This window comes from Dendrobates tinctorius, unplaced genomic scaffold (assembly GCF_039654945.1).
Source record: "Dendrobates tinctorius isolate UK_male_01 unplaced genomic scaffold, ASM3965494v1 ptg000046l, whole genome shotgun sequence".
In the NCBI taxonomy this organism is placed as follows: Eukaryota; Metazoa; Chordata; class Amphibia; order Anura; family Dendrobatidae; genus Dendrobates; species Dendrobates tinctorius.
In genome coordinates this window covers 64,599,174-65,087,476 of record NW_027361714.1, presented here as the reverse complement: position 1 = coordinate 65,087,476, position 488,303 = coordinate 64,599,174, and the positions used below count along the sequence as shown (strand labels likewise).

Genomic DNA, 488,303 nt, shown 5'->3' with positions numbered 1-488,303 from the left:
CGATTTGGCTATCTTAGGAGGATATCTGTTTGTGGAGATAACTATTACTCTGCAGAAATATTAGGCAACTTAATAAAAAACAAATATATACCCATCTCACTTGTTTATTTTCAACATTTCTGCCATTCCAAACCAAAAAAAAAAAGGGACCAACATAGCCACCTTTCTTTATTATGACACTTAAAAGGCTTCCATCCATATATTCTGTCAGTTGCTTGATCTGTTTGCGATCAACATTGCGTGTAGCAGCCACCACAGCCTCCCTGACACTGTTCCGAGAGGTGTAATGTTTTCACTCCCTAAAGATCTCACATTTTATGAGGGACCACAGCTTCTCTATGGGGTTCAGATCAGGTGAACAAGGGGGCCATGTCATTATTTTTTCTTCTTTTAGACTTTTACTGGGCAGCCACGCTGTGGAGTATTTGGATGCATGTGATGGAGCATTGTCCTGGCTGAAAATCATGTTTTTCTTGAACGATACCGACTTTTTCCTGTACCACTGCTTGAAGAAGGTGTCTTCCAGAAACTGGCCGTAGGTCTGGGAGTTGAGCTTCACTCCATCCTCAACCCGAAAAGGTCCCACAAGTTCATCTTTGATACCAGCCCATACCAGTACCCCACCTCCACCTTGCTGGCGTCTGAGTCAGAGTGGAGCTCTCTGGCCTTTACTGATCCAGCCTTGGGCCCATCCATCTGGACCATCAAGAGTCAATCTCATTTCATCAGTCCATAAAACATTACAAAAATCTGTCTTAACATATTTCTTGGCCCAGTCTTGACATTTTATCTTATGTTTCTTGTTCAAAGGTGGTCGTTTTCCAGCTTTCCTTATCTTGGCCATGTCCCTGAGTATGGCACACCTTGTGCTTTTTGATACTCCAGTAACGTTGCAGCTCTGAAATATGGAAAAACTGGTTTCAAATGGCATCTTGGCAGCTTCACGCTTGATTTTCCTCATTTCATGGGCAGTTATTTTGAGCCTTTTTTTTATCAACACGCTTCTTGCGACCCTGTTGGCTATTCCATGAAACGCTTGATTGTTCAGTGGTCACGCTTCAAAAGTTTGGCAATTTTAAGACTGCTGCATCCCTCTGCAAGACAGCTCACAATTTTTGACTTTTCAGAGTCCGTCAAATCTCTCTTCTGACCCATTTTGCCAAAGGAAAGGAATTTTCCTAATAATTAAGCACACCTTATATAGGGTGTTAATGTCATTAGACCACACCCCTCCTCATTATAGAGATGCAAATCACCTGATTTACATAATTGGCAGTTGGCTTTCAAGCCTATACAGCTTGGAGTAGGACAACATGTATAAAAAGGATAATGTGATCAAAATACTCATTTGCCTTATAATTCTGCACACAGTGTATAGGTTCATCATACACTGGATTATCATCATATGGAGCCCATTATATATGGAGCATTATATAGGCCCATCATAGAATGGAGCATCATCCATGGGGCCCATCATATACTGGAGCATCATATGGGGCCCATCATATACTGGAGCATCATATGGGGCCCATCATATACTGGAGCATCATATGGGGCCCATCATATACTAGAGCATCATATGGGGCCCATCATACAATGGAGCATCATCCATGGGGCCCACCATATACTGGAGCATCATATGAGGCCCATCATATACTAGAGCATCATATGGAGCATTATATAGGCCCATCATACAATGGAGCATCATCCATGGGGCCCATCATATACTGGAGCATCATATGGGGTTCATTACTTATGCGCCATCATATAGGGTATGGAGCACATATGGGGCCTATTCTGTATGGAGCATTATATGGAGCCCATTGTGTATGGAGCAATATATGGGGCTCATTATTATGTATGGTGCACTATGTGGTGGACATAATACTGTATGGAGGAATATACTGTTCGGTTTTTGAGCTATTGTAGAATTTGAAATAGATATCAGTCATGTAATGTAAGAAGTGAAGTATTTGTTATTGCACTATACCAATATTTCTCTGACGTACCAGAGCATCATGAATTGTGGCATGTGTTAAAGCACTGACACTCTTTCGCCCGGGGCACACGAAAACCTGGAGCCAACCCTACCCCCCCCCCACAACTTTAGCCAAATAACCCCCAGTTTTCAATGCGTAACTATTATTATAACGTAAATTAAGGTTGACAAGCTTAAGTAATATGAATTGATGTCGTTGGCATTGAAATGGGCACTGTATGTGTGTTTCCTGCCCTCCACTCCCTGTCGACTTTGCTTCCCCTTTGACTTGCATTGGGTATCGTGTTTCAGTCAGACCTCCGACTTTTCCCGATAGTTGGACGATTTCGTTCGACTCTACCCTAAAAAAGGCAAAGTCGCTCATCTCTACTCCTTAGTGCTGACAGTGTATTTTACAGATAAATAAAGTGTGTTATCGCTTAACCATTCACACTAAGCCGACGTGAAGGAGTGCGCAGGCCCTGCAGTAAGTTCCAGCTACCTGTTTGCGGAGGTTGGCACCCTGAAATGGCGAAAGATGGTGCTCCCACTCGTGCGTTGACTGTCTCTATAGTCCTGCACCAGACCATAGAGCAGACGTATAGTAAGAAACAGAGGGCCTGTTGGCCTGTATTAACTCATGTCAATCTTTTTGACTACCAAACAGGGTTACTAGATGATACAGGGGGTACATAGTATCATATAAACAGGAGGGGAATAGGGGTATATGTGCTTAAGTGACAGATTTAGAGAGCAGCACACCTACTGTATAAGCACACTGTAAAGGCTGTCAGAGCCGATTATGCAAGTAAGGCTGGGGTCACACTTGTGAGAAACTCGCATGAGTCTCGCGCCTTAATTCCCGCACTGCTGCTGGCATCCAAGACCGGAGTGTGCAGCTGTATGTATTTCTATGCAGCTGAGCGCGCCGCTCCTGAGTGCTGGCGGCAGTGTTGGGTATTGATACACGAGACTCGTGAGAGTTTCTCGCACGTGACCCCGGCCTTAAACCTGATACACAGCAGTAAAATATAGGTTTTAACCTTGGCATTATAGACATATGGCAAAATAACTGAGCTCCTCATAAATTATTATGCATGCGCTCTTAAATATGTTAAGAACATACACAAATAAGTCATAAGGCATGCCATGGGCAGGAAATGGATACCAACAATACAAAGTCAGAAGTGATAGTTTATCTCTTCAGATGTGTTGCTCCAGGCTTGAGTAGTGCCAAAAAGAATTTCGAGGCATTTCTCCCATGACTGGGTTCATGAGGAGAAGTAAAGGTATGGGCGCATGGCAGAGGATGAATGTCCTATGGTTATACAGTTCATGTCTATTGAGCCTAAGGCCATAACCTAGTGTACTCACATTCTAAACAAGTCACATTATTCTGACTAAGCAATTCATGTTTAGCACATGATTATATTGCAAAGCTTCATAATTATTTTTATCTGTACAATAAAGTTTATTTAAAAAATGCTTCCTTTTAGAATAAAATTTGGCAACATGCTTTTCTTAAAAAAAAAAAAGTGAAACAGAAACATTTGCTCACCATGTAAAAATTAACTCCAAGTAGGTTGCCATGCTTGGCAGTCTCAGCCCAGTTCCTGAGTGAGAAAGGAGAAAAATACCAGCAACCGCAAAAATAAGTAAATTAAAACATCAAATTTATTATAGTATGTAAAAATTCAAAGGGGAGATTAAAATTACATACAAAAGATAAGACACCAGATCTATGCATTGTGAGATGACTATCTCTTAGTCTTGGCAAGGTGTAAGGCTGGTTTCACATAAGCGTTTTCTCACGCAGCGCATCGTGCGCTATCGGCGCATGCGCCCCTATGTTTAACATGGCGAGCACATGGTCTAGTGCTTGCACGTGTTCATCAGTGCTTTCGTGCGCATGTGCTTTTTCAAGGTGTGTGCCTAGATGCGTTAGACGCAACATGTTGCATTTTTTGTTACGCCCAACCTTGTTAAAAAAACGCATGCACTCGCGTGCGCACGGAATGCACCAAAATAGCACAATACAGTCTATGGGGTCGCATGCGTGCGCATAGACATGTGCACGCCTGCGTTTTTGAGCTCATGCGATTTTTGAGTAAATATGTCTAGACACTGGTTTAAACCATCTCCTACACAAAGAAACATTGTTTGGGGGGTAGTGTAGATAAAAGAAGGTGTTTGCACTGGCAGACCACTACTCTACAGATACAGACAGCAATAGACACAAGAGGATCCAGTCATTTTGAGACAAGCAGGAACTTCAAGAATGTGAGTGTTAGCGTGGCTGGTCGGGAGCTGGAATCTCTAGGAGTGAACCCTCTGGGCCGTAGCACCGAGGGGCCCCAGGCGAGCTGCCAGGTGGAACCGACCCTTATACAGGGACCGTTAGGAGCAGGCCCACGGGTTCGAGTACCACTGTAGCCGGTACCGAGAGGGGCGGCTCAGGATGGACTGGAGTAGGATAGTGGGACTGAAGAGTAGATGACAGAACAGAGCTGGAACACGGGACAGGAGTGGAGTAAGACTGTAGACTGGAACATGGATGGATGACAGGAGACAGGATTAGAGGAGGACAGAAGGGCTGGAGCAGGATGGAACTGGAACACCGGAGACAGGACTGGAGTAGGACAGGAGGACTGGAACAGGAACACCGGAGGCAGGACTGGAGTAGGACGGCAGGACTAGAGCAGGATGGAACAGGAACACTGGAGGCAGCACTGGAGCAGGATGGAGCAGGAACACTGCAGGCAGGACTGGAGAAGGACGGAGGGAGCACCAGAGGCAGGACTGCGGAATACAGCAGGGAATTCGGATAACAGGACTGAGAGGCTGCTGCAGGGAGCAGACGAGAACGGGACTGCAGAGAGCACACGATGAAGCGAGGCCCAGTGTGCTAGGAAGCACAATGATCAGGCGCCTCCCTCAGGGGGAAGCGGCCTGATATGCCCCTGTCTGGTCTGCCATTGGTCAGGGGGTGCTTCCGGGTCAGGGCATAGCCGGAGCACAAGAAGCAGAAGGGAGGCGCGGCTGCGGCTTATGACGCATGCGCATTGCATGCAAAGACGCCGTCGGCCACGTGCCTGTCAGAGGTGACCGCCGTGGCTGTCGGGCGGCGAGGGCCTGCAGCGTCGGAGCGATGGCCGGGTGAGTATGCAGAGACAGCGTGACAGTGAGTATTCTAAGCTAATGTCTGCCTGTCCTTTTTTACATTTATTATGTACTAATGTATTTTTTTTATTGCAGCATGTCTTCAGGAGAGGAGTATACACTGGCCCGGGGTGAACTGGCCCAAGCAGAGCGTGAAGTGAGTATCTTCCTGCCCTACATTTTGGGTAAGTATTCGCTGCTGCAGCTTCACATGTGGCAAATTAATTTTTGTTCTTTTTCAGACCTCATCGGCTACGGCAAGTGCGGATGACCAGCAGGAGCAGCCAAGCCATGTGCGGGCAGGGAGACGGCCTGTAAGTATAGACTGACTGCGAATGTCCTTTTTTTTTAATAAATGTCAAAACCTGTTTTCCCCTAATACTGTTTGATTAATGTTTTTTTCGCCGCCTACACACACTGCGCTGTACACACACTGCACCGTACACTTTGTGTTTTTGCCACCACATAGCTCCATTAATAACACATGTCTCTTGTGTCAGTTCTGGAGATATGTGTTGTCAAAAACACATGTATATGACTTGTATTTTCACCACCAGTCTCTTCAGTCTGCTAATATTGCACAGACTGAATAGAGGATGGTGTTGAGTGCAAGCCATATCTAATGTTACCTTGCCAGGTATCATAAAGAGTGATTTGAGGATGGTTTGTTTTTACCATCATCATTTCACTCTTTGTGACACAAGGCCAGGGGATTCTAGATATACCTATTCAGTGTGTGGTGAATAAACTGAAGAGATGATGGAGACAATACATGTCATATGTACAAAACCCTGACCTCGTATCATAACTCTTTATCACACCTGGGCAGGTGAATCCACATATGAGTTAACCTGCAGCGTCGCTTCAGTCTGCATTATCTATTCCACGCAGACTGGAGTGATGCTGGAGTTTAACTCATATGTGTATTCACCTGCCCAGGTGTGATAACGTCACCATGACACCAGGCCTGGGGATTGTAGAAGTTGTATAAACTTTATCATCTCCCCATTCTGCGTTCATACTGAAGCCACAGTGGAGATCCTAAAAATAATATTTATACTCACATGGTCAGGTGTCATAAAGAGTAAAGGATGGTATTGCATCCCAAAATTTGTAACATCAGGCCATGTGATACAAATATTAGTTGTATTATCTCCACCATCGCTGCACATTGAACACAAAATGTAGAGATGATAAAGGTCATACAACTTGTGTGTATGTAGTCACCTGGCCAGGAGTCCTAGTAAATTCAAGATGCACAAAACACAGCATCCTGATTTCACTGGGACACCTGGGCAGGTGATTATTGTTTTGGAATGTATAAAAACAGAGTGCACTTGGTACAGGTATCAAAACAGGTTTTTTATTAACCTACACACAAGAAAACAATTTTACAACATTTGATCTTGCCATTCCGCACATCATACATCAGAGATAAAGTAGGCCGCAAATTGGTCCCTCATTTGGCCACCTTCAACTGATGACCTGAGAGGGTGCTGAGTGAATTCAGGCAATGGGTATGAAGATGGTTCATCTAGTTCAAAGTTTGGGTGCTCTTTAGCCATAACAAAATTATGAAGAACCACACACGCCTTCACCACCTCATCCACTGTTTCCAGTTTAAGATTAATGGTTGTGCCGAGAATGCGGCATCTGGAGACAAGAATATCAAAAGCTCACTGTCACGCCTGCCATGCCTGTCATGCTGCTTTGCCCCCAGTGCCGGGGCCCTGCGGGCGCCCTGGAGGTCTCTCATGTCTTATGCTGCAAGATCCCTGGAGCAGTGTGCACATGCACCTCGTGACTGTTGTGCTGCAAGATGCCTGGAGCAGTGTGCATGCGCACCTCACCTCATGGCTGCATGCCGTGGCTGTGTAACCAGCTGTCTCTGCTCTGCCTGCAGAAATCCTCTGTGTTCCTGAAGACCCTGATCATTTGACCTTTCCAGCACTGTCTGATGCAGCAGTCCTCTCTGCGTTTCTAGAGCCCCTGATCATGTGACCTTTCCTATGTTCCAGCACTGTCTGACCCAGCTAACCTCTCAGTGTTTCTGGAGCTCCTGATCATGTGACCTTCTCTATGTTCCAGCCCAGTCTGATCTAGCAATGCTCTCTATGATCCTGGAGGATCCCCACCTGGTCCTGACCCGGAAGTGCAGGTGCTAATGCCCTATATCAGACCACCCCTTCCTATGGTCGGGGCCTGATTACCGTGTTGCTTCCCTGCATGGCTGCTTTGTCTGCTCGGTCGCTCCCCGTATTCTGTGCCCCTGCACTCTGCCCTGTCGTGCGTCTCTGCACATGCTCTGTGCTTGTATTCTGCCTCTTGTCCTGTGCCATGTCTTGTGTTGTCCTTTATGCCATGTTTTGTCTCTGTCATGCTTTGACTTGTAGTCCTTCCTGTGTTCTCTGCCTTGCCTGTTTTGTCATGTCTTGCCTTTGCTATGCTTTGACTTGTAGTCCTTCCTAGGTTCTCTGCCTTTGTCTGCTTTGCCATGTCTTGCCTTTGCTCTGCTTGGTGTTCTGTTGTGCCTCCTGGCACACGCACCATTCCTGCTCTGACCTATGGTGCTTCTCAAGCACATTTCCAGGCTAGTCTCAAGGTTCTTTCTTGACCCGGCTCTGGGCTTCAGCCTACGCTCTGCTGCTAGCCCTGTTATCTGCCTGGTGCTCTGTTGTGCCTCCTGGCACATGCGCCATTTCTGCTCTCTGTGACCTATGGTGCTTCTCTGCTGCTAGCTATGTATTTTGCCTTGCTTTGTGGTGCCTCCTGGCACACTCTCCTTACCTGTACTCTCTCTGACCCCGCTCTGTGCTTCTGCCTAGGTTTCGCTCCTTGCTTTGTCTTTTCCTTGCCCTGTCTGGTTTTCCCTTCCCCTTGTCTTGTTGTTTCAGTACCAACCTGTTGGTCGCATCACACAGGACAGTGTCACGTGTCAGTCTTGTTGTTTTAGTTACTGGCCTTCAGGTCGTGTCACACAGGACAGGCATACGTGACAGATTGCCCCTTGCCCGCCTCCTGTGCCTTAGTCATGCCGCTTGCTTGTGTCTCAGCCGTGTGCACTGGTCAGTGAGGCGTGTCTCCTGCCTTGAACCCTGGCATGGCTCCTAGCACGCACCCTGCCTCGAACCCTGGCGTGGCTCCAAGCACGCACCCTGCCTCGAACCCTGGCGTGGCTCCTAGCACGCACCCTGCCTCGAACCCTGGCGTGGCTCCTAGCACGCACCCTGCCTTGAACCCTGGCTTGCCTGCCGGATTCCCGAAACCTGACGACCGCTGCCAGAGGTCCGGAACCAGATGACTGAGGCATGATGTCCGGAGCTGATTTCCACAGCCTGATGCCTGGATCCTGTCCAGTAGTCTGGAGTCCAATGCCATTGCACCCTGCCTTGGACCCTGGCGTGTCTTCTAGCACGCACCCTGCCTTGGACCCTGGCGTGTCTCCTAGCACGCACCCTGTCTTGGACTCTGGCGTGTCTCCTAGCATGCATCCTTTCTTGAACTCTGGCGTGTCCCCTAGCACGCATCCTCTCTTGAACTCTGGCGTGTCTCCTAGCAGGCCTCCTGCCTTGAAACCCTGGTGTGTTTCCAAGCACGTACCCTGCCTTGGACCCTGGTATGTTTTCTAGCACGTGTTATGCCTTGAACATTTGGCGTGCCCCTGCACGCACTTTGCTGTGTTTCACTGTTTATGCCTTGCACCTGATTAAAACTTGAAACTATGTTTATTGAAGAAACCCAATGACCTCGCTTTATGTTTTGCATCCTGCTCGTTCCTGTTGTTAGACACTCACTAGTGTCCCCCTGAGCCGGCCGTCTGGTCCCAGAAGTCATGGTGGCTCACCCCCTTAGTCTTGCCCCTGACACTCCCTGTATAGGGGGTGGTTCCTCACAAGGTCAGCTCGCCCTCGGTGGGTGGGTGCCATGACCCAGAGGGTCCACTCAAAAAATCGGCTCAGCAGAAGCTGAGTCCGTCACACACACTCTACAGTTCTTCTGGCCCTGGTCAGTCTGTAATGAAATATTTTTTTGGTGTGATCCAAGTCCCGGCTGGAGTAGAGTTTCAGCAGGTTTGAAAAGCTTCATCCCCAACCATTACAAATGGCTGTGGTGGGTCTTCAGTGTGGGGAAGAGGCTGTGGCATGGGGAAATTGAAATGGTTGCCAAAAAACCTCCTGCCCATGTCAGAGTTCTCAAATGCCTGTGAGTCATTCCCACGGCCAAATGCCCCAATGTTCACTGCAACAAATAGACAGTCTGCATCCGCAATGCCCATGATTACTGTAGAAAAGTACTTTTTGTAGCTATAAAACTACGGTCCACTTCTTTTGGGCTTTATCCGGTTGTGTTTCCCATTCACCGCTCCCAAACAGTTGGGGAAATTGCAGACTGTCCAGAATTTTTCAGTGATTTCCATCCACTTTTCCGCAGTGGGCAGGGGCATAAATTCTGGACAGAGAAAGTCCCACAAAGCCCGGCAGGTGTCCGCAACTATGCCCGACAAGGTTGAAATTCCAGTCCGGTACTGGAAGTGGAGTGATGATAGGGTCCAGTAGCCAGGAATCTGCCAAACAGAGAAAGAAAAAAAAAAATAATATTTATGTTTAGGGTTTTTTAAAACACTAACATAAAAAAATATCAGTACATGGCATAACAATAATTCTGCAGGCTTTTGTTTACGACATGGCAGAACAATAATGCTGCATGCTGTGGAATAGTACATGGCAGAACAAAGAAAATTATGCAGGCATTGGTTTGTAAAGATTACGTACCGTAATGTGACTAGGAGCTGTTCCTCAGGAGGAATCGCTCGATGGAGCTGTGTCCTGTCTCCGGAAGGGTTCTTGAACACGAGCAAGCAAATCCCTGAAGCTTTCTTAGGACATCAGGGTATAGTCAGTAAATTTTGCCGGGTTTCCCTGGAGCTCGCTGTAGAGGGTGTTGTACGCTCCACGGCTCTCCCGGAGTTCAATAATCGGATGTATCCACAAACGCCCCCGGTGCCGAATTCAGCTGTAAACAGGGTCTATATATAAAGAATTCCCATGACACACACCCACTGGTGTCCCATTGGTGGAGTCTGTTTTAAGAATTTTTCAAGGATTTTCCTCCTGTGAAATGTAACACCTAGACAACGCATGCGCATAAAAAACACAAACGCATGCAAAAACGCATACAAACGCTGCATTTTTATGTCGTCATGCGCACGCTGATGCGTCAAAAAATCGCAGTGTTTACATGCGTTTGCAAGCATTTATTGCTTGCGGTTTATGTGCGCACAAAATGCTGCGCAAAATGGTGCAAATGTGAAAGTAGCTTAAGTGAGGACATAAGACATAATGTTTTTTATAGCACACACACATAGTTAATATAAATGAAAAGGTAAAATCACAAATATCATATAAAATACAAAAGAAATAGTCTTTACATTTTATATATCGTCATTGCACATAAAAAATACATGATTTATCAAACACATCTGATAGTGATGTGATTCTCAGTTACTATACTTATACCTTAAATTAATTATTAATTAAATATATTTCTGCTACTTTCAATCTTTCCTAGATAGAGTTAATTGTTTAAATTAACTATGAATGCGATCTCATGTCCGCCGTTCATGTTCAATGCTATAAAATTTGTTTCCTCACTTACACCTTGTCAAGACTAAGAGATAGTTATCTCGCAACGTGTAGACCCGATGTCTCATCTTTTCTATGTTTTTTTATTTTTTACCTACTATACTAAATGTGATATTTTAATTTACTTATTTGTGCGGTTGCTGGCATTTTATCTCCTTTCTCATCCTTTTTTAAAACCGTATTGAAAAGTGACATGATAATTTTCAATAAAGGGAAACTTGAACAAAAATAAATTATACATCATAGTAATTTTAATTTTTTTTGCACTTGGTGTCAGTGAGCTACATGCTGTCGTGTAGTACTATAGTACTGCAGGTGGTATACCTGTAATCCTAAAACAGGTAAGAAAAGTAAATAATAAATCTAATTAATTGCCATGTGCAACGTGTTAAAATATTTTTTTTCCTTAAGAACACATACCAATGAATGGTCCATATACTGTATGTCTTGTATTTTGTTTAATTTTTTTAGTCTTTCTCTTTATTTTTAATCTGAACAACACTTTATATTTAATATTACCTTAATAGTAAATTAGGCAATAAAGTTATAAAACTGGTATACAATGGCAAGTTTGGTGTCAGTGAGCTACATGCTGTCGTGTAGTACTATAGTACTGCATGTGGTATACCTGTAACTAGAGATGCGCGAATATTTCAATGATCGGTTCAGATTACGATCGCCGAATATGAAATATTCGCCATTTAATTTGTCGAATATTAGACCAACATAACCGAACGCCATTCATGCCAATTGGAGGCAAAAACATACGCATGCACAGCACCTTATAATGGCCCCAAATGCTGCCAAAACACATCAAATTGGGGACAGACACCAGGAAAGTGGCCTCAATTCACCCACAGTAAAAATTGTAGCATGGCCCTACAGCAGTCAGCCAGGCGTGAGGTATCAGGGTCTGGGACAGCATTTACAGCTTTCAATTGAACATCACAGTAAGAAGAGGTGGATGAAGGCTCGGTGTAGGCCTCTTTTGCTGGGAGCCCTGATACTACATGCAACACCTCTACCTGCTTTCATGCTGAGCCACACTCAGGTGGCACAAATATCAGTTTTGTAGACTATCATTGTCAGAAAAATTTAAGGATAGTAACACGGGTAGTTGAGTCAAAGGAAGTGGAGGCCTGACGATATCAGAGGCCTACTGCTACAGGCAACAAGCATGAAGGAGACCCAACCATGAGTCTACACATTTACAAAAATTAGTGGCAGACACCTACAAAGTGCCATAAATTGCAATAGAGTAGAACTAGCATACCGGGTAACAACACCTCTTCCACTAAAGCCAACTCAGCAGATGAAGCATGTAACTGGCAAGGTGGTGGAACCACTGTGCTGTGTCCCTTTTAAAGCCTGGAGGGGTGTAACTAGGTGGCTTACCAAAACCGCAACTCGTACAAGTGGCAGTAGGTGAAAACTATGACCCAAGGAGGGACAGAGAGTTGGCACCAGGTGCTATTCTGTGGCTGACCTACAGAAGGTGGCAGCTGACACCCTACAATGGGTAAGCTGCTACGGCCCAAAGGAGGGATGAAGAATGCAGACAGGCACTGTAGGGACTCTAGAACCATGGGTGCAGATGGGACCGGCTGAGGAGCAGAAAAGCGCTGGCAGGTGCGGGCTGGACCGGGTGTAAGACAGATGGGCACTGGCAGGTGTGATCTGTATCGGCTGATGGAAAGAAGTGTAGAGACAGATAAGAGCAGACAGGTACAGTGTACTGTAGATAACCAGACAGTCGTAACCTGGGGAGCCTAACAACTAGCAAGCATGCAAGACAAACTAACAATGTAGCTCCGGCACCTCCATATTGAAGGAGAAGCCTTAAATAGAAGGTGTCGACCAGCTATAGCCTGGGAATACCTTAGGTTGATGCAGACAGTCCCTTTAAGAGGGAGGAAGCGACCCCTAAGCATAATGCCTGATCCTACAACTGAACCTTGGTGGACACTGACACATAGGGGGTGAGATGAGGAGCTGGTAGCTGGTGTGTGAGTGTGTATGGTATAAGGGATCAGAAGTCGGTTTGTTTTGGTGCAGTGTGCAATTGCCAAGCATTTTTACAACTTCTGTTACTGGACGGGCTACTCCACTCCCTTTCTTTGGCAGCCATACAACACTACGCTTTGTACAGTAGATGAGGGCCAGAACATGTACTCCAATAGATGGCAAGCGCTGCATCAAGAGGCCTCTGCTCCTCTTCCTCCACCTTAACATCACACACAGTACAGTTCTCAGTGATGGAACCTCAATTACATATGTTTTCCGCCACATCACAACTCTCCGAGCGCCCAACTGACTGTTGAAAACCATAGATGGCTGAGTCTGTAGATCTCTTCACACGTTGTATGTCATGGGCATAGGAAGTATACTTTAAATATTCACAGGGTCAAGAGGAGGAAATCATCTGCACCAATTTCCAATTTTTTTCTCAGTTTGATCCATGACCAGACAAAGTTGGGTCCGAGCATAAACCAAACCCTCGTCAACAGACATTAACCCCGTTGGGTGAAGGTGATCTATTCATGAAGAGACTCAGATACTTGAGGCGCCCGTTGACTGTACTGTGCTTTCAAGGCAGGAAGAGGAGAAGGGTGACTCTCAGGGCAAGGAGTGGGAGAACAGAGAGGATGACGATGATGTAGTAGATCACACTTGGTGTAAACCCACAGGCATGCAGCTGTGTAGCTCAGCAGAGGAGGAGGAGGAAGAAGATAAGGAGGTTATATAGGCACAGACTTATGCAACCATGGCAAGCAATGAATCCTGAGCCCCAACTCTGGCAGTGGACATAAGCTTTCACGGTTCTGTAGTGGCCTATCTTGGGTCTTTTTTTCAGACCGGCAAAAATCTAAAAAAAACATGTTAGCTGTCAAATTTTTAAGAAAAGACCTGGTTAGAGAAAAAAATGAAATAATTTCAGTACTACATACATGAACTGGCACTTGCGAGATCAACCTGCGTTAATCTCGGAGTGTCTTTGTGCTAAAATGAAGACTAGTGGGCCATGCCAGCGACCGTCCACCCCACCAGCCACCTTTCTAAGATGCGCCAATTCTGGCACTTAGCCTCCCTCTTCCCACTTGCCCTGTAGTGGTGGCAAGTGGGGTGATAGTATTGGTGGTTGATGTCACCCTTGTATTGTCAGTTGACATCAATTGCCGAGGTTAGTAATGGAGAGGCGTCAATATGATGCCCCCATTACTAACCCCATAGTCACATTGTATAAACACACACTAAGAATAAAGTCCTTTAATTGAAAAATTAAATTAAATTTACCACAGTGAAAATCTCCCCGTGAGCTCGCCTCTGCACCGTGGATTGCTCATGTGGCACCCTAGGAGTCCAGTTGCCACAATGGCCTTGCCTCCCTCCAGGGGGGAGTGATGTCATGCCTGGAAGCAAAGAAGGTATCCCCTTACCAGGTAGTTCCAGCATACAACACAGTTCCTGCTCTAGGCCAGCAGAGGGAGCTCTAAACCCGACTTCAGGGGAGCTGCTCTCTTTGGTCAGGAGGAGGAAGTTAGTGAAGGGAGTTAGACCCTGAACAAGGTTGAGAGAGGACATGTGGAGAGGTCCTGGGAGCAGAGCTGTAGCTAAGCTCACCCCAGGCTTGAGCGTCAGTGACCGGGCTCTGGAGCCCGAGGCTGTGTGGGTAGAAAAGCCCTGGCAGAAGAATCTGAAGGGGAGAAGACAGCAGTGTCACGTGGACCCGTCCTGTGTGATGTGACCAGCAGGCTGGTAACTGAAACAACAAGACACGGCACGTGAAACTGTCCTGTGTGACACGGCCCGCAGGCCGGTAACTAAAACAAGACACACGGGGAAAGGGGAAAACGGTTACAATGGTGGGCCCTGCGATAGGGAGCGGGGACGTGGAGACCTGCACTCCCCTGAGTCAGTGTCCCTCACACTCCTAACGTTCCCTAGGCCGGTTCTGCACCGGGCGCCAATGAGGATACCTGTCACCCTAACACACCCTACACCTATCCCTTGCTAGGGAGCTGGTTGATGCAGGCACTGGCCCCACCGCTGTACTAATACACACCAGGGAAAAATACAGACAGGGAAACACCACTTAGCTTTGCTCTGTTGCTCTTGCTCCCAGCAACAGAGTCCACCACCAGAATGCAGCTATCCTCCTGAATAGCTGCCACCAAGTTCTGTCAGAGCTGCAAGGAAATCCCCTCTGACTCCGTCCACAACAGGGCTCTGACTGAGCTGCCAGGACCTCTTTCTAGATCCTTCCTCCACCAAGGATGGTTGAAATGAACACTATCACCAACAGTGATTGCAACACCTGACACTCTTCCACAGGTAAGAGCCAGCAATCACACCTGCTTTATAATCACATGCACTAAACTAAAGAAACCAGAGTGCAATGACGCTCACCACCACCGGGGGTAAACTAGAACAAAAGACACCACTGTGTAATAATCCTAATGGCCACCGGGGGCAAAACCAAACCTAAGAACACAGCTTAAGAAAAAGAAAGGTTACATGTGCTTTTATACGTCATGATCCAGCATGGATCATGACATGCAGATCCTCTGTCCCCTACTGATACCAGATGGCACAGTAGCACATGTGAGCCAGAGATGCCAGACAGGAGCGACCCCTGAAGCAGGCTACAGCTGCCTGTCGTGCGAGTGGAGTTCTACCTAAGCATCTGACAGAAAGAGGGATGTGAACAGAGTATACAGCAGCAAGTACCTCAGAGAATAGTGCTAGAAAGGAGGCCTCACAACCCACCTGATTAATGAAATTCCCAAATTGCTACCAGACTGACCGGCTCCAGAACCATCTGTAACCTGAGCCCTGGACTGTACCTGCATTGCTCAGTAAAAGGTAAAGGAAACAGCACCCTGCTGTGTCTTCTGAATCACCTGCCGTGCACCACATTCACCATCCTCACTGTAACGCCGGAGGCAGCAAGTACCAAGAGTGAACCCACTGGACCGTGATTCCGAACCTCCCCTGAGCGAGCACACCAGGTTTGACCAACCCCTATACAGGGATTATTTGGGAGCAGGCTCACGAACCTCAAGAACCACGGAGGCCAGGACCATGGGTTGGCTCAGGGAACCAACACGTAGCACATGGAGAGATGACTAGGAGGGCAGGAGCAGGGAAGACCAGGAGAGTGCAAAGGAGGTACAGAGACAGAGGGAAGGCAAATGGAGAGACAGTAGGGCAGAGAGGAGAGAGGGTGAAAATCGGTAGCTGACATGGGAGAGCAGAGGATGAAACAGTAGCTGGACGGAATTGAGCGGAGATGCAAACGGAGCAGGGCTTGAAGAGAAATGGTAGGCAGAAACCAAAGGGAACACAGAGCAGGAGCAGTTCCTGGAAGAGAGGAAGGAGAACAGGGATTAAGTTCCTTGCTGTGCAAGGTAAATGCAGCAGCAGCAAGGTGGCCTACAACGTGGCATATAGGACACGATATTCAGGCACCTCCACCAAGGGAGGGCAGCCTGAAATACCCGGCGCCTATCCACTATTGGACAGGCAGCACAGCCGGGTCAGGTCACTGCAGGGCATTAGAGTGGGGAGAGCCCTAGAGAGCATGCGCGAACTGCGGGAGTGCACGACCGGCAGCAGAAGGAGAGCGCGCTGGAGCACCCATGCAGGTGCCCGGCGGGAAGTGCGGGCACGAGACAGGACAGAAGGAGGTGAAGCGTCATGGCTGGTGACGGGCCCAGCGGCGGTAAGCAGGCAGCGGGGAGCAGTAACACTCACCTTTAGCCTCTACATCCAAACTGCCCTGGGATACAGCTCTACCTGTGGAGAGCTCAACAATCTCTGCTGCCCTGTCACCATCCCAGAGGACCTGCTTAGCAGTGTCGGTCCCCTGACCAAATACCAAAGGTGGCGTCACAAACATTTTAATACAAACTTTATTATCCCTTTTTCACGATCCCTTTTATTGGATGCCCAGGACCATGGACCAAGTCACCGCTGCTCTGACACTTCCCCTTTAAGAAGCAGCCTGATATCGAGTATCCCCACTGCCCTGGCAGGCAATCCATTTTGGCGTCTCAAACAGGATCTGTATCCCAGTATTGCTGGGTACTCTGTGACATAGTCTTTGTTGTGACTGGGTGAATTGCCACCATTACAGCGCCACACGGCGTGTGGGAAGCAGAAGGGGCATGCCATCGTGGGCGGAGCCTAAGAGAGAAAGCGCAAAAAGAGAATTGCTGCGAGCGCTTAGACATCAGCTGGCAGAGAGCAGGGAACTGAGGCCTGGTACCTCTGTGCACACAGTTCATCCTGCCGACAGAGCAACAGCCTGATAAGCCAGCGGAAACTCAGAGCCTGGCTAAGATTCACTAGGGGGAAAGAAAATGTCCAGCACAGGGGGAGATCTAGCGGCGGACGCAGACGCAGCCCCCATAGGTCCACAAGATTCAGTGGCAGGGGCAGCTGCAGCCCCCATAGTACAGTATAATCCGGGGTCCGTCGCAGCCACAGCCCCCAGAGCGCAGCAGGTTCTGGCAACCGCCGTTGCAGTCCCTACAATGCCGCTATCAATGCCATATATACCGGGAGCGGCCTGGCTACCGCGGTACTCAGGGGAGTCACATACCCTGAGCGATTTCAAGGAGATATTGTGTAGTTTGTTTGACATGTTCCACCTTTCTGAAAGCCAAAAAGTCAGCATTCTCTTTGGACAGTTAACTGGTACAGCACAAAGGGAAATAAAGTACTGGCAGGACACTGACAAAGGAACTGTTAAGAAAATTCTGGCCAAGCTGAAGGGCATCTTTGACACCCGCACTGCAGCAGAAATAAAAAGGAGTTTCTTTGGGTGCAAACAAAGGGTGCAGGACAGTATACGGGACTATGCCCTTAATCTTCAGGATGCACTGCGGGCCATAAACCAGATTGACCCAGACAGCATGCAGGATGGAGACAGATTGTTAAACGAGCAATTTATTGAGGGACTCCTGTCCAGCTCCCACAGGACACAGCTGCTCATCATGGCCCTAACTAAAAAATCCTGACCTGAACTTTGCAGACTTAAAAGATAGGGCTATCCGGGTGCTGCACGTACCAAATGTCAGCAAGCCAGCACCCCCTAGGTGTCCAGCAATTACATACCACCAGGAGGCGGCATCCTACCCTCAGGCCCCTGTTGAGGGCACAGACCCTGGATATCGATACATCTGCAAAACTACGTCTTCAGGTCCAGGAGCTGACCAAAAGTGTGGCTGCCCTAGCCAAAACCAAGCAATCCATGCAAGTGCCCCCCAAGGAGAAGATCCAGTTGGCTTCCAGTGAAGATGATAATGGGGACGGCGGAAGAGGATCCCACCGACCAGAGGGAGAGACAACGATTGCTACGACAAGGACAGATGACCCATTTGCCGCCGCTGCAGCAAAGCGCGGCACATCGCAAGATTTTGCAATTTAAACGAGCAACCCCTGGGGCAAAGGGCCAACCCCCAGGAGTAGGATGACCAGGCCCACAAAGCAGGCAAGCGAAGTATGTCGGAGGACGGCCGGTCCTCCCAGTTGTCATTGACAGCATCCCAATGATCGCTTTACTGGACACTGGCTCTCAGGTGACGACTATGCCACATATTCTTTACAAATGGTACTGAACTGACTCTGATATTACTCGTGGCCCAGATAATGAGCTGACAGTAGTTACCAGCAATGGTTAGCCTTTGCCACAAGTGGGGTATAGGGAAGTGACTAGAGATGAGCGACTTTGCCTTTTTTTCGGGTCGAGTCGGGTTTCATGAAACCCGACTTTCTAAAAAGTTGGGTCGAACGAAATTGACCGACTATAGGGAAAAGTTGGGGTCCAACTGAAACAAGAAACCCAATGCAAATCAATGGGGAAGCAAAGTCGGCAGGGAGTGTATGACAGTAAACAAACCTACAGTGCCCATTTCAATGCCAACGACATCAATTCGTATTACTTTAGCTTGTCAACCTTAATTTACTTTATAATAATAGTTACGCATTGAAAACTGGGGGTTATTTGGCTAAAGTTGTGGGGGGGGGTAGGGCTGGCGCCAGGTTTTCGTGTGCCCTGGGCCAAAGAGTGTCAGTGCGCCCTTTTAACACATACCACAATTCATAATGCTCCGATACGGCACAGAAATATAGGTATAGTACAATGAAAAATACTTCACTGCTTACATGACATGACTGATATATATTTTAAATTCTACAATAGCTCAAAAAACGGACAGTATATTACTCCATACAGTATTATGGCCACCACCTAGTGCGCCATACAGAATAATGAGCCCCATATATTTCTCCATACAGAAAAATTGGTCCCAAATAATATTCCATACAGTATATGATGAGCTCCACATAATGCTACAGTATATGATGGTCCCCATGGATGATGCTCCAGTGTCTTATGGGCCTAAATAATGCTCCATATATAATGGGCCCCATTTAAAATGCTCCAGCGTATAATGGGCCCCGTAAATGCAGCTCCAGTGTCTGATATCCCCCATTTGGAATGCTCCAGTATATGATAGGCCAAATGGATGATGCTCCAGTGTATGTTTGGTCCCATATATCATTCTCCAATTTATATTGCTCCCCAAAAAATGCTCCCAACATTTAAAAAAATTAAATACCTCTCCTCGCTGGGCACTGCTCTACTCTGGACTCCTCAGCATTGCCATCTTCAAGCTCTCTGCACTTGTACTGTTTCGGTAGAGGGCATACAGATGTGATGTCATCGCACTCTGTAACCTGAATGTCACTGTCAGGAATGGCGGAAGACGTCACGGCAGTGGAGCAGGGAGAGGTAAGTATTGCAAGTGCTGTGGCCCTGAGCAAGCATGGGGGGCCCACTCGTGGGCAACGGCACTGGCACAGGGCCCCTCATAGTATGACGGTATGCCTGATGGCGAGTGGGCCCTCCCACTGGCAGAGACACTTTTGCGTAGTATGAGGGGCCCTGTGCCACTGCCGTCGCCCACGAGTAGGACCCCCCACCTGCTCAGGGAACCGGCACTTTCATGTGCACCTTCCTCTGTGTCACTGTGTAAGGTGGTATAGTATGCGGGAAGGGGCACCTGAGTTTCATCAGTGTCACATTCTGGCTCTGTAGAGTGTGAGGGGAATGTAGTGCTGTGGGTCAATGTACCAGCAGAATCATCTAGCAGTGGCTGTGCATCAGGGCACTCCATCTCCGATTCATGTTGGACTGGAGAATTCAGAATTTCACTTGATAACACAGGCATGGCATGTGAAAAGAGCTCCATGAAGTAATCTGAAGTGTGGGCTGCCGCATCCTTCACTTTTAGGGGGGGTGAAGGAGACAAGGAAAGGGGTGGTTCCTGACCAGAAGCCTGCACTGATGACTCAGTGCTTGCATTTTTTTAAACTTCAGAAGAGGAGGCAATAGAGCTGGAGGCTTTTTCGGCAATGTAAGGCAAAACCAGTTCCTGATGCTCCGGTGTTATGATTGGGTCACCGAGGAGGAGAGCAAGACTAAACTAAGCCACAGAAAACCAGAGAGGTTGGTAACTAAGCGGATTGCAGACCTCTGATTCTATCCACACACCTAGCAGTAGCCGTGGAGCATACCTACGATGGTCCTAGATGCCTCGACACAGCTGGAGAGCTAAATAAGCCTAATGCAAGAAAGGGGAAATCTAATCTGCCCCAGAGAAGACCCCAAAGGAATAGATAGCCCCCAAACATATATTGTCGGTGAGACAAGATGAAAACACAAGCGCAGGTAGGAAAATACACTGAGCAAACGATGGGGCCCACACTAACTAGACCGGAAAGGAAAGACACTGTCTGCAATCACGCAAAAAACTCTGCAAAAAATGTCCAAGACATCTGATAGAAAAATACTGAAGTCGCATGACTTCACCCACTATATCAGCACTCTGGTATATTCTGAAAGCAGAGCAAAAAGAGGCCAATCTAATAAGGGACAAAAACAAACTGGCACAAGCAGTAACATATGGATGGAGATTCAGCACAGCCCCAGTCGGAGCTGGCTGACCACACAAAACTGAAATAGACAAAACCAGATCAAATGTGAACAATAGCAAAAGAACACTTAGCTGAGCATGCAGGGACTGAGCTAGAAACTAAGACCTCAGGAGGCAGGAAAAAAATCACCAGCAGGGATAGAGGGAGTCGTGTTATGAACGGGTAGCCGAGGAGGAAAAAAAAACAACACAAGCTAAGTCTCAGAAAACCAAAGAGGTTGGTAACTATGCAGACTGCAGACCCCTGATCCTAACACGCAACAAGCAGCAGTCGTGGAGCGTTCCTACGGTGGTCCTAGATGCCTCGTCACAACCGGAGAAACTAAATAAGCCTAAAGCAGGAAAAGGGGAAAACTAACTGCCCCAGAGCAGACCCCAAAGGAGAGACAGCCCCCCACATGTATTGACGGTGAAAAATGATGAAAACACAAACAAAGGCAGGAAAATAGGCTGAGCAATCGATGGGGCCAGACTAACTAGAAAGGACAGGAAAGGAAAGACACTGTCTGCAGTCTGCCAAAAAACCCTACAAAATGTCCAACACAACTGATAGCAAAATTAACCCTGAAGTCACTAGACTTCTCCCACTATATCAGCACTCTGAAATATTCTGAGACAGCAAAAAGAGGCCAATCTAATAAGGGACGAAAAAAAGGCAATTTGGCAAATAAGAGTGGAAATTCAGCACAGCCCAGCTGGGCTGGCTGACCACACAAAAAACTGAAAAGACCAACAAGAGCAAGTGTGAACATTAGCAAAAACCAAACTTATCTTTAGAAGACTGGAACAGAGCTGAGTCCTAGACCTGAGAAGCAGACTGAATCACCAGCAACAGGATAGGGCATCGGCTGTCTTATATTCAGTCTGATACTCCAGAGATCCAATCACTATCTTCCTCACCAGGTGGCAGATCACTACCACTCAAACCAACCTCACCACCTCCCGTCACCACCAGAGGGAGAACGGAAGGGAAACTCTCAACTGGTGGAGCAGAAAATGAGCTCATAACAGTACCCCCCTTGAGGAGGGGTCACCGAACCCTCATCCATGCCACTAGGCCGATCAGGATGGGCCCAGTGAAAAGCACGAACCAATTTATTGGCATGAATATCAGAGGCAGAGACCCAAGAATTATCCTCCTGGCCATAACCCTTCCATTTGACCAAATACTGGAGTCGCCGTCTAACCAAACGAGAATCCAATATTTTCTCTTCCTCATATTCCATATTGCCTTTAACCAACACAGGGTCAGGAGGTGCCGCCACAGGAACTACTGGCTCAACAAACCTCTTCAACAGTGATTTGTGAAATACGTTATGGATTTTGAACTTAACTGGAAGAGCCAATTGAAAAGAAACAGGATTAAGAATCTCCAAAATCCTATAAGGTCCAATAAATCTTGGCTTAAATTTTGGAGATGCAACCTTCATAGGAATATTCTTAGACGACAACCAAACCATATCACCCACTTTAAACCGGGGACCAATGGTCCTATGCCGGTTGAAAAAACGCTGGGCCTTTTCCTGAGAGAGAGACAATTTATCCACCACTTGGTCCCATATCTGCTGCATTCTCACAACCACAGTGTCCACACCTGGGCAGGACGAAGATTCTACTTGCCCTGAAGAGAATCGAGGATGAAACCCAAAATTACAGAAAAAGGGTGACATCAAGGTGTCAGAACTAGCTCTATTGTTCAGCGCAAATTCGGCCATGGGCAAAAACGAGACCCAATCATCTTGATCAGCAGATACAAAACATCTTAAATAAGACTCCAAGGTCTGGTTTGTCCTCTCAGTCTGCCCATTGGTCTGGGGATGAAACACGGAGGAGAAGGATAACTGAATTTCCAGATTGGAACAAAAGGCTTTTCAAAATCTGGAAACAAACTGGATCCCTCTATCGGACACAATGTTCTCAGGAATCCCGTGTAACCGAACCACCTGTTGTAAAAACAAGGGTACCAACTCAGCGGAAGATGGCAACTTTGGGAGTGGTACAAGATGGACCATCTTCGAAAATCTATCACAAATCACCCAGATAACAGTCATTCTCTGAGAGACAGGAAGATCAGAAATAAAATCCATTGAGATATGGGTCCATGGCCTCTTGGGCACCGGCAGGGGCATCAGCAACCCACTAGAACGAGAACAGGGTTTAGACCGAGAACAAGTCCCACAGGACTGTACAAAATTCCAGACATCACGAGATAAGGCAGGCCACCAAAACGACCGACTCACCAAATCTCTGGTACCAAAAATACCTGGATGACCAGCCAATGCGGAGCAATGGACTTCAGACATCACTCTCTTTCTCCACTGGTCCGGAACATACAATATTCCCATAGGGCAACGCTCAGGTTTATCCTCCTGAAATTCCTCCAGGGCGCTTCTCAAATCGGGCGAAATGGCAGAAAGAACTACCCCCTCACCTAGGATAGTAGTAGGCTCGGTCACATTAAGAGAATCAGCAAAGAAATTCCTAGAAAGGGCGTCTGCCTTAACATTCTTAGTGCCCGGAAGAAAAGAGACCACAAAATGAAAATGCGTGAAAAACAAGGCCCATCTAGCCTGTCTAGGATTCAAGCATTTAGCCGACTCCAGATAAGTCAGATTGTTGTGATCGGTGAGGACCACAAATTGATGTCTAGCTCCCTCCAACCAATGTCTCCACTCCTCAAATGCCCATTTCATGGCGAACAATTCCCGATTCCCTACGTCATAGTTGCGTTCAGATGGGGAGCAGTTTCGAGAAAAGAAGGCACAGGGATTCATCTTAGAAGTCACATGGTCTTTTTGGGACAAAACAGCTTCTGCACCAATCTCAGAAGCGTCTACCTCCACTTGAAATGGAAGTGAGACATCAGGTTGCCGTAAAACTGGAGCTGAAGTAAACCTCCGCTCCTGAAATGCTGAGACAGCCTCAGGAGACCAATTCAGCACATCAGCTCCCTTCTTGGTCAGATCAGTCAGTGGTTTGACAATACTAGAAAAATTACCTATAAATTTACGATAGAAATTAGCAAAACCCAAAAACTTCTGAAGAGCCTTCAAAGAAGTAGGCTGAACCCAATCATAAATGGCCTGTACCTTGGCCAGGTCCATTTCAATAGTGGATGGAGATAAGATAAATCCCAAAAATGAAATCCTCTGTACACCAAAGAGACATTTCGTTCCCATAACAAACAGGGAATTCTCCCTCAAAATCCGAAACACAGTCCGGACATGTTCCACATGGGAATCCCAATCATTAGAAAAGATCAAAATATCTCGGAAAATATCATTCATAAAGGACTGGAAGACAGAAGGGGCATTGGAGAGCCCAAAAGGCATCACCAGGTACTCAAAATGTCCCTCTGGAGTATTAAACGCCGTCTTCCATTCATCCCCGTGCTTGATGCGAATAAGATTATACGCCCCCCTGAGGTCAAGCTTAGTAAACCAGCAGGCACTCTTAACTCTGGAGAATAAATTAGACATCAGAGGTAACGGGTACTGATATTTAACCGTCATCTTGTTAAGGGAACGATAATCAATACACGGTCTTAATGAACCATCTTTCTTGGCCACAAGAAAAATCCCAGCACCTAAAGGTGACGAGGATGGTCTAATATGACCCTTCTCCAATGACACCTTAATATAGGATCGCATAGCATCATGTTCGGGTACAGATAAGTTAAAAAGCCGACCCTTGGGAAATTTACACCAGGCATCAACTCAATTGCACAGTCATAACTCCTATGAGGGGGCAAAGAAGCAGACTTACTCTCACTAAATACATCAGAGAATTCAGCCAGATAATCAGGAACATCATGAGACTGAGGAGAGGTGGAGAAAACAGGAACATCCCTAAGAACACACTGACAACCCCAACTCACCACAGACACAGATTTCCAATCCAAAACTGGATTATGAGTTTGCAACCAAGGAAAATCCAGAACAATAGTATCATGCAAAATGTGCAGCACCAAAAATGTACAATTTTCTTGGTGGTCTGGGGCAACTCGCATTATCACCTGGGTTCAAAACTGAGGTTTTTTCTCTGCCAACGGAGTGGCATCAATACCCCTCAAATGATTAGGTGTCTGCAGAGGCGTCATGGACAAACCACAATGTTTAGCAAAGTCCAAATCCATCAGATTCAGAGCTGCTCCTGAATCCACAAAAGCCTTAGTGGAAAATGTGGACAAGGAGCAGATCAGAGTAATTGCCAAAAGGAACTTAGGTTGTATACTGCCCACAGCAAATGTGTGTGCAAAACGTTTCTCTCGTTTAGGGCAGACAGAAATAGTATGAGAGGCGTCTCCACAGAAAAAACACAGCTTATTACGCCTTCTAGACTCCCGACGTTGCGCCCTAGAGAAAACCCTTCACATTGCATAGGTTCAGACATTTGTTCAAAAGGTGACAGCGCCTCCTGTGTATTTTTACGTTCACGTCTATCAACTTGAATGGCTAATGCCATAGAGCCATCCAGACCAGAGGGAACAGGAAATCCCACCATAACATATTTTACGGTCTCTGATAAACCTTTCCGAAAGAGGGCTGCAATACACTATCATTCCATGTAGTAAGGACCGCCCACTTTCAGAATTTTTGACAATATAACTCTGCAGGATCCTGACCCTGATTTAATGCCAACAGGGTTCTCTCAGCTTGATCAACGGAATTAGGTTCATCATACAACAACCCCAAGGCCTGAAAAAATGTATCCACATTAGTCAGAATAGGATTTTCAGGTGTCAGAGAAAACACCCAATCCTGGGGATCGCCGCGCAGGAAGGAGATGTCAATTTTAAACTGCTGTGCAGAGCTTCCTGATGAGTTAGGCTTCAAGGCAAGAAATAATTTACAATTATTCTTAAAATTCTAAAATTTAGACTGATACCCAGAAAACACATCAGGAGTGGGGATTTTAGGTTTAACAGCATGTGATTCAGCGAGATAGGCGGAAATTCCCTGCACTTCAGCAGTGAGCTGCTCCACACAATCAGACAATTACTTAATCTCCATTAAGGAAAAAATCCTCCTACGGCCCCAGAGAAAAAGAGGAAAAAATGCATATAAAAAAAAAAAATTCTGACACTTTTTTTTTCCTGCTTTTGAGTACCCTAGAATCTGCGGTATGGCTGGTGATTCTGTTGTGAACGGGTAGCCGAGGAGGAAATAAAAAACAACACAAGCTAAGTCTCAGAAAACCAAAGATGTTGGTAACTATGCAGACTGCAGACCCCTGATCCTAACACGCAACTAGCAGCAGTCGTGGAGGTTACCTACGGTGGTCCTAGACGCCTTGTCACAACCGGAGAAACTAAATAAGCCTAAATCAGGAAAAGGGGAAAACTAACTGCCCCAGAGCAGACCCCAAAGGCGAGACAGCCCCCCACATGTATTGACGGTGAAAAAAGATGAAAACACAAACAAAGGCAGGAAAATAGGCTGAGCAAACGATGGGGCCAGACTAACTAGAAAGGACAGGAAAGGAAAGACACTGTCTGCAGTCTGCCAAAAAACCCTACAAAATGTCCAACACAACTGATAGCAAAATTAACCCTGAAGTCACTAGACTTCTCCCACTATATCAGCACTCTGAAATATTCTGAGACAGAGGAAAAAGAGGCCAATCTAATAAGGGACAAAAAAATGGCAATTTGGCAAATAAGAGTGGAAATTCAGCACAGCCCAGCCGGGCTGGCTGGCCACACAAAAAACTGAAAAGACCAACAGGAGCAAGTGTGAACATTAGCAAAAAACAAACTTATCTTTAGAAGACTGGAACAGAGCTGAGTCCTAGACCTGAGAAGCAGACTGAATCACCAGCAACAAGATAGGGCGTCGGCTGTCTTATATCCAGTCTGATACTCCAGAGATCCAATCACTATCTTCCTCTCCAGTTGGCAGATCACTACCACTCAAACCAACCTCACCACCTCCCTTCACCACCAGAGGGAGAACGGAAGGGGAACTCTCAACTGGTGGAGCGGAAAATGAGCTCATAGCAGAGTCGGCTGTCTTAAATCCAGTCAGAAACTCCAGATCTCCAATCGTCCTCCTCATTATCAGGTGGCAAGCCTCTGTTAATCAGATTAGGTGCATTACCTCCAGTAACCTCCAGAGGGAGCCCAGAAAGACAACTCGTGACCCCTCTGTCAATATAACCAGCTCCACTACCTTCACTAGTAACCAGAGGTAGGCCAGAAAGCGAATTCACAACACTCCGGCTTTAAAAGCAGTTTACCTACTCCCAGAAAAGGGAGTCTTAAAGGCTTTCTTGTGCCAGATGATGACACAGGCTCAATACCCCCTGCCGCTGCTATTGTGCTTTTGGCAATACCAGCAGATGCACCACCACCACCATCAGTACCAGCTGGCCCCCCCACACCCATGTCCGTGGCCTCTTCCACCATACTTAATAATTTTTTGTGAAAATGGACTCAAAATACCATCAGATATATGGTACTGTTTCAGAAGCGGACAGCTCTATACAGTCTAGGGATAATTGTAAATCTCCGTATATATTTCATGAGTCAGACACAGATGGTCACAGGCTCTGTATGGATTAGACAATAATATAAAAATTTGCAAAAAGGGTACAGTATCACTAGATACAAGGTATATAAAGTATAGTTTAAACATACTGAATCTCCGTATACATTTCAGGAGGCAAACACGGACGCTCTCTGGCCCAGTATGGATCCGACGACAATATACACTCACTGGCCACTTTATTAGGTACACCATGCTAGTAACGGGTTGGACCCCCTTTTGCCTTCAGAACTGCCTCAATTCTTCGTGGCAGAGATTCAACAAGGTGCTGGAAGCATTCCTCAGAGATTTTGGACCATATTGACATGATGGCATCACACAGTTGGCGCAGATTTGTCGGCTGCACATCCCTGATGCGAATCTCCCGTTCCACCACATCCCAAAGATGCTCTATTGGATTGAGATCTGGTGACTGAGGAGGCCATTTGAGTACAGTAAACTCATTGTCATGTTCAAGAAACCAATCTGAGATGATTCGAGCTTTATGACATGGCGCATTATCCTGCTGAAAGTAGCCATCAGATGTTGGGTACATTGTGGTCATAAAGGGATGGACATGGTCAGCAACAATACTCAGGTAGGCTGTGGCGTTGCAACGATGCTCAATTGGTACCAAGGGGCCCAAAGAGTGCCCAGAAAAAATTCCCCACACCATGACACCACCACCACCAGCCTGAACCGTTGATACAAGGCAGGATGGATCCATGCTTTCATGTTGTTTACGCCAAATTCTGACCCTACCATCCGAATGTCGCAGCAGAAATCGAGACTCATCAGACCAGGCAACGTTTTTCCAATCTTCTACTGTCCAATTTCGATGAGCTTGTGCAAATTGTAGCCTCAGTTTCCTGTTCTTAGCTGAGAGGAGTGGTACCCAGTGTGGTCTTCTGCTGCTGTAGCCCATCTGCCTCAAAGTTCGACGCACTGTGCGTTCAGAGATGCTCTTCTGCCTACCTTGGTTGTAACGGGTGGCAATTTGAGTCACTGTTGCCTTTCTATCAGCTCGAACCAGTCTGCCCATTCTCCTCTGACCTCTGGCATCAACATGGCATTTCCGGCCACAGAACTGCCGCTCACTGGATTTTTTTTCTTTTTCGGACCATTCTCTGTAAACCCTAGAGATGGTTGTGCGTGAAAATCCCAGTAGATCAGCAGTTTCTGAAATACTCAGACCAGCCCTTCTGGCACCAACAATCATGCCACGTTCAAAGGCACTCAAATCACCTTTCTTCCCCATACTGATGCTCGGTTTGAACTGCAGGAGATTGTCTTGACCATGTCTACATGCCTAAATGCACTGAGTTGCCGCCATGTGATTGGCTGATTAGAAATTAAGTCTTAACACACAGTTGGACAGGTGTACCTAATAAAGTGGCCAGTGAGTGTAGATAGTTAAGAAAGGGTACTATGGCGCCCCGAGGGTACGGTTGCCACAGAGGTACTGCACCTCATCCAAAGGTGTGATATCCCACCCTCAGGTAAGGAGGGATCACCACTCAGGACTCCCAACCCTGCACTCAACACACACACTAGTTAGTCAGTGCTTTCAAGCGTGTACCCGGTAGGAGGATGGCCTCATCCCAGACTGACCAGGAAAGGGTGTTGGGGCTTAGTGTGGAAGGTAGGTACAGTGGGAGGAGCTTAGGTAGTGGAGTGATTGTGGGCATCCAATCAGAGACAGCAAGGTGACTGTTGGTGGGTGGAGCTAGTCTGAGGTAAATGGATCTTTCTAGAGAGTTGTCAGTCGGTGACAGGACAGAGTAAGAGCAGGATTGCTGTGAGAGGGCTGAGGGTCAGAGAAGAGAGAAAAATCTTGTCCAAGCTCCTAGACTGGAAGGAAGGGGTCCTTGGAGCATGAGAAGTGCAATAACCACCTGTAAAGGCCATTTCTGGAGAAGGAAGGACCAGGCCTGGTTGGGGAAGGTGGCTCCTGAAGGTAGTGGAGAAATACAGGGCTCAGCTAGAAAGACGGAGGCTGAGGTAACTTTAAGTGGCTCAGTCGCAGCCGCATTCAATACTCAAAAAGGCAGCAGTTGGAATAAAGGACCCCGAAGCCTGACCCACGTCGCCCGGTGTGATACGTGTCTGCCTGCTTGAGACACTGTTTGCGAAGGCTCACAGCAGGAATGAAGGGAGAGATCAGCGCAGAGACACGGCCTAGAAAGGATACACAAGGAGGAGTCTTGAACAGGTGTTCCTGATCTACCTTAGAGTTTGCCGGACCCCTCTCTCGGATGACACAGTACCAATCGGGTCATCTTGTGCACAAAACTTTTGAGGCAAAACTCAGAAACTGCACCCAACTGTGTCCTTGGTGTCTTTCACAACTCGACTGCTACACACGCTACACTCACCATCACTGTCAACGGCTCACAAACACCATCTCAACTGCCCTGGGATACAGCTCTGCCCGTGGAGAGCTTCATCATCTTGGCTGCTTTAACACCAGCCCAGAGGATCTGCATTGCAGCGTCGGCTACCCTAGCCGAGTACCATGGGTGGTGTCACGATCCCCCTTTTCCAAATTAATTATTATACCATCTTCCCCCTCATCTGAACTGTCATCTTCTTTATTGGACACCCAGGGCACGGACCAGTTCCCAATCACCACCGTGACATACTTCCCCCTTAAAAGAGCCTGAAAGGCCCGTTACTGAGTAACCCCAGGCCCTGCATGGCATTTCATTTTAACACCAGATAACAGGGATATATTGTATAGTTTCAACACTATAAAGCTACGTATATATTTGAGGAGGCAGACACAGACGCTGTCATGGCCAGTATAGATGCGACAACAATCTAGAAAGTAGAAAAAGGGTACAGTATCACAAGATACAAGGTATATATAGTATAGTTTCAACATCCAAAATCTCCGTATTTATTTCAGGAGGCAGGCACAGACGCTCTGAAGCCCAGTATGGATTACACAACAATATAAAAAGCAGTAAAAGGGGAATGGATCCCAAGCGTGCTGCTGTTTACAGTGTTGGGGTCATTTGGCGATCTACATATATATTTCAAGAGTAACACACAGCCTCTTACAGGCTCAGTATGGATCACACCATAATATAAAAAAGAAGATCCCCAAGAAATAATCACACATGTGAGCCAATGTTCCAGGTGTCAATGATGCACTTTGAGTGGTGGGTGGAGGATGAATTTCGGGCACAAAGGGTACTGGATCAACAGATATAAGGTATATATAGTATACTTAAAATACCAAAAATCTCTGTATGTATTTCAGGAGGCAGACACATATGCTCACACGCTCAGTATAGATTTGACAATAATGTAAAAAGTTGAAAAAGGGTACAGTATCACCAGATACAAGGTATATATAGTATAGTTTAAACATTATAAATCTCTGTAGACATTTCATGAGGCAGACACAGACGCCCTCAGTCCCAGTATGCATTAGCCAAGAATATAAAAAGGTTACTGTATCACCAGATACAAGGTACATATAGTATTGTTTAAACATTATAAATCACCTTATTTTTTTCAGGAGGCAGACACAGACGCTCTCAGGGTCATTATGGATTGCACAATATAAAAAGCAGTAAAAGGGTAATGGATCAGAAGCGTACATCTGTATACAGTGTAGGGGTCATTGTAAATCTTGGTATATATTTCCAGAGTCAGAAACAGACTCTCACTGGCTCAGTCTAGATTAGATTTCTTTATAAAAAGCAGTAAATAGGTAAGGTATCACAAGCGTTAAGCTGTATAAAGTGTTGGGGTAATCTTAAATCTACAAATATATTTCTGGAGTTACAGACAGACGATTACAGGCTCAGTATGGATTACACCAAAATCTAAATAGCAAAAAAGGGTGCTGTATCATTAGCGTACAGCTTTTTCCAGTGTTGGGCAAATTTTACATCTTGGGATCTATTTCCGTAGTCACCCTCGGGCGCTCACTCACTATGGATTTGACCGTAATACAAAATGTCGATCAAAGGTACTGTATCACAAGATAGGAGGTGTATATAGTATAGGGTAAACTTTTTATCTACGTATGTATTGAAGGCCTAAACCACACATGCTCACTCACTATGGATTATACCGTAATAAAAAATTTAGAACAAAGGTACTGTATCATCAGATACCAGGTGTATACAGTATAAGTGAAAATGTAAATCACCCTATATATTTCCGGAGTCACATACAGATAGTCTAATTGGGAGAGTAGAAACAGAAGCACAGAAAACAGTGCACACACAAGTCAAATATGTGTATAAAAAGGCTTTATTTAACACCAATACCTGACAGACAGAAAATATATTTTAAAACACCATAAAATCACAAAGAACATGGACAATTCAAGCCTGACAAGGTATACCAAAAGGACTTCCCTGACGAAGCTGTTGTGGGGACAGCGACACGCGTTGGACTGGACAGACCTGATGGTGTAACTTGGGCTCTGGGTAATTATGTGATTGCAGTGTGTGTCTATCTGTTACTCTTATGCATGTAATTGTATGTCCAACCAGGAATTAATCCGCACAGCAATAAAATGCATTCATTGTGCACATGTCTGTGTGAACTGCTGCCTAAGAGTGCATGTAGTATAAGAAGTTCTCCATAGACCGGGGTGCCACTCCAAAACAATAGGCACAACAACTTCACCAAAAAAGAAATACAGATGGCACTCACCGGTTAAAATCTTCTTTATTCTATTTCTTTAAAACATCAGCATAGGGAGGATGGGAGCATGAGTGGAGATGACGACAGCTGCTTCGCGCTGCAGTGGCGCTTCTACTGGTCTCCTAGTGAACATTTTTAGTGAACATGTATTTGTATGTACCCCATGGCCACTGCTGTGAGAACTCTGGATATAGCATTGTTATTGTTCTGGCACTATTTTAAAGTGATAACATTTCATTAATTATCTACCATACCAGCCTTTCTGGTTTTGAGCAATTTTTTACATGACTTTTGGCTTTGTGCATAAATTATTTATCTGTATATTGCATTCACCAGAGCAATAGTGGTGCATAGTGTCCAAGCTTTGGCTAGTTTGTGAGTTATTTTTTGATCTTTATAACACAGTTGCATGGAGTGCGCTCAGTCTATAATGTTTTTATATATGCTCTTCTCTGCTCACGGCTTGAATTGTCCATGTTCTTTGTGATTTTATGGTGTTTTTAAATATATTTTCTGTCTATCAGGCATTGGTGCTAAATAAAGCCTTTTTCTACACATATTTGACTTGTGTGTGCACTGTTTTCTGCTCTTCTGTTTCTACTCTCCCAATTTACAGTGTTTTTGGTGCATAGCAGCACCCGGTTTATTCACTGTGTAATACTAAGTGTGGTGCCCACATTTTCTTTCATCATCACATACAGATAGTCCGCATGTATTTCTCCGTGATACCAGCCAGGACACAGTACTGTGTTAGGAGCGTACAGCTGTATATGGTGTGGGAAATAATGAACGTTCGTTCACTGTGCAGAAAATAAGAATAAAAGTATTAGTGCTGTGTAAAAAGCTGTCTGCACAGTAGTTTACCTACAGCAATACTGCTATAAGGCAGGCTAATATTTGGCGCTGCTGCACACAAGAAAATCCTTCCCTGTGACTGCACCCTAACTGTACCCAACAATTGCGTTCAGCACAAGCACATAAGAACTTCTGTTTACAGGCCTAAGTGTCTCCCTAAAGACAGGGGCCAGAGTGAGCCAAACCCCCCCTCCACAGAGGCATAAGAGGAGGCCCACATGACAGTGGGTTGGAGGGAGGGGGTTAACTGTCCCTGGGGGGTGGAGTATGGAAATAAGGTGGTGTATTTTAAGTTGACTTTTGGGGCGGTTACCACAGTTCCCACTACATAGCCACAGAGACTGTCCCATGCCCAGACGGCATGGAGTTCATATCAGCTGGATTGGAGAGGCTGCGCACTGCAGCGTAGTTGCAGCCTGCTGGCGTGCATCGAGGAGCAGGTCGCAGGGATCATCGGTGGACGCAGCGGGTCGGCCGCTGGTGTCTCTTCCCGTGCGAGGCGGCGGTCAAGGGCCACAGAGCCTTTCTCCCCCGATGCAGATCCAAGGACCCTGCGCTGGTGACGGAGCCCCTTCCAGGGACCCTCCGGGTCGGATGCCTGCTGGTAAGCGTGTGGGCAGGCCCAGGGCTGGGAGGAATCCATGAGCCATGCTGGGTCCAGTGGCAGTTGCAAATCCTTCTCCCCGAGCAGAGCGGGAGGCAGGGCCTGCACTCGCTGGGTCGGCGATGAACAATGACTTCACGGCAGGCCGTCATGGAGCCGGGAGATCAGCCTCCTCTTCTTGGGGCGGTGGTGGGAGTTACCCGGAGGGGGGGTCGTTGGGCAGCAGCCCTCGTCGCCCGAGGCTGTCAGCTATGCCCAGTACCTCGGTCACCCTGACAGGAACAACGGCGGTGGATCAGCATGGATGGTGCGTCAGACAGTCGGTGGGGGTTGCGGGGGGTGGGTGTCTGCAGGCAGAAGCCCCCATGGCTGTGCAGCTCGCTTGCCTTAGCGGGGGCCGGAGAAGCAAACAGCCCTGAACGTAGCTCCCCGTGAGGGCGTCGTCGTCGAGAAAGCCTGTTTCACAAGGTGGCGGACCTCTGGGGACAGTGGGTCTGAGGGGAAGCTCTGTTGTCGACGCCCAGCGGGATACGGGATTGGCAGCTGGAGGAGTAACAGCATCATCGCAGCCCAGTGAGTATGGTTCCGTGTCTTGTTTGTCCTCATCTCTAGTCAGGTCCCCTGCAGTCGGGAGTGGGTTGGCGTGCGGGCCGGTGGCGTTAGGTCAGGGAGTTGTGGACCAAGTTCCTTCATGGATTTGGGGGCTGGGGGAGATGTTGACTTCCATGCTGGATTTGTTGTCTCAGATGGAGTGATTTGGAGCGCACCCGGCGCATTAAGCCGCTTGGGTGGGGTCGCAGGAGCGAGGGACCAGTTTGTCGGGGGCGGTTACCGGGGTGTCAGTTGGCCGAGCTGACTCTGTGTCTGTTTCGGTTCAGACTGAGAAGGAAAAGGAATGACGGATCAATTTAGATGACAGGGCGCATGGTGAGGTATATGTATGCTTTGAGGGCCCACTGGGTGCTCATCGTAAGAAGGAGGTTCGGGAAAAGATATAGAAGGATGAATATGTCGCGATTTTGTCACTGCTTCCTTTGGAAAAGTTGAACTTGGACAAAGGGAGGAAGGATGAAAGCCAAAAAGAGGAGGAGGAAAAATGGAGATGGCGATTGATTCCGCACAGATTATCTAATTGGCTACAGGCATTTGATATTTTGGCTAGCGTGTTTGGAATGAAGGTGCCTGAGAATTGTTCTCCTCTTTTTTGTTTTTTGGATTCGATTGGGGAGGCTTATAGGGTGTAGGGGGTTCAGGCTTGGCTCCGTTATGACAAACAGTTTAGGCATAGGAAGACATTTCGTCCGGCAATTCGGTGGGAAAAGAAAGACATGCATTTGTGGTTGAAGGTTATGACGCCGACTAAGTTCGTCCATTCCTTTCCTGGGGGTGCCGGTTCGTGAAATGCACAAAGCAGTGGACAAGGGGCAAGGGGGTAAGTCGGGGCAATCGGTCAGCCAGAAACAGGACCTCTGCTGGCAATTGAATGATGGCCAGTGTAAATTTGGGGCTACATTGCTGCAAATTCAAGCACCTTTCATCCCATTGCAAAGGAACCTCGCATGGTGCTTCCAGATGCTTTAGGAAGCAGAAAGGAGAAGCAGAGTGAGAGTGCTAAATCAAAAGGGGTATCCGCCATTGAACCTGGCCGCGACGGTCCCTTATGTAAGTTGGTTTCTGGATGGGGTTAAGTCGGAACTGTTGTTGTCCATTTTCAGTGATGGGTTTAACCTTCCCGCCCCTCCTTTTGAGATACCACGGGTGATTAACAATCTGAGGTCAGCTGACCAATATGCTGAGGTGGTGTCGTAACAGTTGGGGAAGGAGGTTAAGTTGGGAAGGAGGTCTGTGTCGTTTAGGGATCTTCCGTTTTATGATTTGGTAGTCTCGCCCCTGGGTGCAGTGCCTAAGAAACAGCAGCATAAGTTCAGGCTCATTCATCTTCTGTCTTTCCTTTGTGGTAGGTCGTTGACTGATGGAATTGACCCGGAGCTGTGCTCTTTGTTTTATAAGTCATTTGAGGAAGCGGCAAAGTTTGTTCGGAAATGTTGGAAGGGGGCTCTTTTGCCTAAAACGGATATTGAGTCGGCGTTTATGTTGATCCCTGTTCATCCTGATAGTGTTAAGTTGTTGGCGTGTTACTGGGGTGGTGTTTTTTGTGCTGATAGGTGTTTGACAATGGGTTGATCAGTGTCTTGTGCATTTTTTGAGGCATTCAGTTCTTTTCTCAAATGGGTTGTCCGTGAAGTATCAGCTTTTGATTCCTTGATTCATTACCTGGATGATTGTTTGTGTATCGGTCAGGCTAATTCTGGTTGTTGGGAGAGGTTACTTAGAGCGGCGGAATGGGTGGCGGAGTGTTTTGTTGTACCGCTTGCTCCTGTTAAAACAGAGGTGCCTTGTACGTGCCTAGCTTTATTGTGAATCGTGATTGATTCGTTAAAATGTGAGTTCCGTTTGACGGAGGATAAGGTAAAGGCGTTGCGGGATGCGGTGTCTGGAGCAAGACGGTTGAAGAAATTGTCGTTGACATAGGTGCAGTCACTACTTGTGAATTTGACTTTTGGTTGTTGCATTATTACAATGGGTCGGGTCTTTTCTCGGCAGTTGGCGAGCGCTACGGCGGGAGTTCGGGCTCCGCATCACTTTGTTTGGCTTTACAGTGAACATAAGGCTGATTTGGAATTCTGGGACTATTTTTTGCAGCAATACAATGGACGTTTTTGGCTCATGGAGGAGGCAGTTGTAAATGTTGACATGGAGTTGTTCACAGATGCGTGTGATGGAGTGTGTTTTTGGTCATATTTTCGGGGCCTGTGGTGCGCGGCTGCGTGGCCTGAGGAGTGGTTTCAGCTGGGTCTTGTTAGGAATATTGCTTGGTTGAATATTTTGCCTATACTCGTGGCTGTGAACCTATGGAAGGAGGAGTTTCGGGACAGAAGGATCTGTTTTAATTAAGATAACATGGGAGTTGGGTGTTCCATTAACAGCTTGACGGCGTCCTCTCCTCCAGTGATTCGAGTCCTGCGGCACTTAATTTTGACTTGTTTAATGCTTAATGCTCATGTGATGGCTTCTTAGGTGGCAGGTATTAGGAATTCCATTGCTGATTCTTGATCTCGTTCACAGTGGTAGCGTTTTCGGTAATTGTCCCCGGATGCGGAAGAAGCTGGTTTCTTTGAGTCCAGTCGGGCTTTGGAAGGTGGTCTCAGGGCTGCAGAACCTATCATACGGGCATCTCTGTCTTCTATTACTTGGTCGATCTATCAGTCAGTATGGATTTAACCGTAATACAAAATGTTGGACAAAGTGACTGTATCAGTAGATCACAGGTGTTTCCAGTCTAGGGTTAATTGTAAATCTCCATCTATACTTCAGGCTTCAGACAAAGACAATCACAGGCTCAGTATGGATTACACAAGAATATAAAAACTTGAAAAAGGGTAATGTTTTACAAGCATTCAGCTGCATACAGTGTTGGTGTCATTTTAAATCTCCTTATATATTACCAGAGTAAGACACAAACTCTCACAGGCTCAGTACGGATTACACCAGAATATAAAAATGAGAAAAAGGGAAATGTATTCGAAATGTACACCAGTATACAGTGTTGGAGTACTTTGAAATCTTTGTTTATATTTCAGTGTCAGTCAGCCAGTCAAGACTCACCACTAGAGGAAGCTAGATGGATAAAAGTAGAGACGTAAAGTCGAGTGATTTCAGAAGTGTGGGAACTACTAATCACGGGAAAAACTCCCGGGAGAGTTCCCAGAGGTGATGCGGACCCTCAATAACTTTTACAGTGGATACAGCTAAAATGCAAATTATTCATGAAATGGTTGCTGTATCGCAGTAGCGTCGATCCTATCACCGCTACTCGTCTCCATCAAGTTGTGATCACAGGGAGAGATCAAGACATGGTCCTCAATGCCTATCATGATGTGTCTGGTCACTTTGGAGTGCAAAAGACAGAAGCCACAAGCTGTAGGCAATTCTATTGGATTGGCATGAGAGGAGACATTGAAAAATGGTGGCAGGAATGTCACATGTCTGTGACTAGGAAAACTGTGAAAGCTGCTCATAAAGCACCACTGCATCCGATTGTGAGTTGACGTCCATTACAAATGGTAGCCATTGATCATCTGAAGGTAGAAGCCAGCAGGACAGGCCATAGCTACATCTTAACCCTCATCGATCAGTTCACCAAATTTGTAGTGGCCATCCCTGTGAAGGATTTAACTGCCCAGACTACACAGCGGTGGAGCAGGGAGAGGTAAGTATTGCAACTTGCAAGTGCTGTGCCATGTGCAAGCAGGGGGGGCACACTCGTGGGCGATGGTACTGGCACAGTACGCCGATGTGTCTGACGGCGAGTGGGCCCTCCCACCGTCAGAGACACTTTAATGTACTATGAGAGGCCCTGTGCCAGTGCCGTTGCCCAAGGGTGGGGCCACACACCTGTTCAGGGCAACAGCACTTGCCCGGGTGCAGCAGGTGGTGACCCCGGTCCTGGTGTGGGGGGGGCAGCCCATTTAGGGAGGTTTAAAAAATGGCTTATGTTGATGTGTAGGCTGGACTTTCAGCTGCTGCAAATGAAGGAATTGGAGAAGTCAGAGGAAGAGGAGGACAAAAGCGAGCCTTTTTTCTGGCAACCTATGTGTTATCAGGGGAGGGTGGGACAAAATCTTTTGAAACCCATGGATGGTTCATTTTTATGAAGGTTAGATCATCAACATTTTGGGTCGACAGACGGGTCTTTTTTCTGTCAGGATTGATCCAGCAGCACTGAAGAAGACTCTTTCAGATAGCACACTACCAGCAGGACAAGCGAGCTCTTGTAAGGCATATTGTGCCAATTCAGGCCATGTGTCCAGTTTTGAGGCCCAATAATCAAAGGGGAATGTCCTGTGAGGGAGAACCTCAATATGGGAGGAGTAGTTTGTAACCATAGTTGACAACTGCTGTCTCCTGTCACTTGCAATCGATTCTGTATTAGCTGTCGTGTGCGCGGGACTTGAGAAATCAGACCACAACATGATCAGGAAACCACTGTCTCCAGCGCCAGTTCGGCTGTGTTCACCACGAACACCTCTTCCATTTTGCCCACTACGGCTCGTGGGAGAACCAGCTCCATTGCTGTTTGCTGGGAATGCCTCAAACAACCGGTTTACCAGAGTTGCTTGTTAGCCAATATTAGCTCTAGGTTCTCCTGTGGCATGATGTTGTGTAATTTGCCATTATAGCGTGGATCGAGGATGCTGGCCAACTAGTAGTCATCATCCCTCATCATTTTTGCAATGCGGGGTCCCTTTTTAGGATCCACAAGGCATAGTCACACGTGGGCCAATGTTCCAGGTGTCAATGCTGCACTGCCAGTGGTGGGTGGAGGAGCACTTTCTGTCAAATTCACATCCCTCCAGTCACGCACAAACCCTGTACCTGACCTTGGCACGCCCACAGTTTCTCTTGCCCCATGAGAAGCATCCTCTTCCCCAAAATAATCATACCCCCATCCTCCTCCTCATCTTCCTCTTCTTCCTACACCACGTCCACACCAGTTCCCTGACTAGACAATGGCTGACTGTCATCAAGGCTTCCCTCCTCCTCCTCCTGTTGCTCCTCAGCTGCAGATGCCTGATCCTTAATGTGCGTCAAAGTTTGCATGAGCAGACGCATAAGTGGTATGCTCATGCTTATGATGGCGTCGTCAAAGCTTACCAGCCGTGTGCATTCCTCAAAACACTGAAGGATTTTACAGAGGTCTTTCAGCTTTGACCACTGCACACTCGACAATTTCATGTCTGCCCTCAAACTGCTTGCCCGTGTATCCTCCCACAAATGCATTACAGCCTGCCTCTGTTCGCACAGCCTCTCAACCATGTGCATGGTGGAGTTTAATCTTGCAGCAAAGTCTATGATTAGGCGGTGCTTGGGGAGGTTGAGTGATTGCTGCAGCTTCTGCATACGAGTGGAGTGGACGCTCGAGCAACGGATGTGCGAGCACAGTCTTCGCACCTTATGGAGCAGGGCTGTTAACTCCAGATAATTTTTTAGGAAGCACTGCACCACCAGGTTCAAAGTGTGAGCCAGGCAAGTTATGTGTGTGAGTTTTGAAAAGGCTATGGCTGCCACAAAATTCTGCCCATTATCACTGACTACCTTGCCTGGCTCAAGATGTAGACTGCCCAGCCATGACTCAGTTTGTCGATGCAAGTAGTCGGAGAGTACCTCCGCATTGTGTCTGCTGTCGCCCAAAGACATCATTTTTAAAACAGCCTGCTGCCGCTTACCACTAGCTGTTCGATAGTGGGACACCTCATGTGCAACACTGACAGATGTGGATGGAGTGCTCGAGCGACTGCACTCTGTCGATGAGCTTTCGCTTCTGGAGGAGGAGGAGGAGGGTCTTATGCCTACAGCCAACTGTTTCCTATACCGTGGGCTAGGCAGCACTGTTCCACCGCCGCTGTCCCCTATGGAGCCTGCATCCACCACATTAACCCAATGAGCAGTGAAGGACATGTAATGGCCCTGGCCATGCTTACTGGCCCATGCATCTGTTGTGAGGTGCACCTTTCCACTCCCTGATTGTTTTAGTGCATGGACAATGCAGTCTTTCACATGCCCGTGGAGGGCAGGGATGGCTTATCGAGAAAAGAAGTGCCGACTGGGTAGGTCATAGCGTGGGACAGCGTAGGCCATGAGCTCTCGGAAAGCTTTGCTTTCTATCAAATGGAAGGGCATCATCTCTAATGAGATCAGTTTGGCAATGTAGGCATTCAAAGCCAGTGTATGCGGATGAGAGGATGAGTGCTTTCTTGTCCTACTCAGAGTGTCTGGTAGGGTGAGCTGGACTTGAGAGCTGCATATGGGGGAATTAGCATTGGACATGACGGACTGAGAAGGGGTTGGTGATGGTGAGGGTGTTGATTGCCTAGATTCAGTGTTTCCTCGCGAAAATATTGTGACTGCCTAACTGCTTTGCGTTGGCCTTACAGTGGGGGAAGCGATGGAGCGTTGCCGGCTAACTTCAGCCGGAGCAGGTGCACATGTGCTACCTGAGGTTTTGTAGTCCATCCACGCTTGCAAGTGCATGTTGATTAAATGTCTAAGCATGCAACTGGTATTCAAATTTCGTAGATTTTTCCCTCTGCTAAAGGTCCTTTGGCACTTATTACAGATAATCTTTGCGTCATCAGTAGGATTTTGTTCAAAAAAGTGGCACACTGCACTCTTCCTACTATGGTGCAAATTTTCAGGGCTTGCACACTGTGCTTATTTGACCGACTGACCAAGCTGTCCTGCAACTCTTTTAGTTTTCTTGCCAAGTTTTCTGACAGAAACAGGCCTGTCGGATAACCGCTGCTGCGATGACGATGCCTGCTGTGGATCCTTCTCCTGTTCTGACCTATTGTCACCAGCACCCTCTTCCCCCAATGGATGACAATCCGGGTCAACAACTGGGTCATCAATGGCCTCGTCTTCAATGTCATCTGCACCTTCCTCTGTACCTTCCTCTGTGTCACCGTGTAAGTTGGTATAGTATGCGGGAAGGGGCACCTGAGTTTCATCAGGGTCTGATTCGGGCTCAGTAAACTCTGAGGGCAATGTACTGCTGTGGGTGAATGTACCAGCAGATTCATCTAGCAGTGGCTGTGCATCAGTGCACTCCATGTCCGATTCATCTTGGACTGGGTAATTCAGGATTTGACTTGATAACCCAGGAATGGTATGTGAAAATAGCTCCATGGAGTAATCTGAAGTGTTTGCTGCAGCATCCTTAACTTTTGGTGTGGGTGAAGGACACAAGGAAAGGTGCTGTTCCTGACCAGGAGCCTGCACTGACGACTCAGTGCTTGCAGTTTTTGGAACTTCAGAAGAGGAGGCAATAGAGCTGGAGGCTGTTTCGGCAATGTAAGCCAAAACCTGTTCCTGATGCTCCTGCTTTAAAAGCGGTTTACCTACTCCCAGAAAAGGGAACCTTAAAGGCCTTCTTGTGCCAGACGATGACGCAGGCTTAACACCTCCTGCCTTAGCTGCTATTGTGCTTTTGCCAGAACCAACCGATGCACCACCACCACCATCAGTACCGGATGCGCCGCCCCATCCACGTCTGCGGCCTCTTCCACTAGACTTCCTCATATTTGGGAAAATGTACCAAAAATACCAGCAGAGAAATGGTACTGTATGAGTAGCGTACAGCTGTGTAAGGTGTATGTAAGAAGTGAAATCTCCGTATATATTTTTTGAGTCACAGACGCTCACCCAGTATGTATTTCCCCATAATCCAGCAAGCAGAAATACGGTACTGTATCAGAGGTGTACAGCTGTATACATTGTTGGTGAAACTGTCAATCTCCGTGTATGTATTTACGGAATGTCACACACACGCTGACTCTTTGTAGATGTGACTAGAGTTGAGCGAAATGGGTCAAAAAAATTGAAAAGTCGCCGACTTTCGCCAAAGTCGGGTTTCATGAAATGAAACCCGACCTTAGCGTGAGGTCGGCCACGAGGTCGGCGACTTTAGCGCCAAAGTCGCTTTTCAAAAGATGCTTGAGCGCCCTTTTTGCAGCCAATCAGGAAGAACGGACACTGTGGGCAACGTGATGACGTAGGCAGCGGTCACCACCATCTTGGAGAAGGGCATGCAAGTGATTGGCTTGCTTTGTGGGGCATCACAGGGGGTATAAAAGGGCGGGGAGGCCGGCCGCCATGTTACTCATGCTGATCTCAGAATAGGGAGATCTGCTGCTGATTCTGTAGGGAGAGTGTTAGGCAGGGAAGAAGATACCAAAAACTGATTCTGCTGCTAGCGATTTTGCCTGTACAACACACCAGTCACTGTGCACTGCAAGGGGAGGCTACATTTTGGTGCATCAGCTCTGTTGGTTATTAGGCTGCCTTTTAAGGCTACCTGGTAGCTGCATTGCTGTGTGCCCACTGCTGAGCAAACTGCTTTTTTCAAAGCAATCCAGATTTTATTGTTTTGTCCTTGTGAGTTACTGAGAGTTCATTTTTTACACACCGTACAGCGGTGTACGCTACTCTCTCAGTACCATGTAGTGGCTGTTATCACTGCCACAGTGAAGCTATCTGTGTGTGACTCTGTAAGGATAAGTCGAGGAGTTGTTCCATTCTTACAGACCTCCACCTTATAGTTTTGTCTGGTTTTCAAACAGTTTGTATATTTGCTGTTTGATTATATTCAAAACTATAGAGAGACAGTGTGTGTCAGTGCGTATACTAAAACACGGAGCTTGACAATTTTACATACACTGGACAGCGATGTACGTTCATGCTCCTCTCTCAGTACCGTGTAACGGCTGTTATCACGGCCACAGTGAAGCTATCTGTGTGTGACTCTGTAAGGATAAGTCAAGGAGTTGTTCCGTTCTTACAGACCTCCACCTTATAGTTTTGTCTGGTTTTTAAGCAGTATAGTATATTTGCTGTTTGATTACATTCAAAACTATAGAGAGACAGTGTGTGTCAGTCCGTATACTAAAACACGGAGCTTGACAATTTTACATACACTGGACAGCGGTGTGCATGCACGCTCCTCTCTCAGTAATGTGTAACGGCTGTTATCACGGCCACAGTGAAGCTATCTGTGTGTGACTCTGTAAGGATAAGTCGAGGTGTTGTTCCGTTCTTACAGACCTACATTGTAGGGAGATTCCAGTTCTGCCCAATTCTATATACACCTTGTAGTTTGTCATACACTAGGCAATTTCTGCCCGTCACAATGCGGTGTTAAATAAACAGGACCTGACTGAATCCCACAGTATCCTGAAGTGTAGAGACATTCCAATTCTCCACAGTCCTCTATACACCCTTCTAACAGCATAGAGAATCTGCCTGTCATATTGCGGTGTTAAATAAACAGGGCCTGACTGAATCCCACTGTGTCCTGAAGTGTAGAGCCATTCCAATTCTCCACAGTCCTCTATACACCCTTCTAACAGCATAGAGAATCTGCCTGTCATATTGCGGTGTTAAATAAACAGGGCCTGACTGAATCCCACTGTGTCCTGAAGTGCAGAGACATTCCAATTCTACACAGTCCTCTATACACCCTTCTAACAGCATAGAGAATCTGCCTGTCATATTGCGGTGTTAAATAAACAGGGCCTGACTGAATCCCACAGTGTCCTGAAGTGTAGAGACATTCCAATTCCACACAGTCCTCTTTACACCCTTCTAACAGCATAGAGAATCTGCCTGTCATATTGCGGTGTTAAATAAACAGGGCCTGATTGAATCCCACAGTGTCCTGAAGTGTAGAGAAATTCCAATTCTACACAGTCCTCTATACACCCTTCTAACAGCATAGCGAATCTTCCTGTCATATTGCGGTGTTAAATAAACAGGGCCTGACTGAATCCCACAGTGTCCTGAAGTGTAGAGAAATTCCAATTCTACACAGTCCTCTATACACCTTTCTAACAGCATAGAGAATCTGCCTGTCATATTGCGGTGATAAATAAACAGAGCCTGACTGAATCCCACAGTGTCCTGAAGTGTAGAGACATTCCAATTCTACACAGTCCTCTATACACCCTTCTAACAGCATAAAGAATCTGCCTGTCATATTGCGGTGTTAAATAAACAGGGCCTGACTGAATCCCACAGTGTCCTGAAGTGTAGAGACATTCCAATTCTACACAGTCCTCTATACACCCTTCTCACAGCATAGAGAATCTTCCTGTCATATTGCGGTGTTAAATAAACAGGGCCTGACTGAATCCCACAGTGTCCTGAAGTGTAGAGAAATTCCAATTCTACGCAGTCCTCTATACACCCTTTTAACAGCATAGAGAATCTGCCTGTCATATTGCGGTGTTAAATAAACAGGGCCTGACTGAATCCCACAGTGTCCTGAAGTGTAGAGAAATTCCAATTCTACACAGTCCTCTATACACCCTTCTAACAGCATAGAGAATCTGCCTGTCATATAGCGGTGATAAATAAACAGGGCCTGACTGAATCCCACTGTGTCCTGAAGTGTAGAGACATTCCAATTCTACACAGTCATCTATACACCCTTCTAACAGCATAGAGAACCTGCCTGTCATATTGCGGTGTTAAATAAACAGGGCCTGACTGAATCCCACAGTGTCCTGAAGTGTAGAGACATTCGAATTCTACACAGTCCTCTATACACCCTTCTAACAGCATAGAGAATCTGCCTGTCATATTGCGGTGTTAAATAAACAGGGCCTGACTGAATCCCACAGTGTCCTGAAGTGTAGAGACATTCCAATTCTACACAGTCCTCTATACACCTTTCTAACAGCATAGAGAATCTTTCTGTCATATTGCGGTGTTAAATAAACAGGGCCTGACTGAATCCCACAGTGTCCTGAAGTGTAGAGACAATCCAATTCTACACAGTCCTCTATACACCCTTCTAACAGCATAGAGAATCTGCCTGTCATATTGCAGTGTTAAATAAACAGGGCCTGACTTAATCCCACAGTGTCCTGAAGTGTAGAGACATTCCAATTCCACACAGTCCTCTTTACACCCTTCTAACAGTATAGAGAATCTGCCTGTCATATTGCGGTGTTAAATAAACAGGGCCTGACAGAATCCCACAGAGTCCTGAAGTGTAGAGAAATTCCAATTCTACACAGTCCTCTATAAACCCTTCTAACAGCATAGAGAATCTGCCTGTCATATTGCGGTGTTAAATAAACAGGGCCTGACTGAATCCCACAGTGTCCTGAAGTGTAGAGACATTCGAATTCTACACAGTCCTCTATAGACCCTTCTAACAGCATAGAGAATCTGCCTGTCATATTGCGGTGATAAATAAACAGGGCCTGACTGAATCCCACAGTGTCCTGAAGTGTAGAGACATTCCAACTCTACACAGTCCTCTATACACTTTTCTAACAGCATAGAGAATCTGCCTGTCATATTGCGGTGTTAAATAAACAGGGCCTGACTGAATCCCACAGTGTCCTGAAGTGTAGAGACATTCGAATTCTACACAGTCCTCTATACACCCTTCTAGCAGCATAGAGAATCTGCCTGTCATATTGCGGTGTTAAATAAACAGGGCCTGACTGAATCCCACAGTGTCCTGAAGTGTAGAGACATTCCAATTCTACACAGTCCTCTATACACCCTTCTAACAGCATAGAGAATCTGCCTGTCATATTGCGGTGTTAAATAACAAGGCCTGACTGAATCCCACAGTGTCCTGAAGTGTAGAGACATTCGAATTCTACACAGTCCTCTATACACCCTTCTAACAGCATAGAGAATCTGCCTGTCATATTGCGGTGTTAAATAAACAGGGCCTGACTGAATCCCACAGTGTCCTGAAGTGTAGAGACATTCCAATTCCACACAGTCCTCTTTACACCCTTCTAACAGCATAGAGAATCTGCCTGTCATATTGCGGTGTTAAATAAACAGGGCCTGACTGAATCCCACAGTGTCCTGAAGTGTAGAGACATTCCAATTCTACACAGTCCTCTATACACCCTTCTAACAGCATAGAGAATCTGCCTGTCATATTTTGGTGCATCAGCTCTGTTGGTTATTAGGCTGCCTTTTAAGGCTACCTGGTAGCTGCATTGCTGTGTGCCCACTGCTGAGCAAACTGCTTTTTTCAAAGCAATCCAGATTTTATTGTTTTGTCCTTGTGAGTTACTGAGAGTTCATTTTTCACACACCGTACAGCGGTGTACGCTCCTCTCTCAGTACCATGTAATGGCTGTTATCACTGCCACAGTGAAGCTATCTGTGTGTGACTCTGTAAGGATAAGTCGAGGAGTTGTTCCATTCTTACAGACCTCCACCTTATAGTTTTGTCTGGTTTTCAAACAGTTTGTATATTTGCTGTTTGATTATATTCAAAACTATAGAGAGACAGTGTGTGTCAGTCCGTATACTAAAACACGGAGCTTGACAATTTTACATACACTGGACAGCGATGTACGTTCATTCTCCTCTCTCAGTACCGTGTAACGGCTGTTATCACGTCCACAGTGAAGCTATCTGTGTGTGACTCTGTAAGGATAAGTCAAGGAGTTGTTCCGTTCTTACAGACCTCCACCTTATAGTTTTGTCTGGTTTTTAAGCAGTTTAGTATATTTGCTGGTTGATTACATTCAAAACTATAGAGAGACAGTGTGTGTCAGTCCGTATACTAAAACACGGAGCTTGACAATTTTACATACACTGGACAGCGGTGTGCGTGCACGCTCCTCTCTCAGTACTGTGTAACGGCTGTTATCACGGCCACAGTGAAGCTATCTGTGTGTGACTCCGTAAGGATAAGTCGAGGTGTTGTTCCGTTCTTACAGACCTACACTGTAGGGAGATTCCAGTTCTGCCCAATTCTATATACACCTTGTAGTTTGTCATACACTAGGCAATTTCTGCCGGTCACAATGCGGTGTTAAATAAACAGGACCTGACTGAATCCCACAGTATCCTGAAGTGTAGAGACATTCCAATTCTCCTCAGTCCTCTATACACCCTTCTAACAGCATAGAGAATCTGCCTGCCATATTGCGGTGTTAAATAAACAGGGCCTGACTGAATCCCACTGTGTCCTGAAGTGTAGAGACATTCCAATTCTCCACAGTCCTCTATACACCCTTCTAACAGCATAGAGAATCTGCCTGTCATATTGCGGTGTTAAATAAACAGGGCCTGACTGAATCCCACTGTGTTCTGAAGTGTAGAGACATTCCAATTCTACACAGTCCTCTATACAACCTTCTAACAGCATAGAGAATCTGCCTGTCATATTGCGGTGTTAAATAAACAGGGCCTGACTGAATCCCACAGTGTCCTGAAGTGTAGAGACATTCCAATTCCACACAGTCCTCTTTACACCCTTCTAAAAGCATAGAGAATCTGCCTGTCATATTGCGGTGTTAAATAAACAGGGCCTGACTGAATCCCACAGTGTCCTGAAGTGTAGAGAAATTCCAATTCTACACAGTCCTCTATACACCCTTCCAACAGCATAGCGAATCTTCCTGTCATATTGCGGTGTTAAATAAACAGGGCCTGACTGAATCCCACAGTGTCCTGAAGTGTAGAGAAATTCCAATTCTACACAGTCCTCTATACACCTTTCTAACAGCATAGAGAATCTGCCTGTCATATTGCGGTGATAAATAAACAGGGCCTGACTGAATCCCACAGTGTCCTGAAGTGTAGAGACATTCCAATTCTACACAGTCCTCTATACACCCTTCTAACAGCATAGAGAATCTGCCTGTCATATTGCGGTGTTAAATAAACAGGGCCTGACTGAATCCCACAGTGTCCTGAAGTGTAGAGAAATTCCAATTCTACACAGTCCTCTATACACCCTTCTAACAGCATAGAGAATCTGCCTGTCATATTGCGGTGATAAATAAACAGGGCCTGACTGAATCACACTGTGTCCTGAAGTGTAGAGACATTCCAATTCTCCACAGTCCTCTGTACACCCTTCTAACAGCATAGAGAATCTTCCTGTCATATTGCGGTGTTAAATAAACAAGGCCTGACTGAATCCCACAGTGTCCTGAAGTGTAGAGACATTCGAATTCTACACAGTCCTCTATACACCCTTCTAACAGCATAGAGAATCTGCCTGTCATATTGCGGTGTTAAATAAACAGGGCCTGACTGAATCCCACAGTGTACTGAAGTGTAGAGACATTCGAATTCTACACAGTCCTCTATACACCCTTCTAACAGCATAGAGAATCTGCCTGTCATATTGCGTTGTTAAATAAACAGGGCCTGACTGAATCCCACAGTGTCCTGAAGTGTAGAGACATTCGAATTCTACACAGTCCTCTATACACCCTTCTAACAGCATAGAGAATCTGCCTGTCATATTGCGGTGTTAAATAAACAGGGCCTGACTGAATCCCACAGTGTCCTGAAGTGTAGAGACATTCCAATTCTACACAGTCCTCTATACACCTTTCTAACAGCATAGAGAACCTTCCTGTCATATTGCGGTGTTAAATAAACAGGGCCTGACTGAATCCCACAGTGTACTGAAGTGTAGAGACATTCGAATTCTACACAGTCCTCTATACACCCTTCTAACAGCATAGAGAATCTGCCTGTCATATTGCGGTGTTAAATAAACAGGGCCTGTCTGAATCCCACAGTGTCCTGAAGTGTAGAGAAATTCCAATTCTACACAGTCCTCTATACACCCTTCTAACAGCATAGAGAATCTGCCTGTCATATTGCGGTGTTAAATAAACAGGGCCTGTCTGAATCCCACAGTGTCCTGAAGTGTAGAGAAATTCCAATTCTACACAGTCCTCTATACACCCTTCTAACAGCATAGAGAATCTGCCTGTCATATTGCGGTGTTAAATAAACAGGGCCTGTCTGAATCCCACAGTGTCCTGAAGTGTAGAGAAATTCCAATTCTACACAGTCCTCTATACACCTTTCTAACAGCATAGAGAATCTTCCTGTCATATTGCGGTGTTAAATAAACAGGGCCTGACTGAATCCCACAGTGTCCTGAAGTGTAGAGACTTTCCAATTCTACACAGTCCTCTATATACCCTTCTAACAGCATAGAGAATCTGCCTGTCATATTGAGGTGTTAAATAAACAGGGCCTGACTGAATCCTACAGTGTACTGAAGTGTAGAGACATTCCAATTCTCCCCAGTACTATATACACTTTGTACCTTGTTTTACAGTACCAGAGAGTTGGTGTAAATTTGGGTACATTTTTCCAAAATATGAGGAAGTGTGGTGGAAGAGTCCGTGGAAGTGGGCGGGGGTTGGCAGCTGGTAATGATTGTGTTGGTGGTGGATCTGCTAGTAGTGGCAAAAGCAAAATAGCACCTAATACTGGAGGGGTTGAGGCTGCGTCATCGTCTGGCTCCACAAGGCCTCGAAGGCTCCCTTTTCTGGGAGTAGGTAAACCGCTTCTAAAGCCGGAGCTTCAAGAACAAGTTTTGGCTTACATTGCTGACTCAGCCTCCAGCTCTATCGCCTCCTCTTCTGAAGTTTTAAAAAATAAAAGCACTAAGTCGTCATTGGAGGCTCATAGTCATGAACCACACCTTTCCTTTTGTCCTTCACCCTACCAAAATTGAAGGATGTGGTAGGCCACACTACAGATTACTCCATGGAGCTGTTTTCACATACCATGCCTGGGTTATCAAGTCAAATCGTGAATTACCCAGGCCAAGATGAATCTGACATGGAGTGCACTGATGCACAGCCACTGCTAGTTTTATCTGTTGGTACATTCACTCAGAGCACTACATTGTCCTCGCAGTGTACTGAGCCAGAATCTGACCCTGATGAAACTCAGTTGCCCCCTCCCGCATAGTATACCACCATACATGGTGACACAGAGGAAGGTGCACATGACATTGAATAGGAGGTGATGGATGACCCAGTTGTTGACCCAGATTGGCATCCATTGGGGGTAGAGTGTGCAGCTGCCAATAGCTAAGAAGAGGAGGAGGAGCATCCGCAGCGGGCATCGACATCGCAACAGTTGTTATCTGGCAGGCCCTGAGCAGTCCAAAAACGGGTTACAAAAACCCAAAAAATTGCAGGACAGCTTGGCCAGACGGTCAAAAAAGCACAGCATGCAAGGCCTCAAACTGTCTTCCCTAGTAGGAAGAGTGCAGTGTGGCACTTTTTTGAACAAAATCCTAATGATCAGGCAAAGGTAATCTGTAAGAAGTGCGCAAAGACCTTTAGCCGAGGGAAAAATCTGAGAAATTTGAATACCAGTTGCATGCTAAGACATTTAACCACCATGCACTTGCAAGTGTGGATGGACTACCAAAACTCACGTACCACATGTGCTACTGCTCCCAAAGAAGGTAGTCAGCAACGCAACATTGTTTCCCCCACTGTAAGTCCACCAGTTAGCACACCACCAGCAGCAAATGTTGAGTTGTCGTTGCAAGGGCAAATCATTCAAGGAATCACACTGTTATTGCAACAAAAGACTGAATCTAGGCCATCAGAAAGAACACCAACTCCATCACCATCATCAACCCTCTCTCAGTCCGCCATGTCCACCGCTACTTCCACCATATCCAGCTCTCAAGTCCAGCTCACCCTACCAGAGACTATGAGTAGGACAAAAAAGTACTCATCCTCTCATCCGCGTACACTGGCTTTGAACACCCACATTGCCAAACTAATCTCATTAGAGATGATGCCCTATCGGTTGGTTGAAAGCGCAGCTTTCCGCGAACTAATGGCCTACGCAGTTCCACGCTATGAACTACCCAGTCGCCACTTCTTTTCTCGCAAAGCCATCCCAGCCCTCCACCTTCATGTGAAAGACCGCATTGTCCATGCACTCAAGCGGTCAGTGAGTGGAAAGGTGCACCTCACAACTGATGCATGGTCCAGTAGGCATGGCCAGGGCCGTTACGTGTCCATCACTGCGCACTGGGTTAATGTGGTGGATGCAGGGTCCACAGGGGACAGCGGTGGTGGCACAGTGCTGCCTAGTCCATGGTATAGGAAACAGTTGGCTGTAGGCGTTCGACCCTCCTCCTCCTCCTCCAGAAGCGAAAGCTGGTCCACAGAGCGCAGTCGCACGAGCACTGCATCCGCAGTTGACAGTGTTGCAAACGAGGTGTCCCCCTATCAATCAGCTAGTGGAAAGCGTCAGAAGGCTGTGTTGCAGATGATGTGTTTGGGCGACAGACACACCGCAGAGGTACTGGCTGACTACTTGCAGCGACAAACTGAGTCATGGCTGGGCAGTCTACATCTTGAGGCAGGCAAGGTAGTTAGTGATAACGGCCGGAATTTTGTGGCAGCCATAGCCCTTTCAAAACTCAGACACATACCTTGCTTGGCTCACAACTTGAACCTGGTGGTGCATTGCTTCCTCACTAATTATCCGGATTTAACAGGCCTGCTCCTTAAGGTTTGAAGACTGTGCTCGCACATCCGCCGGTCGCCGGTAAACTCCAGTCGTATGCAAAAGCTGCAGCGATTGCTCCACCTTCCCAAGCACCGCCTAATTATCGACGCTGCAACAAGGTGGAACTCCACCCTGCACATGGTTGAGCGGCTGTGCGAACAAAGGCAGGCCATAATGCATTTGTGGGAGGATACACGGGCAGGCACTTTGAGGGCAGACATGGAGTTGACAGGTGTGCAGTGGTCGAAGCTGAAAGACCTCTGCAAAGTCCTTCAATGTTTTGAGGAATGTACACGGCTGGTAAGCGCAGATGACGCCATCATAAGCATGAGCATCCCACTTATGCGTCTGCTCATGCAAACTTTGATTCACATTAAGGAGCAGGTGTCTGCAGCTGAGGTTGATGAGGAGGAAGAGGAGGAGGGAAGCCTTGATGACAGTCAGCCATTTTCTGGTCAGGGAACTGTCGTGGACGAGGTGGAGGAAGAAGAGGAAGAGGAGGAGGATGATGATGGGGATGATTAATTAGGGGAGGAGGATGCTTCTCGTGAGGCAAGAGAAAATGTTGGCTTTGCAAGGTCTGGTACAGGGTTTGTGCGTGACTGGAGGGATGTGGATTTGCCAGAAAGTGCTCCTCCACCCAGCACTCGCAGTGCATCATTGACACCGGGAACATTGGCCCACATGTCAGATTATGCCTTGCAGATCCTAAAAAGGGACCCCGCATTGCCCAATTGATGAACGATGATGACTACTGGTTGGCCAGCATCCTGTATCCACACTATAAATGCAAATTCCAAAACATCATGCCACAGGGGAACCTTGACCTAATATTGGCTAACAAACAAGCTACTCTGGTAAACCAGTTGTTTGAGGCATACCCAGCACACAGCAGCGGTGATGGTTCTCACACGAGCCGTTGGGGCCGGGGGCAACTTGGAAGCGGTGTTGGTGGTGGACACATCAGAAGTGGCGTTGGAGACAGGGGTTTCATGACCATGTTGTGGACTGATTTTTCAAGTCCCGCTCACACGACTGGTAATACTGCATCGATTGAAAGTGACAGGAGACAGCACTTGTCAAGTATGGTTACAAACTACTTTTCCTCCCATATCGATGTTCTCCCTCAGAGGTCATTCCCATTTGACTATTGGGCAGCTAAACTGGACACCTGGCCTGAATTGGCACAATATGCCTTACAGGAGCTTGCATGCCCAGCTGCAAGTGTGCTATCGGAAAGAGTCTTCAGTGCTGCTGGATCAATACTGACAGAAAAAAGGACCCGTCTGTCGACCCAAAATGTGGATTATCTAACCTTCATTAAAATGAACCATGCATGGGTTTCCAAGGATTTTGTCCCACCTTACCCTGATGACACATAGGTTGCCAAAAAAATTGTTCTCTTTGGTCCGCCTGTTACTGGGACTTGACCAATTTCGCCTTTAGCAGCAGGTGAATGTCCCACATCAACATATGCCATTTTGTAAACCTCCCTAACTGGGCAGCCTCCTCCCCCCAATGGCCGGGGTCACCACCGAGCGCACGCAACCGTGCAAGTGCCATTGCCCTGGACAGGTGGGTGGGCCGAATCGTGGGCGCGGGCACTGGCACAGGGTCCCTCATAGTGCAATCAAGTGTCTCTGACGGTGGTGGTGCACACCCGCCGTCAGACACACCGCCGTACTATAAGGGACCCAGTGCCAGTGCCGACGCCCACGAGTGGGCCCCCCTTGCTTGGGCAGGGCCCCAGCATTTGCAATGTTTACCTCTCCCTGCTCCTCCGCTGTGTAGTCTGGGCTGTCAAATCCATCACTGGGACTGGCACTTCAAATTTGGTGAACTGATAGAAGATGATGGTTAAGACGTAGCTATGCCCTGTCCCGCTGGCCGGGATCCAGCTTCAGATCATCAATTGCTTCCATTTCTTATGGACGGCGACTCACAGTGAGATGCAGTGGTGGTTTCTCATCAGCTTTAACAGTTTTTCTACCCACAGATGTGTGACATTCCAGCGCACATTTTTAAATGTGCCATCCTTCTCATGCCAATCCAAATGAATCGCCTACGGCCTGTGGCTTCTGTGTTTTGCACTCCAAAGTTACGTGACAGATCATGATAGGCAGTGAGCACCATGTTTACATCTCTCCCTGTGATCAAAATTGGATGGATATGAGTAACGGCGATGGGATCAACGGTACTGTGATACAGCAACACTTTCTTCACAAAGAAAGGTTTTTGCTGTGTCCACACACTAATTAAATGAGGGTCAGCATCGCCTCTGAGAATTGTGACGGAAGTTGTTCCCGTGAATAGTAATTCGTAGATTTCTGCAATCACTAGACTTTAGGTAAATAATTGTATGCATCTAATTTCCTATTGCAGAGAGTCTGGGCTGTTTTACTGAGACAGAAATATAAATGAAGATTTAAAAATACCACCAAAAGTGTATCATGGTGTTCGCTTGAAATACATTTCCTTTTTTCTAGTTTTTAGATTGTTGTGTAATCCATGCAGAGAACACGGAGATTTTAAATGTTTAAACTATGCTCTATATACCTGCTATCCAGTGATAATGTACCCTATCTCAACTTTGTACAATCTTGTCTAATCCATACTGGGCCTGAGACAGTCTGAGCCTGCCTCCTGGTCAATACACATAGGTTTTTAATGTGTAAACTATGCAACATATATACATGTTATCCGGTGAAACTGTACTCTTTATCAACTTTCTCGAATCTTGTAGAATCCATACTGGGCCTGAGAACGGCTGCAGAGCTGTTAAGCAAGCTACAGCACCTGTGGTTTGGACACGTAATGTTTTGCATTTTTTCTGGAATGGCGGTTAGGCCGAAATCAGGAATTGCTGTTGACCTGCACTTACTGGGAAATCATCGTTCATGGCGAATTATTGGAATCCCAGATCCCTATCACTAACGGTGTTCAGCGGGTTATCTGCACCTTTAAGCGACAAAAGATGGTCCTTTCAGTGTAGTGCGCATGTAGCCCCGGACATGGAAGGCCATGATAGCCCTGTTATTGCTCGATCGCGCGTGCCAGAGCATTGCGTATCCCTCTAGTAAGCTGTACGCGTACCGCATGGGCATGCCGGAGTCTCGTTCGTTAACGGAATAAAGCTGACAAATCGCTAGCACAACTACAAACGGACATACCACACCACACACACACAATCGACAAAGTTTTCAATGTGTGCATTTTTTTCTTAAGGTGGCATGGTTGTGGTTTCCCGGGTGGAGTCCAATTAAGCCGCAGGCTCCGCTCCTGGTGGTGCCCTTTTGGACATTTCTTTAAGGTTTAGCTTTGCAATCATACTGCCCCCGGAAAGCAAACACTTTGGCTTCATGGACGCTGTTTGGAGGTTCATGGGAATAACGCCGCCCAATGGCCATTTGCCATAATTTATTGGTGGGAAGTACGACGGTATATGATCTTGTTCGTTTTCAGATTTTATTTCTTTGGGTTTGGTTTGTACATTTTTAGTCCAGACTTTCTTGACTTCATAAGGGCATGACAAGCCTAGATCTGTGTCTCCTCCACCTCCTCCTTTTACTACTCCACCTCTTTTGTAAACGTAGTTGCCATTTTCCATATGTTATTTTTGACTTCTGAGCATTTTGTCGGCTTTGGGACACCTTTTAAGGTGTTTTGTAATTGTTTTGTATGTGTTAGTATGTGTTTGCGTTTGCCTGCCATTGTTTTCAGTGTGGTTTGACGAACATTCGACGAACTTGCCTCCTGTGCGACGAACCAAAACACTAGCGGGGTGGCTCAACACTACTCATGATATATAGACGTACATTGTTAATGTTTAAACTATGCTATATATACCTGCTATCTGATGATACTGTACACTTTGTCTACTTTTTATATTCTTGTCTAATGCATACTGAGCCTGGGAGTGTCTCTGTGTGACTGATGGAATATATATGGAGATTGACAATTATCCTTTGACTGAATAGAGCTGTACGCTTCTGATACAGTACCATATATGTGATGTTATTTTGTGTCTATTTCGTGCTAAATTTGGAAGTTTGGTGGAAGAGGCCGCGGACGTGGGCGTGGGGGGGCCAGCTGGTGCTGATGGTGGCGGTGCATCTGCTGGTAGTGGCAAAAGCATAATAGCAGCTAAGGCAGGAGGTGTTGAGCCTGCGTTATGGTCTGTCTACGGAACGCCTGGAAGGCTACCTTTTCTGGGAGTAGGTTAACCGTTTTTAAAGCCGGAGCATGAGGAACTGGTTTGGGCTTACATTGCTGAAACAGACTCCAGCAAATATGCCCTCCTCTTCTGAAGTTTCAAAAAAATGCAAGCACTGAGTCGTCAAGTGCTGGCTCCTGGTCAGGAAGAACCCCTTTCCTTGTCTCCTGCACCCCCACCCAAAGTGAATGATGCAGCAGGCCACACTTCACATTAGTCCATGTAGCTCTTTCTATCATACCATGCATGGGTTATCAAGTCAAATCGTGAATTCCCCAGTCCAAGATGAATCTGACATGGAGTGTGGGTGGCCAGGCAGGGCAGTGGGGTTAATCGGTACCGGCACGGTGTCTCCCTGGGATGTGTCACAGTGGTGGTGACCCCTTCCGTGGCCCTGGGTGTCCATGCAAAGGGGTGAATTACGTTTAGAGGTGAATGATACGTGACGCCACCTGTGGTTTCTGAGGAGATTGACCAGCGCTGCAGTGGCGCTTCTCTGGGACAGAAGTTGTGGTGCAGCTAAGATGTAGAAGCCCTGCACAGGTATGGCCTTTGTCGCAGGGCACATGAAAGAGTTGGTAGATGGTGTGCAGTGCAGGATGTAGCAGAGCCGTGCGCCAGGCGCAGGAGAAAGAGGACAGACACAGTCGTGCAGTTCCTTTACCTGTACTTGGTAAGTGCCGTCCAGGACCCAGAGTACAGATGGAGAAGGAGTTGGTCAGCCTGGAAGCCAATTTGAAATTCTGTCTCTGCAGATAGGTAGTGTGGCCTCCGTTCTAGCGCTTATCTGAGGTACTCGCAGTGCTGAGTTCAATGAAGTTCACCCTGTTGACTCTCTCTTAGAACTTTCTCATATGGCAGGCAGCCGTAGCCTTTTCCTTCTGGCTCCCACACATCGCTGCTGAGGCCTCCGGGCCTTAGTTCAGTACAGAGCATTTACAGCTGCTACTTCCTCCGGTTTCTGCTGCAGGAACGTCAGTGTCCCTACTAACTCGGAGACCGGAATCCGGACCATGCGCTCAAGCTAGGAGTGAGCCTTAACTCTGCTCATCCTCCAGCTCCCCTTCTCACGTCCACACACTTCCCCTTCCCTTCACAGACTGCCCTAACTTACCTCCTTCCAACCACAGACAGCAGCTCCTCAGCAGTCAGGTTCAGAGGTCTCCGTGCTGGCCTGGAGTGGGAAATGTTTTGTGTGTTGGTTTAACTGCTAGAGAGATCCTTCATTGCTCCCAAGCATGACATCACACTCCCTAGGAGGAAGGTAATGCCACTGTGGCGACCGTACTCCTGGGGGCGCCACAAGTGCACTTAGGCCCAGCCACTGCTAGATGATTCTGCTGGTACATTGACCCAGACCACTACATTCCCCTCACACTCTACACAGCCTGAATGTGACCCAGATGAAACTCAGGTTACCCTTCCCATATACTGAACCATCTTACACGGTGACAAAAAGGAAGGTGCAGCTGAAAGTACTGGTTAGGCCCACTCGCCGTCAGACACACCGCCGTACTATGAGGGGCCCTCTGCCAGTGCCGTCGCCAACGAGTGGGCCCCCCCTGCTTGCTCTGGATCACAACACTTGCAAAGTTGAAATACTTACCTCTCCCTGCTCCACCGCCATGTCGTCTTCCGCGTTTCCTGACAGTGATATTCTGATCAGAGAGCACAATGACATCACATCTGTACACCCAGACTAGTACAGGGATTCCCTAGCGAGGAGACTTATTTGAGGAGACTTATTTAATTGTTTTCAATGTTGGGACAGCAATTTTTGGGGAGCACTGTACTCTGGAGAATGATATATGGGGCCCACCATACACTGGAGCATTCCAAAGGTGGACATCAGACACTGGAGCAGCATTTACAGGGCCCATTATACACTAGAGCATTAGAAATGGGGCCCATTATATATAGAGCATTATTTGGGCCCATAAGACAGTGCAGCTTCATCCATGGGGACCAACATATACTGTAGCATTATGTGGAGCTCATCATATACTGTTTCAAACATTGTATGGGACCAATGATTCTGTATGGTGAAATATATGGGCCTTATTACTCTGTATAGCGCACTATGCGGTGGCCATAATACTGTATGGAGTAAGATACTGTCCATTTTTGGAGCTATTGGAGAATTTAAAATGGATATCAGTCATGAGATGTAAAAAGTGAAGTATTTCATTGTACTATACCGCTATTTCTCTGCCGTATCGGAGCATCATGAGTTGTGATATGTGTTAAAGGGGCGCTCTTTGGCCCAGGGCACATGAAAACCTGGAGCCAGCCCTACCCCCCCACAAATTTTGCCAAATAACCCCCATTTTTCAGTGCGTAACTAGTATTATGAAGTAAATTAAGGTTGAAAAGCTTCAGTAATAAGATTTGATGTTTTTGGCATTCAAAAGGGCACTGTAGGTGTGTTTCCTGGCCTCCACTCCCTGCCGACTTTGCTTCCCCATTGACTTGGATTGGGTTTCGTGTTTCAGTCGGCCTTCGACTTTTCACAAAAATCGGCCGATTTCGTTCCATCCGACTTTTGTGAAAGTCGGGTTTCATGAAACCCGACTCGACCCAAAAAAAGGCAAAGTCGCTCAACTCTAGATGTGACCATAATAAGAACACCAAATATCTGATACTGTTTGAGAATCGGACAGCTCAATACAGTGTATAGAGAAATGGAAATGTCCGCATATGTATTTACGGAGTGTCACACACACACTGACTCTGTGTAGATGTGACCATAATAAGAACACCAGATATCCGATACTGTTTGATAATCGGACAGCTCAATTCGGTGTATGGAGAAATGGAAATGTCTGTATATGTATTTACAGACTGCTCAATAAGGTGTATGGAGAAATGGAAATGTCCGTATATGTATTTATGGAGTGTAACACACACACACTGACTCTGTGTAGATGTGACCGTAATAAGAACACCAGATATGCGATATTGTTTGATAATCGGACAGCAGCTCAATACGGTGTATGGAGAAATGGAAATGTCCGTATATGTATTTACAGAGTCTCACAGACACACTCTGACTCTGTGTAGATGTGACCATAAAAAGAACACCAGATATCCGATACCGTTTGAGAATCGGACTGCTCAATATGGTGTATGGAGAAATGGAAATGTCCGTATATGTATTTATGGAGTGTCTCACACACACATGCTGACTCTGTGTAGATGTGACCATAATAAGAACACCAGATATCCGATATTGTTTGATAATCGGACAGCAGCTCAATACGGTGTATGGAGAAATGGAAATGTCAGTATATGTATTTACAGAGTCTCACAGACACACGCTGACTCTGTGTAAATGTGACCGTAATAATAACACCAGATATCCGATACTGTTTGAGAATCGGACTGCTCAATACGGTGTATGGAGAAATGGAAATGTCCGTATATGTATTTATGGAGTGTCACACACACACACTGACTCTGTGTAGATGTGACCGTAATAAGAACACCAGATATCTGATACTGTTTGATAATCGGACAGCTCAATACAGTGTATGGAGAAATGGAAATGTCCGTATATGTATTTACAAAGTCTCACAGACACACGCTGACTCTGTGTAGATGTGACCGTAATAAGAACACCAGATTTCCGATACTGTTTGATAACACTGGTCAACAGCATTTTTGGTGCCAAAGATATTTCATCGAATTTAGGGTATTTTTGGGGTGCTGATTCTGAATATGTCATCAGTTTTGCCAGATTGGCTCAAGTTTTTGAGATTTTTGGTATCTTATTTATAGCACTTGTTGGTAAATGCGACGCATCATCTCATTAATTTCTTTGGATTAGTACTTGAACTGAGCAGTTCTCAATATAGTTTTGTGTTAATTAGTGTTCTAAAAGTTTGTTCATAGCTTGATTTTTGCACTAACTTTATGTTGTTGTCTGTTTTCCAGTGAAAAGCATGAACTCATCATGAAGAAGTTGTCTTAACGATCCAGACTCATTCTGTTACATTTGTGGTGAATATACACTGCCAAAACATAGAAGAAACATAACAGACTTCGTAAAAAAAGTGTATTTTGCCTATTTTGGGGTTATGCTTGGGGACCAAGACAAGTTTTGGGCACCACACATAGTGTGCAAAGCATGTATCGAATTATTACGAAAATGGAGCAAAGGACAAAGAAAAAGCTTCAAATTTGGTGTTCCAATGGTGTGGAGAGAGCCAAAAAATCATCATGATGACTGTTATTTATGGTAAACACAGGTACAGGCACATCTTCACAATGAGGGACAGGCCTTCTTGCAGATTCCATGTTACTCCCATTTTCGTTTCTTATGCTTATTGAATCCTTGCACTTGCACTGCACAGAAATAACAGTCATCATGATGATTTTTTGGCTCTCTCCACACCATTGGAACACCAAATTTGAAGCTTTTTCTTTGTCCTTTGCTCCATTTTCGTAATAATTCGATACATGCTTTGCACACTATGTGTGGTGCCCAAACTTGTCTTGGTCCCCAAGCATAACCCCAAAATAGGCAAAATACACTTTTTTTACGAAGTGTGTTATGTTTCTTCTATGTTTTGGCAGTGTATATTCACCACAAATGTAACAGAATGAGTCTGGATCGTTAAGACAACTTCTTCATGATGAGTTCATGCTTTTCACTGGAAAACAGACAACAACATAAAGTTAGTGCAAAAATCAAGCTATGAACAAACTTTTAGAACACTAATTAACACAAAACTATATTGAGAACTGCTCAGTTCAAGTACTAATCCAAAGAAATTAATGAGATGATGCGTCGCATTTACCAACAAGTGCTATAAATAAGATACCAAAAATCTCAAAAACTTGAGCCAATCTGGCAAAACTGATGACATATTCAGAATCAGCACCCCAAAAATACCCCAAATTCATTAAAATATTTTGGACACCAGAAAAAAAAATTTTTTTCGTTGACCTGTGTAATCAGACACCTCTATACGGTGTATGAATGCAAAAAAGTTAATCTCCGTGTATTTTTTTTAACGGAGTCACACACATATAGCATGTATTTGTCCGTGATACCAGCCAGTACACGGTAGTGTGTGAGGAGCGTACACCTCTATACAGTGTATAAAAAAATATACACTCAGTATCTACTGTGCAGAAAAAAAGGAAAAAAAGGAATAAAAGGGAGCCTTATAAGGCAGCCTAATTACCAACAGAGCTGCTGCACAAAAAAGTGTGAAAGAATGAACGATTGGTAACTGTGCAGAAAAAAGGAATAAAAATATTTTTGCTTTTAAAAAAGCAGTCTGCACAGCAGTGTGCTAACAGCAATGCAGCTATCAGGGAGCCTTATAAGGCAGCCTAATAACCAACAGAGCTGCTGCACACAAATATATCCTCCCCTGTCACTGCACACTATACTGTTGTGTTGTACAGTGACATTCGCTATCAGCAGAATCAATTTTTTTTTTTTGGCCTGCCTAAACACTCTTCCTATTGAGAACGAGCAGCAGCAACCTCTCCCTATGCTAAGATCGGCAGAATTAAGATGGTGGTCGGCGGTCACGGCCTTTTATAGGCACTGTGATGCCACACAAAGCCAGCTAATCACTTCAATGCCCTTCTCTAACATGGTGGGGGCTGCTGCCTATGTAATCGCGTTGCCCACAGTGTGCGTCCTTGATGATTGGATGAGAAAAGGTGCTGGAAGCATTGTGGGTAATGCGACTTTGGCGCTCATGTTGGCAAGCTCATGGCCGACCTCACGCTATGGTCGGGTTTCGATCGGTGAAACCCGACTTTAGCCAAAGTCGGCGGATTCTGAATTTGGCCGACCCATTTCACTCAACTCTAGAGGTGACCATTAAGGTGGGGTGAGTAGAATTAAAAGCCCAAGGCCTGATAATTGTAGACATTGATCGATGAGAATGTAACCCAATAATGACCTTAGGTACTAATGTGATAAAAAATTGTCTTGCCGAGATTATTGTTTTGTTGCAACAGGTAGCCAAAACTGCTGGTTCCAGCAAGCAACTGGTCCTACAAAAGTAGATCAAGTCCCTGATACAAAGACAGCAGGTAGAGCTATCTGGCGGAGAAGTAGGTAGTGTCAGAGTGAACAATTCATTCCCCATTGCAATACCCCCAAGAAGTGAAATGTTAATTTGGTGTCGGGCAGCCATAGGCCTCAAGGGAAGAGATTACCAGGTCCTGGTAGAACCAGTGTACTCTGATAGTAGGCCCACTGTTCTGACAGCCAGAGGGGTAGTCGATGTTCGCAAGGGGAGGGTACCTGTACGCATCTTAAATTGTGGGGAGCAGGAGGTAAAACTACCCCGGTATGCCACCATTGCTAAGCTGTTCGCTATCAATAACAACACTATCCAGGCAGCAGAACCCTTGGTCTCGTCCGACCATGCAGAGGACAATGGCTCTGCAGAACAGCTAGAGGACTGGTGTCAGAAGCTGCACGTAGGTACTGACTCCACCCCTTCACAGCAAAGGAATGGGGTTTACCGGGTGGTTCAAGAGTATGAACGGTTTACTCAGCAAACAACCTTTAGACTTTTGGCAGGCAAAAGGGGTCCAACTTTATATCCCCACTGGAAATCATCCACTCATTAAAGAGAGATGCTGGCCTGTACCCCCAGCTCACTATCAATGTGCCAAGAGTATGTTGTGGGAGATGAAGGCGGCTCGGATGATTAGAGACAGTTGTAGCCCCTGGGCAGTTCCATTAGCCCTCGTTAGAAAGAAAGATGGCACAATGAGGATGTGTGTTGACTACAGGCGAATTAACAGCATTACCCACAAGGATGCCTATCCATTACCTAGGATAGAGGAATCACTCGCTGCACTGAGAACCGCTAACTATTTCTCTACCTTGGATCTCACCAGTGGGAATTGGCAGGTTCCCGTGGCAGAGGCAGACAAAGAGAAGACTGCATTCGAGACACCGATAGGCCTCTCAGAATTCAACTATATGCCATTCAGGCTTTGCAACGTGCCAGGAACGTTCCAGAGTTTGATGGAGTGTTGCCTTGGACTCAAGAACTTTGAGACAGCTCTGTTGTACCTAGATGAAGTCATTGTCTTCTCCAAGACCTACGAAGACCACGTATACTGATGCCAGCAACGTGGGATTGGGCGCAGTGCTGTCCCAAGTGCAGAAAGGCAGAGAAAGAGTATCCGCCTACGCCAGCATGAAGCTTCGTCCCACTGAAAGGAACCCTGACAACTACAGCTCCTTTAAACTGGAGTTTTTTGCAATAGTCTGGGCTGTGACCGAGCGATTCAAACACTACCTGGCTTTGGCGAAGTTTACCATTTTCATGGACAACAATCCGCTGACTCACTTGGAAACCACAAAGTTAGGTGCGCTGGAGCAGTGATAGATGGCCTGGCTTTCCGACTATGAGTTTACCATCAAGTACCGGGCGGGGCATAAGAATGGAATGCCCAACTTACCAGATGGGGTAGAAGACCAGGAAGAGATAGAAGAAATTGAGTTACCCGCCTTTCACCGGCCAGTTGCGGCCCAACGTGCCCAAGGGGTAAAAAAACAGCACTACATCATACAAGAGGCCACGTTAAACCCATTGCCCCACCATGAGTGGGCAGAGATACGGGAGAGCGACCCAACAGTCCACCTGGTAAAGGAGATACTGACGCAAGCTGACTCGCGCCCTGCTTCAGATGCTCCACAAGAGACCCAACAGTTGTGGAAGGAAAAAAGTAGGCTGTTTATCTATGAGGGAAAGCTGTGTCGGAGGAGTGTCAACGCCTGAACTCACGAACTGGTCTGGCAGGTGGTAGTCCCGAAGCGAGATGCACCAATGGTCCTAGAAGCGTACCAGGATGGAACAGGACACTTCAGATGGAGGAAGTTGGAGGTCCTACTTCGTGAGAGATTCTACTGGGCTGGTATGTGGAAGGCCATTGAAGAGTGGTGCGGAGAGTGTGAACCATGCAACCTGCGCAGGAAGGACCGTAACAGCCAGCGAGCCCCATTACAGCCAATAATCACCAAACAGCCACTTGAACTGATAGCCTTGGACCAAATGAAGCTGACCCCAATCCGTTCAGGCTATGTCTACGCCCTCACCATCGTTGACCATTACTCAAGGTTCCTGGTAGTAGTGCCAAGTGGTTATTGACCTATTGAAGACCTCACCCCTGGAAGAGAGACACCTGTGGCCAGAGAAGTTGCCACATCTGGTAGATCTCTACAGTCATATCCCTGTAAACTCCACCCACAGTACTCCAGCCTACTTGATGAGAGCAAGACCTGACAACTTACCCATTGACTTGGACATGGGAGTCTTAACACCTGAAGTGACATCAGCAGATGCAGATTTGGATATAGAGCTGCAGCAGCAGTACTGCAAAGTGCAAGAATGCGTAAAGAAGAGTCTGGCCCAGGCAAGACAAGCAAGAAAGAAATTATAATCAGCACACCCCCGCAGTTCCCTTGTCACCTGGAGAATGCGTACTCAAAAGGAAGAGACGAGTGCACAAACTAGACCACCAATGGGAGGCTGAGCCCTATGTTGTTTTACCTTCAGACTTCAATAACACCAAGGTGTGCCTCATCAGCAAAGATGGAGAAGAAACCTCAGCAGCAGTATCGAGGGATCATCTGAAACCATGCCCTGACCAACTGAAGGAAGAGATTGAAGACCAAGACATTCTTCAGCCAGTAGAAGTGGAGGAAAAGATCAGCACTGTACTCGGCGAGTTCCCTTCAAATTGGACAAGATTGAACCAGGTCATAGCCGTGCCTGTCCTAACCTTTCCCCAGCTGGAAGTGCCAGAAAGAGAAGCGATGCAAGACCAACCTGAAAACCAGCGGGCTCAAGCAGCAGATGCCACACCAGCAGCGGAGCAAGAGAGTCCACCCCCTGCCAATGGTGAATCTGTCATGCCCACAGGGAGCAGGAGTAGTCATAAAATATCAGGTATACCTGTGCTACGTAGAGTCACCCACAGCGTAGCCAATAGAGAAAGCAATACACCAGTTGTAGCAAGCATAGTGAATCTGGTCAGGTCACTGTCAATACCAGTAATGCGTAGATCCTCTCATAGTACTAGAGGTCAGGTCCCTGCCAGGTATAAGGACCAAGATGCCACTGTATTAGCACAGTAAATAAGTTAATAATGTTTATAATTGAAACCATTAAGTATATGAACCTATAGAGACTTACTGTATGGACTTTTGAGCACTCTTGTTTTCTTGATTATTCGGATGATTGGGTCACTGGACTCGTAGTGACCAGGACAATGAATATAAATAGTTAGCACCAGTGACTACAGAACAAAAACTGTCTGGCGTGACCGATGAAGTAGTCCAACCTGGTGACTACTAATGCCCTGTAGTCATGTCCAGGGCCTACGTTGGGGGTGTGAGACGGGTTCACTCATATTGTACTTTGTTAGGTAAAAAGGACACTCCATTTCAGGACTTCCCCAAATTTATGGATCTGTTGTTAAAATCTTGTAAAAAGTTATGTTTTATTTCTTTTGTATTTCCTCAGTCCGGGAGTCCTGAATTGTACTAGGGGGGAATGCGGCACCCCAGGGGTCCGGTTGCCACAATGGCCTTGCCTCCCTCCAGTAGGGAGTGATGTCATGCCTGGAAGCAAAGAAGGAATCCCCTTACCAGGTAGTTCCAGCATACAACACAGTTCCTGCTTCAGACCAGCAAGGGGAGCTCTAAACTCGAGTTCAGGTCAGCTGCTCTCTCTGGTCAGGAGGAGGAAGTTAGTGAAGGTAGTTAGAGCCTGAACAAGGTTGAGAGAGGATGTGTGGAGAGGTCCTGGGAGGAGAGCTATAGCTGAGCTCACCCCAGGCTTGAGCGTCAGTGACCAGGCACCGGAGCCCAAGGCTGTGTGGGTACTAAAGCCCCGGCAGCAGAATCTGGAAGGCAGAAGACTGCAGATCCTCTGTCCCCTACTGATACTTGATGACACAGCAGCATGAGTGAGCTGGAGATGCCAGACAGGAGCGACCCCTGAAGCAGGCTGAAGCTGCCTGTCATGAGAGTGGAGTTCTACCTAAGCATCCAACAGAAAGAGGAAAGTGAATAGAATATATAGCAGCAAGTACCTCAGAGAATAGCGCTAGAAAGGAGGCCTCACAACCCACCTGATGAAGGAAATTCCCAAATTGCTTCCAGGCTGACCGGCTCCAGAACTATCTATAACCTGAACACCGGACTGTACCTGCATTGCTCTGTAAAAGGTAAAGGAAACTGCACCCTGCTGTGTCTTTTGAATCATTCCTGCATTACCTGTCCTGGACCACATTCACCATCTTCACCTTTAACATCTACATTCAAACTGCCCTGGCATACAGCTCTACCTGTGGAGAGCTCAACCATCTCTGCTGCTCTGTCACCATCCCAGAGGACCTGTATAGCAGTGTCGGTCCCCTGACCGAATACCACAGGTGGCGTCACGAGCACTTTATTACAAACTTTATTATCCCTTTTTCACAATCCCTTTTATTGGACACCCAGGGCCATGGACTGGGTCCTTGCTGGTGTGACACTTCCCCTTTCAGAAGGGCCCAGTACCGAGTATCCCTACTGCCCCAGTGAGCGATCCACTCACAAATCCATATGTGCCATATTTGTGCCGAATTTATGTTTGTCGATTGTTTTCCAAACAAATTCGCTCATCACTACCTGTAACCCTAAAACAGGTAGGAAAAGAAAAAAATAAATCTAATTATTTGCTTTGTACAATGTGTTAGAATAATTTTTTTCTTAAGAAGAACACATACCATTTGATGGCCCAAACACTGTATATCAGGTATTTTATTTATTTTTTTAAGTCTTTGTCTTCAATTTTTAATCTGAACATTGCTTTATATTTAATACTAGCTGAAGAGCCCGATGTTGCCCAGGCATAGTAACTAACTGTGGTTAGTTATAACAAATTATAATGATTATATTGCACATAAAAAGATTCACATTATATATTCAACACTACAGATTTGCAACACAAATTAACTAAATGATTACCTAAATATTGATAGTATTTTATTTTCAGCTCATTCAAGAGACTTTTGATAAACAACATTTTTTATTTTTCCTTTCGGTGCAAAGATGAACAGATTTTTGGCATTTAGAACTCTTGAACAGGCCACGTAAAGTTGACCATGAGAAAAGCATGGAGATTGCAAATCGATAACCACTACTTTCAAGGACTGTCCATGAGCCTTGTGAATGGACATTGCAAATTCCAGTCAAAGTGGAAACTGGAGGCATTTAACACTAGAAGTCCCAGAGAGGGGTCATTTAACATTTCTACCTTTGGAACTCAGAGATGGGTCGAATGACCTGAAGGATTTTATCTAACATCCTATAATCACCGTCTTTTGTTCTGTAACTATGGCGGCTAGTCGCACCACAGGAGGTTGTTGTTTTCCATTGAGTTTAGCCTTTTAGTTTCTAGTTAGTTCTATTCAGTTTATGGTATTTGATAATATAAAGACTATACATATTGTATTTAGTTTAGTTTTATTTGAGCAAAAAAGCACTGAAACAATGAATCATTTTTTATATATTTTAAATAGAGAATTAGAAATTTTAGAGCAAGGTACAGCTGTGAGTAATGACCAGAAGCATTTGTGTCTAAGTCAAGAGGACTGAAATGTCAGTGTGAAAAATATACAATAGAACAACTGTTATTTGTCTCCATGCTTTTTATTTTTGATATAAAAGTAGTAAAAAAATACAAGTAATAAAAAAATACAAGGAATAAAACAATTCCACACATATTTACAATAGGCTGCAGTGGGGGCTGCATGTGTGTGTGAGTGGCATGTCTGGTTGAAGGACTATGTCTTCTCCATCTGAGTCACAAGGGTTGGTGCTGCTCAGGATCAGTTCCAATGCCAGTTGAGTGGTGAGCCTTCTCTGCATTTTGTTTTTTGTGAACATAATAGGTGAAGCTGTCACCTATTTATCCCCCACAGCACAAAAGGCTGCATGCAAATTTGCTAAGGTGTTAGCAACCTTATGCATATCCCTGCACAACAATGCAGCTGGGGAGTGGGCAGACACACTCAGGAGCAGCTTACATTCTTTTGCCCTTTTATAAGACCTTTGTTGAGGTGGATCAACACAATTAATTTGTTTTGTTTTTTGTCTGTCATTTTTAACCCACGTCTTTCACATCTTTTTTTAAAAGAAAAACATAACTAAATTCTTTTAGAAAAACTTGAAAAATTGAAACAGATTGTATGTTTTGCAAACTATATGTACATTTGGCAAAATGACCATGACCAGCACAACATCACGGATCAGCAGTAAAAGGTCACATCTCTCCCAAAACACTTCATGTGTGCTTCAAAACAAAATATGTGGTTTATACAAATTGTCAGTTCCCTCAAAATGCAAAGTCTCTTGACCTGTGTTTCACACAGTGTTTTGAGGATGAATTTAGCTATACTCCCCCCTGCAGATTCCTCAGACAATGGCCACATTTACAAATGAAAGGATGCTAATTGGAGCCATCAGAGTCGTCAGTTCGGACTAAGGGTCATTTGACCCTCTTTCGGGACTTCAGGGGGAGCTCGAAATTTCTGGGACTTCTAGTGTTAAAATCAAAAGGCAAATCAGATGGAATGAGTGGAATTTTTGGAATGAAAATGTCCTCTCCTTTGGCACATCCTGTTGCTAAGCTGTGTATCTAATCCTATCCTGTGTGACACTATCTGCTGAGCTGTGTAACTAATCCTATCCTGTGTGATACTTTCTGCTGAGCCATGCATCTAATCCTATCCTGTGTGACACTGTCTGCTGAGCTGTGTATCCAATCCTATCCTGTGTGTTACTGTCTGCTGAGCTGTGTATCTAATACTATCCTGTGTGATACTGTCTGCTGAGCCATGTATCTAATCCTGTCTTGCGTGATATTGTCTGCTGAGCCATGTATCTAATCCTATCCTGTGTGATACTGACTGCTGAGCCATGTATCTAATCCTATCTTGTGTGATACAGTCTGCTGAGCCGTGTATCTAATCCTATCCTGTGTGATACTGTCTGCTGAGCTGTGTGTCTAATCCTTTCCTGTGTGATACAGTCTGCTGAGCTGTGTATCTAACCCTATCCTGTGTGACACTGCGTGCTGAGCCATGTATCTAATCCTATCCTGTGTGATACTGTCTGCTGAGTCGTGTATCTAATCCTCTCCTGTGTGTTATTGTCTGCTGAGCCATGTATCTAATCATATATTGCATGATACTGTCTGCTGAACCGAGTATCTAATCCTATCCTGAGTGTTACTGTCTGCTGAACCATGTATCGAATCCTATTCTGTTAGATACTGTCTGCTGAGCCATGTATCTAATCCTATCCTGTGTGATAATGTCTGCTGAGCCGTGTATCTAATCCTGTCCTGTGTGTTACTGTTTGCTGAGCCATGTATCTAATCCTAGCCAGTGTGATACTGTCTGCTGAGCCGTGTATCTAATCCTATCCTGTGTGATACTGTCTGCTGAGCCGTGTATCTAATCCTATCCTGTGTTTTACTATCTGCTGAGCCTTGTATCTAATTCTATCCTGTGTTACTGATTGCTGAGCTGTATATCTAACCCTATGCTGTGTGATGCTGAATGCTGAACCATGTATCGAATACTATCCTGTTAGATACTGTCTGATGAGCCATGTATCTAATCCTATCCTGTGTGATACTGTCTGCTGAGCCATGTATCTAATCCTATCCTGTGTGATACTGGGCTCCCCCTGGGCTCCCCCTCCAGTCTGTGTCAGAGGGTGGTCTGTTTCGGAACGGTAATAAATTGTGTTATTTCCAGCTTTACAGAAGGACGATAACACCATAGAAATGATAAGAATAATAAGCCTCAGTTACCACAACTGTCTACAAGGAAAACTGTTACTCATGACAACCAAACACAGCTCAGCTTCTTTTAAACAGCTTTGGTGAAATGAAAGATGCTTAGTTATTGGTTGTTATGCGGCGTGGGCATGGCTGATATGGTGCACCCCACAGGGCCGTGGGGTACTCGGTACTGGGCCGGTCCTTCAGGGAATGTAATGATCCGGTCAGTAGCCCTGGGCATCCATTAAAATAAATGAGGAGGAAAGTGTGTAGGGTAATAATTTGTGATGCCACCCGTGGTGTTCAGCAATAAGGGCATGGTTGATGCTGCCTACGGAGACTGCTGGTAGAGCTAGGCTCCAGGGCAGTTATAGTTCTCATAAGGGATAGTGACGTTGGGGTGCAGTACTGAGGGAATAATGAATAATTGCAGACACATGAACTATAGTTTCCTTTACCTTTACTTGATGGTTTGGAATGCTGACTAGAGCACTGCTAACAGATGGAAATGGAGTTCCGGACAGCCTGGAAGCAATCTAGGATCCCCTAACACAGATGGAGTTGGAGACCTCCTTGCTGCACTGTCCTCTGAGGTCCTTGCTGCTCAAAGCTATGCTCCAGCCTCTGTTCCTTATGGTCCCTGTACTTGCCCGTATGGCAAGCAGCTTGAACCTATTGCAGGTGTCTCTCCTTTGTGGTGGCTCCAGGGTCTGATATGCTGCTGTGCCCTGAGTGTCTGATGGGTCAGGGTACCTGCAGTTCTCTTCCCTCCGGATTTAGCTGGTGGGACTGTCGTACCTGTGCAGCCACGGACTCCGGCATCTGGTTCTAGCGCTCTGTTCTGGGGTGAGCTTGGTCACAGCTCCACCCCCCAGCTTTTCCTGGACTTCTCTCTTCCTCTATAACTCTTGTCTGACTCAGACTGAAACACTCATCCTCGGATGAGCTCCTTGTTGCACAGCTTGTTGTATAGCTCTGGATACCCACAGTTGCAGTAGAAAACTTCACAGAGCAGATTACATGGGATAACAAGCTTTTACTTGTCAGAACATGAGGTAAAAGGAAAAATGCACAGTCATACAGTGGTGCATCATCAGGAAGTAGTAAAAGCAAAACTGAAAGTAACAAGAGAAACCTTTTCTCATACAATACATTAAGCAAGGAAACTTTACACAACATCGCCATCTATTGTCAGATAAGCATAAAGTCCTCCTTTACACAAACAAAGAAGTCCACAACTGTTGCATATGCCAACACCCTTTCTCAACAGTAAGGACTTATTCAGTTAAGCATATTTTCTCCATTAGTCTCTGATGATTTTCAGCATTCAATGCCTTTGTGAAAATGTCTGCTGTCATATCTTCAGTAGGACAATATTCTAATTTCAGGATTCCTTGTTCCTGATGATCCCTGAAGAAATGACACTTCATATCAATGTGCTTGGCTCTTGGGTTAACTCTTTCCATCTGAGCAAGAACAAGACATGCTTGTCTTCATTTATTTTTGTTGGTTCCAACTGTGGTTGTCCCAGGTCTGTTAGCAATTGTCCTAACCGTAGAACTTCTTGACTTGCATGTCCTACTGCAACATATTCTGCTTCTGTTGACGGCAGCGTTACTATTGATTGTTTTTTACTAGTCCAACTAATTGGTCTGCCTGAGAGAAAGAAAAGATAGCCACTGGTAGATTTTCTGTCAGTTGGATCTCCAGCCCAATCTGCATCAAAGTATCCAGTTAAGATGCATTTTTCACTTGTAGGCAGTTTCAGCTTAACATTGCTACTTCCTTTCAAATAGCGCATTACTCTCTTCATGGCATTCCAATCCGCTTTATTTGGCATAGATACTTTTCTACTCAGAATTCCTACTGCTGCTGAGATGTCTGATCCTGTAACAGTCGCTAGATACAGTAATTTTCCTATTGCCATTCTGTACTCTTCATTATTTTTTAACATATTTTTCTCACTATTCATCTCTTTAAGATAATTAGTTTCCATTGGAGACTTTGCTATTTTTGCATCCTTCAATCAAAATGTTTCGGCTATGTCTTGAATCATGTGATTTTGATTAAGTAGGAAACTTCCATTTTCTTCTCTTTCTATCTGTATTCCTAGGTACTGTTTCACATTTCCCAAGTTTTTGTTCTCGAAATGTTGATACAGGATTTTTAGTATGTCTTCTTTATCCCTTTCTTTTTCAAAACAAACTAAAATGTCATCAATAGAGTTGAGCGATACCGTCCGATACTTCAAAGTATCGTATCGGATGGTATCGGCCGATCTTTAAAAAAAGTATCGGTATCGCCGATTCCGATACCGGAAGTCCCATTCAAGTCTATGGGACTTCCGGTATCGGAATAAGAAAAACCCTTTCCTGCCCTTGTACAGCCTCTCTGGGGTCTGTACGGGCCTTTCGGGGGGCTGTGCCGGCCTGCCAGGGGGTCTGTGCAGGCTCCGGTGGTCTGTGCCGGCCTGCCGGTGGTCTGTGCCGGCTCCGGGGGGCTGTGCCGGCCTGCCGGGGGGCTGTGCCGGCCTGCCGGGGGGCTGTGCAGGCTCCGGGGGGCTGTGCCGGCCTGCCGGGGGGCTGTGCCGGCCTGCCGGTGGTCTGTGCAGGCTCCGGGGGTCTGTGCAGGCATCGTCCGATGGGACTACAAGTCCCATCGGGCGATGCCTGCTACCATGACAGTGATTGACACATTAGCCAATGATGGGACAGTAGTAGTCCCATCATCCGGCTAATGTGTTAAATGTAAAAAAAAAAAAAAAAAATTACATGCTACATACATACAACATGCATACTACATACATACTACATACATGCTACATTCATACTACATGCAACATACATACTACATATATACTACATGCATGCTACATACATACTGCATGCTACATACATACCACATACATACTACATACATACTACATGCATGCTACATGCTACATACATAACACATATATACTACATGCATGCTACATACATACTACATGCTACATACTACATATATACTACATGCATGCTACATACATACTACATGCTACATACTACATACATACTACATGCATGCTACATACATACTACATGCTACATACTACATACATACTACATGCATGCTACATACATACTACATGCTACATACTACATGCTACATACATACTACATATATACTACATGCATGCTACATACATACTGCATGCTACATGCATGCTACATACATACTACATACATACTACATGCTACATACATACTACATATATACTACATGCATGCTACATACATACCACATACATAACACATATATACTACATGCATGCTACATACATACTACATGCTACATACATACCATATACATACTACATGCATGCTACATACATACTACATGCATGCTACATACATACTACATGCTACATACATACTACATATATACTACATGCATGCTACATACATACTACATGCTACATACATACTACATATATACTACATGCATGCTACATACTACATGCTACATACATACTACATATATACTACATGCATGCTACATACATACTACATGCTACATACATACCACATACATACTACATATATACTACATGCATGCTACATACATACTACATATATACTACATGCATGCTACATACATACTACATGCATGCTACATACATACTACATGCTACATACATACTACATATATACTACATGCATGCTACATACATACTACATATATACTACATGCATGCTACATACATACTACATGCATGCTACATACATACTACATGCTACATACATACTACATATATACTACATGCATGCTACATACATACTACATATATACTACATGCATGCTACATACATACTACATGCTACATGCATGCTACATACATACTACATACATACTACATGCTACATACATACCACATATATACTACATACATACAATACATTCATACAATACATACATAGACATACAGTACATATAACATAGAGTAACATACTTACCAATACTTGTCACATTGTTCCCCGAAGCCATTGTCGTCTACGGAATAAATATTAACATAACAAACCACAAAAATACTCACCCACGATCCGAAGCAGTCCACGAGTGTGTCCCACGACGATCTTGGGTAGAGAACTGCAGCATCAGCTGTTGCTGCCGTTCTCTACGGGCTGCAGGAATCCAATGACGGAAGGTAGGTATCCTTCCGCACTGTATTCCTCCGCCACTTAAAAAAAAAAAGTCCCTAGTCTCACTTTATGCCATTGCTGTGTGGGAAATTCCCACGTAGTCCCATCGGACGATGCTTGCACAGACCCCCGGACATCAGCACAGCCCCCCGGCAGGCCGGCACAGCCCCCCGGCAGGCGTGCACAGACCACCGGCAGGCCGGCACAGCCCCCCGGCAGGCCGGTACAGACCCCGGGCAGTCCACACAGCCCCCCGGCAGGCCGGCACAGCCCCCCGGCAGGCCGGCAGAGACCCCCCGGAAGGCCCGAAATGACGGCGCATCATGATGCGCACACACCGCGCATCATGATGACGTCAGGCCGTCAATCAACTGAACTTCCGATTCCGATGCCGAATTCCGATATTGAAAAAATATCGGAAGTCGGTATCGGAATTCCGATACAGCAAGTATCGGCCGATACCCGATACTTGCGGTATCGGAATGCTCAACACTAGTCATCAACATATATAAGTACATAAATCCATCTGTCCATTAGTCTTTTTGTGTACAGGCAAGGATCAGCTTTGCTTCTTTGAAATTTTTCATTTGTGAGCACTTTCGTAATTCTTCATTCCACGCTTTAGCAGCTTGTTTAAAACCGTATATACTTTTCTGTAATTTGCAAAAAATGTTTGGTTTACTTTCATCTTTGAATCATTGAGGTTGTTCCATGTAAATATCTTCTGTTAAATGTCCATTCAAAAATGCTGTCTTAACACCAAGATGTTTCAGTTCCATTTGTTTCATTGCTGCAACTGCAAACAAAGTTCTTATTGTTGTATGTTTGACAACTGGAGCAAATGTTTCATCATAATCTTCTCTATATTTTTGAGAATAACCTTTAGCTACAAGTCTTGCTCGGTATAGTTCAGTTGTGCCATCAGTTTGGTATTTTACTTTAAAAACCCATTTACATCCTATAGCTTCTCTTCCTTCTGGTAATTCTGTTAGTGTCCATGTCTTTGAGTCATGCATGGATTGTATTTCTATTTCTGCTGCTTCTATCCATTTATTAGCTTCTTCAGGAAGTTGGGATATGTCTTCAAGAGGTAGAGTAAGTTCATAAATTTTACTTGTACTTGCCTTGTATGAGAGACGTATTGGTGGTTTTCCTTTGTTTTCTATTGTTGAATGTCTTGGTTCTGTGTCTGTTTGTAGTTGTATCTCTTCACTTTCAGTATTCTGTTTTTTATTAATTTCAACTTCTTTTTCATCAGATATTGCTTCAGCTATATCACTGCTGTTTTTCTCATTTTTTGTTTCCAGAGAAATCATGTCTTCATTTAGATCCTTAATGAATGTCACACTGTTACTCACCGTAACTTTGTCTGTTTTGGGATCTAGGATTCTATATCCATTGCAATTTTCACTATATCCAACAAATAATCCTTCTATGGACCTGTTTTGAAGTTTGGAACGTTTTTCTGATGGAACTAGATTATGGCCCGATGCTATCGCATCGGGAGGATGCGATAGCATCACACCTCTTGCCATGTTTACCCTCAACACACACACTCCTCTCACCTTTCACCATGAACATGTCGCCGGCGTGGAGGACGTCAGGATCCAGGATGGCGCCGGCGGAAGAAGATGTCGGGGATCGTGGATCAGCGGCGATGACGGCGTGAGTATGAGAGACGGAGTGAGAGAAGGGGTCGTATGTGGAGTGAAAGAGTGAGTGGAGATGGTGAAAGGTGAGAGCAGTGTGTATGTTGAGGGTTAACATGGAAAGAGGTGTGCGGTGACGTCACCGGTTACAACTGGACGGAAGTTGTTACAACCGGAAGTTGCTTAGGGCATTTTCTGATGGAATGAATACAAAAACTTTACAACCAAAAACTCTTAAATGATTCACACTTGGTTTCATACCTTGCCACAGTTCATATGGAGTATTTTTCAATTTTCTGGAAAAAAGTCGGGTTTGTAGATATGTAGCTGTCATTGCTGCTTCACCCCAATATTTCTCTGGTAGTTTGGACTCTGTCAGTATACACCTTATCATTTCAGTCAGAGCTCTGTTTTTCCTTTCTGCTACTCCATTTTATTATTACTATTATTATTATCACTTCTAATGACAATTGGCTTTCTCTGAAACTTGTTATTCGATTTTGTCACATGGCCTACTAGTTTATTGAAAACTTCGCTTTTGTTCTTGATCAAGTATGTGACTGTGTATCTTGAGTAGTCATCTATAAAACTCACCATATAGCTATTGCCTCCTGATGTAGTCACTTTCACGCGTCCACATACATCAGTATGCACCAAATCAAGTGGTCTTGTGTTTTTCATTTCACTCTCTTTAGGAATAGATATCCTTGTGGCTTTAGATTTTATATAACATTCACATCTTACGGTAATTGAGCAATGAGATATCAATAGACCCTTTGTCAATTCATTCCTTTGTAGCTCCATTATACTTTCAGGATGCCAGATGTCTATGCCACATGTGAATACAATTCTTTTGATCATGTGTACACAACTTCATCTGTTCCTTTAATGTGTCTAGATGATATAATTCTTCATCTGCCTTGACATTGATTATTACCTTATTTCCTGCTAGGATTGTACATTCATCATCTTTGAATTTTACAGTAAGGCTGGTTTCACATTTGCGTTTTTTTGTGCTGCGTTTTTGCGCATACGTGCGCATGCGCTTTTTTCCCCTATATTTAACATGGGTGCGCATACGTGCGCGTTGGCATGCGCACGTATGCATTTTTCGTGCGCTGCGTTTTTTTAAGGTGTGCGTCCATAAAGTCCAGACGCTACATGTTGCATTTTTTGGTCCACCCCACTGCTTAAAAAAACGCATGCGCACGTATGCGCACGTTTTTGCTGAAAAATTAACATTACAGTCTATGGGTGCACATACGTGCGCGCTGGCATGCGCACGTATGCGTTTTTTTAAGCATGCGTTTTTTAAGTCAACATTAGGGATGTGCTTTACTATATTGACTACTAACCCAAAACCAAAACCCTAACCCTACTAACCCTAACCCTAACCATGCGTTTTTTAAGTCAACATTAGGGATGAGCTTTACTGTATTGACTACTAACCCTAAACCATAACCCTAACCCTACTAAACATAACCATAACCCCTAACCCTACTAACCCTAACCCTAACCCTACCACTAACCCTAACCCTAACCCTACTAACCCTAACCCTAACCCTACTATCCCTAACCCTACCCCTAACCCTACTAACCCTAACACTAACCCTACTAACTCTAAGCATAACCCTAACCCTACTAACCCTAACCCTACTAAACATAACCATAACTCCTACCCTAATCCTAACCCTACCCCTAACCCTACCCATAACCCTTACCCTAGTAACCCTAACCCTATTCCTAACTCTACCCCTAAACCTAACCCTAACCTTTACCCTACTAACCCTAACCCTACCCCTTACCATAACCCTACCCCTAACCCTTACCCTACTAACCCTAACCCTTACCCTAACCCTACCCCTAACCCTTACCCTAGTAACCATAAACCCTAACCCTACCCCAAATCCTTTTTTGGGTGACGACAAACAATATGGAAAAAACGCAAACGCAGTAAAAACGCATAAAAACGCTGCGTTTTTTTCCTGCATGCGCATAAAAATGCTTGAAAAAAATGCAGCGTTTGTTTGCGTTTGTATGCGTTTTTTCCATGCGTTTTTTGAACAAAAAACGAGCTGCAAAAAAAGCAAGTGTGAAAGTAGCCTTAGTCCTTTAGCTGTTATACATTTTACAGATAACAATCCACCTTCTAATCCTGGAACATATAACACATCCTGTTCAAGTATTTTTGAATCATGCCCAAATTTGTTAGAACAGTTTAGCATTCGTTGTCCAACACCTTCTGCAGTTATCTTGCTTCCATCTGTAAGATAAATGGCTTCCTTCTTATTTAAATTAAGTTCAGTTAAGAAATTTGTATTACTTGTCATGTGACTTGTTGCTCCTGAGTCAATAAACCAACCCAATGATGGTTTCTTATCAGTTACTTTAAATGAGCCATTCCAATTATTTTCACATGAATCAGAAATTGTGTTTTTCACCTTCTGTGTATTCTCCTTATGGTGTAATTTCTATTGTTCTGCTTTCCATATAGTACAGTCTTTCTTTAAATGTCCTTTTTTCTTACACTGAAACATTCTCTTGTCTCTTTATTATGGGATATTTTTGATTATGTAGCTTTAAGAGCATGTCCATTATCTTTTTCAGTAGAAGAATCATTTGGTTTTTCCTTCCTTATTTGATATTCATCTATGAGTCTGGTCTTCACAAATTCTAATGTTATATTTGTTTCAGGTCTTGTCTCTAGTGCATTTATTAAAGCAGTATATGAATCCGGTAAACTGCACAATAATATTGCTACTACAAGGCTTTCCTTAATATCTTCACCAATTGATCTCAGCTGTGATAGCAATTCCATAATAGAGAATATGTGCTTGTGCACGTCATTGTCTGCACTTAGTCTCATACTGTAAAGATTTCTTAGCAGAAATAACTTGTGATTTAAGCTGGGTCTTTCATGTAGCTTTCTCAGTGCCTCCCACATTCCCTTTGCTGTATCCTCATTCCTTATGTGAATTAATTGATCGTCATCCACTAATAGGCTGATAGTAGATGTGCTTGCCTATTTTTTTCTATCTAATGTCTGATTATCTTCATCAGGTCTATCTGTAGTAATTACTTCCCATAAATCATCTTTAGACAATAACATCTATACTTTGAACTTCCATAACTGATAGTTCTCATTATTCAGCTTAGCTACTGTGAGTTTTAGCTCTGTGCTACTCATTATCTTTAATTTGTCTTACTTGTTTGTAGAGAATTGTACTGAAGAATTCTGCATTCACCAGGGTCTTGCTGAGAGTTCTGGTGTCCTGGGTGTCTGGGGTCCTTGGTGTCTGGGATTCTTAGTGTCTGGAATTCTCTGTGCCTGGGATTCTCTGTGCCTGGGCCCATAACCTGTTGCACAGCTTGTTGTATAGCTCCTGGATACCCACAGTTGCAGTAGAAAACTTCACAGAGCAGATTACATGGGATAAAAAGCTTTTACTTGTCAGAAAATGAAGTAAAAGAAAAATTGCACAGTCATACAGTGATGCATCATCAGGAAGTAGTAAAAACAAAACTTAAAGTAACAAGAGAGACCTTTTCTCATACAATACATTAAGCAAGGAAACTTTACACAACATCGCCATCTATTGTCAGATCAGCATAACGTCCTCCTTTACACAAATGAAGAAGTCCACAACTGTTGCATATTCCAAGATTCCTCGCTCTTCCAGTCCCCACCACTCACTGCCTAACCCTGCCTCCAGGCCAGAACTAATAGGGAAGCTCCCCTAAAACTGGGTTTTGAGCCCTTCTGGTCTGGAGCCAGGAAAAGTGTTGAATGCTGAAGTTACCTGACCAGGGAACTCCTCCTTGCTTCCAGGCATGACATTATCCCCTGTGAGGTAGGCAATGCCACAGTGGCAACCAAACTCCTGAGGTGCCACAGATACACACACACATACACACACACATACATACACTCATTTTTATAAATATAGATTACCATAATAGTAAATTAGGCAATAAAGTTATATCAATCAATCAATCAATCAAATTTATTATCGCCTTATATATACAAGGAATTCTTTGTGGCAAAGAGGCAACATAATATATAACAACAGATACAACAAGTAACATCTAACAAGACAGATACAGTATATAGTCTACACATGACAATTTAATTGTTGAACAGAGAGTGGATAGAAGCTGTTCATATGGCGGTTGGTGCTGCATTTGGGGACTCAGAAGCGACGTCCTGAAGGGAGTAGTTGGAATGAGGAGTGTCCCAGGTGAGAGGGATCGGATGAAATTTTCAATGCGTGGGATCGAATACTCTTATCATAAAGATCCTGGAGTTTAGGCAGTGGGGAACCTATAATTCTCTCTGCTGTTCTGAAAGTCCTTTGTAAGCGGAGTTTGTCATGCGCAGTGGCTCCCCCATACCAGACTATCAGAGAGGAACAAATCACAGATCTGATGACAGCATTAAAGAATAAGATCAGCAGATTCTTAGACAAACCATATCTTTTCAGCTGACGCAGGAAGAACATCCTCTGTTGTGCTTTTCTTATAACAGCATCCACGTTTTTCCCCCATTTAAGATCATGAGAGATGATAACACCAAGGAATTTGGTCTCTGTGACCCTAAGAACCACTTCGTCATGGATGTAGATTGGAAGTATCTCATGTTGATCTTTCCTAAAATCCACAACCATCTCAGCAGCTTTTTTAGTGTTGAGTACAAGATTATTGGCTTTACACCAGTCACATATTCTTTTCACCTCACTCCGATACAAGTCTTCAGCATTTCCCCTGATGAGACCAATCAGTGTCATATCATCGGCAAATTTCAAGATTTTTACTGAGTCTGCTGAAGAGATGCAATCATTTGTATAGAGAGAAAACAGTAATGGGGACAAAACACACCCCTGAGGTGCCCCGATGTTTGTGACCAAGGTGTCCGAAGTGAATGGTCCAACTTTTACACTCTGTATCCTGGCTGTCAGGAAGTTATAAATCCACAAGCATAAGCTGAGAGGGACTCCAAGAGCTACCATTTTCTTATGAAGTAAATTCGGATCAATGGTATTGAACGCTGAGCTAAAGTCCATGAAAAGAATCCGGACATGTGAGTGCAGTTCATCTGTATGATCCAAAATGTACTGCAGTGCCAGATTGACAGTGTCGTTTGCTGAACGATTCTCCTTATAGGCAAACTGAAGCGGGTCCCATAGCTTCTGCATGAATTTAACAGGTGGGACATCATAATTCTTTCGAAGACTTTCATAGCTACAGATGTGAGTGCTACTGGTCTATAGTCGTTCAACTCAGAGGATCCCACTTTCTTGGGGACAGGGATAATTGTGGAACTTTTCCAACACTGAGGTACAACGCACTCTTTCAGTGACACATTGTATATATTTGTCAGTATAGGGGCAAGCTGGGTAGCACATACTTTCAGACACATTGGAGATACACCATCAGGGCCAGGTGCCTTTTTGACCTTAAGTCCCTTCAGGATGCGTATCACCTCTGCCTCGGAGATCACTACTTGGGTGTTGCACAATGAATGATCTTTATATGAACAGACTGAGGAGCTTAGAGATGAATAGCCACTGTGTGTAGAGCTTGCCTCAAATCTGCAGTAGAATTCATTTAACTCTGCTGCCAGACTTCTGCTTGGGTTCACTATAGTGGGGTGGCTTTTATAACTGGTGACCTCTCTTAATCCTCTCCATGCAGATCTAGTATCTTTTGATGAGAACCTTTCCTCCAGAATCTTTGCATTATATCATTGGTATACAGTGACAAATTTTCACACCTACAAAGAATAGAGAGGTCTGTATTTTTTTTTATAATAGATACAATTCAACCGTGAGAGACAAAATTTAAAAAATAAATCCAGAAAATCACATTATATGAATTTGCATTACGTTGCATGAAATAAATATTTAATACAATAGAAAAACAGAATTAATATTTGGTACAGAAAACTTTGTGTGCAATCAGGGCTGCTATCAGCACCCGATAAACCTGAGAAGTGCCGGGGCCCTGGGCAGACAGGGGGCCCACTCGCTGTCAGGGACACTGATACGCTATGACGGCCTGGTGCCTGTGCCAGAGCCTATGAGTGGGCCCCCACCACATGCTCAAGGCCCCTGTACTTGCGATGTTCACCTCTCCCTGTTCCTACACTGTGGTGTCTTCCATCCTTTGACTGTGATTCTCAGGTCAGAGGGCACAATGATGTCAGTACTGTTTGCCCTCTGTCTGAGCAGTCACAGCACAGAGAGCCGGAAGATCCTGAGGAGTCTGGAGCAGAGCAGCGGCCAGAGACGAGCGTGAGTATTTCATTTTTTTAATGTTTGGAGCAATATATGGAGCCAAATACATATGGAACAGCATATGGGGCCAATTATATATGCAGCAGAATATGTGGGCCAATTACATATAGAGCAGTATAGGGGCCAATTACATATGGAGCATTATATGAGGTCAATAATATATGGAGCAGTATGTGGGGGCAAATTACATATGGAGAAGTATTTGGGGCCAATTATATATGGAGCACTATATGGAACCAATTATATATGGAGCAGTGTATGGGGCCAATTACATGTGGAGCAGTAAATGGGGCCAATTATATGTGGAGCATCTTATGGGGTCAATTATATATAGAGCATATTTTGAAGACAATTGTATATAGGGCCAATTATATATGGAGCAGTATATGGGCCAATTATTAATGGATCAGTATATGGGGCCAATTATATATGAAGCATCTTATGGGACCAATTGTTTATGGAGCCAATTATATATGGAGCAGTATATGGGGCAATTATATATGGAGCAGTATATGGGGCCAATTATATATGGAACAGTATATGGGGCCAATTATATGTGGAGCATCCTATGGGGCCAATTATATATGGAGCATCTTTTGGAGACAATTGTATATAGGGCCAATTATATATGGAGCATTATATGGGCCCAATTATTAATGGAACAGTATATGGGGCCAATCATGTATGAAGCATCTTATGGGGCCAATTGTTTATGGAGCCAATTACATATGGAGCAGTATATGAGCCAATTATATATGGAGCAGTATATAGGGCAAGTTATACATGGAGCAATTTATGGGGCCAGTTACATATGGACCAGTTTATGGGGCCATTTACATATGGAGCATCTTATGGGGCCAATTCCATATGGAGCAACATATGGGACCCATTATATATGGAGCATCTTATGGGGACACTTACATATGGAGCATTATATGGAGCCCATTCTGTTTGTAGAATTTTTGGGGCCAATCATATAATGGATCATACTGTATGAAGCATTATATGGGGCCCATTATACTGTATGGTGCAATATATGGGGCCCATCCTGTATGGAGCATTATATGGGGCCCATTATACTGTATGGAGCATAGTTTGGGGTTCATTATACTATATGAAGCATTACATGTGGTCCATTATTCTGTATGGAACAATATATGAGGCTCATTATTCTGTATGAAGGACTATGTGGTGCCCATAATACTGTATGGAGCAATAAATTGGGCTAATTATTCTATATGGAGCATTACATGGGGTCCATTATTCTGTATCAAACATTATATGGGACTTATTGATGTGTATGGAGCAATATATGGAGCTCATTATTCTGTATGGAGAATATATGGAGTCCATTATTCTGTATGGAACAATTTATGGGGCTCATTATTCTGTAAGGAGCACTATGTGGTACCCATAATACTGTATGGAGTAATATATGGGGCTAATTATTTTGTATGGAGCATTATGTGGTCTCCATAAAACTATATGCAACAATATATAGGGCTCATTATTCTGTATGGTGCACTATGCGGTGCCCATAATACTGTATAGAGCAATATATGGGGCTCATTATTCTGTATGGAGCACTATGTGGTGTGAAAAATACTGTATGGAGAAATATATGGGGCTCATTATTCTGTATAGAGCACTATGTGGGGCCCATAATACTGTATGATGTATGGAGGACTAAACTGTCTGGTTTCTGAGCTATTGGTATTACTCATGTAATGTTAGAAGTGAAATCTTTGGCAATATACTATACCTGTATTTCTCTGCCATATCTGTGCATCATGAATTGTGGTATGTGTTAAAGTAGCCCACTGAGATGCTTTCGCCCGGGGCCCACGAAAACCTGTTTGCAGTTACAGAGGTCAGACATTTCCTGTAGTTCTTGTCCAAGTATGCACACACTGCAGCAGGAATTTTGGTCCACGCCTCATACTGATCTTCTCTAGAACTATCAGGTTTCAGGGCTGTCACTGGGCAACAATTGAGTTTCAGCTCACTTCAAAGATTTTCTATTGGGTACAGGTCTGACTAGGCCACTCCAGGCCTTTGAAATGCTTTTTAGTTAGCCTCACTGTGTTTTTCAGGTCATTGTCATGCTCAGGTGCGGGGACTGAGGCTGAAATTCAGTCCTAGCATTTAAAATCACACAGGTCCATGTTGTTCCTGTCCCCATGAACCAGATGGGATATATTACTAATATTGCCCTAAATGGAGGAAAGCAAGATTTACTACAAGACCAATATTTCTAATGATACCCGTGGCCTGATGGGGTAAGTGATGGAGTCAGCGACTATGCGCCATCACAACTCTTAACAGTTTGGGTGTCTTGAGAACACTGATTCTATTAACAACGTAGCAGACAAGGCAGCCCATTAACAGAGAGGCCCTTCTGGCATTTGCCAGAATTGCCAGATGGCCAGTCCGGCCCTGGCCTCTAAGAAGAATCTGTTACCACCCATGTGATTAAAGAGAAAATTTACATATAAACTTCATAAGCTCATATCTAGGGAACAAGTGGACTATGCAAAACAGAAAAAAAAACTGTCTCTCAGCGCTTCAGCCCTTATCTCAAGATGTATCCAGCTTAAAACACAAAAAAATGAAAGGTTCACTTTACAGTATAAATTTTTTAGCAGAAATGTTTGGATCAATTTAGACTAAAACACAAAACATTGACTCGAAGGTTTTTGTGAAAATAACAGAACTCTAGGATGTAGTTTCTTCATTGATCTCCCACATAATCTTAATCGGCAGATCTTCCATCTTCTCTTTGTACACGTTATCAAACATCTCACTCTGTGCCACCGTCATTATAGTTTTCCAGTCACCAACAATCCCTGGTAAAAAGAAGAGAAAATGCTGAGCCACTATCTTTATGGACTTTACATTTGTGGCTTCTTTTTTCAACTCCAATAACCCCTTTTGCTTATACTTTACCTTTACGTAAAAAACTTCCTTTATTCTTGTCTAAAATTTCATTTGAAAGGAATGTATAATTAGAAAGAGGATCCTGTATCATGTTCTTAAAAGTTGCTTTTTCCACCACGATGTCTACTGCTTCATCATCAAGGTTTATGCTGACAAATTTGCAGATTTTCAGCACAGTAGATCGAAGGTCCTGAAACAGACACAACCCCCACAATATTGTAATATAAATATTAAGCCATCAAGTAATCTGGTTCTATATGTATGTCATCTATACATTCAATAACATTTTTCCAGTTTACAGGAATAAGGTGCAAGTAGCAAGTCACAATCGCGCTCTTGCACAAGCGTACTTCTCTCTGCCCTGTCGAGGGCAGAGCAAAGTATTGCAGTGTGCATGTGCAAAAAAAGCAAAAAAGCATCGGCGCATGTGCACTGCAGTACTTGACTCTGCCCTTGAAAGGGCAGAAAGAAGAACGCTTGCGCAGAAGCTCGTTGCTAGACACTGTGTGGATGATGTATTGGTAATACTCGGATATCATTTGACTTTCTGGATGTCCATATAATTGGCACTCAGCGAGCATTAGTCGGTGCTCGAATCTGAAGCTTGAATCCCCACTCTGCATGTTTTGCGCCTGTTACACAGTCAATAAACATTCAGAGATTGCCTGCCAGTCACTGTAATGCCATAGATCAACAGATATATCGTGGCACTACTGCGTTGGTGCACAAAAGAAGGTTCCCACACCAGTATAGATAATGTAATAAATTTTTGGCACTCAACTTGTTGCAAAGTGAAGAATTTTATTTGCAGTCTCAATAATTTAGACGTTTCGGCTTGCACACATAAGCCTTCATCAGTAGGCCAGACTGCTCTCTTGAATAGGTCTGCAATGTGTTTAATAGTAAGGTACCACTATATTGGTGGTATAAATGGTCAGATTCGTGTTGAGAATGATTCTCATTTATCGATAACGTTTCGTGACAGAAATGATCTGTAACAATACTATACAGTATCATATATGAGGGGTTTAATGTCAGTTTGAGGAGTCAACTGTAAGATTCAATTACACAAGGAGCCCATACAGCGCTGTGTGATGTAGCGTTGGTGGGTGGCGGCGTGTTGTATCAGGTAGAACGCGGTGACCCTGGCTACAAGCGGTGGATACCGCGTTCTACCTGATACAACACTGTATAGTATCGTTACAGATCATTTCTGTCACGAAACGTTATCGATAAATGAGAATCATTCTCAACACGAATCTGACCATTTATACCACCAATATAGTGGTACCTTACTATTAAACACATTGCAGACCTATTCAAGAGAGCAGTCTGGCCTACTGATGAAGGCTTATGTGTGCAAGCCGAAACGTCTAAATTATTGAGACTGCAAATAAAATTCTTCACTTTGCAACAAGTTGAGTGCCAAAAATGTATTACATTAACTGTAATGCCATAGTCATCTTGGTAGTGGCATTACTGTGATTGGTTGGCTGTATTACGTCATCAGGGGTTATTAAAGGAAAGACACCGCCATGCATGGCACATTGACACCATTGCACAACTCAGGGACATTTCTTATTGGTGGTAGAGAGTGGTTGTCCATGCCTGTGTATGCACAGTTTACGAATCAGAGTCCTCCAGTGTTGATACTGGAGCTGATGTTGAAACATCATACTGACAGTCCTTCTATGAGCTAAACTTGTGCTTTGCTGTTTGTATCAGATATATTCTGCATTTAGCTTAGAGACAGTTATAGGAGCAAGGAGAATAGAATGAAACCACCTCTAGGCAGTCCTTAGGACTTTGCCGTCTGCTGCTAAATATATATTTGCTGCACATGACTACATTATTTTTGGGAGTGAAAAAATTGACTATATTGTCATCCATAGAGTATTACATGCTTTGTGTTAAAATGCGGTGGTATATAACATTCCAAAAAAATGTTCAAAAATGTTTCTGGATTCACTTAGTCATCCATTGAGTATTTGGTGCTTTCTGTTAAATTTCAGTTTCGGTGGTATATAACATTTCAAAAAACTGTTGAAAAGGTTTTCTGGATTGAATTTGACATCCATACACTTTTCGTGCTTTGTGCTACATTACGGTGCTATTAAACTCCTAGAAACAGTTTGCTGCAGGTGACCAATTTTTATTTATTTTTTATTAAAAATGAACTTGGTCTCAAGAGACCCAGCAACTAGAAAATGTGTAAGGCATGTGGTAAGGGGTGGGGAAGTGTAAATGCTGAAAATGGTGCACTCAGATGCTGAGGAAGTAGAGCAGGTGCGACTACACCTGTTGCTGGAGAACAAGAAACATACTCATCAATGACACATAGGTTACTGTCCAGTACACCACTTCTGAAGCCAGAGCAGTCCATATAGATCATCACTTGGATAGCAGAAAATGCTTCCATCATACTCGGCAGCACCACGCAGGCTTCCACGTGGTCCAATTTCTCTAGACAACAGTCTGGATTACTTAATTCGCACCCTGATCCTCTTTTCTCCCACCATATTGAGTCCCAGGAGACTAGAGATCTCACATTAGAAAACTCCGAGGGCCAGGTTGTGGCGGTAGGAGACTCGATGGTGGATGAGGAAGTCATGGACCCAACCTAGGAAGTTGGCATGCAGAGCAAGGCTAGCAGCGTTGAGGGGGAGGGAGCAGTAGCACTGAAACACGTATGAATAGGTAGTGGGGTGACCAGAGTGAGAAGGCAGGCAACCATTACACAGTGCTCCAACACTCCTGAATTTCAATATAAGCCAGGGCCTGAGCAATAAGAGCCTAACCACCACTAGCATGATCAGGCACATGTCATTGAAGCACCCAACTCTGTGGGCCGAAAGCCCAGGTCCACGATTTGTGCCAGCAGGTGACACCACTGCCTTTTCCCCTGTGTTAGGTGCTTCCCAATACCCCTGTCCATGACATTGGCACAGATGCCATCACAGGCCTTACACTGGCAAAGATGCCATCACAGGACTTGGAATGAAAGAAAATGATTCCAACCACCCACCCACATTCCCAATCACTAAACAGGCACATTTCCAGGCTGATTGCCGTGGAAATGTTGCCTTATAGGTTTGTTGACACAGAGGATTTTAACTGACTCATTGTGGTAGCTGTCTCTTGGTACTCCACCCCCAGCCACCACTTTTTCTCCCTGTGGGCATCAATGCCTTGTACCAACACATGTCCAGGAACATGACCCATGCCCTTACCAATGCACTTATTGTGATTGTCCTCTGACCTACACGTTGACAATCGCTTGTGGCCAGGGATGCTATATTTCCCTGATGGCACACTGGGCTGAGTTCCAACTTGGCACATTACATGCGCTCCAGTTGGTGCCTTGAAGGATGTACGGATAACCCTGCTTGTAATTTTTGGTAGGCCTTTGCAAGGTGTGCAGAGCTCTTATGAGTGTAGCAGTACCACAACTACGCTTGGTTCACAATTTTTAAATGAGGTACTACAGTTGGTGCCTTCAAGGGTTTGTGACTTACCCTGCTTGTAATTTTTGCCAGGCTTTATACTGTGTACAGACCTTTTATGAGTGTAGAAGTAACACAACTACTTTTTGTTCACAATATTTGAATGTGGTACTACAGTTGATGCCTTGAAGGGTGTATGGATGACCTGGCTTGTAATTTGTTCAGACTTTGCACTGTGTGCATAGCTTCTATGAATGTAGTAGTATCACAACTACACTTTATTCACAATATTTGAATTAGGAACTACAGTTTATGAATTCAAAGGTGTGTGGATGACCCTGCTTGTTTTTGTTTTGCAAGCTTTGCAGTTAGTGCATAGCTTTTATGAGTCTAGAATTACTATAATAATTATAATTTTATTTCTATAGCGCCAACATATTCAACAGCACTTTACATTAAAGAGGGGACTTCTACAGACAAAATACATTACAGCATAACATAACAATAAACACATAGATCAAAACAGATACCAAAAGGAATGAGGGCTCTGCTCGCAAGCTTACAATCTACTTACTATACATGACAATCGGAACATAATGCTTATGAGTCACTCTTTTCTCTCTAATACAGGGTGTATCTGAGTCTCTACTTATACGTCCAAACCAGAAGACAGTGACACTAGTGGTGATAGGCCGCAGGGCTCACGTGTCATAGCAACGACAGGCGAGCACTGGGAATGCAAGTGCCGAAACTGCTGGAATGCTACAGACACTGGAGACAAGTATAGCTGTTTTTATGTTATTGGGGGTAAACCTGGGGAATGTGAAGCAGTTGTCCTAGTAGTGGACAACTCCTTTAAACTTGATACTGTCTGGGGGTTGGACCCGCACGCTTGGGGTTAGTGTCTGGAACCAGTGCTGGTGGACCTGTACTTCTGGGGTTAAATGTTATGATCTCAGTGCAGGCTCTTACCTGCACACCTGGGGCTTATTATTGTGGCCTCTCCTTGGTTCTGGGAAATCTTTTTATAGCCTCAGGAAGCTCCAATCCCCATCAGTTATACTTTTGCCCTTGGCAGAGTGTGTTGACCCCTGAGTGTGTTTGTGCTGTGTTCTTGTTTGCCTGATACTTTGGTTTTGACTTGGTCTTTTGTCTGGATACTGCTTGTTGGATTCTGCTTGGTACCTTCTATGTCTGTTTGGCTTTGACCGCTGCCTGGCTCCAACTATCCGTTCTGTCTCATCCCTGGTACTGTACTGCTATCTCTGTGTATGACCCGCATTTGTCTGACCTGAGCATTCCTGTAGTTGTGTCCTGCTGATCTCTGGCAGCAGGATGCTAAGCCCCGCCCCTTACAGTCACATGACAGTAGGTCCTTCACTGCTTGCTAACTTCAGCATCTCCAGGTCCTGTTTGACTGGAGCTTCCCGGCCTTATCTGACCCCGGGCCCCCCTGCAGTGTGGGTGAGTCCCTGCTCAGCGGTGGCTGCACGCCAGTGCTGACAGGACCGTGACATTATAACTGACCATTACGTTTTTGGGGGGTTTTTGTGCAGAGAATTATGGATCCCATACAGTCTCTGGCTGAACAAATGAAAAATCTGAGTCAGATGTTTCAGGGTTTATCTCTGGAGCAGCAAGCTCTTGCTTGTTCTCAGCAGCAGGTTTCTGAGACAGTGCAGGGGGCTTTATCTGCTGGGTCTCTGGGGGCTGGGGCGAGTTATGTGGTTCTGGTGTCCCCGGATCCACCTGTTAAACTGCCTGACTTCTTTTCTGGGAACAAAAAGGAGTTCAGGATCTTCATCTTTTTAGTTTGAGACCACATTCCTCTGGGGATGAAAGCCATAAGGTGGGGGTCATTATGTCCTTACTAAGAGGGTCCCCACAAGCTTGGGCTTTTTCCCTTCCTCCTACTGCCCCTGAGAGAGTGTCAGTGAATGCATTTTTTGAGGCCCTCAGGCACATATATGATGAGCCGGACCGAGTACGATTGGCAGAGGACATGGTGATGAGTGTCTGTCAGGGGAAACACTCGGCTGAGTGGTTTTGTACTGAATTCTGCCGCTGGGCCGCAGAGGTCTCTTGGGACAACGCTGCGCTTCAAGGACTCTCGCAGAGGCTTGTCCGAGCGGCTGCAGGATGCCTTGGCATTACATCCCCCACCTAACTCTCTCGAGGACCTCCATGACCCAGGCCGTCCGGATGGATCGCAGGTTGCGGGCCAGGGGGGGTGATGCAGGTGGAGACTCCATTGTTCCCCAGTGGAAAAGAGACTGTCTCGGAGCTCATGGACGTAGGCGCTCTCTCCCTGAAGGATAAGGAGAGAAATCGCCGGAGGGAAAAGCAGTTATGCTTCTACTGCGGTAAAACGGGACATGGGAAAAGGGAGTGTCCTGATTGCCCATCCTCGACCCGGTCGGCGGGAAACGACTAGGTCTGGGTAGACAGCGGGGAGACTACTCAGACCCTCAGGTACCCTTTTCCTCGTTTTCTAAAGTTTTGCTTCATGTGGAACTGTTAGTGGATGGTTGTGCTTTTTCCTCTACAGCCTTCATGGACTGGGGATCATCCATCAATCTTATTGACTCCCAATTGGTCACACACTGAAAGATAGAGACAGCTAGGCTCAAGATTCCGATCAAGGTGGTGGCCATTGACTCCTCCCCCCTCACTAAAGAGGGAATTCTCTTTATGTCTGATTTGTTTTCGCTCAGTGTAGGTGCTACTCATGTGGAAAACTTAAGTTGTTTGGTTCTGGACAATCTACCAGCAGGGTTGGTGTTGGGCATGCCCTGGTTACAACGCCATAACCCAGTTATTAACTGGAAAATGAGGGAGATAGATTCATTAAACCCCCATTGAACAAAGTTATGTGATAAATCTGCACTGCTGGTTGAAGTTGAACCTGTTAAATCTGTGTCTGTGTCATCTGTCGAGCTGGAAGGTATTCCGGAGTACCTGAAAGACTTCAAAGATGTATTCTCTGAAAGTGAGGCCGAGACGTTGCCGCCACATAGACCCTTTGACCGAGCTAGTCCCGTGGGCTAAATTGCCTAAAGCCCATCTGTTTAATTTATCTGGCATTGAGCGCTTAGCTATGAAGGATTACATTGCTGAGAGTCTTCGCAAGGGACACATACATCCTTCAGTCTCACCTGTGGCGGCAGGTTTTTTTTTGTAAAGAAAAAAGATGACGGTTTACGTCCCTGTCTTGATTTTCACGAGCTTAATAAGATTAGTGTACGGAATACGTACCCTGTTATGATTGAGTCACCGTAGGAGGCAAAAACAGAAATGCTAGCTAAGTCCAGAAAACCAGAGAAGTTGGCAGCTATCGGATTGCAGACCCCTGAACCTATCAACACAACTAGCAGTAGCCGTGGGGGGTTCCTACGATGCCCTAGACCCCTCGATCACAGCCGGAGAATTAAATAGGCCTAAAGAAAGAAAAGGGAAATCTAAACTGCCCCAGAGCAGACCCCAAAGCAATAGGCAGCCCCCAACATATAATGACGGTGAAGCAAGATGAAAATACTAACACAGACAGAAAGATAGACTGAGCAAAGACGAGGCCCAAGCTAGCTAGATAGAAAAGGACAGGAAGGCTGCTGTCTGCAATCCGTGAAAAACCCTATGAAAATAAGAGCCAACAGATTGACAGAGAAAAAGGCCCTGAAGACGCTAGGCTTCAAAAAAGCTAAGTCAGTACTCAGGAATATTCTGAAGACAGAGCTACAGGCAAAAAGAAAACTTAGCTTTAGAGGAGCAGGAATCAGACTGGTGTCCTAGAAGTCCACAGAGAAATCACCCGCAGGGCAGAAGGGCGTCGGCAGCCTTATATCCAGTCCGTGACTCCACTCAGCCAATCATCCTCATTAGGCTCAGGTGCCTGATAATCAGGCTCACTACCTTCCTTCACCAGAATAGGGAGTTCACCAGACCTCAGTGACGAAGGGGAAAATGAATTCACAACAGTACCCCCTTCCGTTGATTCCTGATTTGTGTATCCAACTATCAGGGGCAAAATGGTTTTCTTTTAACTGGATCTTCGGGGGGCATATAATTTGATAAGGGTCCAGGAGGGGGATGAATGGAAAACGGCGTTCCTCACATCCGAGGGACTGTTTAAAAATTTAGTCATGCTTTTTTGGCCTTACCAATGTCCCCACCATATTTCAGAATTTCATCAACGTAGTTGTCAGAGACACCGCACTGCACTTGCTCATAGAGCCAGTGCACGTGTCCTGAGTACAGAAGCAGTGCTAAGAGTTACCTGGGGAGCAGGGCAGCAGAGGTGACCAGGCGTGCTTCAGGCTAATAGTGTCAGGGTCCAGTCAGTGCTGGAAAGTAAAGAAGCATAGGACCTGCGGACACTGAAACTGAATAGTCTGCACGGGACCTATGGTCATGTGACTGCAAGGGGGCGGGGCTTAGCATCCTGTATTCAGATAGGACAGGACACCATACAACAACTCAGAGTCAGGCAAAACAGAGGTCACAGCAGTACGGGCAAACAAGGCACAGGAGCGACAAACAGACGGGTAGTCAGACAGAGCCAAAGGTCATACACAAGAGGGCGACGTGGTACCAAGGGGACGAGCAGAGAGGAGTCGGGTCACAAGCAGAGAGTCATACACGAGAGGTAGCGCAGTACAAGAGGGTCAGGCAGAACTCGTAACAGGGACAGAACCAGATCACAACCGAACAAGCAAGCAAGATATCAGGCACAAGGCACACGTATACAAGAGGTCACTTAACTCAGCCGAAGGCAGGAGTATAACTGACACCGGACCCAGGTCCAGTGAGCACTAAATAACCTCCTGCTGCCAGAGAGAGGCAGCACAATTAACCCATAGTCTAACCAGGACGGGTCAAAGCGAAATCCCGTCCTGGATCATGACAGTACCCTCCTCTCAATGGGGGGCCACCGGACCCCCAGGTCTCTCAGGGTACTTGGCGTGAAAGGCTCGGATCAACCGATCCGCATGAACTGATCGAGCAGGAACCCACGAGCGTTCCTCAGGACCATAGTACTTCCAATGTATCAGATACTGAAGGGCGCGACGGACCAACCTGGAGTCGACAATTCGTTCCACCTCGTACTCAGCCTGCCCATCTACCAGAACCGGTGTCGGGGAAGATGATGATCCCTCCCCACTGGACCTCACAGGTTTCAAAAGGGCCTTATGGAAAACATTAGGGATCCTTAGAGATGGCGGAAGACTCAACCGAAAAGCCACCGGGTTAACTGCTTCGGTAATTACATAGGGACCTATAAACTTGGGTCCAAGCTTCGCAGAGGGGACCTTGAGCCTTATATTTTTGGTGGATAACCATACCTTATCTCCGACCTGAAACACTGGACCCACGGATCGTTTTTTGTCCGCAAAAAATTTAAATTTGTCCTGGACCTTCGTAATGTTATTCTGGACCTCCCGCCATACCTCCCCCAACCACTGGATCGTCTCGTCCGCCCCAGGACACCCAGAATTCAAGCGGGAAAATTCTCCAAAATGAGGATGAAACCCATAATTGCAAAAAAAAGGAGATGTACCCGTAGACTGGTTAGTGCGGTTGTGAAATGCAAACTCAGCCAATGGTAACACAGAACACCAATCATCCTGTCGGGCTGAGGTCAAACAACGCAGAATTTGCTCCAGAGACTGATTGGTCCGCTCAGTCTGCCCATTAGTCTCTGGATGGTAGGCGGATGAAAAGGACAGACCAATACCCAACCTCCTACAAAAAGCTCTCCAAAATCTGGACACAAATTGCACTCCCCTATCAGACACCACATTCAGGGGTACCCCATGCAACCGCACCACATGCTCCACAAACAATCTGGACAATGTTTCCGCATTAGGTAGAGCTGCCAAAGGTACAAAATGTTCCTGCTTACTAAACCTGTCCACTACGACCCAGACCACGGTATTACCCTTGGAAGGGGGAAGGTTGGTGATGAAATCCATGGACAGATGAGTCCATGGTCTCTCAGGAATTGGCAGTGGTACCAATTCCCCGGCCGGCCGGTTATGGGGAGTTTTCGCACAGGCACAAACCTCACACGCAGACACATACTCCCCAACATCAGAGGCTAAAGAAGACCACCAGAATATTCTAGCAATGGCCTTCCGGGTCGCTGAGATCCCTGGATGTCCACCCAGAACTGAGTCATGTAACTCCTGGAGGACCTTGAGACGAAACTGAGCTGGCACAAAAAGTTTATCCAACGGTTTAGCTGGAGGTGCAAGAGCCTGGGCTTCTCGAATCTCCCATTCCAACACATTAGAAACCTCTGCCACTACCACCCCAGGCTGAAGAATGGAGGATGGAGGTTCCGGGGGGGGGACACCGGATCAAGACTGCGTGACAATGCATCCGCTCTGATATTCTTGGATCCTGGTCGAAAAGTGATCGAGAAGTTGAATCGGGAAAAAAAAAGTGACCATCTAGCCTGTCTGGGAGTCAACCTTTTAGCTGACTCAATGTAAGCTAGGTTTTTGTGGTCTGTGATTACCGTTATAGGATGAACAGCCCCCTCCAAAAAATGCCTCCATTCTGCAAAAGCCAATTTTACGGCCAGAAGGTCCCGATTCCCCACATCATAGTTTCTCTCCGCAGGGGAGAACTTCTTTGAGAAAAAGGCGCAAGGTCTTAAATTTGTGAAAGTGGTGGGTCCCTGGGACAATACCGCCCCCACCCCCACCTCTGAGGCGTCTACCTCAACAATAAATGGTTCAGAGGGGTCCGGTTGGATAAGAACCGGGGCCGACATGAAACATTTTTTTCAAAAACTGAAATGCCGCTACCGCTGCGGTTGACCAATTCTTGATATCGGCCCCCTTTTGAGTCATGTCTGTGAGGGGTTTAACCACCTGTGAGAACTCCCTTATAAATTTCCGATAATAATTAGCGAACCCTAGGAAACGTTGCAGACCCTTCAAATCACACGGTTGAACCCACTCGAGAATGGCCTGCACCTTATTAGGATCCATGCGATACCCTTCAGCAGACACGATGAACCCCAGAAAGGACAGTTCCTGAACAAAAAATAAACATTTTTCAAGTTTAGCAAACAGACAGTTCTCCCTGAGCCTTTGGAGAACTGCCCGAACATGACCAATGTGAGTCTGTTTATCAGGCGAGTAGATTAAAATGTCATCCAAATACACCACCATAAAACGTCCAATCAAATCGGAGAACACATGATTTATGAAATTTTGGAAGACCGCTGGAGCGTTGGTCAGGCCGAAGGGCATGACCAAATTTTCAAACAACCCTTCAGTAGTGAGAAAAGCGGTCTTCCATTCATCTCCGTCCCGGACTCGGCTAAGGTTATACGCTCCCCGTAGATCTAATTTCGAATACCACTTAGCTCCGGACAACTGATTGTATAAATCAGGAATAAGTGGAAGGTGATAAGTATTCCTCACAGTTATTTTATTTAACTCACGAAAATCGAGGCATGGGCGCAAACCACCGTCTTTTTTTTTTTACAAAAAAGAACCCTGCCGCCACAGGAGAAACAGAAGGACGAATATGTCCCTTATGGAGGCTCTCGGAAATATATTCCTTCATCGCAGCCCGTTCCGGACCCGAGAGGTTATACAGGCGGGCTTTGGGCAATTTAGCACCTGGAACCAGGTCAATGGCACAATCAAATGGGCGGTGTGGTGGTAAAACCTCAGCCTCTTTTTCGGAGAAAACGTCAGTATAATCTATCAGGCACTCCGGAATGCCTTCTAGACCCACGGACGACACAGACACAGAAACAAGACATTTCTCAGAGCAATAGGGACCCCATTTAACAATGTCCCGAGATTCCCAATTAATCACAGGATTATGCAGCTGTAACCAGGGGAACCCCAACACCAGTCCCGCAGGCAGGTTGTTCATTACAAAACATGAAATACGTTCCTGGTGTAAGGAACTCACTTTAAGGAGAAACTCTTCAGTACAAAACACAATGTCATTCTTAACCAGTGGTGTTTTGTCAATAGCAACAAGGTGAATAGGAGTTTCCAACCTAACTGTCCCTAACTTACACCTGGCCACCAAGTCAGAGTCAATAAAGTTCAATGATGAACTGCAATCCACGAAGGCAGAAGTGGATGTGGAGACACCCCCACAACAAAGTTCCACTTGAAATGACATTTTAGAAAATGCAGAAAAGGGTACCTGAGAGCCTGGGTGATCTCCACGATAATCACCCGGGCTCAGTTGCTTGCTGGTTAGTGGCCGGGAGGGGCAATCCTTTTTCCAATGTCCAGACTCGCCACTGTGAACACAGCATTTTCTCACGTGCCGTTGTCTCCTTTCTTCCTCCTTACGGTTGATGGTTCCCATCGCCGTGATTTTCAATGAAGAACTGGCTCCCCTTCCTTGGGAGAATAATGATGTCTCGGTTTGTATCACTCCCCTTGCCCGTAACCCGCGATCCATTCGGACGGCCTGTGTCATAGCTTCCTCCAGGGCATCAGGTGGGGGGTGGAGAGCCAAGGCGTCTTTCAGATGCTCAGACAGGCCTCTACGGAACAACCCCCGGAGAGCGGTGTCGTTCCAGCAGACCTCAGCAGCCCAGCGTCTGAACTCTGAGCAAAACCACTCGGCTGAGTGTTTCCCCTGACAAACTTTCATCAGCCTGTCCTCAGCCATACGCACCCAATCAGGCTCATCATAAATATGCCCCAGGGCCTCAAAAAATGCATCCACAGTCAAACGCTCAGGGGCCGTGGTAGGAAGGGAGAAAGCCCAAGCTTGGGGGGCTCCCCTTAACAGAGACATAATGACCCCCACTCTCTGACTTTCATCCCCAGAAGAGTGTGGTCTTAAGGAAAAAAAAAGCTTACAGCCCTCCTTGAAAACTCGGAAGTCATTTTTATCTCCAGAAAAGGTATCTGGTAACTTCACTGGAAACTCAGGGGAAATTAATGTAACATCCCGAGCCTCCAATGAAAGAACCCCCTGCACAGTGTCAGTGATCAGCTGCTGAGACTGAGCCAGGACTCTTTGTTCTCCAAAGAGTTTCTGAGACATCTGCGTCAGATGCTTAACCTGCTCAGAAAGAGTGTGCACAGGATCCATCACACACACAGGTGAATGGGAGCAGAGAAAAAAAAATGGTATGGGTCAGTTATAATGTCAGAGACACCGCACTGCACTTGCTCATAGAGCCAGTGCACGTGTCCTGAGTACAGAAGCAGTGCTAAGAGTTACCTGGGGAGCAGGGCAGCAGAGGTGACCAGGCGTGCTTCAGGCTAATAGTGTCAGGGTCCAGTCAGTGCTGGAAAGTAAAGAAGCACGGGACCTGTGGACACTGAAACTGAATAGTCTGCACGGGACCTATGGTCATGTGACTGCAAGGGGGCGGGGCTTAGCGTCCTGTATTCAGATAGGACAGGACACCATACAACAACTCAGAGTCAGGCAAAACAGAGGTCACAGCAGTACGGGCAAACAAGGCACAGGAGCGACAAACAGACGGGTAGTCAGACAGAGCCAAAGGTCATACACAAGAGGGCGACGTGGTACCAAGGGGACGAGCAGAGAGGAGTCGGGTCACAAGCAGAGAGTCATACACGAGAGGTAGCGCAGTACAAGAGGGTCAGGCAGAACTCGAAACAGGGACAGAACCAGATCACAACCGAACAAGCAAGCAAGATATCAGGCACAAGGCACACGTATACAAGAGGTCACTTAACTCAGCCGAGGGCAGGAGTATAACTGACACCGGACCCAGGTCCAGTGAGCACTAAATAACCTCCTGCTGCCAGAGAGAGGCAGCACAATTAACCCATAGTCTAACCAGGACGGGTCAAAGCGAAATCCCGTCCTGGATCATGACAGTAGTATTCTCGGATCTCATTGGTCATTTTGTTGTTATCTACTTAGATTATAGTTTGATATACTCCTCCGACAGTCATTCTCATCTGAAACATGTACGAACTGTTCTCCAAAGAATGAGGGAAAATCATCTGTTTGTCAAATTGGAGAAATCTGTGTTTTTTGTTCAAGAATTGTCTTTTTTGGGATTAATTGTGTCGTGTGAGGGTTTTCGCATGGACCCCAAGAAGGTGCAGGCCATTGCGGATTGGGTGCAACCCTGAGATCTTAAGGGTCTTCAGCGCTTCTTGGGGTTCACCAATTATTACCGCAAATTTATTCGGGGGGGTTTTACAGGTGGTCAAACCACTCACAGATCTAACATGCAAAGGTGCGGATGTGAGAAATTGGTCCTCGCTCGCAAAAGAGGCCTTTGCGACTCTGAAAAAATGCTTTATGTCTGCTCCTGTGTTAGTACAGCCTGATCTGTCCAAACCATTTGTTGTGGAAGTGGACACCTCCGAGGTGGGGTGGGGCAGTGTTGTCCCAAGGGCCTGCCACTCTAGCCAACCTCAGGCCATGTGCTTTCTTTTCCAGGAAGTTCTCTGCTGCTGAAAGAAATTATGATGTAGGCAATTTTGAGCTTCTTGCGGTCAAATTGGCGTTGAAGAATGGAGGCACTTTTTGGAGGGGGCCAGTCACCCGGTTACTGTGATCACCGATCACAAAAATGTGTCATACATTGAGTCTGCTAAATGACTAACGCCCAGACAGGCCCGTTGGTCGCTTTTTTTTTTTCCTGTTTTCAGTTTACTATTACATTTCGTCCAGGGTCAAAGAATGTCAAGGCTGACGCCTTATCTCGCAGTTTTCATCCTGTGTCTTCCCCTGAGCCACCGTCCTCCATTCTTCACCCTGGGGTTGTGTTAGCAGGGATCTCGTCTGAATTGGAATGGGAGATTGAGGGGGCACAGTCACTGGCTCCTGCGGCCAAGCCTGTGGGCAAGTTGATTGTCCCAGAGCAACTTCGCCTTAAACTCTTGCAGGAGTTCCATGAATCCAAGCTGAGTGCTCACCCTGGTATATCAGCCACGCGTCTGGCAGTGGCTAGGATATTTTGGTGGCCTACCCTTGGTTCTGACATAAAAAAATTAATTTCTGGTTGTGGGTTCTGCGCTTCTTTCTAAAAGCTCTCATAGCTGGCCGGCGGGGGATCTGATGCCCTTGGCAGATCCTGAAAGACCATGGACCCACCTGTCCATGGATTTTGTTACCAATCTTCCTTCATCCAGGGGTAATACGGTGGTATGGGTAGTGGTGGACAGATTTTCAAAGAAGGCTCATTTTGTACCCCTGTCAGCACTACCTTCAACTGAGACTTTATCCAGATTGTTTGTGCAGCATGTGGTCCGGTTGCATGGGGTACCCCTGAAAGTGGTGTCTTATCATGGTGTGCAGTTTGTGGCTAAGTTTTGGCGTGCTTTCTGCAAAAAATTAGGGCTGTCTCTGTCCTTTTCGTCTGCATACCATCCTGAGAGCAATGGTCAGATGGAACGCACTAATCAGTCTCTGGAACAGATCCTCAGATGTCTGACTTCTGCTAGACAGAATGACTGGTGTGATGTACTGCCGTTGGCAGAATTTGCCTTCAATAATCGGGTGAGTCAATCCACGGGTATGTCTCCTTTCTTCATCAACTATGGGTTCAGTCCTCATTTTGGTGAGTTTTCTCCTCTGGATTCGGGGTGTCCCAGGGCTGAGGGCTCTGTTCAGCGATTAAAAAGTATGTGGGCGGAAGTCCAGCGGAATATATCTAGGTCTCAAGGCAGGTATAAGTTTTTCGCGGACAGGAAACGAACACCTGGTCCCACGTTTCAGGTTGGAGAGAAAGTTTGGCTCTCCACACAAAACATTAAGTTGAAAATTTCTTCAGCCAAATTGGGCCCCAAATTCATTGGCCCATACAAGATTGTGAAAAAAATCAATCCAGTGGCGTACAGGCTGTGCCTTCCATCCTCTTTCAAGATCCCTAACATCTTCCATACAGCTGTGGCCAAAAGTATTGACACCCTTGCAATTCTGTTAGATAATATTCAGTTTCTTCCTGAAAATGATTGCAAACACAAATTCTTTGGTATTATTATCTTCATTTAATTTGTCTTAAATGAAAAAACACAAAAGAGAATGAAGCAAAAAGCAAAACATTGATCATTTCACACAAAACTCCAAAAATGGGCCAGACAAAAGTATTGGCACACTCAGCCTAATACTTGGTTGCACAACCCTTAGCCAAAATAACTGCGACCAACCGCTTTCGGTAACCATCATTGAGTTTCTTACAATGCTCTGCTGGAATTTTAGACCATTCTTCTTTGGTAAACTGCTCCAGGTCCCAGATATTTGAAGGGTGCCTTCTCCAAACTGCCATTTTTAGATCTCTCCACAGGTGTTCTATTTGATTCAGGTCTGGACTCATTGCTGGCCACCTTAGAAGTCTCCAGTGCTTTCTCTCAAACCATTTTCTAGTGCTTTTTGAAGTGTGTTTTGGGTCATTGTCCTGCTGGAAGACCCGTGACCTCTGAGGGAGACCCATCTTTCTCACACTGGGCCCTACATTATGCTGCAAAATTTGTTGGTAGTCTTCATACTTCATAATGCCATGCACACGGTCAAGCAGTCCAGTGCCAGAGGCAGCAAAGCAACCCCAAAACATCAGGGAACCTCCGCCATGTTTGACTGTAGGGACCGTGTTCTTTTCTTTGAATGCCTCTTTTTTTCTCCTGTAAACTCTATGTTGATGCCTTTGCCCAAAAAGCTCTACTTTTTTCTCATCTGACCAGAGAACATTCTTCCAAAACGTTTTAGGCTTTTTCAGGTAAGTTTTGGCAAACTCCAGCCTGGCTTTTTTATGTCTCGGGGTAAGAAGTGGGGTCTTCCAGGGTCTCCTACCATACAGTCCCTTTTCATTCAGATGCCGACGGATAGTATGGGTTGACACTGTTGTACCCTCGGACTGCAGGGCAGCTTGAACTTGTTTGGATGTTAGTCGAGGTTCTTTATCGAGCATTCGCACAATCTTGCGTTGAAATCTCTTGTCAATTTTTCTTTTCCATCCACATCTAGGGAGGTTAGCCACAGTGCCATGGGCTTTAAAGTTCTTGATGACACTGCGCACGGTAGACACAGGAACATTCTGGTCTTTGGAGATGGACTTGTAGCCTTGAGATTGCTCATGCTTCCTCACAATTTGGTTTCTCAAGTCCTCATACAGTTCTTTGGTCTTCTTTCTTTTCTCCATGCTCAATGTGGTACACACAAGGACACAGGACAGAGGTTGAGTCAACTTTAATCCTTGTCAACTGGCTGCAAGTGTGATTTAGTTATTGCCAACACCTGTTAGGTGCCACAGGTAAGTTACAGGTGCTATTAATTACACAAATTAGAGAAGCATCACATGATTTTTCGAACAGTGCCAATACTTTTGTCCACCCTCTTTTTTATGTTTGGTGTGGAATTATATCCAATTTGGCTTTAGGACAATTCTTTTTGTGTTTTTTCATTTAAGACAAATTAAATGAAGATAATAATACCAAAGAATTTGTGTTTGCAATCATTTTCAGGAAGAAACTGAGTATTATCTGACAGAATTGCACGGGTGTCAATACTTTTGGCCACAACTGTAGATCTCTACTGAAACCTTTTGAAGCAGTCCGGGGAGAGTCCGAGTCCGCTACTCCTCCGGTTTTGGTTGAGGGACATGTGGAATATGAGATTGATTATATCGTAGATTTCAGGTTGGTACGGCGGTCTGTACAGTACCTGGTTCATTGGAAGGGGTATGGGCTGGAGGACAGGTCCTGGGTGCCGGCCCGGTTGATGCATGCACCTGGTTCGGGCTTTCCATGCTAGGTACCTGGGCAAGCCTGGGGGTCCAGAGGCCCCCCGTTGAGAGGGGGGTACTGTCATGATCCCAGTGCGGGTTGGACCTGCACGCTTGGGGTTAATGTCTGGAACCAGTGCTGGTGGACCTGCACTTCTGGGGTTAAATGTTATGATCGCAGTGCAAGCTCTTACCTGCACACCTGGGGCTTATTATTGTGGCCTCTCCTTGGTTCTGGGAAAGCTTTTTATAGCCTCAGGAAGCTCCAATCCCCGCCAGTTATACTTTTGCCCTTGGCAGAGTGTGTTGACCCCTGAGTGTGTTTGTGCTGTGTTCTGTTTGCCTGATACTTTGGTTTCGACTCAGTCTGTTCTCTGGATACTGCTTGTTAGATTCTGCTTGGTACCTTCTATGTCTGTTTGGCTTTGACCGCTGCCTGACCCTGACAATCTGTTCTGTCTCATCCCTGGTACTGTACTGCTATCTCTGTGTATGACCCCCGTTTGTCTGACCTGAGTATTCCTGTAGTTGTCCTGCCGATCTCTGGCATCAGGACGCTAAGCCCCGTCCTTTGCCATCACATGACTGTGACTTCACTACTTGCTAACTTCAGCATCTCCAGGTCCTGTTTGCCTGAGCTTCCCGGCCGTACATGACCCCGGGCCCCCCTGCTGTGTGGGTGAATCCCTGCTCAGCGGTGGCTGCACACCGGCGCTGACAGGACTATGACAGATACTTGTTTTACAGCTTGTGAGCATGGATGACAACAGCCATACAATGAATGAGTTGCTCCTCTGCATCAAGCAGGAAATTTCATACTAGATACAGTTGTGCTCAAAAGTTTACATACCCCGTCAGAATTTTTGCTTTCTTGGCCTTTATTCAGAGAATATGAATGATAAGTCCAAAACATTTTCTCCACTCATGGATTGTGGTTGTTTGAAGCTATTTATTGTCAATCTACTGTGTTTCCTCTTTTTAAATCATAATAACAGCCCAAAACATCCAAATGACCCTGATCAAAAGTTTACATACCCCATTTGTTAATACTATGTATTGCCCCATCTAACATCTATGACAGCTTAAAGTCTTTTGTGGTAGTTGTGGATAAGGTTCTTTATTTTCTCAGATGGCAAAGCTGCCCATTCTTCTTGGCAAAAAAACTCCAGTTCCTGTAAATTCCTGGGTTGTCTAGTATGAACTGCGCACTTGAGATTTCCCCAGAGTGGCTCAATGATATTGAGGTCAGGAGACTGAGATGGCCACTCTAGAACCTTCACTTTGTTCTGCTGTAGCCAATGACAGGTCGACTTGGCTTTGTCCTTTGCATCGTTGTCATGTTGGAACGTCTAAGTACGTCCCATGCGCAGCTTCCTGGCTGATTGCAAATGTGCCTCAAGTATTTGCTGATAACGTCAGAAGAGTCATAAGCAACAATGCCCAGAACATTTCTAACCTTCTACATTAGGGCAATGTAATAATTATATGGGCACTATAGAATCTGATTGCGTGGGATAAAATGAATCTGAAACCAAAGCTGAGGCAAACGAGTGTATTTAACAAAGTACTGTAAGAAGCAGAAACAAAACTAAACAGAGATCTTCCTGCAATTGTAACGAAGTGCACAGCACAATATAGAAATGTTCAAACTAAATAGCGGGGTGTGACTGCTAATACGAACCAGTCCAGCAGTAATATGATGCAGGAGTGCACACGGCACTTAAACATGGAAGTCCAGCAATAATATGAATGTGAATTTACCCAGTACTTAAACATGGAAATCCAGCAATACAGTAATATGAGTGAGAATGCACACAGCAATTAAACATGGAAGTCAAGCAATACACAGGTGGAGCGTTAGCAGGAGAAGGTCTCTAAATGTACCTTTTGGGCTGAAAAGTCCCAATCAAGTACAGCAACCGCAGCCCGATAGACACAGTCCACGAAGGAATAATGGTGTCAGAATCTCTTACTGACCACAGCAGTTCCAGAGGTGAGTAGCTCCACACCAGAAGTCCAGACAATATGTAATCCTGGTCAGGATCAAGGACAGCACAGAGGACTGAAGGCAGCAGAACGTGGGTGGAGAGGTAGAGCACTGAGTAAGGAGCAGCAACAGCAAGGAGTCCAGAAGAGAATCATAGAATCATAGAATCGTAGAGTTGGAAGGGACCTCCTGGGCCATCTGGTCCAACCCCCTGCTCAAAGCAGGATTCGCTAAATCATCCCAGTCAGATGTCTGTCCAGCCTCTGTTTGAAGACTTCCATTGAAGGAGAACTCACCACTTCTCGTGGCAGCCTGTTCCACTCATTGATCACTCTAACTGTCAAAAAGTTTTTTCTAATATCTAATCTGTGTCTCTTCCCATTCAGTTTCATCCCATTGCTTCTAGTCTTTCCTTGTGCAAATGAGAATAAAGTTGATCCTTCTACAATGTGACAGCCCTTTAGATATTTGTAGACAGCTATTAAGTCTCCTCTCAGTCTTCTCTTTTGCAAACTAAACATTCCCAAATCCTGCAACCTTTCCTCATAAGACAGGGTTTGCAGACCGGTCACCATTCTGGTCGCTCTTTTCTGAACTTGCTCCAGTTTGTTGATGTCTTTTTTAAAATGTGGTGCCCAAAACTGGACACAATATTCCAGATGAGGTCTGACCAAAGAGGAGTAGAGGGAAATAATGACTTCACGTGATCTAGACTGTATGCTTCTGTTAATACATCCTAGAATTGCATTTGCCTTTTTTGCTGCTGCATCACACTGTTGACTCATATTCAGTCTGTGATCTATTAGTATACCCAAGTCTTTTTCACATGTGCTGTCACTTAGCCCTATTCCTCCCATTCTATATATGCTTTTTTCATTTTTATTGCCCAGATGTAGTACTTTGCATTTCTCCCTGTTAAAAACCATTCTGTTAGTTGCTGCCCACTTCTCCAGTTTATTTAAATCTTTTTGAATCCTCTCTCTCTCTTCTCTAGTATTAGCTATCCCTCCTAGCTTTGTGTCATCAGCAAATTTAATCAGTTTACCCTCAATTCCTTCATCTAAATCGTTGATAAAGATGTTGAACAATACAGGGCCCAGGACAGAGCCCTGTGGTACCCCACTTGAGACATTCTTCCAACTGGATGTGCAGCCATTTACGACCACTCTTTGGGTCCGATCACTAAGCCAGCTATGAATCCACCTAACAGTTGCCTTGTCCATTCCATACTTAGTCATTTTTTCAATAAGGATTGTATGAGAGACTTTGTCAAATGCTTTGCTGAAGTCAAGATATACTATATCTACAGCATTTCCTTGATCCACCCAATCAGTGATACCGTCATAGAAGGAAATTAAGTTAGTCTGACATGACTTATTAGTTAGAAACCCATGCTGACTCTGTTTAATCACTTCATTCTTATCCAGGTATTGACATACATGTTGTTTAATAATTTGTTCAAAGATCTTTCCTGGTATAGAAGTCAGACTCACCGGCCTATAGTTGCCTGGGTCCACCTTCTTCCCCTAGATAGGAACAACATTTGCTCTTCTCCAGTCTTCTGGCACTTCTCCTGTTCTCCAAGAATTTTCAAAGATTATGGAGAGGGGTTCAAAAATTTCTTCTGCTATCTCCTTCAGTACTCTGGGGTGTAATTCATCTGGACCTGGAGACTTGAATTCATTTAGGTTAGCTAAGTGTTTCCTCACTATCTTTCTGTTTATAGATATCCTGGATTCTTCTATTCCCTTAATAGGACAGTGAATAACAGTTGATGTTGCATTTCCTTTCTGAGAGAAAACAGATGCAAAATAGGAATTTAAAAGTTCAGCCTTCTCAACATCCTGTCTTACCATTTCATCATTTTCATCCTGTAAAAATCCTATAGCATCTTTGACTTTTCTTTTACTTTTGACATATCCCCAAAATCCTTTATTATTGCTTTTGACATCTCTTGCAAGCCTCAGTTCATTTTCAGCTTTAGATAATCTGATTTGTGCCCTGCAGGTTCTGCAGACAGCATTATATTCTTCTTTAGATATGCCTCCCTCTTTCCATTTTATAAACATTTTTTTCTTCCTTTTTAGCATGTGCTTAAGTTCTGTGTTCATCCATCCTGGTTTCCTTAAATGCTTCCTATTCTTCCCTCTTTTCGGAATTGTTAACAACTGTGCTTTGAGAATTTCATTTTTCAAGATTTCCCATCCTTCCTGGACATTTTTGTCTTTAAGGATATCCAGCCATTGGATCCCTCCAATTCTCTTTCTGAATCCCTTAAAATCTGCCTTTCTGAAATCTATATATAGCAGGGGTATCTCAAACCAATGTCAGATATTTGGAGGTAGCAAATTGGTTTATCATGAACTATAAAACATAACCTTTAATGATTCCTTAAAAAACCATACATCAAATCAAGACAAACATGTGCCAAAGTGCAATTGTGTAGTGCTCTATTTAAAAACAAACCGTTATGTACTTTATGAGGTACCATATGGCCCTAGACATTACCGTATTTCTTGTCCAAATATTTGTAAACCTGGACTCTCGGACCTTATGGGCCTTATATATATATATTCGTATGCCAAAGGGCCTTTATGTCATCAAAATTATTACTTGTTAGACATATACTCAGCCCGTATACAAATAGCATAGCGTGTGTACAGCACCGGTCAAATGCATAATCACCTCATCAGCAATTTACCACTAAAGAAACTAAAACCGCTGTACTTATCTTTGGACGCTTCTATAAATAACGGATGATCAGGTAGGGTCCATCTGAAAACCCCAGAATCATGACCCGATCTCCAGATTTGTCACCCAACGCGTTTCATCAATGTCTGACTCATCAGGGGTATTGTGACATCTTTTTCTAGCGCATAGCTCGGCTATTGTGAGATAGCTGCCTTTTATAAATCGCGGCATACCGCGGCTTATTGCCGTTTCCGGTTGCCCCGTTCAGTACTTCCGGTTTGCGCATGACGCCGGCATCTGCTCAGGTAACTTGCCCCACTTCCTGGGTTTTCCTACGCAGGCGCCGCGCGTCATGTTGGGACAGGAACCGACCCTACCCTGCCCCACTTCCTGGGCGTAACCGGGCCTGTCGGTCTGCATATCAAAATATTGCGTGATTGGTCTAAGCAGTCACCTGACCATCACGTACCATTAGGAGCCGCTCACTTTGTTTTACTACATCAATCTAATAGTGCGGCTTCATTTACTCAATCATAAAATGTTGATTACGTCCCCCTATCATTATTTATACGGGATCTGAATTATTAGGTCATTTTATGATTGCATAGGCGTTATGAATCAGTACAAAACGCCAACACCCATATTATGGACATTGTCAAGGATTATCTTGTGAAAAAAACAAATTCTTAACACCCCATCGTAGGGAAAGAAACAAAAAAAAGGAAAAAGAAATATAATCAGGGTACCATCTGCAAATTATGTATAATGTGGAATTTGTTCAATTATTTTGTTGCATGCCTAATAGGGGATACCACCAACCTCCATGTATCTGTAGGAATTATAGAAAGGGTGCCCACTAAATCTGGCCCTAAATGTCCCTAACTGACTGTTCCCTACCTCACGCGGAGGTTGGCACCCTAAATTCCTGCGCAATGGCGCCCCCACTCCTCGTCGGCTCTCCCTGAACTAAAAAGCCCTATTGAAACTCCCTACAAGAAGGAAGAAAAAGATAGTGTCTCGTTCAGTCCTTTGGGATATACAGATTGTAATGAGAAAATCCAATATGCTTCTCTTTGGAGTATACGTTTATCCCAATCACCTCCTCTTGGATTTTGGGGAACCTTTTCTATGCCCATGAAACTGACCGCCTTCACATCACCCTTATGTCTTTGATTGACATGAGTGGCTACCGGTGTATCACGTTTAAGAATTATATCTCTATGGTGTTCACCTACCCTCACCCTCAGCTCCCTCTTGGTCTTGCCGATGTATTCAAGGCCACAGCTACAGGTGATTTTATATACCACACCTATTGATCTGCAGTTAATGAATTGACCAATACGGTAGATCTTTCCTGTGACATTGCTCTGAAATTCTTTACTTTGGTGAATAGAGGTACAATATTTACAGCTACCACATCTGTAACACCCTTTCGGCTGTGTACCTAACCATGTTGGGCTGTATGAGGTTTTCTGGGTATGATGGCTGCGGACCAACCTATCCCTCAAGGAGCGGCCCCTCCTAAATGTAATTTGTGGATTATCAGAGATCAAGCCTCCAAGATCTTTGTCCATACATAGAATTGGCCAATGTCGGTTCATAATGGCTCTCAGCTCATTTGCCCCATTGGAAAAAGTGGTGATGAACCTTATGATATTGTCTTCATTGGTTTGCTGTTTGGGTATAAGTAGTTCTTTTCTTTCCTTCTCTACCGTAGATTTATAAGCCCCTTTAAGAATGTCATCTGGGTATCCTCGTTCATGAAAACGAGATCTAAGGTCATCTGCTTGTCTCTTAAAGTCTCTCTGATCAGTACAGTTCCTTTTCATGCGTAGGTACTGGCCTTTAGGAATACCTTTTTTCAAGGGAACTGGATGGCTGGATTCCCATCTTAGAAGGGAGTTCGTAGAGGTAGGTTTCCTGTATGTTTCTGTAACTATACGGCCATTTTCTCCCCTCTTAATGACTATGTCCAGGAAGGGTAGTCTATTCACACTAACCTCACATGTGAAGCTAAGACCAATATCATTTATATTAAGATCTTTCACAAAGGTTCTAAAACTGTTCTCATCACCTCTCCAAATAACAAATACGTCGTCGATGTAGCGGAGCCATAGCACTATTTTATCCTCCGCCACATCAACCTGCTCACCAAAAACGACATTTTCCTCCCACCAGCCCAGGAGCAAATTAGCGTACGATGGCGCACAGGGATTGCCCATCGCAGTGCCCCTGAGCTGATGGAAGAACCTGCCATCAAAAAGAAAAAAATTTTTTGTGAGACAAAATTCTAAGGCTTGCATAACAAACAGGTTATGTCTCTTACATTGGACGCCCCTTGTCTTAAGGAAATAGTCCGCAGCCATCAGACCTTTATCATGGGGAATGGATGAGTACAAGGCTTCTACATCTATTGAACCCAATATCATATCGGTGTCCAATTCGATGTGGTCAAGTTTCAATAAAAGGTCGGTGGTATCCCTTGTATAGGAACTAAGTGATGTAACAAATGGTCTTAAAATTTTGTCTACATATATACCCAGATTTTGGGTTAGACTTCCTATACCCGATATAATCGGTCGGCCTTTCAAAGGCGAAAGGCCTTTATGAATCTTCGGCAGAGCATAGAATGTTGCCACAGTCGGGTGTTGTGGAATCAAAAATTCTTTCTCATTTTTATCAATGAGTTTTGCTTGGAGGGCCCCATTCACCAACTTCTTAAGATCATTCAAGAAAGTGTTAGTGGGGTTATGTTCCATTCTTTCATATCCCATAGATCTATCTAACAATGAGTAGCACATGGTTTTATATTGTGCTACATCCATCAATACTATATTTCCCCCTTTATCTGCGGGCTTCACTATTATAGTATCGTCTCTCTCTAGCTCCAGAAGCCCATCCATCTCAGACTTGGTAAGGTTATGGAATCGTCTTTTTTTCCCCTTATCCAGTTCCTTGATATCTCTAGATACCAAGTTGGCAAATATGTCAAGGGCCCCTATATCGTTGCTAATAGGTGGCATTTGTTTGCTCTTATTTTTTAATTGTGTGAATGGTCCCTCACCCAAATCGTTGGGATTCCTATCCCCCAAATTGAACAAAAATCTCACATCATTAAGTAGGTCTCCCTCTATACCCAATTCAGTGCAGCTTTTTTTATCCATATTGATAAAATGTTTTTTCCACTTAAGTTTACGAATGAAGAGCTGTAAATCCTTAATCGTTTCAAAACATTCAAGATCTGATGTTGGGACAAAAGACATCCCCTTACTGAGAACCACCATCTGTTCCTTACTTAGGGATTTCGAGGAAAGGTTAATTATATGATTGTCTATACGGGGTTCCTGCCGTTGAACCTGTTTCTTAATGGGTAGCTTGTGTCTAAAAAATGATCCCTCTGTGGGGAACCTCGACCAGATCCTCTCCCCGCACGTAAACTCCCCCTTCCCCTTACTCTCCCTCTTCCAGGTTTGTACCTCGTTTCTGAATCAGAAAACTCAGCCTCTGAAGATGATAAATCTGTCTCCTGCGATCTGTTGGTTTTTCCGTAATACACTGAATATGCTTTATTATCCCTGAATTCTTGTAAATCCCGGATAAAATATCTATGCTTCCTTTCTTTCAGATGATATTGAAATTTTTCTATAATGTTTTGTAGACTAGATTCTTTCACCGTAAATTCGGCCTCTGCAGAAAATTTCTTCGTAACCTCTATCTGCTCTCTCAAACGTTCATTAATGTTATTTAACATACACTTCTCCTCAAGGAGTATTTTCATAAGTTTCAATGAGCTATCGGTTGCTTCTTTCTCTAATTTGGCCAATAGTGTTGTATTCTTATATCTATAACCAAAGTTAATTGATATTCTAAGATGGCGGGGAACTATTCCTGCTTTTATATAACTTTCCAAGCTCTGTACCTCCCACCACGAAGTGACCTGTTCTTTATAAACCTTGGTCAACTCTTTAAAAGCAGCACTGAACGAGGGTATGTACTTTTTCTGTGTATAGGTACCATCTGAAAATACATCTTTCGCTTCATTGATCCACTGATTGGTGTCTATTCCTGTAACAAGAAATCCTGCCATGTCCAACTATTACAAATATATAGCAGGGGTATCTCAAACCAATGTCAGATATTTGGAGGTAGCAAATTGGTTTATCATGAACTATAAAACATAACCTTTAATGATTCCTTAAAAAACCATACATCAAATCAAGACAAACATGTGCCAAAGTGCAATTGTGTAGTGCTCTATTTAAAAACAAACCGTTATGTACTTTATGAGGTACCATATGGCCCTAGACATTACCGTATTTCTTGTCCAAATATTTGTAAACCTGGACTCTCGGACCTTATGGATTTACAAGAATTCAGGGATAATAAAGCATATTCAGTGTATTACGGAAAAACCAACAGATCGCAGGAGACAGATTTATCATCTTCAGAGGCTGAGTTTTCTGATTCAGAAACGAGGTACAAACCTGGAAGAGGGAGAGTAAGGGGAAGGGGGAGTTTACGTGCGGGGAGAGGATCTGGTCGAGGTTCCCCACAGAGGGATCATTTTTTAGACACAAGCTACCCATTAAGAAACAGGTTCAACGGCAGGAACCCCGTATAGACAATCATATAATTAACCTTTCCTCGAAATCCCTAAGTAAGGAACAGATGGTGGTTCTCAGTAAGGGGATGTCTTTTGTCCCAACATCAGATCTTGAATGTTTTGAAACGATTAAGGATTTACAGCTCTTCATTCGTAAACTTAAGTGGAAAAAACATTTTATCAATATGGATAAAAAAAGCTGCACTGAATTGGGTATAGAGGGAGACCTACTTAATGATGTGAGATTTTTGTTCAATTTGGGGGATAGGAATCCCAACGATTTGGGTGAGGGACCATTCACACAATTAAAAAATAAGAGCAAACAAATGCCACCTATTAGCAACGATATAGGGGCCCTTGACATATTTGCCAACTTGGTATCTAGAGATATCAAGGAACTGGATAAGGGGAAAAAAAGACGATTCCATAACCTTACCAAGTCTGAGATGGATGGGCTTCTGGAGCTAGAGAGAGACGATACTATAATAGTGAAGCCCGCAGATAAAGGGGGAAATATAGTATTGATGGATGTAGCACAATATAAAACCATGTGCTACTCATTGTTAGATAGATCTATGGGATATGAAAGAATGGAACATAACCCCACTAACACTTTCTTGAATGATCTTAAGAAGTTGGTGAATGGGGCCCTCCAAGCAAAACTCATTGATAAAAATGAGAAAGAATTTTTGATTCCACAACACCCGACTGTGGCAACATTCTATGCTCTGCCGAAGATTCATAAAGGCCTTTCGCCTTTGAAAGGCCGACCGATTATATCGGGTATAGGAAGTCTAACCCAAAATCTGGGTATATATGTAGACAAAATTTTAAGACCATTTGTTACATCACTTAGTTCCTATACAAGGGATACCACCGACCTTTTATTGAAACTTGACCACATCGAATTGGACACCGATATGATATTGGGTTCAATAGATGTAGAAGCCTTGTACTCATCCATTCCCCATGATAAAGGTCTGATGGCTGCGGACTATTTCCTTAAGACAAGGGGCGTCCAATGTAAGAGACATAACCTGTTTGTTATGCAAGCCTTAGAATTTTGTCTCACAAAAAATTTTTTTCTTTTTGATGGCAGGTTCTTCCATCAGCTCAGGGGCACTGCGATGGGCAATCCCTGTGCGCCATCGTACGCTAATTTGCTCCTGGGCTGGTGGGAGGAAAATGTCGTTTTTGGTGAGCAGGTTGATGTGGCGGAGGATAAAATAGTGCTATGGCTCCGCTACATCGACGACGTATTTGTTATTTGGAGAGGTGATGAGAACAGTTTTAGAACCTTTGTGAAAGATCTTAATATAAATGATATTGGTCTTAGCTTCACATGTGAGGTTAGTGTGAATAGACTACCCTTCCTGGACATAGTCATTAAGAGGGGAGAAAATGGCCGTATAGTTACAGAAACATACAGGAAACCTACCTCTACGAACTCCCTTCTAAGATGGGAATCCAGCCATCCAGTTCCCTTGAAAAAAGGTATTCCTAAAGGCCAGTACCTACGCATGAAAAGGAACTGTACTGATCAGAGAGACTTTAAGAGACAAGCAGATGACCTTAGATCTCGTTTTCATGAACGAGGATACCCAGATGACATTCTTAAAGGGGCTTATAAATCTACGGTAGAGAAGGAAAGAAAAGAACTACTTATACCCAAACAGCAAACCAATGAAGACAATATCATAAGGTTCATCACCACTTTTTCCAATGGGGCAAATGAGCTGAGAGCCATTATGAACCGACATTGGCCAATTCTATGTATGGACAAAGATCTTGGAGGCTTGATCTCTGATAATCCACAAATTACATTTAGGAGGGGCCGCTCCTTGAGGGATAGGTTGGTCCGCAGCCATCATACCCAGAAAACCTCATACAGCCCAACATGGTTAGGTACACAGCCGAAAGGGTGTTACAGATGTGGTAGCTGTAAATATTGTACCTCTATTCACCAAAGTAAAGAATTTCAGAGCAATGTCACAGGAAAGATCTACCGTATTGGTCAATTCATTAACTGCAGATCAATAGGTGTGGTATATAAAATCACCTGTAGCTGTGGCCTTGAATACATCGGCAAGACCAAGAGGGAGCTGAGGGTGAGGGTAGGTGAACACCATAGAGATATAATTCTTAAACGTGATACACCGGTAGCCACTCATGTCAATCAAAGACATAAGGGTGATGTGAAGGCGGTCAGTTTCATGGGCATAGAAAAGGTTCCCCAAAATCCAAGAGGAGGTGATTGGGATAAACGTATACTCCAAAGAGAAGCATATTGGATTTTCTCATTACAATCTGTATATCCCAAAGGACTGAACGAGACACTATCTTTTTCTTCCTTCTTGTAGGGAGTTTCAATAGGGCTTTTTAGTTCAGGGAGAGCCGACGAGGAGTGGGGGCGCCATTGCGCAGGAATTTAGGGTGCCAACCTCCGCGTGAGGTAGGGAACAGTCAGTTAGGGACATTTAGGGCCAGATTTAGTGGGCACCCTTTCTATAATTCCTACAGATACATGGAGGTTGGTGGTATCCCCTATTAGGCATGCAACAAAATAATTGAACAAATTCCACATTATACATAATTTGCAGATGGTACCCTGATTATATTTCTTTTTCCTTTTCTTTCCCTACGATGGGGTGTTAAGAATTTGTTTTTTTCACAAGATAATCCTTGACAATGTCCATAATATGGGTGTTGGCGTTTTGTACTGATTCATAACGCCTATGCAATCATAAAATGACCTAATAATTCAGATCCCGTATAAATAATGATAGGGGGACGTAATCAACATTTTATGATTGAGTAAATGAAGCCGCACTATTAGATTGATGTAGTAAAACAAAGTGAGCGGCTCCTAATGGTACGTGATGGTCAGGTGACTGCTTAGACCAATCACGCAATATTTTGATATGCAGACCGACAGGCCCGGTTACGCCCAGGAAGTGGGGCAGGGTAGGGTCGGTTCCTGTCCCAACATGACGCGCGGCGCCTGCGTAGGAAAACCCAGGAAGTGGGGCAAGTTACCTGAGCAGATGCCGGCGTCATGCGCAAACCGGAAGTACTGAACGGGGCAACCGGAAACGGCAATAAGCCGCGGTATGCCGCGATTTATAAAAGGCAGCTATCTCACAATAGCCGAGCTATGCGCTAGAAAAAGATGTCACAATACCCCTGATGAGTCAGACATTGATGAAACGCGTTGGGTGACAAATCTGGAGATCGGGTCATGATTCTGGGGTTTTCAGATGGACCCTACCTGATCATCCGTTATTTATAGAAGCGTCCAAAGATAAGTACAGCGGTTTTAGTTTCTTTAGTGGTAAATTGCTGATGAGGTGATTATGCATTTGACCGGTGCTGTACACACGCTATGCTATTTGTATACGGGCTGAGTATATGTCTAACAAGTAATAATTTTGATGACATAAAGGCCCTTTGGCATACGAATATATATATATAAGGCCCATAAGGTCCGAGAGTCCAGGTTTACAAATATTTGGACAAGAAATACGGTAATGTCTAGGGCCATATGGTACCTCATAAAGTACATAACGGTTTGTTTTTAAATAGAGCACTACACAATTGCACTTTGGCACATGTTTGTCTTGATTTGATGTATGGTTTTTTAAGGAATCATTAAAGGTTATGTTTTATAGTTCATGATAAACCAATTTGCTACCTCCAAACTTTCTGAAATCTAACCTTGACGTCTGAGTCTTCACAGGTCTTCCACCTCTAGTAATCCAAAATTCTAAAATAGCATGGTCGCTACCTCCTAGGGTCCCAGCCACTTTTACCTCCTCAACCATTTCCTCCCTGTTTATAAGGATTAGATCCAAGGTAGCAGTTCCCCTTGTTTTCTCCCTTACCTTTTGGAAGATAAAGTTGTCAGCAAGAGAGGATAAGAATTTCCTTGACCTGTTAGTTTTGCCTGAGAGAGATTCCCAACAAATGTCTGGATAGTTGAAATCTCCCATGACAACTATGTCATATTTTTTGGAGAACTTGGCCATCTGATGCATAAAGAGTTCATCTATATCTTCGGCTTGCACAGGCGGCCTGTAGTAAATGCCTACAATGGTGTCCTTTCCATTGTTCTGTCCTTGTATTCTTACCCAAACAGTTTCCACAGAACTCCCAGTCTCTGAAGCTTCAATCTCTGTGCAGATATACGCTTTTCGAACATACAATGCGACACCCCCTCCTCGTTTATCAAGTCTGTTTCTTGCAAATAAGTTGTATCCTTCTAGTCTTGTATTTCAATCATGTGTATTGTCCCACCAAGTTTCAGTGATTCCAATTACATCATATTTCTGTTCCTGTGTTAGTAGTTCCAATTCTCCTTGTTTGTTGTCCATGCTTTGTGCATTAGTATAGAAACATTTTAGTTTGTGATTGGTTTCTCTTTCTCCAATATTTTTATTAATTAGATTCTTTCGTCTTTGTTCTTCGTTTCCACTTCTAATAGCAGAGTTCTCAATAGCATTTGTCAGGTGTATGGCTTTTTCTGGTCTTTTGCTTCCCTTCCCATGTTGTTCTAGTTTAAAGCTCTCCTTACAAGTGTAGCAAGGCGACTTCCAAATACATGCTTTCCAGTCTTCGTAAGGTGCACCCCATCTCTAGCAAGTAGTCCATTGTATAAGTAGTTCACTCCGTGATCCAGAAATCCAAATCGTTGCTGACGGCACCATCGACGTAGCCAGTTGTTCACCTGCAGAATCTTATTCCACCTCCTTGTTCCATGGCTATCCACTGGGAGGATGGAAGAGAAGACCACCTGCGCTCCCAGTTCTTTCACTTTCTTGCCTAAGTCTTCAAAGTCTCTGCAGATGGTTTCCAGGTCGTTTCTTGCGGTGTCATTTGTCCCCACATGTAGTAGCAGGAATGGGTAGTCATCTGTAGGTCTGAAGAGTCCTGATATCCTGTCAGACACATCTTTAATTTTTGCACCTGGAAGACAGCACATTTCTCTTGTAGTTATATCCGGTCTGCAGATAGCGGCCTCTGTTCCTCTCAGCAGGGAATCCCCCATGACCACCACTCTCCGTTTCTTCTTCACAACATTTTTCTTTCTCCATCCAGGAGGACTCTGAGGGCGTACAAGGTTGCTGTTTGTTGGCAAAGTCTTATCCTGATGTATTTCTTCATCGTTTTCCTGCGTGAGTGCCTGGTACTGGTTCCTGAGCAGTATGGGTGCTGACTGCCTCCTGATCCTCCTGCTTCTCTGGGTCACATGTCTCCATTCCTCTGTTTCTTCAGGTGCACTTCGAATTTCTTCTCTTTCTGTAACATGAAGAGATAATTGTGCTCTGTCCAAGAACTCTTCACCTTCCTTAATGATCTTCAACGTAGCTAACCTCTCTTCGAGATTTTGCAACTTTTCCTCCAACAGGGACACAAGCTTGCATTTGTGGCATGTGAAGTTTGGCTTTTCCACTGGTAAATCTGTGAACATGTAGCAAGAAATGCAGCTCACCAAATGGCTCCTGGCCTCTTCCATCTTGAGATTTCTTAAAAACGATGAAAGATGAGCCAAATTTCGCGCGCCGATAGGCGCGCGGTTTTTCCAATTTCCTCTTTTCAGCTGCAACGGCCAAAACCCAGTGATCGTTGAGCTCGCGGAGACTCTTCACTTATCCCAGAAGGCACTGGGAATATGCAAATGATCTCCTCAAGACTCTTCCCCTGGTTTTTGAAATGGGCAGAAGCTCAGGAGCCAAAAACAACAAAATACTCAGGTAAGGAGAATATCCTGACCCGGACTAAAATAGCAGGACAGACAGGAAATTCAAGGTCAGGGCGAAGTACCAGACTCCATCTTGGACAAGGGCAAAACAGGCTCCAAGGAACATCTGGAATCCTTACAGGCAAATAAACTCATGCTCTCTTTGTGGTGCACATCTTAAATTTAATTATGATTTTTTTAAAGGCATAATAAACGCTTAAAGAAGGTGGTGGCCATGACCAGGAATGTGTCTGAGAATTTCAACTTTTTATATATAACAAAGAATGCCCTCCAGGCTTTGCAAAAATAAAATAGTCTACCTGACTGACTCCTGACTAGCAACATTACGATGCGATACAATTCAACTTTGCATACGTTTAAATGTCTGTACATCATGGTGATGGCGAGTCATACATGTGAGCATACTGTGTGTGTAAGTTTTATTTCACTTTGCCAGCCAACTAATCTTTTGCAGGCTGCAGGTTCTCCCGGAGGAAAATTAGCCATGGACATCTCAGTTCAAAGACACTAAAAACTATAGCTCTTCATCAGCACATGGAGCAGTATTACCTGCTCAAGTAGGAACACCAAGCTCCCTAGCATGCAAGCAAGGATCAAGCTGAAATCACAACCCTTTTCTTCATGCTCATCTATGGGGGCCAAGCCACATCCTCTAGTATTACCTAGTCACTGTCTTCATCATCATCCAAAACTACTGCTTGTCAAATGCCGACAACTCCTCCTCCTTTGTCATACTGTCTGGATGTGACATGGCCAGGAAACACATATATGCTCCCAGTTGTCCACTTGTGTATCAACTCAGTGTTGGACTGAGACTGAAATTAAACCCTGACATTTGAGAGTACACAGGCTCACTTATACTGTCCTCATACACGTTTACTTGGATAATGGCGGACTCCGTATCTTCAGACCTTTTGAGCTTGTTCTCAGCAGTTGTTTAACTATACTTTCCTCATACACATTAGCACGGTGTGTAATGAGACATGTAGCTAAACCCCCTGTCTTCTTTTAGAAAACGAAGCTGTAAGTTGTAACCTTCTATTATTGATTGCAGATGTCACAGGAAAGGGTGAAACTATAGGATGCAATAACAGGAGCATTTCAGAATATATAACTGCACAGAGCATAAAACACAAATAGTCTGCAATACAGAGTGATATGAGGTAATGCATAGGTAACATGAGGTAATACAGTAACATGAGGTAATACATAGGTGATGATTACCTACTAAGTAGAGCAAACGTATTGATAAACACAGGACTGTAACACATAGATAGTGCTTATCAACTATGCTTAGAGCAGGCTGTTTACGGAGCATGAAGGAAACGAATGGTGAGGTTTCTCCTCAGATGCATGGAGGAACAATGGCTGCTGTTCCCTTCACAGTGTCATAATAAGACCACAATGCAACAGGAACAATCCCACAATGCCCTAGAAACTTCCCATAGTATATTGCAAATTAAACTAGAATCTATACATTAAACCGCCAGAAGATGGTGCTGTTACCTTACAATTAGAGATGAGCGACTTTGCCTTTTTTTGGGTCGAGTCGGGTTTCATGAAATCCGACTTTCGCAAAAGTCGGGTCGAACGCAATTGGCCGATTATCGTGAAAAGTCGAAGGCTGACTGAAACACGAAACCCAATGCAAGTCAATGGGGAAGAAAAGTCGGCAGTGAGTGGAGGACAGGAAACACACCTACAGTGCCCATTTTAATGCCAAAAACATCAATTCTTATTACTTAAGCTTGTCAATCTTAATTTACTTTAAAATAATAGTTAGGCATTGAAAACTGGGGGTTATTTGGCTAAAGTTGTGGGGGGGGTAGGGCTAAAGAGTGTCAATGGGCTCCTTTAACACATGCCCCAATTCATGATCCTCTGATACGGCAGAGAAATAGCGGTATAGTACAATGAAAAATACTTACATCTCATGACTGATATCCATTTTAAAATGTCCAATAACTCCAAAAACGGACAGTATATTACTCCATACAGTATTATGGCAACCGCATAGTGCGCTATGCAGAGTAATGAGGCCCATATATTTCTCCATACAGAATCATTGGTCCCATATAATGTTTGATACAGTATATGATGAGCTACACATAATGCTACAGTATATGTTGGTCCCCATGGATGAAGCTCCACTGTGTTATGGGCCCAAATAATGCTCCATATATAATGGGCCCCATTTCTAATGCTCCAGTGTATAATGGGCCCTGTAAATGCTGTTCCAGTGTCTGATGTCCACCTTTGGAATGCTCCAGTGTATGGTGGGCCCCATATATCATTCTCCAGAGTATAGTGTTCCCCTAAAATTGCTCCCAATCTTTGAAACAATTAAATAAGTCTCCTCGCTAGGGAATCCCTGTACTAGTGTGGACTCCTCGTCGTCCCCATCTTCCATCTCTCTGCACTTGGCCTGTTTAGGAAGAGGGCGTACAGACGTGATGTCATCACGCTCTCTGACCAGAATGTCACTGTCAGGAAACGTGGAAGACATCACGGCGGTGGAGCAGGGAGAGGTAAGTATATCAACTTTGCAAGTGCTGTGATCCTGAGCAAGCATGGGGGGCCCACTCGTTGGCAACGGAAAAGGCACAGGGCCCCTCATAGTACGGCGGTGTGTCTGACGGCGGGTGGGCCCTGGGCCCTCCCACCGGCAGAGACACTTTTGCATACTATGAGGGGCCCTGTGCCAGTGCCATCGCCCATGAGTATGCCCCCCCACCTGCTCAAGGAACCTGCACTTTCATCTGCACCTTCCTCTTTGTCACTGTGTAAGGTGGTATAGTATGTGGGAAGGGGAACATGAGTTTCATCAGGGTCAGATTCTGGCTGTGTAGAGTGCGAGGGGAATGTAGTGGTCTGGGTCAATGTACCAGCAGAATCATCTAGCAGTGGCTGGGCATCAGTGCACCTTTGGCACCCCCAGGAGTACGGTCGCCACAGTGGCATTACCTTCCTCCTAGGGAGTGTGATGTCATGCTTGGGAGCAACGAAGGATCTCTCTAGCAGTTAAACCAACACACAACACAGTTCCCACTCCAGGCCAGCAGGGAGATCTCTGAACCTGACTGCTGAGGAGCTGCTCTCTGTGGTCGGGAGGAGGGAAGTTAGGGCAGTCTGTGAAGGGAAGGGGAAGTGTGTGGACATGAGAAGGGGAGCTGGAGGATGAGCAGAGTTAACGCTCACTCCTAGCTTGAGCGCATGGTCGGGATTCCAGTCTCCGAGTTTGTAGGGACACTGACGGTCCTGCAGCAGAAACCGGAGGAAGTAGCAGCTGTAAATGCTCTGTTCCCAACTAAGGTTCGGAGGCCCCAGCAGCGACTTGTGAGAGCCAGAAGGAAAAGGCTATGGCTGCCTGCCATACAAGAAAGTTCCAAAAGAGAGTCAACAGGGGGAACTTCAGTGAACTCAGCAATGCGAATACCTCAGAAAAGCGCTAGAACGGAGGCCACACTACCTATCTGCAGAGAGAGAATTCCTAATTTGCTTCCAGGCTGACCAACTCCTTCTCCATCTGTACTCTCGGTCCTGGACGGCACTTACCAAGTACAGGTAAAGGAACTGCACGACTGTGTCTGTCACCTTTTCCTGCACCTGTCGCATGGCTCTGCTACATCCTGCACTGCACACCATCTACCAACTCTTTCATCTGCCCTGCGACTACGGCCCTACCTGTGCAGGGCTTCTACATCTTAGCTGCACCACAATATCTGTCCCAGAGAAGCGACACTGCAGCGATGGTCAATCTAAACAGACACCACAGGTGGCGTCACGTATCATTCACCTATAAATGTTATTCACCCCTTTGCATGGACAGGGCCATGGACCGGGTCACCACCACCGCCGTGACACATCCCTCTGAGACACCGGCCCGGTACTGATTAACCCCACTGCCCTGGCTGGCCACCCACTCCATGTCCGATTCATCTTGGACTGGGGAATTCACGATTTGACTTGATAACACAGGCATAGTATGTGAGAAAGAGCTACATGGACTAATGTGAAGTGTGGCCTGCTGCATCATTCACTTTTGGTGGGGGTGAAGGACACAAGGGAAGGGGTTCTTCCTGACCAGGAGCCAGCACTTGACGACTCAGTGCTTGCATTTTTTGAAACTTCAGAAGAGGAGGGCATATTTGCTGGAGTCTGTTTCGGCAATGTAAGCCAAAACCAGTTCCTGATGCTCCGGCTTTTAAAAGCGGTTAACCTACTCCCAGAAAAGGTAGCCTTCCAGGCGTTCCGGAGCCCGACCATGATGCTGGCTCAACACCTCCTGCCTTAGCTGCTATTGTGCTTTTGCCATTACCAGCAGATGCACCACCACCATCAGTACCAGCTGGCCCCCTCACGCCCATGTCTGCGGCCTCTTCCACCATACTTCAAAATTTTGGAGAAAATGTACCCAAAATAACATCAGATATATGGTACTGTATCAGAAGCGTACAGCTCTATACAGTCAAAGGATAATTGTCAATCTCTCTACATGTTTCATGAGTCTCACAGAGACGCTCACAGGCTCAGTATGGATTACACAAGAATATAAAAAGTTTAAACATTCTAAATCTCAGTATATATTTCAGGAGGCAGACATAGACACTCTCAGGCTCAGTATGGATTACAACGCAATATAAAAAGCCGTAAAACGGTAATGGATCTGAAGCGTACAGCTGTACACAGTGTAGGGGTCATTGTCAATCTCAGTATTTATTTCCACAGTCAGAAACAGACTCTCACTTGGTCAGTTTGGATTAGACCAGAATATAAAAAGCAGTAAATGGGTAATGTATCACAAGCGTAGAGCTGTATACAGTGTTGGGGTAATTTTTAAATCTACATATAAATTGCAGGAGTAACCCACAGACTCTCACACGCTCAGGATGGATCACACCACAATATAAAAAAAGATCCACAAGAAATAATCACACATCTGGGCCAATGTTCCAGGTGTCAATGATACACTTAGAGTGGTGGGTGGAGGAGGACTTCCTGGCAGAAAGGGTACAGTATCAACAGATACCAGGTATATATAGCATAGTTTAAACATTAAAAATGTACATCTATATATCAGGAGTAGTGTTGAGCCACCCCACTAGTGTTCGAGTTCGGTTTGGTTCGTCGAACAGGAGGCAAGTTCTTCGACGAACACCGTCGAACCCCATTGAAAACAATGGCAGGCAAACACAAGCACATAAAAACACACAGAAAACAATTACAAAACACCTTAGAAGGTGTCCCAAAGCAGACAAAATGCTCAGAAGACACAAATAACATATGGAAAAGGGCAACTACATATAGAAAAGAGGTGGAGAAGTAAAAGGAGGAGGAGGAGACACAGATATAGGCATGTCATGCCCTTATAAAGTCAAGAAAGGCTGGAATAAAAATCTAAAATAAAAAAAGGTCTAAAATTCTAAAATCGAAGACGATCATATACCGTAGGACTTCCCACCATAAATTATGCCAACTGCCGATCGGGCGGCGTTATTCCCACGACCCTCCGAACAGCATCCATGAAGGCAGTGTTTGGTTTCCGGGGGCAGTATGGTTGCAAAGCTGAACCTTAAAGGAATGTCCAGAAGGGCACCACCAGGAGTGGAGCCTGCGGCTTAATTGGACTTCACATGGGCATCCTCAACCATGCCAGCCACGGAAAGGATTGACAGATTGCAAGCTTTGTCGATTCTGTGGGTGGTGGTGCATGGCCGTTTTTAGTTGTGCTAGCAATTTGTCAGCTTAATTCCGTTAACGAATGAGACTCTGGCATGCCCCCGCGGCCCGCATCCAGCTTACTAAAGGGACAAATGAGGCTCTGGCACGCGAGATTGAGCAATAACAGGTCTGTCATGCCCTTACATGTCTGGGGCTGCATGCGCACTACACTGAAAAGACCAGCGTGTGTCGCTTACAGGTGAGGATAACCCGCTGAACGCCGTTAGTGATGGGGATCAGGGATTCCATTTCTTCCCCGCGAACTTGGATTTACCAGTAAGTGCAGGTCAACCGGAATTCCGAAATTAGGCCTAACCAGCATTCCAGAAAAAATGTGAAAAAATTAAGTGTCCAAACCACAGGTGCGGTAGCTTGCTTAACAGCTGGGCTCCTCTGCTGAGTAGCACGCAGTTCTTACATAAACAGGCAGCATAGCTTGGTTCACGGGTGGGCAACTCTGCTGAGTAGCAGACAGTGCTTACATAAACAGGCAGCATAGCTAGGTTCACAGGTGGGCTCCTCTGCTGAGCAGTAGACACAGGTACTAGGCCCAAAGTATTCACTGGGCTAAATGGGGTTAAAAAATGGTTCTTACATAATCAGGCGGAATAGCTAGGTACACGGGTGGGCTCCTCTGCTGAGTAGCAGACAGTGCTACAAGGCCCAAAAGGATTTTCTGGACAAGATGCGGTAAAAAATTATTAGAAACGCACACGGTGTAGCTCCTTGACAGGTGTACTACACCGCTGGCTACCAGACACCGCTACTATGTCATGAAACTGTCTATTAACAATGAAAACCATTATTAATGTGAAAATGAAGTTACACTTTTGGTGAACGAACCGTTCTCGAACGGTACCTTGAACAGCCGAATTTTAAGCAAAGTGTTCGAGTTCGATGAACGGCTCGAACACCACCCAAAACAGCTCGAATTTGAACTTGGCGAACAGGTCGACTCGAACACCGCTCATCTCTAATCAGGAGGCAGACTCAGACAGTCTCAGGCCCAGTATGGATTCGACAAAATTGTAGAAAGTTGAGAAAGGGTACAGTATCACCGGATAACAGGTATATATGTAGCATAGTTTACACATTAAAAATCTATGTCTATATATCAGGAGGCAGACTCAGATGGTCTCAGGCCCAGTATGGATTCGACAAGATTGTAGAAAGTTGAGAAAGGGTACAGTATCACTGGATAACAGGTATATATAGCATAGTTTAAACATTAAAAATCTCTGTGTATATTTCCGGAGTCTGACAAAGACACTCACAACCTCAGTATGGATTAGACAAGAATCTAAAAAGTAGAAAAAGGGTAATGTATTCGAAGCATACACCAGTATACACTGTTGGGGTATTTTTCAATCTTCATATATATTTCAGTCTCAGTCCAGACTCTCCGCAAGGGGAAACGAGATAGATACAAGTACAGACGGAAAGTCGAGTGATTGCAGAAATTTTGGAATTACTAATGACGGGAAAAACTCCCGGGAGAATTCTCAGAGGTGATGCTGACCCTCAATTACTTTGTCTGTGGAGACAGCGAAAACAGTTCTTGTGAAGAAAGGTTTGCTGTATCGCAGTACCGTGGATCCCATCACCGATAATCATCTCCATCAAATTGTGATCACAGGGAGAGATGTAGACATTGTCCTCACTGCCTATCATGATCTGTCAGGTAACTTTGGAGTGCAAAAAACAGAAGCCACAGGTCGTAGGCGATTCTATTGGATTGGCATGAAAGGACACATTTAAAAATGTGGGCAGGAATGTCACACGTCTGTGAGTAGGAAAACGGTGAAAGCTGATGATAAACCACCAATGCATCTCATTGTGAGTCGACATCCATAACAAATGGAAGCCATTGATCATCTGAAGATAGAGCCCAGCAGGACAGGGCATAGCTACGTCTTAACCATCATCTATCAGTTCACCAAATTTGTATTGGCAGTCCCAATGAAGGATTTAACAGCCTGGACTACACGGCAGTGGAGCAGGGAGAGGTAAGTATTGCAAATGCTGGGGCCCGGAGCAAGCAGGGGGGCACACTCGTGGGCGGCAGTACTGGCACAGGGCCCCTCATAGTACGGCGGTGTGTCTGACAGCGGGTGTGCACCCCCACCATCAGAGACACTTGTTTGTACTATGAGGGACCCTGTGCCATTGCCGTCACCGAAGAGGGGGTCCACCCACCTGTCCAGGGCAATGGCACTTGCACGGGTGCATGCGCCAGGTGGTGACCCCAGCCCTGGGGGGGAGGCAGCCCAGTTAGGGAGATTGAAAAAATGGCATATGTTGATGTTGGACATTCAGCAGCTGCAATTGGAGGAATTGAAGAAGTCCGAGGAAGAGGAGGACAAAAGTGAGCCATTTTTACGTGTCAGCAGGGGAAGGTGGGACAAAATCCTTTGAAACCCATGCATGGTTCATTATAATGAAGGCTAGATCATCAACATTTTGGGACGACAGACGGGTCCTTTTTTCTGTCAGGATTGATCCAGCAGCACTGAAGACTCTTTCGGATAGCACACTAGCAGCAGGGCAAGTGAGCTCCTGTAAGGCAAATTGTGGTAATTCAGGCCAGGTGTCCAGTTTACAGGCCCAATAGTCAAAGGGGAATGACCTGTGAGGGAGAACATTGACATTGGAGGAGAAGTAGTTTGTAACCATAGTTGACAACTGCTGTCTCCTGTCACTTTCAATCGATGCAGTATTACCAGTCGTGTGAGCGGTACTTGAAAAATCAGTCCACAACATGGTCATGAAACCCCTGTGTCCAACGCCACTTCGGCTGTGTGCACCACGAACACCTCTTCCATGTTGCCCAGTACGGCTCGTGGTAGAACCTGCACCGCTGCTGTGCTGGGAATGCCTCTAACAAACGGTTTACCAGAGTTGCTTGTCTGTTAGCCAATATTAGCTCTAGGTTCTCCTGTGGCATGATGTTTTTGAATTTGCCTTTATAGCGTGGATCCAGGATACTGGCCAACCAGTAGTATTCATCGATCATCATTTTGGCAATGTGGGGGTCCCTTTTTAGGATCTGCAAGACATAATCACACATGTGGGCCAATGTTCCAGGTGTCAATGATGCACTGCGAGTGCTGGGTGGAGGAGCACTTTCTGGCAAATCACCATCCCTCCAGTCACGCACAAACCCTGTACCTGGGTTTCTAACTAATAAGTCATGTCAGACTAACTTAATTTCCTTCTATGACGGTATCACTGATTGGGTGGATCAAGGAAATGCTGTAGATATAGTATATCTTGACTTCAGCAAAGCATTTGACAAAGTCTCTCATACATTCCTTATTGAAAAAATGACTAAGTATGGAATGGACAAGGCAACTGTTAGGTGGATTCATAACTGGCTTAGTGATCGGACCCAAAGAGTGGTCGTAAATGGCTGCACATCCAGTTGGAAGAATGTCTCAAGTGGGGTACCACAGGGCTCTGTCCTGGGCCCTGTATTGTTCAACATCTTTATCAATGATTTAGATGAAGGAATTGAGGGTAAACTGATTAAATTTGCTGATAACACAAAGCTAGGAGGGATAGCTAATACTAGAGAAGAGAGAGAGAGGATTCAAAAAGATTTAAATAAACTGGAGAAGTGGGCAGCAACTAACAGAATGGTTTTTAACAGGGAGAAATGCAAAGTACTACATCTGGGCAATAAAAATGAAAAAAGCATATATAGAATGGGAGGAATAGGGCTAAGTGACAGCACATGTGAAAAAGACTTGGGTATACTAATAGATCACAGACTGAATATGAGTCAACAGTGTGATGCAGCAGCAAAAAAGGCAAATGCAATTCTAGGATGTATTAACAGAAGCATACAGTCTAGATCACGTGAAGTCATTATTTCCCTCTACTCCTCTTTGGTCAGACCTCATCTGGAATATTGTGTCCAGTTTTGGGCACCACATTTTAAAAAAGACATCAACAAACTGGAGCAAGTTCAGAAAAGAGCGACCAGAATGGTGACCGGTCTGCAAACCCTGTCTTATGAGGAAAGGTTGCAGGATTTGGGAATGTTTAGTTTGCAAAAGAGAAGACTGAGAGGAGACTTAATAGCTGTCTACAAATATCTAAAGGGCTGTCACATTGTAGAAGGATCAACTTTATTCTCATTTGCACAAGGAAAGACTAGAAGCAATGGGATGAAACTGAATGGGAAGAGACACAGATTAGATATTAGAAAAAACTTTTTGACAGTTAGAGTGATCAATGAGTGGAACAGGCTGCCACGAGAAGTGGTGAGTTCTCCTTCAATGGAAGTCTTCAAACAGAGGCTGGACAGACATCTGACTGGGATGATTTAGCGAATCCTGCTTTGAGCAGGGGGTTGGACCAGATGGCCCAGGAGGTCCCTTCCAACTCTACGATTCTATGATTCTATGACCTTTCCACGACAAAATTTTCTCTTGCCCCTGAGAAGCATCCTCCTCCCCTAAATAATCATCCCTATAATCCTCCTCCTCCTCCTCCTCTTCCTCGTCTTCCTCCACCTCGTCCAGGACAGTTCCCTGAGCAGACAATGGCTGACTGTCATCAAGGCTTCCCTCCTCCTCTTCCTCCTCGGCTGCAGATGCCTGCTCCTTAATGTGCGTCAAAGTTTGCATGAGCAGACGCATAAGTGGGTTGCTAATGCTTATGATGGTGTCATCTGTGCTTACCAGCTGTGTGCATTCCTCAAAACACTGAAGGACTTTACAGAGGTCTTTCAGCTTCAACCACTGCACACCAGACAACTCCATGTCTGCCCTCAAACTGCCTGCCCGTGTATCCTCCCACAAATGAATTACAGCCTGCCTCTGTTCGCACAGCCTCTGAACCATGTGCAGGGTGGAGTTCCACCTTGTTGCAACATCGATAATTAGGCGGTGCTTGGGAAGGTGGAGCAATTGCTGCAGCTTCTGCGTACGACTGGAGTGTTACGGGTGACCGGCGGATGTGCGAGCACAGTCTTCGCACCTTATAGAGCAGGGCTGTTAACTCCGGATAATTATTGAGGAAGCACTGCACCACCAAGTTATGGAGGAGGAGAAGGGTCGATCGCCTAGAGCCAACTGTTTCCTATACTGTGGGCTAGGCAGCACTGTCCCACCGCCGCTGTCCCCTGTGGAGCCTGCATCCACCACATTAACCCAGTGCGCAGTGATGGACATGTACTGTAACTGCCCTGGCCATGCCTACTGGACCATGCATCTCTTGCGAGGTGCACCTTTCCACTCATTGATTGCTTGAGTGCATGGACAATGCGGTCTTTCTCATGCAGGTGGAGGGCTGGGATGGCTTTTCAAGAAAAGAAGTGCCGACTGGGTAGGTCATAGCGTGGTACTGCATAGGCCATGAGCTCGCGGAAAGCTTTGTTTTCAACCAACCGGTAGGGCATCATCTCTAACGAGATTAGTTCGGCAATGTGGGCATTCAAACACAGTGTACGCGGATGAGAGGATGAGTACTTTCTTGTCCTACTCAGAGTCTCTGGTAGGGTGAGCTGGACTTGAGAGCTGCATATGGTGGAACTAGCGGTGGACATGGCGGACTGAGAGAGGGTTGGTGATGGTGATGGTGTTGGTGGTCTTGCTGAAGGCCTAGATTCAGTCTTTCATAGCAATAACATTGTGATTCCCTGACTGCTTTAGCCTTGCGACTACACCTCAACATTTGCTGCTGGTGGTGTGCTAACCGGTGGGCTTACAGTGGGGGAAGCGATGTAGCATTGCTGACTACCTTCATTCAGAGCAGGTGCACATGTGGTACGTGAGGTTTGGTAGTCCGTCCACGCTTGCAAGTGCATGGTGGTTAAATGTCTAAGCATGCAACAGGTATTCAAATTTCTCAGATTTTTCCCTTGGCTAAAGGTCTTTGCGCACTTCGTACAGATATCCTTTGCCTGATCTTTAGGATTTTGTTCAAAAAAGTGCCACACTGCACTCTTCTTACTATGGAAGACATTTTGAGGCCTTGCACGCTGCGGTAATTTAACCGTCTGGCCAAGCTGTCCTGCAACTCTTTTGGTTTTTGTAAACCGTTTTTGGACTGCTACGCGCCTGCCAGATAACAGCTGTTGTGATGTCGATGCCTGCTGTGGATCCTCCTCCTCCTCTTCTGAGCTATTGGCAGCGGCACCCTCTTCCCCCAATGGAAGCCAATCTGGGTCAACAACTGGGTCATCCATCACCTCCTCTTCAATTTCATGTGCACCTTCCTCTGTGTCACCATGTAAGGTGGTATAGTATGCGGGAAGGGGCACCTGAGTTTCATCAGGGTCAGATTCTGGCTCAGTACACTGCGAAGACAATGTAGTGCTCTGAGTGAATGTACCAGCAGAAAAATCTAGCAGTGGCTGTGCATCAGTGCGCTCCATGTCAGATTCATCTTGGACAGGGGAATTCACGATTTGATTTGATAACCCAGGCATGGTATGTGAAAAGAGCTACATGGAGTAATCTGTAGTGTGGCCTGCCGCATCCTTCACTTTTGGTAGGTGTGAAGGACCCAAGGAAAGGTGTTGTTCCTGACCAGGAGCCTCCACTGAAGACTCAGTGCTTTTATTTTTTGAAACTTCAGAAGAGGAGGCGATAGAGCTGGAGGCTGTGTCAGCAATGTAAGCCAAAACTTGTTCCTGAAGCTCCGGCTTTAAAAGCGGTTTACCTACTCCCAGAAAAGGGAGCCTTCAAGGCCTTGCGGAGCCAGATGATGACGCAGGCACAACACCTCCTGCCTTAGGTGCTATTGTGCTCTTGCCACTACCAGCAGATGCACCACCACCACCATCAGTACCAGCTGGCAACCCCCGCCCACTTCCACATACTTCCTCATTTTTGGAAGGAAAAATGTACCCAAAATACCACCAGCTATATGGTACTCTAAAGCAATGTACAAGGTGTATATAGTATTGGGGAGAATTGGAAGCTCCCTAGAGATTTTAGGAGGCTGAACTATTATCTCAGGCCTGTAATGTATAATAATTAGATCTGTCTCTTTAAGCAAGCCAGACTATGGGACTTGGAGGGTGGAGACAAGAGGGATGAGAAGGAAAGTTTCAGTTTCACTTCTGGTAGCATGGGAATGCAAGTGTTATGCTGTGTGCTGGAGGACGAAGAATAAAACATATTTAAAGTTTAATACCTTGAATTCTTCATAACGTGTGGATATTACAACTGGCGACGAGGATGGGATATAATCACCTACTGCTGTGAGTACGGACTCTATTTTACCGCTTCACACGCCAGCATCACTGAGAGACTCTATCATGGCTGAGTACTTGCACACATTCCCACAGTTTGATATGACTGATGTCATTAATCTCTCCCATAACTGGAGAAAATGGCTAAACAGATTTGAGAATTTCGTAGAAGCCATGGACATAAAGGAGGAGAAAAGAAAGAGAGCTTTGCTCCTGCATTGTGCAGGCACAGGAGTCTATGACATATACAGTACGTTACCTGCAGCAGAAACAGACACATACAGCAACTGCACTAAAGCTCTCACTGGCTATTTCAACCCCAAACAGAACATCAGATATGAAAGATATAAATTCAGGATTGCCAAACAGCTTCCAGAAGAGTCCATAGACACTTATGTCACACGGCTGAAAGAGTTAGCACATGGATGTGCCTTTACAGATGTAGATGATGAAATCCTAACTCAAATAATTGTCACCTGCTCGTCTAATAACTTAAGTCGTAAGGCTCTGCAGCAGGATATCTCTCTACATGATTTGCTCAAAATGGCCCGTGCTATAGAAATAGCAGATCATCAGGCTACCATAATGGAGAATGGGGATAAATTACATGTGCATAATCTCAAACAGAAAAATTTACCAGACAAACAAGCCCAGAAACAGAAGAAATGTTATAGATGTGGACAGGATTTCCCTCACCACCAGAACAAATGTCCAGCTATGGGACAAACCTGCAGTAAATGTGGAAAAGGGAATCATTTTGCAGCTGTTTGCAAATCAGCGCACTACAAGTCTCCGCTGCCTATGACAAAATCTGCAGATGTAAAGGTGATAAATCAGGACACAGAAGAAATGTCTGCGACTGAGAACTATGTGTTCACTACCTCTGTCACTGGTTCAGTACAGTCTCCCTGTGTTACACTCTCAATCTGCAACACTGACATTACCTTTACAATAGATACAGGAGCTTCAGTGGATATCATAGATGGCACTACATATGAACAATTGAAAACAAGGCCAGTCTTACAACAAGTGCAGACTAAAATCTTTCCTTATGGATCTAAAACACCTCTAGCTATAATGGGACAATTTGATGCTGAAATTAGATATAAAGAAAACAGGCAGAAAACCACTTTCCACACATTACAAGGATCGGGAGGCTGTCTTCTCAGCTATCACACTGCCTTGGAGCTAGGGCTCATCCAGGTTATTCATACCATAACTGACCCTGCGGATATGGATGTACAAACTATGGTGAACAGCTTTCCCTCCCTATTTAGTGGTTTGGGAAAACTAAAGGACTCTCAAGTACACCTTCATGTGGATGACAATGTTCGTCCAGTAGCCCAGCCTCACAGGCATATTCCATTTCACCTGAGACAGAAGGTAGAAAAGGAACTCCAATTGCTCATGGATGAGGACGTTATTGAAACTGTTACTGGTCCCACTCCGTGGGTCTCTCCACTTGTGGTAGTTCCAAAACCAAAGACTCCTGATCAAGTGAGACTGTGTGTTGACATGCGCCTGCCCAACACCGCTATCCAGAGGGAAAGACATATCTCACCTACGATTGATGACATTATTCATTTATTAAATGGGGCCACCGTCTTTTCAAAGCTCGACTTCAATAAGGGATATCATCAATTAGAACTGAGTCCAGAATCCCGATATTTGACCACATTTTCCACCCATGTGGGCCTCAGAAGATACAAAAGATTGACTTTTGGAGTCTGCTCAGCAGCAGAAATTTTTCAGGATGCAATAAGGAGTGTCATTCAACACATCCCAAATGCCTTTAATTACAGTGATGACATATTGGTTTTTGGTAAAACTCAAGCTGAGCATAATCGTGCTCTATATGCTATCTTTGAATGCCTGCTTTCTGCTGGACTCACTTTAAACAAAGAGAAGTGCGAGTTTGACAAGGGTTCATTAGAATTCTATGGTCACATCTTCTCGGCAAAAGGAGTACAACCCCACCCCAAGAAAGTGGAAGCTATCAGAACAGCCTCAATTCCACAGGATGCTAGTGAAGTGCGTTCTTTCCTTGGAGTGGCAAGATACTGTGCTAGATATATTCCGAATTTTTCAACAATCAGCAATCCACTACGGGAACTTACAAAACAAAGTTGTATTTTTCAATGGTCTCAAGGCTGTCAGGCCTCTTTTGAAACAATTAAAAATGAACTCTGCTCGACAACCACTATGGCTTATTTTGATCCAGCTCTTCGAACTGAACTGATTGTGGACGCCAGTCCCGTGGGACTGGGTGCTATTCTAGCGCAATACAAGGATAACAATCAAAATCCTCACATCATTTCTTATGCAAGTAAGAGCTTAATAAACACTGAAAGAAAATATTCTCAACCTGAAAAAGAAAGCTTGGCAGTTGTCTGGGGATGTGAACACTTTCACTTATTTCTCTATGGAGCTCCCTTCACCATTGTCACAGATCATCAAGCACTTCTTACAATTTTTGGAAATCCCAGAGCTAAAATGCCTGCACGAATTGAACGATGGGGCCTACGTCTACAGGACTACAACTATAAAATTGTTCACAAACCTGGAAAATACAGCAATCCGGCTGATTATCTTTCAAGACATCCTACTAATGATGATATACCTGTGCATTCCTCCATTGAAGAATACCTACTTTTGTTACAGATCATGCCATGCCAAAAGCACTTTCTCTTGATCAATTTATAAATGAAACAACAAAAGACAAGACACTCTGTGCCCTAATACAAATCATCCAAAATCGAAGGTGGCATGAAATTCAAAAAGAAAAATTTCCTGATTCTGAGATTAATCTGAAAGAGTTAAAACTATTCTCAAATGTACGTGAGGAATTATCAGTCACTGAAGAACACCTCATTCTTCGAGGTACCAAACTAGTTGTACCTAAGACTTTGCGTAACTTAGTCATACAGATAGCACATGAAGGTCATTTAGGAATTGTTGGCACAAAGAAGTTACTCAGAGAAAAAGTGTGGTTCCCAAATATGGATCACTTGGTGGAAGAAAAGATTAGACGCTGTTCTACTTGTCAATTAATTACTCCATCATCAAACTTAGAGCCATTACAAATGACTCCGTTACCCACTGCTGTCTGGGAGGAAGTGGCAGTCGATATATATGGACCATTGCCAAATGGCAAATACATTCTCGTAACAATTGATGAATATTCTCGATACCCTGTTATTTCATTTATCTCTTCAACATCTGCTAATAATGTCATACCAGAGCTGGACGACATTTTCTCGGCATATGGTATTCCAAAAGTGGTCAAAACAGACAATGGACCTCCATTCAATGGACATGTGTTTACACAATTTTCTGAATACTTGGGATTCAATCACAGGAAAATCACACCTTGCTGGCCGCAAGCCAATGGAATTGTGGAACGTTTTATGCGCACTCTGGGGAAACGTATCAAGGCAGCGAGTCTGGAGCACATCCCACTGAAACAGTCATTATACAAATTCATGCGTAATTACCGCAATACGCCACACTCCACTACTAATGCTGCTCCAGCTCATTTAATGTTCAGCAGAACCCTGCGTATACGTCTCCCTGATGTGACCAGCCATCCCCGACCGAGTGACTCCTCAGTGAGATGCACAGATTTCTCCAACAAACACGCCATGAAACGTTATGCAGACAGACGGCGAAGGACACAGTCAAGTGCCATCGAAAGAGGGGATGTCGTGGTGGTACGTCAAAGACCAACCAACAAGACCTCACCTGTATATGGTCCTGCAAAATATTATGTTACCAAAAGAAAAGGCAGCATGATCACGGCTGAACGAGATGGACACTCCATAACGCAAAATTCTTCATATTTTAAAGTCATACCGCAGAATGATGACAATGAACTCTCTCAATGAGCCCAGACGTTATCCTACACGATAGAGAAGAGCTCCATCGAGGCTTATTGAAGAAGTGTAACTACAGTTTTGTTTGTTTTTTTTTTTCTTTGTAGTTTGTTTCTCTGGTTTTAGAATTGAACAAATAAGACAAAATGGACATATGATTTCTTTGGACGTTTTCATGTTGTTGCATTTATCAGTAATATAGATTATTTAAAAAAAAAAAAAAAAAAAAAAACAGGGGATGATGTAATGTATAATAATTAGATCTGTCTCTTTAAGCAAGCCAGACTTATGGGACTTGGGGGGTGGAGACAAGAGGGATGAGAAGGAAAGTTTCAGTTTCACTTCTGGTAGCATGGGAATGCAAGTGTTATGCTGTGTGCTGGAGGACGAAGAATAAAACATATTTAAAGTTTAATACCTTGAATTCTTCATAACGTGTGGATATTACAAGGCCCACTAGAGATTACACCTCAATTTAACTGGCTGAAATAGGCAGGTGTATGACCAGGCACAAGGTGTATATAGTACTGTGGAGAATTGAAAGCTCCCTAGAGATTTTAGGAGGCTGAACTATTATTGCAGGCCGACTATAGATTACACCTAAATTTAACTGGCTGAAATAAGGCAGGTGTATGACCAGGCACAAGTTGTGTATATAGTATTGAGGAGAACTGGAAGCTCCCTAGAGATTTTAGGAGGCTGAATTATTATCTCAGGCCCACTACAGATTACACCTCAATTTAACAGGCTGAAATAGGCTGGTGTATGACCAGGCGCAAGGTGTGTATATAGTATTGGTGAGAATTTGGATCTCACTAGAGTTTTTAGGAGGCTGACAATGATGCTCTCAGTCCAAGTATGGCAGCAGGCAGCCTAATAAGCAGGACTGCTGCACACAAAAGTGTGGAAAAATGAATGCTTGGTAACTGTGCAGAAAAGAGGAAGAAAAGTATTTTTGCTTTTAAAAAAGCAGTTTGCACAGCAGTGTGCAAACAGCAATGCAGCTATCAGGGAGCCTTATAAGGCAGCCTAATAACCAGCAGAGCTGATGCACAAAAATATATCCTCCCCTGTCACTGCACACAAACTGTTGTGTTGTACAGTGGAAATCGCTAAGGCCTCTTTCACACTTCCGTTTTTTACAATCAGTCACAATCCGCCAGGTTTTGAAAAAAAACGGATCCTCAATTTTTTTTTGAGGATCCGTTTTTTCCCCATTGACTTGCATTAATGGCGGATTGTGACGGATTGCTGTCCGTTGCATCCGTTTTTTGTGAGGATCCGCTAAAAGTTGCTGTCCGTCACCATCCTCAAAGATTTCAAAACGGAGCTTGTAACGTTTTTTCTGTGGCGGATCCTCCAGACACTCATTTAACCCAAAATTCTTTCTGGGTGCCGGACAAAAAAAAAAACTCTCTCTCTCTCTCTCTCTCTCTCTCTCTCTCTCTCTCTCTCTCTTTCTCAAATTCAAATTCAAATAGGCTTTATTGGCAGGACCAAAATACAATTAGTGTTGCCAAAGCAAGAAGAGAAGTGTGGCAGGGGAGTGGATTAGGGTAGTGGGGATGGGGAGTGATTGTCCATTTGGAGGTCTTTAGTTCCTCTCATCTTATGACATGTGGTGACATATTGGGCGGCGACCTCCACCATTGATTCTTCTTCCCCCAGCAGGATGCAGAGTTTCCTCTCCTCGTCCATGGATGGGAAGTCTGGGGTATGGGTGGTAAGTTTCTGGAAGTGGGAGTCCCTCACTGCTGAGTATTTGTTGCAGTGCAGCAGGAAATGCACCTCATCTTCCAGAGCCCCCTGCTGGCAGTGCTGGCACAGTCTGTTCTCTCGTGGCTTGTATGTCTGTCGGTGCCGCCCTGTTTCCACCTCTAGGTTGTGGGCGCTTAATCTGTATATACTCAGGGTCTGCCTGTCTTTGGGGTGGCGTAGCCTTTCCAGGTATGGAGCCAGTGTGTAGTCCCTCCGCAGTGACCGGTAGATGGTGAGTTTCTGGGAGTTCTCCAATTCACTCTTCCAACCCTCTATGTATTGCATCTTGCAGCTCTCTGAGATCTCTTTTATTTGGGCTTTAGTTAGGGTGTGTTGCTGACTTTGGTTGAGCTGGCTGCCGAGGTTCCTGGCTTGCTCTTGGCTCTGGCTCAGCAGGGCTTTATGATGGTAGGAGCTGGGGTTGCTGTTCTGTATATGCGCCTGGTGTGATAGCGCCCTCTTGTGTATAGTGAGCCATAAGGGGAATCGGCCCAGCTCTGCCCGACAGGCTATGTTTGAGGTGCTGCGATGTACCTGGAGGAGATATTTGCAGAACTCCAGATGGAAGACTTCGGTTGGGCTGGAATCCCACTTTTTCTGGTCTGGATAGGTTGCTGGACCCCATACCTCGCTGTCATATAGCAGTATAGGTGTGATGACGCTGTTGAATATCTTGAGCCAGACTCTCACCGGTGGTTTGAGGTGGTACATTTGTCTTCTGATGGCATAGAAGGTTCTGCATGCTTTCCCTTTCAGGGTCTCTGCTGCTTGCTTGAGGCTCCCGGTTTGGCTTAGCTCCAGACCGAGGTAGGTATAGCTGCTTGTCTTCTCTAGCGTGGCACCATTTAGTGTGAGGGAGGAAGTGGAGGTTTCTTTAGAACTCCTCTTTTGAAACACCATGACTTTGGTCTTCTTTTGGTTGATGGGCAGCGCCCATGTGGTGCTGAATGTTTCCAGCACGGCCAAGCTATCTTGGAGGCCTCTCTCGGTTGGGGAAAGCAGCAGGAGGTCATCTGCATACAGCAGGATCTTCACCTCTCGGTCGTGTAGGCTGAGACCTGGGGCAGAGGAGGATTCCAGGGCCGCTGCCAGTCCATTTATGTAGATGTTAAATAGAGTTGGGCTCAGGCTGCAGCCCTGTCTTACCCCACGGCACTGCCGGAAGAAGGCCGTCCTCTTTCCATTCACCTTCACGCTGCACCGATTCTCAGTGTATGAGCTCTTGATGACGTCGTAGGTTCTGCCACCTATTCCGCTCTCCAGGAGTTTCAGGAACAGACCTGGGTGCCACACTGAGTCAAAGGCCTTCTTGAAGTCCACAAAACATGCAAATATTTTCCCCTGTTTTTTTCTATGGATGTGGGTCTTGATGAGGCTTTGCAGGGTGTAGATGTGATCCGTGGTGCGATGGTTTGGCATGAACCCAGCTTGGCTTCTGCTGAGGGTGTCCCGCTGGGTGAGGAAGGTGATGATCCTTTTGTTAATAATGCTGTTAAATAGTTTTCCCAGAACGCTGTTAACACATATTCCTCTGTAGTTTGCTGGATCATATCTGTCTCCATTCTTGTAGATGGGTGTTATGAGACCTTGATTCCAGCTTTTTGGGAAGTAGCCAGCACTCAGGATGTGGGTGAATAGTTTTGCCAGTGCTGCATGTATATCTGGGGAACTGAATTTGATCATCTCTGGAAGGATGCCGTCACTGCCCGCGGCCTTCTTGCATTTCATAAATTTGATACTGTCTTTTATTTCCATCACACTGATTGGTATGTCCAGAGGATTTTGGAAGTCTTTGATTGTCTCCTCCATGTCTCTGAGTTTAGTGGTTAGGTGCTTCTGTTCTGGGGTTAGGTCTTCTTCTCGTATGTTCTTGTAGAGGCCTTTGAAGTAGCTGTGCCAGATGTTGCCATTTTGGATGTGGAGAGGGCTCTGCTTGGGCTTTGTGCCGATATGATTCCAGGTCTCCCAGAATGAGTTGTCCTGGAGGGAGTCCTCAAGCTTCTGTAGTTCTTGGCAGATATGCCTCTGTTTTTTCTCCCTGAGAGTGCGTTTGTATTGCCTCTGTAGGATGTCATGGGCCGCTCTTAGGTCCCTGTTGTTTGGATCTCTGTGCTTTTGGTTTGAGGCTACCCTTAGGGAGTTGCGTAGTGACTTACATTCTTTGTCAAACCATTTTTGGCCTTGTTTATTTGTTGGTTTCTTGGGGTTGGTTCTTCTGATGCCTGCTAGCTCTGCCATGGTGTATAGGATGTTGTTAAAGTCATTCACTGCCCAGTTGACTCCTTGCTGGTTTGATGCGTAACTACTTGTGTTGAAATTTACAAGTAGCTCTTGGATCTCGGTTCTGTTAGTCATGTTGGTGTATTCAGTGGATAATTGTTTGGGCCACTTGTAGGATGGTGGCAGGTTGTGTAAACTGGTCAGGTGTGGCTTTTCTATGGGTTGTTTGTCCGTGGATCTCATGTACAGCAGTGTCTGGTTGTGGTCTGACAGGTGGGTTTCAGGGGTGACTATGAAGGCATTTATGTTTGCTGGGTCTATGTCCGTTATTGCGTAATCCACCACACTGCTGCCCAAGTGGGAATTTAGTGTAAATCTCCCTAGTCCGTCCCCCCTGATGCGTCCATTCACTATATACAGCCCCAAGCTCCGGCACAGGTTCAGCAAGGTTCTGCCGCTTTTATTCACCACTCTGTCATAGCTGTTTCTTGCGGTCTGTACTGAGTCATTATAGAAGGATCCATCTCCCATTACATATGTGTTTCCGTCAGGTGACATGTAGTCCTTCTCTGTACCCGTCCTGGCATTGAGGTCTCCGCAGAGGAGCACTCTGCCCATGGACTGGAATTGGGCTGCCTCTCTCTGTATGACCTCATAGATGTCCGGCTTATAGTATGGGGATTCTGATGGAGGGATGTAGGCTGCGCAGAGGTAGATGTCCTGCTGAGAGGTGAGGATGGCGCTGCTTATCCTCATCCAGATATGGCTTTCTCCTCTTTTTACTGCCTTGATGTGCTCTTTGATTTCCTCCTTGTACCATATTAGTATGCCCCCTGAACAACGGCCCTGTTTGATGTTCTTGTTTTTCTGGGCAGAGAGAGAAAATTCCCTGTATCCCATGGGTGTCAGGGATTCCTCCTCTGCCCGGGCCCATGTCTCCAGAAGGATCTGGATGTCAATGTTCTTTAGCTTTTGCTTGAAGTCTGGCTCATTTGTCTTGGACCCAAAGGCTGAGGCATTCAGTCCTTGAATGTTCCAGCTGCTGATAACTAAGGATGTCATATTTGGTCGATATACCTTATAATGAAGAAAGATTTTCATAGGACGTAACACGTTCTTGTAGTGGGTTTGGGTGGCATATTTTAAGGGTGTCCCATGAGTTGGCTGCATAGTGTGCTGAGCAATGTCCTTATTTCAGCCATGTTGCTGTTCTCTGTTGCTCTGTGTTGCCATTGTGGGGCATGTTGTCTCCTGTGCCCTGTCTGTGGACTCTCATTGGGGTTTGCTGTGCGTTGCCATTGTGGGGCATGTTGTCTCCTTTGCCCTCTCTGTGGATTCTCTCCAGGGATCGCTGTGGTTTGCCATCTGTTTGGTGGGCGTCTTGCTTGTAGTCTCGGAGGTCTGTTTAGAACCATGTCCTTTAGCTCTTTTGCTAGATTGCTGACCCCTTGTTTATTGAGGTGTTTGTCGTCGTATAGGTGATGGAGCGTTATTCTGGGGTAGCTTGCCAGCTGTATATTTGGTGTTGAGGCGATACTGGCAGCCAGCTCTGAGTTGATTTGCTGGATTACCTCTTGGTTTATTTCTTTCCTTGGAAGCAGGGCAGACAGGATTATTTTGGTTCTGGGGAATTTTTGCTGGGCTGCTATTGCGAGTTTTGTTAGGTCCGGAGTGACTGTCTCTTGTTGGATATCGTTTGTCCCGGTGTGTAGTATGAGGTGTGTGGGCTCTGTGAAGTATGGATTACTGATCACCTTCTCTGCTTGTGGGATTGTTGAACAGCGGATTTTTGTGACTTGTGCCCCTGGGAACAGTCTCTTAGTGTCCAGGTATTTTCCATTAGAGTCTATTATTAGGACGATGTCGGGGATCGGTGTTCTATTTGGGTCATTTGCTGTTTGTGCATCGTTTGGTCCTTGGGTGATGGTTGTCTTTGACTGCTGTGGTGTTGGGGCTGTATTTTTGTTGCAGGGAATGAGGGCACAGTTTTCCTCTGTAGGATTGTTGGTTGCTCTGGTTTGCTGTATGGAAGTCTGCTGTATTTTTATTGCTGAGGTTGTTTCGGTCTGGTCGGGGCTGTCGCCGGTCTGTGATATGTCAGGCATCGGGGTAGTTGCTGCATGCGTGGGTTCTGGGGTGTTCATTATACTTTGAGGTGCTATGTCCATGTTTTGTTGCAGATTTGATGATTTTAGCAGGGATATTTCTTCTTTGAGAGTTGAGTTTTCTTCCTGCAGTTTTTTAAGTGACATTTGCATTTCACACAAGTCTATTTTCAACCTCAGTAGTTCGTCCTTCAGTTGTTCATTTGCATTTTTCTCACCTTGGCTTCTTTGTAAATCCTCTTTGAATTGAGTAAACTCACTTTCTAATCTGGACAGGCAGTCTCTGAGAATATCCATGGGGGGTTGTGATGTAGATGTGGTGGGTGCACAGCTTGGGACCTTGTCTGCTGTAATCTGAGATGGAATGGTTATGCCTCTTCTCAAGGTTTGTACCTGGGTCCTAATGTGACTGAATTGTTGTAAAAATTCCTCCAGTTTTTGTTTTGTTCCTTGCACCATGATAGTTCCATTATTATAAATGTTTATGGAGAGATTAAAAGTCTTGGGGTCCTCCTCATCCTGTACTCTAATTTGTTTGCCCCTGCTAATGCCCCGTGTTTTGACATTCTTGTAATGGTTTCTGAGAGTCTGGTCCCAGGCTTCATGGTGCCCTGAGTAGAATAACACATTTGTTTTTTCTCCCTGTTCATTAACGTCTATTAGTACTGTCTCTGGAGTTTTTTTGATGTTGGCCAGTTTTATTGCCTTACTGGCTGCCTTGGATCTAGCATTCTCAGGGAAGCTTATCACTAATGTGTCAGGCCCCCTGCTGGGTCCTGGCTCCATGTCTCTCTCCATGCTTACAGTGCAATTCATATATTGTTTCAATTTAAAAGTCTTTTATATTTTCCAATATTTTCTAATGCTTAATATACAGTCTATTGTTCTCTTAGCAGTGTATTGGCGTGAAGCCCTTACCTTGGGGATGCACTGAGCATTGGTGGTTTTCTGCTTGCTTGATTTCCAGTGGCTGAGCTGTTCCTGCTTTTTATCCTTGTATCTTGTATCCTGATTTTTCTTGTCTTGGCTTAAAATCCTTAAAATCTTTTTCCGGTGTGCTTAGTATGTCATCATGTCTGTGAATTTCTGGGGTATGTCCTCCAATCTTCTCATTATAAGGTATATAACTTGGATTTGATCAGGAGCGCATCTTTACAGTGTCCTGCTCCTGCCTTCTCTACATCTCTCTCTCTCTCTCTCTCTCTCTCTCTCTCTCTCTCCCGGCACGCGATTCCTTAAAATTTCTTCATTTTCAGGATCCGTCTGAAAACGGATCCTGTGCCATCCGTTCACATCAGTTAAGAACGGATCCGCTTGTCCGCCTTTTTGGCGGATTATAACTGATGCAAAAAACTGAAGTGTGAAAGAGGCCTAACAGCAGAAGCAATTTTTTTTTTCTTCTTCCCTGCCTAACGCTCTCCCTTATTCTGAATCAGCAGCAGCAACCTCTCCCTAATGCTAATATCGGCAGAAGTAAGATGGCGGTCGGCGTGCACGCCCTTTTATAGCCCCTGTGATGCCACACAAAGCAAGCCAATCACTTGCATGCCCTTCTCAAAGATGGTTGTGAGCGATGCCCATGTCATCGCATTGCCCACAGTGTGCGTCCTCCATCACTGGCTGAAAAAGGGCGCTGGAAGCATCATTTGAAACGTGACTTTGGCGCTCTGGTCGCCGACCTCGTGGCCGACCTCACGCTATGGTCGGGTTTCGTTTCATGAAACCAGACTTCAGCGAAAGTCGGAGACTTATGAATTTGACCGACCTGTTTCGCTCAACTCTACTTACAATATAAAATACTGGAAGGATTAATACACACACAATATACAATGTCTGTAATAACTGAGACATAAAAATATGACTAAACTTTCTAGACAGAAATTATATGGCTAGACAGAACACCACTTGCTGTGCAGATAATATTACATGTTTGTGCTTTTGTGGGTTATGACAGATTGGGTGTATATTACATTTAGGCCTCATTCAGACATCCATATGTTGCATGTACGTGTTCCATTTGTTTTTCTTTTTCACCAAATATAACTTATAGTGTTATTCACATATCTGCCTTTTTGATGGACCATGTGTCTATATGAAACGCCCAAAGACATATCCATTTTACTTTCCAGTATCAGGAATGAAAAGGGCCAAAATAAGTCTATGCATCTGTGAAAAACACATACTGGCAGCTGCTCCAGCAGTCTTATGGAGTTTATGCACTGCTTAGGGTGGGTAGTCTGGGAATTCTGCTACTCTAGCTGCCTGTTAGTGAGATAATACATATTTATTTAAAATGGTTATCCAGCCAAAATTACATGATTGCAAAGAAGTAGATTAATTGTCTTTTAAGATTATGTTGGCGCTGCCTCTATTGCCTCTGCTTAATATACACACCAGAAAGTGTATGTTTATTAGATGCTTGAAAAGCGATACAGTAGTCGGCATCATTCATAGGTTCCATTGGAAAAAAAAAACCTTATATGTTGTGACAGAGTCATTGAAGAAGTGATGGAGGAATGGAGGGGAGATACAGATGGTACAGAAAGTATTCAGACCCCTTTACATTTTTCACTCTTTGTTTCTTTGCAGCCATTTGGTAAATTCAAAAAAGTTCATTTTCTCATTAATGTACACTCTGCACCCCATCTTGAATGAAAAAAACAGAAATGTAGAAAGTTTTGCAAATTTATTAAAAAAGAAAAACTGAAATATCACATCGTCATAAGTATTCAGACCCTTTGCTCAGACACTCATATTTAAGTCACATGCTGCCCATTTCCTTGTGATCCTTGTTGAGATGGTTCTACTCCTTCATTGCAGTCCAGCAGTGTTTAATTAAAATGATAGGACTTGATTTGTAAAGGCACATGTAGGAAGATGGACCGGGACATTGGTGCCTCTCTTGTGCCGGTCCCGGAGCCAATGGGACTGTCACCGTTGTTAAAGGGGGAAAGCATTTAGACCTGGACCAACTTTTGCCCTGGACTGAAGGGGGTGTGATGGAGATAAAAGGAGCTATGCGCGGAAACAGGGCACACTTGGCGGGAAGACAGAGTACGCAGTAGGAGACAGTTAACTCTCTCTCCATGAGATTTCTCTTCAACACCGTCCCTCACTGTGGTACGCTGCCGCGCACTTCCCCTGACCGTGAGGGAATTGACTGCGTGCTTTCTCTTACCTCGGAGACTGAATTGACTGCGTGTGGTGTTCCTCAGACTAATGTGGGTGCGTGGCCTACCCCTGAACAGCCTTATCAGGTGGAGCCTGCTGACTTGCAACCCGCTTCCGCCACTGAACTCTGCAAAACTCCGGCGGAACCAGAGACTGCTTCGCGACCCGCACGTTGCTCTGCCTTCCCAGGACCTCGCCCAAGGGAACCCGGACACACCGATTTTGTCAGGAAACAGTGCCTTGATTATCTTCAGGACCAAGCCAGAGATTTCATGTGCTTCCTTCGGTGCCACTGTGGAAGAACATGCTCGCATTGCCCTGAGACTGATAAGTTTGCCAATTACTTTGATAACTTTATTGTTCCCTTGTTTTATGCATTTTGCCTTCACCCCCCCCCTTATCACCAATACTCTCCCTGCGTGGAGTATCCCCTGTAATAAACCCCCTTCTAATTCTTGGTCTGCCTCCTGCTCATCACTGCATCCCGCGTCCCTGCGATTTCTACACACACTCCTGTCTATATAAGACCTCACAGCTTACAGTGCAGGTCAGACAAAATGAGAATCATGAGGTCAAAGGAACTGGCCAAAGAGCTCAGAGACAGAATTGTGGCAAGGAGCACATCCGGCCAAGGTTACAAAAGAATTGCTGCAGTACTCAAGGTTCCTAAGAGCACACTGGCCTCCATAATCCTTAAATAGAAGAAGTTTGGTATCACCAGAAGTCTTCCTAGACCTGGTCATCCAGCCAAACTGAGATATCATGGGAGAAGAGCCTTGGTGAGAGAGTTAAAGAAGAACCCCAAGATCACTGTGGTTGAGCTCCACAGATACAGTAGGGAGATGGGAGAAAGTTTGAAAAGTCAATTATCACTGCAACCCTCCGCCAGTCGGGCTTTTATGGCAGAGTGGCCCAACGGAAGCCTCTCCTCAGCGCTAGACATATGAAAGCCCAAATAGAGTTTGCTAAAAAACACATGAAGGACTTCCAGACTATGAGAAATAAGATTCTGTGGTCTGATGAGATGAAGATAGAACATTTTGGTGATAATTCTAAGTGGCATGTGTGGAGAAAACCAGGCACTGCTCAACACCTGCCCAATACAATCCCAACAGTGAAACATGGTGGTGGCAGCGTCATGCTATGGAGGTGTTTTTCAGCTGAAGGGACAGGACAACTGGTTGCAGTTGAACGAAATATAAATGAAGCCAAGTACAGAGACATCCTGGATGAAAACATCTTCCAGAGTCCCCTTGACCTCAGGCTTGGCCGAAGGTTTACCTTCCAACAAGACAATGAACCTAAGCACACAGGTAAAATAACAAAGGATTGGCTTCAGAACAACTCTGTGACCATTCTTGACTGGCCCAGCCAGATCCCTGACCTAAAGCCAATGGAGCGTCTCTGGAGACCTGAAAATGGTTATCCACCAATGTTCACCATCCATCCTGATGGAACTGGAGAGGATCTGTAAGGAAGAATGGCAGAGGATTCCCAAATCCAGGTGTGAAAAACTTGTTGCATCATTCCCAAGAAGACTCATGGCTGTACTAGCTCAAAAGGATGCTTCTGGGTCGCCCTCCCAGGGCCGTGGGGTACTCGGTACCGGGCTGGTATCAGCGGGTGGTGTGTCACAGCAGCGGTGACCCGGTCCGTGGCCCTGGGCGACCAAGTAATGGCGGGGAATGCGACTGGTGGAATGTAGTTAATGGAACAGCTCGTGACGCCACCTGTGGTGTTCGGCAAGTGGGATTTTAGGCCGACCCTGCATGCAGATCCTCTGGGGCTGGTGGAGTGTTGCAGCCAAGATGGTGAAGCTCCCCACAGGTGGAGCTGTAGCCCCAGGGCAAAATAGGTGAAGTAACACTTAGATAGTGTAGTGTTTGGCGCAGGGGATGCAGCAGTGCCTGGCAGACGGACGCAGGAAGGAATGGAGGACACCAGGGCATGTAGTTCCAAATCTTTACTCACAGTCTATAGTGCCCGCTTCTGTGCCGTGTCCTCCGGGTCAGGGACTCAGTCAACCTCCAGGCAAGATGGAATGCTCCCTTCCAACACTACGGCAACTTATGTACCTTTTCTGAACGTCTCCTCTATAGCGCCTTTTAGTGTGAAGATCTCCTAGTACTGAGTTACACTGGAGTTCCTCTTATCCGATGTTCCCAAGAACTCTACTTGTACGGCAGACAGCTGTAGCCTGCTTCGGGGACTCCTTACTCCTGAGTCCCAGCTCTCTATTCGTGTTGCTGTTGTGCCCTCAAGTCTTAGATGGGAGTAGTGCATTTACAGCCCACTACTCCACCGGTGTCTGCTGCAGAACCATTAGTGTCCATACAACCTCGGGGACCAGGCCCCGGCCTTGCGCTGAGAACTTCTAGGCAGGGTTCTTCCTCTAACCCACGTCCTCTGTGTTCCCTTATTCTCCTACGTTCCGTACTTGTCTTTCTTTCTTATGGAAGCTCAGGCTTAAGCTCAATGTCTTTCTCCTTTCCTTTCCCGTGCCAGCAGACCTGGGTCACTCAGGTCTGCTGCAGCACTCCTTCCTCCATCCCTCTTCCAGGGATCTCCTTCCCTCACTCCTCTCCGAGTGACTCTCTCTCACTGACTCTCTGACTGACTGACTGACCTGTAATCCTAAACCTTCCCACTCTTATGTATTCTCAACTCCACCCACCACCCAGCACGTTTAGTGTTCCAAGCAGGGAGCCACCAAAGGTGCTCTGCTTCTCTCTAAGCAAAGAGCCGTAATGTGGCTTTGCTGAACTACTCTATTGTGTGGGGTGCGAGTGTTGGAGCGTGGTCAGGAGTTCCCACATTACCTGGATGGTGGGGCACCACACCTTAGGAGAAGGTGCAGTACCTCTGTGGTGACTGAGCCTCAGGGGCACCACATACCACCCGTTAAACACAGCACGTCCGCGAGCTGCAAGGCAAACAAAGTTGACAACACAGGAACATACAAAATTTTTGTAATGCTGAATAAACATTTCTTATACTAAACTTCCCAATGTGGGAGGTACTCATTCTTGAACGTTGCAACAATTCTTAATTAACTTTCTAAAATCCTACGTCAAAAGTAAAATTTTCTATACAATACATAATTCAAAGTGCTATTGTCAGTTACTCACTATCACTTCAGTGTTGCCGCTTGGTTGAGGCAGTGCTGCAGTGCTTCCAGCTTCTGACTCATGTGTTCATGTCAGAGATGGAGGCTGAAGAGGAGGAGGAGGAGGTACAGGAGCTGTAGACTGTGGGGGCAACCCTGATTGACGTAGAGCCCGCAATCCTCGGCGTGGGGAGGATGTGTTCCATCCCAAGATCCGATTGGGTCCCGGCTTCCACTATGTCAACCCAGTGTGCCGTCAGTGAGATGTACTGTCCCTGCCCACATGCACTTGTCCTCATGTCCGTGGTTAGGTGGACTTTCCCAGTAACAGCCTAGTTGAGGGCACGGGTAATGTTGTGGGACACATGCTGGTGTAATGCCGATACAGCACAATGGGAGAAACAGTGGCGACTGGGGAGTGAGTACCATGGGATGGTCATCAGGTTGCAGAAAGCTTCCATCTCTACAAGCCTAAATGGCAACATTTCGAGCGCAAGCAGATGAGAAATGTTTGAATTAAGTACTGTGGCCTGTGGGGCATTGGCTGGGTATTTCCGCTTGCATTCCAATGACTGGAGTATAGACAACTGAAGGCTGGGCTGTTACAAGGATGTGGATGGGCTTGATGATGGTGCTGGTTGACTGTGGGCAACAACAGGTGCAGGGCCAGAGGCATCTTCACTGGCACGGTGACCTGGGGATTAGCTTGTACGCAAAACAGTGGAAGAAGCAGTGTTGTCACCTGCAGACTGTGTTCCTGGAGCCTGGGGTTTGGCCCACAAAGTCGGGTGCTTTGCTGCCATGTGCTTAATCATGCTGGTGTTGGTCAGGCTGGTAGTTTTGCTACCCCTGCTGATGAGGGCATGGCAAGTGCTGCAAATGGCCTATTTGGGGTTATCGGCAGAGTCTTTAAAAAATAACCAGACTCGGGAAGATCTAATAGTTGGAATGGCAACTTTCGTCATGTTGGTGTTATGGGGAACAGATGCACGCATTCTGTCTGCCGCCACCACACTGCTTCTTCCTGCCTGTTGGGGTGATATGCCTCCTTCCCCATGTGTGCTGCTGTCATCACTCTGCATGTCCTCACTCTGCATGTCCTCTTGCCAGGTTGGGTCAGTCACTATGTCATTCACCACTTCATCTTCCACATCCACACCCTGCTCCTCCTCCTGATTTTCCAACAATTGTGTCTCATCATCATCCACTTCTTGTGACAGTGGCTGCTCAATTATTTGTGCATCGCTACATGGAACATCAAGTGGACCGGGCGAGAGGCACGAATCTCAAAATGGAAAACTGAACAGCTCTTCGGAGTGTCCGAGTGTGGGATCAGTTGTCTCAGAGCACTCGGCATGGTGGGAGGAAGGAGGATTAGGGTGCGTAATATCCAGTCCACACTCACGGCTACTCAGAATTGACAATGTGGAAGTGAAGCGATGGCCGGGGAACCACCACAGTGCAGGGTGACTATGGTACACAAGATGAGGTGCAAACAACCAGGAAGGTGCAAACAGGGGTATACAGTGGCAAAATGTAATTTACAAAAGTTTGTATTCTTTAGCTGGGCCGTCAAATAGAACAGTGCTCCAACTATTACAGGATCAATATATTTCACACAGGCAAATCCAAACAATAAACAAAGAATGATGCTACTCTACATATAACCTCCCTGGCCTCTACCAAACAGGCCACACGGCTGCCATGTTCTGTCTGTTGAAGCCTACACTAGGCTCTGACATGTGCACAAACGGGAACAAACTCACGGTAGTGTTGGGGACTCAGGTCCAGTCCCAGGGGCCCCCCTGTCCTGTATGGTGGTCTTCTCCTTGCTTCAGGGTCCTGGAGGTGCTCCTGGGAATTGTAAATCCCTTTCTCGGTCTCTTTGTGGCTTCTCAAAATAGCACAGGACAGCCACCTTTGCTACACCCGAAGGGTCTGTTCAATTTCACAAATCCACTACGTCCCAGGCTGTGAGATCTTTTACACAGCTACATGCACAGCTGTTCTCAGCAGCAGCTTCCTTCTCACACCCGTTCACAGGCTCAACTCCTCCCCTCTTCAGTCTTGGGCAGTTCATAGCACAGTCTTTTGCAGGGGGAGCAGAACATTCCATCACACCAAACAAGGGGGTGCTGTCTGTAAAAGTGGCAGTGCGTCTCTTACTGTCCATAACAGCACCACTCCCCTTTACAGAAGACATGGTGGTGGCTAAGTGACTGGAAGCATTATCCGTTATCCAACCAACAATCGTTTCACACTGCTCTGGCTTCAATAGTGGTATGCTGTGTTCCACTAGAAACTGGGACAGGAAGGTCGAGCGCGAAGATGTGGGTCTTTGCTGGGGCCCACTTTCAGCTTGGCCACGGCCTCGTCCTTTGCATGTACCATCAGCATCACATCCACTTCCCCGTCCCTTGCCCCTTGCCTTGCCAATTTTAAATGGACTGCTGAAATATTTGAAAAGCACAATACAAATGGATTTATTTGGAGAAAAATTAGATGTGATCAGTATGCCTGCAAAGCAAAGATTTTTCCACCACAGATACACCAGGCCTCAGCCTGAGATAACTGACTGTATTCATTTTTTTTAGGTTTTGTGTTAATTTTTGAAGACACAAAATAATAATGAGTGGAACAAGGCTAGCAGACAGAACTATGCAACGTATGCCTGCGAAGCAAAGATTTTTCCACCACAGATACACCAGGCCTTAGCCTGAGATAACAGACTGTATAATTTTTTGGATAAAAAAGACTGCTGGATATAACGAGAGTGACAGACTGCCCAAAAAAGGGAAGTTAGACCTAAAATGCCTCAATTTTTGGCACATGGATGTATGAGGCGTGTCACAGATAGACCCCACTGTAAAATGTGGCCTCTTTTTTTTTTAAATGATAATGCAACATAGTGCTGTACATAATGTAAGTACTGTGGCACACAGGCCAAAAAAAGAAAATGCCGTAAACTGGCCAAACTTTGAGCATGCACAGATATGAGCTGACACGGAGATACCACTACAACAAATGTGTTTTTATTTTTGGGCTAACTAGTGCTGTATATAAGTACAGTTTCACCCAGGACAAAAAAAGAAAACCACCGTAAACTGGCCAAACTTTGAGCACATACAGATATGAGCTGCACGGAGATACCACTATGACAGATGTGTGCCCTGTTTTTTTTTTATTTTTGGCTAAATACTGCTGTATTTAACTACAGTGACAGCTAGTCCAAAAAAAGGAAACTGCTGTAAACTGGCCAAACTTTGAACACACACAGATATGAGCTGCCACAGAGATACCACTACGACAAATATTTGACTTGTTTTTTTTTAAATTTCGGGCAGTACAGTTTCACCCTGGACAAAAAAAGAAAACCTTCATAAACTGGCAAAACTTTGAGCATGCACAGATATTAGCTGGCACGGAGATACCACACTTAAAAATGTGCGGTCTGTATTCCAATTGCACCTGGGGCTAGCTATATGCTACCAATATATCCTACAGGTAGCAGCAGCACCAGAACACAGGAAGGGAATGGACCCTCTTGATGTATGCAATGATCTATATACACACATACAGTGCCTGCAGGCCTTGCACTGATGTGTATAGAGCGACGTACACTACCCTGCCTACCTAACACTGGAACCTATATACTCCAGAATTAGTCCTTAGAAGGACTGTTGCTTTAGCTGGATGTGAGTAGTTTAGGATTGTAGACCCCACACTAACTAATAAATCCCCAATTCTGACCCCAGCTCTCCCTACACTATCTCAATCTGGAGCTGAATGCGCCAAGCAGGACAGTGTCCGGTTTCTTATACTACTGACGATGCTGTGCAGCCAGCCAATCACTGTATGACCACAACAAAGATGGCTGCGGCGTTTCATTGCCTGGCAGACAATCCCTGCAGCATGATTGGGTCCGCCAAAAAAGCTGGGTGGAGACCCGAGTTCCCGCCGAGTAATACAGGAAATGCTCAGTGCTCGCCGAGTACCGTGATACTCGGGCGAGTAACGAGTAGTGGGTAGCACGTTCTCTCATCACTAATGACCATGTGATATATCAGTTGTTATTTTTTAATAAATTTCTACATTTCTGTTTTTTTCAGTCAAAATGGGGTGAAGAGTGTACATTAATGAGAAAAAAAAATTAACTTTTTTGAATTTACCAAATGGCTGCAATGAAACAAAGAGTGAAAAATTTAAAGGGGTCTGAATACTTTCCATACTCACTGTACGTGTCACTACGCATGATGGCGTCAGTGATGTAAAACCAGAATCGTTTCCTCCAGCACACTATGTGTTGGGTCGGTTTATTGAAAATTATATTATGCGCTGGTTATAGTGGATCTCCATAGAGCGGGAGGGAGGGGGTCCACGTATCCCCACCTGCAGTGCCCTTACAGGACCTGTGTGATGTCAGGATCATGTGATAAAGTCACATGATGGAGAGCCACATGGTCTAGCTTTAAATAGCTGAACTCCAGGGTTAGTCAGGGCTGTTGATGGCTTGGAGAGGAAGACTCTAGGAGAGTGTTTCTGCACATAGTGCTTGTGAAAGGAGATTGTTAACCATGAGTGTGCAGTCGTTGCACTAGTGGGGGTCAGCTCAAAGTGCTACCATTTTGTTTTGCTGTTTGCCCAAAGGGGCATGTTTATTTTTGTGCTTAAAACCTTGGTTTATGCAGTATTAATAATCCAAATGCATCCATAAAGGCGCAGTGTTCCATTGATTACCTCTGTGTGCAGCCGAGTGAGCCGATCTACCACAGGTGGTGGAGAATGCGGGCAGCATTTCCAGCAAACATGTGTGATGGCCACAAGCCAGCGTATGACATCAGGCAAAATCAGTACCTGCTCATGCATCTACTATAAGCACAGCAGCAACAGCAGCTACATCAGCAGCAGCAACAGATGGCACAATAAGAGACAAGCAAGCTGCTTATACAGTAAATGCAGCAGCAGCACCAGCAACACAAGCAGCAGATTGACTTGCTTACAGAGGCAATTTGTGGAAGGTCGGCAGCCCCTCCCCCAAGTCCAAGTGACAACACGTACGTCCGGAAGACAGATGAGCCATGCAAAAAATGACCCCTGGTGATAACAAGAGGCATTTTTGACTGTGTTCGAGTGGGTAGCGGAGCATTAGAAGGTACCACCAGAGCAGTGGGTGGAGGTGCTGACCCCCTTTTTAGTGACCCCAGAAGGCCTATTATGATTTGGCATTACAGGATGCACAGGAGTACAGTAAGTCAAGTTAAAGACTGAAATTTTGGCATGCACAGGAATGACTCTTTCGGTCAGATCACAGTGGGTGGAACAATTGGAATATTATGGGGACAAACCGCCTTGGTTTCCAAATATTTCACCTACTGCATCTGATGCAAAAATGGCTGCAGCCGGAATCCTCCACTCCAGCCTAGATGGTCGAGCGCATTGTCATGGACAGATTCGTGCACTTCCTTTCTAGGCCGGTGTGGAACAGTTTGAGGTGATTGAGAGGTCCCTAAGAAAGCCAGGAGGTGGTGTATCCTCATATTGGGCTACTCAGCAATAACCCGAGCCACCACTGGGGGGAGTCCTAGATCCCAAGGGGTCACTGAGGGGTTGTCATTGTTAAAGACTTGCTTTGCTGGAGATGTTGCGGCCCTGGACATATAGCCGCCCATTGTCCATTGTACTCCAAGGAGATGGACTGTAGCCTAGGGAGGCGCTACTACTACTATGCCTACCCTGCCTGCATTGTAGACTATCAGCTCGGTGAGGGGCAGCAGGCATGTCCCGTGTCAATAAATAGGGTGCTGGTGACAGGCTCTTAGAGTCAGGGAACTTGGTAACCCTGGTAAGGGCCAAACTTCCCCATCAGTTAATCCCAGGGAAACAGGTGGGTATACGCTGTATCCATGGGCACACCAAGGACTATCCTATCGCCAGAGTGTCGGTTAAAAAAAGCCAGGTTACGGAGTCCAATGAGGTCGGGGAGGTCGAAGGTTTGCTGCACCCCGTGTTAATTGGGAGGGACTTCAGCCTTTTCTGGAACTTGTGGGGAAAGACAGAGGTATCAACAGACACAGACAGGAACCAGCCCAACCCTGTCAAAACCCCATCACAGTTAGAGAAGAATGAGTTCACCTTGTGTGTCCTGGCTGGTGACGAGGGTGAGATGGTCACCAGTGAGACCGAAATTCCTGAACTAGGGGTTCTGGTGTTAATTTTGGGACTTCACACATGCAGGACTTGACTTTGAAAAGTGCACGGGAAAATTTGACTGTGATAAATGGGGTTGCCAAGAGCCTGGGGCCGGCACCAGATTCCCATACATTGCAGTTAATGGGGAGCTGCTATATCTGGTCACTAAACAGAAAGAGGAAGTATCAGAGCTGCTATTAGTCTCGGGACCCTATAGATATAGGGTACTAGATCTGGCCCATGCTCATATCTTGGGGGGGCACCTAGTTGCAGATAAGACCCAAGAATGAATCCTTCAGAGGTTTTACTGGCCTGGGTGTCACTGTGACATTGTTAATTTCTAACGCTCCTGCCCTACCTATCAGCTAACTGGTCCTGTATCCCACTTCTGTAGTCCCCTCTTTCTGTTACCAATAGTGATGAGCTAGTATACTCGTTGCTCGGGTTTTCCCGAGCATGCTCGGGTGTCCTCCGAGTATTTTGGCATGCTCGGAGATTAAGTTTGTGTCAATGCAGCTGCATGATTTGCGGCTGCTGGACAGGTTGAATACATGTGAGGAATGCTTGTTTGTTAGGGTATCGTCACATGTATTCAGGCTGTCTAGCAGCCACAAATCATGCAGATGTTTCGACACACACTAAATCTCCGAGCACGCCAAAATACTCGGAGGACACCTGAGCATGCTCGGGAAAACCCGAGCAATGAGTATTCTCGCTCATCACTACGTACTTACAAATAATCGAAGTCCTGTTCGACCGGATTGCCATGGACCTGGTCAGGCCCTTAGTTAAGTCTGCCAGAGGTCATCAATACATCCTTGTGGTAATGGACTATGCTACGTGGTACCCAGAAGTGGTACGTCTGAGAAACTCCTCTGCCCCGACTATAGCACGAGAGCTAGTCCATATTTTCTCCAAGACTGGCCTGCCAAAATAGATCCTGATGGACCTGGGGATACCGTTTATGTCCAAAGTACTGAGGGAGTTGTGCAAGACCCTCCAGATTACCAAACTTAGGATGCCGGTGTACAATCCGCAAACATACGGCCTGCTGGAGAGGCTCAATAAGACCTTGAAGTCCATGCTGAATACGATCGTGGAGAAGGATGGCCTCCTGTCATACCTACTATTCTCCATCATGAAAGTCTCACAGACCTGTACGGGCTTCTCACTGTTTGAGCTGTTATACGGATGGCACCCTAGAGACTTCTAGATGTTGCAAAGGAGTTGGGAAGCAGAAGTTACACCTCACTGGAGCGTCATCGAGCATGTGTCCCAAATACAGGACTAAATCGCAAGGGTGATGCCGATGGTGAAGGAGAGTCTCCTTCAAGCACAAGAAACCCAGGTAAGGGTCTACAAGGCTGAGACAGTTTAGCCAGGGGGACCAGGTGCTCGTGTTTATCCCCACCGTGGAAAGCAAATTCCTGGCCAAGTGGCAAGGGCCATACGAGGTGGTCGAGAAGTTGAGTAATGTCAACTATAAGGTCCACCAACCAGGGAGAAGGAAGTCTTACCAAGTGTACCACATTAACCTGCTGAAACCGTTGGCAAGATAAGGATCCGGTAGAAGCACCATGCCTAGGGGCCCATCCTGAAGCCAAGGTTGAGGATGTCAAAGTGGCAGTGTCACTGTCGCTGGCACAGAATCAACAGTGCAGTGAGCTGCTTCAGCAGAACCGAGACCTGTTTTTGGAGTTACCAGGATGTGTACACAGGTGGTGGAGCACAAGATCCTGACGGAACCACATGTGAGGGTGAACCAAAGGCCATATCGGATTCCTAAACCTCATCGCGAGGTGATCTCCCAGGAGGTGAAGAGAATGTTGAGCCTGGGTTTCATCGAGAAGTCAAAGAGCGGCTGGTCCAGCCCTATAGTCCTGGTGCTGAAGACAAGTGGAGAGTGGCAGATACATCACCTCCCTGGATCTAACAAAGGGGTACTGGCAACTGTCTCCAAGTGCCAAGGAGAAGACGGCATTCTCTACATCTGATGGGTGCTTTCAATATACCCAGATGCCAGTCGGACTGCAAGGAGCTCCAGCCACCTTCCCGAGGGCTATGGAATAGATTCTAGGCCCTCACAAGAATTATGGTGCTGCTTATTTGGACAACATTGTGATTTTCAGCCCGAATTGGGGAGGTCACCTGCAGAAGGTAAAGGTGGTACTCGATGCACTAAGAAAAGCAGTGTTTAGCATAAACCCAAAGAAGTGTGCTCTCGGGAAAGAGGAGGCAAACTATTTGGGCTATATTGTTAGAAGAGGCGAGATAAAGCCTCACGTAGACAAAGTGAAGGCAATCTAGAAGTGGCCACAGCCGGTATCCAAAAAGCAGCTCGGGGCGTTCCTCAGGATTGTGAGATATTATCGGCGATTTATCCTGAAATTCGCCATGATAGCTGCCCCCTGACTGATCTTCTCAAGGGCACAAAATCGACGATGGTCAAATGGTCCTCTTAAGCGGAGATGGCATTCCAGGAGTTGAAGCTCATCCTGTGCTAACAGCCAGTCTTGGTCGCACCAGACTTCACAAAGGAGTTTGTGCTCTAGACGTATGCCTCCAAGGCTGGATTAGGAGCTGTGCTGTCCCAGGTAATCGGTGGCGATGAACACCCATTCCTATACCTGAGTAGGAAACTCTCCTCCTGTGAGAATAACCATGCCATCGCAGAAAGGGTGCTTGGCCATCAAGTGGGCAATCGACACTCTGAGATATTACCTGTTCGGCTAGCTTCACACTAGCGCATTTTACATGCAGCGCACGGTGCTGCTAAGCCCCGCTCCATGCCCGCCCTGTACGGTCATCTCCTCCTACTATCACACACGGCCGCATGCGATCTGCGCACCCTGTCTTTAGCATAGGGTGCGCAGACTGTGCGCTGGCCGTGTGCTAGTAGGATTTGTGCGTGCGCTGCGCACTTTTGAAGGTGCAATGGTGTGCGCCGAACGCACCATGCTGCATTTTGGCGCGCTCTGCGCACCTTCAAAAGTGCGCAGCGCACGCAAAAATCCTACCAGCGCACGGTCTGTGCACCTTATGCTAAAGATAGGGTGCGCAGATCGCATGTGGCCGTGTGCGATAGTAGGAGGCGATGACAGGATGGGGCGGGCAGGGAGCGGGAAGGAGGCAGGGCTTAGCAGCGCCATGCACTGCATGTAAAATACGCTAGTGTAAAACTAAAACTAGCCTAAGGCAGAAAGTTCAGTCTAATATCTGATCATGCACCCCTGAAATGGGTAAGGGAAAAGAAGGGGATGAATGGTGGTTTCTGGCACTCCAGGTCTTCACTTTCCATGTGGAGCACAAGCCAGGGAGATTGCATGGGAACTCAAATGCCCTGTCCATAGTCCCCTGTTTAGCGAGTGAAGGTGCCAAAACCCCCGGCTTTGGGCAGAGGGAGAGAATATGTGACAGAGTCACTGGTGAAGTGATGGAGGGGAGATACATGTCACTGCGCATGATGGCGTCAGTGATGTAAAACCAGAATCGTTTCGTCCAGCACACTATGTGTTGGGTTGGTGTATTGAAAGTTATATGGGCTGGTTTTAGTGGATCTCCATAGAGTTGGAGGGAGTGGGTCCAAGCATTTAAACCTATAGTGTCCTTACAGGACCTGTGTGATGTCAGGATCATGTGATCAGTAGTGTACCGCAAGTATCGGGTATCGGCCGATATTAGCGGTATCGGAATTCCGATACTTAATTCCGATACTTTTTTCATATCGGATTCCGGGATCGGAATCGGAATCGGAAGTTCCCATCATGCTATGAGCCTGCTTGCTTTGATTAAGCCAATGGGAATCCTCCGAAGTGTGGGCACATCCTGTTAGGCATGTAGGCATGTTAACTATTGGCATGGCTGTGATTGGCTGCCGAAATGATGTCATGATGCACTATAAAAGCCACCGCAGCCGCCATTTCTGGTCACTCTGCTGTGAATTCAGTTAGGGACAGGCTGCTGTAGAAGACTGTGAGGGACAGTTAGAAATAGCGATTCCACCAAACATCTAGTGCTTTACCCAGGCTACATAAACCACCACTGTAGCGTTCTTTGCCCTAGCAGCAGTGTTCACAGCTGTCTGCAAGGGCTGTGTGAGTGCAGCTCACGCTGTGGAGTGGGTCCTGCAGCCACGTCAGGCTGTAGGCCACCCAGTGTGATCACTGCTGCCTCATACATCTTTTATTTTTTGAGCTGCATTTTTTACATAATTTCAATCTAGTGTGCTTCCATCCGTATCCATATACGTTGGTTGCAAACACTAGTAGTAGACAGCGGAGCCTTTCTGCAGCCTTTCAGTGCTAGTGTCCACTTTGCTGCACTGTTCACGGCTGTCTGAGAGGTCTCTGACTGTGTGTGAGTGCAGCTCACGCTGAGTAGTGTGTCCTGCAGCTACGTCTGGCTGTAGGACGCTCAGCGTGCGTCACTGCCTCACACATATTTTTATTTGAGTGCAGCTCATTTTTTCTTCTATTAGTGTGCATCCATCCGTCTCCATCTACGGTGGTTGCAAACACTATATAGGAGTACACAGCGGAGCCTTTCTGCAGCCTGTCAGTGCCAGTGCCCACTTAGCTGCACTGTTGACGGCTGTCTGAGAGGTCTCTGACTGTGTGTGAGTGCAGCTCACGCTGAGTAGAGTGTCCTGCAGCTACGTCTGGTTGTAGGACGCTCAACGTGCGTCACTGCCTCACACATATTTGTCTTTGAGTGCAGCTCATTTTTTCTTCTCCTATTAGTGTGCATCCATCCGTATCCATCAACATTGGTTGGTTGCAAACACTATATAGCAGTAGATAGAGGAGCCTTTTTTTCTGGCTTGTGCCCTGCCGGCGCAGCCAGATTAGTATTACCCAATTTTTTGGGAGCCTCATCTTTTGCATTGTAGGTTACCTGCCTGCATTGTAATAGCTCCAAAAAGTTGGTGATACTATCAGTTTCAATTCTTTGTTCACATACTTTGAGTTTGTTTCAAACAAAGAAACCACATAAAAAGTTCACCAAACACTACATTTTGAACTTGTGTAGGCCACATCAGCTCCTATTAAAGTCTAGTCCACACACACACACTTCATAAAATTAGTGTTTCTTGTACCTGTAACCAGCTGTTCAGGAATAAGCACACTAAGGCCCCCCTTTGTACTTTTTTGCCTATCTTAAGCAGTCTTGCAAGATGAAGAAGGCAGGGAGTAAGGCGCGGGGGCGTGGGCGTGGGCGTGGAGTTTCAGCAGGGAGAGGACGTGGGGATTCTGCAGGGAGAGGACGTGGGGATTCTACAGGTAGAGGACGTGGGGATTCTGGGCCTGCTGCGGGCACCAGTGGATCAGCATCCCCCAGTTTTAGCAGGCAACAGTCCTTTATGCGCAGCTTTGTAGGACCTCAACGTACCCCACTGCTGCGGGAGGAACAAATTGAAGCCGTTGTCGGATGGATGGCAGCTAACGCATCGACTTCAATTACTTCCGCATCCTCTCAGGGTCAGAGCACCGAAGAGCAACCATCTGTCTCTTCACCACCTGCCAAAGTGCCCAGGCAGTCAGAGAGACATGGACAGGAGCCATCACAGTCTCTACTTCTGTTCTCGGAATCTGTTGGCTTGGAAAGAGGGGGCCAGCCAAGCAGCATTCCTGAATGTGAAGAAGAGGGAGTATGCAGTGATGCGCAACTTCTTTGTCCCTCTGAATCTGAAGAGGTGAGTGGGCCAGTGCCTATGGTCAGCACACCTCAGTACGCATCAGATGATGACGAGACTCAGTTGCCACTTTCTGGTGCGTACGGTGCTGGCGAGACAACCCCGGAGAAGCAGCTGTTTGAAGAGGGGAGGGAAGATGATGAGGTCCTTGACCCATCATGGCGTGAGCAACAGGAAGGTGGTGGGAGCAGCTCGGAGGAAGAGATTCCCCTACCGGCCAAAACAGGAGGCAGAGGGAGGGGGAAGACTTGGTTGCCTGTACCCTCCACTTCGGCACCCGTTAGGAGCATTCCTCCTTCCAAAGGCAAACCGGGCGCTCACAAGAGTTGCAGTGCGTGGTCCTTTTTTGACACAGTTGCAGATGACATTTGCTTTGTCAAATGCAAGCTGTGTCATCAGAGAGTCAAAAGAGGGAGAAATGTCAGCAACCTCAATACCACAAATATGTGGAAACATGTGCGCACCAAGCACGAGTTGGAGTTGCAGAGACACCCTGAAGACGTAGGCCAACGTACAGCACCACCTACCACCTCTTCAGTTCGTGTTGGGCCCTCTTCCTCCAGCTCACACACTGCTGGTTCGGCTTCCTCACAGGATCGCCAAGGAAGAACCTCTGCCACTGTTGTCCGGAGACCCTGTCAGATTACACCCATAGCAGCACGTTCCCATCCATCACAGCCATCGGTAGCACAGGCATGGGATAAAAGGCGCCCTTACTCGGCAAACCATCCCCGAGCACAGTCTCTGAATGCTGGCATTGCCAAACTTCTGGCAGTTGAAATGCTGTCATTCAGGCTGGTGGACACTGACACCTTCCGGGACTTAATGGCATTGGCAGTCCCCCAATACAACGTGCCCAGCCGCTTTTATTTCAGCAGGCGAGCCGTCCCTGCCCTGCAGAAACATGTTGAGGGCAAAATAAAACATGCGCTACTAAACGCCGTTAGTAGCAAGGTCCACCTGACCACCGATGCGTGGACCAGTAACCATGGACAGGGACGATACCTTTCCCTCACTGCCCACTGGGTCAATGTTGTGGAGCCGGGTACGGATCTGGAGAGTGGCGCTGTACGTGTTCTTCCAATGCCACGGATTGCAGGACTCCAGTCTGTACACATAGACTCCTCCTCCTACTCAAGTTCCTCAGAAACAGCAGAGCAGGAGCCTGTTACGACCGATATGAGCACAGCCGTGGCCAAACGTCAACAGGCTGTACTCAAATTAATTTCTTTGGGGAATCGAAGCCACACAGCGCAGGAGCTCTGGAATGCTATCAAGCTGGAGAGCGATGTGTGGTTTGGGCCAGCGAATCTCCAGCCGGGCTTGGTAGTGTGTGACAATGGCCGAAATCTGGTGGCAGCTCTTGGCCTAGGCAACCTCACACACATCCCATGTCTGGCACATGTTCTTAACTTGGTCGTGCAGAGCTTTCTGAGGGACTATCCGGATCTTGCTGCACTGTTGCACAAGGTCCGCATAGAGTGCGCTCACTTGCGACGTTCCAGCACGGCAAGATCGCGCCTCGCTGCTCTGCAGCGACGATTTGGCCTTCCGGAACATCGCATCATATGTGACCTACCCACCCGGTGGAATTCAACGTTACATATGTTGGAGCGGTTGTGTGAGCAGCAGGCAGCAGTCATGGAGTACCAGCTGCATCAGGCGCAAACAAGTCGCACTGTGCGCCGTTCACACTTCAGCACCATTGAGTGGGCCTCTATGAAGGACATCTGCCTCGTTTTGCGTGCCTTCGATGAATCCACGCGGATGGCGAGTGCAGATGATGCACTAGTCAGCATGACTGTCCCCCTTATCTGCCTGCTTCAACAAACACTGCAAGCACTAAGGGATGAGGTTTCAGAAGAGGTGGAGGATGAGGAGTCCCAAATGCCATCTGCTTCTGGACAGTCTGCGCTACGTGTTTCCTCACAAAGGCCTAGGCAGGGGACACTTTGTGAGGAGGATGAGGAGGAGTCGATGGAGGAGGAAGACATCTCTCCAGAGGAGGGAGGTACACAAACCTCTACTCAGTATGTACAGCGAGGGTGGGGTGATGCAGAGCAGGCCGAGGTCACGCCTCAAACAGGGGACAGCGGTTCTTTGGCAGTTGGGAGTCTGCAGCACATGGTTGATTTCATGCTGCAGTGCCTGAGAAACGACCGCCGCATCGCCCACATTCTCGTCTCGGCTGATTATTGGGTGTACACCCTCCTAGATCCTCGCTACCGGGACAGCGTACAAAGGCTCATACCAACGTTGAACCGGGAGCGTAAAATGCGGGAGTACGAAGAGTCACTGGTGCAGTCCATAATGTTTTCCATTCCACCCGACAGCATTGTTGCTAGTGCTTTACAAAGCAGCTCTGTGCGTCGAGGCAGTGGAGGAAACTCTGCACAAAGAGGGAGCAGAGGCAGTGCCGCAGCACAAGGCAAGACCACTATGGCCCAAATGTGGCAAAGTTTTGTGTGTCCACCACAATTGTCTACACCATCAGCGACGCCTCGAGTCAGCAGGAGGCAACGCTTCCGTCAGATGGTGTCAGACTACATGTCTTGCCCTGTCGCTGTACTCCCAGATGGCTCTTCCCCCTTCAAGTTTTGGGTCTCTAAGCTGGATACATGGCCAGAGCTTAGCCAGTATGCATTGGAGGTGCTGGCTTGCCCTGCTGCCAGTGTATTATCGGAACGTGTCTTTAGTGCCGCAGGTGGTGTACTAACAGACCGTCGCACGCGACTATCTTCCGATAATGTTGACCGGCTGACTTTTCTGAAAATGAACAAGGCCTGGATCTCCAAAGACTTTGCCATTCCTCTTACAGACTAAATTAGTGGTTGGCAACTGTATCCAGGTCTGCTGGTGTGTTCATTTTTCTACCACCTGAACTATAATCCCTGTGCTTCAACACAGCCAGTTGTCGCTCAGATGTGTCGTCTGCACAGAGAAACACACTAGCTCCTGTGTTAGTGGGGTTCAGTAATGCCAGCTGATCCCCTGCTGTGTGGACGGCAGAGTCACCAGCTCCATCAACATTCAAACCACTACTGATTTTTAACCGTGCCCAACTTAGGTCTCTGGCTCCACTGTCTCTACTATTTCCCCTGACCTCCAACCCCGCCATCTACATCTCTGAAGTGGCGTCAGCACAATCTACACTTGTTCCTGTGTTCCTGTGGCTCAGTCCCATCAGTTTATCCCCTGATGTGTGTCCGGCAAGGTCTCCTGCTCTGTCCACATTCCCATAACCAGTAGTGGGAATGAGGACAGAGCTGGCGAACTTGCCGGACAAACATCAGGGGATCAACTGATGGGACTGAGCACCAGTAACACAGGAACAAGTGTAGATTGTGCTGACGCCACTTCAGAGATGTAGCTGGCGGGGTTGGAGGCCAGGGTAAATAGTAGAGACAGTGGAGCCAGAGGCCTAAGTGGAGCATGGTTAGAATCAGTAGTAGTCCACAACCTCCATAAAAACCGATGCCCATTGGCCTCTGCATGCGGCATGCGTAATCCTGGGCTCCAACAGCGTCAGTTGGTTTTCAGAAGTGTCGTCTCCACAGAGCCAAACACATTCGTTCAAGTGTTAGTGGGTTTCAGCACTGCCAGCTGTTCCCCTGCTGTGGAGATGGCAAGTCTCCTGCTGCCTTCACCTGCCAAAATCCAGTAGGCCCCAGCCTGCTCCTCGCCTAATCCTGGGCTCCAACAGCGTCAGTTGGTGTTCAGAAGTGTCGTCTCCACAGAGCCAAACACATTCGTTCAAGTGTTAGTGGTGTTCAGCACTGCCAGCTGTTCCCCTGCTGTGGAGATGGCAAGTCTCCTGCTGCCTTCACCTGCCAAAATCCAGTAGGCCCCAGCCTGCTCCTCGCCTAATCCTGGGCTCCAACAGCGTCAGTTGGTGTTCAGAAGTGTCGTCTCCACAGAGCCAAACACATTCGTTCAAGTGTTAGTGGGGTTCAGCACTGCCAGCTGTTCCCCTGCTGTGGAGATGGCAAGTCTCCTGCTGCCTTCACCTGCCAAAATCCAGTAGGCCCCAGCCTGCTCCTCGTCTAATCCTGGGCTCCAACAGCGTCAGTTGGTGTTCAGAAGTGTCGTCTCCACAGAGCCAAACACATTCGTTCAAGTGTTAGTGGGGTTCAGCACTGCCAGCTGTTCCCCTGCTGTGGAGATGGCAAGTCTCCTGCTGCCTTCACCTGCCAAAATCCAGTAGGCCCCAGCCTGCTCCTCGCCTAATCCTGGGTTCCAACAGCGTCAGTTGGTGTTCAGAAGTGTCGTCTCCACAGAGCCAAACACATTCGTTCAAGTGTTAGTGGGGTTCAGCACTGCCAGCTGTTCCCCTGCTGTGGAGATGGCAAGTCTCCTGCTGCCTTCACCTGCCAAAATCCAGTAGGCCCCAGCCTGCTCCTCGCCTAATCCTGGGCTCCAACAGCGTCAGTTGGTGTTCAGAAGTGTCGTCTCCACAGAGCCAAACACATTCGTTCAAGTGTTAGTGGTGTTCAGCACTGCCAGCTGTTCCCCTGCTGTGGAGATGGCAAGTCTCCTGCTGCCTTCACCTGCCAAAATCCAGTAGGCCCCAGCCTGCTCCTCGCCTAATCCTGGGCTCCAACAGCGTCAGTTGGTGTTCAGAAGTGTCGTCTCCACAGAGCCAAACACATTCGTTCAAGTGTTAGTGGGGTTCAGCACTGCCAGCTGTTCCCCTGCTGTGGAGATGGCAAGTCTCCTGCTGCCTTCACCTGCCAAAATCCAGTAGGCCCCAGCCTGCTCCTCGCCTAATCCTGGGCTCCAACAGCGTCAGTTGGTGTTCAGAAGTGTCGTCTCCACAGAGCCAAACACATTCGTTCAAGTGTTAGTGGTGTTCAGCACTGCCAGCTGTTCCCCTGCTGTGGAGATGGCAAGTCTCCTGCTGCCTTCACCTGCCAAAATCCAGTAGGCCCCAGCCTGCTCCTCGCCTAATCCTGGGCTCCAACAGCGTCAGTTGGTGTTCAGAAGTGTCGTCTCCACAGAGCCAAACACATTCGTTCAAGTGTTAGTGGGGTTCAGCACTGCCAGCTGTTCCCCTGCTGTGGAGATGGCAGTCTCTCCTGCTGTCTCCGCATTACAAAGACAGTAGGCCTCTGCCTACACCCTCCTATTTCCTGGGCTTCAACACAGCCAGTTGTAGTTCGGAAGTGCTGTCCACACGGAAAGAGACACTTGCTCCCGTGTCTCAGTGGGGTTCAGTAACGTCAGCTGATCCCCTGCTTTGTGGATGGCAGTCTCTCCTGCTGTCACCTCATTCAAAATACAGTAGGCCTCTGCCTACACCCTCCTATTTCCTGGGCTTCAACACAGCCAGTTGTAGTTCGGAAGTGCCGTCCACACGGAAAGAGATACTTGCTCCCGTGTCTCAGTGGGGTTCAGTAACGTCAGCTGATCCCCTGCTGTGTGGATGGCAGTCTCTCCTGCTGTCACCTCATTCAAAATACAGTAGGCCTCTGCCTACACCCTCCTATTTCCTGGGCTTCAACACAGCCAGTTGTAGCTCGGAAGTGCCGTCCACACGGAAAGAGATACTTGCTCCCGTGTCTCAGTGGGGTTCAGTAACGTCAGCTGATCCCCTGCTGTGTGGATGGCAGTCTCTCCTGCTGTCACCTCATTCAAAATACAGTAGGCCTCTGCCTACACCCTCCTATTTCCTGGGCTTCAACACAGCCAGTTGTAGTTCGGAAGTGCCGTCCACACAGAAAGAGACACTTGCTCCCGTGTCTCAGTGGGGTTCAGTAACGTCAGCTGATCCCCTGCTTTGTGGATGGCAGTCTCTCCTGCTGTCACCTCATTCAAAATACAGTAGGCCTCTGCCTACACCCTCCTATTTCCTGGGCTTCAACACAGCCAGTTGTAGTTCGGAAGTGCCGTCCACACGGAAAGAGACACTTGCTCCCGTGTCTCAGTGGGGTTCAGTAACGTCAGCTGATCCCCTGCTTTGTGGATGGCAGTCTCTCCTGCTGTCACCTCATTCAAAATACAGTAGGCCTCTGCCTACACCCTCCTATTTCCTGGGCTTCAACACAGCCAGTTGTAGTTCGGAAGTGCCGTCCACACGGAAAGAGATACTTGCTCCCGTGTCTCAGTGGGGTTCAGTAACGTCAGCTGATCCCCTGCTGTGTGGATGGCAGTCTCTCCTGCTGTCACCTCATTCAAAATACAGTAGGCCTCTGCCTACACCCTCCTATTTCCTGGGCTTCAACACAGCCAGTTGTAGTTCGGAAGTGCCGTCCACACGGAAAGAGATACTTGCTCCCGTGTCTCAGTGGGGTTCAGTAACGTCAGCTGATCCCCTGCTGTGTGGATGGCAGTCTCTCCTGCTGTCACCTCATTCAAAATACAGTAGGCCTCTGCCTACACCCTCCTATTTCCTGGGCTTCAACACAGCCAGTTGTAGTTCGGAAGTGCCGTCCACACGGAAAGAGACACTTGCTCCCGTGTCTCAGTGGGGTTCAGTAACGTCAGCTGATCCCCTGCTTTGTGGATGGCAGTCTCTCCTGCTGTCACCTCATTCAAAATACAGTAGGCCTCTGCCTACACCCTCCTATTTCCTGGGCTTCAACACAGCCAGTTGTAGTTCGGAAGTGCCGTCCACACGGAAAGAGACACTTGCTCCCGTGTCTCAGTGGGGTTCAGTAACGTCAGCTGATCCCCTGCTTTGTGGATGGCAGTCTCTCCTGCTGTCACCTCATTCAAAATACAGTAGGCCTCTGCCTACACCCTCCTATTTCCTGGGCTTCAACACAGCCAGTTGTAGTTCGGAAGTGCCGTCCACACGGAAAGAGACACTTGCTCCCGTGTCTCAGTGGGGTTCAGTAACGTCAGCTGATCCCCTGCTTTGTGGATGGCAGTCTCTCCTGCTGTCACCTCATTCAAAATACAGTAGGCCTCTGCCTACACCCTCCTATTTCCTGGGCTTCAACACAGCCAGTTGTAGTTCGGAAGTGCCGTCCACACGGAAAGAGATACTTGCTCCCGTGTCTCAGTGGGGTTCAGTAACGTCAGCTGATCCCCTGCTGTGTGGATGGCAGTCTCTCCTGCTGTCACCTCATTCAAAATACAGTAGGCCTCTGCCTACACCCTCCTATTTCCTGGGCTTCAACACAGCCAGTTGTAGTTCGGAAGTGCCGTCCACACGGAAAGAGATACTTGCTCCCGTGTCTCAGTGGGGTTCAGTAACGTCAGCTGATCCCCTGCTGTGTGGATGGCAGTCTCTCCTGCTGTCACCTCATTCAAAATACAGTAGGCCTCTGCCTACACCCTCCTATTTCCTGGGCTTCAACACAGCCAGTTGTAGTTCGGAAGTGCCGTCCACACGGAAAGAGACACTTGCTCCCGTGTCTCAGTGGGGTTCAGTAACGTCAGCTGATCCCCTGCTGTGTAGATGGCAAAGTCTCCTGCTGCCTACACAGTCATACCACTACTGATTTTTAACCGTGCTCCAATTAGGCCTGTGGCTCCACTGTCTCTCGTATTTCCCCTGTCCTCCAACCCTGCCAGTTACAGCTCCGAAGTGGCGTCAGCACAATCCACACTTGTTCCTGTGTTACAGGTGTTCAGTCCGGTCAGTTAATCCCCTGATGTGTGTCCGGCAATGTCGCCTGCTCTGTCCACATTCCCATTATGGGAATGTGGACAGAGCAGGCGACATTGCCGGACACACATCAGGGGATTAACTGACCGGACTGAACACCTGTAACACAGGAACAAGTGTGGATTGTGCAGACGCCACTTCGGAGCTGTAACTGGCGGGGTTGGAGGACAGGGGAAATACGAAAATCAGTGAAGCCACAGGCCTAAGTGGAGCTTGGTTCAAATTAGTAGTCTACAACCGATCTTAAAATTTCTTCAATGCAGCCTCAGCCTGCTCCGTGCTTGTCCCTGGGCTTCAACACAGCCAGTTGTTGCTCGGAAGTGCCGTCTTCACAGAGTAAAACACTAGCTCCTGTGTTTGTGGGGTTCAGTAACGTCAGCTGTTCCCCTGCTGTTTTGATGGCAATCTGTCCTGCTGCCTCCCAATTGACAGCACATCAGGCCTCAGCCTGCTAAGTGCTTGTCCTGGGCTCCAACATCGCCAGTTGCTGCTCATAACTGACTTTGGCACGGGTACTCCCTCCTGCCCAGCTTGGTTCCAGCCCTGCCTGCTGTTTCCGGGAAGTGTCAATGTCAGTTTGCCACCCAAAGTTGCCATGTCGTGTTGCGGTTGGGTTAGCCGAGGCTAGGGTGCCAGCAGTTTAGGTGCTTCCTATGTGGACTGCGGGTTCTGGTAAGAAAGGCTTGTTCCATAGTGCCAGTAGGACAAGCACCCCCTGTAGGACTGTGTGATTCGGTAACTGCGGCCAGCTTGCGGCATGCCAACTTTGCTTTTCAGGGGTAACTTCTGATACCCCTCCGTGTTCCAGCACCGTCAGCTGGTTCTCGTCAGAGCCTTTGGCCTAGGTGCCTCCATCTCGGTATCCGAGTTCCGGCAACGTCTGCTGGTCCTTGGTAGTGCTTTGTAGCACAGGTACCTCCTGCTTAGTAACCGGGTTCCAGCACCGTCAGCTGGTCCTCGGTTGTGCCATTGGCTCTTATTCCTTCTGCTGCCCCTCCGGGTGCCAGCACTGTCAGCTGGTCCTCGCTATTTCCATTTGCTCTTGCAGCTTATGCTACCCCTCCGGGTTCCTGCACCGTCAGCTGGTTCTCGTCAGAGCCTTTGGCCTAGGTGCCTCCATCTCGGTATCCGAGTTCCGGCAACGTCTGCTGGTCCTTGGTAGTGCTTTGTAGCACAGGTACCTCCTGCTTAGTAACCGGGTTCCAGCACCGTCAGCTGGTCCTCGGTTGTGCCATTGGCTCTTATTCCTTCTGCTGCCCCTCCGGGTGCCAGCACTGTCAGCTGGTCCTCGCTATTTCCATTTGCTCTTGCAGCTTATGCTACCCCTCCGGGTTCCTGCACCGTCAGCTGGTTCTCGTCAGAGCCTTTGGCCTAGGTGCCTCCATCTCGGTATCCGAGTTCCGGCAACGTCTGCTGGTCCTTGGTAGTGCTTTGTAGCACAGGTACCTCCTGCTTAGTAACCGGGTTCCAGCACCGTCAGCTGGTCCTTGGTTGTGCCATTGGCTCTTATTCCTTCTGCTGCCCCTCCGGGTGCCAGCACTGTCAGCTGGTCCTCGCTATTTCCATTTGCTCTTGCAGCTTATGCTACCCCTCCGGGTTCCAGCACCGTCAGCTGGTTCTCGTCAGAGCCTTTGGCCTAGGTGCCTCCATCTCGGTATCCGAGTTCCGGCAACGTCTGCTGGTCCTTGGTAGTGCTTTGTAGCACAGGTACCTCCTGCTTAGTAACCGGGTTCCAGCACCGTCAGCTGGTCCTCGGTAGTGCCATTGGCTCTTGTTCCTTCTGCTGCCCCTCCCGGTGCCAGTACCGTCAGCTGGTTCAAGAGGACAAAGAACAGGAAGACAACCACCAAGATGCAGAACAACAAGAGAGAGAAGACAAAGAAGCATAAAAAAAACAAAGCAGAAGAACATTAAGCATAAGACTAATACTCTGAGCAAATGATATTATCTTATTTATAAGCAGAAGAAGACTAAGCAGTGTATGGGGGTGAGTCCGTTCCTCCTCGTGGTGCCCCTGGAAAAGGCCTGCTGCTGCAGGCCAAACTGAACGCGGACAAATCCTGTTGTAAATCTTTTGTGACAGGCAGAACGGAAGGTGTAAACTTCTAACTTTTCCAGATAACAACTACAGGAATGCCTGACACAAACAAGAATATGATGAAGAAGAATAGGAAGAAGATGAAGAAGTTGAATATGTAGAATAATAATTGTTGAATAAGAAGAATATGAAGAATGTAAGAAAAGGAAGAAGAAGAAGAAGAATGTAAAAAAAGGAAGTAGAAGAATTTAAAAAAGGAAGAAGAAGAAGAATGTAAAAAAAGGAATAAGAAGAAGAATGTAAAAAAAGGAAGAAGAAGAATGTAAAAAAAGGAAGTAGAAGAATGTAAAAAAAGGAGGAAGAAGAAGAAGAAGAATGTAAAAAAAGGAATAAGAAGAAGGTAAAAAAAAGGAAGAAGAATAAGAAAGAAGAAGAAAGAAGAAGAAGACATACATGTCTGGCAAAATATAAATGAGGCTAACATAGTCAATATCTTTGTAACTCCTAACATCTTTAAAAAAAAAGTTTAATTCCTGCTATTCCATTTGATTGGGCTAAACCTCTATGGCTTTAATGTCTCCTCCACCTCCCACAATACATTCTACATTATTCTTAGTTGTTTTTCTTCATGTAGAATTAACCTACAAGGAAAGAAAGGGTTTTTTTTAATTCCGATATTTTGGCCCCATTGACTTGCATTGGTTGCCGTATCGGAATCGGCGATACCGATACTTTTTTTTAAGATCGGCCGATCCATTCCGATCCGATATTTTCAAGTATCGGCTGGTATCGCTCAACTCTAGTGATCAGTCACATGATGGAGAGTCACATGGTTTGACTTTAAATAGGTGAACTCCAGGGTTAGTCTGGGCTGTTGCGGGCCTGGAGAGGAAGACTCCAGGAGAGAGTTCATGCACATAGGACATTGTTAACCCTGAGTAGGCTGACCCCCACTAGTGCAACGACTGCACAAAGTACTACCGTCATGTTTTGCTGTTTTGTCCAAAGGGCCGTTTATTTTTATGCTTAAAACCTTGGATTATGCTGTACTAATAAACCAAGTGCATCCTTAAAGGCGGATTGTTCCATTGACTACTAGAGTTGAGCGAAACAGGTCGGCCAGATTCATAAGTTGCCGACTTTTACCAAAGTCTGGTTTCGCTGACCGAAACCCGACCATGGCGTGAGTTTCGCCAACAGAAACCTGACCATAACGTGAAGTCGGCCATGCGGTCGGAAAAACCAGCGCCAAAGTCAGATTTCCCAGAATGCTTGCAGGTGCCTTTTTTTCAGCCAATGAGCAAGGACGTACACTGTGGGCAACGAGATGACATGTGACGCGTCCACCAACATCGTAGAGAAGGGCATTGCAGTAATTGGCTTGCTTTGGGGGGCATCATAGTGTCTATGAAAGCCCTGAACGGCGACCTCCATTTAACTTCTGCCGATCTTAACAATAGAGAGAGGTTTCTGTTTATCAGTAGGGAGAGAGTTAGGGCTGTGAAGATAGAAGAAGTTAGTGTGCAGTGACAGGGGAGGATTTTATTGTATGTAGCAGCGCTGGTTATTAGGCTGCCTGATAGCTGCTTTGTTGTGTGTACACTGCTGTGCAGACTGCTTTTTACAGAGCACTAATACTTTTATTCTTTTTTTCTGCACAGTTACTGACTGTTCATTTTTTCCCACACCGTATAGAGCTGTACGCTCCTCACACACTACTGTGTATCGGCTGGTATCACGGCCAAATACATGCTGACTATCTGTGTGTGACTCCAGAAATAAATACGGAGATTTAAATATTCCCCTACACCATATACAGCTGTACGTTTCTGATACAGTACTGTATATCTGCTGTTTGTATTACGGTCAAATCCATACTGAGTGAGCGTCTGTGTGTGACTACGGAAATATATTCGGAGATTTAAATTTTTCCTTGCAGAGTATACCGCTGTACGCTCCTCATACAGTACCATATATCTGCAGGTATTTTTGGTACATTTTCCCAAACATGAGGAAGTATGGTGGAAGAGGCCGTGGACGTGGGCGGGGGGGGCGAGGTGGTACTGACGCATCCCACTTATGCTCATGTAAACTTTGACACACATTAAGGATCAGGCGTCTGCGGAGGAGGAGGAGGGAAGCCTTGATGACAGTCAGGCAGTGTCTGCTCAGGGAACTGTCCTGGACGAGGTGGAGGAAGAAGAGGAAGAGGAGGAGGAGGGGGATGATTATTTTGGGGAGGAGGATGCTTCTCAGGGGGGCAAGAGAAAATGTTGGCTTGCCATGGTCAGGTACAGGGTTTGTGCGTGACTGTAGGGATGTGGATTTGGCAGAAAGTGCTCCTCCACCCACCACTGGCAGTGTATCATCGATACCTGGAACATTGGCCCGCATGTGTGATTATCTCTTGCGGATCCTAAAAAGGGACCCCCGCATTGCCAAAATTATGAAGGATGACGACTACTGGTTGCCCAGCAACCTCGATCCACGCTATATAGTCAAATTACAGAACATCATGCCACAGGAGAACCTAGAGCTAATATTGGCGAACAAACAAGCAACTCTGGTAAACCGTTTGTTAGAGGCATTCCCAGCACACAGCAGCAGTGCAGGTTCTACCACGAGCCGTACTGGGCAACATGGAAGAGGTGTTCGTGGGGCACACAGCTGAACAGGCATTGGAGACAGGGGTTTCATGACCATGTTGTGGACTGATTTCTCGAGTACCACTCACACGACTGGTAATACTGAATCGATTGCAACAGACAGGAGACAGCAGTTGTCAACTATGGTTCAAAATTACCTCACCTCCCCTATCGATGTTCTCCCTCACAGTACATTCCCCTTTGACTACTGGGCCTCTAAACTGTCGATCCAAAATGTTGGTGATCTCACCTTCATTAAAATGAACCATGCCTGGGTTTCAAAGGATTTTGTACCACCTTCCCCTGATGACACATAGGTTGCCAGCAAAATGGCTCGCTTTGTCCTCCTCTTCCTCCGACTTCTGCAATTCCTCCATTTGCAGCTGCTGAACGTCCAGCCTACACCTCAACATATGCCAGTTTTTCCACCTCCCTAACTGGGCTGTACCCTTCCCCCACAACTTTAGCCAAATAACCCCCAGTTTTCAATGCGTTACTATTATTATAAAGTACATTAAGGTTGACAAGCTTAAGTAATAAGAATTGATGTCGTTGCATTGAAATGGGCAATGTAGGTGTGTTTACTGTCCTCCACTCACTGCCGACTTTTATTCCCCATTGACTTGCATTGAGGTCGGGTCGGGTTTCGGTCGAAACTCCGTCTTTTTCCTATAGTCGGTCGATTTCGTTCGACTCGACTTTTGGTAAAGTCGGGTGGTCCGAAACCCAACTCGACCCTCCTGAAGGCAAAATCACTCATCTCTGTTGACTACATGTGCAGTCGAGTGAGCCGATCTACCATAATGTATAACATATACATTTATTTACAGATTACTGTTGTATGTAATTGCATAGTTTCCTACTTCGCTTCTCCAGATTGTTTTTTTACCAGTGTACTGATGTAGAGTTGAGCGAAATGGGTCGGTCATATTCAAAAGTCGCTGACTTTCGCAGAAGTCGGGTTTCATGAAACGAAACCCGACCATAGCATGAGGTCGGCAACGAGGTCGGCGACCAGAGCGCCAAAGTCGCGTTTCAAAAGATGCTTCCAGAGCCCTTTTTCAGCCAATGATGGAGGACGCACACTGTGGGCAACGCGATGACATAGGCATCGGTCAACACCATCTTTGAGAAGGGCATGCAAGTGATTGGCTGGCTTTGTATGGCGTCACAGGGGCTATAAAAGAGCGTGAACGCCGACCGCCATCTTACTTATGCCGATCTTAGCATAGGAAGAACTGCTGCTTCTGCTGATTCTGTAGGGAGAGCGTTAGGCAAGGAAGAAGAACCAAAAAACTGCTTCTGCTGTTAGCGATTTCCACTTACAACACAACACTTTGTGTGCAGTGACAGGGGAGGCTCTATTTTTGTGCATCAGCTCTGTTGGTTATTAGGCTGCCTTATAAGGCTCCCTGATAGCTGCATTGCTGTTTGCACACGGCTGTGCAAACTGCTTTTTTAAAAGCAAAAATACTTTTCTTCCTCTTTTCTGCACAGTTACCAAGGGTTCATTTTTCCACGCTTTTGTGTGTGCACTGTGCAGTAGTCCTGCTTATTAGGCTGCCTGCGTCCATACTTGGACTGAGAGCATCATTGTCAGCGTCCTCAGATGTCTAGTGAGATCCAAAATCTCACCAATCCTATAGACACCCTCCACCTTGTCATTCACCATCCAATTTCAGCCTGTTACATTGAGGTGTAATCTCTACTGGGCCTGAGACAATAGTTCAGCGTCCTCAAATCTATAGTGAGATTCAAAATCTCACCAATCCCATAGACACCCTCCACCTTGTCATTCACCATCCAATTTCAGTCTGTTACATTGAGGTGTAATCTCTACTGGGACAGAGACAATAGTTCTGCGTCCTCAAATCTATAGTGAGATTCAAAATCTCACCAATCCTATAGACACCCTCCACCTTGTCATTCACCATCCAATTTCAGTCTGTTACACTGAGGTGTAATCTCTACTGGGCCAGAGACAATAGTTCTGCATCCTCAAATCTATAGTGAGATTCAAAATCTCACCAATCCTATAGACACCCTCCACCTTGTCATTCACCATCCAATTTCAGCCTGTTACATTGAGGTGTAATCTCTACTGGGCCTGAGACAATAGTTCTGCATCCTCAAATCTATAGTGAGATTCAAATTCTCAACAATCCTATAGACACCCTCCAACTTGTCATACACCATCCAATTTCAGCCTGTTACATTGAGGTGTAATCTCTCCTGGGCCTTAGACAATAGTTCAGCGTCCTCAAATCTATAGTGAGAGTCAAAATATCACCAATTCTATAGACACCCTCCACCTTGTCATTTACCATCCAATTTCAGTCTGTTACAATGAGGTGTAATTTCTACTGGGCCAGAGACAATAGTTCTGCATCCTCAAATCCATAGTGAGATTCAAAATCTCACCAATCCTATAGACACCCTCCACCTTGTCATTCACCATCCAATTTCAGCCTGTTACATTGAGGTATAATCTCTACTGGGCCTGAGACAATAGTTCTGCGCCCTCAAATCTATAGTGAGATTCAAATTCTCACCAATCCTATAGACACCCTCCACCTTGTCATTCACCATCCAATTTCAGCCAGTTACTTTGAGGTGTAATCTCTGCTGGGCCTGAGACAATACTTCTGCGCCCTAAAATCTGTAGTGAGATTCAAAATCTCACCAATCCTATAGACACCCTCCACCTTGACATTCACCATCCAATTTCAGTCTGTTCCATTGAGGTGTAATCTCTACTGGGCCTGAGACAATAATTCTGCATCCTCAAATCTATAGTGAGATTCAAAATCTCACCAATCTTATAGACACCCTCCACCTTGTCAGTCACCATCCAATTTCAGCCAGTTACATTGAGGTGTAATCTCTACTGGGCCTGAGACAATAGTTCTGCATCCTCAAATCTATAGTGAGATTCAAATTCTCACCAATCCTATAGACACGCTCCACCTTGTCATTCACCATCCAATTTCAGCCAGTTACTTTGAGGTGTAATCTCTACTGGGCCTGAGACAATAGTTCTGCGCCCTAAAATCTATAGTGAGATTCAAAATCTCACCAATCCTATAGACACCCTCCACCTTGTCATTCAACATCCAATTTCAGACTGTTACATTGAGGTGTAATCTCTACTGGGCCTGAGACAATAGTTATGCGTCCTCAAATCTATAATGAGATTCAAAATCTCACCAATCCTATAGACACCCTCCACCTTGTCATTTACCATCCAATTTCAGTCTGTTACATTGAGGTGTAATCTCTACTGGGCCAGAGACAATAGTTCTGCATCCTCAAATCTATAGTGAGATTCAAAATCTCACCAATCCTATAGACACCCTCCACCTTGTCATTCACCATCCAATTTCAGCCTGTTACATTGAGGTGTAATCTCTACTGGGCCTGAGACAATAGTTCAGCGTCCTCAAATCTATAGTGAGATTGAAATTCTCACCAATCCTATAGACACCCTCCACCTTGTCATTAACCATCCAATTTCAGCCTGCTACATTGAGGTGTAATCTCTACTGGGCCTAAGACAATAGTTCAGCGTCCTCAAATCTATAGTGAGATTCAAAATCTCACCAATCCTATAGACACCCTCCACCTTGTCATTCACCATCCAATTTCAGTCTGTTACATTGAGGTGTAATCTCTACTGGGCCAGAGACAATAGTTCTGCTTCCTCAAATCTATAGTGAGATTCAAAATCTCACCAATCCTATAGACACCCTCCACCTTGTCATTCACCATCCAATTTCAGTCTGTTACATTGAGGTGTAATCTCTACTGGGCCAGTGACAATAGTTCTGCTTCCTCAAATCTATAGTGAGATTCAAAATCTCACCAATCCTATAGACACCATCCACCTTGTCATTCACCATCCAATTTCAGCCTGTTACATTGAAGTGTAATCTCTACTGGGCCTGAGACAATAATTCTGCATCCTCAAATCTATAGTGAGATTCAAATTCTCACCAATCCTATAGACACCCTCCACCTTGTCACTCACCATCCAATTTCAGTCTGTTACATTGAGGTGTAATCTCTACTGGGCCTGAGACAATAGTTCTGCATCCTCAAATCTATAGTGAGATTCAAAATCTCACCAATCCTATAGACACCCTCCACCTTGTCATTCACCATCCAATTTCAGTCTGTTACATTGAGGTGTAATCTCTACTGGGCCAGAGACAATAGTTCTGCTTCCTCAAATCTATAGTGAGATTCAAAATCTCACCAATCCTATAGACACCCTCCACCTTGTCATTCACCATCCAATTTCAGTCTGTTACATTGAGGTGTAATCTCTACTGGGCCAGAGACAATAGTTCTGCTTCCTCAAATCTATAGTGAGATTCAAAATCTCACCAATCCTATAGACACCATCCACCTTGTCATTCACCATCCAATTTCAGCCTGTTACATTGAAGTGTAATCTCTACTGGGCCTGAGACAATAATTCTGCATCCTCAAATCTATAGTGAGATTCAAATTCTCACCAATCCTATAGACACCCTCCACCTTGTCACTCACCATCCAATTTCAGTCTGTTACATTGAGGTGTAATCTCTACTGGGCCTGAGACAATAGTTCTGCATCCTCAAATCTATAGTGAGATTCAAAATCTCACCAATCCCATAGACACCCTCCACCTTGTCTTTCACCATCCAATTTCAGCCAGTTACATTGAGGTGTAATCTCTACTGGGCCTGAGACAATAGTTCTGCGCCCTCAAATCTATAGTGAGGTTCAAATTCTCACCAATCCTATAGACACCCTCCACCTTGTCATTCACCATCCAATTTCAGTCAGTTACACTGAGGTGTAATCTCTACTGGGCCAGAGACAATAGTTCTGCATCCTCAAATCTATAGTGAGATTCAAAATCTCACCAATCCTATAGACACCCTCCTCCTTGTCTTTCACCATCCAATTTCAGCCAGTTCCATTGAGGTGTAATCTCTACTGGGACAGAGACAACAGTTCTGCGCCCTCAAATCTATAGTGAGATTCAAATTCTCACCAATCCTATAGACGCCCTCCACCTTGTCATTCACCATCCAATTTCAGCCAGTTTCTTTGAAGTGTAATCTCTACTGGGCCTGAGACAATAGTTCTGCACCCTCAAATCTATAGTGAGATTCAAAATCTCACCAATCCAATAGACACCCTCCACCTTGTCATTCACCATCCAATTTCAGCCTGTTACATTGAGGTGTAATCTCTACTGGGCCTGAGACAATAGTTCTGCGTCCTCAACTCTATAGTGAGATTCAAATTCTCACCAATCCTATAGACACCCTACACCTTGTCATACACCATCCAATTTCTGTCTGTTACATTGAGGTGTAATCTCTACTGGGCTAGAGACAATAGTTCTGCGTCTCAAATCTATATGTCAGGACCACCGCACCACACTCGCTCACTGAGCCAGTGCGCATGTCCTGAGTACAAAAAACCGTGCTCAAAGATACCTGTGGAGCATGGCAGCAGCGGTGACAATGCTTGCTTCAAACTATCGGGACCTGAAGCACGTGACTGCTGGGGGCGTGGCTTCAGCTCCACAGAGCTAGGAGCTGCAGGGAAACACCTAGAAAGGTAACTACGGGACAAGTTACCAAGGGGCATAGACGGGGCGGAAACCAGATCAAGCCAGGGTCAATGCACGAAATAGCAGGACAGTATCAAAGGGTTAGACAGAGCAGATAGTCAGGACGTAGCAATAGATCAGAAAACCAGAACGGGCAATAGACTGTACAATAGGGGCAAACGGTAGCGGAGTAAAAATAGCCAAGCCAGGAGGTCAGAACCAGAGAAGACAATAGTACCTAAACATGAGAAGGAGTTCAGAGTGAGGGGACATGCCAGGTCATACACGGAAATCAAACAAGCAATGCAGTACACGCACACCAGTGGGGTCGGTCAGACACACAGCCAGAATAACAGTATAGCTGACAGAGAATGCTAGTCTGGAGTGAGTATAAATACCCCTCCCAGATCCTAAGAGAGGCCGGCAAAAGTTAACCCCGTGAAAACAGGACATTAACTATGTCCTAACCATGACACTATAGTGAGATTCAAAATCTCACCAATCCTATAGACACCCTCCACCTTGTCATTCACCATCCAATTTCAGCCTGTTACATTGAGGTGTAATCTCTACTGGGCCAGAGACAATAGTTCTGCGTCCTCAAATCTATAGTGAGATTCAAATTCTCACCAATCCTATAGACACCCTACACCTTGTCATACACCATCCAATTTCAGTCTGTTACATTGAGGTGTAATATCTACTGGGCCAGAGACAATAGTTCTGTGTCCTCAAATCTATAGTGAGATTCAAAATCTCACCAATCATATAGACACCCTCCACCTTGTCATTCACCATCCAATTTCAGCCTGTTACAGTGAGGTGTAATCTCTACTGGGCCTGAGACAATAGTTCTGCGTCCTCAAATCTATAGTGAGATTCAAATTCTAGCCAATCCTATAGACACCCTCCACCTTGTCATATACCAGCCAATTTCAGTCTTGAACATTGAGGTGTAGTCTCTACTGGGCCTGAGACAATAGTTCAGTGTCCTCAAATCTCTAGTGAGATTCAAATTCTCACCAATAGTAGATACACCTTCTACCTTGTTTTACAGTACCATATAGCTGGTGGTATTTTGGTACATTTTCACAAAAATGAGCAAGTATGGTGGCAGATGCCATGGAACTGGGCGGGGGTTGCCAGCTAGTCCCAATGGTGGTGGTGGTGTTACATCTGTTGGTAGTGGCAAAAGCACAATAGCACCTAAGGCAGGAGGTGTTGAGCGTGCATCATCGTCTAGCTCCACAAGGCCTTGAAGGCTCTCTTTTCTGGGAGTAGGTAAACCATTTTTAAAGCCGGAGCTTCAGGAACAAGTTTTGGCTTACATTGCTGACACAGCCTCCAGCTCTCCCGCCTCCTCTTCTGAAGTTTCAAAAAATAAAAGCACTGAGTCGTCATTGAAGGCTCCAGGTCAGGAACAACACCTTTCCTTGTGTCCTTCACCAATACAAAAAGTGAAGGATGTGGCAGGCCACACTATCGATTATTCCATGGAGCTCTTTTCTCATACCATACCTGGGTTAGCAAGTCAAAACGTGAATTCCCCAGTCCAAGATGAATCTGACATGGAGTGCACTGATGCACAGCCACTGCTAGATTTTTCTGCTGGTACATTCACTCAGAGCACTACATTGTCCTCGCAGTGTACTGAGGCAGAATCAGAACCTGATATAACTCAGGTGCCCCTTCCCGCATACTATCCCACCTTACATGGTGACATAGAGGATGGTGCACATCAAATTGAAGAGGAGGTGATGGATGACCCAGTTGTTGACCCAGATTGGCATTCATTGAGGGAAGAGGGTGCCGCTGCCAATAGCTCAGAAGAGGAGGAGGAGGATCCGCAGCAGGCAATGACATCGCAACAGCTGTTATCTGGCAAGACCGTAGCAGTCCAAAAACGTGTTACAAAAATCAAAACAGTTGCAGGACAGCTTGGCCAGACAGTCAAATTATCACAGCGTGCAAGGTCTCAAAATGTCTTCCATAGTAGGAAGAGGGCAGTGTGGCACTTTTTTGAACAAAATCCTAATGATCAGGCAAAAGTTATCTGTAAGAAGTGCGCAAAGACCTTTAGCCGAGGGAAAAATCTGAGAAATTTGAATACCAGTTGCATGCTTAGACATTTAACCACCATGCACTTGCAAGCGTGGAAGGACTACCAAACCTCACGCACCACATGTGCACCTGCTCCGAATGAAGGTAGTCAGCAACGCTACATCGCTTCCCCCACTGTAAGCCCACCAGTTAGCACACCACCAGCAGCAAATGTCGAGGTGTCGTCGCAAGGGCAAAGCAGTCATGGAATCACAATGTTATTGCTATGAAAGACTGAATTCAGGCCATCAGCAACACCACCAACACCATCACCAACCCTCTCTCAGTCAGCCATGTCCACCGCTAGTTCCACCATATGCAGCTCTCAAGTCCAGGTCACCCTACCAGAGACTCTGAGTAGGACAAGAAAGTACTCATCCTCTCATCCACGTACACTGGCTTTGAACGCCCACATTGCCAAACTAATCTCATTAGAGATGATGCCATACCGGTTGGTTGAAAGCAAAGCTTTCCGCGAGCTCATGACCTACGCAGTACCACGCTATGACCTACCCAGTCGGCACTTCTTTTCGCAAAAAGCCATCCCAGCCCTCCAACGTGCATGTGAAAGACCGCATTGTCCATGCACTCAAGCAATCAGTGAGTGGAAAGGTGCACCTCAAAACAGATGCATGGTCCAGTAGGCATGGCCAGGGCCATTACGTGTCCATCACTGCACACTGTGTTAATGTGGTGGATGCAGGGTCCACAGGGGACAGCGGCGGTGGGACAGTGCTGCCTAGCACACGGTATAGGAAACAGTTGGCTCTAGCAGTTCGACCCTCCTCCTCCTCCAGAAGCGAAAGCTCATCCACAGAGTGCAGTCGCACAAGCACTCCATCCGCAGCTGCCAGTGTTGCACACGAGGTGTCCCACTATAGAACAACTAGTGGTAAGCATCAGCAGGCTGTGTTGAAGATGATGTGTTTGGGAGACAACAGACACACCGCGGAGGTACTGGCCGACTACTTGCAGCGACAAACTGAGTCATGGCTGGGCAGTCTACATCTTGAGGCAGGCAAGGTAGTTAGTGATAACGGCCAGAATTTTGTGGCAGTCGTAGCCCTTTCAAAACTCAGACACATACCTTGCCTGGCTCACACCTTGAACCTGGTGGTGCAGTGCTTCCTCAATAATTATCCGGAGTTAACACCCCTGCTCCATAAGGTGCGAAGACTGTACTCGCACATCCACTGGTCACCTGTACACTCCAGTCGTATGCAGAAGCTGCAGCGATTGCTCCACCTTCCCAAGCACCGCCTAATTATTGACGTTGCAACAAGGTGGAACTCCACCCTGCACATGGTTCAGAGGCTGTGCGAACAGAGGCAGGCTGTAATTCATTTGTGGGAGGATACACGGGCAGTCAGTTTGCAGGCAGACATGGAGTTGTCTGGTGTGCAGTGGTCGAAGCTGAAAGACCTCTGTAAAGTCCTTCAGTGTTTTGATGTTTTGAGGAATGCACATGGCTGGTAAGCGCAGATGACGCCATCATAAGCATGAGCATCCCACTTATGCGTCTGCTCATGCAAACTTTGACGCACATTAAGGAGCAGGCATCTGCAGCCGAGGAGGAAGAGGAGGAGGGAATCCTTGATGACAGTCAGCCATTTTCTGGTCAGGGAAGTCTCGTGGACGAGGTGGAGGAAGAAGAGGAAGAGGAGGAGGAGGCAAGGTCAGGAAAAGGGTTTGTGCGTGACTGGAGGGATGTGGATTTGCCAGAAAGTGCTCCTCCACCCAGCACTCGCAGTGCATCATTGACACCTGGAACATTGGCCCACATGTGTGATTATACCTTGCAGATGCAAAAAAGGGACCCCTGCATTGCCAAAATGATGAACGATGACAACTACTGGTTGGCCAGCATCCTTGATCCATGCTATAAAGGCAAATTCCAAAACATCATGCCACAGGAGAACCTAGAGCTAATATTGGCTAACAAACAAGCAACTCTGGTAAACCGTTTGTTTGAGGCATTCCCAGCACACAGCGGCGGTGATGTTTTTCCAACAAGCCGTAGGTGGCAACATGGAAGAGGTGTTCGTGGTGCACACAGCCAAAGTGGCGTTGGACACAGGGGTTTCATGACCATGTTGTGGACTGATTTTTCAAGTACCGCTCACACGACTGGTAATACTGCATCGATCGAAAGTGACAGGAGACAGCAGTTGTCAACTATGGTAACAAACTAATTCTCCTCCCATATCGATGTTCTCCCTCACCGGCCATTCCCTTTTGACTATTGGACCAGTAAACTTGACACCTGGCCTGAATTGGCACAATATGCCTTACAGGAACTCGCTTGCCCTGCTGCTAGTGTGTTATCTGAACGAGTCTTCAGTGCTGCTGGATCAATCCTGACAGAAAAAAGGACCCGTCTGTCGTCCCAAAATGTTGATGATCTAACCTTCGCTAAAATGAACCATGCATGGGTTTCAAAGGATTTTGTCCCACCCTCCCCTGCTGACATGTAGGTTGCCAGAAAAATGGCTTGCTTTTGTCCTCCTCTTCCACGGACTTCTCCAATTACTCTATTTGCAACTGCTGAATGTCCAACATCAACATATGCCAATTTTTCCACCTCCCTAACTGGGCTGCCTCCCCCCACAGGGCCGGGGTCACCACCTGGCGCACGCACCCGTGCGAGAGCCATTTAGAGTTGAGCGACTTTTGTTTTTTTAGGGTCGCGTTTCGTTTCGTGAAACCCGACTTTTCCAAAAGTCGGGTCGAGCAAGATCGTCCGATTATAGGGAAAAGTCAGGGTCATCCCGAAACACGAAACCCAATGTAAGTCAATGGGTAATAAAAGTCGGCAGTGAGAGGAGGACAGGAAACACACCAACAGTGCCCATTTGAATGCCAAAAGCATCAATTCTTCTTACTTAAGCTTGTCAACCTTAATTAACTTCATAATACTAGTTACGCACTGAAAAATGGGGGTTATTTGGCTAAAGTTGTGGGGGGGGAGGGCTGGCTGCAGGTTTTCATGTGCCCTGGGCGAAAGAGCGCCCCTTTAACACATACCACAACTCATCATGCTCCGATACGGCAGATAAATAGCGGTATAGTACAATGAAAAATACCTCACTTTTTACATCTCATGACGAGGCCCATCTATTTCTCCATACAGAATCATTGGTCCCATATAATGTTTGAAACAGTATATGATGAGCTCCACATAATGCTACAGTATATGTTGGTCCCCATGGATGAAGCTCCACTGTCTTATGGGCCCAAATAATGCTCCAAACATAATGGGCCCCATTTCTAATGCTCCAGTGTATAATGGGCCCTGTAAATGCTGCTCCAGTGTCTGATGTCCACCTTTGGAATGTTCCAGTGTATGGTGGGCCCCATCTATCATTCTCCAGAGTATAGTGCTCCCCAAAAATTGCTGTCCCAACATTGAAAACAATCAAATAAGTCTCCTCGCTAGGGAATCCCTGTACTTGTCTGGACAGGTGCTGTAGCTTGCTTAACAGCTCGCCAGCCGTTCTCACGCCCAGTATGGATTGCACGTGATTGCACAAAGGTTAGAAAGGGTACCGTATCCCCGGATAACATGTATGGATAGCGTACACATTCAAAATATATGTCTATACAGCATGAGGCAGCTCAGACGGTGTTAGGCCCAGTATGGATTGCACGTCATTGCACAAAGGTTAGAAAGGGTACCGTATCCCCGGATAACATGTATGGATAGCGTACACATTCAAAATATATGTCTATACAGCATGAGGCAGGCTCAGACGGTGTTAGGCCCAGTATGGATTGCACGTCATTGCACAAAGGTTAGAAAGGGTACCGTATCCCCGGATAACATGTATGGATAGCGTACACATTCAAAATATATGTCTATACAGCATGAGGCAGGCTCAGACGGTGTTAGGCCCAGTATGGATTGCACGTCATTGCACAAAGGTTAGAAAGGGTACCGTATCCCCGGATAACATGTATGGATAGCGTACACATTCAAAATATATGTCTATACAGCATGAGGCAGGCTCAGACGTTGTTAGGCCCAGTATGGATTGCACGTCATTGCACAAAGGTTAGAAAGGGTACCGTATCCCCGGATAACATGTATGGATAGCGTACACATTCAAAATATATGTCTATACAGCATGAGGCAGGCTCAGACGGTGTTAGGCCCAGTATGGATTGCACGTCATTGCACAAAGGTTAGAAAGGGTACCGTATCCCCGGATAAAATGTATGGACAGCGTACACATTCAAAATATATGTCTATACAGCATGAGGCAGGCTCAGACGGTGTTAGGCCCAGTATGGATTGCACGTCATTGCACAAAGGTTAGAAAGGGTACCGTATCCCCGGATAACATGTATGGATAGCGTACACATTCAAAATATATGTCTATACAGCATGAGGCAGGCTCAGACGTTGTTAGGCCCAGTATGGATTGCACGTCATTGCACAAAGGTTAGAAAGGGTACCGTATCCCCGGATAACATGTATGGATAGCGTACACATTCAAAATATATGTCTATACAGCATGAGGCAGGCTCAGACGGTGTTAGGCCCAGTATGGATTGCACGTCATTGCACAAAGGTTAGAAAGGGTACCGTATCCCCGGATAACATGTATGGATAGCGTACACATTCAAAATATATGTCTATACAGCATGAGGCAGGCTCAGACGTTGTTAGGCCCAGTATGGATTGCACGTCATTGCACAAAGGTTAGAAAGGGTACCGTATCCCTGGATAACATGTATGGATAGCGTACACATTCAAAATATATGTCTATACAGCATGAGGCAGGCTCAGACGGTGTTAGGCCCAGTATGGATTGCACGTCATTGCACAAAGGTTAGAAAGGGTACCGTATCCCCGGATAACATGTATGGATAGCGTACACATTCAAAATATATGTCTATACAGCATGAGGCAGGCTCAGACGGTGTTAGTCCCAGTATGGATTGCACGTCATTGCACAAAGGTTAGAAAGGGTACCGTATCCCCGGATAACATGTATGGATAGCGTACACATTCAAAATATATGTCTATACAGCATGAGGCAGGCTCAGACGGTGTTAGGCCCAGTATGGATTGCACGTCATTGCACAAAGGTTAGAAAGGGTACCGTATCCCCGGATAACATGTATGGATAGCGTACACATTCAAAATATATGTCTATACAGCATGAGGCAGGCTGAGATGTTGTTAGGCCCAGTATGGATTGCACGTCATTGTACAAAGGTTAGAAAGGGTACCGTATCCCTGGATAACATGTATGGATAGCGTACACATTCAAAATATATGTCTATACAGCATAAGGCAGGCTCAGACGGTGTTAGGCCCAGTATGGATTGCACGTCATTGCACAAAGGTTAGAAAGGGTACCGTATCCCCGGATAACATGTATGGATAGCGTACACATTCAAAATATATGTCTATACAGCATGAGGCAAGCTCAGACGGTGTTAGTCCCAGTATGGATTGCACGTCATTGCACAAAGGTTAGAAAGGGTACCGTATCCCCGGATAACATGTATGGATAGTGTACACATTCAAAATATATGTCTATACAGCATGAGGCAGGCTCAGACGTTGTTAGGCCCAGTATGGATTGCACGTCATTGCACAAAGGTTAGAAAGGGTACCGTATCCCCGGATAACATGTATGGATAGCGTACACATTCAAAATATATGTCTCAGGAGGCAGGCTCAGACGGTGTCAGGCACAGTATGGATTTGACGGCCCAGATTACACAGCGGAGGAGCAGGGAGAGGTAAAGATTGCAAATGCTGGGGCCCTGCCCAAGCAAGGGGGGCCCACTCTTGGGCGTCGGTACTGGCACTGGGCCCCTCATAGTACAGCGGTGTGTCTGACGGCGGGTGTGCACCACCACCGTCAGAGACACTTGATTGCACTATGAGGGACCCTGTGCCAGTGCCCGCGCCCAAGAGTCGGCCTACCCACCTGTCCAGGGCAACGGCACTCGCACGGTGTCGTGCGCTAGGTGGTTACCCCGGCCATGGGGGGGGAGGCAGCACAGTTAGGGAGTTTTAGAAAGTGGCATATGTTGATGTTGGACATTCAGCTGATGCAAAAGGCGAAATAGGTGAAGTACCAGGAAGAGGTGGACCAAAGCAAGCCATTTTTCTGTCACCCGATGTGTCATCAGGGGAAGGTGGGACAAAATCCTTGGAAACCCATGCGTGGTTCATTTTAATGAAGGTTAGATCATCCACATTTTGGGTTGACAGACGGGTCCTTTTTTCTGTCAGGATTGATTCAGCTGCACTGAAGACTCTTTCCGATAGCACACTTGCAGCTGGGCAAGCGAGCTCCTGTAAGGCATATTGGGCCAATTCAGGCCAGGTGTCCAGTTTAGCGGCCCAATAGTCAAAGGGGAATGACCTGTGTGGGAGAACATCGATATGGGAGGAAAAGTAGTTTGTAACCATAGTTGACAACTGCTGTCTCCTGTCACTTTCCATCGATGCAGTATTACCAGTTGTGTGAGCGGTATTTGAAAAATCAGTCCACAACATTGTCATGAAACCCCTGTCTCCAACGCCACTTCTGCTGTGTGCACCACGAACACCTCTGCCAAGCTGCCCCCTGCCCGTACGGCTCGTGTGAGAACCATCACCGCTGCTGTGTGCTGGGAATGCCTCAAGCAACCGATTTACCAGAGTTGCTTGTTTATTAGCCAATATTAGGTCATGATGTGGCATGATGTTTTGTAATTTGCCTTTATAGCGTGGATCCAGGATGCTGGCCAACCAGTAGTCGTCATCGTTCATCATTTTGGCAATGCGGGGGTCCCTTTTTAGGATCCGCAAGGCATAATCTGACATGTGGGCCAATGTTCCCGGTGTCAATGATGCACTGCGAGTGCTGGGTGGAGGAGCACTTTCTGGCAAATCCACATCCCTCCAGTCACGCACAAACCCTGTACCAGACCTTGCCACGCCAACATTTTCACTTGCCCCACGAGATGCATCCTCCTCCCCTAAGTAATCATCCCCATCATCCTCCTCCTCCTACTCTTCTTCCTCCACCTCGTCCAGGAGAGGTCCCTGAGCAGACAATGGCTGAATGTCATCAAGGATTCCCTCCTCTTCTTCCTCCTCATCAACATTGGCTGCAGACGCCTGCTCCTTAAGGTGCGTCAAAGTTTGCATGAGCAGACGCATAAGTGGGATGCTCATGCTTAGGATGGCGTCGTCTGCGCTTACCAGCCGTGTGCATTCCTTAAAACACTGAAGGACTTTACAAAGGTCTTTCAGCTTCGACCACTGCACGCCTGTCAACTCCATGTCTGCTCTCAAAGTGCCTGGCCGTGTATCCTCCCACAAATGCATTATGGCCTGCCTCTGCTCGCACAGCCGCTCCACCATGTGCAGGGTGGAGTTCCACCTTGTTGCAATGTCGATAAAGTCTTAGTTACTCACCGGTTAACGGTGTTTTTCGGAGTCCATGACAGCACCACCTGAGAGAGGGGATCCGCCCTTCAGGAACAGGAAACCTACAGATACAAAAGGGCGGCACCTCTCCCACGCATCAGTTGGATTACAGAGCACAAGAGGACCACAATGGTTAATGGCAAAATTTATATACAGTACTTTTACACAACTATTCCTTACCAGTGTACATACAAGAGGAAGAAGTGCACACCCAAATTTAAACTAAAGGGAGGGAATATACGGGTGCTGTCATGGACTCCGAAAAACACCGTTAACCGGTGAGTAACTAAGACTTTATCGGTCGTCCATGACAGCACCACCTGAGAGAATTACAGAGAGTAATCACCACTTTAGGGGGGGACTACAGCCTGCAGAACCCTGATACCGAAGGAGAGGTCTGCAGAAGCACCCAAGTCTAGCCTATAATGACTATAAAAAGTGCTCGGAGAGGACCAAGTGGCCGCCTTACAAATCTGGTCGATGGAGACTTCCGATCTCTCGGCCCACGAGATCGCCACGGCTCTGGTGGAATGCGCCTTCAATTTCTCCGGAGCTACTCTACCTTTTGAGGTGTAAGCTAGCGAGATTGCTTCTCTAATCCATCTGGCTAGTGTACTTTTGGACACCCTAAGACCTTTCCTAGGGCCTTGGTAGGAGACAAAGAGGGCATTGTCCTTCTTCCAGGGATCGGTAGCCGCTAGATACTCCAAGAGGCATCTCCTAACGTCTAAAGTGTGTAGCTTCTCCTCTTTCTCATTAGTTGGTTTAGGGAGGAAGGATGGAAGGACTATTTCCTGCGACCTATGAAAGCTGGAGGCTACTTTTGGTAAATACGCTGGGTCAGGTCTAAGTATTACCCTATCCTCTTTTACCTGAAGAAAAGGTGGGCGCCTAGACAATGCCTGAATGTCGCTTACCCTACGGGCTGACGTTATGGCTATCAGGAAAGCTATCTTGAGGGACAGGCTCCTAATAGAGGCTGACGAGATGGGTTCAAATGGCACTTCTGTCATAGCTGTGAGGACTAGGTTCAAATCCCATGGCGTGAGTCTATTCTTTACTATTGGTCTGGATCTACTCGCTGCTTTGATAAACCTATTGACCCAGTAATTAGCCGCGATGTTGCAGCTAAAGAGGGCCCCTAAGGCGGATACCTGTACTTTGAGGGTACTGGTGGAGAGACCCAGGTCCAGCCCTTTTTGTAAAAATTCCAAGATCTGGCCTATAGGGACGGAATCATCAGTATTTATATTTGAGCTTTGGAGGAATCTTTTCCAAATTCTGAAGTAAATCTTAGTTGTCACCACTTTCCTACTTTTTAGTAGAGTGTCAATTAGGTCTGGGGAGAAGCCTTTACTTTTTAGCAGTGACCGCTCAAATTCCACGCCGTGAGATGTAGGCCAGCCACCTGAGGGTGGAAGACCGGGCCCTGGGACAGAAGGTCCGGGATGTCCGGGAGAACCCAAGGATCGTCTACCGACATGATCCTGAGGTTCGAGAACCATGCCCTTCTGGGCCAGAACGGGGCGATGACTATGACCCTTGCCCTGTCCTTTCTGATCTTCCTCAACACCAGAGGAAGTAGAGATAGGGGAGGAAAGGCGTAGGCTAGCGTGAAGTCCCATTTTATCAGTAGCGCATCTACTGCCAGAGGAGTCTCCCTGGGATTTAGGGAGCAAAACTGTCTCGTTTTTGAGTTCTCCTTGGTGGCGAGTAGATCCACCTCTGGTTGACCCCATCTCTGCACGATCTGAACGAAAATGGAGGTGTTTAAGGCCCACTCTCCTTGTTTTAACAGATTGCGGCTTAGGAAATCTGCCGCGACGTTTTCTTTCCCTCTTATGTGAAGAGCCGAGAGAGATAAAAAATGCCGCTCTGCTAGCTGGAACAACTGTCCTGCCACATTCATCAGAGTTTTGGATCGAGTTCCGCCTTGGTGGTTGATATAGGCCACGACCACTCGATTGTCCGAGAGAACTCGTACGTGATGGCCCTGTAGATACATAAGGAGCTCTTTAGCTGCGTGTACTACCGCTGTCAATTCTTTTAAATTAGAAGACATTGGTATCTGATCCCGTTCCCATAGGCCCTGGACCAGAATTTCCTCCATATGCGCCCCCAACCAAAAGGACTTGCATCCGTGGTGACCACGCGGGTAATGTTATACTCCCAAGGGACCCCTCTAGACAAATTATTTCTTTCTAGCCACCATTCCAGGGACTCTATTGTGTTTCTGGATAAGGTCAGTCGACCTTCTAAGTTACCCCCAAGAATCCTCTGAAACCATAAAACTTCGCCCTGTAGAGTTCTCGTATGAACTTGGGCCCACTGGACCGCAGTAATGCAGGACGAGAGGGAACCCAACAGGGACATGGCTTTCCTGAGGGACATGGAGGGGTTGTTGGAAGCGTTCAGGACCCGGCCATGCAGGTGCAGCAGCTTCTCTGGGGGCAGACGGCATTCCTGCTTTTTAGAATCTAGGGTTAGGCCTAAAAATTGTTGAATTTTTAATGGCTGCAAACGGGATTTTTTGATATTAAGTAGCCATCCCAACCGCTCTAGAGCCGCCGTTGTTTTCTGTAATTGTTCTAAACATTGCTCGGCTGAACTGCCTATTATAAGGAGGTCATCTAGGTAGGGAACGACTAGAATGTTTAGCTCGCGCAGGTGGGCCATCACCTCTGCCATCACTTTGGTGAATACTCGGGGCGCAACTGCCACCCCGAAGGGTAAGGCCGCGTACCGGAAGTGCTGGATTGACCCCTCCAACTGAACCGCCAGTCTAAGGAAAGGTTGGTGTGCTAGACATATGGGTATATGGTAGTAAGCGTCTTTCAGATCTAGGACCACCATGAAGCAGTTTTGAAACAGCATTTTTATTGCGGTGTTAATAGTTTCCATTTTAAACGGACGTACGACCAAGAATTTATTGAGGGCTTTTAGGTTAAATATAGCCCTAAATGAGCCGTCCGGTTTACGGACCAAGAGCAGGGGGGAATAGAAGCATTTCCCCCTCTCTTCCTCTGGAACTCTCGTCAGGACTTTTTTGTCCAGTAGCTCGAGGACCTCGGTCTCCAGGGCAGCTTGTTCTAGCGGGGAAGATTTGAGCGGAGTTACCCTGAACCGATCTTGGGGAACGCAGGAGAACTCTAGATGCAGTCCTGTAGCTATCACCCCCAGTATCCAGCTGCTATTTGAGATTCTGGCCCAGGCCGGGTAGAAGGCAGATAATCTTCCTCCTACCGGGGCCACTAGTCATTGGGGCGGCTTCTTATTATCCCGTGATGGACCTTCTTGGCGCCCCCCTCCTCCAAACATGAAGCCCGTACCTCTGGTTTTCTTGTTGTCCCATCTGTTCTGATCTCTGGCCTGCCTCCTGCGGGAATACCCTTTCCTAGAAAAAGGACGTCTCCAGGATGTATTCGGCAGACTCGGGAATTTCTTTTTGTCATCCCCGGCTTTCTCTAACAGTTCGTCTAGGACGGGGCCGAACAAGTATTCACCCTCACAGGGGATAGAACAGAGATGGGACCTGGCTTGGATATCTCCCGGCCATCATTTTAACCAGAGGGCTCTTCGGGCTGAATTAGACAAACTTGCAGACCTGGCCGCCATGCTTATTGAGTCTGCCGAGGCGTCTGCCAGAAAGGCAGCAGCATTTTGGATAATTGGAAGAGACTTACGGATGGAAGCTCGCGAGGTTCCCTCCTTTAGCTGGGAGTCCAATTGATCCAGCCAAACCATCATGGATCTGGCTGCGCACGTGGCTGCTATTGCTGGCCTTAGGGCGCCTGCTGACATCTCCCATGTGCCCTTTAAAAAGGAATCTGCCTTTTTATCTAGAGGGTCTTTAAGGGAGGCCATGTCGTCGAAGGGTATAGATGACTTTTTGGAGGCCTTAGCTACCGCTGCATCCAGCTTGGGGGCCTTATCCCATCGATTTACTATTGGGTCCTCAAAGGTGTATCTTCGCTTGAAAGCAGGCGGCATAGAACCCCTTTTTTCCGTTTTTTTCCACTCCCTGTCTATCAGGCTCTGGACTCTTTCGTTTAGTGGAAAAGTCTTTTGCTTTCTGGGGTCTAGACCCCCGAACATAATGTCCTGAGCAGACAGTTTTGTCTTTTTTTCTTCTATCCCCATGGTTGACCTTATGGTTCTAATTAATTTATCCATTTGGTCCAAGGGAAAACAGAATCGGCTGGAATCCTCTTCGGAAGAAGAAGAGGAGGCCGAGGACTCTGAGGAGATATCTTCCCTCCTAGGGCCGACTGAAGATTCTGAGCCTGAACCACTAGCCCGTCTTCTTTTAGAAGAATCTTCTTTTGATAGGGCTTTTATTTCAGTCCTGATTAACTGCCTCAGGTCTGTAGCGAAGCTTGGAGCTTCTTCCGCTACCGTCTGTCTCACGCAAGACTGACACAATCTTTTAGGGTGGCCATCTGGTAAGGGGCAACTACAGAGGGTACATTCCTTGTGCTTCTGCTTCCCTGTGGCCTTCTTCCCCTGAGAATCAAAAAACATAAGGGGACACTGCATCAGGGTACATTCTCGCAGATCTCTTACCCTTGCAGATGAGGACAGGTACCGGATCATGGGGGGCTGCAGGAGGATCCTTTGACCAAGAGGAACTACTGTGGCTCTGTCCACTCGAACGTCCCTCCTTCCGCCTCTTAGGCTGGTCACTGGGATGCTTTGCCACGGGCTGCACCTCTTGTGGGTCCATGGGGGCTTCTGTCGTGTCCATCGCTGGGCCTCCAGAAGCCTTCTGTCTTAAGAAGGCTTCCCCTCCGGATAAGCAGGAACTCTGTCCGGCGTTCGGGCCCCCTATTGGACCGCTCCCCGCGATCCTCCCCCTCCCCTTCAGGTGCCCGGCCCCCTCAGGCGGCGGGCGCGCATCGGCGCGCGTCCTCAACAACCGGAAGTCGACCGGCATCCGACTTCCGGTTTCGGCGCTAGGCCCCGCCCCTTCCGTCGCGTCACTTCCGCCGCGCGCCAGAGGCTGCGGGGACGCGCGGCAAGGGGCTAGCACTGCGCCGCTGGCTCGGAACCGCCGCTCCCTTTGTGGGACATCACTGGCGGCGCCCGCCCGAACGGACCGCACCCCCGGGGGAAGGAGACACAGGGGGACCCGCTTACCTCACCGGCTCCATGGAGAAGGCGCCCACCGGACCCCGTCTCTGCCTGCTCTTACCACTGCCGTGGAAATCCTACCCGGACCCACCGTGGCGCATCCAGGGCCTCCAGCGAGACCGAGGTAGGAGAACCCCCCGCTACCTGAGTCGGTCCGCTGGCCTGGGAATTTGGTTATCCATGACGGACGATCTGTAGGGAGTTCTGTCCTTGTCAGGAACAGGAAACCAACTGATGCGTGGGAGAGGTGCCGCCCTTTTGTATCTGTAGGTTTCCTGTTCCTGAAGGGCGGATCCCCTCTCTCAGGTGGTGCTGTCATGGACGACCGATAAAATGAGGCGGTGGTTGGGAAGGTGGAGCAATCGCTGCAGCTTCTGCATACGAACGGAGTGTACAGGCGACCGGCGGATGTGCGCGCACAGTCTTCGCACCTTCTGGAGCAGGGCTGTTAACTCCGGATAATTTTTGAGGAAGCACTGCACCACCAGGTTCAAGGTGTGAGCCAAGCAAGGTATGTGGCTGAGTTTTGAAAGGGCTATGGCTGCCACAAAATTACGGCCGTTATCACTAACTACCTTGCCTGCCTCAAGATGTACACTGCCCAGCCATGACTCAGTTTGTCGCTTCAAGTACTCGGCCAGCACCTCGGCGGTGTGTCTGTCGCCCAAACACATCATCTGCAACACAGCCTGCTGACGCTTTCCACTAGCTGCTCGATAGGGGGACACATCGTGTGCAACAGTGGCATCTGCAGATGGAGTGCTCGTACGACTGCGCTCTGTGGACGAGCTTTCGCTTCTGGAGGAGGAGGAGGAGGAGGAGGAGGGTCGAACGCCTACAGCCAACTGTTTCCTATACCGTGGGCTAGGCAGCACTGTCCCACCACCGCTGTCCCCTGTGGACCCTGCATCCACCACATTAACCCAGTGCGCAGTGATGGACACGTAACGGCCCTGGCCATGCCGACTGGACCATGCATCAGTTGTGAGGTGCACCTTTCCGCTCACTGACTGCTTGAGTGCATGGACAATGCGGTCTTTCACATGATGGTGGAGGGCTGGGATGGCTTTGCGAGAGAAGAAGTGGCGACTGGGTAGGTCATAGCGTGGTACTGCATAGGCCATGAGTTCGCGGAAAGCTGTGCTTTCCACCAACCGAAAGGGCATCATCTCAAACGAGATTAGTTTGGCAATGTGGGCGTTCAAACCCAGTTTACGCGGATGAGAGACTGAGTACTTTCTTGACCTACTCATAGTGTCTGGGAGGGTGAGCTGGACTTGAGAGCTGAATATGGTGGAAGTAGCGGTGGACAGGGCGGACTGAGAGAGGGTTGATGATGGTGATGGAGTTGGTGTTCTTTCTGATGGCCTAGAATCAGTCTTTCGTTGATATAACAGTGGGATTCCCTGACTGCTGTGGCCTTGCAACGACACCTCAACATTTGCTGCTGTGCTAACCGGTGGGCTTACAGTGGGGGAAACAATCCGTTGCTGACTACCTTCGTTGTGATCAGTTGCACATGTGGCACTTGAGGTTTGGTGTTGTGTCCACGCTTGCAAGTGCATGCTGGTTAAATGTCTAAGCATGCAACTGGTATTCAAATTTTTCAGATTTTTCCCTCGGCTAAAGGTCTTTGCGCACTTCTTACAGATAACCTTGGCCTGATCATGAGGATTTTGTTCAAAAAAGTGCCACACTGCACTCTTCCTACTTTGGCAGACATTTTGCGGCCTAGCACGCTGTGATCTTTTGACCCTCTGGACAAGCTGTCCAGCAACTCTTTTGATGTTTGGAACCTGTCTTTGGAGTGCTCCGGGCCTGCCAGATAACAGCTGTTGCGATGTCGATGTCTGCTGTGGATGCTCCTCATCTGAGCTATTGGAAGCAGCACCCTCTTCCCCCAATGGATGCCAATCTGGGTCAACAACTGGGTCATCCATCACCTCCTCTTCTATGTCATGTGCACCTTTCTCTGTGTCACCGTGTATGGTGGTATAGTGTGCGGGAAGGGGCACCTGAGTCTCATCAGGGTCAAAATCTGGCTCTGTACACTGCGAGGACAATGTAGTGCTCTGAGTGAATGTACCAGCAGAATCATCCATCAGCGGCTGTGCATCAGTGCACTCCATGTCAGATTCATCTTGGCCTGGGTAATTCACCATTTGACTTGATAATCCAGGCATGGTATGTGAAAACAGCTCCATGGAGTAATCAGTAGTATGGCCTGCGTCATCCTTCAATCTTGGTTGGGGTGAAGGACACAAGGAAAGGTGTGGTTCATGAACATGAGCCTCCAATGACGACTCAGTGCTTTTACTTTTTACAACTGAAGAAGAGGAGGCGATAGAGCTGGAGGCTGAGTCAGCAATGTAAGACAAAACTTTTTCCTGATGCTCTGCCTTTAAAAGCGGTTTGCCAACTCCTAGAAAACTAAGCGTTCGAGGCCTTATGTAGCCAGACGATGACGCAGGGTCAGCACCTCCTGCATTCGGTCCTATTTTGCTCTTGCAACTACCATCAGATCCACCACCAACACCATCATTACCAGCTGCCAACCCCCGCCCAATTCCACGGCCTCTTCCACCAGCCTTCCTCATTTTTGGTAGAAATGTAGACAAAGTCCAACAAACTATATAGTAATGTAAAACAAGGTACAAGGTGTCTATAGGACAGGGGAGATTTAGAATTTCTGCACACACTTGTGGACAGTGGACACTTGTAGATTGTGTGAGGCCCACTGATATCTGAGCGCTATGTGACACGCTCGATGGCACAGCTGCCTGTGACCAAAGTGACAAGAGGATAATGGAGATTTTGAATCTCTGCGTACACTTTTGGACACTGGACACTTGTGGATTGTGTGAGGCCCACTGATATCTGAGCGCTATGTGACACGCTCGATGGCACAGCTGCCTGTGACCAAAGTGACGAGAGGATAATGGAGATTTTGAATCTCTGCGTACACTTTTGGACACTGGACACTTGTGGATTGTGTGAGGCCCACTGATATCTGAGCGCTATGTGACACGCTCGATGGCACAGCTGCCTGTGACCAAAGTGACGAGAGGATAATGGAGATTTTGAATCTCTGCGTACACTTTTGGACACTGGACACTTGTAGATTGTGTGAGGCCCACTGATATCTGAGCGCTATGTGACACGCTCGATGGCACAGCTGCCTGTGACCAAAGTGACGAGAGGATAATGGAGATTTTGAATCTCTGCGTACACTTTTGGACACTGGACACTTGTGGATTGTGTGAGGCCCACTGATATCTGAGCGCTATGTGACACGCTCGATGGCACAGCTGCCTGTGACCAAAGTGACGAGAGGATAATGGAGATTTTGAATCTCTGCGTACACTTTTGGACACTGGACACTTGTAGATTGTGTGAGGCCCACTGATATCTGAGCGCTATGTGACACGCTCGATAGCACAGCTGCCTGTGACCAAAGTGACGAGAGGATAATGGAGATTTTGAATCTCTGCGTACACTTTTGGACACTGGACACTTGTAGATTGTGTGAGGCCCACTGATATCTGAGCGCTATGTGACAGGCTCGATGGCACAGCTGCCTGTGACCAAAGTGACAAGAGGATAATGGAGATTTTGAATCTCTGCGTACACTTTTGGACACTGGACACTTGTGGATTGTGTGAGGCCCACTGATATCTGAGCGCTATGTGACACGCTCGATGGCACAGCTGCCTGTGACCAAAGTGACGAGAGGATAATGGAGATTTTGAATCTCTGCGTACACTTTTGGACACTTGTAGATTGTGTGAGGCCCACTGATATCTGAGCGCTATGTGACACGCTCGATGGCACAGCTGCCTGTGACCAAAGTGACGAGAGGATAATGGAGATTTTGAATCTCTGCGTACACTTTTGGACACTGGACACTTGTAGATTGTGTGAGGCCCACTGATATCTGAGCGCTATGTGACACGCTCGATGGCACAGCTGCCTGTGACCAAAGTGACGAGAGGATAATGGAGATTTTGAATCTCTGCGTACACTTTTGGACACTGGACACTTGTGGATTGTGTGAGGCCCACTGATATCTGAGCGCTATGTGACACGCTCGATGGCACAGCTGTGACAAAAGTGACTAGAGGATAAGGGAGATTGGATTGCTTTTAAAAAAGCAGTTTGCAGAGCAGTGGGTAAACAGCAATGCCAGCGTGTCAGGAAGCCTTAAAAGGCAGCCCAACAACCAACACCACTGATACACCACAATATAGCCTCCCCTTGCACTGCACACACAGTGACTTGTGTGTTGTGCAGGCCAAATCGCTAGCAGCAGAAGCAGTTTTTTTGTCTTCTTCCCTGCCTAACGCTCTCCCTACAGAATCAGCAGCAACCTCTCCCTATACTAAGATCGGCAGAAGTAAGATGGCGGTCGGCGTGCACGCCCTTTTATACCCCCTGTGACGCCCAGCAAAGCAAGCCAATCATTTGCATGCCCTTCTGAAAGATGGTGGTGACCCGTGCCTAGGTCATCATGTTGCCCACAGTGTCCGTGGATCCTGATTGGCTGAAAAAGAGCGCAAAACAAACTTTTGAAACGCGACTTTGGCGCGTAAGTCGCCGAACTCGTGGCCGACCTCATCCTAGGGTCGGGTTTCGTTTCATGAAACCCGACTTTGCCAAAAGTCGGCGACTTTTGAATTTTTTCGACCCGTTTCGCTCAACTCTAGAGCCATTGCCCTGGACAGGTAGGTGGGCACACTGTTTGGTGGCAACGGCACTGGCACAAGGTCCCTCATAGTAGAATCAAGTGTCTCTGACGGTGGGGGTGCACACCCGCCATCAGACACACCGGCATACTATGAGGGGCCCTGTGCCAGTGTCGTCACCAACGAGTGGGCCCCCCCTGCTTGCTCAGGATCACAGCACTTGCAAAGTTGGAATACTTACCTCTCCCTGCTCCACCACCGTGACGTCTTCCGCGTTTCCTGACAGTGACATTCTGGTCAGAGAGCGCCATGACATCACGTCTGTACGCCCTCTGCCTAAACAGTCCAAGTGCAGTGAGATGGAAGATGGGGACGACGAGGAGTGCAGACTAGTACAGGGATTCCCTAGCGAGGAGACTTATTTAATTGTTTTCAATGTTGGGACAGCTATTTTTGGGGAGCACTACACTCTGGAGAATGATATACAGTGGGGCAAAAAAGTATTTAGTCAGTCAGCAATAGTGCAAGTTCCACTACTTAAAAAGATGAGAGGCGTCTGTAATTTACATCATAGGTAGGCCTCAACTATGGGAGACAAACTGAGAAAAAAAAATCCAGAAAATCACATTGTCTGGTTTTTTTTCCTTTTATTTGCATATTATGGTGGAAAATAAGTATTTGGTCAGAAACAAAATTTCATCTCAATACTTTGTGATATATCCTTTGTTGGCAATGACAGAGGTCAAACGTTTTCTGTAAGTCTTCACAAGGTTGCCACACACTGTTGTTGGTATGTTGGCCCATTCCTCCATGCAGATCTCCTCTAGAGCAGTGATGTTTTTGGCTTTTCGCTTGGCAACACGGACTTTCAACTCCCTCCAAAGGTTTTCTATAGGGTTGAGATCTGGAGACTGGCTAGGCCACTCCAGGACCTTGAAATGCTTCTTACGAAGCCACTCCTTCGTTGCCCTGGCGGTGTGCTTTGGATCATTGTCATGTTGAAAGACCCAGCCACGTTTCAGCCCTTGCTGATGGAAGGAGGTTTGCACTCAAAATCTCACGATACATGGCCCCATTCATTCTTTCATGTACCCGGATCAGTCGTCCTGGCCCCTTTGCAGAGAAACAGCCCCAAAGCATGATGTTTCCACCACCATGCTTTACAGTAGGTATGGTGTTTGATGGATGCAACTCAGTATTCTTTTTCCTCCAAACACGACAAGTTGTGTTTCTACCAAACAGTTCCAGTTTGGTTTCATCAGACCATAGGACATTCTCCCAAAACTCCTCTGGATCATCCAAATGCTCTCTAGCAAACTTCAGACGGGCCCGGACATGTACAGGCTTAAGCAGTGGGACACGTCTGGCACTGCAGGATCTGAGTCCATGGTGGCGTAGTGTGTTACTTATGGTAGGCCTTGTTACATTGGTCCCAGCTCTCTGCAGTTCATTCACTAGGTCCCCCCGCGTGGTTCTGGGATTTTTGCTCACCGTTCTTGTGATCATTCTGACCCCACGGGGTGGGATTTTGCGTGGAGCACCAGATCAAGGGAGATTATCAGTGGTCTTGTATGTCTTCCATTTTCTAATTATTGCTCCCACAGTTGATTTCTTCACTCCAAGCTGGTTGGCTATTGCAGATTCAGTCTTCCCAGCCTGGTGCAGGGCTACAATTTTGTTTCTGGTGTCCTTTGACAGCTCTTTGGTCTTCACCATAGTGGAGTTTGGAGTCAGACTGTTTGAGGGTGTGCACAGGTGTCTTTTTATACTGATAACAAGTTTAAACAGGTGCCATTACTACAGGTAATGAGTGGAGGAAAGAGGAGACTCTTAAAGAAGAAGTTACAGGTCTGTGAGAGCCAGAAATCTTGATTGCTTGTTTCTGACCAAATACTTATTTTCCACCATAATATGCAAATAAAAGGAAAAAAAACCAGACAATGTGATTTTCTGGATTTTTTTTTCTCAGTTTGTCTCCCATAGTTGAGGTCTACCTATGATGTAAATTACAGACGCCTCTCATCTTTTTAAGTGGTGGAACTTTCACTATTGCTGACTGACTAAATACTTTTTTGCCCCACTGTATGAGGCCCACCATACACTGGAGCATTCCAAAGGTGGACATCAGACACTGGAGCAGCATTTACAGGGCCCATTATGCACTGGAGCATTAGAAATGGGGCCCATTATATATGGAGCATTATTTGGGCCCATAACACAGTGGAGCTTCATCCATGGGGACCAACATATACTGTAGCATTATGTGGAGCTCATCATATACTGTTTCAAACATTATATGGGACCAATGATTCTGTATGGAGAAATATATGGGCCTCATTACTCTGTATAGCGCACTATGCGGTGGCCATAATACTGTATGGAGTAATATACTGTCCGTTTTTGGAGTTATTGGAGAAATTAAATTGGATATCAGTCAGGAGATGTAAGAAGTGAAGTATTTTTCATTGTACTATACTGCTATTTCTCTGCCGTATCAGAGGATCATGAATTGTGGCATGTGTTAAAGTAGCCCATTGACACTCTTTGGCCCTGCTCCCATGAAAATCTGGAGCCAGGCCTACCCCCCCACAACTTTAGCCAAATAACCCCCAGTTTTCAATGCCTAACTATTATTATAAAGTAAATTAAGGTTGACAAGCTTAAGTAATAAGAATTGATGCTTTCGGCATTAAAATGGGCACTGCAGGTGTGTTTCCTGTCCTCCACTCACTGCCGACTTTTCTTCCCCATTGACTTGCATTGGGTTTCGTGTTTCAGTCAGCCTTCGACTTTTCACAATAATCGGCCGATTTCGTTCGACCCAACTTTTGAGAAAGTCGGGTTTCATGAAACCCGACTCAACCCGAAAAAAGGCAAAGTCGCTTATCTTTATACTGCTGTATACTGCAAAATACAGTAGATGTCTCTGTCTGACTAATGAACTACAACTTGCACGTTTTAGGTTTATATGCTAAGCATGAGACAAAACTGCTACTGTATATGAATGCAGCCAATAGTATCAATTTCAGTACATATTGCAGATTTTGAGCTGTCAGCTCTATTAGGCTGATCTCACACATCCAGGAGCAATCAGTTAGAAGTACAAAATAGTTGTGCAGACAACTGTTTTGCATGGCAAAAACAGACAAATTACAAATGTATCCATTTTTTCCTTTCTAATAATTGAAGGCTATGAAAAGCAAACCCATTATATAGCCATCCATTTTGCTTCCATTTGAAATGAATCTGAAGCAGCACATAGAACCAGTCAAACCTGTTTCTACTCCCAAAAAGGGGTCATTTTTGGACTGATTGTTAAAAAATCTTCTTCACTTTCCAAAACTCAAACCTATTGCTGCTTTGGGGCTGGCAGTCTGGTGTCACACTGAGACCGATATGGGTAGGGATCAATCCTGAGCTAGCCATTATACTTTTCACCTTTTTAAAGGTATATTAACACATTATATTATGGCTTATTTTCTCATGAACTTGATCCTACCAGTCTTATACTTTATATCAACAAACATCTATTGTCTTGAATCACCACTAGACTAGTAGAGATTCCAACATTAATTGAGATAAAAAATATAAATGTTTATTAATAACAGGTTAAAAGAAGGTGTGTTGGATACTAAAAATAGACAGGGCAAAAGCCTCAACAAACATGGACGGAAAAAACACAGCCTAGAAAGGCACAGCCACAATGATATCAAGCAATATAAAATTTGGGCGTCTAAGTTAACATGAGAACACAAAACGCCATCACTGTATTGAATCTATTAATGTTATAAACCAATAAAATTCATTGGTGTAATCCATATAAAGTTTCATAAATGACATATAAGCAATCACATAGTGTGAAACCCATGTGGCCAAGAAGCTATGAGAAAATAATGGTTAACCCGATGCAAAAGAATAAACATACAAATATATTGTGTACCAAACCGGGGCTAACCTGATATAGTTGGGAGCAGTACCTAATATGTCAAAGGATCTATTTTTCCATATTGTTCAGATAGCAATGGTTGGGAAAGCTTCCCCTATAATACATTTATTATCTGGGCAAAGCCGATGGAAAGACCGGTAATGGTAGGTACTGGCCAAAGATAATGTGGCTGAGCAGTTCTGTCCTCCCGCCCAGTCTTATACTTTGTAGCTTAGTGATGACTTCCAGACCTTTTCTGCCTGTGTCCTTCATATAAAATCTCACCAATCAAATATGTAGTACTAAAGTTTCTATTGGAATATAATATTTTATTGCATGCTTATACTTATGGTCTATGTAGAAGTAAAAATGACTTTGTATATACTTTAAAGACAGACTCTTTGTCTCCAATTTTTCTAATATTTGTATGCATGCTTCCAAAAAAGTATCATTTTTGGAAGGCTTGTTAAAAAGCTATTGCTTTTTCCTTTACCATACAACAAGCCTGTTGCTGCCTTCCAAAAATGGACAATTTTTTGTCCACTGTTTGTCAAAAATCCATTACTTTTTCTGCGTGCATCATGTGTGTATAAATATTGGCATGGCAGGAATCTGCCCCACAAAAGAGATCATTTTTACTTTTTAAAAAATAAAATGTGTGTCAGTTCAGTGTGTTACCACCAATTACTGTATATTAAACTATAGCCATTGTGATGCAGTAACCTCTGTTACAGCTAGGGGTTGCTGTGTATGCACTTCAGGATGCGCTTGGAGGCATAATTATGATAGTGAATTAGGGACTGGCATTATAGTAAATGGCCGGTATGCGTCGCAGAGGTTCTCTGCGCTGTAAGCCCAAAATGATATGGTTATGCTGGGACTTATAGTTCCACAAGTATTTGTTGTATATTACTTATAAGGGGGGGCTTATAGGGTTAGTCAGAGAGCTAGGCGGGAATTGACTAACCACACATGCACTGCCCATCCATGGGGGTGGTTAAAATCATATAATGTGACTGAGGTCTGGTCACACGGTCAGAGTGTGTGTACCTGAATAGTTCAGGGTGCAAGGTCCTTGAAGGTCTGTGTCTGGAAGATCCTTGAAGTAGGATCGGATACCTGGAGCACGTGGTGAGACCTTGGACCTGGTGGCCTGGGTGTTGGACAAATGTCATGAATAGCACCCAGACAGGCGATGTGTGTGTGCGGATTCTGTGAAGGCACTGCATTTGGGGGAGCTACCTTCCGTCTGAGGATCTGGACTGTCGGTAGTGCACTGGACACAAGGACGGTGATCCCAGTTCGGCAGCTTCCCCAGTAACCAGAACTGACAGGCGGTCAGTCTGTCGAGCATGAGATCCTGAGAGGTAAACCCAGGCATGGGGAAAGAACTGTGTGCACTGGCAAAGGTCAGTTATTGAACTGTGTGGTCACTTGGTGACAGGAGAAAGTCAGGCGTGACTAGACAATGCTTGGTAAAGCTTATGTGATAAAGTAATGGACCATGTGTAAACCAGTGATGTGCAACCTGGCTTACAGCATGGTCTATGGCGCTTAAATAAACCGTATGGACTGTTTTGTGTGAAAAACCCGTGCCTGACTATGTTAATCCACTGCCAAGCGAGTGTTCCTCAACACACACAGTAGACGCTACGCCACACCATATAAATTTTTCACTCTTTGTTTCATTTCAGCCATTTGGTAAATTCAAAAAAGTTCATTATTTTCTCATTAATGTACACTCAGCACCCCATCTTGACTGAAAAAACAGAAATGTAGAAATTTTTGCACATTTTTAAAAAAAGAAAAACTGAAATATCACATGGTCATAAGTATTCAGACCCTTTGCTCACTATTGAGTAGAAGCACCCTTTTGAGCTAGTACAGCCATAAGTTTTCTTTGGAATGATACAAGTTTTTCACACCTGGATTTGGGTATCCTCTGCCATTCTTCCTTGCAGATCCTCTCCAGTTCCATTAGGTTGGATAGTGAACGTTGGTGGATGTGACGGAGTCAGCTTCTGCTGAGTCGATATCTAGAGTGGACCCTCTGGGTCGTGGCACCCACCCACCTAGGGCGAGCTGACCTTGTGAGGAACCACCCCCTATACAGCGAGTGACAGGGGCAAGACCAAGGGGGTGAGTCACCACAACTGCTAGAACCAGACGGCCGGCTCAAGGAAGACGCGAGTGTCTGGCAACAGGGAACGTACAGGGTACAAGACAAGACAAAGCGTGGTCACTTAGTTTCTTCAATAAAGTGTGGTCTCAGGGTTTAATCTGGTTCAAGACTTGATAACAAGAACAAAGTGATACATAGCAAGGCGCGTGCGAGGGCACGCCAAGGTCCAAGGCATGAAACGTGGTAGGTGGTATGCCAGGGTTCCGGCAAGGGCTAGATGGCATCAGACTCCGAACATCTGGGAATGATCAACAGGCTCCAGACATCAGGCTCCGGACATCAGCTCCAGACATCAGGCCGCAGTCATCAGGCTCCGGACCTCTGGCAGTGATCAGGAGGCTCCGGGCATCTGGCAGGCAAGCCAGGGTTCAGGCAAGGAGGCACGCCAGAGTTCAAGACATGGTGCGTGTTAGGAGACACGCCAAGGTCCAAGGCAGGGTGCAAGGCAGGGTGCGTGCTAGGGGACACGCCAGGGTTCAGGCTAGGGCAAGGGCTTGCGCATCCTAGGAGGCACGCCAGGGTTCAGGCTAGAGCCGGTGCGTGCTAGGAGGCACACCAGGGTTCAGGCTAGGGCTGGTGCGTGCTAGGAGGCACGCTAGGGCCTGTGCGTGCCAGAGGGCATGCCAGGGTACAGGCGTGGGCCTGTACATGCTAGGAGGCACGCCAGGGTTCATGGCAGGGCCTGCGCATGCTTTAGAGAAGCACGGAGAGATATGCCAAGGAGCAGGCTAGGGCCTGCGCATGCCAAGAGGGCACACAATGCATAGTGCTGGGACAGCATGAATGGAAGGAAGCACAGAGAGCACAACTGGGGCTCTGGCTAGCTGGTCGTGCTGAGGCTCAGACAGGCGGGTACGACTGAGGCAAACACGGCTGAGGCACAACAGGCGGACACAGCTAAGTCACTGGCCGACGAGCACGGGTGAAGCACAATCAGGCAGGCACGACTAAGGCGGGCACGGCTGAAGCACAAACAGGCGGGCGAGGCAAGGCCAGGCGCATGCAAAGAGCACGTGGAGAAACAAGGCAAGGCAAAGTACAGAACAAGGAGCGGAACGTAGGCTGAAGCACAGAGCCGGGTAAGAAAAGAGAAGCGGAGCATATGCTAGAGCCCAGAGCTGGGTCAAGACAGGGTACTAGATGCAAGGCATAGAGCAGAGTACAGACAGGTAACGGAACGTATGCTGAGGCACAGAGCCGGGTACAAGGAAAAAGCAGAGCATATGCCAGAGCACAGAGCTGAGTATAGAGAAGAGACAAGGCTTGTGCTAAAGGAGCACAGCAGGTAAGAATAAAAAGTTAAAGCTCAAGACAGAGTACATGGCCAAGGTGCGCAAAGACAGCATGGCGAGGCATAATACAGAAACAGGCTTGTGCAAGAGAGCACGATAGGACAGAACATAGGGAAGAAGCAGAGCTTGTGCTAAAGAAGCACAATAGAGCAGCGGATAGGAAAGCCAGGCAAAGCAAGATACAGGACACAGGACCAGGTACAGGACACCAGACGAGGACAGGACACCAGACGAGGTACAGGGCAAAAGACAAACACAGGACACCAGACGAAGTACAAGCACAGAGCATGTGCGAAAATGCACAACAGGGCAGAGTGCAGGGGCACAGAATACAGAAAGCAACCGAGCAGACCAAAACAGCCTAGCAGGGAAGCAACACTATACTCAGGCTCCGACCCTAGGAAGGGGCGGTCTGATATAGGGCATTAGCACATGGACTTTCGGGTCAGGACCATGGGGAGGACTTCCGGGTTGTGTTCTCCAGGATCATAGAGAGGACTTCTAGGTCAGGTCCTCTAGAAGCATAGAGAGGATTGCTGGATGAGGTCCTCCTGGACCATAGAGAGGATTGCTGTCGGGTCCTCCAGGACCATAGAGAGGATTGCTGTGTCGGGTCCTCCAGGATCATAGAGAAGATCACTGTGTCGGGTCCTCCAGGTCCATAAAGAGGAACCGTTTGCAGGCAGCATGGAGATGAGCACATACACGCGCACTGGGCACAGGTGGCAGCTGAAGGATCCAACATAGGAGATGTGCGCATTAGCAATGGCGAGCAGCCACAAAGTGAGCTGCGCATGCGCACTAGTAACGGCATGCAGCCGTAAGGTGAGAGGCGCGTGCACACCAGCAACGGCACATGCAGCCGCAAAGCGAGATGCACGTGTGCACACGAGGAAAACCCCCAGAGCGCCCGCAGGGACGGCACTGGGGACAATGCGGCATGACAGGCATGACAGTAGGGATCATGCTGCACAAGCAGCATGACAGGCATCACAGTGGACATCCATTTTCAGGTCAAACATGGCAGTCAAGAATGGTCACAGATTTGCTCTGAAGCCACTCCTTTGTTATTTTAGCTGTGTGCTTAGGGTCATTGTCTTGTGGGAAGGTGAACCTTCGGCCAAGTCTGAGGTCCAGAGAACTCTGGAAAAGCTTTTCAATCAGGATATCTCTGTACTTTGCCACATTCATGTTTCCTTCAATTGCAACCAGTCGTCCTGGCCCTGAAAAACACCCCATAGCATGATGCTGCCACCAACTTGTTTCACTGTTGGGAGAGTATATGGGCAGGTGATGAGCAGTGCCTGGTTTTCTCCACGCATACCACTTAGAATTATCACCAAAAAGTTCTATCTTCATCTCATTAGACCAGAGAATCTTGTTTTCTCATAGTCTAGGAGTTCTCAATGTGTTCAGCAAACTCTATGAAGGCTTTCATATGTCTTGCACTGAGGAGAGGCTTCCGTCGGGCTACTCTGCCATAAAGGCCCGACTGGTCAAGAGCTGCATGGAGCTTTCTCCCGTCTCCCTTCTTCTCCTTTCTCATCAAGGCTCTTCTCCCACGATTGCTCAGTTTGGCTGGATGGCCAGATCTAGGAAGGCTTCTGGTGGTCTCAAACTTCCGTTTAAGGTTTATGGAAGCCACTGTCCTCTTAGGAACCTTGAGTACTGCAGAAATTCTTTTGTAACCTTGGTCAGATGTGTGCCTTGCCTCAATTCTGTCTCTGAGCTCCTTGGCCAGTTCCTTTGACCTCATGATTCTTATTTGGTCTGATATCCAATGTGAGCTGTGAGGTCTTCTATAGACAGGTGTGTGCCTTTACAAATCAAGCCCTATCTGTTTAATTAAACACAGCTGAACTTTAAGGAAAGAGTAGAACCATCTCAAGGAGGATCACAAGGAAATGGACCGCATGTGACTTAGATATGAGTGTCTGAGCAAAGGGTCTGAATATTTATGACCGTGTTATATTTCCATTTTTATCTATTTAAATAATTGCCTTGTAATGTTTTCATTTCCTGTTCTGTACAGATGTCATCATATCCAAAGTGATGGGTGTCTCAATATGGAAACTGCTGCTGGTACCGACATATTGCGCGGTACCACCAGTGGAACACTATCGCTCCACACCCACACTAAACGCCGTACACACCACACTCACACTGACACACTCAGACTCACACACTCAGACTCACGCAGCCTCTTTCACGGTACCACCAGTGGAACACCGTCGCACTGTACCTGTGTGAATTTCGCGAAGGCACAGTGAATTATTCGGCTGATCATGGCAGCAGGTGTCTACAGGCAGAGGAAGCCGGTCACATTAAAGGGGTTTCCCACAAACGAAAGTTCATTTTAAAAATTGTTTGTGTCTGACTGTGTATGGAGCATACCACATCTCCTGGACATGGGAGGAAGCAAAAGACAATACTGACATTACAGCAGGGGATCACGGAGGATTCATTTTGTGAGGTAAAATATTTCACTAACTGTTTTTAAACAATATTTTACATCACAAAATATATCCTCTGCAATCTCCTGCCGTAGTGTCAGTATTGTCTTTTGCTTCCTCCCCTGCCCAGGAGCTGTGGTATGTTCTGTACACGGACAGACACAGGGGTGAGAGAGAGAGCACAGGGGGGAGACAGCTAAAACAGGACAGCACAAGAGAGGAGAACACAGCACAGGATAGAGAGAGACAAGAGACAAGGGGGAGGATAGCACATGGGGTAGACAGGTCAAAGAAGAGAGCACAGATGGGAGAAGTCAGCACATGGGGAAAGAGAGAGTGGATAGGTGGGTGAGCACATGGGGGGTGGAGATTCTTAATGCTGCAAAGCCTGCCCCCATCGTTACATTACTGCCCTCCCGATGTGATAACATCGGGCTTCCATCTAGTTTTTTAATAAACTTGCAAACATTTCTGCATTTCTTTTTTTTCAGTCAAGATGGGGTGTAGAGTGTACAATAATGAGAAAATAATGAACTTTTTGGAATTTACCAAATGGCTGCAATGAAACAAAGAGGGAAAAATTTAAAAGGGTCTGAATACTTTCCGCACCCACTGTATGTTGAGCTCGCTTTGACATTATTAAGGTTGTGTTGATGATATGGAAGCACTCCCATCAAAGTTTTTAACTAGTGATGTGCAAGTATACTCGTTGCTCGGGTTTTCCCGAGCATGCTCGGGAGTCCCCTGAGTATTTTGGCGTGCTCGGAGATTTAGTTTGTGTCGACGCAGCAGCTAGACAGCCTGAATACATGTGAGATTCCCTAACAAACAGGTATTCCTCTCATGTATTGAGGCTGTCCACCATCTCTGAGCATGCCAAAATACTTGCCAAATTCCGAGCATGCTGGGAAAACCAGAGCAATGAGTATACTCGCTCATCACTAATTTTAACCTCTTAATAAATTTGAATTATGATATTTAATAGCACTGTGTACTTACAATTGCTCATTTTACCTTTCTACCCAGTAAAAAAAACCTTGTTTTCCATTTTCTCTATGACATCACTTGATAAAAAATGACTAACTGAATCCTTCTAAGCCCTATGTAGAAATAATAATAATCTTTATATAGCTCTAACATATTCCGCAGCACTTTACAGTTTGCACACATTATCATCACTGTCCCCGATGGGGCTCACAATCTAAATTCCCTATCAGTATGTCTTTGGAGTGTGGGAGGAAACCAGAGTACCCGGAGGAAACCCACGCAAACACGGGGAGAACATACAAACTCGTTGCAGATGTTGTCCTTGGTGGGATTCAAACCCAGGACTCCAGCATGGCAAGGCTGCAGCGCTAACCACTGAGCCACCGTTCTGCCCTAGAGGTCTATTTTCCGTATATGAGTCATTAGTCACTGAAAAAGTCAGGACTTGGTCAGGCATCAGCTGAGCCAGGAGTTGAAGAATGTAATGATTTATGCAGGGAAAAGAGACTTCCTGTTTCTACACAGAGCAAGAAAATAAATCAATTTACTGGGTAGAAAGTCAAAATGAGCAATTGTAATTACACAGTGCTATATAATATGATGATTGAAATACAGTATATTAAAAGGATAAAAACCTTGTATGGGAGTGCTTCTCTAAAGAATTTTGATAGGGGTTCAAGACAGACCTAGGAGACCTCAGCAGTGTTATAGATGTTTTTTCAGGGCAATTGAAGGCATAGAAGTACTGTACTTGTGATTTATTGCAAATCAATTCTCTGAAAAAATAATTTTGGATGAAAATTTGGCAAATCTAAAGAATTCAAATTTAATAAAAATTGGTTCACCTCTATTATTTAGAAATGTATTTCTATTAACATTTTCTTCAGTGATTCTATTCCTGGAAAACTGCTATAAAGTTGTTGTGCCACAAACAAAAGTATATTTCAATCAAAAGATCTTGGAATAAAAATAAACTCCACATTTGGATGTGTTTAAAAATAATGTTCCTGTGCTGAGATAATCTTATAAATGTGCCGATGCTGTGTACTGTGTAACGGCTGTGTCTGACTTTACAGGAACATGGTCTGATCATACCACATCACCTGGGCAGGGGAGGAAGCAAAAGAGAGTATACAGGCATTACAGCAGGGGATCACAAATTATTCTTTGTTTAAGGTAAAATATTGTTTAAAATCAGGCAGGGAAATGTTTTACGTTGCAGAAAGAATCAGCTACAACCCTGTGCTGAAATGTCTGTATAGTTTATTTTGTTTCCCCCCTGACAAGGAGCTGTGGTATGATTAGACCATGTTCCTATATGGTCAGACACAGCCATTACACAGTACACAGTAGGGGCATATTTATAAGATTATCTCAGCACAGGAACATTTTTTTAACCACATCCAAATGTGGAGTTTATTTTTATTTCAAGATCTGTTGATGAAAATGTACTTTTTTTGGTGCCGCAACATCTTTAACTTAAAAAAAAAAATATGAAAATCTGTTGTAATTTTGAATATTTGTGTATTTCAGGTTAAATTCAATAATTGACAATTTCAACATAGTTATTGGAATGAAATAAGAAACTACTATCACAATTGTCAGATTTTAGGTCTTTGGCAATAAAATCTTTATATAGCTACCAGAGATGAGATAGCAGGCTCGGTAATGCTCATTACTCACCTGAGTATCGCTGCCCTCGCGGTACTTGGCAAGCGCCGAATATTTCCGGGAATATTCGGCGGGAGCTCGGGTCTCCGCCCTGCAAGTTTGACGCTCTTTAGAGCGCCAATCAACATGCAGGGATTGTCTGCCATGCACTGTAATGCCACAGTCTTCTTTGTTGTGGTATTACAGTGATTGGCTGGCCGCACAGCATCATCAGGTCTATAAGAGACCTGCTGCCGTCCTGCTTGTCACAGTCACGTCCGGAATCAGATAGTGTAGGGAGAGCTGATGCTGAGATAGGGTCAGATTTGGGGGTTTATAAGTTAGTGTGGGTATACCATCATAGAATCCACAAATCCAGCTAAACCAACAGTCCTTCTAAGGACTAATTATGGGGTATATACACTCACTGGCCACTTTATTAGGTACACCTGTCCAACTGTGTGTTAAGACTTAATTTCTAATCAGCCAATCACATGGCGGCAACTCAGTGCATTTAAGCATGTAGACATGGTCAAGACAATCTCCTGCAGTTCAAACCGAGCATCAGTATGGGGAAGAAAGGTGATTTGAGTGCCTTTGAACGTGGCATGATTGTTGGTGCCAGAAGGGCTGGTCTGAGTATTTCAGAAACTGCTGATCTACTGGGATTTTCACGCACAACCATCTCTAGGGTTTACAGAGAATGGTCCGAAAAAGAAAAAAAATCCAGTGAGCGGCAGTTCTGTGGCCGGAAATGCCTTGTTGATGCCAGAGGTCAGAGGAGAATGAGCAGACTGGTTCAAGCTGATAGAAAGGCAACAGTGACTCAAATTGCCACCCGTTACAACCAAGGTAGGCAGAAGAGCATCTCTGAACGCACAGTGCGTCGAACTTTGAGGCAGATGGGCTACAGCAGCAGAAGACCACACCGGGTACCACTCCTCTCAGCTAAGAACAGGAAACTGAGGCTACAATTTGCACAAGCTCATCGAAATTGGACAGTAGAAGATTGGAAAAACGTTGCCTGGTCTGATGAGTCTCGATTTCTGCTGCGACATTCGGATGGTAGGGTCAGAATTTGGCGTAAACAACATGAAAGCATGGATCCATCCTGCCTTGTATCAACGGTTCAGGCTGGTGGTGGTGGTGTCATGGTGTGGGGAATTTTTTCTTGGCACTCTTTGGGCCCCTTGGTACCAATTGAGCATCGTTGCAACGCCACAGCCTACCTGAGTATTGTTGCTGACCATGTCCATCCCTTTATGACCACAATGTACCCAACATCTGATGGCTACTTTCAGCAGGATAATGCGCCATGTCATAAAGCTCGAATCATCTCAGATTGGTTTCTTGAACATGACAATGAGTTCACTGTACTCAAATGGCCTCCTCAGTCACCAGATCTCAATCCAATAGAGCATCTTTGGGATGTGGTGGAACGGGAGATTCGCATCAGGGATGTGCAGCCGACAAATCTGCGCCAACTGTGTGATGCCATCATGTCAATATGGTCCAAAATCTCTGAGGAATGCTTCCAGCACCTTGTTGAATCTCTGCCACGAAGAATTGAGGCAGTTCTGAAGGCAAAAGGGGGTCCAACCCGTTACTAGCATGGTGTACCTAATAAAGTGGCCAGTGAGTGTAGATTGCAGTGCTAGGTAGGCAGGGGAGTGTATGTGGCTATTTACAAATCAATGCAAGGCATACAGGCGCTGTATGTGGGTAAATAGATATCATTGCATACATCAAGAGGGTCCATTCCATTACTGTCTGCTGCTGCTGCCTATTACATATATTGACCGTATATACCTAGCCCCAGGTATCAGTGGCTAGGAATAATTTTTTTTGCATCTTAATCCTGATTATTTTAATCCAAAGCAATCCAGAACCCCCTTTTTTTTCTCCATTTGCTTGTTAACACTGCAGACTACAGCCAGATCCTTTTCATAGTACAGCATGAAAATCCAGCAATTTTAAATGGGTTAGCCCGTCCCAGGCATCACATCTGAGTGTGCATAAAAATCTGCCATTTTTTTGTGGTACTGTAGAATTTTTTTGGGATTGTCTTATACAATTTTTTGACACCATTTTGCTGCCAAAAAAATATTTAGCTGCCAAAAAAAATTTTGCTACAGGGCAGACATTTTACAATGGGTTTGTTCATCACACGGATCGCATATCATTGCGCTCAAAATTTTGCCATTTCAGGCCTCCATAGAATTTTTTTTGTTGTGTCAGCCTACTTACTGACACAATTTTGCTGGCCAAAAAAAAAATACAGGGCAGATATTTGGACTACAAATTGTGGCATTCAACTTTTTTACTGTGTCTTACCTTAGTTCGCTAGACTACTTTGGGGTAAAAAATACAGGCCACATATTGAACAGTGTAGTATCTCTGTCATACGCCTGATCTATCTGTGGGCTACAAATTGTTGCATTTCAGACCTACATTCACCATTTTTTTGCTGTGTCTTACACTAGCTCTATAGACTATTTTGGGGTAAAGAATAAAAAAATATAGGTTACATATTGAACAGTGTGGCGTCTGTCAGACGCCTGATCTATTTGTGGGCTACAAATTGTTTCATTGCAGGCCTACATTCACCTTTTTTTGCTATGTCTTACACTAGTTCTATAGATTCTTTTGGGGTAAAAAATAAAAAAATACAGGCCACATATTGAACAGTGTGGTATCTCTATCAGATGCCTCATCTATCTGTGGGTTACAAATACAGTACTGTAGATTCGGGCCTCTCGCCTGGTTCACTTGAAGCGGTGCAAGATGAAATCGCATGTAGCGATGCCCAAATATTTGAGCAGCCATGTTCACATGAAGGCGACGGTGGGAACGTGTCACAACAGGAGAACAATAATGAGACACAATTGCCAGAAAATCAGGAGGAGGACCAGGTTGTGGAAGTTGGAGCCGAGGTGGTGGATGATATAGTAATTGACCCAACCTGGCAGGAGGACATGCAGAGCGAGGACAGCAGCACACAGGGGGAGGGAGGTGAAACACCCCAACAGCCAGGAAGAATCAGTGCTGCGGTGTCCGCAGACAGAAGGCAGGCAACCGTTCCTCATAACACCAACACGATGGAAGTTGGCAGTACAATTTTTAGATTTTAGATCTTCCCGAGTCTGGTTGTTTTTTAAAGACTCTGCTGATAACCCCAAACAGACCATTTGCAACACCTGCCATGCCCGCATCAGCAGGGGTAGCAAAAATTAACAGCCTGACCACCACCAGCATGATCAGGCACATGGCAACAATGCACCCAATTTTGTGGGCCAAACCCCAGGCTCCAGGAACAGTGTCTGTTGGTGAAAACACTGCTTCTTTCACTGTTGTGCGTGCAAGCCAATCCCCTGTCCACGTTGCATGTGAAGATGCCTCCTGACCTGCACCTGTCGTTGCCTACACTCATCTACCACCATCATCAAGCACGTTCATATCCTTGTCCCAGCACAGCCTTCAGTTGTCCATACCCCAGTCATTGGAACGCAAACGGAAATACGCAGCCAATGCCCCACTGGCCACAGTACTAAATTCATACACTGCTCATCAGCTTGCACTCGAAATGTTGCCTTTTAGGCTCGTGGAGATGGAATCTTTCTGTCACCAGATGGTGGCGGCCGTTCTAAGGTACTCGATCCCCAGCCGCCACTATTTCTCCTGGTGTTCTGTCCTGGCATTAGACAAGAACATGTCCTACAACATTACCTATGCCCTGAACAATGCTGTTACTGGGAAAGTCCACCTAACCACAGACACGTGGATAAGTGCTTGTGGACAGGGACACTACATATCACGGACAGCACACTGGGTTAACAAAGTGGAAGCCAGGACCCAGAGGGACCTTGGGATGGAACACGTCCTCCCAATGGCGAGGATTGCAGGCCCTACGTCAGTCAGGGTTGCCCCCACAGTCTTCAGCTCCTGCAACTCATCCTCCTCCAGGCATATGTGTAGCTTACACCGCTGAACCTACAGCCAGGCATGGTCATGTGTGACAATGACCAGAACCTGGTGGTGGCTCTGAGGTGAGGCGAGCTCACACATGTACCATGCCTGGCCCATATGCTTAAACTTGTTGTTCAATGGTTTCTCAAATGCTACTGGATTGCCCGCCAGGGCAGTGGGGTACTCGGTACCGGGCCGGTATCTCAGAGGGAAGTGTCGCAGTATCGGTGACCCGGTCCGTGGCCCTGGGCGTCCATGTAAAAAGGGGTTAAAGCGTGGCTGGTTAAAGTTTATGAGTGGATGATACGTGACGCCACCTGTGGTGCTCGGCAATAAAGGGGTTAAGCTGACGCTGCAAACAGATCCTCTGGGACAGATGGTGTGGTGCAGCAATGATGTTGTAGCCCTCCACAGGTAGGGCTGCAGTCCCAGGGCAGAGTAGATGAAGAGGATAGGTGTTGAGGAAGAGGGTGTAGTGTGTGGCACAGAGATGTAGCAGTGCTGGAGAGTTTGCAGGAAGAAGGTAAGGACACAATAGGGTGCAGTTTTTTACCTTTACTTTGCTTGGTAAATGCAGTCCAGAATTCCAGATTACAGATGGAACAGAGGCTGGCCGGCCTGGAAGCAACTTAGGAATCTCTATCAGATGGGTTGTGTAGTCTCCTTTCTAGCGCTTATCTTAGGTACTTGCAGTACTTTGTTACATTGAAGTTCCACTTGCTTGTTCTCATTTAGAACTCCCTCGTATGGCAGACAGCTGTAGCCTTCTTCTTCTGGCTCACCCATTGCTGTTGTGCATCTGAGTCTTATATGGGAACAGAGCATTTACAGCTTCCTATTCCTCCGGTTTCTGCTGCAGGAACATCCGTATCCATACAACCTTGGAGACCGGGCTCCAGATCATGCGCTATAGCTAGAAGTGAGCACTCAACTCTGCTCAATCTTCCAGCTCCTATCCTCCACGTCCACACACGTTGCCCTCCTCACACGAACTCCTAATTTCCCCTTCCTGGCCCCTAGAGAGTAGCTCTTCTCCCAGTTTTGGTTCAGAGCTCCCTCTGCTGGCCTGGAATGAGAACTGTGTTGTGATTAACTGACAGAGAGACTCTTCATTGCTTCCAAGCATGACATCACACTCCCTAGGAGGAAGGTAATGCCACTGTGGCGACCATACTCCTGGGGGCGCCACATTTTCTGGAGCTGCTTGTGAAAGTATGCCACCTGTGTGCTCATTTTAGAAAGTCAGCTACAGATTCCACCACCCTCGCCGTGCTTCAGCAGCGTTCACAGCTTCCGGCTCACTGACTGGTGTGTGATGTCCACATGCATTGGAACTCTACACTGCACATGTTGGAAACAATTTGTGAGAAGAGGGCAGTTGATGATTACCAGCATCAACAAGTCCATCAGTATTCAGTTCAGACTCCACACATACGACCTCAGGAGTGGACATGAATGTCAGACATATGTACCATCCTACAAAACTTTGAGGAGTCCACCAAGATGGCGAGCGGCGATGATGCCATAACTAGTCTCACCATCCCGCTTCTCTGTCTTCTGAAACGCTCTCTGCTCACAATCAAAGAGGTAGCATTGCAGGCTGAGCACAATGAGATGGATCAAGGAAGCATACAGGGTGATTACACACAACCCAGCCTCATGTCATCCCAACGTGGATTGGTTGACAATGAGGAAGAGGAGGAAGAACAAGAGCTACTTTCATGCGCTATAGACGGTACTACAAGCACAACTGTCATACTGTCTGTTCAGTGTGGATGGCCTGAGGACAGGGAAGAGGAGGAGGAAGAGAGCATGGTCAGTCATCCTCTTGCTGAGGACACAGAAGTCTTGCCTCTTTGCAGTCTGCCACACATGACTGACTTTGTTACGCTGCCTTTCTCGTGACCCTCGTATTGTCAAAATTTTGGCTGACAGTCATTACTTTTTGGTGACACGTCAAGACCTACACTACAAGGAGAGCTTTCAATCTCTTCTTCCAGAGGCAGACAGGTGTACTAAAATGTTGCAGTACCAGAAGGCCATTGTTGCAGAATTATTAAAAAAATTCCCATCTGAAAACGCTGGCGGCAGAGGTCACAGTCGTTGGACAACTCCAATCCAGCAGAGACAGGGGAACACTGGCAAAGTTGTAGGAGAGTTTTTTCAGACCCTCCCATCGCTGTTGCCCTGAAGCCCGGGGTACTCTCACAAGGAGTGCAAAGTTTTAGAAGTTGCTGAGGGGAGTACCTTGCTGACCGTACCAACATCCTCCAAGATTCCTCTGTGTGTTTTAATTATTGGGTCTCAAAGCTGGATACATGGCATGAACTGGCTCTCTATGCCTTGGAGGTCCTAGCCTGTCTTGCTGCTAGCATTTTGTCAGAGCGCATCTTTAGTGCCGCTGGTAGAATTATAACTGATAAGCGCATCTGCCTGTCAACTGAAAATGCTGACAGGCTGACTCTCATAAAAATGAACAAGGGCTGGATTGGGCCAGACTCCTGTACATCACAGCATGACTCCTGTACATCACAGTGGCATTGCCTCCCTCAGAGGGGGTGATGCCATGCCTGGAAGCAAGGATGAGTTCCCTGGTCAGGTAACATCAGCATTCAACACTTTTCTGGACTCCAGACCAGAAGGGGGAGCTCAAAACCCGGTTTTAGGGAAGCTTCCCTGTTAGTTCTGGCCTAGAGGCAGGGTTAGTCAGTCAGTGGTGGGGACTGAAAGAGTGAGGAGCTCATTCCCAGACTAGAGTTGTAGTCTGAGTCAAGAAGAGTTATAGAGGAAGAGAGAAGTCTAGGAAAAGCTGGGGAATGGAGCTGTGACCAAGCTCACCCCAGAACTGAGTGCTAGAACCGGACGCCGGAGTCTGTGGCTGCACGGGTACAACAGTCCCAGCAGCTAAATCCGGAGGGCAGAGAACTGCAGGTCCTCTGGCCCATCTAACACTCGGGTCACAGCAGCATATCAGAGCCTGAGCCACTACAAAGGAGTGACACCTGCAATAGGCTCAAGCTGCCTGCCATATGGGCAAGTACAAGGACAATAAGGAACAGAGGCTCGAGCATAGCTTTAAGCAGCAAGGTCCTCAGAGGATAGCGCAGCAAGGAGGCCTCCAACACTATCTGGCTTAGGGGACCCTAAATTACTTCCAGGCTGTCTGGAACTCCATTTGCATCTGTCAGCACTTAGCAGTGCTCCGGTCTGCATTCCAAATCATCAAGTAAAGGCAAAGGAAACTACAGTTCATGTGTCTGCAGTTATTCATTATTCCCTCAGTCCTGCACCCCAACATCACTATCTTCTATAAGAACTATAACTGCCTTGGGACCTAGCTCAACCCGTGGAGAGCTCTAACAGCTATGCTGCATCACTAATGGCCCCAGTGGTCTTTTTAGGCAGTGTCGGCCATCCCCTTATTGCCGAACACCACGTGTGGCATCACGAATTAAGCCCTATAAACTTTCCTCCTCATTTGTTTTAATAGATGCCCAGGGCTACGGACCGGGTCATTGCCGCGGCAACATTCCCTAAAGATACAAAAACAAAAGATGAAATCAGGAGCAATGTATAAAAAAATATAATTTTAATTATTTTAATCCAAGAGATTGGTATAATACAACTTAATAATAAATCAATCCAAATATACAGTATATAAGGGAATCAGCGACACTTAGTATCCACATAAAGGTAAGAGAGGGTATCTAGTTGGCAAATATAGGAACAATTGCACATATAAATTAGTCTCATATGGTATATACATATATGCAGAAGTATGCAATAATGCAAAATTGCAGGATGTAACAAAAAGATATATTTATATATATATATATATATATATATATATATATATATATATATATATATATATATATACACATACACACACACAGATTTTCTGTCAATGAAGGGTTAAAGTGCAATAGTGCATAGAGACAGCCACCGTAAAAAAATTCACAGGCCTATAAAAAAGTGAAGCGATCCTAAAACCAGATCTACCATATAAGCATCAGCAAACAGGGGTATCTAGTTGACAAGTATGAGACCATTTATACATATAAATAAACCTCATGTGATATATACATATATGCGAAGGTATGCTATAGTGCAAAGTTGCAGAATGTGGCAAAAAAATATATATACAACTGTTTACCAGTGAAAGGTTAAAGTGCAAAAGTGCAAGGGAACAATCTCCCTAATTAATTCATAGGTCTGAAAAAAGGTAAAGCGATCCTGAAGTCAGATCTGCCATATAAGCATCAGAGAGCAGAGGCCTTAGTCAGATATAAAGTATGGCAAATTGCCAGTAATGATAAAGCCAGAGAGACCGACATGTGCAAAAGATAAATATGTCCAAAAAAATCAAGACCCAAACTTACTATTAGTGGAGAACGGGAGCCCAACGTGCGTTTCACTACTTAGCTTCCTCGAGGGGCAATATTCCCTAAAGGACCGGCCCTGTACCGAGCACCCCACGGCCATGTGGGGCGCACCAATAACAGTGAAACCTAACCTCAAATCCAGTGTCTTTTTTGGGAGGTATGTTCCCATGCACCTGTTCACACCCACACATGGATATATGCTTCCTGATTTTGGCAGTTTGCTGTTATCCTCCTCCTCTTGATCCTTATCATCCACCACCACTAGATCATCATGGTGACCATGGTCCGTGATGCAACAGCCGCTAGAAATTTTTGGAAGGGTGTTTATGATGCCCGTTCCAAAAATGTTTACACTCTATGTTGGGGGGTTCCCTCCTAGGGGAAAATGTTTTTCAGCCTATACACTTAGTGTATGGGCATTACAAGTATAGGAGACCCACTCCTTTAAACTGGGAAAACATTTTTCGGAGGCCATCCTCTACGTCTCTTCCGACACCAACAATAGATCACCAGGGTGGACGTGTTCCGTGTGTTAGGCGTCTGGTTTCTGCGCCTGCTCTGCAGGAATCCAGAGCCTCACATTCTGCGGTCTCCTGCTGTCTATCTACTGCAGAGATTACTTTGCAGCAGACCGCTCCAGAGACTAAGTTCCTCTGTGCTCCTACTGGGCATGCTCACGAGGCGATCTCCCATTGGAGATTGGGAATCATGTGCCCAGGTCCTGCTCCAGATCTCATTGGTCCATCTCGGAGATCTGGAAGGTCCCGCACGGCTATAAAAAGCGCGTATGACCGTTCGGCCATGCCCGAGTATAGACTTTGCAAGCTAAATGTGTGAATGGTCACGGATGTATGACTCTGGTGACTGACTCATTTGAAACCTCTTCCCTATGATATTACGCATGTGGATAGGGAATTAGTGCAGCAGTCAGCGCCAGTCAGTGGCAAGCCTTAGGCCACTGTGCACTCCGCACCTCTACTCTAGCGTCCGACATTGCGCCTGCCTCCTAGCTTTGTCGACTAGTGGCCGTGCCCTACGCCGTGCTGCAGTTGCAGCCCTCCTTGGCGTCCGCAGTAGTGACGCCTAACACACGGTAGGTCTAGACGGACGCAGCTCCTCTGCCTTGGGTCCTGCTTCTGTGACCAGATACCGTGTGCATTTCCCTGTGGTCTATGACACTAACAGGTTCAGCATTTTCGTATGTTTATGTTGCGGCGCCTCTGTATGTGAACAGAGCCCGCTTTGCGCACTTGGGGTGAAGTCTAACCCGTGCACATTATACCGCCATATTGCTTGTCTGTCATTACCTAGCAGCGGTGTAACATCTACTGCACGGTGGACCCCGAGCGCCGAATGCACTTTATTATTTATTTTTATTTAATGCGTTCTGCCGTTCATAACATTATACTAGCGCCAGGGTCTGGCTAGTAATGGCAGATCAGCAGCAACTTCTTAAGTGCATTCGCCAGCTAGAGGGCTAGTTGGCCACTCTTGAGAGTGTTATCTCAGCGGCGAAGTCTTCGGAGGCTGCTGTACAGGCGATCGCAGAGGCGGTTTCATGTATGTCCACATCCTCCCCTGCGCCGACAGTTTCCCGCCTCCCGTTGCCCGATATAAATTTTCTGGCGATTGCGCCTCCTGTAGGGGTTTCGTGAACCAGTGCTCTATCCAGCTGGAGTTACTGGCTGCGCGATTCCCTATGGAACGGGCTAAGGTGGGGTTTATTATTTCCCTTCTGTCGGGCAGGGCATTGGAGTGGGCCACGCCACTATGGGAGCGTGGTGACCCTGAGGTTCGGACCGCTGCTCAGTTCTTAACATCTATCAAGCAGGTTTTCCTGGGACCACGGGTCACGCACGATACCTCTCTTTAGCTCCTTGCATTACCTCAGGGATCCCTCTCGGTCAGCCAGTATGCCGTTCGTTTTCAGACACTGGCTTCCGAGCTGGAATGGTCTGATAGAGCCCTCATCCCTGAGTTTTGGAGAGGTTTAGCTGAGCATGTTAAGGATGCTCTATCTACCAGAGAGGTTCCTGCAAGTCTGGATCAATTGCCACTCGCATTGATCACTGTTTCTCGGAGCGCGGGCTGGAGCGTGCTCAATCCAGAAGGAGGGTTACTGCGGATCCCAACCTCTTTGAACCTCTGGAATCACCCGAGCCAGAGTGTTCACTCCCAGAGCCCATGGAGGTGTCTCGCGCCAATCTCGAGGCGCGTCCGGCACTAAGCTCCACTTGCGGTTACCACTGTCAGCACTCTGTTCCCCAGGATAATGGGGCCCCGCAATGGCCAAACTCTGTGCCGCCAGGCAAGACCTTTGTCCCCCCTTGCCTTCGGCCGAAGGTTCTCGCGTGGGCACACACGTCCAGGGCAGGTGGTCACTGTGGCTACATGCAGACCACAAAACTCCTGGCAGGGCTGAATTTGTGGCCGCACAGGGCTCGGGACATTAAAAAATATATTCGGGCATGCGCCTCGTGCTCGGGATAGCCTCCTTAAACAGAGAGTGGAAACGTCCGCCGACACACCGCGGCGTTCCACTTCAACCTATGCTCCGGGCAGTCTTGCCGCTCCCGTTGTTTCCCACATGTCCCTTCTTAAACCTGGCGATCTTGCCGCCTTTGATACCTTCCACGCGTCCCGGTTTTCCGTGTCATCTACCAGGACATCAGACTTGCCATGGGACAAGTCGGAGACCTATGCCTCTGATGGACACAAGGTGGTGGATTGGAAGGCTCAGAGGGGAGCGAGCCCTAGGAGGGTGGGTAATGTTAGGCATTTGGTTTCTGCGCCTGCTCTGCAGAAATCCAGAGCCTCACATTCTGCGGTCTCCTGCTGTCTATCTACTGCAGAGAAGATTACTTTGCAGCAGACCACTCCAGAGACTAAGTTCCTCTGTGCTCCTACTGGGCATGCTCATGAGGCGATCTTCCATTGGAGATTGGGAGTCATGTGCCCAGGTCCTGCTCCAGATCTCATTGGTCCATCTCAGAGATCTGGAAGGTTCCGCACGGCTATAAAAAGCGCGCATGACCGTTCGGCCATGCGCTAGTATAGACTTTTCAAGCTAATGTGTGAATGGTGACGGATGTATGACTCTGGTGACTGACTCATTTGAAACCCCTTCCCTCTGATATTATGCATGTGGATAGGGAATTAGTGCAGCAGTCAGCGCCAGTCAGTGGCAAGCCTTAGGCCACTGTGCACTCCGCACCTCTACTCTAGCGTCCGACATTGCGCCTGCCTCCTAGCTTTGTCGACTAGCGGCCGTGCCCTACGCTGTGCTGCAGTTGCAGCCCTCCTTGGAGTCCGCAGTAGCGACGCCGCACACACGATAGGTCTAGACAGACGCAGCTCCTCTGCCTTGGGTCCTGCTCCTGTGACCAGATACCGTGTGTGCATTTCCCTGTGGTCTGTGACACTAACAGGCTCAGCATTTTCGTATGTTTATATTGCGGCACCTCTGTGTATGAACAGAGCCCGCGTTGCGCACTTCGAGTGAAGTCTAACCCGTTCGCATTATACCGCCACATTGCTTGTCTGTCATTACCTAGCAGCGGTGTAATATCTACTGCACGGTGGACCCCGAGCGGCGAACGCACTTTATTATTTATTTTTATTTAATGCGTTCTGCCGTTCATAACATTATACTAGCGCCAGGGTCTGGCTAGTAATGGCAGATCAGCAGCAACTCCTTAAGTGCATTCGCCAGCTAGAGGGCTAGTTGGCTACTCTTGAGAATGTTATCTCAGCGGCGAAGTCTTCGGAGGCTGCTGTACAGGTGATCGCAGAGGCGGTTTCATGTATGTCCACATCCTCCCCTGCGCCGACAGTTTCCCGCCTCCCGTTGCCCGATATAAATTTTCTGGCGATTGCGCCTCCTGTAGGGGTTTCGTGAACCAGTGCTCTATCCAGCTGGAGTTACTGGCTGCGCGATTCCCTATGGAACAGGCTAAGGTGGGGTTTATTATTTCCCTTCTGTCGGGCAGGGCATTGGAGTGGGCCACGCCACTATGGGAGCGTGGTGACCCTGAGGTTCGGACCACTGCTCAGTTCTTAACATCTATCAAGCAGGTTTTCCTGGGACCACGGGTCACGCACGATACCTCTCTTCAGCTCCTTGCATTACCTCAGGGATCCCTCTCGGTCAGCCAGTATACCGTTCGTTTTCAGACACTGGCTTCCGAGCTGGAATGGTCTGATAGAGCCCTCATACCTGAGTTTTGCAGAGGTTTAGCTGAGCATGTTTAGGATGCTCTATCTACCAGAGAGGTTCCTGCAAGTCTGGATCAATTGCCACTCGCATTGATCACTGTTTCTCGGAGCGCGGGCTGGAGCATGCTCAATGCAGAAGGAGGGTTACTCCGGCTCCCAACCTCTTTGAACCTCTGGAATCACCCGAGCCAGAGTGTTCACTCCCAGAGCCCATGGAGGTGTCTCGCGCCAATCTTGAGGCGCATCCAGCACTAAGCTCCACTTGCGGTTACCACTGTCAGTACTCTGTTCCCCAGGATAATGGGGGCCCGCAATGGCCAAACTCTGTGCCGCCGGGCAAGACCTTTGTCCCCCCTCGCCTTCGGCCGAAGGTTCTCGCGTGGGCACACACGTCCAGGGCGGGTGGTCACTGTGGCTACATGCAGACCACAAAACTCCTGGCAGGGTTGTATTGGTGGCCGCACAGGGCTCGGGACATTAAAAAATATATTCGGGCATGCGCCTCGTGCTTGGGATAGCCTCCTTAAACAGAGAGTAGAAACGTCCGCCGACACACCGCGGCGTTTCACTTCAACCTATGCTCCGGGCGGTCTTGCCGCTCCCGTTGTCTCACACATGTCCCTTCTTAAACCTGGCGATCTTGCCGCCTCTGATACCTTCCACGTGTCCCGGTTTTCCGTGTCATCTACCGGGACATCAGACTTGCCATGGGACAAGTCTGAGACCTATGCCTCTGATGGACATAAGGTGGTGGATTGGAAGGCTCAGAGGGGAGGGGGCCCTAGGAGGGTGGGTAATGTTAGGCATTTGGTTTCTTGCTCTGCAGAAATCCAGAGCCTCACATTCTGCGGTCTCCTGCTGTCTATCTACTGCAGAGATGATTACTTTGCAGCAGACCACTCCAGAGACTAAGTTCCTCTGTGCTTCTACTGGGCATGATCACGAGGCGATCTTCCTTTGGAAATTGGGAGTCATGTGCCCAGGTCCTGCTCCAGATCTCATTGGTCCATCTCAGAGATCTGGAAGGTCCCACACGGCTATAAAAAGCGCGCATGACCGTTCGGCCATGCACGAGTATAAACTTTTCAAGCTAATGTGTGAATGGTGACGGATGTATGACTCTGGTGACTGACTCATTTGAAACCCCTTCCCTCTGATATTACGCATGTGGATAGGGAATTAGTGCAGCAGTCAGCGCCAATCAGTGGCAAGCCTTAGGCCACTGTGCACTCCGCACCTCTACTCTAGCGTCCGACATTGCGCCTGCCTCCTAGCTTTGTCGACTAGCGGCCGTGCCCTATGCCGCGCTGCAGTTGCAGCCCTCCGTGGAGTCCGCAGTAGCGACGCCGCACACATGGTAGGTCTAGACAGACGCAGCTCCTCTGCCTTGGGTCCTGCTCCTGTGACCAGATACCGTGTGTGCATTTCCCTGTGGTCTGTGACACTAACAGGCTCAGCATTTTCGTATGTTTATATTGTGGCGCCTCTGTGTATGAACAGAGCCCGCGTTGCGCACTTCGAGTGAAGTCTAACCTGTTCGCATTATACCGCCATATTGCTTGTCTGTCATTACCTAGCAGCGGTGTAACATCTACTGCATGGTGGACCCCGAGCGGCGAAAGCACTATATTATTTATTTTTATTAATAGTGCGTTCCGCCGTTCCTAACACCGTGATGCAACAGCCAAGTAATTTTTTTCAAGGTTGTTTATGATGCCTGTTTCAAAAATGTTTGCACTCTATGTTGAGATGTCCCACCCCAGGGGAAAATGTTTGTCAGCCCATACACTACATGCATTACAGGTATAGGAGACCCGCTCCTGTAAACTGGGAAAACAGTTTTAGTAGGCCATTCTCCACGTTTCTTCCGACAACCCCACTAAATCACCAGGGTAATTGTGGTCTGTGATGTAACAGCCAATATAGTTCATTGCAAGGGTGTTTATGATGGCCATAAAAAATTTACACAGTAGGTTGATGCGTACCCCCAGGGGGAAATGTTTGTCAGCCCATACACTTAGTGTATGGGCATTACAATTATAAGAGACCCGCTGCTTTAAACTGAGAAAACATTTTTCGGAGGCTATACTCCATGTCTCTTCCAACACCACCACTAGAACATGAGGGTGAAAGCGTTCCGTGATGCAACAGCCACTATAGCTCTTTACAAGGGTGTTTATGATGGCCATAAAAAAAATTTACACAATAGGTTGATGTGTACCCCCCCAGACGGAAATGTTTTTCAGCCTATACACTTAGTATATGGGCATTACAAGTATAGGAGACCCGCTCCTGCAAACTGGGAAAACATTTTTCGGAGACCATCCTCCACATTTCTTCCTTAGGGGATTGGAGTGTGTGCAAATTTTGGGCAGACCTTGTATTCACTTCATGGGCAAACTTTAGGTGACTTAAAGTCAGAATAATGGGAAATTTAGTTTCATGTGGCCATCCAGTATGTGTGTTCAAAGGGTTATTGGGGTGTGCGTAACTTTGGTGCCGGGCAGTCCTTGCATTCAATGCATAGGCAAACACTATGAGAGTACCAAATGAATAATGTGAACCTGGTTTTCCTGTTGCCATCCAGTATGAGTGTTCAAAGGTTTATTGGGGTGCATGTGACTTTGGTGCAGGGCATGCCTTGCATAAACAAACAGTATGGGAGTACCAAATGAATGCTGGGAACTTTGGTTGCATGTGGTCATCCATGATGTCTGTTCAATGGGTTGTTGGGGTGTGTCCAAATTTTGAGGAACCCTGCCACTCACTGCAAACACAATAACAGTACAAGGGACCCAATGTTTAGTAATGGGAGAAACAAAGCATAGCCGGCTGATGGCTCTCTAAGAATAGTGAGGGCCGACTGCTGGCCCTATAAAAATAGATATTATGACTTTCAGAGACCCTTCTTCATAAATGAAACAGGATGTGTCTGAAGATGCGTCACACACTACATGGCCAAATAAGGTTGTAAACTGTTAAAGTTACATTTCCCAGTGAATGCATTTGTCTTGGTTGAAAGCAATGGTAAAGTTGAAAAACGCATCAAAAACGCTACGTGTGAACATAGCCAAAGTAGTGGAGGAACATTTTTGTTTTGGGTTATTTATTTTGCCTTATATAAAAGTCATTACCCTGGAAAGGATGTTCCTTAACATATTTCCCAGAAAAATCCATTTTGGTTTAATTTTTGTATGTTTTATTGTGTGCCTGTAAAAATGGCGTAAGACTCGGACAACATTGTTCACAGCTGTGACCTAGGAGTCAGAAGTGCTTCCAGGGCTCTTCACCATGATGATCCCATGTCATTTGAGCACTGTTTCCATCATTTTCAGATGTTTTTAGACTCTAAAAGGACCCCCGGTTTTCCCATAGACTAACATTGAGCTCGTTGCTCGGGTCGAGCACCCGAGTATTCCAATTTGCTCGACCTGAGCAGCGAGCACCCGAGCATTTTAGTGCTCGCCCATCACTAATAGCTACAAATTCTACTGGATGCCCTAGGAATGGAAATATTTTTCTATAATGTAAATTATCTTAATTACCTTTATCATGTCCTCATATGTCAAGAAAAGTATGTCAAATTCCTCCTTGTGCTGGTACCAGCCCCTTACATGATCAAACCACGAGCTACCTGCGACTGTAAAGTAAGATAAACTTTATCATTATAGAATTTGTAAATGCATTAACAGTTTACAATTTTTATGATCACTCTTGCTTTAAATTTGAGGGCAAATCTACAGATTAGAAACTACTACCTTGTCATGAGGCACTATAGCGGAAACAGTGACCATCTGCAATTTGTTGCAAAAAAAAGACTTCAAGGCAATCTGTCACCAGTTTTATGCTACCCATCTCACATCAGCATAAAGTAGGGGCAGAGACCCTGGTTCCAGCATTGTGTAACTTACTTGGCTTCTTAAGATCACTGTTTAATCTGTAATTCTGCCAGTTCTCTGAATGCTGAGCTCTTTATAACCCCACCTGATGATGAAAAGCTTTCTGTGTACACTTTGCATAGGGAAAAAGATGCTAAACAGTGGTGAAGGCATGGCTATAAAGAGCTCATGAATATGGAGAATTATATGGGAGAAGGTTTAATAGTCATCTAGTGATAAGCTCCTGCTGATTAGACAGTGATTTAGTGGTTAGCTTTTTGATCCTTATGCTGCCCTGTACGGGCTGTGACGTCACACGCTCAGAAACTTTCCAGCGGCTGTTTCCAAGCAGGTATCCAGGGACGCTTTCGGCCAAAGCTTCCCTGCTTTCACCTTGCACTTCTAATCTCTCGCCCTCCCCCCACTCTGTGTCAGCCACAGTTCACTCCCTGTGCTGGGTTTCATTACAGCCTCACTGCCTTGGAGTTTATCTGGCTTTGGTTTATTGTTGGTAGCTCTCACTCCCTCCAGCTTTCACAAGCTGTCATTTGCATTTGCGTTGTTAAGGAGCACAGCTCACTTAACTCTATGGAGTAAGGGTACCGTTACACCTAGCGATGCACCAGCGATCCCGACCAGCGATATGACGCGGTTAGGATCGCTGGTGCATCGCTGGATGGTCGCTAGTGAGCTGCCACACAGGCAGATCTCACCAGCGACATCGCTGGGGACGGGGATCGCTACTTACCTGTCAGACGCGGCGATGCTGCGTCCTCCCGCCCGGCTCCACGCGTCGCTCGTCGTCACAGCAGGAAGCGCCGCAGGAAGTGACCGACGAGGAATGATCCAGGAGCTTCTCGCGCGATCAGCGATAACCAGCGGGGGAGCCGGTCGGAGGTAAGTATCACATGCAGCGATATCGCTAGCAATATCGCTGCAACGTCACAAAATCGGTGACTTTGCAGCAATATTGCTAGCGATATCGCAGTGTGTAACGGGGGCTTTAGACCTCTGCCGTGAATTTTTTCACCTCTATCAAAAAGCAGCAGTCACAGCCACCAATTTGTATCACATCTATTGGTCTGCCTTGGTCTGCCATGTATGTTCTAGAGTGGGTTGTTTTTCTATTTGGTTTTTATCATTGCTTATTTTCTTTAGTCCTATAGCGCCGATCAGTATCTAACTTTAGCTAGTGAAAGATGTAGATATATACAGTGGGTAAAATAAGTAACTGATACACAGACGATTTTGCAAGTTTTCCCACCTACAAAGAATGGAGAGGTCTGTAATTTTTATTGTAGGTGCACTTTAACTGTGAGAGACAGAATCTGAAAACAAAAATCCAGAAAATCACATTGTATGATTTTTAAATAATTAAATTGCATTTTATTGCATGAAATAAGAATTTGATCACCTACCAACCAGCAAGCATTCTGGCTCCCACAGACCTGTTAGTTTTTCTTTAGGAAGCCCTACTACTCTGCAATCATTGCCTGTGTTAATTGCACCCGTTTGAACTTGTTACATGTATAAATGACAACTGTCTATGTGGCGCCCCTGAGGGTTCAGTCGCCACAGAGGTACTGCACCTACTCCTGAGATGTGGTACCCTACTATCCAGGTAAGGTGGAGACACCTGACCACACTCCAACACCTGCACCCAGCACAGACACTTTAGAATAGCGGAGCACCCTGTAAGTCAGCTGCTTTGGTTCACAAAGGGTGCTGGAGAAGCGGGTGGAGCTTGGACTGCACAAGAGACGGAAGAAGGTTAGGAAGGGGGCAGTTGGTTAGAGAAGATCCCCGGAGAGGGATGGAGCGGAAGCTAGTGCAGCAGCAGACTGTTGGGAGTCAGAGCTGTTGGCATGGGAAAGAGCAAGAGAAAGCCTAATTCTTCAGAGGGAAGATAGATTAGTACAGAACATGGGGAGAAGAGAACTGAGGACAAGGGTGAGAGCAGAACCCTTCCTTAAGTTAAAGCGCATGGTTCAGAGTCCGGTATCCGAAGTTGTATGGATGCTGATGGTCCTGCAGCAGAAACCGGAGGAATAGAAGTTGTCACAACTTTATTTCCACCTAAGACTCGGGGGCACAATAGCAGTGTGTGTGAGCCGGGACCTGATAGTAGGAAGTCCCCGAAGCAGGCTACAGCTGTCTGCCGTACGAGTGGAGTTCCAAGTAACATCTGGAAGGAGGAACTTGAGTTTAATTCACAACTACAACACGGCACCGAAGCGGGCAACTGTATGTGCAACAGACTGTGAGTAAAGCCTTGGAAATACAAGCCCTTGTGTCCTCCACTTAATCCTGCGTCGCTGATCCAGCACTGCTACATCTCTGTGCCTAACACTGCACCATCTACCTCAACACCTACTCTACTGCCATGGGACTACAGCTCTGCCTGTGGGGAGCTTCATCAACATTGCTGCACCACACCATCTGTCCCAGAGAAGCAACCCTGCAGCGCTGGTCAAACTGACCAGAAACCACAAGTGGCGTCATGAATCATCTCAATAACTTTGTCATGGTCACGTGTGTTCGGTCGCAGATGATGCCGCAAGGCGAACCCATAACACACGTGACCCTGGATACACCGCCTCCAGTGGGGCGAATTTAAATAATAAGGGGGGAACCTGGGAAACTTTAACAATGGTGGGCCCTGCGATAGGGAATGGGGGCATGGAGACCTCCTAAGCTCCCCTGAGCCAGTGTCCCTGCACTCCTAACATTCCCTATACAGGCTCCGCGCCTGTCGCCACACGCGAACCTTAAAACCCTGGCTCGCCCTGCGCCTATACCCTCACTAGGGAATAGGTCGGTGCGGAGACTAATCCCACCACTGCCCTAATAACACACATGAGGAAAGAGACAATACAGGGGAAACACCACTTATCTTTGCTCTGTTGCATACGCTCCTAGCAACAGAGCCCACCACCTGTGTGCATCTTCTCCTCCACCCTGATCCATCACCATAACTGGATCAGTCACCATCGTGCAGCCTGGGAGCAGAGTCCATCACCACTTGCAGCAGTCCAGTACACAGAGTCCCAAGATGAGTCCAGCCTCTGCCAAGAATCCGAGCATGCTCGAGTCCAGTTCTCAGCAACCAAGTCGAACATGCTGAGTGCAACTCTCTTCCAAGTCGCCACTCCTCTAAGCCATGCCCGCACTTCCCGCCGACACCATAAACTGCGACTCCACCAGGCCATGCCAGTCCTTCCTGCAGACACCATTAGCTGGCACTCGTTCTCTCTGGCTGACTGCGCAGGACTCCTATCCAGCTCCATCCTTCCACCAGGCTCTCCAACAACTAAGCAAGGAATATCACCAGCAGTGAGTGAACACCCTGAGACCCATTTATAGAGCCCCACACCTGAACATAATTAAGTGCAACCTAACCTAAGGTGCAATACCACTAACCACCACCGGGGACAGTCAAAACACCTTTGAACTTAACCAAAGTAAAAAAAGTTCACTTTGTGCTTTTAATACCGCCAGATCCAACACTGGATCATGACAGTACCCCCTCCTTAATGAGGGGCCTCTGGACCCTCAAGACCACCCCTCATTAGGGAAACACCTACAGCGGGGACGCCCAGACCCTGAGTTCACCCCACCACTACCTGACACTTCAGGTTTATGACAAACACCGCTGATATTGGCAATAAAGTTCCTTTTGGAGGCACCACTCATCTCCACAGCGCCGACCTGGGGAACGAGTTAATGTATGTGTATGTTTGCTCAGAGCTGATCAGACTCCACAACACATTTCCACAAGATGTTTTTTGGTGGCTCCCATACATGCTCGTTCACACACAGGTCCGGACCTGAACGTTTATTGCACACATACATTTGTCATTTTTTGGTGAACTCACTCTGGACTTGACAACAGAGGCGTCCCCCTGTGTCACCACACTCACACCCCCGCTATTCACCAAGGGACACCACCCTCCAACCCTTTCACCATGAGGACTGCGCCTCCTAGGGTTGGTTAATGGCGAGGGTAGAGATTTGTCCCTACTCCCCCGCAGCACACCTGCTGCACACACCAGGAGGAGAAGGGGACCGGGAAATGGAGGAAATATACTCTCGCTGGTCGCCTCCACATGACCAGGAGGGCGGCTTCTTCGATGGTATGAAGATTTGGCGTAAAACCCCGCGGACTATCACACCAGTCAGCTCACCACAGAGGCGTACCCCTTCACCTCGGGGAATACCAGGCAGCTCCGTGGGGCACCATTCCTCCCACCTGCCTGGGTGCGCCCGCCTGCATGAACCAGTCCTGCTCCCCAGCAGTGACTCTAGGGGGTTTTAGTACCATAGCCGCAGGAATATGGAGGAAAATATATATACTCGCTGGTCGCCTCCACACGACCAGGAGGGGCGGCATCGAAGATTTGGCATGAGCCCCGCAGACTATTCACCAATCTGCTCACTACAGGGACGTACCCCTTCACCTCGGGGAATACCAGGCAGCTCCGTGGGGCACCATTCCTCCCACCTGCCTGGGTGCGTCCCCTGTAAGAGCAAGTCCCGCTCCCCAGCAGCGACTCTAGGGGCTTTTGCCAGACCGCAGCCACCATTTTTGTTTCTCTGGTTATCTGAGCAGAGGCCCCAGACCCTGATAACTGCTGCTGCAGCGGCTTAAACACACCTTGCCGCTCCCCACTGCACCTCAGTGAGGCCCGGCAGCAATTACCACAGGTCTCCACATGGCCAAAGCTAACCAGAAAAAAAAAGTAAGGGCTGGTGATAATGTCATGGTCACGTGTGTCTGGTCGCAGATGATGCCGCAAGGCGAACCCATAACACACGTGACCCTGGATACACCGCCTCCAGTGGGGCGAATTTAAATAATAAGGGGGAACCTGGGAAACTTTAACAATGGTGGGCCCTGCGATAGGGAATGGGGACATGGAGACCTCCTAAGCTCCCCTGAGCCAGTGTCCCTGCACTCCTAACATTCCCTATACAGGCTCCGCGCCTGTCGCCGCACGCGAACCTTAAAACCCTGGCTCGCCCTGCGCCTAAACCCTCACTAGGGAATAGGTCGGTGCGGAGACTAATCCCACCACTGCACTAATAACACACATGAGGAAAGAGACAATACAGGGGAAACACCACTTATCTTTGCTCTGTTGCATACGCTCCTAGCAACAGAGCCCACCACCTGTGTGCATCTTCTCCTCCACCCTGATCCATCACCATAACTGGATCAGTCACCATCGTGCAGCCTGGGAGCAGAGTCCATCACCACTTGCAGCAGTCCAGTACACAGAGTCCCAAGATGAGTCCAGCCTCTGCCAAGAATCCGAGCATGCTCGAGTCCAGTTCTCAGCAACCAAGTCGAACATGCTGAGTGCAACTCTCTTCCAAGTCGCCACTCCTCTAAGCCATGCCCGCACTTCCCGCCGACACCATAAACTGCGACTCCACCAGGCCATGCCAGTCCTTCCTGCAGACACCATTAGCTGGCACTCGTTCTCTCTGGCTGACTCCTATCCAGCTCCATCCTTCCACAAGGCTCTCCAACAACTAAGCAAGGAATATCACCAGCAGTGAGTGAACACCCTGAGACCCATTTATAGAGCCCCACACCTGAACATAATTAAGTGCAACCTAACCTAAGGTGCAATACCATTAACCACCGGGGACAGTCAAAACACCTTTGAACTTAACCAAAGTAAAAAAAGTTCACTTTGTGCTTTTAATACCGCCAGATCCAACACTGGATCATGACAAACTTTATCCCCATCACTCTACCCCTTTTACTGTACATTGACTGCCTGAGGCCACAGACCAGGTCACTGCCACTGTGACATATCCCATTGAAATCAACGGGCCTGGCACCGATTACCCCACAGCCTCTGGGGGCGAGTCATCTACACAGTCAATCGATCACACTGTATCCTCTCTAACATGGCCAAGACCAAAGAGCAGTCTAAGGTCACCAGTGACAAAATTGTAGACCTGCACAAGGCTGGGATGGGTCACAGGACAATAGTCAAGCAGCTTGGTGAGAAGGTAGCAAATGTTGGCACAATTTTTAGAAAATGGAAGAAACACAAGATGACTGTCAATCTTCCTCAGTCTGGGGCTCCATGCAAGATCTCACCTCGTGGGGTAAGGATGATTCTGAGAAAGGTCAGGAAGCAGCCCAGAACTACATGGGAGGACCTGGTCAATGACCTGAAGAAAGCATAGACTGCAGTCACAAACATTAGCATTAGTAACACACTACGCCATCATGGATTAAAATCCTGCAGGGCACACAACGTTCCCCTGCTCATTCGAGCACATGTCCAGGCCTGTAAGAAGCATCTCAAGGTCCTGGAGTGGGTCAAAATCCCTGCTACAGTGTGTGCACACTTGGTCAAGAAATGCAGGAAAGGTCTGACCTCTGTAATTGAAAACAAAGATCTATTTTTCTTTTGTATCAAATACTTATTTCATGCAATAAAATGCAAATTAATTATGTAAAAATCATACAATGTGGTTTTTTATTTTTAGATTCAGTCTCTCACAGTTGAAGTGTATACGTATGGTAATAATGGCAGAACTCTCCATTCTTTGTAGATGGGAAAACTTGTCAAATCGGCAGTGTATCAAATACTTATTTCCCCCACTATATGCAGTATATACAGTATGTGTATGTATATGTTATAGTTTGCTTTCATTTTTTATTTTTTTACTATTCTGTGTACATGATTATGGGGTAGCCATCTTGTTAAAAATGCTAACATTACTTAGAGATATGTCATACAGCAATAAGCAATACCATGACCATATGAAGCAATAGACTGGAGATTCTCATTGACTTATAAGTGAAAATATTTAAATAGTAATAATACAAAAATAAAATAAAAACATCTTTACAAATACTTAAAATGTATGTTCAACTTGAATTAAGTAGGTCATGTTCTGACTGAGGACACGTTCCCCATAATCAAAAATTGAATGCCTGATCTTTAAGGAAATCCTTGTGACATATTATCACAAAGTGGCAATGTTTCTCACAACATTACAACTCGATCTCATTATGATGTTATATAGCTAAAACAAATAGTCATTGCAATAATACATAGTAACAGTAACACTGATTTTGCAGATACTTTTGGATAATTACTCATCTATCTATCCCTTCAGTTTATATGACCATACAATCTTATGGAATATGAATAGGAAAAATTCCAGGGACAGCTGTCATATAAACATATTTATACCTATGGTTCTTTCATTTGCATTTGAGGCTCCACTCAATATTCCATAATCTATATGATTTGACCAGTAGTACAGTGCTGCATGTAACAATACTCCATGTAAGCTGAATCACAGAAGTAAATGAAGCCTAAAGTTTACTTTCAAAACATCTTTAATGCTTGTGCTTTATTTTGCGTATATAAATGCTAATTAATTTAAAAACTGAAAAAAAAATTATCATTGCATTGATTATAATCACATGAAAAAAATCATTCCTTTCTTCTACATTACCTTTCCCTGACATGAAGAGGTCTAGAAATGTTTCCCAATTTATTGTGCTTTCTAAAAATGGACTCATTTTGTAAAAGTGGTAATATGATGCAAGGATATCTTTTGGGTTTCGACTCACATATATAATCTGAAAAAAAAAAAATCTGAACATTAGATTTAATGGGTTTATTTATTATTTAGCTTGTAAATGTTCAATAAGTTTTGCAAATATTTCTTTATCAGTTTATAACCATTTAACCCCTTATGGTTTGCGTGTTAATGACCGGGCTAATTTTTACAATTCTGACCACTGTCCCTTTATGAGGGTCCCTGTGATTCTGACATTGTTTTCTCATGACATATTGTATTTCATGTTAGTGGTAAAATTTCTTTGATATAGCTTGCGTTTATTTGTGAAAAAAACGGAAATTTGGAGAACATTTTGAAAATGTCGCAATTTTCCAAATTTGAATTTTTATGCCCTTAAATCACAGAGAAATGGTACACAAACTACATAATTAGTAACATTTCCCACATGTTTACTTTACATCAGCACAATTTTGGAGCCAACATTTTTTTTTGTTAGGAATAGAGTTGAGCGACTTTGGTCGGATCAGGTTTCATCAAACAAAATTTGTTTCAGATGAAACTGGTCCGACTAGGGCAAAAATAGTCGGAGTTTCGTCCGAAACCTGACCCCAATGCAAGTCAATGGGAAATAAAAGTCGGCATTGAGCGGATGACATTCATCCACTCAATGCCGACTTTTATTCCCCATTGACTTGCATTGGGGTCAGGTTTCGGACGAAACTCCGACTTTTTTGCCCTAGTCGGACCAGTTTCATCTGAAACAAATTTTGTTTGATGAAACCCGATCCGACCAAAGTTGCTCAATTCTAGTTAGGAAGTTATAAGGGTTAAAAGTTGACAAGTGATTTCTCATTTTTACAGCACCATTTTTATTTTTAGGGACCACATCACATTTGAAGTCGCTTTGAGGGGTCTATATGATAGAAAATACCCAGAAGTGACACCATTCTAAAAACTGCAACCCTCAAGGTGCTCAAAACCACATTCAAGAAGATTATTAACCCTTCAGGTGCTTCGCAAAAAAATTACTTCAGGTCCATTTTCTTATTTTACCAAGGGTAACAGGAGAAATTGGACCCAAAAAGTTATTGTGTAATTTGTCCTGAGTACGCTGATACCCCATATGTGGGGGGGAACCACTGTTTCGGCGCATGGCAGAGCACGGAAGGGAAGGAGCGCTGTTTAACTTTTTCTATGCAAAATTGGCTGAAATTGAGATTGGACGCCATGTCGCATTTGAAGAGCCCCTGGTGTGCCTAAACAGTGGAAACCCCCCATAAGTGACCCCATTTTGGAAACTAGACCCCCAAGGAACTTCTCTAGATGTGTGGTGGGAACTTTGAACCCCCAAGTGCTTCACAGAAGTTTATAATGTACAGCCGTAAAATTAAAAAATCATATTTTGTCCACAAATATGAGCTTTTCACCCCCAATTTTTATTTTCCCAAGGAAAACAGGACCCCAAAAGTTATTGTGCAATTTGTCCTGAGTACATTTATACCCCATATGTGAGGGTAAACCACTGTTTGGACGTATGGCAGAGCTCGGAAGGGAAGGAGCGCAGTTTGACTTTTTCAACGCAAAATTGGCTGGATGCCTTGTCTCGTTTGGAGAGCCCTTGATGTGCCTAAACAGTGGAAACCCCCACAAATAACATCATTTTTGAAATTAGACCCCCCAAGGAACTTATCTAGATGTGTGGTGAGAACTTTGGACCCTCAAGGGCTTCACAGAAGTTTATAACGTACAGCCGTAAAATTAAAAAAATCATACTTTTTTCACAAAAATGATCTTTTCACCCCCAATTTTTATTTTCCCAAGGGAAAAGGACCCCAAAAGTTATTGTGAAATTTGTCCTTAGTACGCTGATACCTGATATGTGGGAGCAAACCACTGTTTGGGTGCATGGCAGAGCTCAGAACGCAAGTAGCACTGTTTGACTTTTTCAACGCAAAATTGGGTAGAATTGAGATCGGACGCCATGTCCCGTTTGGAGAGCCCCTGATATGCCTAAACAGAGGAAACACCCCGCAAGTGACCCCATTTTGGAAAATAGACCCCCCCATGGAACTTATCTAGCTGTGTGTAGAGCACTTTGAACCCCCAAGTGCTTCACAGAAGTTTATAACGCTCAGGCGTGAATATAAAAAAAATCTGATTTTTTCCAAAAACATGATCTTTTAGTGCCCAATTTTTTTATTTTCCCAAGGGTAACAGGAGAAATTGGACCCCAAAAGTTGTTGTCCATTTTATCCTGAGTACGCTGATACCCTAAAAAGGGGAGAAAACTACTGTATGGGCACATGTCGGGGCTCGGAAGGGATGTAGTGACGTTTTGGAATGCAGATTTTGATGGAATGGTCTGCGGGTGTCATGTTTCCTTTTAAGAGCTCTTGATGTGCCTAAACAGTGGAAACAGTTTAAAACTGTTTCTACCCCAGACATGGATTACAGCATGGGACAGAACGGTGGACAAGTATGGTATATTGTTGTTTTTTTTATTTTACTTTTATTACAGGAGAACAAGGGCTTTGCTGGAATTAGGCATTTAAATAAAAATGGAACACTGTGTTTAGTCTTATTTCAAATAAATGACTTTATTCTTGCTGTTTTTATTTACCATACAACTATAGGATTAGTAATGGATGGGTGTCTAATAGACGCCTCTCCATTACTAAGCTGTGGCCTTGATGTCACCTGACAATACAAAGGTGACATCAACCCCACTTGCCACCACTACAGGGCAAATGGGAAGTGTCAGGAAAAGCGCCAGAATTGGCTCATCTAATAGATGTGCCTTTTCTGGGCAGCTACAGGCTGCTATTTTTAGATATTGCCCCTTACCAGCCTGAGAATATTAGCCCCAAGCTGACAGCTTTAGCAAGGTTGGTTGTCAAATATGGGGAGAACCCACACCATTTTCTTTAATTATATAATTAAATAATTAAAAAACAGCGTGGGGACCCCTCTATTCTTGATAACTGCCTTGCTGAAGCTGACAGCTGAGAGTTGCAGCCCCCAGCTATGAGATTTGTCTGGTTAGTTAGTGAAGTTCCGTAGGTGGGAGGTCAAGACTTGGTTGACCCGTTCAACTTGCCTGTTGGTCTGTGGGTGATAAGCGGAAGAGAAATCCAGAGATATGCCCAAGAGTTTACAGAGTGCTCTCCAGAAGCGGGAGGTAAACTGTACCCCGCGGTCAGACAGGATCCACTGAGGAAGCCTATGTAATCTGAAAATCTGATGAATGAAGATTTTAGCCAATTCAGAGGCTGTGGGCAGGCCAGGTAATGGAACAAAATGAGCCATTTTGGAAAACCAATCGACTACTACCAGAATAGTCGTGCATCTGGAAGAGCGGGGTAAATCGGTAACAAAATCCATGGCGATATGTTACCAAGGAGCTTTGGGAACAGGCAACGGCTGAAGGAGGCCAGAGGACAAGCTTCTAGGTACCTTGTTCCTGGCACAAATTGAGCAGGAGGCCACGAAGTCCAACACATCTTGGCGGAGAGAAGGCCATCAGTAATAACGGGAAAACAGAGTAAGGGTCTTCTTGATGCCAATATGTCCAGCGATCTTGGAGGAGTGACCCCAGCTTAGTACTTCTACCCTTTTGCCTTGCGGGACGAGGGTCTTGCCAGGTAGCATGGAATGAAGACTCACAGGAGCTAACGTGATAAACCGGGCAGGATTGATAACGTGCGATGGAGCCTCCTCCACTTTGGGTTACTGTAGGGACCGGGAGAGTGGATCTGCTTTGGTATTTTGGTATTTTTGTCACTGGGTTGGAAGTGGAGCTCGAAGTCGAAGCGAGAGAAAAACAATGACCACCTGGCTTGTCTGGAGTTGAGTCTTTGAGCCGACTGGAGGTAGGCCAGGTTTTTGTGGCCAGTGAATATTGTGAAGGGATGGACTGCCCCTTCCAGGAGATAACGCCACTCCTCTAGCGCCATCTTTATGGCCAGCAACTCTCGATCCCCAATCATGTAGTTACATTCTGCGGGTGAAAATGACTTGGAGAAGAATCCGCACGGAGCCAAGAGCCCAGTAGACGTCTTTTGGGAAAGAATCGCCCCAGCCCCTGTAGAAGATGCGTCTACCTCCAAGACGAAGGGCTTGCCAACCTCTGGCCAATGCAAAACCAGAGCCGTGGCGAAGGCCCGCTTCAGGGCGAGAAAAGCGTCTTCAGCTTCTGAGGGCCAGATGTTTGGTCTTTCTCCCTTCCGGGTAAGGGCAACAATAGGCTTGGTTAAAGCAGAGAAGTGCGGGATGAATAGCCTATAATAATTTGCGAAACCCAAGAATCGTTGAATGACTTTTACTCCGACAGGTCGCGGCCATTTGAGTATCGCGGACAAATTCTCTGGGTCCATTCGCAACCCCGAGTCCGTGATAATGTACCCCAAGAAGGGTAGGGAGGTCTGTTCAAACAGGCATTTCTCTATCTTGGCATAAAGTCGATTCTCCCGCAGGCATTGCAAGACCAGGCGAACACTCCTCCTGTGAGAGGACAGGTCAGGTGAAAAGATGAGGATGTCATCTAAATATACCACGAGGCACGAGTACAGAAGATCCTGGAAGATGTTAACAAATTCCTGGAAGACCGCTGGGGCGTTACAGAGTCCAAAGGGCATGACCAAATATTCGTAATGGCCATCCCGCGTGTTGAAGGTGGTCTTCCATTCATCTCCGACACGTATTTGGACCAAATTGTAGGCACCCCGTAGATCCAGTTTAGTAAAGATCCGGACCCCACACAGGCGGTCAAACAGCTCGGGGATAAGTGGTAGAGGATACATATTCTTGACTGTGATGTTATTTAAGCCTCGGTAGTCAATGCAGGGTTGAAGGGATCCATCCTTCTTCCGAACAAAGAAAAACCCGGCCCATGCTGGAGACGACGACTTCCGGATAAAGCCCCTGGCCAAGTTCTCCTGTATGTACTCCGACATGGCTGAGGTCTCTGCAGGCGACAACGGGTATATTTTTCCCCTGGGGGGAGTAGCTCAAGGAACTAGCTTGATTGGGCAATCTTAGGCCCGATGCGGAGGAAGGGTCTCAGCCTCCTTCTTGTCAAAGACATCCGCAAACGAATGGTAGGCCACGGGAAGCCCAGGAAGGTCCATGGGCACTTGGTGCAGGCTGGTACGGGTAATAGGAAGCAGACACCGTTCTTGGCAAGAGTGGCCCCAGCGAAGCACCAACCCAGAGCACCAAGCAATGACTGGCTCATGCGACCTGAGCCAGGGCAGGCCAAGGAGCAGAGCGTGGGACAAATTAGGCAAAACATAAAAAGCAATTTTCTCCTGGTGTAGGGCTCCGATTTGCATCTCCAGCGTGACTGTGGTGACGGAGACAGGTAACGGCTTGCCATCCACCGAGGTGATTACACGCGGCTCTTCAAGGGTGACAACAGGAAACCAGAACTTGTCCACCTCTTCCAACCGAATGAAGTTGTTTGCCGCACCAAAGTCCACACACGCCTCCACAGATCTACGCTCCAGACCTAGGAGAATTAAAGCTGAGATAGTAAGGGGTAGAGAGGGAATAGAGTCACCTAGGGAGGCCTCTCTTACCAGGCCTAGGCGGAGGAGTTTCCCGGCCTCTCCGGACAGAAACGCAGAAAGTGGTTGGTTCCACCACAATAGAGGCATAAACCTTGTTCTAATCTTTCCCTGCGTCGCAGCTCAGATAACTTTACGTGATCCACCTGCATGGGCTCCGGGGCAGTACCACTGGCAGGCTTGGTCGAACGAGGGCTAGGGACTGGGTGAAACCTAGACGGGCCTCTCTCCCTGACTGTCTCGTGGGAGCGTTCCTGGAACCGCAAGTCAATACGAGTAGCCAGGGATAAAAGGTCCTCTAAAGAGGTGGGGGTGTCCTGTCCAGCGAGCTCGTCCTTGATTTTCCCCAAAAGCCCCCTCCAAAAGGCCCCTACCAATGCCTCATTATTCCACCCCAGCTCGGAGGTCAGTGTCCGGAATCAAATGGCGTACTGTCCCACGGTAAGAGTTCCCTGTCGGAGATTAAAAAGGGACTCCGTGGTGGAGGCCAGACGCCCTGGCTCGTCAAAGACCCGTCGAATGGTGTCCAGGAATTCTTGTATGCTGGATAACACCAGGTCATCCCATTCCCACAGGGGGTTCACCCATGCCAAGGCCGCCCCCTCGAGATGGGACACGATAAATGCCACTTTAGCCCTATCAGACTGGTATTGTTGGGGCAGCAGCTTGAAATGTAGGTGGCACTGATTGAGAAACCCCCGACACAATTTGGGGTCCCCGGTATACCTTGGAGGCTTCCCCAAACGTGTCGGTGAGTGAGTGGCAGGTCGCAGGGCGGAGCAGAGGCCGCTGCCGAAGACTGCAGGGACTGCAAACGGTCATCGACAGACGCCATGTGATAAAGGATATGGGACTGTGTATCACGCTGCTGCGCGAGCTCCTGCTGGAGTCCCGCCAGCAGAGGGACGCTTCCTGGATTGAAAGTTTGAATAGCGGATAACCAGGTGTCCATGGACTTCATAAAAGCCATAATCCGGGTTTGCTTCTCCCGCAAAAAGAGTAATTCTTTTTGGGTGGCCGCCGAGGCACCAGCGGGGTCCATGGCCTGATTATTCTGTAAGGAGTAGCAAGAGTGGACCCTCTGGGTCACGGTACCGGGATCCCTAGGGCAAGCTGGTCAGGTGGTGCCGACCCCTATACAGGGACCATTAGGAGCAGGCCCAAAGGAGTCGAATACCACGACAGCTGATACCAAGAGGGGTGGCTCAGGTGCGTGTGAGGCAACAAGGCGGAGGGTCAGGTGAGACTGGAGACAGGAGCAACCGAAGTCAGGAGCGACCGGAGTCAGGAGCGACCAGAGTCAGGAGCGACCAGAGTCAGGAGCGACCAGAGTCAGGAGCGACCAGAGTCAGGAGCGACCAGAGTCAGGAGCGACCAGAGTCAGGAGCGACCAGAGTCAGGAGCGACCAGAGTCAGGAGCGACCAGAGTCAGGAGCGACCAGAGTCAGGAGCGACCAGAGTCAGGAGCGACCAGAGTCAGGTGCGATTAGACGGGGCCAGAGTACCGTACAGGAAGGCACACGATAATCAGGCACCTCTATGAGGGAGGAGCCGCCTGATATACCCTGTGCTGGAGCTTGATTGGTGATTGCTCCACAGGAGGGGTGCAGAAGGGGTTAAGTGAAGAGAGGGGCACGCGCCCGCGGCCTAAGGCGCATACCTGGAGCAGGACAAGAAGAGGAACCCTCGTGCTGAATCCCCCGGGCTGCAGGACGGGAGGCTGAAGGTGTCGCGCAGCGGCCAGAGCGGTAAGTGGGGATCCGAGGGGGAACCCTGGGAGCAGCAGCAGGAAGAGCGGGACCCGGTGAGATAGGTGACACCGGCCCCGAGCTGACAGGTGGCGCCAGTACCGGCAGCGCAGGCGTGACAGTACCATGCCTGCCTGTGGGCTGATGAGGACTCTGCAGTCGCAGAGTCCACAGGCTGCCCGCAGTGTAGCAGGGGCGGTGCTCGAGATGGATGTCCCGTGTCGGACCGACTGTTCCTGGTTTGGGCCCGCATACAATTCTGGGCCGCCGTCCTCCAGGCACAGTGTTACCATTACCGCATAGTAACCCCTCGGGCAGTCCTCGTTAAAGTAAGGGCCTTCTGTGTTTCACCGAGGCAGCGTTTACGTACACCTTAGCGTCCGTTCCTGCCTCGTGGATAAACCCAAATCTCTGGTCTATATTAGCGTAGACCAGTTGTCCATGAGAGTCGTGCCTGGCCATAGATCCCTCTCCATACTAATGTGACTGAGCCCAAATTTCCTTCTACCGCCTTTTTTTCTGGGCAATGACGTCCGCTATCCAGATGGACTGTCCAGTAGTAGTATTCAGGCTCCACTCCGGTGCCTAGCATGGGCCTGACCTCCCATCCCCGATGACTATGGGACTTACTAGTGGGCTCACTCCATGGGACAGTGGATCTAGGGACAGTACGGCCTGGCAGTGTAGAAGGCTGTGGTAATGACCAGCCTTCTGGTGTCAGGGGCTGTAGTTCACTCACCACTGCTGGTTGTGTTGTCCCATTCACATCCGTCCCACACGGGTTGGATCCTTCCCGTTTCAGGAGTCGCTGTACTCGCACTTCTGGAGGCCTTGGTGATTCAGCCATGCCGTCCTGCAGGTATCCGATCTGTCCTCGGGTGCGGCTGCGTACTGTAGCTCCTGCTGGCAAAGTCATGGCACAGCCTTTACTTCCGGCCCAGGCTCGTCGAGAGTTGTCTCTGTTTCCAGTCCCCGCCACTACTGCGAAGATAGCTCCTGACATGAATGTTCTACTTCCTGATGACGCTCTGGCTCCTGTTCCAGTTGCTGCAGAAGCTGTGTTCCAACATCCCTCGGCTCTGGTATGGCACACTCTTCCGGCATGCACTCCTTCGGGGCGGTCGCTGTTTCCAACTCTGGACGGTGGCATTCCTGTTCCAGACGGTGGGGTGACTCAGGCTCTGGCAGCTGCCCAGGGTCCGTCTTCTCAGGTAACGAACTCCTTTCAGCCATGTCATCCTTCTTCTGTCCGGGCCTAGTTCTTTCCTCCTTCTGCTGCCACTGCCATTCTAGGTGGCCTATGCTCCTGTAGTGGAGGGTATAGAAGTGATGCATTGTTGTCGATGCTGTATCTCCTAATGATGTCATGCAGCTGCACACAGGACTTTCTTCTGGGCCCCACCTGTTCCAGGGTGGGGTCGCCTCCAGCCGCTCCACCCATTTCCTTGTGACCTGTTGCAGGGGGTGAGTTCTTCTCCTACTCCGACGTACCCACCAGTGGAGGACCAGGGTAGATTGCCAGCCACATTTTGGCACTATTTCTGTGCTGTTATGCCCATGAAGGGTGTCATGATGGTGGTTGTTCTTCTTTTGCACGCCACAATCCGAGATCTTTAGAGCTGCCATTGTGGCCAATACAGACTCAGTCTCTTTTGGGGTTTTAGTCAAATCCAGTACTTCAGTCACATCCGGCATTCAAGTAACAGCCACAAAATCTTCAACTTTTTCCTCTCTGGTCACATCTGTTACATTCAAATCAGCATCAACATCATCTTCTTTCTTTGTGATTCCTCCGCTGTGCAAGATAGCGGCATTCTGCCGACTACGCCAAGTGTAAAGGTCAGCCAGGCCAAAAGTCGTGGCTTAGTTTCTCTGGCATTGTGTACCCTGGCCTTCCCTTATGTGAAATTCACATCTCTCTTGTACTCTACTTGCCTCTCCATTCCTGGCACCGATGGGGCCTACCCTCCTTTTTGTTGGGTCACCTTTATGTGAATGAGCAGAGACACGGTGTTAGGCATCGGGTTCCTACCTCTGCACAGCAGGAATCCCGAGCCTTGCCATCTGCGGTCTCCCATTCCTCTCTGTCCGCAGAGGAGCCTGCTCAGCAAAGACGTCGTTGTCGGCATCTTGCTCAGTCTACCACTGTTGGCTTGGTTACTGCTGCTAATCAGGGTTCAGCTATAGTAACCTGCAATAGCCAGCAGCAAGCAGCTCCTGGGACAAATTCCTTCTTTCGGTCCATTGAGCATGTCCGTGGGAAGTCCTCTCATTGGAGGTCTGAGGTCACATTCTCAGGTCCTATTGCTGCTCCCATTGGACTACTAGGAAGATCCCGGAAGGTCACTGCTATAAAAGAGTCACATGGCCGCAAGGCCATGCGCTAGTATAGACTCTTGTGGCTCATGGTGTGTATGATGATGGATGCTTGATACTGCGACTGACTCATTATGATCCCCTCCCTCTGGTTGTGCTTGAGTTCAGGGAATAGGAGTTAGAGTCTGCGCCCACCAGTGGCTTTGCATTCACGACCGTGCTCCCAGTCATCAGCACATGCCAGCGTCCGATGGTGCCAATATATCCAGGGCACTATGGTACCGTGTCGAGGGTTAGCAACTGCCAGAGCGGCGCAGTGCGCAAACATTGCGCTTTCCAGCCTTAAGGTTAGGCTGGTTAGTGGCGTCTGCCAGTGCGGCGCTGTATGCACCTAGTGTGCTTTATCTTTAGTTTGTGTATGTCCAGGCACCGCAGTAGCGGTGCCGAACGCTAGTGGGTCTAGAGGGACTCTAAATTCGTGTCCTTGGGGCAGGGTCCTGTGACCACAACACTAGCGCTCACTCAGTGGTATCGCGGTCCTGTGAAGCAACAGGGTCCACTTCCTATTAACCGGGTGAAGTTAACCCGTGTGTACTAGTTTTACCGCCAGTTATTGTTCGCCATTACCAAGCAGCAGTTGTCATCTCTGCACAGTGGACCCCGGGCTGCGAACGCACCTCTTACCATCTCTTTATTATTTGGTGCATTCTGCCAGCCCTACACACTGTCCAAGTATGACTCAAAATACAAAACTTTACTTTCAGATCTTTGCACCACATCCAGATACATTACATCAACAGCAGCTTCCACATTGCACGATACTGTGTCTTTCCCTTCTCTTCTCTCCCTGTCACACGGCTCGAGGTCGGGTTGTACCATTCGGTATGTTTTCCCAGCGTCCTCATCATGTAGGCTCACTACCTTCAGGGGTCCCTCATCCGTTTTGCCCTGGGACCAAGGGAGTCCACCCATGCTAGCAACCTCCACATCCTGAGCGACCCGCCCGCCTGTCCAGCTGTGTTCTGTTCTGCAGTCTTCTTTCTGGGAAAATCAATCCCCTGTCACTGCAGTTGTCATTCCTCTATCTGGCTTGCTATTTCTGGATGAATGGGCCTTTTCTTCAATGTTGCGGGGTGTTGGGCAGCTCGGGCATTTTGCCCATCCGAGCACTGTGGGCTACCCGCCCCGACTGACTCAATCTAGGAAGTCCTGTTACCTTACTCCCCAGCTAGCCCCTCCTAAAGTTAATTATGTACATGGTGGCTCATACGAAAGAACTCTATGCCCCCATCTAGTGTCTAAAATGTACATTGCACTCACTGTCCCTATTATCTACATTGGGCAGCAGACTTATAATATTACACTGGACACTTATATGCACATTTTAAAGCAGCATTCGACAACATACATAAACATAAACTAAAGAGAGTGGGACATGGTTAGGGGTTAGGACGGCTACAGTGACCCCCTTACAGTCTGATCAGTTGGGAAGCTACGGTACCAAAGAGTATGGTACAAGAACGTGATATTTTAGGAAGAGCAAGGGACAGCACAGCGAAAGGAATTATTATATTATGTGAAGAATGCTGTGCTGTATGACTAAACTGGACAAGCTGAGTAAAGTTGTTTTGCTGAAAATGAACTGGACTCAGAAAATCATTGCGTGATGCTGGGAGAGTCAGAGACCCCGCAGTTGGAGAACGACCCTCACTCACAAGTGAGTGAAATACAATGCACACAGCAGATGGGACATTGCGTTAATGTTGAGAGGAGCCAGGGTGTGCCAGAGCTACCACCATTAGCCATGACTACCGCTCTGGTCCCCATCACATTACCATCAGGCCAGAAAGTTACTGTGGTTACTGTATCTTTTGTTCTACCTAAGACTCTGTACAAAAACTAGAAATACTGATCAGCAAAACCAAGTCTCAAAACCCTTCTTTGTATTTTCTCCTTATTTATAAAAGAATAAGCTGCCCTAGGAAAAATAATTGCTCTCAGCATTTTGTTTCCTGCCTTTTGTTTTTTTTCCCCATGCACACACATTTTATTATATCATGCCCTCTCTTTTTGCAGGTAGGCAAATGTGACTAAAATGAAAAAAAATTCTGGGGGTAATTCTAATGTTTTTTTGCCCCAAAGCTTCTCAAAACACCAATATTGCAAAATGATCTATAAAAGATTAAATATGATAAATATTGTAAAATAATACTTATGTGATTTACTTTTGCTGTCCTGAACCTCAGATCTTTAGGCATTAGATAATAAGGCAGATGCGTCGTGAAGAGACGAGGAGATGGACGGCTGTTGAAGTCAACATTCCTAATGTTGTACTCAAGCCATGGAACTCTTTTGATGTTTTCAATCTGTTCTGTTCTGTTTCGATGGCCTTCATTAAATATTAGGCTTAGAATTTGCTGTGTCCAAACTGTGCCTGCAGAATAGCATGTATTAATTAACATTTTAATATGCAAAATATTAAAGCACAAGTGATGGGGTGATCGCTTCTAGTCTCCCATCTTTAAAGCAAGTAAAAAGTAAAAAATTAAAAATAAAAAAATAAAAAACTATAAAAGTTTAAATCACTCCCCATTTGCCCCATTCAAATTAAAACAATTAAAAAAAAATACACATATTTGGTATCGCTCTTTGAGAATTGCCCAATCAATCAACAAATAAAAATAATTAATCCAATCGGTAAACGGCATAACAAGAAAAAAAGTAAAAAATCCAGAATTACATTTTTTTTGGTCACCGCAACATTGCATTAAAACATTAAAATGAAATAATGGGCGATTAATAGATCACATATATAACAAAATGGTATAAATTAAAACGCCAGCTTGGCACTCAAAAAAAGCACTTACCTCGCCCCAGATTTTGAAAAATGGGGATGCTATGGGTCTTGGAAAATGGCGATTTTTTTTTTTTTTTTACAAACTTTGGATTTTTTTCACTATTTAAATAAAAAACAACCTATACATGTTTGGTATCTACAAACTAATAATGGCCTGGAGAATCATAATAGCTGGTCAGTTTTAGCATTTAGTGAACATGGTAACCCCCCCCACAAAAATAAAAAAACAATTGTGGAATTGCACGTTTTTTGCCATTTCACCGCATTTTAAATTTTGTTCCCATTTTCCAGTACACTGTATGGTAAAACCAATTGTAGCATTCAAAAGTAAAATTCATCCCGAAAAAAAACATGCCCTCACATGGCCATATTGATGGAAAAAATAAAAAAGTTTTGGCTCTGGGAAGAAGGGGAACAAAAATGGCAAATTCAAAAAGGGAAAAACCCAAGGTGGTGAAGAGGTTAATTTCTCCTCAGCTTTCTACTATGAACATACACTACTATCATGTACACTTGGGATGCATCTTCTGTGTCCCATGGTCATCCTTGGACTACGCTATATGACAAGGTCATGTTTTAGGCCGGGATCACACTTGCGAGAAACTCAGACGAGTCTCGCGTCTCAATACCCGACACTGCCGCCGGCACTTGGACCGGAGCGTTCAGCTGCATAGAAATACATTCAGCCGCACACTCTGGTCCTGAGTGCGGACGGCAGTGCCCGGTATTGAGAAGCGAGACTCGTGTGAGTTTCTCGCAAGTGTAAACCCGGCCTTAGAAGTGCACTCGTAAGTGTTATATAATGCTAAGAGCAGGGATCAGCCATGCATAAGGATACAACACCTGAGGCAATGTGGCAGATGAATTAATGCAGGCTGGAATGTGGCAAGACCTGTGAAGGCATGCTACAACTAGCTGAGTTACGCTAGTGGGTTATCATGATAGGGTCTTTTTTTTATAATGCACTGACACTTAGGCCTGTTTCACATGTCAGTGGCTCCGGTACGTGTAATGACAGTTGTCTCACGTACCGGAGACACTGACACACGTAGACCCATTCAAATGAATGGGTCTATGCAGATGTCAGCATCTTTTCACGAACACACGGTCCGTGTGCAAAACACGCCGACATGTCCGTTTTGACCCAGACCCCCGGCTGCAACCCGTGCAGCACACGTGCGCACTGAGAACAGTGTACGCTATCCTCCGAGACTAATAAATACAACACACCTACATATTATAGAGAAATCAACAATTCTAGAAGAAAATGTACATAACAATAGAATATACAGTATATCTATTAATTGCCAGGTTTGTTGGATAAAAGGAGTGAAGAACCACTCAAATTGAAATAAAGAAAAGAATATCCCACTAGTGACGTACAAAAGAAAATTTTGGACTAAAATAATTTTGATTAAAAATTGCCTTTATTTATATGGCTAGCAAATAGCAGTATACGTTTAAAAACAAGTGACTATGCTCAGAATATATATATATATATATATATATATATATATGTGTGTATAGGTAAAAATACAATTAAATTACATATCAGAATTGATGTATAAATATATATATATACCATAGACAAAAATTATTTTTCAATTCATGATGATATATGTTATAGGTAAAATATCCAGATAAAAAATTTTTAAAAAAAAGAATCCCAATTAAATCAAGGGTTAAAGAGAAAAATAAATAAATATAATGATTTATAAAAGAAGTGAAGAAAACATATTTATTGCATATATAAGTGCAGTTAGTAATAAACAAATCCCATTAATCTGGAAAAAAACAGTATAAAATGTCTTTGTGCAATAAGAAAGGTAAAGTATCACTGTGCAAACAGGGATTCAATGATAGCATAAATTACCGTCGTATAACTTTATAACTTTATGGTCGGTCTGATGGCCGGCATAGCGCTCTACCTGACATGGGTATCGGAATTACTTCCTTCGTCAGGGGGTGTCAGCTGTGAAGAATAGGGAGTTTATATATTGTGCTGGAGTGACGCCGATAATGGAGTCCGGAATGTGTGCGGCGCATGCACCGCCAGGAGGACTCAAGGAGCCCGCATCACATGACCAGATGCACGGGGCCAGAGTACCTGTCGAAAACCAAGGACACGGGACACCAGGACAGCCTGGAGCCGGGACACAGGCAGCACATGCCCACAGCAATGGACACACACTATGAGCAGTGGTGGAAACACTATAAAAAATATAGAGATTGGGCAATTGAATGCGATATGTATCCGGAATTAATATGAAAGTCAATATATATGAGAGTATTAAAGGTTTTAAAAAAAAGAGAAAAAATATAGAAAAAATTTATTTAGAAAAAACATAGATAGGGGAATAGGGGAAGGTAAATTAGTTATTAGTTAATATATTAAATAAAAGGGGAATAAATAAAATATCATCAGGAGGGCATTTAATGAGGAATTCATTATAAAGATATTATATAATGTATAAAATATATGTTAATAATGAAATAGTGAAGGAATAATAATTGAAAAAATTAAGGATGAAGTAGTAAAATTAATATAAAGTGCAAATAGTGTAAATATGTGAATAAAGAAGGGAGGAGTAAAGAATATCTCTATACATAAAAATGAATGTATGTATGTAAGTGTGTGTCACCAACCAATCACGAAGCAGCTTTCATTTCACCAGAGCTGTTCAAAAGAAGCTCAGCTCTGATTGGTTGCTATGATCAACAGTTTTCCTTGCAAACAATCACTAAGCATCTCTGATTTCACCAGAGCTGGTTAAAAGTAGCTGAGCTGTGATTGGTTGCTATGACCAACAGTTTTCTCACTGCATGACAACACCTCAGCAGACAGTGACATGGTGGAAGAAATCTACATCCCCAGGAACATAAGCTCCCAGCCATTGTCTGCCCCCCAGAAAGGAGCACAGAGCACATGGCAGAAATGAATCCCTCACTCCCGTGGATCAATGGTATGCAAGTTAGGGCAAATCCACTCAACCTTTTGGTACTGACCCCAGGCCTTTCTTAAAGGGATCTCCGGTATGGAAGGCAGGGCAAATCCATCCAGTGCTTTGGTTCTGACCCCAGGCCTCTCTTAAAGGGATCCCTGGTATGGAAGTCAGGGCAATTGCCTTCAAATGCTCTGGTACTGACCCCAGGCTTTCTTTAAGGGATCCCTCAGTGCTCTGATTCTGACCCCAGGGTTCTATTAAAGGCATCATTGGCATGCAAGTCAGGGCAAATCCACTCAGCGCTCTGGTTCTGATCCCAGGCTTTCTTAAAGGGATCTCCGGTACGGAAGTGAGGGCAAATCCAATCTGCACTTTGGTACTGACCCCAGTCCTCTCTTAAAGGGATCCCTGCTATGGAAGTCAGGGAAATTGCCTTCAAATGCTCTGGTACTGACCCCAGGATCTCTTAAAGGGATCTCCTGTGCAGAAGTTAGGGCAAATCCCTCAGTGCTCTGATTCTGACCCCAGGGTTCTATTAAAGGGATCATTGGTATGCAAATCAGGGCAAATCCACTCAGCGCTCTGGCTCTGATCCCAGGCTCTCTTAAAGGGATCCCCGGTATGGAAGTTAGGACCGTTCCACTCAGCGCTCTTGTTCTGACCCCTGACTGACGGGAAGATGTGAGATATTAGGGGTAGTAGTCCATTGGCTCTGACTGACGTGTTGATATGGGATATTAGGAGTAGTAATCCGGTGGCCCTGACGAGAATGATGTGGGATATTAGGGGTAGTAGTCCAGCGGCTGTGACGGGATGATGTGGGATATTAGTGGTAGTTGTCCGGTGGCTCTGGCTGACAGGATGATGTGGGATATTAGGGTTAGTAGTCCGGTGGCTTCAACGGGATGATGTGGGATATTAGTAGTCCGGTGGGTCTGGCTGATGGGACGATGTGGGATATTAGGGGTAGGAGTCCGGTAGCAATGGCTGACAGGATGATGTAGGATATTATAGTGAATGTGGCTATGCAGAGTGGGCGGGGCTATACACTCAGCTTTATATATATAGATATAATCATTATAATTTGTTATAAATAACCGTAGTTAGTTAATATGCCCGGGCAGCGCCGGGCACTTCAGCTAGTGTATATATTTATTTATATATATATATATATATATATATATATATATATATATATATATATATATATATATATATATATTTTTATAATATTAGTGATATTGTACATAAAAATTAAGAGTAGTGAAAAAAAGAGAAGAAATATTAATTATGACTAATCTAATATTTTTTCCCTTCTTTTATAAATCATTATATTTATTTATTTATTTATTTTCTCTTTCACCCTTGATTTAATTGAGATTCTTTTTAAAAAAAAAATAATCTGGATATTTTACCTATAACATATAAAATCATGAATTTATTAATAATTTTTGTCTATGGGTCTGTCATAGATATTTATACATCAATTATATTTAATTTATTTGTATTTTTATATATTGTAAGGTAGCGCCTATTGTTCATGTTGGGGAACACTCAATTGGCAGCAGATAAACCAGGTCCGGCACAGACTTTTCATATAACACAGTCGATATGGTTTATTGCACACGGCATAAACCATAGTAGCATTAAGAAACGATCACAGTCTTACCGCAGACCAAACGAATATTCACAATGGAGCTCCGCTCCCTTAGCCCTGTGTTCACACAGGCGGTGCTTTGTCCAGCAATCAGGCTCTACAGTCTCTGTTAATTCTCCCTGTCCGGGGTTATCTCTTAGCTGCTTCTCAGTCCTGACATCCCTTCCCTCCTGGGGACTGCCCAGTACTCACAGGCTATTACACACAAGCCACACATGGTCAGTGGCATCCACATGTGCGCTTCAGGAAGGCAGCCCACCTTCCAGCACGGCAGCCTTCCGGGACCTTTCCACGCGGACCAACCAGATCCAGGCACTCACTCATGTGACCTACCCTGGTCATCATATATGGCCCGTAGCCACGCCCACCGGATCACATGGCTATGACCTCATTGCAGGTCCTATATCAGACACCCATGCATACACAAATATACAGGCTTGCTATTGTCATTTTTAGACACACGCCCCTGGGTGGATTGTAGGTGACTGGTCCCACCCGTCTCACCAGCCACGTGGAAGCTCTCCCTGATACATTGTAAAAAACCTCAGCAGTACCTCTGCTGATCAACACTCGTTCAAGCTTCCATCCCAGGGCCACCCCCCCGGGATACATAACGGTGATTTAGCATCCTGCCGTTCATCCTATATCCATTACCATAATGGATATGTGTGTGTGCATGACCCATACAGCACCCCCTAGCTGTCACAGCAGTCACTGCACCACAATATACAGTGTCTTGCAAAAGTATTCAGCCCCCTGGATCTTTTAATCCTTTCCCACATATCATGCTTCAAACATAAAGATACCAAATGTAAATTTTGGGTGAAAAATCAACAAGTGGAACACAATGGTGAAGTTGAGCGAAATTTATTGATTATTTTAAATTTTGTGGCAAGTCAAAAACTGAAAAGTGGGGCGTGCAATATTATTCGGCCCTTTTACTTTCAGTGCAGCAAGCTCACTCCAGAAGTTCGTTGTGGATCTCTGAATGATCCAATGTTGTCCTAAATGACTAATGATGATAAATATAATCCATCTGTGTGTAATCAAGTCTACGTATAAAGCCACCTGCTATGTGACAGTCTCAGGGTTCTGTTTGAAGCACAGAGAGCATCATGAAGACCAAGAAACACAACAAGCAGGTCCATGATACTGTTGTGGAGAAGTTTAAAGCCGGATTTGGATACAAAATGATTTCCAAACCTTTAAACATCCCAAGGAGCACTGTGCAAGCGATCATATTGAAATGGAAGGAGTATCATACCACTACAAATCCACCAAGACCTTGCCGTCCCTCTAAACTTCCATCTCAAACAAGGAGAAGACTGATCAGAGATGCAGCCAAGAGGTCCATGATCACTCTGGACGAACTGCAGAGATCTACAGCTAAGGTGGGATAGTCTGTCCATAGGACAACAATCAGTCGTACACTGCACAAATCTGGCCTTTATGGAAGAGTGGCAAGAAGAAAGCCATTTCTCAAAGATATCCATAAAAAGTGTCGTTTAAAGTTTACATCAAGCCACCTGGGAGACACACCAAACATGTGGAAGAAAGTGCTCTGGTCAGATGAAACCAAAATCGAACTTTTTGGCAACAATGCCAAACGATATGTTTGGCGTAAAGGCAACACAGCTCATCACCCTGAACACACCATCCCCACTGTTAAACATGGTGGTGGCAGCATCGGGAGTTGGAAGTTTCGCCCCCAGCAGTTCGCCCCCAGCATTTTGCCCCCAGCAGTTCGCCCCCAGCAGTTCGCCCCCAGGTACACTTCGCCCCCGAACATTTCGCCCCCAGCATTTCACCCCCAGGTTGTTTCGCCCCCGCACATTTCACCCCCGCACATTTCGCCCCCAGCAGTTCGCCCCCGCACATTTTGCCCCCGCACATTTCGCCCCCAGCAGTTCGCCCCCGGATGTTTCGCCCCCGGATGTTTCGCCCCCGCACGTTTCGCCCCCGCACGTTTCGCCACCGGATGTTTCGCCACCGGATGTTTCGCCCCCGGATGTTTCGCCCCCGGATGTTTCGCCCCCAGCAGTTCGCCCCCGGATGTTTCGCCCCCAGCAGTTCGCCCCCAGCAGTTCGCCCCCGCATGTTTCGCCCCCAGCAGTTCGCCCCCGCATGTTTCGCCCTCAGCAGTTTGCCCCCGGATGTTTCGCCCCCAGCAGTTCGCCCCCGGATGTTTCGCCCCCAGCAGTTCGCCCCCGCATGTTTCGCCCTCAGCAGTTCGCCCCCGCATGTTTCGCCCCCAGCAGTTCGCCCCCGCATGTTTCGCCCTCAGCAGTTCGCCCCCGCATGTTTCGCCCTCAGCAGTTCGCCCCCGGATGTTTCGCCCCCAGCAGTTCGCCCCCGGATGTTTCGCCCTCAGCAGTTCGCCCCCAGATGTTTCGCCCCCAGCAGTTCGCCCCCAGCAGTTCGCCCCCGGATGTTTCGCCCCCAGCAGTTCGCCCCCGCATGTTTCGCCCTCAGCAGCTCGCCCCCGGATGTTTCGCCCCCAGCAGTTCGCCCCCAGATGTATCGCCCCTAGCAGTTTGCCCCCAGCAGGTCACCCCCGGATGTTTCGCCCCCGGATGTTTCGCCCCCAGCAGGTAACCCCCGGATATTTCGCTCCCAACAGTTCGCCCCCAGATGTTTCACCCCCAGCAGTTTGCCCCCGGATGTTTCGCCCCCAGCAGTTCGCCCCCGCATGTTTCGCCCCCAGAAGTTCGCCCCCAGCAGTTCGCCCCCAGATGTTTCGCCCCGGATGTTTCGCCCCCGGATGTTTCGCCCCCAGCAGTTCGCCCCCAGATGTTTCGCCCCCAGCAGTTCGCCCCCGCATGTTTCGCCCCCAGCAGTTCGCCCCCGCATGTTTCGCCCCCAGAAGTTCGCCCCCAGCAGTTCGCCCCCAGATGTTTCGCCCCGGATGTTTCGCCCCCGGATGTTTCGCCCCCAGCAGTTTGCCCCCGGATGTTTCGCCCCCAGCAGTTTGCCCCCGGATGTTTCGCCCCCAGCAGTTCGCCCCCGCATGTTTCGCCCCCAGCAGTTCGCCCCCAGATGTTTCGCCCCCAGCAGTTCGCCCCCGCATGTTTCGCCCCCAGCAGTTCGCCCCCGCATGTTTCGCCCCCAGAAGTTCGCCCCCAGCAGTTCGCCCCCAGATGTTTCGCCCCGGATGTTTCGCCCCCGGATGTTTCGCCCCCAGCAGTTCGCCCCCAGCAGTTTGCCCCCGGATGTTTCGCCCCCAGCAGTTCGCCCCCGCATGTTTCGCCCCCAGAAGTTCGCCCCCAGCAGTTCGCCCCCAGATGTTTCGCCCCCAGCAGTTCGCCCCCAGCAGTTCGCCCCCAGCAGTTCGCCCCCAGCAGTTCGCCCCCGCATGTTTCGCCCCCAGCAGTTTGCCCCCGGATGTTTCGCCCCCAGCAGTTCGCCCCCGCATGTTTCGCCCCCAGAAGTTCGCCCCCAGATGTTTCGCCCCGGATGTTTCGCCCCCGGATGTTTCGCCCCCAGCAGTTCGCCCCCGGATGTTTCACCCCCAGCAGTTTGCCCCCGGATGTTTCGCCCCCAGCAGTTCGCCCCCGCATGTTTCGCCCCCAGAAGTTCGCCCCCAGCAGTTCGCCCCCAGATGTTTCGCCCCGGATGTTTCGCCCCCGGATGTTTCGCCCCCAGCAGTTCGCCCCCGCATGTTTCGCCCCGGATGTTTCGCCCCCAGCAGTTCGCCCCCGGATGTTTTGCCCCCGGATGTTTTGCCCCCAGCAGTTCGTCCCCGGATGTTTCGCCCCCAGCAGTTCGCCCCCGGATGTTCACCCCTGGATGTTTCACCCCCAGCAGTTCGCCCCCGGATGTTTCACCCCCGGATGTTTCGCCCCCTGTCAGTTCGCCCCCAGCAGTTCATCCCTGGATGTTTTGCCTCTAGCAATTTGCTCCTGGATCTTTCGCATCCGGGAAAAACCTGCCTGAACTGAACATTGGCAGGTTTGCTTATCACTAATAATACACCATATGAGTCTAAGATATACAATTCTGATCAAATTAGTTTTTTTTATTCTCAAACTTTGTTTTCTAGATGAGTAATTTTACAAACAGACAGGAAAATAGTAGGATTTCATTGGTTACTAAGGAGGTCGTGCCCCCTTGGGAGCAGAATGGATCCTGGCTCCCTATGATACATTCAGGGCTGCTTGTTCACAGCCCTCTGCAAAGCTCCCCTTCACCCTCCGCTCGTGTGCTCTGTCCTGGACAAGAGGAGGGCTCCCCCCTGCCTGTGTAAAGCCGTTACAGGACGGAACACATAGGGGGGGCTTTGCAGAGGGCTGTAAACCAGCAGCCCTTTATACATCATAGGGAATATATTGTTAGCTGCATGCTCCTGTGCAGCCACGTCCTCTAGAATCCATCCACAAGTACTGCTACTAAGGAGAAACAACCTCCTTAGCAACCACTGAAATCCTGCAGCACATGGAGCTTTAACTTGGATGAGACTTTTCACACAGAAGTGAAGCTGCTGGAAGGTCTCCTTTGGAAATGAATATCATGGGCACAGGTACTATAACATAACATGTTTTTTGCAGAGTTATGCTTTAACTGTATATATCAAAACTGTTTTAACAAGAAACATAAAAAGGTATAGAGGGGAAGGATTAGAGAAAAAGAGAAAATACAAATTGCAGGTTATAATGCTTGAATTATTTTACAGCTAAAAACACTGCTCTCAAAACATACAATATGTGACCATGAACTAAAAATCAAAGCTGTAGGCAATGCCTCTCAGATAATCCATCAAGCTTCTATTATCAAAATCTTGCACGATACGTTTAACCCTTGCTGAAATTGCAGCATACTTTTTGTTTCTTGCAGCGATGGGATTTCCTGCTATTATCTGAATAATTTCAAAACTATGGAGCTCTTGCTGATGTTTCAGACAGTTAATGAACCGGTATATATTTTGGAAAAGAGTACCACATGTTTCTCGAAAGCTACGGTGCCATCCTTCGACATCATTATTTGTTCGCTGTTGATCATTCAATGTTCGTTCATACACATTCCAGAATTGAACTGGAAACAAAGGTGCTTGACGTCCTCTGCGATTCATTCGACCGATATAGCTGTCTTCAAAATAGTTGGCAATAGGTATTGCTTCTTGTGCAAAGTCAGGATCTTCCATCAATTCTTCAAATGATTGCACAACATTCTGTGGTGGTAGAAAGGCCAGGGCAGGTATCATGTGTATCCAATGGGCAAATTCATGGTCACCTTGGTATTGCATCTTGAGTCCTTCATTTTGAACTTTACGCCAAACCGACTGTGAAAGGTGGAAAAAGCAACCAGTCTTCACAAGGTTGGGGAATTCACTTTCAAATGCCTGTATTGCAGCTAGTTCAAAATCCAACATCAGGTTGTGTGGCTGCAGTCCAGGCTGCAAGTTCTTCAGCTCTTGCAGCAACCTCTGGTATGTAGAACGGCTCTTGTCTGTCAGCAAGGTGTACACTACAGGAACAACAAGGCCGCTGTGGACTACATGGATTGTGTAAAGTTGCTTAAACAAGGCTGGTGTAGTGAAAAACATGCCATCAGCAAACCACTCTTTACTTTGTGCCAGTAGATGGAGATTGTCTCTTGTTCCAAATATCAACATACGGCTGTGTCCATTTGCTAATTTAAAATGAAAGTATTAGTAGAGGAAATAACAGAAAAAGTGTAACAAGCAGCAGACAGAGTTTTGGGATAAATTCACAAAAAAATATCCTAATCAGAAGACTCTGTTCATATCTCACATTAAATACTCACATTTTGCTCCAGATTTTCTGATTTCATAATAAAAAACTGAAGCAAAATCTAGTGTGAAGGGGCCAACCAATAGTTTTTTACAACATATATTGTCCCAGTGGAAAATTATATATTTTTGTTTAAAATTAAAATTACTTCCAAACTTGAAATAGGTCACATTTTTAGGGTACCTTTAGACCCTTCAACTAGACGGCCGTTCAGCACGGCCGATCGCCACTATGCTGAACGGGCCGTCTAGTTGACAGCCGCATCCAGACGTGGCGTGCGGCTGGACGTCTGAATGAATGACTGGGTGGTCTGCCCGCCTGAATGGGGCATTCCATTCTGGCGGATGGACACGCTAGTCGTCGGGTGGGCAGCGCGGACGTTCGTGACGTCCGCGCTGCCTATGCTGTCTCATTGAGAGGATTGTGCAGGACGCTAAAAAACCGCCAGTAAAATCACCAGTGTGCTTTTGGCCTAAGGCATAACTGAATGGTCCATTAGGCTGGGGTCATATGCAGCATTAATGTGTAAATCCCATCCACATGCTGATGAAAAAATTTTGTTTACAAAAAAAAAACATGCAGTGCAGCATGTCAATGTATGCTGCCATTATACAAACAAAATTCCAGCCATTCAGACAAGGGGCTGAAATCCTGCACTAAAACCTGCACCTAAATCCATAGAGTTAAGTGAAGATTTTGATACAGAATTAGGGTACCACAATAGTGGCCACAATTGCAGGCACAAATAGATTCCTGTGGGATCTCCAATTGCTACCGCAATTACAGCCGCTGCGGAGATGCCGCTCCACAATCCCCTTCCGTCAGTGGGCACGAGGCCTCAGGCTTTATCCAGACAAGCTGGATTTACAGGCGTATTCCGTGCTGTGTTTCCTGCCTGAAACCCGCCCTTTCATGTCTATGGTGCGGGTTACGGGCAGATTCCGTAGCTTCAAAGCTATTTTCCGGCGGATCCCGGAAGGAATGGGAATGGGCAAGAGGGAAACCTCCCGAAAAATGCCTGCAAACCACGCCAAATACGCTCGGTTTAGGCCATAGCAGAGCATGGCCACGCCCATAGCAGAGCTTGGCCACATCCCCTATTTGCAGAAGCGTTTTGCCAAAGCGCTTGCAAAGTGCTTAAAAAGTGCTTGGAAGCAGCAGGCAAAACGCATCTGCAAATCATGGCGTATCTCACCTGAGCTCCGGAGTTCAGCCCGACCTGTCCACGGATCTGCAGGACTGAACTACGAGAGCCGAGGAATCAGCCGGCAATGGCAGTTCAGTCCGTGCATGCCGCAGACAGGCGAGGCTGAACTCCGGGGCAGCATCCAGGACAGGTATGGCCAGTACAATGCTGCATATTTGGAATTAGTGTTGGCCGGTCCGATCACTGAAGATCGTAATTTATTACAATTTTCAGGCTGATCGTTATTCTAAATTACGATCCGATTTGTAGTCAGATCATGATGATGATGATCTGAATTAGAAATCGGAATCCTCCGTAATCTGAAAACACTGTCCGGGCATACACTCCCGAACAGTGTGCGCATATATATATATATACACACACACACTATACAGGTGTACAGCGTGTGTGCATATTTAGCTTTAGTAAATGGCTCCAGGCTGTGCTGTTAAAAAATAAACAAACCCAGTTACTCACCTCTTTCTCCAGTGTCCAGTACTGGCTCCGGCTCCTAGCCCAGCAGTGCAGGGAATCCCGAAATCCAGGCGGCGCATCGCCGCCTCTGTGCCTGCCATACTATAACTACAGTGGAGAGTGATCCCAGGACCGCTCACTAGACGGTCCTGGGAAAGCACCACATCACAGAACAGCCCGGCACATGTGCAGAGGTGGTGATGCACAACCCAGAATGCATAGCATTGGGATTTCGGAATTCCCTGCACCGCCGGAGACAGCGCTTGACACCGGAGAGAGAGTTGAATAACTGGGTTTGTTTATTTTTTAACAGCGCAGCTTGGGGCCATTATATATATGCAAGAAAGCTGGAAGAAGAGTGGCTCAACTGAGATTGTTGCTGAGGACTCAGTGTGCTGCTAGAGCAGGGGTTGGCTTCCGTCCGTACTTAACATGCATCCATGAAGAAAGACCTCCGCGCTCCTGAAGTCCTATACAAATCCTTTATTGCATTTCAAAGTTCCAAAAGTGCCAGACCACCATCACCCACCCACATATATGCATATATATACACACACACACACTGTTCGGGCATACAGTGTGCATATATATATATATATATATATATATATACATACATATACACAGTATATCTACATCTAGCTCTGGAGATTGGATCTGAATTAATTCCAATCTTTCGGTATGATCAGCCCAATCTGATCCTATCTTTCCAGTGATCGGCCAACACTAGTTGGAATCAGTAGGCCTCACTACATTATATTACCCTCAAAGTTTCCCTTGAAGGCAAAAATCACATAGTATTTTATATCAGCACCTTATAGTGTAGCATTTTTCACATTTGTGCAAAATAAACTTTGCAATAATTATGCATAATGGAATTGTTTTAATACAATGTTAAATGGTTAAGTAGCTTACCAGAGTCATGCAGAAGGAACTGCTGCTGGACACCATCAATACTGATCTCCTGGAACTCGAGGGGGATAACAAGTTGATCAAGAGTTTGAGGTAACCTTGGGATATTGCCAAGTTGCCTTGCTAATCGTATTGTCCTCTTCAGTGATGCTTTCCTTGGGAGAAGTGCTGCAACATTAGAATGGGCTCCTGAAACGACGTCTGTGAGAATCTGTTGTGGTGTCTCCTGTGTTGTCCTTGCCCTGGTCACAGCCTCATTAACAAGTCGGATTGCTTCAGGTCTTGCAGCTTGTGCTGCGTGATTGTGAAGATTGACTACTTTCACAACTTCGCCAGATTCTTCATTGGTCCAAACACGTCCCTTGCAAGTCGACCGTTTTTCACATACCCAGATGGAATGAACATAGTCAGCGGTTCGTTTGGAAAATAAGTAAATGTGATTCTCATGGACCAACTTGCTCCTTCCACGTTTGGACAGAACTGAATTCATAGTTGTAGAAAGTGAATTGCTGTGGAAGCTGACTGATTTTTTGTGGCAGTACACTTCTCTCTTTGTGGAGATTTCAGACACTGCTATATTCTGATATACAGATGGAATAAAAGCTAGTCTAATGTAACTTGCAGGACATGTGACCATGCTACTTGTTACATCTGCAACAAAACTTGCAACAAAGCAGGTCAGTGCTGGGTCAGGTAAAAGTTCAAAATTGTTTAGATTTTAGGCCTCTTGCACACTGTAATTTTAGAGTGGTTTCACACTTGTGTTTGTGGCCGCCAGAGGTCGATCCGCTCTGGATCTGACATCCAGCTGACCCCAGGGCAATGCTGGCTGAATGCTGGCATTCCGCTTGCATTGCCCATAGAAGTGAACGGCTGGGTTCCGCGATCTGCAGACGCCCGTTCGCTTTCGTAATGCCGCATTCCGCTATCAGTGTCAGAACAAAAAGAAGAGCATTTTCTTCTTTTCGTTCCGCTGCAGATTAGCGGAATGCGGCATTACAGAAGCGAACGGGCGGCCTGTAGTGCATGTGTAGCGGAAGTTTGAAAGCACCCTTATGCTGCCACTGTTTTAGAACTGCAAAGCACGTGCTTTACTGGCATTTTTCAGAGCGCTTTTGTGAGCGCTCTCGGTAATGACCCATAAGATACAGGCTATTGAAGAACGCTAAGTGCTCAAAAATAGCTCCGGTAATAAAATAAAAAGAGCTGGCCGAAACAACACCTCGCTTTTCTAGCCATTGACTTATCTACTATATAATTGTCTAAGGGTCCCTTTTGTCTTTCTGTCTGTAACGTTTTATTCGTATATTCATTGGTCGCGGCGTCTGTCTGTCATGTAAATCCAATTCGCTGATTGGTCGTGGCAAAACGCCCATGACCAATCAGCGACGGTCACAGTCTGCCATAAAAATGGTCGCTGCTTCACTGCCCTGTACTCACCGCTGACCGCTCACACAGGGTTAATGCCAGCGTTAACGGATCGTGGTGTACCGCACTCCGTTAACGCTGCTATTAACCCTGTGTGACCAACTTTTCGCTATTGATGGTGCCTATGCAGCATCAATAGTGAAAAGATGTAATGTTAAAAATAATAATGATAAAAAAAAAAAAAAGTTATTCTCACCCCCTCCAACGTCGCGCTGTCCTCCGCGCCTCTCTCCAATGCACATCGTCCAGGACCTGCGATGATGTCACGGTCATGTGACCGCGACATCATTGCAGGTCCTACGCTCAGACCGGAAGCCACCGCCAGCACTGCAGAGAGGCGCGAGGACTTCAGGGCCCGTGGCTGAGGTGAGTATATCTTTATTATTTTTTTTTAAACACGAATATAGTGCCCACATTCCTAGACTACGTGGACAGTGCAATATACTACGTGACCAGTGCAATATACTATGTTGGCTGGCCAATATACTATGTGCGCTGTGTAATTTACTATGTGCGCTGTGCAATTTACTACGTGGACTGTGCAATTTACTACGTGCGCTGTCCAAAATACTACGTCGGCTGTCCTATATACTATGTGGCCTGTACAATGTACTACGTGGACTGTCCAATATACTACATAACCTGTGCAACATACCACGTGGCTGTGCCTTCTAGAATACCCGATACATTAGAATCGGGCCACCATGTAGTATATTCAAAATTGGCAATCTTCTTAGCGATTTTCCAGTGCTTAGCACTTGGGAAAGTGGCTACTGTGAAAGCGGTCTTAGGGCTAAAACACAAGGCCAAAATTCCCTGCCTAATTTGGGGCCGAAACATCTGGGGGCAAAAAGCAGGGGGCGAAACATCCGGGGGCGAACTGCTGTGGGCGAACTGCTGGGGACAAAACATCCGGGGGCGAACTGCTGGGGGCAAAACATCTGGGGGCGAACTGCTGGGGATGAAACATCCGGGGGCGAACTGCTGGGGGCGAAACATCCAGGGGCGAACTGCTGGGGGCGAAACATCCGGGGGTGAAACATCCGGGGGCGAACTGCTGGGGGTGAAACATCCGGGGGCGAACTGCTGGGGGCGAACTGCTGGGGGTGAAACATTCGGGGGCGAACTGCTGGGGGCGAACTGCTGGGGGTGAAACATTCGGGGGCGAACTGCTGGGGGCGAACTGCTGGGGGCGAAACATCCGGGGGCGAACTGCTGGGGGTGAATCATCCGGGGGTGAAACATCCGGGGGCGAACTGCTGGGGGCGAAACATCCGGGGGCGAACTGCTGGGGGTGAATCATCCGGGGGCGAAACATCCGGGGGCGAACTGCTGGGGGCGAAACATCCGGGGGCGAATCATCCGGGGGCGAAACATCCGGGGGCGAACTGCTGGGGGCGAAATGTGCGGGGGCGAAATGCTGGGGGCGAAATATTCGGGGGCGAAGTGTACCTGGGGGCGAAATATTCGGGGGCGAAGTGTACCTGGGGGCGAACTGCTGGGGGCGAACTTCTGGGGGCGAAACATCCGGGGGCGAACTGCTGGGGGCGAAACATCCGGGGGCGAAACATCCGGGGGTGAACTGCTGGGGGCGAAACATCCGGGGGCGAACTGCTGGGGGCGAAACATCCGGGGGCGAAACATCCGGGGGCGAAACATCCGGGGGCGAAATGTGCGGGGGCGAAATGTGCGGGGGCGAAATGTGCGGGGGCGAAATGTGCAGGGGCGAAACAACCTGGGGGCGAAATGCTGGGGGCGAAATATTCGGGGGCGAAGTGTACCTGGGGGCGAACTGCTGGGGGCGAACTTCTGGGGGCGAAATGCTGGGGGCGAAACTTCCTAAAACCGGCAGCATCATGGTTTGGGCCTGCTTTTCTTCAGCAGGGACAGAGAAGATGGTTAAAATTGATGGGAAGTGGGATGGAGCAAAATACAGGACCATTCTTGAAGAAAACCTGTTGGAGTCTGCAAAAGACCTGAGACTGGGACAAAGATTTCAAACAAAAATCAAACAATGCACCACACTAGTGATGGGCGAGCACTAAAATGCTCGGGTGCTCATTTCTCGAGTCAAGCAAATTGGAATACTCGTGTACTTGGACAGAACAACGAGCACAATGTAAGTCTATGGGAGACCCAAGCATTTTTACCGCAATCCCCCCAGGGGTCCTTATAAGGTCTAAAAACGTCTGAAAATGATGGAAACGCTGTTCAGATGACATGGATCGCGCGTGGAAGCATTTCTGACTCCTAGTTCACAGCTTTAAACAATGTTGTCAGAGTTTCATGCCATTTTTACCGGTGCACCAAAAAACATACCAAAACGAAACCAAAACAGATTTTGCTGGGAAATATGTTAAGGTACATCTTTTCAAGGTTAATGACTTGTATATGGGTTGCCCTCCCAGGGCTGTGGGGTACTCAGTCCCGGGCCGGTGTCTGGGGGATGTGTCACAGCAGCGGTGACCCGGTCCGTGGCCCTGGGCGCCCAAGCAATGGGAGATGTAGTTAATGGTAGAATAGTTTGTGACGCCACCCATGGTGTTTGGCAAGTATGGTGTTGATGGTAGGGTGCAGCAAAGATGTAAAAGCTCCCCACAGGTGGAGCTGTAGTCCCAGGGCAGTGTAGATGTAACCAGCACGGGGAAGTAGCAGTGCTGGAAGCATAGGGAACAGACAAGACACAGCGGTTGTAGTTTCTGTACCTTTACTGAGTATATGCAGTCCAGAGTCCTGATTACAGATGGTATTGGAGCAGGTTAGCCTGGAAGCAGATCAAGATTCTCTCTCAGCAGAAGGGCTGTGCAGTCTCCTTCCTAGCGCTTTGTAGTGTGAAGCACTCCAGTACTTAGTTACTCTGAAATGCCTCTCTTCAGATGTTCCTAGAACTTTACTTGTATGACAGACAGCTGTAGCCTCTCTCGGGGACTCCTCTCCTGAGTCTTGGCTCTCTATTCAATTGCTGTTGTGTCCCAAGTCTTTGGTGGGAGCAGGGCATTTACAGCCTCCTAGTCCTCTGGTATCTGCTGTAGGACCTTTAGTATCCGTACAGCCATGGAGACCAGGCTCCAGTTCGTGCGCTCTCAAGCTGAGGGAGCTCGCCTTCTGCAGTTCAACCTCTCAGCTTCGCACCTCCCGTCTGCATACTTCACCCTCCGCAGACTATCTGATCCTTCTTCCTCCTGGCCCTCAGAGGACACTCCTCTCCAGAATCCTGGTTCAGAGTTCCCCCTGCTGGCCTGGAGTGGAGCTGTGTTGCATGTATTAGGTTAACTGCTGGAGAGACCTATCACTGCTTCCAAGCCTGGCATTACCCTCCCCTGGAGGAAGGCAAAGCCAGTGTGGCGACCATACTCCTGGGGGCGCCACATATATAAGGCAAAATAATTAACTCCAGACCAAAATGTTCCTCCACCACTTGGGCTATGTTCTGACACAGAGTTTTTGAAGCATTTTTCAATTTTTGCATTGCTTTTAACCAAAACAAATGCATTCACTGGGAAATGTCATTGTAACATTTACCAATCCTAGCTGGCCATGTGGGGTGTGACACATAAGCAGACACATCTTGTTTCATTTATGAAGGAGGGACTCTTAAAGTCACAGAGCCTGTTTTTACAGGGGCATCAGGCAGCATTAATCAGCTTAAAGGGCCATTATTAAACAGTGGGTCTCCAAATTGTTATAGCCTATGCAGTGAGTGGATGGGCTGCAAAGATTTACGACGCACCCCAATACCCCTTTCCCGAGATGTCCAGGATGGCTTCTATAAAAAATATTGCATGGAATGCAAGGCTTGCCCTGCTACCAAGTCATATGCATCCCAAAAAGCCTTTGAACCCACATACTGAATGGGCACAGGAAAATCCACTTCACATTATTCATTTTGTACTCCCATTCTGTTTTCTTATGGATAGACTGCAAGGCCTGCCCTGCTACCAAGTCATCTGCACCCCAATAAGCCTTTGAACCCACATACTGGATGGGCACAGGAAAATCCACTTCACATTATTCATTTTTACTCCCATTCTGTTTTCTTATGCATTGACTGCAAGGCCTGCCCTGCTAACAAGTCATATGCACCCCAATAACCCCTATCCCCCCTGAAGAAACATGGAGGAGAGCCTCTTAGCAAAAAATGTCCCATTAAAAAGGAGCAGGTCTCCCAGACTTATAATGCCCATACACTAAGTGTGTTGGCTGGCAAACATGTTCCCCTGTCGGGTACACCTCAACCTTTTCCATAACAAGCATTTTAAGACCAGCAAAACCACCCACCTTTGTTCGGAATTCGACACTGGCTGTAGCAGCACGGAACAAGTTTACGCTGTGATCTAGTGGCGGCGAATGATGAGACGTGGAGGAAGGCCTCATTAAAAACTCAGCCCAATTTAAAAAAGGAGCGAGTCTCCTAGACTCGTAACGCCCATACACTATGTGCATGGGCTGAAAAATATTTCCCCCTGGGGGAGTACAATTGTTAAAAAATATTTTATGGGCATCATAGACACCCTTGCCAAAAATTGGGCTTGCTGTAGCAGCACAGAACCCGTTAACCCTGGTGATCTAGTGGTGGAGAATGAAGAGACATAATGGTAAATCATGCTGAAATCAAACAAATTAATAAAAAATGTGAATTCACCGATGAAAGAAAATAACAAAAGGGAGGGGCGAACACAGGTTCATAGATATGAAGTCAGAATGTGTTCAACGAGATATGTTTGTCCCTAGCAACAGCTCAGAGACAGGGATATAACTAAAAATATTATATAATAGGATTTCACAATTTTTATATTGGAGAGGTATACACTAGGTCATAAGAGGATGTTCCACAGATAGGAAAAATGGAAAATATAAGAATAAATGGGAAGAATATATATACATCTAATTTTTATGAGATTTCCCCCTGGGGGAGTAACATTTGTTTTTGTTTAAAATTAGTAACGGGCATCATAAAAACACCCTTGCCAAAAATTGGACTGCCTGTAGCATCACAGAACAGGTTAACCCTGGTCATCTAGTGGTGGAGAATGGGTCATCTAGTGGTGGAGAATGAGGAGACATAATGATAAATCACACTGAAATCAAACAAATAAATAAATAAAAAATGTGAATCCACCTATGAAAGAAAATAGCAAAAGGGAGGGGCGAACACAGGTTCATTGATATGAAGCCAGAATGTGTTCAACGAGATATGTTTGTCCCTAGCAACAGCTCAGAGACAGGGATATAAATAAAATTATAATAGGATTTCACCATTTTTATATTGGAGAGGTAAACACTAGGTCATAAGAGGATGTCCCACAGATAGGAAAAATGGAAAATATAAGAATAAATGGGAAGAATATGCGTACATCTCATTTTTATGACAGTTCACATAAACTGTAACTTTTTTTTGGTTTCAAATTAGTAACGGGCATCATAAAAACAGCCTTGCCAAAAATTGAGTGACTTTTGAATCACGGAATACGTTCTCCCTGGTGTTCTACTGGTTGTGGATGATGAGGATGAGGATAAGGAGGAGGATAACACAAAACAGACCAAATCAGGAAGCAGATGACCATGTGTGATTGTGAAGAGGTGCATGAGAATACACCTCCCCCCAAAAAAAACATTATTTGAGGTTATGATTCACTGTTTTCATTCGGTGGTGTAAAGAAGTCTTGCCCAATCCAGCCCTTGTTCATTTTTATAAGAGTCAGCATTGTCAGTTGACAGGCGGATGCGCTTATCTGCTATAATTCCACCAGCGGCACTAAAAACCCGCTCTGACAGAACGCTAGCAGCAGGGCAGGCCAGGACCTCCAAGGCGTAGAGAGACAGTTCATGCCACGTGTCCAGCTTGGATACCCAATAATTAAAAGGCACAGAGGAAGTCATGGACGACGTTTGTATGATCTGCAAGGTAATCCCTCACCATCTTCCCAAACATTGCACTTCTTGTGCCAGCACCCCTTGCCTCTGTGGCAGCACGATGGGAGGGTCTGAGAAAATTGTAGCAGAACTTTGCCATTGTTCCCCTGCCTGAGCTGGATTGTACTTCTGTCTCTCTTGCTTGGACTCTTTGGCTGTACAACAAACTCTGACGTCTGCTGCCAGTGTTCTCACATGGGAATTTTTTCAGTAATTCTGCTACAAGGGCCTTATGGTACAGCAACATTTTTGTACACCTCTTTGCCTCTGGAAGAAGAGATTGAAAGTTCTCCTTGTAGCGTGGGTCTATAAGTGTCTCCAACCAGTAATGAGTGTCACCAAAAATTTTTATAATGCGAGGGTCATGGGAAACGCAGCACAACTTAAAGTCAGCCATGCGTGCCAGACTGCTAAGGCTGGTTTCACATTAGCGCTTTTTAAGCGCACGCACGGCCGGGGGTAGCTCCGCCCCTGAGCCGGCTCTCTGCCTGGCGTGCCCGCCCCTTGCTTGTAGCGCCGCCTCCTAGCGCACAGCGGCCCCTGCGATCGGCGCACCCTATCTTTAGCATAGGGTGCGCAGATCGTGCGCAGGCCGTGCGCTAGTTGCGCTTTGACCTGCGCTGCGCACTTTTGACGGTGCGCCGTGCGCGCCAAAATCCGAAAAGTTTGATTTTGGCGCGCATGGCGCACCGTCAAAAGTGCGCAGCGCAGGTCAAAGCGCAACTAGCGCACGGCCTGCGCACGATCTGCGCACCCTATGCTAAAGATAGGGTGCGCCGATCGCAGGGGCCGCTGTGCGCTAGGAGGCGGCGCTACAAGCAAGGGGCGGGCACGCCGGGCAGAGAGCCGGCTCGGGGGCGGAGCTACCCCCGGCCGTGCGTGCGCTTAAAAAGCGCTAATGTGAAACCAGCCTTACAGGCAAGATTTCTGTGTCCTCCCCAGCAGGACAACTGACCATGCTGTCCTCCTCCTCCTCTTCCCTGTCCTCAGGCCATCCCCGCTGAGCAGACGGCATGACAGCTGTGCTTGTAGTACTGTCTAGAATATCATTTTGCCCCGCTTCAAGTGGAGCGGGCGAGAGGCAGGAATCTGCAAATGGAAAACTGAACAGCTCTTCAGAGTGTCCGAGTGTGGGATCAGTTGTCTCAGGGTACTCGGCATGGTGGGAGGAAGGAGGATCAGGGTGAGTAATATTCGGTCCACACTCACGGCTACTCAGACTTGACCATGTGGAAGACGTGGTGGTGGTGGCTAAGTGACTGGAAGCATTATCCGCTATCCAACCAACAACGGTTTCACACTGCTCTGGCTTCAATAGTGGTGTGGTGCAGTCCCCTAGAAACTGGGACAGGAAGGTCTAGCGTGAAGCTGTGGGTCTTTGCTGTTGCCCACTTTCAGCTTGGCCACGGCCTTGTCCTCTGCATGAACCGTCAGCTTTACGTCCACTTCCCTGTCCCTTGCCCCTTGCCTTGCCCATTTTGAATGGACTGCTGAAATATTTGAAAAGCTCAATACAAATGAATTTCTTTGTAGAAAAATTATATGTGATAAGTATGCCTGCGAAGCAAAGATTTTTGCACCACAGACACACCAGGCCTCAGCCTGAGATTACAGACTGTATTAATTTAGTTTGGGTTTTGTGTTATTTTTGGAAAACAGAAAATAATGAGTAGAACAAGGCTAGCAGACAGAACTATGCAACGTATGCCTGTGAAGCAAAGATTTTTACACCACAGAAAAATAATTTTTTTTTCATTTTTTGCATAAAAAAGACTGCTGGATATAATGACAGTGACAGCCAGGCCAAATAAAGAAAACCACCATAAACAGGGAAAACTTTGAGCACACACAGATATGAGCTGAGATGGAGATACCACACCAAAAAATGTGTGACCTATATTTTTTTTTGCTAAATACTGCTGTATTTGACCCCATAACGACCGCCAATATGCCTTTTAACGGCGGTAGTTAAGTGTACTTAAATCACAGATCCATTAATAAATGGCGCTGTGGAGAAAATGTATAGTGCCCCCCCCCCCCTCAGAGTCAGATTTTCTCCAGGGTCTCGGCTGCCGGGGGTAGCCGAGACCCCAGAGAACATGATTCGGGTCGTTTTTTATGGACCCCGCTTTTACGATCGCCATTATTAACCGTATAACGGCGACCACAAAAAAAAGCCTCGATTTTCCTTTAACTTTCTCTCTCCTCTGATGTGATCGCACATTAGAGGAGAGAGAAATAGGGTCCCCGATCCTGCCGGTACCTCCCGGTGGTCCTCGTGGTCCTCAGGCCCTCCTGCCTCCTCCGGATGGCGCCACCATCTTGGTCCGGGAAGAAAATGGCAGGCACATGCGCAGTGCGCCCGCCAAATCTGCTGGCTGGCAGATTCCATTCATTCATTACAGGTACATTTTGATTACTGTGATAAACCCTATCACAGTGATCAAAATAAAAATAGTAAATAAACCCCCCGTTTATCACCCCCTTATTTAGGGAAATATAATGAAATAAAGAGAATATATTTATTTTCATTTTGACATTAAGGTTAGGGTTAGAATTTGAGTTATGGTTAGAATTAGGGTTAGGGTTGGATTTAGGGTTAGGGTTGGAATTAGGGTTAGGGTTGGAATTAGGGTTAGGATTAGGGTTTGGATTAGGGTTAGGGATTAGCGTTAGGGTTGGGATTAGGGTCAGGGGTGTGTTGTGGGTAGGGTTGGAGCTAGAATTGGGGAGTTTACACTATTTACCAACTTTGGGGGTCTAATTTCTCCTGTTACCATTGGGAAAATAAAAAAAATTGGGGGCTAAAAAATCACTTTTGTGGAAAAAAAAATAGTTTTTATTTTCACAGCTCTGCATTATAAACTTCTGTGAAGCACTTGGGGATATAAAAGTGTTCACACATCTAGATAAGCTCCTTGAGGGGTCTAGTTTACAAAATGGGGTCACTTGTGGGGGATTTCTACTGTTTAGGCACATCAGGGGCTCTGCAAATGCAACATGATGCCCGCTGAACATTCCATCATAGTCTGCATTCCAAAATGGTGCTCCTTCCCTTCCAAGCTCTCCAATGTGCCTAAACAGTGGTTCCCCCCACATATGGGGTATTGTTGTACTCAGGACAAATTGCACAACAACTTTTGTGGTCCAATTTCTCCAGTTAACCTTACGAAAATAAAAAAAAGTGGGCTAAAGAATCATTTTTGAGTAAAAAAAATGATTTTTTATTTTCACTGCTCTACGTTATAAACTTCTGTGAATCACTTGGGGGTTCAAAGTGCTCACCACACATCTAGATAAGTTCCTTAAGGGGTCTATTTTCCAAAATGGTGTCACTTGTGGGGGTTTTCACTGTTTAGGCACATGAGGGGCTATCCATACGTGACATGGCGTCCAATCTCAATTCCAGCCAATTCTGCATTGAAAAGGTCAAACGGTGCTCCTTCCCTTCCAAGAAAATAAAAAAAATTGGGGGCTAAAAAATCACTTTTGTGGAAAAAAAAAGATTTTTTATTTTCACGGCTCTACATTATAAACTTCTGTGAAGCAGTTGGAGGTTCAAAGTGCTCACCACACATCTAGATAAGTTCCTTAAGGGGTCTAGTTTCCAAAATGGGTTCACTTGTGGAGGGTTTCTACTGTTTAGGTACATCAGGGGCTCTGCAAACACAACATGACACCCGCAGAACATTCCATCAAAGTCTGCATTCCAAAATAGTGCTCCTTCCCTTCTGAGCTCTCCCATGTGCCCAAACAGTGGCTTCCCCCACATATGGGATATCGTTGTACTCACGACAAATTGCACAACAACTTTTGTGGTCCAATTTCTCCTGTTAGCCTTGTAAAAATAAAAAATAGCGGACTAAAAAATAATTTTTGAGGAAAAAAAAGATTTTTTATTTTCACTGCTCTACGTTATAAACTTCTGTGAAGTACTTGGGGTTTCAAAGTGCTCACCACACATCTAAATAAGTTCCTTACAGGGTCTAGTTTCCAAAATGGTGTCACTTGTGGTTTTTTTTCACTGTTTAGGTACATCAGAGGCTCTCCAAACGCGACATGGCGTCCAATCTCAATTCCAGCCAATTCTGCATTGAAAAAGTCAAACGGTGCTCCTTCCCCTCTGAGCTCTGCTGTGCGCCCAAACAGTGGTTTACCCCACATATGAGGTATGGGCGTTCTCAGGACAAATTGCACAACAACTTTGGGGATCTAATTTCTCCTGTCACCCTTGTAAAAATAAAATTCTGGGGGCGAAAAGATCATTTTTGTGGAAAAAAATGATTTTTTATTTTCATGGCTCTACGTTATAAATCAGGGACTCTCCAAACGGAACATGGCGTCCGATCGCAATTACAGAAAATTCAAACGTCGCTCCTTCCCTCGCGAGCTCTGCCGTGCGCCCAAATAGTGGTTTACCCCCACATATGGGATATCTGCCTATTCAAGAGAAATTGCACAGCAAATTTTGTGATTAATTTTCTCTTTTAACACTTGTGAAAATAAAAAAAATTGGTTCTGAAGTAAATTTTTTGCAAAAAATGTTAAATGTTAATTTTTTCCTTCCACATTGCTTCAGTTCCTGTGAAGCACATAAAGGGTTAATAAACTTCCTGAATGTGGTTTTGAGCACCTTGAGAGGTCCAATTTTTAGAACTGTGTCATTTTTGGGTATTTTCTGTCATGTACACCCCTCAAAATGACTTTAAATATGATGTGGTCCCTAAAAAAATGGTTTTGTAAATTTTGTTGTAAAAATGAGAAATCGTTGGTCAACTTTAAACCCTTATAACTTCCTAACAAAAAAAAGTTTCCAAAATTGTGCTGATGTAAAGTAGACATGTGGGTAATGTTATTTATTAAGAAATTTGTGTGACATATCTCTCTGATTTAAGGGTATAAAAAAATTAATGTTTGAAAATTGCAAAATTTTCAAAGATTTCGCCATATTTCCGTTTTTTTTCATAACTAAACACAAGTCATATAGATGAAATTTTCAGAACACTGGAGTGTTGTATAAAACATCAACACTCCAATATTGCCAAAGTTCTGGCTTCTTCAGGATCCCTATATGAAGTACCAGGCCCCAAAACTACATCTTTTCAACTGCAGGATTTGGCTCTATGGTTTAAAACACAATTAGCAGGGTCCTGCTAAAGAATGAATGGGTTATCCCCATAGGTTCAAGCACTCCCCCATCTTGCAATCTTTTCAACTGTGTCTACAGGAGACCAGCTAGAAAATGATGAACCAGGGTTTTGTGCCAACAATTGCTGAGCATACAAATTAGTTTGGCCCACCATGAGGTTAACAAAATCCTCAGAGGAAAAAGTCTAGTTCTGTGTGGCCGATGATGTCAAACTTGATTCCTTATTCTGCTATAAAATCAGGAATCAGTGGCTCAAAATTTTCGGGGGGCGAGGTCCATGCGAGGTCCGTAATGGGGTGCGCTGGTTCATCTTCTGGAATGGTGGGCGCTGCTTCCTCTTCTGTCCTGGGACGTCTGTGTGGCGGTTCAGCAGGACCTGTGCAAAGGGGGGTGAAAAAGAAAAGTGGAAAACAACGAGCACCAATCAATGCTCGGTGGCTGCCAAATGAGCACGGAGGCAGTGCAAAGGGGGGTTGAGGGGGTTAAAAGAAGGGGGATGGGGGTTTGGGGTGGATGAAGAGAGATCGGGCAGGGATCAGGGATCAAAACAGTTACATTTTTTGTCTCTCTTCTTTCTTCTGTCTTGTCTTTTCTTCTTTGTTCTTTGAAAAAAGGGATTGTGGTGTCAGAGGCTTCTGTGGCACCACAAGGCCCAGCACAGCAGCAGATCCTGTAGTGTATCCACTCTGCAGGAATCCTCAGCTAGTGTAAGGACCTGCAGTGTGGTCACAGACAAGTCACAGAGCAGTCATACAGCTGCTGTGACCTATCCTTAGTGTGCTTGATGATGACATCGATCACACCAATCAGAGCTGGCCCTGGTGACCCTGCCAACAGCTTAGGATTGGAGGTCACAAATCCGATCCTAGGCAGGTCACATCCAGGGCACAGGCATGTCACAGCATGGTCACACAACAGCTATGGCCTGTAATTGGCTAGATCAATGTAATCATCGATCGCGACAATCAGCATGTCCAGGCCATGCCTGGCATTGATAGGCACCGGCCTAGGATCGGTGCTCTTACAGCTCCAATCTTAGGCAGGTCACCGGCAGAGCACAGGGCACAGTGTGGTCACACCACAGCTGTGCCCTGTGATTTGCGCAATTGATGTGGTCAGTGATCACGCCAATCGGGGTCCTTTCCGGCAATGCCTGGCCTTGCCAGGCATCGGCCTAGGATCGGTGCTCGATCCTAGGCTGGGACATCACTGTTTCAGGCAATCTGGTTGGCTGATCAGAATTGAACAGCCTATCACAGTGATCGTGGGTGCGGGAGGGTGGCCCCACCATCTACCCAGAGGTAAGATGGCGCTGGAATTTTAATGTGGTGACCGCGACTTCGGTCGCAGTGTCGCATTAAACATATGACCTAATAATCTGTCCATAGTCAAACAGGCCCAGGTCACATGGACAGATCATTATGTCAGATGTCAGAAAGGGGTTAATCATTATTAATTCTTTTTAATTATGTATTGAGCACATTGCCTCGTGGAAGGTTTGGCTGACATTACATGTGTTAAATCAGGGTAGATGGTAACACCATATAGAGAGAACACATGCTATGTTGGACATATATAACTATGTAACCTACAGGAAGGGAGTGCACACTTTACACGGACACCAGATGAACACCCGGTTTTTCTATGCTGGAGGCGCAATCTACCATTCAGGAACCCGGGAAAGATGTGGAACAAACTTTAATATGGACAAATGGAAAATCTCTATGTAACTATTTCACCTATTTTATGTTTTACCTCAATGATGCTTTTTGGTAGACAATCCAACAAACCTCTTGTAAGGTTCTCAGTCTCTTTGGACATGTTTTTGAAACTTAGGTTTTTCTGTCGGCCATTTTGCTTTCTGTCCTGCTGCAGCTATCTTGCCCTCAGTTAGTATGGAGTTTCCAGCTTTCATGTTCCTGCCCTAATTTTCTCCCTCTTGCCTTTTAAGCAGCCTCAGCTGATCAATCTGTGCTTCAGAATCAAATCTGTTAGCCTGTGATCTGGCAACTGGAAGCCTTGGACTTGGTATTCCAGCCATCTCCTGCTTATGATAGACTTGGCACACACCAAAAAGATTCTAATGCAGAAAGGTGGTTTTAATGAATTGCAGTACATACATACAGACGTTTCGGTCTAGGACCTTCATCAATGTACAATAAGTTGTACTGTGAGCTCTTAGTGACTGGGCTTTAAGGGAGACACCAACACTGCAAGGAGGCACCTGCGGCCGTCCCACGTGGTTCTATATAACAAGTGGACGCAGTATCCACCGCGAATCCAAGGGTGACCTTGCATTGTTGGTGTCTCCCTTAAAGCCCAGTCACTAAGAGCTCACAGTACAACTTATTGTACATTGATGAAGGTCCTAGACCGAAACGTCTGTATGTATGTACTGCAATTCATTAAAACCACCTTTCTGCATCAGAATCTTTTTGGTGTGTGCCAAGTCTATATTAATTGAAGTTCACGGATTGGGATCCTACTTGTGCACCACCTCCGGTTACCAGGGTTGTGCCAACAGTTTTGTTCTAATATCTCCTGCTTATGAACTTGGGAACACTTGTGGACACTGGAAACCTGCTGCCTGCTAAATCCACAGTTACAAGGGAAGTAACAGAGAGATACCCTGAACCTGTTGTGGAAGTTCTGCTGTGCTAAATGTTTACTCTGGCCTGCTGTGTCTCATGCCTTGTATCTGCAAACTGTATGAACCCTTTTTGCTTACTTGTATGAAGGAATACAAGTCCTTCCTAATCACACCTGTGTCTCCTGTATTTTCCTCGCACCCAAGCACAAGACCCTATATGAACTGTACACTATACATCACATCACTACATTTTTTTTATAAGAAACATTGTGACATTTTCTTTAGAGTATCACATCTGGTAAAGGGTACTGAATGAATAAATATACAAAATAAGCTCACAGCTTCTCTACAGACAGTACAATGCCCCCTCAGCACATCTATACACAGTATGATGATCCCACAACTTCCCATACACCAAATGATATCTGCACTGCCCTCTATACATAGTATGATGATCCCAAAGCTCCCCTATACACAGTATGATAAGCCCACAGTTCCACTCTACACAGTATGATGAGCCCACAGCTCCCCTCTACACAGTATGATGATCCCAAAGCTCCCCTATACACAGTATGATAAGCCCACAGTTCCACTCTACACAGTATGATGAGCCCACAGCTCCCCTCTACACAGTATGATGAGCCCACAGCTCCCATATGCAGAGTATGATCTCATAGCTCCATTATACACCACATGATGTTTCTACTGCTCCCCTATAAACAGTATAGTGCTGACGGAGCTCCACTATAGAAAGTATAATGCCCCCCAGAGCTCCTTTATTCACAGTATAATGGGCCAACAGCTCACCTATGCACATTATAATACCTTCACAGTTCCCCTATACACAGTATGGTGGGCCCACATCTCTCTTATACACAGTATGATGAGCCCACAGCTCCTGTACATGCCCAGTTCCCCTATACATACTATTATGTCCCCACTGCTACCCCAAAACACAGTATAATTTTTAATAGTGTTGTAACACAGTGCGTCACCCGCACTGAGAGCCCCTTTGCCTGGAGGAAATTATTTTTATTCCTTCCGGCAGCCTTGCTCTTCCAGTCATGGGGTGGCATTGGCACGCTTTCAGTCACCGCTCTGTGTATAAAGAGAGGCAGCTGTAACGGTACCCTGGCACTGACTGACAGCCGCCTCAGCACCCTCTACCACCCGGTAGCTGTGTTACTGGTGCCCTTTAAACAATAATGCTTCCTAAGTGCCCACGTAACATTTAATAATGTACCCTGAGTCTCCACATGTACAGTAATGATGGCCCCAGCATTGCTGATGTCAGCAGGCATTCGACAGCTCTTTGGTCTTCATCATAGTGGAGTTTGGAGTGTGACTGTTTGAGGTTGTGGACAGATGTATTTTATACTGATAACAAGTTCAAACAGGTGCCATTACTACAGGTAATAAGTGGAGGACAGAGGAGCCTCTTATAGAAGAAGTTACAGGTCTGTGAGAGCCAGAAATCTTGCATGTTTTTAAGTGACAAAATACTTATTTTCCACAATAATTTGCAAAACAAAACTTGCTAAATCAGACAAGGTGATTTTCTGGATTTGTTTTCTCATTTTGACTCTCATAGTTGTGGTCTACCTATGATGTCAATTACAGGCCTCTCTCATCTTTTTAAGTGGGAGAACTTGCACAATTGGTTGCTGACTAAATACTTTTTCCCCACTGTATAATCTCATAACAAAACAGAATAATAATCAGCCTCCCCAGCGCCCTGTCCCATCTCCCCCAAAATACCCTCATCGTCTCACATTCATCCCTCAGTACCCTGTCCCTCTACCCCACTTTAGCCCCCTTAATACCCTCATCCTCTTACATTCACTCCTAGTTCCCTGTCCCTCCTCCACACGTTAGCCCCACAATACCCCTTCCTCTCACATTCACCCCCAGTGCCCTGCCCCCCTCTCCCACTTCAGCCCTTCACAATACCCCCATGGTCTCACATTCACTCCCCAGTGCACTATCCTCCCTCCTACACCTCAGGCCCCACAAAACCTCATGGTCTCACATTCAGCCCCAGTGCCCTGTCCACCTTCCCTCTCCCCCACAATACCAGCATGGTCTTACATTCACACTACAGGCCCTGTCCCCCCTCCCCTGCCTCAGGCCCCTCAATACTCATGATCCTCACATTCACCCCCCAGTGCCCTGTCCCGCCTCCCCCACCTCAGGCCCCACAATATCCCCCATCCTCACATTCACCCCCCAGTGCCCTGTCCTGCCTCCTCACCTCTGGCCCCACAATATCCCCCATCCTCACATTTACCCCCCCAGTGTCCTGTCCCCCTCCCTATCTCAGGCATCACAATCCTCTCACATTCACCCCACAGTGACCATAACATACCTGAAATTAGTAAATCTAATAAATTCCTTCCCCACTTAGGCTGGTTTCACATTTGCGTTTTTTAGCGCTGGAAAAAAACGCATATGTGCGCATGCGTTTTTTCCCCTATATTTAACATGGGTGCGCATACCTGCGCGCTTGTAAGCGCATGTATGCGATTTTCATGCGCTGCGTTTTTTTGGGGTGTGCGTTTGTATTTTCCAGACGCAGCATGTTGCATTTTTTGGCCCTGCAAAAAAGCGCATGCGCACATATGCGCACGTTTTGCGCTAAAAATGGCCATTATAGCCTATGGATGCGCATATGTGCGCACTGGCATGCTCATGTATGCGTTTTTTTGCATATGCGTTTTTTTTTTTTAACCATGGAATTTAGGGGTTTGGGTTAGAGTTAGGGTTAGTTAAGGGGGTTTAGGGTTAGGGTTAGGGTCAGGGTCAGGGTTAGGGTTGGGGTTTGGGTCAGGGTTAGGGTTAAGTATGGTTTGGTTAAGGGTTAGGGTCAGGGTTAGGGTCAGGATTAGGGTTAAGTATGGTTTTGTTAAGGGTTAGGGTCAGGGTTAGGGTTAGGGTTAGGGTTAGGGTCAGGGTTAGGGTTAAGTATGGTTTTGTTAAGGGTTAGGGTCAGGGTTAGGGTCAGGATTAGGGTTAAGTATGGTTTTGTTAAGGGTTAGGGTCAGGGTTAGGGTTAAGTATGGTTTTGTTAAGGATTAGGGTCAGGGTTAGGGTCAGGATTAGGGTTAAGGGTTAGGGTCAGGGTCAGGGTTAGGGTTAGGGTTAGGGTCAGGGTTAGGGTCAGGATTAGGGTTAAGTATGGTTTGGTTAAGGGTTAGGGTCAGGGTTAGGGTTAGGGTTAGGGTTAGGGTCAGGGTTAGGGTTAAGTATGGTTTTGTTAAGGGTTAGGGTCAGGGTTAGGGTTAGGGTTAGGGTTAAGTATGATTTGGTTAAGGGTTAGGGTCAGGGTTAGGGTTAGGGTTAGGGTCAGGGTTAGGGTTAGTTAGGGTTTAGTATGATTTGGTTAAGGGTTAGGGTCAGGGTTAGGGTTAGGGTCAGGGTTAGGGTTAGTAAAGTCATGGCTTGGGTAGTGTGAGGGGCCACCTAAAAATGTTGGAAAAAAACGCAAACGCGGTAAAAACGCACTAAAAACGCATACAAACGCATAAAAACGCTGCGTTTTTTTCATGCATGCTCATAAAAATGCTTGAAAAAAACGCAGCAGTTGTATGCTTTTGTATGCGTTTTTTCAATGCGTTTTTTTGCGGGAAAAACGCGCTGCAAAAAAAAGCAAGTGTGAAACTAGCCTAACTGATGAAGTTTGTAGGCAGTGAGACAGGACCAGAAAGTGTCTGAGCGAAATGCAAGGTGGGCACTAGGACCCAGCGTGCCTGAGCCAGTCCGAGTGCACAGAGTGAAAAAAAAACTGCAGCCTGGAAAAGTTCCATCATCAGGTCAGACAGCACTGTGCACTGCAGGAGGGAGACTCTGAATCTGGCTACTGTACTACCTGTGTGCAGACTCTTCGTCAGACAGGAGCAGGCATTTTGCTGCTCCTCTGATGTGCTGTGCCTCACAGAAGTGGCAGTGGCTCCCGGTGGGACCCTTCATGTGATGTGACAGGGCCTGGGGCGACTGCCCCCCTTTCCCCTCCAGTAGCTACACTGCTGGCTGTGTTTTATCAGGCCAAAATCACCAGGGTATGTAAACTTTTGATCAGGGTCATTTGGATTTTTTGGGTTGTCATTATGATTTAAAAAGAGAAAACACAGTAGTTTGTCAATAAATGGCTTCATAACCATGAGTGGAGAAAAAGTTTTGCTGTTATCATTCATATTCTCTGAAAAAAGACCAAGAAAGCAAAAATTCTGCCGAGGCATGTAAACTTTTGAGCACAACTGTATATACTTTGTAAAAGATTACCTTTAACAATCTATTCCAAGAAATGAAAGTTTTTTTTTTACACCATTGGGAAAAAATATCCATACAATGTCCGTACCTGATTTTGGGTAAGTGACTAGAAACACATCATCATCCCTTATTTTCATATGCTCGATATCATCTATGATTTTAGGTGATGTCAAACTGGTCACAAACCATATGCCCTTATGTTTAAAGTATATAGATTTCAAGGCTTCTTCAAGTGCATCTCGGTCCATTGTTGCCATCTAAAACTAAAAAATATGATCTCTTTAATATGTATTTGTCAGTAAAGGTGATAAAAATAATAATAATAATGATAATAATAATAATGGTCCAAATTATATTTACCTTATACAGAAATGTGTTTTCTCTGTTCAGATGGAAGCAATTAAATTCTTGAGCTCCATAGGTTATGCTTATTTATAAATGACTGATTTAACCTTTAAACTTTTTGGAACAATTTGATAGTGTTCTGCCAATCAGTTCTCAAATTGCAGACTCATCGCAGAAAGATCTATTCAGAGGCGTAGCTAGGGCTTTGGTTCAGGGGGAAAAGGCGAAACTTCTAAGTGGGCACCTAACCAGGTAACCTTGATTACAACTGGGTGACGCAGCCTAATAGTGGATGTAGGAGAACCTCAGCAGATCACTGTGCTGTTACTGAAAATAGTATAAAGACCAACATGGACATTACCGCCTAGATGGTGACTTACAGAGGACATTATTTCTGATGGAATCTTTCACTTTTCACGTCTTTTCCATCTGGCCCAGACCAACATGACAACGTCTTCCAGCGAGAACTTGACTGCAGAGATTACAACAAAGACACAGTTCACGTCTCATATTTTCAGTACCGTCACCATATATTCCCAATCTGCACAAACTCCTTATCCTGCTGATACCCCAATGCTAAGCTGCTGCTGTATATGCCCCTATTACTGCACCTACTGTGTGGTTCTCTGTGCCCTCTAAATTCTAAAGCAACCCTCTAGAATAGAGTAATGCTGGGTGCAAGTGCCCTAGAAAACAGTGCCCACATTTTGTCCCATAGAAAGTAATAATGCTCTGTGTACCCCTTTGACAATCACAGTAACCTGAGTTCCCCTATAACAATAAGTGCCCACGTTACATTTAATAATGTCCTGAGTCTCCCTATACACAGTATGATGCTCTCTTATACACATTATAATGTCCACTCACTCTATAATACCACCCACACAGTGTACTGACCCCTTAGTAGTCCCTGTTTGATGGCCCCAACACTGTATGATGGCCTCCTCACTGTAATCTCCACATTGTATGATGGCCCCCTAGATAGCCTCCATATAGTTTAATGCACCAGATAGTCCTCAATATAGTATAATGCACTCCCCATAGGCCTCCATATAGTACAATGCACTAGATAGTCTTCAATAAGGTGTAATGTACTACCCATAGGCCTCCATATAGTATAATGTACTCCACATAGGCCTCCATATTGTATAATGCACTCCCCATAGGTAGACTCTATAGCATAATGCACTGCGAATAGGCAGACTCTATAGTATAAAGCACGCCCCATAGGCAGACTTTATATAGCATAATGCAACCCCTCTAGGTAGAATCTATATAGTATAATGCACCCCCATAGGCAGACTCTATATAGTATAAGGCACCCCCATAAGTAGACTCTATAGCATAATGCACTCTGAATAGGCAGACTCTATAGTATAAAGCATTCCCTATAAGCAGACTTTATATAGTATAATGCCCCATAGACATACTATATACAGTATAATGCACTCCCATAGGCAGACTCTATATAATATAAGGCAACCCCATAGGCACACTCTATATGGTATAATGCACCCCCAATGGCAAACTCTATATAGTATAATGCACCCCCATAGGTAGACTCTATATAGTATAATGCTCCCCCATAGGTAGACTCTATATAGTATAATGCATCCCTCATAGGCACACTCTATATAGTATAAGGCACTCCTATGGTATAATGCACCTACCATAGGCAGACTCTATAGTATAATGCAACCCCCATAGGCAGACTCTATAATATAATGCAGACCCCCCATAAGCAGACATTAATGTAATGCAACTCTCCATAGGCAGACACTAATATGATGCAGCCCCTCATAGGCAGACTCTATATTACAAAACACTCCCCATAGGCAAACGCTATATAATATAATGCACTCCCCATAGGCAGAATGTTATTATGTATAATGCACCCCCTATAGGCATACTCTACATAGTATAATGCACCCCCATAGACAGACTCTATATAGTATAATGCACGCCCCTTAGGCAGACACTATATGGTATAATGCACCCCCCATAGGCAGACTCTATATAGTATAATGCACCCCCATAGACTGACTAAATATAGTATAGTGCACCAATACACCCCTCATAGGCAGACTCTACAGTATAATGCAGCCCCATATGGGCAAACTCTATAGTATAATGCAGTCCCCCATCAGCAGACTCTATGGTATAATGCAGCCCCCCATAGGCAGACTCTAATAAAATTAAGCCCCCCATATGCAGATTCTATAATATAATGCAGCCTCCCATCAGCAGACTAACACAATGCAGCCCCCATAGGCAGACTCTAACATAATGCAGTGCGGCATAGGCACATTCTAATATAATGCAGCCCCCCATAAGCAGAATAATATAATATAGCCCCCCATAATCAGATTCTAATATACTGCAACCCCACATAGACAGACTGTAATATAATGCAGCCCCCCATAGACAGACTGTTAAATAATGCAGCCCCCCATAGGCAGACTTTAATATAATGCAGCCCCCATAGGCAGACTTTATGGTATAATTTACTCCCCATAGGGAGACTCTATATAGTATAATGCACTCCCCATAGGCAGAATTTTATTACGTATAATGAGTCCCCTATACGCAGACTCTATAATGTATAATGCACCCCCCATAGGCAGACTCTAAAGTGTAATGCAGCCCCATATGGACTCTATAGTATGATACAGCCCCCCATCAGCAGAATCTAATATAATTCAGCCCCCCATAGGCAGACTCTAAAATAATGCAGCCCCCCTTAGGCAGACTCTAAAATAATGCAGCCCCCATAGGCAGACTCTAAAATAATGCAGCCCCCCATAGGCATAGTATAATGCAGTCCTCCATCAGCAGACTCTAACAAAATGCAGCCCCCATAGGTAGACCTTATAATAATGCAGCCCCCCATAGGCAGACTAATATAATGCAGACCCCATAGGCAGAAGCTAATATAATGCAGTCCACCATAGGCAGACTAATATAATGCAGCCCCGATAGGAAAACTAATATAATGCAGCACCCCATAGGCAGATTGTAATATTATGCAGCCCCCATAGGCAGACTGTAATATAATGCAGCCCCCCATAGGCAAACTCTAATATAATGCAGCCCCCCATAGGCAGACTGTAACATAATGGAGCAAAAGAGAAGAAAAGTCCAGCTCTACTAATTCTGTGAAGATCAAATTCACTTCCACATGTAGAAAAAGCATTGCAGGTAACACTATCTAACATGCTAATAGTCAGTCAAAGAAAAAAGAAACATCCGGCACTGTCCCTGAGGAAGAAATACCCGCAAAGTCACTTATAACCGCTGTCAGTGTGACACCTGTAACCTTTGCTGAACGGGTGCTCTATCCATGTGAAGAAAAAACATGAACTATCATAGTAGAAAAAGACAGCAGGATGGCACTCACTGTTCTCTTGAAATCATTCACTTTATTTCATGTTAATAAAGCACAGGCAATGGCACGGGAGAAATGCAAAAAGACGGACGACAGCCGTTTCGTGCACAATGCACTCCAACAGGTCCCATGCTCAGGCTCAAGGAAACACTAATTTATACCACATGTGTGAGCAAAAGAAACTCCACCCTTTACCTGAACGTGTCTTAAAAAAACCCCGAAATAAAAAATAAGAATAAAAACAAGCATAATTTACATACACCATATGCAATAAAACTAGCAATCATAACCGCTTCAGAGAAATACGGACATATCCACTTTTTCATTTAGACCCAAAGGACCTGTGGCTTTTGTACGGAGGATCCATTTAGCCTCTATTTGTAAAAGATGTTTTTTATGACTCCCTCCATACTGCGGTGCAGACACCCTTTCAATGCCAGTAAACCGTAATGCTTCCGCATTCCCCCCATGTACCTTTCTCATGTGTTCTATAAGTCTAGGGACACCCTTTCCTGTGCTGATGGAATTGAAATGTTCCCTGAATCTTACACAGAGGGGCCGGATAGTTTTCTCAATGTAGAAAAAACCACATGGGCAAAACAATGCATACACTACAAAGGAGGTCCTGCAAGTAATGAATTCCGTGACTTCGTGAAATATAGGTCCCATTTTTACAGTTTTGCCACTTAATTTAAATGGACACCAAGAACAGTTTTTACATATATAATTTCCCTTTGGGGCACTAGATTCCAACCAATTATTTCGTTTGTTTTGAAATCTGTTCTTGACTAATAAATCTCGAAGGTTAGTACTTCTTTTACTCGCAAATAAAGGACCCCTACTGACCATATCAGTGAGGTCTCTGTCACTTTCGAGTAGGTGCCAATTCTGTCTGATGACTGTTCTAATTTGTCTATCCATAGAATTATATGTAAAACTAAAAACAAACCATTTCTCTTTTCCTTTTTTGATCTGCCCATTAATAACTGGTTCACTATTAACCCTCTGTAAGGCGGAATCTAGAACAGAATCAGGATATCCTCTTTTTTTGAATCTGCTACGCAATTCATTTGCTTGTCTCTGAAAACCTTCATTATGACTAGTAAATTTCTTTAATCTCAAAAATTGGCCATAAGGCAAGGAATTCTTTACATAATGGGGGTGTGCACTATTATAATGTAAGAGGGAGTTTGTGGATGAAGATTTACGAAAAATTTCTGTATACAAAACTCCATTGGTTAACTTTAATCTGACATCCAAAAAATCTATTTCTGAGCCTCCAAATTGCGAAGTAAACGTCATATTCATATTATGTGAATTAAGAAACTCCACAAATAAATTGAAATCCTCTTTTTACCCGTCCCACACAATGAAAAGGTCATCCACATAGAGAATAAATAATTTTATATACTTCAAAAAGGGATTGGTGACCGCATAAACTACTTACTCCTCCAAAACTGCCAAAAACAGGTTAGCGAGGGTGCACGCGACGGGCGTACCCATCGCTGTACCCTCCGTTTGCCTATACCAGACATTGTCAAATTGGAACGCGTTATGCGTAAGAATAAAATCAAGACCATCTATGATGAAATTGATGGTTCCCAGATCTCTATCAGAACTCAAAAGCACTTGTCTAATTGCGTCCTTCACCCTCATGTGGAATTCTAGTGTATAGATTTTCCACATCTATGGATGTCATCTGGAAATTATCCTGCCAATCAATTTCATTTAGAACTGTCACAAAATCTTTCGAATCTTTTATGTACGAGGGAATCTCCTTGAGGAGAGGGCACAGAAGCCAGTCTATGTACTGGGATAGGGGCTCCGTGAGAGACCCTATCCCAGACACTATAGGGCGGCCTGGAGGATTATTAATGGACTTGTGTATTTTAGGTATATGATACCAATGAGGCTTTCTCAGAAATTCTGGAAACAATTTCTCAGCTTTACGTTTTGAAAGTACATTATTCTGTACCTGTTGTCTTAAAAGAGACCGCAATTCTTCTTTGTATCTATTGGTGGGATCACTTTTTAAGACACACTAAGTTGAAGAAACGGATAACTGCCTATTCGCCTCAGCAACATAACTGTCCTTATTTAGTAGAACCACGTTACCTCCTTTATCTGCTGAACGCAGGATTACATCTGACCAGCCCTGAATTTCTTTAATGGCCTGTCTTTCCTCCAAAGTTAGATTTGCGGTCTGTTTTGAATATATCAATGCCTCTAAATCCTTCACTACCTTTGTTCCAAACACATCTACCACATTTCCAGGGGAAATGGGAGGCATGTATGAGGAACTACAACCTCCCAAAAAAGGAACATAATTATGTGCGGTGGTTACATTAGACTGAGTTACAGGATCAATATCCATCAGAATTTAATGCGTCATCTCTAGTATCCGCTAGCGATCCATGTTCAGCCATAAACCCCAAAGGGCCAATGGTGCATGGAATCTCTCCAGGGTAACTACTGATTTCAGAGGAAGCATTATTAGATGCAAAAGATTTATGCAAATGGATTTTTCTCAGTGCTTTGAAAAGATCTATTTGGAAATCAACCATATTAAAGTCCTGAGGAATGCAGTAATTAAGACCCTTGGACAATACATCTAAATGTCTCTTTTCCGTTTTAAGAGAAGAAATTTCAAAAGGGAGAACACAAAATCACGACACAATAAAAGGGATTACTTGACTACTGATTCAGACTCTAGTGCTAATGAGGACATTATTCTGTCTGCATGTCCAGGTGATAGGAAGAATATTGCAGAGTCTACGTCATTCCCTTTAGACATAGAATCCGCAGAGGAAAGAGGAGGCCCAAGCGGCAATTTACGAAAAAGGAAACAGGTGTCTTGGAAAACAAAGAGGAGACTGATTCCATGCAAAATTTGGTCATCAATTTAACAGACCGTGTCCTGGAAAAGAGACATTTAGATGTATTGTCCAAGGGTCTTAATTACTGCATTCCTCAGGACTTTAATATGGTTGATTTCCAAATAGATCTTTTCAAAGCACTGCATAAATCTTTTGCATCTAATAATGCTTCCTCTGAAATCAGTATTTACCCTGGAGAGCCTCCATGCACCATTGGCCCTTTGGGGTTTATGGCTGGACATGGATCGCTAGCGGATACTAGAGATGACGCATTAAATTCTGATGGATATTGATCCTGTAACTCAGTCTAATGTAACCACCGCACATAATTATGTTCCTTTTTTGGGAGGTTGTAGTTCCTCATACATGCCTCCCATTTCCCCTGGAAATGTGGTAGATGTGTTTGGAACAAAGGTAGTGAAGGATTTAGAGGCATTGATATATTCAAAACAGACCGCAAATCTAACTTTGGAGGAAAGACAGGCTATTAAAGAAATTCAGGGCTGGTCAGATGTAATCCTGTGTTCAGCAGATAAAGGAGGTAACGTGGTTCTACTAAATAAGGACAGTTATGTTGCTGAGGCGAATAGGCAGTTATCCGTTTCTTCAATTTACTGTGTCTTAAAAAGTGATCCCACCAATAGATACGAAGAAGAATTGCGGTCTCTTTTAAGACAACAGGTCCAGAATAATGTACTTTCAAAATGTAAAGCTGAGAAATTCTTTCCAGAATTTCCGAGAAAGCCTCATTGGTATCATATACCAAAAATACACAAGTCCATTAATAATCCTCCAGGCCGCCCTATAGTGTCTGGGATAGGGTCTCTCACGGAGCCCCTATCCCAGTACATAGACTGGCTTCTACGTCCTCTCCTCAAGGAGATTCCCTCGTACATAAAAGATTCGAAAGATTTTGTGACAGTTCTAAAAGAAATTGATTGGCAGGATAATTTCCAGATGACATCCATAGATGTGGAAAATCTATACACTAGAATTCCACATGAGGGTGGAGTAGACGCAATTAGACAAGTGCTTTTGAGTTCTGATAGAGATCTGGGAACCATCAATTTCATCATAGATGGTCTTGATTTTATTCTTACGCATAACGCGTTCCAATTTGACAATGTCTGGTATAGGCAAGCGGAGGGTACAGCGATGGGTACGCCCGTCGCGTGCACCATTGCTAACCTGTTTTTGGCAGTTTTGGAGGAGTAAGTAGTTTATGCGGTCACCAATCCCTTTTTGAAGTATATAAAATTATTTATTCGCTATGTGGATGACATTTTCATTGTCTGGGACGGGTCAAAAGAGGATTTCAATTTATTTGTAGAGTTTCTTAATTCACATAATAATATGAATATGAAGTTTACTTCACAATTTGGAGGCTCAGAAATAGATTATTTGGATGTCAGATTAAAGTTAACCAATGGAGTTTTGTATACAGAAATTTTTCGTAAATCTTCATCCTCAAACTCCCTCTTACATTATAATAGTGCACACCCCCATTATGTAAAGAATTCCTTGCCTTATGGCCAATTTTTGAGATTAAAGAAATTTACTAGTCATAATGAAGGTTTTCAGAGACAAGCAAATGAATTGCGTAGCAGATTCAAAAAAAGAGGATATCCTGATTCTGTTCTAGATTCCGCCTTACAGAGGGTTAATAGTGAACCAGTTATTAACGCGCAGATCAAAAAAGGAAAAGAGAAATGGTTTGTTTTTAGTTTTACATATAATTCTATGGATAGACAAATTAGAACAGTCATCAGACAGAATTGGCACCTACTTGAAAGTGACAGAGACCTCACTGATGTGGTCAGTAGGGGTCCTTTATTTGCGAGTAAAAGAAGTACTAACCTTCGAGATTTATTAGTCAAGAACAGATTTCAAAACAAACGAAATAATTGGTTGGAATCTAGTGCCCCAAAGGGAAATTATATATGTAAAAACTGTTCTTGGTGTCCATTTAAATTAAGTGGCAAAACTGTAAAAATGGAACCTATATTTCACGAAGTCACGGAATTCATTACTTGCAGGACCTCCTTTGTAGTGTATGCATTGTTTTGCCCATGTGGTTTTTTCTACATTGGGAAAACTATCCGGCCCCTCTGTGTAAGATTCAGGGAATATTTCAATTCCATCAGCACAGGAAAGGGTGTCCCTAGACTTATAGAACACATGAGGAAGGTACATGGGGGGAATGCGGAAGCATTACGGTTTACTGGCATTGAAAGGGTGTCTGCACCGCAGTATGGAGGGAGTCATAAAAAACATCTTTTACAAATAGAGGCTAAATGGATCCTCCGTACAAAAGCCACAGGTCCTTTGGGTCTAAATGAAAAAGTGGATATGTCCGTATTTCTCTGAAGCGGTTATGATTGCTAGTTTTATTGCATATGGTGTATGTAAATTATGCTTGTTTTTATTCTTATTTTTTATTTTGGGATTTTTTTAAGACACGTTCAGGTAAAGGGTGGAGTTTCTTTTGTTCACACATGTGGTATAAATTAGTGTTTCCTTGAGCCTGAGCATGGGACCTGTTGGAGTGCATTGTGCACGAAACGGCTGTCGTCCGTCTTTTTGCATTTCTCCCGTGCCATTGCCTGTGCTTTATTAACATGAAATAAAGTGAATCATCTCAAGAGAACAGTGAGTGCCATCCTGCTGTCTTTTTCTACTCTAACATGCTAATAGTCATCATCCTAAACATACTATACGGAGTATCCCTATAGGAGAAATGATCTGGGCTAAACACAATTGCAGTTTGCAAACAGATTTTAAAACTGAGGTAAATTAAATTAAAGAAAGATTATGTGGCGCCCATGAGGATTCAGTTGCCACAGAGGTACTGCACCTCCTCCTGAGGTGTGGTACCCCACCATCCAGGTAGGTTGGAGGCTCCTGACCACGCTCCAACAATTGCATCCCACACAACACAGTAGTTCAGCAAAGCCACATTGCAGCTCCCTGCTTGGAGTGTAGCAGAGCACCTTTGGTGGCTCCCTGCTTGGAACACGAAACGTGCTGGGAGGCAGGTGGAGTTAAAATACATAAAAGAGTGGGAAGGTTTAGAATTTCAGTCAGTCAGTCAGAGAGAGAGAGTGAGGAGAAGAAGATCCCTGGGAGAGGGATGGAGGAAGGAGGTGCTGCAGCAGATCTCAGTGACCTGGGTCTGCTGGCACGGGAAAGGAAAGAATGAGAAAGACATTGAACAGCAACCTGATCTTCCATAAGAAGGAGAGACTAGTACAGAACATAGGAGTAAAAGGGAACAGAGGACGTGGTTTAGGAGAGAACCCTGCCTAGAAGTTCTAAGCGCAAGGCCAGGGCCTGGTCCCCGAGGTTGTATGGATACTAATGGTCCTGCAGCAGACACCGGAGGAGTAGTGGGCTGTAAATGCACTACTCCCATCTCAGACTTCGGGGCACAACAGCAACATTAATAGTGAGCCGGGACTTAGGAGTGAGGAGTCCCCGAAGCAGGCTATAGCTGTCTGCCGTACAAGGAAAGTTCTTGGGAACATCTGTCAGGAGGAACTCCAGTGTAACTCAGTACTAGGAGTACTTCACTTAAAGGCGCTATAAGAGGAGACGTTCAGAAAGGCACATGTTGGCGGAGTGTTGGAAGGGAGCATTCCATCCTGCCTGGAGGTTGACTGAGTCCCTGACCCGGAGGACACAGCACGGAGGCAGGCACCTGTGTTTACTACAGACTGTGAGTAAAGTTTTGGAACTACAAGCCCTGGTGTCCTCCATTTATTCCTGCGCCAACACACCCTGTACCACTACATCTGGGTACCAGCTTCTACACCGCCTGTGCCTCTCCTCTACCCCTATATCTACACTGCCCTGGGACTACAGCTCCACCTGTGAGGAGCTTCACCATCTTGGCTGCAACACACCACCAGTCCCAGAGGATCTGCATGCAGCGTCGGCTTAACATCTCACTTGCCGAACACCACAGGTGGTGTCACAAACTATTCATTTAATCAACTACATTCGACCATTCAATCTCCCCTTTTTACATTGGGCGCCCAGGGCCACGGACCGGGTCACCACTGCTGTGACATTCCCTTCTGAGAGACCGGCCCGGTACAGAGTACCCCACAGCCCTGGGAGGGCGACCCAATTAAGTAGAAGGGGATATACCAAGTGGAGTCTGAATCAAGCAGAAATAATAGTTGAGGGGAGATCACGCTTTAGCACAATACAAAAAACGGGTAATAAGGTAATAATAGCGCTGATCCTGTTACACTGGTTCTTCAGTATAGCAACCAGTAATCCTTGATTAGGACAATTATTCAAAACAACTTGTGCATTCTCAGAGAAGATCCCGACATTGCAAACATTTTAAATGAGGGATACAGAATAGTATCCAGGAGAGGGGCTCGTTAGGTCAAATACTCTCACCAAGTTGTTTGAAATCCTCCAGAACAAATCCCACAAACTGGTTCAATACAAAGGGCTTTTTAAGTGTTAAACCAAAATTTGTAAAACATGCAAACATTCTCTGAAGTGCTCCAATTTTACAGACTCTAACGGGCAAAATGTTTTTCCAATTAAAAACTTCATTAATTTTAACAGCACAATGTGATTTCTATTATGGAATGTGTCTCCTGTTGTTTGAAATATGTTGGCTGTACAAAACGCCAACTCAAAACAAGGATTCAAGAGCACATCCATAATATAGAAAATGTAAGCTGTGATAGGAATATATCACAAATTTCTAAACATTTCATTGATTGCCATGGCGCCAATCTTGAATCTTTAAAAATTTATGCCATAGAAAAAAATCTTTAAATCTAGAAGAGGAGGTGACATTGAAACCACTCTGAGAAGTTGGGAGGCATGGTTTAAATGTTTAATGTTTAAATTGAACACCAAGGTACCGCTGGGTTTAAATAAGAGAAAAGACATGATGCTGTTTTACTAAGTTAATCCATCAATTTATTACTTGTTTAGAATCTTTGAAAAAAAAAGGAACATTAAACTTTGCTCTCCCTTATTTGTGGAGTATTACTTATTTAATATAATTTACAATTTTCTACTAATTCCCTATGCAGCGTTCTACTTGATATATGCTGCGTTTTTCATATTTAAAATAAACTTATTAAAAAATCCCTCCAAAAAACCTATTTGGTGTTACTTAAGTAATTTTTTTGATTATTCCTTAGAGATCTCACACAATTTAATGGCCAGTGACATGTAGCCTATGTAATTCTACTATAATTATATATCACGTTTTGTATGCGCTTCTCAGGTTTTTGCCCTCTTCATGTTCACCAAATTGTTTGCGTTAAACAAAGGCATTCATTCTGAGTTTTCATGACCATTTACCTGCATTACATGATATTGCCCATTTCAAGCTTTTATAGCTTTTTGATTATAGTCATCCTGTTTTCCTTATGTTTTATTGGTGTGCAGCAAAAACTTTTTTGTAATTTTTTGTGATTTTATTGCTTTTTGTATCTGTCTATTTATAAATATTTTGTGCCCACATCTCAGTATAATTATTCTAGTTGTTTATTTTACCAGTGTGTTCACCGGATCTGAGTATAAAAGTGGGGCACACTCTTTGCATTGGATATCATGATTAAGGGAGCTTAGTCTCCAGAAACGCGTCAATATCAACATCTGTTACTCATCGTGCTGAAGATTTTATCCTCTATGTGATAATTCATGTGAATAAAATTTGATCTTCACGGAATCAGTAGAGCTGGATGTTTCTTCTCTTTTTCTGGATTATCCACGCTTGGATACAGCGGGTCCATGCTCCTGAAATCACTGCAATGCATTCATGGGTGAGCTGGAATCTCTTTTTTTCTCTGAACATAATGCAGCTCCCCATATGCAGACTCTAATATAATGCATCCCCCTTAGGCAGATTCTAATACAATGCTGCCCCCATATAAGCAGACTTGAATATAAAGCAACTCCAAATAGGCAGACAGTAATATAATGCAGCCCCCCATAGGCAGACTCTAATATAATGCAGCTCCCATAGGCAGATAATATAATGCAGCCCCCCTATAGGAAAACTGTAATATAATGCAGCCCCCCATAGGCAGACTCTAATATTATGCACCTGTAAGAAGATGAGCCAGGACAGACTCAGCGGTTCCCTGTGTACTTTGGGGCCGGAACTATCGGGACTGTCACCACTGTTGCTGGGGGACGATTCATCTGGGAGTGGAGTACCTTTGCACTAGACAGCAGGGGGTGTGGGGGAGATAAAAGGGACTGACTGCAGGAACAGGGGTATTTGGAGAGAAGGCAACACAAGTACAAGGAGAAGGTTTACTCCCTCCCCACTGCTCCGACTGTGGAAAACTCATACACTATTGCCCTGCACACTGATGTACCATCAGAGTCCGTCCTGACTGAGCTGTCCCTGGACGTTCCCATACCAGTCCGTTCCTTACCCCTTGCAGTGAAAGATAATTTTCCTCGCTCTGATCATAGCGAGCCCGTCAGAGGTTCGTACGCTGCCGTTTCCTGCGAGCCTGTATGCTGCTCATGTTGTGACATCCCAGTGGAACCAGCAAAAGAAACTGTTTCTATCTACCAATGCACCCCAGCCAAGGAAGCCTGGATACAACGCACCCAAGCCAAGCAAGCCCGGATACAACGCACCCAAGCCAAGCAAGCCCGGATACATGGGCACGGTCATGAGACAGTGCATTTCATTCCTTCACGACAGAGCCAGAGACATTGTCCACGATCTACAATGCCGGCAGGAGATATTCCAGCCTCACCCCAACAAGAACTTAAAGCGATAAGTTACCTCTTTTGTACATTCCCTCTTTCCCTCAAATATTGTGTTTTTGCGCAAATCCTGTAGTTCCGGTGCCATTTATTTGTTTATTTCATCTCCCTGTGCAGAGTATCCCCTGTACCTTAATAACCTGTTCAAAGTAAACTCTGTTAACCCCTTCTATGCCTCCTGATCTTCACTGCATCCAACATACTAAACTTCTGGTACCTTTACATTTTGGCCTAGTCAGCAGGATGCAGTCTAACAGCATGGAGGCGGCAGTACAGGCAGATGGGCCCAGAACCAGTATCTCCCTGGGGGCCATGTTAAATAATTTGCTTAAATTTACGAAGTCCAACACTATGTTGTGGAGTTGGATGGAGTGCATAAGGGGCATGATGAGGATTCACCCTATGACCCCCACACTAGAGGCCGAGGTGGCCATTATGGCTTAGGACGGAGAGGCTAGAGACTCAGTGATGTTGCATATCCCCCCGAGACTGTGATACTCTTACCCAAGTACTCCAAATCTTAGAGGTGACCCATGGGGATCCCACTGAGATAGGAGAACTTAGGACTCGCCTAATTAGCCGCATGCGAAGGGAGGGGAAGACGGTCACGCAGTATATGAATGCGCTGCAAGAGTTACACACCACCATTGCTAGAAAGGACGGAGTGGGGATAGGACAGGCGGATATTGTGTTGCTTGACTTGTTGGTGTCCGGCCTGCAGGATGCCTTGACTAAGAAGACCCTGAGAGAGCGGGTGAGGGCAGACCCTCACATCACGTTTGCTGACATAGGAAAAGAGGCCTGCTTACGTGAACAGGAGCAGAGGGTGACGGTCTCGGTAGGGAAGGTCCAGAGTGGTGAAGCAGCAGTCAAGACAATTGCTGAACCCCAATGGGTTGAAGAGATGAGAAAGGAGCTAGTGAACATTCAAGGGGAATTGACTCAGATGAAGGAGAGAGTTGAAACTGATCAGTACGCAGCCGGTGCCTAGTGATGCAGATGCCCATAATGATGTCAGAAGGTTCCGCCGACAGAGGCCCTTCGCTTGCTATAACTGCGGGGAACTAGGACATATGGCTAGGAAATGTCCACGGAGAATGGGCCCTGGATGCGTTGTCCATTAAACTAGAGGGCTCCGACCCCTGGGGACGTCGTCCGGAGCCAGAATGGAAAGGAAGGCGCAGTGAAAGTCCTGCAAATCTGGTGTCTACGTGCCTGCTGGTCTGGACGAAGTTCAATTGCCGGGCTGTGCGCTGCCTGGTGGATAATGAATCTCAAGTGACCATGATGCCCGAAGCGTATTTCCATCAACACTTCCCAGACACTCTACGGCCTGAGTGGGGTAGTAAAGCTGACAGCGGCAAATCACACGCCCCCTTCCAGTCACAGAGGTGTTGTGGATGCAGGTCTACTTGTGCGGGAAAGATCTTGGACGGAAGGGTATAGTGCTGACCCTGGGGGAAGCCGGTCACGGTCATACCATCATCCTGGGAATGAACATCCTGAAAGAGTTCGGGAAACTGCTCATCGATGAACCTTCTCATTTGTCACTGTAACAGTGGAGTCCGCATACCCCCAGCGACAAGTGTTTCAATGGCTAATTCATACAGCTCAAGCCCAGGAAGCCTGTAACCACGAGGAAACATTAGGAAAAGTGGTTGTGCCGGCCTCCACTAAACACACACTGCCACTAGGACAGGCCGTACTGACCCTGCCCATCCAAGCACATGCCCCGCTAGAGGGAGTAGAAGTACAGTTGGAGCCCTCTGTACCTTATTAATTGCCTGCAGGACTCTTAGTGGCCCGAACACTGGCCATGGTATGTGAAGGGACGGTGCCTGTATGATGCGTTAATTTGACAGATCAGGAAATTGTCTTTCCACACAGGGGTGAAGTGGCACGAGTAGTAGGCATGCCCGAAGAGATCATACCACCCCAGACCATACAGTTTGCAGTAAATCCAGAAGATCCGTGGTCGGTAAAGGTCACCACTTCTCCGACAGCCGAACCTCAATACATCCAGGAGGATTGGAGCATACTGGAACAGATGCGCGCTGAACTATCTGAAGTCACGCCCACCCAGGTACACCAAGAGGAAGCGTTACTGGGGTGATACCAATCCATGTTTGCGAAGAAGGACAGGACACTGAGATTCTGTGTAGATTACCGTAATCTCAACGCCTGCACCGTGAGGGACTCCTGCCTTCTGCCCCTGATTGAGGAATCTCGGTCTGCATTGGGGAAAGCCAAATTCTTCTCGACACTGGATCTCGCCAGTGGCTACTGGCAAGTGCCCATGTCGGAGAAGGACGGGGCGAAGATGGCTTTTATACTACCTATGGGCCTCTCTGAATTCAACAGAATGCCAGTTGGCCTGGCCAATGCCCCCGGTACATTCCAACGATTGATGGAGAGGTGCTTAGGTGATTTTAACTTCAAGGCCACACTGGATGACATGATAGTATATGCTGCCTCCTTTGAAGATCACCTGCGGAGATAAGAGCAAGTGCTGAGCCATCTGCAGAAGTGTGGACTGAAGGTGAAACCTGAGAAGTGCCACTTGTTCTGGACCCAGATCGAGTACCTAGGTCATAATGTTTCAGCCAAAGGAGTGAAAGCGTCACGGGAGAAAATAGTGGTGATTCAGGATTGGCTGACGCCAGAGACAGTAAAAGATGTCCGAGCATTCCTGGGACTGATGGGATACTAATGTCTCTTCGTGAAGAACTTTGCCTGTGTGGTGCAACCTCTGCTCGAGCTTCTGAAAAGGGTACCCTGGAATGCAAAGGATCGATCCATCCGTTGGGAGGAAAGGCAGGAATAGGCTTTTCGTGTCTTGAAGAAGGCACTGACCGAAGCTTCGGAACTGGCCTATGCAGACTTCTCTATACCGTTCATTTTCCACACCGACGGAAGCTTGCACGGACTTCTGGCTGTGTTGTCTCAGGTGCCGGATGGGAAAGAGAGGGTGATTGCCTATGCTAGTTGGTCCATTCATGATTCCGAGCACAACCCGGACAACTACAATTCCTTCAAACTGGAATTTCTGGCGTTGGTGTCAGCTATGACGAAGAGATTCACAGAATACCCGTTCAGCTCAGAGGTGTTGTTGCGCACCAATAATAATACATTTGCCCATCTGGAGAACGCTAAGTTAGGGGCCCTGGAACAGTGCTGGGTGGCCTCAAAGTTTCAATATAGAATCGCTTACAGGAAGGGGACGGAGAATACTCACGCCGACGCCCTATCCAAAGCAAGACATGCGACACCTGGAAAGAGTAGAGATGAGATTCTGGAGGAGGTTCCCCGGTTCCGTAAGACGGCTGGGTCAGTGGCAGCAGCTGGACCAGGTTTGGACCCCCCTCCATGAAGTAGTGTTGGGAAGATCTCAGGATGAGTGGGTCTGGTTGCAGCAGGAAGACCATGAACTTGCTCTGTTTAGACAATGGGTGACACTGAAGAAGCTGCTCAGTCAAGAACAGAGGAGTACTCTGACTTCAGAAGCATTGAAGATACTCCGGCAGTGGGAGCGCATCTGGGTCGCCCTCCCAGGGCTGCGGGGTACTCGGTACCGGGCCCGATGAGCTTCAATGGGAGTTGTCACGGCAGCTGGGACCCGGCCCGTGGCCCTGGGCGCCCATTGTAAAAGGGGGGAAATGTTCAGTGTACTTATGATGATTAGAGTCGTGACGCCACCCATGGTGTTCGGCAATGAAGATGTTAAGCCGACGCTGCAGACAGATCCTCTGGGACAGATGGCGTGGTGCAGCAATGATGTTATAGCCCTCCACAGGTAGGGTTGTAGTCCCAGGGCAGAGTAGATGCAGTGACACGTAGATGGTGTAGTGTCAGGCGCAGGGGATGTAGCAGTGCCGGGCAGGTTGAAGCAGGAATAAGTGGAGGACACTAGGGCATTTAGTTCCAAAGCTTTACTCACAGTCTGTTGTGGCACAAGAGCCCGCATCCGTGCCGTGTCCTCTGGGTCAGGAGCTCAGCCAACTTCCAGGCAAGATGAAATACTCCTTTCCAACACTCCACCAACATATGTGCCTTTTCTGAACGTCTCCCTCTTAGCGCCTTTAGTGAAGTACTCACAGTACTGAGTTACACTGGAGTTCCTCCAGTCAGATGTTCCTATGAACTCTACTTGTATGGCAGACAGCTGTAGCCTGCTTCGGGGACTCCTCACTACCTAGTCCCAGCTCACTATCGTTGCTGTTGTGCCCCCAAGTCTTGTGTGGGAATAAAGTGGTGACAACTTCTATTCCTCTGGTGTCTGCTGCAGGACCATTAGTATCCATACAACCTCGGGGACCGGACCCCGGCCTTGCACTTAGAACTTGGGAACGGTTCTCCTCTAACCCTGATCCTTAGTTCTCTTCTTCTCCTCTCGTTCCGTACTAATTCTTTCCTTCTTATAGAGAGTCAGGCTTTTTATCAATGTCCCTCTCCTGTGCCAGCGGACCCAGGTCACTGAAGTCAGCTGCAGCACTTCCTTCATCCATCCCACTCAGGGGATCTCCTTTCACAGACTGACCTCGTCAGACTCCTGTGACAAACTGACTATATCCTATCCTCTTCCCACTCTTAGTGCAAACTAAACTCCACCCGCCTCCCAGCACACTTCGTGTTCCAAGCAGGGAGCCACCAAAGGGTGCTTTGCTACACTACTATGTTGTGTGGGATGCAGGTGTTGGAGTGTGGTCAGGTGTCTCCACCTTACCTGAATGGTGGGGCACCACACCTCAGGAGGAGGTGTAGTGCCTCCGTGGCGACTGAACCCTCAGGGGCACCACACATCCAGATGAGAAACGGGCTGTTATATCAGAAGGTTCAACAGCAAAAAGAGTTGGGAGCCTCCTGGCAGATGGGGATTCCAGAGACAGTGCTGTCTACGGTGACCGCTGAGGCTCACGAAAAAGGGCTCACTTCGGTCTTGAAAAAAACTTTCCAGTGGCTGCAGCAGTTTTTCTACCACCCTCGGTTAAGAACAACGGTTGAAGAGGCTTGTAGACTCTGTCGGGCATTGTGAGTTGGCCAAATTCCCAGAACAAAGAGCTCCTTCACAAACTATAGTGACATCAGCCCCCCTGGAGCTGTTGACCATCGACTACTTGACCATTGGGCTATCACACAAAAGATGCGTCCACTGCCTAGTAGAGTTGAGCGATACCTTCCGATATCGGGAAATATAGGATCGGATTGGATCGGACTGGATCGGACCGATAACCCAAAAATATCGGGTATCGCCGATTCCGATACCGGAAACCCATGCAAGTCAATGGGGAACAAATATCGGAATGAAGATAAACCCTTTCTTTCCTTGCACATCCAGTTCGGGAGGGGGGAAGAGTGTGGGCAGTGCGTGGGCGGAGACTGTGTGTGTGTGTGTGCGGGCGGGGTCTGTACGGGCCTCTCGGGGGTCTGTGCGGGCCTGCCGGGGGTCTGTGCGGGCCTGCCGGGGGTCTGTGCGGGCCTGCCGGGGGTCTGTGCGGGCCTGCCGGGGGTCTGTGCGGGCCTGCCGGGGGTCTGTGCGGGCCTGCCGGGGGTTGTGTGTGTGTGCAGGCATCGTCCGATGGGACTACAAGTCCCATCGGGCTATGCCTGCTACAATGACAGTGATTGACACATTAGCCAATGATGGGACAGTAGTAGTCCCATCATCCGGCTAATGTATTGAATGTAAAAAAAACCAAAACATATATACTACATATATACTACATTCATACAACATACATACATACTACATATACACTACATTCATACAACATACATACTACATATATACTACATTCATACAACATACATACTACATACTACATACATACTACATTCATACAACATACATACATACTACATACATACTACATACATATAACATGCTACAAACATACATACTACATACTACATACAATACATTCATACATTCATACAATACATATAGACATACAGTACATATAACATAGAGTACAAACTCACCATCACTTGTCACTTAGATCCCCGAAGCCAGTGTCATCTGTAAAAAATATTAAAATAACAAACAACCAATATACTTCCTGATCCGCAGAAATCCAAGAGTGTCCCACGACGATCTCCTGTGGAGAACATCAGCATCAGCTGATGCAACTGCTTTCTAGGGGCTCCAGGAATACAATGACGGGAGGTAGGTATCCTTCCGCACTGTATTCCTCCGCCACTGTAAAAAAATAGTCCCTAGTCTCACTTTTGGCATTGCTGTGTGAGAAAGATCCCACGCAGCTTTTGCCATAAAGTGAGACCAGTGAACTATAGTAACCTCTCAGTGATGCACTGCAGGAGATCGTCGTGGGACACTCGTGGATTTCTGCGGATCAGGGAGTATATTGGTTGTTTGTTATTTTAATATTTTTTACAGTGAGATAACACTGGCTTCGGGGATCAAAGTGACAAGTGATGGTGAGTATGCACTCTATGTTATATGTACTGTATGTCTATATGTACAGTTGTGGCCAAAAGTATTGACACCCCTGCAATTCTGTCAGATAATACTCAGTTTCTTCCTGAAAATGATTGCAAACACAAATTCTTTGGTATTATCATCTTCATTTAATTTGTCTTAAATGAAAAAACACAAAAAGAATTGGCCTAAAGCCAAATTGGATATAATTCCACACCAAACATAAAAAAGAGGGTGGACAAAAGTATTGGCACTGTTCGAAAAATCATGTGATGCTTCTCTAATTTGTGTAAATAACAGCACCTGTAACTTACCTGTGGCACCTAACAGGTGTTGGCAATAACTAAATCCCACTTGCAGCCAGTTGACATGGATTAAAGTTGACTCAACCTCTGTCCTGTGTCCTTGTGTGTACCACATTGAGCATGGAGAAAAGAAAGAAGACCAAAGAACTGTCTGAGGACTTGAGAAACCAAATTGTGAGGAAGCATGAGAAATCTCAAGGCTACAAGTCCATCTCCAAAGACTTGAATGTTCCTGTGTCTACCGTGCGCAGTGTCATCAAGAAGTTTAAAGCCCATGGCACTGTGGCTAACCTCCCATGATGTGGACGGAAAAGAAAAATTGACAAGAGATTTCAACGCAAGATTGTGCGGATGTTGGATAAAGAACCTCGACTAACATCCAAACAAGTTCAAGCTGCCCTGCAGTCTGAGGGTACAACAGTGTCAACCCGTACTATCCGTCGGCATCTGAATGAAAAGGGACTGTATGGCAGGAGACCCAGGAAGACCCCACTTCTTACCCCGAGACATAAAAAAGCCAGGCTGGAGTTTGACAAAACTTACCTGAAAAAGCCTAAAACGTTTTGGAAGAATGTTCTCTGGTCAGATGAGACAAAAGTAGAGCTTTTTTGGGCAAAGGCATCAGCATAGAGTTTACAGGAGATAAAAAGAGGCATTCAAAGAAAAGAACACGGTCACTACAGTCAAACATGGCGGAGATTCCCTGATGTTCTGGGGTTGCTTTGCTGCCTCTGGCACTGGCCTGCTTGACCGTGTGCATGGCATTATGAAGTCAGAAGACTACCAACAAATTTTGCAGCATAATGTAGGGCCCAGTATGAGAAAGCTGGGTCTCCCTCAGAGGTCATGGGTCTTCCAACAGGACAATGACCCAAAACACACTTCAAAAAGCACTAGAAAATGGTTTGAGAGAAAGCACTGGAGACTTCTAAGGTGGCCAGCAATGAGTCCAGACCTGAATCCCATAGAACACCTGTGGAGAGATCTAAAAATGGCAGTTTGGAGAAGGCACCCTTCAAATATCAGGGACCTGGAGCAGTTTGCCAAAGAAGAATGGTCTAAAATTCCAGCAGAGCATTGTAAGAAACTCATTGATGGTTACCGGAAGCGGTTGGTCGCAGTTATTTTGGCTAAAAGTTGTGCAACCAAGTATTAGGCTGAGGGTGCCAATACTTTTGTCTTGCCCATTTTTGGAGTTTTGTGTGAAATGATCAATGTGTTGCTTTTTGCTTCATTCTTTTTTGTGTTTTTTTCATTTAAGACAAATTAAATGAAGATAATAATACCAAAGATTTTGTGTTTGCAATCATTTTCGGGAAGAAACTGAGTATTATCTGACAGAATTGCAGGGGTGTCAATACTTTTGGCCACAACTGTATGTCCGGCATCGGGAGGCTCAGGTGGGCATTACAATGGGAGCCGGGCTGCTATGGTATCTTTATAGAATCTTTCTTTCTCTCGCTCTCTGTTTCTTTCTCTCTCTCTGTTCTTCCTTTCTCTCTCTCTGTTCTTTCTCTCTCTGTTCTCTTTCTTTCCCCTCTTTCTTTCTCTCCTCTCTTTCTTTCCTCTCGTTCTCTCTCTGTTCTTTCTTTCTAAAGTAGCCCCCTTTATATGGTGTAATACAGCCCCCCAAAGAATATAATGTAGCCCCTTCAGAATATAATTCAGCCCCCCCCTTGGGGTATCATGCTGCCCCCCTTATACGGGGTATCATGCTGCCCCCCATCATACGGGGTATCATGCTGCACCCCTTATATGGGGTATCATGCTGCCCCCCCTCACGCGGGGTATCATACTAGCCCCATCATACTGGGTATCATGCTGCCCCCTCATACAGGGTATATCATGCTGCCCCCTCATACGGGTATCATGCTGCCGCCCCCTTCCCATACGGGGTATCATAATCATGCAACCTGGACTCACTATATAAATTTAAAAAAAAAAAAAAAAAAAAAGCCCACTATACTCACCTCTCTTCCTTGCTCCCATGCTGATTTCGGCGGCGACTCTGCTCCAATGTCAGGAGCTGCGCTGCAGTAAGACCGGCACACAGCGGGGACGTAATATCAATAATGTTACGGGCCCACTCAGAAGTTTCGCCCCCCCGAACCAAAACCCTAGCTATGCCTCTGCTGTATATCTATAGTTATGAAGTATGTACCTACACTGCATTGCAGGTTCTAACACAGTGCTTTAATTATTTAACTTTTCTTTCCCACTGACTCAGTATGTATACTGTCATATGCAGTCTAAATATTGTGGGATATGTCGATTTAGCTTGTACTTGCACATCATAAGCCAGGATTGTGGAATGTTTACTCACTTGATCCCGTGAGTCCTCTGCAGACATTTTTGCATGGTTTTATATGTGTCACATGGTTATATCTCCCTATGCCTTTGTACCCCTTAAAAATGATATTTTCTACTATATACCTGGACTCTATGTTCATCTCTTGTTTTCTTTTTTTCTCCTGTTTCATAAGTATAGCTATTGGTCCTGATTTACTCCTTTTTATACACTGGTGACTCTTAGTACACGCAATTTGTATGCCAATGTCTTTCGTAATCTATCTGTATTACTCACAATATATGCTATCAAAACCCAGAAAAGAAAGCCAGGATCAAGGAATGTATAGAATAAACAATATGTTATTAATACATTTGTAAAAACTTGGTTAAAATGGATGACTCTTGTCAGACAAAAGGATGCAGCAAAAACTAACAACACACTCATGGGCAGATATACGGCATGTGCAGCCTGTGAGGCTGCACCGGGCCCAGAGGTGGAGGGGGGCCCCTGCAGGGTGGCTAATAATAAGGACAATCTGGCCTGTTTATCAGGCCCCGAGGCTCCTGGGGGGCCCTGGCCAGATTGCCCTCATGTGCGGCGGGCAGGGAGTGTTCCCTGCAGCTCTGCTACCTACAAGAGAAAATAGCAGCAGAGCGGAGCGGAGCTGCAGGGATCCGTCCTGCTTCCTGCCAGCACTTCCAATCTCTGACACAGTGCAGCTGGATGACATCATCATTCAGCACAGCTATGCCAGAGAGAGGAAGCTGCTGGGACAGTGATGCTTCAGCTGCAGGAGAGCATGCTGAAAGGTGATGTGTCTGTGGGTTTTGTTGTATGTATATGTGTTGTGTGTGTATGTAGAGATGAGTGGTGGTGTGTGCTTGCATGCATAGCGCTACGGGGAATGTGCAGAGAGGTAAATGGTTCTGTGTGTGTGTATGGAGGAGAGGGCAATGATGGGGGTAATGGGGAGAAGGCAATGATGGGGTGATGGAGAGGGCAATGATGGGGATGGTGTGGAGGAAGAAATGATGGAGGTGGTGGAAAGGGCAATGATGGGGATGGTGAGAGAGGTGGAAATGATGGAATTGGTGGAAAGGGAAATGATGGGGGTGGGGGGAGACAATGATGGAGGTGGGGGAGCTGAAGGCAATGGTGGAGGTGGTGGAAAGGCCAATGATGGGGTGGGAGGGGAGGAGGAAATGATGGAGGTGGTGCAATGAGCAATGATGGGCATGGTGGGGGGGAGGAAATGAAGGAAGTGGTGGAAAGGTCAATGATGGAGGAGAAAGCAATGATGGTGGTAGTGGAAAAGACTGATGGGAGTGGTGGGGAAGAAGGTAATGATGGACGTGGTGGAGGAGAAGGCAATGATGGAAGTGGTGGAAAGGGCAATGATGGGAGTGATGGAGAGGGCAATGATGGAGTGGTAGGGGAGAAAGCAATGATGGAGGTGGTGGAAAGGGCAATGATGGGTGGTGGCAGAAAAAGTAATGATGGAGATGGATGAAAGAACAATGATTGGGTGGTGGGGGAGAATGCAATGATGGTGATGGTGGAAAGGACAATGATGATGGTGGTGGAAAGGGCAATAATGTGGGTGGTGGGGGAGGAGGAAATGATGGAGGTGGTGGGGTGGGCAATCATGGGGTGGGAGAGAGGAGAATAATGGGATGCGGGGGGAGGAGGACAATGAGGGGTGTGGGGATTGGGAAGGGAGGAAGGGGGACTTATAATGGACTTAGGAACAGGGGGATGTGCAGGAATACATTATTATCACTTATTATGTTTAACACAGTCCCTTAGTATATAGTGTACATACTTATTATGTATAACACAGTCCCTTAGTATATAGTGTACTCACTTATTATGTATAACACCATCCTTAGTTACATAGATTCCTCTTTTATTGTGTATAACACTGTCCCTTATTACATACATCCTCTCTAGTTATTTATGGTGCTGACCCTTATTATATAGCTTCCTCTGCTGTTATGAACAGTGCTGTCTCTTACATAGTGTATTCTTGTTAATTTTGTTATTCACAGCTCCCTCTTTTATTACATAGTCCCCTCTCTTTTTAGATATAAAATGACTGCTGATGGAGGACCCAATGACCAGACTACCAGTCCATTATCTCCTCCATTAGAAAATCAGCTTTCCCATGCTCCTTCAGCCATCATTGCATTATACATCCAACAAGACAGGATGGTATGTAATAAAAAACAGGGCTCTATATAATCCAATATGTAAGTGTTGGTACTGTACTGTACATAACAAGAGAGTGCACTGTATAATAAGGGACGGCAATATGCATAATAAAGGAGACTATGCAATATACATACATGTATGCATGTGTGGCTATATATATAGCTTTGTTGCCATAAATGGAAGGGGGCCCAGACACATTTCTTGCACAGGGACCCCAAGCTGTTAGGGTCCGCCCCTGAACACACTGTACAGTGCCTTGCAAAAGTATTCGGCTCTCTGGAACTTTTCAACCTTTTCCCACATATCATGCTTCAAACATAAAGATACCAAATGTAAATTTTTGGTGAAGAATCAACAACAAGTGGGACACAATTGGGAAGTTGAGCAAAATTAACTGGTTATTTTAAATTTTTGTGGAAATTCAAAAACTGAGAAGTGGGGCATGCAATATTCGGCCCCTTTACTTTCAGTGAAGCAAACTCACTCCAGAAGTTCATTGTGGATCTCTAAATGATCCAATGTTGTCCTAAATGACTAATGATGATAAATATAATCCACCTATGTGTAATCTGTAATCAAGTCTCCATATAAATGCACCTGCTCTGTGATAGTCTCAGGGTTCTGTTTGAAGCACAGAGAGCATCATGAAGACCAAGGAACACAAAAGGCAGGTCTGTAATACTGTTGTGGAGAAGTATAAAGCCGGATTTGGAAACAAAATTATTTCCAAAACTTTAAACATCCCAAGGAGCACTGTGCAAGCAATCATATTGAAATGGGAGAAGTATCATACCACTGCAAATCTACCAAGACCCGGCCGTCTCTCTAAATTTCATCTCAAACAAGGAGAAGACTGATCAGAGATGCAGCCAAGAGGCCCATGATCACTCTGGATGAACTGCAGAGACCTACAGTTGAGGTGGGACAGTCTGTCCATAGGACAACAATCAGTCGTACACTGCACAAATATGGCCTTTATGAAAAAGTGGCAAGAATAAAGCCATTTCTCAACGATATCCTTAAAAAGTGTTGTTTAAAGTTTGCAACAAGCCACCTGAGAGACACATCATACGTGGAAGAAGGTGCTCTGGTCAGATGAAACCAAAATCAAACTTTTTGGCAACAATGCCAAACGATATGTTTGGCATAAAGGCAACACAGCTCATCACCCTGAACACACCATCCCCACTGTCAAACATGGTGGTGGCAGCATCATGGTTTCGGGCTGCTTTTCTTCAGCAGGGACAGGGAAGATGGTTAAAATTGATGGGAAGATGGATGGAGCAAAATACAGGACCATTCTTGAAGAAAACCTGTTGGAGTCTGCAAAAGACCTGAGACTGGGACGGAGATTTGTCTTCCAACAAGACAATGATCCCAAACATAAAGCAATATCTACAATGGAATGGTTCACAAATAAACGTATCCAGGTGTTAGAATGGCCAAGTCAAAGTCCAGACCTGAATCCAATCGAGAGTCTGTGGAAAGAGCTGAAAACTGCTGTTCACAAACGATATCCATCAAACCTCACTGAGCGTGAGCTGTTTGCCAAGGAAGAATGGGCAAGAATTTCTGTCTCTCGATGTACAAAACTGATAGAGACATACCCCCACGACTTGCAGCTGTAATCGCAGCAAAAGGTAGTGCAACAAAGTATTAAGTTAAAGGGGACGAATAATATTGCACGCCCCACTTTTCAGTTTTTGAATTTCCACAAAAATGTAAAATAACCAATAAATTTTGTTCAACTTCACAATTGTGTCCCACTTGTTGATTCTTCACCAAAAATTTACATTTGGTATCTTTATGTTTGAAGCATGATATGTGAGAAAAGATTGAAAAGTTCCAAGGAGCCAAATACTTTCGCAAGGCACTGTAGGTTAAATATTCAATTGCATTTTGCAAGGTGGTAAAATTAAATCACATGCACTATAGCTGAATGCAGATAATGAAAAGTATGTTTCAAAGGTGACGAAGATGAGCACAGACCACTCCTCTCTGCTTCACACCTGAATGCACTTTGTAGCAAATATATTGCAAACCATACGTCTGCAAGACATCAGTCTGCAGAGTTCATCATATAACTGTATGAAGTTATGGAAGAATTAATCCAGAATTAAAATGGATTGGATACTTAGTCACTGTAAACAATGTTTAGGTTTGTCTTTACTCTGACTCCTATAATCCTTCACTTTCTGCTAACCTCCCTAATCCCTACACCTAGTAAGGAACTGTCTATCTCCCCTCATCCTCCCCATCCATCTCACCTCCTCCTCAGAACTGTTCCTCAACATACACTCCTCTGTCTCCCAACACAGACAGCCCTCTCACGCCCTTTCCTGCTCCCATCTGCTAACACTTTCTCTGCTCCTCCTCAATGCCGGCGATATCTCTCCAAATCCTGGCCCTCCTTACCACATTCCCACAGTCATTTCTATCTCCCATCCATGCTCTATCACAAATTTCCGTAACATCTCTACACTTTTACCCATTCACCCTGCCCCCACTTTCCCAGTCCCAGTCCCACTAAAAGGAGCTCTATGCAACACTCGCTCTTTCTGCAGCAAACTTTCGTATATCCATGATCTTTTCATTACTAACAACATTTTCTTCCTCGCTATCACCGAAACCTGGCTCACCCCCTCTGACACAGCCTCTCCAGCTGCACTTTTATAGGGTGGATTCCACCTTTCCCACACACCCCGCCCCAGTAGCAAGCATGGTGGAGGAGTTGGTTTTCTCCTGTCAGATAACTGCTACTTCACCCACATCCCACTGCCATGCTCTGCTACCCTCCCTTCCTTTGTGGTGCACTCTGTGCACATCTACTCCCCAAACAACCTCCAACTGGCTGTCATTTACCGCCCCCAGGGCCAACCACCACCTTCTTTGACCACTTCAACACCTGGCTACTTCATTTCCTGTCAACTGACATCCCCACTATCATCATGGGTGACTTCAACATCTCCATTGACACTTCCCTCTCAACTTCTATCTCTCACTTTCTCCTTCGACCTTGCTCAATGGTCTTCTGCAGCAACTTACAAAGATGGCCACACACTGGACCTCATCTGCACCCGCCTCTGCTCCCTATCTAACCTCTCTAACTCACCTCTACCTCTTTCTGACTACAACTTGCTTATATTCTCTTCCCTCTCCTCTCCAGGTCCACATTCCCCACTTCACAAACTTGCACACCCTTGCAGAAATCTCAAACACCTCGATCTACACTCACGCTCTGAATCTCTTCTCCCTATTACAGACATAAGTTCCTTACACAATGCGAACACTGCTGTTTTGTATAACACCACAATAGCTGCAACTCTTGAATCAGTCACCCCTCTCATGCATACCAAAGCTCCCAATATCAACAGACAACCCTGGCACACCAGCCTGACCAAAGAACTTAGGCGGAGTTCCAGGGTTGCTTAGTGGAGATGGAAAAGATCACACTCCAATGATGACTTCAAAGCATTCAAACAGTCCCTCATTGCTTTCTAGGCCACACTCGCTGCAGCAGAACAAGCCTACTTCTCATCTCTCATATCCTCCCTGTCTCACAACCCTAAACAGCTATTCAACGCCTTCAATTCTCTCCTCCATCCCCCAGCACCTCCTCTCTCTCCATTCATCTCAGCTGAAGACTTTGCCTCATTCTTCAAACAGAAGATTGATAACATCAGAGAAAGCTTTGGCCTACAACCCCCACAGCCCCTATTCCTTAATACTAAAACCTCCTTCTCAAAAACCAGCTTCTCCACCATAATAGAAGACCAACTTTTCACCCTACTCTCGATATCACATCTCACCACATGTGCACTTGACCCGATTCCATCCTATTTCATCCCAAACCTCACCACAGTCTTCATCCCCACTCTAACCCATCTCTTCAACTCGATCAATAACAACTGGTGTTTTCCCCTCATGCTTCAAACATGCCTCAATCACACCCATCCTCAAAAAGTCCTCTCTTGACCCATCTGCTGTATCTAGCTATCCCCCATATCATTTCTACCCATTGCCTCAAAATTACTGGAACAACATGTCCATTTCAAACTGTCCTCCCACCTCTCTTCCTGCTCCCTCTTCGATGGCTTACAATCTGGCTTCCAGCCACATCATTCTAATAAAACTGCCCTAACTATAGTCACCAATGACCTGCTGACTGCCAGAGCCAAGTGAAACTTCTCTGTCCTCCTTCTCCTGGACCTGTCCTCTGCCTTTGACACAGTGGATCACTCCTTATTACTACATACCATCTCATCTCTTGGCATCACAGACTTTGTCCTATCTTGGATCGCATCATACCTAAAAGACCGGACATTCCATGTCTCCCACTCACAACACGACCTCCTCACCTCACCCCCTATTTGTCGGAGTCCCGCAAGGTTCAGCTGGCAGTATCATTGCTAATGACACACAAATAAACTTCTCTGGACCGGATATCACCTCCCTACTAGCCATAATCCCTCAATGTCTGTCCACTATTTCATCCTTCTTCTCTGCTAGATTTCTAAAACTTAACATGGACAAAACAGAACTCATCATCTTTCCCCCATCTTTTTCGACTCTCCCAACAAACCTATCCATTAAAGTAAATGGCTGCTCACTCTCCCCAGTCCCACAAGCTCACTGCCTTGGTGCAATCCTTGATTCTGATTTCTCCTTCATACCACATAACCAAGCCTTTTCCACCTCCTGCTGACTTCAACTTAAAAACATCTCCCGGATTCGTACATATCTCAACCTATAATCTGCAAAAACTCTAGCGCATGCCCTCATCATCTCCCTTCTTAACTACTGCAACCTCCTGCTCTGTGGCTTCCCCTCTAACACTCTTGTGTTCCTCCAATCTATCTTAAACTCTGCTGCCCGACTAATCCACCGATCCCCCTGCTATTCCCTGGCCTCTCCTCTCTTTCTATCCCTTAACTGGTCACCATTACCCAGAAACTCCAGTTCAGAACCCTAACCTTGGCATACAAAGCCATCCAAAACCTGTCTCCTCCATACATCTGTGACCTCGCCTCCCGGTACCTACCAGCATGCAACCTCCAATCCTCACAAGATCGCCTTCTCAACTTCCCTCTCATCTCTTCTTCCCACAATCACATACTGTACAAGATTTCTACCATAAATCCCCCCTCCTTTGGAACTCTCTACCAAAACATATCAGACTCTTGCCTATCGTGGTAACCTTCAAAAGGAACCTGAAGACCTACCTCTTCCGACAAGCCTACAACCTGCAGCAACTGCCGATCCACCAAACCGCTGCACGGCCAGCTCTACCCTCAACTACTGTATCCTTACCCATCCCTTGTAGATTGTGAGCCCTCACGGCCAGGGTTTTCTCTCCTCCTGTACCAGTCATGACTTGTATTGATTAAGCTTATTGTACTTGTTTTTTATTATATATACCCCTCCTCACATGTAAAGCGTCATGGAATAAATGGCGCTATAATAATGATAAATAATAATAATAAAGGTGATTAATTACAGCCCTTATAACAGCACCTGTAATAATAGTACTAGGCAAAGTGCGTGATGTATTCAGTTAGAAATGCATGTAATCACAATATACAATAGGGAAGAGGCTAAACATTTTGTTTGGGTATAGATATAATTATATATCTCTGCATATAAACAAGAAATAAGACGACCAAAGTTGTCATATGAATCAAGATATTGCTGAAATTTTCAGACAGGATCGCTGCGTCTCCCAACCAAATGCGCGTTTCGCTTATTCTTACAATATATTTGCAAATAAATGCATTCAGGTGTGAAGCAGAGTGGAGAGGCCTGTGCTCATCTCTATCAGTTAATTACAATTGAGCCAGATGCAGGATATAACACAGACAAAGTAAAAACAAGCTGGTCATAAATAAAAGTGGTGAGACGGGCTCATGCAGTTGTCAGCTTAAAAACATACTGAGTTAATGCACACAGGAGAGGTAAGATTTATCACAGTTTGCAAAGCTGGGTGATATACCTGTAGGAAGATAGATAATAAGACATGTTGATTAGAGTGCGATGGTTATAGATGACAAGGTGAAATCTGGAAACATAGCATTAAATTCTGGTTATTGTTATTCAATCCTTGTTGAGCAGATGAAATGAGGCTAGGCTGGGTAGTATCTCCCTGTCTCATGTCTTCCTCCAACTCCACCTAGTCTACATGCAAAGCTTTATGTTTAATTGTCAACAGCAACTGTTTAAGTAGGTATAGAAGAAGGATTGTTGTGCTGGTGAGCGGCGGTGACGCCATTATCATCTTTGTGGAGTCCTCAAAGTCTTGGAGAACCACTCAAGTTTCAGATATCGATGCCCAAGTAATATTGGAATCTGACCATAATACTGATGATCATGTTGAAGCTGATATTCTAAATTTGGCCACTGCTGCTCACAAAGTCATGCAAGCATATGCAGTGTGGAGTTCCAGTGTGTGGTCATGTCACACACCAGTTGGTGAACTGGTACTTGCTTGTGCTGCTGCAGCACTTGCAGATTGGCAGCAGCTGTAGCTGACTTGCAGAAATGGGTGCTGACTAGTGATGGACGACTAGCATCGTTGCTCGGGTCTCCCCAAGCATGCTCAGGTAACCTCTGAGTATTTTGGCGTGCTCGGAGATTTAGTCTTCGGTGTCTCAGCTGCATGATTTGTGACTTTTGCTTTTTACTTATTTAATTATAGCAGGGTTTTTTTCATTTTGTCTTTTGTAGGTTTTGTATGCTTTTTGGCCATGTGAACATGCATTTATATGCTGCATGTGTACCAACTCAAACCAAGCTCAATTTTTGTGTTTTTTCTTTGTATTTTTGCATTCTGTGCAAGCTGGGGTGTGGCCTCCCTCTCCTGAGCTGAAAATTGTATTTAAAGGCTTCCACAGACTGGTGTCCGGTGGTTGGGACCCGGTCCTTGTCTGCCCTTATTCACACAGACGTCAACTTTGACACATGATAAGGTTATTAATACTAGACAGTGTAGAACTGCCCCGACCACAGAGTTATCTTGTCGATGGTGGGACGGCTTTTATGCTATGTTTGATCAAATACAGTATTACTAAGAACTCTGTATGATTTAAATGCACTTTTGCTTTTAACTTATTTAATTATAGGAGGGTTTTTTTCATTTTGTCTTTTGTAGGTTTTGCATGCTTTTTGGCCATGTGAACATGCATTTATATGCTGCATGTGTACCAACTCAAACCAAGCTCAATTTTTATGTTTTTTCTATGATTTGTGACTTGTAGACAGGCTGAATACATGTGGGCATTCCCTAACAAACAGGCATTCCACACATGTATTTAAGCTATCTAGCAGTCGCAAATCATGCAGCTTAGGTGACAAAAACTAAATCTTTGAACATGCCAATATACACGGAAACCACCTGAGCATGCCCAGCGAGACCCGAACAACGAGTATACTCGCTCATCACTAGTGCTGACGTGACATACCTTCACCAGAAGCTCTAGCAAATCTGGGTAGGTTTTCAGAAACCACTGTACTACCAAGTTGGGCACAGAGTAATAGTGGTAGAGGTGATGTTCTACTCCTTGACACCCCAAGCGGTTAAATGTATTTTATATTAACGTTTGTTATTTGAAAGTTAAACCCTCTGGGGCTGCAGTCTAGTCTAGACAGAGTTAACTGTAATGGTCAGTGCAGAATAGGGAGGGGGATCTGAGGGTTAAAACCAAGTTCAGGAAGTGTCAAGTTCAGTTAGAGAAAGTGTGGTGAAGTGACAGCAGCAGTCACAGGCAATATACTGCTAGAGACAGAGTGAGACTGTTACTTGGGGCAGCGAATTGCTAATTAACCTTTCTGTGTGAATCAGTCTGTCAGCCTGGGAACCTGGAGATGAACAATGGGGCCTTTGGGCACACTAAGCGAGCTACAGGTAAATATGGACTCAAACTCTCAAAGGCGGGAGGTGATGGAATCCGGGTGCACAGCTTGTGGTAGAGAAGAATTCCTAGTGGTATAATGGCCCTCACTGATTTAAAACAAAAAATACACAAAAATACTCATCTCTCCTCATTCCCCTGATCCTCCGGTCTCCTCAGCATGTGGTCTACACTTATTTCACTGTTCAGCAGACCGGCATGATGTAATGACAGCGCCTTCTTCCATCATTGCTGATGGCTCCTTCTTCCATTATTGCTTTCAACTCTATCGGCATCCAGGATGCCGATACAGTTAAAGGTTTTATGCCAGGTCACACCAGGCCACCCTCCAGTCCTCATGGGGGCCATAGCGGCTGTGTAGTTTGCTGATACACTACTGCTTTATACAGAATAAGATCCTGAACATTCTACTTTGTGTGTTGAAATAGAGATGTTGCAAATTTCACACACAACAGCAGCACACAACTATGCACAGATTGAGATAAAGGGAATTTACGCTTTAAAGATTAAACTATCATACATATGTAACACCTGCACAGGGAACTGTCAGAGCAGCTACCGGTATACTGGAGCTTACAGACACTAAGAAGAGTTTTGCAGCTGCTGTTAAACAGGGACCTACAGACATTAGCCATTTTTCCCCTGAGCGGCAGTGGACTACAATTCCCAGGGACCCTTGTTTCAGTCAGATGACACGGCCTGGAAGGATAGAAGGCGAGAGAGTGGATTGGAGGAGGAGGGACTTGGGGAGGAGGGAGCTGGGCAGAAAGTGAAAGTAAATGTTCAGAGGAGAAGGAGGATGGCAGCTTGCTGTGAGAGACGGAGTGGTGTGGATCTGCATTCCTCTACGCTACAGAGTGTGGTGGCCCCTGCTGAGATACCCACTCTGTTGGAGAGAGCGCGGTTCTGTCACCCTTTGAGGCAACTAACATCAAAGACCCGGAGAATTCTGCCGGCACTCCCACCGCGTAAAAGCCTAAATCCTGCTGCCCCCAGCTGGTGTCCAGAGAACCCTCCGACCGTTTGAGACACACAGTGAGTGCCCATTTAAGACTTGTGGTTCTACCAGCGCTATTTACAGTGAGTACACTACAACCCAGACTATAGACAGTAATATTCATCTAAGCGCACCAACGGTTCTAATTTGCACGCCAACATCCGCGGCAACTGGGCCCCAACATTTGGACTGAGTTAATACAAAAGAGGGGAACCTGCTACATTATATTTGCAGGGTCGGAGTAGAAGTAGACTGTATGTGTATATGACTTTTATAGAGCACCGTTACTTGTATTATATGTTATTCCTTTTAACCCACCTCAATTCTGCTGCATTAACAATAAACCTGTTAAATGGTTTTACTCCTGTTCCCTGAGTGTGTGTACTGAGCTGTGGCAGGGGTTTCCTGAATCAACCCCTGGCAGAAGATAATTGTCCTTCTGCAGTCCCAGAGAGAGCTCCAATCAAGATTCAGGTGGAGGCACAGCACCCTAGAGAGGTGAGACCCCCCATAACACCCAGTGTACCATGGTAGCTCTAAAGGGGTGTTACAGTGGAGGCACTGCTGAGATTCCAGAACTAACACAGGAGTATTTACTATGGAGACTTTAACAGAGCAAGAAGTGTATTTGTGGTGCGAAGAGATGGATGTTACAGCTAAACAAAGCTTTGCAGTGAGTGGTGAGCTCTGTGATGTGTCTGATGAAGAGATACTGAAAATAGTTAACCGACTCACTGAACTTGCCCACCCTGAAGTGGTCGACCGCAGGAAGGAAAAGGGGGGACAGTTACCCACAGCCCTGATCTTAACCGGGCAAATCTTGAGGAAAGAATATTTCCCATCCATGATAGCCGTGTCTCCAAAGTATGGTCGACAATGGAAGATCACTTGGCATATTGAGTCCGAAGTGGAGACACGGCAACAGGAATCAACCACTCAGCCTAGAAAGACTAGGGTAGGTCCCCCCTCTAATCCACTTAGAGCCAGTCAGGAAGAGACAGCTGCCCCTGCTGATGTGCTTATGACAGCTATGGAAAAGTTAGTCAGTTTGCAAAGATGCAGCCAGAAGGGAACTACCGTCGTCTAAGAACTTTCTCGGGTGCCCTCCCCACCCCTGCTGGAGAAGAAGGATATGATACTTGGAGGGATGTCACCTTACTGTGCTTAGAAGAGTGGCAGTGCACTGATGCCGTAAAGAAGCAGAGAATAGTAGAAAGTTTGAGGGGTACTTCTATGGAAGTGGTGCAGGCTGCTTGGCGGAGCAAGCCACAAGCAACTTATCAAGATTATATGAGTGCTTTAGAAGATGCTTTTGGATACCCTGAAGATGCTACTGATCTTCTCTATAAACTCTGTACCACCTATCAACTGCCAGATGAGAAGATGTCCGACCATCTATACCGACTAGACAAGCTGGTTCATAGAATAGTATCTAAAGGTGGAGTCAGCCCTAAAGAAGTTGATCAGTGTCGTCTGGAACAAGTACTCAGAGGAGTTCTCACACATGATCCAATTGCCCAGCGGATGAGGTCTTGTGATAGAGAGAAGATTCCTGGTTCTTTTCATGAGCTGCTTAAGGAAGTTCGCAAGGAGGAGGTTATTTTGGCTGCAAGAGAGAAGACATCCCCTCGGGTGACTACTGTTGCCCTGAAGCCAGCAGCCGACTGCTGAGAGATGGAACTGTTGAAAGTCATCGAGAAACAGGTGAGCAGATTACACAATTGTTAAGTGCCCAGGCCAAGACAATACAGCGGCTACAAAGTGCTGCGGAGGTAGCCGAGAAGCAAACCCTGGTTTCAGGAAGCGAGGATGTTGACCTCTGTAGAGTAAAGAGTAGAAAACCATAAGGGTGCTTTGTCTGTGGGAGTCCAGGCAATATGGCTCATCAGTGTCCAAAGAGGAGGAGCTCAAAGAACTCTTCACATCTTCCCCATCACACTCAGAGGCAGTCGGGAAATGGGGGCCAGTAGAAACCCATACTGCGCCCCCATCAGCAGCTAAGACCTACTCTACCGCCCCATCCAATAGTGCCTCATCGAAAACACTGCCTGAAGGTTTAGTGGGACCAGCCCCACATGTCCCTGCATATATCAATGGTCAACCTTGTACAGTACTGCTGGATAGCGGGTCTCAAGTGTCCATCATCTTCGAAGGATGGTATAAAAGATATTTATCCAATGTGCCTCTGAAACCGTTGTCTGGACTCGTGGTGTGGGGACTGAGTTAGCACAGCTACCCCTACAGAGGGTACGTGTCCCTGACACTACGATTCCCAAAGACTGTTGGAGTGGATAAAGAGATACCCATCATAGCACTAATCTGCCCGGAGGCAGAGGCAGATGAGAGACCAACACCTGTCATAGTGGGAACAAATGCTAACATCTTCTGTACGTTAGCTCAGTGGTGTCGGGAAGTTGGGGGAGAAAATTACTTGCAGACCCTATCCATCCACCCAGTCTGTTTGGAAGCCTATGTGAGAACGGAGGAGGAGAAGAGGGAACTACAGCCTGAAAGCTTTGACCCTTGTTTTGAAGGAAGTGAGCTGAAAGGAGAAGAAAGGAGGCTGGTCATCGACGGCATGATGATGCGGGGGGCAGTTTTCTCTTTGGGCGAATGGGACATGGGCCTCACCCAAGGAGTAGAGCATCGCATTCGGTTGAAGGATCAAAAGCCTTTCTAAGAGATCCCGAAGATTGGTCCCGGCAGATATCGAAGATGTCAGGCGGCATCTACGCGGTATGTTAGACACAGGAGTCATCATAGAGTCTAGTAGCCCCTATGCTTCCCCTATCGTGATAGCTCGGGAAAAAAAAATGGAGCTATTCGGATGTGTGTGGATTATCGTACCTTGAACAAACGTACAGCCCCTGACCAGTACACTGTGCCCAGAATCAATGAAGCTTTGGATTGTCTGCAAGGAAGCCAATGGTTTTCTGTGTTAGATCTCCGGAGTGGCTACTATCAGATACCCATGTCAAAAGAAGGTCAAGAGAAGACCGCTTTTATCTGTCCCATTGGGTTCTTCGAGTTTCAGAGACTGCCTCAAGGACTGACAGGTGCTCCAGCCACTTTTCAGAGATGTATGGACAAAGTAGTGGGGGACATGCACTTACGTGAGGTCCTGGTTTATCTAGATGATCTTATTGTTTTTGGGAAGACTCTGGAAGAACACAGCGGTTGTTCAAGATGCTGGATTGGTTGAAGGAGGCTGGGTTGAAGTTATCCCTTGACAAGTGCCGGATTTGCCAGACGACTGTGAAATATGTGGGGCACATAGTCAGCAGAGAAGGAATTTCCACCGATCCCACCAAAGTGGAGGCTGTTGTAAACTGGCCTAAGCCCACCAAACTGAAGGAGCTTAGGTCCTTTTTAGGATTTTGAGGATATTACCGAAGATTTGTACCCCAGTACTCTCGGATTGCGAAGCCGTTAACTACCCTTGGGTAAGGGCAGTTATCCCCCTTCTGGGAGGACAGCCTACTCCTCAAAGTCAAGAAAGAGGGTCTACTTCTGAGTTAATGAACTTTTTGGGGAAAGATGGACACCTGTATGTGATGAGGCATTTGAGAAATTGAAGTCATGTTTGACCCAAACTCCAGTGTTGGCCTATGCAGACCCCAGTAAACCATATGTGTTACATGTAGATGCTTCTCTCGATGGTCTAGGAGGGGTTCTCTACCAGGACCATGATGGCTGTCTGCGTCCCGTTTACTACATTAGTCAAGGATTGACTCCCAGTGAACGCAACTACCCAGCTCACAAACTGGAGTTTCTGGCTCTGAAATGGGCTGTAGTGGACACGCTGCATGACTACCTCTATGGGGTACACTTCGTGGTCCATACCAACAGCAATCCATTAACCTATGTGAGAACCACAGCAAAACTGGATGCCACGGGGTACCGGTGGCTTGCCGCACTCTCAACCAGGGATCAGTAACATTGATGCAGACACCCTCTCTCGCCTGCCTAGGGAACCCTCAATTGAGGAAGAAGAGGGAGGATGGATAGAGGTCCCCACCTCTGAGGTAAAGACTCTGTGCCATAGACATCAAACTAATGCCCTCCCTATGCAGTGCTGTTCCAAATTCTTCGGAGCATCCAGTGAAGCGCTCCCGTTGCTGTGACAAATGTAACCCCAGACTCTCTTCCTCAACTGACTCGTAATAAAGTTAGAAAGTCACAGCAGGAGGATCGGTCAGTGGGGGTAGTCCAATGGTGGGTTAAGAGGGACTGGAGGCCCGAAAAGAATGCATTAAGAACAGAGGAGTCTGTCCTGCTGACTCGGCAGCTAGAGTCGCTAGTAGTAAGAAATGGACTACTATACCGGGAGACAAAGCGCCAGAAGGGAGGAGCCCGTAGACAGCTGGTGTTACCCACCTGATTTCGGAGGATAGTCATGAAGTCCCTGCAGGATGATCATGGAAAGCTTGGCATCGAGAAGACCATGGGTCTTGTGGCCGACCGATTTTACTGGCCTCGGATGGAAGCGGATATTGAATAATACTGTAAATCATGCTCCCAGTGTGTGTTGAGAAAAACCTTGCCTTTGAGAGCAGCCCCCCTTGTGAACATTACCAGTGATGGCCTACTTGAGCTAGTGTGCATTGATTTCCTCTCCATCAAGCCTGATGAAAGCAATGTCAGTAATGTGTTAGTGGTCACTGACCATTTCACCCGATATGCCCAAGCCTACTGTGGCAAAAACACTATGGGAGAAGTTCTTCGTACATTACGGGCTGCCAGCCCGCATCCATACCGGTCAAGGAAGAGATTTTGAAAGTAAACTAATCAAGGAGCTATGCGCCATCTGTGGGATCAAGAAATCCAGAACCACCCCATATCACCCCCAAGGGAACCCTCAACCTGAGAGGTTCAACCGTACCCTTCTGAACAAGTTAGGCACTTTGGATCCCAGGAAGAAGGGACACTGGAGCAGGCATGTGAGTCAGTTGGTTCATGCCTACAATTGCACCACAAATGAGTCAACTGGGTACTTGCCTTATTTCCTTGTGTTTGGAAGAAAAGTCCTGCTACCAGTGGATATTAGTTTTGGGACATCCTTTGACAGTTCTAATGGGAAGACCTACTTAAAATATATGTCCCAGCTACAAGAAGATTTGAAAAAACTTACAGATTGGCAGAGCAGGCCTCTGGTTGGTCAGGGAGGCGCAATAAGACTCGCTATGACTGTAGCGTTCGAGAACAAGTTTTACTGCCTGGAGATAGAGTCCTTATCCAACTTCTGGGCCTTCCTGAGTAGCACAAGCTGGCTGATCAGTGGTGTCCTGACCCTTATGTGGTGATGGAGAAGCTGCCCGGTGTCCCGGCCTACAGAGTAAAGCCCGAAAAAGGGGGCGGAGCTGTCAAAACCTATCATCGACACCATCTGTTGCCTATGGGAAAAAACATCCCTTTACCACCATTGCCAACCCAAGGAGGTCATACCACCCTTCCATGCAATAGAAGAAGTCGTAGGTGTGAACAACCACCCCAGCTTGGGGTTGCCTCAGGACTAAATGACAGCGAGTATGGGGATGAATGGGAAACCGACGGTCAATGGAGCTACAGATGGACTGAGGACCCATGCCCCATAGGCGCGGGCCCTGTAAACCAGACTCCTGAAGTGGAAACACAAAAAAAGGACATTTGTCAGGAGGCTAGTGCGCTCTGCCCACAATTGGGGGAGAGTTCAGAAGAGGTACATTTATTGAATGAAGAGATCCATCTGGAGGAGCCCGTTTTGGAGAGACAAGAGTCGGGGGCTGCGGAGGGGGCCCCCCTCGGTCCACACTCGTCCCAAACGGGACACTAGGACACCCATGATGCTGACCTATGATAGAATGGGACATACGACTGAGGTCCCCGGGGTGATACACCCTTATTCAAATTGTTTGGCCTTATTTCCCGGTATCTCCCATGTGTCCAGGTGGTGGTTTGTGTGCATGTAAATTTGGTGTTAGTCAGGATGCCTTAACCCACCTTCATGTTTCAGGGGGTGAGTCCTCATATCGTGATGGGACACTTTCAATGACTCACCAGGGGGAGAATGTAACACCTGCACAGGGAACTGTGAGAGCAGCTACCAGTATACTGGAGCTTACAGACACTAAGAACAGTTTTGCAGCCGCTCTTAAACAGGGACCTACAGACATTAGCTATTTTCCCCTGAGCGGTAGTGGACTACAATTCCCAGGGACCCTTGTTTCATTCAGATGACACGGCCTGGAAGGATAGAAGGCGAGAGAGTTGATTGGAGGAGGAGGGACTTGGGTGAGGGAGCTGGGCAGGAAGTGAAAGTAAATGTTCAGAGGAGAAAGAGCATGGCAGCTTGCTGTGAGAGACGGAGCGGTGTGGATCTGCATTCCTCTACGCTGCAGAGTGTGGCGGCCCCCGCTGAGATACCCGCGCTGTTGGAGAGAGCACGGTTCTGTCATCTATTGAGGCAACTAACATCAAAGACCCGGAGAGTTCTGCCAGCACTCCCACCGCATAAAGGCCTAAATCCTGCCTCCCACATCTAGTGGTCCAGAGAACCCTCCAACCATTTGAGACACACAGTGAGTGCCCTTCTGAGACTTGTGGTTCTACCAGTGCTATTTACAGTGCGTACACTACAACCCAGACTGTTGACAGTAATATTCCTCTACTGTAAGTGCACCATCGGTTCTAATTTGCGCGCCAACATCCACGGCAACTGGGCCCCAACGTTTGGACTGAGTTAATACAAAAGAGGGGGAACCTGCTACGTTATATTTGCAGGGTAGGAATAGAAGTAGACTGTGATGTGTATATGACTTTTATAGAGCACCATTACTTGTATTGCATGTTATTCCTTTAAACCCACCTCAATTCTGCTGCATAGCAACAAACCTGTTAACCGGTTTTACTCCTGTTCCCTGAGTGTGTGTACTGAGCTGTGGCAGGGCTTTCCCGAATCAGCCCCTGGCAGAAGATAACTGTCCTTCTGCAGTCCCAGAGAGAGAGCTCCAATCAAGATTCGGGTGGAGACACAGCGCCCTAGAGAGGCGAGACCCCCCATAACACCCAGTGTAACGTGGTAGCCTTAAAGGGGTGTTACATATATATTTTGTGCGAGTTAGTCTGACACCCAAGGGCAGCAGCGAAGGATCAGTAATATAAATCTGCTATCTTCTGACGAGTGTTGAGCATTCCGATACTGCAAATATCGGGTATCGGCCGATATTCGCGGTATCGGAATTCCGATATTGAGTTCCGATACTTTTTGCATATCGAATACCGGAATCGGAAGTTCCCATAATGCTATGAGCCAGTTTGATTTGATTCAGCCAATGAGTAATCCTAAGAAGTGTGGGCACATCCTGGTAGGCATGTAGGCATGTTAACTAATGGCATGGCTGTGATTGGCTGCTGAAATGATGTCATGATGCACTATGAAAGCCGCCTCCGCAATTTTGGGTTCACTCTGCTGTGAATTCAGTTAGGGACAGGACGCTGCTGTTCAGACTCTGAGGGACAGTTAGAGATAGCGATCTAATATATAAAGCTCAAAGTGTGTATGTATGTATGTGTGTATGTCCGGGATAGGCATCCGCACCGTTGCAGCTACAGCCACAAAATTTGGCACAGTCACACGTCTGGACCCCGAGAGCGTCCTAAGCTATGTTGTGAGGTGAAATTTTAACCCCACGCGTTCCAGTTCACCAAACAATTTTGCCCCTATCTGCATAATGTTTGAAAAAGTGTGTGCGCATCAAGCCCTGCCCCTCATTAAGATGTCATAATGCCCCTATTTGCATACTGGGGAAACAGTGTGTGCGTATCATGCCCCACCCCTCATTATGATGTCACAATGGTTGCCATGGCGACATTGATGTCATCATAGGTTGCAAGCCCTGCCGCCGCTCATTATGATGTCATAATGGTTGACTATGGGATGGAGGATGTGTGATGGGTATATGGGCACTGGACTATGGGATGGAGGATACATATGACGGGTATATGGGCACGGGACTATGGGATGGCGGATATGTATATGGGCACGGGACTATGGGATGGAGGATGTGTGATGGGTATATGGGCATTTGACTATGGGATGGAGGATATGTTTGACAGATATATGGGCACGGGACTATGGGATGGCGGATATGTATATGGGCATGGGACTATGGGATGGAGGATGTGTGATGGTATATGGGCACTTGACTATGGGATGGAGGATATGTATGACGGGTATATGGGCACGGGACTATGGGATGGCGGATATGTATATGGGCATGGGACTATGGGATGGAGGATGTGTGATGGTATATGGGCACTTGACTATGGGATGGAGGATATGTATGACGGGTATATGGGCACGGTACTATGGGATGGCGGAAGTTATGACTGAGTCACCGTAGGAGGCAGACACAAAAATAGAAGCTACGTCCAGAAAACCAGAGAAGTTGGCAACTATCAGATTGCAGACCCCTGAACCCATCAACACAACTAGCAGTAGCCGTGGGGGGTTCCTACGATGCCCTAGACCCCTCGATCACAGCCGGAGCGCTAAATAGCCTAAAGACAGAAAAGGAAATCTAAACTTCCCCAGAGCAGACCCCAAAGTAAAAGGCAGCCCCCAACATATAATGACGGTGAAGCAAGATGAAAAAACACTCACACAGATAGAAAGATAGGCTGAGCAAACGATGGGGCCCAAGCTAACTAAACAGAAAAGGAAAGGAAGGTTGCTGTCTGCAATCTGCCAAAACCCTATCAAAGACATAAGCCAACAGCTGATATGGAAAAAGACCCTGAAGCAGCTAGGCTTCAAAAACCAAATCAGCACTCAGGTATTTTTAGAAGACAGAGCTAAAGGAATTCAGCTCACCCCAGCAGGGAATGGCAGAAATCCAGAAAAACAAAGCAAAACAAAATCAAAGCACCAATGCAAAAAGCCGAGCAGAAACCGTAGCTTTAGAAGAGCAGGAATTCAGACTGGTCTCCAAGGATCCCACAGAGAAATCACCCGCAGGGCAGAAGGGCGTAGGCAGCCTTATATCCAGTCAGTAACTCCACTCAGCCTGTTATCATCATCAAACTCAGTTGTTTGATAATCAGGCTCACTACCTTTCTCTACCAGAAGAGGGAGTTCCTCGGGCCTCAGTAGTGAAGGGGAAAATGAACTCACAACAGATGGATATGTATATGGGCACGGGACTATGGGATGGAGGATGTGTGATGGGTATATGGGCACTGGACTATGGGATGTAGGATATGTATGACAGGTATATGGGCACGGGACTATGGGATGGACGATATGTATGACGAGTATATGGGCACGGGACTATGGGATGGAGGATGTGTGATGGGTATATGGATCTGGACTACGGGATGGAGGATATGTATGACAGGTATATGGGCACGGGACTATGGGATGGAGGATGTGTGATGGGTATATGGGCACTTGACTATGGGATGGAGGATATGTATGATGGGTATATGGGCACAGGCCTATGGGATGGAGGATGTGTGATGGGTATATGGGCACGGGACTATGGGATGGAGGATAATTATAATTTGTTATAACTAACCACAGTTAGTTACTATGCCCGGGCAGCGCCGGGCTCTTCAGCTAGTTTTCTATATAGTGCTTTGCCCAGGTTACTTTATCAACTGTTGTAGCTTTCTTTTGCCTTGCAGTGCTGTTCACAGCTGTCTGCAAGGTCTGTGTGTGAGTGCAGCTCACGCTGTAGTGTGTTCTGCAGCCACCTCTGGTTGTAGTCCGCTCAGCGTGCGTCACTGCCTCATACATAGTCCTTTTTTTTTATTGCTGCTCATTTTTCCTGATTTCTCTTATTAGCGTGCTTCCATCCGTATCCATCTACATTGGTTGCAAACACTATATAGGAGTAGCTAGCGGAGCCTTTCTGCAGCCTTTCAGTGCTAGTGCACAGTTCTCTGCACTGTTCACGGCTGTCTGTGAGGTCTCTGTGTGTGAGTGCAGCTCACGCTTTAGTGTGTTCTGCAGCCACCTCTGGTTGTAGTCTGCTCAGCGTCCGTCACTGCCTCATACATTGTCCTTTTTTGCTGTAGTGCTGCTTATTTTTCCTGAATTTCTCCTATTAGTGTGCTTCCATCCGTATCTAGCTAGATTGGTTGCAAACACTATATAGGAGTAGATAGAGGAGCCTTTCTGCTGGCTTGTGCCCTGCAGCCCCAGCCAGATTAGTATTAGCCTATTTTTTGTAGCGTCATCTATTGCATTGTAGGTTACCTTCCTGCATTGTAATAGCTACAAAAAGTTTGTGATACTATCACTTTTACATCTTTGGTCACATCCTTTTTTTTGTGAAAAAAAACACGTAAAAAAAGTTCACCAAACACTCCACTTTACAGTTGTGTAGGACACATTAGCTCATATTAAAGTGTAGTCCAAACTCAATAAAATTAGTGTTTCTTATACCTGTTAGCAGCTGTTCAGGAATAAGCACACTAAGCCCTTAGTACTTTTCTGCCTATCTTTATCAGTCTACCAAGATGAAGAAGGCAGGGAGTAAGGCACGTCGTCGTGGGCGTGGAGTTTCAGCAGGGAGAGGACGTGGGGATACTGTGCCTGCTGCGGGCACCAGTGACTCAGCATCCCCCAGTTTTCCCAGGGAACAGTCCTTTATGCGCAGCTTTGTAGGAGCTCGCCGTACCCCACTTCTGCGGGAGGAACAAATTGAAGCCGTAGTCGGATGGATGGCAGCCAACGCATCGACTTCAATTACTTCCACATCCTCTCAGGTCCAGAGCACTGAAGAGCAACCATCTGTCTCTTCACCACCTGCCTAATTGCCCAGGCAGTCAGAGAGCCCTGGACAGGAGCCATCTCTACTTCTGTTCTCTGAATCTCTTGGCTTGGAAAGAGGGGGCACTTTCTGGTGCATACTGTGCTGGTGAGACTACCCAGGAGAAGCAGGTGTTTGAAGAGGGTAGTGTAGATGATGAGGTCCTTGACACATCATGGCGTTAGGAACAGGAAGGTGGTGGGAGCAGCTCTGAGGAAGAGATTCCCCGAACAACCAAAACAAGAGGGAGAGGGAGGGGGCAGACTTGGTTGCCTGTAGCCTCCACTTTGGCACTCATTAGGAGCATTCCTCTTCCAAAACCCAAAACGGGCGCTCCCAGGACTTGCAGTACGTGGTCCTTTTTTGACACAGTGCAGATGACATTTGCTTTGTCAAATGCAAGCTGTGTAATCAGAAAGTCAAAAGAGGGAAAAGTGTCAGCAACCTCAATACCACAAATATGTGGAAATGTGGAAACATGTGTGGACCAAGCACGTGGTGGAGTTACAAAGACACACTGAAGACGTAGGCCAACCTACAGCACCACCTACCACCTCTTCAGCTCGTGTTGAAGCCTCTTCCTCCAGCTCACACACAGCTGGTTCGGCTTCCTCACAGGATCGCCATGGAAGAACCTCTGGCACTGTTGTACAGAGACCCAGTGACATTCCACCCACAGCACCACGTTCCCTGTCATCCTCACACTCCCAGGCCACCCTACAGCCATCGGTAGCACAGGCATGGGAGAAAAGGCGGCCATACTCGGCAAACCATCCCCGAGCACAGGCTCTGAATGCTGGCATTGCAAAACTACTGTCCCTTGAAATGCTCTCATTCAGGCTGGTGGAGACTGACACCTTCCGTAACTTCATGGCATTGGCAGTCCCACAATACAAAGTGCCCAGCCGCTTTTATTTCAGCAGGCAAGCCGTCCCTGCCCTGCAAAAGCATGTGGAGGGAAAAATTAAACATGCGCTACTAAACGCTGTCAGTAGCAAGGTCCACCTGACCACCAATGCGTGGACCAGTAACCATGGACAGGGACGATACCTTTCCCTCACTGCCCATTGGGTGAATGTTGTGGAGCCGGGTACAGATCTTGAGAGTGGCGCTGTACGTGTTCTGCCAACTTCAAGGATTGCAGGAATCCAGTCTGTACACATTGACTCCTCCTCATACTCCAGTTCCACTGAATCAGCGCTGCTGGAGCCGTCACGGTCTACCTCCACATGGACCCGTGAACGCTTACTTGTTACGACCGATATGAGCACAGTCATGGCCAAACATCAACAGGCCATACTGAAATTAATTTCTTTGGGGAATCGAAGCCACACAGCACAGGAGCTCTGGAATGCCATCAAGCAGGAGAGTGACATGTGGTTTGTGCCAGTGAATCTCCAGCCAGGCTTAGTAGTGTGTGACAATGGCTGCAATCTGGCGGCAGCTTTGGGCCTAGGCAACCTCACTCATATCCCATGCCTGGCACATGTGCTCAACTTGGTCGTGCAGAGTTGTTTGAGGGACTAACCAGATCTTGATGCACTGCTGCACAAGGTCCGCATAGAGTGCGCTCACTTGCGGCGTTCCAGCACGGCAAGATCGCGCATTGCAGCTCTGCAGCGCCGAGTCCGCCTTCCGGAACATCGCATCATATGTGACCTACCCACCAGGTGGAATTCAACGTTACATATGTTGGAGCGGTTGTGTGAGCATCAGGCAGCAGTAATGGAGTACCAGCTGCATCAGGCGCAAACAAGTCGCACTGCGCACCGTTCACACTTCACCACCACTGAGTGGGCCTCTATGAAGGACATCTGCCACGTTTTGCGTGCCTTCGATGATCCCAAACGGATGGCGAGTGCAGATGATGCACTAGTCAGCATGACTGTCCCCCTTATCTGCCTGCTTGAAAAAACACTGCAAGCACTAAGGGAGGAGGTTGTGGAAGAGGTGGAGGATGAGGAGTCACAAATGCCATCTGCTTCTGGACAGTCTGCGCAATGTGGTTCCTCACAAAGGCCTAGGCACACAATGCTCTAGTAGTCAGTATATAGAGCGAGGGTGGGGTGATGCAGAGCAGGCAGAGATGACGCCTCAAGCAGGGGACAGTGTTTCTTGGCCGGTAGGGAGTCTGCAGCACATGGTCGATTTCATGCTGCAGTGCCTGAGAAATGACTGCCGCATCGCCCACATTCTCAACACGGCTGATTATTGGGTGTACACCCTCCTAGAGCCTCGCTACCGGGACAACTTACAAAGCCTCATAACACCGTTGAACCGGGAGCATAAAATGCGGGAGTACCAAGACACACAGAAGCATTCCATCATGTTCTCCATTCCACCCGAGAGCTGTGCTGCTAGTGCTTTACAAAGAAGCTCTGTGCGTCGAGGCAGTGGAGGAAGCTCTGCACAAAGAGGGAGCAGAAGCAGCGCCTCAGCACAAGGCAAGACCAGTATGGCCCAAATGTGGCAAAGTTTTGTGTCCCCGCCACAAATGTCCACACCATCACAGACGGCTCCAGTCAGCAGGAGGCAACGTTTCCGTCAGATGGTGACAGACTACATGTCTTGCCCTCTCAGTGTACTCCCAGACGGCTCTTCCCCCTTCAAGTTTTGGGTCTCTAAGCTGGATACATGGCCAGAGCTTAGCCAGTATGCATTGGAGGTGCTGGCTTGCCCTGCTGCTAGTGTATTATCGGAACGTTTCTTTAGTGCCGCAGGTGGTGTACTAACAGAGCGTTGCATGCGACTATCCTCCGATAACGTTGACCGGCTTACTTTTCTGAAAATGAACAAGGCCTGGATCTCGCCGGAATTTGCCAGTCCTCTTCCAGATTAAATAATTGGTTGACAACAGTATCCAGGTCTCCTGTTGTGTTCATGTTTCTACCACCTGAACTGTAATCCCTGGGCTCCAACACCGCCAGTTGCTGCTCAGAAGTGCCGTCTGCTCAGAGAAAAACACTAGCTCCTGTGTTAGTGGGGTTCAGTAATGTCAGCTGCTCCCTTGCTGTGTATCCGGCAATATCTCCTGCTCCGTCCACATTCACACAACATCAGATATTAAACTTGCTCCAATTAGGCCTCAGTCTACACCCTTATTGACCCTGGGCTCGAACACCGCCAGTTGCTGCTCAGAAGTGCCGTCTGCACAGAGAAAAACACTAGCTCCTGTGTTAGTGGGGTTCAGTAATGTCAGCTGCTCCCCTGCTGTGTGTCCGGCAATATCTCCTGCTCCGTCCACATTCACACAACATCAGATATTAAACTTGCTCCAATTAGGCCTCAGCCTACACCCTGATTGACCCTGGGCTCCAACACCGCCAGTTGCTGCTCAAAAGTGCCATCTGCACAGAGAAAAACACTAGCTCCTGTGTTAGTGGGGTTCAGTAATGCCAGCTGCTCCCCTGCTGTGTGTCCAGCAATGTCTCCTGCTCTGTCCACATTCACACTACTATTGATTTTAAACTTGCTCCAATTAGGCCTCTGGCTCCACTCTGTCTCTAGTATTTACCCTGGGCTCCATCACCGCAAGTTGCTGCTCAGAAGTGCCGTCTGCAAAATCAACATTTGCTCTTGTGTTACTGGGGTTCAGTAATGTCAGCTGATCCCCGGCTGTGTGTCCGGCAATTTCTCCTGCTCTGTCCACATTCCCACTACTAGTAATATCGGTCCAATCCAATCCGATCCGATATTTCCTGATATCGGAAGGTATCGCTCAACACTACTTCTGACTCATATTGTCGAGTCTCAGTATATTCTAAATGAAATAGCTTCATCTTGTGAATAGAGTTGAGCAAATTTATAGCGCTTACTGTATAAGCTGCAGAGGGAACCTGGATACACGGAGTGCACCAGCTGATCGGCGCCGCAGCTGCATGTGTCACGGCTGTGCCACTCTGACAGCACATGCATGGACAGCCCAACACACAGACTGTTTATGCATGTACTGTGATTGTGACACAGCCACGACACATGCAGCTGCGGAGTCGATCAGCCGGCCCACTCAGTGTAACCGGGTTCCCTCTTCATCTTATTTGGTAAGCGCTATAGCTTGCGGGGACCCGAACAAATTCGCTCAACTCTACTAATGAATATACATACTTTATATTTCAAGGGCAATTTTATATCTCAACACTTAGAAGTCATTAAACTGTGATCAAACAGCAAAATATTTTTGTGGTAACATGCTGAATCTGGAAGAAATGGAATATTTCTACTTATAAAGGATATTTTTTAATAGTAAAGTATTAGTTTATATATTGAATAGATAGCCTAATACAGATTAATTAGAGCAATGTTCACACTCCGTGGTCATGCTGTGGCTTTTAACTGCAAAATCCCTGTGCCTCTGTGGTCATTACTAGAGTTGAGCAAATTTGTTCGGATTCGATTGAATCTGAATTTGCCATATTCGTTCCGAATTTATGTTTGATGATCGGTTTCAAAAATATTCGGTAATTTCTACTCCCATTGACTCTATTGACGTTCGCCAGTGTTTGACGAATATTGCAAAAACAATATTCGGTGATGATCGTATTTGGACCCAAATCGGAATAAATTCGCTCAACTCTAGTCATTACACTGTATTTTCTACAAGGAGCAAAAAGCAGATGTCATGGCTTAACAAAGAAAATAATGATTTTGGCGGAGCATACTGTTTACAGATCAAATCAGCAGCACACAATGACACCTGCTAGACAGTCAGAATGGAGACTAAATGTTGTTTTGAAGCTAGGACCCCCATATAAAACATAAAGAACTAAAAATAACACTATTTCTCACCCTTTTATATGGTCTCTTCAGAAATGTATATAGTTTCCTCCTGCAGACTAGTGTAGTGTTGTTTGTTACACCCCGCACTGCTTATGTTCTCTTTGCAATAAATTACCATTAGCAACTTTGGGACACACCCCATATTCATCTGGAACTTTTTAAAGCAAAAATATTTCTGGATGCTTACCAAGAACTAAGGAAAATCGCTTAAGGATAATTACCAGTATTACTTACTCTCTGTCTGTCAGGTAAATTTTCTTGAGGCATCAACTTCACTACAAATAGAAAAGTAGTTTGCTTGGACATACTGTAGAGACAAAACAAACATAACTAAGGCCCCATATATTTATATACACTTGCTTTTCACAAAATATCATCAAAAAGTAAATTTATTTCAGTTCTTCAATACAAACAGTGAAACTCATATTATACAGAGTCTAATCACAAACTGAGTGATCTATTTCAAGTGTTTATTTCTGTTAATGTTGATTATGATTTTTCAGCCAATGAAAACCCAAAAGTCATTATCTCAGTAAATTAGAATAATTAACAAAAAACACCTGCAAAGGCTTCCTAAACATTTAAAAAGGTCACTTAGTGTTAGGCGTCAGGTTTCTGCGTCTTCTCTGCAGGAATCCAGACCCTTACATTCTGCGGTCTCTTGCTGTTTATCTACCGCAGAGGAGATTGCCTTGCAGCAAATCTCTCCAGGGGCTAAGTCCCTCTGTCCTCCTACTGAGCATGCTCATGAGACTATTTCCCATTGGAGATTGGGAGTCATGTGCTCAGGTCCTGCTCCAGATCTCATTGGTCCATCTCGGAGATCTGGAAGCTTCCGGAAGGTCCCGGCTGCTATAGAAAGCACGCATGGCCGTTCCGCCATGCGCTAGTATAGACTCTAGTTGCTACTGTGTGAATGATGATGAATGTATGATTCTGGTGAATGACTCATTTGAAACCCCTTCCCTCTGATATTACGTATGTGGACAGGGACTAAGCTTAGAGTCAGCGCCAGCGCACCACTACTACATCATCCACAGTTGCTAGAGTCCGACATTGCGCTTGCGTACTAGCTTTGTCGTCTAGTGTCAGTGTCCTATGCCGCGCTGCAGTTGCAGCCCTCCTTGGCGTACGCAGTTGCGACATCGCACGCACGGTAGGTCTAGACTGACGCAGTTCCACTGTCTTTGGCTCTGCTCCTGTGACCAGGTACCGTGTGTGCATTTACTCTGAGTACTGTGACTCCAACAGGCTCAAACTTATTGTTAGCCGTTCCTAACATTATACTAGCGCCAGGGTCTGGCTAGTGATGGCAGAACAGCAGCAACTCTTACAGTATATTCGGCAGCTGGCGGGCTGGTTGGCTACTCTTGAGAGTGCTCTCTCAGCTGCAAAATCCACTGAAGCTGCTGTACAGGCAATCGCAGATACGGTTTCACGCATGTCCACGTCCTCCCACGCGCTGTGTTATGATTGAGTCACCGTAGGAGGCAAAAACAGAAATGCTAGCTAAGTCCAGAAAACCAGAGAGGTTGGCAGCTATCGGATTGCAGACCCCTGAACCTATCAACACAACTAGCAGTAGCCGTGGGGGGTTCTTACGATGCCCTAGACCCCTCGATCACAGCCGGAGAATTAAATAGCCTAAAGACAGAAAGGGAAATCTAAACTGTCCCAGAGCAGACCCCAAAGCAAAAGGCAGCCCCCAACATATAATGACGGTGAAGCAAGAAGAAAGAACACAACACAGACAGAAAGATAGACAGCAAAGACGGGGCCCAAGATAACTAGATAGGAAAGGACAGGAAGGCTGCTGTCTGCAAGCCGTGAAAAACCCTGTGAAAATAAGAGCCAACAGACTGACAGTGAAAAAGGCCCTGAAGACGCTAGGCTTCAAAAAGACTATGTCAGTACTCAGGAATATTCTGAAGACAGAGCAACCGGCAAAAGGAGAAACAGCTCACCCCAGCAGGGAATGGCAGAATCCAGAAAAGCAAGGCAAACAAAAACAAAACACAAATGCTAAAAGGCAAAGCAGAAAACTTAGCTTTAGAGGAGCAGGAATCAGACTGGTTTCCTAGAAGTCCACAGAGAAATCACCCGCAGGGCAGAAGGGCGTCGGCAGCCTTATATCCAGTCCGTGACTCCACTCAGCCAGTCATCATCATAAGGCTCAGGTGCCTGATAATCAGGCTCATTACCTTCCTTTACCAGAATAGGGAGTTCACCAGACCTCAGTGACGAAGGGGAAAATGAACTCACAACAGCGCTGACAGTTACTCGCCTCCCGTTACCCGATAAATTTTCTGGCGATGGCGCTTTCTGTAGGGGTTTCGCCAGCCAGTGCTCTATCCAGCTGGAGTTACTGGCTGCGCGATTCCCTACGGAATGGGCCAAAGTGGCGTTTATTGTTTCCCTTCTGTCGGGCAAGGTGTTGGAGTGGGCTACGCCGCTATGGGAGCGTGGTGACCCAGAGGTTCTGACCGCTGCTCAGTTTTTAACAGCTATTAAGCAGGTCTTCCTGGGACCACGGGTCACGCACGACACCTCTCTTCAGCTACTTGCTTTGACTCAGGGATCCCTCTCGGTTAGTCAGTATGCCGTTCATTTTCGGACACTGGCTTCCGAGCTGGAGTGGTCTGACAAAGCCCTCATCCCTGTGTTTGGGAGAGGTTTGGTTGAGCATGTTAAGGATGAGAGGTTCCTGCAAGTTTGGAAGAGCTGATTGCCATTTCCACCCGCATTGATCTCCGTTTTTCGGAGCGCGGCCTGGAGCGTGCTCAATCTAAACGGAAGGTTACCTCAGCTCCCAACTTTTTTGAGCCTCTGGAACCACCCGAGCCAGAGACTTCACTCCCTGAGCCCATGGAGGTGTCTCGCGCCGTTCTCGAAGCGCGTCCGGCACAAAACTCCATTTGCGGTTACCATTGTCAACACACTGTTTCTCAGGACAACAGTGCCCCGCAATGGCCAAACTCTGTGCCACCAAGCAAGACCTTTTTCCCTCCCTGCCTTCGGCCGAGGGTTCTCGCGTGGGCACACGCCTCCAGGAGGGGTGGTCACTGTGGCTACATGCAGACGACAAAACTCCTGGCGGGGTCGTATTGGTGGCCGCACAGGGCTCGGGACGTTGAAAAGTATATTCGGGCCTGCGCCTTTTGTGCTCGGAATAGCTTCCTTTAACAGAGAGTGGAGTCGCCAGCCGACACACTGCAGCGTTCCACTTTAGCTTCTGCTCCTGGTGATTTTGCCGCCCCCGTTGTCTCCCCCGCGTGGACAACGGACTTGCCTTCAGATGGGTCTGAGGCCTGTGCCCCTGATGGGCACAAGGTGGTGGATCTGAAGGCTCAGGAACGAGGGGGCCCTAGGAGGGGGGGTAATGTTAGGCATCAGGTTTCTGCGTCTGCTCTGCAGGAATCCAGACCCTTACATTCTGTGGTTTCTTGCTGTTAATCTACCGCAGAGGAGATTGCCTTGCAGCAAATCTCTCCAGGGGCTAAGTCCCTCTGTCCTCCTACTGACCATGCTCATGAGACGATTTCCTATTGGAGATTGGGAGTCATGTGCTCAGGTCCTGCTCCAGATCTCATTGGTCCATCTCGGAGATCTGGAAGCTTCCGGAAGGTCCCGGCTGCTATAAAAAGCGCGCATGGCCGTTCCGCCATGCGCTAGTATAGTCTTTAGTTGCTACTGTGTGAATGATGATGAATGTATGATTCTAGTGAATGACTCATTTGAAACCCCTTACCTCTGGTATTGCGTATGTCGACAGGGACTAAGCTTAGAGTCAGTGCCAGCGCACCACTACTACATCATCCACAGTTGCTAGCGTCCGACATTGCGCTTGCGTACTAGCTTTGTCGTCTAGCGGCAGTGTCCGATGCCGCGCTGCAGTTGCAGCCCTCCTTGGCGTCTGCAGTTGTGACATCGCACGCACAGTAGGTCTAGACTGACGCAGTTCCACTGTCTTTGGCTCTGCTCCTGTGACCAGACACCGTGTGTGCATTTACTCTGAGTACTGTGACTCCAACAGGCTCAACCTTATTGTATTTGTCTTTGTTGGCACCTCTGTGACTTAACAGAGATTGCTCTGCGCACCTGGGTGACGTTTAACCCATGTGCGCATTTCCACAATATTGCTTGCCTGCCACCACTTAGCAGCAGTCATATCATCTACTGCACGGTGGACCCCGAGCGGCGCACGCACTTTATTATTATTTTTATTCAGTGCGTTCCACCGTTCTTAACACTTAGTCTGTTCAGTAATCTCCACAATCATGGTGAAGACTGCTGACTTGACAGATGTCCAGAAGGCAGTCATTGCCACACACCACAAGGAGGGTAAGACACAAAAGGTCATTGCTAAAGAAGCTGGCTGTTCACATAGTGCTGTATCCAAGCATATTAATGGAAAGTTGAGTGGAAGGAAAAAATGTAGTAGAAAAAGGTGCACAAGCAACTGGGATAACCGCAGCCTTGAAAGGATTGTTAAGAAAAGGTCATTCAAAAATTTGGGGGAGATTCACAAGGAGTGGACTGTTCCTGAAGTTATTCCTTCAAGACCCACCACACACAGACATATGCAGGACATGGCCTACTGTCATAAGATTATTCTGATATACTATGGAGACTGGTGACGTGGATCAGAATGAAGATCACAACACTGTATATCAAGACTTAACGTATATTGTATACAGGCAGGCTTCAGTTAACAGGGGAAATGTAAACAGAGGCTCAAAGAATCAGGCAGCAGATAATGCAGGCTCAGTAATACAAAAGTGTTGTCAGTGCAGACCAATGATGAAAGTTCAAGCCTGGGAACACAGGATCCAGAGGTCCGGGGCCCAGACTGGGCTCCTAGCAGATAGCAGGCCACAGCAGAGGTGGGTGAAGAGCAGATCCTGGAAAGTAGAGCACTTTGGATGAAAGGCAGACTGGTAGCAGACGGGGTAACCCGATGAAGAGAAGGAACAGGCGAGATGTAAGGCCTTCTAGCTTGGCAGCAGGTGAAGTATGAGATACACAAGCAAGGTATAGTGTGTGGAGTCCCTTCATATATGCAGCAGACAGGAAACAAGGCATATCAGACAGGAACCAAAATGGCCCCCATGAAGCCACTAACTCCATCTTAGATAAGGGCAAAGTCCAGCAGAACTAAGGGCAAGATCAGGCAAACAGGAAACAAGATGGACCCCGTGAAGCCACTAACTCCATCTTAGATAAGGGCAAAGTCTGGCAGAACTAAGGGCAAGACCAGGCAAAACAGGTACAGAGATCCGATCCTTATACCTACAAATGTAAAGCCACTCATGACCAACAGACAGTGCCAGAAGCGGCTTACCTGGGCCAAGAAGAAAAAGAACTGGACTGTTGCTCAGTGGTCCAAGGTGTTGCTTTCAGATGAAAGTAAATTTTGCATTTCATTTGGAAATCAAGGCCCTAGAGTCTAGAGGAAGAGTGGAGAGGCACACAATCCAAGCTGCTTGAGGTCTAGTGTGAAGTTTCCACAGTTAGTGATGGTTTGGCAAGCCATGTCATCTGCTGGTGTAAGTCCTCTGTGTTTTACCAAGACCAAAGTCAGTGCAGCCGTCTGCCGAGAAACTTTAGAGCACTTCATACTTCCATCTGCCAACAAGCTTTTTGGAGATGGAAATTTCATTCTCCAGCAGGACTTGGCACCTTTCCACAGTGCTAAAAGTTCCAATACCTGGTTTAAAAACAACAGTATCACTGTGCTTGATTGGCCAGCAAACTCGCCTGAACTTAACCCCATAGAGAATATATGGGGTATTGTCAAGAGGAAGATGAGAGACACCAGACCCAACAATGCAGGCGAGCTGAAGGCTGCTATCAAAGCAACCTGGGCTTCCATAGCACCTCAGTAGTGCCACAGGCTGATTGCCTCCATGCCACGCTGCATTGATGCAGTAATTAATGCAAAAGGAGCACTGACAGAGAATTGAGTGCATTTACTGAACATACAATTCAGTAGGCCAACATTTTGTATTTTAAAATCATTTTTCTGGAGTTATACAGCATTCTAATTTACTGAGATAATGACTTTTGGGTTTTCATTAGCTGTAAGGCATAATCATCAACATTAACAAAAACAAACACTTGAAACAGATCACTCTGTTTGTAATGACTATATAATAAAGGAGTTTCATTTTTTGTATTTGTAAGGAGGTGGCGGAGACCCTCGGCTGCTCCCTCTCTCCTTCCCTGAATGCCAATAATGTATTACTGTTATTTATGTGCTGTGTTTCATTTGTTTTACTCTCCTACCATTGTGTATTGTATTGTATGCAGCTTAGGGACAGTAAGAGTTTAATTAAGGGGGCTGGGTCAGCAGCCACAGAGGGACAGAAAATCTCTGTCTAGACTGCAGTGCCTGGGCAAGCTTGCCCGTGGCAGGACGTGCTCCCCTGCTGGAAGTGTATCGTACCCCCTGGAGGGACAGAGCTGCCAGAGGACTGTCAGGCAGCAAGAGTAGGCACAAAGACTGTACAAGTGACCACCAAGAGACTTTTAGCTCCTGGGAGCTGACTGAGTGCCACTGCCTTTGCTGCTGCAGCCATTGCTGAAGGAGCAGCACCTGTGATTAGGGACAGCTCAGGAATTGTAGCTCCTTCTCTTCATCATCTTTATTAAAGAAGCTGCCACTGTTGGGCCCTAGAAAGTGTGATGTGTGGTGCATCCAGAGAACTCTGTTCCAGCATGAAGAGCAGCAGTGTTTCTGAGGTAACCAACTGTGACCTGTGACTAGAACTGTCTTTTGATGTGCAAGGGGCCGGGGAGCTCACTGACTGTGATCTAGTAGATTTGCCAATGACTACCACCCTGTGCCACCTTGTTACATATTTAAGAACTGAAATAATTTAACTTTTTGCTTATATTCTAATTTTGTGAGAAACACCGGTATATGACATAAAGAACAGAAAACAAAGACTGGTGGAAGTCGATCACAGCTTTATTCTCTTTTGTTTTTTACAACAACCAGCAACAAATTTGACACATGGGTACAAGGGATGTGCGACACAACAAACTGGTACACAAAACACGAGATCACCAGTTTTCAAATCATATATGCCAAGGAGGAGCCCAGTAGACTGAGTTGCGACCCCGACTCATCAGAAAAAGAGCATGCACCAGGCTGTCCTTGAGGGCAGTCAAAAATATGTCCAATCCACAATCTGTATGGTAGACAACATCCTGTAACATAAAATGCCTATTATCACCCTCCAGTTGTTGGTGTCTGACTACCACACTCGTATGGTATCGAATAAAATGCATCATTCTGGTATTGATTATTCTAGGGGTCCTCTAAATGTATTCTGCTTCTTTGGAGCCCTGCCACACATCCGTTTGGATAATTTCAGACCACACAATTTTTTATTCTGGAAAAAAAACAAAGTAAAGCGACCCTAATTTGATCTCATCAAGTAGTTCGGCTAACCTTACATTAAAAACATAATTACCACCCGCATGAATTACCAAAATCATAGGGAATGCAGACTTCCTACTTATATTAACCACTTCTGGCAAAATCTGCCACCATCTCAAACCAGAAAATACCCCTCCAGGAGATGTTTATATTTTTAAAGCCCAACTTTCTGCCTCCCAGTCGATCATTCGACCTCTGGGCAGCCCAGAACACGTAGGAATAACTGATGATACAAATCTTTGGCTTCGCATGACCTAGATAGAAACAAACTTGTAGCTTAATATTGCAACAAATCAGGATGAACATATCTGGCAAAACAGGCAGACTTCTAGCAACCAATTTGCTGAATATCAGCATGAGGAAGACCCCCTCTAGCAGCTTCAGTAGCAGCACTAATCCAAAATGAATGTGTACTAACATTTTTTGGATCATAACCAATGGCCAGGAGACAACCTCATAGTACAGAGTGAAATTGAAATTTCGTACGTGGGGTTATGTCCTTATGTACTAAAAAGGAAGGACCTTGCTGTCGAAATGACATATAATTAAGTGTAGACTTAACGGGACAAGCAGGACATGAAGTTGGAAATGGAAAGATCCATGTCCTTACACGAGACTGATATGTTTTTGACCTACGTAAACAAAAATACTACGATTCTGATATACACATGTTGCCAAGTTGTAAACCCCCAGGTTTCGGTTTGGACGAAGGAACAAGTTTGCTGTTGCGATGGACACCAAAAAAGGAAAGGCTAAAAGAAGTAGACAACAGAGCAGCTTCCCAGGGAGATGAACAAACAGTATTACAAGCTGCTTTTAATTTCAATAGCAATGCATATGAGATGGGCCTCTTGCTGTCTGTAGAAACCCTATCCTTGATCGATCCTTTAAGGGGTTGACAGATCATAAAGTGCTTTGTAACATCCCCCCAACCTAACATTTTGAAATGGAAGGATATACCCCAACTCGGGGCTACAGAGGCAGATAAGCCCATTCTATGAAGATGTAGTAAGTACTGAAGTGTAACCTCTAAACCTAGTACCTCATCATGGCTTAAATTTCTGTTACCCACAAAATCTTTCCAATGGTGCCACGCCTTACCATAAAGCTGCCACAGTGGAGACACGGAACTGCTGATCAATTCCATTAACTGATCTCCACTAGGTCCCACACAAGTGACAGGACTGAATGACCTGAATGACTTGTTGAGTTGGCACTGGGTAGCATTGCTCGGAAATGCTGCCAAAGATAACAAGACAATATACATAGTAACATAGTTAGCAAGGCTGAAAAAAAAAACCATAAAAACATTTGTCCATCCAATTCAACCTATATTCCGTCAGACTAAATCCCCAGATCTATGTCCTTCTAAAGAGCCTAATAACTGTAAGATACAATATTGTTACATTCCAGTTAAACATCCAAGTCTCTCTTGAACCCCTCGACTGAGTTTGCCATCACCACCTCCTCAGACAAGGAATTCCAGATTCTCACTGCCCTAACAGTAAAAAATCCTCTTCTATGTTAATGGAAAAACCTTCTCTCCTCCAGATGCAGAGAATGCCCCCTTGTGACTGCCACCTTCCTTGGTATAAACAGATCCTCGGAGAGATATTTGTATTGTCCCCTTATACACTTACGCATGGTTATTAGATCGCCCCTCAGTCGTCTTTTTTTTCTAGACTAAATAATTATCAAAAATCATATAAATCGTCAGCAATGATATTTTTGAAACAAGGAACAGACCGAGCAATAAACCAAATGTTGTGTTGAATACATTGTAGAACCAAATGTTGCAACAGTCCCAATACCGGGATGGAAGAAGATGACAAATCATTGATACAATGTACAACACTTAACTTATCAGTCCAAGAAAAAGTCTTCCGGTTACCAAATTGTTCTGACCAAAGTTCAACTGCTTCCACAACTGAAAATAATTCCATGAGCGTTGGGTTTTTCTAAAGGCCAGACTCTCTCCACGACAATGGCCAGGCACCATGATGGATCCAGAGAAATCAGTGAATAGCGAAATCTCATGACCAGAAATCTCCGAACCTAACAGAAACATGCGACAATTGAATGATGAAAGGAATTGCTTCTATACCAGGAGGTACGCACAGAGTTATGCGGATTCTATGGTCCGGGTAGGTGCCTAGAGAACACTCTGTCAATGGGGATTACTCTGCATACAAAAAAAAGGTAACCCAAAAGAGATTGAATTTGCTGAAGGGTAACCTTCTTAACTGAACAAAAACCATCAATGAGGGCTTTGAGCTTAACATTTTTTTTCAGGAGGTAACCAGAAAATCGTAGACTGAGTATCAATTTCAATACCTTGAAGGCTAAAACACAAGAAGGGACCTCCATTTTTTCAAGGAAAGAGAAACCCGAAATTTTTCCAGAGGAATTGAAAAGTACCTAGTAACTGTTGACATTCATCCAATGCATTGGGATCTATGAAAAGGAAATTGTCCGAGTAACAAATCCGCAACTAGTTTCATAGTGTACCACTCTTTCAAAAAAGTACTAAACAATTCAAAATAATGGCACAATTTGGAACATCCCATAGGGAGGCAAGCATCAAAATGATACTTGCCATTGACCGAACAACCTAGGAGGTGATAAAAGTCTGGATGCATCGGGAGGAGGCAAAAAGCAGATTCAATATTAGATTTTTCTAACAATACTCCTACCACAGCATCTTTGATTAGCCAAACAGCTCTATCAAAAGAGATGTAAGACACTGAGACATCTTCAGGGAGATACCAACTTTTACTGACTTACCATTAGGATAAGACAGATGATGAATTTTCCAGGCTCTTTTCTGAGGACCACCCCAAGGGGGAAACTCACAAATTTGAATATGGGAGGGGACTGAAAGGACCACACATTCTATGCAATGAAACCTCTTTAAACAACTTATCCCTTAAAATGTTTGGGTATTCTACTGCCGATTTCAAATTATGGTGGAATATTGGGAAAACTGTTATAAACTGTTATATTGAAAGGGGATGAAAAAAAAGTATGTAAATGTAAATCTAATTTGACTAGTACCAGTTTTATTGGGGTAAAGATCTAGCCACGTGCCCATCTTGACTACACTCACTGGTGTTTTTGTGTTCAGTTTGTGATGGCTTTCCAGGCAATTTAGATGAGGGTCGAGGGCAATGGATAGCAGTGACCTCCTCCACAGGAAGAACATCCGTTCTCATACTTGCATAATCCATAGAATTGGCAGGGCCCTTCACTGAAGACCAACATGCTCCTGGGTGCCAGCCAGCCACTGAACCATGACCTTGTGTAGATCCTGATGCAGTAGCCAGGGCAATAAAGGGATTCCGTTTTAGGGCCATCATGAGTCATAACCAGACATCAGTTGAATGAACACCCCAACCGATATACCTATCTTTATTAATGCTAGTATGATCAGAAGGAACCTGAGAAGTCGGTAAATAACCTTGCAGTGAAAGATGGTCTGCCAGGACCTTAATGGCCAGAAAAAAATGTTAATCCTGCGACCATCCCTCAAGCCCCGGTAAATTGAGACTCACCAGTAGAAAACGTTGACAAGACTACTGGAGGAGCAGAGATTGCAGGAATGGAAGATGTTTTTCCAATGCCATTGGTCTGATAAGCAGCCTGACTTACAAACCGGGAATCACGGCGTCTTTTGTTATGCAGGCTTATACCTGGAATGGCGACTTCTGCCTGAGGATCCAAATGACTACGTTTGGACGCTAACCTCCTAAAATTGCGCCTAGATCGCCATCTATGCTGGTCTGTCGAACGATGCCAGCTATACTGTCCTGAATGAGAGGACACAGTAGGGGAGTATATCCTATTGTGGCGTAGAACATATGCATGACTCCTAGGATCTAATAACAATTGGGATACCAAATTATTTAATGAAGGGTTAATTTGGCTTAGAATGTGTTGGTATGCAGGAAACTGATTCAAAGTGCTTGATGCAGCTCCCACATCAGTACTTTGACACAGGCAGAGGAACTTCAATGAGAGAGAGTGAAAAGGAGGAGGGGGATTGCCCTGTGCAATAACAGGCATGGAAACAGCATCCTGAGGAACATTTACCAAACGTTCATGCTTCAGCACAGGTTGTAAAACATCACTCTGATTACAGTCGTCAGAAGAGGCAGCAGAAACAATTTTAGCGCCCATGGGACCCTGCTGGAAGACCCTTGGTTGAATTATACTGCTAAAATGGCGAGGTGCCAAGTCAATATTAAAGGAAACCTGTCAGTAGGATTGTGCTGAGTAACGTACAGACAGTGTCAGGTTGGCGCTGTTACATTGATTAAAGTGATACCTTGGTTGATGACATCTGTCTTCTGATTGTTGTTTAATCTATATTTTCAGTTTTCAGTTAATGAGATTCTCGTGCCCCAGGGCAGCCTGTGGAGGGGTCTTTATGGTGATGCTTTGCTTAGCTATACATACTGATGGCTTCTGACAGGTCACTGATCCTTCAGTGACCTGCCCCCTATTTTACATGCTGAAAATTATATGTATTGAAGAAAAAATGACTTTCAGCCAGGAGGTTCCGGCGCCTGCTCTGCAGCATGATCACTTGTATAATATGCATTTAATTATTCTATTTGCTGATATAAATTTACTCAGAAAAAAAACAACTGTCTCAAAATGGAGCCAGCCGCACCTGCGCAGCAGCATCCATCGGTATATCTATAGATGCTACTATGCAGGCGCTGCTGGTGCCATCTTGCTAGAGAAAAAAAATATTTCCACCAAGATGGCGCTGGCAGCGCCAGCGCAGTAGCATCTATACCAGCTATCAAGCATGCTTGCTCCATAGTCTGGGAAGCAGGATTTAACCCTATTAGTTTCCACTAGTGATGAGGGAGCACTAAAATGCTCGGGTGTTTGATGCTCGGGTCGAGCAGATTGGAATTCTTGGGTACTCGACCTGAGCAACGAGCCCGATGTAAGTCTATGGGAAACCCGAGCTTTTTTGCGACAACCCTCCCCCCATCGGAGCCCTCGGAGGTCTTTCTAGGGTATCAAAATGCCAGAAATTTATGGGAACATTGCAGAAACGACATGGGAACATCATGGGAAAGGCCCCTGGAAGCATTTATGACTAGGTCACTGATGTGACCAATGTTGTCAGAGTGTAATGCCACTTTTACCGGTGTAGGGAGTGGAATGACCTATGGACCTGTCTGGTAAAGAGGGAAAATGTAAAAAGTGATGTGTACAATGCTTTATTCTGACTTGAATGAATATGTGGGGGATAACAGCTAGAATTAGTGAAAGATGGTGTAGTACCGGGTTTTGGCCACAAGATGGAGACAGAGTAGTGAGAAAACGGCTTAACAGCAGCTTAAGGCTAGGAAACCGCAGAGTCATGGTGGGCGGAGTTATGAGATTGGGAAGGGGATTTCCAGGATGAGGAGATAAAAGGAAGGAGAGTCCCAGGGGCAGGGCAGACACCCAGGAGGAAACAGAAGAAAGAAGAGCTCAGGAAAGGACAGAAAAAGGAAGAGCTCAGGAGAAGCAGAGGCAAGATACAGAGACTCCCAGAGGGGTGGCCCTGATAAAACAGCTGCAGGACGTAGGACGCAGGATAAAGGAGGCCCGGGGTACCGGATGGCTGAACACTGAAGGAGCAGTAAGTGTCTCAGCGGGCAGGCTGGGTCAGGGGAAATGCTGTGGCCGTGGGTCTAATGGCAGCCACGGTGGAAGAACCCAGGGGCCTTCGCCAAACAGGAGCAGGGAGGAGGTGACCGGTACCCAGGCCTAGGAGCAGAAGCTGTTGTGTTTGCTGTGGATGTCAAAAGGACACCCAATAAAGTTGGACCTGATTGAACAGATTTCTGCGTCTGTCTCCAGTCTGTTTTGCAGCCGAAAGGGACCACCCCCCAGTCGGCACACGTACTACACGGGTGCCCAGTAAAACATGCAAAAACAATATCAAAATGGATTTTACAGGTAAATATGTTAAAGGACATCCTTTCCAGGGTGATAATTTGCATGTAAGGCAAAATAAATAGCCCACCAAAAATGCTGGTCCACCACTTTGGCTATGTTCACACGTAGCGTTTTTGATGCGTTTTTCAACTTTACCATTGCTTTCAACCAATACAAATGCATTTACTGAGAAATGACATTGTAGCATTTAACAACCTTAGCTGGCCATGTGGTGTGTGACACATCATCAGACACATCTTGCTTAATTTATGAAGGAGTGACTCTGAAAGTCACAAAGCCTATTTTTATATAGGCATCAGTTGGCATTACTATTCTTAAAGGGCTATTAATAAACAGTGGGTTTCCAATATTGTCATTGCCTATGCACTGAGTGGCTGGGCTGCCAATACCCCTTTCCTGAGATGTACAGGAGGGCCTTCTGAAAAAATGTTCCCATTATAAGAAAGTGGGTCTCTCATAGTGTTTGCCTATGCACTGAATGCAAAGCCTGCCTTGCCCCAAAGTTACACGCACCCCAATAACCCTTGGAACAGACGTCCTAGATGGCCTCATGAATCAAAAGTTCCCATTACTTTTCATTTGGTACTGCCATACTGTTAGCCTATGCATTGAATCCAAGGCCCGCCCTGCCACAAAGTCACATGCACCCCAATAAGCCTTTGAACCCACGTACTGGATGGCCACAGGAAAATCAAGTTCACATTATTCTTCTGGTACTGCCATACTGTTAGCCTATGCATTGAATGCAAGGCCTATCCTGCACCAAAGTTACATGCACTCCAATAAGCCTTTGAAACAAGGTACTGGATGGCCACATGCAACCAAAGTTCCCAGTATTCATTTGGTACTCCGATACTATTTGCTTTGGCATTGAATGCAAGGCCTGCCGTGCACCAAAGTAACACACACCTCAATAAGCCTTTCAACAGACGTACATGAGGGCCACATGACAGAAATGTTCCCATTAGAAAAAAGTGTGTCTCTCACAGTGTTTGCCTATGCTTTGAATGCAAGGCCTGCCGTGCACCAAAGTAACATGCGCCCCAATAAGCCTTTCTACAGACGTACTTAAGGGCCTTATGACACAAATGTTCCCATTAGAAGGAAGTGGGTCTCCCATAGTGTTTGCCTATACATTGAATGCAAGGCCTGCCCTGCCACAAAGTTACACGCACCCCAATAAGCCTTTGAATCCACGTACTGGATGGCCACAGGAAAACCAAATTTACATTGTTCATTTGGTACTCCCATACTGTTTGCTTATGCATTGAATACAAGGCCTGCCCTGCACCAAAGTTACATGCAACACAATAACCCTTGGAACAGATGTAGAGGTGGGCCTCCTGAAAACAATGCTCCCATTATTAGGAAGATGGTCTCCCATATTGTTTGCCTATGCTTTGAATGCAAAGCCTGCCAAAAATTAGGAGGCACTCCAATGCCCCTTGAAAGAGATGTGGAGGAAGGACTCATAAAAAAAGTTCACATTGTAAAGGAGCGGGTCTCCTTGGAATTCCCATACACTAAGTGTATGGGCTGACAAACATTTACCGCTCTGGGGTACATATTTCTTAAAAATTTTTGACGGGCATCATAAACACCCTTTCAAAAAATTAGAGTGGCTGTAGCAGCACGGAACCCTTGTGTTCTAGTGGTGGTGGTTTGGTGGATGATGAAGATGAGGAGAAGGAGGAGGATGACACTAAATAGCCAAAATCAAGAAGCGTATACCCATGTGTGGGTGTGAAGAGGTGCATGGGAATACACCTCCCCCAAAAAAATCACTGTATTTGAGGTTATGTTTTGCTGTTATCATTCGGTGGTGTGGAGAAGTCTGACCCAATCCAGCCCTTGTTCATTTTTATAAGAGTCAGCCTGTCTGCATTTTCAGTTGACAGGCAAATGCCCTTATCAGTTATAATTCCACCAGTGGCACTAAAAACCTGCTCTGAAAAAATGCTAGCGGCAGGGCAGGCCAGGACCTCCAAGGCATAGAGAGCCAGTTCATGCCACGTGTCCAGCTTGGATACCCAATAATTAAAGGCACAGAGGAATCACGGAGGACGTTAGTACGGTCATCACGATACTCCCTCAGCATCTTCCAAAACAAACCATTCTTTGTGACATTACCCCGCGCCTCTGGGCCAGGGCGATTGGGGGGTATGAGAAAACTCTAAGAAAACACTGAAAAAAGGCAGAGATGCTAACCTGCCTATGGCTCAAAACAATTGCACTATCAGGGTGCAGTGGACCCAACTGATTATGGCAACAACACAGGTGCAGCAATATCAATATAACAATCACTTTCAACCTACCAACCCATGGAGGTGGTGATTGTTCAGTATACTAGTGCACACAAAAAAGATTCCAATCTGTGTGTGACATAATTCACACAGGTAATGCAGAGCATCCAGCTTATAGCCTATTACAAGCGCCCATACTTTTAAATCAGGCCGGCCACCTAGTGCCTCCCAAATGCATCCTGTGTGAACAGAGGCCACAGTTACAGAGCCATATGGGCCCAACTGCACACTGAAAAACAGATAAAGAGCACAAAAGCAAATCAATATATGTAAGGTATTAGTTAATATTATGGCCACAATTCGTAAGCTCGCAACCCACTTCACGTCTCACACCCTCGCCTCAAAACCGCCACCAAGTTACGGCCATTGTCACACATGACCAGGCCTGGCTTCAGGTTCAGCGGTGTCAGCCACACATCTGCCTGTTCTTTCAGAGCTGTCAGCAAACTCTTCAGCATTGTGCGGTTTGTCACCTAAGCATATTAGCTTCAGCACAGCCTGTTGATGCTTGGCTGAGAAAGTGCTTCCAGCTTGTGACTGATGTAGTCATTTCAGAGATGGAGGCTGAAGAGGAGGAGGATGAGGTGCAGGAGCTGTAGACTGTGGGGGCAACCCTGATTGACATAGGGCCCACAATCCTCGGCGTCGGGAGGACGTGTTCCATTCAAAGGTCCTTCTGGGTATCAGCTTCCACTATATTAACCTAGTGTGCCATCAGCGAGATGTAGCGTCCCTGCCCACAAGCACTCGTCCACATGTCTGTGGTTAGGTGGACTTCCCCAGTAAAAGCATTGCTCAGGCCATGGGTAATGTTGAGGGACACATGCTTGTCTAATGCCAGGACAACACACCAGGGGAAATAGTGGCGGCTGAGGGCCGAGTACCTTGGGATGGCCAACGCCATCAGATTGCGGAAAGCTTCCATCTCCACAAAAGCCTTGACACTGGTACTGGTGAATTCTTTAGGGGATGAAACCCACTCCAAACTCCCAGTCCAAACCTTTAAATAAAACACATTGACAACAGATATTCTTTGGAATAATTATGGCCACAGCAGCCTTTTATTTATTTAAATAACAAAATGATAAAATTCTCAATAAATAACATTTCCTTTAAACTAGCTGGGAGGAGTCCTTGAAGCTCCGAAAATCTGGTAAATACCAAAATATGAATTCAACAACCACCAAAAATGTGTTACCCCCAGCCGTTACCCCACTGGCTCGGGAGCACCATAACCACAAGTATACCAATGTTCACTCCAACCATCCTGGGAATTCGACCACTTAGCCGACTTCCCCACCCCATTTTACCAGATCAAAAATAAATTTAATTCCAAATGGAGGAAACCATGAAGCTCCAAGGACTCCCCCCAAACACCACCACACAGGCCTTTGAACACCTCAAAGGCCCAAGACCCCACCACAATGAAAAGCTATGGCCCTTTCAATACCGTCTTGCAAACCAATGCCCAAATGTCACTACCCAAACCATTCAAATGCACACCATCTGCCAACCAATAATCATCAGCCCCCTTTTCCAAATCAAAATGTCTGACCACCAGACCCCCATTCCGAACAACAAAAGCAGAAACAATTCTGTTAACCTTGATCCTAGCCTTGTTAATTTTTTCCACCAACCTGGCATATCACCAACACTTTTGCGGCACAATCTCAGACCACACAATGGTAATCCCAGGATAAGACACCCACAACCGTAACAAATTGTGTTTCACATCCCTGACCAATTCCCTAGAAGGCCTGACCCCCAAATCATTCCCGCCCACATGAAGACCAAAATGTCGGGAGCCTTGTCCAAATGAGCACTGTTATGAATCTCTCGCAGCACTCTGGCCCACATCATCCCCGAAAGCCAAGCCACCTGACGACTGCTGCACTCCTGGGAAAACCGAGCTGCCTGCCCTCCTTCTTCACATCGGCCCGTACCACTCCCCAATGGACGTACGAATGGCCAAATAACCAAACCAGCAATTGCGTGGGACCTGAAAATGGAGAAAACAAAAGCAACCTTATCAAAAACAGCAATTGAACATAATGAAATAAACATTACGGACCCGCGCCTGAACGCCTCCTCAGGCCTGTCGTAACCTCGAAAACACCTTGACCGCCATCTGCCAATATGCTGCACTGCTTCAGCACCAAGCCCACCTACAGCCGCCTCAGTAGCCGCCCCAATCCGAAAAGAATGAGCAGCGAAACGCGATTTGTCCAATCCCAACTTTCGCAAAGCACATCTGAAAAAAGCAGTAAATTGGTACCTGGACAAAAAGGAACCATCCTCATGGCATAACAACGGACCATCAGAGCAGGGCTGCAAAGCACGAAAACTTAGTAAACAAACCACTGGACACATTAAAGAATCCTGAACCGGGCCCAAAAGCACTCGCGTGCCTTTGCCTTCATGATCTGTTTTTGACCTCCGCAACCAAAATTCCACCCCACTCTTAGTGTGAACCACATCCCAAGCCAAAAGACCCCCACACAACGTTTTACTAGGCACTACCAACTCCCCCACCCTAAGCGCCCCAAAAAATGCCAAGGAAAAAGCCAACCTAATAATACAAATTTCGAAAAAGGAACTACAACAGCATTCCAAACCCCCCCAACCCTAACAAGAGGCCAACAGTGACCGGACGCCTCGTATCCCCTCGGCTCCTACTTCTTCTAAAACCTTTTACTGCCTGTCATACTAGGAACTGTTTTGTCAAATCAGGTTAGCCCCGCAGTCTGAAACCAAAAGCGAGGGCGGCCATCATGCACGAGACCTTCGCCGAGGACCAACAAGCCACCGACCCATGTCCTAACCATGATGCTCAGGTGGCACCGGACCCAAACTGGCATCCAGCAAACCCTCCCCAGAATCCCATACCGCCTGATACACAGCCTAAGTCTTGGGAGCGAGCAAGGCCCTGATTAAAGAATCGGCAGCACCGATAGCACATTCCAAAGTGCTTCCGGGCAATCCAGACCCTTGGATTCCGCCTCGGGTGCCAATGCACGGAAACGTTCCCACTGTGAACGAGAAAGAGAATCAGCAATCTTATTCTTGACCCAGGCACATGCGATGCTGTTACTTGAGAATTAACAGACAGACAAGACAAAACCAATTGGCGAAGCACTTGAACTACCGGTGGCGAGGACGCCGAAATGCTGTTAAACGTACCCGCCTATTCCGAAACTCCTCCTTCCATAAATCCACAGCCACCAAGATCGGAAAGATCTCCAACAAAGCAATATTCCAAACTAAACCAAATGAGAACCAGTCAGCAGGCCACCTCGCCGAACACCATTGGCCTTTAAAGTAAGCACCTAAACCGACACCGCCAGCCGCATCCGTAAACAACTCCAAAACCTCGTTGCCCACCGTCTCCTCCATAATCAATGAACGTCCATTGTACTGCTCTTTAAAGGACTGCCACACAGCCAGATCAGCTCTGTGATCCGCTGAAAGCTGAACAAATTGATGTGGCGCCCGGACGTCTGCAGTAGCACCAGCTAATCGTTGAGAAAAAACTCGCCCCATAGGAATGATACGACAGGCAAAGTTCAATTTCCCCAGCAATGACTGCAAGTCCCTCAAAGTCAATTTCTTTAAACGCCGCGCCCTTGCCACCTTCTGCCGTAATGCAATTACTTTGTCTTCAGGCAAACGAAATTCCCACTTAACGGAATCGATAGCAATACCCAGAAAACGCAAACAAGCACTCGGGCCTTCTGGGCACCCCAAACTTCGCCATTACCCACTCCAATGTCTTCAAAATGCTCAAACAACAGGATAACTCACCTGGGCCTATGCATAAAAAATCATCCAAATAGTGGATGACCGACTCAAAACCAGAAACGTCTCGAACTACCCATTCCAGAAATGAACTAAATGCTTCAAAGTATGCACATGACAGGGAACAGCCCATAGGCAAACATCGATCAACATAAAACCCTCCATTCCAAAAACAACCGAGCAATTTTGAGCTATCCGGGTGAACCGGCAACAAACGAAAGGAGGATTCAATGTCCGTCTTCGCCTTAAGGGCCCCTTTTCAGCATATCCTAACTCACCTTGCCGCCTCATCGAAGGATGTGTAAACCACTGAGCAAAGCTCGGGATCATTACCATCGTTTATTGACAATCCCCGAGGGAAAGAAAGATGATGGATGAGACGGAATTTATTTGGCTCCTTTTTGGGCACCACTCCTAACGGCGAAACCACTAGGTCTTCAAATGGGGGAGCACTAAACGGACCAACCATGCGACCCAAAGCGACCTCTTTGCCCAATTTTTCCGAAACCACATCCCCATGAACCATAGCAGAACGCAGATTCTTAAGAACCCGAGGTATAATAAAAGGCGGAGGGGGAGTTTCACAACCAACTGAAAAACCAGAAAACAACAATGACGCTTTGTCCTTAACCGGGTACCTATTTAGATAGGGGACCATCTTTGCTAACTTCACTGGAGTCACCCCCTTGAGAATTGGCCCCCCCAGGCTTAAGCTTTCCTTTCTTGAAACATTTTGCAGCCCTGTGTGAAGTACCATTGCAGTGGGAGCAGTTGTGCTTAAACTTGCAATTGGCCCCAAACTTACACTGGCCATCATTGAACTGCCAGCACAAACCTGACTTTTGACCCCCCGCCTGACTTCCAGTCCCTGAAGTGGAAGATTGACTGCTGCCGAAGCCAGAATGCCCAGCCCCCCCTGAAAGGAATTACCAGTTCTATTAGCTGCCGTAATCTTTAACCATAGACCTTTGTCCTTCTGATCCCACCGAATTGCCGGCCTTATCGCCTTACGCTGGCAAAACTGCTCGTCGTAACGGAGCCATGCCTGACCGCCATAGCACCTATGAGCTTCACCGTTGGAATCCATATAACAAAAAAGGGAGGAGCAACACTCCGGCGCCCACTCTCCAATAACACTCGCCCATATGGCAAAAACCTGAAGCCAAATAACAAACGTTTGAGGGATCAAACGCCACCTGCGCTTCTCCTCTTCGTCCTTTTTACTGTCATCTTTTTTCCCCTTGTCTAAATTGAATTTTTCTAAAGGAAGCAACGAAAAAATTTCCACATACTCATCTTTCCATATCTTCTCCCGTATTTCCTTCTTTAAATGTGCCCCCAAAGGCACATCAAAACATACATACACCTCCCCATGGGCCCTATCATCTAAATGAATCTGGCACTCCTTCTCCTTTTCCGTCTGTGCAGACACAGACACCGGGGTCGAAAGGCTACTAGAAACCGCAACCGGCCCGTTCTGACAAAAAGCCCCCCCAATGGACTGAGCCATCCATGCTGATAAATGCCCTGGCGCCGCCACTCCCCTCTCTAAACTACCAAGTAAATCCCACACACTTGCTAACAGTTCCCCTACAGACGCATTTGAACTAGTACCCAAAACTTCTACGCCCCTGTCCTCCACCCCAATACTCTGACCTGCACTTAAAATCGGCGACCACCGTAACTGCTGAGATGAACAAAACACGGAGCTGAACTCACCAGGCTACAAGGGGGCTGTGACCCCTCCAGCTGGAAGAATGGAGTCCTGATGACCATCTGTCTCGGCATCCGAAGGCCCCCGCCAGATGATGGCACCACAGAGCGTGCTCCAGGCGAACGATCTGACTGGGCAAGGGTAGCCCCATAATGCTGAGACGGACCCTCAAGCCGTACCTGCGCCGAACTATCCACAGCACGCGGCCTGACATCCGCATCCCCTTGCCTCCTTCCTGGTCCCCTTGGAGCGGTAAGGCAGCCCGCTGCTGCGGCGGTCAGAGCTGAAACCGCTGTGTCCGATTCCGTCTCACCCACGACAGGCACTTGCCCCGGATCTCCTGTTTCCAACGGCGTCGCAGCCGTTTGCGTCGCTGGAGCAACGCCGCGGCATCCCCCGTTGACGTCAGGGCTCCCAGAAGACCCGGCGCGTGTAAGCTCCGCCCCCCGGCCACCACGCGATGAAGGCTTGGGCACTGCCGCCGCTGAGCTTGGCCTGGCTGTAGGATTCCTCCCAGCCTGGGGCCGGCTGGCCCGTGTATTTGTTGGCGTCCGGGCTGGAGGGTCCCTGGAGGGGCTCCTGTGCCTCCGCTGAGACTGAGGGGCGACATCAGGTGACAGCCTCTCCGGAGGCCTCGCGTGGCGAGAAGGCCGCTCGCGAGCAGGGGGCTCCCCCGCTGGATGAGATGATCGTAAAATACCGGCAATCTGCTCCTCAAGCCAGCCCTGTGGCTGCGATGTGGCAGCAGCCCGCAAGCTCTCCAGGAGCCGGTCGACGTCCGACATGGTGGTGATGAGGACTGAATTCCTCCAGGGAGAGCGGGAAATGGTAGGTCACACCACTAATCTGGCCTAATAACGGCCCCCACCAAAAACGTCCCCTAATTAGCATCCCCTCTCATCACCCCATTGTCATGCCGTCCTCCGCCCACGCCTGGGTGGGAGGGGGACCCAGCTCCAGCTCCGGCCTTCACTAAAAGGCAATATTTCGACTACAAGCAGATGAGAAATGTGTGAATTTAGTACTGTGGCCTCTAGGGTGTTAGCTGCGTATTTACGATTGCATTCCAATAACTGGGGTATGCACAACTGAAGGCTGGGCTGGGACAAGGATGTGGACGTGTTTGATGATGGTGGTGGTTGAGTGTGAGCAACGACAGGTGCAGAGCAGGAGGCATCGTCGCATGCAACATGGACAGGGGATTGGCTTGCACACACGACAGTGGAAGAAGCAGTGTTTTCACCCACAGACACTGTTCCTGGAGCTTGGGGTTCAGCCCACAAAGTTGGGTGCTTTGCTGCCATATGTCTGATCATGCTGGTGGTGGTCAGGCTGTTACTTATGCTACCCCTGCTGATGCGGCCATGGCAGGTAGTGCAAATGACATGTTTGGTGTTATCGGCAGAGTCTTCAAAAAACAACCAGACCTAACATTTGTACTGCCAACTTCCATTGTGCTGGTGTTAGGAGGAATGGTTCTCCGCCTTCTACTTGTGGCCACCACCACTGCTTCTTCCTGTCTCTTGGGGTGCTTTGCTTCCCTCCCCCTGTGTGCTGCTGTCCTCGCTCTACATGTCCTCCTGCCAGGTTGGGTCAATTACTATATCATCTACCACCTCGGATTCCACTTCCGCACCCTGGTCCTCCTTCTGACTTGCTGGCAATTGTGTCTCAACATAGTCTACCACTTGTGACATGTTCCCACCGTTGCCTTCGTGTGACCTTAGCTGCTAAAATATTTGGGCATCGCCACGTGCAATCTCATCTTGCCCCGCTTCAAGTGGACCGGGCGAGAGGCCCGAATCTATAAATAGAAAAGTTAACAGCTCTTCGGAATGTTCAAGTGTGGGATCAGTTGTCTCCGGGCACATGGCATGGTGGGAGGAAGGATGATCTGGGTGAGGAATATGCAGTCCAGACTCATAGCTACTCAGATTTGACCGTGTGGAAGACAGGGTGGTAGTGGTAGTGGTGGTGGCAAACTGACCGGAAGCATTATCTGCTAACCAGCCAACAACCGTTTCACACTGCTCTGGTTTCAATTTTGATGTCCTGCTGCAGGCCCCTAGTATTTGGGTCATGAAGGTCGAGAGAGAAGATTTGGTGTTTGTTGTGGCACAATTTCAGCTTCCCACGGCCTCGGCGTCTGCATGCACCATCACCATTACATCCACTTCCCCGTCTCTTGCCATGCGCCTTGCCCATTTAAATGGACTACAATATTTTCCACGTTCACTACAAAAGGCTGAATTGGTACCGAACTTGTATGTGATCTATGTGCAGGAAAACCACACTTTAACCCCTTTCTGCCATATGACGTACTGTCCCGTCCATGTGCCCTGGGACTTAATTCCCAGGGACGGGAAAGTATGTCATAACGATCAGCGGTGCTCACGTGGTGAGTGCTGCTGATCGTGGCCGGGTGTCAGCTGATTATCACAGCTGACACCCGGCACTATGTGTCAGGGGTGGTCACGGACCGTCTCCGACACGTTAACGCCTGGCACACTGCAATCAAACACGATTGCAGTGTACCGGGGGTCAAGGGAAGCATCGGCAGGGAGGGGGCTCCCTCTGTGCTTCCCTGCGACCCCCACAGCAGCACTATGTGCCGTGCTGCTGTGGGGGTCTCCTTCCCTGCAGGTCCCCGGATCCAAAATGGCGGCGGGGACCTTCGGGGGCCTGCAGGGAGCCGGCTTCCTCAGTGCCTGCAAAGCACAGGCACGAGGAAGGCTGATCTGTCACAGCGATCTGTGATGTGACAGATCAGCGATCTGTCACATGACAGTTATGTCCCCCCTGGGACATTGTAATAAAGTTAAAAAAAAAAAAGAAAAGTGTAAAAATAATTTATAAAAAAAAAAAAACAAAAAAAAAAAACGCTAAATAAATTAAAAAAAAAAATATTACCTAATAAATTTATTTTTTGGAAATAAAAAAAAACAATAAAAGTACACATATTTGGTATCGCCGCATCCATAACGACCTGCCCTATAAAAATGTCCCATTAGTTAACCCCCTTAGCAAACCCCTTAAAAAATAAAAATAAAAAACAAAGCAAAAAAATGCTTTATTATCATACCGCTGAGCAAAAAGTGCAATAACGTGCGATCAAAAACACAGATATAAATAACCATGGTACCACTGAAAACGTCATTTAGATAAGTTCCTTTGTGGGTCTAGTTTCCAAAATAGTGTCATTTGTGGGGGGTTTCCACTGTTTTGGTACATCAAGGGCTTTCCAAACGCGACATGGTGTCCGATCTCAATTCCAGCCAAAAAAGTCAAGTGGCGCTGCTTCCCTTCCGAGCTCTGCCATGCGCCTAAATAGTCATTTACACCCACATATGGGGTATCATCGTACTCAGGACAAATACCACAATAATTTTTAGGGTCCCTATGCTCTTGGGAAAATAAAAATTGGGAGTGAAAAGATCATTTTTGTGAAAAAAATATGATTTTTTAATTGTACGGCTGTACGTTATAAACTTCTGTGAAGCCCTTGTGGGTTCAAAGTTCTCACCACATATCTAGATAAGTTCCTTGGGGGTCTAGTTTCCAAAATGGGGTTACTTGTGGGGGGTTTCCACTGTTTAGGTACATCAGGGTCTCTCTAAACGTGACATGGCGTCCGATCTGAATTCCAGCCAATTTTGCATTGAAAAAGTCAAACAGCGCTCCTTCCCTTCTGAGCTCTGCCATGCGCCGAAACAGTGGTTCCCCCCCACATATCAGGTATCAGCGTACTCAGGACAAATTGGACAATAACTCTTGCAGTCAAATTTCTCCTGTCACCCTTGGTAAAATAAAAAAAAAATTGGACCTGAATTAATTTTTTTGTGAAGAAAAGTTAAATGTTCATTTTTTTTTAAACATTCAAAATAGTCCCGTGAAGCACCTGAAAGGTTGATAAACTTCTTGAATAAGGTTTTGAGCACCTTGAGAGGTGCAGTTTTTAGAATGGTGTCACTTTTGGTTTTTTTCTATCATATAGACTCCTCAAAGTGACTTCAAATGTGATGTGGTCCGTAAAAATAAAATAGTGTTTCAAAAATGAGAAATCGTTGGTCAACTTTTAACCCATATAACTTCCTAACAAAAAAAATTTTGGTTCCAAAATTGTGCTGATGTAAAATGTTATTTATTAAGTTTTTTGTGTGCCATCTCTGAGATTTAAGGGCATAAAAATTCAAAGTTGGAAAATTGCAAAATCTTCACCAAATTTCCATTTTTTTCACAAATAAACGCAAGTTATTTGAATGAAATTTTACCACTATCATGAAGTACAATATGTCCTGAGAAAACAATGTCAGAATCACCGGGATCCATGGAAGTGTTTCAGAGTTATTACCTCATAAAGGGACAGTGGTCAGAATTGTAAAAATTGGCCCGGTCATGAACGTGCAGACCACCCTTGAAGGTTAAGGGGTTAAATATCTGGACTGTAGGTAAAAATTTATTTTTGGTTATCAAACTGGTGTCCATACCTAGGGTAAGACACAGCAAAAAACAGTAGAATGGAGGCCTGAAATGCCACAATTTGTAGTCCACAGATAGATCAGACGTCTGACAGAGATACCACACTGTTCAATATGTGGCCTGTATGTTTGTTCTTTTTTTACAGAAAAATACTGTTTAGAATTACAGTAAGACACACCCAAAAAAGGAGAATATAGGCCTTAAATGCCACAATTTGCAGCCCACAGATAGGACAAGCGTCAGACAGAGATACTACACTGTTCAATATGTGGCCTGGATTTATTTATTTTTTACCCCAAAATAGTGTATAAACCTAGGGTAACAGATAGAAAATACAGAGGAATGGAAGCCTGAAATGCAACAACTTGTAGCCCACAGATAGATCAGGCATCTGACGGAGATACCACACTGTTCAATATCTGGCCTCGATTTATTTATTTTTTCCCAAAAATCTATATATATAAAACTCAAAATCTGTAGTAGCCCGCTCTATACAAATCCGCAGTTCTTGCCCGATTTGGGTGAAATTTGGCACGCCCCCTCAAAATTATAGGCTGCATGATCTAATTAACTTGTGTCTGAAGGGCTGACTATGAAAATTACGGGGGGACCCCCAGGCATTTTTTTTCAATTACTTTTTTAAATGTCAACAAGAGCAGTAAGGTCACCTAAGTTTATAGCAGCTGTTTCTCTTGCTGTGCCAGTGCAGACTGATGACTTCCCGCAAGTCTGGCACTCCGGCATTCAACAGTCCAACATTGGAGACCAACAGCACCGGAGAAAAAGTCGGTAAGTTCACCTCAGTTCACCTTGATGAACTACGGTGAAGTCACTGATTTTGAACTACGGTGAACTCTGTTACCGTAGTTTTTCTCATAGTGCTGAGGTAACCGCAGTTCAGGGGCCTCGTTGGGAATGCAGCCTCATACATTTGTGAGCTGATATCAATAGCCTGGGAACCTATATGAATATTGTCTCTTTCCCAGAATATTAACATCAGCTCCCAGCCGTCGGCTTTCCCTCAGCTGTTTATGAAAATTATGGGTTGCATGATCTAACTTGTTGTCTGCAGGGCTGATATAAGGTATAACAATACAGGAGCATAGCTGCAATCAGTCTGCAGAAAGTGAAAGTCACATAGTGCGGAATAAGTAAAAAAGTTTAAAAAAAAAAGTGAAAAAAGTTGTAAAAGTATTTTATAAAAAATTGCAAAATAATAAATAATAAAAATGTACCCAAAAATTAATATCATTATAAAAAAAAAACAATAAAAGTACACATACAGTATTTGGTATCATTATATCCGGACCAAGCCAGTCTATAAAATTGACCCATTAGTTAACCCCTTTAGTGAATACTGTAAAAAAAATAAAGCAAAAGAATGAAGCTTTTTCATTATAACGTGGTGCAAAAAGTGGAACAAAATGCGAAAAAAGATGAATGTAAATAAAAATGGTGTCACTGAAAACGTCATCTTGTCCTGCAAAAAACAAGCTGCTATACAGATCCAGTAGCCAAAAAATAAAAAAGTTATAGCTCTCAGAATACAGCTATGCAAAAAATAATTTTTTTCTATAAAATAGTTTTATTGTGTAAAAGCACTAAAACATAAAAAAAAGATATAAATGGGGTATCGCTATAATCATTCTGACCCGAAGACTACAGCTGTCTTATCAATTTCACCACACGCGAGACAGCATAAAAAAAACAATTTCTGAATTGTCAGTTTTTGTTTTTAAAAACAATCAAAAAATGTCATGATCTCGAAAGTCATATCAATAAAAATGGAAAATTATCCCGCAAAAAATAAGCCGTCAAATTACTTTGTCGGCCAAAATTTTGATAAATTATAGCTATCAAAATATGGCGAAAAAACACTTTTTGAAAAGAAAAGACATCTTTGAGTGTGTGACAGCAGCCAAACATTAAAAAAAGCTATAAATCTGGTATTGCTGTAATCGCTCCGACCCAAAGAAAACAGCTGTCTAATGACTTATACCGTATGAGGAATGGCGAAAAAAATAGATAAAACCAATTCTTCACCTGCTGTTGATTTGTTCATTCTGCCTCACAGAGTTCACAGCAAGGCTCGGCTCACATTCATCATGCACTCTGCACTGAGAGCTTACATCGGGGTTTCCGTGTAAATCTCTGAAATATATAATTCAGGCGGAACTTCCGGCAGAAGATTCCCTATAATGAGGCAGATGGAGACACTATTGAAGCTGTCTGACCTGTGATCCAGTGATGTCTGTCTTTATATTAAAAGTGCGTAAAATTGCTGTCGGCTACAGTTTTCTGCACCCCTGAAAAAAGGACAGCCGCTAAGCAGAGGCCAGACAGAGCCCAGAGTAACTCTGCTGCTGCATTATAGTGAATGGATCCCTTGCGGGTTTCATCTGACTTACATCACTCAGAGATTTAAAGGGAAATCTCGATATGCACCGGATAAATTTGATCCCAAATGCTATGTAAAATGTTCCCAATAAAAGCTTCAACTCAATCCACAAAGTTAAGCAAGCCCCACTCAGGTCCATCATCTGTTAACAGAAATATAGGGACCTTCCACGTTGCAGGTAATACAAAGGCTCTGGAAAACTGGAAATGACTTCGACCACACAAGAAAATCATCAATTTTTTTACTTCCAAATCCAAATGCTCCCCTTCCTTCTAAGCCCCACAGAGTGCCTAAATGACATTTAGCGTCCACGTGTTTGGTATTTCTGTAGCAATGAGAACCTGCCTAATTTATGGGTACATGAGCTCAGCAAAATGTATGGGCACTACAATGTACTGGTCACTGCAATACACTGGTCACTACAATGGCAGTTTGCAATTTTCACTCAGTAACATCCACTGCTGTTTGTTTCTGGAAAACACCCTTGGAGTCAAAATTGTCACTACACCTGTAGATACATTGCCAATGGGTTATAATTTCCAAAATTGGGGGGGGGGGGGGATTCTGCTGTTTTAACATTTAGGAACTCTGTATATGGAGTCCGCAAACTATTATAGAAAATTCTACGCTCCAGAACGCCTTCTGTATTACAGCATAGACAAGGGCTGGAGCGAGCCGCGCAACCCCCCACCCCACAGCGGCTACGTGGAGGCCCTTCATGGCGGTGGGTTGGAGGGAAGGGGTTAATGATCCCAAAGGGTGGAGGAGGGGGTGGTGGGGATATATTATGGGGCTTTAGAGGCGGTTACCTTCAGTTCCCGCTCTGGAGCAACGAGGGATTGTCCTGGAGAAGACCCTGCAGTGAACCATGGCGTCCATACAGGCGGTCCTGGAGAGGCTGCGGGCGGGAGCAGAGGCGCAGCCGGTCAGATGGCTGGAGCAGCAGGTGGCCGGTATCGGGGGAGGTGGCGGTGCGGCCGCTGCTGCAGATTCTCCCCGGATGAGGAGGAGGGTCAGGCCACCGGAGCGCCTGTCACCGGGTTCTGCGCCGAGCACCTAGCGCCGGCGTTGGAGCCCCTCCCGGGACCCTCCGGCCATGGTGCCTGCCAGTAAGCGCGCTGGCAGGCCCCGGGCCGGGAGGAATCCACGGGCCGGCCCGGGTGCTGCGGCGGTTGACAGGCCTTATCCTAGGCCTCATCGGGAGGCGGGGTCTGCGCGCCGGGACGGCGCTGATGGATGACGTCACGGCAGGCAGCAGTGGAGACGGGCGGCTTGCCTCTTCAGCGCGAGGAGGCGTGACGAGGGCGAGAGCGGGGGGATTATCAGGTGGCAGCCCCCGGCGGGCGGGGCGGGCTAGTGCCTCCTGTGCTCCGGGCCCCTTGACTGTACCAGCGGAGGGGGAGGAAGAAAGTGGACGGAGCAGCAGACATGCGGTGAGGGGTGCGGGCAGTGGGTGGCCATAGGCGGCAGCCCCTGGGCCTGTGCATCCTGCAGGCCTCGGCGGGGGTCGGATCGTGGACAATTCAAGAAGAGAGTGGCCCGGGAGTGCAGCGGGGTCCAGAGAGCCTGTCTCAGCAAGTATCGGACCTCTGGGGACGGAGGGTCTTCTACGCAGCTCCAGTCATGATGCTCAGCGGGATTCGGGAATGGCGGCTGGAGGAGACACAGCGTCCTCGCAGCCCGGTGAGTATGCTTCTGTGTCCTGTCTGTCATCACCCTTAGTAAGGTCTCCTGTGGTCGGGTGCAGAGTGGAGGGCCGGCCTGGGGCGGTGGGACAAGTAGTGGGAGAGCAGGGCCCGTCGCCGATTGGGGGGCTTGGGGATATGTTAGCATCCGTGTGGGATGCTAGCAAGGATGGAGGGAGTTAGAGAGCCGTCGGTGCATTTAGCTGCCTGGGTAGGGTCAACGGAGCAAGGGGTTGGCTCGTCGGGGGTGGCTATCGGGGTTTCTGTGTCGGTTCAGACGAAAAAAGAGATGGAATGTCGGGTCCATTTAGATGATAGGGCCCATGAGGAGGTGTACGTATGTTTTGAGGGCCCTCTGGGAGCTCATTTAAAAAAAGAGGTGCGGGAAAAGATCTGGAACGATGAGTATGTCGAGATTTTTTCCCTGTTACCACTAGAAAAGTTCAATTTGGATAAGGGAAAGAAGGACGATAGCAAAAAGGAGGAGGAGGAAAAACGGAGATGGCGTTTGATTCCTCAAACGTTTACTAATTGGCTACAGGCGTTTGCAATCCTGGCTAGCGTGATTGGTGAGAAGGCGCCTGAGAATTGTTCTCCTCTTTTTTGTTATTTGGATTCAATTGGGGATGCACATAGGGTATATGGGGGTTAGGCTTGGCTTCGTTACGACGAGCAATTTAGGCAGAGAAAAGCGATTCGTCCGGCGATTCGGTGGGATCAGAAGGACATAAGTCTGTGGTTAAAGGTCATGACACAGCCTAAATTTGGCCATTCCTTTCTTGGCGGAGGGGGGGGGCTGGGGGGGCCAGCTCATCAAATGTGCAAAGCGGCGGTCAAGGGGCAGGCGGTCAGTCGGGTCAGTCGGGTACCCAGAAGGAGGGTCTCTGCTGGCAATTTAATGATGGGCAATGCAAATTCGGATCGAATTGCAAATTCAAGCACCTGTGCTCCCATTGCAGCGGATCCTCGCATGGGGCTTCCAGATGCTTTAAGAAACAGAAAGGAAGGGCTGAGAGTAGTAATTCCAAAGGGGGAGACACCAGTGAGAATAGCCGCGATGGCCCCTTATCTAAATAGGTTCCCGGATGGTGAAAAGGCGGCAATATTGGTGTCTGGTTTTACAGATGTTTTAGAATTCCCGACCCTCCTTTTGAAATACCTTGGGGGTGGAAGAATCTCAGGTCAGCTGACCTGTATGGGGCGGTGGTGTCGGAAAAGTTGGCAAAGGAAGTGAAGTTGGGATGGATGGCGGGGCCATTTAAGGATCCTCCGTTTGAGGATCTGGTTGTTTCGCCCCTAGGGGTGGTGCTGAAAAAAGAGGCAAATAAGTTTAGGCTTATTCATCACCTATCTTTCCCTCGTGGTAGGTCGGTGAATGATGGCATTGATCCGGAACTTTGCTCGGTGGTGTATACGTTGTTTGATGAGGCGGCGAATTTGGTCCGGAGGTGTGGTAAGGGGGCACTGTTGGCAAAAACGGATATCGAGTCGGCGTTTCGTCTGCTCCCGGTTCATCCAGAGAGTATTAGGTTGTTGGGCTGTTATTGGGAGGGGGAATTTTTTGTTGATAGGTGTTTGCCAATGGGTTGTTCGGTTTCTTGTGCGTTGTTTGAGGCGTTCAGCTCTTTTCTTGAATGGGTTGTCCGGGACGTGTCTGGTTTTGATTCAGTGATTCATTACCTGGATGACTTCTTGTGTATCGGTCCGGGTGACTCAGGCTGTTGTGAGAGGTTGCTTAGGGCCGTGGTCTGGGTTGCTGAGCGCTTTGGCATACCGCTTGCTCCAGAAAAAATGGAGGGGCCTTGTACGTGCCTGTCTTTTTTGGGAATTGTGATTGTTTCCGTGGCTTGGGAGTTCCGTTTACCGAACGACAAGGTTGAGGCGTTGCGGGTTGCGGTGGCTCGATCTAGACGGGTGAAGAAATTGTCATTGAGAGAGGTACAGTCACTACTTGGTAAATTGAATTTTGCCTGTCGGGTCATTACGATGGGAAGGGTTTTTCTCGGCTTCTGGCGAGTGCAACCGCGGGAGTGAAGGCCCCACATCATTTTGTTCGACTTACTAGTGATCATAAGGCGGATTTGGAGGTGTGGGACAAGTTTTTGGAGCAATATAACAGAAGATCATTGCTCATGGAGGAGGCAGTTTTAAACGATGAGTTGGACCTGTTTACGGATGCGTCAGGTGGAGTGGGTTTTGGGGCGTATTTTAAGGGCCAATGGTGCGCAGCTGTGTGGCCTGACGAGTGGGTTCAGCTGGGCCTCGTTAAGAACATCGCTTTGTTGGAGATTTTTCCCATATTGGTAGCGGTGTACCTGTGGAGGGAGGAGTTTCGGAATAAAAAAGTCCATTTTAATTGTGACAACATGGGAGTGGTGTGCTCCATTAACAGCTTGACTGCGTCATCTCCTCCAGTGATTCGAGTTCTGCGGCAGCTAGTTTTAACTTGTCTATCGCTCAATGCTCATGTGACGGCTTCTCATGTGCCTGGTGTTAGGAATTCCATTGCTGATTCTTTGTCTTGTTTGCAGTGGGAGCGCTTTCGAACTTTGGCCCCAGAGGCGGAGGAAACGGGTCTCGAGTGTCCAGCCGGGCTTTGGGTCTCAGGGCTGCAGAACCTTTGATATGGGCATCTTTGTCTGCTGGTACTTGGTCGATCTACGAGTCGGTTTGGAGTTCTTGGGAAAACTGGTTGGGGACACGTTCGTATGGCAACACTGGGAGGATCATTTGGGCGCGTTGCTGGCGTGGTTGGGTTTTGGGGCGGAGGAAGGGTGGTCGGTGTCTAGGGTGGGGCAGGTGAGGGCTGGTTTAGCTTTCGGATTTAAATTGCGGGGACAGGATGATTTGACTAAGTGTTTCTTGGTCAGCCAGGCTATTAAGGGGTTCAGACGTCGGGGCAATAGGGTGGATTGCCGACGTCCGCTGTCATTTGGTATCCTTGAGCGGTTGGGGGCGGTGTTGGGTGAGGTCTGTGTGTCACGGTTTGAGTGTTCCTTTTTCGGGCGGCTTTTTCACTTGCCTTTTTTGGGGCATTGAGGGTGGGGGAGTTGGTATCCCCAGGGCAATATTCCGGTGGGGGTTTGTTGGACAGGGACATGTTGGTGGGTGACAGTGGTTTGGAGTTTTGGATAAGGAGGTCGAAAACGGACCAGGAGGGTAGGGGAAAAAGGGTGGTGTTGGGCACTGTGCCGGGATCTCTGATGTGCCTGGTGCGCTGCTTGCAGGATTATACAGTCATGGCCAAAAGTATTGACACCCCTGCAATTCTGTCAGATAATATTCAGTTTCTTCCTGAAAATGATTGCAAACACAAATTCTTTGGTATTATTATCTTCATTTAATTTGTCTTAAATGAAAAAACACAAAATAGAATGAAGCAAAAAGCAAAACATTGATCATTTCACACAAAACTCCAAAAATGGGCCGGACAAAAGTATTGGCACCCTCAGCCTAATACTTGATTGCACAACCTTTAGCCAAAATAACTGCGACCAACCACTTCCGGTAACCATCAATGAGTTTCTTACAATGCTCTGCTGGAATTTTAGACCATTCTTCTTTGGCAAACTGCTCCAGGTCCCTGATATTTGAAGGGTGCCTTCTCCAAACTGCCATTTTTAGATCTCTCCACAGGTGTTCTATGGGATTCAGGTCTGGACTCATTGCTGGCCACCTTAGAAGTCTCCAGTGCTTCCTCTCAAACCATTTTCTAGTGCTTTTTGAAGTGTGTTTTGGGTTATTGTCCTGCTGGAAGACCCATGACCTCTGAGGTAGACCCAGCTTTCTCACACTGGGCTCTAAATTATGCTGCAAAATTTGTTGGTAGTCTTCTGACTTCATAATGCCATGCACACGGTCAAGCAGTCCAGTGCCAGAGGCAGCAAAGCAACCCCAAAACATCAGGGAACCTCCGCCATGTTTGACTGTAGGGACCGTGTACTTTTCTTTGAATGCCTCTTTTTTCTCCTGTAAACTCTATGTTGATGCTTTTGCCCTAAAAGCTCTACTTTTGTCTCATCTGACCAGAGAACATTCTTCCAAAATGTTTTAGGCTTTTTCAGGTAAGTTTTGGCAAACTCCAGCCTGGCTTTTTTATGTCTCGGGGTAAGAAGTGGAGTCTTCCTGGGTCTCCTACCATACAGTCCCTTTTCATTCAGATGCCGACAGATAGTACGGGTTGACACCGTTGTACCCTCGGACTGCAGGGCAGCTTGAACTTGTTTGGATGTTAGTGGAGGTTCTTTATCCAACATCCGCACAATCTTGCGTTGAAATCTCTTGTCAATTTTTCTTTTCCGGCCACATCTAGGGAGGTTAGCCACAGTGCCATGGGCTTTAAACTTCTTGATGACACTGCGCACGGTAGACACAGGAACATTCAGGTCTTTGGAGATGGACTTGTAGCCTTGAGATTGCTCATGCTTCCTCACAATTTGGTTTCTCAAGTCCTCAGACAGTTCTTTGGTCTTCTTTCTTTTCTCCATGCTCAATGTGGTACACACAAGGACACAGGACAGAGGTTGAGTCAACTTTAATCCATGTTAACTGGCTGCAAGTGTGATTTAGTTATTGCCAACACCTGTAAGGTGCCACAGGTAAGTTACAGGTGCTGTTAATTACACAAATTAGAGAAGCATCACATGATTTTTCGAACAGTGCCAATACTTTTGTCCACCCTCTTTTTTAAGTTTGGTGTGGAATTATATCCAATTTGGCTTTAAGACAATTCTTTTTGTGTTTTTTCATTTAAGACAAATTAAATGAATATAATAATACCAAAGAATTTGTGTTTGCAATCATTTTCAGGAAGAAACTGAGTATTATCTGACAGAATTGCAGGGGTGTCAATACTTTTGGCCATGACTGTAGGTTGTGTCAGCAGAGGGGCGATGGGCCATTGCTACGGCATGTTGACGGTTCCTTCTTGTCGAGGTTTCAGTTTGTGGAGGTTTTGCGTAAAGGCATGAACAGGTTTTGTATTGATGGGTCTAGGTTCGCTTCTCACTCTTTCAGGATTGGGGTGGCTACGGAAGCGGCTGTTGGTGGTTTGGGTTCGAAGGTAATACAGCGGATTGGAAGGTGGGAATCGGGCCGTTACAGGTCATACGTCCGCGCCGGGGCTTTGGGTGCGGAACTACGCTAAGGGGAGGGCGTGGTGTTAGTTGTTTGCGCGGTGGCTAATGGTGGTTTTTTGTTGTTGCAGGTTGCACTCCTTTGCTGGTGTGGATCCTGGGCCATTCCTTTGTGTATTGGGGAGCTTGGCGTGCGGATGTTCAGTGAGAAGGGCGGCAGTTGGGTTTTTTGCGAAGTGTGGCGGTAGTCAGATGGTTGGGCTTTAGGGGTATGGGTTGGAACAGGGTTTTGCAGGAGGTACATAATAGAACTAGGCTTGACAGGGATCCTGATATCTTAGTTCTGCACGCAGGGGGAAATGATTTGGGGGTCCGTCCTTTCCGGGAATGGTCAAGGACATTAAGCACAATCTTCTGCGGTTGTGGTTATCGTTTAAAGGGTTAACTGTGGTGTGGTCGGAGATGGTGCCGAGGAAGACTTGGCGGCATGCGAGATCAGTGATCAAGTTAAATAGGGCACGGATAAAGGTTAATAGGGCGGTGTCTAATTTCATAATTAGGAACGGGGGGGGGGTGGTTCGGCACTTTGAACTGGAAGGAGGGAGAGGGGAGTTTTGGCGATCTGACGGCGTTCATTTAAATGATGTGGGCATGGATTTATGGGCTTTGGGTCTGCAGGACGGGATTGAGAAGGCCATGGCTTTTCGGAATGGGGGGTCTCAGGCAATCGAGGTCTTCAATTGCCTTCGTTATGGCGTGTGGGGGGAGGGGGTCCTTGAAGTTGGTGCTAAATTGGTTTTGGGGGATCTGTGATTATATGGATTCCTCAATGTTATTATCCGTGGTTTGGGTCTGGTGATTTGGGGGGACTTCCAGCAGTGGTTGGTCAGATCCCCAGGGATTAAGTGGACAGTGTAACCACGACGGGGTTTTGGTGCTCCCGAGCCAGTGGGGTAACGGCTGGGAGTAATTTATGGTATGTGTTTGTCCACAAAAAGTATTCTTTACGTTTTGGTCACCAGATTTGGAGCTTCAAGGACCCTCCCCAAGGTTGCGATATATATTTACAGAATGTTGTACGTTACTTAAATAAAAGGCTGCTGTGGCCATTATATTCCAATTTTGTTTCCTGGTGATATTTTGGGGCTCAAGTGGGTGGGGAGTTTCCTGGGAGGTTGGTGGTTGGAGGAGGTAATCCAGCCGCACATCGCCAACTCCAATGTCAAGACAAGGGCTGGAGCGAGCCGCGCTACCCCCCACCCCACAGCAGCTAAGTGGAGGCCCTTCATGACGGTGGGTTGGAGGGAAGGGGTTAATGATCCCAAAGGGTGGAGGAGGGGGGTGGTTGGGGATATATTATGGGGCTTTAGGGGCGGTTACCTTCAGTTCCCGCTCTGGAGACACGAGGGATTGTCCCGCCCGCCCGCCCTAATTTTATGCAGGATGGGTTACATAGGGTGGGTTATTTCAATGTCACGGGTCATGGCGGCTGGTTGGCGTGTGGGGGGAGGGGGTCCTTGAAGTTGGTGCTAAATTGGTTTTGGGGGATCTGTGGTTATATGGATTCCAAAATGTTATTATCCGTGGTTTGGGTCTGGTGATTTGGGGGGGACTTCCGGCAGTGGTTGGTCGGATCCCCAGGGATTAAGTGGACAGTGTAACCACGACGGGGTTTTGGTGCTCCCGAGCCAGTGGGGTAACGGCTGGGAGTAATTTATGGTATGTGTTTGTCCACAAAAAGTATTCTTTACGTTTTGGTCACCAGATTTGGAGCTTCAAGGACCCTCCCCAAGGTTGCGATATATATTTACAGAATGTTGTACGTTACTTAAATAAAAGGCTGCTGTGGCCGTTATATTCCATTTTGGTGTCCTGGTGTTATTTGGGGGCTCAAGTGGGTGGGAGGTTTCCTGGGAGGTTGGTGGTTGGAGGAGGTAATCCAGCTGCACATCGCCAACTCCAATGTCATGCTTAGCCATACGGTGAGACTCGGGAGACAAGGATAGCTATTTTGCAGTACTGTACAGTGATATATTGGGCATTTCTACATTCAGCAGAAATTGTGGGACAAATTTGGATGCCATTTTTACCCATTTCCCAGTGTGAAAATGTAATATTTGGGGCTTTTACAAAATTTGGTGTTAAAAATGTAATTATTTTTTTCCTTATTGCCCAATAGTATAAAATTCTGTGATGTACCTGTGGTGTCAATATGATCACTGCACCACTAGGTGAATTCCTTGAGAGGTGTAATTTATAAAATGGGGTCTCTTATCGAGATTCTGCTGTTATGGCACCTCAGGGGCTCTGCCAATGTGACATTGCATGCTCAAACCAGTCCAGCAAAATGTGAAGTCAAATATGGCTCTTCTTCCCTTCTGAGCTTTGCACTGAGCCTCAAAAGTAGTTTTCAACCAAATATAGGGTATTGGCGTACTTAGGAGAAATTGCACAAAAAATTGTAGGATCCTTTTTCTTTTGCTATCCTTGTGAAAATAAAAAAATTTGATGCTAAAATAACATTTTTGTAGGAAAAATTAGATTTTTTTTTATTTTCACAACTCTACTTTATAAACTTCTGTGAAGCAGCTGTGGGATCAAGGTGCTTAGCACACCTAGATACATTCCTTGAGGGTCTAGATTCCAAAATTGTGTAACTTGTGTTTTTTTTTACTATTTAGGCTGTGAGGGTTTGACTCACTCGGTTGCTTGCAGAGGTAAACACAGGTATGGCTCTTGTGGCAAATCACCTGCTGGTTTATTATAAGACAGTAGAGTTGAGCGAAACGGGTCGAAAAAATTCAAAAGTCGCCGACTTTCGCCAAAGTCGGGTTTCATGAAACGAAACCCGACCTTAGCGTGAGGTCGGCCTCGAGGTCGGTGACCATCGCGCCAAAGTCGCGTTTCAAAAGATGCTTGAGCGCCCTTTTTCAGCCAATCAAGAAGAACGGACACTGTGGGCAACGTGATGACATAGGCAGCGGTCACCACCATCTTGTAGAAGGGCATGCAAGTGATTGGCTTGCTTTTTGTGGCATCACTGGGGGTATAAAAGGGCGTGCACGCCGACCGCCATGTTACTTTTGTTGATCTCAGAATAGGGAGAGCTGCTGCTGATGATGATTCTGTAGGGAGAGTGTTAGGCAGAGAAGAAGATATCAAAAACTGCTTCTGCTGCTAGCGATTTTGCCTGTACCACACACCCGTTACTGTGCAGTGCAAGGGGAGGCTATATTTTGGTGCATCAGCTCTGTTGGTTATTAGGCTGCCTTTTAAGGCTCCCTGACAGCTGCATTGCTGTTTCCACACTGCTGAGCAAACTGCTTTTTCCAAAGCAATCCAAATTTTATTGTTTTGTCCTGGTGAGTTACTGAGCGTTCATTTTTTCACACACCATACAGCGGTGTACGCTCCTCACAGAGTACCGTTTACCGGCTGTTATTGCAGCCAAATTGAAGCTATCTGTGTGTGACTCTGTAAGAAAAAGCCGAGGAGTTTGTCCGTACTTACAGACCTACACTCTAGGGAGATTCCAATTCTGCCCAATTCTATATACACCTTGTGGTTTGTCATACTTCAGCCAATTTCTGCCTGTGACATTGCAGTGTAATCTCAACTGCGTTTGATACTAGTTCAGCGGCCAAATTGCAGCTGTGTGTGACTCTGTAAGAAAAAGCTGAGGAGTTTGTCCGTTCTTAAGACCTACACTCTAGGGAGATTCCAATTCTGCCCAATTCTATATACACCTTGTAGTTTGTCATACACCAGCCAATTTCTGCCTGTGACATTGCGGTGTAATCTCAACTGCGCTTGATACTAGTTCAGCAGCCAAATTGAAGCTGTGTGTGACTCTGTAAGAAAAAGCCGAGGAGTTTGTCCGTTCTTACAGACCTACTCTCTAGGGAGAATCCAATTCTGCCCAATTCTATATACACCTTGTAGTTTGTCATACACCAGCCAAATTCTGCCTGTCATATTGCGTTATAATCTCTACTGGGCCTGAGACAATAGTTCAGCGTCCTCCAATCTACAGTGAGCTTCAAATTCTCACCAATACTATATACAGCTTCTGCCTTCTCATACACCAGCCAATTTCTGCCTGTCACATTGCTGTGTAATCTCTACTGGGCCTGAGACAATAGTTCAGCGTCCTCCAATCTACAGTGAGCTTCAAATTCTCACCAATACTATATACAGCTTCTGTCTTCTCATACACCAGCCAATTTCTGCCTGTCACATTGCGGTGTAATGTCTACTGGGCCTGAGACAATAGTTCAGCGTCCTCCAATCTACAGTGAGCTTCAAATTCTCACCAATACTCTATAGACCCTCTACCTTGTTTTACAGTACCATGTACAGTTGTGGCCAAAAGTATTAACACCCCTGTAATTCTGTCAGATAATACTCAGTTTCTTCCTGAAAATGATTGCAAACACAAATTCTTTGATATTATTATCTTCATTTAATTTGTCTTAAATGAAAAAACACAAAAGAGAATGAAGCAAAAAGCAAAATATTGATCATTTCACACAAAACTCCAAAAATGGGCCAGACAAAAGTATTGGCACCCTCAGCCTAATACTTGGTTGCACAACCTTTAGCCAAAATAACTGCGACCAACCGCTTCCGGTAACCATCAATGAGTTTCTTACAATGCTCTGCTGGAATTTTAGACCATTCTTCTTTGGCAAACTGCTCCAGGTCCCTGATATTTGAAGGGTGCCTTCTCCAAACTGCCATTTTTAGATCTCTCCACAGGTGTTATATGGGATTCAGGTCTGGACTCATTGTTGGCCACCTTAGAAGTCTCCAGTGCTTTTTCTCAAACCATTTTCTAGTGCTTTTTGAGTGTGTTTTGGTCATTGTCCTGCTGGAAGACCCATGACCTCTGAGGGAGACCAAGCTTTCTCACACTGGGTCCTACATTATGCTGCAAAATTTGTTGGTAGTCTTCAGACTTCAGAATGCCATGCACACGGTCAAGCAGTCCAGTGCCAGAGGCAGGCAAAGCAACCCCAAAACATCAGGGAACCTCCGCCATGTTTGACTGTAGGGACCGTGTTCTTTTCTTTGAATGCCTCTTTTTTCTCCTGTAAACTCTATGTTGATGCCTTTGCCCAAAAAGCTCTACTTTTGTCTCATCTGACCAGAGAACATTCTTCCAAAACGTTTTAGGCTTTTTCAGGTAAGTTTTGGCAAACTCCAGCCTGGCTTTTTTATGTCTCGGGGTAAGAAGTGGGATCTTCCTGGGTCTCCTGCCATACAGTCCCTTTTCATTCAGACGCCGACGGATAGTACGGGTTGACACTGTTGTACCCTCGGACTGCAGGGCAGCTTGAACTTGTTTGGATGTTAGTCGAGGTTCTTTACCCAACATCCGCACAATCTTGCGTTGAAATCTCTTGTCAATTTTTCTTTTCCGTCCACATCTAGGGAGGTTAGCCACAGTGCCATGGGCTTTAAACTTCTTGATGACACTGCGCACGACAGACACAGGAACATTCAGGTCTTTGGAGATGGACTTGTAGCCTTGAGATTGCTCATGCTTCCTCACAATTTGGTTTCTCAAGTCCTCAGACAGTTCTTTGGTCTTCTTTCTTTCTCCATGCTCAGTGTGGTACACACAAGGACACAGGACAGAGGTTGAGTCAACTTTAATCCATGTCAACTGGCTGCAAGTGTAATTTAGTTATTGCAACACCTGTTAGGTGCCACAGGTAAGTTACAGGTGCTGTTAATTACACAAATTAGAGAAGCATCACATGATTTTTCGAACAGTGCTAATACTTTTGTCCACCCTCTTTTTTATGTTTGGTGTGGAATTATATCCAATTTTGATTTAGGACAATTCTTTTTGTGTTTTTGATTTAAGACAAATTAAATGAAGATAATAATACCAAAGAATTTGTGTTTGCAATCATTTTCAGGAAGAAACTGAGTATTATCTGACAGAATTGCAGGGGTGTCAATACTTTTGGCCACAACTGTAGCTGTTGTTATTTTGGGTACCTTTTTTAAAAAAATGAAGAAGTATGGTGGAAAAGGCCGTGGAAGTGGGCGGGGGTTGCCAGCTGGTCCTGATGGTGGTGGTGCTTCTGCTGGTAGTGGCAAAAGCACAATAGCACCTAAAGTAAGGCAGGAGGTGGTGAGCCTGCGTCACTGTCTGGCTCCACAAGGCCTCGTAGGCTCCCTTTTCTGGGAGTAGGTAAGCCGCTTTTAAAGCCGGAGCTTCAGGAACAAGTTTCTTCTTACTTTGCTGACACAGCCTCCAGGTCTATCGCTTCCTCTTCTGAAGTTTCAAAAAATAAATGCACTGCGTCGTCAGTCGAGGCTCCTGGTCAGGAACAACACTTTCCTTGTGTCTGAAGGACACCTACCAAAAGTGAAGAATGCGGCAGGCCACACTACAGATTACTCCATGGAGCTCTTTTCTCATACCATGCCTGGGTTATCAAGTAAAATCGTGAATTCCCCAGTCCAAGATGAATCTGACATGGAGTGCACTGATACACAGCCACTGTTAGATTTTTCTGCTGCTACATTCATTCAGAGCATTACATTGTTCTCGCAGTGTACTGAGACAGAATCTGACCCTGATGAAACTCAGGTGCCCCTTCTCGCATACTATACCACCATACACGGTGACACAGAGGAAGGTGCACATGACATTGAAGAGGAGGTGATGGATGACCCAGTTGTTGACCCAGATTGGCATCCATTGGGGGAAGAGGGTGCCGCTGGCAATAGCTCAGAAGAGGAGGAGCATGCGCAGCAGGCATCGACATCGCAAAAGCTGTTATCTGGCAGGCCCGGAGCAGTCCAAAAATGGGTTACAAAAACCAAAAGAGTTGCAGGATACCTTGGCCTCAAAATGTCTTCCATAGTAGGAAGAGTGCAGTGTGGCACTTTTTTGAACAAAATCCTAATGATCAGGCAAAGGTTATCTGTAAGTAGAGTGCAAAGACCTTTAGCCGAGGGAAAAATCTGAGAAATTTGAATACCAGTTGCATGCTTAGACATTTAACCACCATGCACTTGCAAGCGTGGACGAACTACCAAACCTCACGTACCACATGTGCAACTGCTCCCAAAGAAAGTAGTCAGCAATGCTACATTGTTTCCCCCACTGTAAGCCCACCAGTTAGCACACCACCGACAGCAAATGTTGAGGTGTCGTCACAAGGCCAAAGCAGTCAGGGAATCGCAATGTTATTGCTACGAAAGACTGAATCTAGGTCATCAGAAAGAACACCGACTCCATCACCATCATCAACCCTCTCTCTGTCCGCCGTGTCCACCACTAGTTCCACCATATGCAGCTCTCAAGTCCAGCTCACCCTACCAGAGACTATGAGTAGGACAAGAAAGTACTCATCCTCACTGGGTTTGAACGCCCACATTGCAAAACTAATTTCGTTAGAGATGATGCTCTACCGGTTGGTTGAAAGCACAGCTTTCCGTGAACTCATGGCCTACGCAGTACCACGCTATGACCTACCCAGTCACCACTTCTTTTCTCGCAAAGCCATCCCAGCCCTCCACCTTCATGTGAAAGACCGCATTGTCCATGCACTCAAGCAATCAGTGAGTGGAAAGGTGCACCTCACAACTGATGCATGGTCCAGTAGGCATGGCCAGGGCCGTTACGTGTCCATCGCTGCACACTGGGTTAATGTGGTGGATGCAGAGTCCACAGGGGACAGCGGTGGTGGGACAGTGCTGCCTAGCCCACGGTATAGGAAACAGTTGGCTGTAGGCATTCGACCCTCCTCCTCCAGAAGCGAAAGCTTGTCCACAGAGCGCAGTCGCACGAGCACTCCATCCACAGCTGCCAGTGTTGCGCAAGAGGTGTTCCACTATCGATCAGCTACTGGAAAGCGTCAGCAGGCTGTGTTGAAGATGATGTGTTTGGGCAACAGACACACCGCGGAGGTACTGGCCGACTACTTTCAGTGACAAACTGAGTCATGGCTGGGCAGTCTACATCTTGAGGCAGGCAAGGTAGTTAGTGATAACGGCCGGAATTTTGTGGCAGACATAGCCCTTTCAAAACTCAGACACATACCTTGCTTGGCTCACACCTTGAACCTGGTGGTGCAGTGCTTCCTCAATAATTATCCGGAGTTAACAGGCCTGCTCAATAAGGTACGAAGACTGTGCTCGCACATCCGCCGGTCCACTCCAGTCGTATGCAGAAGCTGCAGCGATTGCTCCACCTTCCCAAGCACCGCCTATTTATCGACGTTGCAACAAGGTGGAACTCCACCCTGCACATGGTTGAGCGGCTGTGCGAACAGAGGCATGCCGTAATGCATTTGTGGGAGGATACACGCGCAGGCACTTTGTGGGCAGACATGGAATTGTCAGGTATGCAGTGGTCGAAGCTGAAAGACCTCTGTAAAGTCCTTCAGTGTTTTGAGGAACGCACACGGCTGGTAAGCGCAGGCGACGCCATCATAAGCATGAGAATCCCACATATGCATCTGCTCATGCAAACTTTGACTCACATTAAGGAGCAGGCGCCTGCAGCCGAGGATGATGAGGAAGAGGAGGAGGGAAGCATTGATGACAGTCAGCCATTCTCTGCTCCGGGACCTGTCCTGGATGAAGTGGAGGAAGAAGAGGAAGAGGAGGAGGAGGATGATGATGGGGATGATTATTTAGGGGAGGAGGATGCTTCTCGTGGGGCTAGAGAAAATGTTGGCATGGCAAGGTCTGGTACTGGGTTTGTACATGACTGGAGGGATGTGGATTTGCCAGAAAGTGCTCCTCCACCCAGCAGTCGCAGTGCATCATTGACACCGGGAACATTGGCCCACATGTCAGATTATGCCTTGCATATTCTAAAAAGGGACCCCCGCATTGTCAAAATGATGAACGATGACGACTACTGGTTGGCCAGCATCCTGGATCCATGCTATAAAGGCAAATTCCAAAACATCATGCCACAGGATTACCTTGACCTAATATTGGCTAACAAACAAGCAACTCTGGTAAACCGGTTGGTTGAGGCATTCCCAGCACACAGCAGCTGTGATGGTTCTCACACGAGCCGTAGGGGCCGGGGGCAACTTGGAAGAGGTGTTCGTGGTGCACACATCAGAAGTGTGCGTTGGAGACAGGGGTTTCATGACCATGATGTGGACTGATTTTTCATGTTCCGCTCACACGACTGGTAATACTGCATCGATTGAAAGTGACAGGAGACAGCACTTGTCAACTATGGTTACAAACTACTACTCATCCCATATCGATGTTCTCCCTCACAGATCATTCCCATTTGACTATTGGGTCGCTAAACTGGACACCTGGCCTGAATTGGCAGAATATATGCCTTACAGGAGCTCGCTTGCCCAGCTGCAAGAGTGCTATCGGAAAGAGTCTTCAGTGCTGCTGGATCAATCCTGACAGAAAAAAGGACCCGTCTGTCGACCCAAAATGTGGATGATCTAACCTTCATTAAAATGAACCATGCATGGGTTTCCAAGGATTTTGTCCCACCTTCCCCTGATGACACATAGGTTGCCAGAAAGATGGCTTGCTTTGGTCTTCCGCTTCCTCGGACTTGACCAATTTCGCCTTTACCAGCAGCTGAATGTCCAACATCAACATATGCCATTTTGTAAACCTCCCTAACTTGGCTGCCTTCCTCCCCATGGCCGGGGTCACCACCTAGCGCATGCAGCCATGCGAGTGCCGTTAACCTGGACAGGTGGGTGGGCCGACACTTGGGCGTGGGCACTGGCACAGTGTCCCTCATAGTGCAATCAAGTGTCTCTGATGGTGGGGGTGCACACCCGCTGTCAGACACACCACCACACACCGCCGTACTATGAGGAGCCCTGTGCCAGTGTCGTCGCCAACGATTGGGCTGCTTGCTCAGGATCACAGCACTTGCAAAGTTGAAATACTTACCTCTCCCTGCTCCACCGCCATGATGTCTTCCGCGTTTCCTGACAATGATATTCTGATCAGAGAGTGCAATGTCATCACGTCTGTGCGCCCTCTGCCTAAACAGCCAAGTGCAGTGAGATGGAAGATGGAGACGATGAGGAGTCCAGACTAGTACAGGGATTCCCTAGCGAGGAGACTTATTTAATTGTTTTCAATGTTGGGACAGCGATTTTTGGGGAGCACTATACTCTGGAGAATGATATATGGGGCCCACCATACACTGGATCATTCCAAAGGTGGACATCAGACACTGAAGAAGCATATACAGGGCCCATTATACACTGGAGCATTAGAAATGGGGCCCATTATATATGGAGTATTATTTGGGCCCATAAGGCAGTGGAGCTTGATCCATGGGGACCAACATATACTGTAGCATTATGTGGAGGTCATCATATGCTGTTTCAAACATTATATGGGACAATGATTCTGTATCGAGAAATATATGGGCCTCATTACTCTGTATAGCGCACTATGCTGTGGCCATAATACTGTATGGAGTAATATACTGTCCTTTTTTGGAGCTCCTGGAGAATTTAAAATGGATATTAGTCATGAGATGTAAAAAGTGAAGTATTTCTCATTGTACTATACCGCTATTTCTCTGCCGTATCGGAGCATCATGAGTTGTGGTATGTGTTAAAGGGGTGCTCTTTGGCCCAGGGCACATGAAAACCTGGAGCCAGCCCTACCCCCCCCACAACTTTAGCCAAATAACCCCCAGTTTTCAGTGCGTAACTATTATTATGAAGTAAATTAAGGTTGACAAGCTTAAGTAATAAGAATTGATGTTTTTGGCATTGAAATGGGAACTGGAGGTGTGTCTACTGTCCTCCACTCCCTGCCGACTTTGCTTCCCCATTGACTTGTATTGGGTTTCGTGTTTCAGTCTGCCTTCGACTTTTCACGATAATCGGCCGATTTCGTTCGACCTGACTTTTTTTTAGAAAGTCGGGTTTCATGAAACCCGACTCAACCCGAAAAAAGGCAAAGTCGCTCATCTCTAGTGACTGCTGAGGACTGAATACCTAGGGACGCCACCGTCATGAGTTTGTGGTAAGCTTCCATCTCCACTAGCTTAAACGGCAATATTTCCTTTCCAGGGCAAGCAGTCAGGAAATGTGGTTACTTAGCATTGTGGCCTGTGAGTGGGTGGCTGCATATTTATGCTTGTGCTCCAAAGTCTGGGGTAGGGACAACTGAATGCTGCTCTGAGACAAGGACGTGGACAAGGTTGCTGACGGTGTTTGCAAGTGTGCAACGACAGGTGCAGAGTGGGAAGCATCTTCAAAACATAGAAAAAAATAAAAAAAACACATGAGAGGTAGACTCACCAAACCCAGACTGATGCACTAGCAGGATGCAGCAGACCTCCATTGATAAAGGCTGGGGAAGCACAGGTGCACCCCACTGATGAAGACAGCCAGTAACCAAGCAAATGAGGGGCCAGCTGCCTAGTGGGAAAAATGCACAAAAATAAGGCTTGCATAAAACACAGATAAGTGTGGTGCAAAGTGTCTGAACAGCCTATTAATGACACCCATAATATTGGCAGGCGGGTTGCCCAGCACTATATATATGCATCACACAGAAAAAACCAAACCAATATAAAGAGGTCTAGCTGCATCCTGCAAAAATGATAAAAAGTGCAAAAAGATAAAAAGATATGGGGTATTAGCTATTATTTTGGCCAAAGCAGATAAGCTAGCAACCCAAACGTCAAGGGTCCCCAAATTGTGCGAGTCCCTAACACTAAATTGGCCAAAATAGTAACTAATACCCCATTTCTTTTTATCTTTTTGCACTTTTCATCATTTTTGCAGGATGCAGCTAGACCTCTTTATGTTGGCTTGGCTTTTTCTGTGTGATGCATATATATAGTGCAGCTTATATGTGAAAAATGAGGTGACAGCATCCCTTTAAAGATGCACCAGACTCGGTAAAACCAAACCCTTGGCTTGGCAACTTCACCCGTGTCAGTGCTCTGGGACCACTTGCCGGCCTTGTGTTTCTGGCCACCCCACTTCCTTTTCCTGACTGTTGTGGTGCTTTGGATCCCTCCCCCTGTCTTTGCTCTGCATGTCACCTTCCCAGGTTGGGTCAGTGACTTTATTGTTCACCACCTCTTCCACTTTTGCACCCTGGTCCTCCTCCAGGGTGTGTCTCATCATTATCTATCTCTTGCATCAGTAATTGCATTTTCCCACCATTTCCTTCTTGTGAGAATGGCTGCTCAAATATTTGGGCATTGCTATATGCGATCTCCTCATGTCCGGCTTTAAACGGACAGGGTGAGACACCAGAATCTATCAATGGAAATGTGAACAGCTCTTCGGAGTGTCCAGTGTGGAATCATTTGTCTCCGGGCACTCAGTATGGTGGGAGGAAGGAGGATCAGGTGAGGATTATGTGGTCCATAATCATAACTTCTGAGACTGGATCGTGTGGAAGACAAGGTGGTGCTGGCAAAGTGACTGGTGTTAGGGACGGCGGAGCGCACTAAATATAAAATAACGTAAAGTGCGTTCGCCGCTTGAGGTCCGGACGTACAATATGGTGGTATTACGCACGCGGGTTGAACGTCACCCAGGTGCGCTGAGCGATCACTGTTTAGTCCCAGAGATGCTTAAGTCTAATAAACACAAAAGGCTGAACCTGTTAGCATCACAGGTCTCAGATAAGTGCACGAGCGGTATATGGTCACAGAAGCTGGGTCCTAGGCAGAGGGTCAGCGTCCATCTAGACCTACCATGCGTGCGGCGTCACTACTGGGGACGCCAAACTGAGCTGCAGGTTTCAGCGCGGCAACAGACACTGCTGCTGATCGACAGTGCCCGATAGCAGGTGCACTGTCGGACGCTAGGACTGTGGAGATGAGCAATGTGGCCTGAAGTGTGCCACTGGCTGGCGCAGACTCTAATTCTAAGTCCCTATACACACTCGTAATAACAGAGGGAGGGGATCTTAATGAGTCATTCAAAGGTACATGCATCCATCCTCATTCACACAGTAGCAAGTATAAACTATACTAGCGCATGGCCGAGCGGACCTTTTATAGTCGTGCGGGACCTTCCAGATCTCTGAGATGGACCAATGAGATCAGGAGGACTTGAGCACGTGACTCCCGATCTCCAATGGGAGATGGTCTCGTGAGCATGCTCAGTAGAGCGGTGGAGAGACTTAGCCTCTGGAGCGATTTCCTGCTGAGAAACCTGCATTGCTATTGCTGATCCAAAGATGGCAGCAACAGCCAGACCCATAGAGCAGGTCTGGGCAGCCCGTCTGCGATGCTGGGACTGCTGAGCAATCTCCTCTGCGGTCGATAAATAATGTGAGACCGCAGAATGTGAGACTCTGGATTCCTGCTGAGCTGCTGCAGGAACCTGACGCCTAACAACTGGAAGCATTATCTGCTATCCACCCAACAGCCTTTTCGCACTGGTCTGGCTTCAAGAGTATTGTTTCCGCATCCAAAATTGGTACAGGAAGCTAGATAGACATCATATGTGTGTTTGTTGTGCATTCACAGCAGGCACAGTTTCACCTTGCCCACAGCCTCTGGCTATGCACTCACCGTCAGCATCACATTCACTTCCCTGTCCCTTAGCATGCGCCTTGCCCATTCTAAATTACATATGATATATTAATGTTGAGAAAACCTTGCAGTATTACTATCGCTGGGAAATTTATCCCATCAGATGAACTTCTTACACTGTAGTATCAATATAGCAACGCTATTTCTAACCAGCTAAGTCTGCCTTTTTTTGTTTTGATGCACAACTGATGCAATGTAAATGTCGTATAATATTTGCTGAAAACAATTAGCAGGAATGCTAGAACACACAAATTTGCCCTCCTTACATTGACTTGTTACTGTGTTGGATCGATATAGAGATGCAATTTCTCAAAATCAACTCTGTCTTTTATTTTGATGCAGAACTGGTGCAGTATAAACAGTGTATAATATTTGTCTGTCCAAAACAATTGGCACAAATACTAGAACACACAAATTTGCCCACCTCACATGGACTTATTACTGTGCCAGAGTGATATAGATGCTATTTAAAAAAAAAACAACTATGCCATATTTATTTTGATGCAGAACTGGTGCAGTATGAATGGCATATTATATTTGCCTGCTAAAAACAGTTGTCAGGAATAGAGTTGAGCGACTTTTGGTTTTTTAGGGTCGCGTTTCGTTTCGTGAAACCCGACTTTTCCAAAAGTCGGGTCGAGCAAGATCGTCCGATTATAGGGAAAAGTCGGGGTCATCCCGAAACACGAAAACCAATGTAAGTCAATGGGGAATAAAAGTCGGCAGTGAGAGTAGGACAGGAAACACACCTACAGTGCCCATTTGAATGCCAAAAGCATCAATTCTTCTTACTTAAGCTTGTCAACCTTAATTAACTTCATAATACAAGTTACGCACTGAAAAATGGGGGTTATTTGGCTAAAGTTGTGGGGGGGGGGTGGCTCCAGGTTTTCATGTGCCCTGGGCGAAAGAGCGCCCCTTTAACACATACCACAACTCATCATGCTCCGATACGGCAGAGAAATAGCGGTATAGTACAATGAAAAATACTTCACTTTTTACTTCTCATGACAAGGCCCATCTATTTCTCCATACAGAATCATTGGTCCCATATAATGTTTGAAACAGTATATGATGAGCTCCACATAATGCTACAGTATATGTTGGTCCCCATGGATGAAGCTCCACTGTCTTATTGGCCCAAATAATGCTCCAAACATAATGGGCCCCATTTCTAATGCTCTAGTGTATAATGGGCCCTGTAAATGCTGCTCCAGTGTCTGATGTCCACCTTTGGAATGTTCCAGTGTATGGTGGGCCCCATCTATCATTCTCCAGAGTATAGTGCTCCCCAAAAATTGCTGTCCCAACATTGAAAACAATCAAATAAGTCTCCTCGCTAGGGAATCCCTGTACTAGTCTGGACTTCTCGTCGTCCCCATCTTCCATCTCACTGCACAGTATTTCAACCTTGCAAGTGCTGTGATCCTGAGCAAGCAGGGGGGGCACACTCGTTGGCGACGGCACTGGCACAGGGCCTCTGATAGTACGGTGGTGTGTCTGATGGCGGGTGGGCCGAACCTGCACTTTCATCTGCAGCTTCCTCTTTGTCACCGTGTAAGATGGAACTTTATATGGGAAGGGTAACCTGAGTTTCATCAGGGTCAGATTCAGGCCGTGTAGCATGCGAGGGGAATGTAGTGGTCTGGGTCAATGTACCAGCAGATTCATCGAGCAGTGGCTGGGCATCAGTGCACTTGTGTCGCCCCCAGGAGTACGGTCGCCACAGTGGCATTACCTTCTTCCTAGGGAGTGTGATGTCATGCTTGGGAGCAACGAACGATCTCTCTAGCAGGTTAACTGATTGGGCGGCGTTATTCCCACGAGTCATGACCCTCCAAACAGCGTTCATGAAGGCAAAGTGTTTGTTTTACGTGGGCAGTATGGTTGCAAAGCTGAACCTTAAAGGAATGTCCAGAAGGGCACCACCAGGAGTGGAGCCTACGGTTAAATTCGACTCCACCTGGGAAACCTCAACCATGCCAGCTACAGAACAGATGCACACATTGCAAGCTTAATTCCGTTAACGAACGAGACTCCGTCATGCCCCGCGGTCCGAGTCCGGCTTACTAGAGGGACACGTGAGGCTCTGGAACATGAGATTGGCCAATAACTGGTGTGTCATGCCCTTACATGTCCGTGGCTGCATGTGCGCTACACTGAAAAGGCCAGCGTTGGTCGCTTACAGGTGCAGATAACCCGCTGAACAACGTTAGTGATGGGGATCACTGATTACAATTATTACCCGCGAACAATGATTTCCCAGTAAGTGCAGGTCAACTGCAGTTCCGGAATTAGGCCTAACCGTCATTCCTGAAAAAATGAAAAACTTACGTGTGCAAACCACAGGTGCTGTAGCTTGCTTAACAGCTCGCCAGCCGTTCTCACGCCCAGTATGGATTACACGTGATTGCACAAAGGTTAGAAAGGGTACCGTATCCCCAGATAACATGTATGGATAGCGTACACATTCAAAATATATGTCTCAGGAGGCAGGCTCAGACGGTGTCAGGCACAGTATGGATTTGACGGCCCAGATTACACAGCGGAGGAGCAGGGAGAGGTAAAGATTGCAAATGCTGGGGCCCTGCCCAAGCAAGGGGGGCCCACTCGTGGGCGTCGGTACTGGCACTGGGCCCCTCATAGTACAGCGGTGTGTCTGACGGCGGGTGTGCACCACCACCGTCAGAGACACTTGATTGCACTATGAGGGACCCTGTGCCAGTGCCCGCGCCCAAGAGTCGGCCTACCCACCTGTCCAGGGCAACGGCACTCGCACGGTGTCGTGCGCTAGGTGGTGACCCCGGCCATGGGGGGGGGGGGGGGAGACAGCACAGTTAGGGAGTTTTAGAAAGTGGCATATGTTGATGTTGGACATTCAGCTGATGCAAAAGGCGAAATAGGTCAAGTCCCAGGAAGAGGTGGACCAAAGCAAGCCATTTTTCTGTCACCCTATGTGTCATCAGGGGAAGGTGGGACAAAATCCTTGGAAACCCATGCATGGTTCATTTTAATGAAGGTTAGATCATCCACATTTTGGGTTGACAGACGGGTCCTTTTTTCTGTCAGGATTGATCCAGCTGCACTGAAGACTCTTTCCGATAGCACACTTGCAGCTGGGCAAGCGAGCTCCTGTAAGGCATATTGTGCCAATTCAGGCCAGGTGTCCAGTTTAGCGGCCCAATAGTCAAAGGGGAATGACCTGTGTGGGAGAACATCGATATGGGAGGAAAAGAAGTTTGTAACCATGGTTGACAACTGCTGTCTCCTGTCACTTTCCATCGATGCAGTATTACCAGTTGTGTGAGCGGTATTTGAAAAATCAGTCCACAACATTGTCATGAAACCCCTGTCTCCAACGCCACTTCTGCTGTGTGCACCACGAACACCTCTGCAAAGCTGCCCCCGGCCCGTACGGCTCGTGTGAGAACCATCACCGCTGCTGTGTGCTGGGAATGCCTCAAGCAACCGATTTACCAGAGTTGCTTGTTTATTAGCCAATATTAGGTCAAGGTTCTCCTGTGGCATGATGTTTTGTAATTTGCCTTTATAGCGTGGATCCAGGATGCTGGCCAACCAGTAGTCGTCATCGTTCATCATTTTGGCAATGCGGGGGTCCCTTTTTAGGATCCGCAAGGCATAATCTGACATGTGGGCCAATGTTCCCGGTGTCAATGATGCACTGCGAGTGCTGGTTGGAGGAGCACTTTCTGGCAAATCCACATCCCTCCAGTCACGCACAAACCCTGTACCAGACCTTGCCACGCCAACATTTTCACTTGCCCCACGAGATGCATCCTCCTCCCCTAAGTAATCATCCCCATCATCATCCTCCTCCTCCTCTTCTTCCTCCACCTCGTCCAGGAGAGGTCCCTGAGCAGACAATGGCTGAATGTCATCAAGGATTCCCTCCTCCTCTTCCTCCTCATCAACATTGGCTGCAGACGCCTGCTCCTTAAGGTGCGTCAAAGTTTGCATGAGCAGACGCATAAGTGGGATGCTCATGCTTAGGATGGCGTCGTCTGCGCTTACCAGCCGTGTGCATTCCTCAAATCACTGAAGGACTTTACAGAGGTCTTTCAGCTTCGACCACTGCACACCTGTCAACTCCATGTCTGCTCTCAAAGTGCCTGGCCGTGTATCCTCCCACAAATGCATTATGGCCTGCCTCTGCTCGCACAGCCGCTCCACCATGTGCAGGGTGGAGTTCCACCTTGTTGCAATGTCGATAATGAGGCGGTGGTTGGGAAGGTGGAGCAATCGCTGCAGCTTCTGCATACGAACGGAGTGTACAGGCGACCGGCGGATGTGCGCGCACAGTCTTCGCACCTTCTGGAGCAGGGCTGTTAACTCCGGATAATTTTTGAGGAAGCACTGCACCACCAGGTTCAAGGTGTGAGCCAAGCAAGGTATGTGGCTGAGTTTTGAAAGGGCTATGGCTGCCACAAAATTACGGCCGTTATCACTAACTACCTTGCCTGCCTCAAGATGTACACTGCCCAGCCATGACTCAGTTTGTCGCTTCAAGTACTCGGCCAGCACCTCGGCGGTATGTCTGTCGCCCAAACACATCATCTGCAACACAGCCTGCTGATGCTTTCCACTAGCTGCTCGATAGGGGGACACATCGTGTGCAACAGTGGCAGCTGCAGATGGAGTGCTCGTACGACTGCGCTCTGTGGACGAGCTTTCGCTTCTGGAGGAGGAGGAGGAGGGTGGAACGCCTACAGCCAACAGTTTCCTATACCGTGGGCTAGGCAGCACTGTCCCACCACCGCTGTCCCCTGTGGACCCTGCATCCACCACATTAACCCAGTGCGCAGTGATGGACACGTAACGGCCCTGGCCATGCCGACTGGACCATGCATCAGTTGTGAGGTGCACCTTTCCGCTCACTGACTGCTTGAGTGCATGGACAATGCGGTCTTTCACATGATGGTGGAGGGCTGGGATGGCTTTGCGAGAGAAGAAGTGGCGACTGGGTAGGTCATAGTGTGGTACTGCATAGGCCATGAGTTCGCGGAAAGCTGTGCTTTCCACCAACCGAAAGGGCATCATCTCAAACGAGATTAGTTTGGCAATGTGGGCGTTCAAACCCAGTGTACGCGGATGAGAGACTGAGTACTTTCCTGACCTACTCATAGTGTCTGGGAGGGTGAGCTGGACTTGAGAGCTGCATATGGTGGAAGTAGCGGTGGACAGGGCGGACTGAGAGAGGGTTGATGATGGTGATGGAGTTGGTGTTCTTTCTGATGGCCTAGAATCAGTCTTTCGTTGATATAACAGTGGGATTCCCTGACTGCTGTGGCCTTGCAACGACACCTCAACATTTGCTGCTGTGCTAACCGGTGGGCTTACAGTGGGGGAAACAATGTAGCGTTGATGACTACCTTCGTTGTGATCAGTTGCACATGTGGCACTTGAGGTTTGGTGTTGTGTCCACGCTTGCAAGTGCATGCTGGTTAAATGTCTAAGCATGCAACTGGTATTCAAATTTTTCAGATTTTTCCTTCGGCTAAAGGTCTTTGCGCACTTCTTACAGATAACCTTGGCCTGATCATGAGGATTTTGTTCAAAAAAGTGCCACACTGCACTCTTCCTACTTTGGCAGACATTTAGCGGCCTAGCACGCTGTGATCTTTTGACCCTCTGGACAAGCTGTCCAGCAACTCTTTTGATGTTTGGAACCTGTCTTTGGAGTGCTCCGGGCCTGCCAGATAACAGCTGTTGCGATGTCGATGTCTGCTGTGGATGCTCCTCATCTGAGCTATTGGAAGCAGCACCCTCTTCCCCCAATGGATGCCAATCTGGGTCAACAACTGGGTCATCCATCACCTCCTCTTCTATGTCATGTGCACCTTCCTCTGTGTCACCGTGTATGGTGGTATAGTGTGCGGGAAGGGGCACCTGAGTCTCATCAGGGTCAGAATCTGGCTCTGTACACTGCGAGGACAATGTAGTGCTCTGACTGAATGTACCAGCAGAATCATCTATCAGCGGCTGTGCATCAGTGCACTCCATGTCAGATTCATCTTGGCCTGGGTAATTCACCATTTCACTTGATAATCCAGGCATGGTATGTGAAAACAGCTCCATGGAGTAATCAGTAGTATGGCCTGCGTCATCCTTCAATCTTGGTTGGGGTGAAGGACACAAGGAAAGGTGTGTGTGACGTCCGCCTGCGGGTCTGGGCTGCAGCCAGGCAACACCCCGAGAAACACTGATACCCTTTACCCCTATACAGGGATCTGGATTTATAGCAGAGCCCAGGAGGCGCTGTCTGAATAGGAGCAGTGACCAGAGCAGGACGGTCGCCAGAAAGGTGTTCCAATACAGGACACAAGCGTGGAGATATGCGGGTCTAAACCAGTCGGGCAGCAATGGTACAAAAACGGTAGACAGAAGCAGAGTCAGATTCAGGCCGAGAGTCATAAACCAGGAGAGTAGCAGAGGTACAGAATCATTAGGCAGAAGCAGAGTCAGATTCAGGCCGAAAGTCATAAACCAGGAGAGTCGCAGAGGTACAGAATCGTTAGGCAGAAGGAGAGTCAGAAGTCCAGGCCAAAGTCAGTCAGTCAGAAAGCAATTCACACAGTAACACACAGGGGAACCAAGAATATATCCGGCGGCTTGCAAGACCAGTCCCAAGGTATTTCAGGGATCAGGTCACCCCTCATAGGTTCCTGGACTGATGATGTCATCAGTACCGCCCCCAGGACCAGGCCAGATGGAGATGCAGTAACCTCTTGATGACTGACAGAGGGGTGGAGCCTGCGTCCACCAGATGCCTGCGCAGGTGCCCTTACTCTGTCAGCACCATAACTCCCGGGCGAGCCATGGCGCCTCCTAGTGACCGCGACAGGAGCAGCAGACCCAGAATTTAACGGCGACGTGACAGACCGGCGCCTCCTAGAGGCTAAAGCCGGGACAGTAGGCTCTGAGCCTGACGTGACAGAACCACGGCCCTGTCCAGTGGCCGAGGCAGGAACAGCCGTCCCTGAGTCTGACGATAAAGTGGCGGTCTGGCGCCTCCTAGAGGCCGCGACCGGAACAGCAGGCCCTAAGTCTGGCGGAAACGTGACAGTACCCCCCCTCCAAGAGGGGCCTCCGGACCCTCAAAACCCGGTTTATCAGGGTGAAGGAGGTGAAACCTTCTAATCAACCCCTTGGCATGAATGTCACTAGCGGGGACCCAGGACCTCTCCTCTGGGCCATAGCCTTTCCAATGAACTAAATATTGCACAGACTTTCTCACTAAACGGGAATCAAGGATGCCCTGGACTTCGTACTCCAAGGCACCCTTGACCAAAACTGGAGGAGGAGGGGACTGGACGGGATGAATTGGGGAGCGGTACACCTTGAGAAGGGATTTGTGGAAAACATTAGGAATTTTAAAAGACTGAGGGAGCCTTAAACGAAAGGCTACCGGGTTAATTACTTCTAATATCTCGTAGGGACCAATAAACCTGGGCCCCAGTTTGGCAGATGGCACCTTAAGCTTAATGTTTCTGGTAGACAGCCAAACTTTGTCCCCAACTCCTAGGTGCGGCCCCGTGGACCTCCGTTTATTTGCGGCCGAAGCCTGCCTGACCTGGGACCCTTTCAAGTTTGTGTTCACCTCCGACCAGATTGTCCTTAAGTGACGTATGGAATTCTCTACTCCCGGAAGCTCCGACATCTTGGTCGAAAATGAACCAAAACGTGGGTGCAAACCATGATTGCAGAAGAACGGGGTGGTTTTGATAGATTCCTGGTACTGGTTATTTAGAGCGAACTCAGCTAATGGGAGATGTTCCGCCCAATCAGACTGATGTTCCGGGACATAGCAGCGAAGATATTGCTCTAGAGCCTGGTTGGTACGCTCCGTTTGACCATTGGTCTCAGGGTGGTAAGCGGAGGAGAAGGATAATTCAATACCAATACGTTTGCAGAATGCTCTCCAGAATTTGGAAACAAACTGGGTACCTCGGTTGGACACGATATTCTCTGGAGCGCCATGCAGCCTTATTACATGAACAATAAACAACTTACTCAGAGTTTCTGAATTAGGTAATCCAGAGAGGGGAACGAAATGACATTGCTTACTGAACCTGTCCACCACCACCCAGATACATGTCTTCCCCTCTGAGGGTGGTAGGTCAGTAATGAAGTCCATGGAGATGTGGGTCCATGGACTCTCTGGAGCGGGCAAGGACTGGAGCCAGCCGGCAGGCCGATTGTGAGGGGACTTGGCGCGAGCACAGATTTCACAAGCTAGTACATAATCCTTGCAGTCCTTAACTACCGTTGGCCACCAAAAACTCCTAGTCACAAGCCTGGCGGTATTATTGACCCCAGGATGGCCTGCCAGGACGGAGCCGTGCGACTCCTTCAGAACTTGTAGGCGAAACGGCGCTGGAACAAACAATTTCTGGGGGGGTGTCGAGTCAGGGGCTGGTTCTGGGGACCTACGGATCTCCTCCAGAAGGTCCAGAGACACAGCCGACACAACAATACCATTGGCCAGTATTGGAACTGGCTCCGAGTCCTCAGCCTGTGAGGGGCAGAAACTTCGAGAGAGAGCATCAGCCCTCACATTTTTGGTACCAGGACGAAAGGTTATTAAGAAATCAAACCTAGAGAAGAACAAGGCCCACCTCGCTTGTCTAGGATTTAATCTTTTAGCTGACTCCAGGTAAGTCAGATTCTTGTGATCTGTAATCACAGTGATCTTATGTTTGGCGCCTTCGAGGAAGTGGCGCCATTCCTCGAAGGCCCATTTGATCGCCAATAACTCCCGATTACCTATATCGTAATTCTTCTCAGTGGCAGAGAATTTGCGGGAGAAAAAGGCACATGGGCGAAGCTGAGTGAGTGATGCAGTGCCTTGCGACAGCACTGCTCCAACTCCGACCTCAGAGGCGTCCACCTCTACAATAAACAGGCGGTCCAGATCAGGCTGAACCAAAACTGGGTTGGCTACAAAGCACTCTTTTAACGTAGCAAAAGCCTGAATTGCCTCAGGGTTCCAATTGGTCACGTCTGCCCCTTTTCGGGTCAAATCCGTGAGTGGTTTAGCAATTTCGGAGAAACCCCTGATGAATTTTCGGTAATAATTTGCAAACCCTAAAAATCGCTGCAGCGCTTTTAGCGACTTGGGTTGCACCCAAGTTTTAATAGGTTGGATCTTGGCAGGATCCATACGGAAGCCTGTGCTTGAAACCACATATCCTAAAAATTGTACCTCCTCCGCAAAAAAAACACATTTCTCCAGTTTAGCAAACAGGGAGTGTTCTCGCAGTCTCTGCAGTACAGAGCGAACGTGCTGAGCATGTGTCACAGGGTCAGCAGAATAAATCAAAATGTCATCTAAATACACGACGACATACACCCCACAAATGTCCCTGAAAATGTCATTTACAAAGTGCTGGAACACGGCAGGTGCGTTACTGAGTCCGAAGGGCATTACCAGGTACTCAAAGTGGCCAAGAGGGGTATTAAAGGCTGTTTTCCACTCATCCCCGTCTCTTATGCGGACTAGATTGTATGCCCCCCGGAGGTCCAGTTTAGTAAACCAACGGGCTCCCATTAGCTGATTAAAAAGATCAGGGATGAGTGGAAGCGGGTACTGGTTCTTTATAGTGATTGCATTCAATTCCCGGTAGTCAATGCAGGGTCTGAGACCACCACCTTTCTTTTCTACAAAGAAGAAGCCAGCTCCAACTGGTGAAATGGACGGTCTAATAAACCCCTTTTTTAAGCTATCAGCTATGTACTCGTTCATAGCCTGACGCTCTGGACCTGAGAGATTAAATATTCTCCCTTTTGGGAGACGGGCATCTGGAATCAGATCTATAGGGCAATCATACTTTCTGTGAGGGGGTAGCTTTTCAGATTTTGCAATAGAAAAGACATCCTCAAAATCTCTGAAGGCAAACGGTATGTGGAGAGGTTTAACTTTAACTTGGTTTACGGTTAGCGACATGCAGTTTTCCTGACAGTGTGAACTCCAGCGTATAACATCGCCTAGGTGCCAGTCGATGACTGGATTATGCTGGCGTAGCCATGGCATCCCCAAAATGACTGCAGCAGACAAATTATCCATCACAAAAAATGACAACCTCGGTATGCAATGCTCCCACCGACATAGTGATTTTGTCAGTAACAAATTTAACCCCCTCCTGGACAATAGATGTGCCATTAATAGCCGTAGTTTTTATAGGGGCATTAAGTCTTAATAGGGGTACACCGAGACTTTTAGCAACCAAAGAATCCATAAAATTCCCTTCAGATCCACAATCCACATATGCGTTCACACACTGAGATTTCTGACCAAAAGAAAGGGCAATAGGCAATAAAACTTTAGCCGCATCTGCGGGCAATACCTGTGCCCCTGGGCAACCATAGCCAGAGTTGCCCAGAGGCCGATGTCTCAGTAGTATGGATCTCTGACGCTCAGCTGTCTCTCTGAAGGCTCCAGACTGCAGCATACTGGTGCAGGAAGATGAAAGTGCTCCTTCAGGCTGTGCACTGAACCAGGTGTTTAGGCCAGAAATCAGCTCAGTCAGAAGAAGGGAGAGAAAAAAAAAGTTCAGGGAGACTGCTTTTGTATATGCTGGATATATACACAAGAAGCAGTTTTTTTTTATATGGCCGGATATAATGTGACGTCCGCCTGCGGGTCTGGGCTGCAGCCAGGCAACACCCCGAGAAACACTGATACCCTTTACCCCTATACAGGGATCTGGATTTATAGCAGAGCCCAGGAGGCGCTGTCTGAATAGGAGCAGTGACCAGAGCAGGACGGTCGCCAGAAAGGTGTTCCAATACAGGACACAAGCGTGGAGATATGCGGGTCTAAACCAGTCGGGCAGCAATGGTACAAAAACGGTAGACAGAAGCAGAGTCAGATTCAGGCCGAGAGTCATAAACCAGGAGAGTAGCAGAGGTACAGAATCATTAGGCAGAAGCAGAGTCAGATTCAGGCCGAAAGTCATAAACCAGGAGAGTCGCAGAGGTACAGAATCGTTAGGCAGAAGGAGAGTCAGAAGTCCAGGCCAAAGTCAGTCAGTCAGAAAGCAATTCACACAGTAACACACAGAGGAACCAAGTATATATCCGGCGGCTTGCAAGACCAGTCCCAAGGTATTTCAGGGATCAGGTCACCCCTCATAGGTTCCTGGACTGATGATGTCATCAGTACCGCCCCCAGGACCAGGCCAGATGGAGATGCAGTAACCTCTTGATGACTGACAGAGGGGTGGAGCCTGCGTCCACCAGATGCCTGCGCAGGTGCCCTTACTCTGTCAGCACCATAACTCCCGGGCGAGCCATGGCGCCTCCTAGTGACCGCGACAGGAGCAGCAGACCCAGAATTTAACGGCGACGTGACAGACCGGCGCCTCCTAGAGGCTAAAGCCGGGACAGTAGGCTCTGAGCCTGACGTGACAGAACCACGGCCCTGTCCAGTGGCCGAGGCAGGAACAGCCGTCCCTGAGTCTGACGATAAAGTGGCGGTCCGGCGCCTCCTAGAGGCCGCGACCGGAACAGCAGGCCCTAAGTCTGGCGGAAACGTGACAGTGTGGTTCATGAACATGAGCCTCCAATGACGACTCAGTGCTTTTACTTTTTACAACTGAAGAAGAGGAGGCGATAGAGCTGGAGGCTGAGTCAGCAATGTAAGACAAAACTTTTTCCTGATGCTCTGGCTTTAAAAGCGGTTTGCCAACTCCTAGAAAACTAAGCGTTCGAGGCCTTATGTAGCCAGACGATGACGCAGGCTCAACACCTCCTGCATTCGGTCCTATTTTGCTCTTGCCACTACCATCAGATCCACCACCAACACCATCATTACCAGCTGCCAACCCCCGCCCAATTCCACGGCCTCTTCCACCAGCCTTCCTCATTTTTGGTAGAAATGTAGACAAAATCCAACAAACTATATAGTATGTAAAACAAGGTACAAGGTGTCTATAGGACAGGGGAGATTTTGAATTTCTGCACACACTTTTGGACACTGGACACTTTTGGATTGTGTGAGGCCCACTGATATCTGAGCGCTATGTGACAGGCTTGATGGCACAGCTGTGACCTAAGTGACTAGAGGATAAGTGAGATTTTGAATCTCTGCACACACTTTTGGACACTGGACACTTTTGGATTGTGTGAGGCCCAATGAATATCTGAGCGCTATGTGACAGGCTCGATGGCACAGCTGTGACCTAAGTGACTAGAGGATAAGTGAGATTTTGAATCTCTGCACACACTTTTGGACACTGGACACTTTTGGATTGTGTGAGGCCCAATGAATATCTGAGCGCTATGTGACAGGCTCGATGGCACAGCTGTGACCTAAGTGACTAGAGGATAAGTGAGATTTTGAATCTCTGCACACACTTTTGGACACTGGACACTTTTGGATTGTGTGAGGACCACTGATATCTGAGCGCTATGTGACAGGCTTGATGGCACAGCTGTGACCTAAGTGACTAGAGGATAAGTGAGATTTTGAATCTCTGCACACACTTTTGGACACTGGACACTTTTGGATTGTGTGAGGCCCAATGAATATCTGAGTGCTATGTGACAGGCTCGATGGCACAGCTGTGACCTAAGTGACTAGAGGATAAGTGAGATTTTGAATCTCTGCACACACTTTTGGACACTGGACACTTTTGGATTGTGTGAGGCCCAATGAATATCTGAGCGCTATGTGACAGGCTCGATGGCACAGCTGTGACCTAAGTGACTAGAGGATAAGTGAGATTTTGAATCTCTGCACACACTTTTGGACACTGGACACTTTTGGATTGTGTGAGGCCCACTGATATCTGAGCGCTATGTGACAGGCTCGATGGCACAGCTGTGACCTAAGTGACTAGAGGATAAGTGAGATTTTGAATCTCTGCACACACTTTTGGACACTGGACACTTTTGGATTGTGTGAGGCCCACTGATATCTGAGCGCTATGTGACAGGCTCGATGGCACAGCTGTGACCTAAGTGACTAGAGGATAAGTGAGATTTTGAATCTCTGCACACACTTTTGGACACTGGACACTTTTGGATTGTGTGAGGCCCACTGATATCTGAGCGCTATGTGACAGGCTTGATGGCACAGCTGTGACCTAAGTGACTAGAGGATAAGTGAGATTTTGAATCTCTGCACACACTTTTGGACACTGGACACTTTTGGATTGTGTGAGGCCCAATGAATATCTGAGCGCTATGTGACAGGCTCGATGGCACAGCTGTGACCTAAGTGACTAGAGGATAAGTGAGATTTTGAATCTCTGGACACACTTTTGGACACTGGACACTTTTGGATTGTGTGAGGCCCACTGATATCTGAGCGCTATGTGACAGGCTCGATGGCACAGCTGTGACCAAAGTGACTAGAGGATAAGGGAGATTGGATTGCTTTTAAAAAAGCAGTTTGCGGAGCAGTGGGTAAACAGCAATGCCAGCCTGTCAGGAAGCCTTAGAAGGCAGCCCAACAACCAACACCACTGATACACCACTATATAGCCTCCCCTTGCACTGCACACACAGTGACTGGTGTGTTGTGCAGGCCAAATCGCTAGCAGCAGAAGCAGTTTTTTGGTCTTCTTCCCTGCCTAACGCTCTCCCTACAGAATCAGCAGCAACCTCTCCCTATACTGAGATCGGCAGAAGTAAGATGGCGGTCGGCGTGCACGCCCTTTTATACTCCCTGTGACGCCCACCAAAGCAAGCCAATCACTTGCATGCCCTTCTGAAAGATGGTGGTGACCTGTGCCTATGTCATCACGTTGCCCACAGTGTCCGTGGATCCTGATTGGCTGAAAAAGAGCGCAAAACAAACTTTTGAAACGCGACTTTGGCGCGTAAGTCGCCGACCTCGTGGCCGACCTCATCCTAGGGTCGGGTTTCGTTTCATGAAACCCGACTTTGCCAAAAGTCGGCGACTTTTGAATTTTTTCGACCCGTTTCGCTCAACTCTAGTCAGGAATACAAGAACACACAAATTTGGCCTGCTCACATGGACTTGTTAATGTTCTGTAGCGATGTTGCAATGTTATTTTTCAAAAAACAATGTTGGGTTTTTTATTTTAATGTAGAACTGGTGCAGCATAAATTAAGTAAAATATTTGACTGCAGACAAACAAATGGCAGCTATACTAGAGCACACAAATTTGCCCACCTCATATGGACTTGTTACTTTGCCGGAGCGATATACTGATGCTATTTCTAACCAACCAACTCAGACTTTTTTATTTTGATGCACAAATGGTGTATAATATTTGTCTAATGAAAAAAAAATATCAGGAATACTACACACAAATTTACCCGCCTCACATGGACTTGTTACACTGTAGTAGCAAAATATCGATGCTGATTCTGATTGGTTGCTTTTAATGCACAACTGTTGCACTATAAATGCCATATAATATTTCACTGATGAAGAAAATGTGCAGCATTACTATAGATGGAAAATTTGCACACCTCAGATGGGCTGGTTTTACTGCAGGAGCAATAGAGTGATGCTACTGAAAGCCAACCAAGACTGACTGTATGCTTTTGACGTACAACTGCCATAGTAACAATGGTGTATAACATTTCCCTGCTCAGGGTTAAGAGCAAAAATATTATTATTAGATCTGAGAAAGGATTCTGTTATGAGTTGCTGCAGAAAGGAAGGACATGCAATTAGCCTTTTCCTGTCCTACCCAATCCGTTTACCGCAATCTCTCCCTAAGTGCTGCTAACAGCAGTATTACTATCGTCATTAGCTCTAAGAAGGGCTGTGGTTATACTTGAAAGAAATATAAATGTGGTTGAGTCAATACCTAATATGCAGCTACAATTCTGTCGCTCTTTCTGCAGCACTTATCCCTGCTCTGCCTATTTCCGGGATACAGTGTGCCGGGCATTGCGTCATGGGTCTTATATAGATCTGATGATGCTATGTGGCCAGCCAATCACAGTAATGCCACAAACAAGAAAGCTACAGCATTACAGTGACTGACACACAATCCCCACATGTTTATTGGCTGTCTAAAAAGCACCAAACATGCAGGGCGGGGACTCGAGCTCCCGCTCAAATATTCAAAAAACACTTGCCGAGTAACAAAAGCATTCCCAGCAAACTGATGCTCGAGCGATTAACGAGTAGTGAAGAGCATGCTCGTTCTTCAGTAATCAATGGTATAATGCATTGCAATGCACCTGAATTGCAATGCTTTATATCTGTTAGTTCTGCACTGACAGAAGCCTCTTAGACCATGCTTTGAGCATGGTCTAAGAAGCTTGCCGAGCTGGGTGACCCGGATGTCGTCATCACAACCTCGGGTTGCCATTTCATCAATTGGGCCCTCGCGATAATGTTACAGGGGATCACACCACCCTCTACCTGCCTTCTGTGATATTGATCACAGCATTTAGGGGGTTAACCCCTTCTCGACCTTTGACGCCATGTAGGTGTCATGAAAGTCGGTGCCAATTTGACCCATGACGCCTATGTGGCATCAGGAATTGATAAACTTTCACAGTGATCAAAATAAAAAAAAAGTAAATCACTGCCCCCCTTATCACCCCGATATGTAGGCACAAATATTAAAATAAAGAAAATATTTTTATTTTTCCATTAGGGTTATAATTAGGGTTAGGGTTGGAATTAGGGTTGTAATTAGGGTTAGGGTTGGAATTAGGGTTGGGAATAGGGTTAGGGTTGTAATTAGGGTTAGGGTTGTAATTAGGGTTAAGATTAGGGTTAGGGGTGAGTTGGGGTTGGGATTAGAGTTAGACTTGTGGTTAGGGTTAGAGTTGGGATTAGGGTTAGGCGTGTGTTGGGGTTAGGGTTGTGATTAGGGTTATGATTAGGGTTGGGATTAGGATTAGAGGTGTGTTGGGGTTAGGGTTGGAGTTAGAATTGAGGGGTTTCCACTGTTTAGGCACATCAAGAGGTCTCCAAATGCGACATGGCGCCACCATTTATTCCAGCCAATTTTACGTTCAAAAAGTCAAATAGTGCTTTCTCCATTCCGAGCCCCGACATGTGCCCAAACAGTGGTTTACCCCCATATATGGGGTACCAGCGCACTCAGGACAAACTGGAAAACAACTTTTGGGGTCCAATTTATCCTGTTACCCTTGTGAAAATAAAAAATTGTGGGCTAAAAATCATTTTTTGAGGAAAAAAATGATTTTTATTTTCACTGCTCTACGTTATAAACTTCTGTGAAGCACTTGAGGGTTCAAAGTGCTCACCACACATCTAGATAAGTTCCTGGGGGGTCTACTTTCCAAAATGGGGTCACTTGTGGGGAGTTTCTACTGTTTAGGCACATCGGGGGCTCTGCAAACGTACATGATGCCCGCAGACCATTCCTTCAAAGCCGGCATTTCAAAACATCACTACTTCCCTTCCGAGCCCCGACGTGTGCTCAGGACAAGCTGGACAACAACTTTTGGGGTCCAATTTCTCCTGATACCATTGTTAAAATAAAAAATAGTGGGCTGAAAAATCATTTTTTGAGTAAAAAAATTATTTTTATTTTCATGGCTCTGCGTTATAAACTTCTGTGAAGCACCTGGGGGTTCAAAGTGCTCACTATGCATCTTGATAAGTTTCTTAGGGGGTCTAGTTTCCAAAATGGGGTCACTTGTGGGGGAGCTCCAAAGTTGAGGCACACAGGGGCTCTCCAAACACGACATGGTGTCCGCTAAAGATTGGAGCTAATTTTCCATTCAAAAGTCAAGTGACGCTCCTTCCATTCTGAGCCCTGCTGTGCGCCCAAACAGTGGTTCACCCACATATTGGGTACCAGCGTACTCAAACTGGACAACAACTTTTGGGATCCAATTTATCCTGTTACCCTTGGGAAAATAAAAAATAGTGGGCTAAAAAATCCTTTTTGAGGAAAAAAAAATGATTTTTTTATTTTCATGGCTCTGCGTTTATAAATTTCTGTGAAGCACTTGGGCATTTAAAGTGCTCACTACACATCTAGATAAGCTCCTTGGGGGTTCTAGTTTCCAAAATGGGGTCTTTTGTGGGGGGTTTCTACTGTTTAGGCACATCAGGGGCTCTGCAAATGCAACATGGCGCCCACAGAACATTCCATCAAAGTCTGCATTCCAAAATGGCGCTCCTTCCCTTCTGAGCTCTCACATGCGCCCAAACAGTTGATCCCCCCCCACATATGGGGTACCGGTGTACTCAGGACAAATTTCACATCAACTTTTGTGGTCCAATTTCAGCTGTTAGCCTTGTGAAAATAAAAAATAACGGGCCAAAAATTCAATTTTGAGGAAAAAAATGATTTTTTACTTTCACTGCTCTGCGTTATAAACTTCTGTGAAGCACTTCGGGGTTCAAAGTGCTCACCACACATCTACATATGTTCCATCAGGGGTCTAGTTTCCAAAATGGGGTCACTTTTGGGGGAGCTCCAATGTTTAAGCACACAGGGGCTCTCCAAATGCGACATGGTGTCCACTAACGATTGGAGTTAATTTTCCATTCAAAAAGTCAAATGTCGCTCCTTCCCTTCCGAGTCCTGCCATGCACCCAAACAGTGGTTTATGACCACAAGTGAGGTATCGGTGTACTCAGGAGAAATTGCCCAACAAATTTTAGCATCTATTTTATCCTGTTGCCCATGTGAAAATGAAAAAACTGAGGCTAAAAGAATTTTTTTGTGAAAAAAAGTCCTTTTTTTTACGGATCAATTTGTGAAGCACCTGGGGGCTCAACATGCTCACTATGCATCTAGATAAGTTCCTTGGAGGGTCTAATTTCCAAAATGGGGTCACTTGTGGGGGAGCTCCAATGTTTAGGCACACAGGGGCTCTCCAAACGCGACATGGCAACCGCTAAATATTCCAGCATATTTTCCATTCAAAATGTCAAATAGCGCTCCTTCCCTTCTGAGCCATGCCGTGCGCACAAACAGTGGTTTATGACCACATATAAGGTATCGTTGTACTCAGGAGAAATTGCCCAACAAATATTAGGATACATTTTATTCTGTTATCCATGTGAAAATGAAAAAATTGATGCTAAACGAAAATTTTTGTTGGAAAGATTAAAATGTCCATTTTTTCCTTCCACATTGCTTTAGTTCCTGTGAAGCACCTGGAGGGTTAATAATCTTCTTGAATGTAGTTTTGAGTAGCTTAAGGGGTGCAGTTTTTAGAATGGTGTAACTTTTGGGTATTTTCTGCCATATAGATGCCTCAAAGTGACTTCAAATATGAGGTGGTTCCAAAAAAAATATTTTTGTAAATTTTGTTGTAAAATTGAGAAATCGCTGGTCAAATTTTAACCCTTATAACTTCCTAACAAAAATTTTTTTCTTTCCAAAATTGTGCTGATGTAAAGCAGACATGTGGGAAATGTTATTTATTAACTATTTTGTGTCTCATATCTCTCTGGTTTAACAGAATAAAAATTCAAAATTTGAAAATTGCGAAATTTTAGCCAAATTTCCCTTTTTTTTCACAAATAAACGCAAAAATTATCGACCTAAATTTACCACTAACATGAAGCCCAATATGTCCTGAAAAAAAAAATCTCAGAATCGCTAGGATGCGTTGAAGTGTTCCTGAGTTATTACCTCATAATGGATTGAGAGTCCTCAGTGGTTGATACCTTTTAATGGCTAACTGAAAAGATGGTAATACATTGCAAGCTTTCGAATTACCATCTTTTCAGTTAGCCATTAAAAGGTATCAACCACTGAGGACTCTCAATCCTGAATATTTTTCTATCTACTGGCTAACACGGTACAAAGATATACATCTTTCCTGTACCTCATAATGGGACAATGGTCAGAATGGCAAAAAATGGCCAGGTCATTAAGGTCAAAATAGGCTGGGTCATGAAGGGGTTAAATGGCCCCTGAAGGTGCAGGCACCGCTACTGGCCTTGATACCAGTAGCTCAGCTATAACTTACGCTGAGCTCCCAGAGTCCATAATACGGGCACTGCTCCTGTGCATGCATGATTGCCTTGATGTAAATTTATTTTATTTTTCAAGAACCCCTTCCCAAGCATGACATACACTTACATTGTGAAAGGGGTTAAAATAAGGCTACAGCACATGACTATTGACCCTAAGGCCATAACTTATCGTAGTCACATTCTAAACAAGTCATATTATTCTGACTAAGCAACTCATGCTTAACACATGATATCGCAAGCTTCATAATTTTTTTATTCCATACAGTAATGTTTACTATTTCAAAAATGTTTCCATTTAGCATAAAATTTGGCAGCATGCATTTCTTAAAAAAAACTAGAAACCTTAGGCCATCTGGTAAGAAAATGACTTAAAATAGGGTACGGTGCATTCCTGAGTGTGTGAAGCATGAGAAAGGAAATTATCTCCCAATCACCTCATACCATGCACTGTCCTCCCTCCCCCACTGCATCTAGCTCACTCTCTGATTTTGAACCAGTCATAGAAGAAGAAGTAAGCAGACTCCTTGCATCTTCTCGCCCAACCACTTGCACCAGTGACTCATTTCCATCACATCTACTCCAGCCCCTTTCCCCTGCTGTCACCCCTCACCTAACTAAAATATTTAACTTCTCTCTCTCTCTCTTCTGGTATCTTTCCCTCCTCATTTAAGCATGCCGTCATACATCAACTACTTAAAAACCATCCCTCAACCAAAACTGTGCTGCTAACTATAGACCTGTCTCTAATCTTCCCTTCATCTCTAAACTCCTGGAACGCCTGGTCCACTCCCGTCTTATCTGCTATCTCTTTGATAACTCTCTTCTCAACCCTCTCCAATCCGGTTTCCGCTCTTTACTCTCTACTGAAACTGCCCTCACTAAAGTCTCTAATGATCTACTAACAGCTAAATCGAATGGTCATTACTCCATGCTAATTCTCTTGGATCTCTCTGCAGCATTCGACACTGTGGATCATCAGCTCCTCCTCACTATGCTACATTCCATTGGCCTCAAGGACAACATTCTCTCCTGGTTCTCCTCCTATCTCTCTGACCGCTCCATTACTGTATCTTTTGCTGGCTCCTCCTCCTCCTCTCATCTTCCCCTTACTGTTGGGGTTCCTCAAGGATCAGTCCTAGGCCCCCTCCTCTTCTCTTTGTATACTGCCCCTATTGGTCAATCAGTAGATTTGGTTTCCAGTACCATCTCTATGCTGACGACACCCAATTATACGCTTATTCTCCTGACATCACGCCAGCCTTTCTAGAAAACACCGGCGATTGTCTAAACGCTGTGTCTAACATCATGTCCTCACTATATCTGAAACTGAACCTGTCAAAGACTGAACTCCTTGTGTTTCCTCTTGTTACTACTGTAATGTACCTATACCCGACATTGCCATTTCCGTGTGTGGTTCCACTATTACTCCGCAGCAACATGCCCGCTGTCTTGGGGTCATGCTTGACTCCGAGCTTTCCTTTGTCCCCCACATACGATCACTGGCTCGCTCTTGTCATCTGCACCTCGAAAACATTTCTAGAATTCGACCTTTTCTTACTTTTGACTCTGCAAAAACTCTTACTGTTTCTCTTATTCATACTCGTCTCTACTATTGTAACTCTCTTCTAATCGGTCTCCCTCTTACCAAACTCTCCCCCCTCCAATCTGTCTTGAATGCTGCTGCCAGGATCATATTCCTCACCAATCGTTACACCGATACCTCTACCTTTTGCCAGTCATTATACTGGCTACCCATCCACTCCAGAATCCAGTACAAACTTATTACCCTCACCCACAAAGCTCTTCATGGCTCAGCACCACCCTACATCTCCTCCCTTGTTTCAGTATACCATCCTACCTGCGCCCTCCATTCTGCTGATGACCTGAGGTTAGCATCCTCAATAATCAGAACCTCCCACTCCCGTCTCCAAGACTTTACACGTGCTGCGCCAATTCTTTGGAATGCACTTCCCAGGTCAATACAATTAGTCCCCAATCCCCACTATTTTAAGCGTGCCCTGAAAACTCATTTATTCAGACTGGCCTACCACCTCAACACATTAACCTAATCTATCCCTATGTGGCACAGCCAAAAGTTTTTACCATAACCAGGTTCCCCGCATCATGTTCCCACATGCTTTATGCATCCATTAGCCCTCTGCATCTGTACTGTTACACACTTAACATTATGGCTGGTCCATACAATCAGGGCAACTGTTACCACCCACCTTTCGTGTCTACCTCTTTCCTCATAGACTGTAAGCTTGCGAGCAGGGCCCTCATTCCTCTTGGTATCTGTTGTGATCTATGTGATTATTATTATGCTGTAATGTCTATTGTCTGTACAAGTCCCTTCTGAAATGTAAAGTGCAGCGGAATATGTCGGCGCTATAGAAATAAAATTTATTATTATTATAAAGGAGAAAAATGCCAGCAACCGCAAAAATAAGTAAATTAAAACATCACATTTATTATAGTACTAGCTGAAGAGCCCGGCGCTGCCCGTGCATAGTAACTAACTGTGGTTAGTTATAGCAAATTATAATTATCCTCCATCCCATAGTCCCGTGCCCATATATCCATCATACATATCCACGATCCCATAGGCCCGTGCCCATATACCCATCATACATATCCTCCATCCCATAGTTGAGTGCCCATATACCCATCACACATCCTCCACCCCATAGTCCCAAGCCCATATACCCATCATACATATTCTCCATCCCATAGTCCCATGCCCATATACCCATCATACATATTCTCCATCCCATAGTCCCATGCCCATATACCCATCATACATATTCGCAATCCCATAGTCGAGTGCCCATATACCCATCACACATCCTTCATCTCATAGTCCCATGCCCATATACCCATCATACATATCCTCCATCCCATAGTCCCATGCCCATATACCCATCATACATATCCGCCATCTCATAGTCCCGTGCCCATATACCCGTCATACATATCCTCCATCCCATAGTCCAGTGCCCATATACCCATCACACATCCTCCATCCCATAGTCCCGTGCCCATATACATATCCGCCATCCCATAGTCCCGTTGTGACGTTTTTCGAAAACGGACGTCCGAGAGTGGACCCTCTGGGTCGCGGATCTGGAGCCCCGGGGGTCGAGCGCTCCAGGTGAAGACCGACCCCTATACAGGGATCGTTTGGGGCAAGACTACCGAGGACAGAACCGCGACAGCCGGTACCAGGAGGGGCGGCTCAAGGACAAGAGGCGCCCGTAGGCAGGAGTACTGGACTGAGAGGTAGAGGACCTTAACAGGACTACAGGATGGGTAGACAGACAGGGAGCAGGTACTAGAGGGGAGAGGACCGGGAGGAAGCACACAAGGCGGTACCAGGAGGGAGAACAGGGCGGTCATGCAGGGTGAGAGAACACTGGGAACAAGGAAGCAGAGCCGGGGGCTGGAAGCCACGGGGAGGACAGACAGGACACAGGCGGCACTATAGGAACCGGAAAGGGGCCAAAGCGCAGCGTGGCGAGCACACAGCAACTCTCAGGCGTCCTCTCAATAGAGAGCGCGCCAGAAATACCCTAGGGTCCGGAAGCGGGCGGTACGTGCCGCCCCCGGCGCCACCCCCCGTAGGCGGAAGAGGGGACGCTGGTGCGCGCGCGCGCCCTAAGGAAGGAGCGCGGTGCCGTCACAGGAGGGGAGGCAGAGCGTGGGAGTGCGCCGCGGCGAGGACGCCGGTAGGAGGAGGTGGCGGCGGTTGCCACTGGAGGAGGGGCGGGAGCGGGTGCAGCCGTGACCGCCGACATGACAGTACCCCCCTCTTTACATCCCCCCTTTCTGAGATTGGCCAGAAACTTCTTTAGTATTAGAGGAGCGTTGATATTCTTTTGAGGCTCCCAAGACCTCTCCTCAGGACCAAATCCCTTCCACTCAATGAGAAAGAAAGTCCTCCCTCTGACTCTCTTCATGGCTAAAATATCTTTTACTTCAAAGATGTCATCCGACCCAATAGGTAAAGGAGGGGCAACGAAGACCGTTTGGAACCGATTCAGAACTACAGGTTTCAAGAGCGAGACGTGAAAGGCGTTAGGGACCCGGAGTGAAGCCGGCAACCTCAGTTTGTAAGACACTTCATTGATGCGTTTTAGTACCTCGAAGGGACCGATGTAACGAGGACACAGCTTATAGGAAGGAACTTTCAAGCGGATGTGCTTGGTTGAGAGCCAGACCTTATCACCAGGGTGGTACGGGGGAAGGTCCCTCCGTCTCTTGTCTGCATGTCTTTTGATTCGGGCACTGGTCTTCACAAGAGCCTCTCTGGTCTCCTTCCAAATATTCGAAAATTCTGTGGCGAGGGCATCAGCTGCGGGAACTCCTGAAGAGGCGACAAAGGGTAGTGGAACACCAGGATTGCGACCAGAAACCACAAAGAACGGAGTTTTGGTGGTCGACTCACTGGGGTGGTTATTATGGGCAAATTCAGCCCAGGGTAGAAGAGAGACCCAATTATCCTGGTGGGCATTGGAGAAGTGGTGCAGGTAAGTTGTTAGGTCCTGGTTAACCCGTTCTACCTGCCCATTGGTCTGCGGGTGATAGGCGGAGGAGAAGTCGACGGACGTACCCATAAGCTGACATAGAGCCCTCCAGAAGCGAGAAGTAAATTGGACCCCTCGATCAGACACAATCCGTAGGGGAAGACAATGCAACCTGAAGATCTGATGGATGAAGATCTTGGCCAACTTCGGAGCGGAGGGCAGCCCGGCCAGGGGGATAAAATGAGCCATCTTAGAGAAGCGGTCCGCTACGACTAAGATGGTGGTGCAACCAGCTGAGCAGGGCAAGTCGGTTATAAAGTCCATGGCAATTTGCTGCCAAGGGGCCTCCGGCACCGGCAACGGATGGAGAAGACCGGAGGGCAAAGTTCTTGGAACCTTGTTCTGCGCACAGGTTGAGCAAGAGGCAACAAAATCTGCCACGTCTTGGCGAAGGGTGGCCCACCAGTAATAACGTGAGAGAAGCGATAGAGTCTTCTTGGACCCCACGTGCCCCGCAACCTTGGAGGAGTGCCCCAGCGCAACACCTCCAGACGTTTATTCTGAGGCACGAAGGTCTTGCCTGGTGGAGGAGTAGAAAAGTTCATCGGGGCCACGGTGATCACTTTGGCAGGCTCGATAATATACGAGGGGTTCTCGTCCTCTTCTGGCGACTGTAGAGATCTGGAAAGTGCATCTGCTTTGGTGTTCTTATTACCGTGCCGGAAGTGAAGCTGGAAGTCGAATCGAGAAAAATACAAGGCCCATCTGGCTTGTCTGGAATTGAGCCTTTGGGCAGACTGCAGATAGGCCAAATTCTTGTGGTCCGTGAAGATGGTAAAGGGGTGCACAGCCCCCTCGAGCAGGTACCGCCACTCTTCCAGAGCCATCTTGATGGCCAGCAACTCCCAATCTCCGATGGAGTAGTTGCACTCTGCTGGTGAAAAGGACTTGGAAGAGAACCCGCAGGGAACCAGACGTCCAGGGGGAACTCGCTGGGAGAGGACCGCCTCAGCTCCGGTGGAAGAGGCGTCCACTTCAAGAACAAAAGGCCTACTGGCCACCGGCCGATGTAGGACCGGTGCTGCTGCAAAGGAGCGTTTTAGCGCCAGAAAGGCATCTTCCGCCTCGGAGGACCAGTGATCAGGCTTAGTTCCTTTGCGAGTCAAGGCCGAGATAGGTTTGGTCAACGAGGAACAATGCGGCACGAACTGTCGGTAATAATTCGCGAATCCGAGGAAACGCTGGATGGCTTTGATTCCGACAGGACGGGGCCACTTGAGTACCGCCGAGAGTTTCTCGGGATCCATCTTCAGACCGGAATCTGTGATGACATGACCCAAGAAGGGTAACGAGGTCTGCTCGAAGAGACACTTCTCAATCTTGGCGTAGAGGTGATTCTCCCGGAGACGGTGCAGGACCATGCGTACGCTTCTCCGATGGGAGGAAAGGTCAGGCGAGAAGATGAGGATATCGTCTAAATACACTATTACGCAAGAGTACAGAAGGTCCCGAAACACCTTGTTAACGAACTCCTGGAAGACAGCTGGAGCATTGCAGAGACCAAACGGCATGACTAAATACTCATAATGACCATCACGGGTATTGAAGGCCGTCTTCCATTCGTCGCCTGCGCGAATCCGGATCAAATTGTAGGCTCCCCGCAGGTCCAGCTTCGTGAAGATTCGAGCCCCTCTCAGCCGGTCGAAGAGTTCTGGGATAAGTGGAAGTGGGTATCGATTCTTAACTGTAATATTGTTCAGGCCCCGGTAGTCGATACATGGTCTAAGAGATCCGTCTTTCTTCCGAACAAAGAAGAAGCCTGCACCTGCTGGGGATGAGGACTTTCGGATGAACCCCTTCGCCAAGTTCTCCCGGATGTATTCAGTCATGGCCGTGGTCTCTGCTGGAGATAGGGGATACGTCCTCCCCCTGGGCGGAGTGGCTCCGGGAAGCAAGTTGATAGGGCAGTCATAGGCCCGATGCGGAGGCAGAGACTCCGCTTCTTTTTTACTGAAAACGTTGGCGTACGCGTAGTACGGTGCGGGGAGACCCGTGAGATTGGCCGGCGTTGGCAGGAGACGAGGATGTAGGACGGATTGCAAACAACGAGTGTGGCAGGACTGACCCCAGCGGAGGATCTCCCCTGAGCGCCAGTCGACAACTGGCTCGTGCAGCTGAAGCCAGGGTAATCCGAGGAGGACAGCGTGAGACAATTTAGGCAGCACGTAGAAGGCTATCTTTTCAAAATGAAGCGCTCCAATTTGTAAGTCCACTTCGGTCGTGATCCTGGTAACGAGCCCGGGAAGGGGTGTTCCATCGACGGAGGTGATAGCCCGTGGGTCTTTAAGGATAACCACCGGAATCTGAAGTTGGTCCACCTCTTGCTGCCGGATGAAATTGCCAGCCGCACCCGAGTCCACATACGCCTCTACAGATCTGCGCTCCCGTCCTGAAACAATTAAAGCTGAAAGGGTAAGAGGCAGAGAGGAATTATGATCACCTAGGGAGACCTCTCTTACCTGACCTAGGTGGAGGCGTTTCCCGGCCTCTCAGGACAAGTGCGGATGAAGTGATTAGCCCCACCACAGTACAGGCAGAGCCCGTTTGTCATCCTCTCTCTGCGACGCTGCTCAGTCAACCTGACCCGATCTACCTGCATGGGCTCGGGGACGCTGCTAGTAGAGGGAGCTGCAGAGCGTGGAATGGGCGCTTGATATAGCCTGAAGGGTCTGCGTTCTCTAACCGATTCCCACGAGCGCTCCAAAAATCGGAGGTCTATGCGCGTAGCCAGGGCTATAAGGTCCTCCAGAGAGGTGGGGGTATCCCGACTGGCTAGCTCGTCTTTAATCTTGCTGGAAAGGCCTCTCCAGAAGGCACCCACAAGTGCCTCATTATTCCATCCGAGTTCTGACGACAACGTCCGAAAACGGATGGCGTACTGCCCCACAGTAAGCGACCCTTGGCGGAGATTAAAGAGGGCTTCTGTGGTAGAAGCCAAGCGGCCGGGTTCGTCAAACACCTTACGAAATGTTTCCAGGAAGTTCTGGATACTCGCTACGACGGGATCATCCCTCTCCCATAGAGGGTTCACCCAGGACAGGGCTTCTCCCTCGAGGTGGGATACTATGAACGCCACCTTGGCGCGATCCGTGGGATATTGTTGGGGCAACAGCTCGAAGTGCAGTCTGCACTGGTTTAAAAGCCCCGACAAAGTTTAGGATCTCCACCATATCTGGGAGGCTTACCCAGGCGGGGGGGCGGGGAGGAGACGGCGTCCCTGGGAGGGTTAGAGACGACCGCAGCGGACTGCAAGGCAAGCAGTCGGTCATCGATGGACACCATATACCCCAAAACGTGGGACTGGGCATCGCGCTGCTGCGCGAGCTCCTGCTGCAGGCTGGCTAGGAGGGGAGCATGCCTGGGGTCAGAGGTCTGCATAGCGGACAAACAGGTGTCCATGGACTTCATAAAAGACATGATTCGGGCCTGATTTTCACGCAGGAACAACAGTTCCTTCTGCGTGGCAGCCGTGGCACCGGCGGGGTCCATGGCCTGAGAGTACTGTGACGTTTTTCGAAAACGGACGTCCGAGAGTGGACCCTCTGGGTCGCGGATCTGGAGCCCCGGGGGTCGAGCGCTCCAGGTGAAGACCGACCCCTATACAGGGATCGTTTGGGGCAAGACTACCGAGGACAGAACCGCGACAGCCGGTACCAGGAGGGGCGGCTCAAGGACAAGAGGCGCCCGTAGGCAGGAGTACTGGACTGAGAGGTAGAGGACCTTAACAGGACTACAGGATGGGTAGACAGACAGGGAGCAGGTACTAGAGGGGAGAGGACCGGGAGGAAGCACACAAGGGGGTACCAGGAGGGAGAACAGGGCGGTCATGCAGGGTGAGAGAACACTGGGAACAAGGAAGCAGAGCCGGGGGCTGGAAGCCACGGGGAGGACAGACAGGACACAGGCGGCACTATAGGAACCGGAAAGGGGCCAAAGCGCAGCGTGGCGAGCACACAGCAACTCTCAGGCGTCCTCTCAATAGAGAGCGCGCCAGAAATACCCTAGGGTCCGGAAGCGGGCGGTACGTGCCGCCCCCGGCGCCACCCCCCGTAGGCGGAAGAGGGGACGCTGGTGCGCGCGCGCGCCCTAAGGAAGGAGCGCGGTGCCGTCACAGGAGGGGAGGCAGAGCGTGGGAGTGCGCCGCGGCGAGGACGCCGGTAGGTGGAGGTGGCGGCGGTTGCCACTGGAGGAGGGGCGGGAGCGGTTGCAGCCGTGACCGCCGACATGACACCCGTGACCATATACCCATCAAACATATCCTCCATCCCATAGTCAAGTGCCCATATACCCATCACACATCCTCCATCCCATAATCCCGTGCCCATATACATATCCGCCATCCCATAGTCCCGTGCCCATATACCCGTCATACATATCCTCCATCCCATAGTCCAGTGCCCATATACCCATCACACATCCTCCATCCCATAGTCAACCATTATGACATCATAATGAGCAGCGGCAGGGCTTGCAACCTATGATGACATCAGCGTCGCCGTGGCAACCATTGTGACATCATAATGAGGGGCGGGGCTTGACACACACACACTGTTTCCCCAGTATGCAAATAGGGGCATTATGACATCATAATGAGGGGCGGGACTTGACACGCACAAACTTTTTTCCCCAGTATGTAGATAGGGGAAAAATTGTTTGGTGAATTGGAACGCGTGGGGTTAAAATTTTGCCTCACAACATAGCTTAGGATGCTCTCGGGGTCCAGACGTGTGACTGTGCCAAATTTTGTGGCTGTAGCTGCGATGGTGCGGATGCCTATCCCACACATACACACATACATACACACATACATACATACACACTTTGAGTTTTATATATTAGATCTAAAAATCCAAAGTGGAGATTAAAATTACATGCAAAAGATGAGACACCGGATCTATGCGTTACGAGATGACTATCTCTTAGTCTTGATGAGATGTAAGTGAGGGCATAATGTTTTTTATAGCACATCCATCTAATATATAAAGCTCAATGTGGGTGTGTATGTATGTTGGTGTGTGTATGTCCGGGATTGGCATCTGCACCGTCGCAGCTACAGCCACAAAATTTGGCACAGTCACACGTCTGGACCCCAAGAGCGTCATAGGCTATGTTATGAGGCAAAATTTTAACCCCACGCGTTCCAATTCACGAAACAATTTTGCCCCTATCTACATAATGTAATTATAGAAGGATAGGGAAAATGAAGGGAGGTCAGCTCACCAGTCTCGGTTGCGATCCATAATCCTCCTGCGCACGGAGTCACCTTGATCAGGGGTGTTGACTGAAGCAAAATAAAGGATGGAATCTCCAGCGCTGGACTTCAGTTAAAAATACATCATTTATTGTAAATTCTTAAAATCGAACAGAAAAAGTGTGGATAAGGACATACAGGCAGATGGGGTCTCTGGTGGTCTCCAACCAACGCGTTTCGACCTAGAGGGTCTTACTCATGGTTCACACTAGACCAATACTGACGACTACAAATAGTACAAAAACTAGTAAATCACAGGTGTTGGACAAAAGAATTAATGAAAATAGGGAGTATCCCTACCAGTTAACTCTTGCAAACATTCAGCCTAATGTGGAGCTGAAACAAAAACTAGTCGGAAAAACAGGAAAAAAAAAAAAAAAACCTAATAAAAAGATATCATAAGAATATAATAACAATCACAAAAATTATCAGAATAACCAGAATTGAATAGGACTAAGTAGAATGTAAATATACAGAAGAAAATATCAATCTAATTGCAATATTAAATCAAGTCGTTTGTTCAGACCTAATGGTACTCTTGTATTTAATTTAAAAATCCAAAAGGATTCACGATTTAATAATTTTCTCCTGAAATCACCTCCCCTAGTAGATCTATAGACTTTCTCTATTGCTATAATTTTGAGACTATCAGTTTTACCTCCATGAACAGTTTTACAATGATAAGAAACTGCTGAAATATTATAATTGCTACTAGTAGCTTCTGATAAGTGTTTCCTAATTCTCTTTTTAAGAGGTCCTATTGTGCAGCCTACATATTGTAGGTTACAAAAAACGCATTCAATAACATATATTACTCCTTCTGAATTACAATTTATGTGAGACTGAATAGGGTATGATATGCCAGTAACACTAGAAGTAAATCTGCTGGTTTTAACCACATAGTTGCAGACTTTACAGGGATGATGTCCACATTTGGAAAAGCCTTTATATGACAACCAAGTATTATTTTTAGTTCTCCTATTACTGATAAAAAGACTAGGGGATAAGATATCGCTCAAAGCAGGAGCTTTCCTGGCTATGTATCGTATCTGGGTATTGTCCAGAATTTGACCAAGTTTATTATCATTGTGTAAAATAGGTAAATATTTTTTGACAATGTCCGTTATCTTATTGAATTGTGGACTGTACATGGTAGAAAAACTAACTATAGGACGGTCATAATTATTACAGGGGGCCCGTGTGCGATTCTTTTTCTTGCTAGCAGTAACTCCAGTGTGTACAAGGCTCAAAGGAGATTCATTCAGCAGGGTGTGTCTATCGATCCTGCTGACAATATTATCAGCTTTCCTTAGCATCCAATTGGCATATCCTCTGTCCTTAAGTCTAGAGAGGGTTTTGTTTGATTCTTTAGCAAATGTTATAGGTGAACTGCAATTTCTTTTTAACCTAATTAATTCTCCCACTGGAATGTTTTTAACCACGTGCTTGGGGTGACAAGAATAAGCTTGTAAAATTGAATTTGTATCTGTGGGTTTTCTGAAAGGAAAAACGCAGACCTTTTGGCTGTCAGGATTCACAGACAAAGTCACATCCAGATAACTGATAGAAAAATCCGACACTGTAAATGTAAATGAAAGATTAAAATCATTCATATTAATATAGCTAATGAAATCACTAATCCCTGAGATGTCTCCCTTCCAAATCAAAATCAGGTCATCTATAAAGCGGCCATATAGTTGTATATTTTGTGAAAAGGGATTATTGTTACATAAGATATATTTCTCTTCCCAAACAGCTACTGTAATATTAGCTAAAGCTGGGGAACATTTACCCCCCATACTTACTCCTTGTTTTTGTAAGAAAAAAATTCCATCAAATGAAAAATAATTATGTGAGAGAAGAAAGGAAACTGCATCCACAATGAAGGATTGAATTTCTATCACATATGTGCTATATTTGTCCAAAAAGAATGTGAGACTAGAGATAATCACATTATGTGGTATGGACGGGTATAAGCCCACCACATCACAAGTAATCCATGAATATTCTGGTGACCAATGATAATCATCCAAGGCAGAGATTAACATTTTGGTGTCTCTGATATATCCTGGAAGATCAATGACCAAAGGTTGTAGGTAATGATCAACCCACTCTGCCAATTTCTCTGAAAAAGACCCTATCCCCGAAATTATAGTTCTAAAGGGGGGGGGGAACAAATCCTTGTGGATTTTAGGAAACGCATGATAAATGGGAATCACAGGGTTCTTGATATTAACATAATCATAAATTTTCTGTGTTATGGCCCCTGTGACTAAACCATCGTTTAATAATTTTGACAAATCACACTGAAATTTAGACGTGGGATCACTAGAAATCTTGGAATAGGTAGCAGAATCATTCAAAATGCGCAGATTTTCTGAATAATACAGGCCAGCATTAAGCACGACTACTCCACCCCCTTTATCTGCCTGTCTCACCAGAATGTCAGCATTATCTTTTAACTCTTTCATAGCTGCTCTCTCTTGTGCTGTTAAATTGTCATATGTCATTTCTGTTATTTTATCAAGCTCCACTAAATCTTTCTCTATTAGTTCTTGGAATATATCTAGAATAGCAGGTCTGGACTGAACTGGATAAAACCCTGGATTGGGCATTTTAAAGAGATCATTTAAAGTCCTATTTTTTGGTAAGGAATGTGATTGTAAGTCTCTAAGAGTGGAATAGCCTATAAGATCTTTAAAAGAAAAATTTCCATAGGGAAAAATTAACTCAGGAATGTTTGTAGATCCAGACAGTGACAAGGTCTCTGAAGAGGTGGACTGGTAGTCAAAATGACATTTCAAAGTTAAATTTCTGGCAAACTTATTCACATCTAGAAGAGTCTGATAAATATCAAATTTGTTGACTGGACTAAAACCCAAGCCTTTGCTCAAGAGAGTCATATGAGCTTCTGATAGGATATAGCTTGAAAGATTTATTACAGGGCATGTTGATATCTCCTCCGGTTTCTGAAGTGGTAGTTTCTTTTTATGTTTCCTCCCCGCTCTTCTCCGTCGTTTTTTGATCTCCTTACGATAATTCCATCACTACGGATATCCTCAGAATGATTAGTGTTGAAGGAAGCATCTAAGAACTCTTCTGACGTATTCAGATTAGAACTGGAAGACGCTGTTGAATCATGAGACCTGGTGAAGCTGACCCTGCGATCTCTATGGTGAAAGCCTGAAAAACCATGCTGATATCGTTTTTTACCTTCTTGAAAAGGACGGCTTTTCTTCCAGGAATAGACCTGGTTCAATTCAAAGTCGCGTTTGTCTCTTGTGAATTTACTGCGTTTTATATCTGCAATATATTCTTCCAGTTTGGAAAGATTTTTTTCCATTCTTGAATTAAATTTGTCAAAGTCTTTCACATTATTGTGTTTGTTCAGAGAAGTCTGCATCTTAGTGATCTCTTCTTTAACACAAGTCATCTCCAGTTCCTCATATTTAATAATCAACTCCATTAATTTGAAAGAACTTTGTGTAAGAATCTGCTCCCACTCTAATCTGAAAGTGTCTGAGTAGATGAAGGTAGGTCTTTTATTCAGTCTCAATCCCCTAGGGATAAGTTTTTTCGTCAGATAAGATTTTAGAGAGGTCATGTCCCACCATAATCTGGTTTCCTTATTTTTCCGATTTTCCAGTTTATTAAAAAGGTTTTCTAAAGACTCTACCTGAGAGACCCCACTGCTCACATTAGTAACATCATCTGTAGAGTCAAAAATGGCTGCAAAGATATGCTGCCTATTTCTGTCCAAATCCATATCCATAGAATTAGTGTTTACAAGCGTCCACAACAATTATAGAGTAAGGGAGCAGGACTAGATCATAAATATAATTATAGAAGGATAGGGAAAATGAAGGGAGGTCAGCTCACCAGTCTCGGTTGCGATCCATAATCCTCCTGCGCACGGAGTCACCTTGATCAGGGGTGTTGACTGAAGCAAAATAAAGGATGGAATCTCCAGCGCTGGACTTCAGTTAAAAATACATCATTTATTGTAAATTCTTAAAATCGAACAGAAAAAGTGTGGATAAGGACATACAGGCAGATGGGGTCTCTGGTGGTCTCCAACCAACGCGTTTCGACCTAGAGGGTCTTACTCATGGTTCACACTAGACCAATACTGACGACTACAAATAGTACAAAAACTAGTAAATCACAGGTGTTGGACAAAAGAATTAATGAAAATAGGGAGTATCCCTACCAGTTAACTCTTGCAAACATTCAGCCTAATGTGGAGCTGAAACAAAAACTAGTCGGAAAAACAGGAAAAAAAAAAAAAAAACCTAATAAAAAGATATCATAAGAATATAATAACAATCACAAAAATTATCAGAATAACCAGAATTGAATAGGACTAAGTAGAATGTAAATATACAGAAGAAAATATCAATCTAATTGCAATATTAAATCAAGTCGTTTGTTCAGACCTAATGGTACTCTTGTATTTAATTTAAAAATCCAAAAGGATTCACGATTTAATAATTTTCTCCTGAAATCACCTCCCCTAGTAGATCTATAGACTTTCTCTATTGCTATAATTTTGAGACTATCAGTTTTACCTCCATGAACAGTTTTACAATGATAAGAAACTGCTGAAATATTATAATTGCTACTAGTAGCTTCTGATAAGTGTTTCCTAATTCTCTTTTTAAGAGGTCCTATTGTGCAGCCTACATATTGTAGGTTACAAAAAACGCATTCAATAACATATATTACTCCTTCTGAATTACAATTTATGTGAGACTGAATAGGGTATGATATGCCAGTAACACTAGAAGTAAATCTGCTGGTTTTAACCACATAGTTGCAGACTTTACAGGGATGATGTCCACATTTCAGAGACCTTGTCACTGTCTGGATCTACAAACATTCCTGAGTTAATTTTTCCCTATGGAAATTTTTCTTTTAAAGATCTTATAGGCTATTCCACTCTTAGAGACTTACAATCACATTCCTTACCAAAAAATAGGACTTTAAATGATCTCTTTAAAATGCCCAATCCAGGGTTTTATCCAGTTCAGTCCAGACCTGCTATTCTAGATATATTCCAAGAACTAATAGAGAAAGATTTAGTGGAGCTTGATAAAATAACAGAAATGACATATGACAATTTAACAGCACAAGAGAGAGCAGCTATGAAAGAGTTAAAAGATAATGCTGACATTCTGGTGAGACAGGCAGATAAAGGGGGTGGAGTAGTCGTGCTTAATGCTGGCCTGTATTATTCAGAAAATCTGCGCATTTTGAATGATTCTGCTACCTATTCCAAGATTTCTAGTGATCCCACGTCTAAATTTCAGTGTGATTTGTCAAAATTATTAAACGATGGTTTAGTCACAGGGGCCATAACACAGAAAATTTATGATTATGTTAATATCAAGAACCCTGTGATTCCCATTTATCATGCGTTTCCTAAAATCCACAAGGATTTGTTCCCCCCCCCCCTTTAGAACTATAATTTCGGGGATAGGGTCTTTTTCAGAGAAATTGGCAGAGTGGGTTGATCATTACCTACAACCTTTGGTCATTGATCTTCCAGGATATATCAGAGACACCAAAATGTTAATCTCTGCCTTGGATGATTATCATTGGTCACCAGAATATTCATGGATTACTTGTGATGTGGTGGGCTTATACCCGTCCATACCACATAATGTGATTATCTCTAGTCTCACATTCTTTTTGGACAAATATAGCACATATGTGATAGAAATTCAATCCTTCATTGTGGATGCAGTTTCCTTTCTTCTCTCACATAATTATTTTTCATTTGATGGAATTTTTTTCTTACAAAAACAAGGAGTAAGTATGGGGGGTAAATGTTCCCCAGCTTTAGCTAATATTACAGTAGCTGTTTGGGAAGAGAAATATATCTTATGTAACAATAATCCCTTTTCACAAAATATACAACTATATGGCCGCTTTATAGATGACCTGATTTTGATTTGGAAGGGAGACATCTCAGGGATTAGTGATTTCATTAGCTATATTAATATGAATGATTTTAATCTTTCATTTACATTTACAGTGTCGGATTTTTCTATCAGTTATCTGGATGTGACTTTGTCTGTGAATCCTGACAGCCAAAAGGTCTGCGTTTTTCCTTTCAGAAAACCCACAGATACAAATTCAATTTTACAAGCTTATTCTTGTCACCCCAAGCACGTGGTTAAAAACATTCCAGTGGGAGAATTAATTAGGTTAAAAAGAAATTGCAGTTCACCTATAACATTTGCTAAAGAATCAAACAAAACCCTCTCTAGACTTAAGGACAGAGGATATGCCAATTGGATGCTAAGGAAAGCTGATAATATTGTCAGCAGGATCGATAGACACACCCTGCTGAATGAATCTCCTTTGAGCCTTGTACACACTGGAGTTACTGCTAGCAAGAAAAAGAATCGCACACGGGCCCCCTGTAATAATTATGACCGTCCTATAGTTAGTTTTTCTACCATGTACAGTCCACAATTCAATAAGATAACGGACATTGTCAAAAAATATTTACCTATTTTACACAATGATAATAAACTTGGTCAAATTCTGGACAATACCCAGATACGATACATAGCCAGGAAAGCTCCTGCTTTGAGCGATATCTTATCCCCTAGTCTTTTTATCAGTAATAGGAGAACTAAAAATAATACTTGGTTGTCATATAAAGGCTTTTCCAAATGTGGACATCATCCCTGTAAAGTCTGCAACTATGTGGTTAAAACCAGCAGATTTACTTCTAGTGTTACTGGCATATCATACCCTATTAAGTCTCACATAAATTGTAATTCAGAAGGAGTAATATATGTTATTGAATGCGTTTTTTGTAACCTACAATATGTAGGCTGCACAATAGGACCTCTTAAAAAGAGAATTAGGAAACACTTATCAGAAGCTACTAGTAGCAATTATAATATTTCAGCAGTTTCTTATCATTGTAAAACTGTTCATGGAGGTAAAACTGATAGTCTCAAAATTATAGCAATAGAGAAAGTCTATAGATCTACTAGGGGAGGTGATTTCAGGAGAAAATTATTAAATCGTGAATCCTTTTGGATTTTTAAATTAAATACAAGAGTACCATTAGGTCTGAACAAACGACTTGATTTAATATTGCAATTAGATTGATATTTTCTTCTGTATATTTACATTCTACTTAGTCCTATTCAATTCTGGTTATTCTGATAATTTTTGTGATTGTTATTATATTCTTATGATATCTTTTTATTAGGTTTTTTTTTTTTTTTTTTCCTGTTTTTCCGACTAGTTTTTGTTTCAGCTCCACATTAGGCTGAATGTTTGCAAGAGTTAACTGGTAGGGATACTCCCTATTTTCATTAATTCTTTTGTCCAACACCTGTGATTTACTAGTTTTTGTACTATTTGTAGTCGTCAGTATTGGTCTAGTGTGAACCATGAGTAAGACCCTCTAGGTCGAAACGCGTTGGTTGGAGACCACCAGAGACCCCATCTGCCTGTATGTCCTTATCCACACTTTTTCTGTTCGATTTTAAGAATTTACAATAAATGATGTATTTTTAACTGAAGTCCAGCGCTGGAGATTCCATCCTTTATTTTGCTTCAGTCAACACCCCTGATCAAGGTGACTCCGTGCGCAGGAGGATTATGGATCGCAACCGAGACTGGTGAGCTGACCTCCCTTCATTTTCCCTATCCTTCTATAATTATATTTATGATCTAGTCCTGCTCCCTTACTCTATAATTGTTGTGGACGCTTGTAAACACTAATTCTATGGATATGGATTTGGACAGAAATAGGCAGCATATCTTTGCAGCCATTTTTGACTCTACAGATGATGTTACTAATGTGAGCAGTGGGGTCTCTCAGGTAGAGTCTTTAGAAAACCTTTTTAATAAACTGGAAAATCGGAAAAATAAGGAAACCAGATTATGGTGGGACATGACCTCTCTAAAATCTTATCTGACGAAAAAACTTATCCCTAGGGGATTGAGACTGAATAAAAGACCTACCTTCATCTACTCAGACACTTTCAGATTAGAGTGGGAGCAGATTCTTACACAAAGTTCTTTCAAATTAATGGAGTTGATTATTAAATATGAGGAACTGGAGATGACTTGTGTTAAAGAAGAGATCACTAAGATGCAGACTTCTCTGAACAAACACAATAATGTGAAAGACTTTGACAAATTTAATTCAAGAATGGAAAAAAATCTTTCCAAACTGGAAGAATATATTGCAGATATAAAACGCAGTAAATTCACAAGAGACAAACGCGACTTTGAATTGAACCAGGTCTATTCCTGGAAGAAAAGCCGTCCTTTTCAAGAAGGTAAAAAACGATATCAGCATGGTTTTTCAGGCTTTCACCATAGAGATCGCAGGGTCAGCTTCACCAGGTCTCATGATTCAACAGCGTCTTCCAGTTCTAATCTGAATACGTCAGAAGAGTTCTTAGATGCTTCCTTCAACACTAATCATTCTGAGGATATCCGTAGTGATGGAATTATCGTAAGGAGATCAAAAAACGACGGAGAAGAGCGGGGAGGAAACATAAAAAGAAACTACCACTTCAGAAACCGGAGGAGATATCAACATGCCCTGTAATAAATCTTTCAAGCTATATCCTATCAGAAGCTCATATGACTCTCTTGAGCAAAGGCTTGGGTTTTAGTCCAGTCAACAAATTTGATATTTATCAGACTCTTCTAGATGTGAATAAGTTTGCCAGAAATTTAACTTTGAAATGTCATTTTGACTACCAGTCCACCTCTTCAGAGACCTTGTCACTGTCTGGATCTACAAACATTCCTGAGTTAATTTTTCCCTATGGAAATTTTTCTTTTAAAGATCTTATAGGCTATTCCACTCTTAGAGACTTACAATCACATTCCTTACCAAAAAATAGGACTTTAAATGATCTCTTTAAAATGCCCAATCCAGGGTTTTATCCAGTTCAGTCCAGACCTGCTATTCTAGATATATTCCAAGAACTAATAGAGAAAGATTTAGTGGAGCTTGATAAAATAACAGAAATGACATATGACAATTTAACAGCACAAGAGAGAGCAGCTATGAAAGAGTTAAAAGATAATGCTGACATTCTGGTGAGACAGGCAGATAAAGGGGGTGGAGTAGTCGTGCTTAATGCTGGCCTGTATTATTCAGAAAATCTGCGCATTTTGAATGATTCTGCTACCTATTCCAAGATTTCTAGTGATCCCACGTCTAAATTTCAGTGTGATTTGTCAAAATTATTAAACGATGGTTTAGTCACAGGGGCCATAACACAGAAAATTTATGATTATGTTAATATCAAGAACCCTGTGATTCCCATTTATCATGCGTTTCCTAAAATCCACAAGGATTTGTTCCCCCCCCCCTTTAGAACTATAATTTCGGGGATAGGGTCTTTTTCAGAGAAATTGGCAGAGTGGGTTGATCATTACCTACAACCTTTGGTCATTGATCTTCCAGGATATATCAGAGACACCAAAATGTTAATCTCTGCCTTGGATGATTATCATTGGTCACCAGAATATTCATGGATTACTTGTGATGTGGTGGGCTTATACCCGTCCATACCACATAATGTGATTATCTCTAGTCTCACATTCTTTTTGGACAAATATAGCACATATGTGATAGAAATTCAATCCTTCATTGTGGATGCAGTTTCCTTTCTTCTCTCACATAATTATTTTTCATTTGATGGAATTTTTTTCTTACAAAAACAAGGAGTAAGTATGGGGGGTAAATGTTCCCCAGCTTTAGCTAATATTACAGTAGCTGTTTGGGAAGAGAAATATATCTTATGTAACAATAATCCCTTTTCACAAAATATACAACTATATGGCCGCTTTATAGATGACCTGATTTTGATTTGGAAGGGAGACATCTCAGGGATTAGTGATTTCATTAGCTATATTAATATGAATGATTTTAATCTTTCATTTACATTTACAGTGTCGGATTTTTCTATCAGTTATCTGGATGTGACTTTGTCTGTGAATCCTGACAGCCAAAAGGTCTGCGTTTTTCCTTTCAGAAAACCCACAGATACAAATTCAATTTTACAAGCTTATTCTTGTCACCCCAAGCACGTGGTTAAAAACATTCCAGTGGGAGAATTAATTAGGTTAAAAAGAAATTGCAGTTCACCTATAACATTTGCTAAAGAATCAAACAAAACCCTCTCTAGACTTAAGGACAGAGGATATGCCAATTGGATGCTAAGGAAAGCTGATAATATTGTCAGCAGGATCGATAGACACACCCTGCTGAATGAATCTCCTTTGAGCCTTGTACACACTGGAGTTACTGCTAGCAAGAAAAAGAATCGCACACGGGCCCCCTGTAATAATTATGACCGTCCTATAGTTAGTTTTTCTACCATGTACAGTCCACAATTCAATAAGATAACGGACATTGTCAAAAAATATTTACCTATTTTACACAATGATAATAAACTTGGTCAAATTCTGGACAATACCCAGATACGATACATAGCCAGGAAAGCTCCTGCTTTGAGCGATATCTTATCCCCTAGTCTTTTTATCAGTAATAGGAGAACTAAAAATAATACTTGGTTGTCATATAAAGGCTTTTCCAAATGTGGACATCATCCCTGTAAAGTCTGCAATTATGTGGTTAAAACCAGCAGATTCACTTCTAGTGTTACTGGCATATCATACCCTATTCAGTCTCACATAAATTGTAATTCAGAAGGAGTAATATATGTTATTGAATGCGTTTTTTGTAACCTACAATATGTAGGCTGCACAATAGGACCTCTTAAAAAGAGAATTAGGAAACACTTATCAGAAGCTACTAGTAGCAATTATAATATTTCAGCAGTTTCTTATCATTGTAAAACTGTTCATGGAGGTAAAACTGATAGTCTCAAAATTATAGCAATAGAGAAAGTCTATAGATCTACTAGGGGAGGTGATTTCAGGAGAAAATTATTAAATCGTGAATCCTTTTGGATTTTTAAATTAAATACAAGAGTACCATTAGGTCTGAACAAACGACTTGATTTAATATTGCAATTAGATTGATATTTTCTTCTGTATATTTACATTCTACTTAGTCCTATTCAATTCTGGTTATTCTGATAATTTTTGTGATTGTTATTATATTCTTATGATATCTTTTTATTAGGTTTTTTTTTTTTTTTTTTCCTGTTTTTCCGACTAGTTTTTGTTTCAGCTCCACATTAGGCTGAATGTTTGCAAGAGTTAACTGGTAGGGATACTCCCTATTTTCATTAATTCTTTTGTCCAACACCTGTGATTTACTAGTTTTTGTACTATTTGTAGTCGTCAGTATTGGTCTAGTGTGAACCATGAGTAAGACCCTCTAGGTCGAAACGCGTTGGTTGGAGACCACCAGAGACCCCATCTGCCTGTATGTCCTTATCCACACTTTTTCTGTTCGATTTTAAGAATTTACAATAAATGATGTATTTTTAACTGAAGTCCAGCGCTGGAGATTCCATCCTTTATCTACATAATGGGGAAAAGTGTGTGTGCAACAAGCCCCGCCCCTCATTATGATGTCATAATGGTTGCCATGGCGATGCTGATGTCATCATAGGTTGCAAGCCCCGCCCCTCATTATGATGTCATAATGCTTGCCATAGCGACACTAATGTCATAATAGGTTGCAATGGCGAAGATGCTGTCACAATGGTTGCCATGTTGACGATGATGTCTTAATAGGTTGCAATGGTGACGGTTATGGGCATCCACAGGCTCCCCCTAACTTTGGTATGGTACGGCTGCTATATTTTTAAGCGCACAGGTTAGGCGCTACTCTGAAGGATGGTCATCTGGCTCTGAGTACATTTCTGCAGGACTCAGCTGCACCATTGGAAATTTTCTCCGCCTCTAGATTATGTCCTTTGCTCATACTGTGGGGCGGGTTGATTAAGGATACATTTCATACTATTTAGCAGTCTACTATCATTGGTTTCCTATTGTGTCCATTTGGACTCTATTTATTCATTTGTATTACATGTTTTGTGGAATAATATAATGTGACCATTGATTCTATGGACCAATTATCTGCCTGTATTATACCTGTACCTTAAGTTATAGGGGAACCTTTATGGGTTATATTATTAACCTTATAGGTAGAGTTGAGCGACTTTTGCTTTTTTAGGGTCGAGTTTCGTTTCAAGAAACCCGACTTTTCCAAAAGTCGGGTCGAGCAAAATCGTCCGACTACAGTCATGGCCAAAAGTTTTGAGAATGACACAAATATTATATTTTCACATGATCTGCTGGCCTCTGGTTTTTATGTGTGTTTGTCAGATGTTTTTATCACATACAGAAATATAATTGCAATCATATTATGAGTAGCAAAAGGTTATATTGACAGTTAGAATGAGTTAATGCAGCAAGTCAATATTTGCAGTGTTGACCCTTCTTCTTCAGGACCTCAGCAATTCTCCCTGGCATGCTCTCAATCAACTTCTGGATCAAATCCTGACTGATAGCAGTCCATTCTTGCAAAATCAAGGCTTTTATTTTGTCTGAATTTGAAGGTTTTTGTTTGTCCACCCGTCTCTTGATGATTGACCACAAGTTCTCAATGGGATTAAGATCTGGGGAGTTTCCAGGCCATGGTCCCAAAATCTCTATGTTTTGTTCCCTGAGCCATTTAGTTATCACCTTTGCCTTATGGCAAGGTGCTCCATCATGTTGAAAAAGGCATTGTTGATCGCCAAACTGCTCTTGGACGGTTGGGAGAAGTTGCTCTTGGAGGACATTCTGGTACCATTCTTTATTCATGGCTGTGTTTTTAGGCAAGACTGAGAGAGAGCCCATTCCCTTGGCTGAGAAGCAACCCCACACATGAATGGTTTCAGGATGCTTGACAGTTGGCATGAGACAAGACTGGTGGTAGCGCTCACCTGGTCTTCTCCGAATAAGCCGTTTTCCAGATGTCCCAAACAATCGAAAAGGGGATTCATCAGAGAAAATGACTTTACCCCAGTCCTCAGCAGTCCACTCCCTGTACCTCTTGCAGAATATCAGTCTGTCCATGATGTTTTTCCTGGAGAGAAGTGGCTTCTTTGCTGCCCTCCTTGAGACCAGGCCTTGCTCCAAGAGTCTCCGCCTCACAGTGCGTGCAGATGCACTCACACCTGCCTGCTGCCATTCCTGAGCAAGCTCTGCACTGCTGGTAGCCCGATCCCACAGCTGAAACACTTTTAAGAGACGGTCCTGGCGCTTGCTGGTCTTTCTTGGGCGCCCTGGAGCCTTTTTGGCAACAAGGGAACCTCTCTCCTTGAAGTTCTTGATGATGCGATAAGCCCCCATTACACACTGCGCTATCGCTAGCAATATCGCTGTAAAGTCACCGATTTTGTGACGTTACAGCGATATTACTAGCGATATCGCTGCATGTGATACTTACCTCCGACCGGCTCCCCCGCTGGCTATCGCTGATCGCGCGAGAAGCTGCTGGACCATTCCTCGTCATCCACTTCCTGCGGCGCTTCCTGCTGTGACGACGAGCGACGCGTGGAACCGGGCTGGAGGACGCAGGATCGCCGCGTCTGACAGGTAAGTAGCGATCCCCGTCCCCTGCGATGTCGCTGGTGAGATCTGCCTGAGTGGCAGCTCACTAGCGACCACCCAGCGATTCACCAGCGATCCTGACCGCGTCATATCGCTGGTCGGGATCGCTGGTGAGTCGCTAGGTGTAACGGTACCCATAGATTGTTGACTGAGGTGCAATCTTTCTAGCTGTGATACTCTTCCCTGTTAGGCCATTTTTGTGCAGTGCAATGATGACTGCACATGTTTCTTTCGAGATAACCATGGTTAACAGAAGAGAAACAATGATGCCAAGCACCAGCCTCCTTTTAAAGTGTCCAGTGGTGTCATTCTTACTTAATCATGACAGATTTATCTCCAGCCCTGTCCTCATCAACACCCACACCTGTGTTAATGGAGCAATCACTGAAACGATGTTAGCTGGTCCTTTTAAGGCAGGGCTGCAATGATGTTGAAATGTGTTTTGGGGGATAAAGTTCATTTTCTAGGCAAATATTGACTTTGCAAGTAATTGCTGTTAAGCTGATCACTCTTTATAACATTCTGGAGTATATGCAAATTGCCATTAGAAAAAATGAAGCAGTAGACTTTGTAAAAATTCATATTTGTGTCATTCTCAAAACTTTTGGCCATGACTATATAGGGAAAAGTCATGGTTTCGACCGAAACACGAAACCCAATGTAAGTCAATGGGGAATTAAAGTCGACAGTGAGAGGAGGACAGGAAACACACCTACAGTGCCCATTTGAATGCCAAAAGCATCAATTCTTCTTACTTAAGCTTGTCAACCTTAATTAACTTCATAATACAAGTTACGCACTGAAAAATGGGGGTTATTTGGCTAAAGTTGTGGGGGGGTAGGGCTGGTTCCAGGTTTTCATGTGCCCTGGGCAAAAGAGCGCCCCTTTAACACATACCACAACTCATGATGCTCCGATACGGCAGAGAAATAGCGGTATAGTACAATGAAAAATACTTCACTTTTTACATCTCATGACGAGGCCCATCTATTTCTCCATACAGAATCATTGGTCCCATATAATGTTTGAAACAGTATATGATGAGCTCCACATAATGCTACAGTATATGTTGGTCCCCATGGATGAAGCTCCACTGTCTTATGGGCCCAAATAATGCTCCAAACATAATGGGCCCCATTTCTAATGCTCTAGTGTATAATGGGCCCTGTAAATGCTGCTCCAGTGTTTGATGTCCACCTTTGGAATGTTCCAGTGTATGGTGGGCCCCATCTATCATTCTCCAGAGTATAGTGCTCCCCAAAAATTGCTGTCCCAACATTGAAAACAATCAAATAAGTCTCCTCGCTAGTGAATCCCTGTACTAGTCTGGACTCCTCGTCGTCCCCATCTTCCATCTCACTGCAGAGTATTTCAACCTTGCAAGTGCTGTGATCCTGAGCAAGCAGGGGGGGCCCACTCGTTGGTGATGGCACTGGCACAGGGCCCCTGATAGTACGGTGGTGTGTCTGACGGCGGGTGTGCCAAACCTGCACTTTCATCTGCAGCTTCCTCTTTGTCACCGTGTAAGATGGAACTGTATATGGGAAGGGTAACCATCAGGGTCAGATTCAGGCCGTGTAGCGTGCGAGGGGAATGTAGTGGTCTGGGTCAATGTACCAGCAGATTCATCGAGCAGTGGCTGGGCATCAGTGCACTTGTGTCGCCCCCAGGAGTACGGTCGCCACAGTGGCATTACCTTCCTCCTAGGGAGTGTGATGTCATGCTTGGGAGCAACGAAGGATCTCTCTAGCAGGTTAACTTATTGGGCTGCGTTATTCCCACGAGTCACAACCCTCCAAACAGCATTCATGAAGGCAAAGTGTTTGTTTTACGTGGGCAGTATGGTTGCAAAGCTGAACCTTAAAGGAATGTCCAGAAGGGCACCACCAGGAGTGGAGCCTACGGCGTAATTTGACTCAACATGGGCAACCTCAACCATCCAGCCACAAAAAAGATGCACACATTGCAAGCTTAATTCCGTTAACGAACGAGACTCCGTCATGCCCCGCGGTCCGAGTCCGGCTTACTAGAGGGACACGCGAGGCTCTGGCACATGAGATTGGCCAATAACTGGTGTGTCATGCCCTTACATGTCCGTGGCTGCATGTGCGCTACACTGAAAAGGCCAGCGTTGGTCGCTTACAGGTGCAGATAACCCGCTGAACAACGTTAGTGATGGGGATCTGGGATTACAATTATTACCCGCGAACAATGATTTCCCAGTAAGTGAAGGTCAACTGCGGTTCCGGAATTAGGCCTAACCGTCATTCCTGAAAAAATGAAAAAGTTACATGTGCAAACCACAGGTGCTTTAGCTTGCATAACAGCTCGCCAGCCGTTCTCAGGCCCAGTATGGGTTACACGTGATTGCACAAAGGTGAGAAAGAGTACCGTATCCCCGGATAACGTGTATGGATAGCATAGTGTACACATTCAAAATATATGTCTATAGATCAGGAGGCAGGCTCAGACGGTGTCAGGCCCAGTATGGATTACACGTGATTGCACAAAGGTGAGAATGGGTACCGTATCCCCAGATAACATGTATGGATAGCATAGTGTACACATTCAAAATATATGTCTATAGATCAGGAGGCAGGCTCAGACGGTGTCAGGCCCAGTATGGATTACACGTGATTGCACAAAGGTGAGAAAGGGTACCGTATCCCCGGATAACATGTATGGATAGCATAGTGTACACATTCAAAATATATGTCTATAGATCAGGAGGCAGGCTCAGACGGTGTCAGGCCCAGTATGGATTACTCGTGATTGCACAAAGGTGAGAAAGGGTACCGAATCCCCGGATAACATGTATGGATAGCATAGTGTACACATTCAAAATATATGTCTATAGATCAGGAGGCAGGCTCAGACAGTGTCAGGCCCAGTATGGATTACACGTGATTGCACAAAGGTGAGAAAGGGTACCGTATCCCCGGATAACATGTATGGATAGCATGGTGTACACATTCAAAATATATGTCTATAGATCAGGAGGCAGGCTCAGATGGTGTCAGGCCCAGTATGGATTACACGTGATTGCACAAAGGTGAGAAAGGGTACCGTATCCCTGGATAACATGTATGGATAGCATAGTGTACACATTCAAAATATATGTCTATAGATCAGGAGGCAGGCTCAGACGGTGTCAGGCCCAGTATGGATTACACGTGATTGCACAAAGGTGAGAAAGGGTACCGTATCCCCGGATAACATGTATGGATAGCATAGATTACACATTCAAAATATATGTCTATAGATCAGGAGGCAGGCTCAGACAGTGTCAGGCCCAGTATGGATTACACGTGTTGCACAAAGGTGAGAAAGGGTACCGTATCCCCGGATAACATGTATGGATAGCATAGTGTACACATTCAAAATATATGTCTATAGATCAGGAGGCAGGCTCAGACAGTGTCAGGCCCAGTATGGATTTCATGTGATTGCACAAAGGTGAGAAAGGGTACCGTATCCCCGGATAACATGTATGGATAGCATAGATTACACATTCAAAATATATGTCTATAGATCAGGAGGCAGGCTCAGACGGTGTCAGGCCCAGTATGGATTACACGTGATTGCACAAAGGTGAGAAAGGGTACCGTATCCCCGGATAATATGTATGGATAGCGTAGTGTACACATTCAAAATATATGTCTATAGATCAGGAGGCAGGCTCAGACGGTGTCAGGCCCAGTATGGATTTGACAGCCCAGACTACACAGCGGAGGAGCAGGGAGAGGTAAAGATTGCAAATGCTGGGGCCCTGCCCAAGCAAGGGGGGCCCATTCATGGGCGTCGGTACTGGCACTGGGCCCCTCATAGTAGGCGGTGTGTCTGACGGCGGGTGTGCACCACCACCGTCAGAGACACTTGATTGCACTATGAGGGACCCTGTGCCAGTGCCCGCGCCCAAGAGTCGGCCTACCCACCTGTCCAGGGCAACGGCACTCACACGGTTTCGTGCGCTAGGTGGTGACCCCGGCCATGGGGGGGGGGAGGCAGCACAGTTAGGGAGTTTTTGAAAGTGGCATATGTTGATGTTGGACACTCAGCTGATGCAAAAGGCGAAATTGTTCAAGTCCCAGGAAGAGGAGGACCAAAGCAAGCCATTTTTCTGTCACCCTATGTGTCATCAGGGGAAGGTGGGACAAAATTCTTGGAAACCCATGCATGGTTCATTTTAGTGAAGGTTAGATCATCCACATTTTGGGTTGACAGACGGGTCCTTTTTTCTGTCAGGATTGATCCAGCTGCACTGAAGACTCTTTCCGATAGCACACTTGCAGCTGGGCAAGCGAGCTCCTGTAAGGCATATTGTGCCAATTCAGGCCAGGTGTCCAGTTTAGCGGCCCAATAGTCAAAGGGGAATGACCTGTGCGGGAGAACATCGATATGGGAGGATAAGTAGTTTGTAACCATAGTTGACAACTGCTGTCTCCTGTCACTTTCAATCGATGCAGTATTACCAGTTGTGTGAACGGTACTTGAAAAATCAGTCCACAACATTGTCATGAAACCCCTGTCTCCAACGCCACTTCTGCTGTGCGCACCACGAACACCTCTGCCAAGCTGCCCCCCGGCCCCTACGGCTCGTGTGAGAACCACTACCGCTGCTGTGTGCTGGGAATGCCTCAACCAACCGGTTTACCAGAGTTGCTTGTTTATTAGCCAATATTAGGTCAAGGTTCTCGTGTGGCATGATGTTTTGTAATTTACCTTTATATTGTGGATCCAGGATGCTGGCCAACCAGTAGTCATCATCGTTCATCATTTTGGCAATGCGGGGGTCCCTTTTTAGGATCTGCAAGGCATAATCTGACATGTGGGCCAATGTTCCCGGTGTCAATGATGCACTGCGAGTGCTGGTTGGAGGAGCACTTTCTGGCAAATCCACATCCCTCCAGTCACGCACAAACCCTGTACCAGACCTTGCCACGCCAACATTTTCACTTGCCCCACGAGATGCATCCTCCTCCCCTAAGTAATCATCCCCATCATCATCCTCCTCCTCCTCTTCTTCCTCCACCTCATCCAGGAGAGGTCCCTGAGCAGACAATGGCTGAATGTCATCAAGTATTCCATCCTCCTCTTCCTGCTCATCAACATTGGCTGCAGACACCTGCTCCTTAAGGTGCGTCAAAGTTTGCATGAGCAGATGCATAAGTGGGATGTTCATGCTTAGGATGGCGTTGTCTGCGCTTACCAGCCGTGTGCATTCCTCAAAACACTGAAGGACTTTACAGAGGTCTTTCAGCTTCGACCACTGCACACCTGTCAACTCCATGTCTGCTCTCAAAGTGCCTGGCCGTGTATCCTCCCACAAATGCATTATGGCCTTCCTCTGTTCGCACAGCCGCTCAACCATGTGCAGGGTGGAGTTCCACCTTGTTGCATTGTCGCTAATGAGGCGGTGGTTGGGAAGGTGGAGCAATCGCTGCAGCTTCTGCATACAAATGGAGTGTACAGGCGACCGGCGGATGTGCGCGCACAGTCTTCGCACCTTCTGGAGCAGGGCTGTTAACTCCAGATAATTGTTGAGGAAGCACTGCACGACCAGGTTCAAGGTGTGAGCCAAGCAAGGTATGTGGCTGAGTTTTGAAAGGGCTATGGCTGCCACAAAATTATGGCTGTTATCACTAACTACCTTGCCTGCCTCAAGATGTATACTGCCCAGCCATGACTCAGTTTGTCTCTGAAAGTACTCGGCCAGCACCTCCGCGGTGTGTCTGTCGCCCAAACACATCATCTGCAACACAGCCTGCTGACGCTTTCCACTAGCTGCTCGGTAGGGGGACACCTCGTGTGCAACAGTGGCAGCTGCAGATGGAGTGCTCGTACAACTGCGCTCTGTGGACGAGATTTCGCTTCTGGAGGAGGAGGAGGAGGAGGAGGGTCGAACGCCTACAGCCAACTGTTTCCTATACCATGGGCTAGGCAGCACTGTCCCACCACCGCTGTCCCCTGTGGACCCTACATCCACCACATTAACCCAGTGCGCAGTGATGGACATGTAACGGCCCTGGCCATGCTGACTGGACCATGCATCTGTTGTGAGGTGCACCTTTCCACTCACTGACTGCTTGAGTGCATGGGCAATGCGGTCTTTCACATGATGGTGGAGGGCTGGGATGGCTTTGCAAGAGAAGAAGTGGCGACTGGGTAGGTCATAGCGTGGTACTGCGTAGGCCATGAGTTCGAGGAAAGCTGCGCTTTCCAACAACCGATAGGGCATCATCTCTAACGAGATTAGTTTGGCAATGTGGGCGTTCAAACCCAGTGTACGCGGATGAGAGACTGAGTACTTTCTTGACCTACTCATAGTCTCTGGGATGGTGAGCTGGACTTGAGAGCTGCATATGGTGGAACTAGCTGTGGACAGGGCGGACTGAGAGAGGGTTGATGATGGTGATGGAGTTGGTGTTTTTTCTGATGGCCTAGATTCAGTCTTTCGTTGATATAACAGTGGGATTCCCTGACTGCTTTGGCCTTGCAATGACACCTCAACATTTGCTGCTGTGCTAACCGGTGGGCTTACAGTGGGGGAAACAATGTAGCATTGCTGACTACCTTCTTTGTGATCAGTTGCACATGTGGTACTTGAGGTTTGGTGTTGTGTCCACGATTGCAAGTGCATGCTGGTTAAATGTCTAAGCATGCAACTGGTATTCAAATTTTTCAGATTTTTCCCTCGGCTAAAGGTCTTTGCGCACTTCTTACAGATAACCTTGGCCTGATCATGAGGATTTTGTTCAAAAAAGTGCCACACTGCACTCTTCCTACTTTGGAAGACATTTTGCGGCCTAGCACGCTGTGCTATTTTGACCGTCTGGACAAGCTGACCAGCAACTCTTTTGATTTTTGGAACCTGTCTTTGGAGTGCTCCGGGCCTGCCAGATAACAGCTGTTGCGATGTCGATGTCTCCTGTAGATGCTCCTCCTCCTCATCTGAGCTATTGGAAGCAGCACCCTCTTCCCCCAATGGATGCAAATCTGGGTGAACAACTGGGTCATCCATCACCTGCTCTTCAATGTCATGTGCACCTTCCTCTGTGTCACCGTGTATGGTGGTATAGTATGCGGGAAGGGGCACCTGAGTCTCTTCAGGGTCAGAATCTGGCTCATTACACTTCGAGGACAATGTAGTGCTCTGACTGAATGTACCAGCAGAATCATCTATCAGTGGCTGTGCATCAGTGCACTCCATGTCAGATTCATCTTGGCCAGGGTAATTCACCATTTCACTTGATAACCCAGGCATGGTATGTGAAAACAGCTCCATGGAGTAATCATTAGTATGGCCTGCGTCATCCTTCAATCTTGGTTGGGGTGAAGGACACAAGGAAAGGTGTGGTTCATGAACATGACCCTCCAATGACGACTCAGTGCTTTTATTTTTTACAACTTCAGAAGAGGAGGCGATAGAGCTGGAGGCTGAGTCAGCAATGTAAGCCAAAACTTTTTCCTGATGCTCTTGCTTTAAAAGTGGTTTGCCAACTCCTAGAAAACTAAGCGTTCGAGGCCTTGTGGAGCCAGACGATGACGCAGGCTCAACACCTCCTGCATTCAGTCCTATTTTGCTTTTGCCACTATCATCAGATCCACCACCAACACCATCATTACCAGCTGGCAACCCCCACCCAATTCCACGGCCTCTTCCACCAGCCTTCCTCATTTTTGGTAAAAATGTACACAAAATCCCACAAACTATATAGTAATGTAAAACAAGGTACAAGGTTTATAAAGGACAGGGGAGACGTCGAATTTCTGAACACACTTGTGGAGACTGTTGGATTGTGTGAGGCCCAGTTAATATCACACCGCTATGTCACAGGTTCAATGTCGCAGGTGTGAAAAATGTCACTATAGGACAGGGGAGATGTAGAATTTCTGAACACACTTGTGGACACTGTTGTGTGAGGCCCAGTTAATATCACACCGCTATGTCACAGGCTCAATGTCGCAGGTGTGAAAAATGTCACTATAGGACAGGGGAGATGTAGAATTTCTGAACACACTTGTGGACACTGTTGTGTGAGGCCCAGTTAATATCACACAGCTATGTCACAGGCTCAATGTCGCAGGTGTGAAAAATGTCACTATAGGACAGGGGAGATGTAGAATTTCTGAACACACTTGTGGACACTGTTGGATTGTGTGAGGCCCAGTGAATATCACACCGCTATGTCACAGGCAGAAATTGGCTAGTGTATGACAAACTACAAGGTGTATATAGAATTGGGCAGAATAGGAATCTCCCTAGAGTGTAGGTCTGTAAGAACGGAACATGTCCTCGACTTATTCTTACAGAGTGACACACAGATAGCTTCGCTGTGGCCGTGATAACAGCCGTTACATGGTACTGAGAGAGGAGCGTGCACGTACACCGCTGTCCGGTGTCCGTAAAATTGTCAAGCTCCGTGTTTTTTAAGTATACGGACTGACACACGCTGTCTCTCTATAGTTTTGAATGTGATCAAACAGCAAATATACTTAACTGTTTGAAAAGCAGACAAAACTAGAAGGTGTAGGTCTGTAAGAACAGAACATGTCCTCGACTTATTCTTACAGAGTGACACACAGATAGCTTCACTGTGGCCGTGATAACAGCCGTTACACGGTACTGTGTGAGGAGCGTACACCGCTGTATGGTGTGAAAAAATGCACGCTCAGTACCTAACCAGGACAAAAAAAAAATTTGGATTGCTTTTAAAAAAGCAGTTTGCAGAGCAGTGGGAAAACAGCAATGCAGCTATCAGGAAGCCTTATAAGGCAGCCTAACAACCAGCACAGCTGATACAGCACAATATAGCCTTCACTTGCACTGCACACACAGTGACTGTTGTGTTGTACAGGCAAAATCGCTAGCAGCAGAAGCAGTTTTTGGTGTCTTCTTCCCTGCCTAACGCTCTCCCTACAGAATCATCATCAGCAGCAGCTCTCCCTATTCTGAGATCAGCATGAGTAACATGGCGGTCGGCGTGCACGCCCTTTTATAACCCCTGTGACGCCACCCAAAGCAAGCCAATCACTTGCATGCCCTTCTCAAAGATGGTGGTGACCCCTGCCTATGTCATCACGTTGCCCACAGTGTCCGTGGATCCTGATTGGCTGAAAAAGGGCGGAAAACAAACTTTTGAAACGCGACTTTGGCGCTAAAGTCGCCGAGCTCGTGGCTGACCTCACCCTAGGGTCGGGTTTCGTTTCATGAAACCCGACTTTACCAAAAGTCGGCGACTTTTGAAATTTTTCGACCCATTTTGCTTAACTCTAGTCAGAACCACAGAGCTGAGTGGAGCGGTCCTAACTTCCATACCGGGGATACCTTTAAGAGAGGCCTGGGGTCAAAACCACAGCGCTGGATGGATTTTCTCTGACTTCCATACCAATGATCTCTTTAAGAGGGAAGATGTGCCTGCGGGATGGAGGATGTGTGATGTGTATATAGGCGCGGGAGGTGGGGGATTCATTTCTGTCATGTGCTCTCTGCTCCTTTCAGGGGGGCAGACAATGGCTGGGAGCTTATGTTCCCTGGGATGCTAGATTTCTCCCACCTTGTCAGTGTCTGCTGAGGTGTTGGCAAGTGGAAAAACTGTAGGTCATAACAACCAATCACAGCTCAGCTTCTTTTGAACAGCTCTGGTGAAATGAAAGATGCTTCATGATTGGTTGGTGATACACACACACACACATTCATTTTTATATATAGAGATGTAGGTGGTTACAAGACACAGATTTAGGATTTTATGTTATACATGTTTCATAATTACAAACAGAGAGAAAGGGAATTTTGAACCCACAGGTACTACACAGAATTTGATAACCTTAGGTTGGCATATGCAACATTTTCATTTTTATCAATAAAATGTTTCTTTAGCCCCCAAATTTTCACTTTTACAAGAGGTAACATGAAAAAGTGGTCCCCACCATGTGTTACCCACTTTGTTCTGAGTATGGCGAAACCCGGTCAAAAAGTTCTGTTTGGACATATGGCAGGGCTCGGAAGGAAAGAAGGGACATTTGGTATTTGGAATAAAAATTTAGCTGGAATAGATTGCAGACACCATATCTCATTTGCAGAGTCCTTGCAGTAATAAAAACTGCATAAACTCCCACAATTGACCCCATTTCGGAAACTAGACCCATCAACAAATTCATCTGGGGATGTAGGGGGGTGTTTAGCATTTGAACCTGTATGTGCTCCACAGAACTTTTTAAAATATGGATGTGAAAACGTATTTTTTTCTGCTAATAGGTTGTTTTAGCCCCAAATTTGTAAGTTTATCAAGGGATAATACAAGAAAAGTGACCCCATATTTGTCACGCAATTTCTCCTGTATGTGATAATACCCCATATAAGGTGAAAAACTGCTGTTTAACCCCTTTACCCCCAAGGGTGGTTTGCACGTTCATGACTGGGCCAATTTTTACAATTCTGATCACTGTCCCTCTATGAGGTAATAACTCTGAAACGCTTCCATGGATCCCGGTGATTCTGACAATGTTTTCTCGTGACATATTGTACTTCATTATAGTGGTAAAATATCATTCAAATAACTTGCGTTTATTTGTGAAAAAAATGGAAATTTGGCGAAAATTTTGAAAATTTCGCAATTTTCCAACTTTGAATTTTTATGCCCTTATATCACAGATATAGCACACAAAAAACTTAATAAGTAACATTTCCCACATGTTTACTTTACATCAGCACAATTTTGGAACCAAATTTTTTTTTTGTTAGGAAGTTATAAGGGTTAAAATTTAACCACCGATTTCTCATTTTTGCAACACCATTTTATTTTTACGGACCACATCACATTTTAAGTCACTTTGAGGGGTCTATATGATAGAAAATCCCCAAAAGTGACACCATTCTAATAACTGCACCCCTCAAGGTGCTCAAAACCACATTCAAGAAGTTTATTAACCCTTCAGGTGCTTCACAGGAATTTTTTGAATGTTTAACAAAAAATGAACATTTAACTTTTTTTCACAAAAAAATTACTTAAAGTACAATTTTTTTATTTTACCAAGGGTAACAGGAGAAATTAGTCTGCAAAAATTATTGTGCAATTTGTCCTGAGTACGCAGATACCCCATATATGGGTGTAAACGACTATTTGAGCGCATGGCAGAGCTCGGAAGGGAAGCACCGCCATTTGACTTTTTTGGCTGGAATTGAGATCGGGCACCATGTCGCGTTTGGAAAGTCCCTGATGTACCAAAACAGTGGAAACACCCTACAAATGACAACATTTTGGAAACTAGACCCCCCCAAGGAACTTACCTAGATGTGTGGTGAGAACTTTGAACCCCCAAGGGCTTCACAGAAGTTTATAACGTACAGCTGTACTATTTAAAAATCATATTTTTTCCACAAAAATGATCTTTTCACCCTCAATTTTTATTTTTCCAAGGGTAACAGGACCTCAAAAGTTATTGTGCAATTTGTCCTGAGTACGCAGATACCCCATATGTGGGGGTAAATCACTATTTGGGCGCAAGGCAGAGCTCGGAAGGGAAGCAGCGCCATTTGACTTTTTTGGCTGGAATTGAGATCGGACACCATGTCGCATTTGGAAAGCCCCTGATGTACCAAAGCAGTAGAAACAAAACACAAATGACACCATTTTGGAAACTAGACCCCCCAAGGAACTTACCTAGATGTGTGGTGAGAACTTTGAACCCCCAAGGGCTTCACAGAAGTTTATAACGTACAGCTGTACAATTTAAAAATCATATTTTTTCCACAAAAATGATATTTCACCCTCAATTTTTATTTTTCCAAGGGTAACAGGACCGCAAAAGTTATTGTACAATTTGTCCTGAGTACGCTGATACCCCATATGTGGGGGTAAACCACTATTTGGGCACATGGCTGAGCTCGGAAGGGAAGCAGCGCCATTTGACTTTTTTGGCTGGAATTGGACGCCATGCCGCGTTTGGAAAGCCCCTGATGTGCCTAAACAGTGGAAACCCCCCCACAAATGACACCATTTTGGAAACTAGACCCCCTAAAAAGAACTTATCTAGATGTGTGATGAGCACTTTGAACCCCCCAGTGCTTCATAGAAGCTTATAACGCCCGGGCGTGAAAATAAAAAAATCTTATTTTTTCCACAAACATGATCTTTTACTCCCCAATTTTTTTAACCTTTTTTTGTATTTACACAAAAAAACCCAGGGTAACTGCTCAGTGGAGAGTACAGGATAAATGTGAAACAAGCTTTATTCCAATTTTTGGGAGGCAGAATAAAAAAATATATGGAGCGCCCGCCAGGACAGTGGGGAAATATTCGGTACCGGGCATCCAATAAAAGGGGGCATATTTACAGGGGAAAGAGAATTAGAGTTTTTGTATAAAGTGTTCGTGACGTCATCTTTGGTAACTGATCATTAGTGACCAGCACTGCAATGTTAATCCTCCGGGACTGATGGTATGATGCAGCAATGTTGGAATAGCTCTCCACAGGCAGAGCTGTTGTCCCAGGGCAGTTGTGGTTCGTTGAAGATGCAATGGTTACTCATGTTAGATGTGGCAGTGCTGAGTGAGTGTTGAGGCAAGAATTCGAAGGACACAGTGGAGTGCAGTTCCAAAGCTTTATTCACAGTTTCTGGTGCACACAGATGCCTGCTTCAGTACCATGTTCTTCAGGTGAGGGGCTCAGTCAACTCCTAGATCAATGAAGTACACATTTCCAGCACTCCCTTCAATATGTGCCTTCCCTGGACATCTCCACAGTGCCGCTTTCCACTTGCCTTCCCTTCCCTTCCAGCACTTCACAGTCAGTGTCCCAGGCCATCTGCCGTGTATCTTGTCAGACAACGTGACCCACTACGTTTTCTTGATCCTTTCTGGCTGCCTTTCCGGAGAAAATAACTGTGGTAGTTGGCTGTGGCCCCACAGCTGTCTGCTTTCTAGCTGAGTCCTGATCTCCACTCCACTAGGCAAGGGGCCGAGACCCTTCTGCGACTTGAATTCTCCCCCACCTGATGTCTGTCAGCGTGGAACGAGCCCCACGGGGAGCACTCTCCACCCGTGCCTCTGGGAGAACCCCTTTTCCCTCTCAGGGAACTTCCTTCCAAAGATCACACTGTCCAGCAGCTCCTCCTGACTAGGAGCTGCTCCAATTACGTCTTCTCACTTCCTACCCCTAAGGGGAACTTTCCTAACTTCCTGCAGTTCTCCCGCTCTAAACATAAGCTTCACTCACCTCCCAATACCCTTCATGAACCAAGCAGGGGTCATATAGGGTGCCCTGCTGTTCTAAGTGTGCGTGGGATGCAGGTGTGTGAGTTTGGTCAGGTGTCTCCATCTTACCTGGATAGTGGGATACTACACCTCGGGATGAGGTGCAGTACCTCTGTGGCGACTGAACCCTCAGGGGTGCCACAAATAGACAGCAGTACAAGAATAGTTATTATTTTATCTTATTTTAACTTTTTTATTTTCTGAGGGCTTTTTTGTGAGACAAGTTGGAGTTTTTTTCAGTACCATTCTCGAGCACATAAAGCTTTTTTTTACTCTTTTTATTCAGATTTTTTAGACACAGAATGGACAAAAAACAGAAATTCAGTGATTGCCTTTATTTTTTGAGGAGTGATTCAGTATGAGGTAAAAGTGATGAGACAGATTTATTATTCGAGTCAGTATTATTAAAGCGATACTCAGGTCCAGATTGGCGATCTGGCAAGTTGGGCAAATGCCCAATGGGATGTAGAAGTTAACTAAAAACTCAGTCACTGCACTGCACAGTCATGTCACTATGTCTGATGCTGGTGTTGGGCAGGTTGGACCAGGGAACATTTGCTCACTGAGTTGGTCCCTCCATTGGTCTTAAAAGCATGAATGATATAAGTGGCTTGGGCAGCTGCACAGGTCCCAAAGTTCCTGGTGGTTTTATGGCCGCCCAAACTTGTCTTCACACAGAGAAGGGACAGGCCTTCCACAGCTGTACACACTAAGGTGTGGAGACCGCAGTTACTAGAAGAGACTTGAGGGTGCGGTGATGGTTTTCCCAGAGCTGAACTTCAAAGCAAAGGAATTACTGATTCCTTTTGGCTTCCTGTTCCTGTTTTCCTCTGAGGCCAGGCTTTGCACTGGTTATTCAGGCTCCCCTGGCTTGATGGTAAATATATATACAGTGGGGAAAATAAGTATTTGATTCACTGCCATTTTTGCAAGTATTCCCACCTAGAAAGAATGGAGTGGTCTGTAATTTTTATGGTAGGTACACTTCAACTTTGAGAGACAGAATCCTAAAAATAAATCCAGAAAATCACATTGTATGATTTTTACATAATCAATTTGCATTTTATTACATGAAATAAGTATTTGATACAATAGAAAAACAGAAATGAATTTTTGGTACAGAAACCTTTGCTTGCAATTACAGAAGTCAGGCATTTCCTGTAGTTCATGACCAAGTTTGCACAAACTGCAGCAGGGATTTTGGTCCACTATTCCATAGAGATAGTCTCCAAATCATTCAGGTTTTAGGGCTCTCGCTGGTCAACAATGAGTTTCAGCTCACTCCAAAGTTTTTCTATTTGATCAGGTCTAGAGACTGGCTAGGCCACTCCAGGACCTTGAAATGCTTCTTATGGAGCCACTCTTTAATTGCTCTGGCTGTGTGTTTTGGGTCAATGTTATACTGAAAGACCCAGCCACAACCCATCTTTAATACTTTTACTGAGGGAAGGAGGTTGTTGGTCAAAATCTCTCAAAACATGACTCCATCCATCCTCCCTTCAATAAGGGGAAGTCATCATGGCCCCTATGCAGAAAAGCACCCTCAAAGTATGATGTTTCCCACACCATGCTTCATAGTTTGGATGGTGTTCTTTGGGTTTTACTCATCCTTCTTCTTCCTCCAAACAAGGTGAGTAGAGTTGATACCAAAAAGTTCAATTTTGCTCTCATCTGACCAAATGACCTTCTCACATGGCTCCTCTGGATTATTCAGATGGTTATTAGTGAACTTTAAATGAGCCTGGACATTTGCTGGCATGAGCATGGGGACCCTGAGTGCCATGCAAGATTTTAATCCACGATGATCTAGTGGGTTAACCCCTTCACCCCCAAGGGTGGTTTGCACGTTCATGACTGGGCCAATTTTTACAATTCTGACCACTGTACCTTTATGAGGTCATAACTCTGGAACGCTTCCATGGATCCTGGTGATTCTGACATTGTTTTCTCGTGACATATTGTACTTCATGTTAGTGGTAAAATTTCATTCAAATAACTTGCGTTTATTTGTGAGAAAAACGGAAATTTGGCAAAAATTTTGAAAATTTCGCAATTTTCCAACTTTGAATTTTTATGCCCTTAAATCACAGAGATATGTCACCCAAAAAACTTGATAACTAACATTTCCCACATGTTTACTTTACATCAGCACAATTTTGGAACCAAAATTTTTTTTGTTAGGAAGTTATAAGGGTTAAAAGTTGACCAGCGATTTCTCATTTTTACAACACCATTTTATTTTTACGGACCACATCACATTTGAAGCCACTTTGAGGGGTCTATATGATAGAAAATACCCAAAAGTGACACCATTCTAAAAACTGCACCCCTTAAGGTGCTCAAAACCACATTCAAGAAGTTTATTAACCCTTTAGGTGCGTCACAGGAATTTTTTTGAATATTTAAAAAAAAATGAACATCTAACTTTTTTTCACAAAAAAAGTAATTCAGGTTCAATTTTTTTTATTTTACCAAGGGTAACAGGAGAAATTGGACTGCAAAAGTTATTGTGCAATTTGTCCTGAGTACGCTGATACCTGATATGTGGGGGGGAACAACTGTTTCGGCGCATGGCAGAGCTCAGAATGGAAGGAGCGCCGTTTGACTTTTTCAATGCAAAATTGTCTGGAATTCAGATCGGACGCCATGTCACGTTTGGAGAGTCCCTGATGTACCTAAACAGTGGAAACCCCTACAAGTGACCCCATTTTGGAAACTAGACCCCCCAAGGAACTTATCTAGATATGTGGTGAGAACTTTGAACCCACAAGGGCTTTACAGAAGTTTATAACGTACAGCGGTACAATTAAAAAATCATATTTTTTCCACAAAAATGATCTTTTCACCCTCAATTCTTATTTTTCCAAGGGTAACAGGACCCTAAAAGTTATTGTGCAATTTGTCCTGAGTACGCTGATACCCCACATGTGGGGGTAAACCACTATTTGGGCGCATGGCAGAGCTCGGAAGGGAAGCAGCGCCATTTGACGTTTTTGGCTGGAATTGAGATCGGACACCATGTCGCGATTGGAAAACCCCTGATGTACCAAAACAGTGGAAACCCCCCACAAATGACACTATTTTGGAAACTAGACCCCCTAAGGAACTTATCTAGATGTGTGGTGAGAACTTTGAACCCCCAAGGGCTTCACAGAAGTTTATAATGCCCGGGCATGAAATTAAAAAAATCGTTTTTTTTCCACAAACATGATCAATTAGTCCCCAACTTTTTCATTTTCCCAAGGGTAACAGGAGAAATTGGACCCCAAAAGTTGTTGTCCAATTTGTCATGAGTACGCTAACACCCCATATGTGGGAGAAAACTACTGTATGGACACACGTCGGGGCTCGGAAGGGAAGCAGTGAAGTTTTGGAATGCAGACTTTGATGGAATGGTCTGTGGGTGTCATGTGCGTTTGGAGAGCCCCTGATGTACCTAAACTATTGAAACTCCCCACAAGTGATCCCAATTTGGACACTAGACCCCCCACGGAACTTATCTAGATGTGTGGTGAGCACTTTGAACCCCCAAGTGCTTCACAGAAGTTTATAACGCTCGGACGTGAAAATAAAAAAATCATTTTTTTCCACAAAAATGATATTTTTGCCCCCAATTTTTTATTTTCCTAAGGGTAACAGGAGAAATTGGACCCCAAAAATTGTTTTGCAATTTGTTCTGAGTAGGATGATACCCTACATGTGGGGGTAAAACACTGTTTGGGCGCATGTCAGACTTTTTCAACTCAGAATTGGCTGGAATTGAAATCAGACGCCATGTTGCATTTGGAGAGCCCCTGATGTGCCCAAACAGTGGAAACCCCCAATTCTAACTCCAACCCGAGCCCCAACACACCCCTAACCCTAATCTCAGCCCTAACCCTAGCCCTAACCGTAATGGAAAAATGGAAATAAATACATTTTTTTAATTTTATTATTTTTCCCTAACTAAGGGGGTGATAACGGGGGGGTTTGATTTACTATTTATGGCGGTTTTTATGTTTGGCGGCTGTCGCACGCTAAAAGATGCTTTTTATTGTAAAAATAGTTTTTGCATCACCACATATTGAGAGCTATAATTTTTCCGTATTTTGACCCACCGAGTCATGTGAGGTCTTATTTTTTGCGGGACGAGTTGTCGTTTTTATTGGTACCATTTTCGGGCACGTGACATTTTTTGATCGCTTTTTATTCCGATTTTTGGGACGCAGAATGAACAAAAAACAGCGTTTCATGAATTTCTTTTGGTGGGGTGTGTTTACACCGTTCCGCGTGCGGTAAAATTGATAAAGCGGTTTTATTCTTCGGGTCAGTACGGTTACAGTGATACCTCATTTAGGTCTTTTTTTATGTTTTGTCGGTTTTATGCAATGAAAACTATTTTATATAAAAAATAATTATTTTTGCATCGCTTTATTCTGCGAGTTATAACTTTTTTATTCGCTGATGATGCTGTGTGGTGGCTTGTTTTTTGCGGGACAAGATGACGTTTTCAGCGGTACCATGGATATTTATATGCGTCTTTTTGATCGCGCGTTATTATACTTTTTGTTTGGCGGTATGATAATAAATCATTATTTTTTGCTTCGTTTTTTATTTTTTAAGGGGTTCACTAAACAGGTTAACTAATGGGACAGTTTTATAGGGCGGGTCGTTACGGACGCGGCGATACCTAATATGTGTACTTTTATTGTTTTTTTTTTTATTTTCAAAAAATGGATTTATTTGGGGGAATATATTTTTTTTTTTTGTAATTTATTTGGCGATTTTTTTTAAATTGTTTTAACACTTTTTTTTATTTTTTTTTACTTTATTAAATAGTCCCAGGTGGGACATCACTGTTCTGTGACAGATCGCTGATCTGTCACATCACAGATCACTGTGACAGATCAGCGATCTGTCACAGGCAGTGCACAAGGCTTCCTCATGCCTGCGCTTTGCAGGCACTGAGGAAGCCAGCTTCCTGCAGGCCCCCGAAGGCCCCCGTCACCATCTTGGATTCGGGGGCCTGCAGGAAAGGAGCCCCCCGTCAGCAGCGCTGCACATTGCGCTGCCGTGGGGGGCTCAGGGAAGCACGGAGGGAGCCCCCTCCCTGCCGATGCTTCCCTTTAACCCCCGGTACACCGCGATCATATTTGATCGCGGTGTGCAAGGGGTTAACGTGTCGGGGGCGGTCCGTGACCGCCCCTGACACATTGTGCCGGGTGTCAGCTGTGATAATCAGCTGACACCCGGCCGCGATCAGCGGCGCTCACCACGTGGGCGCCGCTGATCGCGGTAGACGTACTGTCCCGTCCATGGGCATAGGGGACTCCCATGGACGGGATAGTACGTCTGATGTCAGGAAGGGGTTAATAATAGTAATTGTGGTCTCTGCTCTCTTCATGTTATTGACAATGTCCTTCCATGTAGTTCTTGGCTGATTCCTGACCCTTCTGAGAATCATCCTTACCCCACAAGGTGAGATCTTACACATGGAGCCCCTGACCGCAGAAGATTGATTGTCATCTTATGTTTCTTCCATTTTCTAATGCTTGTGCTGTGCCAATAGTTGTTGCCTTCTCACCAGGATGCTTGCCTATTTACCTGTAGCCCATCTCATTCTTGTGCAGGTCTACAATATTGTCCCTTGTCTTTGGTATTGGCCATGGTACTAGATTGAGGCGTGATTGATTGATTGAGTGTGTGGACAGGTGTCTTTTATACATGTAACAAGTACAAACAGGTGCAACTAATACAACTAATGAGTGCAGAGTAGGGTAGGAAGGCTTCTTAAAGAAAAACTAATAGGTCTGTGAAAGCCAGAATTCTTGCTGGTTGGTACATGATTAAATACTTATTTCATGCAATAAAATGCAATTTAGTTATTTAAAAATCATACAATGTGTTTATTCAGGTTTTTTTTTAGATTCTGTCTCTCACAGTTGAAGTGCACCTATGATAAAAAATTACAGACAACTCCATTCTTTGTAGGTAGGAAAACTTGCAAAATCGGCAGCGCATCAAATACTTATTTTCCCCACTGTATGAATCTATTGTACTTTGGAAACTGTTTTAGGGGCATTTTCTACATTTTTTTCCCCTTTTTTGATTGACCAGCATCACAGAGGTAGAAATAAGTACATCCCCTCTAAGAAGAATCTGTTACTACCTATGTGATCAAAGGGAAAATTTACATATAAACTTCATAAACTCATTGCTGGGGAACAAATGAACTAAACAGAAGAGAAAATAAAACTCACTCAGCACTTCAGCCCTTAACTCAGGATGTAACCAGCTTAAAACAAAAAAAGTCATGAAGTTTATAAATTATTTAGCAGAAATGTTTGGAAACATTTAAACTAAAACACAAGACATTGTTGGACAGTCACTCCAAGGTTTTTGTGAAAATAACAGAACTCTAGGATGTAGTTTCTTCATTGATCTCCCAAGTAATGTTAATCGGCAGATCTTCCATCTTCTCTTTGTACACTTTATCAAACATCTCACTCTGTGCCACCGTCATTATAGTTTTCCAGTCACCAACAATCCCTGGTAAAAAGAAGAGAACATGCTGAGCCACTATCTTTATGGACAATGGACTGTATAATTCATCAGATTAAAATATGCCTTCTCCTTGCTAACATTTTATGGAATGGCTTCCAGTGGCAAAAGTTGTCTGGTAACATTTTATCCACTGCTCCCCATAAATATGTAAAATATATGTGCTCAGCCAGCAGTGATACCAGTAAGCATGGCTCAGTCATGTGCCTATATGACACAAAATTGCATGTAGCTTATATATAAGACTAATAATGACCAGAGCTTAGATGTTAGACAGATCCTACTTTTAATTTATATACATTTGTTACTTTTTTCAACTCCAATAACCCCTTTACTTGTACTTTACCTTTACGTAAAAAAAACTTCCTTTATCCTTGTCTAAAAGTTCATTTGAAATAAATGTATAATTAGCAAGCGGATCACGTTTCATGTTCTTAAAAGTTACTTTTTCCACCACGATGTCTACTGCTTCATCATCAAGCTTTATGCCGACAAATTTGCAGATTTTCAGCACAGCAGATCGAAGGTCCTAAAACAGACACAACCCCCCAATATTGTTACATAAATATTAAGCCATCAAGTAATCTGGTTTTATATGTATGTCATCTATAACATTTTGACAACATTTTGCCAGTTCTTCAGCAATAAGGCGCAAGCAGCTTGTCACAATCGCGCTTCTGCGCAAGCGTACTTCTCTCTGCCCTGTTGAGGGCAGAGCAAAGTACTGCAGTGCACATTTGCAAGAAAAGGCCAAAGAAGACCGGTCCATGTGCGCTGCAGTACTTGACTCTGCCCTCAAAAGGGCATAGAGAAGTACGCCTGCATAGAAGCTCGATGTTAGACACTGTGTAGATGACGTAGTAATAGGGATGAATGAACATGCTCGGTAATACTCAAATATCATTTGAGTATCTGGCAGGCAATCCCTGCATGTTTTGCGCCTGCAATAAGCATGCAGGGATTGCCTGCCAGTAATGCCGTAGCCATCTTGGCAGTGGCATTACTGTGATTTGGTTGGCTGTATTACATCATCAGGGGTTATAAAAGGACAGGTGCCGCCATGCATGGAACACTGATATCGTTGTACAGCTAAGGGAGAGTACTTATTGGAGGGAGAGAGTGGTTGTCAAGGCCTGTGTGCTCACAGTTGAACAAATCAGAGTCCTTTAGTGTTGATACTGGAACTGATGCTGAAACATCATAGTAACAGTCCTTCTAAGGGCTAAGGCTGGATTCACATTTGCAGTTGAGTCCGCAGCGTTTTTGCCGCATACATCAACATGCGTCGTGTTTTCCGATCTTTAACATTGTGGATGCAGGTATATGCGTTTGTATGCTTTCGGCCACATTTTACTATGCATGCGTCGTTTTGAGTTTTGCGGCGGGGCACGGCTAACGCAACATGTTGCAATTTTCGAGGTGACAAATTGCCGCAGCCAGACGCATGCGGCCGCTTGCAGAAGGAATGCGTCGAAACAATGCATTACAGTCTATGAGAACGCATGCGTGTGCAAGCACACTCATTCGCTAGCGTTTCCATACACATGTTTTTTCCCAGACTAAACCTGTCTAGACACTGGTTAGCCACCCCCCACACAAAGATAGATAAAAAGAGTGACTGGCCAGTCATTGTCCATTACTCTCAAGACACTGGAGACAGCAAGACTAAAGATTACAAAGTGAGCAAGACTTTAATTCCAGGCAAATGTAAGTATACAACCTAATGTCTTTGTGTCTTTTGGAATTTTTCTCTCTGCAGTCTGTAATGTTCTGTCTCTTTCTTGCAGCATTCTTCAGCATGGCCTCTAGCCCTGAGCAGACAGGACAGGATTTTGAAGCGAGTACCTTTGCAACTATGGTTGGTATGTATCACTGAACATATGTTCCAAAATCATCTTTTTTCTTTTATTACAGAACACTTCATCAAGTGCCCAGGATCCGGACCAGCAGGAGCAGCAGAGAGAGGCAGAAGTATTGGTGGTCAGACGGCGTGTAAGTTTTTTTTGTATTTTCTTGGTGTTCTTTTTCTGCCTTGGTTTTATTTTTTTTTCTTGGATTTTGGCTGTTTTTCTGGTTTTTGGGGGGGATTTTTTATGTGATTGTGCCTAATTTTTCTGCCTTTTTTTTGTGTTCTTATTTCGGGGATTTTTGCTGTTTTTTTATATTTTTTTTTTGGGGGGGGGGGGTTTGTGGGATTGCGCCTAATTTTTCTGCCATGGCTTTTTGTGGTTTTTTTCTTGGATTTTTGCTTTTTTTTTTTTTTTTCGGGGGGGGGGGGGGGGGGTTATGTGATTGTGCCTAACTTTTCTGCCATGGTTTTTTTGGGTTTCCTTTTCTTGGATTGTTGCTATATTTTTTTTAATTTTGTTTGCAATTTTCCTTGATTTATCTTGACAACATTTTTTTTTTTCATTTCCAGGTTCCACAACGGGAGGTGGACTATATCGATAATGACCTCCTCATCTCCCTCGCTGAGGAAAGAGTCACCCTGTAGGACACCCGTCATCGTGACCACTCGGACATGGTGGTGCTTCGGCGGCAGTGGAATGAGGTGACCAAAGAGCTGATGGATGACTGGGACAGCGCTACGCCAAGAGCCAGAAAGGACTATCGTAAGTATGAGCATTTGGAGTCAGTTTTACAATATGTCCCTAGAATATCTATAAGTGAATCTGGGAGGGTGTCACAGTTATTCACTATACATAGGGTATCCAGGACACCTGTGTAGATGAAAAAGGCTGGACTAAGGGCAGACACTGGATGTCTGAGATGTGCGATGGATGAAGTTTATATTCTTCATATGCTATGGTCTGATCCAAGATTACAGGCATTTTGGATTGGGGTCTTGGATTTGGTGGAAAGAGTGACGGAAGCAAATATTACTAGAGATCCATTGACGTGTATTTTAGGACATGTAGAGGAGGTGACGTCTGATGAATGGGGTAGGCTAGCAATAGTTAGATTGCTTTATGTTGCAAGGAAGACTATCACATTGCACTGGTTAGATGAAAATCCTCCTACTAGGAAGGAATTTGCAAATAGAGTTAATTTTGTAATCCTTATGGAGTGAAGCGTATACATGAAAAGAGGCAAGATGAACCAATACGAGAATATCTGGGGGGGGCTGGTTGGACTTTCCTGGATTGGCTTCCGCAGAACTCGTCAAAAATAGGTTATTAGGGTTATAAAAAAGTGTACAACATTGTAATGCATGGATAAAGATTGTAGATGTGTGACGGGGGGGAATGTTTTCTTGTTATGGGAAGGGGGAGGAATGTGTTTGGTGTATTTGCATTTATTAAAAAATGGGAAAAGTATTATAATTTGTACTCTAATGTATACTTATATATGTAATACTATCCTGTATGCTTTCTTGAATAAAAGTATTTGATTTATAAAAAAGCATTGCAATATGGTTTGACGCGAAGTGAACCTTTAAAGGCCATGAGTATACAACCGTGTGTGATGCATAAACTCCTGCGAGTTTCTTGCATCACACACGGTTGTGTGCTCAAGGCATAAAGTGCATTGTTTAACACTTTTTATCCACCTTCACAGTGACAAAAGTCAAAACCCATTGGCATTCAATGAAGGATCGCTTCAATAAGGACCTCAGACACGGGAACCAGGCTTGCAGTGGCAGTGGTGCAGCAAGGCTCAGGAAGTACAAGTATCATCAAATGCTGGCTTTCCTGAGGTCCGTCCTTGCTCAGAGAACGTAAGTAATTTTGTGTTGGATTCAATTGTGTTGTGTTAACTAATATGACTTTTTTTCTATTCCACAGCAGCTGGTGCTTGTAAAATTTATTGTTTTGTGGTACTAATATTTGGCTTTTCTTTTCACAGCACCTGGAGGCTGGTTCATCCTTGCGAGTAGTCCTTCAATGAACAGCCTCGGAGCAGTCCCAGCCATCCACCAGCAATGCAGCAAGTAGACCTGAGTTACAAGCTGAAGAACAGGCAGCTGGCCCATCAGGTCTTCCCCTGTCCCAGGCCTCCTCCGCCTCTTTTTTTTAATGTTGGGTCTTGCCGACAGTGGCAGAAGGCCTCGGACATGACAGACATGCCCGAGTTTCTACACTTGAGCTCGGTTTTCCCGAATGGCATGAAGTCGATGGTAGATAGAATGGAAAGTGTTAGGAGCCATGTTGACACACTTTTCCAGTCGGACCACCAGTGATTTGACCATCTGGAAACCGAGGCCAATGGACACCTGCAACCAGGCGCTATATCGGATGCTCTGAGGGAGCATACAACATTATCATGTGCCTCCTGAGGAACTCCTTTCATGGGAGGGAAACGCGTGGAGGCGTGATGGGATCTAATCAGCATTGAGCTAAGTGTTTTTTAACCTGTTATATGCTGGCTGATCATTTACATTTGGGCATAGTGCAATATGTGGGTAGCTAATGATATGATTTATGGTGGTATTGACTCTCACACTGGGGAGCGGATGTGATTCAATTCAAGCAGAGACCTCACAAGTTGATAATGTTTATACTGTGGGACTATGAGGTCACTATTTGATTTACAGTGAATTTAGTAAACGTCCGGCTCTTTCACTAGCCCCCTTCTGCCTCAAGATTTCAGGCGTGATGCAATATGGTCAGCATTGAGTTAAGTTCTCCTTAATCTGTTATATACTGGCCAAAAATTTTGTTGGATATGCAATATGAGGGAAATTAGAGATATGGGACATGATGATATTGGTGTTTTCATATGGGAGTGGATGCGATTAGAGCCAGAGACCTTATAAATCATTAACCCATATAGCTATTATCATAGGGTTATAAGGAGGTCATAATAATACAGCACAGTACAAAAAGAGGACTTGAAAAACCTCCAATAATGAGAACAGCAATAGAACAACAAGGTTTACCCGTACAGGCCTCCAAACAAATGCACTATCAGGGTGCAGTGGACCCATATAAAGATGGCAACACAGGTGCAAAAATACCAATCAAGCAACTGCTCCAGCCTACCAATACATGGAGGGGGCGATTGCCTGGTATGTTGATGCACAAAAACAACTTGTATGCGGCGCTGTTCACACTAAGGCCATGCACAGCGTCCAGGCCAGCCTAGTTCCAACACCCTTCTATTAGTTCAGGCGGGCTGCCCAGCGCTAACAAATGCATGCCGTGTGGAAAACAGACACCGCAGTTTACAAGACCAAATGAGCCCAACTGCACCCTGAATAAAAAGTGCAAAAAACACATTTTAAAAAATATATATAAATATAACTTTTATAAAAAAATGTGGAGTATTGGTTAATATTTTGGCCAAAATACGTGAGCCCATAACCTACGTCAAAGATCTCCACGCTTATGGGTACCTAACACTAAATAATAATACAGCACAGTACAAAAAGAGGACTTGAAAAACCTCCAATAATGAGAACAGCAATAGAACAACAAGGTTTACCCATACAGGCCTCCAAACAAATGCACTATCAGGGTGCAGTGGACCCATATAAAGATGGCAACACAGGTGCAAAAATACCAATCAAGCAACTGCTCCAGCCTACCAATACATGGAGGGGGCGATTGCCTGGTATGTTGATGCACAAAAACAACTTGTATGCGGCGCTGTTCACACTAAGGCCATGCACAGCGTCCAGGCCAGCCTAGTACCAACACCCTTCTATTAGTTACAAAAAGAGGACTTGAAAAACCTCCAATAATGAGAACAGCAATAGAACAACAAGGTTTACCCGTACAGGCCTCCAAACAAATGCACTATCAGGGTGCAGTGGACCCATATAAAGATGGCAACACAGGTGGGCTCATTTGGTCTTGTAAACTGCGGTGTCTGTTTTCCACACGGCATGCATTTGTTAGCGCTGGGCAGCCCGCCTGAACTAATAGAAGGGTGTTGGTACTAGGCTGGCCTGGACGCTGTGCATGGCCTTAGTGTGAACAGCGCAGCATACAAGTTGTTTTTGTGCATCAACATACCAGGCAATCGCCCCCTCCATGTATTGGTAGGCTGGAGCAGTTGCTTGATTGGTATTTTTGCACCTGTGTTGCCATCTTTATATGGGTCCACTACACCCTGATAGTGCATTTGTTTGGAGGCCTGTACGGGTAAACCTTGTTGTTCTATTGCTGTTCTCATTATAAGGAGGTCAGAATTTTTGTGTTAGAAAATCTGACAAACGTCCGGCTCACTAACTATCCCTCATTTTCCATAAACCTTATTGTGTGATTTTGGATTTTTGTCTTTTTTGGGTTTTTAGGGATTTTTTTGTATTATCAGCAGTTCCCTATTCTAGTCAAAGGATCTTTTTTCTATCTCCCTCAATTTTTGGAAATGGGGTATAATTGTAAGGGTCAATAAGGGACAGCCGACGCGGAGCGGGGGCCCTGGTACAACTTAGGGTGAAAAAGCTCTGTTGTCAGGTAGGTATAAATTAATTAGGGACTGCTAGTATCCCTTTATTTTTGTTATACCACATTAAGTAATTTGTTTTTCAGCTACTGGTTGTATCCCTGTTTTGTATTTTTGGTGGTTTGTGGTGCCGGGTGCTCTATTGGGATTGCCCTATTGATTTTGTTAGGCAACCTGGCTATTGTTGACTGTGTTGACCTAAAAGGAGGGGAAGGTAACCCCTTAACGCATTTCCTCGGCCCCTCTTAACCACTATTAAATAGACACTGAAAACAAATGATGGGTAAAAGGCGGTCACAGCTTTATTAAACTTCTTTTGTAAAATTTAACAACCATTTGTAAACAGGCACTTAGCTTTCTTAAAACACGCTAGCCGCTCAATGCCCCGCTCCATAGACGCAGGCAAGTCAGCCGGCAAGCCGTAGCTTCGTGCAATAACTTCTCCAACGCCGTGACTTGTAATAACTACGAATAAAAGAACGAAATAACATAACATCAGCAAATTTGTCACAAAAGGGGAGGGAGGGTGGGAAAAGCACTTCCAGGACCGCAGTGAACGGAGGAAGAGGAAGGGCTGCTAAATTCCCAGGATTTTATATACATAGGAAGGGGCTGTGCTAATCCCTTCTTTATCCCAATTGGCTCCCCATACTTAAATCTCACCTCATTAAATCATGGAAGGGCAGCTGTCATGCCCGAACCAATCAGGGGTAAGGGGAGGGTAGGAAAGGCACACCCAGTCAGTGGCACTTTCCTTAATCAGATCAGTGCCCACCAGACTGTGTTGACCTAAAAGGAGGGGAAGGTAACCCCTTAACACATTTCCTCAGCCCCTCTTAACCACTATTAATTAGACACTGAAAACAAATGATGGGTGAAAGTCGGTCACAGCTTTATTAAACTTCTTTTGTAAAATTTAACAACCATTTGTAAACAGGCACTTAGCTTTCTTAAAACGCGCTAGCCGCTCAATGCCCTGCTCCATAGACGCAGGCAAGTCAGCCGGCAAGCCGTAGCTTCGTGCAATAACTTCTCCAACGCCACGGAGGATCCTGACCTCAGACAGGACTCCGACCCCCACCCATCAACAGCAATGCCTGCTCAATGCCATCTTGGAGACCAGAGAGAAAAATATCGAGCCCGATATCATTCAAATGTACACCATCGGGTCTCAACAATGCAGCATTGTCCCCTTTCAACTGTCTATGCCTAACCACTACCCCAAAACGCTCGCGAACGAACTTAGAAATCCGAGCATTTATGTTCCTCCTGGTACGCTCCACGGCTATACCATCCCTCGCTCCTTTTCACAATGCCCTCGGAACAATTTCTGACCATACGAAAACCAATTCTTGAAAAAAAACCATGAAATCGCTCCATGTCGGCTCGCATCATTGTAAGGAGCGGCTCGCATCATTGTAAGGAGCTCCGCCATTTTGTAGGAACATAAATCATTTCCCCCTGCATGCAAAACCAAAATTGTCAGACCCCTGGTTCCTCTTGAAATCGACACCACTTCCGGGAGAACTTGCGGCCATTGCAACCCCCGGATGCCTCTCCACATGCAGGACACATCTCGAAAGCCTAAATGTCTCCCACCAGGGCGACATTCCGCTCGCTGCGCTGCCCAAAATATATACGAGTGTCCCAGCAGCCATACCGTTGGTCTAACCGGATCTGCAGAAAGAATTGAAGCGTTAGTACAATAAATCCGGACGAATGTACCTAGCAAAACACGCTGAACGCCACCTCCCGATCCGCTGAACTTCCTCATCAGGCAAACCTTCCTTAGCAGCCTCCGTAGCAGCCCCAATTCGAAAAGAATGTGTGCCATAATCACGAACCGGCACTCCCACCCCCTTCAAACATTTATTGAATACCGCCTGGAATTGGTATCTCGTCAATGGCGATGAATCTGCGTGCGTGAAGAAAAATTCACCACCGCATCTAACCTCCAAGTATACCGTCAGCAAACCAACCGGGCACGTCGGGGAGTTTGAGGCATTCAGCAACACCCAAGAACCCCGACCCAATGTATCAGTCTTAGACTTCCTTATTCGTACCCGCACCGCTGTGTCCAAGAAAACCACATCCCCAACTAGTAATCCACATTCTGAACCGTATTTTCCACGCGGAACTAATTCCCCGACCCTTAATGCTCCAAAAAATGCTAAACTGAACGCCGCGGATATGAGGGCCGCTTCGAACTTCGAACTACAGACCTTTTGCGAAATCTCTATCAGCTGGCCCAGTAAGGCTAGCGAAATAGGACGCCGACACTCACTAGAAGGATGAATCCTCTTCCACCCTTTAATGGCCTGCCGAATAATAAAGGATTTCGTCACATCCCCCCAACCTAACAATTGAAAATGAAAGGCAATACCCGACAAACGCTGCTGTACTGATGTCCCCGACACACCCCTATCCCTCAAATGGCAGAGGTACTCTATTACCACTTGCAATCTCGCCTCCCCGCAGTCTTGCACCGGCGTGGAACCCGCCACTAAACACCATTCCTTCCACGCCTTACCGTAAGCTTGCCACGTAGACGCAGTCACCGACGAGCGAACCAGCGACATCAGCTGTTCGCGACCAACTCCCACAGGTGCGGCGGACATCGAAAAACCTCCTGGAGAGCATTGGGGCAAGAACCTGATAGCACCTGTAAATCAGGGTGAATGGAAAAGTTAGACATGCAAAGATCACTTTCTTGTACCAATTGAGCTCGAAGCCAGATATTAAATCTCAGACTCAATAAAGGCAACCGGCGCAGCAGGCTCAATACCGGCTGCGACTTGGACGACATATGATTGATACATCTAGCAACGCGCAAATCAGCAGTCTGCATATGAATCTCTTGGTTACTGAGTAACTCACCCCAAAGTTCAATTGAAACGACAATCGCAAAAATTTCACATAACGTCCCGTCCCGACATAACTCCGAACTCCGGCCACGGCTCCCTACACGTCCTGCTCTCGAAAACCGCCAAAAAACCAGTCTCTGTATCTCCTGTGAAACGTAATCCCATATCACGAGCCATGCGGCGGGGCAACATGAAACAGGTATGACCATTGAACTTTTCCAAAAACAAACGCCACACTTCCAAATCCGCCTTCATAGTCTTTGTAACCCGCACCCTGTGATGGGGGCTAGACGCACCTTTCGTAGCTAAGGACAGGCTCCGCGAAAAAACCCTGCCCACTGGCATGATTCTGCTGGCAAAAACCAAGAGACCTAACAGCGATTGCATCTGTAAAAGGGTCACCTTGTTAACAGACAGGAATCCATCAATCATCGACATCAATTTTTGAACTTTCTCACTGGGAAGACGGTACACCATTGCGACCGTATCAATTTCGATGCCCAAAAACGATAAAACTTGCTCCGGGCCGATGGTCTTCTCTTGGAACAATGGCACACCAAATCTGTCTGCCATGGTCGTGAAAGCCATAAGCAACCTGTTACACAAATCCGAGCCCTTTGGGCCAACAAAAAGAAAATCATCCAGGTAGTGGGTAACGGACCTGCTCCCCGATTCCCATCTCACTACCCATTCCAAAAATGAACTAAAAAGCTCAAAATAATAACAAGAGATAGAACATCCCATGGGGAGACACATGTCATAGTAAAATTCACCGTCCACTTGGTAACCTAGCAAATTAAAACAATCCGGGTGCACTGGCAGCAAACGAAAAGCCGAGTCAATATCCGATTTTGCCAACCAAGCACCTTCTCCCGCCGTTCTGATCAACGTTACCGCCCGATCAAACGATGCATAAGACACCGATGCATCTTCGGGCGAAATCCCGTCATTGAAGGAAAACCCTTTCGGATGCGATAAGTGATGTATCAATCGAAACGAACCCGGCTCCTTCTTCGGAATGACCCCTAACGGCGACACTCTAAACTCCGAAAACGGCGGTATTGAAAAGGGGCCAGCCATCCTACCAAGACGAACCTCCTTTTGTATCTTCTCGACAAGAACCTCTGGATGTTCCCGGGCTGATTTCAAATTCGCCGGGAAACCACTGCATTTTTGCAGTCGGAACGGGATGAAAAAACCCTCAGAAAAACCAAAACGCAGCTGACCAGCCGCTTCTTTATTAGGATAACGGTCTAACCACGGTCTCATCTCGACTACGCTCACCGGCGTCCTTCCTATCAGTTTGCTGTGGCTTAATGGGCAACTTTCCTGCTGGCCGCGAACATTTACATGCTGGATGGGAACCGCCACATGCCGAACATTCGTGCTTAAACTTACAAAGGCCGTAGAATCTGCAGTGCCCTTCATTGAACAACCAACAGGCACCGGGTCTTCGCACGACCACTGAACTGGAACCTGTTGCGCTTTGTCCAGCAGCCGCTGATGGAAAGGGAGATGGCCTTTGTGTCATCATCAACCTTAACCAAACCTCGGTCGCTTTCACCCCCCAACCAATATCTGGATGGAGAGCCAATCTCCTCCGGAATTCTTCGTCATACCGCCACCATGCCGATCCACCATGAGCCTTATAAGAGTTGTAAATCAAATCTTGGTAAATAAAAAGCTCCGAACAACGACCCGGATGCTTCTGACCCATAATGCAACCCAGCACTGCAAACGCCTGCAACCAATTGTTCATCGTTTTCGCCACCTTCTGGCGCCCTTTATCCGTAAATCTCTCAAACGTTCTCCTCTCTTTATCCACCGTATGTTGATCCACAGAAATTAGCGACCAAATATCTATAAAACCATTATTCCAAATTTTTGTTTTAGTTTCCTCGTCGATGTGCGACCCAAGCGCACTCACCCCACAAAACATGGTATCTTTATATACTCCCGCTGGCGCGGTATCAACTTTTGCCTTGTTTTGTACAACATCGGATGTTAAGGGCAATTGCCCAAGCAACGCCTTCAGAGCTGAAAGAACCACAGCATTATCCGCACTTTTTAGTCCCAAAAGGGAACACTCACCCGCGTCCGCTGATGGAGGAGGGACTCCCATTGATGGAGGTACTCCGGCTCCTGGACACCTCTCCTGGCTGAAAGTGCTGCGACTTGAAGCCCTGGGAGGCACGGCCACCTCGACCAGGCTGAAAGTCCTTGACCGTGCCCTCGACTCCCGATGACCAGGAGGAGGGCCCTGGCCATGTTCAGGACTCGCAGACGTGCTGGACACCTCCGACACCGAAGATGGGGAGCCACGCCTCGAGGACCGATGATGATGACGACCACGAGAAGTTTCCCTGCGCCCCGACCGCCGGGACCTCTTCCTATTCCTCCGAGAAGTGCGACGCTCCCACCGCGACTGTGGGGACGACGAATAAGAGGACGAGGATCTCCGGCGCCTACGCCTATCCTCCCTCCTGCCTGGGGAACCCCTTACCCCTGCATGGACCTCTGTAACCCCGTCCGCATCCATAACGTTCGGGGCATGGGCCGCTGAAGACTGGGCAGCATTATAAGAAGCCCCAGTTGCCCCTGTATTTAAGCTACCACTAGTGACACTAACGGGCGGAATCAAGGGCGGCTGAGCAGGGCTTGATCCCGGCTGCTGCAAAGCTGTGGCTTGGCCCTGTACCCCCCCCCACAGCCACCGTGGCCTGTTCATGCCTCGCCTCCTCCGCCGACCCGGCGGAGGAGGTACTATTCCTGCTCCCCATAATGGGCCCCGCCGCTGCGACCTGCAGCCCCGCGCTGTGCTGACCCCACACCTCCCTCCCTATACCCGCCTCTGTAGACGCCGTCCTTGACGCGCGCACGCTGGCGCTGCGGCGTGCTGCTGCTGGGGACCGCGGCACTGCTTTCTGTAATGCCGCCGCCGCCCCACGTGCATCGGCGCCCGACTGGAAATGAGGGGGCAGCGACTTCCGCCTCACCGCGCGCCGCCCACGAACCCCGGCAGGCAACGGCGAGGCCTCCCGAAGACGCAGAGGAGGGCGGGTTCGGCGCTCAGACCGCCTGCCTCCTCCCTCCCCCCCGCCGCCGGCTGCACATACTGAGCCACAGCGGCGGCGGCCGGGGCGACCGCCGCTGGAACCGCGCCAGGGGGCATAACCGCCGAGGACATGTGAGCGCTGATCCCCTCCACCAATGTCCGAAACCAGGGCTCACCTTCCTGCATAACCCGAGCTCGCAGGGCCTCCATCAGAGGGTCTGCCATCTTCCTGCCAGACAATGCTAAAAAAGCACTTCCAGGACCGCAGTGAACGGAGGAAGAGGAAGGGCTGCTAAATTCCCAGGATTTTATATACATAGGAAGGGGCTGTGCTAATCCCTTCTTTATCCCAATTGGCTCCCCATACTTAAATCCCACCTCATTAAATCATGGAAGGGCAGCTGTCATGCCCGAACCAATCAGGGGTAAGGGGAGGGTAGGAAAGGCACACCCAGTCAGTGGCACTTTCCTTAATCAGATCAGTGCCCACCATTATCTTCTCCTACCTTTTGTCATCCGTTTGATAGGATTTGAATAGGGTGAGTAGGTATAGCCGCCGTGGAGCGGGGGCGCCATTTGCGTTTCAAGAGGGTGCCAACCTCCGCTGCTAGGTAGGGGTCAGTCACAGGGCCCCACAGGGACAATTGGACTATTACCTACTATTGAGTGTTGTGAAAAACATTTTTGTATAGGCTGGTTTATAATGAAGTGTGTATAGCATCTAAGGTGCCTTTTGTTCTAAGACTTTTTCGGAGATTTTTTAATAAATTGAGAATAAAATTTTTGAGCCAATATACAGAGGCCAGCACATCATTTTTTTACGGCCATTGAACGGACATGGCGGAAAATCTTACGCCTGAACTTCAGCTTAATGTGATGCAGGCCTGCAATGTTGCATACGTTCAGGCTATGCAGCAGACTCAGATGTACCCGCTGGCACCGTTTTTTTCCACTGCGCCATCAGTTACCTGGTTCACAGCTCTACCGAGTTCTGCTGCATACCCCTGTATGGCCACCACCATGCCCAGTCCTGCCGCCATCCACAACAGTGCCTCCATCATGCCGAGTGCAGCGGAGAATCACTCCACCACCACACCTACTCCTGCACCTGAACGGATTTCCACCGCCACCATCACCTCCTGTTCCTGCCCAGCCGTCCACCGACACAAGCACGCAGGTACCAGCTCCATCTAGGACGTCCTCCAGCTCACACAGACCGGGTCGTGCTTCATCCACCGCCACCACGCCTTCTCATCCCACCACCCCAAAGAGAAGGACAAGCAGCCACCCACCACAACGGAGAAATAAAAAAAAGAAACTGGGACTGATGCAGGAAAGGACAGTGTTGCAACCTACACCACCATCTGTTAGGCGTCGGATTTCTGTCGCTGCACAGCGAGAATCCCGAGCCTTACTTCCAGCGGTCTCCCATTCCTCTCCAGCTGCAGAGGAGGTTGCTCAGCAATCTCGTCAGTCCAGGCGCTCTGCCCAGACCAGCTCCGTGGGTTTGCTTGCTGCTGCCACCTCTGGCACAGCTATGGCAATACATGCTGCTCAGCAGCAAGATTCTCCAGGGACTAAGTCCCCATGTCGGGCCACTGAGCATGCCTGTGGAGTGATCTCCCATTGGAGATCGAATGTCACGTGCTCAGGTCCTGATCCTGTTCGGATTGGCCCATCCGAGAAGCAAGGAAGGTCCCGGACGCTCCCGGCTATAAAAGGTTCGCATGGCCGCTCGGTCATGCGCTAGGATAGACTGTATTTACAGACTATGTGGAGTGAGTGATGTATGAATGTCTCTGGTGAATGACTCATTTAGAAACCCCTACCCTTGGTACGCATGTGTTGGGCAGCCTAGTCTGCTAGCGCCCAGGCTTAGGCGTAGGTAGGTCAGAGGTTGACTCAGGCATCAGTCCGCACCAGGGACTCGGCACGCCTCAGTGCACGTGCTCCATAGCCAGCATCTATAGCAGCGCTCGCAGCAGCGACGCTGCACGCTCAGTGGGCCTAGAAGGACTCTAACCCCGTGTCCTTGGGGTAGAGTTCTGTGGCCGTACACTGTGCGCTCTTTTGGCTGGGCTCTGTGAGCTTAACAGGCTCCGGCATCTACGTTCAGCGGTTGTGCAGCTCTGTGCATTAGCAGTTCGCCCCTGTTCACATTGGGTGACATAACCCAGGTGTGACTGGTTTCACACCGCTTAATTCTTCCGCCATTACTTAGCAGCAGTGTACCACCTCTATACGGTGGACACCGGGCTGCAAACGCACCTACTATTGTTTTAGAATTTGGTGCATTCCGCCAGCCCTAACACCCTCACCTCCCAATGTGTCTGTTATGTCCAATTTGTCCCTCCCTTCTAATGTGTCTCTTCCATCCCATGTTTCCACTCCTAATGTGTCCACCTCCATCCTTGATCTGCCAGACCCCACACATTTTGTAGCCCCTTCCCCTGGCACCCCTCCAGCATCCACCCCCAGCCAGTCCTCCCATCTGCACACCCCCGTGGTCTGTAACATTTCCCCCTCAGTTTGTAAAAAAAAATATATATATATTTTTTTAAATAAACATTGTTTTCTTTTCCCCATACCACTGTTTGGTTTTTGACTCTTTCGTCGCTGGCAACATACACCGTGTGCCGTCATCACACAAATCGCCGTATACACAGTTTTTTTTTCCACCTCATAGTTCAATGAAACACAATTTTGGTTTTATTTTTTGGAATTTTATGTCATGTAAAAGCTATAAGGTGTAAAAAAAAAACAGAGAGCTTATAATATTCAGACCTCCCCAAAAAGGTAAACAACAGAAATGGTCAGGGGTTTGCAATACTCACTTACCCATGTTTAAATGCTATTACAGTCAGGATGCTGTATTTTTTGGCATCCTGATTGCACTAGTTCTACACACAGGCTGGTGAGTAAAATTATGAGGTACATTTCCTCAATCATCTATTCAGTGTGCATTTATATATGGAAATATAATGCAGACTGAAGAGATGATGGAGAACATGAGAACCAAACATATCAGTGACAAAGATAACAAGTTAAGTTTAAAGCATGGGAACAAAAACAAAGGAAACAGGTGTTTTAAATAAAAAAAAATTTTATGTACCATCAAAACTTTAAAAGACAGGTAAACGTTGAAAAAACCCTAACATTACATACAATTTCAACATTAAACCATTGCATCCTGCCATGCCACACGTCCAACATCAGAAACAAAGTAGTCCGCGAATGCATCCCTCATTTTGGCAACTTCCCTTGTTGTCCTTAGAGGGTGATGCTGGTAATCTCACAATGGGTTAGCAACTGGTTCATCTAGTTCAAACTATGGTCGCACTTTAGTAATTATGTAATTGTGGAGAACCACACATGCCTTGACGACCTCATCCACTGTTTGAATTTTTAGATTAATTGCTGTCCCTAAAATGCTCCATTTCGATACAAGAATCCCAAAGGTACACTCAACAGTTTTGTGGGCCCTGGTCAGTCGGTAATTAAAAATCCTTTTTTTGTGGTTCAAGTCCCAACTGGAGTATGGCTTGAGTAGGTTTCCACACATCTGAAAAGCCTCATCCCCTTCAACAAGAAATGTCACTGGCAGGCCGTCAGTGTTGTGAAGAGGTCGTGGGAGGGGGAAATTAAAAGTATTGGTATTCAAGCTTTGGCCCATGTCAGAGTTTTTAAAGGTTTGTCATGTCCATGGCCAAAAGAACCAATGTCGATGGCAATGAAACTACAGTCTGCACCTGCAATGGCCATCAGCACTATGGAGAAGTATTTTTTATAGTTAAAGTACTCGGATCCATTTCGAGCCGGTTTGGTTATCCTAATATGTTTCCCATCCACTCCACACATTTGGTGAAATTACAAACTTCCCAGAATTTTTCCTGCCTGCATCTCCGCTTCCCTGCCTGTATCTTATCCGCTCTCTCCGTTCTCCTCTCTCCTAGTGCCTGGCAGCCCGTAGCTCCGACCTGTTTTGTTCTGGTGTCCTAGCTGTGTCCTCCAGTCCGTGCCTGGATCCTGCTGTCTTGTCCCTGTTTCCAGTCCCGTCCGCCATCCGTGTTCCTGTCCTTGGGTGGTCCTCCGCCAGCTCCTCCGGTCTCCCGCTGTGACTCCTGTGTCCGTCCCAGGGTACCAGCTGCCGTGGTGATAGTCTCCTGCGGGTCTGCCCCTAACACTCCCTGTATATGGGGTGGTCCACCTGGTCAGCTCGCCAGTGGGGGGTTCGTTGCCATGGTCCAGGGGGTCTACTCCAGGAGTACCTCTTAAAGTCTCACAGAAAAATCCATCTTGATGCAGAATACAGCCTCAAAATCTGCTGTTTTCAGGTCTACAAGGGTCTATATAAAGAAATGCCACGAGCCACGCCCATTGGTGTCCCAGAATATCTCCTGGAAAAATGTTTCTAAATGGGAAGCATGCGCTTAACCCCTTCCCGACCTTTGACGCCCTTGTGAGTTCATTTTCCCCTTCATCGTCGATGTCTGATGAACTCCCTCTTTTGGTGAAGGAAGGTAGTGAGGCTGATTACCAAACACCTGATCTGGTAGATGATGACTGGGTAACAGGAACTTCTGACTGGATATAAGGCAGCCGACACCCTTCTGAGTCGCTGGTGATTTCTCTGCTGGATTCTTGGAGACCAGTCTGATTCCTGCTTCCCAAAGATAAGTTTTTGCTCTGCTGTTGAACTTATTAGTTTTGTTTTGTTTACCTTGCTTTTTGGAGTTCAGCCATCCCCGGTCGGGGGTGTGCTGAGTTCTATTTTTGTCTCTGATCAATTTGTATCTTTGCTCTGTCTTCAGAATTTACCTGAGTGCTGATATAGTCATTTTGAAGTCCTTGCAACTTCAGGGCCTGTTTTTCCTAACAGACGGTTGGGACATTTTTTGGTTGGGTTTTTTACGGATTGCAGACAGCAGCTTTTCTATCCTGTCCTTTTTAGTTAGCTTGGGCCCCATCATTTGCTCAACCTATCTTTCTATCTGTGTTAGTGTTTTCATCTTGCTTCACCGTCATTATATGTTGGGGGCTGCCTATTGCTTTGGGGTCTGCTCTGGGGCAGTTTAGATTTCCCTTTTCTTTCTTTAGGCCTATTTAGTTCTCCGGCTGTGATCGAGGGGTCTAGGGCATCGTAGGAACCCCCCACGGCTACTGTTAGTTGTTGTGGATAGGATCAGTGGTCTGCAATCCGATAGCTACCAACCTCTCCGGTTTTCTGGACTTAGCTTGTATTTTTGTTTTTTCCTCCTTCGGTGACTCATTCATAACAAATGATGTCTATGTGGCGTCATGAATTAATTGCCCTCCTGCGGGTCGGGTGACCGGGGTCACTTAAAGGTCATCCAACCCACATACACAGGACACTTGATGGTTAACCCCAGGGGGGGTGGTTTAGCCCCCACATGCCTACGATCGCTCTGATTGGCTGTTTCACTTTTAACAGCCAATCAGAGCGATTGCAATATTACACCAATGAAATCTGGTGAAATATTACAATCCAGCCATTCCTGATGCTGAAATAGCATCAGACATGGCTGGAGACCAAGACCCGATCCCCCCCACACCGACTCACGGCACCGATAGGCTGCCGCCACCAACTGACGGCACCGATCGGCAGCCGCCATCATAATCTGCTCCCCCCGCCTTCCCTCCGCTCCCCCCGCCCTCCAATCACCCCCTCTCACCCTCCACGGTGCCTCCGAACTCCCTCTGGCCATCCCGGTGTCCCGCCGTCCAGGATCATGGAAAATGGCGGGTGCATGCGCAATGCACCGAATCGAATCTGCAATGCTGCAGATTCATTCATTTATTTTGGTCACTATGATAAACTTTCACAGTGATCAAAATAATAAAAACTGTAAATCACCCCCCCCTTATCACCTCCATAGGTAGGGACAAATAATAAAATAAAGAAAATATTTTTATTTTTATTTTTCCATTAGGGTTAGGGCTAGGGTTAGGGCTAGGGTTAGAATTAGGGTTAGGGTTAGAAATAGGGTGAGGGTTAGAAATAGGGTCAGAGTTGGAATTAGGGTTGGGGTTGGAATTAGGGTTAGGGTTGGAATTAGGGTTGAGATTAGGGTTGTAATTAGGATTGGGATCAGGGTTATGGGTGGGTTGGGGTTGGGATTACAGTTAGGCTTGTGGTTAGGGTTAGAGTTGGGATTAGGGATAGGGTTGTGTTGGGGTTAGGGTTATGATTATGGTTGGGATTAGGGTTAGGGGTGTGTTGGGGTTAGGGTTGCAGAAAGAATTGAGGGCTTTCCACTGTTTAAAGAGGAAGAAAAAAAAATTTGTTCAGCTCACCCCCTTGATCACTGAAAATGCAGCATAATCCGAGCAAGGACACGTCTCCACTCAGACGTCTTGAAATGCTTCATAGGAAAAAGAAGTCCAGCTCAGGAATAAAATCCAAAATCTTCTTTATTTATCTCATTAAAATACCACTGTTTCCACTGTTTAGGCACATCACGGGGTCTCCAAACGCGACATGGCGCCACCATTTATTCCAGCCAATTTTGCGTTCAAAAAGTCAAACAGTGTTCCCTCCATTTCGAGCCCCGACGTGTGCCCAAACAGAGGTTTACCCCCACATATGGGGTATCAGCGTACTCAGGAAAAATTGCACAACAACTTTGAGGGTCTAATTTCTCCTGTTACCCTTGGAAAAATAAAAAATTGGGGGCTAAAATAATTATTTTTGTGGAAACATTTTTTTATTTTCACGGCTCTGCGTTATAAACTTCTGTGAAGCACCTGGGGGTTCAAAGTGCTCACGATGCATCTAGATAAGTTCCTTAGGGGGTCTAGCTCCAAAATTGGGTCATTTGTGGGGGAGCTTCAAAGTTTAGGCACACAGGGGCTCTGCAAACGCAACATGGTGTCCGCTAACGATTGGAGCTAATTTTCCATTCAAAAAGTCAAATGACGCTCCTTCCCTTCTGAGCCCTGCCATGTGCCCAAACAGTGGTTCCCCCCACATATGGGGTACCAGCGTACTCAGGACAAACTGGACAACAGCTCTTGGGGTCCAATTTATCCAGTTACCCTTGGGAAAATAAAAAATAGCGGGCTAAAAAATCATTTTCATGGCTCTGCGTTTATAAACTTCTGTGAAGCACTTGGGGGTTCAGAGTGCTTACTACACATCTAGATAAGCTCCTTGGGGTTCTAGTTTCCAAAATGGGGTCACTTGTGGGGGTTTCTTCTGTTTAGGCACATCAGGGGCTCTGCAAATGCAACATGGCGCCCGCAGAACATTCCATCAAAGTCTGCATTCCAAAATGGCGCTCCTTCCCTTCTGAGCTCTGCCATGCTCCCAAAAAGTGGTCCCCCACATATGGGGTATCGCTGTACTCAGGACAAATTGGACAACAACTTTTGTTGTTCAATTTCTCCTGTTAGCCTTGTGAAAATAAAAAATAGCGGGCTAAAAAATCATTTTTGAGCAAATGCATGCAAAAATGCATACTAACGCATTAAAACACAGCGGTTTTTTGACGTCATGCATAAGATGATGCGAAAAAAAACCACTGCGTATTCAGACTCCTTTACAGTTTTCACTTTTTTTCATTGCAGCCATTTGTTAAATTCAAAAAAGTTCATTTTTTTCTCAATAATGTACACTCTGCAACCCATCTTGACTAAAAAAAACAAATGTAGAAATTTTTGCAAATTTATAAAATAAGAAAAATTGAAATATCACATAGTCATAAGTAGAGTTGAGCGAAACAGGTCGAAAAATTTCAAAAGTCACCGACTTTTGGCAAAGTCGGGTTTCATGAAACGAAACCCGACCCTAGGATAAGGTCGGCCACAAGGTCGGCAACTTAAGCGCCAAAGTCGGGTTTCAAAAGTTTGTTTTGCGCTCTTTTTCAGCCAATCAGGATACACGTACACTGTGGGCTACGTGATGACATAGGCAGGGGTCACCACCATCTTTCAGAAGGGCATGCAAGTGATTGGCTTGCTTTGGTGGGCGTCACAGGGGGTATAAAAGGGCGTGCACGCCGACCGCCATGTTACTCATGCTGATCTCAGAATAGGGAGAGCTGCTGCTGCTGATGATTTTGTAGGGAGAGCGTTAGGCAGGGAAGAAGACACCAAATACTGCTTCTGCTGCTAGCGATTTTGCCTGTACAACACACCAGTCACTGTGTGTGCAGTGCAAGTGGAGGCTATATTTTGCTGGATCAGCGGTGTTGGTTGTTAGGCTGCCTTCTAAGGCTTCCAGACGGCTGCATTGCTGTTTACCCACTGCTCTGCAAACTGCTTTTTTAAAAGCAATCCCAATTTTTTTTTTGTCCTGGTGAGGTACTGAGCGTGCATTTTTTCACACCATACAGCAGTGCACACTCCTCACAGTACCGTGTAACGGCTGTTATCACAGCCACAGTGAAGCTATCTGTGTGTCACTCTGTAAGGATAAGTCGAGGACATTTTCCGTTCTTACAGACCTGCACCTTCTAGTTTTGTCTAGCTTTCAAACGGTTAAATATATTTGCTGTTTGATCACATTCAAAACTATAGAGAGACAGCGTGTGTCAGTCCGTATACTTAAAAAACACAGAGCTTGACAATTTTACGTACACCGGACAGCCGTGTACGTGCACGTTCCTCTCTCAGTACTGTGTAACGGCTGTTATCACCGCCACAGTGAAGCTATCTGTGTGTCGCTCTGTAAGGATAAGTCGAGGACATGTTCCGTTCTTACAGACCTGCACCTTCTAGTTTTGTCTAGTTTTCAAACAGTTAAATATATTTGCTGTTTGATCACATTCAAAACTATAGAGAGACAGAGTGTGTCAGTCCGTATACTTAAAAAACACGGAGCTTGACAATTTTACGTACACCGGACAGCCATGTACGTGCATGCTCCTCTCTCAGTACCGTGCAACGGCTGTTATCACGGCCACAGTGAAGCTATCTGTGTGTCGCTCTGTAAGGATAAGTCGAGGACTTGTTCCGTTCTTACAGACCTACACTCTCGGGAGATTCCTATTCTGCCCAATTCTATATACACCTTGTAGTTTGTCATACACTAGCCAATTTCTGCCTGTGACATAGCGCTGTGATATTCACTGGGCCTCACACAATCCAAAAGTGTCCAGTGTCCACAAGTGTGTGCAGAAATTCAAAATCTCCATTATCCTCTAGTGACATTTTTCACACCTGCGACATCGAGCCTGTGACATAGCGCTGTGATATTCAGTGGGCCTCACACAATCCAAAAGTGTCCAGTGTCCACAAGTGTGTGCAGAAATTCAAAATCTTCATTATCCTCTAGTCACATTTTTCACACCTGCGACATCGAGCCTGTGACATTGTGCTGTGATATTCAGTGGGCCTCACACAATCCAAAAGTGTCCAGTGTCCACAAGTGTGTGCAGAAATTCAAAATCTCCTTTATCCTCTAGTGACATTTTTCACACCTGCGACATCGAGTCTGTGACATAGCGCTGTGATACTCAGTGGGCCTCACACAATCCAAAAGTGTCCAGTGTCCACAAGTGTGTGCAGAAATTCAAAATCTCCCCTGTCCTATAGACATCTTGTACCTTGTTTTACATTACTATATAGTTTGTTGGATTTTGTCTACATTTCTACCAAAAATGAGGAAGGCTGGTGGAAGAGGCTGTGGAATTGGGCGGGGGTTGGCAGCTGCTAATGATGGTGTTGGTGGTGGATCTGAAGGTAGTGGCAAAAGCAAAATGGGACCGAATGCAGGAGGTGTTGAGCCTGCGTCATCGTCTGGCTCCACAAGGCCTCGAAGGCTTAGTTTTCTAGGAGTTGGCAAACCACTTTTAAAGCCAGAGCTTCAGGAAAAAGTTTAGCCTTACATTGCTGACTCAGCCTCCAGCTCCATCACCTCCTCTTCTGAAGTTGTAAAAAATAAAAGCAGTCGTCAATGGAGGCTCATGTTCATGAACCACACTTTTCCTTGTGTCCTTCACCCCAACCAAGATTGAAGGATGACGCAGGCCATACTACTGATTACTCCATGGAGCTGTTTTCACATACCATGCCTGGATTATCAAGTGAAATAGTGAATTAGCCAGGCCAAGATGAATCTGACATGGAGTGCACTGATGAACAGCCGCTGATAGATGATTCTGCTGGTACATTCACTCAGAACACTACATTGTCCTCGCAGTGTACAGAGCCAGATTCTGACCCTGATGAGACTCAGGTGCCCCTTCCCGCACACTATACCACCATACACGGTGACACAGAGGAAGGTGCACATGACATTGAAGAGGAGGTGATGGATGACCCAGTTGTTGACCCCAGAATGGCATCCATTGGGGGAAGAGGGTGCTGCTTCAAATAGCTCAGATGAGGAGGAGGAGCATCCACAGCAGACATCGACATCGCAACAGCTGTTATCTGGCAGGCCCGGAGCACTCCAAAGACAGGTTCCAAAAATCAAAAGAGTTGCTGGACAGCTTGTCCAGAGGGTCAAAATATCACAGCGTGCTAGGCCGCAAAATGTCTGCCAAAGTAGGAAGAGTGCAGTGTGGCACTTTTTTGAACAACATCCTCATGATCAGGCCAAGGTTATCTGTAAGAAGTGCGCAAAGACCTTTAACGAAGGAAAAATTTGAAAAATTGGAAAACCAGTTGCATGCTTAGACATTTAACCAGCATGCACTTGCAAGCGTGGACACAACACCAAACCTCAAGTACCACATGTGCAACTGATCACAAAGAAGGTAGTCAGCAACGCTACATTGTTTCCCCCACTGTAAGTCCACCAGTTAGCACAGCAGCAAATGTTGAGGTGTCGTTGCAAGGCCACAGCAGTCAGGGAATCCCACTGTTATATCAACGAAAGACTGAATCTAGGCCATCAGAAAGAACACCAACTCCATCACCATCATCAACCCTCTCTCAGTCCGCCCTGTCCACCGCTACTTCCACCATATGCAGCTCTCAAGTCCAGCTCACCCTCCCAGACACTATGAGTAGGTCAAGAAAGTACTCAGTCTCTCATCCGCGTATATTGGGTTTGAACGCCCACATTGCCAAACTAACCTCGTTAGAGATGATGCCCTATCGGTTGGTGGAAAGCGCAGCTTTCCGCGAACTCATGGCCTATGCAGTACCACACTATGACCTACCCAGTCGCCACTTCTTCTCTCGCAAAGCCATCCCAGCCCTCCACCATCATGTGAAAGACCGCATTGTCCATGCACTCAAGCAGTCAGTGAGTGGAAAGCTGCACCTCACAACTGATGCATGGTCCAGTCGGCATGGCCAGGGCCGTTACGTGTCCATCACTGCGCACTGGGTTAATGTGGTGGATGCAGGGTCCACAGGGGACAGCGGTGGTGGGACAGTGCTGCCTAGCCCACGGTATAGGAAACAGTTGGCTGTAGGCGTTCGACCCTCCTCCTCCTCCTCCTCCTCCAGAAGCGAAAGCTCGTCCACAGAGCGCAGTCGTACGAGCACTCCATCTGCAGCTGCCACTGTTGCACACGAGGTGTCCCCCTATCGAGCAGCTAGTGGAAAGCATCAGCAGGCTGTGTTGCAGATGATGTGTTTGGGCGACAGACACACCGCCGAGGTGCTGGCCGAGTACTTTCAGCGACAAACTGAGTCATGTCTGGGCAATGTACATCTTGAGATAGGCAAGGTAGTTAGTGATAACGGCCATAATTTTATGGCAGCCATAGCCCTTTCAAAACTCAGCCACATACCTTGTTTGGCTCACGCCTTGAACCTGGTGGTGCAGGGTTCCTCAATAATTATCCGGAGTTAACAGCCCTGCTCCAGAAGGTGCGAAGACTGTGCGTGCACATCCGCCGGTTGCCTGTACACTCCATTCGTATGCAGAAGCTGCAGCGATTGCTCCACCTTCCCAACCACCGCCTCATTATCGACATTGCAACAAGGTGGAACTCCACCCTGCACATGGTTGAGCGGCTGTGCGAGCAGAGGCAGGCCATAATGCATTTGTGGGAGGATACACGACCAGGCACTTTGAGAGCAGACATGGAGTGGACAGGTGTGCAGTGGTCGAAGCTGAAAGACCTCTGTAAAGTCCTTCAGTGTTTTGAGGAATGCACACGGCTGGTAAGCGCAGACGACGCCATCCTAAGCATGAGCATCCCACTTATGCGTCTGCTCATGCAAACTTTGACGCACCTTAAGGAGCAGGTGTCTGCAGCCAATGTTGATGAGGAGGAAGAGGTGGAGGGAATCCTTGATGACATTCAGCCATTGTCTGCTCAGGGACCTCTCCTGGACAGGGTGGAGGAAGAAGAGGAGGAGGAGGATGATCATGGGGTTGATTACTTAGGGGAGGAGGATGCATCTCGTGGGGAAAGTGAAAATGTTGGCGTGGCAAGGTCTGGTACTGGGTTTGTGCGTGACTGGAGGGATGTGGATTTGCCAGAAAGTGCTCCTCCACCCAGCACTCGCAGTGCATCATTGACACTGGGAACATTGGCCCACATGTCAGATTATGCCTTGCAGATCCTAAAAAGGGACCCACGCTTTGCCAAAATGATGAACGATGACGACTACTGGTTGGCCAGCATCCTGGATCCACGCTATAAAGGCAAATTACAAAACATCATGCCACAGGAGAACCTTGACCTAATATTGGCTACTAAACAAGCAACTCTCGTTAACCGGTTGGTTGAGGCATTCCCAGCACACAGCAGCGGTGATGGTTCTCACACGAGCCGTACGGGCCGGGGGCAGCTTGGCAGAGGTGTTCGTGGTGCACACAGCAGAAGTGGTGTTGGAGACAGGGGTTTCATGACAATGTTGTGGACTGATTTTTCACGGACCGCTCACACAACTGGTAATACTGCATCGATGGAAAGTGACTGGAGACAGCAGTTGTCAACTATGGTTAACAACTACTTTTCCTCCCATATCGATGTTCTCCGGCACAGGTCATTCCCCTTTGACTATTGTGCCACTAAACTGGACACCTGGCCTGAATTGGCACAATATGCCTTACAGGAGCTCGTTTGCCCAGCTGCAAGTGTGCTATCGGAAAGAGTCTTCAGTGCAGCTGGATCAATCCTGACAGAAAAAAAGGACCCGTCTGTCAACCCAAAATGTGGATGTTCTAACCTTCATTAAAATTAACCATGCATGGGTTTCCAAGGATTTTGTCCCACCTTCCCTTGATGACACATAGGTTGCCAGAAAAATGGCTTGCTTTGGTCCTCCTCCTATTCCGCGAACTTGACCTATTTCGCCTTTTGCAGCAGCTGAATGACCCACATCTACATATGCCACTTTGTAAACCTCCCTAAGTGGGCGGCCCCCCCATGGCCGGGGTCACCACCTAGAGCACAAAACCGTGCGAGTGCCGTTTCCCTGGACAGGTGGGTAGGCCGACTCTTGGGCGCGGGCACTGGCATAGGGTCCCTCATAGTGCAATCAAGTGTCTCTGACAGTGGTGGTGCACACCCGCCGTCAGACACACCGCCGAACTATGAGGGGCCCAGTGCCAGTACCGACGCCCACAAGTGTGCCCCCCTTGCTTGGGCAGGACCCCAGTATTTGCAATGTTTACCTCTCCCTGCTCTCCGCTGTGTAGTATGGGCTGTCAAATCCTTCACTGGGACTGCCACTACAAATTGATTGAACTGAAAGATGATGGTTAAGATGTAGCTATGCCCTGTCCTGCTGGCCGGGCTCTAGCTCCAGATGATCAGTGGCTTCCATTTCTTATGGACGTCGACTCACAATTACATGCAGTGGTGGTTTATCATCAGCTTTCACAGTTTTCCTACTCACAAACGTGTGACATTCCGGCGCACATTTCAAAATGTGCCCTCTCATGCCAATCAAATAGAATCGCCTACGGCCTGTGGCTTATGTCTTTTGCACTCCAAAGTTTCGTGACAGATCATGATAGCCAGTGAGCACCATGTTTACATCGCTCCCTGTGATAAAAATTGGATTGAGATGAGTAACAGTGATGGAATCAACGGAAGTGCGATACAGCAAGACTTTATTCACAAAAACATGTTTTCACTGTCTCAACACACAAATTAATTGAGGGTCAGCATCGCCTATGAGAATTGTGACCGAAGTTTTTCCCGTGAATAATAATTCCTAGATTTCTGCAATCAATAGCCTTTATGTCACTAATTGTATGCATCTCATTTCCTATTGCGGAGAGGCAGGACTGTATTACTGAGACAGAAATATATATGAAGATTTAAAAATAACACCAAAAGTATATAGTTGTGTACGCCTCAAATGCATTTCCTTTTTTCCACTTTTTAGATTGCTGTGTAATCCATACTGAGAACACGGAGATTTTACATGTTTAAACTATGCTATATATACCTGCTATCCAGTGATAAAGTACCCTTTCTCAACTTTGTACAATCTGGTCAAATCCATACTGGGCCTGAGAACATCTGAATCTGCCTCCTGATCTATAGACATATATTTTTAATGTGTAAACTAGGCTACATATATACGTGTTATCCGGTGAAACTGTACCCTTTATCAACTTTCTACAATGTTGTTGAATCCATACTGGGCCTGAGAACGGCTGCCGAGCTGTTAAGCAAGCTACAGCACCTGTGGTTTGGACACATAATTTTTTCAGGAATGACGGTTAGGCCTAACTCCGGAATTGCAGTTGACCTGAACTTACTGGGAAACCATCGTTCGCAGGGAATAATCTGAATCCCAGATCCCCATCACTAACGGAGTTCAGCAGGTTATCTGCACCTGTAAGCGAGAAAAGCTGGTCCTTTCAGTGTAGCGTGCATGCAGCCCCGGACATGTACTAGAATGCTAGACCTGTTATTGCTCGATCCCACGTGCCACAGCTTCGCGTATCCCTCTAGTAAGCTTGATGCGTACCGCGGGGCCATGCCGGAGTCTCGGTCGTTAACGGAATAAAGCTGAGAAATCGCTAGCACAACTACAAATGGACATACCACACCACACACATAATCGACAAAGCTTGCAATCTGTCCATCTTTTCTGTAGCTTGTATGGTAGTGGTTTCCCGGGTGCAGTCCAATTAAGCCACAGGCTCCACTCCTGGTGGTGCCCTTTTGGACATTCCTTTAATTTTCAGCTTTGCAATCATACTGCCCCCGGAAACCAAAAACGTTGCCTTCAGGGACGCTGTTTGGAGGTTCGTGGTAATAACGCCGCCCGATCAGCAGTCGGTATATGGGTCGCCCTCCCAGGGCTGTGGGGTACTCGGTACCGGGCCGGTGTCAGTGGGATGTGTCACAGCAGCGGTGACCCGGGCGGTGGCCCTGGGCGCCCATGTAAATGGCGTGGTATAATGGTAAAGAGTTTATATAGAAAGTTTGACGCCACCTGTGGTGTTCGGCAACATAAATGTTAGGCCGACGCTGCATGCAGATCCTCTGGGACTGATGGTGTTGTGCAGCAAAGATGGTGAAGCTCACCACAGGAGTCCCAGGGAAGTGTAGATGTAGTGATGGGGGAAAGGCACAGGCGGTGTAGGTGCTGGTACCCAGATGTAGCGGTGCTGGAATAACTGTAAGACACCAGAGCGTGCAGTTCCAAAGCTTTACTCACAGTCTGCAGGTTACACAGATGCCTGCCTCCGTGCTGTGTCCTCCGGGTCAGGACCTCTGCCAACCTCCGGGACCAGAATGGAAAGCTCCCTTCCAACACTCCGCCAACATGTACCTTCCTGAACGTCTCCTTTCTAGCGCTTGTCGGGGAAGCACTCACAGGACCGTGGTTCACCGAAACGCCTCCTGTCTAACAGATGTTCTTCAGGCTTTACTTGTATGGCAGACAGCTGTAGCCTCTTCCTTCTGCCTCACACACGGCGATGCTGGGGCCTCCGAGCCTTAGTTGGGTACAGAGCATTTATAGCTGCTACTTCCCCCGGTTTCTGCTGCAGGAACGTCAGTGTCCCTACAAACTCGGAGACCGGAATCCGGACCGTGCGCTCCAGCTAGGAGTGAGCCTTAACTCTGCTCATCCTCCAGCTCCCCTTCTCACGTCCACACACTTCCCCTTCCCTGCACAGAGTGCCCTAACTTACCTACTCCCGACCACAGAGAGCAGCTCCTCAGCAGTCAGGTTCAGAGGTCTCCCTGCTGGCCTGGAGTGGGAAATGTGTTGTGTGTTGGTTTCACTGCTAGAGAGATCCTTCATTGCTCCCAAGCTTGACAACACACTCCCTAGGAGGAAGGCAATGCCACAGTGGCGACCGTACTCTTGGGGACGCCACAAGTGCACTGAGGCCCAGCCACTGCTGGATGATGCTGCTGGTACATTGACACGTTAAAGGCAATGATAAAGGTTTAGCCGAAACGCGTCTTGCCATGCACTTTACAGCAGTAATTTTTCCCATCTCTGCCTATATTCATAATATGCTGCTATGGATAAATATTTTTAATCTACGTTTGAAATAAAGAAAAAGATTTTTTACGTACTTAAAACCTGGCTCGATGGATTCATCTCCTTTTCACACTAGATGAAAAGGCCTCTACAGCTTAATTTCAACCCAACCAAATGACAAAGTGTGATACGGCAGGTTGTCTAACTTTTTGCAACGGAAAAATTATATATTTTTTTAATGTGTCTTAGGTCTACAGACAGTTTCATATCACCACAGCACTAAATAACAAGATGGGATATAGCAGGCTGTTTCACATTTAGCTAGTAAAAAATATTATTTAGAATGCTATATTTATGCATGGAGCACAATAGAAGCAGTGGACAACACACTTGTAGGACATGTGCTCTGTTGACTTTGTCTGTGGACCTTAGTAATGGCCGAAAAAAAATGCTGGATGGTAAATTTAACAGCCACACTACACACTAGCTTAGCTACACTATCTGACAGATATACAACCACCTAGCTAACTAGCTAAAACCTGTGATACAGCAGGTTTTTTCACATTTAGCTAGTGAAAAAATATTATTTAGAGTGCTATACTCGTGCATGGAGCACAATAGAAGCAGTGCACAACACACTTGCAGGACATGAGCCCTTCTGGCTTTATCTGTGGACGTCAGTAATGGCCCAAAAAAAACTGCTGTAAGGTAAATTTAACCACCACAGTGGACACTAGCTAGCTACTCTATCTGACTGATATACAACCGCCCAACTAACTAGCTAAAATCTTGCTGCTAACCGTGCCAGCATCAGGAGCAGCCTCTCTGCGCTTGTACATTGTCAAAATGGCCCTAAAGCAAGATGTCCGCTATTTATATGGAGAGGAACATGTGATTTCAGCAGCCAATGACACAAGCCATATTGTCAGGACATTGTGGGTGTTTCCTGTGCCCTGATTGGCTAGCTGTAATGTGCACACACAAAGTTAGGAATAAAAATTACTGTTTACAAGAACGCCGCGCCTCTGAGCTCTGCAAACCTCCTCCTCTCATCAAATACGTGCCAAACGCTCATGATATACCACCATTATCGTTGCTAAAGTACTGAAAACACTTTTGTGGCAACGCAAATATTTTCCTGAGTTTTTACTGAATGTTACCGATTTTTTTCCAATTTTATAAAATTTTGCTCGTGTTTCTGATCACGAATCCAAATGTGCCATATTCATACCGCAATTATGTTTGTTTTCCAATAATTTTTATTAAGGTATTTCAAATTTAACAAACATAGGAAAAAAGGGTATGGGAAATGGGATACAGAAGGAAAGGGAAGGGAAAAGAAAATACAATAGGAAACTCAATGAGTGATCATTTATAGCCATTACTCCATAAGCATCTTAAAGCTAAAAGCTAAGAATATAACTAAAACTTAACATCTGAAGTCTAAAATCTAAAATAAACAGAAGAAAAGAAAAATAAGATCCTATCTGGATTCATCAGTGACAACAAAACTAGTTTTTTGTAAGAAAAGTTTTATTCCATACTTCCCACTTTTTATTATATTTGTCCAAGAAGTTGTTATGTAGAGCAAAGCATCTTTCTAATGCGCTATGTATCAGAAGATTGTGAAAAATATCTTCGAATTTTGGTATATCGGTTTTTTTCCAGTGTGCTGCTATTGAGTTTTTAACTACTAGTAAAATATGTACTATCATTAATGTATCTGAAAAGTCTAAATTTTCTAGATCTAATAAAAGAAGAGACATACTAGGGGAAATAACCAATTTCCTTCCCAAAAAGGTGTTTATATGAACAGATACTTCCTTCCATAGACTCTTAACATTAGGGCATTCCCAAAATATGTGATATATGTTTCCCACCATTCCACACGCTCTCCAACATAAGTTGGAGTTACCTGGATTTATAAAATTCAGCCTCGAAGGGGTATAATACCATCTCACAAACATTTTGTAGTAAGACTCTTGTAGTGTCATTGAGATTGTTGCTGTGTAAGAAAACTTCAAGGCATCTTGCCATTGTTCCAGTGTGGGTGTAATGTTTAATTCTGACTCCCATCGTTTCATATATGCGCTCTTTAGTATAAACGTGTCTTTATTGAAAATGTTATATATGTTCTTTAAGCTCCAAACGTTCTTTTTCTCTATGTTTCCCAAGTATAAAGATATAATGTCCAAATTTAGTGGCTTAATTTGGGAGAATTTTTTAATGTAGCTTTTTAGAATGGTGAAAAAGAGAAATTCTGAGGAGGGAAGATTAAATTTTGTTTTAATCTCACTAAAGGAAAGGAAGGTACCATTGTATATATCTCCTATTTTTTTAATATTACATGTAGTCCAAATTTCTGGAATAGTACACTTGTAAAAGATAGATATTAAGTTTAGTGGAAAATTACACATTTGTCTCACTTTGTTCCAATTTCTCCCTGGTCTAATAAAATTTTTCCAAGCCAAGAGTATGGCATGGAATATGGGATGAGAAGGCAAACTTGGTCGGGAACCCAATACATTGGCAAAGAAAATATTGTGGAATATGTCATTATTACTTTGACTTTCTTCCAAGGCGATCCACGCAGGTGTTGTATTACGACTAGTGTTGAGCGATACCGTTCGATACCCAAAAATATCGTATCGGATGGTATCGCCCGATACGAAAAAAATATCGGGTATCGCCGATTCCGATACCGGAAGTCCCATTCAAGTCAATGGGACTTCCGGTATCGGAATTAAAAAAAGGCCTTTATTTCCTTGTTGGCTAATTCTATATAATTGAAAACAAATAAGAATCATGTAGAATGTATTGTGGGAGGTGGATGAGAAATTAAAAGCATAGTGGTTTATTCAAATCACATGGCATAGCATTAATTCCAATTTTTTTTTTCAAGATGTTCGGAGTTAAAAAGATATTGACTATGTTAACTTTTTTATATTTAGTCAGATATGTATGTTTCGCAACTTCCATGCTCTTCACCTTCTTTTGTACTCCCACACTTTCTCCTTCATGATCCGCAGCAGTAGCATTTTTTCATCAACTTTTTCTTCACCTTATTCATCTTCTTCTTCTTCACCTTCTTCCCATTAATTTTTTTTTTCCATTCTTCATATTCTTCTTATTCAGCTATTATTAATTTTCATATGCTATTTCTTCATCTTCTTCCTATTCTTCTTTTTCTTCATTTTCTTATGGTGACAGGCATTCCTGTAGTACTTATCTATAAAAGTTATAAGATTACACCTTACGTTCTGCCTGTCACAAAAGATTTACAACAGGATTTGTCCGCGTTCAGTTTGGCCTGCAGCAGCAGGCATTTTCCAGGGGCACCACGAGGAGGAACGGACTCACCCCCATTTACTGCTTAGTCTTCTTCTGCTTATAATTTTGATTTCTTCTATGCTGATTTTTTGTCTTATGCTTAATGCTCTTCTGCTTTCTGTTCTTCTGCTTTTGCTTCTTCTGCTTCTTGTTCTTCTGTCTTTTGTTCTGTATCTTGGTGGTTGTCTTCATGTTCTTTGTCCTCTTGGTCTTATTATTTAGGGTCATATTCCTGGTCTTCTTTGGTGTGGTCTTCAGGGTCGTCATCATCAGGGTCATCGTCATGGAGATCAATAAGGATTACCAAAGACAATTTCAAAAAGCTTGATCTTGGAAATGTAGCAGAAGGTACAAGAAGGCTGAGAAACTGGCAAGAACCAGCAGACAGTGCTGGCACCCGGATGGGTAGCAGAAGGAACAAGAGCCAATGGCACTACCGAGGACCAACTGACGGTGCTGGACCACGGTTACTAAGCAGAAGGTACCTGTGCTAAAAAGCACTACCAAGGACCAGCTGACGGTGCTTGACCTCGGATACCGAGATGGAGGCACCTAGGCCAAAGGCTGTGGCGAGAACCAGCAGACAGTGCTGGCACCCAGATGGGTAGCAGAAGGAACAAGAGCCAATGGCACTACCGAGGACCAACTGACGGTGCTGGACCACGGTTACTAAGCAGAAGGTACCTGTGCTAAAAAGCACTACCAAGGACCAGCTGACGGTGCTGGACCTCGGATACCGAGATGGAGGCACCTAGGCCAAAGGCTGTGGCGAGAACCAGCAGACAGTGCTGGCACCCGGATGGGTAGCAGAAGGAACAAGAGCCAATGGCACTACCGAGGACCAACTGACGGTGCTGGACCACGGTTACTAAGCAGAAGGTACCTGTGCTAAAAAGCACTACCAAGGACCAGCTGACGGTGCTGGACCTCGGATACCGAGATGGAGGCACCTAGGCGAAAGGCTGTGGCGAGAACCAGCAGACAGTGCTGGCACCTGGATGGGTAGCAGAAGGAACAAGAGCCAATGGCACTACCGAGGACCAACTGACGGTGCTGGACCACGGTTACTAGGCAGGAGGTACCTGTGCTAGAAAGCACTACCAAGGACCAGCTGACGGTGCTGGACCTCGGATACCGAGATGCAGGCACCTAGGCCAAAGGCTCTGGCGAGAGCCAGCAGACAGTGCTGGAACCCGGGTGGGTAGCAGAAGGTACCCATTGAAAGCAAAGTAGCCAGGCCGCAAGCCGGCCGCAATTATCGAAACCCACAGTCCTACAGGGGGTCCATGTCCCATTGGCACTACGGATCCAGCCTTCAGTGCCAGTTCCCGCAGCCCACATAGGAGTCACCTAAACTGCAGGCACCGTAGAGTCGGCTAACCCGGCCGCAAGACGACAGGACAACGGATTGGTGGCATAGTGACCTTGACACTACCCGGAAACAGCAGGCGTGCTGGAACCAGGCTGGGCAACAGGGAGTCCCCGTGCCAAAGACACTGCCGAGAACCAGCTGACGGTGCTGGAACCCAGATGGGTAGCAAAAGCTACAAGAGCCAATGGCACTACCGAGGAACAGCTGACGGTGCTGGACCACGGTTACTAGGCAGGAGGTACCTGTGATAGAAAGCACTACCAAGGACCAGCTGACGGTGCTGGACCTAGGATACCGAGATGGAGGCACCTAGGCCAAAGGCTCTGGCGAGAACCAGCAGACAGTGCTGGAACCCGGGTGGGTAGCAAAAGCTACAAGAGCCAATGGCACTACCGAGGAACAGCTGACGGTGCTGGACCACGGTTACTAGGCAGGAGGTACCTGTGCTAGAAAGCACTACCAAGGACCAGCTGACGGTGCTGGACCTCGGATACCGAGATGGAGGCACTTAGGCCAAAGGCTGTGGCGAGAACCAGCAGACAGTGCTGGCACCCAGATGGGTAGCAGAAGGAACAAGAGCCAATGGCACTACCGAGGACCAACTGACGGTGCTGGACCACGGTTACTAAGCAGAAGGTACCTGTGCTAAAAAGCACTACCAAGGACCAGCTGACGGTGCTTGACCTCGGATACCGAGATGGAGGCACCTAGGCCAAAGGCTGTGGCGAGAACCAGCAGACAGTGCTGGCACCCAGATGGGTAGCAGAAGGAACAAGAGCCAATGGCACTACCGAGGACCAACTGACGGTGCTGGACCACGGTTACTAAGCAGAAGGTACCTGTGCTAAAAAGCACTACCAAGGACCAGCTGACGGTGCTGGACCTCGGATACCGAGATGGAGGCACCTAGGCCAAAGGCTGTGGCGAGAACCAGCAGACAGTGCTGGCACCCGGATGGGTAGCAGAAGGAACAAGAGCCAATGGCACTACCGAGGACCAACTGACGGTGCTGGACCACGGTTACTAAGCAGAAGGTACCTGTGCTAAAAAGCACTACCAAGGACCAGCTGACGGTGCTGGACCTCGGATACCGAGATGGAGGCACCTAGGCGAAAGGCTGTGGCGAGAACCAGCAGACAGTGCTGGCACCCGGATGGGTAGCAGAAGGAACAATAGCCAATGGCACTACCGAGGACCAACTGACGGTGCTGGACCACGGTTACTAGGCAGGAGGTACCTGTGCTAGAAAGCACTACCAAGGACCAGCTGACGGTGCTGGACCTCGGATACCGAGATGGAGGCACCTAGGCCTAAGGCTCTGGCGAGAACCAGCAGACAGTGCTGGAACCCGGGTGGGTAGCAAAGCGGCCGGCTTGCAGCCTGGCTACAATTACCGAAACCCACAGTCCTACAGGGGGTCCATGTCCCATTGGCACTACGGATCCAGCCTTCAGTGCCAGTTCCCGCAGCCCACATAGGAGTCACCTAAACTGCAGGCACCGTAGAGTCGGCTAACCCGGCCGCAAGACGACAGGACAACGGATTGGTGGCATAGTGACCTTGACATTACCCGGAAACAGCAGGCGTGCTGGAACCAGGCTGGGCAACAGGGAGTCCCCGTGCCAAAGACACTGCCGAGCACCAACTGGCATTGTTGGAGCCCAGGGACAATCATGGTGTAGGCCGAGGCCTACTTGGTGGTAGTTTTAGATTGTTTGTAGGCTACAACAGACTGTCAACATGCTCCAATTAGGCATCTGTCTCCACTCTGTTTCCAGGATTTCACGTGACTACCAACACTGCCAGTTTATGCTTACAGTAGTCGTCTGCCCAATCCACACGTGTTCCTGTGTTACTGGTGTTCTGTAATGTCAGCAGATCCCCTGATGTTTGTCTGCCAATGTCTCCTGCTCTGTCCACATTCCCACCACTTGCAGTGGGAAGGTGGACAGCGCAGGAGACAGTGCCGGACACACATTGGGGGATCAGCTCACGTTACAGAACACCAGGAACACAGGAACAAGTGTGTAATGCGTGGACGGCAACTGTGAGCAGGAACTGGCGGTATTGGAGGTCAGGGGAAATACTAGAGACAGAGTGGAGACAGAGGCCAAATCAGAGAATGTTTAAATCTGAAGTAGTTACAATTTGGAGGCAGCAGCAGTTTGCCCTCCACACAGCAGGGGATCAGGTGACGTTACCGAACCCCACTTTCACATGAACGAGTGTGTTTTTCTGTGTGGACAGCACTTCCGAGCACCAACTAGCGTTGTTGGAACCCAGGGACAATCATGGTGCAGGCCGAGGCCTACTAGGAGCCAGGTGTAAAGCTGAGGTATTTTGACTTTGGAGGGAGCAGGACACTTTGCCCTCCACACAGCAGGGGATCAGCTGACGTTACCGAACCCCACTTTCACATGAACGAGTGTGTTTTTCTGTGTGGACAGCACTTCTGAGCACCAACTAGCGTTGTTGGAGCCCAGGGAGAACCAGGGTGCAGGCCGAGGCCTACTTGGTGGCAGTTTTAGATTGTTTGTAGGCTACAACAGACTGTCAACGTGCTCCAATTAGGCATCTGTCTCCACTCTGTTTCCAGGATTTCACGTGACTACCAACACCGCCAGTTTATGCGTATAGTAGCCGTCTGCCCAATCCACACGTGTTCCTGTGTTACTGGTGTTCTGTAATGTCAGCAGATCCCCTGATGTTTGTCTGCCAATGTCTCCTGCTCTGTCCACATTCCCACCACTTGCAGTGGGAAGGTGGACAGCGCAGGAGACAGTGCCGGACACACATTGGGGCATCAGCTCACGTTACAGAACACCAGGAACACAGGAACAAGTGTGGAATGCGTGGACGGCAACTGTGAGCAGGAACTGGCGGTGTTGGAGGTCAGGGGAAATACTAGAGACAGAGTGGAGACAGAGGCCAAATCAGAGAATGTTTAAATCTGAAGTAGTTACAATTTGGAGGCAGCAGCAGTTTGCCCTCCACACAGCAGGGGATCAGCTGACCTTACTGAACCCCACTTTCACATGTTCGCATATGGCGACTTCAGTTTTACCTTCTCCTCGATACCTCACCGCCTCCTATCATCCCCCTCTTTCCTTTCTCCTGAGAATAAGACACGGTACAATTTAAATTCTTTGGATAATTTTGGCCACAGCGGCCAATTTTATTAACAAACATTAACAATAAACATTAAATAATTCAAAATTATGAGGGGAGGGTTCTTGGAGCTAGAAAGATCTGGCTATAAACTTATTTCCACCATGTTACCCCCAGCCGTCCAGCCCAGGTCGAGGGCACCGTAACTCCCCTTCTGGGAGACCAACCACCATAGCTCCCGAGGTAAAACCCCGTCCAGAGCCCATACCCAAAAGCCAGATCCCCCATACCATTTTAAACTGTCGGGAATGTTACTTCCGAATCCTTCCCCGACCAATCACCGTCAACTCCAAGAACCTCACCCCCCGCCAACCACGAACAGCCCTGACCACCTCAGGCTCGTGAGTGCCCCAAAACCACCAAGGCCCTCTCGATCCCCTCCTGTATTGACAGTGCCCATAAATCAATACCAATAGAATTTAAATGAACCCCATCGGCCAACCAAAAATTACCGGCACCTGTCTCTAATTCAAAGTGACGAACACTAATGCCCCCATTCCTGGACACAAACGCCGACACTGCGCGATTCAATTTCACCCTAGCCCTGTTAATCCCTTTCAACGATCTCGCTTGCCTCCACCTCTGTCTGCCTCCACCTCTCCACATCTGACCATACGTCACCACGTTCGGGAACGATGTCCACAACCTCAAAAAATCGGAACGTATGTCCCTAATTAGTTCTCTCACCGGCCTGACCCCTAAATCATTGCCCCCCACATGGAAAACAATAATGTCGGGGGTTCTATCCAAGCGAGCGGACTTGGTTAACTCCAGGAGCACCCTGCTCCATACCATTCCTCGGAAACCCAACCACCGGACCAGCACCTGCTCCCTCCCAAAGCCCAATTGCCTACCATCTGGCCTCGCGTCGGCTCGTAGCGCACCCCAATAAACGTAAGAGTGTCCGAATATCCAGGCAAGAAAGGGGTCGCCACCTGGAAAAAACACAACAGAATATAGGAAAAACACATCAAGGACATGCAAACCACGCAGCTAACGCCGAACATACAGTAAATACCGATCCGACTGCCACCTGCCAATTCTCCTAATCGCATCAGCCCCCAACCCAAGGCTGTCCGCTTCGGTCGCAGCACCAATTCTAAATGAATGAGACCCATACATGTCCTGGGGAAGGCCCAACTCTACCAATCCCTTCTTCAAAACCGCAATGAACTGGAACCGAGACAAATAGGTGCCGTCCACATGGCACAAGAGAGGACCCGTCCTACCCGCCCATACGCCCCAATATGCTTCCAAACAGCCACGAGGGCACATTAATGCCCCATCAACTCGCCCCAAAACTCCCCGTCTGCCCCTACCCTGTTGATCAGTTTTTGAACGCCGAATCCAAAAAACAATGCCCCCCGCCCAAAATTCCCCATCTTCTGCCAACACCCCTCCCGCCGAAACCCTGCTGCCTGACACCACCTCGCCAATGCGCATTGCCCCAAAAAAGGCCAAAGAAAAAGCCAGCCGAAACAGGGCCAACTCAAAAACTGACGTGCAAATACCCCCAAGGACTCTGCCTAAGCCTTCCAACGTACTAAACGAAATAGGCCTTCGTTTGTCCCCGGCTTTGTTACCCCTCCGAAACCCTTTTAACGCCTGACTCACTAAGAAGTTCTTCGTAACGTCCCCCACCCCTTGCAACTTGAAACCGAAAGCTAAACCCGCTACAAACTTGTTTACCTTAGCAGCAGACCAACCGCTGTCAGCTGCCTTCCCAATTAAAAACAATACCGCCAACATCCTATCCTCATCACTTTCGACCCCACCCCACTCTGCCAACCAACTCTGCCATACTCGCCACGAAGAATCGTAGGCCGACCACGTCTGCTGCGATAAGGATTCCCGAATCAGTCTTCCTGCTCTTCCGTAATCACCTTCCACAGAAAGGAAGGGCATTCCACGCCCGTGGCATCCGCTCCTGGCGCCAATTCTCGAAAACGGCCCCACTGAAAACGAGACAAAGAGTCTGCTATTGAATTTGTAACCCCGGGCACATGCACTGCAGAAATCCCTGCGTTCAAATCCAGACAGCGAAGAACCAAAACCCTAACCAATCTAACTACGGGGGGAGAGGAGGCCGACAAACTGTTAATGACCGCTACAACACTCGCGTTGTCGCAATGAAAGCGCACTCTCCTATTTTCGAACATGGGACCCCACACCAAAACAGCTACCACGATAGGAAACAGCTCCAATAGTGCCAAGTTTTTGGTAAGGCCCAACAACTTCCACGCCTGAGGCCACCGCCCCACACTCCACCTACCCTTACAGTAGGCGCCGTAACCAAAGCCGCCTGCTGCATCCGTAAATATTTCAAAATCAAAATTGCTCAATGTCTCCTCCTGCATCAGCGACCGCCCATTGTAATTCCGCAAAAACCGCTGCCAAACCATCAAATCGTCCCTATGCTCCTTCGTCAAGCGAACGTAATGGTGCGGCGCCTTCACTCCCGCCGTCACGCTAGCCAAACGACGAGAAAAAATTCGACCCATAGGCATGATCCTGCAGGCAAAGTTCAATCTCCCCAATAGGGATTGTAATTCCTTGAGGGTCACTTTGCGCAACTTCGAAATCCTGTCTACCTCCTGTTTCAACAATGCCAACTTGTCCTCTGGTAACCGACACTCCATCCTCTCCGAATCGACAACTATGCCCAAAAAACTTATAACAGCCTTAGGGCCTTCCGTCTTCTCAGATGCCAGCGGCACCCCAAAATGCTCCGCCACCCAAACCATGCCTGCCAACGCGTTCCTACACAACGGCGAATCCGGGGGGCCAATAAAAAGAAAATCATCCAGATAATGAATGATCGACTGCATTCCTGTAACATCCCTTACCACCCACTCAAGAAAAGTGCTAAACGTCTCAAACAAGGAACAAGAAATTGCGCAACCCATCGGCAAACACCTATCGAGGTAGAAATTCCCCCTCCAAAAACATCCCAGCAGCGGGATACTATCTGCATGAACCGGTAGTAACCGAAAAGCGGACTCAATGTCTGTCTTTGCCAACAAAGCCCCTGACCCATAACGTCGCACCCACTTAACCGCCGTATCAAAAGAGGTATACTCCACAGAACACAACTCCCTATCGATACCATCATTAACTGACAAGCCTTTTGGATAAGACAAATGCTGAATCAAACGAAACTTATTCGGCTCCCTCTTAGGCACAACCCCCAACGGGGAAACAATCACGCCCGCAACAGGAGCCGTGGGGAACGGACCGGCCATCCTGCCCAAATCCACTTCCTTTTTTAACTTCTCATCTACTACCTCCGCATGCATTATTGCCGACCGCAAATTTTTAACAGAAAAAGGAACCACATGGCCAGGAGGTGGAATCCTGAAACCGTCAACAAAACCATTCAAAAGCACGCTGGCCTCTGCCCGAGCCGGGTACCTACTTAGAAAGGGGGCCATCTCTTGAACCCTCACCGGGCTCTCCCCCTTGACCGGCACCCACATTTGGCTTTCCTTTCCCTTTCTTAAAACATTTGGAAGCGCCGTGTGAGCTACCGTTGCAGTGGGAGCACACGTGCTTGAACTTGCAGCCCGCCCCGTACTTGCACTGCCCGTCATTAAATTGCCAGCACGCTCCCGACTTCTCTCTTCCTCCCTGGGTTGCCTGAGCACTGCTACCCTGACCTGCTTGCTGACTGCTGCTGCCCCCGCTCCCGTGAAAGGACTGCCCATACCTCACTGGGGCCATCACCTTCAGCCACAGCCCGATATCCTTTTGATCCCACTTTATCTCCGGCCGTACCGCCTTCCTCTGCCTAAACTGCTCGTCGTATCGCAGCCACGCCTGGCCCCCATAAATACGATGCGCCTCCCCGATAGCATCTAAATAACAAAAAAGGCCAGAACAATTATCCGGAGACTTCTCCCCTATGACACTAGCCAAAATAGCGAATGCCTGCATCCAATTCACAAAAGTCTGCGGGATCAGACGCCACCTCCTCTTTTCTTCCTCCTCTTTTTTACTATCGTCCTTCTTCCCCTTATCCAGGTTAAACTTTTCCAACGGCAGCAATGAAAATATCTCCACATACTCGTCCCGCCAAATCTTCTCCTTCACTTCTTTCTTTAAATGGGCCCCCAGCGGCCCCTCAAAGCACACATAAACCTCTCCCTTAGCCCTATCGTCCAGTTTTATCCTATCCCCCTTATCTGTTTCCGTCTGCACTGAAACAGATACTCCTGCCGCAGCTCCTTCATCGCATTCTACCGCGCGTAACACGTCACCACCCGACTCTGTGCCCGAACCGCGACTCACTATCCATGCCCCTGCTGGGGACGGAGCTGCCTCCCCAATTACCCCCCCCTCCAGTCTCCTCAATATTTGCGACATGTTCGCCAAAATGTCCCTTAGCCCCGGCACCTCAGCCCCGCTAGGCCCACTACGCCCCATCCGCTCCCTACCATCTCCCTGCCTGCCCCCATCATCCTGCAATACAGCCCCTGTGGGCGACAAACACGACATGGAGCCATACTCACATAGCTGCGCGGGTGCTGTGTCCCCGCCAGCTGGAAATCCGGAATCCTGACGTCCTCGATGATCCTGATGCAGGCACCGCTGCTCCAGGCCTGCGCCCCTGGCCTCCTCGTCACCAGGGGGGACCCGAGCATGCGATACCCGCCGCTCCCGAGAACTCCCCCTTGAGCGGGACCCGTGACAGTCCCTGGACCCATGCCCGACTGGCCGGTCCGTAGCACCCTCCGGGCGACTCCCGGATAAATGCCCCCAGGTGCCTGGTGCCTCGTCTGCTGGATAGGGGCCAGGCAGGGCGACCGCGCTAAGTCGCCTCCCGCCCGTCGACCGGTCCGGGCTACACGTGCTGCTGGGACCAGGCAGGGCGTCCCCGCTGAGCCCCCTCCTGTCCGCCGATCGGTTGGGGCTCCACATGCTGCTGGGACCAGGCAGGGCGTCCTCGTGCTGCCCCCTCCCGACCGCCGCTCTCACGCTATGGACTGCAATGGGGGAAGGCAGGGCGGCAGCATCCGGCACCCTCCCGCCCGCCTCACCTCCGGTCCTTCTGCTGACGGTGGGGCCAGTCAGGGCGCTGCCGCAACGCCCCCTCCTGCCCGCCGCGCCACGTCTGGCGCCCTGGCTGGCAGACGCCCCCGAGCGGTCCTCATCCCCGGGGGCGCCCTCGATCCTGCCTCCCGCCGCTGTGTTGCCCGGCGCCGGCCGGCGCCGGCCTCGCCGCTGTGAGGGCCTGCCGCGGACTTCACGTCATCCTCCTTACTAAGTGTCCCCTGCCTGGGCCTTTGTGTGGAAGCACGTTGCGCAGACTTGCCAGAAGCAGATGGCATTTCTGACTGCTCATCCTCGACCTCTTCAAAAACCTCCTCACTTAGTGCTTGTAAGGTTTTTTGAAGCAGACAGATGAGGGGGACAGTCATGCTGATTAGTGCATCATCTGCACTGGCCATCCGCGTGGAGTCATCGAAGGCACGCAAAACTTGGCAGATGTCCCTCATAGTGGCCCACTCAGTGGTGGTGAAGTGTGTCCGGCGCACAGTGCGACTTATTTGCGCCTGATGCAGCTGGTACTCCATTACTGCTGCCTGCTGCTCACACAACCGCTCCAACATATGTAACGTTGAATTCCACCTGGTGGGGAGGTCACATATGATGCGATGTTCTGGAAGGTGGAATCGGCGTTGCAGAGATGCAATGCGCGATCTTGCCATGCTGGAACGCCGCAATTGAGCACACTCTAGGCGAACCTTGTGCAGCAGTGCATCAAGATCCGGATAGTCCCTCAGAAAGCTCTGCACGACCAAATTGAGCACGTGTGCCAGACATGGTATGTGAGTGAGGTTGCCTAGGCCCAGAGCTGCCACTAGATTTCGGCCATTGTCACTCACTACCAAACCTGGCTGGAGATTCGCTGGCACAAACCACACATCGCTCTCCTGCTTGATGGCATTCCAGAGCTCCTGTGCTGTGTGACTCCGATTCCCCAAAGAAATTAATTTAAGGACGGCCTGTTGACATTTGGCCACACCTGTGCTCATATCTGGCCTAACAGGCTCACGCAGTGCTGATTCTGAGGAACTAGAGTAGGAGGAGGACTCAATATGTACAGACTGCATTCCTGCAATCCTTGGAGTTGGCAGAATACGTACAGAGCCACTGTCCAGATCTGTACCCGGCTCCACAACATTGACCCAATGGGCAGTGAGGGAAAGGTATCGTCCCTGTCCATGGCTACTGGTCCACGCATCGGTGGTCAGGTGGACCTTGCTACTGACGGCATTTAGTAGCGCATTTTTAATTTTTCCCTCCACATGCTTTTGCAGGGCAGGGACAGCTTGCCTGCTGAAATAAAAGCGGCTGGGCACATTGTATTGTGGAACTGCCAATGACATAAAGTTCCGGAAGGTGTCTGTCTCCACCAGCCTGAATGACAGCATCTCAAGGGCCAGTAGTTTGGCAATGCCGGCATTCAGAGCCAGTGCTCGGGGATGGTTTGCTGAGTATGGCCGCTTTTTCTCCCATGCCAGTGCTACCGATTGCTGGTGAGTGGCCTGGGAGTGTGCTGATGACTGCGAACGTGGTTCAGTGGGTGGAATTTCACTGGGTCTCTGGACAACAGTGGCAGTGGTTCTTCCATGGCGTTCCAGTGAGGAAGCCGAACCAGCTGTGTGTGAGCTGGAGGAAGAGGCCCCAACACGAGCTGAAGAGGTGGTAGGTGCTGCTGAAGGTTGGCCTACATCTTCAGTGTGTCTGTGTAACTCCACCTCGTGCTTGGTACGCACATGTTTCCACATATTTGTGGTATTGAGGTTGGTCACATTTTTCCCTCGTTTCACTTTCTGATGACACATCTTCCATTTGACAACGCAAATGTCATCTGCAACTGTGTCAAAAAAAGACCACGCACTGCAAGTCCTGGGAGCGCCCGTTTTGTGTTTTGGAAGAGGATTGCTCCTCACGGGTGCCAAAGTGGAGGCTACAGGCAACCAAGTCTGCCTCCGCCCTCTCCCTCCTCTTTTGGCCGTTCGGGGAATCTCTTCCTCAGAGCTGCTCCCACCACCTTCCTGTGGCTGACGCCATGATGGGTCAAGGACCTCATCATCTCCGCTCCCCTCTTCAAGCACCGGCTGGTCCTGGGTTGTCTCGCCAGCACCGTACGCACCAGAAATTGGCAACTGAGTCTCATCATCATCTGATGCATACTGAGGCGTGCTGACCATAGGCACTGGCCCACCCGCCTCTTCAGATTCAGAGGGGCAAAGCAGTTGCGCATCACTGCATACTCCCTCTTCTTCACACTCTAGAATGCTGCTTGGCTGGCCACCTCTTTCCAAGCCAACAGATTCTGAGAACAGAAGTAAAGATTGAGATGGCTCCTGTCCAGGGCTCTCAGACTGCCTGGGCAATTTGGCAGGTGGTGAAGAGACAGATGGTTGCTCTTCAGTGCTCTGGCCTTGGGAGGATGTGGAAGTCATTGAAGTGGATGCGTTAGCTGCCATCCATCCGACAACGGCTTCAATTTGTTCGTCACGCAGCAGTGGGGTACGGCGAGGTCCTACAAAGCTGCGCATGAAGGACTGTTGCCTGGTAAAAGTGGGGGATGCCGGGTCACTGGTGGCCGCAGCAGATACCGAATCCCCACGTCCTCTCCCTGCTGAATCCCCCCGTCCTCTCCCTGCTGAAACTCCACGGCCATGACCACGTGCCTTACTCCCTGCCTTCTTCATCTTGGTAGACTGATAAAGATAGGCAGAAAAGTAAAAAAGGGGTGGCTTAGTGTTCTTATTCCTGAACACCTGCTAACCAGTATAAGAAACACTAATTTGGCTAAGAGTGTGTGTATTACACTTTAATATGATCTAATGTGGCCTAGACAACTGTAAAGTGGAGTGTTTGGTGAACTTTATTTCCTTTTTTTTGGGTGGGGGGAAAGGAAAGGATGTGACCAAAGTTTGAAAGCTATAATATCATAAACTTTTTGGAGCGATTACAATGCAGGAAGCTAACCTACAATGCAATTGATGAGGCTCCAATAAATAGGGTGATACTAGCCTGGCTGGCCCTGAAGGGCACAAGCCAGCAAAAAGGCTCCTCTAGCTAATCCTATATAGTGTTTGCAACCAACCAATGACAATGGATGCGGTTGGAAGCACACTAATATAGGAGCAAAAATCTGGCTAAATTAGCTGCAAAAAAAGGACTATGTATGAGGCAGTGACGCACGCTGAGCGTACTACAGCTAGCGGTGGCTGTAGAACACACTGCAACGTGAGCTGCACTCACACACAGAGAGACCTATCAGACAGCCAAAAACAGTGCAGAGAAATGGGCTATAGCACTGAAAGGCTGCTGAAAGGCTCTGCTGTCCACTCCTTTAGTGTTTGCAACCAACGTATATGGATACGTATGGAAGCACACTATACAGGAGAAAAAAAAAGCAGCAATAAAAGAAAAATGTGTATGAGGCAGAGACACGCGCTGGCCGGCCTACAAGCAGACGTGCCTGCAGGACACACTACACAGCGTGGATCTGCACTCACACAGCCCTTGCAGACAGCTGTGAAAACAGCGCTGCTAGGGAAAAGCAAGCTACAGTGGTGGTTTATGTAGCCTGGGTTAAGCACTATATGTTTTGTGGAATCGCTATTTCTAACTGTCCCTCACAGTCTTCAACAGCAGCCTGTCCCTAACTGAATTCACAGCAGAGTGACCAGAAATGGCGACTACAGCGCTTTTTATAGTGCATCATGACATCATTTCAGCAGCCAATCACAGCCATGCCAGTAGTTAACATGCCTACATGCCTAACAGGATATGCCCACACTTCTGAGGATCCCCATTGGCTGAATCAAATCGAGCGGGCTCCTAGCATTATGGGAACTTCCGATTCCGGTATTCGATATGAAAAAAGTATCGGAACTAAGTATCGGAATTCCGATACAGCTAATATCGGCCGATACCCGATACTTGCGGTATCGGAATGCTCAACACTAATTACGACTAAACCAATAAACGCTAGCTTTAATCAGTAAGGCTTGGTAATAAGCTGTTACATTCGGTAGCCCCAGACCTCCATTTTTTTTACTTTTATAAAGGATGTTCGACGCAATTCTTGATTTTTTGCCATCCCAAACAAAGGAGTTTATTAATTTTTGAATTTTTGACAATTGCGCTGAAGGAATGTATACTGGAAGGATCCTAAACAAATACAATATCTTAGGTAAAACAAATGACTTGACAGCCAATATTTTCCCGAACAAGGATAAACCAATACGTTTAAAATTTACAAAATCTGTGGTGACATTGTGAATTAAGTTGTTAAGATTAATTGAGATAGTTGAATGTAATTTGTTTGTCAGCTTCATCCCCAAATATCCAACTTCCTCCTCCTTGCACGAAAATTTTGAGAGAGTTCCTAAACGTTCCACTTCTTGAGGATTTAAGTTAAAGGGTAAAATCTTTGATTTTGAATGATTTATTTTAAAATAAGATATATTTGAGAATAGCTTTAAATCTGATGACAATGCTGTGATAGAAATCTCTGGGTTTAAGAGTGTCAGCACTATATCGTCCGCAAACAGACTGATTTTAAATGTGCGTTGAGGAGTTTCAAGGCCAAAGATGTTAGGATTAGATCTGATTTTTTCTGCCAGGGGTTCTATTGCCAAAACAAATAAAAGTGGAGGCAGGGGACACCCCTGCCTTGTACCATTTGAAATAGGAAATGACTTTGATAAATGATTATTCGTGTATACTTTTGCACAAGGCTCTGAATACAAGGCCATAACTGAAGAAATGAAGTGATCATTAAATCCAAATTTCAATAATGCTTTCTTTAGATACGCCCAATCTAGCCTATCAAAGGCTTTTTCAGCGTCTAGCGTAACTAGAACTGAAGGATCTGTAGAAAATTTAGTAGCAGTAATTATATTCATGATCCTTCTAGTCCCGTCAGCAGCTTGACGCCCTTCTACAAAGCCAATTTGATCGTCTTTTATTAAAAAAGGTAGAACCTTTTTAAGTCTTTCAGCCCATATTTTTGAGTACAGCTTTGCATCCCCATTAATGAGTGAAATTGGTCTGTAGCTCTGAACCTTGTCAGGGTCTCCCTTCTCCTTAGGTATCATAACAATCGTAGCTTTTAACATTTCCTTTGGAAAGGAGCCCTGACAGGTAGCCAAGTTAGATATGTTTTCCAGATAAGGAGCTAGGATAGTTTGAAAGGTCTTATAATATTCATTGGTAATCCCGTCAGGCCCCGGTGATTTCTGGGCTTTAAGTTTATTAATCGCATCAAATATTTCTTCTGTTGATATGGGTCTGTTTATATGTTCCAACTCTAAAGGATCAATTCGGGGGAGATCTAATTTGTCTAAGAATGTATCTATCAATTTAACATCTGGTTGTGCTGTTTCAGCGTCCGAAGCTAAATTGTATAAGCCTTGAAAAAACTCTGCAAAGGCGTTTGCAATATCCCGAGGATGAGTCTTAACATTTCCGTTGTTGTCTTTGATTTTAACTATTCTCTTATTAATTCTCTCTTGTTTGAATCTGTTCATCATATATGCAGTTGGTTTGTTAATAGATGAGTAAAATTTAAATTTTGAATTTTTGATATCTGCATCATAATCCGAAATGATTGCAGTTCTTAATTCCTGCCTTAATTTCAGTATTTCCAAGTGAACACTCGAGGATGGACCGGCAAACTGTTTTGAAACTCTTCTTTCAGCTTTATCTGAGACTGTAAATTTGTGATTGTCTGTCTTTTTATCCTTTTTGATTTGGACGAAAGTTGAATCAAATGGCCTCTCAGGACCGCCTTGTGAGCGTTCCAAAGAACGAACGGATTTATTTGACCAACGTCATTTTCTTTAAAATAGTTAGAGATTGTATTTGAAATTATTTCCTTATATTCGGGATTTTTAAATAAAGTGGAGTTAGCTTTCCAGAGAAACATGTTTTCTGAATAGGATCCCAATTCAAACTCCGCCAGCACAGGGACATGATCTGATATAGATTTGCCCAAGATATTAATTTTTTTGAATTTAGAAATAGCAAAAACATCTGTCAATATTAGGTCTATTCTCGATGATGTTTTGTGCGTGTCCGAATAGTGCGTGTATTCACACGAAGAAGTATTCAGACAGCAATAAATGTCAAAGAGTTCATTAAAAATTAACCATTTACTAAGAGAAGGTGCTTTATGGCGTACTGGTGATGACGAATCCATTGTACTATCAGGGACTATATTAAAGTCTCCTGCGAACATAAGCATCCCTTTCTTAACTTTATTGATCTTATCCATTAATCTATTTAGATATGAAATGGTCTTTTTATTTGGAGCGTATACATTAATTATTGTGCAAAGTTTATGATTGAGTTGACATATGAGGATATGATATCTCATTTGTGGATCTGTGATTTCTTCTATTCATTCAAATGGAATATTATTTTTTATAAGTGTAATGACCCCGGCCTTCTTTTTCCCTTTCAGGGATTGAAACATATGTGGAAATTTCTTATTTTGAAAGAACGGATGATTTTCCCTAGTAAACTTGACTTCTTGTAGACATACAATGTCCGCTTTGCTATATTCTATCTCCCTCCAAAGTGTATGCCTTTTATAAGGGATATTTAGGCCCCTAACGTTAAAAGACAAAATTTTAAGCTTCATGTTTATGTCGCTGTGAAATAAAGTAGGAAGTGGAACAAATCCAAATAAGACTCCTAACTACAGCACTGTAAATACCAAGTGATAGAAATAAGACTTCAGTAAGTCTGTGTAACAAACAACAATAAAAAAAAAGAGAGAAACAAAAGAAAAATAAAAAATCAAAAAGTAAACTCGAGTTCCCCTGGAGGAATCCAACCTAGAAGGATTCTCACCTAGTTTGGGGTTATATGAAAAAAAAAAGTGGTTCAACTCCTACCCTTACACCTAATATTTCTATTAATCCTTCTAATTTTTAAGCATTATAAACATTCCAAATAATGAAAGTGAAACCCGGTACTTCTTGACAATAAGTTCAGCCAATGTCATCCTGGAATGATTGGACGAAAAGCATTGCTTCTTCTGGTGTAAAAAAAGGGATTGTCTTCCCCCTATACCACACCAAAAGTTTAGCAGGATAACCCCATCTATATGAAATGCCAAGATCTTTTATTTTTGTATTTACTTCTCTAAAAGATTTTCTGAACTCCATGGTTGCCTTGGAGAAATCTCCAAAAACTCTTATGTTGGTATAAGGATCTGGAAAGTTTCCCTTGTCTCTGATATAGTGTAAAAATTTTTCCTTTGTTTCAAAATAATGCATATGGAGGATAGTATCCCTCGGCTTATCGACAGACAAGCCTCTAGGACGCGGAATACGGTGGATTCTGTCAATCCTGAATTCAAAATCTGGAAGATCAGGTAGAGCCTTTTTAAATATAGTTTTCGTGTAGTTGGAAAGCTCATCTTGTGAGATATTTTCAGGGATACCTCTTATTTTAAGATTATTCCTCCTACTCCTATCCTCCACATCCATCAATTTAGTTTTCAATGTCTGTATTTCCATTTTCAATTCAGAATTCTGTTTAAGCAAAGTATCCGTTTTATTTTCAACAACTAAGATCCTGTTTTCATTCTGTTCTATTCTCTTAGTGATTTTGTCACTTACTTCATCCATTTTCTTATTCTGAGCTTCAAATCCCAAAGCCATAGAGTCACTAAGCATTTTACAAAATCTAGCCATAGAGCCTTCTGTCACTCCCTTTTCAGAGGCTAAAAGTATATCTAGATCAGTGGGAGCTAGCCCTTGTTTTAAAGGTTGAGGAGATGAAGGTCGATCTTTTTCAGTACGTTGTCTAGTTGGACTACCGTCAGGTGAAGAGTATTCCAGTTGTTTCCAGATTCGGCTGGTGTTGAACTTTCAAGTGCTTTTCTTTTTGTGGATTTGGAAGTATCCATTGCGTCAGAGTTAACCTCTTTAATTGTGGGCACCTGAATAGGATGATCAGTCTCTAGTCCTTTACCTTCTATATTCTTTTTTGGTGGTTTACTCTGAGCTGTTGTAGGTACCTGACTAGCCTGTGGATCCCTTTTTAATGGAGACCTTGATTTCATAGGACTTAATATGTTGGGGGAGTCTTCCCTGGGTTTATTATAAGACCTATGTGGAGGTTGCTTTCCTTTTTGATTTCTGTTTGAAGAGGTCATCTTATGAATTAAGACAGTTTAATATACAGAATATTAATTCCTGATTATTTGTAATTGAATAATCACCTTAATAGTATCTATGAATCAGATAGTTAGAATCCTGAATTCACTCAAGGGTCTACCCAAATTGGCAACAGAGATTATTATCCTATTAACTTAGTTAGGAGTTAGAGATATCACAAAAACAAACTCTATAACCTCAAAAAGGCCTAAGTTAGAATAATACCTGACTTATGTATCGTTGCCTATCAACAATAGTACTAAAGATTTCCTATAGATCTCTATATCCTATATCTTTCCTAAAAAGAGAAAAGAGAACAAAAGCCTATATCTAGAGTTGTGTAGGATATACTGCTAATAAGCAGCTAAACCAAAGATTATTGTATATGATTTGAAATATTAGTTATGAGGATAGAAATAATATATAGTATATACAACCACAGTAATCAAGTAAGCATCTAACAATAGCTTATAATATATATCTAATGTCGATTGGGTTATTAGAGCCTGGTGAATAATAGTAAAAATGTATATAATTTGTACTGCTATCCAGGTACCAAATTATAAGTAATAAAATATAAGTTATGTTCAGGAGCTCCGTAGCTTTAAATATCAAACAGCCGCAATCACCTAAAGCTCAGCTTCCACTCTCTATCCTCAGTAGCCTTAAGTATCAAACAGCTGCGATCATTTAAAGCTCAGCTTCCACTCTCTATCCTCAGTGGCTTTAAGTATCAAACAGCCGCGAACATCTAAAGCTCAGCTTCCACTCTCTATTCTCAGTGGCCTTAAGTATCGAACAGCCGCTATCGTTTAAAACTCAGCTTCCACTCTCTATCCTCATTGACTTTAGGTATCAAACAGCCGCAAATTTTTAAAGCTCAGCTTCCACTCTTTTTCCTCAATGGTTTTAAGTATCAGACAGCCGCGAACACTTAAAGCTCTATCAAACAGCCGTGATCATTTAAAGCTCAGCTTCCACTCAAGTATCAAACAGCCGCTTTCAGTAAAGCTCAGCCCCCACTCAGATATCAAACAGCCACTTTCAGTAAAGCTCAGCTTCCACTCAAATATCAAACAGCCGCTTTCAGTAAAGCTCAACTTCCACACTCTCCTGACCCACCAATATCTGCTTATCAGGGATTACAAAGTTCTCCTTGTATTCCAATATATCAGGACTCCGTCTTCTTCCTTAAGTCTCCTTTGCGCCAAAGAAAGGGATTTCCCACGGATCAAGCCAGCAAGAGGAATGCAACACCACAGCGATCGCGGCAAATCTGGGAGTATGGCAGTCACTCAAATCCAGTGCCAGTACCCTCTCTTCTCCTCCCCAGGGGCCCACTCAAGAAAGGACTCGGAGATCCAGATCGGCAAGGGCTCACAACAAACCTTAGACCGCGTTGAATCTGCGCATCGGCAGCAGCTGTCAATCATCTGCCTGCTACTGCTTCTCCTGCCCCGCCAAGGATTTTAGCCAATAACTCCTCCAATTTTCAGCAGATTTCTTCGTGCCTGGTCTTGATCTGCTCAGAATATCTCTCCGGATCCTACTAAGCAGGATCCCCCGGGATCATGTCCACCGGCGTGGTACAACACCCCGAAAATCGCAGCTGGTCTGTGGATAACGCGGCTGCTAACGTCACACTCCAAGTCCTGCTCTTCTCCTTCCTTGGTCTTCCGTAGCCACCTCAGAGTCTAGGAATATTACCAAACACCGGCCGCTTGCACTTTTCAGCAGTATGCTTCTCTCCTGAAGCCCTTTTCCTTCTCCAACAGGCAGGCAACAACGGGTAGTGTAGAACGCGGGCCTGAACAGGATCCACGGACAAGCGCCAGTCCTCCGGTCTCTGCACACAAACAGCCCGGTCACCTCCACTCCTCCTGATCACCGATACAACAGGATAGCTGTTCGGTAGATGTGAAACTCCTCCACCTTCTTTCTTCTTCTGCAGGAGTCAGCTACAGGCCCCTCTCCTCCGCTCAGCACAGGAAAACAACACTGCTCCTCCTCAGTAGCTGTAGTTCCGTTATTTTTGGTCCAATCTTCACATTCTTGGTATCAAAATGCTCCGGGCGACTTTTAGACTCTTGTTGTGAGTAGGAATTCTTGATTGGAGGATTCCTGTTGCTTCAAAGTCGCTTCATATAGGTAGTTGAGCAGGAGCCCTGAGCAGACACTTCCTCACACCATCACAGCTCAGGCCACGGCCCCCATGGTGGCTTTTGAACCCACACCTGAGGACGCCTGGTGGAGTCTCTTAGTTCAAGCGGAAGTTCCCACCCTACACTGCCTGTCTAGAAATGCACTTAGTGCTAATAGTGGCACACGTTTATACAGGGTGGTAACTGACCCACCAACACACACAGCAAATATGCATGATCTTAGCGCACCGACGGGCACGCCAAAGATCCTTTTATAGACAGTGCCAATCAGACACGACCTTGCTCGTGGGCCAATCTGGAGCCGGCACAGGACCTGAGCAGCTGACGACCGACCACTAATGAGAGGTCGCCACATCACGAGCATGTTCAGTAGAGCGAATCCTTGACTTAGTCTCCGTAATGACTGCCTCCCACTGTCTATTGTCAGTTACTGTAGATCACTAGGGTGAACGTGTTCCGTGATGCAACAGTCAAGTTATTTTTTTCAAGGGTGTTTATGGTGCCCATACAAAAAATGTTTACACAGTATGTTGAGGTGTAACCCCCAGGGTGAAACATTTGGCAGCCCATACACTTACTGAGTGGGCATTACAAGTATAGGAGACCGACTCCTTTAAACTGGGAAAACATTTTTCGGAGGTCATCGTCCACATTTATTCCAAGGGGGATTG

General features: G+C 46.2%; 1 protein-coding gene and 1 long non-coding RNA gene across 3 annotated transcripts; both read right to left on the bottom strand.

Moving 5' to 3' along the window:
- Positions 1–79,178: 79,178 nt before the first annotated feature.
- Positions 79,179–325,325, bottom strand: LOC141089506 (amine sulfotransferase-like). 2 transcript variants are annotated; one of them, XM_073575962.1, is made up of 7 exons: positions 325,244–325,325; positions 276,240–276,414; positions 243,253–243,461; positions 231,331–231,457; positions 223,507–223,601; positions 84,441–84,621; positions 79,179–84,340 (listed from the first exon to the last, which is right to left on the bottom strand). In XM_073575962.1, exons 2-7 carry the CDS (start codon positions 276,406–276,408, stop codon positions 84,210–84,212), a joined length of 912 nt encoding a protein of 303 aa, XP_073432063.1. In that variant the 5' UTR covers positions 276,409–276,414; positions 325,244–325,325; the 3' UTR covers positions 79,179–84,209. The 2 variants fall into 2 exon arrangements, with proteins under 2 accessions (XP_073432063.1, XP_073432064.1); XM_073575963.1 differs by having other exon boundaries at positions 276,240–276,408.
- A 110,020-nt stretch (positions 325,326–435,345) lies between these two features.
- Positions 435,346–436,290, bottom strand: LOC141089638 (uncharacterized). The gene is made up of 2 exons (XR_012232358.1): positions 436,113–436,290; positions 435,346–435,754 (listed from the first exon to the last, which is right to left on the bottom strand). It is a non-coding gene; the product is annotated as an uncharacterized lncRNA (long non-coding RNA).
- Positions 436,291–488,303: the final 52,013 nt, after the last annotated feature.

Bases quoted from the DNA above. Each gene is read 5' to 3' on its own strand.
- LOC141089506 (XM_073575962.1), bottom strand. From the start codon at position 276,408: ATGGCAACAATGGACCGAGATGCACTTGAAGAAGCCTTGAAATCTATA. The intron at 223,602-231,330 runs GTAATGTAGAAG...CTTACTTTACAG, and splicing joins CCTCTTCATGTCAGGGAAAG to TCGCAGGTAGCTCGTGGTTT. The intron at 84,622-223,506 runs GTAATTAAGATA...TGTCTGTTTCAG, and splicing joins CATATGAGGACATGATAAAG to GACCTTCGATCTACTGTGCT.